This window comes from Paralichthys olivaceus, chromosome 4, assembly GCF_024713975.1.
Source record: "Paralichthys olivaceus isolate ysfri-2021 chromosome 4, ASM2471397v2, whole genome shotgun sequence".
NCBI classification, from domain to species: Eukaryota; Metazoa; Chordata; class Actinopteri; order Pleuronectiformes; family Paralichthyidae; genus Paralichthys; species Paralichthys olivaceus.
This window is the reverse complement of record NC_091096.1, coordinates 2,871,592-3,448,307: the sequence shown is the minus strand read 5'-3', so window position 1 is coordinate 3,448,307 and position 576,716 is coordinate 2,871,592. Positions and strand designations below refer to the sequence as shown.

General features: G+C 43.5%; 22 protein-coding genes, 1 long non-coding RNA gene and 1 other non-coding gene across 104 annotated transcripts in view; 12 read left to right on the top strand and 12 right to left on the bottom strand.

Moving 5' to 3' along the window:
• The first annotated feature begins 182,822 nt into the window (after positions 1–182,822).
• On the top strand, positions 182,823–185,447 carry LOC109641256 (retinol dehydrogenase 14). Its single transcript, XM_020105653.2, has 4 exons — positions 182,823–183,252; positions 183,692–183,934; positions 184,106–184,408; positions 184,986–185,447. The coding sequence occupies exons 1-4, from the start codon at positions 183,132–183,134 to the stop codon at positions 185,243–185,245; spliced, it is 927 nt and encodes a 308-aa protein (XP_019961212.2). The 5' UTR covers positions 182,823–183,131; the 3' UTR covers positions 185,246–185,447.
• Positions 185,448–185,781: 334 nt separating this feature from the next.
• camk2b1 (calcium/calmodulin-dependent protein kinase (CaM kinase) II beta 1) lies at positions 185,782–241,799 on the bottom strand. Of its 43 annotated transcripts, none has more exons than XM_069522979.1 (25): positions 241,542–241,799; positions 239,062–239,156; positions 233,271–233,330; positions 232,629–232,683; positions 231,981–232,046; positions 226,898–226,970; positions 219,982–220,084; positions 219,505–219,588; positions 219,315–219,409; positions 218,933–219,055; positions 218,690–218,773; positions 216,658–216,700; positions 214,239–214,334; positions 208,322–208,356; positions 205,869–205,901; positions 202,497–202,565; positions 198,859–198,903; positions 197,446–197,494; positions 193,555–193,644; positions 192,918–193,061; positions 192,458–192,628; positions 191,809–191,884; positions 191,632–191,726; positions 190,888–191,121; positions 185,782–190,082 (listed from the first exon to the last, which is right to left on the bottom strand). In XM_069522979.1, exons 1-24 carry the CDS (start codon positions 241,601–241,603, stop codon positions 190,889–190,891), a joined length of 2,079 nt encoding a protein of 692 aa, XP_069379080.1. In that variant the 5' UTR covers positions 241,604–241,799; the 3' UTR covers positions 185,782–190,082; position 190,888. The 43 variants fall into 43 exon arrangements, with proteins under 43 accessions (XP_069379080.1, XP_069379081.1, XP_069379083.1 ...); XM_069522980.1 differs by lacking the exon at positions 226,898–226,970 and adding an exon at positions 223,804–223,876; XM_069522982.1 differs by lacking the exon at positions 214,239–214,334 and having other exon boundaries at positions 208,322–208,359; positions 241,542–241,798.
• Positions 241,800–243,296: 1,497 nt separating this feature from the next.
• Positions 243,297–251,205, bottom strand: LOC109644807 (protein transport protein Sec24C). Of its 5 annotated transcripts, none has more exons than XM_020110259.2 (21): positions 250,921–251,205; positions 249,661–250,368; positions 249,474–249,529; positions 249,160–249,213; positions 248,779–248,890; positions 248,477–248,604; positions 248,169–248,304; positions 247,923–248,032; positions 247,583–247,695; positions 247,189–247,380; positions 246,957–247,053; positions 246,638–246,742; positions 246,375–246,542; positions 246,167–246,263; positions 245,867–246,015; positions 245,472–245,610; positions 245,252–245,373; positions 244,949–245,128; positions 244,403–244,600; positions 244,061–244,150; positions 243,297–243,878 (listed from the first exon to the last, which is right to left on the bottom strand). In XM_020110259.2, exons 2-21 carry the CDS (start codon positions 250,319–250,321, stop codon positions 243,738–243,740), a joined length of 3,048 nt encoding a protein of 1,015 aa, XP_019965818.2. In that variant the 5' UTR covers positions 250,322–250,368; positions 250,921–251,205; the 3' UTR covers positions 243,297–243,737. The 5 variants fall into 5 exon arrangements, with proteins under 5 accessions (XP_019965818.2, XP_019965817.2, XP_019965820.2 ...); XM_020110258.2 differs by having other exon boundaries at positions 250,955–251,095; XM_020110261.2 differs by having other exon boundaries at positions 244,403–244,597; positions 250,955–251,095.
• Positions 251,206–251,344: 139 nt separating this feature from the next.
• On the bottom strand, positions 251,345–257,833 carry LOC109645413 (uncharacterized). The gene is made up of 9 exons (XM_020111017.2): positions 257,719–257,833; positions 256,762–257,456; positions 256,123–256,199; positions 255,881–255,961; positions 255,650–255,709; positions 255,399–255,497; positions 253,284–255,144; positions 252,767–252,928; positions 251,345–252,548 (listed from the first exon to the last, which is right to left on the bottom strand). Exons 2-9 carry the CDS (start codon positions 257,429–257,431, stop codon positions 252,319–252,321), a joined length of 3,240 nt encoding a protein of 1,079 aa, XP_019966576.2. The 5' UTR covers positions 257,432–257,456; positions 257,719–257,833; the 3' UTR covers positions 251,345–252,318.
• Positions 257,834–268,319: 10,486 nt separating this feature from the next.
• Positions 268,320–284,346, top strand: hs3st1l2 (heparan sulfate (glucosamine) 3-O-sulfotransferase 1-like 2). Of its 2 annotated transcripts, XM_020104190.2 has the most exons (4): positions 268,332–268,606; positions 274,126–274,196; positions 281,857–282,247; positions 282,993–284,346. In XM_020104190.2, the coding sequence occupies exons 3-4, from the start codon at positions 281,990–281,992 to the stop codon at positions 283,656–283,658; spliced, it is 924 nt and encodes a 307-aa protein (XP_019959749.2). In that variant the 5' UTR covers positions 268,332–268,606; positions 274,126–274,196; positions 281,857–281,989; the 3' UTR covers positions 283,659–284,346. The 2 variants fall into 2 exon arrangements, with proteins under 2 accessions (XP_019959748.2, XP_019959749.2); XM_020104189.2 differs by lacking the exon at positions 274,126–274,196 and having other exon boundaries at positions 268,320–268,606.
• A 4,474-nt stretch (positions 284,347–288,820) lies between these two features.
• h2az2a (H2A.Z variant histone 2a) lies at positions 288,821–291,582 on the bottom strand. Its single transcript, XM_020110341.2, has 5 exons — positions 291,447–291,582; positions 289,993–290,070; positions 289,783–289,896; positions 289,527–289,656; positions 288,821–289,397 (listed from the first exon to the last, which is right to left on the bottom strand). Exons 1-5 carry the CDS (start codon positions 291,447–291,449, stop codon positions 289,336–289,338), a joined length of 387 nt encoding a protein of 128 aa, XP_019965900.1. The 5' UTR covers positions 291,450–291,582; the 3' UTR covers positions 288,821–289,335.
• Positions 291,583–291,729: 147 nt separating this feature from the next.
• On the top strand, positions 291,730–295,309 carry purba (purine-rich element binding protein Ba). Its single transcript, XM_020110340.2, has one exon. It carries the CDS (start codon positions 292,109–292,111, stop codon positions 293,060–293,062), a length of 954 nt encoding a protein of 317 aa, XP_019965899.1. The 5' UTR covers positions 291,730–292,108; the 3' UTR covers positions 293,063–295,309.
• Positions 295,310–304,978: 9,669 nt separating this feature from the next.
• On the top strand, positions 304,979–308,621 carry LOC138407381 (myosin heavy chain, non-muscle-like). 2 transcript variants are annotated; one of them, XM_069522977.1, is made up of 4 exons: positions 304,979–305,239; positions 305,565–305,885; positions 306,178–306,270; positions 306,440–308,621. In XM_069522977.1, exons 1-4 carry the CDS (start codon positions 305,132–305,134, stop codon positions 308,477–308,479), a joined length of 2,562 nt encoding a protein of 853 aa, XP_069379078.1. In that variant the 5' UTR covers positions 304,979–305,131; the 3' UTR covers positions 308,480–308,621. The 2 variants fall into 2 exon arrangements, with proteins under 2 accessions (XP_069379078.1, XP_069379079.1); XM_069522978.1 differs by lacking the exon at positions 306,178–306,270.
• A 6,073-nt stretch (positions 308,622–314,694) lies between these two features.
• ckap2l (cytoskeleton associated protein 2-like) lies at positions 314,695–322,127 on the bottom strand. The gene is made up of 9 exons (XM_020105655.2): positions 321,921–322,127; positions 320,287–320,353; positions 320,140–320,194; positions 317,808–319,036; positions 317,484–317,679; positions 317,172–317,330; positions 316,263–316,323; positions 315,838–315,991; positions 314,695–315,186 (listed from the first exon to the last, which is right to left on the bottom strand). The coding sequence occupies exons 1-9, from the start codon at positions 321,958–321,960 to the stop codon at positions 314,886–314,888; spliced, it is 2,262 nt and encodes a 753-aa protein (XP_019961214.2). The 5' UTR covers positions 321,961–322,127; the 3' UTR covers positions 314,695–314,885.
• A 947-nt stretch (positions 322,128–323,074) lies between these two features.
• LOC109641260 (interleukin-1 beta) lies at positions 323,075–326,371 on the bottom strand. The gene is made up of 5 exons (XM_020105656.2): positions 325,584–326,371; positions 325,164–325,405; positions 324,194–324,358; positions 323,889–324,022; positions 323,075–323,786 (listed from the first exon to the last, which is right to left on the bottom strand). The coding sequence occupies exons 2-5, from the start codon at positions 325,381–325,383 to the stop codon at positions 323,565–323,567; spliced, it is 741 nt and encodes a 246-aa protein (XP_019961215.1). The 5' UTR covers positions 325,384–325,405; positions 325,584–326,371; the 3' UTR covers positions 323,075–323,564.
• Positions 326,372–333,174: 6,803 nt separating this feature from the next.
• On the bottom strand, positions 333,175–363,520 carry LOC109641255 (metal transporter CNNM4). 3 transcript variants are annotated; one of them, XM_069522970.1, is made up of 9 exons: positions 361,641–363,520; positions 348,736–348,879; positions 348,352–348,486; positions 346,661–346,830; positions 340,333–340,429; positions 338,913–338,975; positions 336,958–337,014; positions 335,521–335,699; positions 333,175–335,431 (listed from the first exon to the last, which is right to left on the bottom strand). In XM_069522970.1, exons 1-9 carry the CDS (start codon positions 363,034–363,036, stop codon positions 335,171–335,173), a joined length of 2,502 nt encoding a protein of 833 aa, XP_069379071.1. In that variant the 5' UTR covers positions 363,037–363,520; the 3' UTR covers positions 333,175–335,170. The 3 variants fall into 3 exon arrangements, with proteins under 3 accessions (XP_069379071.1, XP_069379072.1, XP_069379073.1); XM_069522971.1 differs by lacking the exon at positions 336,958–337,014; XM_069522972.1 differs by lacking the exons at positions 336,958–337,014; positions 338,913–338,975.
• Positions 363,521–364,269: 749 nt separating this feature from the next.
• On the top strand, positions 364,270–387,675 carry LOC109640301 (phospholipid-transporting ATPase ID-like). Of its 12 annotated transcripts, none has more exons than XM_020104209.2 (28): positions 364,270–364,470; positions 371,855–371,969; positions 372,098–372,156; positions 374,314–374,427; positions 375,155–375,253; positions 376,094–376,155; positions 376,910–376,982; positions 377,312–377,382; positions 377,811–377,893; positions 377,993–378,151; positions 378,409–378,497; positions 378,776–378,969; positions 379,198–379,406; positions 379,639–379,682; positions 379,774–379,939; positions 380,183–380,371; positions 380,517–380,632; positions 380,774–380,938; positions 381,037–381,148; positions 381,321–381,426; positions 381,538–381,676; positions 382,040–382,223; positions 382,442–382,665; positions 382,886–382,969; positions 383,338–383,583; positions 383,668–383,806; positions 384,070–384,200; positions 384,651–387,675. In XM_020104209.2, the coding sequence occupies exons 2-28, from the start codon at positions 371,927–371,929 to the stop codon at positions 384,978–384,980; spliced, it is 3,630 nt and encodes a 1,209-aa protein (XP_019959768.2). In that variant the 5' UTR covers positions 364,270–364,470; positions 371,855–371,926; the 3' UTR covers positions 384,981–387,675. The 12 variants fall into 12 exon arrangements, with proteins under 12 accessions (XP_019959768.2, XP_069379069.1, XP_069379064.1 ...); XM_069522968.1 differs by having other exon boundaries at positions 379,774–379,947; positions 380,188–380,371; XM_020104207.2 differs by having other exon boundaries at positions 364,365–364,536.
• A 1,297-nt stretch (positions 387,676–388,972) lies between these two features.
• dapk1 (death-associated protein kinase 1) lies at positions 388,973–444,596 on the top strand. 4 transcript variants are annotated; one of them, XM_069522961.1, is made up of 27 exons: positions 388,973–389,179; positions 389,583–389,694; positions 389,779–390,016; positions 412,224–412,445; positions 415,170–415,308; positions 417,275–417,404; positions 418,552–418,600; positions 418,777–418,803; positions 421,560–421,712; positions 423,580–423,625; positions 423,785–423,874; positions 424,099–424,191; positions 426,043–426,162; positions 426,542–426,640; positions 426,976–427,074; positions 428,139–428,237; positions 428,326–428,523; positions 428,895–429,092; positions 430,682–430,780; positions 434,795–434,872; positions 436,443–436,662; positions 438,255–438,410; positions 438,496–438,693; positions 439,395–439,533; positions 439,772–439,892; positions 440,142–440,330; positions 440,649–444,596. In XM_069522961.1, exons 3-27 carry the CDS (start codon positions 389,955–389,957, stop codon positions 441,936–441,938), a joined length of 4,314 nt encoding a protein of 1,437 aa, XP_069379062.1. In that variant the 5' UTR covers positions 388,973–389,179; positions 389,583–389,694; positions 389,779–389,954; the 3' UTR covers positions 441,939–444,596. The 4 variants fall into 4 exon arrangements, with proteins under 4 accessions (XP_069379062.1, XP_069379059.1, XP_069379060.1 ...); XM_069522958.1 differs by having other exon boundaries at positions 438,225–438,410; XM_069522959.1 differs by having other exon boundaries at positions 389,011–389,145; positions 438,225–438,410.
• A 4,055-nt stretch (positions 444,597–448,651) lies between these two features.
• ctsla (cathepsin La) lies at positions 448,652–452,906 on the top strand. Of its 3 annotated transcripts, none has more exons than XM_020109356.2 (8): positions 448,652–448,847; positions 449,572–449,706; positions 449,787–449,909; positions 450,458–450,610; positions 451,456–451,680; positions 451,833–452,001; positions 452,087–452,204; positions 452,495–452,906. In XM_020109356.2, the coding sequence occupies exons 2-8, from the start codon at positions 449,584–449,586 to the stop codon at positions 452,592–452,594; spliced, it is 1,011 nt and encodes a 336-aa protein (XP_019964915.1). In that variant the 5' UTR covers positions 448,652–448,847; positions 449,572–449,583; the 3' UTR covers positions 452,595–452,906. The 3 variants fall into 3 exon arrangements, with proteins under 3 accessions (XP_019964915.1, XP_069379076.1, XP_069379077.1); XM_069522975.1 differs by having other exon boundaries at positions 448,748–448,847; positions 449,575–449,706; XM_069522976.1 differs by lacking the exon at positions 448,652–448,847 and adding an exon at positions 449,054–449,498 and having other exon boundaries at positions 449,575–449,706.
• A 678-nt stretch (positions 452,907–453,584) lies between these two features.
• fbp2 (fructose-1,6-bisphosphatase 2) lies at positions 453,585–462,528 on the bottom strand. The gene is made up of 7 exons (XM_020105603.2): positions 462,264–462,528; positions 461,068–461,230; positions 460,837–460,929; positions 459,685–459,825; positions 458,706–458,843; positions 455,816–455,935; positions 453,585–453,954 (listed from the first exon to the last, which is right to left on the bottom strand). The coding sequence occupies exons 1-7, from the start codon at positions 462,434–462,436 to the stop codon at positions 453,769–453,771; spliced, it is 1,014 nt and encodes a 337-aa protein (XP_019961162.1). The 5' UTR covers positions 462,437–462,528; the 3' UTR covers positions 453,585–453,768.
• A 1,342-nt stretch (positions 462,529–463,870) lies between these two features.
• Positions 463,871–467,850, bottom strand: LOC109641226 (fructose-1,6-bisphosphatase 1-like). Its single transcript, XM_020105609.2, has 8 exons — positions 467,486–467,850; positions 466,601–466,763; positions 466,128–466,220; positions 465,785–465,925; positions 465,555–465,692; positions 465,319–465,438; positions 464,379–464,566; positions 463,871–464,166 (listed from the first exon to the last, which is right to left on the bottom strand). The coding sequence occupies exons 1-8, from the start codon at positions 467,653–467,655 to the stop codon at positions 464,148–464,150; spliced, it is 1,032 nt and encodes a 343-aa protein (XP_019961168.1). The 5' UTR covers positions 467,656–467,850; the 3' UTR covers positions 463,871–464,147.
• A 1,634-nt stretch (positions 467,851–469,484) lies between these two features.
• kank1a (KN motif and ankyrin repeat domains 1a) lies at positions 469,485–512,939 on the top strand. Of its 8 annotated transcripts, none has more exons than XM_020105606.2 (12): positions 469,507–469,752; positions 494,948–495,077; positions 502,546–505,191; positions 507,065–507,235; positions 508,441–508,549; positions 508,654–508,881; positions 509,281–509,368; positions 509,595–509,814; positions 510,587–510,729; positions 511,295–511,495; positions 511,694–511,792; positions 512,026–512,939. In XM_020105606.2, the coding sequence occupies exons 2-12, from the start codon at positions 495,041–495,043 to the stop codon at positions 512,086–512,088; spliced, it is 4,005 nt and encodes a 1,334-aa protein (XP_019961165.2). In that variant the 5' UTR covers positions 469,507–469,752; positions 494,948–495,040; the 3' UTR covers positions 512,089–512,939. The 8 variants fall into 8 exon arrangements, with proteins under 8 accessions (XP_019961164.2, XP_019961165.2, XP_069379045.1 ...); XM_069522944.1 differs by lacking the exon at positions 469,507–469,752 and adding an exon at positions 486,472–486,600; XM_069522941.1 differs by lacking the exon at positions 469,507–469,752 and adding an exon at positions 490,556–490,691.
• Positions 512,457–518,270, bottom strand: LOC109641221 (cilia- and flagella-associated protein 157). 3 transcript variants are annotated; one of them, XM_069522955.1, is made up of 11 exons: positions 517,715–518,270; positions 517,400–517,615; positions 516,839–516,978; positions 516,456–516,727; positions 515,935–516,088; positions 515,518–515,785; positions 515,087–515,208; positions 514,421–514,571; positions 514,083–514,294; positions 513,756–513,896; positions 512,457–513,399 (listed from the first exon to the last, which is right to left on the bottom strand). In XM_069522955.1, exons 3-11 carry the CDS (start codon positions 516,976–516,978, stop codon positions 513,306–513,308), a joined length of 1,554 nt encoding a protein of 517 aa, XP_069379056.1. In that variant the 5' UTR covers positions 517,400–517,615; positions 517,715–518,270; the 3' UTR covers positions 512,457–513,305. The 3 variants fall into 3 exon arrangements, with proteins under 3 accessions (XP_069379056.1, XP_069379054.1, XP_069379055.1); XM_069522953.1 differs by lacking the exon at positions 517,715–518,270 and having other exon boundaries at positions 517,269–517,401; XM_069522954.1 differs by lacking the exons at positions 517,400–517,615; positions 517,715–518,270 and adding an exon at positions 517,341–517,393.
• Positions 518,271–518,933: 663 nt separating this feature from the next.
• trnac-gca (transfer RNA cysteine (anticodon GCA)) lies at positions 518,934–519,005 on the bottom strand. The gene has a single exon. It is a non-coding gene; the product is annotated as a tRNA-Cys (tRNA).
• A 3,020-nt stretch (positions 519,006–522,025) lies between these two features.
• gstt1a (glutathione S-transferase theta 1a) lies at positions 522,026–524,739 on the top strand. The gene is made up of 5 exons (XM_020104179.2): positions 522,026–522,238; positions 522,939–523,026; positions 523,155–523,311; positions 523,752–523,928; positions 524,402–524,739. Exons 1-5 carry the CDS (start codon positions 522,130–522,132, stop codon positions 524,600–524,602), a joined length of 732 nt encoding a protein of 243 aa, XP_019959738.2. The 5' UTR covers positions 522,026–522,129; the 3' UTR covers positions 524,603–524,739.
• A 1,378-nt stretch (positions 524,740–526,117) lies between these two features.
• p2rx7 (purinergic receptor P2X, ligand-gated ion channel, 7) lies at positions 526,118–531,273 on the top strand. Of its 5 annotated transcripts, none has more exons than XM_020104181.2 (13): positions 526,118–526,411; positions 526,933–527,080; positions 527,157–527,228; positions 527,360–527,432; positions 527,922–528,018; positions 528,180–528,260; positions 528,545–528,680; positions 529,075–529,211; positions 529,536–529,626; positions 529,882–529,947; positions 530,179–530,283; positions 530,376–530,483; positions 530,572–531,273. In XM_020104181.2, the coding sequence occupies exons 1-13, from the start codon at positions 526,290–526,292 to the stop codon at positions 531,079–531,081; spliced, it is 1,746 nt and encodes a 581-aa protein (XP_019959740.2). In that variant the 5' UTR covers positions 526,118–526,289; the 3' UTR covers positions 531,082–531,273. The 5 variants fall into 5 exon arrangements, with proteins under 5 accessions (XP_019959740.2, XP_019959741.2, XP_069379053.1 ...); XM_020104182.2 differs by having other exon boundaries at positions 526,127–526,411; positions 530,575–531,273; XM_069522952.1 differs by having other exon boundaries at positions 526,127–526,411; positions 527,346–527,432; positions 530,575–531,273.
• Positions 531,274–538,417: 7,144 nt separating this feature from the next.
• LOC109640294 (probable G-protein coupled receptor 21) lies at positions 538,418–549,151 on the top strand. The gene has a single exon (XM_069522956.1). It carries the CDS (start codon positions 543,933–543,935, stop codon positions 544,998–545,000), a length of 1,068 nt encoding a protein of 355 aa, XP_069379057.1. The 5' UTR covers positions 538,418–543,932; the 3' UTR covers positions 545,001–549,151.
• Positions 549,152–560,072: 10,921 nt separating this feature from the next.
• LOC109640287 (uncharacterized) overlaps positions 560,073–576,716 on the top strand; it is a 20,073-nt gene continuing 3,429 nt past the window's right edge. Inside the window, exons 1-3 of the long non-coding RNA XR_011240801.1 lie at positions 560,073–560,392; positions 566,628–570,780; positions 575,953–576,716. The exon at positions 575,953–576,716 is cut by the window's right edge and continues 326 nt beyond it. This is a non-coding gene — a long non-coding RNA (uncharacterized lncRNA). The remainder of the gene's footprint in view (positions 560,393–566,627; positions 570,781–575,952) is intronic.
• Positions 561,706–576,716, bottom strand: part of LOC109640286 (spermatid perinuclear RNA-binding protein-like) — a 40,677-nt gene continuing 25,666 nt past the window's right edge. Inside the window, exons 6-18 of one of the 2 annotated variants that reach the window (XM_069522947.1) lie at positions 575,271–575,395; positions 574,467–574,562; positions 574,233–574,344; positions 572,321–572,418; positions 570,849–570,942; positions 570,680–570,748; positions 567,262–567,470; positions 566,609–566,758; positions 565,923–566,057; positions 564,905–565,045; positions 564,697–564,820; positions 564,343–564,393; positions 561,706–562,428 (exon numbers count right to left, since the gene is read on the bottom strand). In XM_069522947.1, the coding sequence (XP_069379048.1) occupies positions 562,340–562,428; positions 564,343–564,393; positions 564,697–564,820; positions 564,905–565,045; positions 565,923–566,057; positions 566,609–566,758; positions 567,262–567,470; positions 570,680–570,748; positions 570,849–570,942; positions 572,321–572,418; positions 574,233–574,344; positions 574,467–574,562; positions 575,271–575,395 (1,493 nt within the window). In that variant the 3' untranslated portion in view covers positions 561,706–562,339. Of the gene's footprint in view, positions 562,429–563,051; positions 564,249–564,342; positions 564,394–564,696; positions 564,821–564,904; positions 565,046–565,922; positions 566,058–566,608; positions 566,759–567,261; positions 567,471–570,679; positions 570,749–570,848; positions 570,943–572,320; positions 572,419–574,232; positions 574,345–574,466; positions 574,563–575,270; positions 575,396–576,716 lie in introns of those variants that run through there. The other variant, XM_069522948.1, reaches the window with a different exon arrangement.

Here is a 576,716-nt window from a genome sequence, read left to right as displayed (position 1 = left end):
CTTTCAGAAAAAAAGTTATTTACAAATATCTCGTACTTTTTTGGGGAGATTTGGTGGTTTCACCATTTCCGAAGGTCGTAGAAGCTCGGGGATGGTCCCAATGGATCGGGCATAGGCACATTAGTGGAGATGGAACCAACTTCCAAGTCTCTATGACCTTCAGAAAAAAAGTTATTGAAGAATATCTTGATCTCCAATGGGTTTTCATTCCTAACCCTAACCCTAAACAGAACCCAAAAATGAAACACTGATCACAACCCTAACCCTAACCCTTCCAAAGGTCGTAGGAGCTCGGGGGTGGTACCAATGGATCGGGCATAGGCACATTAGTGGAGTTGGAACCAACTTCCAAGTCTCTATGACCTTCAGAAAGAAAGTTATTGAAGAATATCTTGATCTCCAGTGGGCATTCATCCCTAACCCTAATCACAACCCTAACCCTAACCCTAACCCTAACCCTAACCACAACCCTAACCCTAACCCTCATTGCAAGCCTAACCCTTATTCACCATAGGGTGAATAACTTCGCGCTGCTTGCTCGAAACGTGCTGAAATTCGGTGTGGTCGCGTGGCAGGCTACCCTTCATTAATCCCGAAATGCCCAAGTCTCTATGACTTTCAGAAAAAAAGTTATTTACAAATATCTCGTACTTTTTTGGGGAGATTTGGTGGTTTCACCATTTCCGAAGGTCGTAGAAGCTCGGGGATGGTCCCAATGGATCGGGCATAGGCACATTAGTGGAGATGGAACCAACTTCCAAGTCTCTATGACCTTCAGAAAAAAAGTTATTGAAGAATATCTTGATCTCCAATGGGTTTTCATTCCTAACCCTAACCCTAAACAGAACCCAAAAATGAAACACTGATCACAACCCTAACCCTAACCCTTCCAAAGGTCGTAGGAGCTCGGGGGTGGTACCAATGGATCGGGCATAGGCACATTAGTGGAGTTGGAACCAACTTCCAAGTCTCTATGACCTTCAGAAAGAAAGTTATTGAAGAATATCTTGATCTCCAGTGGGCATTCATCCCTAACCCTAATCACAACCCTAACCCTAACCCTAACCCTAACCCTAACCACAACCCTAACCCTAACCCTCATTGCAAGCCTAACCCTTATTCACCATAGGGTGAATAACTTCGCGCTGCTTGCTCGAAACGTGCTGAAATTCGGTGTGGTCGCGTGGCAGGCTACCCTTCATTAATCCCGAAATGCCCAAGTCTCTATGACTTTCAGAAAAAAAGTTATTTACAAATATCTCGTACTTTTTTGGGGAGATTTGGTGGTTTCACCATTTCCGAAGGTCGTAGAAGCTCGGGGATGGTCCCAATGGATCGGGCATAGGCACATTAGTGGAGATGGAACCAACTTCCAAGTCTCTATGACCTTCAGAAAAAAAGTTATTGAAGAATATCTTGATCTCCAATGGGTTTTCATTCCTAACCCTAACCCTAAACAGAACCCAAAAATGAAACACTGATCACAACCCTAACCCTAACCCTTCCAAAGGTCGTAGGAGCTCGGGGGTGGTACCAATGGATCGGGCATAGGCACATTAGTGGAGATGGAACCAACTTCCAAGTCTCTATGACCTTCAGAAAGAAAGTTATTGAAGAATATCTTGATCTCCAGTGGGCATTCATCCCTAACCCTAATCACAACCCTAACCCTAACCCTAACCCTAACCACAACCCTAACCCTAACCCTCATTGCAAGCCTAACCCTTATTCACCATAGGGTGAATAACTTCGCGCTGCTTGCGCGAAACGTGCTGAAATTCGGTGTGGTCGCGTGGCAGGCTACCCTTCATTAATCCCGAAATGCCCAAGTCTCTATGACTTTCAGAAAAAAAGTTATTTACAAATATCTCGTACTTTTTTGGGGAGATTTGGTGGTTTCACCATTTCCGAAGGTCGTAGAAGCTCGGGGATGGTCCCAATGGATTGGGCATAGGCACATTAGTGGAGATGGAACCAACTTCCAAGTCTCTATGACCTTCAGAAAAAAAGTTATTGAAGAATATCTTGATCTCCAATGGGTTTTCATTCCTAACCCTAACCCTAAACAGAACCCAAAAATGAAACACTGATCACAACCCTAACCCTAACCCTTCCAAAGGTCGTAGGAGCTCGGGGGTGGTACCAATGGATCGGGCATAGGCACATTAGTGGAGATGGAACCAACTTCCAAGTCTCTATGACCTTCAGAAAGAAAGTTATTGAAGAATATCTTGATCTCCAGTGGGCATTCATCCCTAACCCTAATCACAACCCTAACCCTAACCCTAACCCTAACCCTAACCACAACCCTAACCCTAACCCTCATTGCAAGCCTAACCCTTATTCACCATAGGGTGAATAACTTCGCGCTGCTTGCTCGAAACGTGCTGAAATTCGGTGTGGTCGCGTGGCAGGCTACCCTTCATTAATCCCGAAATGCCCAAGTCTCTATGACTTTCAGAAAAAAAGTTATTTACAAATATCTCGTACTTTTTTGGGGAGATTTGGTGGTTTCACCATTTCCGAAGGTCGTAGAAGCTCGGGGATGGTCCCAATGGATCGGGCATAGGCACATTAGTGGAGATGGAACCAACTTCCAAGTCTCTATGACCTTCAGAAAAAAAGTTATTGAAGAATATCTTGATCTCCAATGGGTTTTCATTCCTAACCCTAACCCTAAACAGAACCCAAAAATGAAACACTGATCACAACCCTAACCCTAACCCTTCCAAAGGTCGTAGGAGCTCGGGGGTGGTACCAATGGATCGGGCATAGTCACATTAGTGGAGATGGAAATAACTTCCAAGTCTCTATGACCTTCAGAAAGAAAGTTATTGAAGAATATCTTGATCTCCAGTGGGCATTCATCCCTAACCCTAATCACAACCCTAACCCTAACCCTAACACTAACCACAACCCTAACCCTAACCCTCATTGCAAGCCTAACCCTTATTCACCATAGGGTGAATAACTTCGCGCTGCTTGCGCGAAACGTGCTGAAATTCGGTGTGGTCGCGTGGCAGGCTACCCTTCATTAATCCCGAAATGCCCAAGTCTCTATGACTTTCAGAAAAAAAGTTATTTACAAATATCTCGTACTTTTTTGGGGAGATTTGGTGGTTTCACCATTTCCGAAGGTCGTAGAAGCTCGGGGATGGTCCCAATGGATCGGGCATAGGCACATTAGTGGAGATGGAACCAACTTCCAAATCTCTATGACCTTCAGAAAAAAAGTTATTGAAGAATATCTTGATCTCCAATGGGTTTTCATTCCTAACCCTAACCCTAAACAGAACCCAAAAATGAAACACTGATCACAACCCTAACCCTAACCCTTCCAAAGGTCGTAGGAGCTCGGGGGTGGTACCAATGGATCGGGCATAGGCACATTAGTGGAGATGGAACCAACTTCCAAGTCTCTATGACCTTCAGAAAGAAAGTTATTGAAGAATATCTTGATCTCCAGTGGGCATTCATCCCTAACCCTAATCACAACCCTAACCCTAACCCTAACCACAACCCTAACCCTAACCCTAACCCTCATTGCAAGCCTAACCCTTATTCACCATAGGGTGAATAACTTCGCGCTGCTTGCTCGAAACGTGCTGAAATTCGGTGTGGTCGCGTACAGGCTACCCTTCATTAATCCCGAAATGCCCAAGTCTCTATGACTTTCAGAAAAAAAGTTATTTACAAATATCTCGTACTTTTTTGGGGAGATTTGGTGGTTTCACCATTTCCGAAGGTCGTAGAAGCTCGGGGATGGTCCCAATGGATCGGGCATAGGCACATTAGTGGAGATGGAACCAACTTCCAAGTCTCTATGACCTTCAGAAAAAAAGTTATTGAAGAATATCTTGATCTCCAATGGGTTTTCATTCCTAACCCTAACCCTAAACAGAACCCAAAAATGAAACACTGATCACAACCCTAACCCTAACCCTTCCAAAGGTCGTAGGAGCTCGGGGGTGGTACCAATGGATCGGGCATAGGCACATTAGTGGAGTTGGAACCAACTTCCAAGTCTCTATGACCTTCAGAAAGAAAGTTATTGAAGAATATCTTGATCTCCAGTGGGCATTCATCCCTAACCCTAATCACAACCCTAACCCTAACCCTAACCCTAACCCTAACCACAACCCTAACCCTAACCCTCATTGCAAGCCTAACCCTTATTCACCATAGGGTGAATAACTTCGCGCTGCTTGCTCGAAACGTGCTGAAATTCGGTGTGGTCGCGTGGCAGGCTACCCTTCATTAATCCCGAAATGCCCAAGTCTCTATGACTTTCAGAAAAAAAGTTATTTACAAATATCTCGTACTTTTTTGGGGAGATTTGGTGGTTTCACCATTTCCGAAGGTCGTAGAAGCTCGGGGATGGTCCCAATGGATCGGGCATAGGCACATTAGTGGAGATGGAACCAACTTCCAAGTCTCTATGACCTTCAGAAAAAAAGTTATTGAAGAATATCTTGATCTCCAATGGGTTTTCATTCCTAACCCTAACCCTAAACAGAACCCAAAAATGAAACACTGATCACAACCCTAACCCTAACCCTTCCAAAGGTCGTAGGAGCTCGGGGGTGGTACCAATGGATCGGGCATAGGCACATTAGTGGAGATGGAACCAACTTCCAAGTCTCTATGACCTTCAGAAAGAAAGTTATTGAAGAATATCTTGATCTCCAGTGGGCATTCATCCCTAACCCTAATCACAACCCTAACCCTAACCCTAACCCTAACCACAACCCTAACCCTAACCCTCATTGCAAGCCTAACCCTTATTCACCATAGGGTGAATAACTTCGCGCTGCTTGCGCGAAACGTGCTGAAATTCGGTGTGGTCGCGTGGCAGGCTACCCTTCATTAATCCCGAAATGCCCAAGTCTCTATGACTTTCAGAAAAAAAGTTATTTACAAATATCTCGTACTTTTTTGGGGAGATTTGGTGGTTTCACCATTTCCGAAGGTCGTAGAAGCTCGGGGATGGTCCCAATGGATTGGGCATAGGCACATTAGTGGAGATGGAACCAACTTCCAAGTCTCTATGACCTTCAGAAAAAAAGTTATTGAAGAATATCTTGATCTCCAATGGGTTTTCATTCCTAACCCTAACCCTAAACAGAACCCAAAAATGAAACACTGATCACAACCCTAACCCTAACCCTTCCAAAGGTCGTAGGAGCTCGGGGGTGGTACCAATGGATCGGGCATAGGCACATTAGTGGAGATGGAACCAACTTCCAAGTCTCTATGACCTTCAGAAAGAAAGTTATTGAAGAATATCTTGATCTCCAGTGGGCATTCATCCCTAACCCTAATCACAACCCTAACCCTAACCCTAACCCTAACCCTAACCACAACCCTAACCCTAACCCTCATTGCAAGCCTAACCCTTAGTCACCATAGGGTGAATAACTTCGCGCTGCTTGCTCGAAACGTGCTGAAATTCGGTGTGGTCGCGTGGCAGGCTACCCTTCATTAATCCCGAAATGCCCAAGTCTCTATGACTTTCAGAAAAAAAGTTATTTACAAATATCTCGTACTTTTTTGGGGAGATTTGGTGGTTTCACCATTTCCGAAGGTCGTAGAAGCTCGGGGATGGTCCCAATGGATCGGGCATAGGCACATTAGTGGAGATGGAACCAACTTCCAAGTCTCTATGACCTTCAGAAAAAAAGTTATTGAAGAATATCTTGATCTCCAATGGGTTTTCATTCCTAACCCTAACCCTAAACAGAACCCAAAAATGAAACACTGATCACAACCCTAACCCTAACCCTTCCAAAGGTCGTAGGAGCTCGGGGGTGGTACCAATGGATCGGGCATAGTCACATTAGTGGAGATGGAAATAACTTCCAAGTCTCTATGACCTTCAGAAAGAAAGTTATTGAAGAATATCTTGATCTCCAGTGGGCATTCATCCCTAACCCTAATCACAACCCTAACCCTAACCCTCATTGCAAGCCTAACCCTTATTCACCATAGGGTGAATAACTTCGCGCTGCTTGCGCGAAACGTGCTGAAATTCGGTGTGGTCGCGTGGCAGGCTACCCTTCATTAATCCCGAAATGCCCAAGTCTCTATGACTTTCAGAAAAAAAGTTATTTACAAATATCTCGTACTTTTTTGGGGAGATTTGGTGGTTTCACCATTTCCGAAGGTCGTAGAAGCTCGGGGATGATCCCAATGGATCGGGCATAGGCACATTAGTGGAGATGGAACCAACTTCCAAATCTCTATGACCTTCAGAAAAAAAGTTATTGAAGAATATCTTGATCTCCAATGGGTTTTCATTCCTAACCCTAACCCTAAACAGAACCCAAAAATGAAACACTGATCACAACCCTAACCCTAACCCTTCCAAAGGTCGTAGGAGCTCGGGGGTGGTACCAATGGATCGGGCATAGTCACATTAGTGGAGATGGAAATAACTTCCAAGTCTCTATGACCTTCAGAAAGAAAGTTATTGAAGAATATCTTGATCTCCAGTGGGCATTCATCCCTAACCCTAATCACAACCCTAACCCTAACCCTAACCCTAACCACAACCCTAACCCTAACCCTAACCCTCATTGCAAGCCTAACCCTTATTCACCATAGGGTGAATAACTTCGCGCTGCTCGCTCGAAACGTGCTGAAATTCGGTGTGGTCGCGTGGCAGGCTACCCTTCATTAATCCCGAAATGCCCAAGTCTCTATGACTTTCAGAAAAAAAGTTATTTACAAATATCTCGTACTTTTTTGGGGAGATTTGGTGGTTTCACCATTTCCGAAGGTCGTAGAAGCTCGGGGATGGTCCCAATGGATCGGGCATAGGCACATTAGTGGAGATGGAACCAACTTCCAAGTCTCTATGACCTTCAGAAAAAAAGTTATTGAAGAATATTTTGATCTCCAATGGGTTTTCATTCCTAACCCTAACCCTAAACAGAACCCAAAAATGAAACACTGATCACAACCCTAACCCTAACCCTTCCAAAGGTCGTAGGAGCTCGGGGGTGGTACCAATGGATCGGGCATAGTCACATTAGTGGAGATGGAAATAACTTCCAAGTCTCTATGACCTTCAGAAAGAAAGTTATTGAAGAATATCTTGATCTCCAGTGGGCATTCATCCCTAACCCTAATCACAACCCTAACCCTAACCCTAACCCTAACCACAACCCTAACCCTAACCCTAACCCTCATTGCAAGCCTAACCCTTATTCACCATAGGGTGAATAACTTCGCGCTGCTCGCTCGAAACGTGCTGAAATTCGGTGTGGTCGCGTGGCAGGCTACCCTTCATTAATCCCGAAATGCCCAAGTCTCTATGACTTTCAGAAAAAAAGTTATTTACAAATATCTCGTACTTTTTTGGGGAGATTTGGTGGTTTCACCATTTCCGAAGGTCGTAGAAGCTCGGGGATGGTCCCAATGGATCGGGCATAGGCACATTAGTGGAGATGGAACCAACTTCCAAGTCTCTATGACCTTCAGAAAAAAAGTTATTGAAGAATATCTTGATCTCCAATGGGTTTTCATTCCTAACCCTAACCCTAAACAGAACCCAAAAATGAAACACTGATCACAACCCTAACCCTAACCCTTCCAAAGGTCGTAGGAGCTCGGGGGTGGTACCAATGGATCGGGCATAGTCACATTAGTGGAGATGGAAATAACTTCCAAGTCTCTATGACCTTCAGAAAGAAAGTTATTGAAGAATATCTTGATCTCCAGTGGGCATTCATCCCTAACCCTAATCACAACCCTAACCCTAACCCTAACCCTAACCCTAACCCTCATTGCAAGCCTAACCCTTATTCACCATAGGGTGAATAACTTCGCGCTGCTCGCTCGAAACGTGCTGAAATTCGGTGTGGTCGCGTGGCAGGCTACCCTTCATTAATCCCGAAATGCCCAAGTCTCTATGACTTTCAGAAAAAAAGTTATTTACAAATATCTCGTACTTTTTTGGGGAGATTTGGTGGTTTCACCATTTCCGAAGGTCGTAGAAGCTCGGGGATGGTCCCAATGGATCGGGCATAGGCACATTAGTGGAGATGGAACCAACTTCCAAGTCTCTATGACCTTCAGAAAAAAAGTTATTGAAGAATATCTTGATCTCCAATGGGTTTTCATTCCTAACCCTAACCCTAAACAGAACCCAAAAATGAAACACTGATCACAACCCTAACCCTAACCCTTCCAAAGGTCGTAGGAGCTCGGGGGTGGTACCAATGGATCGGGCATAGTCACATTAGTGGAGATGGAAATAACTTCCAAGTCTCTATGACCTTCAGAAAGAAAGTTATTGAAGAATATCTTGATCTCCAGTGGGCATTCATCCCTAACCCTAATCACAACCCTAACCCTAACCCTAACCCTAACCCTCATTGCAAGCCTAACCCTTATTCACCATAGGGTGAATAACTTCGCGCTGCTTGCGCGAAACGTGCTGAAATTCGGTGTGGTCGCGTGGCAGGCTACCCTTCATTAATCCCGAAATGCCCAAGTCTCTATGACTTTCAGAAAAAAAGTTATTCACAAATATCTCGTACTTTTTTGGGGAGATTTGGTGGTTTCACCATTTCCGAAGGTCGTAGAAGCTCGGGGATGGTCCCAATGGATCGGGCATAGGCACATTAGTGGAGATGGAACCAACTTCCAAATCTCTATGACCTTCAGAAAAAAAGTTATTGAAGAATATCTTGATCTCCAATGGGTTTTCATTCCTAACCCTAACCCTAAACAGAACCCAAAAATGAAACACTGATCACAACCCTAACCCTAACCCTTCCAAAGGTCGTAGGAGCTCGGGGGTGGTACCAATGGATCGGGCATAGTCACATTAGTGGAGATGGAAATAACTTCCAAGTCTCTATGACCTTCAGAAAGAAAGTTATTGAAGAATATCTTGATCTCCAGTGGGCATTCATCCCTAACCCTAATCACAACCCTAACCCTAACCCTAACCCTAACCACAACCCTAACCCTAACCCTAACCCTCATTGCAAGCCTAACCCTTATTCACCATAGGGTGAATAACTTCGCGCTGCTCGCTCGAAACGTGCTGAAATTCGGTGTGGTCGCGTGGCAGGCTACCCTTCATTAATCCCGAAATGCCCAAGTCTCTATGACTTTCAGAAAAAAAGTTATTTACAAATATCTCGTACTTTTTTGGGGAGATTTGGTGGTTTCACCATTTCCGAAGGTCGTAGAAGCTCGGGGATGGTCCCAATGGATCGGGCATAGGCACATTAGTGGAGATGGAACCAACTTCCAAGTCTCTATGACCTTCAGAAAAAAAGTTATTGAAGAATATTTTGATCTCCAATGGGTTTTCATTCCTAACCCTAACCCTAAACAGAACCCAAAAATGAAACACTGATCACAACCCTAACCCTAACCCTTCCAAAGGTCGTAGGAGCTCGGGGGTGGTACCAATGGATCGGGCATAGTCACATTAGTGGAGATGGAAATAACTTCCAAGTCTCTATGACCTTCAGAAAGAAAGTTATTGAAGAATATCTTGATCTCCAGTGGGCATTCATCCCTAACCCTAATCACAACCCTAACCCTAACCCTAACCACAACCCTAACCCTAACCCTCATTGCAAGCCTAACCCTTATTCACCATAGGGTGAATAACTTCGCGCTGCTTGCGCGAAACGTGCTGAAATTCGGTGTGGTCGCGTGGCAGGCTACCCTTCATTAATCCCGAAATGCCCAAGTCTCTATGACTTTCAGAAAAAAAGTTATTTACAAATATCTTGTACTTTTTTGGGGAGATTTGGTGGTTTCACCATTTCCGAAGGTCGTAGAAGCTCGGGGATGGTCCCAATGGATCGGGCATAGGCACATTAGTGGAGATGGAACCAACTTCCAAATCTCTATGACCTTCAGAAAAAAAGTTATTGAAGAATATCTTGATCTCCAATGGGTTTTCATTCCTAACCCTAACCCTAAACAGAACCCAAAAATGAAACACTGATCACAACCCTAACCCTAACCCTTCCAAAGGTCGTAGGAGCTCAGGGGTGGTACCAATGGATCGGGCATAGTCACATTAGTGGAGATGGAAATAACTTCCAAGTCTCTATGACCTTCAGAAAGAAAGTTATTGAAGAATATCTTGATCTCCAGTGGGCATTCATCCCTAACCCTAATCACAACCCTAACCCTAACCCTAACCCTAACCACAACCCTAACCCTAACCCTCATTGCAAGCCTAACCCTTATTCACCATAGGGTGAATAACTTCGCGCTGCTTGCTCGAAACGTGCTGAAATTCGGTGTGGTCGCGTGGCAGGCTACCCTTCATTAATCCCGAAATGCCCAAGTCTCTATGACTTTCAGAAAAAAAGTTATTTACAAATATCTCGTACTTTTTTGGGGAGATTTGGTGGTTTCACCATTTCCGAAGGTCGTAGAAGCTCGGGGATGGTCCCAATGGATCGGGCATAGGCACATTAGTGGAGATGGAACCAACTTCCAAGTCTCTATGACCTTCAGAAAAAAAGTTATTGAAGAATATCTTGATCTCCAATGGGTTTTCATTCCTAACCCTAACCCTAAACAGAACCCAAAAATGAAACACTGATCACAACCCTAACCCTAACCCTTCCAAAGGTCGTAGGAGCTCGGGGGTGGTACCAATGGATCGGGCATAGGCACATTAGTGGAGATGGAACCAACTTCCAAGTCTCTATGACCTTCAGAAAGAAAGTTATTGAAGAATATCTTGATCTCCAGTGGGCATTCATCCCTAACCCTAATCACAACCCTAACCCTAACCCTAACCCTAACCCTAACCACAACCCTAACCCTAACCCTAACCCTCATTGCAAGCCTAACCCTTATTCACCATAGGGTGAATAACTTCGCGCTGCTTGCTCGAAACGTGCTGAAATTCGGTGTGGTCGCGTGGCAGGCTACCCTTCATTAATCCCGAAATGCCCAAGTCTCTATGACTTTCAGAAAAAAAGTTATTTACAAATATCTCGTACTTTTTTGGGGAGATTTGGTGGTTTCACCATTTCCAAAGGTCGTAGAAGCTCGGGGATGGTCCCAATGGATCGGGCATAGGCACATTAGTGGAGATGGAACCAACTTCCAAGTCTCTATGACCTTCAGAAAAAAAGTTATTGAAGAATATCTTGATCTCCAATGGGTTTTCATTCCTAACCCTAACCCTAAACAGAACCCAAAAATGAAACACTGATCACAACCCTAACCCTAACCCTTCCAAAGGTCGTAGGAGCTCGGGGGTGGTACCAATGGATCGGGCATAGTCACATTAGTGGAGATGGAAATAACTTCCAAGTCTCTATGACCTTCAGAAAGAAAGTTATTGAAGAATATCTTGATCTCCAGTGGGCATTCATCCCTAACCCTAATCACAACCCTAACCCTAACCCTAACACTAACCACAACCCTAACCCTAACCCTCATTGCAAGCCTAACCCTTATTCACCATAGGGTGAATAACTTCGCACTGCTTGCGCGAAACGTGCTGAAATTCGGTGTGGTCGCGTGGCAGGCTACCCTTCATTAATCCCGAAATGCCCAAGTCTCTATGACTTTCAGAAAAAAAGTTATTTACAAATATCTCGTACTTTTTTGGGGAGATTTGGTGGTTTCACCATTTCCGAAGGTCGTAGAAGCTCGGGGATGGTCCCAATGGATCGGGCATAGGCACATTAGTGGAGATGGAACCAACTTCCAAGTCTCTATGACCTTCAGAAAAAAAGTTATTGAAGAATATCTTGATCTCCAATGGGTTTTCATTCCTAACCCTAACCCTAAACAGAACCCAAAAATGAAACACTGATCACAACCCTAACCCTAACCCTTCCAAAGGTCGTAGGAGCTCGGGGGTGGTACCAATGGATCGGGCATAGGCACATTAGTGGAGATGGAACCAACTTCCAAGTCTCTATGACCTTCAGAAAAAAAGTTATTGAAGAATATCTTGATCTCCAGTGGGCATTCATCCCTAACCCTAATCACAACCCTAACCCTAACCCTAACACTAACCACAACCCTAACCCTAACCCTCATTGCAAGCCTAACCCTTATTCACCATAGGGTGAATAACTTCGCACTGCTTGCGCGAAACGTGCTGAAATTCGGTGTGGTCGCGTGGCAGGCTACCCTTCATTAATCCCGAAATGCCCAAGTCTCTATGACTTTCAGAAAAAAAGTTATTTACAAATATCTCGTACTTTTTTGGGGAGATTTGGTGGTTTCACCATTTCCAAAGGTCGTAGAAGCTCGGGGATGGTCCCAATGGATCGGGCATAGGCACATTAGTGGAGATGGAACCAACTTCCAAGTCTCTATGACCTTCAGAAAAAAAGTTATTGAAGAATATCTTGATCTCCAATGGGTTTTCATTCCTAACCCTAACCCTAAACAGAACCCAAAAATGAAACACTGATCACAACCCTAACCCTAACCCTTCCAAAGGTCGTAGGAGCTCGGGGGTGGTACCAATGGATCGGGTATAGGCACATTAGTGGAGATGGAACCAACTTCCAAGTCTCTATGACCTTCAGAAAAAAAGTTATTGAAGAATATCTTGATCTCCAGTGGGCATTCATCCCTAACCCTAATCACAACCCTAACCCTAACCCTAACACTAACCACAACCCTAACCCTAACCCTCATTGCAAGCCTAACCCTTATTCACCATAGGGTGAATAACTTCGCACTGCTTGCGCGAAACGTGCTGAAATTCGGTGTGGTCGCGTGGCAGGCTACCCTTCATTAATCCCGAAATGCCCAAGTCTCTATGACTTTCAGAAAAAAAGTTATTTACAAATATCTCGTACTTTTTTGGGGAGATTTGGTGGTTTCACCATTTCCAAAGGTCGTAGAAGCTCGGGGATGGTCCCAATGGATCGGGCATAGGCACATTAGTGGAGATGGAACCAACTTCCAAGTCTCTATGACCTTCAGAAAAAAAGTTATTGAAGAATATCTTGATCTCCAATGGGTTTTCATTCCTAACCCTAACCCTAAACAGAACCCAAAAATGAAACACTGATCACAACCCTAACCCTAACCCTTCCAAAGGTCGTAGGAGCTCGGGGGTGGTACCAATGGATCGGGCATAGTCACATTAGTGGAGATGGAAATAACTTCCAAGTCTCTATGACCTTCAGAAAGAAAGTTATTGAAGAATATCTTGATCTCCAGTGGGCATTCATCCCTAACCCTAATCACAACCCTAACCCTAACCCTAACACTAACCACAACCCTAACCCTAACCCTCATTGCAAGCCTAACCCTTATTCACCATAGGGTGAATAACTTCGCACTGCTTGCGCGAAACGTGCTGAAATTCGGTGTGGTCGCGTGGCAGGCTACCCTTCATTAATCCCGAAATGCCCAAGTCTCTATGACTTTCAGAAAAAAAGTTATTTACAAATATCTCGTACTTTTTTGGGGAGATTTGGTGGTTTCACCATTTCCGAAGGTCGTAGAAGCTCGGGGATGGTCCCAATGGATCGGGCATAGGCACATTAGTGGAGATGGAACCAACTTCCAAATCTCTATGACCTTCAGAAAAAAAGTTATTGAAGAATATCTTGATCTCCAATGGGTTTTCATTCCTAACCCTAACCCTAAACAGAACCCAAAAATGAAACACTGATCACAACCCTAACCCTAACCCTTCCAAAGGTCGTAGGAGCTCGGGGGTGGTACCAATGGATCGGGCATAGTCACATTAGTGGAGATGGAAATAACTTCCAAGTCTCTATGACCTTCAGAAAGAAAGTTATTGAAGAATATCTTGATCTCCAGTGGGCATTCATCCCTAACCCTAATCACAACCCTAACCCTAACCCTAACACTAACCACAACCCTAACCCTAACCCTCATTGCAAGCCTAACCCTTATTCACCATAGGGTGAATAACTTCGCACTGCTTGCGCGAAACGTGCTGAAATTCGGTGTGGTCGCGTGGCAGGCTACCCTTCATTAATCCCGAAATGCCCAAGTCTCTATGACTTTCAGAAAAAAAGTTATTTACAAATATCTCGTACTTTTTTGGGGAGATTTGGTGGTTTCACCATTTCCGAAGGTCGTAGAAGCTCGGGGATGGTCCCAATGGATCGGGCATAGGCACATTAGTGGAGATGGAACCAACTTCCAAATCTCTATGACCTTCAGAAAAAAAGTTATTGAAGAATATCTTGATCTCCAATGGGTTTTCATTCCTAACCCTAACCCTAAACAGAACCCAAAAATGAAACACTGATCACAACCCTAACCCTAACCCTTCCAAAGGTCGTAGGAGCTCGGGGGTGGTACCAATGGATCGGGCATAGTCACATTAGTGGAGATGGAAATAACTTCCAAGTCTCTATGACCTTCAGAAAGAAAGTTATTGAAGAATATCTTGATCTCCAGTGGGCATTCATCCCTAACCCTAATCACAACCCTAACCCTAACCCTAACCCTAACCACAACCCTAACCCTAACCCTAACCCTCATTGCAAGCCTAACCCTTATTCACCATAGGGTGAATAACTTCGCGCTGCTCGCTCGAAACGTGCTGAAATTCGGTGTGGTCGCGTGGCAGGCTACCCTTCATTAATCCCGAAATGCCCAAGTCTCTATGACTTTCAGAAAAAAAGTTATTTACAAATATCTCGTACTTTTTTGGGGAGATTTGGTGGTTTCACCATTTCCGAAGGTCGTAGAAGCTCGGGGATGGTCCCAATGGATCGGGCATAGGCACATTAGTGGAGATGGAACCAACTTCCAAATCTCTATGACCTTCAGAAAAAAAGTTATTGAAGAATATCTTGATCTCCAATGGGTTTTCATTCCTAACCCTAACCCTAAACAGAACCCAAAAATGAAACACTGATCACAACCCTAACCCTAACCCTTCCAAAGGTCGTAGGAGCTCGGGGGTGGTACCAATGGATCGGGCATAGTCACATTAGTGGAGATGGAAATAACTTCCAAGTCTCTATGACCTTCAGAAAGAAAGTTATTGAAGAATATCTTGATCTCCAGTGGGCATTCATCCCTAACCCTAATCACAACCCTAACCCTAACCCTAACCCTAACCACAACCCTAACCCTAACCCTAACCCTCATTGCAAGCCTAACCCTTATTCACCATAGGGTGAATAACTTCGCGCTGCTCGCTCGAAACGTGCTGAAATTCGGTGTGGTCGCGTGGCAGGCTACCCTTCATTAATCCCGAAATGCCCAAGTCTCTATGACTTTCAGAAAAAAAGTTATTTACAAATATCTCGTACTTTTTTGGGGAGATTTGGTGGTTTCACCATTTCCGAAGGTCGTAGAAGCTCGGGGATGGTCCCAATGGATCGGGCATAGGCACATTAGTGGAGATGGAACCAACTTCCAAGTCTCTATGACCTTCAGAAAAAAAGTTATTGAAGAATATCTTGATCTCCAATGGGTTTTCATTCCTAACCCTAACCCTAAACAGAACCCAAAAATGAAACACTGATCACAACCCTAACCCTAACCCTTCCAAAGGTCGTAGGAGCTCGGGGGTGGTACCAATGGATCGGGCATAGGCACATTAGTGGAGATGGAAATAACTTCCAAGTCTCTATGACCTTCAGAAAGAAAGTTATTGAAGAATATCTTGATCTCCAGTGGGCATTCATCCCTAACCCTAATCACAACCCTAACCCTAACCCTCATTGCAAGCCTAACCCTTATTCACCATAGGGTGAATAACTTCGCGCTGCTTGCGCGAAACGTGCTGAAATTCGGTGTGGTCGCGTGGCAGGCTACCCTTCATTAATCCCGAAATGCCCAAGTCTCTATGACTTTCAGAAAAAAAGTTATTTACAAATATCTCGTACTTTTTTGGGGAGATTTGGTGGTTTCACCATTTCCGAAGGTCGTAGAAGCTCGGGGATGGTCCCAATGGATCGGGCATAGGCACATTAGTGGAGATGGAACCAACTTCCAAGTCTCTATGACCTTCAGAAAAAAAGTTATTGAAGAATATCTTGATCTCCAATGGGTTTTCATTCCTAACCCTAACCCTAAACAGAACCCAAAAATGAAACACTGATCACAACCCTAACCCTAACCCTTCCAAAGGTCGTAGGAGCTCGGGGGTGGTACCAATGGATCGGGCATAGTCACATTAGTGGAGATGGAAATAACTTCCAAGTCTCTATGACCTTCAGAAAGAAAGTTATTGAAGAATATCTTGATCTCCAGTGGGCATTCATCCCTAACCCTAATCACAACCCTAACCCTAACCCTAACCCTAACCACAACCCTAACCCTAACCCTAACCCTCATTGCAAGCCTAACCCTTATTCACCATAGGGTGAATAACTTCGCGCTGCTCGCTCGAAACGTGCTGAAATTCGGTGTGGTCGCGTGGCAGGCTACCCTTCATTAATCCCGAAATGCCCAAGTCTCTATGACTTTCAGAAAAAAAGTTATTTACAAATATCTCGTACTTTTTTGGGGAGATTTGGTGGTTTCACCATTTCCGAAGGTCGTAGAAGCTCGGGGATGGTCCCAATGGATCGGGCATAGGCACATTAGTGGAGATGGAACCAACTTCCAAGTCTCTATGACCTTCAGAAAAAAAGTTATTGAAGAATATCTTGATCTCCAATGGGTTTTCATTCCTAACCCTAACCCTAAACAGAACCCAAAAATGAAACACTGATCACAACCCTAACCCTAACCCTTCCAAAGGTCGTAGGAGCTCGGGGGTGGTACCAATGGATCGGGCATAGTCACATTAGTGGAGATGGAAATAACTTCCAAGTCTCTATGACCTTCAGAAAGAAAGTTATTGAAGAATATCTTGATCTCCAGTGGGCATTCATCCCTAACCCTAATCACAACCCTAACCCTAACCCTAACCCTAACCACAACCCTAACCCTAACCCTCATTGCAAGCCTAACCCTTATTCACCATAGGGTGAATAACTTCGCGCTGCTTGCTCGAAACGTGCTGAAATTCGGTGTGGTCGCGTGGCAGGCTACCCTTCATTAATCCCGAAATGCCCAAGTCTCTATGACTTTCAGAAAAAAAGTTATTTACAAATATCTCGTACTTTTTTGGGGAGATTTGGTGGTTTCACCATTTCCGAAGGTCGTAGAAGCTCGGGGATGGTCCCAATGGATCGGGCATAGGCACATTAGTGGAGATGGAACCAACTTCCAAGTCTCTATGACCTTCAGAAAAAAAGTTATTGAAGAATATCTTGATCTCCAATGGGTTTTCATTCCTAACCCTAACCCTAAACAGAACCCAAAAATGAAACACTGATCACAACCCTAACCCTAACCCTTCCAAAGGTCGTAGGAGCTCGGGGGTGGTACCAATGGATCGGGCATAGTCACATTAGTGGAGATGGAAATAACTTCCAAGTCTCTATGACCTTCAGAAAGAAAGTTATTGAAGAATATCTTGATCTCCAGTGGGCATTCATCCCTAACCCTAATCACAACCCTAACCCTAACCCTAACCCTAACCACAACCCTAACCCTAACCCTCATTGCAAGCCTAACCCTTATTCACCATAGGGTGAATAACTTCGCGCTGCTTGCTCGAAACGTGCTGAAATTCGGTGTGGTCGCGTGGCAGGCTACCCTTCATTAATCCCGAAATGCCCAAGTCTCTATGACTTTCAGAAAAAAAGTTATTTACAAATATCTCGTACTTTTTTGGGGAGATTTGGTGGTTTCACCATTTCCGAAGGTCGTAGAAGCTCGGGGATGGTCCCAATGGATCGGGCATAGGCACATTAGTGGAGATGGAACCAACTTCCAAGTCTCTATGACCTTCAGAAAAAAAGTTATTGAAGAATATCTTGATCTCCAATGGGTTTTCATTCCTAACCCTAACCCTAAACAGAACCCAAAAATGAAACACTGATCACAACCCTAACCCTAACCCTTCCAAAGGTCGTAGGAGCTCGGGGGTGGTACCAATGGATCGGGCATAGTCACATTAGTGGAGATGGAAATAACTTCCAAGTCTCTATGACCTTCAGAAAGAAAGTTATTGAAGAATATCTTGATCTCCAGTGGGCATTCATCCCTAACCCTAATCACAACCCTAACCCTAACCCTAACCCTAACCACAACCCTAACCCTAACCCTCATTGCAAGCCTAACCCTTATTCACCATAGGGTGAATAACTTCGCGCTGCTTGCTCGAAACGTGCTGAAATTCGGTGTGGTCGCGTGGCAGGCTACCCTTCATTAATCCCGAAATGCCCAAGTCTCTATGACTTTCAGAAAAAAAGTTATTTACAAATATCTCGTACTTTTTTGGGGAGATTTGGTGGTTTCACCATTTCCGAAGGTCGTAGAAGCTCGGGGATGGTCCCAATGGATCGGGCATAGGCACATTAGTGGAGATGGAACCAACTTCCAAGTCTCTATGACCTTCAGAAAAAAAGTTATTGAAGAATATCTTGATCTCCAATGGGTTTTCATTCCTAACCCTAACCCTAAACAGAACCCAAAAATGAAACACTGATCACAACCCTAACCCTAACCCTTCCAAAGGTCGTAGGAGCTCGGGGGTGGTACCAATGGATCGGGCATAGGCACATTAGTGGAGATGGAACCAACTTCCAAGTCTCTATGACCTTCAGAAAGAAAGTTATTGAAGAATATCTTGATCTCCAGTGGGCATTCATCCCTAACCCTAATCACAACCCTAACCCTAACCCTAACCCTAACCCTAACCACAACCCTAACCCTAACCCTAACCCTCATTGCAAGCCTAACCCTTATTCACCATAGGGTGAATAACTTCGCGCTGCTCGCTCGAAACGTGCTGAAATTCGGTGTGGTCGCGTGGCAGGCTACCCTTCATTAATCCCGAAATGCCCAAGTCTCTATGACTTTCAGAAAAAAAGTTATTTACAAATATCTCGTACTTTTTTGGGGAGATTTGGTGGTTTCACCATTTCCGAAGGTCGTAGAAGCTCGGGGATGGTCCCAATGGATCGGGCATAGGCACATTAGTGGAGATGGAACCAACTTCCAAGTCTCTATGACCTTCAGAAAAAAAGTTATTGAAGAATATCTTGATCTCCAATGGGTTTTCATTCCTAACCCTAACCCTAAACAGAACCCAAAAATGAAACACTGATCACAACCCTAACCCTAACCCTTCCAAAGGTCGTAGGAGCTCGGGGGTGGTACCAATGGATCGGGCATAGTCACATTAGTGGAGATGGAAATAACTTCCAAGTCTCTATGACCTTCAGAAAGAAAGTTATTGAAGAATATCTTGATCTCCAGTGGGCATTCATCCCTAACCCTAATCACAACCCTAACCCTAACCCTAACCACAACCCTAACCCTAACCCTCATTGCAAGCCTAACCCTTATTCACCATAGGGTGAATAACTTCGCGCTGCTTGCGCGAAACGTGCTGAAATTCGGTGTGGTCGCGTGGCAGGCTACCCTTCATTAATCCCGAAATGCCCAAGTCTCTATGACTTTCAGAAAAAAAGTTATTTACAAATATCTCGTACTTTTTTGGGGAGATTTGGTGGTTTCACCATTTCCGAAGGTCGTAGAAGCTCGGGGATGGTCCCAATGGATCGGGCATAGGCACATTAGTGGAGATGGAACCAACTTCCAAATCTCTATGACCTTCAGAAAAAAAGTTATTGAAGAATATCTTGATCTCCAATGGGTTTTCATTCCTAACCCTAACCCTAAACAGAACCCAAAAATGAAACACTGATCACAACCCTAACCCTAACCCTTCCAAAGGTCGTAGGAGCTCGGGGGTGGTACCAATGGATCGGGCATAGTCACATTAGTGGAGATGGAAATAACTTCCAAGTCTCTATGACCTTCAGAAAGAAAGTTATTGAAGAATATCTTGATCTCCAGTGGGCATTCATCCCTAACCCTAATCACAACCCTAACCCTAACCCTAACCCTAACCACAACCCTAACCCTAACCCTAACCCTCATTGCAAGCCTAACCCTTATTCACCATAGGGTGAATAACTTCGCGCTGCTCGCTCGAAACGTGCTGAAATTCGGTGTGGTCGCGTGGCAGGCTACCCTTCATTAATCCCGAAATGCCCAAGTCTCTATGACTTTCAGAAAAAAAGTTATTTACAAATATCTCGTACTTTTTTGGGGAGATTTGGTGGTTTCACCATTTCTGAAGGTCGTAGAAGCTCGGGGATGGTCCCAATGGATCGGGCATAGGCACATTAGTGGAGATGGAACCAACTTCCAAGTCTCTATGACCTTCAGAAAAAAAGTTATTGAAGAATATCTTGATCTCCAATGGGTTTTCATTCCTAACCCTAACCCTAAACAGAACCCAAAAATGAAACACTGATCACAACCCTAACCCTAACCCTTCCAAAGGTCGTAGGAGCTCGGGGGTGGTACCAATGGATCGGGCATAGTCACATTAGTGGAGATGGAAATAACTTCCAAGTCTCTATGACCTTCAGAAAGAAAGTTATTGAAGAATATCTTGATCTCCAGTGGGCATTCATCCCTAACCCTAATCACAACCCTAACCCTAACCCTAACCACAACCCTAACCCTAACCCTCATTGCAAGCCTAACCCTTATTCACCATAGGGTGAATAACTTTGCGCTGCTTGCTCGAAACGTGCTGAAATTCGGTGTGGTCGCGTGGCAGGCTACCCTTCATTAATCCCGAAATGCCCAAGTCTCTATGACTTTCAGAAAAAAAGTTATTTACAAATATCTCGTACTTTTTTGGGGAGATTTGGTGGTTTCACCATTTCCGAAGGTCGTAGAAGCTCGGGGATGGTCCCAATGGATCGGGCATAGGCACATTAGTGGAGATGGAACCAACTTCCAAGTCTCTATGACCTTCAGAAAAAAAGTTATTGAAGAATATCTTGATCTCCAATGGGTTTTCATTCCTAACCCTAACCCTAAACAGAACCCAAAAATGAAACACTGATCACAACCCTAACCCTAACCCTTCCAAAGGTCGTAGGAGCTCGGGGGTGGTACCAATGGATCGGGCATAGGCACATTAGTGGAGATGGAACCAACTTCCAAGTCTCTATGACCTTCAGAAAGAAAGTTATTGAAGAATATCTTGATCTCCAGTGGGCATTCATCCCTAACCCTAATCACAACCCTAACCCTAACCCTAACCCTAACCACAACCCTAACCCTCATTGCAAGCCTAACCCTTATTCACCATAGGGTGAATAACTTTGCGCTGCTTGCTCGAAACGTGCTGAAATTCGGTGTGGTCGCGTGGCAGGCTACCCTTCATTAATCCCGAAATGCCCAAGTCTCTATGACTTTCAGAAAAAAAGTTATTTACAAATATCTCGTACTTTTTTGGGGAGATTTGGTGGTTTCACCATTTCCGAAGGTCGTAGAAGCTCGGGGATGGTCCCAATGGATCGGGCATAGGCACATTAGTGGAGATGGAACCAACTTCCAAGTCTCTATGACCTTCAGAAAAAAAGTTATTGAAGAATATCTTGATCTCCAATGGGTTTTCATTCCTAACCCTAACCCTAAACAGAACCCAAAAATGAAACACTGATCACAACCCTAACCCTAACCCTTCCAAAGGTCGTAGGAGCTCGGGGGTGGTACCAATGGATCGGGCATAGTCACATTAGTGGAGATGGAAATAACTTCCAAGTCTCTATGACCTTCAGAAAGAAAGTTATTGAAGAATATCTTGATCTCCAGTGGGCATTCATCCCTAACCCTAATCACAACCCTAACCCTAACCCTAACCCTAACCACAACCCTAACCCTAACCCTAACCCTCATTGCAAGCCTAACCCTTATTCACCATAGGGTGAATAACTTCGCGCTGCTCGCTCGAAACGTGCTGAAATTCGGTGTGGTCGCGTGGCAGGCTACCCTTCATTAATCCCGAAATGCCCAAGTCTCTATGACTTTCAGAAAAAAAGTTATTTACAAATATCTCGTACTTTTTTGGGGAGATTTGGTGGTTTCACCATTTCTGAAGGTCGTAGAAGCTCGGGGATGGTCCCAATGGATCGGGCATAGGCACATTAGTGGAGATGGAACCAACTTCCAAGTCTCTATGACCTTCAGAAAAAAAGTTATTGAAGAATATCTTGATCTCCAATGGGTTTTCATTCCTAACCCTAACCCTAAACAGAACCCAAAAATGAAACACTGATCACAACCCTAACCCTAACCCTTCCAAAGGTCGTAGGAGCTCGGGGGTGGTACCAATGGATCGGGCATACCCACATTAGTGGAGATGGAAATAACTTCCAAGTCTCTATGACCTTCAGAAAGAAAGTTATTGAAGAATATCTTGATCTCCAGTGGGCATTCATCCCTAACCCTAATCACAACCCTAACCCTAACCCTAACCCTAACCACAACCCTAACCCTAACCCTCATTGCAAGCCTAACCCTTATTCACCATAGGGTGAATAACTTTGCGCTGCTTGCTCGAAACGTGCTGAAATTCGGTGTGGTCGCGTGGCAGGCTACCCTTCATTAATCCCGAAATGCCCAAGTCTCTATGACTTTCAGAAAAAAAGTTATTTACAAATATCTCGTACTTTTTTGGGGAGATTTGGTGGTTTCACCATTTCCGAAGGTCGTAGAAGCTCGGGGATGGTCCCAATGGATCGGGCATAGGCACATTAGTGGAGATGGAACCAACTTCCAAGTCTCTATGACCTTCAGAAAAAAAGTTATTGAAGAATATCTTGATCTCCAATGGGTTTTCATTCCTAACCCTAACCCTAAACAGAACCCAAAAATGAAACACTGATCACAACCCTAACCCTAACCCTTCCAAAGGTCGTAGGAGCTCGGGGGTGGTACCAATGGATCGGGCATAGGCACATTAGTGGAGATGGAACCAACTTCCAAGTCTCTATGACCTTCAGAAAGAAAGTTATTGAAGAATATCTTGATCTCCAGTGGGCATTCATCCCTAACCCTAATCACAACCCTAACCCTAACCCTAACCCTAACCACAACCCTAACCCTCATTGCAAGCCTAACCCTTATTCACCATAGGGTGAATAACTTCGCGCTGCTTGCTCGAAACGTGCTGAAATTCGGTGTGGTCGCGTGGCAGGCTACCCTTCATTAATCCCGAAATGCCCAAGTCTCTATGACTTTCAGAAAAAAAGTTATTTACAAATATCTCGTACTTTTTTGGGGAGATTTGGTGGTTTCACCATTTCCGAAGGTCGTAGAAGCTCGGGGATGGTCCCAATGGATCGGGCATAGCTACATTAGTGGAGATGGAACCAACTTCCAAGTCTCTATGACCTTCAGAAAAAAAGTTATTGAAGAATATCTTGATCTCCAATGGGTTTTCATTCCTAACCCTAACCCTAAACAGAACCCAAAAATGAAACACTGATCACAACCCTAACCCTAACCCTTCCAAAGGTCGTAGGAGCTCGGGGGTGGTACCAATGGATCGGGCATAGGCACATTAGTGGAGATGGAACCAACTTCCAAGTCTCTATGACCTTCAGAAAGAAAGTTATTGAAGAATATCTTGATCTCCAGTGGGCATTCATCCCTAACCCTAATCACAACCCTAACCCTAACCCTAACCCTAACCACAACCCTAACCCTAACCCTAACCCTAACCCTCATTGCAAGCCTAACCCTTATTCACCATAGGGTGAATAACTTCGCGCTGCTTGCTCGAAACGTGCTGAAATTCGGTGTGGTCGCGTGGCAGGCTACCCTTCATTAATCCCGAAATGCCCAAGTCTCTATGACTTTCAGAAAAAAAGTTATTTACAAATATCTCGTACTTTTTTGGGGAGATTTGGTGGTTTCACCATTTCCAAAGGTCGTAGAAGCTCGGGGATGGTCCCAATGGATCGGGCATAGGCACATTAGTGGAGATGGAACCAACTTCCAAGTCTCTATGACCTTCAGAAAAAAAGTTATTGAAGAATATCTTGATCTCCAATGGGTTTTCATTCCTAACCCTAACCCTAAACAGAACCCAAAAATGAAACACTGATCACAACCCTAACCCTAACCCTTCCAAAGGTCGTAGGAGCTCGGGGGTGGTACCAATGGATCGGGCATAGGCACATTAGTGGAGATGGAACCAACTTCCAAGTCTCTATGACCTTCAGAAAGAAAGTTATTGAAGAATATCTTGATCTCCAGTGGGCATTCATCCCTAACCCTAATCACAACCCTAACCCTAACCCTAACCCTAACCACAACCCTAACCCTCATTGCAAGCCTAACCCTTATTCACCATAGGGTGAATAACTTCGCGCTGCTTGCTCGAAACGTGCTGAAATTCGGTGTGGTCGCGTGGCAGGCTACCCTTCATTAATTCCGAAATGCCCAAGTCTCTATGACTTTCAGAAAAAAAGTTATTTACAAATATCTCGTACTTTTTTGGGGAGATTTGGTGGTTTCACCATTTCCGAAGGTCGTAGAAGCTCGGGGATGGTCCCAATGGATCGGGCATAGGCACATTAGTGGAGATGGAACCAACTTCCAAGTCTCTATGACCTTCAGAAAAAAAGTTATTGAAGAATATCTTGATCTCCAATGGGTTTTCATTCCTAACCCTAACCCTAAACAGAACCCAAAAATGAAACACTGATCACAACCCTAACCCTAACCCTTCCAAAGGTCGTAGGAGCTCGGGGGTGGTACCAATGGATCGGGCATAGGCACATTAGTGGAGATGGAACCAACTTCCAAGTCTCTATGACCTTCAGAAAGAAAGTTATTGAAGAATATCTTGATCTCCAGTGGGCATTCATCCCTAACCCTAATCACAACCCTAACCCTAACCCTAACCCTAACCACAACCCTAACCCTAACCCTAACCCTCATTGCAAGCCTAACCCTTATTCACCATAGGGTGAATAACTTCGCGCTGCTTGCTCGAAACGTGCTGAAATTCGGTGTGGTCGCGTGGCAGGCTACCCTTCATTAATCCCGAAATGCCCAAGTCTCTATGACTTTCAGAAAAAAAGTTATTTACAAATATCTCGTACTTTTTTGGGGAGATTTGGTGGTTTCACCATTTCCAAAGGTCGTAGAAGCTCGGGGATGGTCCCAATGGATCGGGCATAGGCACATTAGTGGAGATGGAACCAACTTCCAAGTCTCTATGACCTTCAGAAAAAAAGTTATTGAAGAATATCTTGATCTCCAATGGGTTTTCATTCCTAACCCTAACCCTAAACAGAACCCAAAAATGAAACACTGATCACAACCCTAACCCTAACCCTTCCAAAGGTCGTAGGAGCTCGGGGGTGGTACCAATGGATCGGGCATAGGCACATTAGTGGAGATGGAACCAACTTCCAAGTCTCTATGACCTTCAGAAAGAAAGTTATTGAAGAATATCTTGATCTCCAGTGGGCATTCATCCCTAACCCTAATCACAACCCTAACCCTAACCCTAACCCTAACCACAACCCTAACCCTAACCCTCATTGCAAGCCTAACCCTTATTCACCATAGGGTGAATAACTTCGCGCTGCTTGCGCGAAACGTGCTGAAATTCGGTGTGGTCGCGTGGCAGGCTACCCTTCATTAATCCCGAAATGCCCAAGTCTCTATGACTTTCAGAAAAAAAGTTATTTACAAATATCTCGTACTTTTTTGGGGAGATTTGGTGGTTTCACCATTTCCGAAGGTCGTAGAAGCTCGGGGATGGTCCCAATGGATCGGGCATAGGCACATTAGTGGAGATGGAACCAACTTCCAAGTCTCTATGACCTTCAGAAAAAAAGTTATTGAAGAATATCTTGATCTCCAATGGGTTTTCATTCCTAACCCTAACCCTAAACAGAACCCAAAAATGAAACACTGATCACAACCCTAACCCTAACCCTTCCAAAGGTCGTAGGAGCTCGGGGGTGGTACCAATGGATCGGGCATAGGCACATTAGTGGAGATGGAACCAACTTCCAAGTCTCTATGACCTTCAGAAAGAAAGTTATTGAAGAATATCTTGATCTCCAGTGGGCATTCATCCCTAACCCTAATCACAACCCTAACCCTAACCCTAACCCTAACCCTAACCACAACCCTAACCCTAACCCTAACCCTCATTGCAAGCCTAACCCTTATTCACCATAGGGTGAATAACTTCGCGCTGCTTGCGCGAAACGTGCTGAAATTCGGTGTGGTCGCGTGGCAGGCTACCCGTCATTAATCCCGAAATGCCCAAGTCTCTATGACTTTCAGAAAAAAAGTTATTTACAAATATCTCGTACTTTTTTGGGGAGATTTGGTGGTTTCACCATTTCCGAAGGTCGGAGAAGCTTGGGGATGGTCCCAATGGATCGGGCATAGGCACATTAGTGGAGATGGAACCAACTTCCAAGTCTCTATGACCTTCAGAAAAAAAGTTATTGAAGAATATCTTGATCTCCAATGGGTTTTCATTCCTAACCCTAACCCTAAACAGAACCCAAAAATGAAACACTGATCACAACCCTAACCCTAACCCTTCCAAAGGTCGTAGGAGCTCGGGGGTGGTACCAATGGATCGGGCATAGTCACATTAGTGGAGATGGAAATAACTTCCAAGTCTCTATGACCTTCAGAAAGAAAGTTATTGAAGAATATCTTGATCTCCAGTGGGCATTCATCCCTAACCCTAATCACAACCCTAACCCTAACCCTAACACTAACCACAACCCTAACCCTAACCCTCATTGCAAGCCTAACCCTTATTCACCATAGGGTGAATAACTTCGCGCTGCTTGCGCGAAACGTGCTGAAATTCGGTGTGGTCGCGTGGCAGGCTACCCTTCATTAATCCCGAAATGCCCAAGTCTCTATGACTTTCAGAAAAAAAGTTATTTACAAATATCTCGTACTTTTTTGGGGAGATTTGGTGGTTTCACCATTTCCGAAGGTCGTAGAAGCTCGGGGATGGTCCCAATGGATCGGGCATAGGCACATTAGTGGAGATGGAACCAACTTCCAAGTCTCTATGACCTTCAGAAAAAAAGCTATTGAAGAATATCTTGATCTCCAATGGGTTTTCATTCCTAACCCTAACCCTAAACAGAACCCAAAAATGAAACACTGATCACAACCCTAACCCTAACCCTTCCAAAGGTCGTAGGAGCTCGGGGGTGGTACCAATGGATCGGGCATAGTCACATTAGTGAGATGGAAATAACTTCCAAGTCTCTATGACCTTCAGAAAGAAAGTTATTGAAGAATATCTTGATCTCCAGTGGGCATTCATCCCTAACCCTAATCACAACCCTAACCCTAACCCTAACCCTAACCCTAACCACAACCCTAACCCTAACCCTAACCCTCATTGCAAGCCTAACCCTTATTCACCATAGGGTGAAAAACTTCGCGCTACTTGCGCGAAACGTGCTGAAATTCGGTGTGGTCGCGTGGCAGGCTACCCTTCATTAATCCCGAAATGCCCAAGTCTCTATGACTTTCAGAAAAAAAGTTATTTACAAATATCTCGTACTTTTTTGGGGAGATTTGGTGGTTTCACCATTTCCGAAGGTCGGAGAAGCTCGGGGATGGTCCCAATGGATCGGGCATAGGCACATTAGTGGAGATGGAACCAACTTCCAAGTCTCTATGACCTTCAGAAAAAAAGTTATTGAAGAATATCTTGATCTCCAATGGGTTTTCATTCCTAACCCTAACCCTAAACAGAACCCAAAAATGAAACACTGATCACAACCCTAACCCTAACCCTTCCAAAGGTCGTAGGAGCTCGGGGGTGGTACCAATGGATCGGGCATAGTCACATTAGTGGAGATGGAAATAACTTCCAAGTCTCTATGACCTTCAGAAAGAAAGTAATTGAAGAATATCTTGATCTCCAGTGGGCATTCATCCCTAACCCTAATCACAACCCTAACCCTAACCCTAACACTAACCACAACCCTAACCCTAACCCTCATTGCAAGCCTAACCCTTATTCACCATAGGGTGAATAACTTCGCGCTGCTTGCGCGAAACGTGCTGAAATTCGGTGTGGTCGCGTGGCAGGCTACCCTTCATTAATCCCGAAATGCCCAAGTCTCTATGACTTTCAGAAAAAAATTTATTTACAAATATCTCGTACTTTTTTGGGGAGATTTGGTGGTTTCACCATTTCCGAAGGTCGTAGAAGCTCGGGGATGGTCCCAATGGATCGGGCATAGGCACATTAGTGGAGATGGAACCAACTTCCAAGTCTCTATGACCTTCAGAAAAAAAGTTATTGAAGAATATCTTGATCTCCAATGGGTTTTCATTCCTAACCCTAACCCTAAACAGAACCCAAAAATGAAACACTGATCACAACCCTAACCCTAACCCTTCCAAAGGTCGTAGGAGCTCGGGGGTGGTACCAATGGATCGGGCATAGTCACATTAGTGAGATGGAAATAACTTCCAAGTCTCTATGACCTTCAGAAAGAAAGTTATTGAAGAATATCTTGATCTCCAGTGGGCATTCATCCCTAACCCTAATCACAACCCTAACCCTAACCCTCATTGCAAGCCTAACCCTTATTCACCATAGGGTGAATAACTTCGCGCTGCTTGCGCGAAACGTGCTGAAATTCGGTGTGGTCGCGTGGCAGGCTACCCTTCATTAATCCCGAAATGCCCAAGTCTCTATGACTTTCAGAAAAAAAGTTATTTACAAATATCTCATACTTTTTTGGGGAGATTTGGTGGTTTCACCATTTCCGAAGGTCGTAGAAGCTCGGGGATGGTCCCAATGGATCGGGCATAGGCACATTAGTGGAGATGGAACCAACTTCCAAGTCTCTATGACCTTCAGAAAAAAAGTTATTGAAGAATATCTTGATCTCCAATGGGTTTTCATTCCTAACCCTAACCCTAAACAGAACCCAAAAATGAAACACTGATCACAACCCTAACCCTAACCCTTCCAAAGGTCGTAGGAGCTCGGGGGTGGTACCAATGGATCGGGCATAGGCACATTAGTGGAGATGGAACCAACTTCCAAGTCTCTATGACCTTCAGAAAGAAAGTTATTGAAGAATATCTTGATCTCCAGTGGGCATTCATCCCTAACCCTAATCACAACCCTAACCCTAACCCTAACCCTAACCCTAACCACAACCCTAACCCTAACCCTAACCCTCATTGCAAGCCTAACCCTTATTCACCATAGGGTGAAAAACTTCGCGCTACTTGCGCGAAACGTGCTGAAATTCGGTGTGGTCGCGTGGCAGGCTACCCTTCATTAATCCCGAAATGCCCAAGTCTCTATGACTTTCAGAAAAAAAGTTATTTACAAATATCTCGTACTTTTTTGGGGAGATTTGGTGGTTTCACCATTTCCGAAGGTCGGAGAAGCTCGGGGATGGTCCCAATGGATCGGGCATAGGCACATTAGTGGAGATGGAACCAACTTCCAAGTCTCTATGACCTTCAGAAAAAAAGTTATTGAAGAATATCTTGATCTCCAATGGGTTTTCATTCCTAACCCTAACCCTAAACAGAACCCAAAAATGAAACACTGATCACAACCCTAACCCTAACCCTTCCAAAGGTCGTAGGAGCTCGGGGGTGGTACCAATGGATCGGGCATAGTCACATTAGTGGAGATGGAAATAACTTCCAAGTCTCTATGACCTTCAGAAAGAAAGTTATTGAAGAATATCTTGATCTCCAGTGGGCATTCATCCCTAACCCTAATCACAACCCTAACCCTAACCCTAACCCTAACCACAACCCTAACCCTAACCCTCATTGCAAGCCTAACCCTTATTCACCATAGGGTGAATAACTTCGCGCTGCTTGCGCGAAACGTGCTGAAATTCGGTGTGGTCGCGTGGCAGGCTACCCTTCATTAATCCCGAAATGCCCAAGTCTCTATGACTTTCAGAAAAAAAGTTATTTACAAATATCTCGTACTTTTTTGGGGAGATTTGGTGGTTTCACCATTTCCGAAGGTCGTAGAAGCTCGGGGATGGTCCCAATGGATCGGGCATAGGCACATTAGTGGAGATGGAACCAACTTCCAAGTCTCTATGACCTTCAGAAAAAAAGTTATTGAAGAATATCTTGATCTCCAATGGGTTTTCATTCCTAACCCTAACCCTAAACAGAACCCAAAAATGAAACACTGATCACAACCCTAACCCTAACCCTTCCAAAGGTCGTAGGAGCTCGGGGGTGGTACCAATGGATCGGGCATAGGCACATTAGTGGAGATGGAACCAACTTCCAAGTCTCTATGACCTTCAGAAAGAAAGTTATTGAAGAATATCTTGATCTCCAGTGGGCATTCATCCCTAACCCTAATCACAACCCTAACCCTAACCCTAACCCTAACCACAACCCTAACCCTAACCCTAACCCTCATTGCAAGCCTAACCCTTATTCACCATAGGGTGAATAACTTCGCGCTGCTTGCTCGAAACGTGCTGAAATTCGGTGTGGTCGCGTGGCAGGCTACCCTTCATTAATCCCGAAATGCCCAAGTCTCTATGACTTTCAGAAAAAAAGTTATTTACAAATATCTCGTACTTTTTTGGGGAGATTTGGTGGTTTCACCATTTCCGAAGGTCGTAGAAGCTCGGGGATGGTCCCAATGGATCGGGCATAGGCACATTAGTGGAGATGGAACCAACTTCCAAGTCTCTATGACCTTCAGAAAAAAAGTTATTGAAGAATATCTTGATCTCCAATGGGTTTTCATTCCTAACCCTAACCCTAAACAGAACCCAAAAATGAAACACTGATCACAACCCTAACCCTAACCCTTCCAAAGGTCGTAGGAGCTCGGGGGTGGTACCAATGGATCGGGCATAGTCACATTAGTGGAGATGGAAATAACTTCCAAGTCTCTATGACCTTCAGAAAGAAAGTTATTGAAGAATATCTTGATCTCCAGTGGGCATTCATCCCTAACCCTAATCACAACCCTAACCCTAACCCTAACACTAACCACAACCCTAACCCTAACCCTCATTGCAAGCCTAACCCTTATTCACCATAGGGTGAATAACTTCGCGCTGCTTGCGCGAAACGTGCTGAAATTCGGTGTGGTCGCGTGGCAGGCTACCCTTCATTAATCCCGAAATGCCCAAGTCTCTATGACTTTCAGAAAAAAATTTATTTACAAATATCTCGTACTTTTTTGGGGAGATTTGGTGGTTTCACCATTTCCGAAGGTCGTAGAAGCTCGGGGATGGTCCCAATGGATCGGGCATAGGCACATTAGTGGAGATGGAACCAACTTCCAAGTCTCTATGACCTTCAGAAAAAAAGTTATTGAAGAATATCTTGATCTCCAATGGGTTTTCATTCCTAACCCTAACCCTAAACAGAACCCAAAAATGAAACACTGATCACAACCCTAACCCTAACCCTTCCAAAGGTCGTAGGAGCTCGGGGGTGGTACCAATGGATCGGGCATAGTCACATTAGTGAGATGGAAATAACTTCCAAGTCTCTATGACCTTCAGAAAGAAAGTTATTGAAGAATATCTTGATCTCCAGTGGGCATTCATCCCTAACCCTAATCACAACCCTAACCCTAACCCTCATTGCAAGCCTAACCCTTATTCACCATAGGGTGAATAACTTCGCGCTGCTTGCGCGAAACGTGCTGAAATTCGGTGTGGTCGCGTGGCAGGCTACCCTTCATTAATCCCGAAATGCCCAAGTCTCTATGACTTTCAGAAAAAAAGTTATTTACAAATATCTCATACTTTTTTGGGGAGATTTGGTGGTTTCACCATTTCCGAAGGTCGTAGAAGCTCGGGGATGGTCCCAATGGATCGGGCATAGGCACATTAGTGGAGATGGAACCAACTTCCAAGTCTCTATGACCTTCAGAAAAAAAGTTATTGAAGAATATCTTGATCTCCAATGGGTTTTCATTCCTAACCCTAACCCTAAACAGAACCCAAAAATGAAACACTGATCACAACCCTAACCCTAACCCTTCCAAAGGTCGTAGGAGCTCGGGGGTGGTACCAATGGATCGGGCATAGGCACATTAGTGGAGATGGAACCAACTTCCAAGTCTCTATGACCTTCAGAAAGAAAGTTATTGAAGAATATCTTGATCTCCAGTGGGCATTCATCCCTAACCCTAATCACAACCCTAACCCTAACCCTAACCCTAACCCTAACCACAACCCTAACCCTAACCCTAACCCTCATTGCAAGCCTAACCCTTATTCACCATAGGGTGAAAAACTTCGCGCTACTTGCGCGAAACGTGCTGAAATTCGGTGTGGTCGCGTGGCAGGCTACCCTTCATTAATCCCGAAATGCCCAAGTCTCTATGACTTTCAGAAAAAAAGTTATTTACAAATATCTCGTACTTTTTTGGGGAGATTTGGTGGTTTCACCATTTCCGAAGGTCGGAGAAGCTCGGGGATGGTCCCAATGGATCGGGCATAGGCACATTAGTGGAGATGGAACCAACTTCCAAGTCTCTATGACCTTCAGAAAAAAAGTTATTGAAGAATATCTTGATCTCCAATGGGTTTTCATTCCTAACCCTAACCCTAAACAGAACCCAAAAATGAAACACTGATCACAACCCTAACCCTAACCCTTCCAAAGGTCGTAGGAGCTCGGGGGTGGTACCAATGGATCGGGCATAGTCACATTAGTGGAGATGGAAATAACTTCCAAGTCTCTATGACCTTCAGAAAGAAAGTTATTGAAGAATATCTTGATCTCCAGTGGGCATTCATCCCTAACCCTAATCACAACCCTAACCCTAACCCTAACCCTAACCACAACCCTAACCCTAACCCTCATTGCAAGCCTAACCCTTATTCACCATAGGGTGAATAACTTCGCGCTGCTTGCGCGAAACGTGCTGAAATTCGGTGTGGTCGCGTGGCAGGCTACCCTTCATTAATCCCGAAATGCCCAAGTCTCTATGACTTTCAGAAAAAAAGTTATTTACAAATATCTCGTACTTTTTTGGGGAGATTTGGTGGTTTCACCATTTCCGAAGGTCGTAGAAGCTCGGGGATGGTCCCAATGGATCGGGCATAGGCACATTAGTGGAGATGGAACCAACTTCCAAGTCTCTATGACCTTCAGAAAAAAAGTTATTGAAGAATATCTTGATCTCCAATGGGTTTTCATTCCTAACCCTAACCCTAAACAGAACCCAAAAATGAAACACTGATCACAACCCTAACCCTAACCCTTCCAAAGGTCGTAGGAGCTCGGGGGTGGTACCAATGGATCGGGCATAGGCACATTAGTGGAGATGGAACCAACTTCCAAGTCTCTATGACCTTCAGAAAGAAAGTTATTGAAGAATATCTTGATCTCCAGTGGGCATTCATCCCTAACCCTAATCACAACCCTAACCCTAACCCTAACCCTAACCACAACCCTAACCCTAACCCTAACCCTCATTGCAAGCCTAACCCTTATTCACCATAGGGTGAATAACTTCGCGCTGCTTGCTCGAAACGTGCTGAAATTCGGTGTGGTCGCGTGGCAGGCTACCCTTCATTAATCCCGAAATGCCCAAGTCTCTATGACTTTCAGAAAAAAAGTTATTTACAAATATCTCGTACTTTTTTGGGGAGATTTGGTGGTTTCACCATTTCCGAAGGTCGTAGAAGCTCGGGGATGGTCCCAATGGATCGGGCATAGGCACATTAGTGGAGATGGAACCAACTTCCAAGTCTCTATGACCTTCAGAAAAAAAGTTATTGAAGAATATCTTGATCTCCAATGGGTTTTCATTCCTAACCCTAACCCTAAACAGAACCCAAAAATGAAACACTGATCACAACCCTAACCCTAACCCTTCCAAAGGTCGTAGGAGCTCGGGGGTGGTACCAATGGATCGGGCATAGTCACATTAGTGGAGATGGAAATAACTTCCAAGTCTCTATGACCTTCAGAAAGAAAGTTATTGAAGAATATCTTGATCTCCAGTGGGCATTCATCCCTAACCCTAATCACAACCCTAACCCTAACCCTAACACTAACCACAACCCTAACCCTAACCCTCATTGCAAGCCTAACCCTTATTCACCATAGGGTGAATAACTTCGCGCTGCTTGCGCGAAACGTGCTGAAATTCGGTGTGGTCGCGTGGCAGGCTACCCTTCATTAATCCCGAAATGCCCAAGTCTCTATGACTTTCAGAAAAAAATTTATTTACAAATATCTCGTACTTTTTTGGGGAGATTTGGTGGTTTCACCATTTCCGAAGGTCGTAGAAGCTCGGGGATGGTCCCAATGGATCGGGCATAGGCACATTAGTGGAGATGGAACCAACTTCCAAGTCTCTATGACCTTCAGAAAAAAAGTTATTGAAGAATATCTTGATCTCCAATGGGTTTTCATTCCTAACCCTAACCCTAAACAGAACCCAAAAATGAAACACTGATCACAACCCTAACCCTAACCCTTCCAAAGGTCGTAGGAGCTCGGGGGTGGTACCAATGGATCGGGCATAGTCACATTAGTGAGATGGAAATAACTTCCAAGTCTCTATGACCTTCAGAAAGAAAGTTATTGAAGAATATCTTGATCTCCAGTGGGCATTCATCCCTAACCCTAATCACAACCCTAACCCTAACCCTCATTGCAAGCCTAACCCTTATTCACCATAGGGTGAATAACTTCGCGCTGCTTGCGCGAAACGTGCTGAAATTCGGTGTGGTCGCGTGGCAGGCTACCCTTCATTAATCCCGAAATGCCCAAGTCTCTATGACTTTCAGAAAAAAAGTTATTTACAAATATCTCATACTTTTTTGGGGAGATTTGGTGGTTTCACCATTTCCGAAGGTCGTAGAAGCTCGGGGATGGTCCCAATGGATCGGGCATAGGCACATTAGTGGAGATGGAACCAACTTCCAAGTCTCTATGACCTTCAGAAAAAAAGTTATTGAAGAATATCTTGATCTCCAATGGGTTTTCATTCCTAACCCTAACCCTAAACAGAACCCAAAAATGAAACACTGATCACAACCCTAACCCTAACCCTTCCAAAGGTCGTAGGAGCTCGGGGGTGGTACCAATGGATCGGGCATAGGCACATTAGTGGAGATGGAACCAACTTCCAAGTCTCTATGACCTTCAGAAAGAAAGTTATTGAAGAATATCTTGATCTCCAGTGGGCATTCATCCCTAACCCTAATCACAACCCTAACCCTAACCCTAACCCTAACCACAACCCTAACCCTAACCCTAACCCTCATTGCAAGCCTAACCCTTATTCACCATAGGGTGAATAACTTCGCGCTGCTTGCTCGAAACGTGCTGAAATTCGGTGTGGTCGCGTGGCAGGCTACCCTTCATTAATCCCGAAATGCCCGAGTCTCTATGACTTTCAGAAAAAAAGTTATTTACAAATATCTCGTACTTTTTTGGGGAGATTTGGTGGTTTCACCATTTACGAAGGTCGTAGAAGCTCGGGGATGGTCCCAATGGATCGGGCATAGGCACATTAGTGGAGATGGAACCAACTTCCAAGTCTCTATGACCTTCAGAAAAAAAGTTATTGAAGAATATCTTGATCTCCAATGGGTTTTCATTCCTAACCCTAACCCTAAACAGAACCCAAAAATGAAACACTGATCACAACCCTAACCCTAACCCTTCCAAAGGTCGTAGGAGCTCGGGGGTGGTACCAATGGATCGGGCATAGTCACATTAGTGGAGATGGAAATAACTTCCAAGTCTCTATGACCTTCAGAAAGAAAGTTATTGAAGAATATCTTGATCTCCAGTGGGCATTCATCCCTAACCCTAATCACAACCCTAACCCTAACCCTAACACTAACCCTAACCCTAACCCTAACCCTCATTGCAAGCCTAACCCTTATTCACCATAGGGTGAATAACTTCGCGCTGCTTGCGCGAAACGTGCTGAAATTCGGTGTGGTCGCGTGGCAGGCTACCCTTCATTAATCCCGAAATGCCCAAGTCTCTATGACTTTCAGAAAAAAAGTTATTTACAAATATCTCGTACTTTTTTGGGGAGATTTGGTGGTTTCACCATTTCCGAAGGTCGGAGAAGCTCGGGGATGGTCCCAATGGATCGGGCATAGGCACATTAGTGGAGATGGAACCAACTTCCAAGTCTCTGTGACCTTCAGAAAAAAAGTTATTGAAGAATATCTTGATCTCCAATGGGTTTTCATTCCTAACCCTAACCCTAAACAGAACCCAAAAATGAAACACTGATCACAACCCTAACCCTAACCCTTCCAAAGGTCGTAGGAGCTCGGGGGTGGTACCAATGGATCGGGCATAGTCACATTAGTGGAGATGGAAATAACTTCCAAGTCTCTATGACCTTCAGAAAGAAAGTTATTGAAGAATATCTTGATCTCCAGTGGGCATTCATCCCTAACCCTAATCACAACCCTAACCCTAACCCTAACACTAACCACAACCCTAACCCTAACCCTAACCCTCATTGCAAGCCTAACCCTTATTCACCATAGGGTGAATAACTTCGCGCTGCTTGCTCGAAACGTGCTGAAATTCGGTGTGGTCGCGTGGCAGGCTACCCTTCATTAATCCCGAAATGCCCAAGTCTCTATGACTTTCAGAAAAAAAGTTATTTACAAATATCTCGTACTTTTTTGGGGAGATTTGGTGGTTTCACCATTTACGAAGGTCGTAGAAGCTCGGGGATGGTCCCAATGGATCGGGCATAGGCACATTAGTGGAGATGGAACCAACTTCCAAGTCTCTATGACCTTCAGAAAAAAAGTTATTGAAGAATATCTTGATCTCCAATGGGTTTTCATTCCTAACCCTAACCCTAAACAGAACCCAAAAATGAAACACTGATCACAACCCTAACCCTAACCCTTCCAAAGGTCGTAGGAGCTCGGGGGTGGTACCAATGGATCGGGCATAGGCACATTAGTGGAGATGGAACCAACTTCCAAGTCTCTATGACCTTCAGAAAGAAAGTTATTGAAGAATATCTTGATCTCCAGTGGGCATTCATCCCTAACCCTAATCACAACCCTAACCCTAACCCTAACCCTAACCACAACCCTAACCCTAACCCTCATTGCAAGCCTAACCCTTATTCACCATAGGGTGAATAACTTCGCGCTGCTTGCGCGAAACGTGCTGAAATTCGGTGTGGTCGCGTGGCAGGCTACCCTTCATTAATCCCGAAATGCCCAAGTCTCTATGACTTTCAGAAAAAAAGTTATTTACAAATATCTCGTACTTTTTTGGGGAGATTTGGTGGTTTCACCATTTCCGAAGGTCGTAGAAGCTCGGGGATGGTCCCAATGGATCGGGCATAGGCACATTAGTGGAGATGGAACCAACTTCCAAGTCTCTATGACCTTCAGAAAAAAAGTTATTGAAGAATATCTTGATCTCCAATGGGTTTTCATTCCTAACCCTAACCCTAAACAGAACCCAAAAATGAAACACTGATCACAACCCTAACCCTAACCCTTCCAAAGGTCGTAGGAGCTCGGGGGTGGTACCAATGGATCGGGCATAGGCACATTAGTGGAGATGGAACCAACTTCCAAGTCTCTATGACCTTCAGAAAGAAAGTTATTGAAGAATATCTTGATCTCCAGTGGGCATTCATCCCTAACCCTAATCACAACCCTAACCCTAACCCTAACCCTAACCACAACCCTAACCCTAACCCTCATTGCAAGCCTAACCCTTATTCACCATAGGGTGAATAACTTCGCGCTGCTTGCTCGAAACGTGCTGAAATTTGGTGTGGTCGCGTGGCAGGCTACCCTTCATTAATCCCGAAATGCCCAAGTCTCTATGACTTTCAGAAAAAAAGTTATTTACAAATATCTCGTACTTTTTTGGGGAGATTTGGTGGTTTCACCATTTCCGAAGGTCGTAGAAGCTCGGGGATGGTCCCAATGGATCGGGCATAGGCACATTAGTGGAGATGGAACCAACTTCCAAGTCTCTATGACCTTCAGAAAAAAAGTTATTGAAGAATATCTTGATCTCCAATGGGTTTTCATTCCTAACCCTAACCCTAAACAGAACCCAAAAATGAAACACTGATCACAACCCTAACCCTAACCCTTCCAAAGGTCGTAGGAGCTCGGGGGTGGTACCAATGGATCGGGCATAGTCACATTAGTGGAGATGGAAATAACTTCCAAGTCTCTATGACCTTCAGAAAGAAAGTTATTGAAGAATATCTTGATCTCCAGTGGGCATTCATCCCTAACCCTAATCACAACCCTAACCCTAACCCTAACCCTAACCACAACCCTAACCCTAACCCTCATTGCAAGCCTGACCCTTATTCACCATAGGGTGAATAACTTCGCGCTGCTTGCGCGAAACGTGCTGAAATTCGGTGTGGTCGCGTGGCAGGCTACCCTTCATTAATCCCGAAATGCCCAAGTCTCTATGACTTTCAGAAAAAAAGTTATTTACAAATATCTCGTACTTTTTTGGGGAGATTTGGTGGTTTCACCATTTCCGAAGGTCGGAGAAGCTTGGGGATGGTCCCAATGGATCGGGCATAGGCACATTAGTGGAGATGGAACCAACTTCCAAGTCTCTATGACCTTCAGAAAAAAAGTTATTGAAGAATATCTTGATCTCCAATGGGTTTTCATTCCTAACCCTAACCCTAAACAGAACCCAAAAATGAAACACTGATCACAACCCTAACCCTAACCCTTCCAAAGGTCGTAGGAGCTCGGGGGTGGTACCAATGGATCGGGCATAGTCACATTAGTGGAGATGGAAATAACTTCCAAGTCTCTATGACCTTCAGAAAGAAAGTTATTGAAGAATATCTTGATCTCCAGTGGGCATTCATCCCTAACCCTAATCACAACCCTAACCCTAACCCTAACCCTAACCCTAACCACAACCCTAACCCTAACCCTCATTGCAAGCCTAACCCTTATTCACCATAGGGTGAATAACTTCGCGCTGCTTGCTCGAAACGTGCTGAAATTCGGTGTGGTCGCGTGGCAGGCTACCCTTCATTAATCCCGAAATGCCCAAGTCTCTATGACTTTCAGAAAAAAAGTTATTTACAAATATCTCGTACTTTTTTGGGGAGATTTGGTGGTTTCACCATTTCCGAAGGTCGTAGAAGCTCGGGGATGGTCCCAATGGATCGGGCATAGGCACATTAGTGGAGATGGAACCAACTTCCAAGTCTCTATGACCTTCAGAAAAAAAGTTATTGAAGAATATCTTGATCTCCAATGGGTTTTCATTCCTAACCCTAACCCTAAACAGAACCCAAAAATGAAACACTGATCACAACCCTAACCCTAACCCTTCCAAAGGTCGTAGGAGCTCGGGGGTGGTACCAATGGATCGGGCATAGTCACATTAGTGGAGATGGAAATAACTTCCAAGTCTCTATGACCTTCAGAAAGAAAGTTATTGAAGAATATCTTGATCTCCAGTGGGCATTCATCCCTAACCCTAATCACAACCCTAACCCTAACCCTAACACTAACCACAACCCTAACCCTAACCCTCATTGCAAGCCTAACCCTTATTCACCATAGGGTGAATAACTTCGCGCTGCTTGCGCGAAACGTGCTGAAATTCGGTGTGGTCGCGTGGCAGGCTACCCTTCATTAATCCCGAAATGCCCAAGTCTCTATGACTTTCAGAAAAAAAGTTATTTACAAATATCTCGTACTTTTTTGGGGAGATTTGGTGGTTTCACCATTTCCGAAGGTCGTAGAAGCTCGGGGATGGTCCCAATGGATCGGGCATAGGCACATTAGTGGAGATGGAACCAACTTCCAAGTCTCTATGACCTTCAGAAAAAAAGTTATTGAAGAATATCTTGATCTCCAATGGGTTTTCATTCCTAACCCTAACCCTAAACAGAACCCAAAAATGAAACACTGATCACAACCCTAACCCTAACCCTTCCAAAGGTCGTAGGAGCTCGGGGGTGGTACCAATGGATCGGGCATAGTCACATTAGTGGAGATGGAAATAACTTCCAAGTCTCTATGACCTTCAGAAAGAAAGTTATTGAAGAATATCTTGATCTCCAGTGGGCATTCATCCCTAACCCTAATCACAACCCTAACCCTAACCCTAACCACAACCCTAACCCTAACCCTCATTGCAAGCCTAACCCTTATTCACCATAGGGTGAATAACTTCGCGCTGCTTGCGCGAAACGTGCTGAAATTCGGTGTGGTCGCGTGGCAGGCTACCCTTCATTAATCCCGAAATGCCCAAGTCTCTATGACTTTCAGAAAAAAAGTTATTTACAAATATCTCGTACTTTTTTGGGGAGATTTGGTGGTTTCACCATTTCCGAAGGTCGTAGAAGCTCGGGGATGGTCCCAATGGATCGGGCATAGGCACATTAGTGGAGATGGAACCAACTTCCAAGTCTCTATGACCTTCAGAAAAAAAGTTATTGAAGAATATCTTGATCTCCAATGGGTTTTCATTCCTAACCCTAACCCTAAACAGAACCCAAAAATGAAACACTGATCACAACCCTAACCCTAACCCTTCCAAAGGTCGTAGGAGCTCGGGGGTGGTACCAATGGATCGGGCATAGGCACATTAGTGGAGATGGAACCAACTTCCAAGTCTCTATGACCTTCAGAAAGAAAGTTATTGAAGAATATCTTGATCTCCAGTGGGCATTCATCCCTAACCCTAATCACAACCCTAACCCTAACCCTAACCCTAACCACAACCCTAACCCTAACCCTAACCCTCATTGCAAGCCTAACCCTTATTCACCATAGGGTGAATAACTTCGCGCTGCTTGCTCGAAACGTGCTGAAATTCGGTGTGGTCGCGTGGCAGGCTACCCTTCATTAATCCCGAAATGCCCAAGTCTCTATGACTTTCAGAAAAAAAGTTATTTACAAATATCTCGTACTTTTTTGGGGAGATTTGGTGGTTTCACCATTTCCGAAGGTCGTAGAAGCTCGGGGATGGTCCCAATGGATCGGGCATAGGCACATTAGTGGAGATGGAACCAACTTCCAAGTCTCTATGACCTTCAGAAAAAAAGTTATTGAAGAATATCTTGATCTCCAATGGGTTTTCATTCCTAACCCTAACCCTAAACAGAACCCAAAAATGAAACACTGATCACAACCCTAACCCTAACCCTTCCAAAGGTCGTAGGAGCTCGGGGGTGGTACCAATGGATCGGGCATAGGCACATTAGTGGAGATGGAACCAACTTCCAAGTCTCTATGACCTTCAGAAAGAAAGTTATTGAAGAATATCTTGATCTCCAGTGGGCATTCATCCCTAACCCTAATCACAACCCTAACCCTAACCCTAACCCTAACCACAACCCTAACCCTAACCCTAACCCTCATTGCAAGCCTAACCCTTATTCACCATAGGGTGAATAACTTCGCGCTGCTTGCTCGAAACGTGCTGAAATTCGGTGTGGTCGCGTGGCAGGCTACCCTTCATTAATCCCGAAATGCCCAAGTCTCTATGACTTTCAGAAAAAAAGTTATTTACAAATATCTCGTACTTTTTTGGGGAGATTTGGTGGTTTCACCATTTCCGAAGGTCGTAGAAGCTCGGGGATGGTCCCAATGGATCGGGCATAGGCACATTAGTGGAGATGGAACCAACTTCCAAGTCTCTATGACCTTCAGAAAAAAAGTTATTGAAGAATATCTTGATCTCCAATGGGTTTTCATTCCTAACCCTAACCCTAAACAGAACCCAAAAATGAAACACTGATCACAACCCTAACCCTAACCCTTCCAAAGGTCGTAGGAGCTCGGGGGTGGTACCAATGGATCGGGCATAGTCACATTAGTGGAGATGGAAATAACTTCCAAGTCTCTATGACCTTCAGAAAGAACGTTATTGAAGAATATCTTGATCTCCAGTGGGCATTCATCCCTAACCCTAATCACAACCCTAACCCTAACCCTAACACTAACCACAACCCTAACCCTAACCCTCATTGCAAGCCTAACCCTTATTCACCATAGGGTGAATAACTTCGCGCTGCTTGCGCGAAACGTGCTGAAATTCGGTGTGGTCGCGTGGCAGGCTACCCTTCATTAATGCCGAAATGCCTAAGTCTCTATGACTTTCAGAAAAAAATTTATTTACAAATATCTCGTACTTTTTTGGGGAGATTTGGTGGTTTCACCATTTCCGAAGGTCGTAGAAGCTCGGGGATGGTCCCAATGGATCGGGCATAGGCACATTAGTGGAGATGGAACCAACTTCCAAGTCTCTATGACCTTCAGAAAAAAAGTTATTGAAGAATATCTTGATCTCCAATGGGTTTTCATTCCTAACCCTAACCCTAAACAGAACCCAAAAATGAAACACTGATCACAACCCTAACCCTAACCCTTCCAAAGGTCGTAGGAGCTCGGGGGTGGTACCAATGGATCGGGCATAGTCACATTAGTGAGATGGAAATAACTTCCAAGTCTCTATGACCTTCAGAAAGAAAGTTATTGAAGAATATCTTGATCTCCAGTGGGCATTCATCCCTAACCCTAATCACAACCCTAACCCTAACCCTAACCCTAACCCTAACCACAACCCTAACCCTAACCCTAACCCTCATTGCAAGCCTAACCCTTATTCACCATAGGGTGAAAAACTTCGCGCTACTTGCGCGAAACGTGCTGAAATTCGGTGTGGTCGCGTGGCAGGCTACCCTTCATTAATCCCGAAATGCCCAAGTCTCTATGACTTTCAGAAAAAAAGTTATTTACAAATATCTCGTACTTTTTTGGGGAGATTTGGTGGTTTCACCATTTCCGAAGGTCGGAGAAGCTCGGGGATGGTCCCAATGGATCGGGCATAGGCACATTAGTGGAGATGGAACCAACTTCCAAGTCTCTATGACCTTCAGAAAAAAAGTTATTGAAGAATATCTTGATCTCCAATGGGTTTTCATTCCTAACCCTAACCCTAAACAGAACCCAAAAATGAAACACTGATCACAACCCTAACCCTAACCCTTCCAAAGGTCGTAGGAGCTCGGGGGTGGTACCAATGGATCGGGCATAGTCACATTAGTGGAGATGGAAATAACTTCCAAGTCTCTATGACCTTCAGAAAGAAAGTTATTGAAGAATATCTTGATCTCCAGTGGGCATTCATCCCTAACCCTAATCACAACCCTAACCCTAACCCTAACACTAACCACAACCCTAACCCTAACCCTCATTGCAAGCCTAACCCTTATTCACCATAGGGTGAATAACTTCGCGCTGCTTGCGCGAAACGTGCTGAAATTCGGTGTGGTCGCGTGGCAGGCTACCCTTCATTAATCCCGAAATGCCCAAGTCTCTATGACTTTCAGAAAAAAATTTATTTACAAATATCTCGTACTTTTTTGGGGAGATTTGGTGGTTTCACCATTTCCGAAGGTCGTAGAAGCTCGGGGATGGTCCCAATGGATCGGGCATAGGCACATTAGTGGAGATGGAACCAACTTCCAAGTCTCTATGACCTTCAGAAAAAAAGTTATTGAAGAATATCTTGATCTCCAATGGGTTTTCATTCCTAACCCTAACCCTAAACAGAACCCAAAAATGAAACACTGATCACAACCCTAACCCTAACCCTTCCAAAGGTCGTAGGAGCTCGGGGGTGGTACCAATGGATCGGGCATAGTCACATTAGTGAGATGGAAATAACTTCCAAGTCTCTATGACCTTCAGAAAGAAAGTTATTGAAGAATATCTTGATCTCCAGTGGGCATTCATCCCTAACCCTAATCACAACCCTAACCCTAACCCTCATTGCAAGCCTAACCCTTATTCACCATAGGGTGAATAACTTCGCGCTGCTTGCGCGAAACGTGCTGAAATTCGGTGTGGTCGCGTGGCAGGCTACCCTTCATTAATCCCGAAATGCCCAAGTCTCTATGACTTTCAGAAAAAAAGTTATTTACAAATATCTCATACTTTTTTGGGGAGATTTGGTGGTTTCACCATTTCCGAAGGTCGTAGAAGCTCGGGGATGGTCCCAATGGATCGGGCATAGGCACATTAGTGGAGATGGAACCAACTTCCAAGTCTCTATGACCTTCAGAAAAAAAGTTATTGAAGAATATCTTGATCTCCAATGGGTTTTCATTCCTAACCCTAACCCTAAACAGAACCCAAAAATGAAACACTGATCACAACCCTAACCCTAACCCTTCCAAAGGTCGTAGGAGCTCGGGGGTGGTACCAATGGATCGGGCATAGGCACATTAGTGGAGATGGAACCAACTTCCAAGTCTCTATGACCTTCAGAAAGAAAGTTATTGAAGAATATCTTGATCTCCAGTGGGCATTCATCCCTAACCCTAATCACAACCCTAACCCTAACCCTAACCCTAACCACAACCCTAACCCTAACCCTAACCCTCATTGCAAGCCTAACCCTTATTCACCATAGGGTGAATAACTTCGCGCTGCTTGCTCGAAACGTGCTGAAATTCGGTGTGGTCGCGTGGCAGGCTACCCTTCATTAATCCCGAAATGCCCAAGTCTCTATGACTTTCAGAAAAAAAGTTATTTACAAATATCTCGTACTTTTTTGGGGAGATTTGGTGGTTTCACCATTTCCGAAGGTCGTAGAAGCTCGGGGATGGTCCCAATGGATCGGGCATAGGCACATTAGTGGAGATGGAACCAACTTCCAAATCTCTATGACCTTCAGAAAAAAAGTTATTGAAGAATATCTTGATCTCCAATGGGTTTTCATTCCTAACCCTAACCCTAAACAGAACCCAAAAATGAAACACTGATCACAACCCTAACCCTAACCCTTCCAAAGGTCGTAGGAGCTCGGGGGTGGTACCAATGGATCGGGCATAGTCACATTAGTGGAGATGGAAATAACTTCCAAGTCTCTATGACCTTCAGAAAGAAAGTTATTGAAGAATATCTTGATCTCCAGTGGGCATTCATCCCTAACCCTAATCACAACCCTAACCCTAACCCTAACCCTAACCACAACCCTAACCCTAACCCTAACCCTCATTGCAAGCCTAACCCTTATTCACCATAGGGTGAATAACTTCGCGCTGCTCGCTCGAAACGTGCTGAAATTCGATGTGGTCGCGTGGCAGGCTACCCTTCATTAATCCCGAAATGCCCAAGTCTCTATGACTTTCAGAAAAAAAGTTATTTACAAATATCTCGTACTTTTTTGGGGAGATTTGGTGGTTTCACCATTTCCGAAGGTCGTAGAAGCTCGGGGATGGTCCCAATGGATCGGGCATAGGCACATTAGTGGAGATGGAACCAACTTCCAAATCTCTATGACCTTCAGAAAAAAAGTTATTGAAGAATATCTTGATCTCCAATGGGTTTTCATTCCTAACCCTAACCCTAAACAGAACCCAAAAATGAAACACTGATCACAACCCTAACCCTAACCCTTCCAAAGGTCGTAGGAGCTCGGGGGTGGTACCAATGGATCGGGCATAGTCACATTAGTGGAGATGGAAATAACTTCCAAGTCTCTATGACCTTCAGAAAGAAAGTTATTGAAGAATATCTTGATCTCCAGTGGGCATTCATCCCTAACCCTAATCACAACCCTAACCCTAACCCTAACCCTAACCACAACCCTAACCCTAACCCTAACCCTCATTGCAAGCCTAACCCTTATTCACCATAGGGTGAATAACTTCGCGCTGCTCGCTCGAAACGTGCTGAAATTCGATGTGGTCGCGTGGCAGGCTACCCTTCATTAATCCCGAAATGCCCAAGTCTCTATGACTTTCAGAAAAAAAGTTATTTACAAATATCTCGTACTTTTTTGGGGAGATTTGGTGGTTTCACCATTTCCGAAGGTCGTAGAAGCTCGGGGATGGTCCCAATGGATCGGGCATAGGCACATTAGTGGAGATGGAACCAACTTCCAAGTCTCTATGACCTTCAGAAAAAAAGTTATTGAAGAATATCTTGATCTCCAATGGGTTTTCATTCCTAACCCTAACCCTAAACAGAACCCAAAAATGAAACACTGATCACAACCCTAACCCTAACCCTTCCAAAGGTCGTAGGAGCTCGGGGGTGGTACCAATGGATCGGGCATAGTCACATTAGTGGAGATGGAAATAACTTCCAAGTCTCTATGACCTTCAGAAAGAAAGTTATTGAAGAATATCTTGATCTCCAGTGGGCATTCATCCCTAACCCTAATCACAACCCTAACCCTAACCCTAACCACAACCCTAACCCTAACCCTCATTGCAAGCCTAACCCTTATTCACCATAGGGTGAATAACTTCGCGCTGCTTGCTCGAAACGTGCTGAAATTCGGTGTGGTCGCGTGGCAGGCTACCCTTCATTAATCCCGAAATGCCCAAGTCTCTATGACTTTCAGAAAAAAAGGTATTTACAAATATCTCGTACTTTTTTGGGGAGATTTGGTGGTTTCACCATTTACGAAGGTCGTAGAAGCTCGGGGATGGTCCCAATTGATCGGGCATAGGCACATTAGTAGAGATGGAACCAACTTCCAAGTCTCTATGACCTTCAGAAAAAAAGTTATTGAAGAATATCTTGATCTCCAATGGGTTTTCATTCCTAACCCTAACCCTAAACAGAACCCAAAAATGAAACACTGATCACAACCCTAACCCTAACCCTTCCAAAGGTCGTAGGAGCTCGGGGGTGGTACCAATGGATCGGGCATAGGCACATTAGTGGAGATGGAACCAACTTCCAAGTCTCTATGACCTTCAGAAAGAAAGTTATTGAAGAATATCTTGATCTCCAGTGGGCATTCATCCCTAACCCTAATCACAACCCTAACCCTAACCCTAACCCTAACCCTAACCACAACCCTAACCCTCATTGCAAGCCTAACCCTTATTCACCATAGGGTGAATAACTTCGCGCTGCTTGCTCGAAACGTGCTGAAATTCGGTGTGGTCGCGTGGCAGGCTACCCTTCATTAATCCCGAAATGCCCAAGTCTCTATGACTTTCAGAAAAAGAGTTATTTACAAATATCTTGTACTTTTTTGGGGAGATTTGGTGGTTTCACCATTTCCGAAGGTCGTAGAAGCTCGGGGATGGTCCCAATGGATCGGGCATAGGCACATTAGTGGAGATGGAACCAACTTCCAAATCTCTATGACCTTCAGAAAAAAAGTTATTGAAGAATATCTTGATCTCCAATGGGTTTTCATTCCTAACCCTAACCCTAAACAGAACCCAAAAATGAAACACTGATCACAACCCTAACCCTAACCCTTCCAAAGGTCGTAGGAGCTCGGGGGTGGTACCAATGGATCGGGCATAGTCACATTAGTGGAGATGGAAATAACTTCCAAGTCTCTATGACCTTCAGAAAGAAAGTTATTGAAGAATATCTTGATCTCCAGTGGGCATTCATCCCTAACCCTAATCACAACCCTAACCCTAACCCTAACCCTAACCACAACCCTAACCCTAACCCTAACCCTCATTGCAAGCCTAACCCTTATTCACCATAGGGTGAATAACTTCGCGCTGCTTGCTCGAAACGTGCTGAAATTCGGTGTGGTCGCGTGGCAGGCTACCCTTCATTAATCCCGAAATGCCCAAGTCTCTATGACTTTCAGAAAAAAGTTATTTACAAATATCTCGTACTTTTTTGGGGAGATTTGGTGGTTTCACCATTTCCGAAGGTCGTAGAAGCTCGGGGATGGTCCCAATGGATCGGGCATAGGCACATTAGTGGAGATGGAACCAACTTCCAAGTCTCTATGACCTTCAGAAAAAAAGTTATTGAAGAATATCTTGATCTCCAATGGGTTTTCATTCCTAACCCTAACCCTAAACAGAACCCAAAAATGAAACACTGATCACAACCCTAACCCTAACCCTTCCAAAGGTCGTAGGAGCTCGGGGTGGTACCAATGGATCGGGCATAGTCACATTAGTGGAGATGGAAATAACTTCCAAGTCTCTATGACCTTCAGAAAGAAAGTTATTGAAGAATATCTTGATCTCCAGTGGGCATTCATCCCTAACCCTAATCACAACCCTAACCCTAACCCTAACCCTAACCACAACCCTAACCCTAACCCTCATTGCAAGCCTAACCCTTATTCACCATAGGGTGAATAACTTCGCGCTGCTTGCGCGAAACGTGCTGAAATTCGGTGTGGTCGCGTGGCAGGCTACCCTTCATTAATCCCCAAATGCCCAAGTCTCTATGACTTTCAGAAAAAAAGTTATTTACAAATATCTCGTACTTTTTTGGGGAGATTTGGTGGTTTCACCATTTCCGAAGGTCGTAGAAGCTCGGGGATGGTCCCAATGGATCGGGCATAGGCACATTAGTGGAGATGGAACCAACTTCCAAGTCTCTATGACCTTCAGAAAAAAAGTTATTGAAGAATATCTTGATCTCCAATGGGTTTTCATTCCTAACCCTAACCCTAAACAGAACCCAAAAATGAAACACTGATCACAACCCTAACCCTAACCCTTCCAAAGGTCGTAGGAGCTCGGGGGTGGTACCAATGGATCGGGCATAGTCACATTAGTGGAGATGGAAATAACTTCCAAGTCTCTATGACCTTCAGAAAGAAAGTTATTGAAGAATATCTTGATCTCCAGTGGGCATTCATCCCTAACCCTAATCACAACCCTAACCCTAACCCTAACCCTAACCACAACCCTAACCCTAACCCTCATTGCAAGCCTAACCCTTATTCACCATAGGGTGAATAACTTCGTGCTGCTTGCGCGAAACGTGCTGAAATTCGGTGTGGTCGCGTGGCAGGCTACCCTTCATTAATCCCGAAATGCCCAAGTCTCTATGACTTTCAGAAAAAAAGTTATTTACAAATATCTCGTACTTTTTTGGGGAGATTTGGTGGTTTCACCATTTCCGAAGGTCGTAGAAGCTTGGGGATGGTCCCAATGGATCGGGCATAGGCACATTAGTGGAGATGGAACCAACTTCCAAGTCTCTATGACCTTCAGAAAAAAAGTTATTGAAGAATATCTTGATCTCCAATGGGTTTTCATTCCTAACCCTAACCCTAAACAGAACCCAAAAATGAAACACTGATCACAACCCTAACCCTAACCCTTCCAAAGGTCGTAGGAGCTCGGGGGTGGTACCAATGGATCGGGCATAGGCACATTAGTGGAGATGGAACCAACTTCCAAGTCTCTATGACCTTCAGAAAGAAAGTTATTGAAGAATATCTTGATCTCCAGTGGGCATTCATCCCTAACCCTAATCACAACCCTAACCCTAACCCTAACCCTAACCCTAACCACAACCCTAACCCTCATTGCAAGCCTAACCCTTATTCACCATAGGGTGAATAACTTCGCGCTGCTTGCTCGAAACGTGCTGAAATTCGGTGTGGTCGCGTGGCAGGCTACCCTTCATTAATCCCGAAATGCCCAAGTCTCTATGACTTTCAGAAAAAGAGTTATTTACAAATATCTTGTACTTTTTTGGGGAGATTTGGTGGTTTCACCATTTCCGAAGGTCGTAGAAGCTCGGGGATGGTCCCAATGGATCGGGCATAGGCACATTAGTGGAGATGGAACCAACTTCCAAATCTCTATGACCTTCAGAAAAAAAGTTATTGAAGAATATCTTGATCTCCAATGGGTTTTCATTCCTAACCCTAACCCTAAACAGAACCCAAAAATGAAACACTGATCACAACCCTAACCCTAACCCTTCCAAAGGTCGTAGGAGCTCGGGGGTGGTACCAATGGATCGGGCATAGTCACATTAGTGGAGATGGAAATAACTTCCAAGTCTCTATGACCTTCAGAAAGAAAGTTATTGAAGAATATCTTGATCTCCAGTGGGCATTCATCCCTAACCCTAATCACAACCCTAACCCTAACCCTAACCCTAACCCTAACCACAACCCTAACCCTAACCCTAACCCTCATTGCAAGCCTAACCCTTATTCACCATAGGGTGAATAACTTCGCGCTGCTTGCTCGAAACGTGCTGAAATTCGGTGTGGTCGCGTGGCAGGCTACCCTTCATTAATCCCGAAATGCCCAAGTCTCTATGACTTTCAGAAAAAAAGTTATTTACAAATATCTCGTACTTTTTTGGGGAGATTTGGTGGTTTCACCATTTCCGAAGGTCGTAGAAGCTCGGGGATGGTCCCAATGGATCGGGCATAGGCACATTAGTGGAGATGGAACCAACTTCCAAGTCTCTATGACCTTCAGAAAAAAAGTTATTGAAGAATATCTTGATCTCCAATGGGTTTTCATTCCTAACCCTAACCCTAAACAGAACCCAAAAATGAAACACTGATCACAACCCTAACCCTAACCCTTCCAAAGGTCGTAGGAGCTCGGGGTGGTACCAATGGATCGGGCATAGTCACATTAGTGGAGATGGAAATAACTTCCAAGTCTCTATGACCTTCAGAAAGAAAGTTATTGAAGAATATCTTGATCTCCAGTGGGCATTCATCCCTAACCCTAATCACAACCCTAACCCTAACCCTAACCCTAACCACAACCCTAACCCTAACCCTCATTGCAAGCCTAACCCTTATTCACCATAGGGTGAATAACTTCGCGCTGCTTGCGCGAAACGTGCTGAAATTCGGTGTGGTCGCGTGGCAGGCTACCCTTCATTAATCCCCAAATGCCCAAGTCTCTATGACTTTCAGAAAAAAAGTTATTTACAAATATCTCGTACTTTTTTGGGGAGATTTGGTGGTTTCACCATTTCCGAAGGTCGTAGAAGCTCAGGGATGGTCCCAATGGATCGGGCATAGGCACATTAGTGGAGATGGAACCAACTTCCAAGTCTCTATGACCTTCAGAAAAAAAGTTATTGAAGAATATCTTGATCTCCAATGGGTTTTCATTCCTAACCCTAACCCTAAACAGAACCCAAAAATGAAACACTGATCACAACCCTAACCCTAACCCTTCCAAAGGTCGTAGGAGCTCGGGGGTGGTACCAATGGATCGGGCATAGTCACATTAGTGGAGATGGAAATAACTTCCAAGTCTCTATGACCTTCAGAAAGAAAGTTATTGAAGAATATCTTGATCTCCAGTGGGCATTCATCCCTAACCCTAATCACAACCCTAACCCTAACCCTAACCCTAACCACAACCCTAACCCTAACCCTCATTGCAAGCCTAACCCTTATTCACCATAGGGTGAATAACTTCGTGCTGCTTGCGCGAAACGTGCTGAAATTCGGTGTGGTCGCGTGGCAGGCTACCCTTCATTAATCCCGAAATGCCCAAGTCTCTATGACTTTCAGAAAAAAAGTTATTTACAAATATCTCGTACTTTTTTGGGGAGATTTGGTGGTTTCACCATTTCCGAAGGTCGTAGAAGCTTGGGGATGGTCCCAATGGATCGGGCATAGGCACATTAGTGGAGATGGAACCAACTTCCAAGTCTCTATGACCTTCAGAAAAAAAGTTATTGAAGAATATCTTGATCTCCAATGGGTTTTCATTCCTAACCCTAACCCTAAACAGAACCCAAAAATGAAACACTGATCACAACCCTAACCCTAACCCTTCCAAAGGTCGTAGGAGCTCGGGGGTGGTACCAATGGATCGGGCATAGGCACATTAGTGGAGATGGAACCAACTTCCAAGTCTCTATGACCTTCAGAAAGAAAGTTATTGAAGAATATCTTGATCTCCAGTGGGCATTCATCCCTAACCCTAATCACAACCCTAACCCTAACCCTAACCCTAACCCTAACCACAACCCTAACCCTAACCCTCATTGCAAGCCTAACCCTTATTCACCATAGGGTGAATAACTTCGCGCTGCTTGCGCGAAACGTGCTGAAATTCGGTGTGGTCGCGTGGCAGGCTACCCTTCATTAATCCCGAAATGCCCAAGTCTCTATGACTTTCAGAAAAAAAGTTATTTACAAATATCTCGTACTTTTTTGGGGAGATTTGGTGGTTTCACCATTTCCGAAGGTCGTAGAAGCTCGGGGATGGTCCCAATGGATCGGGCATAGGCACATTAGTGGAGATGGAACCAACTTCCAAGTCTCTATGACCTTCAGAAAAAAAGTTATTGAAGAATATCTTGATCTCCAATGGGTTTTCATTCCTAACCCTAACCCTAAACAGAACCCAAAAATGAAACACTGATCACAACCCTAACCCTAACCCTTCCAAAGGTCGTAGGAGCTCGGGGTGGTACCAATGGATCGGGCATAGTCACATTAGTGGAGATGGAAATAACTTCCAAGTCTCTATGACCTTCAGAAAGAAAGTTATTGAAGAATATCTTGATCTCCAGTGGGCATTCATCCCTAACCCTAATCACAACCCTAACCCTAACCCTAACCCTAACCACAACCCTAACCCTAACCCTCATTGCAAGCCTAACCCTTATTCACCATAGGGTGAATAACTTCGTGCTGCTTGCGCGAAACGTGCTGAAATTCGGTGTGGTCGCGTGGCAGGCTACCCTTCATTAATCCCGAAATGCCCAAGTCTCTATGACTTTCAGAAAAAAAGTTATTTACAAATATCTCGTACTTTTTTGGGGAGATTTGGTGGTTTCACCATTTCCGAAGGTCGTAGAAGCTTGGGGATGGTCCCAATGGATCGGGCATAGGCACATTAGTGGAGATGGAACCAACTTCCAAGTCTCTATGACCTTCAGAAAAAAAGTTATTGAAGAATATCTTGATCTCCAATGGGTTTTCATTCCTAACCCTAACCCTAAACAGAACCCAAAAATGAAACACTGATCACAACCCTAACCCTAACCCTTCCAAAGGTCGTAGGAGCTCGGGGGTGGTACCAATGGATCGGGCATAGGCACATTAGTGGAGATGGAACCAACTTCCAAGTCTCTATGACCTTCAGAAAGAAAGTTATTGAAGAATATCTTGATCTCCAGTGGGCATTCATCCCTAACCCTAATCACAACCCTAACCCTAACCCTAACCCTAACCCTAACCACAACCCTAACCCTAACCCTCATTGCAAGCCTAACCCTTATTCACCATAGGGTGAATAACTTCGCGCTGCTTGCGCGAAACGTGCTGAAATTCGGTGTGGTCGCGTGGCAGGCTACCCTTCATTAATCCCGAAATGCCCAAGTCTCTATGACTTTCAGAAAAAAAGTTATTTACAAATATCTCGTACTTTTTTGGGGAGATTTGGTGGTTTCACCATTTCCGAAGGTCGTAGAAGCTCGGGGATTGTCCCAATGGATCGGGCATAGGCACATTAGTGGAGATGGAACCAACTTCCAAGTCTCTATGACCTTCAGAAAAAAAGTTATTGAAGAATATCTTGATCTCCAATGGGTTTTCATTCCTAACCCTAACCCTAAACAGAACCCAAAAATGAAACACTGATCACAACCCTAACCCTAACCCTTCCAAAGGTCGTAGGAGCTCGGGGGTGGTACCAATGGATCGGGCATAGTCACATTAGTGGAGATGGAAATAACTTCCAAGTCTCTATGACCTTCAGAAAGAAAGTTATTGAAGAATATCTTGATCTCCAGTGGGCATTCATCCCTAACCCTAATCACAACCCTAACCCTAACCCTAACCCTAACCACAACCCTAACCCTAACCCTCATTGCAAGCCTAACCCTTATTCACCATAGGGTGAATAACTTCGTGCTGCTTGCGCGAAACGTGCTGAAATTCGGTGTGGTCGCGTGGCAGGCTACCCTTCATTAATCCCGAAATGCCCAAGTCTCTATGACTTTCAGAAAAAAAGTTATTTACAAATATCTCGTACTTTTTTGGGGAGATTTGGTGGTTTCACCATTTCCGAAGGTCGTAGAAGCTCGGGGATGGTCCCAATGGATCGGGCATAGGCACATTAGTGGAGATGGAACCAACTTCCAAGTCTCTATGACCTTCAGAAAAAAAGTTATTGAAGAATATCTTGATCTCCAATGGGTTTTCATTCCTAACCCTAACCCTAAACAGAACCCAAAAATGAAACACTGATCACAACCCTAACCCTAACCCTTCCAAAGGTCGTAGGAGCTCGGGGGTGGTACCAATGGATCGGGCATAGGCACATTAGTGGAGATGGAACCAACTTCCAAGTCTCTATGACCTTCAGAAAGAAAGTTATTGAAGAATATCTTGATCTCCAGTGGGCATTCATCCCTAACCCTAATCACAACCCTAACCCTAACCCTAACCCTAACCCTAACCACAACCCTAACCCTAACCCTCATTGCAAGCCTAACCCTTATTCACCATAGGGTGAATAACTTCGCGCTGCTTGCGCGAAACGTGCTGAAATTCGGTGTGGTCGCGTGGCAGGCTACCCTTCATTAATCCCGAAATGCCCAAGTCTCTATGACTTTCAGAAAAAAAGTTATTTACAAATATCTCGTACTTTTTTGGGGAGATTTGGTGGTTTCACCATTTCCGAAGGTCGTAGAAGCTCGGGGATGGTCCCAATGGATCGGGCATAGGCACATTAGTGGAGATGGAACCAACTTCCAAGTCTCTATGACCTTCAGAAAAAAAGTTATTGAAGAATATCTTGATCTCCAATGGGTTTTCATTCCTAACCCTAACCCTAAACAGAACCCAAAAATGAAACACTGATCACAACCCTAACCCTAACCCTTCCAAAGGTCGTAGGAGCTCGGGGGTGGTACCAATGGATCGGGCATACCCACATTAGTGGAGATGGAAATAACTTCCAAGTCTCTATGACCTTCAGAAAGAAAGTTATTGAAGAATATCTTGATCTCCAGTGGGCATTCATCCCTAACCCTAATCACAACCCTAACCCTAACCCTAACCCTAACCACAACCCTAACCCTAACCCTCATTGCAAGCCTAACCCTTATTCACCATAGGGTGAATAACTTCGCGCTGCTTGCGCGAAACGTGCTGAAATTCGGTGTGGTCGCGTGGCAGGCTACCCTTCATTAATCCCGAAATGCCCAAGTCTCTATGACTTTCAGAAAAAAAGTTATTCACAAATATCTCGTACTTTTTTGGGGAGATTTGGTGGTTTCACCATTTCCGAAGGTCGTAGAAGCTCGGGGATGGTCCCAATGGATCGGGCATAGGCACATTAGTGGAGATGGAACCAACTTCCAAGTCTCTATGACCTTCAGAAAAAAAGTTATTGAAGAATATCTTGATCTCCAATGGGTTTTCATTCCTAACCCTAACCCTAAACAGAACCCAAAAATGAAACACTGATCACAACCCTAACCCTAACCCTTCCAAAGGTCGTAGGAGCTCGGGGGTGGTACCAATGGATCGGGCATAGTCACATTAGTGGAGATGGAAATAACTTCCAAGTCTCTATGACCTTCAGAAAGAAAGTTATTGAAGAATATCTTGATCTCCAGTGGGCATTCATCCCTAACCCTAATCACAACCCTAACCCTAACCCTAACCCTAACCACAACCCTAACCCTAACCCTCATTGCAAGCCTAACCCTTATTCACCATAGGGTGAATAACTTCGCGCTGCTTGCGCGAAACGTGCTGAAATTCGGTGTGGTCGCGTGGCAGGCTACCCTTCATTAATCCCGAAATGCCCAAGTCTCTATGACTTTCAGAAAAAAAGTTATTTACAAATATCTCGTACTTTTTTGGGGAGATTTGGTGGTTTCACCATTTCCGAAGGTCGTAGAAGCTCGGGGATGGTCCCAATGGATCGGGCATAGGCACATTAGTGGAGATGGAACCAACTTCCAAGTCTCTATGACCTTCAGAAAAAAAGTTATTGAAGAATATCTTGATCTCCAATGGGTTTTCATTCCTAACCCTAACCCTAAACAGAACCCAAAAATGAAACACTGATCACAACCCTAACCCTAACCCTTCCAAAGGTCGTAGGAGCTCGGGGGTGGTACCAATGGATCGGGCATACCCACATTAGTGGAGATGGAAATAACTTCCAAGTCTCTATGACCTTCAGAAAGAAAGTTATTGAAGAATATCTTGATCTCCAGTGGGCATTCATCCCTAACCCTAATCACAACCCTAACCCTAACCCTAACCCTAACCACAACCCTAACCCTAACCCTCATTGCAAGCCTAACCCTTATTCACCATAGGGTGAATAACTTCGCGCTGCTTGCGCGAAACGTGCTGAAATTCGGTGTGGTCGCGTGGCAGGCTACCCTTCATTAATCCCGAAATGCCCAAGTCTCTATGACTTTCAGAAAAAAAGTTATTCACAAATATCTCGTACTTTTTTGGGGAGATTTGGTGGTTTCACCATTTCCGAAGGTCGTAGAAGCTCGGGGATGGTCCCAATGGATCGGGCATAGGCACATTAGTGGAGATGGAACCAACTTCCAAGTCTCTATGACCTTCAGAAAAAAAGTTATTGAAGAATATCTTGATCTCCAATGGGTTTTCATTCCTAACCCTAACCCTAAACAGAACCCAAAAATGAAACACTGATCACAACCCTAACCCTAACCCTTCCAAAGGTCGTAGGAGCTCGGGGGTGGTACCAATGGATCGGGCATAGTCACATTAGTGGAGATGGAAATAACTTCCAAGTCTCTATGACCTTCAGAAAGAAAGTTATTGAAGAATATCTTGATCTCCAGTGGGCATTCATCCCTAACCCTAATCACAACCCTAACCCTAACCCTAACCCTAACCACAACCCTAACCCTAACCCTCATTGCAAGCCTAACCCTTATTCACCATAGGGTGAATAACTTCGCGCTGCTTGCGCGAAACGTGCTGAAATTCGGTGTGGTCGCGTGGCAGGCTACCCTTCATTAATCCCGAAATGCCCAAGTCTCTATGACTTTCAGAAAAAAAGTTATTTACAAATATCTCGTACTTTTTTGGGGAGATTTGGTGGTTTCACCATTTCCGAAGGTCGTAGAAGCTTGGGGATGGTCCCAATGGATCGGGCATAGGCACATTAGTGGAGATGGAACCAACTTCCAAGTCTCTATGACCTTCAGAAAAAAAGTTATTGAAGAATATCTTGATCTCCAATGGGTTTTCATTCCTAACCCTAACCCTAAACAGAACCCAAAAATGAAACACTGATCACAACCCTAACCCTAACCCTTCCAAAGGTCGTAGGAGCTCGGGGGTGGTACCAATGGATCGGGCATAGGCACATTAGTGGAGATGGAACCAACTTCCAAGTCTCTATGACCTTCAGAAAGAAAGTTATTGAAGAATATCTTGATCTCCAGTGGGCATTCATCCCTAACCCTAATCACAACCCTAACCCTAACCCTAACCCTAACCCTAACCCTAACCACAACCCTAACCCTAACCCTAACCCTCATTGCAAGCCTAACCCTTATTCACCATAGGGTGAATAACTTTGCGCTGCTCGCTCGAAACGTGCTGAAATTCGATGTGGTCGCGTGGCAGGCTACCCTTCATTAATCCCGAAATGCCCAAGTCTCTATGACTTTCAGAAAAAAAGTTATTTACAAATATCTCGTACTTTTTTGGGGAGATTTGGTGGTTTCACCATTTCCGAAGGTCGTAGAAGCTCGGGGATGGTCCCAATGGATCGGGCATAGGCACATTAGTGGAGATGGAACCAACTTCCAAGTCTCTATGACCTTCAGAAAAAAAGTTATTGAAGAATATCTTGATCTCCAATGGGTTTTCATTCCTAACCCTAACCCTAAACAGAACCCAAAAATGAAACACTGATCACAACCCTAACCCTAACCCTTCCAAAGGTCGTAGGAGCTCGGGGGTGGTACCAATGGATCGGGCATACCCACATTAGTGGAGATGGAAATAACTTCCAAGTCTCTATGACCTTCAGAAAGAAAGTTATTGAAGAATATCTTGATCTCCAGTGGGCATTCATCCCTAACCCTAATCACAACCCTAACCCTAACCCTAACCCTAACCCTAACCACAACCCTAACCCTCATTGCAAGCCTAACCCTTATTCACCATAGGGTGAATAACTTCGCGCTGCTTGCTCGAAACGTGCTGTAATTCGGTGTGGTCGCGTGGCAGGCTACCCTTCATTAATCCCGAAATGCCCAAGTCTCTATGACTTTCAGAAAAAGAGTTATTTACAAATATCTTGTACTTTTTTGGGGAGATTTGGTGGTTTCACCATTTCCGAAGGTCGTAGAAGCTCGGGGATGGTCCCAATGGATCGGGCATAGGCACATTAGTGGAGATGGAACCAACTTCCAAATCTCTATGACCTTCAGAAAAAAAGTTATTGAAGAATATCTTGATCTCCAATGGGTTTTCATTCCTAACCCTAACCCTAAACAGAACCCAAAAATGAAACACTGATCACAACCCTAACCCTAACCCTTCCAAAGGTCGTAGGAGCTCGGGGGTGGTACCAATGGATCGGGCATAGTCACATTAGTGGAGATGGAAATAACTTCCAAGTCTCTATGACCTTCAGAAAGAAAGTTATTGAAGAATATCTTGATCTCCAGTGGGCATTCATCCCTAACCCTAATCACAACCCTAACCCTAACCCTAACCCTAACCCTAACCACAACCCTAACCCTAACCCTAACCCTCATTGCAAGCCTAACCCTTATTCACCATAGGGTGAATAACTTCGCGCTGCTTGCTCGAAACGTGCTGAAATTCGGTGTGGTCGCGTGGCAGGCTACCCTTCATTAATCCCGAAATGCCCAAGTCTCTATGACTTTCAGAAAAAAAGTTATTTACAAATATCTCGTACTTTTTTGGGGAGATTTGGTGGTTTCACCATTTCCGAAGGTCGTAGAAGCTCGGGGATGGTCCCAATGGATCGGGCATAGGCACATTAGTGGAGATGGAACCAACTTCCAAGTCTCTATGACCTTCAGAAAGAAAGTTATTGAAGAATATCTTGATCTCCAGTGGGCATTCATCCCTAACCCTAATCACAACCCTAACCCTAACCCTAACCCTAACCACAACCCTAACCCTAACCCTCATTGCAAGCCTAACCCTTATTCACCATAGGGTGAATAACTTCGCGCTGCTTGCGCGAAACGTGCTGAAATTCGGTGTGGTCGCGTGGCAGGCTACCCTTCATTAATCCCCAAATGCCCAAGTCTCTATGACTTTCAGAAAAAAAGTTATTTACAAATATCTCGTACTTTTTTGGGGAGATTTGGTGGTTTCACCATTTCCGAAGGTCGTAGAAGCTCGGGGATGGTCCCAATGGATCGGGCATAGGCACATTAGTGGAGATGGAACCAACTTCCAAGTCTCTATGACCTTCAGAAAAAAAGTTATTGAAGAATATCTTGATCTCCAATGGGTTTTCATTCCTAACCCTAACCCTAAACAGAACCCAAAAATGAAACACTGATCACAACCCTAACCCTAACCCTTCCAAAGGTCGTAGGAGCTCGGGGGTGGTACCAATGGATCGGGCATAGTCACATTAGTGGAGATGGAAATAACTTCCAAGTCTCTATGACCTTCAGAAAGAAAGTTATTGAAGAATATCTTGATCTCCAGTGGGCATTCATCCCTAACCCTAATCACAACCCTAACCCTAACCCTAACCCTAACCACAACCCTAACCCTAACCCTCATTGCAAGCCTAACCCTTATTCACCATAGGGTGAATAACTTCGTGCTGCTTGCGCGAAACGTGCTGAAATTCGGTGTGGTCGCGTGGCAGGCTACCCTTCATTAATCCCGAAATGCCCAAGTCTCTATGACTTTCAGAAAAAAAGTTATTCACAAATATCTCGTACTTTTTTGGGGAGATTTGGTGGTTTCACCATTTCCGAAGGTCGTAGAAGCTTGGGAATGGTCCCAATGGATCGGGCATAGGCACATTAGTGGAGATGGAACCAACTTCCAAGTCTCTATGACCTTCAGAAAAAAAGTTATTGAAGAATATCTTGATCTCCAATGGGTTTTCATTCCTAACCCTAACCCTAAACAGAACCCAAAAATGAAACACTGATCACAACCCTAACCCTAACCCTTCCAAAGGTCGTAGGAGCTCGGGGGTGGTACCAATGGATCGGGCATAGGCACATTAGTGGAGATGGAACCAACTTCCAAGTCTCTATGACCTTCAGAAAGAAAGTTATTGAAGAATATCTTGATCTCCAGTGGGCATTCATCCCTAACCCTAATCACAACCCTAACCCTAACCCTAACCCTAACCCTAACCCTAACCACAACCCTAACCCTCATTGCAAGCCTAACCCTTATTCACCATAGGGTGAATAACTTCGCGCTGCTTGCTCGAAACGTGCTGTAATTCGGTGTGGTCGCGTGGCAGGCTACCCTTCATTAATCCCGAAATGCCCAAGTCTCTATGACTTTCAGAAAAAGAGTTATTTACAAATATCTTGTACTTTTTTGGGGAGATTTGGTGGTTTCACCATTTCCGAAGGTCGTAGAAGCTCGGGGATGGTCCCAATGGATCGGGCATAGGCACATTAGTGGAGATGGAACCAACTTCCAAATCTCTATGACCTTCAGAAAAAAAGTTATTGAAGAATATCTTGATCTCCAATGGGTTTTCATTCCTAACCCTAACCCTAAACAGAACCCAAAAATGAAACACTGATCACAACCCTAACCCTAACCCTTCCAAAGGTCGTAGGAGCTCGGGGGTGGTACCAATGGATCGGGCATAGTCACATTAGTGGAGATGGAAATAACTTCCAAGTCTCTATGACCTTCAGAAAGAAAGTTATTGAAGAATATCTTGATCTCCAGTGGGCATTCATCCCTAACCCTAATCACAACCCTAACCCTAACCCTAACCCTAACCACAACCCTAACCCTAACCCTAACCCTCATTGCAAGCCTAACCCTTATTCACCATAGGGTGAATAACTTCGCGCTGCTTGCTCGAAACGTGCTGAAATTCGGTGTGGTCGCGTGGCAGGCTACCCTTCATTAATCCCGAAATGCCCAAGTCTCTATGACTTTCAGAAAAAAAGTTATTTACAAATATCTCGTACTTTTTTGGGGAGATTTGGTGGTTTCACCATTTCCGAAGGTCGTAGAAGCTCGGGGATGGTCCCAATGGATCGGGCATAGGCACATTAGTGGAGATGGAACCAACTTCCAAGTCTCTATGACCTTCAGAAAAAAAGTTATTGAAGAATATCTTGATCTCCAATGGGTTTTCATTCCTAACCCTAACCCTAAACAGAACCCAAAAATGAAACACTGATCACAACCCTAACCCTAACCCTTCCAAAGGTCGTAGGAGCTCGGGGTGGTACCAATGGATCGGGCATAGTCACATTAGTGGAGATGGAAATAACTTCCAAGTCTCTATGATCTTCAGAAAGAAAGTTATTGAAGAATATCTTGATCTCCAGTGGGCATTCATCCCTAACCCTAATCACAACCCTAACCCTAACCCTAACCACAACCCTAACCCTAACCCTCATTGCAAGCCTAACCCTTATTCACCATAGGGTGAATAACTTCGCGCTGCTTGCGCGAAACGTGCTGAAATTCGGTGTGGTCGCGTGGCAGGCTACCCTTCATTAATCCCCAAATGCCCAAGTCTCTATGACTTTCAGAAAAAAAGTAATTTACAAATATCTCGTACTTTTTTGGGGAGATTTGGTGGTTTCACCATTTCCGAAGGTCGTAGAAGCTCGGGGATGGTCCCAATGGATCGGGCATAGGCACATTAGTGGAGATGGAACCAACTTCCAAGTCTCTATGACCTTCAGAAAAAAAGTTATTGAAGAATATCTTGATCTCCAATGGGTTTTCATTCCTAACCCTAACCCTAAACAGAACCCAAAAATGAAACACTGATCACAACCCTAACCCTAACCCTTCCAAAGGTCGTAGGAGCTCGGGGGTGGTACCAATGGATCGGGCATAGTCACATTAGTGGAGATGGAAATAACTTCCAAGTCTCTATGACCTTCAGAAAGAAAGTTATTGAAGAATATCTTGATCTCCAGTGGGCATTCATCCCTAACCCTAATCACAACCCTAACCCTAACCCTAACCCTAACCACAACCCTAACCCTAACCCTCATTGCAAGCCTAACCCTTATTCACCATAGGGTGAATAACTTCGTGCTGCTTGCGCGAAACGTGCTGAAATTCGGTGTGGTCGCGTGGCAGGCTACCCTTCATTAATCCCGAAATGCCCAAGTCTCTATGACTTTCAGAAAAAAAGTTATTCACAAATATCTCGTACTTTTTTGGGGAGATTTGGTGGTTTCACCATTTCCGAAGGTCGTAGAAGCTTGGGGATGGTCCCAATGGATCGGGCATAGGCACATTAGTGGAGATGGAACCAACTTCCAAGTCTCTATGACCTTCAGAAAAAAAGTTATTGAAGAATATCTTGATCTCCAATGGGTTTTCATTCCTAACCCTAACCCTAAACAGAACCCAAAAATGAAACACTGATCACAACCCTAACCCTAACCCTTCCAAAGGTCGTAGGAGCTCGGGGGTGGTACCAATGGATCGGGCATAGGCACATTAGTGGAGATGGAACCAACTTCCAAGTCTCTATGACCTTCAGAAAGAAAGTTATTGAAGAATATCTTGATCTCCAGTGGGCATTCATCCCTAACCCTAATCACAACCCTAACCCTAACCCTAACCCTAACCCTAACCACAACCCTAACCCTAACCCTCATTGCAAGCCTAACCCTTATTCACCATAGGGTGAATAACTTCGCGCTGCTTGCGCGAAACGTGCTGAAATTCGGTGTGGTCGCGTGGCAGGCTACCCTTCATTAATCCCGAAATGCCCAAGTCTCTATGACTTTCAGAAAAAAAGTTATTTACAAATATCTCGTACTTTTTTGGGGAGATTTGGTGGTTTCACCATTTCCGAAGGTCGTAGAAGCTCGGGGATGGTCCCAATGGATCGGGCATAGGCACATTAGTGGAGATGGAACCAACTTCCAAGTCTCTATGACCTTCAGAAAAAAAGTTATTGAAGAATATCTTGATCTCCAATGGGTTTTCATTCCTAACCCTAACCCTAAACAGAACCCAAAAATGAAACACTGATCACAACCCTAACCCTAACCCTTCCAAAGGTCGTAGGAGCTCGGGGGTGGTACCAATGGATCGGGCATAGTCACATTAGTGGAGATGGAAATAACTTCCAAGTCTCTATGACCTTCAGAAAGAAAGTTATTGAAGAATATCTTGATCTCCAGTGGGCATTCATCCCTAACCCTAATCACAACCCTAACCCTAACCCTAACCCTAACCCTAACCACAACCCTAACCCTAACCCTCATTGCAAGCCTAACCCTTATTCACCATAGGGTGAATAACTTCGCGCTGCTTGCGCGAAACGTGCTGAAATTCGGTGTGGTCGCGTGGCAGGCTACCCTTCATTAATCCCGAAATGCCCAAGTCTCTATGACTTTCAGAAAAAAAGTTATTTACAAATATCTCATACTTTTTTGGGGAGATTTGGTGGTTTCACCATTTCCGAAGGTCGTAGAAGCTCGGGGATGGTCCCAATGGATCGGGCATAGGCACATTAGTGGAGATGGAACCAACTTCCAAGTCTCTATGACCTTCAGAAAAAAAGTTATTGAAGAATATCTTGATTTCCAATGGGTTTTCATTCCTAACCCTAACCCTAAACAGAACCCAAAAATGAAACACTGATCACAACCCTAACCCTAACCCTTCCAAAGGTCGTAGGAGCTCGGGGGTGGTACCAATGGATCGGGCATACCCACATTAGTGGAGATGGAAATAACTTCCAAGTCTCTATGACCTTCAGAAAGAAAGTTATTGAAGAATATCTTGATCTCCAGTGGGCATTCATCCCTAACCCTAATCACAACCCTAACCCTAACCCTAACCCTAACCACAACCCTAACCCTAACCCTCATTGCAAGCCTAACCCTTATTCACCATAGGGTGAATAACTTCGCGCTGCTTGCGCGAAACGTGCTGAAATTCGGTGTGGTCGCGTGGCAGGCTACCCTTCATTAATCCCGAAATGCCCAAGTCTCTATGACTTTCAGAAAAAAAGTTATTTACAAATATCTCATACTTTTTTGGGGAGATTTGGTGGTTTCACCATTTCCGAAGGTCGTAGAAGCTCGGGGATGGTCCCAATGGATCGGGCATAGGCACATTAGTGGAGATGGAACCAACTTCCAAGTCTCTATGACCTTCAGAAAAAAAGTTATTGAAGAATATCTTGATTTCCAATGGGTTTTCATTCCTAACCCTAACCCTAAACAGAACCCAAAAATGAAACACTGATCACAACCCTAACCCTAACCCTTCCAAAGGTCGTAGGAGCTCGGGGGTGGTACCAATGGATCGGGCATACCCACATTAGTGGAGATGGAAATAACTTCCAAGTCTCTATGACCTTCAGAAAGAAAGTTATTGAAGAATATCTTGATCTCCAGTGGGCATTCATCCCTAACCCTAACCCTAACCCTAACCCTAACCACAACCCTAACCCTAACCCTCATTGCAAGCCTAACCCTTATTCACCATAGGGTGAATAACTTCGCGCTGCTTGCGCGAAACGTGCTGAAATTCGGTGTGGTCGCGTGGCAGGCTACCCTTCATTAATCCCGAAATGCCCAAGTCTCTATGACTTTCAGAAAAAAAGTTATTCACAAATATCTCGTACTTTTTTGGGGAGATTTGGTGGTTTCACCATTTCCGAAGGTCGTAGAAGCTCGGGGATGGTCCCAATGGATCGGGCATAGGCACATTAGTGGAGATGGAACCAACTTCCAAGTCTCTATGACCTTCAGAAAAAAAGTTATTGAAGAATATCTTGATCTCCAATGGGTTTTCATTCCTAACCCTAACCCTAAACAGAACCCAAAAATGAAACACTGATCACAACCCTAACCCTAACCCTTCCAAAGGTCGTAGGAGCTCGGGGGTGGTACCAATGGATCGGGCATAGTCACATTAGTGGAGATGGAAATAACTTCCAAGTCTCTATGACCTTCAGAAAGAAAGTTATTGAAGAATATCTTGATCTCCAGTGGGCATTCATCCCTAACCCTAATCACAACCCTAACCCTAACCCTAACCCTAACCACAACCCTAACCCTAACCCTCATTGCAAGCCTAACCCTTATTCACCATAGGGTGAATAACTTCGCGCTGCTTGCGCGAAACGTGCTGAAATTCGGTGTGGTCGCGTGGCAGGCTACCCTTCATTAATCCCGAAATGCCCAAGTCTCTATGACTTTCAGAAAAAAAGTTATTTACAAATATCTCGTACTTTTTTGGGGAGATTTGGTGGTTTCACCATTTCCGAAGGTCGTAGAAGCTTGGGGATGGTCCCAATGGATCGGGCATAGGCACATTAGTGGAGATGGAACCAACTTCCAAGTCTCTATGACCTTCAGAAAAAAAGTTATTGAAGAATATCTTGATCTCCAATGGGTTTTCATTCCTAACCCTAACCCTAAACAGAACCCAAAAATGAAACACTGATCACAACCCTAACCCTAACCCTTCCAAAGGTCGTAGGAGCTCGGGGGTGGTACCAATGGATCGGGCATAGGCACATTAGTGGAGATGGAACCAACTTCCAAGTCTCTATGACCTTCAGAAAGAAAGTTATTGAAGAATATCTTGATCTCCAGTGGGCATTCATCCCTAACCCTAATCACAACCCTAACCCTAACCCTAACCCTAACCCTAACCACAACCCTAACCCTAACCCTCATTGCAAGCCTAACCCTTATTCACCATAGGGTGAATAACTTCGTGCTGCTTGCGCGAAACGTGCTGAAATTCGGTGTGGTCGCGTGGCAGGCTACCCTTCATTAATCCCGAAATGCCCAAGTCTCTATGACTTTCAGAAAAAAAGTTATTTACAAATATCTCATACTTTTTTGGGGAGATTTGGTGGTTTCACCATTTCCGAAGGTCGTAGAAGCTCGGGGATGGTCCCAATGGATCGGGCATAGGCACATTAGTGGAGATGGAACCAACTTCCAAGTCTCTATGACCTTCAGAAAAAAAGTTATTGAAGAATATCTTGATCTCCAATGGGTTTTCATTCCTAACCCTAACCCTAAACAGAACCCAAAAATGAAACACTGATCACAACCCTAACCCTAACCCTTCCAAAGGTCGTAGGAGCTCGGGGGTGGTACCAATGGATCGGGCATAGGCACATTAGTGGAGATGGAAATAACTTCCAAGTCTCTATGACCTTCAGAAAGAAAGTTATTGAAGAATATCTTGATCTCCAGTGGGCATTCATCCCTAACCCTAATCACAACCCTAACCCTAACCCTAACCCTAACCACAACCCTAACCCTAACCCTCATTGCAAGCCTAACCCTTATTCACCATAGGGTGAATAACTTCGCGCTGCTTGCGCGAAACGTGCTGAAATTCGGTGTGGTCGCGTGGCAGGCTACCCTTCATTAATCCCGAAATGCCCAAGTCTCTATGACTTTCAGAAAGAAAGTTATTGAAGAATATCTTGATCTCCAGTGGGCATTCATCCCTAACCCTAATCACAACCCTAACCCTAACCACAACCCTAACCCTAACCCTCATTGCAAGCCTAACCCTTATTCACCATAGGGTGAATAACTTCGCGCTGCTTGCTCGAAACGTGCTGAAATTCGGTGTGGTCGCGTGGCAGGCTACCCTTCATTAATCCCGAAATGCCCAAGTCTCTATGACTTTCAGAAAAAAAGTTATTTACAAATATCTCATACTTTTTTGGGGAGATTTGGTGGTTTCACCATTTCCGAAGGTCGTAGAAGCTCGGGGATGGTCCCAATGGATCGGGCATAGGCACATTAGTGGAGATGGAACCAACTTCCAAGTCTCTATGACCTTCAGAAAAAAAGTTATTGAAGAATATCTTGATCTCCAATGGGTTTTCATTCCTAACCCTAACCCTAAACAGAACCCAAAAATGAAACACTGATCACAACCCTAACCCTAACCCTTCCAAAGGTCGTAGGAGCTCGGGGGTGGTACCAATGGATCGGGCATAGGCACATTAGTGGAGATGGAACCAACTTCCAAGTCTCTATGACCTTCAGAAAGAAAGTTATTGAAGAATATCTTGATCTCCAGTGGGCATTCATCCCTAACCCTAATCACAACCCTAACCCTAACCCTAACCCTAACCCTAACCCTAACCACAACCCTAACCCTAACCCTAACCCTCATTGCAAGCCTAACCCTTATTCACCATAGGGTGAATAACTTCGCGCTGCTCGCTCGAAACGTGCTGAAATTCGGTGTGGTCGCGTGGCAGGCTACCCTTCATTAATCCCGAAATGCCCAAGTCTCTATGACTTTCAGAAAAAAAGTTATTTACAAATATCTCGTACTTTTTTGGGGAGATTTGGTGGTTTCACCATTTCCGAAGGTCGTAGAAGCTCGGGGATGGTCCCAATGGATCGGGCATAGGCACATTAGTGGAGATGGAACCAACTTCCAAGTCTCTATGACCTTCAGAAAAAAAGTTATTGAAGAATATCTTGATCTCCAATGGGTTTTCATTCCTAACCCTAACCCTAAACAGAACTCAAAAATGAAACACTGATCACAACCCTAACCCTAACCCTTCCAAAGGTCGTAGGAGCTCGGGGGTGGTACCAATGGATCGGGCATAGTCACATTAGTGGAGATGGAAATAACTTCCAAGTCTCTATGACCTTCAGAAAGAAAGTTATTGAAGAATATCTTGATCTCCAGTGGGCATTCATCCCTAACCCTAATCACAACCCTAACCCTAACCACAACCCTAACCCTAACCCTCATTGCAAGCCTAACCCTTATTCACCATAGGGTGAATAACTTCGCGCTGCTTGCTCGAAACGTGCTGAAATTCGGTGTGGTCGCGTGGCAGGCTACCCTTCATTAATCCCGAAATGCCCAAGTCTCTATGACTTTCAGAAAAAAAGTTATTTACAAATATCTCATACTTTTTTGGGGAGATTTGGTGGTTTCACCATTTCCGAAGGTCGTAGAAGCTCGGGGATGGTCCCAATGGATCGGGCATAGGCACATTAGTGGAGATGGAACCAACTTCCAAGTCTCTATGACCTTCAGAAAAAAAGTTATTGAAGAATATCTTGATCTCCAATGGGTTTTCATTCCTAACCCTAACCCTAAACAGAACCCAAAAATGAAACACTGATCACAACCCTAACCCTAACCCTTCCAAAGGTCGTAGGAGCTCGGGGGTGGTACCAATGGATCGGGCATAGGCACATTAGTGGAGATGGAAATAACTTCCAAGTCTCTATGACCTTCAGAAAGAAAGTTATTGAAGAATATCTTGATCTCCAGTGGGCATTCATCCCTAACCCTAATCACAACCCTAACCCTAACCCTAACCCTAACCCTAACCACAACCCTAACCCTAACCCTAACCCTCATTGCAAGCCTAACCCTTATTCACCATAGGGTGAATAACTTCGCGCTGCTTGCTCGAAACGTGCTGAAATTCGGTGTGGTCGCGTGGCAGGCTACCCTTCATTAATCCCGAAATGCCCAAGTCTCTATGACTTTCAGAAAAAAAGTTATTTACAAATATCTAATACTTTTTTGGGGAGATTTGGTGGTTTCACCATTTCCAAAGGTCGTAGAAGCTCGGGGATGGTCCCAATGGATCGGGCATAGGCACATTAGTGGAGATGGAACCAACTTCCAAGTCTCTATGACCTTCAGAAAAAAAGTTATTGAAGAATATCTTGATCTCCAATGGGTTTTCATTCCTAACCCTAACCCTAAACAGAACCCAAAAATGAAACACTGATCACAACCCTAACCCTAACCCTTCCAAAGGTCGTAGGAGCTCGGGGGTGGTACCAATGGATCGGGCATAGTCACATTAGTGGAGATGGAAATAACTTCCAAGTCTCTATGACCTTCAGAAAGAAAGTTATTGAAGAATATCTTGATCTCCAGTGGGCATTCATCCCTAACCCTAATCACAACCCTAACCCTAACCCTAACCCTAACCACAACCCTAACCCTAACCCTCATTGCAAGCCTAACCCTTATTCACCATAGGGTGAATAACTTCGCGCTGCTTGCGCGAAACGTGCTGAAATTCGGTGTGGTCGCGTGGCAGGCTACCCTTCATTAATCCCGAAATGCCCAAGTCTCTATGACTTTCAGAAAAAAAGTTATTTACAAATATCTCGTACTTTTTTGGGGAGATTTGGTGGTTTCACCATTTCCGAAGGTCGTAGAAGCTCGGGGATGGTCCCAATGGATCGGGCATAGGCACATTAGTGGAGATGGAACCAACTTCCAAGTCTCTATGACCTTCAGAAAAAAAGTTATTGAAGAATATCTTGATCTCCAATGGGTTTTCATTCCTAACCCTAACCCTAAACAGAACCCAAAAATGAAACACTGATCACAACCCTAACCCTAACCCTTCCAAAGGTCGTAGGAGCTCGGGGGTGGTACCAATGGATCGGGCATAGGCACATTAGTGGAGATGGAAATAACTTCCAAGTCTCTATGACCTTCAGAAAGAAAGTTATTGAAGAATATCTTGATCTCCAATGGGTTTTCATTCCTAACCCTAACCCTAAACAGAACCCAAAAATGAAACACTGATCACAACCCTAACCCTAACCCTTCCAAAGGTCGTAGGAGCTCGGGGGTGGTACCAATGGATCGGGCATAGGCACATTAGTGGAGATGGAACCAACTTCCAAGTCTCTATGACCTTCAGAAAGAAAGTTATTGAAGAATATCTTGATCTCCAGTGGGCATTCATCCCTAACCCTAATCACAACCCTAACCCTAACCACAACCCTAACCACAACCCTAACCCTAACCCTCATTGCAAGCCTAACCCTTATTCACCATAGGGTGAATAACTTCGCGCTGCTTGCGCGAAACGTGCTGAAATTCGGTGTGGTCGCGTGGCAGGCTACCCTTCATTAATCCCGAAATGCCCAAGTCTCTATGACTTTCAGAAAAAAAGTTATTTACAAATATCTCGTACTTTTTTGGGGAGATTTGGTGGTTTCACCATTTCCGAAGGTCGTAGAAGCTCGGGGATGGTCCCAATGGATCGGGCATAGGCACATTAGTGGAGATGGAACCAACTTCCAAGTCTTTATGACCTTCAGAAAAAAAGTTATTGAAGAATATCTTGATCTCCAATGGGTTTTCATTCCTAACCCTAACCCTAAACAGAACCCAAAAATGAAACACTGATCACAACCCTAACCCTAACCCTTCCAAAGGTCGTAGGAGCTCGGGGGTGGTACCAATGGATCGGGCATAGGCACATTAGTGGAGATGGAACCAACTTCCAAGTCTCTATGACCTTCAGAAAGAAAGTTATTGAAGAATATCTTGATCTCCAGTGGGCATTCATCCCTAACCCTAATCACAACCCTAACCCTAACCCTAACCCTAACACTAACCACAACCCTAACCCTAACCCTAACCCTCATTGCAAGCCTAACCCTTATTCACCATAGGGTGAATAACTTCGCGCTGCTTGCTCGAAACGTGCTGAAATTCGGTGTGGTCGCGTGGCAGGCTACCCTTCATTAATCCCGAAATGCCCAAGTCTCTATGACTTTCAGAAAAAAAGTTATTTACAAATATCTCGTACTTTTTTGGGGAGATTTGGTGGTTTCACCATTTCCGAAGGTCGTAGAAGCTCGGGGATGGTCCCAATGGATCGGGCATAGGCACATTAGTGGAGATGGAACCAACTTCCAAGTCTCTATGACCTTCAGAAAAAAAGTTATTGAAGAATATCTTGATCTCCAATGGGTTTTCATTCCTAACCCTAACCCTAAACAGAACCCAAAAATGAAACACTGATCACAACCCTAACCCTAACCCTTCCAAAGGTCGTAGGAGCTCGGGGGTGGTACCAATGGATCGGGCATAGGCACATTAGTGGAGATGGAAATAACTTCCAAGTCTCTATGACCTTCAGAAAGAAAGTTATTGAAGAATATCTTGATCTCCAGTGGGCATTCATCCCTAACCCTAATCACAACCCTAACCCTAACCACAACCCTAACCACAACCCTAACCCTAACCCTCATTGCAAGCCTAACCCTTATTCACCATAGGGTGAATAACTTCGCGCTGCTTGCGCGAAACGTGCTGAAATTCGGTGTGGTCGCGTGGCAGGCTACCCTTCATTAATCCCGAAATGCCCAAGTCTCTATGACTTTCAGAAAAAAAGTTATTTACAAATATCTCGTACTTTTTTGGGGAGATTTGGTGGTTTCACCATTTCCGAAGGTCGTAGAAGCTCGGGGATGGTCCCAATGGATCGGGCATAGGCACATTAGTGGAGATGGAACCAACTTCCAAGTCTTTATGACCTTCAGAAAAAAAGTTATTGAAGAATATCTTGATCTCCAATGGGTTTTCATTCCTAACCCTAACCCTAAACAGAACCCAAAAATGAAACACTGATCACAACCCTAACCCTAACCCTTCCAAAGGTCGTAGGAGCTCGGGGGTGGTACCAATGGATCGGGCATAGGCACATTAGTGGAGATGGAACCAACTTCCAAGTCTCTATGACCTTCAGAAAGAAAGTTATTGAAGAATATCTTGATCTCCAGTGGGCATTCATCCCTAACCCTAATCACAACCCTAACCCTAACCCTAACCACAACCCTAACCCTAACCCTCATTGCAAGCCTAACCCTTATTCACCATAGGGTGAATAACTTCGCGCTGCTTGCTCGAAACGTGCTGAAATTCGGTGTGGTCGCGTGGCAGGCTACCCTTCATTAATCCCGAAATGCCCAAGTCTCTATGACTTTCAGAAAAAAAGTTATTTACAAATATCTCGTACTTTTTTGGGGAGATTTGGTGGTTTCACCATTTCTGAAGGTCGTAGAAGCTCGGGGATGGTCCCAATGGATCGGGCATAGGCACATTAGTGGAGATGGAACCAACTTCCAAGTCTCTATGACCTTCAGAAAAAAAGTTATTGAAGAATATCTTGATCTCCAATGGGTTTTCATTCCTAACCCTAACCCTAAACAGAACCCAAAAATGAAACACTGATCACAACCCTAACCCTAACCCTTCCAAAGGTCGTAGGAGCTCGGGGGTGGTACCAATGGATCGGGCATAGGCACATTAGTGGAGATGGAAATAACTTCCAAGTCTCTATGACCTTCAGAAAGAAAGTTATTGAAGAATATCTTGATCTCCAGTGGGCATTCATCCCTAACCCTAATCACAACCCTAACCCTAACCACAACCCTAACCACAACCCTAACCCTAACCCTCATTGCAAGCCTAACCCTTATTCACCATAGGGTGAATAACTTCGCGCTGCTTGCGCGAAACGTGCTGAAATTCGGTGTGGTCGCGTGGCAGGCTACCCTTCATTAATCCCGAAATGCCCAAGTCTCTATGACTTTCAGAAAAAAAGTTATTTACAAATATCTCGTACTTTTTTGGGGAGATTTGGTGGTTTCACCATTTCCGAAGGTCGTAGAAGCTCGGGGATGGTCCCAATGGATCGGGCATAGGCACATTAGTGGAGATGGAACCAACTTCCAAGTCTTTATGACCTTCAGAAAAAAAGTTATTGAAGAATATCTTGATCTCCAATGGGTTTTCATTCCTAACCCTAACCCTAAACAGAACCCAAAAATGAAACACTGATCACAACCCTAACCCTTCCAAAGGTCGTAGGAGCTCGGGGGTGGTACCAATGGATCGGGCATAGGCACATTAGTGGAGATGGAACCAACTTCCAAGTCTCTATGACCTTCAGAAAGAAAGTTATTGAAGAATATCTTGATCTCCAGTGGGCATTCATCCCTAACCCTAATCACAACCCTAACCCTAACCCTAACCCTAACCACAACCCTAACCCTAACCCTCATTGCAAGCCTAACCCTTATTCACCATAGGGTGAATAACTTCGCGCTGCTTGCGCGAAACGTGCTGAAATTCGGTGTGGTCGCGTGGCAGGCTACCCTTCATTAATCCCGAAATGCCCAAGTCTCTATGACTTTCAGAAAAAAAGTTATTTACAAATATCTCGTACTTTTTGGGGAGATTTGGTGGTTTCACCATTTCCGAAGGTCGTAGAAGCTCGGGGATGGTCCCAATGGATCGGGCATAGGCACATTAGTGGAGATGGAACCAACTTCCAAGTCTCTATGACCTTCAGAAAAAAAGTTATTGAAGAATATCTTGATCTCCAATGGGTTTTCATTCCTAACCCTAACCCTAAACAGAACCCAAAAATGAAACACTGATCACAACCCTAACCCTAACCCTTCCAAAGGTCGTAGGAGCTCGGGGGTGGTACCAATGGATCGGGCATAGGCACATTAGTGGAGATGGAACCAACTTCCAAGTCTCTATGACCTTCAGAAAGAAAGTTATTGAAGAATATCTTGATCTCCAGTGGGCATTCATCCCTAACCCTAATCACAACCCTAACCCTAACCCTAACCCTAACCACAACCCTAACCCTAACCCTCATTGCAAGCCTAACCCTTATTCACCATAGGGTGAATAACTTCGCGCTGCTCGCTCGAAACGTGCTGAAATTCGGTGTGGTCGCGTGGCAGGCTACCCTTCATTAATCCCCAAATGCCCAAGTCTCTATGACTTTCAGAAAAAAAGTTATTTACAAATATCTCGTACTTTTTTGGGGAGATTTGGTGGTTTCACCATTTCCGAAGGTCGTAGAAGCTCGGGGATGGTCCCAATGGATCGGGCATAGGCACATTAGTGGAGATGGAACCAACTTCCAAGTCTCTATGACCTTCAGAAAAAAAGTTATTGAAGAATATCTTGATCTCCAATGGGTTTTCATTCCTAACCCTAACCCTAAACAGAACCCAAAAATGAAACACTGATCACAACCCTAACCCTAACCCTTCCAAAGGTCGTAGGAGCTCGGGGGTGGTACCAATGGATCGGGCATAGTCACATTAGTGGAGATGGAAATAACTTCCAAGTCTCTATGACCTTCAGAAAGAAAGTTATTGAAGAATATCTTGATCTCCAGTGGGCATTCATCCCTAACCCTAATCACAACCCTAACCCTAACCCTAACCCTAACCACAACCCTAACCCTAACCCTCATTGCAAGCCTAACCCTTATTCACCATAGGGTGAATAACTTCGCGCTGCTTGCTCAAAACGTGCTGAAATTCGGTGTGGTCGCGTGGCAGGCTACCCTTCATTAATCCCGAAATGCCCAAGTCTCTATGACTTTCAGAAAAAAAGTTATTTACAAATATCTCGTACTTTTTTGGGGAGATTTGGTGGTTTCACCATTTCCGAAGGTCGTAGAAGCTCGGGGATGGTCCCAATGGATCGGGCATAGGCACATTAGTGGAGATGGAACCAACTTCCAAGTCTCTATGACCTTCAGAAAAAAAGTTATTGAAGAATATCTTGATCTCCAATGGGTTTTCATTCCTAACCCTAACCCTAAACAGAACCCAAAAATGAAACACTGATCACAACCCTAACCCTAACCCTTCCAAAGGTCGTAGGAGCTCGGGGGTGGTACCAATGGATCGGGCATAGTCACATTAGTGGAGATGGAAATAACTTCCAAGTCTCTATGACCTTCAGAAAGAAAGTTATTGAAGAATATCTTGATCTCCAGTGGGCATTCATCCCTAACCCTAATCACAACCCTAACCCTAACCCTAACCCTAACCACAACCCTAACCCTAACCCTCATTGCAAGCCTAACCCTTATTCACCATAGGGTGAATAACTTCGCGCTGCTTGCGCGAAACGTGCTGAAATTCGGTGTGGTCGCGTGGCAGGCTACCCTTCATTAATCCCGAAATGCCCAAGTCTCTATGACTTTCAGAAAAAAAGTTATTTACAAATATCTCGTACTTTTTTGGGGAGATTTGGTGGTTTCACCATTTCCGAAGGTCGTAGAAGCTCGGGGATGGTCCCAATGGATCGGGCATAGGCACATTAGTGGAGATGGAACCAACTTCCAAGTCTCTATGACCTTCAGAAAAAAAGTTATTGAAGAATATCTTGATCTCCAATGGGTTTTCATTCCTAACCCTAACCCTAAACAGAACCCAAAAATGAAACACTGATCACAACCCTAACCCTAACCCTTCCAAAGGTCGTAGGAGCTCGGGGGTGGTACCAATGGATCGGGCATAGGCACATTAGTGGAGATGGAACCAACTTCCAAGTCTCTATGACCTTCAGAAAGAAAGTTATTGAAGAATATCTTGATCTCCAGTGAGCATTCATCCCTAACCCTAATCACAACCCTAACCCTAACCCTAACCCTAACCCTAACCACAACCCTAACCCTAACCCTCATTGCAAGCCTAACCCTTATTCACCATAGGGTGAATAACTTCGCGCTGCTTGCTCGAAACGTGCTGAAATTCGGTGTGGTCGCGTGGCAGGCTACCCTTCATTAATCCCCAAATGCCCAAGTCTCTATGACTTTCAGAAAAAAAGTTATTTACAAATATCTCGTACTTTTTTGGGGAGATTTGGTGGTTTCACCATTTCCGAAGGTCGTAGAAGCTCGGGGATGGTCCCAATGGATCGGGCATAGGCACATTAGTGGAGATGGAACCAACTTCCAAGTCTCTATGACCTTCAGAAAAAAAGTTATTGAAGAATATCTTGATCTCCAATGGGTTTTCATTCCTAACCCTAACCCTAAACAGAACCCAAAAATGAAACACTGATCACAACCCTAACCCTAACCCTTCCAAAGGTCGTAGGAGCTCGGGGGTGGTACCAATGGATCGGGCATAGTCACATTAGTGGAGATGGAAATAACTTCCAAGTCTCTATGACCTTCAGAAAGAAAGTTATTGAAGAATATCTTGATCTCCAGTGGGCATTCATCCCTAACCCTAATCACAACCCTAACCCTAACCCTAACCCTAACCCTAACCACAACCCTAACCCTAACCCTCATTGCAAGCCTAACCCTTATTCACCATAGGGTGAATAACTTCGCGCTGCTTGCTCAAAACGTGCTGAAATTCGGTGTGGTCGCGTGGCAGGCTACCCTTCATTAATCCCGAAATGCCCAAGTCTCTATGACTTTCAGAAAAAAAGTTATTTACAAATATCTCGTACTTTTTTGGGGAGATTTGGTGGTTTCACCATTTCCGAAGGTCGTAGAAGCTCGGGGATGGTCCCAATGGATCGGGCATAGGCACATTAGTGGAGATGGAACCAACTTCCAAGTCTCTATGACCTTCAGAAAAAAAGTTATTGAAGAATATCTTGATCTCCAATGGGTTTTCATTCCTAACCCTAACCCTAAACAGAACCCAAAAATGAAACACTGATCACAACCCTAACCCTAACCCTTCCAAAGGTCGTAGGAGCTCGGGGGTGGTACCAATGGATCGGGCATAGTCACATTAGTGGAGATGGAAATAACTTCCAAGTCTCTATGACCTTCAGAAAGAAAGTTATTGAAGAATATCTTGATCTCCAGTGGGCATTCATCCCTAACCCTAATCACAACCCTAACCCTAACCCTAACCCTAACCACAACCCTAACCCTAACCCTCATTGCAAGCCTAACCCTTATTCACCATAGGGTGAATAACTTCGCGCTGCTTGCGCGAAACGTGCTGAAATTCGGTGTGGTCGCGTGGCAGGCTACCCTTCATTAATCCCGAAATGCCCAAGTCTCTATGACTTTCAGAAAAAAAGTTATTTACAAATATCTCGTACTTTTTTGGGGAGATTTGGTGGTTTCACCATTTCCGAAGGTCGTAGAAGCTCGGGGATGGTCCCAATGGATCGGGCATAGGCACATTAGTGGAGATGGAACCAACTTCCAAGTCTCTATGACCTTCAGAAAAAAAGTTATTGAAGAATATCTTGATCTCCAATGGGTTTTCATTCCTAACCCTAACCCTAAACAGAACCCAAAAATGAAACACTGATCACAACCCTAACCCTAACCCTTCCAAAGGTCGTAGGAGCTCGGGGGTGGTACCAATGGATCGGGCATAGGCACATTAGTGGAGATGGAACCAACTTCCAAGTCTCTATGACCTTCAGAAAGAAAGTTATTGAAGAATATCTTGATCTCCAGTGAGCATTCATCCCTAACCCTAATCACAACCCTAACCCTAACCCTAACCCTAACCACAACCCTAACCCTAACCCTCATTGCAAGCCTAACCCTTATTCACCATAGGGTGAATAACTTCGCGCTGCTTGCTCGAAACGTGCTGAAATTCGGTGTGGTCGCGTGGCAGGCTACCCTTCATTAATCCCGAAATGCCCAAGTCTCTATGACTTTCAGAAAAAAAGTTATTTACAAATATCTCGTACTTTTTTGGGGAGATTTGGTGGTTTCACCATTTCCAAAGGTCGTAGAAGCTCGGGGATGGTCCCAATGGATCGGGCATAGGCACATTAGTGGAGATGGAACCAACTTCCAAGTCTCTATGACCTTCAGAAAAAAAGTTATTGAAGAATATCTTGATCTCCAATGGGTTTTCATTCCTAACCCTAACCCTAAACAGAACTCAAAAATGAAACACTGATCACAACCCTAACCCTAACCCTTCCAAAGGTCGTAGGAGCTCGGGGGTGGTACCAATGGATCGGGCATAGTCACATTAGTGGAGATGGAAATAACTTCCAAGTCTCTATGACCTTCAGAAAGAAAGTTATTGAAGAATATCTTGATCTCCAGTGGGCATTCATCCCTAACCCTAATCACAACCCTAACCCTAACCCTAACCCTAACCACAACCCTAACCCTAACCCTCATTGCAAGCCTAACCCTTATTCACCATAGGGTGAATAACTTCGCGCTGCTTGCTCAAAACGTGCTGAAATTCGGTGTGGTCGCGTGGCAGGCTACCCTTCATTAATCCCGAAATGCCCAAGTCTCTATGACTTTCAGAAAAAAAGTTATTTACAAATATCTCGTACTTTTTTGGGGAGATTTGGTGGTTTCACCATTTCCGAAGGTCGTAGAAGCTCGAGGATGGTCCCAATGGATCGGGCATAGGCACATTAGTGGAGATGGAACCAACTTGCAAGTCTCTATGACCTTCAGAAAAAAAGTTATTGAAGAATATCTTGATCTCCAATGGGTTTTCATTCCTAACCCTAACCCTAAACAGAACCCAAAAATGAAACACTGATCACAACCCTAACCCTAACCCTTCCAAAGGTCGTAGGAGCTCGGGGGTGGTACCAATGGATCGGGCATAGTCACATTAGTGGAGATGGAAATAACTTCCAAGTCTCTATGACCTTCAGAAAGAAAGTTATTGAAGAATATCTTGATCTCCAGTGGGCATTCATCCCTAACCCTAATCACAACCCTAACCCTAACCCTAACCCTAACCACAACCCTAACCCTCATTGCAAGCCTAACCCTTATTCACCATAGGGTGAATAACTTCGCGCTGCTTGCGCGAAACGTGCTGAAATTCGGTGTGGTCGCGTGGCAGGCTACCCTTCATTAATCCCGAAATGCCCAAGTCTCTATGACTTTCAGAAAAAAAGTTATTTACAAATATCTCGTACTTTTTTGGGGAGATTTGGTGGTTTCACCATTTCCGAAGGTCGTAGAAGCTTGGGGATGGTCCCAATGGATCGGGCATAGGCACATTAGTGGAGATGGAACCAACTTCCAAGTCTCTATGACCTTCAGAAAAAAAGTTATTGAAGAATATCTTGATCTCCAATGGGTTTTCATTCCTAACCCTAACCCTAAACAGAACCCAAAAATGAAACACTGATCACAACCCTAACCCTAACCCTTCCAAAGGTCGTAGGAGCTCGGGGGTGGTACCAATGGATCGGGCATAGGCACATTAGTGGAGATGGAACTAACTTCCAAGTCTCTATGACCTTCAGAAAGAAAGTTATTGAAGAATATCTTGATCTCCAGTGGGCATTCATCCCTAACCCTAATCACAACCCTAACCCTAACCCTAACCCTAACCCTAACCACAACCCTAACCCTAACCCTCATTGCAAGCCTAACCCTTATTCACCATAGGGTGAATAACTTCGCGCTGCTTGCTCAAAACGTGCTGAAATTCGGTGTGGTCGCGTGGCAGGCTACCCTTCATTAATCCCGAAATGCCCAAGTCTCTATGACTTTCAGAAAAAAAGTTATTTACAAATATCTCGTACTTTTTTGGGGAGATTTGGTGGTTTCACCATTTCCGAAGGTCGTAGAAGCTCGAGGATGGTCCCAATGGATCGGGCATAGGCACATTAGTGGAGATGGAACCAACTTCCAAGTCTCTATGACCTTCAGAAAAAAAGTTATTGAAGAATATCTTGATCTCCAATGGGTTTTCATTCCTAACCCTAACCCTAAACAGAACCCAAAAATGAAACACTGATCACAACCCTAACCCTAACCCTTCCAAAGGTCGTAGGAGCTCGGGGGTGGTACCAATGGATCGGGCATAGGCACATTAGTGGAGATGGAACCAACTTCCAAGTCTCTATGACCTTCAGAAAGAAAGTTATTGAAGAATATCTTGATCTCCAGTGGGCATTCATCCCTAACCCTAATCACAACCCTAACCCTAACCCTAACCCTAACCACAACCCTAACCCTAACCCTAACCCTCATTGCAAGCCTAACCCTTATTCACCATAGGGTGAATAACTTCGCGCTGCTTGCTCGAAACGTGCTGAAATTCGGTGTGGTCGCGTGGCAGGCTACCCTTCATTAATCCCGAAATGCCCAAGTCTCTATGACTTTCAGAAAAAAAGTTATTTACAAATATCTCGTACTTTTTTGGGGAGATTTGGTGGTTTCACCATTTCCAAAGGTCGTAGAAGCTCGGGGATGGTCCCAATGGATCGGGCATAGGCACATTAGTGGAGATGGAACCAACTTCCAAGTCTCTATGACCTTCAGAAAAAAAGTTATTGAAGAATATCTTGATCTCCAATGGGTTTTCATTCCTAACCCTAACCCTAAACAGAACTCAAAAATGAAACACTGATCACAACCCTAACCCTAACCCTTCCAAAGGTCGTAGGAGCTCGGGGGTGGTACCAATGGATCGGGCATAGTCACATTAGTGGAGATGGAAATAACTTCCAAGTCTCTATGACCTTCAGAAAGAAAGTTATTGAAGAATATCTTGATCTCCAGTGGGCATTCATCCCTAACCCTAATCACAACCCTAACCCTAACCCTAACCCTAACCACAACCCTAACCCTCATTGCAAGCCTAACCCTTATTCACCATAGGGTGAATAACTTCGCGCTGCTTGCTCAAAACGTGCTGAAATTCGGTGTGGTCGCGTGGCAGGCTACCCTTCATTAATCCCGAAATGCCCAAGTCTCTATGACTTTCAGAAAAAAAGTTATTTACAAATATCTCGTACTTTTTTGGGGAGATTTGGTGGTTTCACCATTTCCGAAGGTCGTAGAAGCTCGAGGATGGTCCCAATGGATCGGGCATAGGCACATTAGTGGAGATGGAACCAACTTCCAAGTCTCTATGACCTTCAGAAAAAAAGTTATTGAAGAATATCTTGATCTCCAATGGGTTTTCATTCCTAACCCTAACCCTAAACAGAACCCAAAAATGAAACACTGATCACAACCCTAACCCTAACCCTTCCAAAGGTCGTAGGAGCTCGGGGGTGGTACCAATGGATCGGGCATAGGCACATTAGTGGAGATGGAACCAACTTCCAAGTCTCTATGACCTTCAGAAAGAAAGTTATTGAAGAATATCTTGATCTCCAGTGGGCATTCATCCCTAACCCTAATCACAACCCTAACCCTAACCCTAACCCTAACCACAACCCTAACCCTAACCCTAACCCTCATTGCAAGCCTAACCCTTATTCACCATAGGGTGAATAACTTCGCGCTGCTTGCTCGAAACGTGCTGAAATTCGGTGTGGTCGCGTGGCAGGCTACCCTTCATTAATCCCGAAATGCCCAAGTCTCTATGACTTTCAGAAAAAAAGTTATTTACAAATATCTCGTACTTTTTTGGGGAGATTTGGTGGTTTCACCATTTCCAAAGGTCGTAGAAGCTCGGGGATGGTCCCAATGGATCGGGCATAGGCACATTAGTGGAGATGGAACCAACTTCCAAGTCTCTATGACCTTCAGAAAAAAAGTTATTGAAGAATATCTTGATCTCCAATGGGTTTTCATTCCTAACCCTAACCCTAAACAGAACTCAAAAATGAAACACTGATCACAACCCTAACCCTAACCCTTCCAAAGGTCGTAGGAGCTCGGGGGTGGTACCAATGGATCGGGCATAGTCACATTAGTGGAGATGGAAATAACTTCCAAGTCTCTATGACCTTCAGAAAGAAAGTTATTGAAGAATATCTTGATCTCCAGTGGGCATTCATCCCTAACCCTAATCACAACCCTAACCCTAACCCTAACCCTAACCACAACCCTAACCCTAACCCTCATTGCAAGCCTAACCCTTATTCACCATAGGGTGAATAACTTCGCGCTGCTTGCGCGAAACGTGCTGAAATTCGGTGTGGTCGCGTGGCAGGCTACCCTTCATTAATCCCGAAATGCCCAAGTCTCTATGACTTTCAGAAAAAAAGTTATTTACAAATATCTCGTACTTTTTTGGGGAGATTTGGTGGTTTCACCATTTCCGAAGGTCGTAGAAGCTTGGGGATGGTCCCAATGGATCGGGCATAGGCACATTAGTGGAGATGGAACCAACTTCCAAGTCTCTATGACCTTCAGAAAAAAAGTTATTGAAGAATATCTTGATCTCCAATGGGTTTTCATTCCTAACCCTAACCCTAAACAGAACCCAAAAATGAAACACTGATCACAACCCTAACCCTAACCCTTCCAAAGGTCGTAGGAGCTCGGGGGTGGTACCAATGGATCGGGCATAGGCACATTAGTGGAGATGGAACTAACTTCCAAGTCTCTATGACCTTCAGAAAGAAAGTTATTGAAGAATATCTTGATCTCCAGTGGGCATTCATCCCTAACCCTAATCACAACCCTAACCCTAACCCTAACCCTAACCCTAACCACAACCCTAACCCTAACCCTAACCCTCATTGCAAGCCTAACCCTTATTCACCATAGGGTGAATAACTTCGCGCTGCTTGCTCGAAACGTGCTGAAATTCGGTGTGGTCGCGTGGCAGGCTACCCTTCATTAATCCCGAAATGCCCAAGTCTCTATGACTTTCAGAAAAAAAGTTATTTACAAATATCTCGTACTTTTTTGGGGAGATTTGGTGGTTTCACCATTTCCGAAGGTCGTAGAAGCTCGGGGATGGTCCCAATGGATCGGGCATAGGCACATTAGTGGAGATGGAACCAACTTCCAAGTCTCTATGACCTTAAGAAAAAAAGTTATTGAAGAATATCTTGATCTCCAATGGGTTTTCATTCCTAACCCTAACCCTAAACAGAACCCAAAAATGAAACACTGATCACAACCCTAACCCTAACCCTTCCAAAGGTCGTAGGAGCTCGGGGGTGGTACCAATGGATCGGGCATAGGCACATTAGTGGAGATGGAACCAACTTCCAAGTCTCTATGACCTTCAGAAAGAAAGTTATTGAAGAATATCTTGATCTCCAGTGGGCATTCATCCCTAACCCTAATCACAACCCTAACCCTAACCCTAACCCTAACCACAACCCTAACCCTAACCCTAACCCTCATTGCAAGCCTAACCCTTATTCACCATAGGGTGAATAACTTCGCGCTGCTTGCTCGAAACGTGCTGAAATTCGGTGTGGTCGCGTGGCAGGCTACCCTTCATTAATCCCGAAATGCCCAAGTCTCTATGACTTTCAGAAAAAAAGTTATTTACAAATATCTCGTACTTTTTTGGGGAGATTTGGTGGTTTCACCATTTCCGAAGGTCGTAGAAGCTCGGGGATGGTCCCAATGGATCAGGCATAGGCACATTAGTGGAGATGGAACCAACTTCCAAGTCTCTATGACCTTCAGAAAAAAAGTTATTGAAGAATATCTTGATCTCCAATGGGTTTTCATTCCTAACCCTAACCCTAAACAGAACCCAAAAATGAAACACTGATCACAACCCTAACCCTAACCCTTCCAAAGGTCGTAGGAGCTCGGGGGTGGTACCAATGGATCGGGCATAGGCACATTAGTGGAGATGGAACCAACTTCCAAGTCTCTATGACCTTCAGAAAGAAAGTTATTGAAGAATATCTTGATCTCCAGTGAGCATTCATCCCTAACCCTAATCACAACCCTAACCCTAACCCTAACCCTAACCCTAACCACAACCCTAACCCTAACCCTAACCCTCATTGCAAGCCTAACCCTTATTCACCATAGGGTGAATAACTTCGCGCTGCTTGCTCGAAACGTGCTGAAATTCGGTGTGGTCGCGTGGCAGGCTACCCTTCATTAATCCCGAAATGCCCAAGTCTCTATGACTTTCAGAAAAAAAGTTATTTACAAATATCTCGTACTTTTTTGGGGAGATTTGGTGGTTTCACCATTTCCGAAGGTCGTAGAAGCTCGGGGATGGTCCCAATGGATCGGGCATAGGCACATTAGTGGAGATGGAACCAACTTCCAAGTCTCTATGACCTTAAGAAAAAAAGTTATTGAAGAATATCTTGATCTCCAATGGGTTTTCATTCCTAACCCTAACCCTAAACAGAACCCAAAAATGAAACACTGATCACAACCCTAACCCTAACCCTTCCAAAGGTCGTAGGAGCTCGGGGGTGGTACCAATGGATCGGGCATAGGCACATTAGTGGAGATGGAACCAACTTCCAAGTCTCTATGACCTTCAGAAAGAAAGTTATTGAAGAATATCTTGATCTCCAGTGGGCATTCATCCCTAACCCTAATCACAACCCTAACCCTAACCCTAACCCTAACCACAACCCTAACCCTAACCCTAACCCTCATTGCAAGCCTAACCCTTATTCACCATAGGGTGAATAACTTCGCGCTGCTTGCTCGAAACGTGCTGAAATTCGGTGTGGTCGCGTGGCAGGCTACCCTTCATTAATCCCGAAATGCCCAAGTCTCTATGACTTTCAGAAAAAAAGTTATTTACAAATATCTCGTACTTTTTTGGGGAGATTTGGTGGTTTCACCATTTCCGAAGGTCGTAGAAGCTCGGGGATGGTCCCAATGGATCAGGCATAGGCACATTAGTGGAGATGGAACCAACTTCCAAGTCTCTATGACCTTCAGAAAAAAAGTTATTGAAGAATATCTTGATCTCCAATGGGTTTTCATTCCTAACCCTAACCCTAAACAGAACCCAAAAATGAAACACTGATCACAACCCTAACCCTAACCCTTCCAAAGGTCGTAGGAGCTCGGGGGTGGTACCAATGGATCGGGCATAGGCACATTAGTGGAGATGGAACCAACTTCCAAGTCTCTATGACCTTCAGAAAGAAAGTTATTGAAGAATATCTTGATCTCCAGTGAGCATTCATCCCTAACCCTAATCACAACCCTAACCCTAACCCTAACCCTAACCCTAACCACAACCCTAACCCTAACCCTCATTGCAAGCCTAACCCTTATTCACCATAGGGTGAATAACTTCGCGCTGCTTGCTCGAAACGTGCTGAAATTCGGTGTGGTCGCGTGGCAGGCTACCCTTCATTAATCCCGAAATGCCCAAGTCTCTATGACTTTCAGAAAAAAAGTTATTTACAAATATCTCGTACTTTTTTGGGGAGATTTGGTGGTTTCACCATTTCCAAAGGTCGTAGAAGCTCGGGGATGGTCCCAATGGATCGGGCATAGGCACATTAGTGGAGATGGAACCAACTTCCAAGTCTCTATGACCTTCAGAAAAAAAGTTATTGAAGAATATCTTGATCTCCAATGGGTTTTCATTCCTAACCCTAACCCTAAACAGAACTCAAAAATGAAACACTGATCACAACCCTAACCCTAACCCTTCCAAAGGTCGTAGGAGCTCGGGGGTGGTACCAATGGATCGGGCATAGTCACATTAGTGGAGATGGAAATAACTTCCAAGTCTCTATGACCTTCAGAAAGAAAGTTATTGAAGAATATCTTGATCTCCAGTGGGCATTCATCCCTAACCCTAATCACAACCCTAACCCTAACCCTAACCCTAACCACAACCCTAACCCTAACCCTCATTGCAAGCCTAACCCTTATTCACCATAGGGTGAATAACTTCGCGCTGCTTGCGCGAAACGTGCTGAAATTCGGTGTGGTCGCGTGGCAGGCTACCCTTCATTAATCCCGAAATGCCCAAGTCTCTATGACTTTCAGAAAAAAAGTTATTTACAAATATCTCGTACTTTTTTGGGGAGATTTGGTGGTTTCACCATTTCCAAAGGTCGTAGAAGCTCGGGGATGGTCCCAATGGATCGGGCATAGGCACATTAGTGGAGATGGAACCAACTTCCAAGTCTCTATGACCTTCAGAAAAAAAGTTATTGAAGAATATCTTGATCTCCAATGAGTTTTCATTCCTAACCCTAACCCTAAACAGAACTCAAAAATGAAACACTGATCACAACCCTAACCCTAACCCTTCCAAAGGTCGTAGGAGCTCGGGGGTGGTACCAATGGATCGGGCATAGTCACATTAGTGGAGATGGAAATAACTTCCAAGTCTCTATGACCTTCAGAAAGAAAGTTATTGAAGAATATCTTGATCTCCAGTGGGCATTCATCCCTAACCCTAATCACAACCCTAACCCTAACCCTAACCACAACCCTAACCCTAACCCTCATTGCAAGCCTAACCCTTATTCACCATAGGGTGAATAACTTCGCGCTGCTTGCTCAAAACGTGCTGAAATTCGGTGTGGTCGCGTGGCAGGCTACCCTTCATTAATCCCGAAATGCCCAAGTCTCTATGACTTTCAGAAAAAAAGTTATTTACAAATATCTCGTACTTTTTTGGGGAGATTTGGTGGTTTCACCATTTCCAAAGGTCGTAGAAGCTCGGGGATGGTCCCAATGGATCGGGCATAGGCACATTAGTGGAGATGGAACCAACTTCCAAGTCTCTATGACCTTCAGAAAAAAAGTTATTGAAGAATATCTTGATCTCCAATGGGTTTTCATTCCTAACCCTAACCCTAAACAGAACTCAAAAATGAAACACTGATCACAACCCTAACCCTAACCCTTCCAAAGGTCGTAGGAGCTCGGGGGTGGTACCAATGGATCGGGCATAGTCACATTAGTGGAGATGGAAATAACTTCCAAGTCTCTATGACCTTCAGAAAGAAAGTTATTGAAGAATATCTTGATCTCCAGTGGGCATTCATCCCTAACCCTAATCACAACCCTAACCCTAACCCTAACCCTAACCACAACCCTAACCCTAACCCTCATTGCAAGCCTAACCCTTATTCACCATAGGGTGAATAACTTCGCGCTGCTTGCTCAAAACGTGCTGAAATTCGGTGTGGTCGCGTGGCAGGCTACCCTTCATTAATCCCGAAATGCCCAAGTCTCTATGACTTTCAGAAAAAAAGTTATTTACAAATATCTCGTACTTTTTTGGGGAGATTTGGTGGTTTCACCATTTCCGAAGGTCGTAGAAGCTCGAGGATGGTCCCAATGGATCGGGCATAGGCACATTAGTGGAGATGGAACCAACTTCCAAGTCTCTATGACCTTCAGAAAAAAAGTTATTGAAGAATATCTTGATCTCCAATGGGTTTTCATTCCTAACCCTAACCCTAAACAGAACCCAAAAATGAAACACTGATCACAACCCTAACCCTAACCCTTCCAAAGGTCGTAGGAGCTCGGGGGTGGTACCAATGGATCGGGCATAGTCACATTAGTGGAGATGGAAATAACTTCCAAGTCTCTATGACCTTCAGAAAGAAAGTTATTGAAGAATATCTTGATCTCCAGTGGGCATTCATCCCTAACCCTAATCACAACCCTAACCCTAACCCTAACCCTAACCACAACCCTAACCCTAACCCTCATTGCAAGCCTAACCCTTATTCACCATAGGGTGAATAACTTCGCGCTGCTTGCGCGAAACGTGCTGAAATTCGGTGTGGTCGCGTGGCAGGCTACCCTTCATTAATCCCGAAATGCCCAAGTCTCTATGACTTTCAGAAAAAAAGTTATTTACAAATATCTCGTACTTTTTTGGGGAGATTTGGTGGTTTCACCATTTCCGAAGGTCGTAGAAGCTTGGGGATGGTCCCAATGGATCGGGCATAGGCACATTAGTGGAGATGGAACCAACTTCCAAGTCTCTATGACCTTCAGAAAAAAAGTTATTGAAGAATATCTTGATCTCCAATGGGTTTTCATTCCTAACCCTAACCCTAAACAGAACTCAAAAATGAAACACTGATCACAACCCTAACCCTAACCCTTCCAAAGGTCGTAGGAGCTCGGGGGTGGTACCAATGGATCGGGCATAGTCACATTAGTGGAGATGGAAATAACTTCCAAGTCTCTATGACCTTCAGAAAGAAAGTTATTGAAGAATATCTTGATCTCCAGTGGGCATTCATCCCTAACCCTAATCACAACCCTAACCCTAACCCTAACCCTAACCACAACCCTAACCCTAACCCTCATTGCAAGCCTAACCCTTATTCACCATAGGGTGAATAACTTCGCGCTGCTTGCGCGAAACGTGCTGAAATTCGGTGTGGTCGCGTGGCAGGCTACCCTTCATTAATCCCGAAATGCCCAAGTCTCTATGACTTTCAGAAAAAAAGTTATTTACAAATATCTCGTACTTTTTTGGGGAGATTTGGTGGTTTCACCATTTCCAAAGGTCGTAGAAGCTCGGGGATGGTCCCAATGGATCGGGCATAGGCACATTAGTGGAGATGGAACCAACTTCCAAGTCTCTATGACCTTCAGAAAAAAAGTTATTGAAGAATATCTTGATCTCCAATGAGTTTTCATTCCTAACCCTAACCCTAAACAGAACTCAAAAATGAAACACTGATCACAACCCTAACCCTAACCCTTCCAAAGGTCGTAGGAGCTCGGGGGTGGTACCAATGGATCGGGCATAGTCACATTAGTGGAGATGGAAATAACTTCCAAGTCTCTATGACCTTCAGAAAGAAAGTTATTGAAGAATATCTTGATCTCCAGTGGGCATTCATCCCTAACCCTAATCACAACCCTAACCCTAACCCTAACCACAACCCTAACCCTAACCCTCATTGCAAGCCTAACCCTTATTCACCATAGGGTGAATAACTTCGCGCTGCTTGCTCAAAACGTGCTGAAATTCGGTGTGGTCGCGTGGCAGGCTACCCTTCATTAATCCCGAAATGCCCAAGTCTCTATGACTTTCAGAAAAAAAGTTATTTACAAATATCTCGTACTTTTTTGGGGAGATTTGGTGGTTTCACCATTTCCAAAGGTCGTAGAAGCTCGGGGATGGTCCCAATGGATCGGGCATAGGCACATTAGTGGAGATGGAACCAACTTCCAAGTCTCTATGACCTTCAGAAAAAAAGTTATTGAAGAATATCTTGATCTCCAATGGGTTTTCATTCCTAACCCTAACCCTAAACAGAACTCAAAAATGAAACACTGATCACAACCCTAACCCTAACCCTTCCAAAGGTCGTAGGAGCTCGGGGGTGGTACCAATGGATCGGGCATAGTCACATTAGTGGAGATGGAAATAACTTCCAAGTCTCTATGACCTTCAGAAAGAAAGTTATTGAAGAATATCTTGATCTCCAGTGGGCATTCATCCCTAACCCTAATCACAACCCTAACCCTAACCCTAACCCTAACCACAACCCTAACCCTAACCCTCATTGCAAGCCTAACCCTTATTCACCATAGGGTGAATAACTTCGCGCTGCTTGCTCAAAACGTGCTGAAATTCGGTGTGGTCGCGTGGCAGGCTACCCTTCATTAATCCCGAAATGCCCAAGTCTCTATGACTTTCAGAAAAAAAGTTATTTACAAATATCTCGTACTTTTTTGGGGAGATTTGGTGGTTTCACCATTTCCGAAGGTCGTAGAAGCTCGAGGATGGTCCCAATGGATCGGGCATAGGCACATTAGTGGAGATGGAACCAACTTCCAAGTCTCTATGACCTTCAGAAAAAAAGTTATTGAAGAATATCTTGATCTCCAATGGGTTTTCATTCCTAACCCTAACCCTAAACAGAACCCAAAAATGAAACACTGATCACAACCCTAACCCTAACCCTTCCAAAGGTCGTAGGAGCTCGGGGGTGGTACCAATGGATCGGGCATAGTCACATTAGTGGAGATGGAAATAACTTCCAAGTCTCTATGACCTTCAGAAAGAAAGTTATTGAAGAATATCTTGATCTCCAGTGGGCATTCATCCCTAACCCTAATCACAACCCTAACCCTAACCCTAACCCTAACCACAACCCTAACCCTAACCCTCATTGCAAGCCTAACCCTTATTCACCATAGGGTGAATAACTTCGCGCTGCTTGCGCGAAACGTGCTGAAATTCGGTGTGGTCGCGTGGCAGGCTACCCTTCATTAATCCCGAAATGCCCAAGTCTCTATGACTTTCAGAAAAAAAGTTATTTACAAATATCTCGTACTTTTTTGGGGAGATTTGGTGGTTTCACCATTTCCGAAGGTCGTAGAAGCTTGGGGATGGTCCCAATGGATCGGGCATAGGCACATTAGTGGAGATGGAACCAACTTCCAAGTCTCTATGACCTTCAGAAAAAAAGTTATTGAAGAATATCTTGATCTCCAATGGGTTTTCATTCCTAACCCTAACCCTAAACAGAACCCAAAAATGAAACACTGATCACAACCCTAACCCTAACCCTTCCAAAGGTCGTAGGAGCTCGGGGGTGGTACCAATGGATCGGGCATAGGCACATTAGTGGAGATGGAACCAACTTCCAAGTCTCTATGACCTTCAGAAAGAAAGTTATTGAAGAATATCTTGATCTCCAGTGGGCATTCATCCCTAACCCTAATCACAACCCTAACCCTAACCCTAACCACAACCCTAACCCTAACCCTCATTGCAAGCCTAACCCTTATTCACCATAGGGTGAATAACTTCGCGCTGCTCGCTCGAAACGTGCTGAAATTCGGTGTGGTCGCGTGGCAGGCTACCCTTCATTAATCCCGAAATGCCCAAGTCTCTATGACTTTCAGAAAAAAAGTTATTTACAAATATCTCGTACTTTTTTGGGGAGATTTGGTGGTTTCACCATTTCCGAAGGTCGTAGAAGCTCGGGGATGGTCCTAATGGATCGGGCATAGGCACATTAGTGGAGATGGAACCAACTTCCAAGTCTCTATGACCTTCAGAAAAAAAGTTATTGAAGAATATCTTGATCTCCAATGGGTTTTCATTCCTAACCCTAACCCTAAACAGAACCCAAAAATGAAACACTGATCACAACCCTAACCCTAACCCTTCCAAAGGTCGTAGGAGCTCGGGGGTGGTACCAATGGATCGGGCATAGTCACATTAGTGGAGATGGAAATAACTTCCAAGTCTCTATGACCTTCAGAAAGAAAGTTATTGAAGAATATCTTGATCTCCAGTGGGCATTCATCCCTAACCCTAATCACAACCCTAACCCTAACCCTAACCCTAACCACAACCCTAACCCTAACCCTCATTGCAAGCCTAACCCTTATTCACCATAGGGTGAATAACTTCGCGCTGCTTGCTCGAAACGTGCTGAAATTCGGTGTGGTCGCGTGGCAGGCTACCCTTCATTAATCCCGAAATGCCCAAGTCTCTATGACTTTCAGAAAAAAAGTTATTTACAAATATCTCGTACTTTTTTGGGGAGATTTGGTGGTTTCACCATTTCCAAAGGTCGTAGAAGCTCGGGGATGGTCCCAATGGATCGGGCATAGGCTCATTAGTGGAGATGGAACCAACTTCCAAGTCTCTATGACCTTCAGAAAAAAAGTTATTGAAGAATATCTTGATCTCCAATGGGTTTTCATTCCTAACCCTAACCCTAAACAGAACTCAAAAATGAAACACTGATCACAACCCTAACCCTAACCCTTCCAAAGGTCGTAGGAGCTCGGGGGTGGTACCAATGGATCGGGCATAGTCACATTAGTGGAGATGGAAATAACTTCCAAGTCTCTATGACCTTCAGAAAGAAAGTTATTGAAGAATATCTTGATCTCCAGTGGGCATTCATCCCTAACCCTAATCACAACCCTAACCCTAACCCTAACCCTAACCACAACCCTAACCCTAACCCTCATTGCAAGCCTAACCCTTATTCACCATAGGGTGAATAACTTCGCGCTGCTTGCTCGAAACGTGCTGAAATTCGGTGTGGTCGCGTGGCAGGCTACCCTTCATTAATCCCGAAATGCCCAAGTCTCTATGACTTTCAGAAAAAAAGTTATTTACAAATATCTCGTACTTTTTTGGGGAGATTTGGTGGTTTCACCATTTCCAAAGGTCGTAGAAGCTCGGGGATGGTCCCAATGGATCGGGCATAGGCACATTAGTGGAGATGGAACCAACTTCCAAGTCTCTATGACCTTCAGAAAAAAAGTTATTGAAGAATATCTTGATCTCCAATGGGTTTTCATTCCTAACCCTAACCCTAAACAGAACTCAAAAATGAAACACTGATCACAACCCTAACCCTAACCCTTCCAAAGGTCGTAGGAGCTCGGGGGTGGTACCAATGGATCGGGCATAGTCACATTAGTGGAGATGGAAATAACTTCCAAGTCTCTATGACCTTCAGAAAGAAAGTTATTGAAGAATATCTTGATCTCCAGTGGGCATTCATCCCTAACCCTAATCACAACCCTAACCCTAACCCTAACCCTAACCACAACCCTAACCCTCATTGCAAGCCTAACCCTTATTCACCATAGGGTGAATAACTTCGCGCTGCTTGCTCAAAACGTGCTGAAATTCGGTGTGGTCGCGTGGCAGGCTACCCTTCATTAATCCCGAAATGCCCAAGTCTCTATGACTTTCAGAAAAAAAGTTATTTACAAATATCTCATACTTTTTTGGGGAGATTTGGTGGTTTCACCATTTCCAAAGGTCGTAGAAGCTCGGGGATGGTCCCAATGGATCGGGCATAGGCACATTAGTGGAGATGGAACCAACTTCCAAGTCTCTATGACCTTCAGAAAAAAAGTTATTGAAGAATAACTTGATCTCCAATGGGTTTTCATTCCTAACCCTAACCCTAAACAGAACTCAAAAATGAAACACTGATCACAACCCTAACCCTAACCCTTCCAAAGGTCGTAGGAGCTCGGGGGTGGTACCAATGGATCGGGCATAGGCTCATTAGTGGAGATGGAACCAACTTCCAAGTCTCTATGACCTTCAGAAAGAAAGTTATTGAAGAATATCTTGATCTCCAGTGGGTTTTCATTCCTAACCCTAACCCTAAACAGAACTCAAAAATGAAACACTGATCACAACCCTAACCCTAACCCTTCCAAAGGTCGTAGGAGCTCGGGGGTGGTACCAATGGATCGGGCATAGTCACATTAGTGGAGATGGAAATAACTTCCAAGTCTCTATGACCTTCAGAAAGAAAGTTATTGAAGAATATCTTGATCTCCAGTGGGCATTCATCCCTAACCCTAATCACAACCCTAACCCTAACCCTAACCCTAACCACAACCCTAACCCTAACCCTCATTGCAAGCCTAACCCTTATTCACCATAGGGTGAATAACTTCGCGCTGCTTGCTCGAAACGTGCTGAAATTCGGTGTGGTCGCGTGGCAGGCTACCCTTCATTAATCCCGAAATGCCCAAGTCTCTATGACTTTCAGAAAAAAAGTTATTTACAAATATCTCGTACTTTTTTGGGGAGATTTGGTGGTTTCACCATTTCCAAAGGTCGTAGAAGCTCGGGGATGGTCCCAATGGATCGGGCATAGGCACATTAGTGGAGATGGAACCAACTTCCAAGTCTCTATGACCTTCAGAAAAAAAGTTATTGAAGAATATCTTGATCTCCAATGGGTTTTCATTCCTAACCCTAACCCTAAACAGAACTCAAAAATGAAACACTGATCACAACCCTAACCCTAACCCTTCCAAAGGTCGTAGGAGCTCGGGGGTGGTACCAATGGATCGGGCATAGTCACATTAGTGGAGATGGAAATAACTTCCAAGTCTCTATGACCTTCAGAAAGAAAGTTATTGAAGAATATCTTGATCTCCAGTGGGCATTCATCCCTAACCCTAATCACAACCCTAACCCTAACCCTAACCCTAACCACAACCCTAACCCTCATTGCAAGCCTAACCCTTATTCACCATAGGGTGAATAACTTCGCGCTGCTTGCTCAAAACGTGCTGAAATTCGGTGTGGTCGCGTGGCAGGCTACCCTTCATTAATCCCGAAATGCCCAAGTCTCTATGACTTTCAGAAAAAAAGTTATTTACAAATATCTCATACTTTTTTGGGGAGATTTGGTGGTTTCACCATTTCCGAAGGTCGTAGAAGCTCGAGGATGGTCCCAATGGATCGGGCATAGGCACATTAGTGGAGATGGAACCAACTTCCAAGTCTCTATGACCTTCAGAAAAAAAGTTATTGAAGAATATCTTGATCTCCAATGGGTTTTCATTCCTAACCCTAACCCTAAACAGAACCCAAAAATGAAACACTGATCACAACCCTAACCCTAACCCTTCCAAAGGTCGTAGGAGCTCGGGGGTGGTACCAATGGATCGGGCATAGTCACATTAGTGGAGATGGAAATAACTTCCAAGTCTCTATGACCTTCAGAAAGAAAGTTATTGAAGAATATCTTGATCTCCAGTGGGCATTCATCCCTAACCCTAATCACAACCCTAACCCTAACCCTAACCCTAACCCTAACCACAACCCTAACCCTAACCCTCATTGCAAGCCTAACCCTTATTCACCATAGGGTGAATAACTTCGCGCTGCTTGCTCGAAACGTGCTGAAATTCGGTGTGGTCGCGTGGCAGGCTACCCTTCATTAATCCCGAAATGCCCAAGTCTCTATGACTTTCAGAAAAAAAGTTATTTACAAATATCTCGTACTTTTTTGGGGAGATTTGGTGGTTTCACCATTTCCAAAGGTCGTAGAAGCTCGGGGATGGTCCCAATGGATCGGGCATAGGCACATTAGTGGAGATGGAACCAACTTCCAAGTCTCTATGACCTTCAGAAAAAAAGTTATTGAAGAATATCTTGATCTCCAATGGGTTTTCATTCCTAACCCTAACCCTAAACAGAACTCAAAAATGAAACACTGATCACAACCCTAACCCTAACCCTTCCAAAGGTCGTAGGAGCTCGGGGGTGGTACCAATGGATCGGGCATAGTCACATTAGTGGAGATGGAAATAACTTCCAAGTCTCTATGACCTTCAGAAAGAAAGTTATTGAAGAATATCTTGATCTCCAGTGGGCATTCATCCCTAACCCTAATCACAACCCTAACCCTAACCCTAACCCTAACCACAACCCTAACCCTAACCCTCATTGCAAGCCTAACCCTTATTCACCATAGGGTGAATAACTTCGCGCTGCTTGCTCAAAACGTGCTGAAATTCGGTGTGGTCGCGTGGCAGGCTACCCTTCATTAATCCCGAAATGCCCAAGTCTCTATGACTTTCAGAAAAAAAGTTATTTACAAATATCTCGTACTTTTTTGGGGAGATTTGGTGGTTTCACCATTTCCGAAGGTCGTAGAAGCTCGAGGATGGTCCCAATGGATCGGGCATAGGCACATTAGTGGAGATGGAACCAACTTCCAAGTCTCTATGACCTTCAGAAAAAAAGTTATTGAAGAATATCTTGATCTCCAATGGGTTTTCATTCCTAACCCTAACCCTAAACAGAACCCAAAAATGAAACACTGATCACAACCCTAACCCTAACCCTTCCAAAGGTCGTAGGAGCTCGGGGGTGGTACCAATGGATCGGGCATAGTCACATTAGTGGAGATGGAAATAACTTCCAAGTCTCTATGACCTTCAGAAAGAAAGTTATTGAAGAATATCTTGATCTCCAGTGGGCATTCATCCCTAACCCTAATCACAACCCTAACCCTAACCCTAACCCTAACCACAACCCTAACCCTAACCCTCATTGCAAGCCTAACCCTTATTCACCATAGGGTGAATAACTTCGCGCTGCTTGCGCGAAACGTGCTGAAATTCGGTGTGGTCGCGTGGCAGGCTACCCTTCATTAATCCCGAAATGCCCAAGTCTCTATGACTTTCAGAAAAAAAGTTATTTACAAATATCTCGTACTTTTTTGGGGAGATTTGGTGGTTTCACCATTTCCGAAGGTCGTAGAAGCTTGGGGATGGTCCCAATGGATCGGGCATAGGCACATTAGTGGAGATGGAACCAACTTCCAAGTCTCTATGACCTTCAGAAAAAAAGTTATTGAAGAATATCTTGATCTCCAATGGGTTTTCATTCCTAACCCTAACCCTAAACAGAACCCAAAAATGAAACACTGATCACAACCCTAACCCTAACCCTTCCAAAGGTCGTAGGAGCTCGGGGGTGGTACCAATGGATCGGGCATAGGCACATTAGTGGAGATGGAACCAACTTCCAAGTCTCTATGACCTTCAGAAAGAAAGTTATTGAAGAATATCTTGATCTCCAGTGGGCATTCATCCCTAACCCTAATCACAACCCTAACCCTAACCCTAACCACAACCCTAACCCTAACCCTAACCCTCATTGCAAGCCTAACCCTTATTCACCATAGGGTGAATAACTTCGCGCTGCTCGCTCGAAACGTGCTGAAATTCGGTGTGGTCGCGTGGCAGGCTACCCTTCATTAATCCCGAAATGCCCAAGTCTCTATGACTTTCAGAAAAAAAGTTATTTACAAATATCTCGTACTTTTTTGGGGAGATTTGGTGGTTTCACCATTTCCGAAGGTCGTAGAAGCTCGGGGATGGTCCTAATGGATCGGGCATAGGCACATTAGTGGAGATGGAACCAACTTCCAAGTCTCTATGACCTTCAGAAAAAAAGTTATTGAAGAATATCTTGATCTCCAATGGGTTTTCATTCCTAACCCTAACCCTAAACAGAACCCAAAAATGAAACACTGATCACAACCCTAACCCTAACCCTTCCAAAGGTCGTAGGAGCTCGGGGGTGGTACCAATGGATCGGGCATAGTCACATTAGTGGAGATGGAAATAACTTCCAAGTCTCTATGACCTTCAGAAAGAAAGTTATTGAAGAATATCTTGATCTCCAGTGGGCATTCATCCCTAACCCTAATCACAACCCTAACCCTAACCCTAACCCTAACCACAACCCTAACCCTAACCCTCATTGCAAGCCTAACCCTTATTCACCATAGGGTGAATAACTTCGCGCTGCTTGCTCGAAACGTGCTGAAATTCGGTGTGGTCGCGTGGCAGGCTACCCTTCATTAATCCCGAAATGCCCAAGTCTCTATGACTTTCAGAAAAAAAGTTATTTACAAATATCTCGTACTTTTTTGGGGAGATTTGGTGGTTTCACCATTTCCAAAGGTCGTAGAAGCTCGGGGATGGTCCCAATGGATCGGTCATAGGCTCATTAGTGGAGATGGAACCAACTTCCAAGTCTCTATGACCTTCAGAAAAAAAGTTATTGAAGAATATCTTGATCTCCAATGGGTTTTCATTCCTAACCCTAACCCTAAACAGAACTCAAAAATGAAACACTGATCACAACCCTAACCCTAACCCTTCCAAAGGTCGTAGGAGCTCGGGGGTGGTACCAATGGATCGGGCATAGTCACATTAGTGGAGATGGAAATAACTTCCAAGTCTCTATGACCTTCAGAAAGAAAGTTATTGAAGAATATCTTGATCTCCAGTGGGCATTCATCCCTAACCCTAATCACAACCCTAACCCTAACCCTAACCCTAACCACAACCCTAACCCTAACCCTCATTGCAAGCCTAACCCTTATTCACCATAGGGTGAATAACTTCGCGCTGCTTGCTCGAAACGTGCTGAAATTCGGTGTGGTCGCGTGGCAGGCTACCCTTCATTAATTCCGAAATGCCCAAGTCTCTATGACTTTCAGAAAAAAAGTTATTTACAAATATCTCGTACTTTTTTGGGGAGATTTGGTGGTTTCACCATTTCCAAAGGTCGTAGAAGCTCGGGGATGGTCCCAATGGATCGGGCATAGGCACATTAGTGGAGATGGAACCAACTTCCAAGTCTCTATGACCTTCAGAAAAAAAGTTATTGAAGAATATCTTGATCTCCAATGGGTTTTCATTCCTAACCCTAACCCTAAACAGAACTCAAAAATGAAACACTGATCACAACCCTAACCCTAACCCTTCCAAAGGTCGTAGGAGCTCGGGGGTGGTACCAATGGATCGGGCATAGTCACATTAGTGGAGATGGAAATAACTTCCAAGTCTCTATGACCTTCAGAAAGAAAGTTATTGAAGAATATCTTGATCTCCAGTGGGCATTCATCCCTAACCCTAATCACAACCCTAACCCTAACCCTAACCCTAACCACAACCCTAACCCTCATTGCAAGCCTAACCCTTATTCACCATAGGGTGAATAACTTCGCGCTGCTTGCTCAAAACGTGCTGAAATTCGGTGTGGTCGCGTGGCAGGCTACCCTTCATTAATCCCGAAATGCCCAAGTCTCTATGACTTTCAGAAAAAAAGTTATTTACAAATATCTCATACTTTTTTGGGGAGATTTGGTGGTTTCACCATTTCCGAAGGTCGTAGAAGCTCGAGGATGGTCCCAATGGATCGGGCATAGGCACATTAGTGGAGATGGAACCAACTTCCAAGTCTCTATGACCTTCAGAAAAAAAGTTATTGAAGAATATCTTGATCTCCAATGGGTTTTCATTCCTAACCCTAACCCTAAACAGAACCCAAAAATGAAACACTGATCACAACCCTAACCCTAACCCTTCCAAAGGTCGTAGGAGCTCGGGGGTGGTACCAATGGATCGGGCATAGTCACATTAGTGGAGATGGAAATAACTTCCAAGTCTCTATGACCTTCAGAAAGAAAGTTATTGAAGAATATCTTGATCTCCAGTGGGCATTCATCCCTAACCCTAATCACAACCCTAACCCTAACCCTAACCCTAACCCTAACCCTAACCACAACCCTAACCCTAACCCTCATTGCAAGCCTAACCCTTATTCACCATAGGGTGAATAACTTCGCGCTGCTTGCTCGAAACGTGCTGAAATTCGGTGTGGTCGCGTGGCAGGCTACCCTTCATTAATCCCGAAATGCCCAAGTCTCTATGACTTTCAGAAAAAAAGTTATTTACAAATATCTCGTACTTTTTTGGGGAGATTTGGTGGTTTCACCATTTCCAAAGGTCGTAGAAGCTCGGGGATGGTCCCAATGGATCGGGCATAGGCACATTAGTGGAGATGGAACCAACTTCCAAGTCTCTATGACCTTCAGAAAAAAAGTTATTGAAGAATATCTTGATCTCCAATGGGTTTTCATTCCTAACCCTAACCCTAAACAGAACTCAAAAATGAAACACTGATCACAACCCTAACCCTAACCCTTCCAAAGGTCGTAGGAGCTCGGGGGTGGTACCAATGGATCGGGCATAGTCACATTAGTGGAGATGGAAATAACTTCCAAGTCTCTATGACCTTCAGAAAGAAAGTTATTGAAGAATATCTTGATCTCCAGTGGGCATTCATCCCTAACCCTAATCACAACCCTAACCCTAACCCTAACCCTAACCACAACCCTAACCCTAACCCTCATTGCAAGCCTAACCCTTATTCACCATAGGGTGAATAACTTCGCGCTGCTTGCTCAAAACGTGCTGAAATTCGGTGTGGTCGCGTGGCAGGCTACCCTTCATTAATCCCGAAATGCCCAAGTCTCTATGACTTTCAGAAAAAAAGTTATTTACAAATATCTCGTACTTTTTTGGGGAGATTTGGTGGTTTCACCATTTCCGAAGGTCGTAGAAGCTCGAGGATGGTCCCAATGGATCGGGCATAGGCACATTAGTGGAGATGGAACCAACTTCCAAGTCTCTATGACCTTCAGAAAAAAAGTTATTGAAGAATATCTTGATCTCCAATGGGTTTTCATTCCTAACCCTAACCCTAAACAGAACCCAAAAATGAAACACTGATCACAACCCTAACCCTAACCCTTCCAAAGGTCGTAGGAGCTCGGGGGTGGTACCAATGGATCGGGCATAGTCACATTAGTGGAGATGGAAATAACTTCCAAGTCTCTATGACCTTCAGAAAGAAAGTTATTGAAGAATATCTTGATCTCCAGTGGGCATTCATCCCTAACCCTAATCACAACCCTAACCCTAACCCTAACCCTAACCACAACCCTAACCCTAACCCTCATTGCAAGCCTAACCCTTATTCACCATAGGGTGAATAACTTCGCGCTGCTTGCGCGAAACGTGCTGAAATTCGGTGTGGTCGCGTGGCAGGCTACCCTTCATTAATCCCGAAATGCCCAAGTCTCTATGACTTTCAGAAAAAAAGTTATTTACAAATATCTCGTACTTTTTTGGGGAGATTTGGTGGTTTCACCATTTCCGAAGGTCGTAGAAGCTTGGGGATGGTCCCAATGGATCGGGCATAGGCACATTAGTGGAGATGGAACCAACTTCCAAGTCTCTATGACCTTCAGAAAAAAAGTTATTGAAGAATATCTTGATCTCCAATGGGTTTTCATTCCTAACCCTAACCCTAAACAGAACCCAAAAATGAAACACTGATCACAACCCTAACCCTAACCCTTCCAAAGGTCGTAGGAGCTCGGGGGTGGTACCAATGGATCGGGCATAGGCACATTAGTGGAGATGGAACCAACTTCCAAGTCTCTATGACCTTCAGAAAGAAAGTTATTGAAGAATATCTTGATCTCCAGTGGGCATTCATCCCTAACCCTAATCACAACCCTAACCCTAACCCTAACCACAACCCTAACCCTAACCCTCATTGCAAGCCTAACCCTTATTCACCATAGGGTGAATAACTTCGCGCTGCTCGCTCGAAACGTGCTGAAATTCGGTGTGGTCGCGTGGCAGGCTACCCTTCATTAATCCCGAAATGCCCAAGTCTCTATGACTTTCAGAAAAAAAGTTATTTACAAATATCTCGTACTTTTTTGGGGAGATTTGGTGGTTTCACCATTTCCGAAGGTCGTAGAAGCTCGGGGATGGTCCTAATGGATCGGGCATAGGCACATTAGTGGAGATGGAACCAACTTCCAAGTCTCTATGACCTTCAGAAAAAAAGTTATTGAAGAATATCTTGATCTCCAATGGGTTTTCATTCCTAACCCTAACCCTAAACAGAACCCAAAAATGAAACACTGATCACAACCCTAACCCTAACCCTTCCAAAGGTCGTAGGAGCTCGGGGGTGGTACCAATGGATCGGGCATAGTCACATTAGTGGAGATGGAAATAACTTCCAAGTCTCTATGACCTTCAGAAAGAAAGTTATTGAAGAATATCTTGATCTCCAGTGGGCATTCATCCCTAACCCTAATCACAACCCTAACCCTAACCCTAACCCTAACCACAACCCTAACCCTAACCCTCATTGCAAGCCTAACCCTTATTCACCATAGGGTGAATAACTTCGCGCTGCTTGCTCGAAACGTGCTGAAATTCGGTGTGGTCGCGTGGCAGGCTACCCTTCATTAATCCCGAAATGCCCAAGTCTCTATGACTTTCAGAAAAAAAGTTATTTACAAATATCTCGTACTTTTTTGGGGAGATTTGGTGGTTTCACCATTTCCAAAGGTCGTAGAAGCTCGGGGATGGTCCCAATGGATCGGGCATAGGCTCATTAGTGGAGATGGAACCAACTTCCAAGTCTCTATGACCTTCAGAAAAAAAGTTATTGAAGAATATCTTGATCTCCAATGGGTTTTCATTCCTAACCCTAACCCTAAACAGAACTCAAAAATGAAACACTGATCACAACCCTAACCCTAACCCTTCCAAAGGTCGTAGGAGCTCGGGGGTGGTACCAATGGATCGGGCATAGTCACATTAGTGGAGATGGAAATAACTTCCAAGTCTCTATGACCTTCAGAAAGAAAGTTATTGAAGAATATCTTGATCTCCAGTGGGCATTCATCCCTAACCCTAATCACAACCCTAACCCTAACCCTAACCCTAACCACAACCCTAACCCTAACCCTCATTGCAAGCCTAACCCTTATTCACCATAGGGTGAATAACTTCGCGCTGCTTGCTCGAAACGTGCTGAAATTCGGTGTGGTCGCGTGGCAGGCTACCCTTCATTAATCCCGAAATGCCCAAGTCTCTATGACTTTCAGAAAAAAAGTTATTTACAAATATCTCGTACTTTTTTGGGGAGATTTGGTGGTTTCACCATTTCCAAAGGTCGTAGAAGCTCGGGGATGGTCCCAATGGATCGGGCATAGGCTCATTAGTGGAGATGGAACCAACTTCCAAGTCTCTATGACCTTCAGAAAAAAAGTTATTGAAGAATATCTTGATCTCCAATGGGTTTTCATTCCTAACCCTAACCCTAAACAGAACTCAAAAATGAAACACTGATCACAACCCTAACCCTAACCCTTCCAAAGGTCGTAGGAGCTCGGGGGTGGTACCAATGGATCGGGCATAGGCACATTAGTGGAGATGGAACCAACTTCCAAGTCTCTATGACCTTCAGAAAAAAAGTTATTGAAGAATATCTTGATCTCCAATGGGTTTTCATTCCTAACCCTAACCCTAAACAGAACCCAAAAATGAAACACTGATCACAACCCTAACCCTAACCCTTCCAAAGGTCGTAGGAGCTCGGGGGTGGTACCAATGGATCGGGCATAGGCACATTAGTGGAGATGGAACCAACTTCCAAGTCTCTATGACCTTCAGAAAGAAAGTTATTGAAGAATATCTTGATCTCCAGTGGGCATTCATCCCTAACCCTAATCACAACCCTAACCCTAACCCTAACCACAACCCTAACCCTAACCCTCATTGCAAGCCTAACCCTTATTCACCATAGGGTGAATAACTTCGCGCTGCTCGCTCGAAACGTGCTGAAATTCGGTGTGGTCGCGTGGCAGGCTACCCTTCATTAATCCCGAAATGCCCAAGTCTCTATGACTTTCAGAAAAAAAGTTATTTACAAATATCTCGTACTTTTTTGGGGAGATTTGGTGGTTTCACCATTTCCGAAGGTCGTAGAAGCTCGGGGATGGTCCTAATGGATCGGGCATAGGCACATTAGTGGAGATGGAACCAACTTCCAAGTCTCTATGACCTTCAGAAAAAAAGTTATTGAAGAATATCTTGATCTCCAATGGGTTTTCATTCCTAACCCTAACCCTAAACAGAACCCAAAAATGAAACACTGATCACAACCCTAACCCTAACCCTTCCAAAGGTCGTAGGAGCTCGGGGGTGGTACCAATGGATCGGGCATAGTCACATTAGTGGAGATGGAAATAACTTCCAAGTCTCTATGACCTTCAGAAAGAAAGTTATTGAAGAATATCTTGATCTCCAGTGGGCATTCATCCCTAACCCTAATCACAACCCTAACCCTAACCCTAACCCTAACCACAACCCTAACCCTAACCCTCATTGCAAGCCTAACCCTTATTCACCATAGGGTGAATAACTTCGCGCTGCTTGCTCGAAACGTGCTGAAATTCGGTGTGGTCGCGTGGCAGGCTACCCTTCATTAATCCCGAAATGCCCAAGTCTCTATGACTTTCAGAAAAAAAGTTATTTACAAATATCTCGTACTTTTTTGGGGAGATTTGGTGGTTTCACCATTTCCAAAGGTCGTAGAAGCTCGGGGATGGTCCCAATGGATCGGGCATAGGCTCATTAGTGGAGATGGAACCAACTTCCAAGTCTCTATGACCTTCAGAAAAAAAGTTATTGAAGAATATCTTGATCTCCAATGGGTTTTCATTCCTAACCCTAACCCTAAACAGAACTCAAAAATGAAACACTGATCACAACCCTAACCCTAACCCTTCCAAAGGTCGTAGGAGCTCGGGGGTGGTACCAATGGATCGGGCATAGTCACATTAGTGGAGATGGAAATAACTTCCAAGTCTCTATGACCTTCAGAAAGAAAGTTATTGAAGAATATCTTGATCTCCAGTGGGCATTCATCCCTAACCCTAATCACAACCCTAACCCTAACCCTAACCCTAACCACAACCCTAACCCTAACCCTCATTGCAAGCCTAACCCTTATTCACCATAGGGTGAATAACTTCGCGCTGCTTGCTCGAAACGTGCTGAAATTCGGTGTGGTCGCGTGGCAGGCTACCCTTCATTAATCCCGAAATGCCCAAGTCTCTATGACTTTCAGAAAAAAAGTTATTTACAAATATCTCGTACTTTTTTGGGGAGATTTGGTGGTTTCACCATTTCCAAAGGTCGTAGAAGCTCGGGGATGGTCCCAATGGATCGGGCATAGGCACATTAGTGGAGATGGAACCAACTTCCAAGTCTCTATGACCTTCAGAAAAAAAGTTATTGAAGAATATCTTGATCTCCAATGGGTTTTCATTCCTAACCCTAACCCTAAACAGAACTCAAAAATGAAACACTGATCACAACCCTAACCCTAACCCTTCCAAAGGTCGTAGGAGCTCGGGGGTGGTACCAATGGATCGGGCATAGTCACATTAGTGGAGATGGAAATAACTTCCAAGTCTCTATGACCTTCAGAAAGAAAGTTATTGAAGAATATCTTGATCTCCAGTGGGCATTCATCCCTAACCCTAATCACAACCCTAACCCTAACCCTAACCCTAACCACAACCCTAACCCTCATTGCAAGCCTAACCCTTATTCACCATAGGGTGAATAACTTCGCGCTGCTTGCTCAAAACGTGCTGAAATTCGGTGTGGTCGCGTGGCAGGCTACCCTTCATTAATCCCGAAATGCCCAAGTCTCTATGACTTTCAGAAAAAAAGTTATTTACAAATATCTCATACTTTTTTGGGGAGATTTGGTGGTTTCACCATTTCCGAAGGTCGTAGAAGCTCGAGGATGGTCCCAATGGATCGGGCATAGGCACATTAGTGGAGATGGAACCAACTTCCAAGTCTCTATGACCTTCAGAAAAAAAGTTATTGAAGAATATCTTGATCTCCAATGGGTTTTAATTCCTAACCCTAACCCTAAACAGAACCCAAAAATGAAACACTGATCACAACCCTAACCCTAACCCTTCCAAAGGTCGTAGGAGCTCGGGGGTGGTACCAATGGATCGGGCATAGTCACATTAGTGGAGATGGAAATAACTTCCAAGTCTCTATGACCTTCAGAAAGAAAGTTATTGAAGAATATCTTGATCTCCAGTGGGCATTCATCCCTAACCCTAATCACAACCCTAACCCTAACCCTAACCCTAACCCTAACCCTAACCACAACCCTAACCCTAACCCTCATTGCAAGCCTAACCCTTATTCACCATAGGGTGAATAACTTCGCGCTGCTTGCTCGAAACGTGCTGAAATTCGGTGTGGTCGCGTGGCAGGCTACCCTTCATTAATCCCGAAATGCCCAAGTCTCTATGACTTTCAGAAAAAAAGTTATTTACAAATATCTCGTACTTTTTTGGGGAGATTTGGTGGTTTCACCATTTCCAAAGGTCGTAGAAGCTCGGGGATGGTCCCAATGGATCGGGCATAGGCACATTAGTGGAGATGGAACCAACTTCCAAGTCTCTATGACCTTCAGAAAAAAAGTTATTGAAGAATATCTTGATCTCCAATGGGTTTTCATTCCTAACCCTAACCCTAAACAGAACTCAAAAATGAAACACTGATCACAACCCTAACCCTAACCCTTCCAAAGGTCGTAGGAGCTCGGGGGTGGTACCAATGGATCGGGCATAGTCACATTAGTGGAGATGGAAATAACTTCCAAGTCTCTATGACCTTCAGAAAGAAAGTTATTGAAGAATATCTTGATCTCCAGTGGGCATTCATCCCTAACCCTAATCACAACCCTAACCCTAACCCTAACCCTAACCACAACCCTAACCCTAACCCTCATTGCAAGCCTAACCCTTATTCACCATAGGGTGAATAACTTCGCGCTGCTTGCTCAAAACGTGCTGAAATTCGGTGTGGTCGCGTGGCAGGCTACCCTTCATTAATCCCGAAATGCCCAAGTCTCTATGACTTTCAGAAAAAAAGTTATTTACAAATATCTCGTACTTTTTTGGGGAGATTTGGTGGTTTCACCATTTCCGAAGGTCGTAGAAGCTCGAGGATGGTCCCAATGGATCGGGCATAGGCACATTAGTGGAGATGGAACCAACTTCCAAGTCTCTATGACCTTCAGAAAAAAAGTTATTGAAGAATATCTTGATCTCCAATGGGTTTTCATTCCTAACCCTAACCCTAAACAGAACCCAAAAATGAAACACTGATCACAACCCTAACCCTAACCCTTCCAAAGGTCGTAGGAGCTCGGGGGTGGTACCAATGGATCGGGCATAGTCACATTAGTGGAGATGGAAATAACTTCCAAGTCTCTATGACCTTCAGAAAGAAAGTTATTGAAGAATATCTTGATCTCCAGTGGGCATTCATCCCTAACCCTAATCACAACCCTAACCCTAACCCTAACCCTAACCACAACCCTAACCCTAACCCTCATTGCAAGCCTAACCCTTATTCACCATAGGGTGAATAACTTCGCGCTGCTTGCGCGAAACGTGCTGAAATTCGGTGTGGTCGCGTGGCAGGCTACCCTTCATTAATCCCGAAATGCCCAAGTCTCTATGACTTTCAGAAAAAAAGTTATTTACAAATATCTCGTACTTTTTTGGGGAGATTTGGTGGTTTCACCATTTCCGAAGGTCGTAGAAGCTTGGGGATGGTCCCAATGGATCGGGCATAGGCACATTAGTGGAGATGGAACCAACTTCCAAGTCTCTATGACCTTCAGAAAAAAAGTTATTGAAGAATATCTTGATCTCCAATGGGTTTTCATTCCTAACCCTAACCCTAAACAGAACCCAAAAATGAAACACTGATCACAACCCTAACCCTAACCCTTCCAAAGGTCGTAGGAGCTCGGGGGTGGTACCAATGGATCGGGCATAGGCACATTAGTGGAGATGGAACCAACTTCCAAGTCTCTATGACCTTCAGAAAGAAAGTTATTGAAGAATATCTTGATCTCCAGTGGGCATTCATCCCTAACCCTAATCACAACCCTAACCCTAACCCTAACCACAACCCTAACCCTAACCCTAACCCTCATTGCAAGCCTAACCCTTATTCACCATAGGGTGAATAACTTCGCGCTGCTCGCTCGAAACGTGCTGAAATTCGGTGTGGTCGCGTGGCAGGCTACCCTTCATTAATCCCGAAATGCCCAAGTCTCTATGACTTTCAGAAAAAAAGTTATTTACAAATATCTCGTACTTTTTTGGGGAGATTTGGTGGTTTCACCATTTCCGAAGGTCGTAGAAGCTCGGGGATGGTCCTAATGGATCGGGCATAGGCACATTAGTGGAGATGGAACCAACTTCCAAGTCTCTATGACCTTCAGAAAAAAAGTTATTGAAGAATATCTTGATCTCCAATGGGTTTTCATTCCTAACCCTAACCCTAAACAGAACCCAAAAATGAAACACTGATCACAACCCTAACCCTAACCCTTCCAAAGGTCGTAGGAGCTCGGGGGTGGTACCAATGGATCGGGCATAGTCACATTAGTGGAGATGGAAATAACTTCCAAGTCTCTATGACCTTCAGAAAGAAAGTTATTGAAGAATATCTTGATCTCCAGTGGGCATTCATCCCTAACCCTAATCACAACCCTAACCCTAACCCTAACCCTAACCACAACCCTAACCCTAACCCTCATTGCAAGCCTAACCCTTATTCACCATAGGGTGAATAACTTCGCGCTGCTTGCTCGAAACGTGCTGAAATTCGGTGTGGTCGCGTGGCAGGCTACCCTTCATTAATCCCGAAATGCCCAAGTCTCTATGACTTTCAGAAAAAAAGTTATTTACAAATATCTCGTACTTTTTTGGGGAGATTTGGTGGTTTCACCATTTCCAAAGGTCGTAGAAGCTCGGGGATGGTCCCAATGGATCGGGCATAGGCTCATTAGTGGAGATGGAACCAACTTCCAAGTCTCTATGACCTTCAGAAAAAAAGTTATTGAAGAATATCTTGATCTCCAATGGGTTTTCATTCCTAACCCTAACCCTAAACAGAACTCAAAAATGAAACACTGATCACAACCCTAACCCTAACCCTTCCAAAGGTCGTAGGAGCTCGGGGGTGGTACCAATGGATCGGGCATAGTCACATTAGTGGAGATGGAAATAACTTCCAAGTCTCTATGACCTTCAGAAAGAAAGTTATTGAAGAATATCTTGATCTCCAGTGGGCATTCATCCCTAACCCTAATCACAACCCTAACCCTAACCCTAACCCTAACCACAACCCTAACCCTAACCCTCATTGCAAGCCTAACCCTTATTCACCATAGGGTGAATAACTTCGCGCTGCTTGCTCGAAACGTGCTGAAATTCGGTGTGGTCGCGTGGCAGGCTACCCTTCATTAATCCCGAAATGCCCAAGTCTCTATGACTTTCAGAAAAAAAGTTATTTACAAATATCTCGTACTTTTTTGGGGAGATTTGGTGGTTTCACCATTTCCAAAGGTCGTAGAAGCTCGGGGATGGTCCCAATGGATCGGGCATAGGCACATTAGTGGAGATGGAACCAACTTCCAAGTCTCTATGACCTTCAGAAAAAAAGTTATTGAAGAATATCTTGATCTCCAATGGGTTTTCATTCCTAACCCTAACCCTAAACAGAACTCAAAAATGAAACACTGATCACAACCCTAACCCTAACCCTTCCAAAGGTCGTAGGAGCTCGGGGGTGGTACCAATGGATCGGGCATAGTCACATTAGTGGAGATGGAAATAACTTCCAAGTCTCTATGACCTTCAGAAAGAAAGTTATTGAAGAATATCTTGATCTCCAGTGGGCATTCATCCCTAACCCTAATCACAACCCTAACCCTAACCCTAACCCTAACCACAACCCTAACCCTCATTGCAAGCCTAACCCTTATTCACCATAGGGTGAATAACTTCGCGCTGCTTGCTCAAAACGTGCTGAAATTCGGTGTGGTCGCGTGGCAGGCTACCCTTCATTAATCCCGAAATGCCCAAGTCTCTATGACTTTCAGAAAAAAAGTTATTTACAAATATCTCATACTTTTTTGGGGAGATTTGGTGGTTTCACCATTTCCGAAGGTCGTAGAAGCTCGAGGATGGTCCCAATGGATCGGGCATAGGCACATTAGTGGAGATGGAACCAACTTCCAAGTCTCTATGACCTTCAGAAAAAAAGTTATTGAAGAATATCTTGATCTCCAATGGGTTTTCATTCCTAACCCTAACCCTAAACAGAACCCAAAAATGAAACACTGATCACAACCCTAACCCTAACCCTTCCAAAGGTCGTAGGAGCTCGGGGGTGGTACCAATGGATCGGGCATAGTCACATTAGTGGAGATGGAAATAACTTCCAAGTCTCTATGACCTTCAGAAAGAAAGTTATTGAAGAATATCTTGATCTCCAGTGGGCATTCATCCCTAACCCTAATCACAACCCTAACCCTAACCCTAACCCTAACCCTAACCCTAACCCTAACCCTCATTGCAAGCCTAACCCTTATTCACCATAGGGTGAATAACTTCGCGCTGCTTGCTCGAAACGTGCTGAAATTCGGTGTGGTCGCGTGGCAGGCTACCCTTCATTAATCCCGAAATGCCCAAGTCTCTATGACTTTCAGAAAAAAAGTTATTTACAAATATCTCGTACTTTTTTGGGGAGATTTGGTGGTTTCACCATTTCCAAAGGTCGTAGAAGCTCGGGGATGGTCCCAATGGATCGGGCATAGGCACATTAGTGGAGATGGAACCAACTTCCAAGTCTCTATGACCTTCAGAAAAAAAGTTATTGAAGAATATCTTGATCTCCAATGGGTTTTCATTCCTAACCCTAACCCTAAACAGAACTCAAAAATGAAACACTGATCACAACCCTAACCCTAACCCTTCCAAAGGTCGTAGGAGCTCGGGGGTGGTACCAATGGATCGGGCATAGTCACATTAGTGGAGATGGAAATAACTTCCAAGTCTCTATGACCTTCAGAAAGAAAGTTATTGAAGAATATCTTGATCTCCAGTGGGCATTCATCCCTAACCCTAATCACAACCCTAACCCTAACCCTAACCCTAACCACAACCCTAACCCTAACCCTCATTGCAAGCCTAACCCTTATTCACCATAGGGTGAATAACTTCGCGCTGCTTGCTCAAAACGTGCTGAAATTCGGTGTGGTCGCGTGGCAGGCTACCCTTCATTAATCCCGAAATGCCCAAGTCTCTATGACTTTCAGAAAAAAAGTTATTTACAAATATCTCGTACTTTTTTGGGGAGATTTGGTGGTTTCACCATTTCCGAAGGTCGTAGAAGCTCGAGGATGGTCCCAATGGATCAGGCATAGGCACATTAGTGGAGATGGAACCAACTTCCAAGTCTCTATGACCTTCAGAAAAAAAGTTATTGAAGAATATCTTGATCTCCAATGGGTTTTCATTCCTAACCCTAACCCTAAACAGAACCCAAAAATGAAACACTGATCACAACCCTAACCCTAACCCTTCCAAAGGTCGTAGGAGCTCGGGGGTGGTACCAATGGATCGGGCATAGTCACATTAGTGGAGATGGAAATAACTTCCAAGTCTCTATGACCTTCAGAAAGAAAGTTATTGAAGAATATCTTGATCTCCAGTGGGCATTCATCCCTAACCCTAATCACAACCCTAACCCTAACCCTAACCCTAACCACAACCCTAACCCTAACCCTCATTGCAAGCCTAACCCTTATTCACCATAGGGTGAATAACTTCGCGCTGCTTGCGCGAAACGTGCTGAAATTCGGTGTGGTCGCGTGGCAGGCTACCCTTCATTAATCCCGAAATGCCCAAGTCTCTATGACTTTCAGAAAAAAAGTTATTTACAAATATCTCGTACTTTTTTGGGGAGATTTGGTGGTTTCACCATTTCCGAAGGTCGTAGAAGCTTGGGGATGGTCCCAATGGATCGGGCATAGGCACATTAGTGGAGATGGAACCAACTTCCAAGTCTCTATGACCTTCAGAAAAAAAGTTATTGAAGAATATCTTGATCTCCAATGGGTTTTCATTCCTAACCCTAACCCTAAACAGAACCCAAAAATGAAACACTGATCACAACCCTAACCCTAACCCTTCCAAAGGTCGTAGGAGCTCGGGGGTGGTACCAATGGATCGGGCATAGGCACATTAGTGGAGATGGAACCAACTTCCAAGTCTCTATGACCTTCAGAAAGAAAGTTATTGAAGAATATCTTGATCTCCAGTGGGCATTCATCCCTAACCCTAATCACAACCCTAACCCTAACCCTAACCACAACCCTAACCCTAACCCTCATTGCAAGCCTAACCCTTATTCACCATAGGGTGAATAACTTCGCGCTGCTCGCTCGAAACGTGCTGAAATTCGGTGTGGTCGCGTGGCAGGCTACCCTTCATTAATCCCGAAATGCCCAAGTCTCTATGACTTTCAGAAAAAAAGTTATTTACAAATATCTCGTACTTTTTTGGGGAGATTTGGTGGTTTCACCATTTCCGAAGGTCGTAGAAGCTCGGGGATGGTCCTAATGGATCGGGCATAGGCACATTAGTGGAGATGGAACCAACTTCCAAGTCTCTATGACCTTCAGAAAAAAAGTTATTGAAGAATATCTTGATCTCCAATGGGTTTTCATTCCTAACCCTAACCCTAAACAGAACCCAAAAATGAAACACTGATCACAACCCTAACCCTAACCCTTCCAAAGGTCGTAGGAGCTCGGGGGTGGTACCAATGGATCGGGCATAGTCACATTAGTGGAGATGGAAATAACTTCCAAGTCTCTATGACCTTCAGAAAGAAAGTTATTGAAGAATATCTTGATCTCCAGTGGGCATTCATCCCTAACCCTAATCACAACCCTAACCCTAACCCTAACCCTAACCACAACCCTAACCCTAACCCTCATTGCAAGCCTAACCCTTATTCACCATAGGGTGAATAACTTCGCGCTGCTTGCTCGAAACGTGCTGAAATTCGGTGTGGTCGCGTGGCAGGCTACCCTTCATTAATCCCGAAATGCCCAAGTCTCTATGACTTTCAGAAAAAAAGTTATTTACAAATATCTCGTACTTTTTTGGGGAGATTTGGTGGTTTCACCATTTCCAAAGGTCGTAGAAGCTCGGGGATGGTCCCAATGGATCGGGCATAGGCACATTAGTGGAGATGGAACCAACTTCCAAGTCTCTATGACCTTCAGAAAAAAAGTTATTGAAGAATATCTTGATCTCCAATGGGTTTTCATTCCTAACCCTAACCCTAAACAGAACTCAAAAATGAAACACTGATCACAACCCTAACCCTAACCCTTCCAAAGGTCGTAGGAGCTCGGGGGTGGTACCAATGGATCGGGCATAGTCACATTAGTGGAGATGGAAATAACTTCCAAGTCTCTATGACCTTCAGAAAGAAAGTTATTGAAGAATATCTTGATCTCCAGTGGGCATTCATCCCTAACCCTAATCACAACCCTAACCCTAACCCTAACCCTAACCACAACCCTAACCCTCATTGCAAGCCTAACCCTTATTCACCATAGGGTGAATAACTTCGCGCTGCTTGCTCAAAACGTGCTGAAATTCGGTGTGGTCGCGTGGCAGGCTACCCTTCATTAATCCCGAAATGCCCAAGTCTCTATGACTTTCAGAAAAAAAGTTATTTACAAATATCTCATACTTTTTTGGGGAGATTTGGTGGTTTCACCATTTCCGAAGGTCGTAGAAGCTCGAGGATGGTCCCAATGGATCGGGCATAGGCACATTAGTGGAGATGGAACCAACTTCCAAGTCTCTATGACCTTCAGAAAAAAAGTTATTGAAGAATATCTTGATCTCCAATGGGTTTTCATTCCTAACCCTAACCCTAAACAGAACCCAAAAATGAAACACTGATCACAACCCTAACCCTAACCCTTCCAAAGGTCGTAGGAGCTCGGGGGTGGTACCAATGGATCGGGCATAGTCACATTAGTGGAGATGGAAATAACTTCCAAGTCTCTATGACCTTCAGAAAGAAAGTTATTGAAGAATATCTTGATCTCCAGTGGGCATTCATCCCTAACCCTAATCACAACCCTAACCCTAACCCTAACCCTAACCCTAACCCTAACCACAACCCTAACCCTAACCCTCATTGCAAGCCTAACCCTTATTCACCATAGGGTGAATAACTTCGCGCTGCTTGCTCGAAACGTGCTGAAATTCGGTGTGGTCGCGTGGCAGGCTACCCTTCATTAATCCCGAAATGCCCAAGTCTCTATGACTTTCAGAAAAAAAGTTATTTACAAATATCTCGTACTTTTTTGGGGAGATTTGGTGGTTTCACCATTTCCAAAGGTCGTAGAAGCTCGGGGATGGTCCCAATGGATCGGGCATAGGCACATTAGTGGAGATGGAACCAACTTCCAAGTCTCTATGACCTTCAGAAAAAAAGTTATTGAAGAATATCTTGATCTCCAATGGGTTTTCATTCCTAACCCTAACCCTAAACAGAACTCAAAAATGAAACACTGATCACAACCCTAACCCTAACCCTTCCAAAGGTCGTAGGAGCTCGGGGGTGGTACCAATGGATCGGGCATAGTCACATTAGTGGAGATGGAAATAACTTCCAAGTCTCTATGACCTTCAGAAAGAAAGTTATTGAAGAATATCTTGATCTCCAGTGGGCATTCATCCCTAACCCTAATCACAACCCTAACCCTAACCCTAACCCTAACCACAACCCTAACCCTAACCCTCATTGCAAGCCTAACCCTTATTCACCATAGGGTGAATAACTTCGCGCTGCTTGCTCAAAACGTGCTGAAATTCGGTGTGGTCGCGTGGCAGGCTACCCTTCATTAATCCCGAAATGCCCAAGTCTCTATGACTTTCAGAAAAAAAGTTATTTACAAATATCTCGTACTTTTTTGGGGAGATTTGGTGGTTTCACCATTTCCGAAGGTCGTAGAAGCTCGAGGATGGTCCCAATGGATCGGGCATAGGCACATTAGTGGAGATGGAACCAACTTCCAAGTCTCTATGACCTTCAGAAAAAAAGTTATTGAAGAATATCTTGATCTCCAATGGGTTTTCATTCCTAACCCTAACCCTAAACAGAACCCAAAAATGAAACACTGATCACAACCCTAACCCTAACCCTTCCAAAGGTCGTAGGAGCTCGGGGGTGGTACCAATGGATCGGGCATAGTCACATTAGTGGAGATGGAAATAACTTCCAAGTCTCTATGACCTTCAGAAAGAAAGTTATTGAAGAATATCTTGATCTCCAGTGGGCATTCATCCCTAACCCTAATCACAACCCTAACCCTAACCCTAACCCTAACCACAACCCTAACCCTAACCCTCATTGCAAGCCTAACCCTTATTCACCATAGGGTGAATAACTTCGCGCTGCTTGCGCGAAACGTGCTGAAATTCGGTGTGGTCGCGTGGCAGGCTACCCTTCATTAATCCCGAAATGCCCAAGTCTCTATGACTTTCAGAAAAAAAGTTATTTACAAATATCTCGTACTTTTTTGGGGAGATTTGGTGGTTTCACCATTTCCGAAGGTCGTAGAAGCTTGGGGATGGTCCCAATGGATCGGGCATAGGCACATTAGTGGAGATGGAACCAACTTCCAAGTCTCTATGACCTTCAGAAAAAAAGTTATTGAAGAATATCTTGATCTCCAATGGGTTTTCATTCCTAACCCTAACCCTAAACAGAACCCAAAAATGAAACACTGATCACAACCCTAACCCTAACCCTTCCAAAGGTCGTAGGAGCTCGGGGGTGGTACCAATGGATCGGGCATAGGCACATTAGTGGAGATGGAACCAACTTCCAAGTCTCTATGACCTTCAGAAAGAAAGTTATTGAAGAATATCTTGATCTCCAGTGGGCATTCATCCCTAACCCTAATCACAACCCTAACCCTAACCCTAACCACAACCCTAACCCTAACCCTCATTGCAAGCCTAACCCTTATTCACCATAGGGTGAATAACTTCGCGCTGCTCGCTCGAAACGTGCTGAAATTCGGTGTGGTCGCGTGGCAGGCTACCCTTCATTAATCCCGAAATGCCCAAGTCTCTATGACTTTCAGAAAAAAAGTTATTTACAAATATCTCGTACTTTTTTGGGGAGATTTGGTGGTTTCACCATTTCCGAAGGTCGTAGAAGCTCGGGGATGGTCCTAATGGATCGGGCATAGGCACATTAGTGGAGATGGAACCAACTTCCAAGTCTCTATGACCTTCAGAAAAAAAGTTATTGAAGAATATCTTGATCTCCAATGGGTTTTCATTCCTAACCCTAACCCTAAACAGAACCCAAAAATGAAACACTGATCACAACCCTAACCCTAACCCTTCCAAAGGTCGTAGGAGCTCGGGGGTGGTACCAATGGATCGGGCATAGTCACATTAGTGGAGATGGAAATAACTTCCAAGTCTCTATGACCTTCAGAAAGAAAGTTATTGAAGAATATCTTGATCTCCAGTGGGCATTCATCCCTAACCCTAATCACAACCCTAACCCTAACCCTAACCCTAACCACAACCCTAACCCTAACCCTCATTGCAAGCCTAACCCTTATTCACCATAGGGTGAATAACTTCGCGCTGCTTGCTCGAAACGTGCTGAAATTCGGTGTGGTCGCGTGGCAGGCTACCCTTCATTAATCCCGAAATGCCCAAGTCTCTATGACTTTCAGAAAAAAAGTTATTTACAAATATCTCGTACTTTTTTGGGGAGATTTGGTGGTTTCACCATTTCCAAAGGTCGTAGAAGCTCGGGGATGGTCCCAATGGATCGGGCATAGGCACATTAGTGGAGATGGAACCAACTTCCAAGTCTCTATGACCTTCAGAAAAAAAGTTATTGAAGAATATCTTGATCTCCAATGGGTTTTCATTCCTAACCCTAACCCTAAACAGAACTCAAAAATGAAACACTGATCACAACCCTAACCCTAACCCTTCCAAAGGTCGTAGGAGCTCGGGGGTGGTACCAATGGATCGGGCATAGTCACATTAGTGGAGATGGAAATAACTTCCAAGTCTCTATGACCTTCAGAAAGAAAGTTATTGAAGAATATCTTGATCTCCAGTGGGCATTCATCCCTAACCCTAATCACAACCCTAACCCTAACCCTAACCCTAACCACAACCCTAACCCTCATTGCAAGCCTAACCCTTATTCACCATAGGGTGAATAACTTCGCGCTGCTTGCTCAAAACGTGCTGAAATTCGGTGTGGTCGCGTGGCAGGCTACCCTTCATTAATCCCGAAATGCCCAAGTCTCTATGACTTTCAGAAAAAAAGTTATTTACAAATATCTCATACTTTTTTGGGGAGATTTGGTGGTTTCACCATTTCCGAAGGTCGTAGAAGCTCGAGGATGGTCCCAATGGATCGGGCATAGGCACATTAGTGGAGATGGAACCAACTTCCAAGTCTCTATGACCTTCAGAAAAAAAGTTATTGAAGAATATCTTGATCTCCAATGGGTTTTAATTCCTAACCCTAACCCTAAACAGAACCCAAAAATGAAACACTGATCACAACCCTAACCCTAACCCTTCCAAAGGTCGTAGGAGCTCGGGGGTGGTACCAATGGATCGGGCATAGTCACATTAGTGGAGATGGAAATAACTTCCAAGTCTCTATGACCTTCAGAAAGAAAGTTATTGAAGAATATCTTGATCTCCAGTGGGCATTCATCCCTAACCCTAATCACAACCCTAACCCTAACCCTAACCCTAACCCTAACCCTAACCACAACCCTAACCCTAACCCTCATTGCAAGCCTAACCCTTATTCACCATAGGGTGAATAACTTCGCGCTGCTTGCTCGAAACGTGCTGAAATTCGGTGTGGTCGCGTGGCAGGCTACCCTTCATTAATCCCGAAATGCCCAAGTCTCTATGACTTTCAGAAAAAAAGTTATTTACAAATATCTCGTACTTTTTTGGGGAGATTTGGTGGTTTCACCATTTCCAAAGGTCGTAGAAGCTCGGGGATGGTCCCAATGGATCGGGCATAGGCACATTAGTGGAGATGGAACCAACTTCCAAGTCTCTATGACCTTCAGAAAAAAAGTTATTGAAGAATATCTTGATCTCCAATGGGTTTTCATTCCTAACCCTAACCCTAAACAGAACTCAAAAATGAAACACTGATCACAACCCTAACCCTAACCCTTCCAAAGGTCGTAGGAGCTCGGGGGTGGTACCAATGGATCGGGCATAGTCACATTAGTGGAGATGGAAATAACTTCCAAGTCTCTATGACCTTCAGAAAGAAAGTTATTGAAGAATATCTTGATCTCCAGTGGGCATTCATCCCTAACCCTAATCACAACCCTAACCCTAACCCTAACCCTAACCACAACCCTAACCCTAACCCTCATTGCAAGCCTAACCCTTATTCACCATAGGGTGAATAACTTCGCGCTGCTTGCTCAAAACGTGCTGAAATTCGGTGTGGTCGCGTGGCAGGCTACCCTTCATTAATCCCGAAATGCCCAAGTCTCTATGACTTTCAGAAAAAAAGTTATTTACAAATATCTCGTACTTTTTTGGGGAGATTTGGTGGTTTCACCATTTCCGAAGGTCGTAGAAGCTCGAGGATGGTCCCAATGGATCGGGCATAGGCACATTAGTGGAGATGGAACCAACTTCCAAGTCTCTATGACCTTCAGAAAAAAAGTTATTGAAGAATATCTTGATCTCCAATGGGTTTTCATTCCTAACCCTAACCCTAAACAGAACCCAAAAATGAAACACTGATCACAACCCTAACCCTAACCCTTCCAAAGGTCGTAGGAGCTCGGGGGTGGTACCAATGGATCGGGCATAGTCACATTAGTGGAGATGGAAATAACTTCCAAGTCTCTATGACCTTCAGAAAGAAAGTTATTGAAGAATATCTTGATCTCCAGTGGGCATTCATCCCTAACCCTAATCACAACCCTAACCCTAACCCTAACCACAACCCTAACCCTAACCCTAACCCTCATTGCAAGCCTAACCCTTATTCACCATAGGGTGAATAACTTCGCGCTGCTCGCTCGAAACGTGCTGAAATTCGGTGTGGTCGCGTGGCAGGCTACCCTTCATTAATCCCGAAATGCCCAAGTCTCTATGACTTTCAGAAAAAAAGTTATTTACAAATATCTCGTACTTTTTTGGGGAGATTTGGTGGTTTCACCATTTCCGAAGGTCGTAGAAGCTCGGGGATGGTCCTAATGGATCGGGCATAGGCACATTAGTGGAGATGGAACCAACTTCCAAGTCTCTATGACCTTCAGAAAAAAAGTTATTGAAGAATATCTTGATCTCCAATGGGTTTTCATTCCTAACCCTAACCCTAAACAGAACCCAAAAATGAAACACTGATCACAACCCTAACCCTAACCCTTCCAAAGGTCGTAGGAGCTCGGGGGTGGTACCAATGGATCGGGCATAGTCACATTAGTGGAGATGGAAATAACTTCCAAGTCTCTATGACCTTCAGAAAGAAAGTTATTGAAGAATATCTTGATCTCCAGTGGGCATTCATCCCTAACCCTAATCACAACCCTAACCCTAACCCTAACCCTAACCACAACCCTAACCCTAACCCTCATTGCAAGCCTAACCCTTATTCACCATAGGGTGAATAACTTCGCGCTGCTTGCTCGAAACGTGCTGAAATTCGGTGTGGTCGCGTGGCAGGCTACCCTTCATTAATCCCGAAATGCCCAAGTCTCTATGACTTTCAGAAAAAAAGTTATTTACAAATATCTCGTACTTTTTTGGGGAGATTTGGTGGTTTCACCATTTCCAAAGGTCGTAGAAGCTCGGGGATGGTCCCAATGGATCGGGCATAGGCTCATTAGTGGAGATGGAACCAACTTCTAAGTCTCTATGACCTTCAGAAAAAAAGTTATTGAAGAATATCTTGATCTCCAATGGGTTTTCATTCCTAACCCTAACCCTAAACAGAACTCAAAAATGAAACACTGATCACAACCCTAACCCTAACCCTTCCAAAGGTCGTAGGAGCTCGGGGGTGGTACCAATGGATCGGGCATAGTCACATTAGTGGAGATGGAAATAACTTCCAAGTCTCTATGACCTTCAGAAAGAAAGTTATTGAAGAATATCTTGATCTCCAGTGGGCATTCATCCCTAACCCTAATCACAACCCTAACCCTAACCCTAACCCTAACCACAACCCTAACCCTAACCCTCATTGCAAGCCTAACCCTTATTCACCATAGGGTGAATAACTTCGCGCTGCTTGCTCGAAACGTGCTGAAATTCGGTGTGGTCGCGTGGCAGGCTACCCTTCATTAATCCCGAAATGCCCAAGTCTCTATGACTTTCAGAAAAAAAGTTATTTACAAATATCTCGTACTTTTTTGGGGAGATTTGGTGGTTTCACCATTTCCAAAGGTCGTAGAAGCTCGGGGATGGTCCCAATGGATCGGGCATAGGCACATTAGTGGAGATGGAACCAACTTCCAAGTCTCTATGACCTTCAGAAAAAAAGTTATTGAAGAATATCTTGATCTCCAATGGGTTTTCATTCCTAACCCTAACCCTAAACAGAACTCAAAAATGAAACACTGATCACAACCCTAACCCTAACCCTTCCAAAGGTCGTAGGAGCTCGGGGGTGGTACCAATGGATCGGGCATAGTCACATTAGTGGAGATGGAAATAACTTCCAAGTCTCTATGACCTTCAGAAAGAAAGTTATTGAAGAATATCTTGATCTCCAGTGGGCATTCATCCCTAACCCTAATCACAACCCTAACCCTAACCCTAACCCTAACCACAACCCTAACCCTCATTGCAAGCCTAACCCTTATTCACCATAGGGTGAATAACTTCGCGCTGCTTGCTCAAAACGTGCTGAAATTCGGTGTGGTCGCGTGGCAGGCTACCCTTCATTAATCCCGAAATGCCCAAGTCTCTATGACTTTCAGAAAAAAAGTTATTTACAAATATCTCATACTTTTTTGGGGAGATTTGGTGGTTTCACCATTTCCGAAGGTCGTAGAAGCTCGAGGATGGTCCCAATGGATCGGGCATAGGCACATTAGTGGAGATGGAACCAACTTCCAAGTCTCTATGACCTTCAGAAAAAAAGTTATTGAAGAATATCTTGATCTCCAATGGGTTTTCATTCCTAACCCTAACCCTAAACAGAACCCAAAAATGAAACACTGATCACAACCCTAACCCTAACCCTTCCAAAGGTCGTAGGAGCTCGGGGGTGGTACCAATGGATCGGGCATAGTCACATTAGTGGAGATGGAAATAACTTCCAAGTCTCTATGACCTTCAGAAAGAAAGTTATTGAAGAATATCTTGATCTCCAGTGGGCATTCATCCCTAACCCTAATCACAACCCTAACCCTAACCCTAACCCTAACCCTAACCCTAACCACAACCCTAACCCTAACCCTCATTGCAAGCCTAACCCTTATTCACCATAGGGTGAATAACTTCGCGCTGCTTGCTCGAAACGTGCTGAAATTCGGTGTGGTCGCGTGGCAGGCTACCCTTCATTAATCCCGAAATGCCCAAGTCTCTATGACTTTCAGAAAAAAAGTTATTTACAAATATCTCGTACTTTTTTGGGGAGATTTGGTGGTTTCACCATTTCCAAAGGTCGTAGAAGCTCGGGGATGGTCCCAATGGATCGGGCATAGGCACATTAGTGGAGATGGAACCAACTTCCAAGTCTCTATGACCTTCAGAAAAAAAGTTATTGAAGAATATCTTGATCTCCAATGGGTTTTCATTCCTAACCCTAACCCTAAACAGAACTCAAAAATGAAACACTGATCACAACCCTAACCCTAACCCTTCCAAAGGTCGTAGGAGCTCGGGGGTGGTACCAATGGATCGGGCATAGTCACATTAGTGGAGATGGAAATAACTTCCAAGTCTCTATGACCTTCAGAAAGAAAGTTATTGAAGAATATCTTGATCTCCAGTGGGCATTCATCCCTAACCCTAATCACAACCCTAACCCTAACCCTAACACTAACCCTAACCCTAACCCTAACCCTCATTGCAAGCCTAACCCTTATTCACCATAGGGTGAATAACTTCGCGCTGCTTGTGCGAAACGTGCTGAAATTCGGTGTGGTCGCGTGGCAGGCTACCCTTCATTAATCCCGAAATGCCCAAGTCTCTATGACTTTCAGAAAAAAAGTTATTTACAAATATCTCGTACTTTTTTGGGGAGATTTGGTGGTTTCACCATTTCCGAAGGTCGGAGAAGCTCGGGGATGGTCCCAATGGATCGGGCATAGGCACATTAGTGGAGATGGAACCAACTTCCAAGTCTCTATGACCTTCAGAAAAAAAGTTATTGAAGAATATCTTGATCTCCAATGGGTTTTCATTCCTAACCCTAACCCTAAACAGAACCCAAAAATGAAACACTGATCACAACCCTAACCCTAACCCTTCCAAAGGTCGTAGGAGCTCGGGGGTGGTACCAATGGATCGGGCATAGTCACATTAGTGGAGATGGAAATAACTTCCAAGTCTCTATGACCTTCAGAAAGAAAGTTATTGAAGAATATCTTGATCTCCAGTGGGCATTCATCCCTAACCCTAATCACAACCCTAACCCTAACCCTAACCCTAACCACAACCCTAACCCTAACCCTCATTGCAAGCCTAACCCTTATTCACCATAGGGTGAATAACTTCGCGCTGCTTGCGCGAAACGTGCTGAAATTCGGTGTGGTCGCGTGGCAGGCTACCCTTCATTAATCCCGAAATGCCCAAGTCTCTATGACTTTCAGAAAAAAAGTTATTTACAAATATCTCGTACTTTTTTGGGGAGATTTGGTGGTTTCACCATTTCCGAAGGTCGTAGAAGCTTGGGGATGGTCCCAATGGATCGGGCATAGGCACATTAGTGGAGATGGAACCAACTTCCAAGTCTCTATGACCTTCAGAAAAAAAGTTATTGAAGAATATCTTGATCTCCAATGGGTTTTCATTCCTAACCCTAACCCTAAACAGAACCCAAAAATGAAACACTGATCACAACCCTAACCCTAACCCTTCCAAAGGTCGTAGGAGCTCGGGGGTGGTACCAATGGATCGGGCATAGGCACATTAGTGGAGATGGAACCAACTTCCAAGTCTCTATGACCTTCAGAAAGAAAGTTATTGAAGAATATCTTGATCTCCAGTGGGCATTCATCCCTAACCCTAATCACAACCCTAACCCTAACCCTAACCACAACCCTAACCCTAACCCTAACCCTCATTGCAAGCCTAACCCTTATTCACCATAGGGTGAATAACTTCGCGCTGCTCGCTCGAAACGTGCTGAAATTCGGTGTGGTCGCGTGGCAGGCTACCCTTCATTAATCCCGAAATGCCCAAGTCTCTATGACTTTCAGAAAAAAAGTTATTTACAAATATCTCGTACTTTTTTGGGGAGATTTGGTGGTTTCACCATTTCCGAAGGTCGTAGAAGCTCGGGGATGGTCCTAATGGATCGGGCATAGGCACATTAGTGGAGATGGAACCAACTTCCAAGTCTCTATGACCTTCAGAAAAAAAGTTATTGAAGAATATCTTGATCTCCAATGGGTTTTCATTCCTAACCCTAACCCTAAACAGAACCCAAAAATGAAACACTGATCACAACCCTAACCCTAACCCTTCCAAAGGTCGTAGGAGCTCGGGGGTGGTACCAATGGATCGGGCATAGTCACATTAGTGGAGATGGAAATAACTTCCAAGTCTCTATGACCTTCAGAAAGAAAGTTATTGAAGAATATCTTGATCTCCAGTGGGCATTCATCCCTAACCCTAATCACAACCCTAACCCTAACCCTAACCCTAACCACAACCCTAACCCTAACCCTCATTGCAAGCCTAACCCTTATTCACCATAGGGTGAATAACTTCGCGCTGCTTGCTCGAAACGTGCTGAAATTCGGTGTGGTCGCGTGGCAGGCTACCCTTCATTAATCCCGAAATGCCCAAGTCTCTATGACTTTCAGAAAAAAAGTTATTTACAAATATCTCGTACTTTTTTGGGGAGATTTGGTGGTTTCACCATTTCCAAAGGTCGTAGAAGCTCGGGGATGGTCCCAATGGATCGGGCATAGGCTCATTAGTGGAGATGGAACCAACTTCCAAGTCTCTATGACCTTCAGAAAAAAAGTTATTGAAGAATATCTTGATCTCCAATGGGTTTTCATTCCTAACCCTAACCCTAAACAGAACTCAAAAATGAAACACTGATCACAACCCTAACCCTAACCCTTCCAAAGGTCGTAGGAGCTCGGGGGTGGTACCAATGGATCGGGCATAGTCACATTAGTGGAGATGGAAATAACTTCCAAGTCTCTATGACCTTCAGAAAGAAAGTTATTGAAGAATATCTTGATCTCCAGTGGGCATTCATCCCTAACCCTAATCACAACCCTAACCCTAACCCTAACCCTAACCACAACCCTAACCCTAACCCTCATTGCAAGCCTAACCCTTATTCACCATAGGGTGAATAACTTCGCGCTGCTTGCTCGAAACGTGCTGAAATTCGGTGTGGTCGCGTGGCAGGCTACCCTTCATTAATCCCGAAATGCCCAAGTCTCTATGACTTTCAGAAAAAAAGTTATTTACAAATATCTCGTACTTTTTTGGGGAGATTTGGTGGTTTCACCATTTCCAAAGGTCGTAGAAGCTCGGGGATGGTCCCAATGGATCGGGCATAGGCACATTAGTGGAGATGGAACCAACTTCCAAGTCTCTATGACCTTCAGAAAAAAAGTTATTGAAGAATATCTTGATCTCCAATGGGTTTTCATTCCTAACCCTAACCCTAAACAGAACTCAAAAATGAAACACTGATCACAACCCTAACCCTAACCCTTCCAAAGGTCGTAGGAGCTCGGGGGTGGTACCAATGGATCGGGCATAGTCACATTAGTGGAGATGGAAATAACTTCCAAGTCTCTATGACCTTCAGAAAGAAAGTTATTGAAGAATATCTTGATCTCCAGTGGGCATTCATCCCTAACCCTAATCACAACCCTAACCCTAACCCTAACCCTAACCACAACCCTAACCCTCATTGCAAGCCTAACCCTTATTCACCATAGGGTGAATAACTTCGCGCTGCTTGCTCAAAACGTGCTGAAATTCGGTGTGGTCGCGTGGCAGGCTACCCTTCATTAATCCCGAAATGCCCAAGTCTCTATGACTTTCAGAAAAAAAGTTATTTACAAATATCTCATACTTTTTTGGGGAGATTTGGTGGTTTCACCATTTCCGAAGGTCGTAGAAGCTCGAGGATGGTCCCAATGGATCGGGCATAGGCACATTAGTGGAGATGGAACCAACTTCCAAGTCTCTATGACCTTCAGAAAAAAAGTTATTGAAGAATATCTTGATCTCCAATGGGTTTTCATTCCTAACCCTAACCCTAAACAGAACCCAAAAATGAAACACTGATCACAACCCTAACCCTAACCCTTCCAAAGGTCGTAGGAGCTCGGGGGTGGTACCAATGGATCGGGCATAGTCACATTAGTGGAGATGGAAATAACTTCCAAGTCTCTATGACCTTCAGAAAGAAAGTTATTGAAGAATATCTTGATCTCCAGTGGGCATTCATCCCTAACCCTAATCACAACCCTAACCCTAACCCTAACCCTAACCCTAACCCTAACCACAACCCTAACCCTAACCCTCATTGCAAGCCTAACCCTTATTCACCATAGGGTGAATAACTTCGCGCTGCTTGCTCGAAACGTGCTGAAATTCGGTGTGGTCGCGTGGCAGGCTACCCTTCATTAATCCCGAAATGCCCAAGTCTCTATGACTTTCAGAAAAAAAGTTATTTACAAATATCTCGTACTTTTTTGGGGAGATTTGGTGGTTTCACCATTTCCAAAGGTCGTAGAAGCTCGGGGATGGTCCCAATGGATCGGGCATAGGCACATTAGTGGAGATGGAACCAACTTCCAAGTCTCTATGACCTTCAGAAAAAAAGTTATTGAAGAATATCTTGATCTCCAATGGGTTTTCATTCCTAACCCTAACCCTAAACAGAACTCAAAAATGAAACACTGATCACAACCCTAACCCTAACCCTTCCAAAGGTCGTAGGAGCTCGGGGGTGGTACCAATGGATCGGGCATAGTCACATTAGTGGAGATGGAAATAACTTCCAAGTCTCTATGACCTTCAGAAAGAAAGTTATTGAAGAATATCTTGATCTCCAGTGGGCATTCATCCCTAACCCTAATCACAACCCTAACCCTAACCCTAACCACAACCCTAACCCTAACCCTCATTGCAAGCCTAACCCTTATTCACCATAGGGTGAATAACTTCGCGCTGCTTGCTCGAAATGTGCTGAAATTCGGTGTGGTCGCGTGGCAGGCTACCCTTCATTAATCCCGAAATGCCCAAGTCTCTATGACTTTCAGAAAAAAAGTTATTTACAAATATCTCGTACTTTTTTGGGGAGATTTGGTGGTTTCACCATTTCCAAAGGTCGTAGAAGCTCGGGGATGGTCCCAATGGATCGGGCATAGGCACATTAGTGGAGATGGAACCAACTTCCAAGTCTCTATGACCTTCAGAAAAAAAGTTATTGAAGAATATCTTGATCTCCAATGGGTTTTCATTCCTAACCCTAACCCTAAACAGAACTCAAAAATGAAACACTGATCACAACCCTAACCCTAACCCTTCCAAAGGTCGTAGGAGCTCGGGGGTGGTACCAATGGATCGGGCATAGTCACATTAGTGGAGATGGAAATAACTTCCAAGTCTCTATGACCTTCAGAAAGAAAGTTATTGAAGAATATCTTGATCTCCAGTGGGCATTCATCCCTAACCCTAATCACAACCCTAACCCTAACCCTAACCACAACCCTAACCCTAACCCTCATTGCAAGCCTAACCCTTATTCACCATAGGGTGAATAACTTCGCGCTGCTTGCTCGAAATGTGCTGAAATTCGGTGTGGTCGCGTGGCAGGCTACCCTTCATTAATCCCGAAATGCCCAAGTCTCTATGACTTTCAGAAAAAAAGTTATTTACAAATATCTCGTACTTTTTTGGGGAGATTTGGTGGTTTCACCATTTCCAAAGGTCGTAGAAGCTCGGGGATGGTCCCAATGGATCGGGCATAGGCACATTAGTGGAGATGGAACCAACTTCCAAGTCTCTATGACCTTCAGAAAAAAAGTTATTGAAGAATATCTTGATCTCCAATGGGTTTTCATTCCTAACCCTAACCCTAAACAGAACTCAAAAATGAAACACTGATCACAACCCTAACCCTAACCCTTCCAAAGGTCGTAGGAGCTCGGGGGTGGTACCAATGGATCGGGCATAGTCACATTAGTGGAGATGGAAATAACTTCCAAGTCTCTATGACCTTCAGAAAGAAAGTTATTGAAGAATATCTTGATCTCCAGTGGGCATTCATCCCTAACCCTAATCACAACCCTAACCCTAACCCTAACCACAACCCTAACCCTCATTGCAAGCCTAACCCTTATTCACCATAGGGTGAATAACTTCGCGCTGCTTGCTCAAAACGTGCTGAAATTCGGTGTGGTCGCGTGGCAGGCTACCCTTCATTAATCCCGAAATGCCCAAGTCTCTATGACTTTCAGAAAAAAAGTTATTTACAAATATCTCGTACTTTTTTGGGGAGATTTGGTGGTTTCACCATTTCCGAAGGTCGTAGAAGCTCGAGGATGGTCCCAATGGATCGGGCATAGGCACATTAGTGGAGATGGAACCAACTTCCAAGTCTCTATGACCTTCAGAAAAAAAGTTATTGAAGAATATCTTGATCTCCAATGGGTTTTCATTCCTAACCCTAACCCTAAACAGAACCCAAAAATGAAACACTGATCACAACCCTAACCCTAACCCTTCCAAAGGTCGTAGGAGCTCGGGGGTGGTACCAATGGATCGGGCATAGTCACATTAGTGGAGATGGAAATAACTTCCAAGTCTCTATGACCTTCAGAAAGAAAGTTATTGAAGAATATCTTGATCTCCAGTGGGCATTCATCCCTAACCCTAATCACAACCCTAACCCTAACCCTAACCCTAACCACAACCCTAACCCTAACCCTCATTGCAAGCCTAACCCTTATTCACCATAGGGTGAATAACTTCGCGCTGCTTGCTCGAAACGTGCTGAAATTCGGTGTGGTCGCGTGGCAGGCTACCCTTCATTAATCCCGAAATGCCCAAGTCTCTATGACTTTCAGAAAAAAAGTTATTTACAAATATCTCGTACTTTTTTGGGGAGATTTGGTGGTTTCACCATTTCCAAAGGTCGTAGAAGCTCGGGGATGGTCCCAATGGATCGGGCATAGGCTCATTAGTGGAGATGGAACCAACTTCCAAGTCTCTATGACCTTCAGAAAAAAAGTTATTGAAGAATATCTTGATCTCCAATGGGTTTTCATTCCTAACCCTAACCCTAAACAGAACTCAAAAATGAAACACTGATCACAACCCTAACCCTAACCCTTCCAAAGGTCGTAGGAGCTCGGGGGTGGTACCAATGGATCGGGCATAGTCACATTAGTGGAGATGGAAATAACTTCCAAGTCTCTATGACCTTCAGAAAGAAAGTTATTGAAGAATATCTTGATCTCCAGTGGGCATTCATCCCTAACCCTAATCACAACCCTAACCCTAACCCTAACCCTAACCACAACCCTAACCCTAACCCTCATTGCAAGCCTAACCCTTATTCACCATAGGGTGAATAACTTCGCGCTGCTTGCTCGAAACGTGCTGAAATTCGGTGTGGTCGCGTGGCAGGCTACCCTTCATTAATCCCGAAATGCCCAAGTCTCTATGACTTTCAGAAAAAAAGTTATTTACAAATATCTCGTACTTTTTTGGGGAGATTTGGTGGTTTCACCATTTCCAAAGGTCGTAGAAGCTCGGGGATGGTCCCAATGGATCGGGCATAGGCACATTAGTGGAGATGGAACCAACTTCCAAGTCTCTATGACCTTCAGAAAAAAAGTTATTGAAGAATATCTTGATCTCCAATGGGTTTTCATTCCTAACCCTAACCCTAAACAGAACTCAAAAATGAAACACTGATCACAACCCTAACCCTAACCCTTCCAAAGGTCGTAGGAGCTCGGGGGTGGTACCAATGGATCGGGCATAGTCACATTAGTGGAGATGGAAATAACTTCCAAGTCTCTATGACCTTCAGAAAGAAAGTTATTGAAGAATATCTTGATCTCCAGTGGGCATTCATCCCTAACCCTAATCACAACCCTAACCCTAACCCTAACCCTAACCACAACCCTAACCCTCATTGCAAGCCTAACCCTTATTCACCATAGGGTGAATAACTTCGCGCTGCTTGCTCAAAACGTGCTGAAATTCGGTGTGGTCGCGTGGCAGGCTACCCTTCATTAATCCCGAAATGCCCAAGTCTCTATGACTTTCAGAAAAAAAGTTATTTACAAATATCTCGTACTTTTTTGGGGAGATTTGGTGGTTTCACCATTTCCAAAGGTCGTAGAAGCTCGGGGATGGTCCCAATGGATCGGGCATAGGCACATTAGTGGAGATGGAACCAACTTCCAAGTCTCTATGACCTTCAGAAAAAAAGTTATTGAAGAATATCTTGATCTCCAATGGGTTTTCATTCCTAACCCTAACCCTAAACAGAACTCAAAAATGAAACACTGATCACAACCCTAACCCTAACCCTTCCAAAGGTCGTAGGAGCTCGGGGGTGGTACCAATGGATCGGGCATAGTCACATTAGTGGAGATGGAAATAACTTCCAAGTCTCTATGACCTTCAGAAAGAAAGTTATTGAAGAATATCTTGATCTCCAGTGGGCATTCATCCCTAACCCTAATCACAACCCTAACCCTAACCCTAACCACAACCCTAACCCTCATTGCAAGCCTAACCCTTATTCACCATAGGGTGAATAACTTCGCGCTGCTTGCTCAAAACGTGCTGAAATTCGGTGTGGTCGCGTGGCAGGCTACCCTTCATTAATCCCGAAATGCCCAAGTCTCTATGACTTTCAGAAAAAAAGTTATTTACAAATATCTCGTACTTTTTGGGGGAGATTTGGTGGTTTCACCATTTCCGAAGGTCGTAGAAGCTCGAGGATGGTCCCAATGGATCGGGCATAGGCACATTAGTGGAGATGGAACCAACTTCCAAGTCTCTATGACCTTCAGAAAAAAAGTTATTGAAGAATATCTTGATCTCCAATGGGTTTTCATTCCTAACCCTAACCCTAAACAGAACCCAAAAATGAAACACTGATCACAACCCTAACCCTAACCCTTCCAAAGGTCGTAGGAGCTCGGGGGTGGTACCAATGGATCGGGCATAGTCACATTAGTGGAGATGGAAATAACTTCCAAGTCTCTATGACCTTCAGAAAGAAAGTTATTGAAGAATATCTTGATCTCCAGTGGGCATTCATCCCTAACCCTAATCACAACCCTAACCCTAACCCTAACCCTAACCACAACCCTAACCCTAACCCTCATTGCAAGCCTAACCCTTATTCACCATAGGGTGAATAACTTCGCGCTGCTTGCTCGAAACGTGCTGAAATTCGGTGTGGTCGCGTGGCAGGCTACCCTTCATTAATCCCGAAATGCCCAAGTCTCTATGACTTTCAGAAAAAAAGTTATTTACAAATATCTCGTACTTTTTTGGGGAGATTTGGTGGTTTCACCATTTCCAAAGGTCGTAGAAGCTCGGGGATGGTCCCAATGGATCGGGCATAGGCTCATTAGTGGAGATGGAACCAACTTCCAAGTCTCTATGACCTTCAGAAAAAAAGTTATTGAAGAATATCTTGATCTCCAATGGGTTTTCATTCCTAACCCTAACCCTAAACAGAACTCAAAAATGAAACACTGATCACAACCCTAACCCTAACCCTTCCAAAGGTCGTAGGAGCTCGGGGGTGGTACCAATGGATCGGGCATAGTCACATTAGTGGAGATGGAAATAACTTCCAAGTCTCTATGACCTTCAGAAAGAAAGTTATTGAAGAATATCTTGATCTCCAGTGGGCATTCATCCCTAACCCTAATCACAACCCTAACCCTAACCCTAACCCTAACCACAACCCTAACCCTAACCCTCATTGCAAGCCTAACCCTTATTCACCATAGGGTGAATAACTTCGCGCTGCTTGCTCGAAACGTGCTGTAATTCGGTGTGGTCGCGTGGCAGGCTACCCTTCATTAATCCCGAAATGCCCAAGTCTCTATGACTTTCAGAAAAAAAGTTATTTACAAATATCTCGTACTTTTTTGGGGAGATTTGGTGGTTTCACCATTTCCAAAGGTCGTAGAAGCTCGGGGATGGTCCCAATGGATCGGGCATAGGCACATTAGTGGAGATGGAACCAACTTCCAAGTCTCTATGACCTTCAGAAAAAAAGTTATTGAAGAATATCTTGATCTCCAATGGGTTTTCATTCCTAACCCTAACCCTAAACAGAACTCAAAAATGAAACACTGATCACAACCCTAACCCTAACCCTTCCAAAGGTCGTAGGAGCTCGGGGGTGGTACCAATGGATCGGGCATAGTCACATTAGTGGAGATGGAAATAACTTCCAAGTCTCTATGACCTTCAGAAAGAAAGTTATTGAAGAATATCTTGATCTCCAGTGGGCATTCATCCCTAACCCTAATCACAACCCTAACCCTAACCCTAACCCTAACCACAACCCTAACCCTCATTGCAAGCCTAACCCTTATTCACCATAGGGTGAATAACTTCGCGCTGCTTGCTCAAAACGTGCTGAAATTCGGTGTGGTCGCGTGGCAGGCTACCCTTCATTAATCCCGAAATGCCCAAGTCTCTATGACTTTCAGAAAAAAAGTTATTTACAAATATCTCATACTTTTTTGGGGAGATTTGGTGGTTTCACCATTTCCGAAGGTCGTAGAAGCTCGAGGATGGTCCCAATGGATCGGGCATAGGCACATTAGTGGAGATGGAACCAACTTCCAAGTCTCTATGACCTTCAGAAAAAAAGTTATTGAAGAATATCTTGATCTCCAATGGGTTTTCATTCCTAACCCTAACCCTAAACAGAACCCAAAAATGAAACACTGATCACAACCCTAACCCTAACCCTTCCAAAGGTCGTAGGAGCTCGGGGGTGGTACCAATGGATCGGGCATAGTCACATTAGTGGAGATGGAAATAACTTCCAAGTCTCTATGACCTTCAGAAAGAAAGTTATTGAAGAATATCTTGATCTCCAGTGGGCATTCATCCCTAACCCTAATCACAACCCTAACCCTAACCCTAACCCTAACCCTAACCACAACCCTAACCCTAACCCTCATTGCAAGCCTAACCCTTATTCACCATAGGGTGAATAACTTCGCGCTGCTTGCTCGAAACGTGCTGAAATTCGGTGTGGTCGCGTGGCAGGCTACCCTTCATTAATCCCGAAATGCCCAAGTCTCTATGACTTTCAGAAAAAAAGTTATTTACAAATATCTCGTACTTTTTTGGGGAGATTTGGTGGTTTCACCATTTCCAAAGGTCGTAGAAGCTCGGGGATGGTCCCAATGGATCGGGCATAGGCACATTAGTGGAGATGGAACCAACTTCCAAGTCTCTATGACCTTCAGAAAAAAAGTTATTGAAGAATATCTTGATCTCCAATGGGTTTTCATTCCTAACCCTAACCCTAAACAGAACTCAAAAATGAAACACTGATCACAACCCTAACCCTAACCCTTCCAAAGGTCGTAGGAGCTCGGGGGTGGTACCAATGGATCGGGCATAGTCACATTAGTGGAGATGGAAATAACTTCCAAGTCTCTATGACCTTCAGAAAGAAAGTTATTGAAGAATATCTTGATCTCCAGTGGGCATTCATCCCTAACCCTAATCACAACCCTAACCCTAACCCTAACCCTAACCACAACCCTAACCCTAACTCTCATTGCAAGCCTAACCCTTATTCACCATAGGGTGAATAACTTCGCGCTGCTTGCTCGAAACGTGCTGAAATTCGGTGTGGTCGCGTGGCAGGCTACCCTTCATTAATCCCGAAATGCCCAAGTCTCTATGACTTTCAGAAAAAAAGTTATTTACAAATATCTCGTACTTTTTTGGGGAGATTTGGTGGTTTCACCATTTCCAAAGGTCGTAGAAGCTCGGGGATGGTCCCAATGGATCGGGCATAGGCACATTAGTGGAGATGGAACCAACTTCCAAGTCTCTATGACCTTCAGAAAAAAAGTTATTGAAGAATATCTTGATCTCCAATGGGTTTTCATTCCTAACCCTAACCCTAAACAGAACTCAAAAATGAAACACTGATCACAACCCTAACCCTAACCCTTCCAAAGGTCGTAGGAGCTCGGGGGTGGTACCAATGGATCGGGCATAGTCACATTAGTGGAGATGGAAATAACTTCCAAGTCTCTATGACCTTCAGAAAGAAAGTTATTGAAGAATATCTTGATCTCCAGTGGGCATTCATCCCTAACCCTAATCACAACCCTAACCCTAACCCTAACCCTAACCACAACCCTAACCCTCATTGCAAGCCTAACCCTTATTCACCATAGGGTGAATAACTTCGCGCTGCTTGCTCAAAACGTGCTGAAATTCGGTGTGGTCGCGTGGCAGGCTACCCTTCATTAATCCCGAAATGCCCAAGTCTCTATGACTTTCAGAAAAAAAGTTATTTACAAATATCTCGTACTTTTTTGGGGAGATTTGGTGGTTTCACCATTTCCGAAGGTCGTAGAAGCTCGAGGATGGTCCCAATGGATCGGGCATAGGCACATTAGTGGAGATGGAACCAACTTCCAAGTCTCTATGACCTTCAGAAAAAAAGTTATTGAAGAATATCTTGATCTCCAATGGGTTTTCATTCCTAACCCTAACCCTAAACAGAACCCAAAAATGAAACACTGATCACAACCCTAACCCTAACCCTTCCAAAGGTCGTAGGAGCTCGGGGGTGGTACCAATGGATCGGGCATAGTCACATTAGTGGAGATGGAAATAACTTCCAAGTCTCTATGACCTTCAGAAAGAAAGTTATTGAAGAATATCTTGATCTCCAGTGGGCATTCATCCCTAACCCTAATCACAACCCTAACCCTAACCCTAACCCTAACCACAACCCTAACCCTCATTGCAAGCCTAACCCTTATTCACCATAGGGTGAATAACTTCGCGCTGCTTGCTCAAAACGTGCTGAAATTCGGTGTGGTCGCGTGGCAGGCTACCCTTCATTAATCCCGAAATGCCCAAGTCTCTATGACTTTCAGAAAAAAAGTTATTTACAAATATCTCGTACTTTTTTGGGGAGATTTGGTGGTTTCACCATTTCCGAAGGTCGTAGAAGCTCGAGGATGGTCCCAATGGATCGGGCATAGGCACATTAGTGGAGATGGAACCAACTTCCAAGTCTCTATGACCTTCAGAAAAAAAGTTATTGAAGAATATCTTGATCTCCAATGGGTTTTCATTCCTAACCCTAACCCTAAACAGAACCCAAAAATGAAACACTGATCACAACCCTAACCCTAACCCTTCCAAAGGTCGTAGGAGCTCGGGGGTGGTACCAATGGATCGGGCATAGTCACATTAGTGGAGATGGAAATAACTTCCAAGTCTCTATGACCTTCAGAAAGAAAGTTATTGAAGAATATCTTGATCTCCAGTGGGCATTCATCCCTAACCCTAATCACAACCCTAACCCTAACCCTAACCCTAACCACAACCCTAACCCTCATTGCAAGCCTAACCCTTATTCACCATAGGGTGAATAACTTCGCGCTGCTTGCTCAAAACGTGCTGAAATTCGGTGTGGTCGCGTGGCAGGCTACCCTTCATTAATCCCGAAATGCCCAAGTCTCTATGACTTTCAGAAAAAAAGTTATTTACAAATATCTCGTACTTTTTTGGGGAGATTTGGTGGTTTCACCATTTCCGAAGGTCGTAGAAGCTCGAGGATGGTCCCAATGGATCGGGCATAGGCACATTAGTGGAGATGGAACCAACTTCCAAGTCTCTATGACCTTCAGAAAAAAAGTTATTGAAGAATATCTTGATCTCCAATGGGTTTTCATTCCTAACCCTAACCCTAAACAGAACCCAAAAATGAAACACTGATCACAACCCTAACCCTAACCCTTCCAAAGGTCGTAGGAGCTCGGGGGTGGTACCAATGGATCGGGCATAGTCACATTAGTGGAGATGGAAATAACTTCCAAGTCTCTATGACCTTCAGAAAGAAAGTTATTGAAGAATATCTTGATCTCCAGTGGGCATTCATCCCTAACCCTAATCACAACCCTAACCCTAACCCTAACCCTAACCACAACCCTAACCCTCATTGCAAGCCTAACCCTTATTCACCATAGGGTGAATAACTTCGCGCTGCTTGCTCAAAACGTGCTGAAATTCGGTGTGGTCGCGTGGCAGGCTACCCTTCATTAATCCCGAAATGCCCAAGTCTCTATGACTTTCAGAAAAAAAGTTATTTACAAATATCTCGTACTTTTTTGGGGAGATTTGGTGGTTTCACCATTTCCGAAGGTCGTAGAAGCTCGAGGATGGTCCCAATGGATCGGGCATAGGCACATTAGTGGAGATGGAACCAACTTCCAAGTCTCTATGACCTTCAGAAAAAAAGTTATTGAAGAATATCTTGATCTCCAATGGGTTTTCATTCCTAACCCTAACCCTAAACAGAACCCAAAAATGAAACACTGATCACAACCCTAACCCTAACCCTTCCAAAGGTCGTAGGAGCTCGGGGGTGGTACCAATGGATCGGGCATAGTCACATTAGTGGAGATGGAAATAACTTCCAAGTCTCTATGACCTTCAGAAAGAAAGTTATTGAAGAATATCTTGATCTCCAGTGGGCATTCATCCCTAACCCTAATCACAACCCTAACCCTAACCCTAACCCTAACCCTAACCCTAACCCTCATTGCAAGCCTAACCCTTATTCACCATAGGGTGAATAACTTCGCGCTGCTTGCGCGAAACGTGCTGAAATTCGGTGTGGTCGCGTGGCAGGCTGCCCTTCATTAATCCCGAAATGCCCAAGTCTCTATGACTTTCAGAAAAAAAGTTATTTACAAATATCTCATACTTTTTTGGGGAGATTTGGTGGTTTCACCATTTCCGAAGGTCGTAGAAGCTTGGGGATGGTCCCAATGGATCGGGCATAGGCACATTAGTGGAGATGGAACCAACTTCCAAGTCTCTATGACCTTCAGAAAAAAAGTTATTGAAGAATATCTTGATCTCCAATGGGTTTTCATTCCTAACCCTAACCCTAAACAGAACCCAAAAATGAAACACTGATCACAACCCTAACCCTAACCCTTCCAAAGGTCGTAGGAGCTCGGGGGTGGTACCAATGGATCGGGCATAGGCACATTAGTGGAGATGGAACCAACTTCCAAGTCTCTATGACCTTCAGAAAGAAAGTTATTGAAGAATATCTTGATCTCCAGTGGGCATTCATCCCTAACCCTAATCACAACCCTAACCCTAACCCTAACCCTAACCACAACCCTAACCCTAACCCTAACCCTCATTGCAAGCCTAACCCTTATTCACCATAGGGTGAATAACTTCGCGCTGCTCGCTCGAAACGTGCTGAAATTCGGTGTGGTCGCGTGGCAGGCTACCCTTCATTAATCCCGAAATGCCCAAGTCTCTATGACTTTCAGAAAAAAAGTTATTTACAAATATCTCGTACTTTTTTGGGGAGATTTGGTGGTTTCACCATTTCCGAAGGTCGTAGAAGCTCGGGGATGGTCCCAATGGATCGGGCATAGGCACATTAGTGGAGATGGAACCAACTTCCAAGTCTCTATGACCTTCAGAAAAAAAGTTATTGAAGAATATCTTGATCTCCAATGGGTTTTCATTCCTAACCCTAACCCTAAACAGAACCCAAAAATGAAACACTGATCACAACCCTAACCCTAACCCTTCCAAAGGTCGTAGGAGCTCGGGGGTGGTACCAATGGATCGGGCATAGTCACATTAGTGGAGATGGAAATAACTTCCAAGTCTCTATGACCTTCAGAAAGAAAGTTATTGAAGAATATCTTGATCTCCAGTGGGCATTCATCCCTAACCCTAATCACAACCCTAACCCTAACCCTAACCCTAACCCTAACCCTAACCCTCATTGCAAGCCTAACCCTTATTCACCATAGGGTGAATAACTTCGCGCTGCTTGCGCGAAACGTGCTGAAATTCGGTGTGGTCGCGTGGCAGGCTGCCCTTCATTAATCCCGAAATGCCCAAGTCTCTATGACTTTCAGAAAAAAAGTTATTTACAAATATCTCATACTTTTTTGGGGAGATTTGGTGGTTTCACCATTTCCGAAGGTCGTAGAAGCTTGGGGATGGTCCCAATGGATCGGGCATAGGCACATTAGTGGAGATGGAACCAACTTCCAAGTCTCTATGACCTTCAGAAAAAAAGTTATTGAAGAATATCTTGATCTCCAATGGGTTTTCATTCCTAACCCTAACCCTAAACAGAACCCAAAAATGAAACACTGATCACAACCCTAACCCTAACCCTTCCAAAGGTCGTAGGAGCTCGGGGGTGGTACCAATGGATCGGGCATAGGCACATTAGTGGAGATGGAACCAACTTCCAAGTCTCTATGACCTTCAGAAAGAAAGTTATTGAAGAATATCTTGATCTCCAGTGGGCATTCATCCCTAACCCTAATCACAACCCTAACCCTAACCCTAACCCTAACCACAACCCTAACCCTAACCCTAACCCTCATTGCAAGCCTAACCCTTATTCACCATAGGGTGAATAACTTCGCGCTGCTCGCTCGAAACGTGCTGAAATTCGGTGTGGTCGCGTGGCAGGCTACCCTTCATTAATCCCGAAATGCCCAAGTCTCTATGACTTTCAGAAAAAAAGTTATTTACAAATATCTCGTACTTTTTTGGGGAGATTTGGTGGTTTCACCATTTCCGAAGGTCGTAGAAGCTCGGGGATGGTCCCAATGGATCGGGCATAGGCACATTAGTGGAGATGGAACCAACTTCCAAGTCTCTATGACCTTCAGAAAAAAAGTTATTGAAGAATATCTTGATCTCCAATGGGTTTTCATTCCTAACCCTAACCCTAAACAGAACCCAAAAATGAAACACTGATCACAACCCTAACCCTAACCCTTCCAAAGGTCGTAGGAGCTCGGGGGTGGTACCAATAGATCGGGCATAGTCACATTAGTGGAGATGGAAATAACTTCCAAGTCTCTATGACCTTCAGAAAGAAAGTTATTGAAGAATATCTTGATCTCCAGTGGGCATTCATCCCTAACCCTAATCACAACCCTAACCCTAACCCTAACCCTAACCCTCATTGCAAGCCTAACCCTTATTCACCATAGGGTGAATAACTTCGCGCTGCTTGCTCGAAACGTGCTGAAATTCGGTGTGGTCGCGTGGCAGGCTACCCTTCATTAATCCCGAAATGCCCAAGTCTCTATGACTTTCAGAAAAAAAGTTATTTACAAATATCTCGTACTTTTTTGGGGAGATTTGGTGGTTTCACCATTTCCGAAGGTCGTAGAAGCTCGGGGATGGTCCCAATGGATCGGGCATAGGCACATTAGTGGAGATGGAACCAACTTCCAAGTCTCTATGACCTTCAGAAAAAAAGTTATTGAAGAATATCTTGATCTCCAATGGGTTTTCATTCCTAACCCTAACCCTAAACAGAACCCAAAAATGAAACACTGATCACAACCCTAACCCTAACCCTTCCAAAGGTCGTAGGAGCTCGGGGGTGGTACCAATGGATCGGGCATAGGCACATTAGTGGAGATGGAAATAACTTCCAAGTCTCTATGACCTTCAGAAAGAAAGTTATTGAAGAATATCTTGATCTCCAGTGGGCATTCATCCCTAACCCTAATCACAACCCTAACCCTAACCCTAACCCTAACCACAACCCTAACCCTAACCCTCATTGCAAGCCTAACCCTTATTCACCATAGGGTGAATAACTTCGCGCTGCTTGCGCGAAACGTGCTGAAATTTGGTGTGGTCGCGTGGCAGGCTACCCTTCATTATTCCCGAAATGCCCAAGTCTCTATGACTTTCAGAAAAAAAGTTATTTACAAATATCTCGTACTTTTTTGGGGAGATTTGGTGGTTTCACCATTTCCGAAGGTCGTAGAAGCTTGGATATGGTCCCAATGGATCGGGCATAGGCACATTAGTGGAGATGGAACCAACTTCCAAGTCTCTATGACCTTCAGAAAAAAAGTTATTGAAGAATATCTTGATCTCCAATGGGTTTTCATTCCTAACCCTAACCCTAAACAGAACCCAAAAATGAAACACTGATCACAACCCTAACCCTAACCCTTCCAAAGGTCGTAGGAGCTCGGGGGTGGTACCAATGGATCGGGCATAGGCACATTAGTGGAGATGGAACCAACTTCCAAGTCTCTATGACCTTCAGAAAGAAAGTTATTGAAGAATATCTTGATCTCCAGTGGGCATTCATCCCTAACCCTAATCACAACCCTAACCCTAACCCTAACCCTAACCCTCATTGCAAGCCTAACCCTTATTCACCATAGGGTGAATAACTTCGCGCTGCTCGCTCGAAACGTGCTGAAATTCGGTGTGGTCGCGTGGCAGGCTACCCTTCATTAATCCCGAAATGCCCAAGTCTCTATGACTTTCAGAAAAAAAGTTATTTACAAATATCTCGTACTTTTTTGGGGAGATTTGGTGGTTTCACCATTTCCGAAGGTCGTAGAAGCTCGGGGATGGTCCCAATGGATCGGGCATAGGCACATTAGTGGAGATGGAACCAACTTCCAAGTCTCTATGACCTTCAGAAAAAAAGTTATTGAAGAATATCTTGATCTCCAATGGGTTTTCATTCCTAACCCTAACCCTAAACAGAACCCAAAAATGAAACACTGATCACAACCCTAACCCTAACCCTTCCAAAGGTCGTAGGAGCTCGGGGGTGGTACCAATAGATCGGGCATAGTCACATTAGTGGAGATGGAAATAACTTCCAAGTCTCTATGACCTTCAGAAAGAAAGTTATTGAAGAATATCTTGATCTCCAGTGGGCATTCATCCCTAACCCTAATCACAACCCTAACCCTAACCCTAACCCTAACCACAACCCTAACCCTAACCCTCATTGCAAGCCTAACCCTTATTCACCATAGGGTGAATAACTTCGCGCTGCTTGCGCGAAACGTGCTGAAATTCGGTGTGGTCGCGTGGCAGGCTACCCTTCATTAATCCCGAAATGCCCAAGTCTCTATGACTTTCAGAAAAAAAGTTATTTACAAATATCTCGTACTTTTTTGGGGAGATTTGGTGGTTTCACCATTTCCGAAGGTCGTAGAAGCTCGGGGATGGTCCCAATGGATCGGGCATAGGCACATTAGTGGAGATGGAACCAACTTCCAAGTCTCTATGACCTTCAGAAAAAAAGTTATTGAAGAATATCTTGATCTCCAATGGGTTTTCATTCCTAACCCTAACCCTAAACAGAACTCAAAAATGAAACACTGATCACAACCCTAACCCTAACCCTTCCAAAGGTCGTAGGAGCTCAGGGGTGGTACCAATGGATCGGGCATAGGCACATTAGTGGAGATGGAACCAACTTCCAAGTCTCTATGACCTTCAGAAAGAAAGTTATTGAAGAATATCTTGATCTCCAGTGGGCATTCATCCCTAACCCTAATCACAACCCTAACCCTAACCCTAACCCTAACCACAACCCTAACCCTAACCCTCATTGCAAGCCTAACCCTTATTCACCATAGGGTGAATAACTTCGCGCTGCTTGCTCGAAACGTGCTGAAATTCGGTGTGGTCGCGTGGCAGGCTACCCTTCATTAATCCCGAAATGCCCAAGTCTCTATGACTTTCAGAAAAAAAGTTATTTACAAATATCTCGTACTTTTTTGGGGAGATTTGGTGGTTTCACCATTTCCGAAGGTCGTAGAAGCTCGGGGATGGTCCCAATGGATCGGGCATAGGCACATTAGTGGAGATGGAACCAACTTCCAAGTCTCTATGACCTTCAGAAAAAAAGTTATTGAAGAATATCTTGATCTCCAATGGGTTTTCATTCCTAACCCTAACCCTAAACAGAACCCAAAAATGAAACACTGATCACAACCCTAACCCTAACCCTTCCAAAGGTCGTAGGAGCTCGGGGGTGGTACCAATGGATCGGGCATAGTCACATTAGTGGAGATGGAAATAACTTCCAAGTCTCTATGACCTTCAGAAAGAAAGTTATTGAAGAATATCTTGATCTCCAGTGGGCATTCATCCCTAACCCTAATCACAACCCTAACCCTAACCCTAACCCTAACCACAACCCTAACCCTAACCCTCATTGCAAGCCTAACCCTTATTCACCATAGGGTGAATAACTTCGCGCTGCTTGCGCGAAACGTGCTGAAATTCGGTGTGGTCGCGTGGCAGGCTACCCTTCATTAATCCCGAAATGCCCAAGTCTCTATGACTTTCAGAAAAAAAGTTATTTACAAATATCTCGTACTTTTTTGGGGAGATTTGGTGGTTTCACCATTTCTGAAGGTCGTAGAAGCTTGGGGATGGTCCCAATGGATCGGGCATAGGCACATTAGTGGAGATGGAACCAACTTCCAAGTCTCTATGACCTTCAGAAAAAAAGTTATTGAAGAATATCTTGATCTCCAATGGGTTTTCATTCCTAACCCTAACCCTAAACAGAACTCAAAAATGAAACACTGATCACAACCCTAACCCTAACCCTTCCAAAGGTCGTAGGAGCTCAGGGGTGGTACCAATGGATCGGGCATAGGCACATTAGTGGAGATGGAACCAACTTCCAAGTCTCTATGACCTTCAGAAAGAAAGTTATTGAAGAATATCTTGATCTCCAGTGGGCATTCATCCCTAACCCTAATCACAACCCTAACCCTAACCCTAACCCTAACCACAACCCTAACCCTAACCCTCATTGCAAGCCTAACCCTTATTCACCATAGGGTGAATAACTTCGCGCTGCTTGCTCGAAACGTGCTGAAATTCGGTGTGGTCGCGTGGCAGGCTACCCTTCATTAATCCCGAAATGCCCAAGTCTCTATGACTTTCAGAAAAAAAGTTATTTACAAATATCTCGTACTTTTTTGGGGAGATTTGGTGGTTTCACCATTTCCGAAGGTCGTAGAAGCTCGGGGATGGTCCCAATGGATCGGGCATAGGCACATTAGTGGAGATGGAACCAACTTCCAAGTCTCTATGACCTTCAGAAAAAAAGTTATTGAAGAATATCTTGATCTCCAATGGGTTTTCATTCCTAACCCTAACCCTAAACAGAACCCAAAAATGAAACACTGATCACAACCCTAACCCTAACCCTTCCAAAGGTCGTAGGAGCTCGGGGGTGGTACCAATGGATCGGGCATAGTCACATTAGTGGAGATGGAAATAACTTCCAAGTCTCTATGACCTTCAGAAAGAAAGTTATTGAAGAATATCTTGATCTCCAGTGGGCATTCATCCCTAACCCTAATCACAACCCTAACCCTAACCCTAACCCTAACCACAACCCTAACCCTAACCCTCATTGCAAGCCTAACCCTTATTCACCATAGGGTGAATAACTTCGCGCTGCTTGCGCGAAACGTGCTGAAATTCGGTGTGGTCGCGTGGCAGGCTACCCTTCATTAATCCCGAAATGCCCAAGTCTCTATGACTTTCAGAAAAAAAGTTATTTACAAATATCTCGTACTTTTTTGGGGAGATTTGGTGGTTTCACCATTTCTGAAGGTCGTAGAAGCTTGGGGATGGTCCCAATGGATCGGGCATAGGCACATTAGTGGAGATGGAACCAACTTCCAAGTCTCTATGACCTTCAGAAAAAAAGTTATTGAAGAATATCTTGATCTCCAATGGGTTTTCATTCCTAACCCTAACCCTAAACAGAACCCAAAAATGAAACACTGATCACAACCCTAACCCTAACCCTTCCAAAGGTCGTAGGAGCTCGGGGGTGGTACCAATGGATCGGGCATAGGCACATTAGTGGAGATGGAACCAACTTCCAAGTCTCTATGACCTTCAGAAAGAAAGTTATTGAAGAATATCTTGATCTCCAGTGGGCATTCATCCCTAACCCTAATCACAACCCTAACCCTAACCCTAACCACAACCCTAACCCTAACCCTAACCCTCATTGCAAGCCTAACCCTTATTCACCATAGGGTGAATAACTTCGCGCTGCTTGCGCGAAACGTGCTGAAATTCGGTGTGGTCGCGTGGCAGGCTACCCTTCATTAATCCCGAAATGCCCAAGTCTCTATGACTTTCAGAAAAAAAGTTATTTACAAATATCTCGTACTTTTTTGGGGAGATTTGGTGGTTTCACCATTTCCGAAGGTCGTAGAAGCTCGGGGATGGTCCCAATGGATCGGGCATAGGCACATTAGTGGAGATGGAACCAACTTCCAAGTCTCTATGACCTTCAGAAAAAAAGTTATTGAAGAATATCTTGATCTCCAATGGGTTTTCATTCCTAACCCTAACCCTAAACAGAACCCAAAAATGAAACACTGATCACAACCCTAACCCTAACCCTTCCAAAGGTCGTAGGAGCTCGGGGGTGGTACCAATGGATCGGGCATAGTCACATTAGTGGAGATGGAAATAACTTCCAAGTCTCTATGACCTTCAGAAAGAAAGTTATTGAAGAATATCTTGATCTCCAGTGGGCATTCATCCCTAACCCTAATCACAACCCTAACCCTAACCCTAACCCTAACCACAACCCTAACCCTAACCCTCATTGCAAGCCTAACCCTTATTCACCATAGGGTGAATAACTTCGCGCTGCTTGCGCGAAACGTGCTGAAATTCGGTGTGGTCGCGTGGCAGGCTACCCTTCATTAATCCCGAAATGCCCAAGTCTCTATGACTTTCAGAAAAAAAGTTATTTACAAATATCTCGTACTTTTTTGGGGAGATTTGGTGGTTTCACCATTTCCGAAGGTCGTAGAAGCTTGGGGATGGTCCCAATGGATCGGGCATAGGCACATTAGTGGAGATGGAACCAACTTCCAAGTCTCTATGACCTTCAGAAAAAAAGTTATTGAAGAATATCTTGATCTCCAATGGGTTTTCATTCCTAACCCTAACCCTAAACAGAACCCAAAAATGAAACACTGATCACAACCCTAACCCTAACCCTTCCAAAGGTCGTAGGAGCTCGGGGGTGGTACCAATGGATCGGGCATAGGCACATTAGTGGAGATGGAACCAACTTCCAAGTCTCTATGACCTTCAGAAAGAAAGTTATTGAAGAATATCTTGATCTCCAGTGGGCATTCATCCCTAACCCTAATCACAACCCTAACCCTAACCCTAACCACAACCCTAACCCTAACCCTAACCCTCATTGCAAGCCTAACCCTTATTCACCATAGGGTGAATAACTTCGCGCTGCTCGCTCGAAACGTGCTGAAATTCGGTGTGGTCGCGTGGCAGGCTACCCTTCATTAATCCCGAAATGCCCAAGTCTCTATGACTTTCAGAAAAAAAGTTATTTACAAATATCTCGTACTTTTTTGGGGAGATTTGGTGGTTTCACCATTTCCGAAGGTCGTAGAAGCTCGGGGATGGTCCCAATGGATCGGGCATAGGCACATTAGTGGAGATGGAACCAACTTCCAAGTCTCTATGACCTTCAGAAAAAAAGTTATTGAAGAATATCTTGATCTCCAATGGGTTTTCATTCCTAACCCTAACCCTAAACAGAACCCAAAAATGAAACACTGATCACAACCCTAACCCTAACCCTTCCAAAGGTCGTAGGAGCTCGGGGGTGGTACCAATGGATCGGGCATAGTCACATTAGTGGAGATGGAAATAACTTCCAAGTCTCTATGACCTTCAGAAAGAAAGTTATTGAAGAATATCTTGATCTCCAGTGGGCATTCATCCCTAACCCTAATCACAACCCTAACCCTAACCCTAACCCTAACCCTCATTGCAAGCCTAACCCTTATTCACCATAGGGTGAATAACTTCGCGCTGCTTGCTCGAAACGTGCTGAAATTCGGTGTGGTCGCGTGGCAGGCTACCCTTCATTAATCCCGAAATGCCCAAGTCTCTATGACCTTCAGAAAAAAAGTTATTGAAGAATATCTTGATCTCCAATGGGTTTTCATTCCTAACCCTAACCCTAAACAGAACCCAAAAATGAAACACTGATCACAACCCTAACCCTAACCCTTCCAAAGGTCGTAGGAGCTCGGGGGTGGTACCAATGGACCGGGCATAGGCACATTAGTGGAGATGGAACCAACTTCCAAGTCTCTATGACCTTCAGAAAGAAAGTTATTGAAGAATATCTTGATCTCCAGTGGGCATTCATCCCTAACCCTAATCACAACCCTAACCCTAACCCTAACCCTAACCACAACCCTAACCCTAACCCTAACCCTCATTGCAAGCCTAACCCTTATTCACCATAGGGTGAATAACTTCGCGCTGCTTGCTCGAAACGTGCTGAAATTCGGTGTGGTCGCGTGGCAGGCTACCCTTCATTAATCCCGAAATGCCCAAGTCTCTATGACTTTCAGAAAAAAAGTTATTTACAAATATCTCATACTTTTTTGGGGAGATTTGGTGGTTTCACCATTTCCGAAGGTCGTAGAAGCTCGGGGATGGTCCCAATGGATCGGGCATAGGCACATTAGTGGAGATGGAACCAACTTCCAAGTCTCTATGACCTTCAGAAAAAAAGTTATTGAAGAATATCTTGATCTCCAATGGGTTTTCATTCCTAACCCTAACCCTAAACAGAACCCAAAAATGAAACACTGATCACAACCCTAACCCTAACCCTTCCAAAGGTCGTAGGAGCTCGGGGGTGGTACCAATGGATCGGGCATAGTCACATTAGTGGAGATGGAAATAACTTCCAAGTCTCTATGACCTTCAGAAAGAAAGTTATTGAAGAATATCTTGATCTCCAGTGGGCATTCATCCCTAACCCTAATCACAACCCTAACCCTAACCCTAACCCTAACCACAACCCTAACCCTAACCCTCATTGCAAGCCTAACCCTTATTCACCATAGGGTGAATAACTTCGCGCTGCTTGCGCGAAACGTGCTGAAATTCGGTGTGGTCGCGTGGCAGGCTACCCTTCATTAATCCCGAAATGCCCAAGTCTCTATGACTTTCAGAAAAAAAGTTATTTACAAATATCTCGTACTTTTTTGGGGAGATTTGGTGGTTTCACCATTTCCGAAGGTCGTAGAAGCTCGGGGATGGTCCCAATGGATCGGGCATAGGCACATTAGTGGAGATGGAACCAACTTCCAAGTCTCTATGACCTTCAGAAAAAAAGTTATTGAAGAATATCTTGATCTCCAATGGGTTTTCATTCCTAACCCTAACCCTAAACAGAACCCAAAAATGAAACACTGATCACAACCCTAACCCTAACCCTTCCAAAGGTCGTAGGAGCTCGGGGGTGGTACCAATGGATCGGGCATAGTCACATTAGTGGAGATGGAAATAACTTCCAAGTCTCTATGACCTTCAGAAAGAAAGTTATTGAAGAATATCTTGATCTCCAGTGGGCATTCATCCCTAACCCTAATCACAACCCTAACCCTAACCCTAACCACAACCCTAACCCTAACCCTCATTGCAAGCCTAACCCTTATTCACCATAGGGTGAATAACTTTGCGCTGCTCGCTCGAAACGTGCTGAAATTCGGTGTGGTCGCGTGGCAGGCTACCCTTCATTAATCCCCAAATGCCCAAGTCTCTATGACTTTCAGAAAAAAAGTTATTTACAAATATCTCGTACTTTTTTGGGGAGATTTGGTGGTTTCACCATTTCCGAAGGTCGTAGAAGCTCGGGGATGGTCCCAATGGATCGGGCATAGGCACATTAGTGGAGATGGAACCAACTTCCAAGTCTCTATGACCTTCAGAAAAAAAGTTATTGAAGAATATCTTGATCTCCAATGGGTTTTCATTCCTAACCCTAACCCTAAACAGAACCCAAAAATGAAACACTGATCACAACCCTAACCCTAACCCTTCCAAAGGTCGTAGGAGCTCGGGGGTGGTACCAATGGATCGGGCATAGTCACATTAGTGGAGATGGAAATAACTTCCAAGTCTCTATGACCTTCAGAAAGAAAGTTATTGAAGAATATCTTGATCTCCAGTGGGCATTCATCCCTAACCCTAATCACAACCCTAACCCTAACCACAACCCTAACCCTAACCCTCATTGCAAGCCTAACCCTTATTCACCATAGGGTGAATAACTTTGCGCTGCTCGCTCGAAACGTGCTGAAATTCGGTGTGGTCGCGTGGCAGGCTACCCTTCATTAATCCCGAAATGCCCAAGTCTCTATGACTTTCAGAAAAAAAGTTATTTACAAATATCTCGTACTTTTTTGGGGAGATTTGGTGGTTTCACCATTTCCGAAGGTCGTAGAAGCTCGGGGATGGTCCCAATGGATCGGGCATAGGCACATTAGTGGAGATGGAACCAACTTCCAAGTCTCTATGACCTTCAGAAAAAAAGTTATTGAAGAATATCTTGATCTCCAATGGGTTTTCATTCCTAACCCTAACCCTAAACAGAACCCAAAAATGAAACACTGATCACAACCCTAACCCTAACCCTTCCAAAGGTCGTAGGAGCTCGGGGGTGGTACCAATGGATCGGGCATAGGCACATTAGTGGAGATGGAAATAACTTCCAAGTCTCTATGACCTTCAGAAAGAAAGTTATTGAAGAATATCTTGATCTCCAGTGGGCATTCATCCCTAACCCTAATCACAACCCTAACCCTAACCCTAACCCTAACCACAACCCTAACCCTCATTGCAAGCCTAACCCTTATTCACCATAGGGTGAATAACTTTGCGCTGCTTGCGCGAAACGTGCTGAAATTCGGTGTGGTCGCGTGGCAGGCTACCCTTCATTAATCCCGAAATGCCCAAGTCTCTATGACTTTCAGAAAAAAAGTTATTTACAAATATCTCGTACTTTTTTGGGGAGATTTGGTGGTTTCACCATTTCCGAAGGTCGTAGAAGCTCGGGGGTGGTCCCAATGGATCGGGCATAGGCACATTAGTGGAGATGGAACCAACTTCCAAGTCTCTATGACCTTCAGAAAAAAAGTTATTGAAGAATATCTTGATCTCCAATGGGTTTTCATTCCTAACCCTAACCAGAACCCAAAAATGAAACACTGATCACAACCCTAACCCTAACCCTTCCAAAGGTCGTAGGAGCTCGGGGGTGGTACCAATGGATCGGGCATAGGCACATTAGTGGAGATGGAACCAACTTCCAAGTCTCTATGACCTTCAGAAAGAAAGTTATTGAAGAATATCTTGATCTCCAGTGGGCATTCATCCCTAACCCTAATCACAACCCTAACCCTAACCCTAACCCTAACCACAACCCTAACCCTAACCCTAACCCTCATTGCAAGCCTAACCCTTATTCACCATAGGGTGAATAACTTCGCGCTGCTTGCTCGAAACGTGCTGAAATTCGGTGTGGTCGCGTGGCAGGCTACCCTTCATTAATCCCGAAATGCCCAAGTCTCTATGACTTTCAGAAAAAAAGTTATTTACAAATATCTCGTACTTTTTTGGGGAGATTTGGTGGTTTCACCATTTCCGAAGGTCGTAGAAGCTCGGGGATGGTCCCAATGGATCGGGCATAGGCACATTAGTGGAGATGGAACCAACTTCCAAGTCTCTATGACCTTCAGAAAAAAAGTTATTGAAGAATATCTTGATCTCCAATGGGTTTTCATTCCTAACCCTAACCCTAAACAGAACCCAAAAATGAAACACTGATCACAACCCTAACCCTAACCCTTCCAAAGGTCGTAGGAGCTCGGGGGTGGTACCAATGGATCGGGCATAGGCACATTAGTGGAGATGGAAATAACTTCCAAGTCTCTATGACCTTCAGAAAGAAAGTTATTGAAGAATATCTTGATCTCCAGTGGGCATTCATCCCTAACCCTAATCACAACCCTAACCCTAACCCTAACCCTAACCACAACCCTAACCCTAACCCTCATTGCAAGCCTAACCCTTATTCACCATAGGGTGAATAACTTCGCGCTGCTTGCGCGAAACGTGCTGAAATTCGGTGTGGTCGCGTGGCAGGCTACCCTTCATTAATCCCGAAATGCCCAAGTCTCTATGACTTTCAGAAAAAAAGTTATTTACAAATATCTCGTACTTTTTTGGGGAGATTTGGTGGTTTCACCATTTCCGAAGGTCGTAGAAGCTCGGGGATGGTCCCAATGGATCGGGCATAGGCACATTAGTGGAGATGGAACCAACTTCCAAGTCTCTATGACCTTCAGAAAAAAAGTTATTGAAGAATATCTTGATCTCCAATGGGTTTTCATTCCTAACCCTAACCCTAAACAGAACCCAAAAATGAAACACTGATCACAACCCTAACCCTAACCCTTCCAAAGGTCGTAGGAGCTCGGGGGTGGTACCAATGGACCGGGCATAGGCACATTAGTGGAGATGGAACCAACTTCCAAGTCTCTATGACCTTCAGAAAGAAAGTTATTGAAGAATATCTTGATCTCCAGTGGGCATTCATCCCTAACCCTAATCACAACCCTAACCCTAACCCTAACCCTAACCACAACCCTAACCCTAACCCTAACCCTCATTGCAAGCCTAACCCTTATTCACCATAGGGTGAATAACTTTGCGCTGCTTGCTCGAAACGTGCTGAAATTCGGTGTGGTCGCGTGGCAGGCTACCCTTCATTAATCCCGAAATGCCCAAGTCTCTATGACTTTCAGAAAAAAAGTTATTTACAAATATCTCGTACTTTTTTGGGGAGATTTGGTGGTTTCACCATTTCCGAAGGTCGTAGAAGCTCGGGGATGGTCCCAATGGATCGGGCATAGGCACATTAGTTGAGATGGAACCAACTTCCAAGTCTCTATGACCTTCAGAAAAAAAGTTATTGAAGAATATCTTGATCTCCAATGGGTTTTCATTCCTAACCCTAACCCTAAACAGAACCCAAAAATGAAACACTGATCACAACCCTAACCCTAACCCTTCCAAAGGTCGTAGGAGCTCGGGGTGGTACCAATGGATCGGGCATAGTCACATTAGTGGAGATGGAAATAACTTCCAAGTCTCTATGACCTTCAGAAAGAAAGTTATTGAAGAATATCTTGATCTCCAGTGGGCATTCATCCCTAACCCTAATCACAACCCTAACCCTAACCACAACCCTAACCCTAACCCTCATTGCAAGCCTAACCCTTATTCACCATAGGGTGAATAACTTTGCGCTGCTCGCTCGAAACGTGCTGAAATTCGGTGTGGTCGCGTGGCAGGCTACCCTTCATTAATCCCCAAATGCCCAAGTCTCTATGACTTTCAGAAAAAAAGTTATTTACAAATATCTCGTACTTTTTTGGGGAGATTTGGTGGTTTCACCATTTCCGAAGGTCGTAGAAGCTCGGGGATGGTCCCAATGGATCGGGCATAGGCACATTAGTGGAGATGGAACCAACTTCCAAGTCTCTATGACCTTCAGAAAAAAAGTTATTGAAGAATATCTTGATCTCCAATGGGTTTTCATTCCTAACCCTAACCCTAAACAGAACCCAAAAATGAAACACTGATCACAACCCTAACCCTAACCCTTCCAAAGGTCGTAGGAGCTCGGGGGTGGTACCAATGGATCGGGCATAGGCACATTAGTGGAGATGGAAATAACTTCCAAGTCTCTATGACCTTCAGAAAGAAAGTTATTGAAGAATATCTTGATCTCCAGTGGGCATTCATCCCTAACCCTAATCACAACCCTAACCCTAACCCTAACCCTAACCACAACCCTAACCCTCATTGCAAGCCTAACCCTTATTCACCATAGGGTGAATAACTTTGCGCTGCTTGCGCGAAACGTGCTGAAATTCGGTGTGGTCGCGTGGCAGGCTACCCTTCATTAATCCCGAAATGCCCAAGTCTCTATGACTTTCAGAAAAAAAGTTATTTACAAATATCTCGTACTTTTTTGGGGAGATTTGGTGGTTTCACCATTTCCGAAGGTCGTAGAAGCTCGGGGGTGGTCCCAATGGATCGGGCATAGGCACATTAGTGGAGATGGAACCAACTTCCAAGTCTCTATGACCTTCAGAAAAAAAGTTATTGAAGAATATCTTGATCTCCAATGGGTTTTCATTCCTAACCCTAACCAGAACCCAAAAATGAAACACTGATCACAACCCTAACCCTAACCCTTCCAAAGGTCGTAGGAGCTCGGGGGTGGTACCAATGGATCGGGCATAGGCACATTAGTGGAGATGGAACCAACTTCCAAGTCTCTATGACCTTCAGAAAGAAAGTTATTGAAGAATATCTTGATCTCCAGTGGGCATTCATCCCTAACCCTAATCACAACCCTAACCCTAACCCTAACCCTAACCACAACCCTAACCCTAACCCTAACCCTCATTGCAAGCCTAACCCTTATTCACCATAGGGTGAATAACTTCGCGCTGCTTGCTCGAAACGTGCTGAAATTCGGTGTGGTCGCGTGGCAGGCTACCCTTCATTAATCCCGAAATGCCCAAGTCTCTATGACTTTCAGAAAAAAAGTTATTTACAAATATCTCGTACTTTTTTGGGGAGATTTGGTGGTTTCACCATTTCCGAAGGTCGTAGAAGCTCGGGGATGGTCCCAATGGATCGGGCATAGGCACATTAGTGGAGATGGAACCAACTTCCAAGTCTCTATGACCTTCAGAAAAAAAGTTATTGAAGAATATCTTGATCTCCAATGGGTTTTCATTCCTAACCCTAACCCTAAACAGAACCCAAAAATGAAACACTGATCACAACCCTAACCCTAACCCTTCCAAAGGTCGTAGGAGCTCGGGGGTGGTACCAATGGATCGGGCATAGGCACATTAGTGGAGATGGAAATAACTTCCAAGTCTCTATGACCTTCAGAAAGAAAGTTATTGAAGAATATCTTGATCTCCAGTGGGCATTCATCCCTAACCCTAATCACAACCCTAACCCTAACCCTAACCCTAACCACAACCCTAACCCTAACCCTCATTGCAAGCCTAACCCTTATTCACCATAGGGTGAATAACTTCGCGCTGCTTGCGCGAAACGTGCTGAAATTCGGTGTGGTCGCGTGGCAGGCTACCCTTCATTAATCCCGAAATGCCCAAGTCTCTATGACTTTCAGAAAAAAAGTTATTTACAAATATCTCGTACTTTTTTGGGGAGATTTGGTGGTTTCACCATTTCCGAAGGTCGTAGAAGCTCGGGGATGGTCCCAATGGATCGGGCATAGGCACATTAGTGGAGATGGAACCAACTTCCAAGTCTCTATGACCTTCAGAAAAAAAGTTATTGAAGAATATCTTGATCTCCAATGGGTTTTCATTCCTAACCCTAACCCTAAACAGAACCCAAAAATGAAACACTGATCACAACCCTAACCCTAACCCTTCCAAAGGTCGTAGGAGCTCGGGGGTGGTACCAATGGACCGGGCATAGGCACATTAGTGGAGATGGAACCAACTTCCAAGTCTCTATGACCTTCAGAAAGAAAGTTATTGAAGAATATCTTGATCTCCAGTGGGCATTCATCCCTAACCCTAATCACAACCCTAACCCTAACCCTAACCCTAACCACAACCCTAACCCTAACCCTAACCCTCATTGCAAGCCTAACCCTTATTCACCATAGGGTGAATAACTTTGCGCTGCTTGCTCGAAACGTGCTGAAATTCGGTGTGGTCGCGTGGCAGGCTACCCTTCATTAATCCCGAAATGCCCAAGTCTCTATGACTTTCAGAAAAAAAGTTATTTACAAATATCTCGTACTTTTTTGGGGAGATTTGGTGGTTTCACCATTTCCGAAGGTCGTAGAAGCTCGGGGATGGTCCCAATGGATCGGGCATAGGCACATTAGTTGAGATGGAACCAACTTCCAAGTCTCTATGACCTTCAGAAAAAAAGTTATTGAAGAATATCTTGATCTCCAATGGGTTTTCATTCCTAACCCTAACCCTAAACAGAACCCAAAAATGAAACACTGATCACAACCCTAACCCTAACCCTTCCAAAGGTCGTAGGAGCTCGGGGTGGTACCAATGGATCGGGCATAGTCACATTAGTGGAGATGGAAATAACTTCCAAGTCTCTATGACCTTCAGAAAGAAAGTTATTGAAGAATATCTTGATCTCCAGTGGGCATTCATCCCTAACCCTAATCACAACCCTAACCCTAACCCTAACCCTAACCACAACCCTAACCCTAACCCTCATTGCAAGCCTAACCCTTATTCACCATAGGGTGAATAACTTCGCGCTGCTTGCGCGAAACGTGCTGAAATTCGGTGTGGTCGCGTGGCAGGCTACCCTTCATTAATCCCGAAATGCCCAAGTCTCTATGACTTTCAGAAAAAAAGTTATTTACAAATATCTCGTACTTTTTTGGGGAGATTTGGTGGTTTCACCATTTCCGAAGGTCGTAGAAGCTCGGGGATGGTCCCAATGGATCGGGCATAGGCACATTAGTGGAGATGGAACCAACTTCCAAGTCTCTATGACCTTCAGAAAAAAAGTTATTGAAGAATATCTTGATCTCCAATGGGTTTTCATTCCTAACCCTAACCCTAAACAGAACCCAAAAATGAAACACTGATCACAACCCTAACCCTAACCCTTCCAAAGGTCGTAGGAGCTCGGGGGTGGTACCAATGGATCGGGCATAGTCACATTAGTGGAGATGGAAATAACTTCCAAGTCTCTATGACCTTCAGAAAGAAAGTTATTGAAGAATATCATGATCTCCAGTGGGCATTCATCCCTAACCCTAATCACAACCCTAACCCTAACCCTAACCACAACCCTAACCCTAACCCTCATTGCAAGCCTAACCCTTATTCACCATAGGGTGAATAACTTCGCGCTGCTTGCGCGAAACGTGCTGAAATTCGGTGTGGTCGCGTGGCAGGCTACCCTTCATTAATCCCGAAATGCCCAAGTCTCTATGACTTTCAGAAAAAAAGTTATTTACAAATATCTCGTACTTTTTTGGGGAGATTTGGTGGTTTCACCATTTCCGAAGGTCGTAGAAGCTCGGGGATGGTCCCAATGGATCGGGCATAGGCACATTAGTGGAGATGGAACCAACTTCCAAGTCTCTATGACCTTCAGAAAAAAAGTTATTGAAGAATATCTTGATCTCCAATGGGTTTTCATTCCTAACCCTAACCCTAAACAGAACCCAAAAATGAAACACTGATCACAACCCTAACCCTAACCCTTCCAAAGGTCGTAGGAGCTCGGGGGTGGTACCAATGGACCGGGCATAGGCACATTAGTGGAGATGGAACCAACTTCCAAGTCTCTATGACCTTCAGAAAGAAAGTTATTGAAGAATATCTTGATCTCCAGTGGGCATTCATCCCTAACCCTAATCACAACCCTAACCCTAACCCTAACCCTAACCACAACCCTAACCCTAACCCTAACCCTCATTGCAAGCCTAACCCTTATTCACCATAGGGTGAATAACTTCGCGCTGCTTGCTCGAAACGTGCTGAAATTCGGTGTGGTCGCGTGGCAGGCTACCCTTCATTAATCCCGAAATGCCCAAGTCTCTATGACTTTCAGAAAAAAAGTTATTTACAAATATCTCGTACTTTTTTGGGGAGATTTGGTGGTTTCACCATTTCCGAAGGTCGTAGAAGCTCGGGGATGGTCCCAATGGATCGGGCATAGGCACATTAGTGGAGATGGAACCAACTTCCAAGTCTCTATGACCTTCAGAAAAAAAGTTATTGAAGAATATCTTGATCTCCAATGGGTTTTCATTCCTAACCCTAACCCTAAACAGAACCCAAAAATGAAACACTGATCACAACCCTAACCCTAACCCTTCCAAAGGTCGTAGGAGCTCGGGGTGGTACCAATGGATCGGGCATAGTCACATTAGTGGAGATGGAAATAACTTCCAAGTCTCTATGACCTTCAGAAAGAAAGTTATTGAAGAATATCTTGATCTCCAGTGGGCATTCATCCCTAACCCTAATCACAACCCTAACCCTAACCCTAACCCTAACCACAACCCTAACCCTAACCCTCATTGCAAGCCTAACCCTTATTCACCATAGGGTGAATAACTTCGCGCTGCTTGCGCGAAACGTGCTGAAATTCGGTGTGGTCGCGTGGCAGGCTACCCTTCATTAATCCCGAAATGCCCAAGTCTCTATGACTTTCAGAAAAAAAGTTATTTACAAATATCTCGTACTTTTTTGGGGAGATTTGGTGGTTTCACCATTTCCGAAGGTCGTAGAAGCTCGGGGATGGTCCCAATGGATCGGGCATAGGCACATTAGTGGAGATGGAACCAACTTCCAAGTCTCTATGACCTTCAGAAAAAAAGTTATTGAAGAATATCTTGATCTCCAATGGGTTTTCATTCCTAACCCTAACCCTAAACAGAACCCAAAAATGAAACACTGATCACAACCCTAACCCTAACCCTTCCAAAGGTCGTAGGAGCTCGGGGGTGGTACCAATGGATCGGGCATAGTCACATTAGTGGAGATGGAAATAACTTCCAAGTCTCTATGACCTTCAGAAAGAAAGTTATTGAAGAATATCATGATCTCCAGTGGGCATTCATCCCTAACCCTAATCACAACCCTAACCCTAACCCTAACCACAACCCTAACCCTAACCCTCATTGCAAGCCTAACCCTTATTCACCATAGGGTGAATAACTTTGCGCTGCTCGCTCGAAACGTGCTGAAATTCGGTGTGGTCGCGTGGCAGGCTACCCTTCATTAATCCCCAAATGCCCAAGTCTCTATGACTTTCAGAAAAAAAGTTATTTACAAATATCTCGTACTTTTTTGGGGAGATTTGGTGGTTTCACCATTTCCGAAGGTCGTAGAAGCTCGGGGATGGTCCCAATGGATCGGGCATAGGCACATTAGTGGAGATGGAACCAACTTCCAAGTCTCTATGACCTTCAGAAAAAAAGTTATTGAAGAATATCTTGATCTCCAATGGGTTTTCATTCCTAACCCTAACCCTAAACAGAACCCAAAAATGAAACACTGATCACAACCCTAACCCTAACCCTTCCAAAGGTCGTAGGAGCTCGGGGGTGGTACCAATGGATCGGGCATAGTCACATTAGTGGAGATGGAAATAACTTCCAAGTCTCTATGACCTTCAGAAAGAAAGTTATTGAAGAATATCATGATCTCCAGTGGGCATTCATCCCTAACCCTAATCACAACCCTAACCCTAACCCTAACCACAACCCTAACCCTAACCCTCATTGCAAGCCTAACCCTTATTCACCATAGGGTGAATAACTTTGCGCTGCTCGCTCGAAACGTGCTGAAATTCGGTGTGGTCGCGTGGCAGGCTACCCTTCATTAATCCCCAAATGCCCAAGTCTCTATGACTTTCAGAAAAAAAGTTATTTACAAATATCTCGTACTTTTTTGGGGAGATTTGGTGGTTTCACCATTTCCGAAGGTCGTAGAAGCTCGGGGATGGTCCCAATGGATCGGGCATAGGCACATTAGTGGAGATGGAACCAACTTCCAAGTCTCTATGACCTTCAGAAAAAAAGTTATTGAAGAATATCTTGATCTCCAATGGGTTTTCATTCCTAACCCTAACCCTAAACAGAACCCAAAAATGAAACACTGATCACAACCCTAACCCTAACCCTTCCAAAGGTCGTAGGAGCTCGGGGGTGGTACCAATGGATCGGGCATAGTCACATTAGTGGAGATGGAAATAACTTCCAAGTCTCTATGACCTTCAGAAAGAAAGTTATTGAAGAATATCTTGATCTCCAGTGGGCATTCATCCCTAACCCTAATCACAACCCTAACCCTAACCCTAACCCTAACCCTAACCACAACCCTAACCCTAACCCTCATTGCAAGCCTAACCCTTATTCACCATAGGGTGAATAACTTTGCGCTGCTCGCTCGAAACGTGCTGAAATTCGGTGTGGTCGCGTGGCAGGCTACCCTTCATTAATCCCCAAATGCCCAAGTCTCTATGACTTTCAGAAAAAAAGTTATTTACAAATATCTCGTACTTTTTTGGGGAGATTTGGTGGTTTCACCATTTCCGAAGGTCGTAGAAGCTCGGGGATGGTCCCAATGGATCGGGCATAGTCACATTAGTGGAGATGGAAATAACTTCCAAGTCTCTATGACCTTCAGAAAGAAAGTTATTGAAGAATATCTTGATCTCCAGTGGGCATTCATCCCTAACCCTAATCACAACCCTAACCCTAACCCTAACCCTAACCACAACCCTAACCCTAACCCTCATTGCAAGCCTAACCCTTATTCACCATAGGGTGAATAACTTTGCGCTGCTCGCTCGAAACGTGCTGAAATTCGGTGTGGTCGCGTGGCAGGCTACCCTTCATTAATCCCCAAATGCCCAAGTCTCTATGACTTTCAGAAAAAAAGTTATTTACAAATATCTCGTACTTTTTTGGGGAGATTTGGTGGTTTCACCATTTCCGAAGGTCGTAGAAGCTCGGGGATGGTCCCAATGGATCGGGCATAGGCACATTAGTGGAGATGGAACCAACTTCCAAGTCTCTATGACCTTCAGAAAAAAAGTTATTGAAGAATATCTTGATCTCCAATGGGTTTTCATTCCTAACCCTAACCCTAAACAGAACCCAAAAATGAAACACTGATCACAACCCTAACCCTAACCCTTCCAAAGGTCGTAGGAGCTCGGGGGTGGTACCAATGGATCGGGCATAGTCACATTAGTGGAGATGGAAATAACTTCCAAGTCTCTATGACCTTCAGAAAGAAAGTTATTGAAGAATATCATGATCTCCAGTGGGCATTCATCCCTAACCCTAATCACAACCCTAACCCTAACCCTAACCCTAACCACAACCCTAACCCTAACCCTCATTGCAAGCCTAACCCTTATTCACCATAGGGTGAATAACTTTGCGCTGCTCGCTCGAAACGTGCTGAAATTCGGTGTGGTCGCGTGGCAGGCTACCCTTCATTAATCCCCAAATGCCCAAGTCTCTATGACTTTCAGAAAAAAAGTTATTTACAAATATCTCGTACTTTTTTGGGGAGATTTGGTGGTTTCACCATTTCCGAAGGTCGTAGAAGCTCGGGGATGGTCCCAATGGATCGGGCATAGGCACATTAGTGGAGATGGAACCAACTTCCAAGTCTCTATGACCTTCAGAAAAAAAGTTATTGAAGAATATCTTGATCTCCAATGGGTTTTCATTCCTAACCCTAACCCTAAACAGAACCCAAAAATGAAACACTGATCACAACCCTAACCCTAACCCTTCCAAAGGTCGTAGGAGCTCGGGGGTGGTACCAATGGATCGGGCATAGTCACATTAGTGGAGATGGAAATAACTTCCAAGTCTCTATGACCTTCAGAAAGAAAGTTATTGAAGAATATCATGATCTCCAGTGGGCATTCATCCCTAACCCTAATCACAACCCTAACCCTAACCCTAACCACAACCCTAACCCTAACCCTCATTGCAAGCCTAACCCTTATTCACCATAGGGTGAATAACTTTGCGCTGCTCGCTCGAAACGTGCTGAAATTCGGTGTGGTCGCGTGGCAGGCTACCCTTCATTAATCCCCAAATGCCCAAGTCTCTATGACTTTCAGAAAAAAAGTTATTTACAAATATCTCGTACTTTTTTGGGGAGATTTGGTGGTTTCACCATTTCCGAAGGTCGTAGAAGCTCGGGGATGGTCCCAATGGATCGGGCATAGGCACATTAGTGGAGATGGAACCAACTTCCAAGTCTCTATGACCTTCAGAAAAAAAGTTATTGAAGAATATCTTGATCTCCAATGGGTTTTCATTCCTAACCCTAACCCTAAACAGAACCCAAAAATGAAACACTGATCACAACCCTAACCCTAACCCTTCCAAAGGTCGTAGGAGCTCGGGGGTGGTACCAATGGATCGGGCATAGTCACATTAGTGGAGATGGAAATAACTTCCAAGTCTCTATGACCTTCAGAAAGAAAGTTATTGAAGAATATCATGATCTCCAGTGGGCATTCATCCCTAACCCTAATCACAACCCTAACCCTAACCCTAACCCTAACCACAACCCTAACCCTAACCCTCATTGCAAGCCTAACCCTTATTCACCATAGGGTGAATAACTTTGCGCTGCTCGCTCGAAACGTGCTGAAATTCGGTGTGGTCGCGTGGCAGGCTACCCTTCATTAATCCCCAAATGCCCAAGTCTCTATGACTTTCAGAAAAAAAGTTATTTACAAATATCTCGTACTTTTTTGGGGAGATTTGGTGGTTTCACCATTTCCGAAGGTCGTAGAAGCTCGGGGATGGTCCCAATGGATCGGGCATAGGCACATTAGTGGAGATGGAACCAACTTCCAAGTCTCTATGACCTTCAGAAAAAAAGTTATTGAAGAATATCTTGATCTCCAATGGGTTTTCATTCCTAACCCTAACCCTAAACAGAACCCAAAAATGAAACACTGATCACAACCCTAACCCTAACCCTTCCAAAGGTCGTAGGAGCTCGGGGGTGGTACCAATGGATCGGGCATAGTCACATTAGTGGAGATGGAAATAACTTCCAAGTCTCTATGACCTTCAGAAAGAAAGTTATTGAAGAATATCATGATCTCCAGTGGGCATTCATCCCTAACCCTAATCACAACCCTAACCCTAACCCTAACCACAACCCTAACCCTAACCCTCATTGCAAGCCTAACCCTTATTCACCATAGGGTGAATAACTTTGCGCTGCTCGCTCGAAACGTGCTGAAATTCGGTGTGGTCGCGTGGCAGGCTACCCTTCATTAATCCCCAAATGCCCAAGTCTCTATGACTTTCAGAAAAAAAGTTATTTACAAATATCTCGTACTTTTTTGGGGAGATTTGGTGGTTTCACCATTTCCGAAGGTCGTAGAAGCTCGGGGATGGTCCCAATGGATCGGGCATAGTCACATTAGTGGAGATGGAAATAACTTCCAAGTCTCTATGACCTTCAGAAAGAAAGTTATTGAAGAATATCTTGATCTCCAGTGGGCATTCATCCCTAACCCTAATCACAACCCTAACCCTAACCCTAACCCTAACCACAACCCTAACCCTAACCCTCATTGCAAGCCTAACCCTTATTCACCATAGGGTGAATAACTTTGCGCTGCTCGCTCGAAACGTGCTGAAATTCGGTGTGGTCGCGTGGCAGGCTACCCTTCATTAATCCCCAAATGCCCAAGTCTCTATGACTTTCAGAAAAAAAGTTATTTACAAATATCTCGTACTTTTTTGGGGAGATTTGGTGGTTTCACCATTTCCGAAGGTCGTAGAAGCTCGGGGATGGTCCCAATGGATCGGGCATAGGCACATTAGTGGAGATGGAACCAACTTCCAAGTCTCTATGACCTTCAGAAAAAAAGTTATTGAAGAATATCTTGATCTCCAATGGGTTTTCATTCCTAACCCTAACCCTAAACAGAACCCAAAAATGAAACACTGATCACAACCCTAACCCTAACCCTTCCAAAGGTCGTAGGAGCTCGGGGGTGGTACCAATGGATCGGGCATAGTCACATTAGTGGAGATGGAAATAACTTCCAAGTCTCTATGACCTTCAGAAAGAAAGTTATTGAAGAATATCATGATCTCCAGTGGGCATTCATCCCTAACCCTAATCACAACCCTAACCCTAACCCTAACCCTAACCACAACCCTAACCCTAACCCTCATTGCAAGCCTAACCCTTATTCACCATAGGGTGAATAACTTTGCGCTGCTCGCTCGAAACGTGCTGAAATTCGGTGTGGTCGCGTGGCAGGCTACCCTTCATTAATCCCCAAATGCCCAAGTCTCTATGACTTTCAGAAAAAAAGTTATTTACAAATATCTCGTACTTTTTTGGGGAGATTTGGTGGTTTCACCATTTCCGAAGGTCGTAGAAGCTCGGGGATGGTCCCAATGGATCGGGCATAGTCACATTAGTGGAGATGGAAATAACTTCCAAGTCTCTATGACCTTCAGAAAGAAAGTTATTGAAGAATATCTTGATCTCCAGTGGGCATTCATCCCTAACCCTAATCACAACCCTAACCCTAACCCTAACCCTAACCACAACCCTAACCCTAACCCTCATTGCAAGCCTAACCCTTATTCACCATAGGGTGAATAACTTTGCGCTGCTCGCTCGAAACGTGCTGAAATTCGGTGTGGTCGCGTGGCAGGCTACCCTTCATTAATCCCCAAATGCCCAAGTCTCTATGACTTTCAGAAAAAAAGTTATTTACAAATATCTCGTACTTTTTTGGGGAGATTTGGTGGTTTCACCATTTCCGAAGGTCGTAGAAGCTCGGGGATGGTCCCAATGGATCGGGCATAGGCACATTAGTGGAGATGGAACCAACTTCCAAGTCTCTATGACCTTCAGAAAAAAAGTTATTGAAGAATATCTTGATCTCCAATGGGTTTTCATTCCTAACCCTAACCCTAAACAGAACCCAAAAATGAAACACTGATCACAACCCTAACCCTTCCAAAGGTCGTAGGAGCTCGGGGGTGGTACCAATGGATCGGGCATAGTCACATTAGTGGAGATGGAAATAACTTCCAAGTCTCTATGACCTTCAGAAAGAAAGTTATTGAAGAATATCATGATCTCCAGTGGGCATTCATCCCTAACCCTAATCACAACCCTAACCCTAACCCTAACCCTAACCACAACCCTAACCCTAACCCTCATTGCAAGCCTAACCCTTATTCACCATAGGGTGAATAACTTTGCGCTGCTCGCTCGAAACGTGCTGAAATTCGGTGTGGTCGCGTGGCAGGCTACCCTTCATTAATCCCCAAATGCCCAAGTCTCTATGACTTTCAGAAAAAAAGTTATTTACAAATATCTCGTACTTTTTTGGGGAGATTTGGTGGTTTCACCATTTCCGAAGGTCGTAGAAGCTCGGGGATGGTCCCAATGGATCGGGCATAGGCACATTAGTGGAGATGGAACCAACTTCCAAGTCTCTATGACCTTCAGAAAAAAAGTTATTGAAGAATATCTTGATCTCCAATGGGTTTTCATTCCTAACCCTAACCCTAAACAGAACCCAAAAATGAAACACTGATCACAACCCTAACCCTAACCCTTCCAAAGGTCGTAGGAGCTCGGGGGTGGTACCAATGGATCGGGCATAGTCACATTAGTGGAGATGGAAATAACTTCCAAGTCTCTATGACCTTCAGAAAGAAAGTTATTGAAGAATATCATGATCTCCAGTGGGCATTCATCCCTAACCCTAATCACAACCCTAACCCTAACCCTAACCACAACCCTAACCCTAACCCTCATTGCAAGCCTAACCCTTATTCACCATAGGGTGAATAACTTTGCGCTGCTCGCTCGAAACGTGCTGAAATTCGGTGTGGTCGCGTGGCAGGCTACCCTTCATTAATCCCCAAATGCCCAAGTCTCTATGACTTTCAGAAAAAAAGTTATTTACAAATATCTCGTACTTTTTTGGGGAGATTTGGTGGTTTCACCATTTCCGAAGGTCGTAGAAGCTCGGGGATGGTCCCAATGGATCGGGCATAGGCACATTAGTGGAGATGGAACCAACTTCCAAGTCTCTATGACCTTCAGAAAAAAAGTTATTGAAGAATATCTTGATCTCCAATGGGTTTTCATTCCTAACCCTAACCCTAAACAGAACCCAAAAATGAAACACTGATCACAACCCTAACCCTAACCCTTCCAAAGGTCGTAGGAGCTCGGGGGTGGTACCAATGGATCGGGCATAGTCACATTAGTGGAGATGGAAATAACTTCCAAGTCTCTATGACCTTCAGAAAGAAAGTTATTGAAGAATATCATGATCTCCAGTGGGCATTCATCCCTAACCCTAATCACAACCCTAACCCTAACCCTAACCACAACCCTAACCCTAACCCTCATTGCAAGCCTAACCCTTATTCACCATAGGGTGAATAACTTTGCGCTGCTCGCTCGAAACGTGCTGAAATTCGGTGTGGTCGCGTGGCAGGCTACCCTTCATTAATCCCCAAATGCCCAAGTCTCTATGACTTTCAGAAAAAAAGTTATTTACAAATATCTCGTACTTTTTTGGGGAGATTTGGTGGTTTCACCATTTCCGAAGGTCGTAGAAGCTCGGGGATGGTCCCAATGGATCGGGCATAGGCACATTAGTGGAGATGGAACCAACTTCCAAGTCTCTATGACCTTCAGAAAAAAAGTTATTGAAGAATATCTTGATCTCCAATGGGTTTTCATTCCTAACCCTAACCCTAAACAGAACCCAAAAATGAAACACTGATCACAACCCTAACCCTAACCCTTCCAAAGGTCGTAGGAGCTCGGGGGTGGTACCAATGGATCGGGCATAGTCACATTAGTGGAGATGGAAATAACTTCCAAGTCTCTATGACCTTCAGAAAGAAAGTTATTGAAGAATATCTTGATCTCCAGTGGGCATTCATCCCTAACCCTAATCACAACCCTAACCCTAACCCTAACCCTAACCACAACCCTAACCCTAACCCTCATTGCAAGCCTAACCCTTATTCACCATAGGGTGAATAACTTTGCGCTGCTCGCTCGAAACGTGCTGAAATTCGGTGTGGTCGCGTGGCAGGCTACCCTTCATTAATCCCCAAATGCCCAAGTCTCTATGACTTTCAGAAAAAAAGTTATTTACAAATATCTCGTACTTTTTTGGGGAGATTTGGTGGTTTCACCATTTCCGAAGGTCGTAGAAGCTCGGGGATGGTCCCAATGGATCGGGCATAGTCACATTAGTGGAGATGGAAATAACTTCCAAGTCTCTATGACCTTCAGAAAGAAAGTTATTGAAGAATATCTTGATCTCCAGTGGGCATTCATCCCTAACCCTAATCACAACCCTAACCCTAACCCTAACCCTAACCACAACCCTAACCCTAACCCTCATTGCAAGCCTAACCCTTATTCACCATAGGGTGAATAACTTTGCGCTGCTCGCTCGAAACGTGCTGAAATTCGGTGTGGTCGCGTGGCAGGCTACCCTTCATTAATCCCCAAATGCCCAAGTCTCTATGACTTTCAGAAAAAAAGTTATTTACAAATATCTCGTACTTTTTTGGGGAGATTTGGTGGTTTCACCATTTCCGAAGGTCGTAGAAGCTCGGGGATGGTCCCAATGGATCGGGCATAGGCACATTAGTGGAGATGGAACCAACTTCCAAGTCTCTATGACCTTCAGAAAAAAAGTTATTGAAGAATATCTTGATCTCCAATGGGTTTTCATTCCTAACCCTAACCCTAAACAGAACCCAAAAATGAAACACTGATCACAACCCTAACCCTAACCCTTCCAAAGGTCGTAGGAGCTCGGGGGTGGTACCAATGGATCGGGCATAGTCACATTAGTGGAGATGGAAATAACTTCCAAGTCTCTATGACCTTCAGAAAGAAAGTTATTGAAGAATATCATGATCTCCAGTGGGCATTCATCCCTAACCCTAATCACAACCCTAACCCTAACCCTAACCCTAACCACAACCCTAACCCTAACCCTAACCCTCATTGCAAGCCTAACCCTTATTCACCATAGGGTGAATAACTTTGCGCTGCTCGCTCGAAACGTGCTGAAATTCGGTGTGGTCGCGTGGCAGGCTACCCTTCATTAATCCCCAAATGCCCAAGTCTCTATGACTTTCAGAAAAAAAGTTATTTACAAATATCTCGTACTTTTTTGGGGAGATTTGGTGGTTTCACCATTTCCGAAGGTCGTAGAAGCTCGGGGATGGTCCCAATGGATCGGGCATAGGCACATTAGTGGAGATGGAACCAACTTCCAAGTCTCTATGACCTTCAGAAAAAAAGTTATTGAAGAATATCTTGATCTCCAATGGGTTTTCATTCCTAACCCTAACCCTAAACAGAACCCAAAAATGAAACACTGATCACAACCCTAACCCTAACCCTTCCAAAGGTCGTAGGAGCTCGGGGGTGGTACCAATGGATCAGGCATAGTCACATTAGTGGAGATGGAAATAACTTCCAAGTCTCTATGACCTTCAGAAAGAAAGTTATTGAAGAATATCTTGATCTCCAATGGGTTTTCATTCCTAACTCTAACCCTAAACAGAACCCAAAAATGAAACACTGATCACAACCCTAACCCTAACCCTTCCAAAGGTCGTAGGAGCTCGGGGGTGGTACCAATGGATCGGGCATAGTCACATTAGTGGAGATGGAAATAACTTCCAAGTCTCTATGACCTTCAGAAAGAAAGTTATTGAAGAATATCTTGATCTCCAGTGGGCATTCATCCCTAACCCTAATCACAACCCTAACCCTAACCCTAACCCTAACCACAACCCTAACCCTAACCCTCATTGCAAGCCTAACCCTTATTCACCATAGGGTGAATAACTTTGCGCTGCTCGCTCGAAACGTGCTGAAATTCGGTGTGGTCGCGTGGCAGGCTACCCTTCATTAATCCCCAAATGCCCAAGTCTCTATGACTTTCAGAAAAAAAGTTATTTACAAATATCTCGTACTTTTTTGGGGAGATTTGGTGGTTTCACCATTTCCGAAGGTCGTAGAAGCTCGGGGATGGTCCCAATGGATCGGGCATAGGCACATTAGTGGAGATGGAACCAACTTCCAAGTCTCTATGACCTTCAGAAAAAAAGTTATTGAAGAATATCTTGATCTCCAATGGGTTTTCATTCCTAACCCTAACCCTAAACAGAACCCAAAAATGAAACACTGATCACAACCCTAACCCTAACCCTTCCAAAGGTCGTAGGAGCTCGGGGGTGGTACCAATGGATCGGGCATAGTCACATTAGTGGAGATGGAAATAACTTCCAAGTCTCTATGACCTTCAGAAAGAAAGTTATTGAAGAATATCTTGATCTCCAGTGGGCATTCATCCCTAACCCTAATCACAACCCTAACCCTAACCCTAACCCTAACCACAACCCTAACCCTAACCCTCATTGCAAGCCTAACCCTTATTCACCATAGGGTGAATAACTTTGCGCTGCTCGCTCGAAACGTGCTGAAATTCGGTGTGGTCGCGTGGCAGGCTACCCTTCATTAATCCCCAAATGCCCAAGTCTCTATGACTTTCAGAAAAAAAGTTATTTACAAATATCTCGTACTTTTTTGGGGAGATTTGGTGGTTTCACCATTTCCGAAGGTCGTAGAAGCTCGGGGATGGTCCCAATGGATCGGGCATAGTCACATTAGTGGAGATGGAAATAACTTCCAAGTCTCTATGACCTTCAGAAAGAAAGTTATTGAAGAATATCTTGATCTCCAGTGGGCATTCATCCCTAACCCTAATCACAACCCTAACCCTAACCCTAACCCTAACCACAACCCTAACCCTAACCCTCATTGCAAGCCTAACCCTTATTCACCATAGGGTGAATAACTTTGCGCTGCTCGCTCGAAACGTGCTGAAATTCGGTGTGGTCGCGTGGCAGGCTACCCTTCATTAATCCCCAAATGCCCAAGTCTCTATGACTTTCAGAAAAAAAGTTATTTACAAATATCTCGTACTTTTTTGGGGAGATTTGGTGGTTTCACCATTTCCGAAGGTCGTAGAAGCTCGGGGATGGTCCCAATGGATCGGGCATAGGCACATTAGTGGAGATGGAACCAACTTCCAAGTCTCTATGACCTTCAGAAAAAAAGTTATTGAAGAATATCTTGATCTCCAATGGGTTTTCATTCCTAACCCTAACCCTAAACAGAACCCAAAAATGAAACACTGATCACAACCCTAACCCTAACCCTTCCAAAGGTTGTAGGAGCTCGGGGGTGGTACCAATGGATCGGGCATAGTCACATTAGTGGAGATGGAAATAACTTCCAAGTCTCTATGACCTTCAGAAAGAAAGTTATTGAAGAATATCATGATCTCCAGTGGGCATTCATCCCTAACCCTAATCACAACCCTAACCCTAACCCTAACCCTAACCACAACCCTAACCCTAACCCTCATTGCAAGCCTAACCCTTATTCACCATAGGGTGAATAACTTTGCGCTGCTCGCTCGAAACGTGCTGAAATTCGGTGTGGTCGCGTGGCAGGCTACCCTTCATTAATCCCCAAATGCCCAAGTCTCTATGACTTTCAGAAAAAAAGTTATTTACAAATATCTCGTACTTTTTTGGGGAGATTTGGTGGTTTCACCATTTCCGAAGGTCGTAGAAGCTCGGGGATGGTCCCAATGGATCGGGCATAGGCACATTAGTGGAGATGGAACCAACTTCCAAGTCTCTATGACCTTCAGAAAAAAAGTTATTGAAGAATATCTTGATCTCCAATGGGTTTTCATTCCTAACCCTAACCCTAAACAGAACCCAAAAATGAAACACTGATCACAACCCTAACCCTAACCCTTCCAAAGGTCGTAGGAGCTCGGGGGTGGTACCAATGGATCGGGCATAGTCACATTAGTGGAGATGGAAATAACTTCCAAGTCTCTATGACCTTCAGAAAGAAAATTATTGAAGAATATCTTGATCTCCAGTGGGCATTCATCCCTAACCCTAATCACAACCCTAACCCTAATCCTAACCCTAACCCTAACCACAACCCTAACCCTAACCTTCATTGCAAGCCTAACCCTTATTCACCATAGGGTGAATAACTTCGCGCTGCTCGCTCGAAACGTGCTGAAATTTGGTGTGGTCGCGTGGCAGGCTACCCTTCATTAATCCCCAAATGCCCAAGTCTCTATGACTTTCAGAAAAAAAGTTATTTACAAATATCTCGTACTTTTTTGGGGAGATTTGGTGGTTTCACCATTTCCGAAGGGCGTAGAAGCTCGGGGATGGTCCCAATGGATCGGGCATAGGCACATTAGTGGAGATGGAACCAACTTCCAAGTCTCTATGACCTTCAGAAAAAAAGTTATTGAAGAATATCTTGATCTCCAATGGGTTTTCATTCCTAACCCTAACCCTAAACAGAACCCAAAAATGAAACACTGATCACAACCCTAACCCTAACCCTTCCAAAGGTCGTAGGAGCTCGGGGGTGGTACCAATGGATCGGGCATAGTCACATTAGTGGAGATGGAAATAACTTCCAAGTCTCTATGACCTTCAGAAAGAAAGTTATTGAAGAATATCATGATCTCCAGTGGGCATTCATCCCTAACCCTAATCACAACCCTAACCCTAACCCTAACCCTAACCACAACCCTAACCCTAACCCTAACCCTCATTGCAAGCCTAACCCTTATTCACCATAGGGTGAATAACTTTGCGCTGCTCGCTCGAAACGTGCTGAAATTCGGTGTGGTCGCGTGGCAGGCTACCCTTCATTAATCCCCAAATGCCCAAGTCTCTATGACTTTCAGAAAAAAAGTTATTTACAAATATCTCGTACTTTTTTGGGGAGATTTGGTGGTTTCACCATTTCCGAAGGTCGTAGAAGCTCGGGGATGGTCCCAATGGATCGGGCATAGGCACATTAGTGGAGATGGAACCAACTTCCAAGTCTCTATGACCTTCAGAAAAAAAGTTATTGAAGAATATCTTGATCTCCAATGGGTTTTCATTCCTAACCCTAACCCTAAACAGAACCCAAAAATGAAACACTGATCACAACCCTAACCCTAACCCTTCCAAAGGTCGTAGGAGCTCGGGGGTGGTACCAATGGATCAGGCATAGTCACATTAGTGGAGATGGAAATAACTTCCAAGTCTCTATGACCTTCAGAAAGAAAGTTATTGAAGAATATCTTGATCTCCAATGGGTTTTCATTCCTAACTCTAACCCTAAACAGAACCCAAAAATGAAACACTGATCACAACCCTAACCCTAACCCTTCCAAAGGTCGTAGGAGCTCGGGGGTGGTACCAATGGATCGGGCATAGTCACATTAGTGGAGATGGAAATAACTTCCAAGTCTCTATGACCTTCAGAAAGAAAGTTATTGAAGAATATCTTGATCTCCAGTGGGCATTCATCCCTAACCCTAATCACAACCCTAACCCTAACCCTAACCCTAACCACAACCCTAACCCTAACCCTCATTGCAAGCCTAACCCTTATTCACCATAGGGTGAATAACTTTGCGCTGCTCGCTCGAAACGTGCTGAAATTCGGTGTGGTCGCGTGGCAGGCTACCCTTCATTAATCCCCAAATGCCCAAGTCTCTATGACTTTCAGAAAAAAAGTTATTTACAAATATCTCGTACTTTTTTGGGGAGATTTGGTGGTTTCACCATTTCCGAAGGTCGTAGAAGCTCGGGGATGGTCCCAATGGATCGGGCATAGGCACATTAGTGGAGATGGAACCAACTTCCAAGTCTCTATGACCTTCAGAAAAAAAGTTATTGAAGAATATCTTGATCTCCAATGGGTTTTCATTCCTAACCCTAACCCTAAACAGAACCCAAAAATGAAACACTGATCACAACCCTAACCCTAACCCTTCCAAAGGTCGTAGGAGCTCGGGGGTGGTACCAATGGATCGGGCATAGTCACATTAGTGGAGATGGAAATAACTTCCAAGTCTCTATGACCTTCAGAAAGAAAGTTATTGAAGAATATCTTGATCTCCAGTGGGCATTCATCCCTAACCCTAATCACAACCCTAACCCTAACCCTAACCCTAACCACAACCCTAACCCTAACCCTCATTGCAAGCCTAACCCTTATTCACCATAGGGTGAATAACTTTGCGCTGCTCGCTCGAAACGTGCTGAAATTCGGTGTGGTCGCGTGGCAGGCTACCCTTCATTAATCCCCAAATGCCCAAGTCTCTATGACTTTCAGAAAAAAAGTTATTTACAAATATCTCGTACTTTTTTGGGGAGATTTGGTGGTTTCACCATTTCCGAAGGTCGTAGAAGCTCGGGGATGGTCCCAATGGATCGGGCATAGGCACATTAGTGGAGATGGAACCAACTTCCAAGTCTCTATGACCTTCAGAAAAAAAGTTATTGAAGAATATCTTGATCTCCAGTGGGCATTCATCCCTAACCCTAATCACAACCCTAACCCTAACCCTAACCACAACCCTAACCCTAACCCTCATTGCAAGCCTAACCCTTATTCACCATAGGGTGAATAACTTTGCGCTGCTCGCTCGAAACGTGCTGAAATTCGGTGTGGTCGCGTGGCAGGCTACCCTTCATTAATCCCCAAATGCCCAAGTCTCTATGACTTTCAGAAAAAAAGTTATTTACAAATATCTCGTACTTTTTTGGGGAGATTTGGTGGTTTCACCATTTCCGAAGGTTGTAGAAGCTCGGGGATGGTCCCAATGGATCGGGCATAGGCACATTAGTGGAGATGGAACCAACTTCCAAGTCTCTATGACCTTCAGAAAAAAAGTTATTGAAGAATATCTTGATCTCCAATGGGTTTTCATTCCTAACCCTAACCCTAAACAGAACCCAAAAATGAAACACTGATCACAACCCTAACCCTAACCCTTCCAAAGGTCGTAGGAGCTCGGGGGTGGTACCAATGGATCGGGCATAGTCACATTAGTGGAGATGGAAATAACTTCCAAGTCTCTATGACCTTCAGAAAGAAAGTTATTGAAGAATATCATGATCTCCAGTGGGCATTCATCCCTAACCCTAATCACAACCCTAACCCTAACCCTAACCCTAACCACAACCCTAACCCTAACCCTCATTGCAAGCCTAACCCTTATTCACCATAGGGTGAATAACTTTGCGCTGCTCGCTCGAAACGTGCTGAAATTCGGTGTGGTCGCGTGGCAGGCTACCCTTCATTAATCCCCAAATGCCCAAGTCTCTATGACTTTCAGAAAAAAAGTTATTTACAAATATCTCGTACTTTTTTGGGGAGATTTGGTGGTTTCACCATTTCCGAAGGTCGTAGAAGCTCGGGGATGGTCCCAATGGATCGGGCATAGGCACATTAGTGGAGATGGAACCAACTTCCAAGTCTCTATGACCTTCAGAAAAAAAGTTATTGAAGAATATCTTGATCTCCAATGGGTTTTCATTCCTAACCCTAACCCTAAACAGAACCCAAAAATGAAACACTGATCACAACCCTAACCCTAACCCTTCCAAAGGTCGTAGGAGCTCGGGGGTGGTACCAATGGATCGGGCATAGTCACATTAGTGGAGATGGAAATAACTTCCAAGTCTCTATGACCTTCAGAAAGAAAGTTATTGAAGAATATCTTGATCTCCAGTGGGCATTCATCCCTAACCCTAATCACAACCCTAACCCTAACCCTAACCCTAACCACAACCCTAACCCTAACCCTCATTGCAAGCCTAACCCTTATTCACCATAGGGTGAATAACTTTGCGCTGCTCGCTCGAAACGTGCTGAAATTCGGTGTGGTCGCGTGGCAGGCTACCCTTCATTAATCCCCAAATGCCCAAGTCTCTATGACTTTCAGAAAAAAAGTTATTTACAAATATCTCGTACTTTTTTGGGGAGATTTGGTGGTTTCACCATTTCCGAAGGTCGTAGAAGCTCGGGGATGGTCCCAATGGATCGGGCATAGGCACATTAGTGGAGATGGAACCAACTTCCAAGTCTCTATGACCTTCAGAAAAAAAGTTATTGAAGAATATCTTGATCTCCAATGGGTTTTCATTCCTAACCCTAACCCTAAACAGAACCCAAAAATGAAACACTGATCACAACCCTAACCCTAACCCTTCCAAAGGTCGTAGGAGCTCGGGGGTGGTACCAATGGATCGGGCATAGTCACATTAGTGGAGATGGAAATAACTTCCAAGTCTCTATGACCTTCAGAAAGAAAGTTATTGAAGAATATCTTGATCTCCAGTGGGCATTCATCCCTAACCCTAATCACAACCCTAACCCTAACCCTAACCACAACCCTAACCCTAACCCTCATTGCAAGCCTAACCCTTATTCACCATAGGGTGAATAACTTTGCGCTGCTCGCTCGAAACGTGCTGAAATTCGGTGTGGTCGCGTGGCAGGCTACCCTTCATTAATCCCCAAATGCCCAAGTCTCTATGACTTTCAGAAAAAAAGTTATTTACAAATATCTCGTACTTTTTTGGGGAGATTTGGTGGTTTCACCATTTCCGAAGGTCGTAGAAGCTCGGGGATGGTCCCAATGGATCGGGCATAGGCACATTAGTGGAGATGGAACCAACTTCCAAGTCTCTATGACCTTCAGAAAAAAAGTTATTGAAGAATATCTTGATCTCCAGTGGGCATTCATCCCTAACCCTAATCACAACCCTAACCCTAACCCTAACCCTAACCACAACCCTAACCCTAACCCTCATTGCAAGCCTAACCCTTATTCACCATAGGGTGAATAACTTTGCGCTGCTCGCTCGAAACGTGCTGAAATTCGGTGTGGTCGCGTGGCAGGCTACCCTTCATTAATCCCCAAATGCCCAAGTCTCTATGACTTTCAGAAAAAAAGTTATTTACAAATATCTCGTACTTTTTTGGGGAGATTTGGTGGTTTCACCATTTCCAAAGGTTGTAGAAGCTCGGGGATGGTCCCAATGGATCGGGCATAGGCACATTAGTGGAGATGGAACCAACTTCCAAGTCTCTATGACCTTCAGAAAAAAAGTTATTGAAGAATATCTTGATCTCCAATGGGTTTTCATTCCTAACCCTAACCCTAAACAGAACCCAAAAATGAAACACTGATCACAACCCTAACCCTAACCCTTCCAAAGGTCGTAGGAGCTCGGGGGTGGTACCAATGGATCGGGCATAGTCACATTAGTGGAGATGGAAATAACTTCCAAGTCTCTATGACCTTCAGAAAGAAAGTTATTGAAGAATATCATGATCTCCAGTGGGCATTCATCCCTAACCCTAATCACAACCCTAACCCTAACCCTAACCCTAACCACAACCCTAACCCTAACCCTCATTGCAAGCCTAACCCTTATTCACCATAGGGTGAATAACTTTGCGCTGCTCGCTCGAAACGTGCTGAAATTCGGTGTGGTCGCGTGGCAGGCTACCCTTCATTAATCCCCAAATGCCCAAGTCTCTATGACTTTCAGAAAAAAAGTTATTTACAAATATCTCGTACTTTTTTGGGGAGATTTGGTGGTTTCACCATTTCCGAAGGTCGTAGAAGCTCGGGGATGGTCCCAATGGATCGGGCATAGGCACATTAGTGGAGATGGAACCAACTTTCAAGTCTCTATGACCTTCAGAAAAAAAGTTATTGAAGAATATCTTGATCTCCAATGGGTTTTCATTCCTAACCCTAACCCTAAACAGAACCCAAAAATGAAACACTGATCACAACCCTAACCCTAACCCTTCCAAAGGTCGTAGGAGCTCGGGGGTGGTACCAATGGATCGGGCATAATCACATTAGTGGAGATGGAAATAACTTCCAAGTCTCTATGACCTTCAGAAAGAAAGTTATTGAAGAATATCTTGATCTCCAGTGGGCATTCATCCCTAACCCTAATCACAACCCTAACCCTAACCCTAACCACAACCCTAACCCTAATCCTCATTGCAAGCCTAACCCTTATTCACCATAGGGTGAATAACTTCGCGCTGCTCGCTCAAAACGTGCTGAAATTCGGTGTGGTCGCGTGGCAGGCTACCCTTCATTAATCCCGAAATGCCCAAGTCTCTATGACTTTCAGAAAAAAAGTTATTTATAAATATCTCGTACTTTTTTGGGGAGATTTGGTGGTTTCACCATTTCCGAAGGTCGTAGAAGCTCGGGGATGGTCCCAATGGATCGGGCATAGGCACATTAGTGGAGATGGAACCAACTTCCAAGTCTCTATGACCTTCAGAAAAAAAGTTATTGAAGAATATCTTGATCTCCAATGGGTTTTCATTCCTAACCCTAACCCTAAACAGAACCCAAAAATGAAACACTGATCACAACCCTAACCCTAACCCTTCCAAAGGTCGTAGGAGCTCGGGGGTGGTACCAATGGATCGGGCATAGTCACATTAGTGGAGATGGAAATAACTTCCAAGTCTCTATGACCTTCAGAAAGAAAGTTATTGAAGAATATCTTGATCTCCAGTGGGCATTCATCCCTAACCCTAATCACAACCCTAACCCTAACCACAACCCTAACCCTAATCCTCATTGCAAGCCTAACCCTTATTCACCATAGGCTGAATAACTTCGCACTGCTCGCTCGAAACGTGCTGAAATTCGGTGTGGTCGCGTGGCAGGCTACCCTTCATTAATCCCGAAATGCCCAAGTCTCTATGACTTTCAGAAAAAAAGTTATTTACAAATATCTCATACTTTTTTGGGGAGATTTGGTGGTTTCACCATTGCCGAAGGTCGTAGAAGCTCGGGGATGGTCCCAATGGATCGGGCATAGGCACATTAGTGGAGATGGAACCAACTTTCAAGTCTCTATGACCTTCAGAAAAAAAGTTATTGAAGAATATCTTGATCTCCAATGGGTTTTCATTCCTAACCCTAACCCTAAACAGAACCCAAAAATGAAACACTGATCACAACCCTAACCCTAACCCTTCCAAAGGTCGTAGGAGCTCGGGGGTGGTACCAATGGATCGGGCATAGTCACATTAGTGGAGATGGAAATAACTTCCAAGTCTCTATGACCTTCAGAAAGAAAGTTATTGAAGAATATCTTGATCTCCAGTGGGCATTCATCCCTAACCCTAATCACAACCCTAACCCTAACCCTAACCACAACCCTAACCCTAACCCTCATTGCAAGCCTAACCCTTATTCACCATAGGGTGAATAACTTTGCGCTGCTCGCTCGAAACGTGCTGAAATTCGGTGTGGTCGCGTGGCAGGCTACCCTTCATTAATCCCCAAATGCCCAAGTCTCTATGACTTTCAGAAAAAAAGTTATTTACAAATATCTCGTACTTTTTTGGGGAGATTTGGTGGTTTCACCATTTCCGAAGGTCGTAGAAGCTCGGGGATGGTCCCAATGGATCGGGCATAGGCACATTAGTGGAGATGGAACCAACTTCCAAGTCTCTATGACCTTCAGAAAAAAAGTTATTGAAGAATATCTTGATCTCCAGTGGGCATTCATCCCTAACCCTAATCACAACCCTAACCCTAACCCTAACCCTAACCACAACCCTAACCCTAACCCTCATTGCAAGCCTAACCCTTATTCACCATAGGGTGAATAACTTTGCGCTGCTCGCTCGAAACGTGCTGAAATTCGGTGTGGTCGCGTGGCAGGCTACCCTTCATTAATCCCCAAATGCCCAAGTCTCTATGACTTTCAGAAAAAAAGTTATTTACAAATATCTCGTACTTTTTTGGGGAGATTTGGTGGTTTCACCATTTCCAAAGGTTGTAGAAGCTCGGGGATGGTCCCAATGGATCGGGCATAGGCACATTAGTGGAGATGGAACCAACTTCCAAGTCTCTATGACCTTCAGAAAAAAAGTTATTGAAGAATATCTTGATCTCCAATGGGTTTTCATTCCTAACCCTAACCCTAAACAGAACCCAAAAATGAAACACTGATCACAACCCTAACCCTAACCCTTCCAAAGGTCGTAGGAGCTCGGGGGTGGTACCAATGGATCGGGCATAGTCACATTAGTGGAGATGGAAATAACTTCCAAGTCTCTATGACCTTCAGAAAGAAAGTTATTGAAGAATATCATGATCTCCAGTGGGCATTCATCCCTAACCCTAATCACAACCCTAACCCTAACCCTAACCCTAACCACAACCCTAACCCTAACCCTCATTGCAAGCCTAACCCTTATTCACCATAGGGTGAATAACTTTGCGCTGCTCGCTCGAAACGTGCTGAAATTCGGTGTGGTCGCGTGGCAGGCTACCCTTCATTAATCCCCAAATGCCCAAGTCTCTATGACTTTCAGAAAAAAAGTTATTTACAAATATCTCGTACTTTTTTGGGGAGATTTGGTGGTTTCACCATTTCCGAAGGTCGTAGAAGCTCGGGGATGGTCCCAATGGATCGGGCATAGGCACATTAGTGGAGATGGAACCAACTTCCAAGTCTCTATGACCTTCAGAAAAAAAGTTATTGAAGAATATCTTGATCTCCAGTGGGCATTCATCCCTAACCCTAATCACAACCCTAACCCTAACCCTAACCCTAACCACAACCCTAACCCTAACCCTCATTGCAAGCCTAACCCTTATTCACCATAGGGTGAATAACTTTGCGCTGCTCGCTCGAAACGTGCTGAAATTCGGTGTGGTCGCGTGGCAGGCTACCCTTCATTAATCCCCAAATGCCCAAGTCTCTATGACTTTCAGAAAAAAAGTTATTTACAAATATCTCGTACTTTTTTGGGGAGATTTGGTGGTTTCACCATTTCCAAAGGTTGTAGAAGCTCGGGGATGGTCCCAATGGATCGGGCATAGGCACATTAGTGGAGATGGAACCAACTTCCAAGTCTCTATGACCTTCAGAAAAAAAGTTATTGAAGAATATCTTGATCTCCAATGGGTTTTCATTCCTAACCCTAACCCTAAACAGAACCCAAAAATGAAACACTGATCACAACCCTAACCCTAACCCTTCCAAAGGTCGTAGGAGCTCGGGGGTGGTACCAATGGATCGGGCATAGTCACATTAGTGGAGATGGAAATAACTTCCAAGTCTCTATGACCTTCAGAAAGAAAGTTATTGAAGAATATCATGATCTCCAGTGGGCATTCATCCCTAACCCTAATCACAACCCTAACCCTAACCCTAACCCTAACCACAACCCTAACCCTAACCCTCATTGCAAGCCTAACCCTTATTCACCATAGGGTGAATAACTTTGCGCTGCTCGCTCGAAACGTGCTGAAATTCGGTGTGGTCGCGTGGCAGGCTACCCTTCATTAATCCCCAAATGCCCAAGTCTCTATGACTTTCAGAAAAAAAGTTATTTACAAATATCTCGTACTTTTTTGGGGAGATTTGGTGGTTTCACCATTTCCGAAGGTCGTAGAAGCTCGGGGATGGTCCCAATGGATCGGGCATAGGCACATTAGTGGAGATGGAACCAACTTTCAAGTCTCTATGACCTTCAGAAAAAAAGTTATTGAAGAATATCTTGATCTCCAATGGGTTTTCATTCCTAACCCTAACCCTAAACAGAACCCAAAAATGAAACACTGATCACAACCCTAACCCTAACCCTTCCAAAGGTCGTAGGAGCTCGGGGGTGGTACCAATGGATCGGGCATAATCACATTAGTGGAGATGGAAATAACTTCCAAGTCTCTATGACCTTCAGAAAGAAAGTTATTGAAGAATATCTTGATCTCCAGTGGGCATTCATCCCTAACCCTAATCACAACCCTAACCCTAACCCTAACCACAACCCTAACCCTAATCCTCATTGCAAGCCTAACCCTTATTCACCATAGGGTGAATAACTTCGCGCTGCTCGCTCAAAACGTGCTGAAATTCGGTGTGGTCGCGTGGCAGGCTACCCTTCATTAATCCCGAAATGCCCAAGTCTCTATGACTTTCAGAAAAAAAGTTATTTATAAATATCTCGTACTTTTTTGGGGAGATTTGGTGGTTTCACCATTTCCGAAGGTCGTAGAAGCTCGGGGATGGTCCCAATGGATCGGGCATAGGCACATTAGTGGAGATGGAACCAACTTCCAAGTCTCTATGACCTTCAGAAAAAAAGTTATTGAAGAATATCTTGATCTCCAATGGGTTTTCATTCCTAACCCTAACCCTAAACAGAACCCAAAAATGAAACACTGATCACAACCCTAACCCTAACCCTTCCAAAGGTCGTAGGAGCTCGGGGGTGGTACCAATGGATCGGGCATAGTCACATTAGTGGAGATGGAAATAACTTCCAAGTCTCTATGACCTTCAGAAAGAAAGTTATTGAAGAATATCTTGATCTCCAGTGGGCATTCATCCCTAACCCTAATCACAACCCTAACCCTAACCACAACCCTAACCCTAATCCTCATTGCAAGCCTAACCCTTATTCACCATAGGCTGAATAACTTCGCACTGCTCGCTCGAAACGTGCTGAAATTCGGTGTGGTCGCGTGGCAGGCTACCCTTCATTAATCCCGAAATGCCCAAGTCTCTATGACTTTCAGAAAAAAAGTTATTTACAAATATCTCATACTTTTTTGGGGAGATTTGGTGGTTTCACCATTGCCGAAGGTCGTAGAAGCTCGGGGATGGTCCCAATGGATCGGGCATAGGCACATTAGTGGAGATGGAACCAACTTTCAAGTCTCTATGACCTTCAGAAAAAAAGTTATTGAAGAATATCTTGATCTCCAATGGGTTTTCATTCCTAACCCTAACCCTAAACAGAACCCAAAAATGAAACACTGATCACAACCCTAACCCTAACCCTTCCAAAGGTCGTAGGAGCTCGGGGGTGGTACCAATGGATCGGGCATAGTCACATTAGTGGAGATGGAAATAACTTCCAAGTCTCTATGACCTTCAGAAAGAAAGTTATTGAAGAATATCTTGATCTCCAGTGGGCATTCATCCCTAACCCTAATCACAACCCTAACCCTAACCCTAACCACAACCCTAACCCTAACCCTCATTGCAAGCCTAACCCTTATTCACCATAGGGTGAATAACTTTGCGCTGCTCGCTCGAAACGTGCTGAAATTCGGTGTGGTCGCGTGGCAGGCTACCCTTCATTAATCCCCAAATGCCCAAGTCTCTATGACTTTCAGAAAAAAAGTTATTTACAAATATCTCGTACTTTTTTGGGGAGATTTGGTGGTTTCACCATTTCCGAAGGTCGTAGAAGCTCGGGGATGGTCCCAATGGATCGGGCATAGGCACATTAGTGGAGATGGAACCAACTTCCAAGTCTCTATGACCTTCAGAAAAAAAGTTATTGAAGAATATCTTGATCTCCAGTGGGCATTCATCCCTAACCCTAATCACAACCCTAACCCTAACCCTAACCCTAACCACAACCCTAACCCTAACCCTCATTGCAAGCCTAACCCTTATTCACCATAGGGTGAATAACTTTGCGCTGCTCGCTCGAAACGTGCTGAAATTCGGTGTGGTCGCGTGGCAGGCTACCCTTCATTAATCCCCAAATGCCCAAGTCTCTATGACTTTCAGAAAAAAAGTTATTTACAAATATCTCGTACTTTTTTGGGGAGATTTGGTGGTTTCACCATTTCCAAAGGTTGTAGAAGCTCGGGGATGGTCCCAATGGATCGGGCATAGGCACATTAGTGGAGATGGAACCAACTTCCAAGTCTCTATGACCTTCAGAAAAAAAGTTATTGAAGAATATCTTGATCTCCAATGGGTTTTCATTCCTAACCCTAACCCTAAACAGAACCCAAAAATGAAACACTGATCACAACCCTAACCCTAACCCTTCCAAAGGTCGTAGGAGCTCGGGGGTGGTACCAATGGATCGGGCATAGTCACATTAGTGGAGATGGAAATAACTTCCAAGTCTCTATGACCTTCAGAAAGAAAGTTATTGAAGAATATCATGATCTCCAGTGGGCATTCATCCCTAACCCTAATCACAACCCTAACCCTAACCCTAACCCTAACCACAACCCTAACCCTAACCCTCATTGCAAGCCTAACCCTTATTCACCATAGGGTGAATAACTTTGCGCTGCTCGCTCGAAACGTGCTGAAATTCGGTGTGGTCGCGTGGCAGGCTACCCTTCATTAATCCCCAAATGCCCAAGTCTCTATGACTTTCAGAAAAAAAGTTATTTACAAATATCTCGTACTTTTTTGGGGAGATTTGGTGGTTTCACCATTTCCGAAGGTCGTAGAAGCTCGGGGATGGTCCCAATGGATCGGGCATAGGCACATTAGTGGAGATGGAACCAACTTCCAAGTCTCTATGACCTTCAGAAAAAAAGTTATTGAAGAATATCTTGATCTCCAGTGGGCATTCATCCCTAACCCTAATCACAACCCTAACCCTAACCCTAACCCTAACCACAACCCTAACCCTAACCCTCATTGCAAGCCTAACCCTTATTCACCATAGGGTGAATAACTTTGCGCTGCTCGCTCGAAACGTGCTGAAATTCGGTGTGGTCGCGTGGCAGGCTACCCTTCATTAATCCCCAAATGCCCAAGTCTCTATGACTTTCAGAAAAAAAGTTATTTACAAATATCTCGTACTTTTTTGGGGAGATTTGGTGGTTTCACCATTTCCAAAGGTTGTAGAAGCTCGGGGATGGTCCCAATGGATCGGGCATAGGCACATTAGTGGAGATGGAACCAACTTCCAAGTCTCTATGACCTTCAGAAAAAAAGTTATTGAAGAATATCTTGATCTCCAATGGGTTTTCATTCCTAACCCTAACCCTAAACAGAACCCAAAAATGAAACACTGATCACAACCCTAACCCTAACCCTTCCAAAGGTCGTAGGAGCTCGGGGGTGGTACCAATGGATCGGGCATAGTCACATTAGTGGAGATGGAAATAACTTCCAAGTCTCTATGACCTTCAGAAAGAAAGTTATTGAAGAATATCATGATCTCCAGTGGGCATTCATCCCTAACCCTAATCACAACCCTAACCCTAACCCTAACCCTAACCACAACCCTAACCCTAACCCTCATTGCAAGCCTAACCCTTATTCACCATAGGGTGAATAACTTTGCGCTGCTCGCTCGAAACGTGCTGAAATTCGGTGTGGTCGCGTGGCAGGCTACCCTTCATTAATCCCCAAATGCCCAAGTCTCTATGACTTTCAGAAAAAAAGTTATTTACAAATATCTCGTACTTTTTTGGGGAGATTTGGTGGTTTCACCATTTCCGAAGGTCGTAGAAGCTCGGGGATGGTCCCAATGGATCGGGCATAGGCACATTAGTGGAGATGGAACCAACTTTCAAGTCTCTATGACCTTCAGAAAAAAAGTTATTGAAGAATATCTTGATCTCCAATGGGTTTTCATTCCTAACCCTAACCCTAAACAGAACCCAAAAATGAAACACTGATCACAACCCTAACCCTAACCCTTCCAAAGGTCGTAGGAGCTCGGGGGTGGTACCAATGGATCGGGCATAATCACATTAGTGGAGATGGAAATAACTTCCAAGTCTCTATGACCTTCAGAAAGAAAGTTATTGAAGAATATCTTGATCTCCAGTGGGCATTCATCCCTAACCCTAATCACAACCCTAACCCTAACCCTAACCACAACCCTAACCCTAATCCTCATTGCAAGCCTAACCCTTATTCACCATAGGGTGAATAACTTCGCGCTGCTCGCTCAAAACGTGCTGAAATTCGGTGTGGTCGCGTGGCAGGCTACCCTTCATTAATCCCGAAATGCCCAAGTCTCTATGACTTTCAGAAAAAAAGTTATTTATAAATATCTCGTACTTTTTTGGGGAGATTTGGTGGTTTCACCATTTCCGAAGGTCGTAGAAGCTCGGGGATGGTCCCAATGGATCGGGCATAGGCACATTAGTGGAGATGGAACCAACTTCCAAGTCTCTATGACCTTCAGAAAAAAAGTTATTGAAGAATATCTTGATCTCCAATGGGTTTTCATTCCTAACCCTAACCCTAAACAGAACCCAAAAATGAAACACTGATCACAACCCTAACCCTAACCCTTCCAAAGGTCGTAGGAGCTCGGGGGTGGTACCAATGGATCGGGCATAGTCACATTAGTGGAGATGGAAATAACTTCCAAGTCTCTATGACCTTCAGAAAGAAAGTTATTGAAGAATATCTTGATCTCCAGTGGGCATTCATCCCTAACCCTAATCACAACCCTAACCCTAACCACAACCCTAACCCTAATCCTCATTGCAAGCCTAACCCTTATTCACCATAGGCTGAATAACTTCGCACTGCTCGCTCGAAACGTGCTGAAATTCGGTGTGGTCGCGTGGCAGGCTACCCTTCATTAATCCCGAAATGCCCAAGTCTCTATGACTTTCAGAAAAAAAGTTATTTACAAATATCTCATACTTTTTTGGGGAGATTTGGTGGTTTCACCATTGCCGAAGGTCGTAGAAGCTCGGGGATGGTCCCAATGGATCGGGCATAGGCACATTAGTGGAGATGGAACCAACTTTCAAGTCTCTATGACCTTCAGAAAAAAAGTTATTGAAGAATATCTTGATCTCCAATGGGTTTTCATTCCTAACCCTAACCCTAAACAGAACCCAAAAATGAAACACTGATCACAACCCTAACCCTAACCCTTCCAAAGGTCGTAGGAGCTCGGGGGTGGTACCAATGGATCGGGCATAGTCACATTAGTGGAGATGGAAATAACTTCCAAGTCTCTATGACCTTCAGAAAGAAAGTTATTGAAGAATATCTTGATCTCCAGTGGGCATTCATCCCTAACCCTAATCACAACCCTAACCCTAACCCTAACCCTAACCACAACCCTAACCCTAACCCTCATTGCAAGCCTAACCCTTATTCACCATAGGGTGAATAACTTCGCGCTGCTCGCTCGAAACGTGCTGAAATTCGGTGTGGTCGCGTGGCAGGCTACCCTTCATTAATCCCGAAATGCCCAAGTCTCTATGACTTTCAGAAAAAAAGTTATTTATAAATATCTCGTACTTTTTTGGGGAGATTTGGTGGTTTCACCATTTCCGAAGGTCGTAGAAGCTCGGGGATTGTCCCAATGGATCGGGCATAGGCACATTAGTGGAGATGGAACCAACTTTCAAGTCTCTATGACCTTCAGAAAAAAAGTTATTGAAGAATATCTTGATCTCCAATGGGTTTTCATTCCTAACCCTAACCCTAAACAGAACCCAAAAATGAAACACTGATCACAACCCTAACCCTAACCCTTCCAAAGGTCGTAGGAGCTTGGGGGTGGTACCAATGGATCGGGCATAGTCACATTAGTGGAGATGGAAATAACTTCCAAGTCTCTATGACCTTCAGAAAGAAAGTTATTGAAGAATATCTTGATCTCCAGTGGGCATTCATCCCTAACCCTAATCACAACCCTAACCCTAACCCTAACCCTAACCACAACCCTAACCCTAACCCTCATTGCAAGCCTAACCCTTATTCACCATAGGGTGAATAACTTCGCGCTGCTCGCTCGAAACGTGCTGAAATTTGGTGTGGTCGCGTGGCAGGCTACCCTTCATTAATTCCGAAATGCCCAAGTCTCTATGACTTTCAGAAAAAAAGTTATTTACAAATATCTCGTACTTTTTTGGGGAGATTTGGTGGTTTCACCATTTCCGAAGGGCGTAGAAGCTTGGGGATGGTCCCAATGGATCGGGCATAGGCACATTAGTGGAGATGGAACCAACTTCCAAGTCTCTATGACCTTCAGAAAAAAAGTTGTTGAAGAATATCTGGATCTCCAATGGGTTTTCATCCCTAACCCTAATTCTCTCCTGTAAAAAAGAGAGACGCCATTAAAAAGTTTTGTGCTCCTTCTTTTCTGAAGTTAATACTAAATATTTGGAATTTGGTCACAAATATCAATGTCAATAGATTAAAGGATATAACATACATAGTATAAAGTGCATAACAACGCCATCTACTGCAGAGCATAGTCACTTAAAAAAATACAACACATGTACTATATAGTACAGATGTTCATGTTACTAGTTACACCAGTAAAATCTAATGTAAAATCAAATCCAAGTTCCAATACCATAATATTTCTTTATAAACATGTACCTAATGAAGTGAAAATGGAGGGTATTATTATAATTTTTAATCTGTAATGTAATAAACCCCATGATGAGTGTCTGTAGATCATTATGTGTTAATGTGTGATAGACACCAACCTGCAGTGAAGGAGTCCACCAGGATGTAGGACAAGGTCAAGGATCCTGAGAGCTTGTCCACCCAGCATGCAGCTGGAGTGAGGCGTCACCTGGAAACACGACTGGTTGTAGTCTGCACAGCAGCTCAGCAGAGACACACATCGATTGACAGGAGCACTCGTCCTGCAGGTTTCCTCAGTTACCCCTGCATGTTTCACCTCATGAAGAAAGTCATAACAAATTTAAAGAGATAGAAAGAGTGACCCTGACTGTGAAGATCACTTCTCATGTATAAACTTTTTTTAAAACAGGATGGATGAATAACAAATGCACGACAGAGTTATAATCAAATTATGTTTTTAAAAAGTATCGTTTATTGGTTTATATATATGTATAGATAAATAGAAGGACAGATAGATAGATAGATAGATAGATAGATAGATAGATAGATAGATAGATAGATAGAATGAAATAATCCCATTGAATTCTATGACAGACCTTTACTCATGCCACATTGCATCACACACAAACAAACATGTTGTCACGAAGTGTTTTCCTCTGAGTGAAAAGTGAAAAGTCATGTACATTCACTTTCTGGAGTCTGAACTGTTTTTTAAATGTGACTCCCCAGCTGCTGCACCAGAGGAGAGAATAAGAACAACTGCACAGAGAAAGATGGACGACATCAGGTTTGTTTTGAGGGAACAAAGTAACGACGTGTGGACGAACATGCTGCACCATCACCTCCCTAATCCCTAATCCCATAATCCTGAATTTTAACTTTGAGTCGTTTTAATATCAAATCGACCAAACCTCGAACTCCCAAAGTCACGTGTTAACTTATTAATGAACAGACGTCAGTGTATCGATATTATTCTTCTTATTTACCAACAGGTCATAAATATTAAATAAACATTTTAACAGTGCTCAAGTTTTGTTTTTAAATCATTCTGATAAATAATACGTTCACTTCACGTGCGGGCTTCTGATGCAAGTTTTAAACTCTCGCGATACTTTGATAACTTGACTGTGTGGCGCATGCGCACTTCCTGTAACTTTACATCCGGTAGCAGAGAATGAATTACAGCGTTTTAAATTAGATGAAAATCTTCATTTTGTTTTTCTTCTTTTTCTCCCAGTCCGGGATCGGGTCTGCCAACTTCACCGCAACGTAGATCCCGAAATGGACGAACAACAGGCGGGGGGAAATATGCGTTTTCCTGGCGAGCTAACAAGCTAGCTAGCGTTAGCACACACACACACAACGGTTTCAGTAGCTGCTAATAGACAAAGCTAGTAGGTATTAGCTAGCACTCACAGGGAACATGTATTTTCTTTACACAATCATCGCGTCTCTGGTTTCGTTCTTCATTTTGAAGTGGATGAAGAAGAGGAGGTGCTGCACCGACCTGAAGAGACTCGACGGGAAAACAGTTCTCATCACAGGTAAACAGATTTGTTAGCAGGTTAGCATCCACAGCTGCTAGGTTAGCATCCACAGCTAACTCTACCTGTCTCAGATCCTAATGAAAGGTGGTTTGCTGATTCTGTCACGTGAGAAACGCATGTAAACGAAGTTTAATGTGCATCAGATCTAATTAAAGGAGATATGGGTTAAGGAAGTTATTATGAAAAACAATAACAGTCATATTCTCCCCAGATTGAGTTTCTGATATCACCTGGATTTGAAGTTTCCAGTCGTGACACACAAATAAATGCAAATAAATATTTCCTCTGAGCAAAAGTGAACGTAGGTGCTCAGCATCTACTTTCAGTCACCACAAAGTTTGGTCAATACCTTTCAGATTATTTCCCCTTCGTGTTATTAGCTTCGCACTAGCAATGACAAACAAATGTCCTGTTTTTGTGTGTGTTTTTCCTGCAGGTGGGAATTCTGGTATTGGAAAGGAGACAGCGGTCGCCTTGGCTTTGAGAGGCGCTCGTGTCGTCATCGCTTGCAGAGACGTGTACAAGGCGGAGAAGGCTGTGAGAGAGATCAAGTTTAAGAGTCACAGTCTCAACGTCCTCCACATGGAGCTGGATCTGGCAAACCTGCGCTCTGTGCGGGAGTTCAGTAAGAGCTTCCTTCAGAGAGAGAAGAGGCTTGACATCCTCATCAATAATGCAGGTGAGGGGGGGTCAAGCACATCTCTGTCCCACCTGCTGTTTTTGACTTTTAAAATACATCACAATGAACACAGTACACTTCTTAAACACACAAAGTCTGAGTATGTAGGATCTTGTGGGGAAAAGCAACATCAGCTAAAGTCCATGTGTTTCTTCGGTTTTGTTTCTGCAGGGATGCCTAGTGTCCTCGACTGGACGGATGACGGCTTCAGCATGTGTTTTGGCGTAAACCACTTAGGTCACTTCCTGCTGACCAACCTGCTCCTGCCTCGTCTGAAAGAATGTGCTCCCAGCCGAGTGATCACCCTCACATGCTCCACCTACAAATACCAGAAGCTGGACTTTCAGGATCTCAACTACAACCTCCTGCCCTTCTTCACCTACTGCCGCAGCAAACTGGCCAACATCTACTTCAGTCAGGAACTGGCCCGCATCACAGAAGGGAAAGAAGTGACCTGTTGTGCTGTGCACCCTGGTAAGAGGCTGTGTTTTTGTGAGAGAACTCAGATATGTCAAATCCTTATTTTTATTTCCTGGAAAAATCATTGAAAATATAAAAAACAGCATGTTTAATCCAATGTGTAAGGAAGAGGAAACAAACCTGGAAGTTCTTCCCCGGACATTGTCCCATTCTTCCACCAGGCTTCGTGAAAATCCATTCAGTAGTTTTTATTTAATCCTGCTGACAATCAAACGATCAAACATACAGGTGATCAAACAGAAATGGGTGAACACATGAATCTCTTTTAGAGATAATTAAGTGTCAAGAAAGTAATCAAATACTTAATTGATAATGGAAATATTCAAAGCCCTACGTCTGAGTAATTGTAAGCTATAGTCACATATATTAAGTCTTGGCAATAATATGTTTATCGTTGTCTTTGTATCGATGATATTTTTATTGTTTAATGGTTTCTTAATCGAATTTCCAGAAACGTAATAATATTTCAGTAGATACATGACGTACTTTTCCACAATATGAAATGACCCATGAGGAGTTCTGACCTCTGACCTACAGTATGATTATTCCTGACCTGATCTCTCTGCTCCAGGTTTTGTTCAGAGCGGTTGGACGTGCCACTACTCCTTCCTGTTCCGGATGCTGATGCAGGTGATCATGTGGATGTTTTTTGTGCCGTGTGAGATCGGAGCTCAGACTGTCGTCCACTGCGCTGTGTCAGACCAAGCTACCAAATATAATGGAGGCTACTTCGTCGACTGCCGACCCTGCACTCTGCGCCCGTTCGCTCGAGACGCTGGTGTGGCCAAAAAACTGTGGGAGGCCAGTGAGAGACTGGTGAAACTGGTCTGATGCCGGGGGAGCTGGTTGTTTATTTAATTGTGTTTTATTTATGGTCATCTGGTTTTCAAAATTACATATTTATGTATTTTTTAAAATATTTATCTTCTACATGATGTAAAGATTTCTTATTCCATAAGGTGCTTGTGTATTTTAAGTTTTTTCCATCAATACAACTTTTCTACGCATGAATAAAAAAAGTGTTTTAACTCTGTGAGGATATGTTTTCATTTAATTTAGTTCTATTTTATTTTATCTTTTGTGTAATCTTAGAACTGAGCTGGTGATTGTTTTCCTAAAACAAAAAATGTATGAAATGTAGGTTTTCTTTTGCCATTACTTTTTCATGATGTTGAATTATTTTGTTAATTGTCTTAGTTTTCTTTCTTTTTAGATTTTGTATTAGGCCATTTTCACAAATCCTCTTAATTTGAAAACATCCATATTTACATCCTTAGTCACATTCAAAAACAAATATTCTGTTTTGAAATTTCAAATGAATTCATGCCCAGATCTATGAGATGTCCACTTACACACAGAACGACAGATTTTATTTTCTATTTAAATTGTAATTTTATTGATAACACCTTAACACATTTTTCTTGAAGTTAGAGAAACACGTGTAGCACGTAAGAGAACAGAGCAATAAGTCAAAGAACCAGAGAACTAGAGGATTAATATTATTATACAGAAGAGAAACCCAAACTGACAAAAAAAAAAAGAGACAGATAGAACATAGAAAGAGCCAACTGAGGAGAAATGACTGAAAAAAGGGGGCTGGGGGAGAAAAGAGTGAAATACACCCAACGAAGAGAAGGGCCAACTCAGTGTTGTCAGCGCAACTTAGTCACTGGAGAACGAGGATGACTTTAAAAAGCCCAGAGGAGGCAGATGTGGTTTATATCTGCACAGTAAATCATTTCCAATCATGATTGTAGTTTCTGATAAGTGACACATGATCATGATCTATAAGTTGCAGCCCTGATCAACAATCATCATGGAAGCTGGTTTCTTACTCTACACCTGGATGGTCTGTTAGATTTGTCACTAAAATGAACTTATAGTGCAGCTAAGTCTGTTTGTGCTTTACTTTGTGAGACTGCGCCCCCTGCTGGAGCTCAGGTGCTCTTTGACCTGACAGCTGAGACTCAACATGTGCTCCTTTGTTTTTCTCTCTATGTACAAAAGGCAGAGTCCTGCACTGACAACACAGAGCCCCATAGAATCGCATGCAAAATATCTTCTTCATCATCACCATCACCTTCAACATCGTCATCCTCACTCATCAATATAATCATCCTTTTCATCATAGTCATCTTCATTATATCATCTGGAGACAAAAATAGTTATATGCACTTAAAAAGCTGAGAAAATAGTTACAGAAAGATCGAGTATACCAGCATTCAGTAGAAAAGGTGAAACCAAATAAAAAAGAAAACACCAAAATAAAAAACAAGTGTCCTGTTGACTGTCATGCAAAGAAAACGTTTTAGTTGCAGTTGTGAAACACTGTGAACTCCCTCATTTAAATATTTGAATCTTATGAAACGGAGGCTAGAAAACACGATAGGGAGAACGACACATTTGAACTGTGCATGCTGCTTTTTCTTCTTTTTTGTAGGAGGAGGACGAGGTGTTTGTTTTGCACGATCACGCATGAACGCCTTCAGGAAACCTTTGACCTTTCACGATCACGTCGAGGTCAACGAGACATGAACATTGTTACTCTGACAAGACGACTCAGTGGTTCACCTTGAAAATAAAAGCCTTCATCTGAAAAAATCTTCAAAAAAAGGCAACGAAGCCTTTAGAGGCAGAGTTCACACAAAATCCAGTCGTGTGTCATGAGTTTTAAAGTAACAGATTACCTCTGTGGCAATGCAGTAATGGGAATTCAGTAGAAGGAAACAAAGGACACCGTAAAACTGAATAAATATTTCAAAACCAGCGTAGATCTGAAGTCGCAGAGGAAAAAACTGCAGAAACAGAAACAATAAATACACACCATGTTGGTCGTTACAGAGAAAACACATGCAGGATGCAACTTGGGTGTACTGTCCCTTTAAAAACAGTCTTACATGGAGCAGAGTCCCCAGAACAACAGACAGTACTTTCACAAGTGCACGAGGAAAAAAAACAAAACTCTAAGCACGATAAAATATTCACTAAAATAAATAAATAAATATTCAAAATAAATAGAAACCTGAGGACTATTCACCAAACACCGACTGCTCGGTCTCTTCATGTCTTGGTCTGACCAATACAGGGACGAGACAAAACGTGAAGGCAGCCGATGGTGGACGAGCAAAAGTTACGCTCCGACAAAAATCTCAATTTTCAATGGAGCAGAGTCCATCTGTATCATCCTGCCATGCCCCCCCCCCTCCCCCCCTGGCACAAGCACTTTATATAATGAGAAGCTGATAACACTTCACTGTGACACGATAAAAACATAAACAATAAAAAAGTTCAAATCATGAGAACTTTAAAGTCCTGGGCTGAAGGCATTGGACTGATATGTCCTCTGAAATAAAGCCTTCTCCTTTCATCGTCTCTTCAAAATCACACACCTCCGACATGTAATCCCCCCCCAAGGCTTGTAAAAAAAAAAAAAAAAAAAAAAACACACAATCAGAGCAATGGATGTACTGTACACACACACACACAAATATTACACCCTGTGGCAAAGGACTGTGCTGAAATGAGGAACCACAGAACAGAGAAGCCGTGTGCATCCCTGACATCTGCAGACAATTGTGAAAAACATCCTCCCACTTGTTGAGGCATCAACCACACACACACACACACACGTGTCAGTTGTCATCACTGATATGGACCTTGAAGTGTGTGTGTGTGTTTGTTTGTGTGTGTGTGCGTTGTACAGACTAACACGCAGCAGCTTCCTGCGCTCTGGCTCTGGAAGCGAGAAAGGTCAAGGCCTCTGCTGGGATCCTTTCTTTGCACTTTCAAAAAAGACCTGCTGCTGTTGTGTTCCGGGCGGCGCCGAGAGTTTTAGCGAAATCAAAATATCTCGACTTTTAAGGGAAAAGGAGCCGCTGGGCTTCAAGCGGGGATATTCATCCGTTGCCTAGCGACAGCAGGAGCCACCAGCAGGGCATCCCCTCCCTCCCCCGAGCATCTTTTTCAGCAGAATTTGAAAAAAAAACCATCAACACGAGCTCCAGGTGGAAACGAGGAGGCGACGCTGAGCTGCTCTTCACTGTGAAAACCCCCCAAAAATGAAAGTGCTCGTCAAAAAAAAAAAAGAAAAGATAAAACTGCTGTAATATCAACAAGAGACTCTACGACATATTTTATTCATTATCATGACATAGCAAATTATTGAATTGTAGTTTTCATTTAGTCGTGTTGGTATAATAAGAAATATCATTATGTATTTATGTTTTTTTTATCTGTTATTGAGTTGTTAACGATGTTTTTAGACTTTTAGGCAGAAAAGAGAATAAAGCACATCTCAAAAAACTAACTACTGCGAGGATTTTGATAATATTAAAAGCAAAAGCTGTAAAACATGTGCTTGTTAAAGTTTCTTATGCTGTTCATCAATCAAAGGCTCCAAATATCAGTTTAAAATTGAATTGAAGTCACTGACTGAATACTGTTAAACATGTTTTTCGATATGGAAGATAAAAATAATTTCTGTCTATATAATGAGATGAGATATGCTGTGGTAGTTTTTTTTTTTCTTGAAACAAAATCAGTTTTGTCTCAACAAAAAAAATGTCACTGAAACATTTAGATCTTGTTATATTCAGACACTTTTCTTCGTTTTGATTAAAAAGCTGCTTCATTCTTTAAACCCCATCGTCACAACATTCAGTCAGAAACGTAAATACACGATAAAACTCAAACGCCCGACACGAAATGTTGGTTCTGAAGCAGGAAGACACTGAGCTTAACGAGACGAGACCCCACGTCCTGCCGTTCTCATGACAACGACAGAGTCATCATCATCTGGACTAACGCACACACATTCACACGAGGACTCACTCCCTGCCTTCACATGACACTCATCAGACACACGCCTTCCAGAAGAACACACACACAAAAAGAAAAGATAAAAAGAAAAGAAAACCCCAAAACAAATACAAAGGGAAAAACATGTCGACCATGAGTTTGGGTGCAGTATCATAGTTAACACACAAGAGGCAAATGACAAAAACTGCCAATATCATTTTCCACTTAATAGCCACAATAAAAAACAGCCACTGTTAATATGGGGAAAAACATGCTTCCTTAAAAAGATAGAGAAAAACAAACTAAAAAAAAAAAAAGATTCCTTCAACTCTAAAAACCACTGGCATCAAGAATTCTGAATTATACAAATGACATATACATGTGTAATAATAATAATAATATGAATCGTAATAATATAGTAATGATAGTAATAGACTTTACTTAAAACTTTACATACTGTATTTCCAGTGCAGTGTTTAAGTCACACAAGTGTGGATTCACAGGAGGACGAGGGAGGGAGGGAGGGAGGGAGGGGGGGAGGGTCACAGAAGATATTTGTGGGGACGGAGAAGAGACCACAGGACGGAGGAATCACACAAGTGCTGAAAACATCCCGACCCCCGCCATCGCCCAGCGGGTCGGAGGACGCTGAGTCGCTGTTTGATGGTTGTCAGACGGTGACAGGGGGCAGAAGTAGCTGTAAAAGAAGAGATGCATGCTGGGGGGTGGAGGCCGGGCGTCCATTTGAGGGAGGGTTGGTTGTTGGAGGGCGAGGGGCCCCCAAACTGACACTGTTCTTTTTCCTCTTCCTCCTCATCCTCCTCTTCCTCTTCCAGCAGACTCCTCACAGACAAAACTATGGGATTCAAACCTGAGACGGAAAAGAAAAAGAAAAAGAAATGAAAGTGTGACTGACGGAAATCTAAACTCTTTTCTACACTGCATATTAAAACAATGATTAACTTGTGCCTGGTGTTATTGGTGATATTACTGTGGTAACTCGCAGCAAGAAGATTTCTGTGATTTCCATCTCAAGCTTGTCGCCAAGCAACAGAGCTGCGGTTGGACACCACTACAAAGTTTTACTGAATTTTTTTTGTTTTTTAACATGTGAACCTTCAGCTGTTCGGTCAAGTTGAAGCCTGATCATATTTAAAGTGTGAGCATCAGACGTTTTTGTCTCGTCAGTTGGTTTCCGAAGCACCGTGAAATCTAGGACAAACGAAGAAGTAAAGTCTTCTTCACTCGGGAAAGAAAAGATGCGTTATTTCGGTCGCATGTGAAGGAGCCTTCAAATTAAGACGGACTTGTCGAGCTGCTGTGACACAATCTGTCTTCAAATGCAGCCTCTGAAGGACGCAGCCCCTCAACTACCCAACAGACTTTCAAGTGTACAAAGAAGGTATTTGATAGATCTGCCCGATCATCTGGAAATGTGGCGGATTCTTCCTTGGGTTGGTCGGTTCAGTAGAAGACTATCAACAAAAGATAATGTTGTTTTTACTGACTTTAAACTGTGTTCCGATACTTTCCTCTATTTCCAGGATGATCCCACGTCATCTCTTCTGCATGAATCTGTTTTTCTCCACCTTCTTTCAAATATCAGTTTAAAACACACAACGTGGTTTGCGACGAGCGCCTCCTGTCGTGAGCTGGGGCAGTTCTGTGGTCCGTACCTCACTGGAGCGGCGCGGCCGGTGCGCCTGAGCAGTGGAAGTGGATGTTCTGCCACTTGCTGTCTCTGCGATGCCAGACGCGAGTTTCCTCTGACTGGCTGGAGCGCGGCCGCCCCTGGCTGTCGACGTACTGAGTCAGGCGGATGTAAGCGATGCAGGCGGCGTCCTCGCCGATCAGGTGGACGTGGGGGTTGAGGATGGTTGTGTGGATGGGTTTGCTGTTCTTGGCCAAAACTGAAAAAGAAGGTGAAGGATAATGTCACAAGAAACAAGCTCTGTTCCCACTAATGTTAATGTTAAGTCTAATTTAAAGTTGTACCACTTTAATCCTGCTTTTAATTCAGTCTCATTCCATTTTATGATTGTCTGTTCTTATTTTTGTCTTCTTTAGTTTGATCTTTTCTTCTGCTTCTTTTTATATCCTTGCACTACTTTCTCTCTATCCATGCTTGTGTTGTTTTTTCTCTATCATACAGCACTTTGGCTCAACCCCTGTTGTGTTATATATAAATACATCTGAAAGCTTGTACTGTGAGAACCGGAAATCTGATACGGGCAGGTGTTTGAAATTGAAGCATAAGAACTGATTTCATGATGTCATCTAGCTTTCTTTGATTTCTCTCTGCACTGCTGTTAAATGATGGAAGACAAATGTATTTACACTGAAAGCACCAAAAAGTTACAACATCATTATCCAAGCAAAACAACTGCAACAGCAACAATCAATAAATCTATTGATCTTACGGTTCTCAAAGTAAAATCTGTGGAAATCCATCCCCTCCACCAGGTTGCCCAGCGCCTCCGGCTCAAACGAAGTCAGCCCGTGGTCGCAGATCTTACTGAAGGCAGCAGATCACAACATGTTTTAATCAAGCCACATGTTCAACACGTTAACGAGCCAAAGACAAACTTCAAACTCACGCATATGCCTCAAAGTCTCCGTTGTTGATGGCCTCTATCAGCTGCTCTGTGATCTTGATGATTTCTTGTTTGCGCGCTGCAGAGAACAGTGGGAACAGATGTTAATCACAGGTCATCGCAGCAGCCGGTCAGATGGAGAGGAGTTCAATCAATTTTTATTGTATTAGATAATGTGAACAGAGAAAACTGCAGAAATATTCCAGTTTGTATAATGAGCTGGAAAAGTATGTTTCAAGGTGAAATGACTTCAATTAAAGGCAGGAAGTGTCCAAAAAAACCAACAGAGAGCCTTCGCTCGTCATCAAGTCAAACACGCTTTAATCTGAGCACACACAGGGTTTCTCCTCATATCACTGCAAACAACGTGTTCAACCACCAAGCAGCCAAACGATGCATGAATCCCTCTGCAGTCAGTCAGTCCAGTTTTAACGCTCAGAGCCAACAAGCACACACGTCCTGGTTCTGATCCATCATCGCTGACAAAAGAGAAATTTAACTCAATGTTCTTTATCAAAACAGTGACTGTTGAATCTGCTCTCACACACACACACAAGCCTGCACTGAAATCCTGAAATGTTATTTCATGAAGCCCCTGATCGGCTCCCATGCATCACGGTCGAGGTCGAGGTGGCTCATGCTCGGTACTCACTCTGGGAGGAGGACAAGGGGGGGCTCGAGGGGGAGTGAGGGGGAGGTGGGGAGGTGGAGTGTGCAGGTGGAGGTACAGCCCTGGCGCTAGGGGCCGGCGCAGCATCACTCTCAGGCGCAGGGGGCGCTGGCACCCTGCGGACGCTGCTTACCAGGTCTGTGAGCCGGGACACTGATCAGTGTCCAGACAGGACGAGTGGATGGATGGAGGATGGATGGAGGTGATAGAAGGCAAGAACAGGATAGAGTGAGAAACATAGGAGACGATACAAGTATGAAGGAAAGAAATCTAATCAGTTAAGATGGCTGTATTTAGAAATAATCTATTTTACTCCTTTTCCCAAAATGACCCATGAACGACAGAATCATCTTTTTCATGCATCATCTTGGTGCGGAAGATGCAAATTCAGGTTTTTAAGTCTCGTGGCCACTCGTCCCCATTCCTGCTCTTTTCTACTTACTCTGCATGGGGACGGCAGGTGTGTGTGGCGGGGAGGGGGCTGAGAAGACAGCGGGAGGCGGTGTGACGGATCTCCCTTCACCGTCGGACGCGGGCCCTGAGCCCCTACGCACCGAGCCCAGCAGGTCAGCAAACTTTGCAGCGGCTGAGTTTGGGAGGGAGGAAGAGGGGGAACATGGGAGACACTTGAGGGAACTGAGACGAGATGGCTCTGTGTGTGTTTGAGAGCTCTCCAGTCATGACATGAGCACAGAGCAAAATTCATGCTTGGAAATCTATTGATGATGATGTGACTGTCACCAGCATTGACTTGCTGTTCCACATTGATGCATAAGAGGGAGACAACCTATAAATCTCGACACACGTGGCGTGGGCGGAATTAAGTAAGGGATGTATGGCGGAGGAGTAGAAATACTACAAAACATCAGTGCCTTGTTTCTCTCGACTAATTATGTTGTTCGTAGATATTTTAGATGGAGAGAAAGACGTCCTGCAGGTTCTGATTAGATCTAACGTCGGGGGTTTAGTTTTGCTAAATGGCGGCAGACGTATTTGCTTTGGATACATGCAGGGTTTAGTCAGGGTGTGAATGTGTGAGTGCGTTACAGGCTGCATCTGGCGGGGCCATGCTGACTTACAGTGCACGGCAGCCGAGGAACCCTGAGAGCTCTCAGGCTGGGAGCTTGTGCTGGACTGCGTCTTAAGCGAGCTGTTGTCTAAGCTCTTCCCTGATAACGTGCACAGAACGAGACCAAACACACACGTATGTATATATATATATGTGAACAGAGATGACAAGCATTTGCACATATTGCACACAACAATAAACACAACGGGGGTGTCACAGTGAGGAATGATCGGAGCAGTGGGGGGGTAAATACAAGATGATGAACCCACTCAACCTTCACTTCTCTCGCTCTCAGATATTACAGCTACTTTTCACCCACAATCCTCTGTCACTGCATCTCACTGGAGAGAAAAAAAAAATCATTTTCCTCATTATCCCAGTTAATGGCTCCATCTCAACTGTGGCTGCTGCATGTGCCGTTACACTGAGGCGTTAAGCTCCAGCGAGCAGAGGATGGATAACGAGAGAGAGTTGGATGTTACTCATTACGGCTCGTCTGTTTTATCAGCTGGCACAGAGGGGCACATGAACACTCACTGACAAGTAGAGGGAGAGAAAATGTCCCTGCAGGAATTTAAAAAAAAGAAAAGAAAAACAGATGGCACAAGACCGGCGGAAAAGAGATGGCACATTAATAGAGGTATTATTGCAGCCTCACAATCCTGTTTCATCATCCATCAGTCCATACTGCGTATCGTTAGAGGGGGGGTGGGGGGGAGCTGGAGACAATCCCAGCTGACATTGGGCAAGTGGTCGGTTACACCCTGGAAGGGCTCGCCTGCAAAATCACAGGGCAAACATATAGAGACCCCTCACGCTCACATTCACACCTAAGGTCAACTCAGGAAGCTGCAGAACCCGGAGGGAACGCAGACACTGGGAGAACACGTTCCACACAAATGGCCGGGATTCGAACCAAGGCCCTTCTGGCTGTGAGTCAACAGAAAATCAGAGGAAAGAGGAAGTCACGGTACGGCGGTTTGACTGACATGTGATCCCTGGGAAGTACAGTGCAGCAACATCCCCCGGTTTGAATTCTACAGATGTCACAAGTACAAACTTCATAGTTTGCATTTTATCAGCAAGTCCCCCAAATAATCAGAACTCAAAAATGATCATTAACACAGATTGGATCAACAAGCCCTGTTGAATATTCTCTTGTTTAAAAGTATTGAGAGCAACACAACAGAAATGTGTTCACATGCTCTGGAAGCCAGCTCAGGTGTTGGGTTACAATCAGCTGTCGAGCCCTCGCTGACCTGTCGAGACCCAACAAAGGAAAATAAGACAAAACCCGGTTCCAGCCAACGTGAGTCCTCCCACACTCACCTGGCTCTTGTAGTTTTCTGACCGTGTGCTATCCGCCGCTTCGTATCTTAAGATTCTGGAGCTGCAGTGCGAGACTGACACTATCCGAGGGTGGCGCTAGCAGAGCAGTGAGTCTCCAGCGGCTCTCTGGGCTCTGTTTCCTGCCACCGCCGCTAAAATTAGACACCAACCCCTGTAGCCCCAGAGCCCCCAACAGAAGGTGCCCTTGCCCTCTCCATTCCTGCCAGAGGGGTGGGCGGGGGGGTGGGACTCCAATTTGAGACCTTGGAAGGGATGGGAATAGGGCGGGGGCGGGGGGGCCTTTCACTGTGGGTAGAGGGGAAGTACAGAAGAGTCGAGGGGGATTTCCTTCTTTTCATTTAGTGACATTTTCATAATGAACTTTAAAAAAGCAACCTGAGAAACGAGCGCTGGATAATAAAACAATATCAATAACTATCGCAGGACAGTTTTGATCAATAGCAGTATAAGAAAAGTCCAATATACTGTGTATCTATATATTGATACTGCAATTGTGCAAGAGGGAGGAAGTACAACCACAGATTTGTAAAATGTTTGGGCCCGTACCGAGTGAGTCTGTGTCTCTTCCATTAACACTTTTATTCTGCTCTGTATCTCGAACTCATTTATAAAAACTCCTGATAACAAGAGAGACGGGAATGAAAACTTTTATCCTGGATACTGAGTAGATTCTTTGTGTTCTTTCACATTCTCATTTTAACATCACCATGTTTACTCAAGTTATTTCAAGTTGAAATGAAAGCTTGGCTGATTTATTGGTCTTTCGCAGACACACAGTATCAATGCTAATGTTTGCCCATATGCTAATGTTCAATATTTATTATTCATATTATTATTTATGTCAGCTGGTATATTGGTATCTGAAATGTTTCACTCCCTACATCGGTATCGACATCGGTGAGGCTCCAGTTCAAATCATTTCTAGTGTCTGAAAGTATTGATGAAACTTGAATAAATAAAACTAATACGCACACTCTATGTTGTAGTTTCTACTTTGTCCACTTGAAGTTAAAAACAATTCACAGTTCGATCCTCTCAGGGTTTAAAGTCAGAGTGTCTCAGCTACTGTTCCTCTTCTTTTGCCTCATTTAGAAGTTTCACTTTAACTTTCCAGGAGATTTTCAAACTAGAATTCATCAGTAAAATAAGAGCAGCTCCCCTCGAGAACTGTTTGATGAGTTGTGACACTGGTTCATTTTCTTATAGACCGACATGAAGCTAGGCTCTGACGAGGCTGCCAGGGAATTGGTGACATAGCAGCAAAGCCTCTACAGGGAAGAGGAGGAGATGGAGGAGGAGGAGATGGAGGAGGAGGAGGAGGTGGAAGTGCACATTCTGTTCTGTACGCTCGGCACTGAAATGATGCGTTCATGACCCGATTTAGACGCATTGTACTCAGCTCAGTTACGGAGAACACAGGTTTTTGAGTGTGTTGGTAAAGACACACACACACACACAACAAAAGAAGGCCAGACACAAAAGCAGTTTGTGAAGTTATTTGCTCATAAATGTGTTGTATCCCACACAAGAACTTATTTCACAGCAACACATACACACACACACACACACACACACACACACACACACACACACACACACACACGAAGCAACTACTCAACTCTGCAAGCTGATACCTCACACGGGCACGTCGGTATTTCAGAGGTGTGTGTTTCTCAGTATTAAGGTTTCAGCCAAACGCCAACACTTTTGAGAAAGCCAAACCACAACAGCGTTACAAGGCCGTTTACTTTTCACAGACCCCCTCACACACACACACACACACACACACACACAAACCAGCAGAAGTAATACAGCCAGAGTCCATGAGGGGTCAGTAAGTAGTCAGCTGTCTGGGCCTGGTAGCCATGCTGGTGACACTTGCACCTTCAACACATTAAGCGTTCCAATAACTCTAAATTTAACAACATGAAATATTCATTTAGTTCATATTGTTGTGATCATAAATGTTTTGGGGTGTTTATACTCAAACTAATTTTAATTTTTTGCTGCACTTTGAACCTGTAAACTTTTAAAATAGTCAAGAAACAAGATGACACACGTGGCTCAGTCAAAAAGAGAGAGAGAAACATCCCATAATAGGCCATTAAAAAGTCAAAGTAGGTCACAATAAGAGAGCTTCATCCCAACATTTCATTTTCACCCTGAGGCTCGTGATGGTGCAGCAAAAGAAGAAGCTCCAGCAGCCGTGAGGTTTTGGGACATTCTGCACGCTCTCTTGTTTAACTGTAATTTCAGTTTCATTCAAGTCAGACTCATTCAGGCACAACAATTATGTCGGTAACAAAAGAACCTCTTTCACTGTAAAGAGAAGTTAAGAATCCATTTCTTTTCTCAATGGTAACAGCAGAACTTGTCAAAATCCACCTTCACAAAGACGTTAAAGCTTCTGTTGTGCTGAATTAGAAGAATATTTCTGACAAGGACAGGCGGCTCATTGGGAGTTAGTTGTTCACTGCCTGGCTGCAGCAAAACAGTGCCTTTTGTTGGCAGCGATCTCTTATCAATAATCAATACGTGTTACTTCTCTTACCTTTCACGTCTTCGTCCTCCACGGTGGTGTTGCTGCTGTCTGATGACTCCTGGAGGTCAGACACAATCAGTCAGTTTGGGGTTGGAACATAGCAGCAACATAGAACATGTTTTTAAAGATGGACGACGTGACACCTCCCCAAAGTGAAGCCGTGTTCATATCCGAAATATTTTAGTGGGAGGGCTCGGAGATGCGTCGTCCATCTTTGTTTACGGTCTATGAGTAGCACAGAAATTGTGCTGAATACACATGAAGACGCACGTCAGAGGAGCGGTAAACACACAATCAGAACAAAAGCCAGCAGGGGGCATACTCACGTCTTCACAGAACTAAATCCGAGAGGACCAAAGACGCATCAACACTGATTAATGTGGAATTCAACCATAAGCAGATGCCAAACAATTGACAGAGTTCATTAGTCACAATCATCCCACCTCTGGAAACGTAAAGTCAAACCGTCTAACCCATCCGCCCGATACCCCACCTCATCAACACTTAATCCATATTAGACTTTTTTATCCTGGACCTGAAAGCTCTTTTCTTCTATTACTGTGTGTATATGTGTGGTGCATCACAACGTGTGGACAAAGGACGTCTTCCCTCCACAGGGGGATCTTGTCTTGTCTCTTGCTGAAATAGAAAACTCAGTGGGATGGGCTCCATCCATCTGTTCCAACAACACAAGCAGAACTGATCCTCTGCTGGTCATCATAGGAAGGAGACGCGAGCTACTGGTCCGTCCACCTGGTCGTCTCACTCTTCACAGGCTTTCACCAGAGGAGAGGTTGGCTTCTAATTTCCAATTAGCAGATTAAACGAGCCTAAATTCCCCTACGTGTAGAGTTGAGAAACCCATTGACCCCATTAGCAGTGCACATGTGCACGAAAAGCCTCGCGAGCAAAAAGCACAAGAGCGGTTTCAAAGCAGGATCTGCCTGTTGACTGCTGAAGAGAGAAAAGTGTTGAACGTGTGTGAGGGAGAGAGAAATAAAACATACAAACTCAAACTGTACTCAGTTCAGTATTCTTATAAATTACTTTTTGATTTCCTATATAGCTGCAGTTATAACCAGTTGACTTTACTCTGAGGATGGACTCGACGTTAAATGTAAAGATCACCCAAAACCTGTGTTCGGCTCAAAAGCCCAAAAAGTTGTTTCTCCTTCGTCTTTAGCCGTGATCATCAACACTCTCTCCCTCCCTCCCTCCCTCCTCCTGTTCTCTTCAAAGTATAAAGTTTTTTAACTGAGGTATTTATTATATAGCAGCACACACACACAGACACGTGCACATACACATTAGTCAACCAACGCTGTGGTGCGCTCACACAGAGGGATCAAAAGGCACGAGAAGATGAGGAAGAGGAGGAGAATGACAAAGAAGAGCAGGTCAGGAGTGAGGAATGATGTGTACCTTTGTTCCGTCTACTGGATTATGGATGACGGTTGTCTGAGGTTCCTGCAGGAGGAGGAGGAGGAGAGATGGAATGAACGAAAAAGAAGAGAAAACGGATAGAGAGAGAGAGAGAGAGAGAGAGGGAGGGAGGGAGGGAGAGAAAGAGAAAAAACAAATTGCATAAAAAGAAAATGGCCGAAGAGGAAGAAAGAGGTGACATGAATGTTGGATGAAGAGAAAGTGCTTGTTAAGGTGGGTGGAGAAGAAAGACGAGAGGGAAAAATCAGAGTGGGTGGATGAGCTGAAACTGTAATTTGGAGTCAGTTTTGTTCTCTGTGGATACACACACACAAACACACACACAGACACACACACAGACACACACACAGACACACACACAAACACACACACAAACACACACACTGAGGAAAACTGTGACAGTCTTTCTCAGGGTTTTGCTGAACATGCATCTATTTCTGCGCTGCCCGGCTGTGCATGCATGATTAATTCTAAATATGACTTGTGTCGTGTCTGTTGTCACACAATGCAAATATGTCACGAATCAAGAGGGTTGTTAAATTAAACAAACAAACATGTTCTAGAGAGACAAACACCAGCCTCGACGTCTGACAAGACGAAGACACAACCAGCGAAAACACTTCAGATGCTCCACAAGATGAAAACCAGGTCGTTCTGCTGTTTGATCCCTTTCAGTTCAGTCCAACATGGCTGTTTATTTATCAGAACTGTGTGTATGGAATCAGCTGAGTTTCTCCTATGGAGTGGCCACCTAACCTCTTTACTTCTTGTTGTCTTCTTCTGCCATCAACTATGTAAAAACTAAGCATTACTACTTTTATAAATGGCTTTTTCCAGCTTCTTCACCCGTTCACGCACACACACATCTCTACTATATCAGCACTTGGGTTCAGTATCTTGCCCGAGGTCATTTGGGAATGCGGACTGGTTGCCAGGGATCGAACCGAGGACGTTTCAAAGTAGTGGATAACTAGCTCCACCTCAACAATCTCATCGTCTAAACCTGCAACTTGTATCTCAGATCCTATTCCTACAAAGTTGCTTAAAGAAACCTCTGACAAATAGGACTTAACTGAATACAATCATTCTATCACTGTCATCAGGAGGTTTTAGTCACCACCCTCCCAACCACCCTAGAGCTCATCGCAGCACGGAGACACTAATGACTTTCTGAGTCATCTGTGTGCACCCAAGTTAACCACGGTGTTCCTCAGGGTTCTGTGCTCGGCCCAATTTTATCCTCATTATATATGCTTCCACTAGGAAACAGTATCAGGACACACTGGTGGCTTTTATGGGATCTCGGTGGCCGTCCGTAAAATAAATGCAGTTCACGAGGGGGAAGAGTCCGTAAATAACGGAATTGAATGGAAACAGGAAGTTAGAGAACGGAGGAGTTTTCCACCTTATTACAGTTCATGTGTTCAAATATCTGTTCACAGTTTCTGCTATGACTAATTCCAATTTTAGAACAATTAATGGCTACTTGAAAATACTGGTACTTGTACATGTGTACTGGTACAGTGTGTACTGATGGTTTTTCAGAATGGAGACATATTTCTACAGCTCTGCTACAAACTCCCCCAGGAGGTGACACCTCTGTGATGACCGATCATCAGCTGTCTCCCTGGTGATGATGGCGGTGTTGTCAGGGCAACCATCACCCAGGGCAACTTGGGAGATGAAGACGAGCGAGAACAAAGTCACTAGGGTTTGTGGGAAGGGGGGCGCGTGCTGATGGCGTCACATCATCAGACCTCACATTCACACTGTGGCAGTTCCAGGGATGTTTGAGTAGCCGAGCAACTTATATATATATTCTGATATCTACTTCGACTATAAGCACTGGATTATTTTAGTTACTGACTCACTGTAAAAATCTGTGGCAGTCGAATGCAAAAGTCTGAGCAGTTTGAAAATCTGTGGGCAGATCTGCATCCTAAAAATATCTCTGATCAGAGTGAGATGTTTTTTTATTTATTATTCAGACTCTTGGCCGGCCAGAGAAACACAGGCACGCTGTGGCATCCGCCAAAGGAGGGTTAATGAAAACTATCTTACTACTACATTTGAGTCCAAGAAACAAAAGCTAAGTTGTATTCAGTCCAAAGATCAACTAAATACGTCACATGTACAGGGGTGTTGAAACATTTGTGTGACGCAGATATATTTAGTGTGCAGGAGTCTCAAAGAGAAAACCCAAACTCCTCAGCTGTGTTTCATGTCTGGGTGGGTGAGATCATTACTGTGGCATCTAGGACTCAGTTGTGATTTATTCAGAGTAGCTGCTGGTCTGGTTATGTCACTGGAATAAAATAAAGTGCTGTTCTGACTTGATAATGTCACAAAATGTGTCAGGTACATTACGCTCACAGTGCTAAAAGAATCAGGAAACAAGAATGAGCTTTTTTTCTGTCCCTAAATTCAAATAAACCATTTAATTACTCTTTGCTACATTTTTTAATGGAAGTACAATGATATCCAGAAAACTAACGCTGATCTAAATGAGTCTTTAAATGACAGCGAGCAGTCCGGAGCAGCTCCGAGAGGCAGTTTGGCAGAAAGAAAAGAGCACATGCTGTGAAGCTGTCACTTCCTGTAGCACTTCACCCTGAGTGATTAGCGGCGCACTCGTGCAACACAGTAGATCATTCGAGTCACGGAAAAAACAGAAAGAGGATGAAGATCTTTTCTGTTTTTATCAGAGGTGCAGATCTCTGACGGATTAATGATGGCGACAGTGGGCAACAGAGTCGATAGGACAAACTGTGGATCACTACAATAACATGGGGTGCAGAGCGTAGCCCCGTTTCCTTTGAGGGCTGGGGCAAGTCCCGGCTCACATTGGGTGAGAGTCTCCAGTAAAACCCAATCTGCATGTTGGTCTGTGGGAGCACAGACACAGGGACAACTTGCAAAACTGGGGTTAGAGAATCTTCTTGCTGTGACAGAGCTAACCTCACACATAACCTGGATAATAATTCCCCTGCAGGAACGATGCTCAGTAAAAATCCTGCTCTGGCTCCTGAACTTTCCTCCCAGCTGTAAACACTCACAGATTCTCTCTCTGTGACCGTGTGCCAGGAGCAAGCAGGTCACGATTCCAGCCAATCAGCCGATTTCACAGATTTTCTCAGCTTCGACAGAAGAGCTGGGGTTCTCAGAAGTCAGCTGGTGTGCTATTTGCCTGGAAGGACAATCTGCAGCCCTTTGGATGCTCATGTGGTGGGGGGTGGGGATGGGGGGGGCACTTCTTTTACACAGGCATAAATAGGAAGGAGGGGGGTAAATCACACTGACAGTCCTGGCAGGCATTGGCTGCCGGTTCCCGTTTGGCAAACTTTCACTGACACAGAAAATGACACGGCAGCAGCGTACCAACCCCCGTGCGAGTCACACAGCATCCCCACCTGCCGCTGGGGAAATGACATCACCTGCTGGTTCCAGATGTAGCCATGACAGCGGCGATGGAAAAGATCAACCACAACCCGAAAAGACAGACAAGAGAGGAGGTGAAGAAAGAGGGGAGTGAGGCAGGGGGAGAGTAAGGGTTCTGAGGCGGTGGGACACACACACACACACATATACATGTGAAGGGAGGGTCGGGAGGTAAATACCAGAGCAGGTGAAGGGACGTTTCCTTTGGGGCTGGTGACTATGCTGTTTTTGGTGCTGTTTGTCTGGGGCTGTGCAGGAGAGGAGAGGAGGAGAGAGGGAGGAGACACAACAAGAGTGTTAACAATGGCAAGGGGTGGGTGTGTGTCCATGCATGTGTGTGTGTGAAGTGATCAGTCACTTCTCTGATGGTGTAAAATTCTAAATTTAAATAATCTCGCTGAAAAATTATTGAAACCATGAATTGTTGAAGTTTTTTTTCCTGTCTGTCAACTGTGGATGGAGGGATGGACGGAGGAATGGATGGATGGGTGGATGCAGGGATTGATGGATGGATGGATGGATGGATGGATGGATGGAGTGATGGATGATGGATGGATGGATGGAGTGATGGATGATGGATGGAGGGATTGATGGATGAAAACTGATGGTGCTGTGTGATGGATAAGAATCTAAATAAACCAGTGGAGTAAACTGAACATGTTTGAGTCCAGTAGATGTCAGACAGCAGCAGTGATGAATTATGTAAAACATGAATTCACAGGAGCGATCTATAATTGAGATGGATGAAACGAGCGTGTTGACATCATCTGTGACTTCCGCTGCTTTGCAACTGCGTCACTTGTGCGTAATGAACCTCCTTCATCAGCCTCTATCAAATGTTGCTTTGAAGACCACACATCAAAGTGCGGCGGCCTTACACCTTTATCACATCTGCATTGATTCAATCTACATGGCATTAATCGTAAAAACCCTGCTTCAGAAAAGATTCTCTCGGAACTGAGTCGTGGGCGTGGAGGTGGAGGTGGATCAGATTTTAATCAGTTTTACATCACGGCCGTTTTATTTCTACCAGACGGTGATGGAGGTCGAGAGACGTCTCGGGTTATTTAATGCCCCATTCAGCCTTTAAACGGTCTGAATGTTAAAAGCAAGAAGACATTTGGCAAAGAGGGGGAGAGGATTCACAGTGAGGAAATTCAAGGACGTCTGACGAGGTTCACAAAGTTAGAGGATTAGATTTTAGATGTTTTCATGTTTTATCTTTTTTAATACATACAATTATAAGTATAGAGGTGATGAGGTATAGAATTATTTACCAAGTGTAATGTAAAATATGTGTGAACGTAATGTTTGTACATTTATTTCACATTTATCATAATAATTTAGCATTAATTTATTTATTGTGACATATTAAAACATTGCTAAGACAATACTTAGTATTTGTGCATGTTATCTATCGATTTAATAGTAATTACAAACACTGATACTACAGAACGACTAACAATCATAGTTATATTATAAAATGTTGACAATGACTCACACACATATAGTGGTTTGACAAACTGACTTGCAAGATGGAAAGGAAGTGTGTGTGTGTGTGTGTGTGTCTGTGTGTGTGTGTGTGTGTTTAGGAGAAGAGAGGAGACAAAAAGGAGCTTAAACATCAGCACACACAAGTGCAAAAACACAACACAACATACACACAGAGCAGCCAGGAAAATAAAAGCTGGTGTAAGCTGACAGTAAGATGACATATAGACTTTTTCCACACTAACACCCCCCTTCACACACACACACACACACTCATCCAACCAAAGCTGTCGTGAGCCATCACTCCGCTGCCTCTGCCCCCGACAGTAACAGGAAATGTGTTCCTCAGCTAAGCGACGATTAGCTGGTGAAATCGTCTGCGGGATCAACCCGTGTTTAAAAATGTGGCACGATGACAACAGTCCTGAACCAAGTGTTGACGTCCGGAGCCAAACGTCTGCAACATTTTCCACTTTGGAAGCAGTGGCATCACGGTGAGATATAATTAAGTTCACAGCCGAGAGGTCGTGTGTGGAGAAGTGTTCGTCTTCACAATTTCAACACAGTTTAAAGATGTTTCCAGGGACGAGGAAGGGGAATGTGGGGAAAAGTGTCCACAGGGTGTGAAAAGACATCAGTGCACAGGGAGGAGAGACGGTGGGGCCGCAGAAAAAAAGTCAGGTGAGAGGGACATGAGGGTTAATCAGGGAAGAGGAGAGGAAAATGAGTTGGGAGTCAAATTCCCTTCCAATGCACTTGGCTGAATTTGAAAAAAATAAAGAAGTTCAGTGCTCAGAGGACTCAGGAGCAATGATGCTCCCACCAGGGTTGCCAGGTCTGCGGTTTTCCAGGGGAATTGGGCTACGCGGGTTGATTCTACCTGTTTTTTTCAAAGTAAAAACTAACAATGTTCACAGAGCTGTATTTAATTTGTGATAATAAACTGTCTGTGGTGATGAGGTCGTTTTTGGGCCTTGGATAAAGAACTGTTTTGAGTTAACTGCTTTTAATCCTGATACACTAAACTTCTCCACTTTCTGAGCTGTGTTTTCAGTTGTTCATGCTTTATGTGTGGTATATTTGGAGTTCTGGTATTATTTATTCAGCTGGTTTTGTCACGCAGACCTGGTAACCCTGTCTCTAACCTCTCTATTCTCTACCTCCCACTTTTTTCAGTGTGCACCGTCTCGTCAGACCAAAGAGTTCTGTGTTAAAACTACGAGCACCTGTTCTATAAAAACGCCCCTGACAGATCTGGAGCAGCGTCCCTGGAGTAACTGATGGAAACATCCTGCTTCCATTACAATCTCAGAATAATGTCAGGGTTAGTCTCATGGCAACAACTCCTGCCCAGCATCTTCTGTCGCTGAAGTACAGCATGTGGTAACTGTCTTTATTAATTAGATGTGTTCCGAAACCAATACCAGCAAGTACAGTTTGCAAGAAGAAGTGAAGTGAAGTGATGAATGTGTCAGTAATTTAGAAACGTTTCACAGCAAAGTAAAATGGTGACGGGTAACGTGTGCAAGACTTCAGTGTTACATTTATTTCTATTTAAAGTAATTGTTGTGCTTTCCTAGATGTATTTATTTGTGTTCTTTTTCAGTATTCTCTGTTTGAGACAACAATGATAGCAATCATCACTTCCAAATACAGTTAGTATACATGTTTTTAAAAATGTGCTGGTATTGGATCAGTACTCAGTATCTGCAGATACGCAAAGTCCAGGTATCGGAATCAGTACCAGGAAGGTATGGTATCAGAACATCTCTTTTCTTTGTTCAGTGTAACAGTTAAATATTAAATTTCTGTTTCCGAACTTGTAAACTTCATAACTTCTTGTGCACCGGAGAAGTATTCTGACTCCAGGCGGCTGTTTTAATATAAAAGCTTTATGAATGAGGCATCAGTGTGTCACAGTGAAGGGAAGGAGACTCGACTCCACCTATGTAATAAAGTAAAGGCAGCGAAAAGGTGAATAAAAAGAAACAATGGTTCACCAGAGGAGAGAGGGAGCAGAGAAAGGAATAACGGGGCAGATGCATAAATTGCATGCTCACCATATACTGAACAGTCGAGCTGGACTTGCGTTTCTGTCCTCAGGCGATGGATGAATGGATGGATTTATAGATGGATGGACGGCAGAAGAAAGTGGGGGTAGGGGGTAAAGTAATCATTTACAACAAGAATGAACTGATACAAAGAAAAAAATAGAACTTGTCAGACTAAACCAAAACTTTTACATTTTGCAGTGCAGTCTTTGACCCTTAAAGGAAAAGAGAAGAAGAAGGACGAGTATCTGACTGACAGCAGAAGTGGAGAGGTGCACAAAGACGGAGCGGAGCAGGGGTTTGAGAGGAAGTCATCAGGAAAAGTGTCCCAGAGGAGTCGCACAGACGTCAAAACTGCTCTTCTATTTTCAACAGAAAATAAAGAAGAGCAAGAGAAGGAAGTGTATGACAAGGAATTCCCCCAGAACTCATCTTAAATTTAAAATCGCGGCTCTGTTAAATGTAGCATGTGCACATTAATAAATGATCAGCACAATTTGTGGACGTGGGTGCATGTCAGGAAACAGACCAAATCTGTTTTGCAGAGGTTCTGGTCGATGCGAATGAATGCTACAGATCAAGATGTCAGTGTAACGACACGGATGCTGATCGGAGCAGCAGTAGCTGGCAGCACAAGTCGCTGAAGGTGGCGAGAACTTAGTGCCCGTTTGCATGGAGCAGGTGCTGGATTTGAAAAATGTCAGGTGCCGTTACGCATAAGTGACCCAGCGGGGGGGGGGAGAAGGAGGACGGGCCGAGGAGAGGAGGTCAGGGTCGCCAAGAGAACAAGAGCACATGTGCAGGGAGGAAAAAAAGAAGAGAAACGAAGGAAGGTGGGGGGGGGGGGCAAAGGAGGAACAGCAGCAAATGAAGACGACGCCTTTAGAAATGGTTTAGGGCGAGTGTGTGTGGAGCCTGTTGCTAGGCGATGAGTGCGGCGCAGTGGAAGTAAGCGTCTATTTCTGTCGTCTGAGTTTCCAGGGTCCAGACTGGCAGCTATTCCTGGAACCAGAGTCACATTCCCTGCTGAACCGACTGAGCAGGAATGGGAGGGGGGCATTCGCACGCGCACACACACACACACACACACACACACACACACTGCTGCACATGCACATGAGCAAATCACACATGCAGACACCCACACTTATGCACACTCTCTATGTGCAGGCTTGCTAACACCCCCACTTTCATTCTTCTTTTGAACTGACAAATATGATATATTAACAAACACACACACACACACACACACAACAATACAGAAACACACATCTGTATGTCCACATGCATGTGCACAAACCTCTACTTAACATGATGTACAATGCTGAGGGGCAAACATGTTCATCTGCATGTACATCATGTTCCGCACTTTGTCACACACTACCATGCACACGTGCTACACACACACACACACACACACACACACGTTTGTGAAAGCTGTGTGTGGGATGTGTTACTGTAATGTGTGCGTGCACGAGCGTGGGATGGTGAGAGATCTTCATTAAGGGATGAACAGGAATGTGAGGTTAAAGACCAGATGGGGTGAGCAGGAAAAGGAAGCAGTGAATGAGGAGGAAGACGCAGAGATGGAGGGATGAGAGCGAGAGGAAGTGATGAAAAGAACGAGTGGGGCGGGCTGACAGATGGTTACATTTAATAATGGAGATGGAGAGGTGGCAATAATGCTAAATCAAAATAAAGGGCTTTCAAAAGGGATGTGCTACGTGAGGCTGGCTGATACATGCACATACAGAAAAAAACGAAACAGACACTTTTTTTTTTAATTCCCCCCGAACGTCTTTAAAACACCAGAAACAAACTGTTTTCAGATCGCAGATAAAGTCCAGATAATTGGGTTCGGAGTTTACCTGCAGTTTTTATTTCACACATGCACAACGCAGCGGGAGGTGACGAGAGGTGGAGCAGACAGAGACAGGAAGTGATGTATTAACTCCGGCATGGAGATCACATGATTTTGTTTTTGTTCTTATCACCACAAACTCTCTTGAAATCTTCGTCTGTGTGGCTCCATGTGTTTTTGTTTTTTTTGTTTTTTTTCCACCTTTGTGTCGGTCGGAAGCATCATCAACCTCCCCGCTCGCTCGCAGTACAAGGGGGCCAGGAGGAGAGAGAGGACAAAGTCCACAGAAACTAAGTTCGGAGAATCTCTGGAGCTCAGTGCATGTGTGAAAGCAGCTATCGCGGAGTAGAAAAAAAAAAAAACAGCCCCAAAACTGATGCACAATCTGAAAACAACACATTTGTTCTTCACTTATATCGCAAACACACACATCCAGTTAGATCGAGACAGTCGCAACATTAATGGCAGACATATTGAACTGAGTGAGATCAGCCAGAAAGAAGCAGATAGAGGAGCTGAGGAAGGATGAGGAGGCAGGAGTGTGAAGCTCCGGAGAGTGAGTGAGATTCAAGAGGAGACTGAAGAGTGTGACGACTCTTACCTTCACATCTGCCTTTTTGTTGAGCAAGGTCTTCGCTGCTGCAATGACAAGCATAAACAAAACAAGTGAGTCAGAGCCGAGAAAAGAGCAGGAACTGAAAAGTAAAGCAAATCAGTGTCAAAATCTTTGATGCTCAATATCTGCTTTAAGCTACAACAGAGATTTTATTGATTTCACTTTATCTGAGTTTTCATTAACTTGTCGCTGTGCTGGCCTCTTCCTGTTAATAAAGTGTTTAAAGGAGACATATGATGTTTTTTTTTTCAGTTTCTCTTTCCTCTACTGTGTGTACAGTTTATTTGTGAATGTAAAAGTTCTGCAAAGTTAGAAATCTGCTCCTGAAACTTCTCGTCAGAAGTACCGTTGATACTCTCAAGTGTCCAACATTTACATAATGCAACGGCTAGCGGCTATTCTGACACAACAAGTTAAAATCATCAGCCTGAATATTAAAAATATGTCTCCTTTAAACTTTCTTTTAAAACTGCAGCACTGGGACTTCTCCAGCTGAACAACCCCGCCGCATTCAAGAAGTGAGGAATTCATTGATCCATCACTTTACAATCTGCTGATCTACTTTTCTCACACAAGAAAAACATCTTCTTCCAATTAAGTTGTACTTTGATTAACTTTTTTTGTTAAGTTATGAAACTATGTCTTTAACAACAACCACCCGGTGCGTCACAAATAACCATCAATCAATCAGGTCAGATTTAGTTTGTTAGCCATATTCACAAACTACAATTAGTCTCAAGGTGCAACATCCAAAAAAACTACGGAAACAAAACTATTAACAGGGAAAAACGTAGAAACCGGATGTGAGGATCCCTCTCCCAGGACGGAGGGTTAGGGTTAGACACTGATGTGTGGCTTTTATAGGAGTAACAATCCAAAACTTTGTCAAGTTCATTGTTTCACATTGATTCTTGTGCCGAGTGGCCGTGAGGAAGCCCGAACAAAGATGGCTGCCTCTCACGGCAGTCGTGCAAACCCAACTGTAAGCCCTGACTTAAAGAGCCCTGTGGGGACCTTAATGAGGATTAGTCGTCAGTCTGCTCTCTAATGAAGGGTAATGAGGAAGAGGGTGAGGCAGGAGGGTTGGAGAGGAAGGAGGATGCTGCAGAGACAGTCCTCTGATGAGCGCATTACCCATAATCCCTTACTAACAGTGAAAGCTGCGTGCAGACGACACGACGCGGTCTGCGGGGCATTCAGCCTGACTGCGCTGCTGAAGCACGCATAGCAAGGTGGTCCCATCGCATTAGACGGAGGCGTGTTCACCCAGAGGGGCCCCGAAACAAGAGCCGCGCTCTCAGTGTGTCCGTGAGGATGCAGACGGAGGAGCAGCACTTACGAGACGCCAGATGTTTTGACGAGGTCTAACGAGTTTTTACATCTTAAAAGTTGATGACTGAAAATGCACTCAAGAAAAGAGCTCAGGCTGACGTTACGTTTCCTGTTTTGGGTGAAAATGTTTTTGAGCTATTATACATCCACAACAGAAATATTCTATTAGGCTGATGTGACAATTTATTCGACTCTACTTTTCTCTTAACTATAAAATCAAATTCCACCGCACCTGGTGGAGGGATGGGGCCTGAGTTTTTCTGTACTGCCTCATATTTTACCTCTGATATATTAAATTAGAACGCAGCCACTGATTTAAGTTTCCAAATGTAATGGTGTTTGAGTAAGAGATTAAAAAAGCTTTTTCTCTTTTTTAAATATTTATAGGTCTGTATTTTATATTTATAGGTCTGTATTTTATATTTATAGGTCTGTATTTTTAGGGTGAGACAACATCAGTATTTATAGAGTTACTAAAAGAATTGTTTTACATCAAGAGCCAAAATGTATAATGAATCATTCGACGTTATTTGAGGACGTCGGTCTGTTACAGTCCTGAGTCTGTCGCCTCTATATTAGTATGAGTGACAGTAGTTTGGGAAATAAAAGAACCAATCAGCTGCTGGTTCATGCCCCGACTCCTCCCCTTCCTCTCGTCCCCCACATCGGGAGCTTCTAAGGGGCTGAGTGCAGTTTCAGGTCTCATCAGATTCTATCACATCAGCTTCCAGCCACATTATATAAAACACTATTTCTGGTGGTCTGGGATTTATTTATTAATTAATTTGTCTCTGTCTCGTTCTCTCGTTCTTCCTCTCCCCTCCTTTGTCTCTCGGCCTGAACAAAAGACATGCTGTACTATTTCCAAACACTTTCCAAATATAATTGTAAAGATGATAATAGAGTTAGTAGACGATGTTCTTTACTGTTGTTAGAAATTTAATCGGTGGCAACAAGACAAGTGTAAATATATTTTATCATCAACATTATCAAGTTATGACAATATAGTTGTAATAATATTATTATCATAGTGGTGGGCTTATTATTATATGTATTACTATTAGTAGTAGTAGAACTAGTAGTAGTATTCTCATATATATCTTCTTTTCTTGATCCTATTATGATTATATAGAACACACACACACACACACTCTCTCTCTCTCTCTCTCTCTCTCTCTCTCTCTCTCTGTCTGTCTGTATTCATTGTTCTTGTCCTTGAATTGTTTTTTCAATGTCTTCTCTCTTGTCCTGAAAATCAATCAATCAATAAACAAACAAAATAAAACTAAACCTGAATTCCGTGAGAATTTCTTTGTTTTGATTCTGTTTGCTGTTCACTGATTTCTCGTGGGGAAGAATCGACAGGACATTTTCAAAGTCATTCAAGTCATTCCCACTCATTTTCATAAGATAATATATCTCCTGAGAGATGAGACAACTTTTTGAGATATAACTCAAGCGTGAGACAATAAAAACAAACTGCGAAAAGTCAGATACAGGATGTACGCTGTCCTAGTCCTGACTGTCCTGACTTTCTTTCTACTTTCTTTTTACTTTTCTGCCTCGGGGACATCGTATCTCACGCTTGAAGTGAGGTCTGCATATTCAGCAGTCAAGGAGGGAGCAAGAGGACGTGATAAAGAGGAAGTGGAGGGATGTGACAGTGGCGTGAACGTGCACGGTTCCCTCCTCAGCCTCCTTCCACAGGCCGGTTGTTACTGAGGAGAAGAAATGCGGTCAGAGCAGTGTCAGGTTCACTCGCTCATATTCTCTGATGGCTTGGTAGAGGAGGGAGGGATGTGAAAGGAGAGCAGATGAGAAGAGAACGAAGAGGAGGGATGTTGAAAGTGATGAGTGTTTTACTGTGCTCTTTCCGAACACCATTATTCTGTCAAAGTGTCGAAGTGAATTTTCTACCCAAGGTTGTTAACAACGGTTTAAATTCCAGTGATGATGATGAAATCTCTGTGGAAACCTGGAAAAAAAATCAAAATCAAATGTCGCTTAATTCAAACAGAAGGTGAAGAAGCAATGGGTGCTCCTTACCTTGCCAAAAATTACACATGAAGCAAGAAGAGAGAGGAGGAAGAGGTTAAAACAAAAAATCATCACTGATAAAGTCCCACTAAAAAAACACGCAGGATGCACGACTGCAAGAGCGAAGCAAGGATGGGCGTGGACTCGCATGAAGATTCAGAGATAATCACATGAGACGTAGACGTTGGCATCTGAAACTGCAACAAGCTCCTGTTGGGACCTTTTCAGGTGCAAGAACATTTTCATGGTCTTTCAGTTTGAGAGCAGGGCTGATTGATTTTCAGATTTTGAAATGCTTTCACTCTGAACCCTGCGCTGACACTCAAACAACCACTTTTGATTAGATTTCATCGGCCTGTGCTCAAACTGTGTGCTCGCACTCGGATATTTCTTTGTGCTCCCAAAGAATTATTGGGTCCGTCAAAATTCTTCTAACGTTAGAATGCCACGAGTAGTGTTGACATATTAAATTGTAGAGGCTATGTGAGTGCGAGCGCAGGGTTCTGAGTGAGAGCATCACAGAAATCTGAACATGCAATCGAGTCAAGTCTAGAATAAAGAGAAGAAGCATCTATCATACTCCTGCATGAGGGAAGGGAGAGATGCCGCAGGTTTCTGTATATGTTTGTATGAATATGGACGACAGAGCGAGGCTCCAGTAAGCCAGCGGGGGGAGAGGCGGTATAAATATTTGATTAAATCCTAGTGGAGTCTGAGGGACAAGGAGAGGACAGTGGAGTCCCAGTGGGCCAAAGGAAACAAGGACGCTACTACTACTTCTGTCTCCTCAGCTCAGTGCGAGACTGTCACGTGAAGCTCTATTTCATCTAACGCCCATGGTTCGTTTCATCCAGACCCAGAGCGAACGCATTAAGTTCACGTTCATGACCTCAGCATCTACTGCAGCATCGGCCTCTGACTGAATGTTGGTAAATTTAACAGGTTCTTCTTTTAAGAAAAAGAGTAAAACAGCCTTTTTCCAGAAATAAAGATCAGAGAAGCTGAGCTCACTGGTGAAGGCAGCCGAGGATGTGGCAGCTACATGTTCCTCTGACAGCTAAAGGCGAGTAAATAAGACTCGAGGCAAGTAAACAAGACTCAGGGGATGTTGCTCTGTGTGAGCTGTAAAGGTTATAACCTTAACAAGCTCATATCGCCACCGGGAGAAAAGTCTTTCCGCAGGTTTATTTTCAGTTCTGTGAATTGTTTAAATTCATTTTTTTTAATTTAAACACACCAGCTGTGGCGGTGACACTTGTTAGTGTGCAGCGCTTTGACAGATTTTTCACCTCTCGTCCTTCATGTGACCTCTGGACAGTTTGTGGAGGTCGTACAGTTGGGCACGTGTGTCTTCTGTTCAAATTCACCAGAAGGTTATTGGTATATGTTTTCACCCCTGTCTGTTTGTTGGTTTTAGATTTCTTCTGCCTCTCTTTGAACACATAGCATAACTGCAGTTAGTCTATTGATTGTTTCCGTTGGGTAGCGCAGATAATATCATCTGTATATACAGAATGTGGAGTGTGTGGGAGCTGCTGAGGGACACATCCTCAATGCATGAATAGTACAAAATACAAAATAGCCACAGCCACAGCCTTCATGAGAACCAGCCCAATCTTGCATCTTCCACAGTGTTCACCATGCACCACAATCTCAGTGCTGCAGCGCATGCACCGGTCCAGTGCCCCATGCAGCATTCACCGTCAGCTCCCGGGCAGTTCCATCCTTTAAGTGACAGGGGTGAACTTTCCAGTGTCATTGTCAGACAGAGAAAAGAGAGAGAGAGAGAGAGAGAAGACGAGAGAGGGAAAGAGGAGTGAGGGCGAAAGTGAGATGTATGAAATGATGGTGGAAAGAGAGGGAGAGTGGGAGCGATGCTGGTGGAGTTGACAAGAGAGGCAGAAATGACAGATTAAAGGGAAAGAACCAAGTGGAGAGATGATGTGAGAGAGGTGAGGTGGGAGGAAAAGAGGAGAAGAAACAGGGGGACAGGACAGAAGTGTGGCTGAGTCGAGGCCATGCTCTGCGCTCGCTTCTGGAGATGAAGATGAGGATGAACATGGGTCAGTGGCGCTGCAGCCCGACGATCACATCTGAGACAGGAGGTGACGGATGAGCTGACGTGGAAATGACGGCAGTAGCTCGGCTTCCATCGTTAACATCGTTTCAGATTTTAAAAATGTACGCAGCAAAACAAAAAATAGGACTAGAAGCAAACTGCTGTGAAGGTTTGAAACATGGATCTATGTTAATATCTTAACATCCCTGTTTAGTCATGTGATTAGCTCAGAACACCTTCGTTGGATAAAACAAAATATGACGTCTCTCCTAACACACGGGATGGAATCCTCGCTATTGCTGCTTCTGATGATGACACGATGGGCGGTGTCGTTAGTGATGTGGTCAGCCATCATGCTCTGAGCTGCCATGCTGAGGAAGGAGGGAGGGAGAGGAGAGACGAATGAGAGAAGAGGAAGAATAAAGAGAGGGGGACAGAGAGGGGTGGCATGCCCTGGGTGAGCCACCGTGCTACCTTGTTCCACCAGCCCCGCGGTGGTGCCGGCGGCTGCAGCCACTGCTGCCGCGGCCGCAGTGACAGAGGCCGGAGCGGTGGTCTGCCTGCTGCCCACTGATAAAGAGTCCAGCACCGGGTACACAGGACGAAAGAGGGTTACGAGTCGAGGAGGAGAGGAAGAGGAGAACGACGGGTAAAGAAGGAGAAGTGGTATTCAGAGAGAAGGGTAAAGGAAAAGGAGGTGAGAGGCAGAGGGAGGAGAGAGCAGAGGTGAGACACACAGGGCTCATTAGTTCAAAGTGGAGTTAATACAAACACACAAACACTTTTCGGCTGTGCAGATTCTGTCACAGAAGAGAACAACGTCAGGGACACACACAAATCTTAACTCTCATCAACGTCGGAGAGAGTTTCGATAATTGGTTCCGGACATTTGTCTTTTATATATATGAGGCAGGAGGTTGTTCACGTCACAGCAAAATGAAAATGTCCGGAACATTCAGGTGGAGAAGGGCGGAGGCTGGACGGAGCGGCAGGAGGCAGGAGAGGACGCTTGTTGTGTCTTCTTCCTCGGCTCCTCTTTTTAATCCTCAAACATCTGGAAGCTTCTAAGTTTGTGTCCGTCACATGTTAGAAACATAGAATTACACTATTTTACATATTTCTTTATATTTTAGGATTTGCGGAGATTAAATCTGGAAACACCACATCTTCTCTCAAACTACAGAGACAGCTGGTATCTTTCACCAGATGTTAGATTCAATGTGCTCACTAACAGCTAAACGTGCGGCTTCACTGGAGACGTTTACTGTCAGGATATTTAAATAAAACTTCATCTAAACTTCATCTATACAAGATCGTCCGTGCTGTGACTACCACAAGACGTTACATCAGCGTGAGGAGGAAAATAGATCCACCTCGACCGATGATTCACAACATATGATGAGAATATAGTGACCCGTTGTGTAAGGCGCTGATGTTGGTGAGTCATTGGCAATTTATTACCGAAGCTCCGTCTCTTATTCATTGACTTTCTAGCTGATGACCTCGCACTCGGAATGGATGCAGGAGAGAGAGCGAGAGAAAAGGTGTCAGGGTCAGTGCGTGTGTGTGTGTGTGTGTGTGTGTGGGTGTGTATTTGCCGTTGAGAAGCTTGTGGTGTTTTTCAGAAGCTGCATGCTTGCACACACACAAACAGAGATCACTCGAGACACACGCACACGTTTCTCTTGTATCTGTGAAATACAGATGTACTGGATATGAACAGTGGCCAAGACTCATTAAAACAAACTGAAGGAACTACTTTGGATCATTCGTCACACACCTCCAGAAAATATAATCAATATTTTACAAATCGTCTCTGCTTCTTGGTCATTGACGACCACAACAGCATTAAAATGTCTCATTCAGTGAAACTGATTAATCCCTTTTTATTTTTTTATTTATTTAGTTTGGATGAAGTGAATCTGGGAAAAAGAGGTTTGTTTGATTTCTGACTAAAGAAAGTTTGTCAAAGAGTCTCTGAGGCACAGATTTGATGTTGTCGGTCTGATATTACAGCAGAGATTAAAAACCTCAACGACAGAAATATACACAAATATAAAGACAAGAACGGAGACAAGAACACGTCCACAGCTTGCTGCTCAAGTTCAGTGTTTCTCCACGTTTTACCGCAGGAGTTATTCCCATTTCTCAGAGATTTTATTCATTTATCTTGATGAAAAAAAAAACCCAGACATGGTTAAGGTACTGAAATTTTTCATTTTGGTGCAGATTCAAATAAAAATCCAGATGTGGTGAATTTAAATGTGGTTTCATAAGGAGACTGTTGGGACTTGGCTGAGATATGAGCTCGACTGAGTGACACTAGTTTTTTTTACTTGCTTCATGAGAACACTTGACGTTATATAAGATTTTGCTTTATCACCTCATTAAGGAAAAAGAAGCGCTTGTATGAAAATGAGGGAAACACTGAATTTGCACTGAGATGAAATGAAGATTGGATTTTGCTTCTGAAAGCTCGCTCGGTAGAATTAAGAATTAAAAACGTCTCTGTGGCGAAGGGACACATCTGGGTCTGTCACACAATGTTTACTGTTCCCAGGGTTTACAAAGCACATCCCACCATTTTGGCAGAACAGATCAGAAACCGAAATTGTCTTTTTTAGTGTCTCCTGTTTTAAAGAGATGATCTTCTGAAATTCTCAGCTCTTGTTATTGTGGCTGAAAAGACTTTGGGTGAAAATCACTTTTAAGAGTCTGAATCCTCCAACATGGCGGCATGTTACTGAAATTATTCTTATTATTTTGCATTTATCAATATAATTTGCACGCAGACAAAATGTAAATTGCATATTGGCCGACGTCGGTTCACGGATATAAATGTTAGATTTGTGATAATGGTGAAATATAAGAATTCTGTCCAGTAAACACTCACCAGAGAAGTTTCGAGAAACCAGCATGGTGGTAAGAATGGCCCCCTGCGGAGAAAAAAAACCAAGAAGAGAAGTTCAATTTCAAACATTTAAACTGGTGACATAATAGTTCTATACACATTGATTGTGAGAATCTTGAACACTATCAGCAGAAAATCAAAAAGGAACAGGAACAGAACGCAGTAGAGCGAATACATCGGAGGCTCCAAAATACACACAGGTACACACAGATACACACAGATACACACAGATACACACAGATACACACACATATCAGTAGTATAAATATGCCTGATCAAGATCCAGGATTTATTTCCTGGGAAATCAGAGAACCAACGACGCTGTTTGACCGACAGACGATCTCTGAAATGGATCACCAGTCAAGAACCCACAAATTGAAAACACTTGAGACGGCACAAAGTTTCCTCTCCCAAGCTGCACATGTAAACTACTGAGACCTGTTTACTTCTCCATATATTTAATATTGATGCATCAATAACTGGGGCCAGACAGGCAGAGAGGAAAATGTTTTCATTAAAAATGTATTATGACTGCAAACGTGCGACGCTTGGAGCACAAAACTCAGCTCGGAGAGAAAAGAGACAGACAGAGGAAGAAACGAGTGAAGCAGCTCATCTTGAGATAATTTAAAACCGGAGCTGATAGGTTTTTTTTATTGGGCTATAAAGTTGCACTGGCTTGAAAATAGACCAGAACTGTGGAGGCTGATAATTTCCTTATTATCTAATTAGCTGATCTCACCGCACCATAACCACAGACGAGTAGAGCTGAGATGAAAAACAGCAACAAACATGAGGGAAATTTGTCGGTTTGGAACGTTTTCACTTTTATTTCTCAGCTGCGGAAATGAGGAAAAAAGAAAATCAGTACAAATCTTCACAGGAGTAGAGACGTCAGTCTGGACGTTCAATTTCGTTTCAGTTGCGTCATTCAAAGTGATTTTTATCTTTCTCTCATTGTGTTCTGTCTGTTTGTGATATTATACGATTTGTCTGTCCTTTACTCTGTTTATGTTTAGGACAGATTACCCTGAAACCTGATGGAAGGACGGGACATGGACCGAGAGAGAAGCCATTCGAATTTTAGGGATCTGGAGAAAAAGGTGCATCCGTGAATCTTTAACATCGTGAGAGTGGTTTTTTTTTTACATTTTCTTCATTTTCTTAGAGAAACAATCATGGATCTTCATTCTTCTCTTAAATCTTTTTACCCTTTTATATTCATTTTCAAGTAGGTAGCAAAAGCTAATTAGATAAATATATACGTGAATAAATAAATAAGAAAAAAAGACGAATATCAACAAATATCTGTCCATTGAAAAAACGTATTTTCTGATAGTTGCTGTTGTAACTAGAATTGTAGGAGAGTTAAATGTAGCAGCACACTAATACGTCATTATGGGTTATTTCTGGTTATGTATCTATTCTACTGTATGATTTCTGGTGTATATCCTCATAATATTGTATTTGTTGTAAATATAAACTGACGCACACTCGTACGTGTTTGTTTACTGATTTTATTAGCATTTCTTGTTGTTTACTGTGTAATTAAATGTCTCACGTCACCAGCGCTCGTGTCCTTTAGCGACAGAGACAACTGGTTGGTGCTTGTTGGTTGAACGCTCCAACGCTCGCCTGCAGCCACCTGTGTTTCTGCTTCCAGTTTGCCATGTGCTGGTATTCGAGCCATGCCAGGACCGGCCAAAAGCAGCAGGGTAACAGCCACATGCTCAAATAGCTAAGCTGTTGTATCAGTGTCAGCAATAAATCAGTGTCGGGAGGAAACAACGCATGTAGGAAATGTGGGAGCCAGTAAAGAAAAGCACTAATTCATGTGTCATCTCCGTTTCACACGTTTTAAAGCTGAACTTTGATCCGATTACAGATTTACACGTCAAGTATTATTAGACAAAATGAGGGATTGATGCTTCGAGCAGAATACAGTTGAGGGTTGATTTATCTCTTGGTCGAGCAGAGGAGGAAAATACAGAAGAGGGCAAGTTTACAAACTGACCTTGAGTTTCCTCCTGGCATTGAATTTCTTCAGGCACTCCACAGTCTCCTGTCTGTGCATCATGGACGCCACTGTGGATCGTTGCTGGGAGGAGGAAGAAGGAAAGGTGGAGCAGGAGAAGGATGGAGAGGGCACAGAGAGAGGTTTAGGAACAGGTGGTTTTTTGCAAAATCAGATGCTTTTAGGTGGGCAGCACTGTGAGATGTGTGATCATATCTGTCTTGGGCGGGGGGGGACACTTACGCAGACCCATGGGTGCTTGAGGGCCTCCTGAGCTGTGATCCTCTTGGCCGGGTTGATAGTGAGCATCTGGTTGATCAGGTTTTTGGCCTCTGGGGTGACCGTGTCCCACTCCGGAGAAGGAAACTGAAGAGACACATAGAACCACAGCATCATCTTCAAATTCTAATCCCATCATGTCTTTTTGTGTTCAGGCGAAAATGACCGATATCTGTGCGCTGTGAGCTCAGAATCACAGCTGGAGACACATTTGAAACGTGAAAGAAGGTGAGACGTCCTCTCTAGCCCCCCCTGAAATATGTGGTGACTTGAGTTATGTCACCGTTACCAAACAGGAACAAGACCAGTGGGAGGAGAGGAGAAGAAACGAGAGGAGGAGACTCACATCGTAAGCTCCAGCCTTGATCTGCTGGTACAGCTTGTGCTGGTCCTCATCCCAGAAAGGAGGGTAACCCACCAGCAGGATATAGAGGATCACCCCTGAGACACACACACACACACACACACACACATATGGTTGACAAATGTAGGAAAAGCCATCCAGCACTGTGCGTGAATCTGTGTGTGTCGCTCACCGCAGGCCCAGATGTCCACAGGTTTACCATATGCCTCCTTCCTCAGTACCTCAGGGGAGAGGTAACCCGGTGTGCCAGCGAATCCTGCAGCAAAATCACACACACACACATGATTGACAAGCTGGAGGCAGCAGATTGTGTTGATTGTTCATCGACGAACAAGTATAAACTGTCCATCACTGGCTGTCATCCACAAGGAGTCATAAAAACAACATTTAACATGAACACATGAACTCCAGAGATTCTCCGCACTCCCTCTGGAGAAGGTGCATGTTTGAACGTAAGTGTCCAGTGTGGGAACATCCTGGATTATTCTCCACCTGGCCTCCGGGTATAAAGTCTGGAGGAACGCTGGAGAATCTGACGCGAGGACACAGCAACCTCATTGTTTCACTGCATTCCTGTCATCATTACTGACGCCCCTCATAGCTTCAGGTAAAGGTGGCAGTCATCCTCTCCTGTATCCAGTGTACCTACCGAACCAGGCCTGCTGATCCCCCTGCACCTCGATGGCCAGGCCGAAGTCGGCCAGCTTCACGGCAGCGTTCTTACATTTGCTCGCCAGGAGCAGGTTCTCTGGCTGAAGAGGGGAAGAGGAGAGAAATAAGGTTTTGCAGACATTTTGAAATGAAGGATGGACACATTCACTGTGCTAGTGAGGGAGGAGGTGGGAGAAGAGAGCTTACGCATGCACATCTGCAAGAAAATGGAATTCATACTTAAAGACAATGTATTCAGCACATACACAAGTAAACACACGCACACGCAGGAGCTACGCAACAAACGTTAGTCCACATTTCAGCAGAGTGTTATAGAGTCAGTCAGTCTGTGGAGCTCTTTCCCTCTCGCCCCCTGCGCTGTGGTCTACAGGCTCCATCTCTGTGGCCCAGATAGAGCTACAGCCTCATTATTCTCTGTCAGAGGACGACTCTAATAATGGCTTGTTATCCCCACTGGTCCCTGCTCTCTCTATCTCTCTCTCTGCCTCACTGTTTCATGGCCTCTGTTAAAGCAGCAAACTAAGCTGCTATGCAAAAATCTAATATATTCTAAGAAAAACATTTTCATATTGATAATAGTTGATATTGATGTCTGTTATTAATGTCTAAACTTAAAGTGACTATGTGAACCTGACAGAAATCGGTCTTTAGTAACTGATGATCACTGAAAGCTTCTGCTGACTGGACAGAAACTCTCTGTGGAGTTACTCACGAGATCTGTTCTCCTGTCTCACTCACATGATCTCTTCACTGTCACTCACACACTTTTCCTTTTCTTCCAAACAGAAACCGTACTGAAGCTGTTTCCTGAAATGCAGCAGAGCAAAACAAGTGCGAATGCACAGCACGGAGAGAATGAGCGCGTTATATTTAGGCTGCATTTCTGTCACTGCCTCGTCTGCACTGCAGCAGCGTGTTTTTCATCCCCTGCCTTCCTCCCTCTGCTCTCTCCCCTCAGCTAATTTGTTCGGAGGCAACAGAACACTGTGTATTTAAAGTTTGGATACTTAAAAGTCAGCTTTCGCAGCCTTTGAGTCTAAAGGAGAAGGAAAAGAGAAAGAGGGAGGATGTGCAGCTGTAATCCTGAGACGCCGTGCCTCCCTCGTGTCATCACATTCTCAGCTCCACCACTTGGTTAGGCTTCACTCTTTTGTGAACGGCAGAGTTGGAACTTGCCAACGCTGCAGCAGTGAGATAATCTGTGAAAACGTGGGTGGAAATTCAGATGACAATGAGCGCTTCCATCAAAGAGGAGCACAACCGCTACGCAAAACATCCAGGGCGCAGGTTCAGACCTTACAACAGTGATCGTCCTTCTTTTTTTTGTTTTGTTTACATATGGTCAACGCTCCGTCCTTCATCTCCTCAGCACACTGAGGACGTGAAGACTCAGCTGAGGACGCTGGTGACGGCTGTGGCCGAGAGGCAGAGAGAGGGATATGTTTAAAGGGAGAGAGCAGGTCATGAGTGGGTGTTTCTAATGGAAGGATTCCCAGTTTTCTCTCTCTCTTTCTAGTCCTCTGACTTGATCTGGAGCGACAGCAGTGTTCCGCACTTATTCCTAATGAGAGCGGCAGAGATGTAAACAGAAACTGTCTTATTCAACGCTGACATAAATGGAACTTATCGGTTTGCATGTAATAGATTTAAGTCATATTATTATCTAAAGCTGCATTTTTGAATTATATAGGATTTCATTCTTTATACATTTTAAGGAGTTTGTTCCCTGCATTGTGGGTCAGGGACGAACCCAGGACATTTTGGTGCTGATTCATTTATGGATCTGATTTTTTAAAATTAGACATATTCAGGAGACTGGTTTCTATAAATGTGTGAACGTTGGTGCAGCTCGGTTGAATTTAATTGGGGGATGTCTGCGCTCTACTGAGTGAGATTCTAGTGTACACCTGAATTTTTCTTTTGCAAAATCCTTATTTAACATGTTGTCATGTTGGAAACGTAGTTTTTAAATAGTCAACAAAGATTCAACACTTTTTCTGAAAATCTATGACCTGTATTCGAGTCAGAAAGTCTTTCAGATTTACAAACAACACACTTTTCATTTCTGATATTCCAATAAACTAACTGGCACCTGCTGTATATTCTGTACAGTACAGGGCTATATGGTGTTACCATTTTTTTGGCACACATATAAATCTGTTCGCTGTGTTGTCATCTCATCTGCCATAACCCAGTTCCTAATTTTAAGGGATCTTGTCACCCAGGCTGTCCTCAGTCATCACACTATGACCTATTGCATGAAATGCTCCACGATGCCTGGGTGTGAAACCAGATAGGCGTGTCGGCTAAATAAAGAAATAGCCACAACAGTTCTGATAAACACAACACGTCTTTGCTGGAATGCCGGGACTGACATTTGCATAGAAGACGTGCACCGCTGAAGATGCAACAAACAGGCATGCACATAAAAAAATAAAAAACTAAAGAGATAAGACAGAAGAAAGGACTGGAAACACGCAGCTCAAACAGTTTCTGTGGTTTGAAAGAGACGTTTCCACAAACATCATGAACCATGTGACACACGTGCTGTGCAGAAGTCCAGTAACGTCATGTATTAAGCAATGCCACAGTTCAAAGAAACCAGTTCAAATTTAGCGACTGGTTCTCAGTTTCCAACCTTGAAAAATACCTAATGTTACCAACCGGCCAATATAAACAGTTGTCACAACATCATGTGCTAATTGACGGCTGTTTACAGAAAATGAGGCGTCACGTTTGAAGCACTGAGGCTCATTAAATGATCTGTAGAGGCCGTGAAAACACTCTGTTAATCAATAGCCTCATTTCACAGTCTCTCTCTCTCTGACTAGTAAATGAACCAGAGGTCAGATTAAGTGTCCTCCAGGGGCCACCTTAAATAGATTCATTGACAAGGAACTAAAAGGGTCGTCAGTACGATGACGACAACCTGCTGCAAAAAAAGTTGCAATGCTGAGGTTCTAGTCCAGAACCAGACAGGAGGTGCATGTGTGAAATCCCCTCAGACTGAAGGAGGTGGTGTTTACACCTTAAGGAAAAGAAGGTGGGGACTGAGCAGAGCCAGAGAAAGGTCAGAGGAGGTATTTGACTAGTTATGAGAGGAGCTTTGGCCCCATTCTTATTGTACAACCAACTATTGTGTTGACCTCAACTGTGTTATACAGAATCTGTATTTTGAAGGAGACGTATTCTGCTCATATTCAGGTTTTAATTTGGTTTACATGCTCAAATATCGAGAAACTACATCATTGTCCTGAAACTGTCCATCGCTGCAGCTCCTCTCTTCAGCCTCTGTCTGAAACACCTGGTTTCAGCTCCTGTCTCTTTAAGGCCCCCTCCTATCAGGGCCTCTCTGCTGTGATTGGTCAGCTGCTTCCAGGGTGTTTAGAAAATGTCGGCCTCTGCTCTCGCTTTACCTGGATATCAGCCGTCAGCTGCTAGGTGTGCATTATGCTAACGATATAGTTTCAGCCTCGACATTAGTGTTTTCTCTGGGGGAGGAGCTCCCTTTACCGCTGACTTTGTTTGTTTTTTAACTTTTTAGCTTTAACCTCGATAACAGTAGAGGAAAGAAACACTGAAAAAGCATAATATGTCTCCTTGAATCAGAATTCGAAGCCGTCCCTCATTCCTCCGGCTTTGAAAGGGACAATAAGTCCAACAACGTTACAGACAAGTTCTCGTTAACTTAACAGACACGCACACAGACCACACAAATAACACACCCACAAAACCCCCTGACACAAATCCATAAACACCCCCCCCCCCCCGCCCCCCCCCCCACCCTCCCATCACTCACCTTCAGGTCCCGGTGCACCACGCCCATTTGATGGCAGTGAAGCACCGCCTCCAGGATCTGCTGGATGCAATGACTGCATGCAAACACCAAGGGGAGGGGGGGGAGGCGAGGGGGGCGCATGTTAGTCAGAGCAGTGTTACGATCCCGTGCACAGGCCAGGGGGGGTGGGGGAGGGGGAGGGAGGTGGGAGGAGGTATGACGTGTAAAACAGGGTTCAAAAGGCTCCACTGTCACTTCGCCTTTTATGGCCTTCAGCTACGCAGCGACCCCCCCCCGCCCCCGGGATCATGAGGAAGAATCAGGTTTCACTTAAATAGCTTCAAATTAATTAGTGACTTATTATCTAGTTTCTATAGACCTCACAATCATAGACGGTAGATAAAGATGGTGGACATGACGGCTCCCTAAAGCTGCGTTCAGACTTGAACTCCGCATAATCTCCTGAAATCATCCGGAGGGGCTGTGACTACGTAAATGTCTGAGGCAGTTGTCGCTCTGGATAATTTCCCAGTGAAAGCGAAGATTCTCTGCGAGTGGACGCGTTTGTTGGATGTTTGTAACAAACGACAGAGACGCACAGACGCAAAACTGAAAAAAAAAAAAAGACCACAAATATGTAAAGAAGAGGTACAACAACCCAAACACGTAGAAGATGCCGATGACGACAATGAGATTTGAGAGGTTTTGGTGATACAAGCCCACGCTGGTGTTGCTGTAAACAAAAACATGGGATCTCTGCAGCGGAATCGATATTAGTTCCTGCCTCCTGCATAAAAGTGAAGCCAAAGCCTCTCTTTCTCCCCCTGGTGGATGTCTATAATACTGTGTTGATATATCTGTGCTCTTCCTGATTTTCAGCGTTGGCTGTAGCTGGAGTCAGACAGAAGATTCCTTTGAGTCACCAAGAGATATACTTTATGTTTTTCACACTATATCTTCTCTGTTCTCATCCGAGGACGTACATCCTGTTCATTTAGCTGCAGGTGGTTCTGGATACACCACACCCCTCCGTGTTTCAGCCAGCAGAAGAAATGTGAGAAGGTGGTAGAGACGAGGGAGAGGACATTGATGAAGGAGGTGAGGGACGGACTGAGTCATTGTTCAATCAAAGCTGTTTGTGGGATCAATGTCGTGTCTGCTCCCTCTGCAGGAACGAGCTGTCATTCATCCATCCTCATGTCAGTGAGCCTCCTAACGTGTGTGTGTGTGTGTGTGACAGAGGTGTGAGTATAAGTATATCTGTGCATGAGAAGTATATCTGTGCATGAGAAGATATACTTATATCTTATATACTTATACATATATATATATATATATATATATATATATATATATATATATATATACATATATATATATATACATATATACATACAGGTTGAGTGTGTTAAAAAATAAATCCACCCCCTTACTGACTGTTCAGTCAGATGAAATCTAATTAAGACCTGACGGTGATTGTTTTTATTTCTTGCTTTAACCTGATGATCGCTGCACTAATAGGGAAAATTACAACTTTCCAGAGCAGTAAAAATATTAATTGCATTGCAAACTGCGGTCTGGTGCTGTAATAAAAAAAAAATTAAAAATTGATGCAAAATTTGTAAACTGGATTTTATTACATCACCAGAAAGCAGCACGGTGCATATTTTAAATACAAGATTTTGCATAATGGAGAAAGACTCTTTCTCTCTAACCAAATAAAGCTTACGCATATTTTCAGCGACATTGTTTAAAAAAAGAAAAATGTATTAATTACATGGTCGTCTTGATTACACTTGCAGCCAATAGAAACCATACAGTCTTTTTTATATAAATGAATCAGTCAATTCAGTTCCAACCTAATTAATTTATCATAAAACACAAGGTGGACCTGGACAGGCAGCAGAAAATGGAATTTAATTTAAGGTAAGTGGACTGAAACAAACATACTGGGCCAGGTTTTGTTCAAACTTAGAAGATTCAGATCAGGTACTGAGCTGCCAATAGGGGGCAGATTGAATCTAACAAGTGTGTGGCCCGTCTGCGAAATATCATAACATGAGAGAAAGGAAGAGGGAGGGAGAGACGAGCGCAGGAGTAAGACGGACTCATGGTATGAGCTGTAAAGTTCAGGGCTGTAAATCAGAATCCTGTCTTCTTTCTAAAGGTCTCCTGATGAATAAATACTACAGGTCACATCTACAGCCCAGAAACCGAGAGCCGTGAATTGAGAGATTGAAACACAGCGTGAGCATGTGTCTGAAAATGTGCGGTCGAGGCTAAAACAACTTGTGTCTATAAAATGTTGTGGGTGTGCATGCAGCTCAGTGTGTGTGTGTGTGTGTGTGTGTGTGTGTGTGTGTGTGTGTGTGTGTGTGTGTGTGTGTGTGTGTGTAGCTGCTTTTAGAAGCAAACTAGAAGATCATCACATCTCTTCAGGTTCTGCTTTATAAAGACGTACTCTTGAAAATACAGGATCAATACAATAAAATGAAATGATTCAAAGCCTGAGACGAAGGAGGAGCAGGGAGGGAGGAAAAAAAATCAATAACACACATTCACACAGTAAATATATCAGTTTCTTTTTAAATTAGCCTGGTGGGAGAAATTGATGGTTGTACATGCAAGTGTAAACACTGGATATTTATCACACCAGCAGAACGTTGTGTTCTTAGTGGGGGGTGACTGTGTGTGTGTGTGTGTACAAGGCTCATTCGTCAGTTGATCTGATTGTCAGCCAGTGCAACAGGAGCGTTTGTCATGTAGTTGTTTGCAAAACGAGCGAAAAGAGGACGAGTGGGAGGTCGGATGGAGTAAGGAGGGTGGGGGGAAGGGGGAGGCCGGCCAGGGCTCCTCCAATTAACATTAAAATACCGTACAATAGAAAAACAAAGCAGAAAGGAAACATAAGAGCATTCAAGAGACAAGTCGGACAAGGCGGACCAACAACTGACAGGAAGGACACGAACAGACGAGACGGAGGAGGAAGGAAAGAAAGGAAGGAAGGAAGAAAGGAAGGCAGAGAGGAAAGGGACGGAGGAAGGAAAGGAAGCAGGCAAAGGTCTTGGGGGAAGGGAGAAGTGAGGGATGCAGGAGCTCCTCTACACATACTAACCTTCAAGTCCCTGTGCACTATGTCATGTTGGTGAATGTGATGGACACTGTCTAGAATCTGATGGATACAGTGACTGTGAAGACAAAACAGAGAGAGGAGGGGTGGAGGGTGGAGATGGAAGGGAGGGGGGTGGAGGGGAGGAGACAGGATGCCAGGTGAATAGGAGTGACAAGCCAGGCCAACGTCAGGTGAACAAGACAAAAATTCAAGATGGCGGGTTGGATTAGAGGAGGTCATCAGACAGAGAGTAGAGGAGAAAGGAGGAGGAGGAGGAGGAGAAGGAGGAAGAGGAGAGGATGGATTATAGGTGGAAGAAGAGAAAGAGGAGGAAGAGGGAGATTGATGCAGATCGAGATGTCAAGGCGAGTGATGGGACGGTGAATGTAGGTGGAGGAGACAAAAACGTTTTGTTTTGGTTTTTGCTTTTTTTACAAGACAGAGGAGAGCAGCCAGAGCAGAACAATCTGCCAGACCCCCGAAAAACATCACAACAACACAGAGAGCAGGAGAGGAAGAGGAGGAGGACGAGAAGAGGAGTAGAGAGGAGACAAAGACAAGAGCAAGAGGAGAGGATGAGAGAGAGGAGAGGAGAGGAGGATGAGAGAGAGGAGATGAAAGAGCAAAGAGCGATAAGACGACATCAAAGAGAAGAAACACTTGTGTACGGGATGAGACTGAATCATAAAAGATGGTGGGCTGATGCTATTTTTCCATCACCGACACATCAGTGTGTTCACTATAAAGAGACACACTGTGTTTGCTCTGTGTGTGTGTGTGTGTGTGTGTGTGTGTGTGTGTACATTGGTGCAATGAGCAGGTATAATGTGCGGAATATGTGACTAATGGCTCAAGGAGACCTGCAGCTTCCTCACCCACACAGCGTCTAGTGAGTGGGAGGACTGAGAGAGAGAATGAGAGAGATATAAATATATGAACACACTCGCTCATGAACATGTAGAAAATGATTACACTACACACTATTACTGACGGCTGTGTGTGTGTGTGTGTGTGTGTGTGTGAGAGTGATGCATGATGGAGAACGTGCTGAATGTGTGTGTATGTAGAACTGTGTTTGTGATCTGGTGCTTTGAGATCTTCAAATTGCTTTTTTAACAGTTTCCTATCGACTGCCTTTAATTTCTTTTAACTTGTAAAGCACCTTGTAACTTTTTAAAAAGGTTCTGTATCAATAAAGTTTATTATTATTATTCCAGTAACGTCATTTATTGTGTTGATGAGATTCACGCCCACTTCTTTTTTGTGTGTTCACCTCTTTCTCTCTCTCTCTCTCTCTCTATCTAAAAGCATCATGTCACTCCACGGGACTCGTCTGTTTTTTGGACTCCTGGAGGGGGAGGGGCAATGGATGAAGAAGAAGAAGTGACTTGCTCAGCACTTTGAACTACAACGTCCCACTGTTCTCTGCAGGCCAGTGAAGTGATAGTGGGCGGAAAATGAAATCCAGAGCCAGTGTCAGTGTCAGTGTCAAGAGAGGGCAGCGTCTCTTCCTCTGCTGTGTCTGTGCATGCTCTCAATACTAAAGCTCAGGTTTTTTTAACCAAAGAGGATCAGAGTCTAGTTTCCTGCAATGGTGTCGGTGATGAGTAACAACTGAAGCGAATGTGAGGATCAAAAAAGACTGAAAACACATGAAGGTGCACTGGCTGACGACTGCTAGAAGACTTTTCCACGACTCGTTCACTTGGTGACAGAGACATTTTATTGATGCTAGAGGATTTAAACAAATAAGATAAAACATGTTTCTTGGTTTCGGTTAAACTTACATCAAACTGTAAACCATAATCTGAGCAGACTCAGACGATAAGGAGACAGAGCCTCTTCTGCATATAAAAGATTCTATTACCAACCCTTCCTTTAAATCTACAGCAATATTAACAGTATCTTTGACGTCCACACACATTAACGATGGGCTGACGGACGTATAAAACACAGGACTGGTCAATCTGTGATATCTTCTGCAGGATTTAAAAGCCATAGGTGTCAATTTTCCATAAAATAAAGACTCTGATGGTTTTATGAGGGGTTAGTGAAAGGTTTGTGAATATTAAGATCGTACTTGCCAACGTGTTAAATGATAAAATAACTTAATAACTCAACTGTGTCATGTTTCTGCGACTTTATTGAACCTGTCTGCTCCTAAAGTCAGGATTCATTCCTGGAATCTGCTCCTCATAATAGCCTCCATCCACTCGCACACCAGGAAAAACTCTGGTGGATTGTGACAGAGGGCGACGAGGTGAGATGCAGCGCAGTGATCTGTGCCTTAATGTGTGTGTGTGTGTGTGTGTGTGTGTGAGGGAGAGAGACTAATTACTGTGGCTAATTAAAGTCCCAATTCCTGCTGGTCTCCAAGGGAGTGAGGGGGGTGGGGGGTGGGGTGGCCTGAATGACTGACATTCAGAAGTGAGGGATAAGGCATGTGTGTGTGTGTATGTGTGTGTGTGGGCGGGATAGGCAGCAATCACCAGGAGGCTTCGATAGGCAGTTATTAGTACTGCAGCATACGGTCGGTGTCAGCCACACACACACACACGTTATCATCGTTCATGTCTAAGCTCAGCTTTTACTATTACTGTAATGTAAATGTATTGGCACTCAGTAGAGCACATACCTGCTCACTCAAGTCGTCATAGAGATCAGTCTCTAAATGTCCCTAATATCTTGTTCATCCATGTAAACAAACAAAAAACACCTCGAAATGTTAAATAAAGTGATTCCTGATTCAGACCAGCACCAAATAATCTAATGGGTTCTTTCCTGACCTGAATATATCCTCACCACTGAAACTCAAACTGCTCCACACAAAGATACCAGAGGTGAACAAGTCCTGAAGCTTTAAACCAGCAGTGAGCTGGATACAGTTAGTGATCCCTGAGAAATCCAAATCAGAAGCTCCTCAGCATCAAGTGAAAACTTTATCATCCTGCATGTGAAAAAGATGTGTTGCAGTGTTGCAGGTCCCCCCCGAGCTGCAGCAGCAGGAAGATCCAGGACTCGTGAAGATTAACGGCAGAGCTTTAATATTAAAACCGTCACGTTTAAACTGCTCACGGAGAAAATAAGACGGATGAGCTCTCACCTCATTTTATCCCACGTGTCAGCCTCAAGTTTACCAGAAAACACAGTGTGGCAATCACAAAATCTATATGGAGAAATTATCGTCGTGAAAACGATGAATCTTGTATCTGAGTAATGGAACTTGTCATATTTTTATTTCTATTATAAAATCCATTGTTTAAATTGATTGTGTTGGTTGGTTTCGTATGAACTCAGATGGCTACAGATTCAGACGACAACATTATATGGAACATTATATGTGGATATATAAAAGTAAATGTGTGGATATATAAAAGTAAAGACTCTTTGGAAAATGTTTTGCAACATGTGCATTTAATAAGAGCGGCACTAATAACTTCTCAAAGAGGGAAAGCCACATGTGGAAGGCTACATTTGTTCTTTTGATTTTAAAACAGCCACACTGAAGTGAATTTCTCAGGATTCTTCTAGTTCCACTATTCTTTGCAGCTGAATGGACGAACACCCACATCCAACTGACTAGTATCGCTCTCACTCTTCTCTCGAGTCTCTTGTCTGTCCAACCCTCACTACTCCGTTTCCTCTTCCGCCAAAATGAGCTGTGTGTGCGCATGAGTCAGCACGAGAGGTGGGAGTGAGGTCTGAAACAACACGGGAGGTGGTGGCGGTGGTGGAACAGACAGGACAGAAGAGAGGAAAAGAAAATGAAAGAGAGAAGTTCTGCTTGTTTTTTTTTAACCCTCCTGCTGTTTGAGTAAAGGGGAGCCTGGCTGGATCACCTGCACCAGCCAAGATAATTGGATCATTTAGAAGACACATACTTAAGGTTTGACCCACAACAGTTTGTTGGTGCCATAAAAAACATAAATAATGCAAAGATGCTGCCGTCATCACTGTCGCATGCTGGGGTTCAGAGTTTCCAGCGTCCTGATCTAATCATTGTTTCTGAAACTATGTTCTTCTCTGGAAATGAAGGGGGATTCCTGTATTTTTCTGCCTGGGCTCTACAGTTAGAATTGTGGGTGTGTAAAAGAACGGTGCTTTTGTAACCGGGACAGTAGATCATCTATGTCAGCAGTCACAACAGGGCAATGTAATCTGATGGGGCAACTCAATATCTGGTACTTTCCACCAATGAAAGGCTCAAATTGTTGGAGTGAGGCAACATTACACATGTTCTGCTCAACAGGAAGTCTCGCTCTCAAGTCTCATGAGACTTGGGTTGTTGCAGGAAGACAGAGAAACAAGAGTGAGAGAAAGAGTTGAAGAGTTTGGATTTTGCAGAGAGAATCTATGTTTTTCTGATGTGGACCATGTACGGACTTCAATGGCCGTCCCTACTTGTTTGAGCCAGAGTCTTCTGACGGAGAGATCTTACAGATTGGAGGAGGGTTTGGACAACAAGCTGCTGTATGGGTGTGAAGCTCTGGAACCTGAACGTGTTCCTGTGGGAGATGTGACGCCCACAGAGGAAGAAAGTCACATCTAGAGTCTTCACAACGCTTCATCATCAGCTTTTACTGATTTGGGTTTTTATATTTGAAAACAACATTCACCGACTTCACACATGTGAAAAGCTGATTTATAACAATCTGACGAGGCCATTCATCAAACCTTGGATTGGAAATGAAAGTATCTCCTGTGTCAGTGTTGAGAGGTGAAATATTCTGTATCGATGTGAAAGGAAGAAGCGGAGGACAGAGGCGAACGAGTGAAAAAGAAGAGTTGTGAATGTATGTTGATGAAAGGAGGAGGTAGAGGGGGTGAAGTCGAAAGAAAAGAGGAAGGAGAGCAGCTTTCAGGAGAGGATGTGGAGAGCAGAGACGGAGGAGAAGAAAACAAGTGCAGATGACAGAGAGGAGAGGAGAGGAGAGGAGAGGAGAGGAGAGGAGAAGCCAGGAGTGTAGAATAGAGGAAAGGAGAAATAAGCACCACAAGAACAGACAAAGCGAAGACGACAGAGGACACAGACCAGGTTCAGGGACGAGGAGAAGCCCTCTGAAACACACAGGAGTGAAGCTCCTACCTGGCGTCGGCTTCACTGTAATATTCTCTGGCTACGATGTCCTCGAACAGTTCACCTCCGGTCACCCTGCGAGCACACACACACACACACACACACACACACACACACACACACACACACACACACACACACACACACACACACACACACAGAGGCACGTTTAATAAAGTGTGACGCTCGGGTAGGAGGAAGGTGGGGGCGGGTGGGGGTATGAAATCTACAAAGTAAGGATTCCTTCTCCATCTCATGTTTCCTGCTGTACCCCCCCCCCCTCCTCCACAATCTTCCAGGCCTCCCCCTCCCCATCACATCGTTACCATGGAAACAAGAGGGAATTGCAGCGAGATGGATGTGGAGAGTGTGGGTGGTGTTTGGGGGTGTTTGGGGGGTGGGGGGGGGGCAAATATAGGAGAGAGTTATGTAATTGCATATGTAGAGAAGGGTGAGGAATCGAGGTGGAGGAGGAGAAAGGAGAGGGGTAGAGGAGGAGAGGGAGAGGAGAGAGAAATGAGAAGAAAGGAAGAGGAGAGGAGAGATATGAGAGGAGAGAAGAGGAGAGAAATGGGAGATGAGGGAGAGGAGAGGGGAGAGAAATGAGAGGAGAGGAGAGGAGAGAAATGAGAGGAGAGGAAGAGGAGGATGACTTACAGGTCAAACAGGAGGTAGTGGAAGCCCTCCTCTGATATACTGTCATGAAGACGAACTGGAAGAGAAGGATTGAACAGATTGAGAGATGAACGTCTGAAGTGTTTATCGTGTTTTCTCCGTCTCAGTGCAGCTGGAACCTTTAAACTATTTGAAAATGCAAAGAACATTTCTGAATACAACTGCTGCATTTTAAGTAGGAGGATAAAAAAGCAAAAAGAGAGAGGGATAAAGAGAGAGAGTGTGTGAGGGGGTAGAAACCACAGGGAGTCATAATAATTGAGTCTTACACCATATAGCATATATATTTATATATACACACTATAATTGGGGGTTTACAGATGGAAGTTAAATATATGTATTACACAGTATATTTGTCTAATGATCTTGTGTCACTTTATAATTAAAGGGTTCTATAATTGTTTTCTACTTTTCTACAAGCAATTAATTCATAAATCGGTGAAACCATGAAATAGTTCAGATACTTTCAATTATTATCTGTTTTCACTTTTTCAGTGAATTCATGATTCTGATCTCTCTTTTTATAACAATCAAAAAATGTGACTTGTTTTTTGACGATACGACAAATGAAACGTGAGTGAAACAGCTGGTGAGCGGTGCAGAAATAGAAAGACGTCTCCTCACCGATGTTGGGGTGTTTCAACAGGCGACAAATCCGAGCCTCTCGCTCCAGCTTCTGGTGATCTGAGGGGTGAAGGAGACAGGAAAGACAGAAAAGACGAGAGAGAGAGAGAGAGAGAGAGATACTGAGGAGCTATTTCTGAAAGCTGACTGCAAATACACAGTTTCTTTATGACCAGATACTCGTGGAATGTGAAAAAACATGTGACTGTACAGGTTCGATTAAAATCCAGAGTAAAGGTCTGCAAACAATTACGAGGACATGTAGTTAAAGTAAAACAAGAGCGGACAGCGTCGCTCATCAAATGAGATAAATAAACATTTACACAGATGATTTTCTTCACAGTTGGAAACCTGCATTTGTTTATATCCATGTGACTAAATGACGTCATATTCGCTCCGGACTCTTCTCCTGGATTCTGGTGGCGTCTTCAATAACGGTCGGTAGTGAACACACCCCAAAATCTGACTGTTGCATTACAATGCTCCAATCAGATTAAACAAACAACTTAACACACACACACACACACACACACACACACACTGGGGGGGTTGACCACCCAGTATGTGTCCGCCTGCAGAACACGTGAAAATGCATGTGTTCACCCACACCCGTGTACCCAAGTTGCACGGACTTAAAAAACACGCACACGTACAGAATGCGTGCAGGAACGCAGGCGCACGCACTCACGCTGGCACTGAGGAGTTGACAGTGAAGTGTAAGCCCAGTGATTATAGTCTTAGAAGATGAGAGGAGCGAGGCGGAGGGAGGAGTGGAGGAGCGCTGAAGCGGGGGACAGAGGAGGAAGGGAGGAGGAAGAGAATGCAAGGACGATCAATAAGAAGGCTGGCTGTCGTCTTCTTGTTGCTGTTGTTTCAACGACCACTTACCTACTTCAGTTTTTCACGTTGGGTTTAGAAGACGTTCTCAACACACTGAAGGTATTTTTGGTACGGACTTTAGAGAGTGCGAGATTGGTGAAAGGCTCATGGGCTCGTGTTTAGCAGCCAACCGTTAAATCCGTAGGGCTCTACCCTCGACGGAATTAAATTTCAAACACATCTCTTTGCAGTTTATCAGCGGGTTCAGAAATACACTGAGGAGTGCGAGGAATCAGGAGCCTCCCCCAATAAGGCTAGAGCTCATGAAGGCTCATTTATTTGAGTTATCAAATATCCCACTACAATGTCAAACGGTGTAAAACGTGTCATTAGCATCAAGCGTCACATTTCATTCTGTCGGGGGCATCTGCTGACATTACTCTGCAAGTACAGAATTGGCTCGGGGTAAGCGCCATGGTTCATCTTGGCTTAGTCTACCAGATGGCCACACTGAGCCTTTGTTTGTGTGAATAAAGGCTCGAGCAAGACGCAACGGTAAAAAACTATTAACTAACTTTTATCAATAACATCGAAGAAGGAATCTCCTGTCTTCATTCTTTATCTTCCTGAAGCTGTTCTCAGATTTACACTGAACTTTCTCCACCCGGCCCCCAAGTAAACAGTCAGCATAGAGAATCCAATGTGAGCGTATAGCAGGAGTTCCCCCGCTGGAGTCATCGAGCGAGCGGGGGCGGGGTTGATGACACTTCTAACACGTGACGGACCCAAAAATGAAACAAAGAAAATCCCAATTATGTCCGAGCCACACACGCAGAAGACACCGACCAAGATGTCAGGAGAGTTTTTTGGTGATAGGAGCCGACACCGGTGTCAATGTGCTGTAAACAAAATCGCATGATCGCCGCAGCGGAATATAATATGTCACTTCCTGCATCCGAGGATTCCTCCGATCCTCAGATCATGTCTGAAAATGTGCAGCCAGAGTGTGAGGTCATGGATACGGTTGATCCATATACATACAGTATATATGCATGGAAATCAAACGATATGATGAACTGAATGTTAGGATTCAATTTCAGGCCTTGCCTCGTCTTAAAATCCTTTGGGCTTGGGAAACCGTACGGCTCTTAGAGCACTTGTCTTGGGATTTACAGCTGGAGATATAGAGCGTCATCTGTAACGAGAAACGCCGCTGCTTACGTCCTTTATCCAGCTTCATCGGGCCGGCTGGATCAATGGCAGCTAAGCCCACAGCCAACACTGTGAGAGAGAGATGACCTGACGACGGCAGAACATCACACAAGCTCCTGCAATGACCGGGGCGGGGAGGGGCGGAGTGGTGGGTTGGGCCGCGATGGCAGTGGATGAATTGTAAAGATGGATGGATTGATGGATGTGAAAGTCAAGGACGATTATGACAGGGCGCTTCTGCAGGTGGTGGAATTCACGTAAAAGGAAACGCTGCTCTTTTAAAACACAAGGCACCTTCATAGATGTAGAGATAAAAATATGGATTAGAAAGAAAGTAAGTATTGAAATGCTTTGTTTTCATTATTTCACAAGTTTTTAAATGATGTACGGAGGAGAGAGCACATCTGTCCTGGTTATTTGACTTTGACACAAAGCTGACCGGCCCAAAACAGGTCAGATGACTGCTTCTGCATTGCAGGTGAATATCACACACACACACACACACACACACACACACACACACACACACACACACACACTTACACACTTACACACACACACACACACTTACACACACACACACACACACACACACACACACCACTCTCTGTCATGATGAATTACGAGGACATACAGCAACCTCTGGCAACCCGGTGATCAATGCCAATAAACAAGCTCTGTGATTGGCCGGAAGCCTTGCCCAACAGACCTGCCCTACATTTCCTGTTGACATGCGTTGGATTGGCATTAACCGTTTGGCGGCTGCTGAAGGGAATGAGTATACGTGGGGTTGGGAGATGTTGCACACAGAGGAGACGCCTGGTTGTATGTGCCGCTCCTGTGTGTTGTAGTTTGTACAATCTATCACCTCACTGAAACTCATCCTCTCTTTCATGAAGACATTAACATTATGTCTATTAAACTCCTCTCACATCAGGATCGTTTGGCCAGATGTTCAACGTAGATCAGCGAGCGCCCAGGTGATCGTCATGACGATTAAATGGACCCGAATTAATCGAAACACCATCTTCTGATCATTTAAACCAGAATAAGTTCAACCACATCAAAGAAACACTCACAATAGGCACGTGTTCGTCTTAATCACATTATCACCTCCTACATCCACACGCCACAGTTAACAACTGCGGGAGGACACACCTCCTGTAGGTTCAAGTGTGAATCAGATGGAAAAATAACGAGGAGTTCAAACTTTTGCATAAATATGAAAGAAAACAGTCAAACAGGGAAATGGCAGCAGTGTGCATTTCAGGTGGAGGTTTCTGGCAGTGACAACACAATGTTGTCACAATCAGACTGAGCTCTGGTCAGGATACTGGTGTAAACATAGTCAATGACTGATCATGGTTTCGAGTAGACCGCAGCGAAGAGGAAATCGCTGGTCACGTTATTTATAACTAATAGATTCACTGTGTTGTTGACGAACCGCATCACAGTCTCAGCTCCTCCGCTGTGACTGTCTACATATCTGTGTGTGTGTGTGTGTGTGTGTGTGTGTGTGTGTGTGTGTGTCAAAGAGAGAGTCAGATGAGAGTCCCATGCTAAAGGCATGTAGGCGTACTGGCGCATGGCCCTCAGCTGCCAAGTGCCTTGGGTGCCTTCTCTCACATGACCCCTCCCTCCTCTCAGCTACCATCTCCATCTGCCAGCTCTGAACAAGCGCTCCTCTTAAGTTGCGGCAACCGGGGCTTGAACACTCATGCGACCTTTACCTGCAGCCTGAGAGAAACGACACCATCAAACCCACCTCGACTGAATCCCACCTCCAAAACAAAAGTCGAGCAGCAAGTCATGATGACTGCCATTAAAACCTGGCTGCAGCAGCCCATGTTAGATAGGTCATGGAGCTATAAATAGGACCTGGAGTAGAAGTAGTATGCAGCGGCTCTGCCCGCTCTGCTGTTTCACAGAACACGGCTCATCCATTAGTAAGGAGCGCAGCACCAGCCTCACGCACCACCCAGTCAGGTCAGATCAGTCCTCCTATCAAGTGTTGAAGCCGGGAGATTCTGCTGCCGCTCTGAAATATGGTGGGACGCTGCAAGCAGCTGGAGTGAAATGTATAGGTCCAACGACAGCACAACCTACAGCTGCCTTATTTATTCACTGTGTGTGTGTGTGTGTGTGTGTGTGTGTGTGTGTGTGTGTGTGTGTGTGTGTGTGTGTGTGTGGGGTCTCATCAAGCCAATCACTGGGTTTAACTGTTGACCTCCTGCGGGATAATCTAGGATGGAATTAATCTCATTGAAAGGCTCAGTGCTCTGTTATATCATCACAGTATGACACGAGTGACATAACTAACAACAGTTTAGATTTAACTAATGGTTGTTTACCATCTCCTTTAATATTTCATTTATTTGTTTTGATATCAAATAAAAATCAGATATCATTTCTGATCATGTCATTCATTCCTCCACGCTGTTTCCAAGTGTCTGCGCTCTGGAGAAGAGACGATCACACAGCCCATTGTCCTGAATGGAGGCAGTGAACGCTCTCTACCTAATCAGCTTTATTAGACTGAATGAATTGTAAATAAACAACAGGATGGATCTCAGTAGAGCTCAAACCTCTGGAGGATTCAATTTCAGTGTGGATCAGGATCAAGGGGGAAACTAGGAACAGAAAATTCTTTAACAATAATTTGACCTTTTCACCAATTTCCCTAGAATGATTCATTCACATCAAGTATATTTAGAGAGTTGATATTTATACATGTGTGAAATTTGCAGCTTTATTGAATTCCAGAGGACTGTGGGGTCTTGGTGGAGGAGTGTGCTCCACTGTTAAGAAACTATTGAATGGAGAAACGAACTAGTCCTGTCCTGTGCTACTCATTGAGACAAACTCTTTGAGAGACAATCAGATACAACAAGACGTCCTAGGTTGATGTCCTCAGATAACGCCTGTTAAAATGCCTGTTTCACCACACTCAACATTTTCACACACAAGCAGTGGCCATGTGCGTGTGTGTGTGCGTGTGTGTGTGTGTGTGTGTGTGTGTGAGCGTGTGTGGTGCCACCTGGCAGGGCCCCGGCAGAGGGTCTCCAGTTACGAGGCAGCAGGAGATTTACACTGAGCAAGTGGTGGAGTTAAGAGCCGCAGTGACCACGGTGGTGCTGGACTGACCCGTGTCTGTGGCCGCGACATTCAGCCTGTTTAGGACCAACTTCTCAACTTCAGTAGCAAGTGAGCCAAAAAGGGAAATCACTGGGCGTCCAGAGGCCTCAGAATATCTGTCAAATATCGTTAAAAAGTAAAACGCGAATGCAGATTGTATTCGTTCACATTGCTGACAAAAGACAGATGTTCGTGCAGTTTTTTTTGACCGGTGGGATTGAACAGAGGAGCGTAGAAGGTGATTTATAATATAATATATAGAATATTTTTTTCCGTCTGCTCCGTTTTTCTCTTAAAAGATAAAAGTCTGTCCTACGCAGCACCATCTGAGAGGGTAGCTGCTGTTAGATACCACTTATATAAGTGTCTACACTGTAGGTGGGGACGTGACCACTGGGACAGAGACACTATGAAGAAATTAGTCATTCTCGTACAGTTACACGTTGTACTTTTGGAGAAATGCAACAAGGAAGAGAATCTGGAAAAGGATTTTGGCCTTCGAACGCCAAAATCGAATCAGTTCATCGTTGAGTTCAAGGTTCAAGACATTCAGGAGATATCGTGTTCGACGGACATCCGCAAACATAACCTGTGGTGAAAAATCCAGGAACGTGGATGTGCTTACCTCTTGCAGATAACTTTTTGGTGTTGATTATTTTGGCGGCATACTCCTGTCCTGTACACAGCTTCACACATCTGCGCACCACTGAGAAGGCTCCCCTGCAAAACACAGAAAAGGACTTTAGTTTGAAATATTAGTGGAAAACCTCTGAACTCATGAAGCTGTTCGTCATCGTTTAAAAGAAATGTATCGTCAGCATCATGACGGGAAAGGATACGATTCTGCTGAGAACGTTTTCTGCACAGGAAGCGTTTTTCTAATCCCAACGCAGAATGAGACCAGGTGTCACTTTCTCACATATGAACTGTAACAGGCTTTATTAAAAGACTACGCTGCCACGGTTTGTCTGCTTAATAGGCTCCCAGGAGGTTCTCCATGCACTGTCAGCACATTTTAACATGCACACGTGTGTAGCGTGTGAGAGAGGTCGCTAAAATGAGCTCTTACACAAACGCAGCGTTAGTGAAATGGCCCAATGTCTTAGATTACATGGTTTCTCCTGTCGACTAATTGCGAGCTCTGACATTGTGTGCTGATATTTTGTCGACTTAATGATCAAAATCAGCAGCAGACAAACCCCAGCTGCTGCAGATCGATCTGCTCCAGCGTTACTGACGGTGAAAGGTGGACCGGTGCCACCGGTCTGCCTCCACACTGAGACTTTAACAGTCAACCAACAAGGTCAGGGTCAAAGGTGGGAGTTGAAAAACCCACTGACCTCAGATTGAAGCCGCTTTAACACAGAGATCCCTCTGCAGTGGCGTTTCCGAGAGGATCCCTCGTCACGCCGACTGTTTCTCTGACTGCGATTTTAGATACGAGGATGGTGGAGAATCCGTCGGCGTGCAAGAGTTGTGTGCAGTTGTGTGTAGCAGCCACACATGCACACAAACAAACACAAATGTGACCGACACCAAACTCCACAGCTGTGCCTGGAAAGTTCCCACTCTGTGAGGTAAGTGTCTGTCACACATACACAGTTCAATCAGGTCCATGAAGGGTCACGAATCAATGACATCAGTGTGAATGACACAAATACAGTTAATGAATTAACACACAAGGAGAAACAATGGTTTTAATAACTCTTTATAACGGCTGAGCTGTTGACTTGTGAGTAACTGTGACAGTCATACTACTGTTCTTAGAAGGAAACTCCTGCGTGAGTCACTGCATATTTGTAATATGATTAATTACGTGGAATTTAAATGATCATCTCATGTTCGAGGAAACTGATGGTTCATCTATAACGTGGAAAAATTCACGGGAGGTTGGATATTGGCCAATATATTGGAACCAGACCTTTTGTGTTGCCTAATATCCGTTCTGGAGTCGGCCCCCAAACATTTATATGGATCGGGCTCTAGTTTTTAAGGTGGACCTGTTGGTTTAAAGTCACCAAAGCAAATTCACGATCGTTAAATGTCCCGTTGAGACAGTGAAGCCAGCAGAGAACACAACCGTTCGCTCTCCTCAGACGATGGATCAGTACAAAGTTACAGAGAGAAAGTTATCAGGCGGAGGCCGAGCTCTTCCCTCCTGCAGCTTCATGTCACTGCATGAACAAGAATATCGCTCTATAAGAAAGATGTTTTATAATTCAGGGCGTACAGATACACACCTCTCTCTCTCTCACACACACACACACAGCTTTTGACTGTATTGTGAAGAAACCCGGTTTTATCCGAACACAACGAGGCCTCCACGTTCGATCTGCTGCGTTCTTCATAAATGTAGTTTTGATTCAAAGAGGCTGGAGCGAGATTTATTACTTATGGGAGGGAAGGAGGATGCTGGGGATTCAAAGTTGGAGATGATTCTAATATAACAGAAGTTTTATTATCTATAAATTCTCATGATGAATGGAGCAGTGGATGAAGATGTTCTATTTAAAGTCCACATCGACAGCTCCGAGCCTCTCTTCTTCATGAGTCTGACAAAAAAACAAACGTGACAAATATATTCTGAGGAGCAAAGGATGTGTGTGTGTGTGAGAGAGAGAGAGTGTGTGTGTGATAGTGAGAGAGAGAGGGTGTGTGTGTGTGTGATAGTGAGAGAGAGAGGGTGTGTGTGTGACTTAGAGAGAGAGAGAGAGAGAGAGTGTGTGTGTGATGGTGAGGGAGAGAGGGAGTATTTTGAGAGCTGTCATCCCAAAAAAGCAGCACACACACACAGACACACACTCTCACACTCACACTCTCTCTCTCTCACACACACACACACACACACACACTCTCTCACACTCTCTCTCTCTCTCTCTCTCTGTCACACACACACACACACACTCTCTCTCACACACTCACTCTCTCTCTCTCTCTCTCTGTCACACACACACACTCTCTCTCTCTCTCTCTCTCTGTCACACACACACTCACAGTGCTGTGGCTCTGCCTCTTGTAAACCAGGCTTCAAACCGACAACTGAACAATCTCCACAATCAACAAACACGTAAACAACAGCAGCAGCAGCAGCAGCTGGTTACTCACTTGCCCAGCTCCTCGTACAGCTGATACTCGTCTGTAAAACGCGTGCAGGTTGTTGTGGCCATGTCTCTCTCTCAATCTGTCTCTCTCTCTCAATTTGTCTGTGTCTCTCTCTGTCTGTGTCTCTCTCTCTGTGTGTCTGTCTGTGTGTGTCTCTCTCTCTCTCTCTCTGTCTGTCTCTCACTCTCTCACTCTCTCTCTCTCTATCTCTCTATCTCTGGTTGAGCTCAGAGGAAAATGAAAAGATAGAATACAGGAGGTTGTGTTTCAGAGTGAAGCTCCGCCCATCAGCAGGTCTGAACGGTGGAGAGAGAGAGAGAGAGAGAGAGAGAGAGAGAGAGAGAGAGAGAGAGAGAGAGTAGGAGGAGGGTGAGTGTCTCTCTCTCTATCTCTCTCTCACACACACTCTCTCTCGACCCATCATCAAGCTGCGTGACGTCAGCACTGCCACTTCTGCCTAAGACTTTCACAATAAAACAAAGTTTTCATCTTAAAGCTATGATTCAACCAAACAATTAAAAATCACTGGTTATCTTCTCACCACTCTGCAGGGGGGGGGGGGGGGGGGGGGGGGGGTTAAGCACTACTCAATAGAAAGTTATAAAGCAAAACTACATACAAATAACTTAACAACAAATAGCTGGTTATTGAGTAAGTTCCTTAGTTAGTTAGGGTATGTGTGTGTGTGTGTGTGTGTGTGTGTGTGTATGAGATGAGATGTGATGAGGTTTAAAAACTACAATAAACTAAAACTAAGTTAAATTCAAACTAAAACTATAAAGACTCATACAACTAATAAACTAATCTACTTTTAATTCCAGGCTAATTGTTCACTAATCCTTTAAGAGCAGGTCTACATTTCCACGTGCACAGAGACATGTGACAAATAACCTGGATGCTTCAGTCTTGAGTTTAATAAACTGGAATCACAACGTTTACGCTTCATCATCCTTCAGACTGAACTCTGTGTCAAGTCTTCACGTGGTTTGACGAGGGAAAAATGTTCAGTGACAGACTTGCACTTTGTTTTGAAGGCGGATAAATCGTCCCTTGTCTCGTCCTGAGTTCATCCCACTTGACAAACCGTGTGATCTGGCTGGAGCCTCGCTGTCTGGCGCCCCCTGGTGGACAAACAGGGACTCGGCAGAGCGCGGTAACGTGGTGGAACACACCCCCCAGCTGCCTTTTCTCCTATTAGGGGCAAATATGAGAGAGAGAGCTGGTAAGTGCATGTTAACAAATCATTTTAGAAATACATTAATAATTCAGCATTAGACTGAGTGTGCAAGGCTGTGAAGAGTCGTGTATTATTATTATTATCATTATAAAACCTTTATGTGTGTAGCACTTATCTAAACAAGGCGAGAAAGTACATTTCAAATGACACGTGAATAAAAGAACACAGAGAGAACAAAGTACAGGAACAGTATTTGTAAAATATTCAGTAGCAAACGTCCATTGATTGATTGACATAGTTGCATGGGTGAGTGTCAAAAACTTGACTACAGACTATTTAAAACCCACGTCACTCCCCTGAGCCCCCCCCCCCCCTCCTGCTTCAGCCACATACCTGAGATACTGGAATTTGTAAATGTTATTATTTGCTGCGTGAACTCATTAGACGCTTGTTCTTCTGGCTCCTTGAGTCTTATCTTCATCTGCTGTTGTAGGATGACGTCTGTGTTACATTAACACCATTAATTAGAAAACAGGGAATATTCCGTTCTGAAGTGCATTTTTAAAAAAAAACTTCAAAACTTATTTCTAGGTTCAATTAAAACCTTTATTTATTTACAGGAGCGTATGCAACTGTATGCATCACACACACACACACACACAAATTCGAAGAGCACAGGTTGGGTTCATCACAGAAGCCGTCACACTCACATCATGTCTGAGCGGTAGAGTCTGACCGATAAAAACACCAAGGATTTTTTAGATGTTGTTATCAAACCCTTGTGACAAAGAAATTATATTATAAATGATATTATATTATAAATAAAAGGAAAATGAAAATACAAACGTAAATACCGACCTTTTCTGCATTGTTTATTCTGTAAAATAAAAACTTTTCAAACATAAACGCAGATACCGATATGTCTGTGACCGCTGACCGTCCACTTCTTCACAGCAGTCTTAATAAATATATATAAATAATGTGTCCTTTAAATTGTCCTCATGTGCGTGAGTGTGTGTGTGTCACTGCAGCAGCCGCACAGAGTTGATGTGAAGATGGTAGAGGAAGTCCGCGTAGGACGCTCCTCCGTTGGGACTCTTGTCCTCCACCAGGTGGCGCTGCAGAGCCTCCTCGCAGGTGTCCCCCTGCTTCACCACCCACAGCTGAGGGAGAGCGACACAAACTGGTCAGTGGCATCATCAGCACTTTTAATACACATACACAACGGTAAAGAAATTTGTCCACCGTCCATCACTTTACTTCTTTCTTTAAGACATTTAGCTGATTATTAGACTTCGATCTTTAAACTCAAATCACAGCAGGAGGAGTCGTCGGTTCAGCTCACCTTGCGGGCGCAGGGCACCTGAGAGTTCAGTGTGTCGACGAGGGATCGGATACTGATGGACAGAGGGTTTTCCAGGACAGGCAGCTTGGTCTCAGGGAGAAAAGACAAACAGACAATCCATCCATCATCCATCCATCAATTTTCTATGAAGCTTAGGCCCATTCAGACAGAAGGCGATTTAAATAAAATAGTTTTCAGTTTTTTCTTTACACAATCTACAAGACAACAACAACCTGCCGCACTAACTTGACTCAAAGTGTGTTTACAGCTTTTCTCCTAACGTGTAATCCAGGTAACGTAAACGTGCACAATGTCAGGTCAGGGTCCGGCTCAATAACTCACCTCTCCTGAGGACAGGGCGGAGAAGCAGCTGGTGTTAAAGAGCTCGACCAGGGTGCTTGCTGGGACTTGGGCGCCCACCCAGAGCAGCAGAGTGAGGGGTGCGTGGACCAGATACAGTCCCCTGGGCTCCAGGCTGAGGGCACGGCAGCGCAGCGCCTGCTCTGGGCTCGGAGGGTTGGAGTCCTCAGCTGACAGCTGCTGCAGTAGAGGGAGAGTGTCACTAAAAATAATCTGACAGACAATTATTGATTTGATTTTCTTGTCAGAAGTAAAAGAACGTCACACATTTTCCTTTTAACATGTGAGGAATGTAAAAGAATGAACAGATCCAGATCTCATTGATTTCCCATTAATTGATCTACAGAATAAACAGATTCAGATGACTTATATTTAGGTCTGATTTCATGCAGCTTGATTTAATGTGAAGGGACTGGACCTTGGACTTGGGCCTTAGCGGAGGTATGCGCTCTACTGAGCATCGTTCTAGTTGAACTCAATACATCCATAACACTGATCGAGACAAACTCCTGTGTTGGTCGTACTGACCAGTGGCAGCAGCTGAGGGTAGAAGTGTGTGGCGGTGCCGCTCGTGTCCATGCCGAGCACCTGGCAGCGCTGCTGGAGTCGCTGGTGGACAGAGTTTCTCAGGCCCGGCAGCAGCACCTCACTCTTCCTCAAACTATTGATGTAAACGGGTAGAGCTCGCAGATACTGAGGTAGGACCAGCTACAGTACACACGCACACACACACACACACACACAGTTAAACCCTTCTGACATTTCCTTCTATACAAGTGAAAAGCTTCTGCAGAACTTTAGAACTACGTTGTGTATCTTGTGTTTGCTCACCTGTCCGGCAGACACTGAGGAAGAGGAGCAGTGTTTGCGATACGATGCCAACGCTTCCGTTACCTCTGTCTGAAGCTCCTCCCTCAGCTCCTGTAGAGGGCGCTCCAACACTGCACAGTACACTACACACATATTTTAGATATTCTCTTACATTTACACTTGATTTTGTTACACAATATAATAACTACATAATCATTAATCTACAGTGTAGGTGTCTTACTCTTCTTGCTGTAGAAGGTGAGTAGTGTTTGGGCCTGGTAGTGGCAGAAAGCATCCTGAAGGTGACGTGAGCATCGCAGAGTCAAAGTGTGAACCCTGGTCCGTCTGTCTCCTGTCTGGGTGCTGTAGGACAAAACCGTCTGGGACACGAGAGGACGTTTAAAATAGAGATTAAGTCCAAATGAATGGAAGCTCAAACTGTAGAACTGAGTGTTTTAGTCTGTGGAGCTGTGGACAAATAAAAATTAAAAGTCTGGAAATAGTTTTGGAAATACTAAAACAATTAAAGCAACACTTGCTGGAGCTGAATCTGACCCTCAGTCAGTTCTTCTCTCAAGTCATTTGGAAACATAACACAGATCAGATTTAACTTGATGAACATGAACAGTCGCTCACCTGTATGGCCACACCTCTCTTCTCATCCAGACCTCTGGTGTGGGAAAGCTCCACAGCCAGCGTTGTCCACTGATCGAGAGTTGCCATGGCGACCTGGCTAGGGCGAGGTCCAGGGAGAAACAGTCCGTAACAGCCGGACACACGTAAATCTGGTGAGACGGGAACAAATGTTGGGATCTTGTTTTTTTAATGGAGCACTTAAAAAATGTAATGGGGTTTTCCCCTGACTTATACTGCATCAAGCTCCGAGGAAACCCCTCCAGGAGATTTCGTGTCATCTCAGATACAAACATCTCTCACCTTTGCTGACAAAAATCCTGAGCTCAGCCCTGTAGCCGGTGTGCGTCTCTATAATCCTCTTCAGATCAGTGCTGAAACACTCTCGGTCCAAATCTCCCTGTAGTGCAAAGTTAAACAAATAACAAATACTGCGAGTCATCTTGATGTCACCGACACAAAGCCACAAACACTACATTCAAAGTGACGACAGGAGGAGATGCAGAACTACCTGGAGGTGACTGTAACTGTGCAGAGCTCCACCGCTTAGATATGGAATGTGCCCTGGCCAGGCCCCGCCCACGTCTTGTTGGGAGAGGACGAACAGGTGAACGCCGCAGCCCTGACGGACGCACTCCTTGGCCAATGAGATGGCCGGCTCTGATGGCTGAAAGATGGACTGAGAAAATCAAAAGAGAAGGAAAATAAGACAAAGAGATGCATGTTTTACTTACTGTGTGTGTGTTTGTGTGTGTGTGTGTGTGTTGTATGCACCTTTGGTTTGTTGGAGCCAAAGAACCCTGAGGACGAGCTTGTGTGCACCATCTCTGTCAGAGAGGCAGTATGGAAGATCAGCAGCTTACCAGGAGAACTCAGGGCCTAACGAAGAATCAAACAAACAAGTCGTTAATCCACATGGACCAAATTACAATTTTTAATTAGGATTAAAAAAATGTGTTTATAAAATAATGGAGATTAAGTGATCATGTGAGCAGAATCTGTCTCCGTTAGGGTTTAATCTATAGTCACACAGCCACAAAACAAACAAACAATTAACAGAGAATTCATTAGAGTTCGTGCAACGATGACCGACCTGCAGGATGGCAAGTCCCGCCTTGACGGGCAGCTCCATCGGAACTCCACTTGAGTCATCGCACTCTGCACTGAACTGAGGAATAAGCTGCAACACACTGCGCACACACACACACACACACAGATAATGAGACTGCAGGAAGTTTTCATCACTGAATGTCAAGAAACATTTTTGTTTGCAGGAAAAGTATTTTATTTCTTTCTATATTTGAATTCCACTGCCTGACCGTCACCTATCAACGCTGTGTATACAGTCTTTGAGGGACACCAGGAGCCCCTCGGTCACAGGAAGCTGCAGGTCCTCTGTCTCCATGATGACCAGCATGTGCGGGCGGGACAGGGCGGGGCTGAGGTCGTAAAGGTGGATCCTGCTGTCGTACGTCATGAGGCCGACACGGACGTCCGACAAGGCATCACCGTCCTCACTGCACAAACAAGAGGAAACTGTGAAGGTTACTGGATCATTATTCCTGTTTACCTTGCTCACTGCCTGGACAGTAAACTGTGATTGACTCTTTTATTCTAGCGGCGAGTAGTGAGAGCTAACCAATCAGCCTGCATCAGAGCATTCACATATATCTGTGTGTGTGTGTGTGTGTGTGTGTGTGTAGTGGGAGCATGTTTTACCTGTTCAGAGAGTGGAGCAGCGAGCGTATTTGTTGTGTCACAAACTCTAAATGTCCTCCTCTCAGCGCAGAGGCAGACACATCTATGGCGAGCAGCAGAGCAGCAGGTTCACCCTGAAACAAAAGTACAACTTAGAGACAACATGGGAACTTTCCCTCATACAATTCAAGGCACCTATAATGTGAACTGTAACATTTGTCATGAGGAATGACCAAGTATGAAGTACGTTGATGGAATTGGAGCCGAGATTCATTATTCTTCCTTTGTCACTAATCGTATCTCAAGATCCCTTCATCTCATCGGCTTCACACTGGGGATATTTAGAGCAGGCGGAACAAACCTTCTGAGAATGAAGTATCTCGTATGAGCCCATGCTAAGTTCAGGCCTCTTGTCTTTATCAACCCGAGCCCCCTCCACTCCACTGGTGGGCTGGTAGTGTTGCCACGACACTGACACACAGGACAGGAGAGAAAATCAGGATTCAAATGAAGCAACAAGAACAGAAATCACGATGAGATGAATTAATAACGGCATCAATAGGTGTCGTCTTCATGAGCTCATGATTCAAGATGATCATCGTCTCACCTTCACTGAGTTTACCACAGAAGGGGCAATAAAACCTCTGACCACAGTCCTGCCAACCCATTGCCCGGCACATGGAGGCTCCGCAACAACTACAACCCAAGACACACTCTGGCTCCTCACAGAGCGGGACGGGCTGCTGGAGACAACAAAAACAAGTTACACACGTTTATATAATGGCACAAAACTTGTAGAGTTACATAATGCTGGTGTATCGCATTAAAAAATACCTTCCTGGATGTTTCGCTATTTGTTAGTTGTATTATTGTCAAGGTTGTTAAATAAAATGACGACAGATGCAAAACACTGACCTCGCCAGCATTTTGTTTTGAAAGAGGAGCGACCAGAGCTCCCAGAGGCAAACGACTGAGCAGAGCGGTCTGACCTTCGCAGGGCAAACAGTATGAGGTGGAGCGGATGGCAAAAGGACTTGTGTTACCTAGAGACAAGGTTCATGATGTGACATGAGGCACAACATTATTTATCTGATACATAAACTTAAAAGTCGCTTTGAAAACAGTCAAGTATTGTTGATGCTAAGAATGATATGTGGACCCACGGAGCTGGATAATAAACACAGCTCTGTGACACAGACTGTGTTGGTCACAGTTACCTCTGTCTTCTACGATACAGGAAGTAGTTGCCAGAGGAGGAAGTTGGGAAAAAGGCTCTGAGACGAAGACCTTTCCCTCCCACTCTGCTCTGTCCTCTGCCATCACCTTCACCTGGAACACACGGAGAGACGGAGCGGGACGCTCGTAAATATTAATAGTTAGGGAGTAAGACATTTCCAATTCTGAAATATCAGCTGATATGTCCATGATTTCTAAGATGCTTTTATCAAACAAATTAAACTGAGGTTTGATATTTTACAGTTTAACAATTAACGTCATTACAAATAACTATAAACAAATCTGTCGGGCCCTTAAAAAAGATGTAAAAGGAGTCGGACAAGTCAAGAAAAGATATCAAGCGAGAGAGAGAAAGAACTTACAGCGTTGGGCAGGAGCTCTGGGTCGAGGCCGTAACGAGACTCTGAGTGAGGAGACTGCAGAGGGAAAATATCAAGAGTCAATCTCTAAACTTTACTTCACGCTTCCAAAGCCGCCCTTTAACTAGTTTATTTACATATATGCAGCCTTAGCACTGATGTGAGAAGGAATGTGCAGATCTGTGATGAGCATTTTTTACCATTTGGAGACATGACACGGCCAAAAGATTCATCAGTTCACTGCTGATAATTAATGACCATCAGTGTTTGCAATAATAAATGATCCTGTTATAACACTGTTGCTGTATTCTGTTCACCTGCGGAGAGATGCTCCCGTCCTGTACAGCACTGGGAACAAACTCCTTAATGTTTCCTGAGGAGAAAACAGAGGACCACAGGTCAGCGTTTTCATTTTATGTGTCACTTTATTTAACTTCAAGTTCACTTTACCTCATGCTGGACACCCTGATACATGTATGTTACACGTATGACTCGTTAACGTACCTCTGGATTGTGGCGGCAGTGCCCACTGCGGCTGCTGTTGGACGGGAGAGTTGGGCGAGGCAGCATTGTGGAAGTATCCAGCACCGACAGCAGACTCCATATTTGCCTTCTCAAACGCAGGCTGGTGTGCACGCCGCGGATTCTGGTTTGCACATTGTCGGAACGATGGCGGGCTGATGGGGGTTTGATGCAGGGATTGAGGTCCGTTGAGAGAGACGTGGTGAGAGTAAGGAGGATGGAAGGGGGCAGATATTGCTTGGTAAGGGCTGTGGGGGGAGTACTCTGATATCTGCTGGGGGTCGGAGGGCTGCGACCCTTTGTTCGTAAGAGGCAGAGAACACGGAGGGACGTTTCTCTCTTGGCTTGAGGTTGGAACCACGTGCGAGACACGAGCATTAGGAATGAAATGCTGCACACTCAGGTCAGAGTTGTTGGTGAAGGCCATGCTCTGACTGTTGTTCCTGAGGTCGCTCAGGCAGCCGGGGTTCGACACCTGCAGATGGTCACGGCCGGGCCTCTGGTCAGAGGGCGGGCCCAGGCTGAGCTGCTGAAAGCTGGGCAGGGGTTTGCCGAGGGGAGGTGAAGCTGCGGACCAGCCGTTCTGCCCCGCCCACTGGTGACCGGGTGTCCGGCTCTGATTGGTTGAGCAGGCATCCGTCATCGTCCATAACCATCACGGACAGGTGTGTTTCTCCTCTGAGGCGGGGCCTAGCGAGGAAACATTTCGCATATCAAAATAAAAGCGGTTCCACAGATATTTTGTCTACCTACAAACAATAAAAACACAGAAAGCATCTTCGAGAGGGTCTTATCATGTGACCAGTTATTAGCTAACCAACCTGATGACACAGACGCATCATTTTAAAAACACGCCTGCTCATTGGTTCGATTGCTAATCTGAGCTATGGACTGTTTTTAAAGATGGACGACAAATCTCCACGAAAGACGTCGTCTGTGTTCCTTCGTTCAACTCAATCCAAAAAAAAAATGGCGGCGAGCCTGCCGGATATCCAGCGGACCAATCAGAGCTCTTGCCGTCTGTGTAACATTTTAGTGGAGGTGCAGGTCAGTGCACATGGTACTGGCTTTATTTATGAGCGGTGCAGTGCAGTAGCTGACCACCAGGTGGCGACCGAGACACTTTGGCTTCACTTTGGGTTCGCTGTCATGTCGTCCATCTTTAAAGCCCCGTGCCGCGCGGACGTGATCGGTTTGTATTTACGCTGAATGTGGATGAAGCCTGGGCGCGTGAATAATTACCGGATCTGAAGAAACCAAAGATGACGCTCGTTACCTTCGCGCGTCAACGGAAACTGCGGGTTTTGCGGCGTTTTGAAGGTTTCCATCTCCTTCCGGTCACCGCGTCTTTCCCTTCACGTTAAATCTGGACACAGATGAGAAGAGACGCCAGGTCTGAAGCCGCAGCTTCACTCTCTGTCATCCATGACACAACGTTAGTTAGCATCATGCTAGCGAGAGTCACGACAACCGGTTTCCGCTCTGAGTTTCAAACTAAAAGCACGCGACGCTCCCCTTTTTCTACCAGACACGGAAGTTGACGCTACAAAATAAAAGCGTAGAACCCGTTGACGGATCTGGCTGCAGACAAGATGGCCGACCCGCCTCTTCCACTGGCGCATGCGCACTAGATAAGAGTAACACCCATTTATCAAAATATACAAACTTTATTTACTAGAAATTTATTTTAAGTCAACTAACACTTGGTACTTTACAATCTTTACAATCGGCCAAAATAAAGTTGATTCAAGTCTTTAAAAAGTTTATGTACATTGAAATCAAATTTAATCACATACAATATCTTAATACAATGTGATAGATGTTATAGATACATATAATATAAAATATATATATTACACTACAAAAATGTATAATTATATATATATATATATATATAATGATGATGATGATGCAATTCTTTACCTTAAAAACTTGAAGTTTATTTTGCTGCAGATTTTTTATCATCTGTGCTTCTACATTAGTAAAGATGTGAATGGGATTTTGCTGCTATAACTTCTTTTAAGTCAAATATTCATGATATTCAAGTCATTCAATATTTGCAAGGACATAAGACAAATGATCGAAAACCTCAACTCACCAGTTTCATTTGTGGTAAATAAAATGGTATCTTTTTTTTATTATTGGAACGTTGTGTTACAATGCCAAACTTTAAAATACTAGTCAACCAAACAGAACAATAAAATACAGTGTACTAGATAACTTGGTCACAGAAGGTAAACAGAGCTGCAAAAATAATGTATCAGCTATTACTGTGGAACACTTCGTTTATGAGCCGTCTCTGAATGAACTTGATAAGAATGCAAAATAAAATCACACAGAAAATCATTCTGTACTCATGTGAGGGAAGACTTTGGTCAATCAAGTTGTTTTAAATGTGCTCTATGAATAAAATTGGTATTGACATTGACAAAATTTACATTTCTGACCAACGTGATGGACTGAAATGCTCATGATGCTGCAGAGGTTAAAACTATTGAAACGTGTGATGAAGGATAAGAAAATGGAAAAGTTGGACATTACAGGTTTTCCTTGAAACAAAATTATCCTCTTTACAGCTGATGAACTCGTCAACTACTCTGCTATGGTTCCACTCGCCCACGTCTTGTTGCTGTTTGTGGATTAGGCTCGTGAAGTGCCACTTTGTCTTTTTAGCGCAGTGATCCTGTTTCTGACGTAGTCCTTCACACCTTTCCACGAACGGGTCTTCAGGGCTTTTGCCTCGGCCTCAAGACATTGGACACAGTCGTTTTTCTGAGGCACCTTGTGTCCCTCAATGAAACACATCATGTGTCTTTCCACAGCGCGGACCTCGGCTTCTTCCCATTTCTGTTTACCCTTGTACTGAGACCCTGTGGGAGGAGGGGAAACAAGAAATCAAGTTGTTGTGTCTATTTGTGGACAAAGGCTGGAAACTTTAACATCACAGTGTGAACACAGGTGAACAGCTCGAAGGGGACGTGAAGTGTGCATATCTTTGTCAAGGCTTATGTTGTATCTTGCCATGTTAAAGAAAGCAGAACAAAAACAGATCTGCTGGTTCATCCAGATCCACTCAAGCAAGAATTACCTTTGTCGCCTGGGGCGACAGATTTTGGAGGAACAGTCTTGCAGTTGCCTGTTGTTGATCCACGTTCTTGTTGATAGTTATTTGGTTGTTGGTAGCTTGTACTGGAGATCTCAGTGTGATACCATGATGCAGCTTGTTGTCCTGTGTCAGGCTGTAACCTTGCTGTAGTAAAAACAAAAGGAGAAAGTATCTCATATCTTCTGATCAATTCCCAGTGATTTTACATCCTGTTTCTCTCCCAATAAAACTAATCACCTACTTTAGCTCTTGTGGAGGATCATATCTGATCTGGGTCCAAATGTCAACCATTAGGTTTTATTGCTGTCACATTCATTTCTCGATGTGGAAGACGTGTTCAAGCACATAACTAGCTCCAGTCTGGAACTGGTTGACATGTGCAGGACAGTCGTTCAGAGACGGATTTAGATTATTTTGTCTCCTCTTGTTTAAGCAATGAAAAGATAAAACATTTAGTCGTAGTTTTTGTTAAAGAAATGAATGAAACGTAATGTTTTACCTTCAGAGTCCGTTTCATTCTGCTGCATGTCGCTGTTGTGTTGCCAGGACTTGATTTGATGTCGAGAGCCGAAAATGAGTTTGGCCTCATCGTCGTCCAAGTTGATCAGCTGGAGCATCTTCGGGTAATGCTTCAGGATTTTTCTCGATGTCAGAGCTTCAGGGTTTTTAGCTCCACATTCTTTGACAAAGTGATGGATGGACTCTGACCCTTTGTAGGCAGACAGTGCACACGGTCGGCCAAAGAGAAAGGGATTCTTTTGCGGGACTCCACACGTCTCACGAACATTTACGAGAAGCTCCAGGGCCGACAGGAATGAGGGTTTTAATAAAACAGGTACCATTCTCCCACAGTTCCCTTTTATGTCAACTCTAGTGAAAAACCCACACATGGTTCTTTCCAATTCTGTAACAGACACGTCCATGTCATCAAGCACATTTGACTTTTTCCGTGACATAAAAGTCTTCAGCTGGATCGTCGATACCTCTCCGGGTTTTCTCATGTTGAAAACGATTGTCCGGGCAAGTATCACCTTGGCCAAACAAGCATAGTTTTCTGAAGAAGGGCTTTCTCTGAGTTTGGTCTCAGCAAGACGATGAACCTTCTCCAGGTGGGAATTCAGCAGCTTTACATCTTGGACAATTGGCACGTTATTATCCGAGGTCTTTTTTATTTCTCTGAGATTTGTTAATGCACCTGAAGAAATTAGCCTATTCCATTTCTTCTGGTACACCACCAGGAAGTTTTTTGCAGACTCTGCCAGACACATATCACCTCTCTTCACTGCATTAGCCTCAACAATACTACAGGCCTTCTGCAGGTGGTAACCGAGCTTGATGGCAAGTGAAGGAATGCTGAATGTGTTGTTCTCTAGGTCATAGCCCGCCAGGACTTTCACCGCAGACACCACATGTCGGAAGCTGGAAGGGTAAAAGAATTCCTCCAGGTTCTTCAGCGGCGTTGTTTTTTGAGCTTCGAGCACAAGTCTTGCTAGCTGACGAAGGTTTTGTCGGATATAATCATGCTTCCTCACATCGGAGGCGTACTGATTAAACATTTGTTCACCAAACTGCAAGATAATCTTGTCATCGATGACAGTTTTTGTAACATCATCATATATCATCTCGCACACAATGTTCTTGAAACCATCACTGATGCCAAGATCTCCAAAGATTTCAAGCGCACACCGCGATGCAATACGCTTTCTTCCAAATTCCGTTTCGTTTTCATTCTTCACTTTCTCTGGACATTTTCTCATGTGTCTGTAAACAGCTTTCTTCACGTAAAGACCGTGACAATAAAGACAATGAAGAAAGTCTTGGGCTTGTCCAGGCTTCTGTGGTCTTTTTTGGACAGCAAGTACTCCCTTCCCTGCTTTTATCACGTTCTTATTGTGCACAAAGTTTCCTTGATTTATGAGTTTTTTCCATATCTTTCGTCTTTCTTTGGACAAAACGGGGTATTGAAATGCAACTGCAACCTCGGCTTTGTCACTGTGAACTCTCTCAAAATGCCGTGCCATTTTGGACTGTGGCTTTAAGCAAAACAAACAGTAATTCCTCTTGTCGTACACACGTTGTGCCTTCGTATTCAAAGTCGGCAGCACCACCGTTTCAGAGAACTTCTTCTGACAGGCTGCAGGTGACTTTTTTGCACCTTTGTCCTTAGACAAGGAACTCTTAGTCTTTGTTTTCCCCTGAGGAGGTCCTTCATCCATGGGGGTCGAGGAAGCACTGCGACTCCATTCATCTGACGAGCTCCAGTCAGTGTCGGAGTGGAAATCGGAGAAGTCGCCATCATTCTTGGGTAAGTAATCAGGATCAGTGTCATCCCCTGACTCAACTGAAGAATTTATCTTTTTCTGAAATAGGTAAAAAGAATTGTACGTAGAAATGAGGCAACTTTAAATCTTACTGAGCGTTTATTAAATATTTTATATATCTTAACACAGGTATACTGTATGTATCTCACGCATTGTTAAAAAACTTCACGTCATGGCCTGACTCAGTCAAAAATACTGTAGATGAAATGATGAACTACTTCATACTAAAATCTAAACTGTAAAATTTGTTAAGAATCAAATGAAATGAACTCATCAGAAATGCAGGTAACTACCTCTGATTCTCCTGCTGACATCGGATCATCTGGCATATCACAGATCTCATGATGTTCATCATAGGAAGCAGGTGATGAACAATCAGTGGAAAGAGGTGACTGCGAGTGAAAAACCAAAATAAAGAAGGAGAAGAAGTCGTCGTGGTGTTGAAGTTACAATATTGTTACGGCATTAAATTTACAGAGAAAACGAGAAGTAATTTATGCAGATTTAATCATTTAATGAGGAGCAGAAAAAGTAATTTACTGACCTGCATATCTGTGTGTAGAGACCGACCATCACCGGTGTCATCTGCAGGTATTGAATCCAGCTTCAAGGGCAGACAAAATCAATTCAATTACCTATATTACAACTATCTATACTCATCTTTACAGCATGAATTTGTTAACTCTATTTCAGAATCGTAACTTCACATAAATACTGGGCGGTAAATATCTAAATAATATTGACCTTTAATTTAAAATTGCCATGACACACTTACGAGTTCATCCATCTCTGCCAGTTGTTTGAGTAGTTGTGCGCGCTGATTTAGGATGGCTGAACGCTGCCTCTCATTGTCGGGCTGACAGCAGATAAAAATAAAATTAAAAAAGACATAAAAGTCATGATGCGACGGTAATGATCGTTAACAAAACCACAGCTCTTGGTGATTGACACGTCCTGACATCACATGATGGTAGTTCGAGGGCAGTTAGTATTGGTGCTTAACGTTTATTTCCTCACCAGTGGAATTCTGTTCTTCTGCGATGGCTCATTGTTACACTGAACAGCTTCATCACGGCCAGACTTGTTTACAGCCCCTGCGGAGAAGACGAGCGAGACGGATGCTTTAAGAGAAACTGGACAGATTTTAAATGTGAAAGGGGGAAAGAGTGATGAAGAGATGCAGCAGAGGGCCGAGTGTGAACTGGACCTGTGGCCACTGCATGAGAACAGCATCACAATAGGAACCAGTATGGAGGCCATTACACTTGACTCTTATAAGGAAATCATTCACTAACCTGAAACAACTGAATTTTTATAAAAACATATAATTAGCAAAGAATGTATGTGACTTAAATATTCACATCATCTATCAAACCCCTTCTGCAATATAAAAAACATTGTTCCAGTATGTTCATATATTTTATGTGTATATAACATATTGGCTTACATTGCACAAACTTCTTTTTCCGTTCCTTGTGTTTGTTAGTATTTGTTTTATTTATTTATTACCTTAACTGAGTGAATTCCACTATTCCCCCTTTGCTCGGTAGTGGGACTGATAAAGTCTATAAAAAAATACTTTATCTTTGTCTCAAACCCGACGTGTTTGACCACACTGAAGAGGATTTTTTTAAACGTATTACGAATACGTCTCACCTCTGCTGTGTAACGAAGGCATCCACTGAGGCTGCTCCTGAGAAGTGGATGGGCCAAAGCCCTGAGCGTATTCAGCAACACCAGCCGACTCCACGTTCATCCCTCCAGACGGAGCCTGAGATGTATTCACACGTTGTCCACATGATGGAAGGCTCATGGGCAGAACCTGAAGTCCACTCGGTAAACCCTGATTGGTTAATGGAGGTCGAAATGGGTTGTGGGATAAGAGAGGTGGTAAATTTTGGGACCTGCAGTGCTGTACTCCATGGTTTGGAGGAGGTAAAGTTTTCAGTTGGTTCGATGCTCGCAGAAGAGATGAAACATGAGGGCCTTGCTGAGCAAATGAAACGAGGGGAGAGGCACTCGGGATCGTACCGTCAGCGAATAACGTGGAGGCTGTTGGGTCGCTGCTGATGTGAGAGGCTTTGTACATGGCAGAGTGATACAGGTTGTTTGAGGACGTGATGGAGCCGCTCAGACAGCTCTGACTGGACGCCTGCAGGTGGTCGTAGGAGGATCTCTGCTCAGGAGACGAGACCAGGCCGAGATGCTGAGAGCCGGCCAGTGGGTTGAGGAGGGGTCCTTGAGTTGAGGCTGTGGACCAGCCATTAGGACTCACCCACTGATGACAGGGTACTTGGCACTTATTTGCTGCTGGGTTGTCCATCATTCTCCATATTCATCTGTTTCAGATCCTAGCAGAGCAAGACAACATGCACAGTTAATCGTTTGTTCACTGTCTCGACCTCAGGCTCGATTTTTAAAAACACTGATGTGCAACATGCTAGCTAGCTGTGTTTAATATCCGTTAGCATTTGCTGTTCGACCGTGAAATTCCGGAATCGTTCGTGGAGGAAACGACTTTTAAAAAAAACCGTGCAGGCTCCAAGAAACAAGCGCGTGTGCAGAAAATACATATAATGTGAATTAAAATATGTCTGAACATGAGTGCAGTACCTTCTTACGTCACAGAGAAGCCTTTGTTTACCTCACACCTAGCTAACTTAGCACTTCCGCCTGTTTTCTTCTTCTTCTTCTTCTTCTGATGTTTAACTTCGGGTGGCAAACAACGTATCGGCGCATTACCGCCCCCGCCTGGAAAGGAGTATAAGTCAGAATGGACATTTTTTTAATATTCATTTTTTAGAAACCTGAATATTTTCTATTTCCTGCATCACCTGAGTCCCTCCGCGGCGTCTTTCTCAGAATTCATGTTAATTCATGTTTTTATGTTTTAATTTCCTTATATATAATGTTTTTTAAATGATTATTCTCATTTTTAATTCAATTTAATTGCTTATTTTGTGTTATGTATATAATGCACCCTTTTCTACTACTTCAAGCTGTTTGTATTTATACTGTGCACCTTGATGATTGCTGCTAAATCTCGTTGTACACTGTGCAATGACAATAAAAGGATTCTATTCTATTATTGAGGACAGACTTAGAATAAATACTCATTACTAGTTATCTTCAGACTGTGTGACCAAACCTCATTCTTGATACTATCACCTCTTCCTTTGCATCTGGTGATCGTCGTCTGTCCTGTGGGGATTGATCCAGTTGTCAGAGCGTGCAGGCACCGCCCTCAAACGACCTCCCCGACCTGCACAAGGTCAGGTCGATTTCATCTGATCCCTGAATCAGCATAAACTGTAAATCACTAGATCAGCATATCTATGACGAGGATCTTCCACCGACATCATCCCTCTTCACCACCGGGGGTCAGCAGGAACTGGATTTTCAGTGGCAGAAAACTGAAACCTTGAACTGCGGAGTTACACCCTCAAAACAAACCAGAGAATATCTGAACCTGCTCTGTCGATGCATCGCTTTTGTGCATTTTAGAAACAGAGATTAGAGCTAAAACATCAATTTCAAAATGTAGATGTGCATGTTAGCTCTCTAACTCGACACATACAAAATGAAAGCTGCCTCCTGCACCTCTTATCTTAACCATAGTGCAATAACATCTATGGACTTATATTCATGTGCTCTTTATAAATTATTCACTTTTGATATTCTCATGCAATTTTACTGTCTTCTTCTCTTTATGAATGTGTTCCATGAGTCTGTGTATGTGTATGTGTGTGTGTGTGTGTGTGTGTGTGTGTGTGTGTGTGTGTGTGTGTGTGTGTGTGTGTGTGTGTGTGTGTGTTGAACATTTGAACCTTTCCTCAGCATCACATCGTCCTTGTTCTGTGTTTGACCCCTGAAAAGCAGCTCTCGCTCTCTCTCTCGCTCTCTCTTTCACCACTTCACCCAAAACACTCCTCCCCCAGGAGCTCTGAATAACTGAACACACATGCAGACCTTCTCTCACAACAGACGTGAACACTGACTCTGTGTGTTTTCAGAGTGTTACAGGCCTTCAGGAGCGAGGCAGAGCAGTGAGAAAGAGGAGGAGATGAATATTTGATCAGCTCCTCTCCGGCCCTGCATGTGTGCTATAATATTGATGCGGTCCAGAGGCATTGAGGCCCAGCTCTCCGACTCACAGGTACATGAACACACTGCTGGCTCACCTGAGCTCTCCCTGACCTCCCAATGGAGAAAACCTCTGTGGTATGAATAAGACAAAGTGTCCGTTTGTGTATCTGTGTGTTTATCAGGGTACTTTTAGTCGAGTACTCTTTTTCTGAGAAAGCACTTGTGTAGTATACTGTGCTGCGTCATGTTATACGCCCGGGCAACAGAAAGCACACGTCTCTTACAGGCTGACGGCTGCTTGTTAATATTCTATGTCAGGTCTTGTCCACTAGGTCAACAGTGTAACCGGCTTTTTAAAGAAGCGCACGCTGAGTTAATACATCCAGGTAACCATAGCAACAGGACTTGCGATCAGCGGACAAGTCTCACTGCCGAAACCATGAGTGGAACTGACTTTACGAACTTGAGAAAAATGGATGATGGATTATTCAAACACAGCTTTTACATAAGTAGCTGTGGTTAATGCATGAAGTGAATTTTTGATTTTATCCAATACAGCATGAGCAGCCCATCACCCCACACACAGAGACACATGTCACTGTCACATTCACACCAGCAGCCGTGTAAGAGTCTCCGGTCTAATTAAACTTAATCTGCATGTCTCTGGTCAGCAGGAGGAGGAGAACCCGGATTCTAACCAGGAGCGTTCTTGCTGTGAAGCCTTACGTCTAACCACTGTGCCACCATGCTGCTCACCAGAGTCCAGCTCTTTAGCCCTTAATCATGACCGTGTCACATATTCTCACTTAAAGATCAGCTGTCAACCATTAAGGGTAAAAACGTGAGCTTTGACCACGTGTGATTGAACGACTCCATCTGTAGGGGGCGCCCTGCTATTTGTCTGATGTCCTGCTTTATGTTTCACGTCGTCTCATTGTGTCACGCCTGTGCTGCACAAGGATGTAATGTTGTATCATTGAACCATCAGCATTAAAGTTTGATGTTAAGCCCTCTGCTCATCGTCCGCCTGGAGGTCGCTGAAGGGTGCACGCTGGGGTCACATGACTCCTGCTGACCTGCAGGATGGGCCTCCTCTATCATTAACAGTGAGCAGAGAGGAGGAGAAAGAGGAGTGCAGGCTCAGCAGGAGGTGCATTCAGACTCAGTATGACTTCTGGCTGCAGTATTCTCTGCTCTCTTCTTGTCCTCTCAGTGGATTCCACTGTTTTATCTGTATCCTCACATGAACTCAAACACTTTCATGCTCTCAGTTTTTTCGTTGTTCTCTTTTCATTCTTATCTCCATCTTGGATTTGTCCGTTACACTGATGTTTGTTCAAGATTCAAGATTAACTTTATTGTAACATAGTGGGAAATTTCTCTTGGGCTCTTCACCAAAGTTTTCAAGTTCACTTGTTTCCTTTTTATACTTGAGCTCTCCAACATATTATTTATAAATCAAAACCAGACTTTGAATCTTCTTCTTTAAACTCTTAGACACAAGAATCGGTTCGAGATCGACCTCCTGATCTCAAAGATGAAGAACAAAGATGAGAAGATTTTCTGTTTATAAAAACCTTAAGTGACCGACATGAATCCACTTAACTTTGGACTTTGACAAAAACTGAAAGTGAAAATGTTATTTTCAAGCTCCTGCATGTTTATTTTCACAATTGAATAAATGTTACGTAATAAATGTTACCCAAAACTCTAAAACTAGCTTTATATTAAAATTAGATAATTCACATTAAATGCATTGTGTCTCCACCAGAGTAGCAAGTTCCCTCAATGTGAATAAAAACAGTTTTAAGTCTTCACAACATGAGGAACGTCTACAGACAGTCTCAGCTGTTTGTTCATGCTGCTTCATCACATATAGCATCAAATAACTAATCAAAACCAAACTTATCAGACAAAATGAATTCTTATATACAAATCAGTGTGATATGGTCCATGCCCCCCCCCATTAACATGGAGGAGGCAAGTTTTTTTTAACCTGTTATGCAGTCACAAGGGGACACTTGGGACATTTTGGCTTCACTTTTGAGGAGCTCACATGTCGTCCTTCTTTATTACCTGCATGGGAAAACCTGGACGAGAGACACACACACACACACACTCACACACACACACACACAGTCCAAGAAGAAGAGACACTTCAGCCCTCGTGGTTGAGCGTCTGGAGGGATGTGCAAACTGACAGATCCTGTGGATCTGCAGGGTTTGTGTCACCAGCTGTCTTGGAAGCATCAGCAGACCAGACTGGACGATCCTCCAGCTGAAATCGCAGCCTCGCATAAGTCCCCTGGCGAGTTGCGCATCATTAGCCGCCATCTTGGCTCCGACGCTCGCTGTGTCCCTCAGAACCAGACGGACGGGGCGGACAGGCTTCGTGGAAATGTGCTTTTGGGATCAATGTGAGTGGATGAAGATTTGGAGCAGGGGAACTGGTCATTACTTCTGCTCCAGCTGTTGAGCTCAGAGTGAAATAACACACGGAAACAAAGTTCGTGAAATCTTCCACCAGGTCAGGGCCCGTCGAGCCGGAGCGTGACCTTTCATGAACCGATGTGTCTCAACTGCTACTGGACGGATTTGGAGGAAATGTCGTGCTGTCGTTGTCACCAGAGGATAAACCAAAGTAAGTCCACCACCACTATGGAAGTCAGTGCAATCACTGTGACTCCTTAACAAGCTGTAGAGAGCAAATGTCAAAATATACATTTTCAACACTTGGGTTTACATTGTAAGATAGTGGGTTTTTTTCTTTTTACATTGTCAGTGATTTTCCAGGAAATATATGTTTTTTTAGAGACCAATTCTTGTGTGTGTGCAATTTGATGCAGCTTGATATAATCTAAGAGGACTGTTGGGCCTTGGCGGAGCTACGTGCTCTTCGATGTGCCTTTCCAGCGTCTTTGTTTTTGCTCCAAAACCTCTGAACCGGTCTCCTTTAATTCACGTGGAAGAACGGGACATGACCCAAGAAACAATCCAATACACAAGGCATCCCGATGAACGTTAAATCCAACAATCTCCTCGTCCATCGGACCCTCTTGCTGGGTCAGAATGTTGTCTCCTCCAAAGCCCCAGGGAGTTTCATTCAGCCCCTGGTAATGCTGTTATGATGGCTGAGCTAATGCAGCATCCTGTCATATTGTTGTGTGGCCTCTTCCCTCAGGAACTGCTGTGTGTGAGTATCTGAGTGAAGGAGAGCAGAGGAGGGGGGGGTTTATTACAGTACATTAAGGGAGGGATTATACTGACCATGCTGACATCAACATGTTAGCTAATTGACAAGAGGGGATATAAAGTACATGCTGTTTATCAAATCCTCTTTGGGCTCAGACTGAATAAAACACTTATGGGGTGAGTGAATGTCTCCATAACGATAGACACTTACACACAGGCGAGGATTAGAGGCCTTCGAGGAGGAGAAGTTGGAGATGGTCTGAACAGATTGTCTGAAAATGGAACGGATGGAGCCGCGTTCCGGAAAATGTGGTCAACGCTCACTTTCTGCTGAAGTCCTCGGTTTGTTTGACGCCAGTGGAGTGATGTTATTTACATTTACTCGTGTTTAGAACTGCAGGAGAAGAGTAAAGAGTTTTAAATCTTTTCATTATACCGCAGAAAGTGCTCGTTAGGCATGTTAGGGTGTTAGAGGTGTTTAGAGAGGCGGAGCTCTGGGAAGAGATTAGTCCTGAACATAGAGAGTGACGCCTCAGCTCTTCCAACACAAACAAGAACAATTTGAATGAGGTGAAATATCTACGTCACCTCTCAAGGATTTAATAAAAATAATGAGCAACTTATGAGTGTCACTGGCTGCAGCCCCTGGGGTGAACCCCCCCCCCCCCCGACAACAGGGACGGGGCATGGAGCCGTCATGCTGGCGACGTGAAGGAGGCATCGTTTGACTCTGTGTGACGGCAGCCTGCAGCTGGGTGAAGCTCAATAGATAACTGTGATGGGTGGTTTGTGCTGCACGGAGCAACACGTGGATCTGTGGGTCACTGAGTCAGGGCCAAGGCTCACAATGTGTCGCCGCTACAGTAGGACTCATGTAAAATTCACAGATGACGTGAGGCCTTGTCTCCTCTGTCCTTCATCCTCTCCCCTCTTCTCTTTTTGTAATTGTTATGATTGTGCACCTCACTTCTCCTCACTTTGTTCCCTGTCCTTTCTTCACCTCCTCTCCTCTGCTCTTCTTTCATTCCCTTTCTTATTTCATCCCTTGTCCCCCATATTTCCTTCCCTCTCTTCTTGTTTTCTCTCCTCTGCACATATTTGCTCCCTTGCTTGCTTTCCTTGTTACCTTGTTTTTCTCCTACATCTACTCCCCCTCGCTGATTTTTTCCTTTTCCCTCCTCTCTCCTTATTTCTCTCTTATTTCAACTTGCCCCCTCATCTTCTCGTTCCCTCACCTCTTGGCTCCTCCGGCCACACGGGCCCAGAGGAGCGTCATTGTGGAGCGTCTCCAAGCTCAGGGCTCCAGACACAACACACTCGGTACACAGCGCTGGGGCTGAGGGAGCGCTTCAGTCGGAGAGATTTAACAATGAACAGCATTAAAAACAATAACAAGAGCGTTCCTGCTGACTTTCACTGATACGAGCTGCTTTTTAATTTTCCAGTAGCATCCCAGTGTAAATAAAAGTCGAGTCAAGTAAACTACTAGAATTTCTGAATCAATGTTATCACTGCATTTTGATTTAACGTGAGCTCTTTGTGCAGCAGCGTCAGGTTACTGCAGGTTTCCAGCATCACTACAGACGACACTGCAGCACGTTCACAGAAGCAGGAGAGAAACGTTATTTCTGCTGTGAGGTTTTATTCACTAAGATGTGTGAGTCTTGTCTGTCTCCTCCCTCTCCTCCCTCTCCTCCCTCTCCTTCCTCTCCTCAGTTTGGTCTTCAGTAAAGTTCTGCTCCACCAACACCTGAGTGTGTTTCTGTACACGTGTGTGTATCTGTGAGGCACCGCAGCCCTTTCGCGCTCAGCTCTCGATCGCTGCATGCAGATCTTGTTGGATGACAGTTCATATCTATTCCAGGATGTAGCACATACCCCCTACCAACCCTGTCAGAGATGTCAGGACGCTGCGTGTGTGCAAGAAAACACGTTGACTTTTCTATGTAAACTTTTTCACAAATATTTTAAGCAAAGGAACCAAACACAAGAACAGAGCTGAGATGTCTCCACCAATTCAAATTCATAACAGTCATGGACGTGGACACAGACCAAATCTTCAGGGACAATTTTCTTCACTTAAACGTTTATGTGAAACTTGTGTTTTCCCAGAAATGTCTCTTTTTGCAGACTTGCCTTTTTGTCTCTCAATCTTTGTGTAAATGACTTTTCTGTGATGCCCCTGAGCATCCTGTGTCTGCGTCATCTGGTTTTAAAAGACATGAATAAAGAAGAAGAAATAAAGAATCCTCTTAAGTGGGAAATCTGCTCAGGCATCTTTAATAACGCTGGTAAGATTTTCCTCATTATTCATGAAGTCTGGTAAATCTTCAGTTTTTGCTGCCACAAATGATGCGCTCAGCTGCCTCAGATAATGTTGCAGCTCTAAAATATTTATTTAAAACCAATTCACCAACTGTACACACACTCACAGCCAAGTTCTGGCTGCTCGTAGCGCTCCAGCCCAGCATGTGGTACCCGCTGTTCGAAACCTCAGCTATTTCAAACCAGAACTTCCCTCTCGAGTCTCACGTTAAAAGCCAACTTTCTCGTGTTTTTTTCCACTTGAGGAATGTTTCTAGAAAAAGATTTTCTATTTAGTTCAACGACTTTCAACAAGTGGATTATTGCAATGCCGGGGTCGGACTATAAGATATGACCTGGAAGACGTAGGGCCTTGGGTGGGTTTATACGATGGAGCGAGACAATCAATCATTTTATTTCACATACAAACTCATTCTCGAAGTATTTTTAAGTCGCCAAAATGTTTCATCAAAAGAACAAAGTAGGAAACATTTCATAATTTTCTTTGACAAGCTGCATCTCGTCTCCTGGATTGGATGATTTAACAAAATGATGAACCATTGATTGATGAGAAAGTATTACTTCCTTTGACATCACCTTGCAGAGCTCTGGTCTAATTTGTATTTAAAAATTTTTGGATGGTGTTTTGGCAGCTTTTCCTCCTCTGGGGGGTTACAGGTTGCTCACAGAGGTGGGATGGGGAGCGGAGATGCACAGCTCTGCAGTCGGAGGGACTGCTTCTTGTCCTGCATTATTAATACCTGATGTTCACAGTTGACCTGGCGCTCGCACACTTCCCTCGTCAAGCCATGAATGGACAAGCGTGTGTTTGTGTGTAGCAGACAGGAAACAAATCAAACCAGAGCGACAACCGCCAGGATGGAAACACAACATCCACCTCACTGCATTAAATGTCTCTTAAGTAGCCTCGTCTTCATCAGGTGCTACACTGTTTTGGTTCTGTATGATAAGCTTTGCAATTTGTTCTCGATAATCTGCATCGGCTCAAGACAGAACTGTCGGTTCATTACATCCTTAAATGAGAGCGTTTCATCCAAATCCACAGCTTCTGGAGAGAAAGGAATGTAATAGAGATAATTTACTCTGAAAAGGAACAAACGATCTGTCAAAATGTCCTGTGAGAAAACTTCACTGACAACCATATAATGAGCCTCTGAGAGGGTCTCCCACCATTTCATTGTGTCTTTATCTGCGCTCTCTAAACTGGGAGGAAGAAAAGACGTTAAAAAAAACAAGAGGCTGCAGGTTCAGAACAAATTACCCATGCTTATTTATTCAGAGATGTCGCCTCATAGAGCAACCAAGCCCCTGGGTTTTCTCACAGGCCCGAGCGAGCGCCAAATTACTCTGCTGCTTGGAAGCAGAGGAAAATGACAAAGAATGAAAAGGGGAGAGGAGAAAAAGACAGAAAGAAAGAAGAGTGTTTTCCAAAATAGCTGAAAAAAGAAGTGGGTTGAAGTGAAAGATAAGAGGAGGGCGAGCACGGACCAGGGTCATCAAATAGGTCAAGAGAGGAGAAGTGCTGGAGAGACAGGAAGCAGAGGAACACAAAGGGGAGATGAGAAAAAGAAGAGCGATCATCAGAGTAACACATCAGACCGAAATTTAACTGGAGCCTCGGAGGGAGGGAAACGAGAGGAGGGAGACAGGGGTAGTAGGGTGGGGGTGATGGCAACCAGCAACGTAGGAGGCAAGGAGGGGTGGAGTGCTGGTTGAGCGTTTCCCAGGGGTCTCGGAGGGAGAGGAAGATGGCTCGGCGAGTGCGCACCCCCCCCGCCGAGAAACTCAGCAGGGGGCCGGCTTTTTGTTTTGGAGAGAGAAATAAAGAGAAGCTCCTCGCCGCCCCCGACAGTAAGACAGAGATAACAGAGGCTCATACGCTCCATATTTCAGCTGGTGGAGGAGCTTTGTTCACAGAGATGGAGGGGGGGGGGGGGTCCTCCTAATCCAGTCACTCATCTCCCACCCCCACAGTCACACACCCACACACATTCACTTACACATGAACAGGACAGTGACATGCTAACTACAGGAAACTGCATGTGTGTGTCCGTCCACGTGTCCGACCTGAACATAAGCACGAGGCCCGACGCTGTTCAGTTGAATGTCATTAATTAAAGTAAAGTATTAATATTCAGCCTTGAGGGTGTTTGAGATTGTTTACGCGTTTATTTAGTGAACATGGACTCGAATCCATTTCGTAACTTTCACTCTGATTTATTTGTTTGTGCAGAATAAATACAACCCCCACATGCAGCAGAAATCTTCGGTGCATGATGCTCTGATACACCGACACAAAACAAAAAGCGTCTGAATACTTGTGTCGTCTGCTGTTTTGTGCTGTAATGTTTATAATACACCCACCAAAGCAGCCCCTCCGCTCAGAGGAGCAGTTCAACGTGGATCTGGAGCAGATTAGCAGACTCGAGTTAAATTCTGTAATCGCTGTGATGGGCTTAAACAAAAAGTGAGTAGGGGTCTGCTCAAGGTTAAACTGATTGCTGTCTCTTTCAATTACCTGCCATTGTTCAATCAGGCGCTCATCTTTTTTCTCTCCGCTCTTATTTCTGTATGTTTCAGTATTGATTCGGACGGCAGCTTTGGCGAAGTGCATGAATAAAAACAATTTATTGATTTTTCGTCAAAGGAACAAGGGAGACAGCATGAAGAACTTCAGCTGGGTAACATGAAAAATGTATTTACTTTTTTTGCATTATTTTATTATTAATAAAGACATTTCTCACTAATTCAAGTCTGTTTGACCGAACCAGAATTGTTTCTAATTATTTTTCAGAAAATAAAGCACAGGGTGAGGAAACGTTCTCCAACTGGACGTCTGAATTTCAAATGATTAATCTCAAATACAGTTTCCAGAGCTCCAAACTGACAGAAATGATTCGAGGGTGGAGATTTGTTTTATAACGTTTGCAGATGATTGGTTGAAAAGAATCAAACTCGACAGACATGAGCAAGATCGGACTTTTAAGTAGAAAAAGAAAAACAAGAAACTTCAGCCCAGTGCTGTTCAGTCTGACTCATCAACCATCAGTATAGAAGCAGTTTGTCCCTGACATGATGTGACCAGGGGATAAGATCCTGTTCCCATCTACCGCCTCATCATTGAGTTGAGTCTTTGCAAAATCCAAAACAGGATAAACAATGTAAAACAATGAAATAATCTGGATTTGATATGAAGTCAAAGAAAAAGCAACGTCGGAGATGTTTGGCTCGTGTCGTTGCCTTTGTGCTGTTTTGTATCAGCTCCCTGTAACTTATTTATGATTCAGCGGACTCACAACAGCAAACTGAAGGAGGGAGTGTGAGAGGAAACACGACAAAAGAGGAGGTTAAAAATGAAACGGAGCAGAGAGGGAGGAGGAGTGGAAAGGTTTTTACTCCTTGAAGGTGAAGAGATGAAAGGAGAGAAAAGATCTGATGGGGGAGAAATAAAAAAGACAAGAAGCGGAAAAAAGGAGGGCGTGAGGGAGAGGGGTGTTTCCCTGAGGCAGAGATGTGTTTGTGTGTGTGTGACAGAGAGAGAGAGAGAGAGAGAGATTAGTTTACACACACACACACACACACTCTCTCTCTCCCAGTCACTCAGTCAGTTGCAACAACACTCTCACTGAGGTCGGCAGCACAAAGCAGAGCCTCTCTCTTACAAGCTTGCACACACACACACACACACACACACACACTTACACACATTTACACACAGGCACACACACCTCCCCACACACTGTGACACACACACTCTCAGACACTCAGCACACACCTCCTCAGGACGCCTGGGAAGCTGAAGCAAAGCTGACGAGAGGAAGGAAGGAAGGAAGAAGAAGTAGTAAAGAAAGAAGAAGAGGAAGTAAAGACACGTTTTTTGGGGGGAAACATCAATCAGGTGAGTGTGTTTTCATCTTTCTGCTCATCTTCTTCTGTGTAACATCCCGGTGACGGAGAGAAGACACCGCAGCATGAACACCACAGTTAATATTTACACAGTGCAACATGCTCATCCTGTGTGAGGAGGCGGAGAGTCTCCCTGCTCTCGTGCACCGTGACTGTACCTGCACAGTGTGAGTGAGCAGAGCTGAGGACCTACTCTCCTCACTAAGACTTGTGTGATTCCTCTCAACTGTGAAGGAAACTTCAGTTGTTGTTGTTTAGTAGAATTTAACACTCGTTCAAGAAGGTATTTGTGTGTGTGTGTGTGTGTGTGTGTGTGTGTGCACTCAGACGTCTCCTGGGTGGGTTGTATATCAGATCACAGACTGAGGGAAAGTGTTTGAAGATTTTCTGAGAATCTCAAAGAAAACTTTTGTGAGTTTTGGGGAGAATCATGAGAATCATCTTCTTCTTTTTTTTTTTTTAACTGTACAGTTTGAATGCCAAAACCCACCAAGACTGTTCCGCCAAGAAATACAAGCATCAATCCTCCAGTTATTTGTTGACATGTGCAGCAGCTGTCGTCACATAAAATGAATCAGGTGACGTTATCACGGAGACACAAAGTCCACAGAGGGGGTCGGTTGGGCTGACTGGATTGGATCGTCTAAATTTTGGACTTTAGCACAAGAGACCACTGTTTGTTTCCAGTTTCTTTTGACCATCGTTCTCTGACCTTAACTGAGTCATATTTATCGTAACCATGACCCCGAAACTGTCCTCACTTTAACAAAGAGGTCATTTCAACCCGGAGCAGGATGTTTGTTAGACAAGTTGTGTTCATGCGAAACCAATCAAACTTTGCTCTGAATTTAACGTTGTGTCCTGTTAATCGGGTTCAGTCACTTTGAAAGACGCAGTTTTACTTTACTTTTTTCTTCGGACCAAGGTTTTTCCACGGTTTTACTTTGGACAAGGACACTTCTAACCAATCAGAGTGCATGTTGTTGTCACATATTGAAGCAGCAGTAGATAAACATTCCTCCTCTTTCCAGTTTGAAGATTATTTGCCGATTTAGCTCAAATCAAGCAGCAGGAGAAACAAGTCGAGCTGAAGAAAACAAGTGAAGACAGCTGGAACTGAATCCAAACAAATGGGACCTTAGTCAAATCAAACACTTCGTCAAATACGATAAATACTTCTGCAGAAAAAAAGAACAAGGATCTTGGTGGCGGACGTTGCAGCTAAACCGAGGCAGCACCATGTATCATCGCACACATGGCTAACTGGTGAAGTCGGACTGTACCGTGAAAAACAATAACCCGATATCTAACCCCCGAGAACCTGACCTCCTGTGGAGCGTCTGCAGAATTCAAACAGACGAAACAACCGCAGCAGATCCAGGTCAGAGGGGCTGCGGAGGGGCAGACGCTGTGTGTGCTGTGTTTCTGACCTTCACTGTGTTTACGAAGAGTTGAGAGAGAGAAAGTGAGAGAGAACTGATGGAGAGAGAGAGAAGGAATGAATGGAGTTATTGTCTGTGTGTGTGTGTGTGTGTGTGTGCTGAATAAAAGGGGCGTGTTTTGTGTTTTTAAAAACAAACTGTGAGCGATCGTCATCGTGATGAAAACAACGTGCGAAGCTGACGTGGAGAAATTAAAATAAAAAGCTTGTGTATTCACACGTCCAACACACACGCAGCAACTTTCCACTTTGTGTTTTGAGCCACGTTCAGAATCACAAGTCCAATATTCAAACTCCTTTTAGTTACGTTGTGGGTTCAACCAACTAAACAATGAGCTCTCAGGCTTCATGTAGAGCTGAGGGGGAAACACACAGGAAGTGAACCACCCTCGTTTAAAATGACTGTTTAGAGCAGCTTTTAAACACTAAGGCCAAAACAAGTCCTGCATACTATAATAATATAACAGCACATCGTGGATTTATAGGGGAAGAGAAGACGTCACTCATTGGTTCATTGAATGTTACACCCACAACACATCCATGATTAATTCAGACACCGAGCACATCACAACAGTGACCTGTTTTTCAACAGTTAAACTAGTAAAAGTGGATGAGAAGAAGTTTCTCCTTGTGTTTAGATCAATAAAATGGAGTTTTTAAAGTAGAGGAACGATGGAAGAAGAGTAGAATACTGAGTCAGTTCTGGGTGTGGCTGACCAGGTGAAATAAACGTAAGAAGGGCTTTGTGTTTATCTCTGAATGTTTCCATTGATTAAATGGAGGCGCGGCAAAGTCCAGGAAGCAGCCTGAGCGTTTTTTGTGAGCGAATGATCGAAAAAATGCTTCACGCATTCATAATTTATTACAACAAAGAAAAACTTGTAAACTTGAGTAATTTTACCCTTCGGAAGAGTTAGAGTGTTCCACTCAGAACAAAACAAAGAAGGATCACAATCAGCCGGAGCAATTAAAAGCACAGACAGTAAACAGGCAAACCAATTACAAAGTGATTAGAGCATAAAGCACTGTCGATAAAACGCAGACAAGCAGAGCAGCATCAATAAACATCACACCTTCAACGGATTTTATGGTTTTTCAAGGGTTCTTTTCTCTAAACTGTTTTCTCTGCACCCACCAAACTGATTGAGATTACATACTTATATTTCTGCTGCTGGAGCTTCACAGCTACAAATCCTTGTTTAGACAAAATCCTAATTGTGCAGAGAGCTGACACCCGCCTCCTCCCCCGCGGCCATGAGGAGGGGGAGAACAGTGGGATCTTGACAAACTGTTCTCAGATGCATATTTTCCATTTCAAAACAAAGAAAAAGAGACAGTACGGGATTCATGGGGGAGGAGTGGCACAGATGGAAACAGTGACAGCTGAGGATTGGGGACAAAAATCGAGCAAAGTTCGACGGAAATGTGTCGAGACAGCGACAGCAATTTGGATCAAGAATGAAATGGGGGTTTTTTAAAAAAGAAAATTAGGAACATGGAACCATTTGAGAGCACGATAAGAGCCTGAGAGCGACATGGACAAAGACGTAGTGTCAAATCTCAGGGCAGCGGTTTGACGTGCATGTGTGTGTGTGTGTGTGTGTGTGTGTGTGTGTGTGTGTGTGTGTGTGTGTGTGTGTGTGATGGGGTCTCTGCCACCTTGACAGCAGAGTACATTATGGCTGTTTGGGCACATTAAGGGGCATTAGCTGGAGGAGCAACCATGAATAATGCATGGCCTGTATTTATGAGCAGAGTGCATACGTACGTACTCTGTAGCGCTCTGAACCAGGGTGTGTATGTATGCCACACACACACACACACAAACACACACACACACACACACATAAACAAATACACAGCTGTGTCACAAACTTGTCACTTTCACAATTGAGGTCATTCCAGCAACAAATTTTGTACAATTAAAAATCCTGATAGTCCGGACAAGAGCTTTGTCTCGATCAAAGTTATTCATATCAAGAATAAAAATCCTGCCAGTGACGTAATGTGTTCGTCACAGTGGATTCTATGTTTCAGATACAGATCCATCTATCCATCGTTTATCTACACCACCGACTGACCTTCTGTTCAGAAACTTTTCCAAACTACCAAAAACTTAATAAGGGACGAGGCAAAGCATCTCTAAGTCTCACCCCTCAAATGTAAACAGTGGACAGTGGCAGTCTTCACACTCACATCTGTTGAACCCTTGTCCTGTCCCACACTGATAGACTGCACCTCCTCCGCCCTCCTGATGTCCTGCCAAATAAAATCAATCAACCCAATCTCTCACGCATCGACCCGCTCTGTTCGGTAACAAATTCATTCAGCTCCAGTCCTGGCCCGCCTCCAAAAATGTTTGAAAAACATATCAAAGTGAGGTCGTAGGGGACAAACAGAAAAACTCCAGAGGGAGGAGCAGCTCTTCAGGGTTTTTGTTGTGACCTTGATGGATTCCAGACAGTGGGAAGAGGCTTGAGTCACAAGCTGGGTGGTAATGTGTGTGTGTGTGAGTGTGTGTGTGTGTGTGTGTGTGTGTGTGTGTGTGTGTGTGTGTGTGTGTGTGTGTGTGTGAGGGTTAGTTTGGCCATTTCGGAGTCATAAAGTGCTTGATTAATCAAAACCGCCCCCTGCTCGGCACCGCATGTCCTCTGTGTGTGTGCATGTGTGTGCAAAGTGAATGCACGTTTCTGAATCTGTGGAGGGATGGGTTTGTGTGTGTGTGTGTGTGTGTGTGTGTGTGTGTGTGTGTGTGTGTTTGTGTGTGTCGGTGGGACCCTATGATCAAAGTGAGAAAGCAAGGGACAGAAAGGATCCACCACCAGTGGATAACAACATGTCACAGATGCAGCGATTAGAACGTAATTTGTCCAACGACATCACAATGTGTTTGTGCCTCAGAGTCAGAGTCTAATTCACAGCCGCTGCAGGACCTTGTCCTTTATTCTCGTCCCCGTCTTCTTGCAGAAACACTTTGTGTTTGCAACTATTTCAGCTGGCAAATTAAAGAATAAAAAGCCGTCTGTGAGTGAAACTGTGCTAATGTCACATTATCCCACAGTTACACACAGTGTCATTCATAAATACACAGACTTTAAGCCAAAGATGCAGAAATAACATCGAGGAGAAAGAACGACAACAAACAGTGAGACGAGATCAAACGTTGAAACAAAACAATCAGACAATCCTGCGTCCATTAAAACATCTGTTAAGTTTAACACACACAACCGATAAAGTTAACCATCTGGCGATAATCTTTGTTTGGTGAAAGTCCATCTATGTGTTGTTGAGTTCACACACACACACACACACACACACACACACACACACACACACACACACACACACACACACACACACACACACACTCACACACACAGGGGTGACAAAATATTTAAAGTTGTGTTAATTCACTTTCAGCTACAGAAGGTGAGAAAAAACTATTTCACAGACTCAACAATACAGTTAACATCCCTTAAGTTTAGTTATGAATCCAGTGGATGCAGAGCAGCATGAGTTGTGTTTGTTTCCTAACACAGACTTTATCGCTCTATATACATCACCTGACATCCACTTATTATTACGGCTGTTGGATTCCGAGCAATTAAACATTATTGTGTGATAAAAAACGGTTGCTCAGATGGAGCAGTGTCGGACTAATGTAGTTTTTAAAAAGCAGCTAGCCCAGCAATCTGTCTGTGTGTGTATGTCTGTGTGTGTGTGTGTGTGTGTGTGTGTGTGTGTGTGTGTGTGTGTGTGTGTGTGTGTGTGTGTGTGTGTGTGTGTGTGTGTGTGTCTGTGTTGAATCTAATGCTGAACAGTTGAGATACAACTCAGACAAATCATCCATTTTGGACGACAGAGCCACCAGCAGCCAGTTTGGCCCATCATTGTCGCTCTAGGGCAGCATTTGGCTCAAGCGCCACACCAACTGTGGCATCGTCTGTAGCCATCACCACCCTCCCTCCATCCCCTGATTGTCTCGCCACAGCTTCTCACCTTCTCTCTTTTTCCATCCTTCCCAACCTCCTCCCTTTAATCATCCTCCGTCCCTGGGGTCCACTGCCCAGGTGAGAGGGATCTAAACAGTCGTTGCCATGGTAAGCTGCCAGCAGGAGCCCAAACACACCTGATGATGCAGGTACATCATTTCTTTCGCTCTGTCCATCACCTTCTCCTCCATCTGTCGCTCACTTTCTACTCTTCTTTCTCCACCCTCCTCTTTTTTACATCAGCACGATCTGCTTTATTCTCCCCGGCTTGTTCTTTGTTTTCCTCCTGCCTGTACAGTGTAACCCAGAAAAACGCCAGTTCAGGACCCAGATAATATCTGGGCTCACTGGCCCGTGATGACATTGACCAGACAAAACTTCCCTGCCCCCATCTGTCAGTTTGCCCTCGTTCCAGGAACCCATATGTGCACAAGCGGGACACAAACAAGTTCTGCAAAATACACTGAATTCACCTGAAAAAACAGGGTTATGTTGCCTTAAAGCTGCTGACCTTGTCGGTGTGCTAAGAAGGACGCAACCAAATCCTTCTCAAGATAACACACACACATACACATACACACACACACACAAACACAAATACACACACAACTGTTCTGCTCCCCTCAACTGTCCCGCTTTGCTTCAGCGACAGTCGGGTTAAATCCACTCTGACGGGTCAGGCTCCTCTCACCGTCAGGCCAAGCTGTCGGGGCCACTGTCCCTGTGAGAGAGACCACATATGTTGTGTCTGCAAGCGTGTGTGTGTGTGTACGGTGTATAAACTGAGGGGGGGGGAGATTAAGCTGCATGTGTGAGGTCCGTGAAGCTGTGGAGAGTAAAATAACGTGTTATTCCTCAGAGGAGTTGAGGACAGGTGCGATTCGAGCATCAGACCTTCAGAGGTGCTCAGCCCCTAATGATGATCCTGGTGATGGGTTGCATGTCGCAGCATGAGATGAAAGAATAATGTCTCGAAATAAACATCTCACGTCAACATAAATATTATTAGGAAACGAGAAGATGGTGAGTATCCCTCGTATGTTTGAAAGATTTCCACTCCAACTAAGAATCGAGGTTTATCGCCAAGTAGGTTTACACATATAAGGAATCTGCTGTGGTGTGTTTGTGCACGTGTGAATATGAAAATAGGTAAAAATGTTATAAACGCTAAGAAGGATTGTGCAATATGAACGATAGATGTTTACAATCTGACGTACAGAATGTTAACCAGACTGTTATTCAAGTGTCGGAAACAGAAAGTTTCACAGTCACATGTGGGGATGTTTATCTGTGAGTTAAGTTACGTTAACCACCAGCAGACATTAATGGCCGCCAGCGGATGTTAGGGACGTATCATCAGTTGTGTTAAGTGTCATCGGGTGTTTGGTCCTTCTGATCACAGGACACCGTCCTCTAAGGCAGCTCCACCACAGGCTGGTCAGACCTGGGCGTGTCTCCCTGACATCTTGGGGCTCAGTCGGGGTCTTTCCTCCTGATTAATTTGAATTGACACAGTTCAGTGGTCACAGATTTTACTCAAATAAATCAGTTTTAAGTCAGAATAAATATTTTCAAAACGTATCTCGATCATCATCAACACACTGTGACATCACACATTGGTTTCGCATTAAGATCTTTCTCAACTGGAACTAAACGGCCTGGATCAAAGTACGATGACAGGAGTGGATAACGACGCTGATATGACTGCATGACCTCATGTTTTCCTGGATTAAACTGTAGATGGTTGGTAAAGTATTTTATCAGGAAGGATAAAGGTCCAATAAAGCGGAGGTGTGATGTTTGTTCAGTGTGTGAAAGAGGAGGAGGAACAGTTGGAGATCAAGACAGAAAATGTGGCTCATCATGACTCAGGAGATGACCAAGCATCTGCAGCAGGCGGCCAACCTCTCTCTCACCTTTCTAAATCTAAATGCCATTATGAGGTGGTGGGCACTGTGCCATCTAAACACACACACACACACACACACACACACACACACACACACACACACACACCCAGACATGCAGACATAACTGTGGAGTGTACGTCAGTGGAGACAATCAGACGTTCATGCCAAAGCCCTTTTAATTAGAGCAAAATACACACATACACACTATTACAGAAACAATTAGCTTTTCTATGCAAACACATAGGTTCCTTTTACAAAACTACATTTCCTAATTAGACCCTCCCACCACCCCCCCCCCCCCGGTTCACTTTCTAATAAAACAACAACAGCACAACCCCCACTCACTCTGCACACACACATTACACTCACACAGTAAACACACACCACAGAGGAGGAGAGGGAGCGAGCACATTCTGGTGTTTAAGGCGGTTGACCCAGATCTTGGAACATGCACGGCTGAAGATGCAGGAAGGAGAACGAGGGGGGGGGGGGGGGGGGGGCAGGCAAGGGTTTTTAGAAAGAGGGGTGGGGGGGGGGCTATCTGTGTATTATGCATGTGTGAGTGAGTAACATAATGGCGGGGGGGGGGTGAAAGGGTGGTGGATGTGGGCCTCTGGGTGGCTCGGAGTGTGTGTGTTTCTTCTTCTGAGTCTAATCGAAAACCAGCAGGGGGCTGATGGGTAAAAGACGGACAGACCTCGGAGAAGGTCAGAGTAAGCGAGAGAAACAGATAAAAGCCTGCACATACAGATAAACCTACATGAGGTGAGGGGAGGAGTGAGTCCTCCTCTTTCTGTCCGTCACTGCTGCTTTTGCAAACACAATCACGTGGACGTGTCAGAGGGATTGAAGGGACACGGTTAATTTGTTGCTTCTAGCTGGACACTCCACTAATCACTCATAACATGGTTCGTACACTAGCCAGCAATCTGTAGCTTCATTCTAGATAAACAGTTTACACTGAACTACTACAATGATGACTGCTGGGAGCTGGGATCAGCTGAAGTGTGACCATGGATAAGAATTAAGATTTTAAAAGCATGCAATAAAAGGAAATTAGGACAGAATAGGATGTGATAGGTCCGGATAGGATGGTGCAGGATAGGACAGGGTAGGAAAGGATAGGATGGGATGGGATAGAATAAGATATTCACCTTTATCGTCTTCCTTGGGAGAACTCATTTGGGCATTTGAGAGAAAGATAGAGACACAGGCATTGCAGCAGCACACAGCCTCCCTAAGATCACATTTGACATTCAACACTGAAATTCAATAGCACATTAAAAACCACCATATTGCACGGAGCGCCTCATCAGATTGTTTTATAACCATGTCAATAAAGTTTCCTTATCTCTGACCAAGTCGTTCTTGAGCACAAACCAAACCAAGACTTAAGAACTTATGCAGATGATGTTGTTAACAATGCCCTATGAGCTTTGGCAGCACAGACAAACTTCTGAGAGAGAGATAAAGAGAGAGGAAGAGGCTCTTGTCAAGTTCCACTTGGACAGTTCTGCCTTCGTCTTTACTTTGAACCTCTGAGGAAAAGATCAATCCCTCCACGCGTGCAGGCAACGTGCGCATATCTCTCCTCGGGCTCAGTACCTGGTGCAGGGTGCCTCGAACTCCTCACACAGATAAAGCGCTGTGAAGACGCGAAGCTCCTTCTCTTCAATAGAGACGAGTTCTTTTTGACTCTCTCATTCACATCTCATGTTTCTTTCATCTTATCTGGGAACTTTGTAAGACCTGGCAGGAGATCGGGCACTTTGCTGGACTTGAAAAAGATTTTTGTATCATTCTGAGACGGGTAAAGCTTAGCTTATTTTATCCATACCCTCAATCCATATCGTCAAACACTGCAAACCACCATCCAAATTCCCACTCTTCATCGTCTGCCATCTTTTCTGTGCCACAGCTGAGGAACGAACGCCCATGGTGGACCCGATTTAGAAGCATGACTGATTCCCGTCTTCTCTTCTATTTTGATTACATACCCCCCTCGGAGTGTTGGCCATATCCGCTCCTCGTGGGTAATGGGAACGAGATGGGAAAATAAGAGCAGCCTCGTTACGTTTGTTATTCTGAAAGGCAATCATCTCTGTGGCTGTGATGAGCGAGCGTGATTGCTTGAGCGGGAGCGGGGTTCAAGAAGGTACACGGAGACAAACAGAAAAGCGAGAGAGTGCGGCCCGAGGTGGAAGTTTGGAGGGAAAGAAAGACAAATGGCTGAGGAAATGAAGGTGGGACCTGTGGCAAATAAAGAAAAAGGAAGGAGGGCATCGTGTGAGAGGGTGATGGATGAGAGGTGTGGGACTGAGAGGAAGACGAAAGACAGGAAGGAAGGACTCAGAAAGTTTTATCTGTTTCTCGCAGCCTCTGTGATGTGACAGCCTTGGCAATTCAAAGCGTTCCACCATGCCGCCCCCTACCAGGGACAATCTTCCCTGCTTCCTTACACACACACACTCCCGCAGAGCACGCACGCACACACACACACACGCCAACTGTACCTCAGCCCCATCCTGCCCATCTCCTCCCCCACTGCCACCCTGTGCTTCTCCGTACAGGATAATCCTTACCCCCGCCCCCACCCCCCCAAATACCATCGCTCAGTAAAAAAGATATTTCCAAGGGCCTGGATCACAGGCAGCCGCACGCTGCGCTCTCGCACAAAAGGCAAAGGCGCTGCTCACATGCAGATGAGACAAGATACACACACACACACAAACTTATAAGACACAGGGACTCTCCCAAAACGCAGATGAAAGCATCTGCCTTTCACAGATAATTACACTCCACCCTTCCCCCTCTGTCTCTCTTTTCTCGCCATCTCTATCTTCCCCGGCCTGGCGAGAAACTCGTGTTTGTCAATATGGAGAATTCACGCATCATTGACAGTCCTGGCACTGTTGTGATTGTTGTTGTTTTGTTCTGCCCGTCCATGCTGGCTAATGCGAATCACGTGAAGCAATGAGTGGGAAAGACAAGGACTAGCCATGACTCATGTGAGCCTCATTAAGCAGAAGCTAAGTGGCTAACTTAGAGCTTATGTGCTCAGCCATCGAGTGGCACAAACGAATTCGGCCACTTTGTTTTGATTTTGTGTCATTTGCACCAACAACACACTCAATGAAGGATCTGAAAATCCTTTACAGTTTTCATCTGCAGGGAGACAATCAAGTTGTTTTTAGAGCAACAGCTCTTCCAAAATAAATTCAGAGCTGTACATATAGAGTTAAACTGTGGGAAATAAATATAGAATATAGTTTGAGCAGAAAACACACACACACACACACACACGCCAATGAAAGTCTAAAATATGTTCTTTGGAAAAACATTCAATTCAATTGTCTCTTTTCATTAGAAATGACTTAATTTGAGTATATTTCAAGAAATGTGTTGCATTTCAGTCGTAAATACCACATTTTTATCTAAGAATTTTAATTAGATGAATTTATATCACGTAAATAAATGATATGTTTTTCTAAATATTTCAGAAAAACATGAAGGAAGTGGAGGTTTTCATTACATTACACAGAGCCGCTTCTCATTTCTAAATCTCATTTTCAATTCACAAAGATCAAAAAGTTTATTGATTCAAAAGCTATTTCAGGGCAGAAAGGTGTGTTTGTGTTTTATTTATGAGCAGCTAAGAGGCTGCTGCAGGGCATCCCCATCAACACGGTACAGGGGTTTGTTGGCTGTCCCGTAAACAGGGACGGATTCGAACTGGTTTACAGAAATGGCGGAGAACAAAGGTGAGGGTAAAAGAGGACAAGGGAAGGTGAGCGGGAGGGTAGGAGGAGGTGGAGGAGGAAGAGGAGGGTCACGAGGTGGAAGTGAAGCGACTCGACAGCGGGGAAATATTCCTGCTTACAGAGGAGTCACAAGGGACTCACACAACCACTTTACACAGGGCATGTGTCTCACTGTGCAGCACAGACACACACACACACACACAGAGAGACACACACACACACACACACACTGCACATAGTCTACACTTCCTTCTTCTCTTCAGAAATGAAGCAACAGTATCCTGGATGTATAGGCTCCTCTTTATTTTGCTGATGTATAATTTGTCATGTTGTTGTACTATGCAAATTTCCCTATTAACTAATAAAGGATTATATTATTTTATCCAATCTTATCCTAAATATAGCGTTATATAGTGTTTATGGATTTCTACTGTAATGGAAGTGACTTTATGTCTGTACATTTTTAACATTAGTTAAACACTGTAAGTGTGAATGAATTAATATGAATATTTATTCATAACTGCCTCTGAAAAGACATTAACTCTAACATCAACAAACAAAGAAGCGCACACACAGGATGAGAGAGATGGCAAAGGTTGCAACACCGATGACGACAATGTCACCAAGCCAGGGGATAGCACAGAAGGTCGGGGGTGCAGCGACGCTCCCTGAAGGTACAATTAGCGCTCGGCTACAGGAACAAAGCTAGACAGGGTTCCTCCTCCGAAGCAGAACATGGTTACACTAATTAATAAGTCAGTCGCGTCAGAGGCGGCTTCAGCACAATAACAACACCTACGACGATGACAACAGGAAAAGCAGTGGGACCAACAGAAAAACAAGAGGAAGGGTTTAGTGTTTCACTAACAACTGTGTGTTGTGTTAATTAAAGAAAATTACAGCTGCAAGCGCTTTAAGGAACAGTTTAATGTCGGTGGTGTGAACCTGGCCCGAAACAAATCATCTTTTTATATGTTGAACAGGGAGAAATCAAACATCTGTATTTATATAGTGATTTTCTGCTCTAAAAGCACTTTAGAGTACAAATTGCACTCAATAGTCACACACAGCACCACTCATACACCGAACAGCTGTCAGGGGCAGTTTGGTGTTCGGGCGATCGAACCAGAACAGATAGACCAGAATTCACAGCAATTCCCTTTTAAAGCCTCTTTGCCGACCAATGCGTCCTTCCATTCCAGAGCAATGGAGGATCCAGCGTCTACGTTAATTTAACAGTTTCATCCTGTTTCTTTGCACTAAGCTGATCTCTGGCCTCAGATTCATATTTACCATACAGACATGAGAGTCGTAACAATCCTCTCATCTAACTCTCGGCAAAACAGCTAATGAGCATATTCCCCCAAAATACAGAACCATCTATCTAATAATTGATTCTCAATTAACAGATGAGATGAAATTCGATGCTCAGTTGAAGCAAAACCGTCTTACATGATAAGATGAGCTGCTTTAATGCATCTGTGAAGATGTGTTTGTCTGACACTGAAATCATTCTGACTGAAACATCACAGAATACAGATTAAACCCAACCGCAGGAGACACACTGCAGCGTTCAGGATTCACTGCACCTCGTCTCCTCGACTTTAAAAGTGGTTCAGCTGAACTCAGAGGGGTGTTGCTGCTCCTCAGGGGGACCACAACCCTCACGGTGGCATTAATTTTCAATGCATCTGCTCTCTGCTGCTTCAGATGTCGATTAATATTTCAAAATCTTCAGGCCATAATCACATCACAGCCCGACATGCTCAGCTGAAACCACAAGTGCTTGGACAGAGACTTTGTAAAATGGCATATTAGAGTACAGAACATCTCGGACATGTGAGACCATGAAATCATCAAGCAGCTATGTGAGATGAGAAGTGACGCTCTGTGGCGGCACTGGTGCAGAATATCAACTCCCCTGCAAACAGGAAACATGGCAGTTATTTCTGCTGATTTTTCATAAGTTAGTTTGAATTACATAAAAAATTACCTCATATAACTTGTATTGAATCTGCAGTGTTCTTGCCAGATGTGTTGTTAGTGTTGTTGTTGATCTGCTTGTGTTGTGTGAAAGTAGAAAGTGGCGGAGACGGCAAAATCAGCCAATAACCTTTATTTTTTTTCTCGGCTCATAGGTTGTGAAATTGAAGAGCTCCCTCCTGAGGCCCCCCCGCTGACTAATAACGAGCACAAATCCGTACAAGTCTGGGAGCTTCATGAGTGTGTGCACATAACCACCACTCCACCTCTGTGTGTGTGTGCGGCACCATGCTGTGGACAGTGCTACTAGCGCTGCTGGTGCTTCTGTTGCTGCAGACTCAGCTGTCTGTGTGCTTAAGGGAATTACGCACCGGGGGTTCCAGCTCCCCTGCCTACTCCTCTTCATCGTCCTCTTCCTCCTCCTCTTACAATGCCACCCAGCAGCGACTGCCCGGGGCCATTATCATCGGCGTACGGAAAGGCGGCACCAGGGCCCTGCTGGAGATGCTCAACCTGCACCCGGATGTGGAGGTTGCAAAGGCCGAGGTAAAACACAATCAGATCCACCTAATAACAGCAGCTGCACGGTAATGAGAACTGTGACGCTGTGAAGGCCAAAGTTTTCACCTAGAGATAACTGACTGTTACAAGTCAATGTGTCAATGACACGCTGATCCTGAACGCAGGCCGATCAGCTGAAGCAAGTGTGCGTCGCACGATGATGAATCTGTTTCACCGCTGCAGTTAATGAGAGCACTGACGTGCTGTCGTTTCGCTCCCATTTCCCCAATTAAACCAGTCGTTCCAGTTACAAGTGACAGCAGCCCCAGCAGAGCAGACGAGGTTCCTTACATCATCATCAGTGCAGAGAGGCGTAGATACGACGTGCGGGTTGTGTATTTAGACTTCATGGTTATGAAAGATGACGGGAGCAAAGAAGAGACATTCTAACAGCTCCAGGGGAGGATTGCAATTGGACAAGATGGGGTCGAATGAAAAAGGCTGAATTTCTTTTATACTTGGGCTGTTTTCTTGGCCTGGTGACGCTAGTTGCAACTTTCTCTCTGAAATGGTAAAATTGGCAAGTTTGAAGCCAAGAAGATAAAAAGTTCTGGAGAAATCCACGCCACATGCAGGCTAACAGGGATGTCTGGAATATTTATATAGATGGTGAAAGACCTACACATTATAAAGACAACATTTCATAACCACTGCATCAAGAGGTGACAGGAAGTTTTCCACTCTTTCTTTGTCTTCATTAAAACTGATCTACCTTCTGTCCCTCTGTCAGGTGCACTTCTTCAACATAGAGGAGCACTACCGCCGAGGCCTCGCCTGGTACCGAGCCCAGATGCCCCTCACCCTCCCTGGTCAGCTGACAGTGGAGAAGACCCCCGGCTACTTTGCAGCTCCTCATGTCCCTGCACGTGTCTGGGACATGAATCCCGCCGTCCGCTTGATACTCATCGTGCGGGACCCGGCCGAAAGACTGGTTTCTGACTACACCCAGGTCCTTCACAACCGCCTCACCCGCCACAAGCCCTACCTGCCACTAGAGGAGCTCCTGCTGCACAAGGGCCACATTGACACTGGGTACAAGGCGCTGCAGAGGAGCTTGTACCACCAGCATTTGGCTCGCTGGCTGGAGGTCTTCCCCAGGGAGCAGATCCACGTGGTGGACGGTGATGCACTCATTCGGGATCCTTTTCCTGAGCTGAGAAAGGCCGAGAGGTTTCTGGATCTGCCGCCCAGGATCAGCCCAAACAACTTCTACTACAACACCACCAAGGGCTTCTACTGCCTCCTGTCTGCAGGACATGACAAGTGCCTGGACGAGTCTAAAGGCCGACCGCACGCGCCCCTGAGCACCCAGGCCTTCAAGAAGCTCTGTCGATACTTCAGCAAGCCCAACAAGTTGTTCTTTGAAATGGTGGGGAGGTCGTTTTCCTGGTGCTGATCAGTGGTGTAGAGAAGCTGTGGAGACACCAACACATTCAGGGACGGAGAGGGAGAGAGAAAACTGTTGTTTGTGTGTGTTTTGTCGGTAGATGAGTGGAAAGATTTGAGTTCTGTCGAAGTCCCTTGTTGTTGATACCTGCTCAGGTACTAATGTGGCCAACAATCGTGGCACAAACGTGTGTGAAGATATTTGGAGAATTCAGACTGCTGTTGGCGAACACGTGGCCAACAAAACTTTGACCATCACCATGCAGGTGCCTCCCTGGACAAAGCTCTGACGGTTGTGCCATACACAAGTGTGAAACTGAGAAATACTTGCTGGTGCTTTTTTGTGGGTTGTTAGAAGAGGAAGTGCAGAATCGACAAGTAATAGAAATAGAAATAGACAAAAAAGATGAAACGATTTGTTGCACTAAGAACTGAAAAAAATGCATTTAAAAAAACGTCAACAATTTCACACCGGAACCAGAAACTTTGATTTGATTTTCCTCAACAGCTGTTTGTGTTTACTTTATTCTTTTGTCATTTTACTGAGTTGAGTTTTAGATATTGGATGAAAATCTTTTACGGATTATTAAAAGTAGGCACATTGGAGAAAAAACGACTTGTTTTTCAAAGCCGGTGTAGGACCTTGAGTAGTCTGTGTTTCTTTTCTGTATGTTCTTCTAATAAACGTGTTCATCGTCTCCTGTCTGAACCCAGTGTGAAGGGTTTGAAAACATCAAACACAGGAACTCAGGGCAGAGCGTCAGTGACAGGCCTCCCTGGAAGCTCCTCTCCCTCTCAAAGTGTATGAAGATGTTCTCTATCAGGGTCTATCCAACATGTTGCCGCTGAGCATCAAAGTGAGCCCACGTTCTCTTTTCATCATGGAGCTGCTCTTGTCAAGGAATTACCACCTGTCTCACGCACGGTAACAAATCAAACCTGCGGGTCACCTGAAGGGCTCGGTGTGTGTTTCAATCCCCTCTTTCATTTACAGGATTTCTTACTTTAATTCACTTCATCTGGAAACACTAAATCAGTGACATCAGCGTAAAGAGATGAGACCGAAGGATTAAAGGGTAAGTGGGCTGGATTTTTAACTCTGGCGTTGTTTGCTCTCACCCACAATAATAAAAGGGTGTAAGGTTAAACACAGGTGAACATGTGCGCACTTTAAAAACAGCTATAAATCTAACCAGGGCTGCAACTAATGAATATTGCCATTATGGATTATTTGGTCAGGCATGTTCTGATTTAGACGGTTACTTATGGGACCTAAAGCTCAAAGTGACGTCATAGGATGTTTTGTTTTGTACAAGTAATGATGCAAAAGTCAAAAATATTGCATTTACAAAGGTTTAAAACGGATCCATCCATCCATCCATCCATCCATCCATCCATCTATCTATCTATCTATCTATCTATCTAAATATCAGTCCCTAACTAACTGAACGCAGATGAAAACATAATCTCTTTGCTGTAGGTAATTTTGGTCCATATGTTTAACAAGAATCCAGCAACATCCTGCTGCCGTGCACGAGACTATAGGACTTTCATTTTGATTGCAAAGATGAATTCAGCATTTAAAATGAAAATACCTAAAACCAAAATATCCTGTGGACAACCGCTGCCATCTTGTGCTAATTGATGCTGTTTGGAGCCACAGTCTGTGCTGGGTATCGACTGGAGGATGCAGCCGAGGAGTCGAACTCTCCCGATACACGAGGTTCATGAAACCAGGAAAACAAGTGTTTCTGGATCAATACCTCAAACACTGCCCCTGTTTTTTTTGTGCTGCGTTTCAGCTGTCTCCTCTCGGCTGCAGCACAGAACACGAGCTGACGGCCGACTCCCAGCTGTCGCCCTCCCACCGTCCTCCAGAGGAAGGTGTAAAGAATAAACAAATGATTCCTGCTCTTTGAAGATGTGAGGCTGCTGCAGCTTTCATGTGCTCCTGCAGAGGCTCGCACCCATGTGGACAATACATGTGATGTCCCGTTTGATCAGTGAAATCTCTATCTCCTGTGTCAGAGGTTCCTGAGTTCGCAGCAGTTTCCTTCACCAACTTTGTCTTGACCCGAGAGAGATTTCAGAGGACGTTGTTATCTGGTAAAAGAGATCAAATGTTGTTTTTGTTGTGTCATTTGATGTCAGTCAAGCAGTTGTCCCGGATCACGATAACGTTCATGTCAGTGTGAGAAGAAGAAGAGATCCTCCGCAGGATTCCTGTGAGCAAGTGGGCGTGTCGATGACGTTTCTAACGTGTGACAAACAAAACAAAATGATTAAAAATTGGAGCCATATACGTAGAAGAGGCAGACAAAGATGTCGGGAGCTTTTAGTGATGAGGGCCGACGCTGGTGTCGATGTCAAAGTGCTGTAAACCAAACCACGTGATCCTGGAGGTGGAAAGTCCAAACCCTCGAGACATCTTCCGCAGGTCATGTAAGAAAACAGCTTGACAGTCAATGATGTAAGCTTGTTATAGACAAACACACTGAGCCACTAGCATGGTTTATCCTCATGTATATAACAAATATAACCCAATTCTCTGAGAAAACATTTACTCTACAACAAATGCATACAAATAAATCTAGTAAAGAAGCCAGGGGCCTGATTTGAATGTTATGTTCCTTCAGATTATTTGACAAAATGTCCATAATAAAAAAGTGCGACTCGGATCTGATGTCCAGCTGTGGGCACAGGGGTGTTCATGGGATTATTGCTGCTTTTGCAAAGGTCAGTCATGTTTTTGTCGTAATAAGATCCTTCTGCCAGTGTTTTTATCATCTCAGACTCATTACACCTCTGAGTCAGACGTGAGGAAACAGAACTGTGAATATTTCTCGCACAGTGTTTACAGATGATTTAATAAAGACATTTTCTGATGCGCCGCTCAGCAGAGACAGGAAAGGAAAAGTAATGAGATGAGCATGTTGTTGGACCACAAAGGAGAAAATCAAAGTTAGCTCAGACTCTTTTAAGTTTCCACCAGGGAGCAGAAGTTAATGATGGTTCTGTAACCTTCAGTCAGAGCCAGACTCAGACATGAGAGTGGTATTATCTTGACTAACTCAAAGCAAAAAGGTGTATTTCACCCATTTGCCTCATTAAATTATGTTTTCTTTCATGTTTGGGTCCAGAACCAATTATTTTTGAGTGAGGACCCGGTCAAAGAGGAGGATCCAGGAACCTTTTGTGACATCGGATGTTCAACATTTTCGTTGCGTTCTCAGAGAATAATTGACGGATCTTGATGAAAAATCTTGATGCTTCTTTGCAGCTTTACAAACTTTAATTAAATATAATTTTATAATGAAAAGATGCTCCATCCATCTGGACTGAGTTGAGATTGAGTTGATTTGAGATTTACATGTTGGAGTCATTTTCGTTTGCAGCTGGAGGATTTCTCTACCTCCTCCATTACTGTTTCATCCCAAAGTTACAGACTGAAGAATGAAAGTTGTTCTTTGAAAAGTGAAAGTTGACCACAAACATCAGCACAGCTTCCCTCCAGCGCTGGTGACACACATGTAACACCACGAGCAATAAAAAGCAAACAGAGCACAGCTGACATGTTTCAGCCTTGAAATCGCAGACGCTGGAGATAAGTTAAGTTTATCACATGACTCTCACAACAAGCAGCTGACATGTCCTTGCTGGTGCAGTAAAGCAGCTGCAGGGCATCATGGGAGTGTGCAGGTTTTTCTGATGCTCTTCTCAGTTTCAGATGATTATGAATATTACAGCGGATGCCTGCCAGATCCTGCTAAACACATTTAAATAGACTTAAATGTTATTTATATATTGAATTGTATAGAGAGATGCAGGGAGTCTTACATGAATTTGGCCTGAGGTAGAAGATCAATTTAAGAGTCCGACCTCTGTTGTTCCAGAAGTTTCCCTTTTATTTTCACTTTTTACTTTTACTTTTATATATTCATTCATTTTCTCAAGAACTGTGCATCAAAATCAGTTCCTCGCAGATTAAATGGCTCCATCATATTGCTGTTCCTCACATTTGGATGAGTAAGAAGAATGTTTGAAGACGTGTAAAAAGAAAATATTTTGTTCTGTTCATTTGGAACTTCTTAAGTGTTAAATTATAATTTGCATCCATCTTATTTATATAACCCAGTGTTTTTCCAAGCTAAAGAGAAAAAATGACACCACATGAATTTCAAACATACCCTGTTGCTACATGTGTTCATGTATGAATATCATGTTTTAGTTAAATTAGGTTTTTCTTCAAACCTTTATCCCTCTAAGTCCATTTTGCTATTTGAGGTATTTTCTTGTTGCAGATCACTTTGATTGAAGGAAGGTTATTGTATATAAATGTTATATCACATTCTTATTTGTCTTCCAAGGAAAGAGATGTGTGATCGGGAGAGTCAGTGGCTCCCCCTCCTGTTAAATTATAAATCTGCATGACAGGTTCCAGGGATGCTGTTAGAAAAGTCATGTTGCAATAAGTCATTATTTATTTTGTTAGAAACTTCATACAAATTAAACAATGAGACATGAGATGTTTTCTTACTTCAGCGTTAGAGTGAATTCAGTTTCCTAGATAACTTGAGGGAACTCACAGCATTAGTTATTAAAGCAGCCACATCTGTTTTTTTTTCTCTAATAAAAAAACCTTCAGATTTCTTAAACATCTAAAACATATGCACTGAAAAACCAAACTGAAAACCATGTTGTCGTTTTGTTTGTGTATTGTTAGACAGTCATAGCACCTCACGTATAAAACGTACAAAATTCAAAACTGCAAAAATACTTTCAAGTAGGGTTTTCAAGCCAAGGTCAACATGCAAATGCTGTTTAATCAAAGATGAAACACACAAATGAGTTTACTTGAAGCTCGAAAAGACTCTAAACTCTTTACTTAGAAAATATCCTGGACTTTAGGTAGGGGCATTTCAGCCTGCGCTTACATTTCGGTGGTGTAGATAAATGAAGCACAGATGTGTTTTAAATTCCTGTGCAAATATCTGGGCACTAACTTTCTCTCTGTGGTAGTTGACAAATGGCGCTGCTTTGCTCGCACAGTGATGCAAATCTGCAGGAGCAGTGTCACCTGACCACAGCGGCTGAAACTCGCAGTGAGAAGCAAGCTGAACACTGTAACCCATCATAAACATCAGCACAAAACACTGCAGCAGAGGGTCGCAATGAGTTTTTTTTCATTTTAATGTAAAAAATTCTTTTAATACAACGCTATGGTTGTGCAGTTCAAAAGATTACAGTAAGTCAAAAAGAAAATAAGCACCATCTCAGTTAGCTTTTCACTAATTTGCTGTTCAAAAATCTCTTCTCCTTAAAAACTTGTATTATAGTAAATATCGTAACTTCAAGAAAATAACCACAAAGCAAGTTTTTTTATATAAAAAATGGTTTAACAATTTCTTTTTTCAGTATAAAACATTACAGAGTCCCAGGCCAATCAAACAAATTCACTGTCACCACTTAAAATAAACACGAACTCCCCAGTCAAACGTTCTACAATAACATACAAAGGGTTTTTTGTCGTTAAGGGGTTTACTGTACTTTTTCTAGTTATGGGAAAATATAACAACACAAAGCCTAACAATCACTCTTCGTTTGCTATAATATTAATAAAAAAGAACAAATGTGAACTCCTGGTCCGATCAAAGCCCAAGCCCCAAAACATCTGGTCAACATGGCGTCTATGCAGTCTTCTGCTGGCCCTTCTTCCCAATGAGGGATTTGTGGATGTGGGGAATGACACCTGAAAACAAACAAAGTTGGTGAGATGAAATGTTTCGTGCAAAGGCCAATGTGTTGTACAGAAGAAGCAAGTATAATACACCGGCAATAAACCAACACGATTCATATGTTGGCAAAACCCTCTGCTTACCTCCTCCAGCAATTGTTGCCTTGATGAGGGAGTCCAACTCCTCGTCACCACGAATGGCCAGCTGCAAGTGACGGGGAGTGATACGCTTCACCTTCAAGTCTTTGGAGGCGTTGCCCGCCAACTCTAGTACCTGGACACAAAACATTACTGTGAACAAACATTGATGGAAACGTCGCACAGAGAAACAAGGCAACGCTGCATGATGTCACATCCTCGGCCGTTGACCATTAATGTGCACAGTGCGGCGAAGGCTTACTTCAGCGGTGAGGTACTCGAGGATAGCAGCGCTGTACACAGCTGCAGTGGCTCCTACACGACCGTGGCTGGTTGTGCGAGTTTTCAAGTGCCTGTGGATACGACCCACTGGGAACTGGCAAGACACGAGACAGTACAAGTAAAAACCAGGGAGAAACAAATAGCAAGACATAAAGCAACATAACTAGAAATGAGGACTGAAGGGGTTTACCTGCAGTCCAGCCCTTTGGGAGCGGGATACTGCTTTCGCCTTAGCTTTGCCGCTGTCTTTTCCTGCCTTGCCGCCAGCCTGGTGTCAAAAGGAAACAATTCGGGAAAATTAAATACAATAAAACAATGAGATGGTGTGTCTGGAGCTTCATAACTTGAAGGTCAGCGTAATCAAAGTTCCTGCACCGTTTTTAAAGTCAAATTTAAGGTTTTTAAGATCTTTTTAAAACCTCAGTAAATGTAATACAAGACCCAAACAAATCCTGTCTTTGATAGTGAAGAGAATTTATTTAAACCTATTAATAGGTTTGATAAGATATCAGAACAATAACACTGAGTGAGATTCACTTTGTAACGTGACAGAGCTCAAAATATGAGAAATATCTTTAAATTGAATTTACCTACAGTGTTCGATTAGGATTATCATTGCTTCTATTGTTAATAGTGTGTCTGCTTCATAAAGCTTCATTGACTTGAACATAAAACTAGTTTTCAATCACATGACTGAGTCAATCTAAGACTTTTTGAGAAGCCGCGGGAACAAGAAGTAAACACTGCTGCTGCATCTCACATTTTCAAATGAGCGGGGAAGCATCACTTCTAACAGAGTTCGTTTTACATATGAAACTCGACTGATGAGAAAATCAGCTTTAAACAAATCACCGAGGTGCGTCAGCGTTACAGATTCCCGGTTTAACTGTCATCGCTTTCCCGCCAAGGCAAAAATAAAACACAACAAATAAAAGGTTGTCGATGGTGGCGGGAACGTGAACTCTCTCTCACACAGACACACACACACACGGACACAGAGCAGATGAAAACCTCGATGGAGTTGACAGACTAACAGCGGGGGATGCTCACTGAAACACGGGGAGCTGTCAGCTGTCGACCCCGCGGCAAACAGCGGGACAGAGGCGCCGCTTCGGGGACGGTCAAGTTTTCATTCGTGGTTTTTTTTTAACCGAGAGAAAGTTCAACTCGCTGAATCCTCCACAATGCATAAATACACACGTGCAATAAAAAAAAACCCACAGTGGATAATTCAAATCCCAGAAGTTTACACACGTTATCCCAGAAGACACGAGATCAACAATCCAACCGTCAAGTGGCTACACTTAGCCTGCTAACGGTTGCTAATCCTCCGTCCAGAGGCTACACCGACTCACAGAACACGTTCTACCGTCAAAGTTAACACTTCACCTCCGTAACCACCCAAAGAAAACACGCACACATTGATATCATCCAAACACTCGACGGGGGGAAAAACCACACACACACACACTCTTCTTCTGCTAATGCTAACGCGCTAGCTGACAGTTAGCTCTTTAACGAGCTTTTCTTATTTTTATTTTTAATAAACCGCGCGGCCTCCGGTTCAAACCGAACCCGGCGCTCCCACCCCCCCACGGTGACACCGCGGGCGCACCGACCACCCAGCAGCCGAGGCGCACCTACCATTTTCCCGTGTTTGATTGTAGAAGCGAGCGGACGGAAAACGCGAAATCTCGGATCCGAAAGCGGAGAAACAATAAAGCCCCTCGCAAAGCTTTGGCATGCGACCCCTCGTGGGAGTCCCGGGAGCCAATGGGAGCCGGCGTTGCTGCTTCGAATCTCCGCGTCGGCCAATCGGAAGCGGGCTTGCGGGGCGGTCACCCATCCCCCACACCGTGCCCGTAGGTCGTGTCTGCCTTTGCGCACGGAACCAACAAGTAGGCGGGACTACGAGTGTGTCCTTCCGCCCTGAAAGCACACATAATAAACAGAGCGGTTGGATTAACTCGTAAATATCAGTTGTACCACACTTGTTACTGCTTCACATTCAAAATGTCCGCACCGACAGAGGGAGGGGAATCTCGGCTCAACTCGATTAATCGAGTCCAGATGAGTGGATTAAACTCCAGCGGAGGATTGGGGATACTTTATATACGCCATCCAGGGGGGCGGCGACGTTTGCTTTGACCGACAGGCGAACCGGCGAATGACGAGGGCGGGACGGCGGCTGGGTGGTGTGATTGACAGCAGCGGGGGCCAGTGAGAGCTCGCGGATCTGCGTCCGGTTTCCTGAAGGCGGAGGTGGGGGTCCGAGCGGCGCAGAGAACGGGCTGCTGGTGGCGAAGATGGCGGATGGGGATAGTGGCAGCGAGCGCGGTGGCGGCGGAGGCAGCGGTGGTGGAGGTGGAGGCGGAGGCGGAGGGGGAGGAGGAGGCGGCGGCGGCGGCGGGTTCCAGCACTACCAGCGGGACGCGGAGACCCAGGAGCTGGCGTCGAAGCGGCTGGACATCCAGAACAAGCGCTTCTACCTCGACGTGAAGCAGAACGCCAAAGGCCGGTTCATCAAAATCGCCGAGGTCGGCGCCGGGGGCTCGAAAAGTCGCCTGACTCTCTCAATGTCAGTGGCGGCGGAGTTCCGCGACTACCTGGGGGATTTCATAGAGCACTACGCCCAGCTCGGGCCCAGCACCCCGGAGCAGATCGCCCAGTCATCCGGCGGGGATGACACCGGGCCTAGACGGGCCTTGAAGAGCGAGTTCCTGGTGCGTGAGAACCGAAAATACTACCTCGACCTTAAGGAGAACCAGCGGGGTCGGTTTCTCCGGATCCGGCAGACCGTCAACCGAGGGCCCGGTTTCGGAGTGGGAGCCGGTGGCATCCCCGGGTCCGGCCTGCAGACCGGACAGACCATCGCTCTCCCGGCCCAGGGCTTAATAGAGTTCCGCGACGCTTTGGCCAAGTTGATAGACGACTACGGCGGAGATGAGGAGGAGCTGGCCGGCGGCGGAGGCGCCGGGGGCTACAGCGAGCTCCCGGAGGGCACCTCCATCATGGTGGACTCCAAGCGGTTCTTCTTCGACGTGGGATCCAACAAATACGGAGTGTTCTTGCGGGTGAGCGAAGTGAAGCCCAGTTACAGAAACTCTATCACGATCCCCTTCAAGGCGTGGGGCAAGTTCGGGGGAGCGTTCAGCCGCTACGCCGAGGAAATGAAGGAGATCCAGGAGAGGCACCGGGATAAGATGTACGAGAGGAGGACCGGAGAGGAGTCGGAGGGCGACGACGTGGACGACGATTGACGGAGAGGAGGCTACTTGTGATGAAGCTGACAACATGATGCAAAGTCTGGAGATAAACAGAGAGAGAGAGAGAGGAACGACTATTCTGTGCATGACGAATCGAACATTTAAAATGCTAAAAACAACGGAGTAACATAAAAAGTATATTTGACTGAGAAATTACTGTCTATATAAGAGAATCCTGTCCTAAAGTGTAGGTGGATGTTATAGCTAAATGAGTGCGGACTGCAGTAGTCAGCTCCTGTATGAGATTCCCCATTGATAAAGAATATTATATATGAATATATATCTATATATAGATTGTCCATTTGAATAAACCTCACACCAGTAGCCCAGCAAATTAAGTTAGACAACGCTCAAGACCAAGCAGCCTCACTTCCTGTTTGGTATCCAATGGTAAGAGCTCACCTGGCACTGACCTGTGATGATGAGGAAGTGTGTCATACTCCAACCCTCAGTTGCAGAGTGGGAGTGAGGCGCCTGCATCGCTCTCCATGGCTGTGTGTGTGTTTCTCTATCTGAAGTGACCTGTAACAAACGGCTTGCACAGACAGACCCACAACACTCAGAGCCACAGTCTTCAACTGTATTGGGGGGGGGGGGGAGCAATCCCTGGCATCGCAGGACGGCCTCTCAGTCCGGAGAGGTCCCACGAGGTGATCTGTTACAAGCACATGACTCATTTGGATTCCCTGGACAATCCAGAAGAGTTCAAATGATCTCCCTCCCTCCTTTAATTCCTCCCCTCGCTCCCTCCCTCAGGTGCTGACCTCCTGCTCCAATAGCTGAATTGTGGTGAGGCCTGCTCACACGTGGCAAGTTCCCGTCTGTATTTTTGGGGGGGTGTATCAGCATTATGAGAGGTCCTGGGTGCAGATCACCTGCCAGTTGCTTCGTTTGAGACGTCTGTGGCAACTGATGATGTTTCAGATGATGCAGGGCCTCGTTTGACCCACCCCCCCCTTGACCATTTGGGCGACAGGGATGCAGTGAGCTCTGGCCTTTAGCACTGGTCACAATTTTTCAAGCTAAAGCTTAATATTGCCGGGCTTGAACTACAGTCTCAAGGGGAATTGACCTTGTTGACTTATTTAGGATGTGCTATTTGGATCCTTTTAATCCTGAACTCAGACCATTAATGACTGAAGCAACATTCAGTCTGATTGTAAGAAAAATTAGGTGCTTTTGGAAAACAAAAAAAACCCACCGTGGGGTGCTGTACTTATAGAGAAAAAAAGACAAATATATACTGGAAGAGATTTACTTACTAAAAAGATCAAGCATAGATAGAATTATTTTTCAAAAGAGATATATTGAAATATGTCTTAGAAACATGAGACATTTATAAGATAATGCTGCCTAAAGTGGCTTATTTAAAACACTAAACTTGGATGCAACTGTCCAGGGTGATATTTCATACCTGCTTTTTTCCTAACATTTCTTTTATTCCTTAGAGGAAATTAAAAAAAGAGTACAACAAATTGATAACACAGTATGTTATAGCAATTTCTAGGAACAACTTCATTGAAGTAGTTTGTCAGCAAACACTCAGCACTCCAGTTCACTTTACAGAGCATCGAGTTGTCCCCTCGTTTCAGTCCACTCGTTTTTAATCATATTTTGTCATAAACTGGCTTTCCATCAGTTGCCATACGACGCAAACATAAACCCCTGCAATCATCAACTTTTTGTCTTTAGTGCTCCTCTTAAAAAATATGATCATTTTTGCATGCCTGCTCTTGCGGAGCTGCCTTGTGTTCTTTACTTTTGCATACTCTGATTGCTGTATGATGGTATTTATCCTTTTTTTTTTTTTTTTTTTTTAGAGCGGTTTCAAGTTTTATTTCTATATTGCAACAGAGAAAAAAAAGTTTAAAGTTTACTTCTCAGCCTAATAAAAAAAAAAAAAGCCACGAAGTTCCCATGCTTTGGGAAATGTCACCGTCATTGTCCCACTTCCTTTGATGTGTAAACCTCTCATTGAATTTTACTTTACCCACTTCAACACAGCAGAGAAATGCCATATGAAAAAAAAAAAAAAATACTCAACATCTGGGAGCAATAGTTATTTTTTTCTTTTCTATTGATATAAATATACTATATATAATATTACACATGAGATTGAACTACATCCTTCTTCCTGTACTGTGTTACGTGAAATGGCAGCTGTTTCAGTCATGTGTGTTCTGCTGTAATATTCTACCAAGTTCCTTTCAACGAGAAATAAAAAAAAACGTTTTTTGCTCAGGAGAAGTGTGGTGTCTTTATACTCCGTCCAGGTGGAGGTCGCAGTTTTCGTCACAGCAACAGTGCAGCACTGTTACCTACAGGTCGGAGACAAATCCAAACTTCACAGATTTTCAATTTACAATGACAAAGAGATTTCAACCAACTTTTTTTCCATCTGCGACTTATAGACAATAACACCATCAGCTGTGAGGTGTGAGGAGGACAGTGGAAAAATATTGTATCTGTGACTTTTATCAGTGTCAGATTTGGTGCAGTAGAAAGTACAATACTTTAAATTAGAACCTTAATAAATAGATTAAGTGTACTTCCAGTCCAGCAGTGGGAGAGGACGATAAACCTGCAAATAAAAACTTTTAATGATGAATGATAAAATTTCCAGTGTCCTGCTAAAACAATTCATGATTCGATATAACCACTGCAAAAATGAATTTCATACATTTGTGTCCAGTGCATGAATTTAATAAGCGGCACTCTGGTTGATTTTACCAACAGTTTTCTTTCTCTTGTCCAAGTACGCAACACTCGACCCACCAGACAATCTAACTTAAAATGAACAGAAGGGTAAAAAGTACCTTGCAGCGTCCACTGCTTTATCCCTGCATGAACATAAACATCCAGGAATCAGGATTGAGAAGAGTCTGGTGTGTCCGTGGAGGTTTGCCTGGACACTAAAAATACTCTGCGGCACTCAGGCCGACGTGCTGCAGGTCAGCAGGGCAATATGTGAAGGGCCTGACAGGGGGGCGTGTCTTATTTTAGAGGAACTGAAAGTTTCCCAGCTGTTTGCAGTCCGTCAAAGCACATTCAGAGGAAGGATCAGGGAAAATGTCCAGGGCGTCTCGTCTGCTGTCACACAAAGAGGAAAAAGTGAATTTAAATAGAATTAAGCTTTTATAAACACTCAGCAGGAATTTTGCAGTGAACGTCTACACAAACTAAATGTTTGTGTGCAATGGGAACACAACCTGATGTCGGAGCTTCAGACCAATGCATGATGAGTTTGAAGTAACACCTCAGTCGTCACCTAAGGTCTCAGGTTCTAAATAAAAATATACGATGCATCTCCTCTTCCTCAAATATCAAGTTCCTAAAATATCAGGGATTCAAGTGCAGCCATCTGGTGTTTTTGACGTTATTTGAAGCCTGTTGCTATTGCATCAATTGAAGCCAAAGGTATCAGACACATGAACATTTGGATAAACATCCGTGTGATGAGAACATTTTAAACTGAGAAAAAAAGGAATTGGGGCTTTTTAGTGGCCATGTCTGACACTCAGACATGAAGGTCCTGCAGCCAGCCACCATGGGCCTCACTTTTCACGTCATGAAAGTATACATAAACTTTGAAAATAAAGAAAACATGGTGTCATGGCCAGAGAAATGCTGAGCATGCCTCAACGTGCAAACCGACAGATTTGATGACATCATGCAGTGTTTTGCAATGCATCATTCTGTACTGTTTCAATACATCAGCATTTGTCACCACCAACATGAAGAAACATGAATTGTTTACTTCCATGTAAACCAGGGGTCAACAGATCTTTCTGACGATATAAATGAAAGCGATGCGTCGTCTCTCGTTGCCTGTGGGTTGTTTCAGTATCGTCAGCAGCTGTGAGCAATGCTAAACCATTTCTCTACTACATACGCCACTTCCTCTGTTTGACCTCAGGCTTTGGAAATTTCCCATGCACTGGTACGCATTTCATTCACACACCAGCACTGCTCCCTGCGCTCTGTGTTGCACGTGGCCTCTGTGACTTCTCCAAGTGTCGAGTGATGTGAGAGTGTGTGAGGAACAATCTCTAATGTGTGTGTGTGTGTGTGTGTGTGTGTGTGTGTGTGAGAGAGAGAGAGGACAGCTCAAGGGCATGTAATACCACGCTGAGCCGGGTGCCAGTGAAAAAGAGGATTATTCCACATGGCCCTGGAGTCCTGATGGCCTGCTCCAGAGATATGAGCCACGCTAAGCTGCCCATCCATCATCTAGAGCTGGCGACAGCCAGTGGAGGCCGTGGATTAGATCTCTATGAGGTGCTGAAAACACCTACCTCCCACGGCCACACACACACACACACACACACACATCCACAATGAATTTCTAATATAGGGAGAACTTCCACTCTCACGCCCTCTACACTCCCTGGTCGTGTAGGGGGCGCTGTTGAGGCATTGAAGAACCAATGCTGGCCTGAGGAGCTGTAGCCACAAAATTATCAAATCTAGGGGAAATAAAGATTCTGAAATTCTATATTCTGTTCTCGATATATAAACACTAAAACAGTAGATGTAGTTCCATTAAAATATTTTTATCCTGTGAGTTGCACCAAATTTCACACACTCACAGAATCAGTTCCCTAAATATGTCAGATATTTCCCCAGGAAATTGGTGGACGTGACAAAAAGGGCTTTATCATGAAATGTCAAAGGAAATGTGGCTCATGTTCGTCCCAAATTGTCACTAGTTTATAATGACTTCTTCATTCAAAGGTGTTGCAATGATTCATTTCAAACTCACGGACAGTGTTGTTATCATCATAAGAGTCATAATTGCAGATGTATTTTTCCATCTGTCCCATATCACATAAACTCATCTCTTAAGCCAACCCAGATCAAAATTACACATAATTCACATCCTCGTCTGAAACAGAGATAAGACTGAGAATATTGAGAGATTTATCGTTGAGTGATTTGGAATGCCCCTTTACTTTTTAATTTTTATCTGTATTCTCTGAAATTCTATCAGAACTAGTTCTTAGGGCAGATAAAATCATGACAGCCAGAGTTCAGCTTTCAAATCAATAATAGACGCAATTGGTTTCATTCAACATGTGAATAAACACCCACTGTCTGAATCACACTCTTGATCTTGTTCTGACATATGGCATAGACATGGAAAACGTAAGAATATTTCAACAGAACCCGCTTCTGTCTGACCATTTTTTAATTACATTTGAATTTACAATTATTAATTACACCGATTCTGGACAGAAATTCTATTATAGTCTGTGTTTATCTGATAAAACTGTGAATAAATTTAAAGAACTGCTTCCTTCTAGACTTACCTCTCAGCCATGTGTCAGTACAATACAGGAAAGTTATCTAAACTTTACCCCCACACTAGTTGATAACTTTGTTAATAGTACAGCAGCTTCAGTAAAAACAATCCTTGATGCTGTCGCCACTCTAAAAAAGAAGAAGGCAAATCAGAGGAGATCAGCTCCGTGGTATAATTCTCAGACATGTGTTCTAAAACAGACATCAAGGAAACTAGAGAGGAAGTGGCGTTCCACCAATAAACATGACTTTCACCTAGCCTGGAAGGATAGCCTGATATGTTACAAGAAAGCACTTAGAAATGCCAGAACCTCTTATTATTCATTATTAATAGAAGAAAATAAGAACAAGCCCAGGTTCCTCTTCAGCTCTGTAGCCAGGCTGACAGACAGTCACACCTCTACTGACCCATCTATTCCTCTAACCCTGAGAAGCAATGATTTCATGAGCTTCTTCACAAATCAAATTATAACCATCAGGGATCAAATCCACCACCACCTCCCAATGAATAGCACATTCACAGATGAACTGACCTCATTAGTTTCATCATGTAAAACAACAACTTGTCAATTAGACTCGGTCCCAACTGGACTTTTTAAGGAAGTTTTCCCCCCGATTGACAGTTCCATATTAAATCAAATGAACATGTTTTTGTTAACCAGCTATGTACCACAGGCTTTTAAGGTGGCGGTTATTAAACCTCTGCTTAACAAGCCTACACTTGATCCAGAGGTTTTAGCTCATTGCAGACCCATATCAAACCTGCCCTTCATTTCAAATATCTTAGAAAAAGCAGTTGCTAACCAGCTGTGTGACGACTTAGATAGTAACGGTTTGTTGGACAAATTCCAGTCAGGATGTAGAATCCATCACAGCACAGAAACAGCACTACTGAAAGTCACTAATGACCTTTTCATGGCCTCAGATGATGGACTTGTCTCTGAACTCGTCCTGTTGGATCTTAGTGCAGCGTTTGACACCATAGATCATAAGATCCTGTTACAGAGACTAGAACGTAGAGATCAGAGGAACTGCACTAAACTGGTTTAAATCATATTTATCAGATAGACTTCAATTTGTCAACGTCAACAATGACCCCTTGAATTGAATTGAATTGAATCACACGGCAACACATGGTTAGATTCATATCAGGGCTTCAAATGCAGTTCACTGTACAGTGAGTTGCAGCACATGAAACACAACCTTCTGCTGAAGTCTTCAGACGCAGCTTTCACCTGAGGACACGGTTTTTTTATTCTATAAAACAGAACTGACGTAGTGTCATTGCACAGTAATTTAAAACCACAGCCAACTTCTCTTTTCATCTCATGTGACCCAAACCTGACGTTAATCTATTGTGATGGTTCACATCACAGGGTGTAGTTCTAAGGTTTGGTCAAACTTACCCAGGATGCATCTGTGATCTGTAGAGCCTCACTAATAAGGAAATGTTTAATGTCAAGCAGGACCTGTGTTCTGTCTTGTGTTTTTTTCTTCCTCTGCATTCTTTGTGTTTCCCTCCTGTCTTTTCCATAACAGGCTGATTCCAGTCATGCCTGCTCATTGGTTCCCCCCGACTGAGTTGGCCAATCACCATCCAGGACCCCGGAATAAACAAGGCCAACTTGAAGGGAGGATTTCTTTGTGGAAAAGTCATCTTGTTTCCTGCCTGAGACGTTGCAGAACATCTATCTGTTCATCTGTCCGTCCTGCTCATGCTTTGAGGGGTTGTGGGGGGCTGGAGCCAATGCCTGCTGACCTGCGGCGAGAGGTGGCGTAAACCCTCGGTACAGTTTCTTCTCAGAGGTGTTTTAATTTGCGGACATAGTTTGGCCGTGCAGCCTTTATTGAGTTCATGTATCTGGCATTTCTGAGAACCTTTGTTAAATTTGTGTCAAGTAAAAAATGAATCATCTCAATTTGACTTCTGCTCTGACTTTGCTCTTTTGGTTTTTATTATCTTCGGTCTCTATGAAATACACAAGAAAAAGGAATAATCATCGGAACATCAAAAACCTTTAGTAGAGTGAGTAAGCATTACGAAGATGGAGACAGGGAGTCTGGGCTGGTGAAAAGAGTTTTCGCTCCTGTCTGGTTTCCTGCTCAGCCGGTCTGATAAAAATCCATCAGCAGCTGGTTTGCAAGGCCTAAAAAAAAAAGAAGACAGACAAAAGGAGGAGGAGAGGAAACAGGCGAAAGAGGACAGAGCTGTTGAGGAGAGGTTGTAGATGCATGTAGATGTAAGATAACGAAGGAGAGAGGACGCATCAAATCGCAGTAAAATATCCTATAGTGTGAATGAGTCGCCCCTGAGCTATTTTTAGCCAGTGTTGCCATGTGCCAACTGTACCATTTCTACGCACATGACACAGCGTCATCCTAATCCCATGCATGAATGGAGCAAATGATCAGCTCGATTTCACAGAACTGCACTACTGACAGATACACACATGTGCACACACGCACACACACGTTCTTGTACTTCCTATTATTGACTCATTGGTCTCAGCAGTCTCTAGACCCTCACACCCTAACCTTAACCATCAAAACTAAATGCCTCACCCTAACCTCAACCTAATTCTAACCCGAACGCCGAAACCAAATATTAACCCTCAAGCAAGTCTTTGAAAAGCATGTCCTCATCCCCTAGCACACCAACCATTCCAAAGTGTCCTTGGGCAAGATGCTGAACCCCAAATTTCCCCTGATGGCTGGTGTGATAGAAAAACAACACAGCATACAGAGCAGTGCATCGATGTGTGTCTGATTTGTAAAGTGCTTTGAGTGATTGGAAACAGTTACAGTTGCAGATGCTGGGTTGCAAAGGTAGTTGGAGTTAGCTATATAAGCAATTCTCCTCTAATACAACTCTGCTCTATTTAAATCAATCTTCACTCTTATTTGATTTATTTTTATGGCTCACATTTCACCCTCCAACATCAAAACATAACACAGAAATGGAAACAAGCCTTAAAACAAACATTTTAATGCCACTTTAGTGCAAAATCTAAATAGCACAAGAACCTCCTCAGTAGGAAACTTCTCTTTGATTGTACTTGCAGTCATCGGCTCACACACCGCTCACTTGTGGCAGAAAAATGATGATTAGTATTATGTTTAATTGAACATTAGCCAGAGAGGCAGCACTACAAGACGGCCACATAGGCAGCAGCAGAGAATGTGTGATCGTGAGCTGTTCATCTCGCGTGCAAGGAGCGAAGCCTCTGAGGCTCCAGGGGGAAGTTTTAGCTTCAGGCTAATTCTTTGTTGCACAAGATGCACCAGATAATATGATGCTATATTGAATCGCTTCCCTTCCAAAGAAGTGCTCTGGGGAAGAGCACTGGCATCGATTCTGCAATGCTGTTGTTAGATAGATGTTGATGAAGTCTGAGGCCAGTTCCAGTCTTCCAGGATTGCACAGGCCTTTTTCAGAGTGTACAGCAGCGTTAGGTCTTTCAGGGTCGTGCCTGAAACTTTGCCATTTTCAGACATGACCTCTGGGTTCAGACTTTCTGCCGAGGTTTCCTTTCACACATGAACAACGCAGCAGGAGATTCTCAAGGCACTTTACATTTAAAGGTCAAGACCTTAAAACAATATTAACGTAGAGAAACCCAACAGTTCCCACAATGAGCAAGCACAGGCGACTGTGGAGAGGAAAAACTCCCTCATTAATAGGGAGAAACCTCTGGCAGAACCAGGCTCAATGTGGGCAGTCATCTGCCTCAACCGGTTGGGGTGAGGAAAGAAAAGTAAGGGGGGAGGAAAGGAGAGATGGGTGGAAAGCGGGGGAGAGAAGAGAGAGATGAGGTGGAGAGAGAGAAACCGGGAACAATTGGGCACCATCAGTATCAGGGCTGACTATAACAATAACAATGTAGTGATCTACAACAGGATTATATATATTAATGAAATTACTGAGTTATTGTAATTAATGATAACAATGGTGATGGTGGTCGTTGTGGTCCTGTAGTCCCGGTGCCGGAGTTATCTGAAACGAGAGAGAGAGAAGAGCCAGAGGGACTATGGGAGGACAAAGTGACACTTTGACATGATGACATGTTAAAACTAATAAAAATAAACAGGTGTGGGGGGGCAGAGAGACAGAGGGAAGTGAAGAAGTGCTCAGTGCATGATGGGAGTTCCCCCAGCAGTCTAAACCTATAGCAGCACAACTAAGGGATGGTTCAGGACTCACCTGATCCAGAACTAACTACAGGCTTTGTCAAAGAGGAAGGTTTTTAGTTTTACTTTAAATGCTGGGACAGTGTCTGCCTCCCGAACCCAGAGTGGGAGCTGGTTCCACAGGAGATGAGCCTGATAGCTAAATGTTCTACCTCCTGCTCTACTCTTACAGACTCTTGGAACCACTAGAGAGCCTGTGTTTTGGGAACGAAGTGATTTACTTGGATAATAAGGTGTTATCAGCTCTTTGATATATGAGGGGGCGTGATTGTTGAGGGCTTTAAAAGTGAGGAGCAGGATCTTGAATTCTATTCTAAATTTTACAGGGAGCCAATGTAGAGAAGCTAAGACAGGAGTGATATGATCTCTCCTTGTAGTTCCTGTCAGCACTCGTGCTGCAGCATTTTGGACCAACTGGAGACTTTTAACAGTCTTCATGGAGCATCCTGCTAATAGGGAGTTACAGTAATCTAATCTAGAGGTTACAAACGCGTGGACTAGTTTTTCAGCATCTCCGGAGACATCAGGCTCTTCTTTTTCATCCGGGGATGTTTGTTTACTTTGGTTTTTTTTGTTGTCATTTTTGCATCTGCCGCATGTTTGAAAGGTCATCACCTCACTCATTGTGAATCCTGCATGCATTGTGTTGGGACCAGCATGCATCCTGTTTAGTCAGCGCTGCGCACAGCCACATGAAGTTAAACGCACCTTAAATTTTACACTGGTAAAACTGGTCCAGGTCCCTTCATATGATAGATGGGTCCAGGTCGGGTTCAGTCCGACATTGTGAAATCTGCGAAATGGATGGCACTACGATAACAATTTTACTTAATCCCGAGCCAGCAGTTTTAAAAAATGATTCACATTATGAAGGCCTTTACTTCCCATCAGCCCACATAGGAAAATTTCCAAGATGTTACATCTTTCTATAAATGGGTGATTTTGCAAGTGTGAACTTTGTAGGCTTGTGGGAGTGTGTGAGATCAGACCTTCACTTTATAACCAACAGGGAGGAACAGCTCAGAAAAATAACTTTTACTGACTCGTGCAATTTTTGCAATCTTGCTGTGATTCAGAATGAAATGTATGTGCAGGCATCGAACCAGTTTGTGGTTCCCGGGACATTCTTTTAACATTCAAAGAATCACACTTCCACCAGAATGAACTGATCTTTAACGTTCTTCCTGCACATTGTAAAAAAAAAAAACGATCTAACTGGTAATTTTAGACTTGTTGTTTTAAAGTATCCTTAAATTTCAGTTCACGTGCAGCAGCAGAATTAATGCAGTGTCCCCACGAGTCTAAATGTTTGAAATCATTTAGCAGCCAAAGTAAAAATAAATAGATGCAGCAGTTCCTCAATTCACACTACAATTTATTTGTATACTCGTACCACCAAACACACTCAGGACAGATGTCACTCAATAGAGCTCACACTTCCACCAAGGTCTAGCGGCACTGAATTGCACACACACTCGTAAACATCATTTCTCTAAATAAACCTCCCTAACCCAATCAGAATCCATGAGTTTTCTGCCGAGGAGGTTACATTTTCACCCCTGTCTGTTTGGTTTGGTAGTTTGCTTGTCAGCAGGTTAAGAAAAAATTAAACCAATTCCCACAAAACTTGGTGGAAGGACATGGGCCAAGAAGGAACTTCAATTTGGAGTGATCTGGACAAAGGGGCAGATCTAGGATTTGTTATTTCACCTCACTTCATTGTGAGATGGGGATTTTTTTTTGACATTTTCATAAAGGGGGCTGATATCTATGTGTGTGTGGATCTATATGAAAATCTGCATCTGGATTTAAATGTGGTGTCATTAGGGGAGTATTGGGCCTTGACAGAGGTATGTGTTCTAGTTACCTGTTGAATTGGTGAAAATGTTGACAGCTGTAACATAAAAATTGAAAAGGAAAGAATATAACAAGAAAGATATTCTTTTATCACAGCATGAACTTTGCCAAATTTGCAGTGGTCATACACTTTAAGGCAGCTCACTGAAAAATGCTTCAAGTCACATTTGCAATTCATGCAGAGTTAAAAAATGAACTAAACTTAAGAGAGCAGAAAAACTAATGTCATGTAAATATATTCTAAAATGTTAATTTCTCAGAACAATGATTGATAACATGTTTTCCCAAAAGACAACAAATATAATGAAAAGATGTCAACATGTGTGAAAGGCCGCAACTGCAGTCAGGTCATGTCTGAAAACACACACGCACGTGCACACACAAATACACGCGCGCACGCACACGTGCACTCAAAGACACGCGTACCCGAACACAAAGGCACACACGCGCACGCACACACACACACAGTAGTAGAATGCATCGTATGAAATGAAATAAAGTACATCAAAGGATCAGTAGCATCAAAGGATCAAAAGATCATAACACACAGTAAACGTTTAAAGAACACTTACCTGGTGCCACCCGCCATTAGACCGAACAAACAGCAGGAGCAGACATTGAGACATTAATCAGGTGCTCTGGTTGGTGAATAAAAACAAAGTTTTGTCCACGCTCAAACAAGACGAATCATCAGAAGATAAAGACGAATCGACAGTGATGGATACGTCGCCGAGCTATTGTCCTCAGGACACTAAGAAGAATATAGAAGAGAAAAGTATGCAGGAAACTGACTATCCCTCTGACTTTGAGGATACAGATTCAGAGGTAAGTGTGTGTTTCAGACGTTAGAATTGAAAGGACAACAATCAGAAAACGTATACATTTTTAATTGGTAAATGATTCACTTTTGTAATTAATATTGAGTTTTAAATGTGTAACTCATCTAATTACCTTCAATGTTATATGAACTCAAATTCAATAGTTCTGTGTTGTCTGTATTTTACCTGTAATTTTGTCGAGTTCACTAAGCTACACAAGCAGACGAGTCAAATAAACACGTTATTGGTTTGATAAATATGCTGATTTGCAAATATTGTTTAAGAATGAACATGAATGAAAAACAAGCTAATAATTGTTTAATGTTTCACAGCTCAGTGATTCAGAGCTGTCAACTGAGGAGGAGATTGAAGAGGAATTTGAAGGGGAGATTGAAGAGGAACTTGAGGAGGAGATTGAAGAGGAACTTGAAGGGGAGATTGAAGAGGAACTTGAGGGGGGGGTTCAAGAGAAACTTGAGGAGGAGATTGAAGAGGAACTTGAGGAGGAGATTGAAGAGGAACTTGAGGAGGAGATTGAAGAGGAACTTGAAGGGGAGATTGAAGAGGAACTTGAAGGGGAGATTGAAGAGGAACTTGAGGAGATTGAAAAGGAAACATTGCAGGATATTGACAGTCTCTCTGACGCTGACGAGGTAAAGTATAGAAACAACCTGTACACAAGGAAAATTACTTCTTTTAACTAAGACACACCTCCAGACTTTAGACTTAAAATGACGTCAATCACAAAATGTAAATGTCAATTATTTATTTATTTATTAAACAATAATTAATTTGTAAATTATAATCTTTTGTTATAAACATTCAGTTTTAGATGTGTGACTCATCTCAATCACATGTTAATGGTTTGATAAATATGCTAATTTACAATATTGTTTAAGAATGAACATAATAGAACAACAAACAGATAATTGTTTGATAATTCAGGCTTTGGGGAATGATATGTTGCGAAGCCTGTCAAACTCTGCTCTTGATGGCATTGAGGAACTTGATTTTGACCCTCCCTCTCCAGCTGAAAAGGTAAGTGTGTGTCTAGTAAATTATAATCTTTTGTTATAAACATTCAGTTTTAGATGTGTGACTCATCTCAATCACATGTTAATGGTTTGATAAAAATGCAAATTTACAAATATTGTTTAAGAATGAACATAAATGAACAACAAACTAATAATTGTTTTATGTTTCACAGCTCAGAAAATCTGAGCTGTCGTGGGAAGCTGATCTACAAAAAGCCATTCTGAGAGAAAGTGGAGCCAGAACTGCTCATAAAGTGAATGTGAACAGTGTAAAAAGAGATCGAGCTCAAATGGAAGAAGACCTGAAGAAGGAGCGAATAGAAAAAGACGCTCTCAATTTTATGCAAGAGAAAGCTGAATCAAACATAATTCGAGCAAAACTTGACTATATGAAGGCACAAATGGCTGATTTAAGGAGGTCAGGGGAAAACGACCAGGATCACCAGCTGGCTTCTGAGAACAAGAGGCAAGGAAGTAATCTTGAAGATTCCCTACACAAGGGACAGTTTGCCCAAAAGGACCAAGCCACGGGTACATTAGAGGCCACAGAGGCAAAAAGTAAAGAAACCCTGCCACAGAAAGATGATAACATATTTAAGAGTCAAGCCACCTTTGCCTTAAACCAGCCGCAGAAGAATGCAGATAAACTGGACAATCTGATCCATGAGAATCAACAGCTGGCTTCTGAGAACAAGAGGCTACAAAGTAAACTGGAGGATGCTGTACGTGAGATGCAGGGTGCTCGTGAGGCTGCCATCTCCCAGCAATGTAAATTGGACCATCTGACCAACAGAAATCATCAACTTGCTTACGAGAAAAACAGGGTACAAGATGAACTGAAGGATGTCCGAACTAACATGTGCCTTGCTCGTGAGGCTGCCACGAACCAGCATAAGGAAGACAGAGCTGAACTGGACAACCTGATGAGTCAAAATGACCAAGTTGCCTCTGAGAACAAGAGGCTACAAGGTGAACTGAAGGATGCTGTACGTGAGATGCAGGGTGCTCGTGAGGCTGCCATCTCCCAGGAGTGTAAACTGGACCATCTGACCAAGGTAAATCAACAACTTGCTTGCGAGAACAAGAGGGTACTGGAGGATGCCGCACGGCAGCACCAGGAAGACAGAGAAGCTTGCAGCAGACTTGAGGTACAAGTGAAGAAGGAGAATGCTCGATTCTTGCGAGTAAAAGAGCAATTAGAGAGGCTAAAGAAAGCCCCAGCAGACACAGAGGGGCTGCTGTATGACAAGAATACACAAAGGCTCCTGAACAAGGATATCATGGGTACGTTAGAAGAAACCGTGTCACAGAAAATTAAAGATGCAGATAAACTGAACCATCTGACCTATGACAATCACCAGCTGGCTTCTGACAACAAGAGACCACAAAGTGAACAGGAGGATGCTGTACAGCAGCAGAAGGAAGGCAGAGAAGCTTGCAGCAGACTTGAGGAACAAGCAAAGAAGGAGAAACCCCAGTTCTTGCGAGCATGTAAGAAATTAAAGATGCTCAAGAAAGCCCCAGTATCCGTAGAGACACTGTTGTATGACATGGAAACACTTAAGATGGATAACAAGTATATCACGGGTAAGTTAGAAGCCTTGGAGGTTCAGCTAGTGGTTCAGAGGGAAAAAGGTCTCGCTCAGCAGCATGAAGTCCTGGCAGAGAAAGATGATATCATCTTGAAGACTCAAGCCATCAATGCTAAGCTCAAAAATAAAGTCAATGAGCTCAGAGAACAACTGTCGGAGAGCAAGGTGAGACAGGTCCAACTTGAAAATGCCCTTAACCAGGAGAAAATACAAAAGGCTGTCTTGGAGGAGAGAGGGAACAACACTGCCTCCACTCTTGAAAAAGAAAAGAGGAGAATCAATCGTTTTGCCAATGCTCTTAAAAAAGAAAGGGCCGCAAATGAGAGATACAGTGTTGAGCTCATGGAAGCCAAGATCAATCAAGTAAAATTGCAGGAGCGGCAGCATTTGAGTCCATTCCTCCACACAGCTCAAAGCCACCTCTGTCGGCCGCAGCAGCGGTCAAACTTCAGCTCCAGGAATAACAGTGACATTGTGTTGAAGATGGATGAGACATCAAATGCTTTAGACAACTTGCAAAAGATACAAAGAGACTTGTTTTCTTCTTTCCATAAGATACTTGAACTCCCGACATCCACCCAAACAGCAGGTGCAGCTGTGGACGGGCCAGAAGTCCATTGATCTCATTGTCCCCATTGACCTCAGGACCCCAGAAAGACACCTCGGTTAAGAAGACGGTCTAAGTCAAGTTGCACTTACATGTAGCACTTTGTATTTTTGGCTTTTTCTTTTATGTTATTTTAATAAAAAAAGAAAATTCTAATGCCTTTTTTTAAATTTACTTGACTTCCACACTCTGACTAACAACAACTGAATTTCCCACGTGTGTGGATCAATTAAGTTTTATCTTCTCTTGAATTAATTCCAGAATCATCTGAAATACTTTGCTTTAAAAAACTTGTAACGTTCAAGAGGCTCAGTCATATTCCACCCATTACAGCCACGTCTCACTGACTCAGTGTTTGATTTGAAACCTTTAAGATTCTTCATGACCCAGCTCCTGATTATATTTTAGATCTTTTGAAACTATACGAGCTTTGCTTCGGATCCTTGTTATGTATGAAGTTGCTTTAACTCCCCGAACTCCGTTATGACATGATGGAAGTGCATTCTCACTACAGATGAAGAAAACGTGACAATGAATTTAAACAATAAATCACGGTCTGAATCCAGGTTATAAACTACCAAGAATATCATTGAATTTAGAGAACAGATGGTTTGAAGCATCAATCAACCAATGATGGTCAAAATAAACTATTTGTTTGAAAGAAAAGTCAGAAATCTGCTTAAGAGCAATATGGATTTTATTAGTCAATATATATGAGTACAAAATGTCCAATACGATATATCTGTTTCTCAAAATGGAAACGATTCCGAAGAAGATCAGAAAATGTTCAGTTAAACGTGAACTTTATTTTAAATAACTATAAATAAAATATATAACATTATAATAAATATATTACATATATAGCATACAAGCAAACACGTAACTTAAATCAACAATATAAATAAATACAAATATATAATTGAAAAAATAATTGTAAAAATAAATACACATGTTCACATTACATACAGGACTCTTAAATAAAATAAATTAAATCCTAACCCATCAAAAGTATCTATTGCTCTGTTTCATATTAAAAGGAAACCACTGCACACACAAATATCAGTGTACTAGTATGTGGAGTACTACTCAGCCTCAGTTGTATATTGACAAAGTCAATCCGAGGAAGAGAAAGTTGGTCTAATGATAATGTGCTCAAACCTAACCTAGGTCATAAAGCTGCTTTCAGGCTTTTTCCTCTTGTATGAAAATGAAGCTTTTATGAATCTCTTTTAATCTCCTTGACAAGACAACACTTCTGAACATCCCTGCTGATGGAAATCTGCAATCCTGAAATGTAGAGGTAAAACCCAGGTTTGCTCACACTTCTCAGGCTGTAATATTCTCCGCTTCCCTGGTTCACCTTCTCAAACCAGTGGCTGTCATCCAAGTTCTCATTTGGTTTATCAAAAACTTTCTCCAGCTGTGAACACAAAAACACAATGTTTAGGAATGAGCTCATACAATAACATTCCTTTTTCAACCACTACTCTTCTGTGATTTGCCTTCGTCGAGCTGATTTCAATCGACGTTGTACCCAAAACACGTCGTGTATATTTTGAACAAGAAATGGCTTTAGTTTTTTTCCGTCATGCAGAAATCAGCTGCCAATAGAGCTATATACACCTGCCGAGAGCTCAACACACTGCAAATTAAGACAACACGTGCAAATAGAAACAAACGTGCATATTAAGAAAACGACTTCATCAATTTGACGACACATTCACTGCAAAAAAGACATAACGCACGCAAACACAGAAACACGCTGCAAATAGCGAAAACGACAACGTTAATGTTTCCAGGGGACCGAAAAAAGCGATGAACCTGGCTGTAGTTCAATGCTTCGAGAAGCTCCATCACCACCGACGAGTAGCAGACTTCAATAACTTCACAAAGCATTGAGCTGCGGCCAGGTTCATCACTTTTGTGGGTCCACTGGAAACATTTCAACCCACGTGTCGTCAAATTGATTACGGATGTTTTCTTAATTTGCAGTGTGTTGCACTCTCTCGGCCACCGTGGATAAAGCCACAGGGGCCATCTTGGAAAGCATCTCTTAGTCTTTTGTTTAATCATAATAGGCGGACAGGACGCAGCACAGTGGTCTGCACTGTTGCCTCACAGCAGGAAGGATTTGGGTTTGCATCTTTGGGTCATCTCCACTGATTTGTACATTCTTAATACAAAAAAGAAAATACAGTATTGTACAGTACGGGCTGCAAGTACAATTTACCTTCAGGGTTTCCTCCTGAACCTTTAGTCTGTAGTTGGAGTTTTCATACTTGATGTGGAGACGTATCCTTGCTATGTTGGTATTCTGTCTCTTTATGCACACCTTAGGAGCTAGGAACAGATTAAAAAGGAAAGAAAAACAACTTATTTTGCTTGTTTGAGTCAAAAATAATGCACAATTATTCAAATGGTCAACTCACTGCATGGGCCTAGAAAAGACACAATCGGGAGTGTAATTGTGATGACAAAGGTACAGTGTGTAGAATTTAGTGATATGTAGTGTTGAAGTTTTTTCCCACAATATTTTAGTTGTCCAGTCTGGACTACTGTAAAAAAGATGGCGGTCTCCATAGAGAGCGTCCCCTCGATGTACATATAAAGTATTTGAATATAAAGGACCTTTTCTGGGGTTAAGAAAACTACAATTCAGAAAATGTAGATGAAACAAACTAGTGAAAACATCATGAGGATTATTCTACATTAAATTTCTGCCCTTTCACCTAAATCTTCCACACTGGACCTTTAATAAATCACTCCCGTCGTTTTGTTTGAAGATACATGTATGAAGCTGTCATCACAAACAACATTATTTCTGCTTATCTGGATCAATGAAAACATTTGACTCGATCAACTCTGGTTCTTTTAGTTACAAGAACCTTTTTATAAACTCATGATCAATGGGGCATCAGACTTTGCAAAACAAGTCCCTGTGTGGAACCTTGAAACAATACATGAGTGAAGAGCCGTACCATATTTCTGAGCATCCTGAAGATCTTCGGCGCAGAGCTTGACTGAATCAGGGAACTTCTTGACGGTCACAAATCTCCCATCTTTGATTTTCAAGTTGTATTTGGTGCAGTTGTCGACCATGTTGTCTCCTCAGTATTGTTCTGACAGGAGGAAATAGAAAGCAAACACTTCATGATTCAGAAACACACAATTTTCCTCTTTGCAATAAATATTGTTTTCCTTGTGTGTGTATTTTCTATATGTATATTATCTCTGCAAGGGAGGTTATGTTTTCACCCCTTAAGCTTCAACATTTGAAATGAATATCTCAGGGGTTAATATCAATGCACCTCTTTTATTCACTTGTTTTCTTTCGTCTCTTGATTTGAAAGTCCCTGCACAGAACCTGGCATCTACCTCTGTGTATGAAACGTGCTTTAAAAATAAAACTGCCTTCATATCATCGACCGACCAATAAATCGGATCTGTGAGCAGAGGAACGGTTTTCTTTCCTCCTCATTCTACTTCAGCATCCTCCGAGCGAAAAGACACGTGTGGACAAACACGTGGCACATGCACAGTTAATGTTGCATGTTTAGAAATCGTGTCGTTGCCACTTACCTTTACAGAAAGTGTTGAATCTGATGAACTCGACGGCTGAAGTCCGTGTGTGCTGCAGAGTGGCAGAGTGACTCCTTAAATATCCTGGAGCTGCGCAAACAGACGCATGCGCAGCAGAGGGGCACCACACGAGACAACAGACAGGATTCACAATAACATGTGGGGGAAAAAAATAATAATGAATGCAAAGTGACGAGTTGGCGTATTTCTCAAGAAATTGGGCAAGTCCGGAAATGAACTGTTAAAGCGCATGGAGGATGTTGGACAGTGTCCAGGGAGCATGTGAGGGTATTATCACAACTTCTATATTAACGTTGTAAACATCACATCTGTATCTGTGTCCACTCAACATTTAATTTTATAACAATGCTAATAACTTTTTTTATATTTATATTGCACCTCTGAAGAGACCTGAGGATGCTTCACATGTGTCAGTGGGGACAAAAAAAGTGACTCACATATATAAAACTAGAAATACGGTTGTCTCACCAGAGCATTCCTTTCTACATAAATCTGTGAGCAAGTGAATACTTGCAATACCTGTCAAAAATTGCAGTAATTCCCTGGAGCAGTTATGGAAAAAATCACAAGTCAAATCATGTTTCAAAGGGATAGAAAGGGAATATTACTTCATTATCTTCTCATGACTAATTAATTTGAGTGTGGATGAAGTGAGGGAATTCAATTTAGTCAGTTCTGCCAGCAGTTTCATCATGCCCTGCCCCCACCTCGAGGCACCTTCATCCCTCCCATATTGTTATAATCGTAGTCATATCCAGTGACGCGCTGAATCGGACCATAGACGCACTCATGTTGTAATGTTGCAATAAACTAGAAGAAATCTAGTGTTGACAACCAGAAACTAACCACTTAACATGAGTGAATATTTATACAATTTTAGGTAAATCCCCTCAGGTAAAATAGGACAAGGGAAAAACCTGAAAACAAAAATATATCACTAAACGCTGCCTTCAGGAAAATCTGTTTTTTGTGAATGTTTCTTGTACTCAGGTCTCTCTTGGAAAAAGACATCTCAATATGAGTCAATGATTTCATGAGACATAATTACAAATAATGTATTTTTATACAGACATCAATACTACATCAATACTACAGCATTGCTCACAGGAAACAGATGATTATCTTGTTTTCCCTGTACATTGCACCATGACAGAAAAACACTGCATCACCACTTGATTTGTTTTCTTAATTATTTTTAGAAGATATGATCAAGGCAGCACGAAAATATTTTGCTGTTCCACATTATACCTGTTACGACCCTTTTGATTGTATCGTGTCTAGGGATGTTTGAAAGGGCCCAACACTGCGCAGAGCAGGGTGTGTGGTGTGGCAACACAAGTAAACCAAACCAAGGTGCTTGTAAAAGGAACAATAATTTATTATACAAAAATATACATCTATATATATATATATATATATATAGATGTATAACATTAACATTATTTATATAGGTGGCGGTGGCGGCCTTTTTTTTTTTTCAGGTTTTTCCCTTGTCCTATTTTCCGTGAACGCAATATCTAAAGGTGTCCTGAGGGGATTTACCTAAAATGGTATAAATATTCGCTCATGTTAAGTGGTTAGTTTCTGGTTTGCGGTGGCGCCCTCTGATTGGCAGACAGGAGTGACTCATCACCTGGGGAGAAAACAGAGAAACGAAACAGAACACACATACACCACACTGACACAAGAGGGGGACATAACAATACCTCTCAGGTTGGATCTCTATAAGTCATTCATTTCTGCTGCTGAGCTGAAACACGTGTAATTTCTGTTAAAGGTCCAGTGTGTAATGTAAGATTTAGGTGAAAGGGAACTATTGGCAGAAATTTAATGTAGAATAATTCTCATGATGTTTGTTTCATCTAAATTCTACAAATTGTAGTTTTCTTTACCCCAGAAAAGGCCCTTTATTTTTAAATACTTTATATTTACATGGAGGGGACCATCTCTACGGAGGCTGCCATGTTTTTTACATTGGTCCAGGACAAACTAAACACCTTGTGAGTTTTTATGCATCTGAAGCTGCCACAGGTTCTCCATCATGTTTGGAAGGAGAGGGTGAGGTGAGGCAACTTCAACACTAGATATCACTAAATTCTACACATTGCACCTTTAATTTATGTAGAACAATCCATTAGCCTGTATTCTGTTTACGCTCTATTTCTATATTGCCTCACATCCATGTTGCTTGTTGATAACATTACTTTTACTGATTTTTTTGGACTTACTCATCACATTATACCGGTCTGTATAGAGTGCAGGTATTTCGCGCCAGCATACAACAGTCATGCTGTGTACTCACTGTGAGCTAACCGCTCAACAAAAACAAACAAACTGTCTGCTCTCCTGGATCTAAAATGGTGAACCCCATGACATCAGGACAGATGCATCTTGGTTAAGATGATGATCGTCTGAACATTTAAAAAAAAAGTTGAGTTGCACTTAGGCTGCAGTTACATGTAGTTTGGCTTTTTTGAAGCTATTGTACTTACATGATTCTTGCTGTTGTGGGTTTGTGCCTTCGTGGTTGATGCACTTATTGTACGTCGCTTTGGATAAAAGCATCAGCGTAATGAAATGTAATGTGACAGTGACACTGTGTGTAATGATGAGGATTTTTAAAGCATAGTATTATAAAAAGACATTTATTTGACATCACTATGTACACAATAGTTGAAGTGATAAAATAATACAGATGCCGTGTGTGAATTTCTTAAAATGCCTGGATGATAAAACTTTTTTTTCACTGCTATGTGAACACTGACAAATGCTGGTCACTTGAATTCTGTTTCAAATACAAACTGATGACGGCTAAACACCTTAATCACAGACAAGCTGGACGAGCACCTTATCTTTAAGTGCTTCGTTCTGTCTGTAGATAAACATCGGCGCGTCGTCAACAGACGGGCTGGTTCCCCCGTCCACCCGCTCTCCACTAATGTCGTGGTCCTCCTCGGAGATCAGGTCGTTGTAGGAGGCCACGCAGAGGTCGTGGTCCTGAAGGGACACGGGATATCGGGGCGAGGCTCTCTCGATTCGCACCGAGCGCCTCACCGGAGTGAAAAAGCGAACCTCCTGGCCGTTGACCCGCGTTGGTTCTCTCTTCTGTCTTGAAGGGCCACTGAAGGAAAAGAAAAACAAAATCAAAATGTCAACCTTATCCAACTTCTAGAAAACAATTCTTCCATTAGTATGAGAATTCCTACCGCGGTTTCTGAAACGTGTAACAACAGCACATGACCACGTACTTCAGAGTAAATGTACACGTGCAAAGTTGTCAAAAACGTATAACCCACATACGGATTCCTCCATTTTACTTTCTTGCACCACATTTGGAGTCAGAGTCTGCACAGGAGTGATTGTTATGGGAAATTATGGGAAATGTAGTTTGTTGGTTGTTGTTATTAAAGCAACGTTTCGGACAATGAGGTTCTAGGCGAGGGGAGCGATATTGATGCAGAATATAACTGAGTTTTATTGATGTCAAAAGCCTTGGAAAGATTCAGACTCAGACAATGTTCCTGCTGATCAAGGGTCAGTCTGTAAGAGACGTGTTTGAGATGTCTGCGAGTTTGCCGGCTTTGTTGGGTTTGGGAGTTTAGGTTAAAGACAACGAATAACATGGAGGAGGCAAAGTTTATGACCTATACTGCAGCGAGCCACCAGGAGGTTATCCAGATGATGTGACTTCACTTTTGGTGCGTCGTCATTTCGTCAATATTCATATACAGTCACTGATTATAATATTAATGTAATGATGAGTGAAACCTACCCAGGAGTCGCTGTTATCTTATACTTGACTACAGACGAGTTTCCTTTCTCCCCTGAGATGAGGACTCTCACAGGTTTGGGGGTCATCATTGGGTTGTGGCTGCTCTCAGGAGAACTCTCAGCTGATGGCAGTTGGTCCTGCTTTGTTTCAGGCGCTGAAAAAATATGAAATTCTGCATTGTAGCTTGCTTTCTGAAACTGTGAAGTGAGCTGCAGATGTTCAGCCACATCAAGTAAAGACCTGCCGCCGAACGATAAGCCGCTGCCGCTGTACAAAGCAAACAATCAGAGAAGCTCGTCTAACTACACAGAACCCCAAACTGCAGAATGAGCTGACACTGCTGCCATCAACAGTCATTAATAAGAGCTCTGATAACAATGTCAGTGTATTATATCACAGTGGTTACACACAAGAGCTCCAGCTACCTTGGATCTCGTCTTTTTTCTTCAGAATCTCGAACACCACGTTCCGCAGCTCGTCTATGGGCTAGAATAAAAAAAGACAGTGAAAGTTAACAGGAGCACAGAAAGACAATCTTTCATTTGGGACAAATAAACAATGACTATGCTGTAGAATTATCTACTGCACTGTGGTCAAATACCCAAATAGACTTGTGAAATACTTCAAGGCTGATGATATCACAAAAAACAGCAGACTCATTATTTTCTGAATTTTTTGATTCTGTATTTTTGTGTCCAGCTTTAGCCTGACTGTTCACATGAGACAGAACAGACAGCAAAGGGACGCCACGATAAGCTTGGTTTCTTCTCCGTCTATCAGAGTTGAACAGCAGCCTCCATTGCTTCCTCGGCCTGCAACCCCTGATTAACTGTCAGGCAAGCTGCTCGTCAAGTGCAAGAGCTTCACTGCACTGAGAGATCTGGTTTCTTTGACATTTGTGGTGACAAAGCAACAAATGAATTTATATAGAACTAGCAGTTATCACATTGTATAATCATCATAACCCGCCCTGAAGGACAAAGAAATGTAAAAACCAATTGACAAAACTTAGATTAAATGTCAGTACAGGGAAAATATGCTCCATGAATCCAGGGGGGAATTTAAATAAAGGAATGAGCAAGGCACAATTTTTGACGATTGTAAAAAAAAAGTAAGTATGTACTGTATTACAAGAAAACAAGTACTATTTAGATTTTAAAAAGGATTAAGTGGAATGAAAAAATAGTTAAACACCATGACATGTTCTGTTTTGTCTTTTGGACGCATACGTGTGCAAGTGATGGTCCAGCAAAGACGGGGAAGAAGGATGAATCATGCCTGATTTTTAATTTGTAAATGTTTTATGGATTCGTTGAATATCATGGATGTTTTACCTCCAACACAACACCAACAGCCTCTTCAAATACGGGCAGGACGTCCATGTTGCCTTCCTGCTCCATCAGACGGACCTGACAGATCCAGTATTTCGCAAACTTCTGTGTCACTGTCGGCAGCCGCGACAGAACCTCCTTCACCTGGTCTGGGGGGCAGCCCTGTTCACATCAGATTCACAATTTCCAATGATTGCCTTGTCTCTTCAGTGCACCAACATGTATAAACAATTATTAACATTTTTTTCTGTGGACTGCACCTTAAAGTTAGTGTAGACTTTCCTGTCTTGTCATTGGAACCAGTAAATCACAAACCTTTCCAAGCAATTGAATGCAGTCATCCAGGGACCTGTCAATGGCACTGATGAGGGAGTGGGCGTCATCCTCCTCCTTCATGGCGGTCCAGAAAGGCTGGGGCACAGCCACCGTGTGCCTCACCTGAGGTTTCACCGGCATCGGCGGGCGCTTGTAGGATATGCCCTTAGCTTGCCGCCATTCCTGCAGTTTTCTCCTTCAGAACAAATAACACAATCATTTTTACTTAACTGGGCAGCACGGCAGAGAGGCACTTTAAACGAGGGGAGAGAGGAGGTGGGATAACAATGAGTCACAGAACTCAACTTGTATGGTTCTACTTACATTCTTTCTTCCTGGGCAGCAGTCAGTTTCTTTACCTCAGTCTGGGGAAGGACCCTGACTGAGACCTTCGGCGTCTTCGTGTCTGTGGTTAGGTGTGTGCGGCCGAGGGACGGGACAGGCTGTGACGCTCTCCGTGACATCACTGGAGCACCAGTTTTTTTTATACCAGTTTGTGGTGGAGGTGCATTTGAGGAACTGTGTCCCTTCTTGCTTTGTGTCTCTTTACTTGTCTTGGTTTTCCCTCCCAGCTCGACCACATCGCCTTGCCTTACCCGCCTGTCCGCTCGGAAACTGCTCCTGCTCGCTGGCCCCGAGGATGTTTGAGTGGAAACTTTGTGCGTTTGACCATTTCTCCCCCCCCAAGCATCAGATTTCTGCTTCATTAACCCGTCTGTGGACTTTCCTGCTAAACTATGAGTTTTCGTCGTCCCTTCTCTTCTCACTGGCTGCACAGGTGCTGCTTTGCATTTAAAGGTGGGCAATGGCTTTGGTTCACTGGATAACTGACCCTTACGAGACGACAGACAGTGTTTATCCAAAAGTGGTTTTGCATTAGACTTGTTCTGAGGTGGAATCTTACACCCAGTTATTGCTGCAGAAGAAACTGTTGTTTTCTTATTCACATGGTTGTTTAGCGCAGTAGTGTGAAGCGTTTTCTGCAAAGACGTAACAGACTTCAGGGAACCTGCTGCCGATGTACTGGAGTGCACCTTTTTGGCGACAGAAACAGCAGAGGCGTGGGATGAACATGTCTTTGTTTTTCTTGGCTGTATCACGGCAGAGATGAGCCCTGTTTTTGTTTTAACGATGGGGCAGAGGCTCATTCTGTTACTGCCTGTTTTTATTAAATCTGAAGAGGCACTGGAACTCCTGTCGACTTTGCTGTGGGATGCTGAATTTGAAGAGGCTCTGCTTGAAGACCGCATTCTTGGCTGTCTTTTGGTGTGGCTGGCTGAAATCGGGTGGGACTTTCCCAACAGACCAGCAGAGACAGTTTGTATGAGCAATGAGTTTCTATTAAGACCTGACAGACCTGAGTCACTGGCTGAAGATTGATATCTGGCAGTTTGCCGTGCAGTCAGGATGCTGCCTTTCCCATTCGCTTTGTTAGTGACACCAAATGGTTTTCTTTGGGGCTGTGTTGTGGCATCAGCAGCCAGAGTTGGAACTTTTGTCCCCTCATATTTACAAGTGTCAACTGAAGCTTTGTTCTCTTTTCCCTTAACAACCTGTGAAGACAAAAAAAACAATACTCACTCTGGGTTCCAGAGCTCTGAATTAAAACCTGCACATCAGCTATTAATATACAAGTGAAACTAAGGCCCCGCTCAGACCTGGTTCAAACACTGTTCATCAGTTGACACGTGGAATGAAAATGTGTCCTGATTGCGTCTCCTGCGACCTTCTGTGATCGGATGTCACTTCCCTGTTCCACATGCAAATACACAGAAACCTCATGTGTTTGCGAGGACGAAATTGTTGGTTCAACCTAGTGTGAGTTTACAGATGTGTTGTATTGAAGGGCTGTCAAATTAATGCGGGATGAGAAATTGGTGGAATTAACGCATTCATTTTTTAACGCACGCGCAGAATGACCCCCACCAACTCGCTCAGAGTGATACACGGCGAGATCAGAGCTCGTTCGCGTGAAGCCGGTGAGTGACTTTGTTGAAAAACTGTGGAAACAGTGAAAACACAGAGTTTTTCTGGTCATAGCTGATCAGTGATCAGATGCTTCATGATGCAGAAAATGATCATTGTTATTAATAAACACTCATTAATATTCATCAGGACCTGATTTGTACATGAAGTTACTCAGTGTCTCTTTGATTCGCTCCAGAGTTTGTGGGACTCATGAAACATCATGAAAAATGATTCGTCAACATTTGGTGGTCAGTACTACACAAGAGGTGATTTGTCATTTTAACACTGAGTCCTGACTCAGTGTTAAAATGACCGGAACAACACGTATACATGATCTGACGCCATCGATTAACAACTCAACACATGATCGTACGTTTGTTTCTCATCATCCCAATAAAAAATTAACTATGAACACGAACTAGTTCATTTTCATCTGTATGATCTTAACTTAGAACTTGTTCTTTTCAAGTATGAACTGGAAATAACAGGTCAGAACATGATGGTGAAAGTTATGCTGATATATAAACTAACTCAGTCCCAAATATGATATCAATACAATTCTCAATTTAAAAAAACTATGTGTGTCACTCTCTTGCATGGGTCAAAAATGTTCTCAGCATCATGATTCATTATTGTGATAGATAAAAATAAAGAGAAAAACTATGCACGTCACCACACCCACACGTACCTTCGCTGCAGGTATCACTGATGTCTGGATCTGATAGTCACCCCGCAGGTATGGCCTGAGGGGTAAAAGGTAATGATTGAGTTCATCTGGCATGAAATAAACAGACATAGTGTATTTTGAATTAGCGGGAAAGTTGTTTTTTTTTACCTCGGGTTCGGCTGCTTCATTCTTCCTTTTGCTGACAAATATTCCATCAACTTCTGCTTACGCAAGTCTGAGGGGGATGATTACACAAATATTCAGAAGAGGTCACATTATAAATTTTCCACTATACTTAGCTGTAAATTTAGATCTCAAAGATTCATATGCTGTGTCTCAAACACAAAGATTTATTCAGTGTGTAGAATTCAGTGACATCTAGTGGTGTAGTTGCGTGTTGCAGCTGAACACCCCTCACCTTCCAAACATTGAAGGAGAACCTGTGGAAACCTTCATGAAAACTCAAAAGATGTTTAGTTTGTCCAGTCTGTACTACTGTGAAAAACCAAAACACTGTGGACTCGGTAGAAAAGACCTGCTCCCAATGTAAATATAAAGTATTTAAATATAAGGGGCTTATTCTGGGGTAAAGGAAACACAGTAGTGAAAACATCACTGAAATTATTTTATATTCAATTTCCTCCAATAGATCATTTTCACCTGTATCTTACACACTGAACCTTTGTTATCCAACCACGCGTTGGACCGCTGGATGAATGTGTACATAACATACAGTTTACTCACAGACTAGTGTTAATGCAGAACTTTGTGATATTAAAGGTGTAGGTTAAAATAATTAAACATAAAGAACCTTTTCTGGGGTAAAGAAAACTAAAATTCATACAATTTAGATGAAACGAACTATTGAAAACATCACGAGGATTATTCTACATTAAATTTCTGATTAGATCCCTTTCACCTGAATCTTACACACCTGGTGGGACACTCTACCTTCACCAACCGACTCGGGATAAAACCTCTCAATGATGCAAGTCACATGAGGTGGCTGAATAACTGAAGAGATGATTTCACGGGGTGTTACTGCCATCTGGCTGAAGGTTGCTGTTTATTTAGGTGACCGTGGAAAATAGACATCTGGAATCAAGACTGTGTTCTACAGCCCAGATAGTTTATTGATTACTCGATCAACAGACAATCAATCTGCAACAATTGGCTTATTGATTAAAAGCATTTTACAACCAAAAACCTTTTCTGTTTTAATATTTACTAAATTATGTGCATAATGGTGTAAATAAATGAGTTATATATATATATATATTGCACTTGTTCTTGACTTTGTATTATTCTTATGCTCTTCTGTTTTTGTGCTGCTGGATGCCTACATTTCCTTTATGATCAATAAATCTATCCATCCATCACCAGTACTGCTAATCTTTATCTGATTTTATAATTATTATACCTTTAGTTTTCTCTCGTGTGTGACTGTGAACTGCTGGATGCCTACACTTCCCTCAGGATCAATGAATCTATCTATAAGTTGTTTGCACTTTGTGAAATCGTCCTTTATAATTTGTCTGATCTGACATTTACATGTTTATCAGTGTTTAACGAGTTAAAGAGCTAATTCTCTGCTGACGCGCAGTTCGATGTTTGCTGCAACGTTTAGTTCACAATCACGTCAGAACGTGACGAGATGGAATCGATGTAAATCAAGTAATAAAAACCCTCCAGTGAGTTCTGATGCGAGGAGGAAACCATGTTTGTTTGCATTTCCCTGCGAGGAGTTAGCGATAGCATGCTAACACATGCTAGCTGTCGTGCTACATAATAAGCTAGCTAACCTTTTCTGGAAAGCAGCGATGCGGTTTCTCCTTCTTCCATTTCTGCAACTTCTTCTTCTCCTTCTTCTTCTTCTTCGAACCGAGACGAAAACTTCCGGAAGGATCCTCCGCTGACTTTTATTTTTCAGTTAAAGTTGTGTTTGTTGTTCTCGAAGCTAAACTCCGCTGAGCTCGTGCGTCCGGGTTTGAAATTACCGGGTCGGGAACGCCCCCTCGTCTCTGATTGGACGATTCGAAATTTCAAAGTTAAAAGAAACAGTGCGCATGCGCTGACCGTCTGTGCGGATTGGTGCATAGAATGTAAACAAATCGTTTTTTTTCTTCTTCTTCATTACAGAGAAACAAAGAAAACAACTTTAGTTTGTTTATTGCTGCTAAACTTACCTTTAAAACAGGATTTAAAGGTTTAAGATTTAAAAGTATTCATCTTCTGTTTTGGATTTTTTTTAATCCATCCATCCATCTATCTATCTATCTATCTATCTATCTATCTATCTATCTATCTATCTATCTATCTATCTATCTATCTATCTATCTATCTTTCTGTCTATCTATCTGTCTATCTATCCATCTATCTATCTATCTATCTATCTATCTATCTATCTATCTATCCATCTATCCATCTGTCTATCTATCTATCTATCTATCCATCTATCTATCTTTCTATCTGTCTATCTATCCATCTATCCATCTATCTATCTATCTATCTATCTATCTATCTATCTATCTATCTATCTATCTATCTATCCATCTGTCTATCTATCTATCTATCTATCCATCTATCTATCTTTCTATCTGTCTATCTATCCATCTATCCATCTATCTATCTATCTGTCTATCCATCTATCTATCTATCTATCTATCTATCTATCTATCTATCTATCTATACCACTCTAAATAATATTTCACATTTTCCTTTCTATTTTAATTTAATTTAAAAAGTAAATGTGCCTAAACGTCTCAAAGCCTATTTCATTGTCTGTTTGATGTGTAATTTACCAATTTGGTTGTAAAGTCACTTGTTGTTACTTGCTGGTCTGTGTCTGGATATCTGGGTAATCATGTGAAGGAGAAGAGTTTACTTGTCTTCTTACTGTCTTTATAAAATGCAGCGACTGCTTGAGATGTGGGACAAATCCTGAGAATATCCAATATTCAAGATTCAAGATGTTTATTGTCATAAACACAGCAGATAAACACAGTTTACAGCATGTGATGAAACTCTTATTTTGTTTTTCAGTCTCCAAGCATACATTCAACACAGAATATGAAAAGGTTTTTTAAATATTTGCTGCACATCATTAAATAATTTTTAGTAAGCAGATTCCCAAATAAACACAAATGTTAAATACACACATAAATATATAATTAAATATATAAATAGATTAAAGCAGTAACTGTTTGAAATACACTGGCTACTCAACAACGCCACCTTGTGGTAAAACTTGACTATGTCAATGCACTAAGCATTTTTCTCTCTGTACTCGGTACATACAGTAACTAGACACTCAAAGTCTTTCCAGCAGACAGTGGTGATGCTTCTTTTGAAATTACATCCTCCTGACTGATTATTTGAATTAAAATAGCTGCAGATTGAGGCTCAAAAATGAAAAGATGCTGATCCACGTTCCCCTCTGGCCGGCTTTAACTCTGACGCTGGATGTTGAAGGTCTGGTAGCACTGGGCATTCTCCTGACACATCATCACTGGCCTGTTGTCTTGCTCTGATGTGCTGATGTACCAGTTGGGGAAGCGGGCCGACATGAGGGTGCTGATGCTCACCCCGCTGTCCTGCTTGTAGAACAGAAATCGCACCATCTCACTGTCCCTGCTGAATGCCTCCAGGTCGCATTTGTTCTCGACACGCTGAGGGGACGAGAGGACACATGTCAGAAGGTTCAACATTACTTGCTCACGTCAGAAGTAAATTGATCTCTAGAAGCGTGGTGTCCCTTTCAGATGTCTTACCTCCAGATGCAGGGTTGGCTCTGCACCATTCTTCTGGCATGACAGGAAGAAGTCTGTGTCTTTGATGCCCAGAACGACAGGCCTGGCTTCGATGGTGGGTGAAGGGTGCACATAGGTGGACATGTTGAGAAGAACTGAGGGGCGAGCAGAGGATGTGGGGTCATTACGACGAACTCAGTGATCAGACAGATAAAACTGCATTCGAATTAAATAAATATACATATATCACTAATCAACAGCAGCCAAAGGAATGACTACAAACGTGTCATCGAGCCAAAGGTTCTCTGAGCGTCACGTGTGATCACCTTTGCGGTTGCTGCTGCCTCCCTGCAGCATCACTGCGTGGAGCTCCATGCTGTTCTGGACCAGAATGAAGTTCCTCTTCTGGCTGTCAGTGATGTTGCACGTGTACACGCCCCTCCTGCTGAACTGATCTGGTGGAGACGAGCTTCTCTCACACACAATGTGCTCTATGGGGGGGGGGGGGGGGAAGAGAGGGATGCTTTGATTACCCGTCATGCTGTTGTTGTGATATTTCTGTGGGACAGGGACACTTCACTCCTGTTTGACAGCTCTGGGCCACAAGTAAGATTTGTTTTGTGCTAGTTGGGCCATAGCTACATTCACCACATGGGCCAGTTTAGCTTCACATCCAGATTACAGCTTCACTACAGCTGCAGCAGTGAGACACAGACACACAGGTCTGATCACAGCTCTGCAATAAACATCTGTGTGTGGCCTTAAATCACATTTTCAAGTTTTACTCCTCATTTTCAAATCTCTTTGCGGAGCCTGATGATCATTCAGTTTTTACTACTAGGTTGAAAACGTCTTTATTTGCAAGTATCTTAATCTACCGGTTATTTTAAAAGGTCTCACCATCATTTTATTTTTTTACACAGTTCTATCTGTTTTATTTGTGTTGTTTTTCTCTATCAAATGTGTTTTAACATTTATTATTACAGATTCATCCTTGTTATTTCCTCGACCTCTTTTACTCGACTCTTTTTAATCTCTTTTATTTTGCTTGTGAAAATTGTGCTTTCAGATTTTAAATTGTTTTCTGTGTCATCTTGTGTCTGTGTCTGTCTCTAATGTCCCTGAACAGAACCTTGAATCTTCACCTCAGTGAGGGAAACGTGTTTTATAAATAAACCTGGCATCAGAAAACTATGCTCGTGAAAACGTGTTTAACATCAGTGAACATTTACTCACTTCCCTCTGGTCCCCATTGTTTCTGTTCAGAGATTTTAAATGTTGATAATATTTCTTTACCTTCCACGATGTTCTCCATCATGATGTTGAGCAGGTTTTCATCTGTGAAGCTTGTGCTCAGCACAGATTCCGAATGGCTGCCCTTCAGCCGCTCCATGGCGATGATGAGGTTGACCACACTTCTCATTGTCATCGGGTGATGGGAGATCTCCAAGTTCAGTCCCTGTGGCATCTTGGCGCTCCACATCTGGCTCACGTTGCATTCCATCTTGGATTCCATCTTTTTCTGAGTGGAGAAAGATCTACGGGCAGAAAGAAATGTTCCAGTGACACTGAATCAGAAAACCTGCTACTAAAACACATATACACACAGAATGCATATTTTAGATGTTGAGAACCACTCAGCAAAGAAAGAACCAAGTATTAACTGCTACAGATGAAGACTGTCAGACAGGAATATGAGAAGAGGCTTGAGTTTACCTGTGGTAGTCAGTGGAGAGGAGGTTCTGTGAGTGTTCTCGATTCAGCTTGTGAGTGCTGTTGTGTCTGCCTGTGCCTACCTGCCTTTATATAGCCCAATCACAGGAAGTGGGGCGTGTGTCGACGCTACTACACTGTGATGATGAAATTGTGGAAGCGCTGCGGCTCCACTTGAAGTGATTGCGACACACGCACATGAAGTATTTTATTACCATTAATTTTATTGTGAGAAAATAAAGAGTGTTGTGGTCTGAAGAGCTGCAGATTATTGTTGCTAAACTCACTATGATTATATAATTTAACACAATGAAATATTTGCTCATTGAACAGTTAGTAATCTTAATTAGAAGAGATACTTTATCAATCCCTCAAGGGGAAATTACATTCAATGTGGAGAGAGTTGGTGGAGTGATGGGCAGCCCCAGAGGAGCTCCCTGCGAGCAATTGTGGGGTTCGGTGCCTTGCTCAAGGGCACCTCGGCTACTGCACAAACTGCTGTGGGGAAAATAATCTAAGCTCCGAAAAGAGGAAAAACTTTTAAATAAAGATGTTAATTTCTCACACATCTGTATAATTCGTACCAGTTAAAACGTCAGCTGTCCAAGCCAATAAAGTATTTGAATCCAAAGTGAAGTTTATTTGGGAAAATGACTTGACTCATTGAAACTATAACAAACCAATTATATTATTATCACTATTAGTAGTAGTAATATTTAACACTTTGATTTGTTGCAGTTGGTTCCTGAAAACAGAAATCATCATGATGGTTTTAAAAATCTGCTATTACCTAATGTCTGCAGGCGATCTGGAGTTTTGTGGTTCTTTTGATGTTAAAAAAATTCCACCATCGTCTCAGACCTGCTCCTCTATTGTTGTTGCACGACAGCGGCTGAATCTGAGATTTCTTCACTTCCCTTCTGAGCTGTGATGCAACAGAAGCTGTGTTATCTGAACGGATTCAACAAGCTGAGACTGGCAGTGAGGAAAGATGGCAACTCTAAATACTGATTATTCACGTTACACATCCTGTCTGCTTTATATGGAACCAAACTAAACACAGTAAACATTTTCAACGTATACATCATTAGAACATTTACTTATCTCAGTTAAATTTAGTTTATTTAAGTTCATGTGAGTCCAAGAAGGACTGGGATATGGACGTTTACATTTTATTTCAAACCTTTGGTTCATTTTCTCCACACGTTTCAGTGACAAAAAGGATTTGACAGAGATATGCATAAGCATATTGAAGGAGGAGAAACTGACAGTCCACTTATAAGTATAGATATGAAACAATTCACAATTCGCTAATCATCCACCTCGACAGACAGAGAACCTTTTGATGAAACATCTTGGATGTGAAACGAAAACGTTAATTTATTGGATTCTTCATTGTCGATGTTCTAAAAGAAATATTGTTCAAACATTTGATCAGTTATGAAAATCAATCAATTTAGATTCTGTTTTCCATCTGTATCCACAGCATGTACTTTAATAGTTTTTTCCTGTTATATACTCATATATGTCCATCTTTCTCTTTTACATTAACATGTAACCTGGGCTGAAGTGTTTTGTGTGTTTTATAATCGGGTTTTTTTTTATACGTGGGAGTAGTTTTTTTTTATTAATGTATTTATGTTGTGTGAAACAACAGGGTCGGAAATGTTTGCATCCAAATTCTACAGAGAAAAGATGAAATCCAAAACGTATATTATCCATTTTTAATGAATGTGCCACGTGGACGATCTTGTGCAGTTACTCATACGAACGTGGTCACGTTTAAATGAGCAGCTGTGAACCTGAAATCATTATTCTATTTTTCTAATTAGGAGAAATAGTCCTCTCTTTGTTGGTGTCAAACATTTAATAATATATAATTAAAGGGTGTGTGGCATGTTCTTCTCCCTTTGTGTTGATCAAGCTTCTTTTATTGCTGCTGACTCATGTTTTCTCTCCATCATACATTCGGAGTTTCTGTCAAACTCAGAGAGGCACTTTCACATCCTTCTTAACAGTTTGTTTCTTTTTTAATAGGAGGAAGTGAAAAACAGTTGAAATGTCAGAAATGATTACGTTATGTTTTGCTGATATTCTGCAGTATAAAGAAGTTGTGCTCAATTTTGTACTTTTACTACCGTGACAAAACTTGAAATTACCCTCAAGGAATATTTGTTATGTGAGAAACTTTAATCATCCTCACTTGCACTAATCAGTCACGATGAAAACAATGAGACATCTTTTGTTTTATCTCCAAATCGGAACAGTTCCGCGCTGAATAATCAATCTACACTTTAAATTATAACCATTCATATTGTTTATTAATGAAACTTCAGACAAAATCTATTCATGCTTATTTATACTTTATTCAAATGCTGCTATTTAATCTCATTTCTCCTCTTGTCTTTCAGTTTAAAGTCGTAAATGTTGATGTGATCAGATGACGTCAGCTGATAAATCCTGATTAACACCTGACTGATCCAATCAACCAACAACATATCATGAGTCCTCAACTGATCCACAACTGAAGATGGATGGATGAATGGATAGATAGATAGATAGATAGATAGATAGATAGATAGATAGATAGATAGATAGATGGATAGACAGACAGATAGATAGATAGATAGATAGATAGATAGATAGATAGATAGATAGATAGATAGATAGATAGATGGATAGACAGACAGATAGATAGATAGATAGATAGATAGATAGATAGATAGATAGATAGATAGATAGATAGATAGATAGATAGATGGATACATAGATAGACAGATAGATAGATAGATGGATACATAGATAGATAGATAGATAGACAGACAGACAGACAGACAGACAGATAGATAGATAGATAGATAGATAGATAGATAGATAGATAGATAGATAGATAGATAGATAGATAGATAGATAGATAGATAAATAGATAGACAGATAGATAGATAGATAGATGGATACATAGATAGATAGATAGATAGATAGATAGATAGATAGATAGATAGATAGATAGATAGATAGATAGATAGATAGATAGATAGATAGATAGATAGATAGATAGATAGATGGATACATAGATAGACAGATAGATAGACAGATAGATAGATAGATAGATAGATAGATAGATAGATAGATAGATACATAGATAGATAGATAGATAGATAGATAGATAGATAGATAGATAGATAGACAGATAGATAGATAGATAGATGGATACATAGATAAATAGATAGACAGATAGATAGATAGATAGATGGATACATAGATAGATAGATAGATAGATAGATAGATAGATAGATAGATAGATAGACAGATAGATAGATAGATAGATAGATGGATACATAGATAGACAGATAGATAGACAGATAGATAGATAGATAGATAGATAGATAGATAGATAGATAGATAGATAGATAGATAGATAGATAGATAGATAGATGGATACATAGATAGACAGATAGATAGACAGATAGATAGATAGATAGATAGATAGATAGATAGATAGATAGATAGATAGATACATAGATAGATAGATAGATAGATAGATAGATAGATAGATAGATAGATAGATAGACAGATAGATAGATAGATAGATGGATACATAGATAAATAGATAGACAGATAGATAGATAGATAGATGGATACATAGATAGATAGATAGATAGATAGATAGATAGATAGATAGATAGATAGACAGATAGATAGATAGATAGATAGATGGATACATAGATAGACAGATAGATAGACAGATAGATAGATAGATAGATAGATAGATAGATAGATAGATAGATAGATAGATGGATACATAGATAGACAGATAGATAGATAGATAGATAGATAGATAGATAGATAGATAGATAGGTAGATAGGTAGATGGATCAGACATCAGTGTGGAGGTGTGTTGGTTCCTCCTCTGTGTTTAAGTTAATTCAATAGGAACAATGTGAGGAAAGAGTTTTCTAGGTCACAGATTAACCGTCACATCCTGTGTAATCACTGTGTTGTCGTGAGGAGTGCCTCTCCCCCTTCATGTTCTCCTCATTGTCCTCGTATCTGGTGACTCCTGCTCCTCCTGCGGAACCAGTCTGACACACACAGAATTCCCAGTGATGTCATAAAGGACTTTGGGATTTTTCTCAAACACCTTCCCCATAACTGCTGAAATGTCTCTTCCTCCTCTGCACCCAGCCCTCACGTGTCCCACAGACCTGCCACGCTGCCATAAACAGAGGGCGGGTGTTTCACCTGCACGCGTCATGCAGGTCACAGCATCATCATATTATCTAATCTCAGGTGTGTGTTGCTTCAGAGAGTATTTCACACCAGCAGGAGAGTAAAATACAAATCAGTTCCTCGTGATATTCAGCAGGGAAAGCATCTGAAAAATAAAGGAACCTTCACTAAATGTGTTTGTTTGTTCATGTGTCGTTGTGTGTTTTACGTCCAAGAAACCAGAACAACCACGGAGGTCCGTAGAGAAAAATATCTCAGGTTTATTAATAACTTTCTTCATCTTCAAAACTCATTTAGACAGAAACTATAAAACAGTATTTACAACCACTCCCCCCACCTCCATTCATTCTGTTCCCAAATTAAATTCACGACAAATAAAAAAAAAAAGAAGATTGTTGTTTATCACAATTACTGACAGTGTTTCTGAGGTACAAAATAATAATAATAATATTACAAGACTCTGACACACATAATGAAACCAAACCCAGTAAAGTTGAAAGTAGATGGAGGTGGAGTGGACTCACACGACAGTAAAGAAACGCAGCGTCATCAATGAGTCTTATGACATCCTGGTCAGTAACAGGGTTGCGACAGAGCGACTCTCTCAGCAACTTTGGCAAATTTGTGGCCTTTTTGGGGAGAAAATAAAAAAATCCTGTTTTTGTCACCAAAGTGCTCACGTATTTAAACCATGGGAGAGAGCGGCCTCTTATCTGAACTCTGAAAAAAACTGAAACAACAGAAAAGTTTCCTCAAGACTCAGAAATAAAAGTGGTAAATGTCAGTGGGGCAGAGGGGGGGGGGGGGGGGTTGGGGGGAGGTATACCTTTCAAAATAAAGGTTTATTCTCTCAAAAGATGGAAAAAAAACAGCAGTGATTGACTTTATTTGTAAAATTTGAACCAAACTTGTGGTAGATGACAGCTTTTATTTAAAACTCATTCGTTCCCGTCAATACTCCGGACTGAACATCTGTCGGTGATTGTGCCGCTCGAGGATTATTATCATTGTTCCGCTCTCAGCTTCAGATGGTATCTTACTGTCGATCTCAGGTATTTTCATGAGCCTGCAGATGAATCACAGGTTTCCCAAAATTGTGCAACGCTTCCCCTGAGGTGAAACAGACACTCGTTCCCTATATTAAGTCACATCCTGCCGTTGATCCCTGTGCTGGAGATTCTGGATTGAAACGTAGGTTTGCTGCTGGGAAAACGTTTCATTATTCGTAAGAGACAGGAAACAAGGTGTGAGATGATAAAAGTACAAGTTGGGATGAGATAACAGGAGAAATAAAATGGTTTTGTATTCTTTACAGAGTTGAATTGCCTGTAAATAAAGAAGGACGGCATAAAGTACAGGTCATAAACCCCGCCTCCTCCATGTTAGTAGATGAACCAAACTAAAAAAGACAAAGGGTTTCTGTCGTTTTATTCAGTTCTTGTCACACTGATGCTTGTTCAGGTGTTTTTTGGTTTTAATCAGTTATCTGATGCTACACGTACGGGGGAAACGTCATGATTGACAGCTGAGACTGACGCAAGATGGCGGCGTGTTCCATTTTGGCTTCACTTTCTGAAGGATAGTGGAAGGAAGTGGAGACGCGTCGTCCATCTTTATTTACAATCTTTTACAGGATGTTGTTGATGATGTGTTATTATCCATTTACCTGATGAATACATGAGTAATACAATATAAATATAATATAATGCCAGAACGATGTTGGAAAATAAAAGAGTTGCAGGGAGTTCGGCCACTAAAAGCTGAAATGAATCTATTATTCACTTGTGTGCGTTGGTTAAGTTTCCCTCCAGGGCTTCACGTGACAGTTTTAGTGACTCACAAAAGTAACGAGCACGTGAAAAACACTTGTCAGTCCTGTGAGCAAAACTTTTGTCATAAAAAAAACCATGAAAACAAACAGTGTTAAATCCAGGCTGCTGCCGTTTGATGGTGTCTTGATTCTCCACATTGAAATGTAAATAGTGTTGTTGTGAACATTTTACAGTTTAAAATAAAATAGAAGACAAAGACGTGCACCACAGTTTCAACGCTCGACTCAAACTGAAGTGTCTTTAAGGCAGCGCGAGGCAAACACACACTCACTGCCTCCAGAACGTTTCTTCTTCCTTTGGGACGAACAAAGAATAAACTGGATGCAGGAGACAAACAGACGAAGCATCAAAGTTCCGTTCAAATAACTGATAAATTATTGGCATAAATACGAAAAGAGTAAAACACGAGCACAGCTCAGACCCATGACGCTTCAGCCCACAAGACAACAAGTCGAGTTAAAGTCAGAAATGAGTTTCAAACTAAAACACAGGACAGGAAGGCACAGTGAAGGATTTCAAAGTAAATCGACATCAGCTACTTTCTTCAATCTTTGGCTAAAATTGACAGAAATCAGTTTTAAAAACACTTATTATATTTCCACGTGAGGGCGCCACCAGATTAGCTGTAAATTTGAACGCCTCAGCGGGACAGCCAGTATTTCTTCTTGAACTTGTTCACAGCACTTGTGACATTAAAGCTTTTCCCTTGATTGAAAATCACAACAGGCCATGACGCAAACAGACGAAATAGCAAGTTATTCCAAGTAACAGAAAAAAAGAGAAATGAAATCAGCATCTTGTCAGGCTCTGCTTTCAGATTCATGCTGTCAATAAAAAAAGAAGTGGGGGAGGAGCTTCTGTTGTGATCAAAAGACAAATCATATGTCCCTCGGGCGAGAGGCGGGGCCAAAACGACCAGATGTTTTAGTCCAGATTCAGTAATTTTACTTTTTTTTTTTACTTTGACAAAACTTCAGAAGTTTGATGAAGTGACTGGAAACATGTCGGCGTTTGTTTAAAATCTCATGTTGTTGATTTCACGAAGCGGCGACGGTAAAAGAAAAAGAAAAGTCCGAAATCTTCTGTTTGATGCAAGTTTTCATGAAAACTTTTTTCTTGCTGTCAGCATGAGGCTCCTGACTTCCTACGTTTCCCAGAATCCCCTGTTGTTGGATTCACCCGTGATTTGTGTGTTTCAAACACAGACGGTTTTTAAAGATGGACGACATGACAGCTCAATATTAGAGATGGTTTCTGTTCTCATCACACTGATGTCAGAGAGTTTCATTTGTTATGTGATGATTTAAAAAACATCTCTACTTCAAATTACGTCAAAAGCACAAGATGGCCGACCGTAGTTTTGGATATTTTGGCTTCATTTATGTAAAGTGGGAAAAAGTGGAGACGAGTCGTCCATCTTTATTTACACTCTATGGTTTTAAGTGGGAAGAACACTGACCAGAGAGCAGTGTGTTTACAAATCAACCTCTACCATGATCCCTGTGTGAATGTGCAAAATTAATAAACTCTGGTTTTAAAAACAAAAACTTGATGTATGGTTTATTTTTTTTCATGTTGTATATCACTGGAAACATTTCATTATAAATATCTGTGGCTTTGAAATCAGAAAAAAATCTATTACATGACACAAGACGAGTGACTTCTGGGATAAAGTTCACTTTAAAACCTCAGCAGATCGAACAGTTTACTGGAGTGTGAGCAAGAAACAAAAAAAACCAAAAAATAAAAACCCCAAAAAAAGAACCATTCTTTGTGAAAAAATTATTTTCCAATTAAAGTGACAAGAGCGTTGCTCGACGTCAGGGTAGAGCCGTGTGCTCAGCGACAGAAACATGAAACAACGATAAACGTTCAAGTCGCTGCTCATTAAGCGAGAGCGACCCCCTTCCCCCAGAGCTGATTAAAAAACCCCAAACATAACCACCGAATGCAAAAAGAACATGAAACACGTAAAATCTCACAATCAGGCAAAATAACAATCTGATTTCTCGCCGCGCTCATTGACAAAAATATATTTACACACACGTTAAACCAAATAAATAAAATCTCTGATTTCTTATAGTATTTTCTAGTCACAAGGTGATCAAGCTTCCCTCTTTTGGTTTCTGTTCCCATCAAGTCTGCTGATGGCCATTTTGGTCAGACACACACACAACCCCACCCACACACCCACACCCACACACACATACACACATACACACACACACAAACACACACACACACACACACACACAGGGACAAACCAACGTTTCTCATAAAGTAAATCAAAGATCTTCACTTCTGTGAAAACTGATTCATCTGAAATCTGCCCATCACGTCTTTCTAGATCAGTCATCGACAGGTCAGAGGTCAGAGGTCAGAGGACAGGGGGGGGGGGGGGGCTGTCTGAGAGTTAACGTACCCTACACGTTGAACACATTCATCTTACTGATTGTCTTAAATCACAGACGGGCTGTCTATCAACGAATCTCTTAACAACTCTGGGATAAAGGCTCTGGGCTACTTTCTGCTTCATCACAGGAAACAAGAAGGGATTTATATACATGCACGTATAAATACCTGCATGTATATTTTGTTCTTGTAGAAATCCACCTAAACTCTACCCCCCCCCGCCTCCGAACCGAAAGACAGCAGAGTCAGTAGCAGTCTCGTGTGTCAGTCTCACACACGCTTTAAGAATAAATATCTGACTATAAATGTCTCTGGAATATATATTACTCTGTTCGAGCTCCGCTGACATGCCGGGGTCGTCATTGTCTTCTAGCTGTATGGGGGGGGGGGGACGCAGGGTCCTACACATTAGGGGGGGGGGGATTGGTTTACAGGCACTCCACTGCTGCACTTGCATCTCTGTACTTGGGGGTGGGTGGGCGGGTTGGGGGGAGTCTCCCTGAGTCTGATTAGGATCCAAACACTCACACACACACAGACACACGCACGCACAAACACACACACTCACACACACACACACACACACACACACACACACACACGTAAAAACACACAAACAAATCGAGGATGACTCTCGCAGGTCGGGCGAGGCCTCCGAAGAGCGATTACTTTGACGGGCAAGAGAGGAAGGAGCTTTCTGGTCCAAAGAGGCAGGTCCTTCAGAACTTTGTCGTCAGTTAAAACACGAGGAGCGCGCAAACACACACACACACACACACACACACACACACACACACAGATGCAGATATTCTTTGATTTCAGTGAACTAGATGAGTTCTGTGTTTAGTGAGTCTTTTTACGTGAAAAAGTGTACAAGGAAAGTTCCCATGATGCATTTTGGTATGTCTGCGTGTATGTACGTTGTGTTCAATTCTTGCATATTCAACGATATGCGTGCACATGGCTTGTTTCTTTGGGCCTGGCCCTGGCATTTGTCTGCATTCCCATTCACACACACCAACACACACACTCCTCCCCTTCCTCAGCGTATATATCCGAGCGTAGCCGTGCGTGCGTGCAAACGTAGGAGTATGGAGGATCGGCTGGGGGGTGGGGTCAGATGCTGTGTTCCAGCTGGCTGTGGTGGTTGGCTGTGTGCGGTGAGTTCTGCTCGTTGAGGAGGAGGAGCGTCGTCTCGTCCGGCCCGTTTTCCGTCGCGGTGGAGTCCGCGGCCAGGTACGTGATGGCGGTGGTGTTGGCGGTGGCGGGGGGAGTGGTCTGATCCAGGGAAACCGCGTTGTGGCCGCTCTCCGGGGACTGAGGCGTGCTGTCTAGACGAGACGCCATCAGGCCGTTCTGGTACTGAGTCCGTGTGATCTGACGGAGAGAGAGGGGGGGGGAGTTAGAGAGAGAGGGATCACACGTAATGCTTGTTTGTCTTTGTGGGACACCAGGTTATCACCAACCTTAACAAACTGCAGGTCAGTGAGGGCTCGGACGTAGAAGTCGGGTGTGTACTGCTGCGAGGTGAAGCTGTTGTTGAGTTGGCTGTTGCTGCCGCTGATGGAGAGAGACTCTGTCCGGTCCGCTCCGCTCAGAGACGCTGTTCGGTTCAACCCGCTGAGGTGCGACGGTGAACGAAACTCTGCCCACACACACACACACACACACACACGAACACACACAAAAGGTTATTAGCTTCTGAAAGAGAAACTCTGCAAAGCCTCGGTTTCTGTCGGAGCGGAGTCATGGGACTACAGCTACTGCTTCAAAGCCATTCAAGGGTTAATGGCTCAGTGGTCAGTGGGAGACGAGATGCAGTGAAGCTTCAGCCGAATGAACGGATGAATGTGACGCTCAACACACAAATAATGCAGAAAATTCAAACAGAAACAAAAGTTAAATTAAATCTGAGAGAGGAGCAGAGACTGAGGGGGCGACGAAAACAAATCAACGTTCGGTTATATCATCACAAGCGCGTGTTCACATCTTTTCTTCAACCAACAGACTTCAACCACAGACAATGACTCACTAAAATTTCCAAATAAGCCGTGACTCAATCCTTGAGGATGCAGATTGAGATCAGGTGTTTTAACAGAGGTGGAAACAACATTCACTGCGGGGATATTCTGCTGTGTAAGCTTTTATTTTGAAAAAGAAAACACGCAGGCAGAAAAGAATAAACTGTCAGAACCTTTAAAGTAAAATGTCATTATTTCTGATCAAGCATTTTTAAATTTAAAATATAATATCTGCAATGAAATGAAATTATCGTCATAAATAATTGGAATAATTTTTCTCTGTGTGGGGCGGACACTTTATTTTCTAGGGAACAACAGTTCGATAATGTTGGGACCGACACAGCGTGGCATCATGGGAGTTTTTGTCACACTGCCAATGAAGTTCTTCCTGATGTGACTCTGAGGTGATGCATTCAGGTCTAATTAATGTTACACATCAAAAAGGAATGAAGAGACTCGATTCATTAAAAGTGAATCAACCACCGACTGGTTGTGTTTTTCCATCGTCGTTCACCGTCTGCCCAGAGATCAGTTCAGATCCAACGTCTTGAACAGAACAGGGAGTTTTCTCTGGGTTCGAACATTGTTGGAAACATTCGGGATGATGTCAGAACACAAGTCAACTAAATATATAACGTCGGTACGTTTGTCTTGAGTCTTAGCTTAGTCTTAGCTTCCACCCGATAATTCACTGGAAGCCTGAAACGTTTCCTTTAGCTTGGTATTTTCCACCTCTGCTCGGACACAACGAAACCACGATGAGTAACTTCCAAGTGTTTCATCAGGCTCACAGTTTAGTTCATGCTTATTTCAATGAAACAAACCAATGACACACACACACACACACGCACACGCGCCGCACATTACCAGCTGTGTTATTACCGGTAGGTGTGAGTCTTCCAGCAGGGGGCCTCAGTGAGTCATAGGAAACTGTTTTACCTGGACACGTTAGATTTCAGTGAATTAATCAAGTTAAACTAGTGAAACTAGTTAATCGTGGGTCGTCAACGGCTACTTTCCTAGTTAGTGGTTAGATTTCAATTAGTCATGGAAAACTACTCCAGCAGAAAACTTTTCCTTGTCAAAACCTTTTCAACTTCAAATTTATCTAAAGCTCAAAATCCCGGTTCCTGTTTTTTTATTTAGCTTTTTATTGTGTAAACTTTAACCAGATAAATTAAATAATACGTCAATTCAACTGTAATATTATGGGATTATTTCATTGTAAATACATTTTTAAGTGGTTTTTAAAGATATGGATGAAATGTATTTTTAAGTTTAAACAAAGACTAAATAAATGTTTTTGTTGAACTCATGGTAAAGTAAGATTAAAACTACTTTACCTTGAGTTCAAAGAAATTCTTTCATTGTTTAAAAAGTTTCTCACTTGGGCATTTTAAGTGTTTATGACTGTAAAGATTTCACAATTCTTGTTTTCATTCTTTAATTGTTTAAACATCAGCCTCCGCTCATGTGCGTTACCGTTGTTCATAAATACATGAATGAAAAAACACTTTCGAAAACTAACGAGGCAAAGTTCAGTGTCACCAAAATATGAATACGTTATACTTTCTCCTCATATTTCTGCCTTGGCTGCGATGGAGAAAGTGCTGAACCTTGTAGAAAAGTTTCCCACTGGACCTTCATGACTTCTCAATCTCTACTTGTGATCTGAGAGTTAGTGTTTTTAAAACTAAGGTGGATGATTGCGACACTATACGAGATCTGGGATCACATCTGGAACTGGCTGCAGGTTAATGATTTTACTTGTTATCTCTACACAAACATGTTGAGCTCTGAGAGACGTCCATCAGAAGTTAAAGCTCTTCAGTCTATTCAAAACATCTGAAATATAAAAACTACCACAGGCTGCGTCTCAACAGCTTCACATTCTTTCCTTCGAGACGTAAAACAGAGAAAGAAATAATGTGACTTTATCCTGTGAAGAGGGGACAGTCCCATCTGAGTGTCTCATGATTCTGTCCACTCCCTCTCTCTTGCATCATGTGACGTTTGGGGAAACGGGCAGATGTGCTCTTTGGTCAACATGTTTAACTTCAGCGTCTTTTTCTACAGGTGAAGCGTCTGTTTACAGGTGACATCTACGTGCACGGCTCTTCTTTTCCTTCAGTTCCCTCCTGAAAACCCAGAGAGACTCAGTCTACTGGCAAATATTTACATAATACACGTAAATAAATTCATAGTTTAAGTGTATCACCGTAAAGACGTGTGTTTACAACTGAAAACTAAACCTGACTGCTCTAAAGTGGATGAACTGCGAAGGCGAAATGTCTCGAATGTGTCTTTTCTTCTTCTTTATTGGCAAACACGTGCACGAACACTGACAGTCACTGACGCCTTTGTATCAGTGAAACTCATTAACTGCAGATCATCGTCACTTCTGCTAGCGTCTGATTCAACTCTGCGTTAAACAGTAACTCTGACCTCCACCTGAGTGTGTGACGGACTCAGCTCCGCCTCATGTAAACCAAACAGTGACTCAGCAGGTTCAGATGGGGTTGTCTACGTTGAACAAAGAGCTTATTTACCCCCCCCCCAAAAAAAGCCGTCATGTGACTCTTTGCTTAAAGGGTGAAGCTACGTTGAATCACATGGAGAAGAAGACAGCTGCTGATAACGGTAATGGACAGAATGTGCAACTGATAATTCATCGCTCCAACTTATAAAAGAAGCAGTTTCCTGTCCTGTGGGATTAGGAGGCGGCTGATGAACAGATTTCTAAGTCACGCCTGGTGATTCGAGAGCCAGGACCACCCACCCACTCCTGAGCCCTGCCCATCCTCGGTGTTAAAGTACCCAGACATGCCGGAGTTTACCTGGCAACCGAGAGAACAGAGAAAACCTCTTAAAGGAGAGGTGGCGAGGACGATGTGCAGCCGCTGAGAGGAGAGAGGGAGGGAGGGAAGGAAGGAAGGGAGGGAGGGAGGAAGGGAGGATGGAGGGAAGGAGGGAGGGAGTCAGTGAGACAGTGGGAGACAGAGAGACAGGTCTGCTTCCAGACTGGGCAACGATATGCAAAACCATGGAGGGATGCTGCTTCACTCAAAGACAGGGTTTGACAGGTGAGTGAGTTTTTGTGTGAAAGGAGTCGGACGCTGGTGGAAAAGAAGGAAAGTTGAAAAACTGGTGAAACTAAACGAGCGCCACACATTTCTCTCTGAACACCTGTTGAACTTCAGGATGAAAAAGAGACGAAAGGAAAGAGGATGATGGTGCGTCAGCAGATATTTCACGGACATGAGTCTCCCAACATGACGTGAGTGAGCTCAAGCAGAAGTTTGTACTATTCTTAAAGAGGGAAGCAAACTCATTTTAAACGGTTTTATATCATATGTTCTCAGTTCCCTGTAATAATGACCAGATCTCCAAAATTCCTTCTCAATATAACTCAGAAGCCGGTCATGAGAAAAAGTGGAAAATATCAACAATCAAGTCAAAATGAATAATTAAGTCAAATAATCCAGAGGAAGGTTTTTGTTTTCCTGATTCTAAAAAACAATTTGACCATTTTACTATACACAGTACATTAACTGTGGAACAGTAACATGTGCTACGATCAGTATTTTAAATATTAAAATAAAACACATTTCCTCTTCTATCTATGCTTGATCTTTTTTTTTTTCTTCTATAGGTTGTAAAGTTGATTGTATAAAACAAAAATCCAGGAATAGTTTTAAACTTCGTCAACCAGTTTAGTTTCTCTCATTAAAGTTCGTCACAAGGTGTTTTTATAATTTCTCAAATCTGAAGAACAAAGCAAACTTAACTTCCCTGTTTCTCCAGATGTTGAAGAACAAATGTCGTAGAATACAAGAAAACATCTTAAACACTTTTACACATTTTTACTGCTCACCTGTGAAATACCTGAATGCTTCCAATTCATTATCTATATTCAGTTATTGATCAAAATGATCACGGTTGTTTCTGGTTGAACTATTGTTGATTTAAATTCTCCTCTTTTTGGTATGTTATAATTTAAAATGATTATATTTGCATCATTTAGAATAAACTGTCACTGATTCATTATTGTCCCTGAATCAACCCTTGAAGAATTACATGTCTTAATATATCTTACCATCCTCCTGACATCAATGGCTGCAAAGTTATCTACCATTTCGCCACTAGGTGGCAGGAGAAGCATGTGATTGAGAGGAGAGGAGGAGATGAGATGATGGGGAGGGGAACTAGAGGAGAAGATGAGGAGAGAAAGAGGAGTGATGGAGATTTTGAACTCACCCAGTGTGGGAGCACTGATCGCCATGACGCCGTAGAAAGAGAAAGGTCCGGTCTCAAACTTCATGTTCTCGTTACCAGCCTCCACTTCCACTCGGCCCTGAGAGCAACAACACAGACAAACGTGGACGACGTTAAAGAAGTTACGCAAAGACAATTTTCATGCATCTGTACCTGAATCTTAAATTCTTTTCCCTTTCTACTCAACAACGATTTTTAAAAAGCGAGAGGAAAGAAAAGTAGTCAAAATATAAACTCTTTCTTTAAAGCACAGCACAGAAGAACAACGAGATCAGCTGATGACGATCATTTTAAAAATGCCTCGGATTAATCTCCAAAATAATAAACTGGTGTAACACTGAGAACCTTCATAGAGAAACTAGTTCTGCCGTGTGACCCTGACTTTAACTCTTTCACGACATGACACTGCTTGGCCTCTAGAGGGCGGCACAATGTCAGGTGACAGTAGATCTGTGACAGTCCTGCATCAACAGTGGGAGGTGACACGTTTACTTTGGCCTCAATCACAATCTAATACGAAACCAACGTGAATCAAGGTTCACACGTTTTAAATGAAACAGACGAGGCTGTGAGGAGATGAGGTTACATCTGAGGTCACATGTCAGCCGGACGAATAGAGCAGGGAGACAGACGGATGGACGAGAGGACGGGGAGGACAGGGAGGACGAGGGGGTGAAGGAGGCCTCTGTGTTGGTACAGACAGTTGGCCCGAATCTGCCCGCTGGAATGTGTGAACTGCAGCAACAACACAGCACAGTTAATCCACACTGTCATCCCTCCTTCTCTCCTTCCCTCCTTCTCTCCTTCCCTCCTTCCCTCTGGGCTGATGAAAGCAGAACAGGTGGCAAAATCAAAGAGAGACAGAAAAGAAAGTGGACAGAACTCTGCGTCCGACAGCGACGAGTGAATGAAGGACAGTCACAGTCCATTTAAGTTTCATGAGTTAACTGAGCTCTGATCTGTGGAGAATAACCTTATAATTTGGATTTAATAAAAAATCCCCATGTGACATGAACACATTGTTCTGTGCACGTTCCTCTTTAAGACCTCCTGCAGTGATCTGAGCGAGGAGAGCCGCTCCCATCACGAACGCTGCGCGGAATTATCTTCACAACATCTCCCTGCAGCTCAGCAGCCAACGCTCAGCGACCACTGTCAACAGTGATCACACCTAAACTCAGCCGCTAATCTGCAGCTGCAGTCAAGGCACAGAGGTGGGTTGTTTTTTCTTGGTGTCATCTATTTAAATCAGATCTGAAAAACATTCCCTCTTGTTCACCTTGTTCTTCACGTTGGATTAAACTGACCGGAGTGTTTTTAAACCACTGCATCGACGTCCTGTAGAAACATTAGCATACCTCCACCCAACAGTCGCCTTAAACCACATTTAAAACCACTAGATCCAGATTTTGGATTTGGATTTGCATCAAATTGGACACACGCATAGATATCAGCGCCTAAAATATGGAGTTTCATGGAAATCCATTTAATAGTTGTGACGTAATCCTGCTAACAAACACACAAACATCTCCGACCTCCCACGTGGCCTAACAGTTCCCTAAAACTCAGACAAGCTGCTCTAATGTTCTCCTGAGTTCTTCCATGAATTCTTCCCTGGGGGGAAAAAAAGCCTCCCTCCCTCGACTCATCCTTCCAATAAGTATCAGGGAAATGTGTTAATTTTTTTGGGTAACAACAAACAAACCAATGGAAAGTGGTTGAAACCTTGACGAAGGTTAAAGCTCCTCGGCTCCTAAATGTATCAGCAGACTTGGAAAATTGCTAATCACCTCTCAACACATGTTCAACCCTGCGTGTGTGAGCAGTGCGGCCGGGGTCAAATACTTGAATAGAAACAGAGCGAGGCGGTGGACAGGCGTGCCGGAGCTCCCGTCAAACCTGTTCTCCCAAACCGGCACGGGGCAGCCCTGTCGACACTCATGTGAATATGCTGGACACACAGTGAGCTCTTGTTAGAAAACTGACAGTGAGCATGCAGGTGGTTTATGGTCAAACACTGACAGAGATTATTCTCGTCTCTTAAAAGGTGAGAATTTTACTTTACAGCCGCTGTGATGTCGTTATTAATAATGAAAAGAACAATAAACCAGAAGCATTTATTAGCACCGGTGCTAACGATGTGAAATTATCATAAAGAAACTTTTTATGTGCTTTGAAAAAGAAAGCATCATCATTCAGGACTTCTGCAAATAGGAAGTTAATATATTATCACAGGTGAACACGACCTTGGTGGCTTTGTCTCAGATTAACGTTCAACAGGTGTGTGTGTGTGTGTGTGTGTGTTGTGTGCTGTAGGTGGGTTTGGCCAGAGTTCAAGTTTGTGCGTTATGACTCATCAACAGCCTGAGAGAGAACGTTGTGTCCCCGCTGACGTCTCAATCCATCAAACTGACGTTCATCGAGGAGGAGACGTATATATTCGTCCTGTTTCTAAAACACACGTCGCTCTTTCTCGCCTCGGTTGATCAATGACTCTCCACTGCCAGAGAGGAGGCGTCGTCCTAAACAGGCTTCTTCTTTCAGGGCAGAAAGTAAAGGGGAAGGCGGAGTCAGTGAGAGTAATGCAGAGGAAGAGTCGAGCTTAAGGCCCGGAGGTAAGAAAAGTAGTTTTATAAAAACAAGAGGAACACAGTCAGGCCTGAAATAGGGTCCAGATATCATTTAAGTACATTATTACAAATGAGGACTTGTTTTTAAACTTTTCCTTTCTTAAACAAGTCTAATTAAAATATTTTAGGCAAATTGTTAAAAAAACACTATTTTGTGGTGAAAAGAATAATAAGAAAAAGGGCAATGAGATTGTGTGTGTGTGTGTGTGTGTGTGTGTGTGTGTGTGTGTGTGTGTGTGTGTGTGTGTTGGTGTGTGTTGACTTCAGTTAATAGTTGATGTCAGTTCTGTGCAAAATCACTGAGTCACTTACGCAGCATGAACGGGAGTGAATGTAAAGTCATTCCTCAATCGTTCTCTGACTCTCAAGTGTCAAGGGTAAGAGGTCACACACGGACACGGACACACACACACACACACACACACACACACACACACACACACGCACACACACACACACACACACACACCCGCACACAGACACACACACACACACACACCCGCACACAGACGCACAAAGACACACACACACACACACACACAGAGGATATGTTTGTATCTCTTGTCCACATCAGGAAAAGTTGCTCACAATTCTGTGATTATCCAAAAACGCAGCTACAACGATAGTGTTTATACAACAAACCACCAGGTACAGAAACTTAGTTCAGGGGGCGTCGGTCGGACCAGATAAACAAACTGAGGACATCATCCACTTCTCACTGTTGTCCTCCATTTAAAGAGCAACACGGCTGACGAGTGATTCAATACTGAGAAAGACCAGAAACGACGTGGGGATGAATCCTAACCCATTTCTGACTCCACACACTTTTATATTAATAGTTTTATTTCAGACAAGGGTTGAGAGAATAAAGTCGTTTCTTGTTTTGAGGATGATGGGTGGACCATGGTGCACTCTGCTGCGCAGATGGAGACAGCCAGGTCTCCTCCAGCGCAGCAGAGAGCAGGGGGGAGAGCGGAAAGGGAAGGACAGTGCACCTCCTGTATCATTACAAAGGAAACAGGCTCAGTTCCCTTAACCTTGATATTATCTTAGAGGAGGAGAAGACACTGCAGAATCTTGCAATAAAAACCTACGGTATCTACATTTCACCGTCAAGAGTAAAGATTCTTCACAGCCGGATGTGTTTTCCTTTAATTAAAACATTTTCTGAGATCATGACCACGTTCACATTTCCAGACGCTGAAGCTGAACCATGATCTGACTCTGACACTGTGAGAATCACAGAGCATGAATCACACTGCTCATAAACAAACAGCCTGTCCGCACATCACTACCATGGAAAAACACGCACACGCACACGCACACACGCTATAAAAGGAGTGGAATAAGGACACTGAATTATCTGTGTCTCATGGTTTTATTTCTCATGATCTCTCATCTCCACAGGACTCAATGTTGGAGGTATTTCCCAGCATTCAATCTGTTACTCCGACTGTTTTCTCACAATGGGAGCGGCCAGCCTTTAAAGACCACACTGTGTTTCACCTTTGCCCTCATATATCATTGGTATAGTCATGACATCATTTATACCACAGAAATATGCTGTAATGTTATCATTCCCACCACATAAGCATACATTCGTTTTTCCATCTATAGAAACATCGGGTCTATAATCCCGAAGGAAGCAGAGACGCAGGGAGAAATGTATTTCTGATCTCTGTCACGTTGCTGATTAGATCATGTAACTGAGAATCATTTTCTCATGAATATAAGGTTCATCTTTCTTTATACGGTGTCTGTTATATTTTTTACTGCCCTTGTCCTTTGACAGATCAGCTCCAAGAGTTAATCATATGGGAGATGCATCAGAGGCCGTCTTTATTTATTCAGTGCATTCTTCCTCCTCATCAAATCTGGTCGTCGACAGACTTTTTCAAACTCACACCAACAATCCTACAGAAAATCAATAAACGCTCCACATCACGTCCACATCCTTGGAGTAAGTCGTTCCTCTTCACATGTAAACCCCCCCCCCCCCTCCACACTGACAATAAAAACTAACTTCTGCCGAATCGCGACACCTTCGCATCATCTTTCTTCTTCTGCCTCCTCTCTCTGTTCGGTTTCCTCCATTTCCAAACTAGCCCTTCTGGAATGTGAATTTTGTTTACAGGGGCAGCGCACAAGCTCAGACTTTTCCACAAGCTGTCTCCTCAAGGGCTCGTCCAAAACTCAAAGGACATTCAGAGGATATGAATATATGGAGTATATGAGAATATTTATCAGCACAGGATCCACAGAAGATAGAAATTAAACTACAGTTAAATCTGACACAAGGGCATCGACAGAAAGCAAAGCAAGAGCAGCATCTTGAGTAAAGACAGAACATGTGAGAAGAGAGAAAACCTGACTGAAACTCAGAGGATTTTCCATAATCAAACTCTCTACACTGAACTATTTACGTCTTCTGGCTCCAGCAGGATCTTTCTCTTCACAAAACAGCGGTGGAAAATTTCCGTCTCTGGCATGCTGACACAAAATGCCTCCCCATGCAAAAAAAAAAAGTCTGAGCGGATTATTCCACATGTGGGGTCTCCACGACGCCCCTCGACATCCGACCTCCCACAGGGCGAAAACCCAAGAAGAGAGAAATCTGAAACAGATCCTGGATTATCTGACTTGGTTAATGACTGTTTGGAGACAATGACAAAACTGACGTGTGGGAAACGAATGTGTGTGATTGAGACAATGGAGCGTGCTTTTCCCAGCCTGTGGGATTTAAGCGCACATGTACATATACACAGAGCAGATACAGCAAACGTGCAGAAGCAGCGTCAGTGACTTTTGCGTGTTTACAGAGTGTGAACATACAGAGGGAGGTAGAGACTCTCTGAAGAAGGTGCATACTGTGTGTGTGTGTGTGTGTGTGTGTGTGTGTGTGTGTGTGTGCGCGGCATTAGTGTATTGACAGCTGACCGAAAGTAGGCGGGTAAAGTGTCCTCCCCCCTCTGCCAACATCTTACATAATAGGGATCAATTAGTGGAAGTCCTTCAGGAGTCATGTCCCTCCTTCATCAGCCTCTTTATCTCAAGGTCACAGGTGTGGAAACCTCTCCTCTCTCCCTCCCTCCCTCTCCTCTCCCTCTCTCCTCCCTCCCTCTCCTCTCTCCTTTCATCTGGCACTGCACCAACTCTTGCTCTTTAAAACCTTAAAGTTGGCAGCTAATCTCCTTGCAGAGTTAATTGACTTTAAAACAGTTGACACTTCCAAACTGTTGCTGCTGTGATAACAACACAGACTCAAGCACCCGGTTTAATATCTGTCTGTTTAAACCAAACGTTAAAGGAGACGTGGGAGTTTTTGTTTATGTAAAAGTTCTGCAAAGTTAAAAAGTCTGTGGTGAAGGGAGCTCCTCTCCCCCACAGAAAACACTGCTCCTCAAATGCCTCATCAGTCATCTGAAAGTGCAGGTTGGTGTAAAACTAGATTTTGTCCTTGTTTGTACATGTGTTGGTGTGTATGTGGGAGTGTTGGGGGATGTTTTAAACTACCAGTGTGTGTGTGTGAAATCCAAAACAACTTCAATCTGAATCCAGTATGAGTCCAAAACTACTCTGTCTCCTTCTTGAGACAGCAGCCAGAGAAACTCCTGAGGTTTGTGTATTTAACGCACCCAGAACCGAGCAGATAATGAACAAGAAGCAGTATAATTACATACCTGCAGGATGAGAACGAAGTAGTCGACGGGCTTGCCCCTCTGGTAGACGTAGTGATGGGGCGAGCGCTTGTCGCTGTCGTTAAACTTGATCTCCTGGATCACGTCGTGATGCCGCAGGATTCGCAGCAGCACCTTGTCTGAGATCTGCGACGGGCTGAACAGGCTCACCTCTGCAGGAAGACCAGAGACACTTTTTTTATTTGCTTGAAGCTAAAGATCACAAACTGCATATAAACATGAACAACACGTCTCCACTTCCTCCAAACCTGGAGTCTGCGCCGTGAGAGTGAGGTTCCACTGATAGACGACATCGTGAGTCGTGTTAAATCGTAAAAGGGACGTTTCTCAATTTTCCAACCAACGATAAGCTGCAGTGTCAGTGTCAATTAAAACTGAGCCTTCTGGGTAGAAGAGAACATTTACAGTGACGATCATAAATGTGCATTGCCCCTTTAAAAAAAAAGGTGAAGAGGTGAAAGGTGTTTGTTTTTCATGTATTTCTCAACTGTTGAGAGTCGGCCTGTTGCAACCAGAGCTCAGACATAAGTGCCTTGGTCCGCACCCAACGGAGAACAAAGACACACTCCAGCCTGCAAACACAAACCCTTCGCAGCACACAGTGAGAGGTGAGGCATATAAGACCAACACTGGAATTCATGCAGGATGAACTGATTTGACACCTGAGCTTTAGGCATCAGTGGAGAACAGATCTGATCTCAGTGTGTGGAACAGACTGAGGATGATTCGAGCTGAATTTACAGGCAATACGGTGCAGGGCTGCCACGCCCACATAGATGTACAGAGAGAATGACATAGAAATGAATGGAATAGATCAGCCAGGTCACTGAACTTTGCATTTACTCGCGGGGCAGCGTGAAATACTTACGCTACACGACCACCGCTCTTAGAAAAAAGTGATTCCCGGGGAAAGAAAGGTCAAACTAAATATTTCTTAAGCTGGTATCTGACCTCAACAACAATAATAACTATTTAAAGTATTCTAAGAAGAGTGTCACAGCCTTTGAATCTTTTTGTTTACAATCTACCGACAGACTGAGTCGCTGTTGTCCTCAAACGTCATTACATTCATCTGGACCACTTCAGTCTGAGGACAGTGATACTCCCCATATCACATGTCAGCGGCAACAGAGATCCGACCAAAGATCTAAAAACAGCTGGGAAGCGATCATTCATCTGAACAAGATAAACAAGGAAACAGTAACTTCCTGCTCTGGAATGTGTGACCAACCAAACAGTGGATTCCTGTGTAATGAATCGAGTAAGAAAAATGAGACCAACATCCTGAGAAAGAAAACAGAAACAACGTAAGCAGACACTGATGTCATGCCGGCAGAGGAAGACGCTGGCGCGCTGCTGCACCGCAGCGCCTGTGAGATCGCGGAAGTACTAGAAGCCAACGCTCGCTCTAGCAGACACACTGCAACACGTGACGGCGATGGCATCACATCCATGCAGCTGGCTGGATTCCAGCGTCTTCTTGTGGGGGGAGGCGCAGGCATGTCGCATGGATCTTAAATAGAATCGTCCAAATAAACAAACATAACCTCATCGCCGTAAGTATGGACTTGCTGCGGTTGGCAACATGAGAGAATCTGCAGCAACACAACTTAGACATACTCTCCCCCACCCCCCCCCAGGCCAGTGTTTATGCTGACAAAAGAAACACAAACCTGTAGCCAGGAAGCGATGAGCAGCGAGCAGCAGCTGCGGAGAGATCTTCACTTTCGACTCACTCTCGTGCTTGAAGGCAGAGAAGTCTCGCTTATTCTTATTGGGCGCCACCTTTTTCCTGGTACGGTTATCAGCTGAGAAATGAGACACACACAGACACACACAGACAAAGTTCTTCATTTAAAGGTAAACTTACAGATGAATGCGTTAATGCAAAGAGCAGAACACTGTGAATCCTCTTGGTTGTTCCGTGTTGACATACACTTTACACAATAAGAGCATAATAAATAATATCATCAAATAATAATGAGGGCGAAAACATCTTTATCTGCAGACTGGTCCAGTGATAAGAACCCGACAAACAAAAGCAAAGTCAAACTCACTGTAAAGGTCCGATTCATCCAGAATCTCTGATTTGATAATCTCCTCGATCACGTCCTCCAGGGTGACCAACCCCAGCACTTCATAGAAAGGATCTCCCTCCCCCTCGTTGTTCACCTTCTGCACAATGGCCAGGTGGGATTTTCCTGAGGGAGACAAACACAAGAATCTTTACTTCATGTATTCATCGGTTCCTTCCACACAAGCATCTAACTGACTATAAAATGAGAAATATCTGTCGGTCTGTGTCCTGTACAGAAGAAGCATCGAAAAAAAAAAACAGTATCAGAATTTGTAATCACACATCCTGGGGCAGAAGAACATCTCCCACTCTGATTTTAAAGAGAACCAGTCGATGAAAACACAGAACGACTCTTATATACACATAAAGTCTCGGGTCTCTCGCTGTTTGTTTCTCGTAGTTTACAGGATTACTCAAAAACTACAGGACGGAGCAGAGGAACTGGAACTTGTGGTTTTTTTAAAATCACGTTCTTTAACGTTGCATGATATTCCCCGGAGATAAGATAAAATAAGAAATCCTTTATTAGATCCACGATGGGGGAATTTGCAGTATTGCAGCAGCAAGAGTCAAACAGACATCAGATTTTTTATATTTTTTTGTTTTTTTTTTAAATCAGAGCCATAAGACAGCTGCTTCCTGTCGGTAACTACATGTCATCAGTTACAGAAACCTGAAGAAGAGCTACTGTGACACCACCACGTTGATTCTGACATCAACTCCTGTTTCCTTTCTGTGTCTTCCCTCAGATTAGAAACCACCAGCGTTTGCACTCTCTCCTGTTGAGGTTTCAACACATGGCATCTCTCACACACACACTCTCTCACACACACACACACACACACACACACACACACACACACACACACACACACACACACACACACAACACACACACAACACACACAAACCGCAGAACTCATAGAGCTGGTGTGACTCAGGCCTGAACTGTGCGTTGCCAAGCCTGTTGAATCATGACAAACAATTGCATGGTGTTGGATTCCTGTCTGACAACAGTTCTGTTCTAACATTAACCCATCTGCCCACACGCTCCGCTTGCACCACAAATAGCCTGTTAATGTGTACAGGTCATTAGAGCCGGGGCTGGGTCCGGACTTTGGTCGTTGAAGCGTTACTGTACAACACAACCACACACAGACACACACACACACACACAGGATTCTCCACATGACAAAACCTTCACGGTGCAGAGAGACGCTGGTCGGCTGCAGCGCCGCGTCCAAACGAGTGCTGAGTTCAACCCGCTTATACTCTAAATTATTAATGATGTTGCCAGAGGGAAGCATTCATGGGATATAACAGGTTCGATCCCCGACTGCATTTCCTGCCTTTTACACACACGCACGCACACACACACACACAGGAGGCCCATGTGGGGATGCACATGCAAGCAACTGGTTTAAATGACCTTCTGTCTCTCTCTCTCTCTCTCTCACACACACACACACACACACACACACACACACACACACACACACACACACACACACACACACACACAGCACTAAGTGATTGGATTTGAGCAGGTGACGGTGAGTGAGTCGATTTGATTCCTAAATAGAGGGGGAGTCGTCTTCCGTCGGTCGGTAACAGCGTCTGTTTCACTTCGCAGACTTGTTTTTCTCGCCGTGCCCAAAACCGCCAAGCTATCGTGGCGTGATAGAGGATGAGACAAAAGAGAGGAAGAGGTAGAGACAGCGAGAAATCACAAAGGTCCGTCGACTGTCTTTGTTTCCAAAAAGAGACGCAGATCAATGGGATTTACAAAGAGCTCACATGACCGCCAATTAAAAGAAGACCAAAGGCTTTAAGTGTTTTTTTCCGTGTGTGTCCTTGATGTCGGCCTGCGTGTGCAGGCAGAGTGGGCGCCACTGGCACAATGACACCCCCCCACACCCACACACACAAACACTCAGCTCTGACCTCGCTTGGTTTTACTCCACAAACACAGCAGAAGAACTTTGAGGAATCCATTTCCCGTCATGCAGGCTTCACTGTGGGAGTCTGTGATGTCAGACATGAGACGCCGTGGCAGGCGGACGATGAACTGTTTATTTAGTCTGGATGCTAACGTCTTCGAGAGGAGGTAGCAAGGCAGAGCATTGTTCGCCATGACTAAATAATAAGTCACAAACATTAAGGATACGGGAGGTCAGGTTATTTTTAGGTCATTTCATTAAAGTTCTTCCAGAAGATCTGAGGAGCTGAATAAACAAAACCTGGTTTTTATGATGTCACTCATGATTTTATATGATATAATATATAAGAAATGAGTTCCAGACACAACCAGGTGTTGTCGAGCAAGATGATTTAAAAGAAGAGAAGAAAACAAACTTTTGCGTTTCAGGAGATGTGTAAAAGCAAAAGCTTGGTATTTTTTTACCAAATAAACACTAATGGTAAATGAATATGGTCGATAACACTTAAATAGGACTGCAGCTAATATATATTTTAATCATTAGCTTATAAAACAACAGGAATTTGTTTGGAAGAAAAGCCTGTGACGTGGACTAATGAGATGGCTTCAGGTTTCTTGTTTTATTTGACTCATAATCCAGAACTCAGTTATTCAGTTACAGTTCTGACCATTAAATAAATATTTGAAAAGAGAGAAAGAGCAAATGCTTCTTTGAAAATAGCTTCGACATTTTTCATGACAAAACACTTGAGAGTCGAATGGAGACAGAGTTGATATTATTGTTCTCATAGTGGGAACTCAATATATCTAAGTATTCTCTGTGATATTGTAAGATCTCAGCAGAGTAAATACAGAGTTTTGACAGAGATAGTATTCGTGCTGCCCTGCGCTCGTCAGAGAAACTGAAAAGTCCCGAGATTAGTCTGTTAACGTCCAGTTTCACCAAAGATTAAAGACACGAAGGAGGAACGTTCGTCCACAGTGTCCCACAGACACTTTGTCTTAGGGAACATTTATTAGTCGATTGTTGTTCATTCCACACATGGAATCACTGTAGCAACGAAAAAAGAGCCATCGTGTAATGGAAAAGGCACCGAGTGAGTGTGTGTGTGTGTGTGTGTGTGTGTGTGTGTGAGTGAGTGTGTGTGTGTGTGTGTGCGTGTGTCCCTGTGGTGCTGAGTCAATATTTCAGAGGAAGTACGACCCCAGGGGACATACTTACCCCCAGTTACTGGAGAGTCAATTTAGAGTCTATTGACTTCTTTAGAGCATGCGCACACACACGTGCACACACACACGTGCACATACACACACACAAGCAGGGAACAAGGAAGTTCAGCCAAGTGCATGCTGTTGCTTGCATTCAGTGTCTGACCTATGTCAGCTGAGTCTACAATTGAATGTCACCCAGCTCCTGTGTGTGTGTCTGTGTGTGTGTGTCTGTGTGTGTGTGTGTGTACGCTCGGATGAGATCTGCTCATCGCACAACACGAGATCATGTGACTGAGTCGGAGCAGCACGATCACCTCAGGCTCACACACGATATAGACACAGCTGTCACTTACCAGACTGAGAATCTGACACAACAGATTTGAATTTCTGTTGATCTCTCGTCGCTCATCCTCACACTCTGAGCCGAGCTGACAGTCTGTCGGCGCCGCTTGACTTTCTCAGATGTTTATCTCATCCTCACCTCTGAAGTCACATATTCAGTTTATAGACGTACATCTGTGCAACATTTACATTTTATCAACTGCTCTCCACTTGCTCCCTCTATCCAGAAATACAACATCTCAAATAAGAGCGTTGCCATCTTGTGTGGATGTTCTTTGGAGTTTGGCTGAGCTCCCCTGAAAGCTTGATCATTAAAATACCAGTTTCACACCTTTATTCCTGCTGTAGCGTCCACGTTCTTGAACTTCTCTTCGCTGAGTTTGGCACAACAGTGATATTTGTATGTTACGTGTGGGTCGCACAGACGGACAGAAGGGAAAGAACGTGAAAGGGTGACGGCACAGCAGCGTAGAGAGGGAAACACGGAGAAAAGAATGTGGTCACATGCGTCCCGCGATCGGACAAAAGCGTCCTCAATGCATCTTGGGTACGTGCACACCTGAGAGCTGTCTACTGGTGATCGGATCCCTCAGGACGGAGGTTGATTGATATCAGGTCTGAACAGGGAACAAACTGACATCCCAGTGATTCACAGACATCACAGACATCACAGACATCACAGACAAGAGCAGAAATCAGCTCATTTCAGCCCGAAAAACAGGGAGTGAGAAATAAATCTGAGTACTGCTGCGTTAACCCAGTGTCTCTGAACCTGGATTAGAGGAAACAGCTGAAACGAAACCTCCCCAGATATATATGAGGACGATGAAGACAGAGGACGTGTTATTCAGTGTGTGTGTGTCCACTAAATGAAACCTGGTACCGTTGCAGGAGGGTAAACTGAAAAATTCAGATTCTTTCACAAGCTCACAAAAAAATGTGAGAACAGAGAAGAGCGATGTTCAAAAACAGGAACCGAGAAACACACTGACCTTTGTTACAAACACTCGACACTGCTGAGCCACCGACTGCAGCGTCTCCGATCACACACACATCACATTCACTCCCAATCATTTCTCACAAAAACATTTCCAGCATTTCTGCTTCCAGTTCTCCGTGTGACGTTTTGGGTCGACTCCCCTCCGCTTGTTTATAACTTGCTCGTGTTTTTAATACGTGAACTTAATCCATGAAATTTAATTAGCGAGCTTTTCTCACTTTCAAGTCATTAATTGAGCTGAATCGATCCATCGCTTGTTTTTTTTGCACACACAGATAATCCCGGTAGGTGGAGTGACCTTCCCCGGTTGATTCTCTGGCCTGTGGAACTTCCGCCACCGTTTGTTGACATCTAACATCAACAAAACAAAAAAAAAGACGAGTGGAGCGGGAGAGCGAATGAGTCTGTATGGGAAAGGAATGCCACACGCATACCGCCCACGCAAAAAAACACAGCCCACATATCAGCAGCGGTGACCACAGCCACCGACGGCCAAACATGCACGCTGTGAGGGGATTACACAAAGACGCACGGCTGCAAATATGCATGTGCAAGCTCACACTCACACTTACACACAAAGGGTTGTTGTGCAGGACTGGTCAAGCTCTTCAAACCTGTTATCCCAGCCAAGAGTGCCGAGCCACGCAGGTCGAGTTACTCTGCTCTCAAGCGACAGCGAGGCTGTGAAGTCACATGGCTCGAACTTTGCTTTGTAGATTCTTTTCAGTTTGTTTTAGAAACAAAACTAATTCGTAGCATCTCATAACAACATCCTCTCCCAATGACATGTCAAGGTTTGGGCGTGTTTTGGTGAGTACGTGCTGCCGGGGAGCACGAGAGTGGAGCTGAACTATAAACCATAGAGGTTATCACACACCATCGCACAACAGTGTATCACAGCGTCACATGGTACGAGCTACTAGATGTGTGTGTGTGTGTGTGTGTGTGTGTGTGTGTGTAGTTTATTTAAACACACATTACACTGCCAGATATACACTATAATTTCGTGAATGGATAATAATCAAACAACCCTGCAGTTCCAGCACCGCGATTAAAAAGAACAAGAAGACGACTGCAGCTGAAAAGATGATTCAATGAATGTCCGTTGGTCGATGTGCAGCCTGTGGTCCTGCAGTGAAGGACCGTGTTGACGTGGTGAAATACAAGTTTGACTCCCACCCGTCTCTCCCCCGCCCCTCCACTGACTCGACTTCCCACGTATTTCTCAAGTTCCTCTCATTTGCCTCTTGGCATCAGTTACCATGGTGACAGCCTCCAACAGCGTCTCTGTGTGTTGTGTGTGTTGTGTGTGTGTGTGTGTGTGTGTGTGTGTGTGTACACAGGTTCCTTTAAACTGTGCTCTTTATAATCAAACCCTCTCACACAGTTTAGGAACTCCTTCATTCATTGTGTGTGTGTGTGTGTGTGTGTGTGTGTGTGTGTGTGTGTGTGTGTGTGTGTGTGTGTGCTCAACATCCTTTTCAGCTCCAACATGATGTGACATTTTAGATGGACTATGAGGTGACCTTATTAGATGACATGAAAATTTAATGATGCACTGACTGTCATCGCAGGAAATACTGACAGCAGACATCAATCATATTTTACACACACACACACGCACACGCACACACACACACACGCACACACACGCACAACTTCACATTTAGCATGTTCATAGTTAATGGCCTGTGGATATGAACATGTGATACATTCAACGTTAATAAAAATCTTAATAAACAGACAGCGCCTTGAATTCAGCTCAACAGGCAGTGAACTGAATTCAACACGTCTTCCCCTACGTCCTCGAATGAACTAACACCAGCGACAACTGGAGGCCCGCAGGTTCAAACTGGCTGAGCAATAATATTTGTCCCGCAACATCATTTTTGATCATTTGATTCATTTTAATTCCCCGGACCGGACTGACTCAGACACCAGCAGCGGTTGCTTCTACTATATTTCTTCTATACTGAGCGGAATTACACAGCTTTGATTTTGAAAAGTTGTGAACTGAAGTCTTATTATTGCTTAACAGATGGAAAAATAAAATCCGGTTCATCATAGCCCACTTTTCCAGTTATAGAAAGACGTCTGCAACAAGCATCACCACAGACCAAGAAAACAGGTTTTATTTGCTGCACCGGTCTTTATAAAAGAGGGTGTGGACGAAGGAAACTTTTAAAGATCACTGACATTTACTAAAATTGCTTCTCCAGTTCCCTCTTATAATAAAAAGTAACAGTGGCGCAGTGAGGTTTAAATTCATGCACGCTGGACATCAGGCGTAATTTAGAAAACACACAAACACAAGTGAACCATGAAGTCACGAGAGGGACGTTGCTCTGTGTCAACACACGGTCACATGTCGCACCCTCAGGTACTGTGTGATACTGGTCCACTTTTTGTCTCGAGGGACTCATGTCTGTCTTTGGTAAGTGAAGGAACCAATGGAAAAAAAAAAAAAAACCACGTGATCTTTTCCTCTGTCTCTGTTTTTCTTATTATTCATAATGAAAACTAAGAAGAAACGGCACAATGTGACAAAGATGAATAAATAATATGTTAATGAAGTGACGGTATCCTCAAACTGGATATTTATGAGCTGACAAAATACTGATCCAGAAATCAGTGATGTCGCCATGTTTCGATCGATGCTTTCATTTCTGGTTTTGGATTTTGGTTTTAATTATTTTTAGGAACTGAACTGGAACATCTTGATTATGTTTGGTAAAGTAAAGTGTTGTGAAACCGCATTTCAATTGCTGTCGAACCTTCAACACAGGAAATGAACCATCCACATTGTCTGCTCTGTCCGTGCACTTATCTGGACACCGCACCCAGTCCTTAGGACCCTGGTGTATGTGCTTTGGTTTAATGACTGTTTGTCTGTTAGGTGGCTGCATATCTCAACAGCCTGTCAACACATTCGCTGAGAGTAAAACATTTCCAATACAGATGCATCAGCCGATGTGTTTGTGTGTGTGTGTGTGTGTGTGTTTCTCAGCAACCGCTGCAGATACTTGAAAGGACATTGCGTGTTAGTTTGATTTTCTTTTTCTATTTTCATAATTTAATCATAAATCGCTGGGGACTTTGTCGAATGATCTGAGAGACTCTGCCGTCCATGGCTTTTGTACTCACACACACTGCTCCCTCTGCTAATGAGCCTGAGCTTGTGACACTCCCTGTACATAAACACACACATGTAAGGCCACGCACGTTAGACGACCTTTAACTCACCACACTCCTTCCTCAGCCCCTCATCTGAACTCTTAGTCTAACTTGAACCTCATCTCAACCTCTAACCCAAATCCTGGCTGTGATGCTGACTCTAAAAGAAGTTGAGGTCCAGCAGTCGTTTCTATATCTGCCTCTTTTTTATAATAATAATATATAATAATAACTATAATAAACACACACACACTTTGGTTTAAAGATTACCCAACCTCAGCCTGATAACGTTGTCACACAGCAGACCTGTATCTCCACTCCTCCTTTATTATAGTGGGTGTGTCTCTCACTCACTCGGCTCCATCTACCTCCACTTCTCCTTTGTTTCTGTCTCTGCCCTCTTTTTTGTCTCTCCGTCCAGGGAAGAATGGTTACAGTCACTCTTGGCAGCGAGCAGTGTTAAATTACTAATATTACTCTCCTGGTGCAATATGAGCTCACAGAGCAGAAAGCGTTTACAAGGTTATGAAACAATTCACATTAGAGCTGGACGTGAGCCATGAAGTCAAAACATGGGAGGACTGGCAAAACCAGAATACTTCAGTCACATCGCTCCTGAATGTTTCACTGAAAGCTGTTCATGGATAAATCTGAAACAGGAAATGTGACGTACAGTCGCACATACACGTTGTTTGGGGCTCAGGAGTTTGGACACAAATCGTTTTATCAATTGTGATAAAACTTTGGCAGCTCCAGTAATACAGAAGTGTAGAAGTGGAAGATGTTTTTTTATTGTGCCTCTGCTCGGTCGCCTTCAACCGTCATTGGCGCAGCGTTTCATCCTCGCAATGAAACGAGCGGTCACTCAAATGAGGCATTAGTTCGGAGTCATCGCCACAGAGATGGCTGGTTTCGGTTTGAAAGGGTCACACTGGGGATTTTGCACATGAGAATCACGTGGACGACTGCTGCTCAGCCGAGTGTGTAATGTCCACGGGGAGGATTGAGAAATTAACCCATGACTTCAAACTTATAACTGAGAGCCTCTGTCTCAAACTGTGCGGTTTGAGAGGGGACCTGTGGTAAAAACGTGGTTGAGTTGCATCATGGGAAATGTAGAATTCAAGAGCTTGGCTCAATCTTAAAAATAAATAAATAAAATGAGGATACTGCAGTTTCCTCGATGTCCTCATCTCACCGGACTCTTCAAATGCGTTTTTGTGGAATGTTAAAATACGATTGAACGTCTTCTTCGGGTTCTTGGCGATTTCTGCGGCTCTGGTCAAACTAGTCAACAGCTGTCATGCTGGAAGGGTTAGCATTAGCACAGCTAGCTGCAGCCTATGACTCTTACGGCACACGACACCAGCTTTTTACTGCATTCTGTAGAAACACTGTGGATGAGCTCACCGGCCAGTGTCCCCCTTCTGCAGATACCTCTGATATCATGTGTCTGCTGTCCAAGAATGTCAGTCGCTCATGCTGAGTCACAGAGAGGAAACACGCGTTGTTGACACACGCCAATATTCACTCACTCTCGTTGGCCGACTTCCCTGTCTGCTGGGTTCATTTCATTATGTCTGTGTGTTTGATTTACGGCTGGAGCCAAAGTTTTATTACATTTGTAGTTTCTAAAAACACATAAAAACAAAAACAAACGTCGGTTACAGACACATCATTCTTTTATCTCTTAAATTAGTCCAGTGACCGGAGAGAAAATATATTCTCACACAGACTGTTGCTATTTTTAGACTTTTTTTTTCTTCCAGCTCAAAGCACTTTGTCTTTTCTTTTTTTTTTAAATCTTTTCTCAAAACTAGGCCTCTGAATAAAAATGAATTGTTGACAATTAAAGCGGCTCTAATTAATGTGTCCTAATGATAATGTGAAAACAATGTGACGATGTGAACGCTGGGAATCGAGAATTATCTGCTTTTCAACTGACAACTTCACGGTTTTGATTCACTGTCACTGATCTCGTGTTGTTTTCAAAAGACAAATTAAAGAAATACCCTTTTTCCACTGGTCAATAAACCAATCAACACCCACTAACATCTGGCTTTTGTCTAAAATGTGAATAGAGACAATCTGCATTCACCCCTGGGTCAAAGTTTCTAGCAGTGAGGAAAACGTAACGCCCTGGTGGACGCACTAACTAAACATGACACATGACACACTGGTGAAAAAAAGAAAAGTAAACTCCTCTACTGTCAATGGGGAAGGAGGGGTTCACCCCCATTTAAAGATCCCGACTACACTCGTTAACTTCGGTGACAAAGATGTAGATGAAACAAATTAAATGCAACTCGTCCATTTCCTGAGCTCTCAAAGCACTTACTGTTCACGATGATAGGAATCACTATTATATTTCACCACAGTAACCATTAGCTGCAGCTCTATGTGCTTCTGTGCCGTAAGAAATGTGGACTTATCTAGATTCAGAGTCCAATCAGCTGAACATCAGGTGCCGTCTTATCGGCCGCCTGCTTCTTCTTCTCTCTCTTCCTATCGTGTCATTCGAGCTCAAAGGGCTGACGGTGCAGCTGCAGTCCTCTCAACTTGCCGCTCACATTAAGACACAGGCATTTCTATTGTTCTCGGGAGGAGGAACCTCTTTTCAAAGTCTGGGTCTTTCCCCCGTGTCACTCTGGAAACTTTACAGAAGTAAATTTTTGCATATAAGTGAAAGAAAACCCACCCACTGGGCCTGGATATGAAAAGCACTTTGTTTTAACGTGTTCTTAAAGGTTTGCTTTCTCAGACATTTACAGGAAAGAGTCAAATATCTTCTGAGTGGAAGCTTCCCCACCAAAGCCCAACAATAGACACAATAAGGTAAACCAAGCATGACATGTGGGAAACATGTGGCTCCTCAAGCCCGTGACTACTTCATAACCTTGTTATTCATGGCTGTTGTTCAGTAAGCTACAAAGTGCTCAGTGGTCAGGCTACATCCAGACAGACTGTAATGATATATAATTACAAGCTGTTTACATCAGTTGCCTTTTGAGTTGCTCTTGTTTCTGTTCATCGGCTTCAGAGCAGATCAAGGTCACGTCATCAGACTTCATCTGTCTCTTTCTCCAGTTTCCTGTCACACCTCATGGTTTACCAGTGACACCGAATATCACAGAGCTGCTGCGTAGCCCAAAGCTTTATTTTGCCACCGAGGTGTCAACATGCCTCAGTGTTGCTGACAAGGCTTCGTCCTATAAAGTCACATCTTAATCGGGTTCAATCAGATCAAAACTGATTTATAATCAGTCTTTACTGTTGAGATATATAAACATATATAAATATATAGATATTTGGCAAAATGTTATTTCTAGTATTTACAGTATCTGAGCACCAGCAATGAGAAGAACTAAAAACTCTCTTCACTGCAACAACCCTCATGTTCTCATATCTACTTAAGAGTAAATCTCTCTGCTGCCAAGCTTTAAGCCAAGATTGTTTCCAACTCTGTGTGTAGATTTGTGTGTGTGTGTGTGTGTGCGTGTGTGTGTGGGCATTGCAGCTTGTTGCCAAACCTTCCCACCTCACCAGCCACTCCTACTAAGATGAGCCGCAGAGCTATTCTGTGGCCAAATGTCACACGGCGCTGTGCACCACCACCACCACAGCAACTCCACAGTCCATTTACAGCCACAGGCGCAAACTAACAGTGAACGATGCGAATCAATAAACTGTTATTGTATTGAGTTAAGAGAGTGGAACTGAGAGTGGAAGCAAAGTTTAGTGACAGTTAACTTCCTTTACTACGTCTGACAGTCGCACACTGATGCTACGACAGAGACAGAAAGGCAATCACTCACTCCTCACCGCACTGAGCTACAGACACAGCAAGTGTGTGTCTACTGTCTGTGACCTTGAGACGAGATGCCTGAGAAAGGAAAAATACATCCCTGCGGGAGATGGCGTCAGTGTGTGTGTGTGTGTGTGTGTCCTCCCCTGAGAGAGGGAGTGTGTGTTTGTGTGGAAAGAGGAAAAGCAGCGCAGAGAGAGAGAGAAGTGAAACAGGGGAAGTGTTTTGATATCACCAGTCACAAACCTGACTGTTGTTACATCTGATTTCTGGCACAGCCTCAACAAAGCCTCTCAGCAGAGTTGTTATTTGTCAGAAGAACACAGCCTTGGTTTATTTTCTGTGATAAGCGATGTTTATATGTTTTGGACTGTGAGATTTAAAAGCAGCTCTATTCTCAATACTCCTACCACCGGTCTACACGCTGTAGTAAACACCAAACATGGCGATTTGGTTCCGTATCCGTCCTTCACACATAGAAAGTATTTACCAGAGTAACACCGACATGAGATTTCCAACTATTGTGTCTTTGATATCGAACAGTCGAGACCAGAGGGAGTCTGGCAGAAGAGTAAAATGCAAACAGTAACCACAGTCGCGTCACGTCCGTCTCACTGCAGGACACTGAAGACGATGTCCTCAGATATCTTGTATTGACCAAACAGAACAAAACTACACAGATATTCAGTTTATCATCATGTTTGACCACCAAGTCGATTCACTGTTGGTCTTTTTGCTTATAAAACTGAACTGAACTTATCAAAAGAATTACCTTGTAAGTAAAAGCAGCAGATTGATTTCTATTGATGGATTAATTGATCAATGATCTGATGGTCGCAGCTTTAAATGACCCTGCACCCTTCAATATCAGTGCAGAAGTCATACAACGAGGGATGAAACGGTTACTACATTATTTAACCTGTGTTTTGAACGTTCTTAACGACAACTCGGATATCTGTAACCACGTTGGTCACTGTAAACGTGAAACAACCTCTTCGTCTCTACAGACTTAATGTTTCAGTGTCGAACCCTCACAGCCCCATAAAACATTCACTTTCTGTGGCGGAGCAAGTCGCAGTGCGGCTTCGTGTGGAGTTAAACTTTGACCTGAGACGTTCACTTTATGTTGCACAGAAAGAGCATCACATTCAATCAAAAACTCTCACACAGCCTCTCATTACACACACACACACACACACATTGATCTCATGGAGACATATTTACTACTTATCTAAACCTCATCTTGACCTTAACCCTTAACTTAACCTCACCTTACAACATGTCTTCACCTAAAATGTAATGATTTACATTATGGAGACTTACTTTTGTGAACACACACACACACTGTCAGATCTCTGCACCTTCACCTCTGGGCCTGTCTCTCTAAAACAATCCCACATGACTTCCACAGACCTTTCTTGAACTCCTCCAGCATGGAGTCCAGCTTGGTGTCGTGGAAGACAAAGTGGACCGGGTGGTTGTAGAACTTGGTGATGGTCTTCAGGGTGGTGCAGTCGTCCGGGTCCACGAAGGCCAGGTCCTTGACGAACAGGACGTCCACGATGTTGGAGCGCTCGTCCTCGTACACGGGGATCCTCGTGTAGCCGCTCTCCATGATCTCGGACATGGTGTTGAAGTCCAACACGGTGTCGCTGTGGATCATGAAACAGTTGCCTATTGGCGTCATGACATCCTCCACGGTTTTGGTCCTGAGCTCCAGCGCGCCCTGGATCATGTTGAGCTCCTCCTTCACCAGGTCGTTGTAGGGCTCGGTGACTTTCAGCATCTCCACCAGCTTCTCCCGGTTGTACACGGTGCCGATCTCCTGGCCGAGGACGCAGTCGAGGATCTTGCTGATGGGCCACGACAGAGGGAAAGTCAAGAGCATGAACAACTTGGTGACCATGATGGTGTTCGCCCCGACCGCCAGGCCGTGCCGGGAGCACAGCGCCTGGGGCACGATCTCGCCAAAGATGACGATGCCGACGGTGGAGGCGACCACGGCGCCCACCCCGGAGTTGGTGAGGTCGTCCAGGAGGATGGTGAGGGTGGTGTTGACCAGGACGTTACCGAGCAGCAGCGAGCACAGCAGGTAGTTGCCCTTCCTGCGGATGGGCTCGATCTTCCGCGCGTACTTCTTCTCTTTATCGGTGCCGCAGCTCTGCACGATGCGGAGCTCCATCGGGTCCAGCGCCATCAGCCCCAGGTTGAGCCCGCTGAACATGCCGGACAGCACCAGCAGGAACGAGATGAGGATGACCTGCAGCCAGATGGGCATCAGGGACTTCTTCTCCTCCACCACCACCAGTCTGCCGTCTCCGTCGTCCAGCTGGTGCCACTCCTCCGCCTGCGGGTCGCGAACGCACAGGGCGAACACCTTCAACACCTCGCTCTTGCGGAGCTGCTTGATCTGGAGGAAGACCAGCCCGGAGGTGTTCTGGCTGCGGACCTGCATGCTCCCCTTCACTACTATGTCCTTCGTGTGCTCGAGACAAGTCCTGTCGAGGGCGGTCGTGTTGGCTTCGAACTTGTCGCTGGTGTTGAGCTCCGTGAACTTGATGAGCGCCGAGCTGTTGGGGAACAAGTGGAGCCCGTAGAACCTGAAGAGGATGTCGCTGCCCTCGGTCACCTGGATAACCCCAGCCTCGGTGGTCCCGGCCGACGTGTTGCTCTGCTCCAGCCTCCAGCCGAGTATCCGGGTGACACCTCTCGGCTCCGGGGTCACCGCCGCGGCCTCGCCACTTAAGAAAACACAAGAAAAGACGAGTGAAGTTATCGTGAGCCCTCGTCCGCTCCAGTCCGTCGCCATGTTTGTTTCGCTCTCTGTCAACGAGGGAACTGACGTCACCTACTCGTCCCGGAGAGCCCGCCCCTCACGAGCTCATTTGCATACCAGCCACGGTACGACCAATCAGCGACGGCAACGTCACTCGACATCCTCGACCGCGCCCCCTCATGTTATTTATTGTTAAGGTGGACTGAGATGGTTCGCGTTTAAGGTCGTCCACATTGTTTTGACTCTTCATATCAGAATTGGAAATTAAAAACACAAACAGAGAATTAAACAAGCCCCTCTTTATAAAACTATCTGATTATAACTATCAGGATATTTCAAAGACTTGTTCGACTTCAAAACGGTGTCCGAGGGAGCTCAACGCGCTGCAAATTTAGAAAAACACATGCAAGTTAATAAAAACGCTCAAATTAAGAAAACACATGCAGATAGAAAACAAAAGTGCAAATTAAGAAAACAACTTCGTCAATGGTCAACAAGTCACAACACATGCAAATACAGAAAAGCGCTGCAAATAGCGGAAACGAAAAGTGCTGAACCTGACTGTGGTTCGATGCTTTGTGAAGTTCCATCACCACTGACGATTCATGGGTGTACATGTCAGTCTATCATATTTGCAAGTTGTTCAGAGTTTGTAAATCCTGACGGCTCAGGAAAGTTGGGAAGTTATTACAGCATTAAGCTTTGACAAGGACTGATCTCTACATCCTCCCAAACACTGAACACCCACTGGCTCCATTCTGAAGCTCAGTCTGACCTCAGGTGTTCGTTAGTGACGAAGAAGGAAACCGCAGAGAGAGATTCCTGACATGCTGAACTTCATTATGAGTATTTATTTCTATATTTTCTATTTAGACAATAAGTAGAAACTAACAGAGTCTGAAGAATTAAAGTCTAACAGCTGTGATTTAGTTTTCCCCAGTGTATGTCTTTGCTGACAACAGAGCTCCCTCTTGTGGTCGTGTTATTTCAATGCATACAGCAGGTCAATTAAAAACTTTAAAAACTGTGGAAGTTGGAGACAATTATAGCGTCATAAGTGTCATTTATTGCTGTAAAAATAGTTGTACCTTGTTATAGTATGTTTTTTTTATAACTTAACATACTGTAGTAGTGTTTCCCCAATGATATTTATATGACTTATGATATTGTGACAATTCTGAGATAAGTCATAAGTAAAATTGTTAAGGTCTCAAAAGGAAAACGTGATTTTTATATGTCACGAGAAATCCTTTTACCAAATGAGTTGTAGGTGAGAGGAGTCAGAGAGAGAGAGAGAGAGAGAGAGAGAAGGATGGGAGGAGAAAGTAGAGGAGGGGAGAGCGTGAGAGAGGGAGGGGAGTAGTAGGAGGTGGTGGGAGGCCAGGAGGAAAACACCAGACCTCGTTTTCTCCTCGGAGTTTGGAGACTTTCTGCGCCAGGACGCGCCGCTCCACGCCGGGACGCACGGTAAGAAGAACCGCTTCTCACTGACCCTGGAGGTGAGGGGTGCGAGAGAGGAGGTGGAGGCGGAGGGTGAGTTTGACAGGGTGAGGATGATTTTTTTGGGGGGGGAGACTAAAGGGGGATGGAGGAGAAAGGGCGAACAGGAAGCCAGTGCGCGCTTGTCTCCTCGCTTCCTCGTCGCCGCCGCTTCCCTGCAGGGAGTCAGAGAAAGTAAAGAAAAGAAAAGAAAAGAAAAGGTAGAAGAGTCTGTTTCAGAGGAAGGAGGAAACTCTCATCTGCACTTTCTGTCTTTCTTTCTCTCTTTCTCTTTCTTTTCTCCCTCTCTTCACTTCTCATCAGAGTCACTTCCACAAAAACCGCAGCGACTGACTTCTGTTAGTTTGACAAAGTTTTGAATCAACACATTGTTTTGTTGCTTTAGGTAAAAGTAGAGTGAATGTGTCGATAGTAATAATGATGATACGCCTGAGCACTGTTATGTACATGTGCTGTAGTTGTGCTGTGTGTTTGGTGATGTCAGTTATGAGTAAAGTCTCCATCGTAATGCGGTAAAAGTATTTATTCATGTCCTGTACTAGTGGTAACTGCAGCAGTGCCTGTATACTAAACCTGAGCTTGATGCTCAGCAAAGGTATCTACAATATACAGTAAACAGTCTTTAATGCAGAGTGAAGTGAGATACATGTGTGTTCATCCTACCTGGTTTATCTGCAGTGAAGTTTTTCATTATTTCATTTACTGAACTTGTCTCACACATTGCCGCTCAGACGTCTGTTAAAATACAGACACAGTCTTCATACCCATGATCACAACTCTTTAAAATAAAAACTCATTTATTTACGTTTTATCTGGTTAGTTTTGGTTTCATGTTGTAATGTAGGGAGCAGACTAAATCTTTTTCTCTGACGTACGTCCTGTCCTCATCACGTACGTGGGCTTCTACCTTTGCTTGACATTGATTGTTTTGTAGACGTGTGTGCATCTCACGTCGGCGTGTTGTCAGTTGGGCCGGTTGTAGTCTTTCTGTTTGAATTGAGAAAATGAATGAACCAGTTCATTTGGTAAATTTGGTTTCCACTGGAATATCATTCTGGTTTTACGGCCAGCATCTTCAGGCGCAGTACTCCACACAAGTGTAAACAAGTGGTTTCATGCGGGAAACTTACCAACAAGTGATAGTTCAGTTAGATCCAGACTCAGACCACCTCCGAGTCTGGTCTGTCGCTCCAGACCGTGGTCTGAGGAACCTCTCACATCTGATACATGGGTTAAGACTAAACTGAAAAGTCGAAACATCTGGACCATGTGCTCCACATCTCGACGCATAAACCGAGACGTTCGAGAACAATGACACAAACGTTTTGTTATGATTATCTTATCAGTTAAGATCTCTCAGAGTGGTTGACCAATGACAACAGAGTTGAGCAGCTGCTCAAACAGAGCATCTTAGCTTTATCAGGAGGGGGGGTCTTAAAGAGACCGGAGCTAAAACCAAGTGTTCGAGACAGAGGCTCAAAAGATGAGCAGGGATATATATAAGTATAAGTTCAGTATGTGTTTTCTTAACATTGCAGCACGTGAACCTTTTCAGGAAATGAAACTCATAAAATCTTGAATGAGTGAAGGTAGTTCCTTGTATTTGAGGTTGATCAATAACTTGCTTACAAATCAATTTCAAGCCAACTCGGTGTCACGGCTTGTCGTTGGTTCGTTGTTGGACTGCTGTGACCCTGCGTCTGGCACAGTAGGAGTCAGAGAGTCTTTATGGTACATTGGGCAGATTATTAAGCTTTGAAGGTCAATAAAATGTGAGGTTGATATCAGGTAAGATGAGAGGAGGAGTGGCTTTGTGGCCTGAGAGGTCAGGTGAATAATTCAGAGGTTCGATTGTTCGGGCCTTTTCGGTGCAACGCTCTGGGCTCTTGCTCAAAGCGCAGCTACTGTTTTGTTCCCTTGTGTCATAACTGCTTCTCACTTTGTTATTGTGTCTGTCGTCAGCTGGAATGAGGTCGTAATGGGGTTGGATGCTTACGTCTGTGTATACATCTCACACATCGGGCATCGCACATGCATCCGAGTCACAAATCACTTCACTGCGTAAAGTTCTCAGAGGAATAATTCCTGTCATCCCAGGTGTGACGCTGCTTTTGGTTTTATGATTAATTTGCTTTTTCTCTTGTTGTGAATGGGAGAGTAATGAAAGAGTGAACTTCCTCAGAACTACTGGGAAAAACATGAATCAGTGACTCACTTGGTTATCGGTTAGATTGACTCTGTTTCTGTGGAGGTCTGAACATTATGTGAGTGACAGGAACAAGGAAATCTGATAAGTGGGAAATGAGCAAACCGTCGTCAGGACCCCAGTCAGGCTGCTGTACGGCTGCCCGGCAGATCTTTCCTCTCAGGAAACAGAAAAAGCTGCTTGAGTTTGAGTTTTTACTGATATTTCTTGGATTGAAGGTTTTTTGTTATAATAATAAGAAATAAGAATCACATCAGCTGTATCCAGAAGTCATTATGACATTATCACATTTAGTATTGAGTATTTATTGATCATCTCTACATTAGCACTGAGCATGAATGAATATGTTGATCTTCATACCTGACTTTCATGATTCTTGATCTCAACTACACCTTTTAAATTTCAGTGACTGTATCATGTAAAGTTGTGATGCTGTTGACCTTTGACCATGTATATTATTGATTAACAACATGGCAGCTCCCCAAAAGTGAGGCCAAAAACATCTTGATGTCCCCCTGGTGGCTGGCTGCAATATAGGTCTTAACCCCCACCTCCTCCAGGTTAGTGGATGGGACCAAAATAAAAAATCGGAGTAGACCTTATATAAAATGTTCTCAAAAATGGTTTGTGTCATTTTAGGTAGTTCATAAAAATGGGGTGAAGGTTATGACTGACAGCTGAGACTGACATTCAGTTGATTGAGTGTTTGCTCCTCCCCTCATGTGCAGACTCTGGCTCCAAATGCGTAACATGGCGGAGTTCACATCCCGGATATTTTGGCTTCATGTCAGGATAATGGGACTGTGTAGAGACAGACTCACACACACTCACACACTTTAATAAAATAAAGGAGAACTTTTTCAGTGGCTGCTCTGTACAAAGCTGATGTTTATCAGTATCACGTCATTGAGGTCGTTAAGGCTGAGGCTGTGAATTAACGGAAAAACCAACAAACTAAAACAAATATGTTCTCTTTGGTTCAGTGTCACAGAAAAACTTTGAAGATAGTCGTCATATGAGTCACGATGCTTTTCCACTTTGTATTTAATGATCTAAATCTTTTCTTAAAGGTCGTATAGATTAAAAAGCTTCTATGTTTGGTTTTGTTTTACTGCAAATCTAAATTCACTGTTTAATGTCACATGAGCTGTTGTGACAATAAATTGGCGAGAAGTTCCTCTTATCACTGAGTTCCTGTTACAGATTTCTGGGATGAAACCTGAAGGTAGTTATGATGAAACTACAGCGACACACAATATTAAGTGTTTGCACAATCAACCGCAGCTGTTTTCACACATTAGGGAGGATTGAGGTTTTAGTCTTTTGTCTGAACTGAAAATGAAAATGATCTATACTTGAAAGTTTTTAGAATTAAAAGCTGGGTTTTGATTCTGTGCTACTGTGCAATATTTTCTCCCCTTCCTCTCTTCCTCCCTTCCTTCCTCCCTTCCTTCCTTATGGGAATATCAATTGTTTTGGTCATTGATCTGAGGTTTTTGGTATCAACACAGGATGTGCTGTGTAACACACAGAAAGAAGCTGACAGTTGTTACTGGTCTGACACAATGAAGGTGAAGAAAGTCCCTCTGCTCCACCAGACTGCAACTAACCAACTATTTCATTTCCTGATTAATCTCCTAGTTTTTATTCTCGATTTATTGGGTTGATGGTCGGTTTTGTCCAAACGACAGTTAAACTATTGTTTCTTCTTTTCATTTTCCATTGATTATTATTTTGATCAATTAATTATCAAAATAATTACAGATTATCGTTTTGTCGAGCGGCTAATTGATTAATGAACTGACCTTTGTGGCTGCATGTCTTTCTGTAGGTAACTTCACTGCTGTCAGTTTGTTCTGAAACACACAGAGTGTATGAGAGCTATTATTAGCTATGAGCCTGATAAGACGAGTACCTGCTGATAGAGGTGCAACAGAGAACACGAGCAGCTGGAATGTTAAAGGCAGAGTTCTCCTGAAAACACAAACCAGGAGTTTGTGTTTTAGCAATTTTTTCTTCAAAGATTCAAATAAAAACCTCAACAAAGGCTTTTCTGTAAGTTCATGATGGATTTTCAGGCACAGGCCTGGTATGGCAACGCTTTGGGCTTGTGTGCACTGACAGTTTCCTAGACAACACCTCATCTTTACTCACTGTCTCCGTCTCATCCATGTGCTTTCCTACTGAAGTGTCATCTGTAGACAGACCTGGTCACAGACTCTGCTTCCAACGTAATCCATGTTGCTCAAGGCACAATCAGCGGCAAGTTAAAATAAGCTCAGCATGAGGAGCCGAAATGACGCCTCACAGATGTGCTAGTATTAGTTTATTTCTGGAGTGTGTCACGGCCCACAAGGACGGGAATGAGGAGCTTAAACTAGGCGTAAGGGGTCAGGCCTGTTTGGACGGACTGTTGATATTTGTTTTTGGAAAGTTAGAAGGACTGTGGTGATGTTCAGTCTGGGGGTCTTCCTCTAATGTTTTTGTGCCCTGGAGCTGTTGTATCTTAAACTCTTCCTCTCAGTGGTTGTAGCCTGAGGAGCTCTCAATGTTTCCCTGAAGCTCTTTGTTTGTTCTCAGAGCTCAAGATGTTTCAGAGCCACGAAGAGCTTCTCTGTTTACACCCTTGAACCCTCTCTTCTCAGGCTGGAAACAAAAATGCAAACTCCTCCTCTATGCAGTTCTTGACATTTCTGGTCTCGTCATTGAATCAAATACACACACACAGGAAACCGCAGGCTCTTGTCTGATCGGCTGATCGGAGGAAAGTAATAACAATAACTTCTGTCGTCCTCTTGTAGTTTCAAGAAGTTGGTGCTCTTGTTCAAGTCAAACACTGCTCTCAGTTTCACTCCTGTGAGCACAGAGCTCTTCTTTTCTTCTCCCTCTGTTTGTTTCCCGTCATTCTAGTGAGGTGACTTTTAATAATGTATAGAAGTAATAATCAGGATGTTGTCGTGATATAAAATCACATTTACTGAGATAAAAGCTTCTGTAAATGATATTCTGAGGAAGTCAACTGCTCTGTCGTGTCCACTGGTGCTGCAGTGAATGATTATTTTCCTCGTCACCTAATCTGCCGATTGTTCTATCGATTTCCTTCCCTTGAAATTATTATTTGATGATTAAAATAGTTGATAGTTATAATTTCCATGAATACATTTAATCAGTTAATCTGCAGCTCAGTTGAAAAGAAAGTTGGAAACCTATTCTCAAAACACAAAAGTGGTCTTCAGCCATTAAACACACACAGCTCTGTCTACACACACACACACACACACACACACACACACACACACACACACACTCAGAGGCTCTTTGTTTCAGCTGCAGAGAAGTCGGTTCTGATAGTAGAGCTCTGTTCAGTTGAGAAACTAGAGATCACTGATCCAACAACACATCCATTCATTTGAGTGACCTCTGACCTGTGAAACCAGTCACAGGTGACTGTGACACTGGGATTCTGTTACACAGCTTTGTTTGCCGCGAATAACATTAATTCCTGTGTGTGTGTGTGTGTGTGTGTGTGTGTGAGAGAGAGAGAGAGTGAGTACCTCTCGCGCTTCTGCTGCTTTGTCAAATTCAATTTTCTCGGGGATCAATAAAGGCTCATCTCATCTTGAGGCTGCGTGTGTCAGGGTCCAGATGTTTGTCTCAAGCGTTTATAACGATCTCAGGACAGATGGACATTGAGCCGTTTCAGACATGAACAGAAAATGTTTCAGAAAATTGGGGACTGGACTTTTGAAATTTCGTCTGCATCTTCTGTGGCTCCTCTTTGTCATCCTGAGATTTTTGTGCTCCTCCAGTTTTGCGCCTGTCAACGCTACACAACTGTGAATTCTCTGTAAATTATATTTTTTCCGGGGGTCTTGCAGGAGAAGTTCTGGGAAAATGTCCGCAGCTACTCACTTGAACATTTTAGTTCTCGCATACAGCCCCTCTGGAAAATTTCAGGAGAATGTCTGGACTGCAGTGCACATCTGAAAACGGTTTAATTCACTGGAACCAGCCTGGTCTCAGTGGAGTTTCAGCAGTCAGTCAAAGTTAAAGTCTCGTTAAAGCTTCATGATGATTGCAGTGAGTTTAAATGTCACTTTTTCCAGACCAGAGACGTCCCTCTGCGAAGGGTCACATGACTCAGGGTTTGGCTGCAGAATTAACTGGGTCGTTAATTTAGTTTTACAGTCAATGAATAGGTGGACTGTGTGTGTGTCTGTGTGTGTGTGTGTGTGTGTGTGTGTGTGTTCAGCCTTGGTATTCCCGGTAAAACACACATTCTTCAACAAACACATGTGGTTGTTATTTATAGCTCCAACTGTGATGTCATCTCTGCATCGAACGCTGAGGGGCAGGACTTTAAAAACCAACCTCTTCCTGTCTCACACACGCGCACGTTAATTTCCTGTTCCTGAATTGTGGTTTTTATAATAAGAAAAACAACTCATATGGTAGATTTACTTCTTACTTCTTCTTCTGACTTACTAACAACTTCTCTTTCGGGTCATGTCTTCACTTTGGGATGAAGAGATTAAAGCTAGGGTTGTTAATCCTGGAAACGTTGGCAGGAGCAGGCCAACACGTTGAAAAGATCCCAGCTCCTCTCCTGGGGCCTCAGAGCCGAAGTGTCTCGGGGCCGATGAGTGAAGGGACGATGGAGCGGGAGATGGGCGGGCAGGTTGTTGTGGTGTCAGCAGTAATGTGGGTGTCGTAGCAGCCTGGTTGTTGTGAAGATTATCCAGTCGATCTGCGTTTGGTGACGTCTGCATCTCGTGTGTTTATTAGTGTTACTCGCTCGTTACCGACCAGTGTTCTGCCCTCTCTCTGTTGAATGAGTGGAGAAGGGGATCCTCCCTCTGAGTCACGCCGCCCTACATGGGAAAAACTTTAAGAGGCTGGAGGGCTGATGCAAACCTGGAGTAAAGCTGGACTCACTCACACACTCACACACACACACACACACACACACACGTGCGTCAAACATAAACACACACATGAGGCTCACAGCTGGACAGTCAAACATTGTCCCCTCCTCCCTGTTTCTCTGTGTGTGTGTGTGTCAATATGTTGTAGTGAAGATATGAGGCGACTCCGATTCATCCTTTGTTCGGCTGAAGTGTAACGACTTTCTCTGGCTCCTCACAGACATGTATGATGGATAGATAGCAGCAGCAGCAGCAGCAGGAGAAGAAGAAGAAGAAGAAGAAGAAGAAGAAGATGTCGTTCTTTGGCCTGGACTGTGTCAGGAAGAAAGAGACGGGTAAGTTAACCTGGGTGGATCCTCAGTTCTTTAAATATCATCAGATGCTATCAAACTTTCCATGGTAGAAAACTTAATATATCGTATAAATTAATAATAATAATGTTTTTTTTTTCTGTCCTCATCAGAGATGGAGAGGAAGCTCCGTGCCAACGACAGAGAATACAACCTGTCCTTTAGATATGCAGTAAGTACTAAAACACGTGTCTGTTCACATGCTGACGTCATCCTCTCACTCAGACATCCAGTCGTCAGTTTAACATCCGGTTGTTCTCCAAAAGTCTGCTTCCTGAAACAGAGGGGGGGGGGGGGTTTACAGAGGGTTCAGACCACTGCACGCACCTTCTAGACAAAACAGTTGAACCACCACGTTCTCTCAGTCCAGATATTCCAGATAAACTCTGTTGGGTGTGTCCCGCTGCCCGAGCGGTTATCAGGAGACTGGACGTCAGCCAAGGTCAGAGCTTCAGTCGCTGCTGGTTCGACTCCTTCTCAGTTTGTTCAGCTCTGCTGCTGCTGCGAGGTCGAAACTCGGCATCACTGAGTGATGAACTTTACAGAAAGAAAAACAGATGCACGGACGAATGTTTGAAATCCTGAAGAACGGCATGAGCGAATTCAACAGAGCAGCAAGAGTTCAGCTGATGACCAACAGGAAGTGAAACGTCTGAAATATAAATTAGCAAATAAGTTATTATTTTGAAATGAGAAGAAATTGGATATTGACAAATATTAAAGATTATTCATATATAATTTTTCATAAACAATAAATCAAGGACAACAATCACATTTGAATGCATAAACTAAAAAATAAAGATATAGACACATACAGTATATTTCAGTATACCTCGTACACAAATAAACATTAATGTTCACATTATGCACAAGGTGATACACACATCAACAAATTGTTTCCTGGTATTTTAATATTTCTTTTCCCTTTTAATCGATAAAATAAACATGAAAATGCAACACATCATACAATAAATTTATTTCAGTATACTCTACTCATTATTGCATACAAGTACACTAACTGTAGGTACACACGGAAAGACACAAACGTCGACTTGATAAGAACTAATATTGTAAGAAGTATTGTTTGTGTCTCCAGTTCTTGAATATTTAACTTTTTCTCTTTCGTTTGGTTAAAGTTCTTTAAATCTTCAGCTCCAGTTGATCAAACTAGTGGAAAAAAGCACAAAAGCCTTTCAGCTCATTCTCTCTCTGCTGCTCGTGTCATGAAACCTCTGCAGCTGTCTTCAGTCTGTGGGCGTCAGTTTGTTTATGGTGAAGAGATCCAGTGATAGAGTGACGCGTGACTCAGGGTCTGTCGGCCCGCAGCCTGCCGATGATAACGTCCACCTGGCGCAGAGCGGAGGACTCTCACCAGATTACACTCCAGAGGTTCAACATCTGGAGTGTAATCTGGATTCTTCAAATAACACGATGAAATCCCCCCCGAGGGTCTCGAACAGGAGGAGACGTCTGGATGATTCTTCTTCTGTCTTATCTTTTCGGTCGTTCGTCTTGAGACGAAAGAAACATTGAATATAGCATAATTATTAATTTCCATGAAATTGGTAGATTGGAGAAGTAAGTGTGAATCTTGAGGGGGTCGGTCTCCAGGAGTTTGTGCAGTTTTGTGCGGATGCAAATGAAAATGTAGACACGGTGGATGTAAATGTGGTTTCAACCATCAGCCTTGTTTGGATCTCGTTGCTCAAGGACACTCCGGCAGAGTCAGTGCTTTCAAGTCTCTGAGTTACAGTTTTCACATCCAGCTTCTGTCCGTTAGTCCGTCCCCTGAATCTCCAGAGAACCATAAACCATCGGCAAATATTTGTCTGAACCCATGATCGTCTGTTATCATCCCGGATGCATCGGCACATTTCCGTGAAACAGCCTGTAAATGTCGAAGGGATTCATGTCGCAGCAAAGTGCTCTACATGCAAACTAACCCGACTGAACATGCAGAGTATCAGTGTTTTCTTTCCCACCAGTCTCGTGACACACAGCAGTTTTTTGTTCTAATGTTTTTTTCTTTTGCTGCATCAGCAGAAACTGTGTAGAGTAATGAGACAGATGCAGCTTTGTGATGGAGGATATTGATCTGTGTCCATCATCAGGCCTCAGAGGTGCGAGGATCTCTGTAGAAATTCTTCCCGTCAGGATTAACATGATGTTTTTAGCCAGGATTCCTCTCTGTTGCCCAAAGTTGACTTGAAAAAACATCCAGAAACATATCGGATCCTCCAAATCTCTTTTATATTGCGACATTATTCTGATGATGTTTTCTCATGGAGGTCGTTTGTCTCTTCTCCCTCTCCCTGTGCACCTCTGCCAGACGAACGCCATCAAGACGTCCAAGTACAACTTCTTCACCTTCCTACCTCTCAACCTGTTTGAGCAATTCCAGAGGATCGCAAACGCCTACTTCCTCTTTCTGCTGGTGCTCCAGGTGAGCGAGACAAACGCACGCACGCAGAAGCTGTCGAGCAAATTTCACGCAAACGTGAAAAAGGCCTTTTTTTTTTTGTGACACCCGCAGATTCTAAATGTAGCATGTGTTTCATCGTCTCATAAACCATTGGAACTGTATCTGTGATCACATGGAACCATCAGTGAGAGTCACATGCTCATGCAGCTCAACCCCACTCGTCCACAGCTCTCACAGTGAAGCGTTGCATCAGCTGAACAGGATATGGGCGAACGTAGAGGAAGTGCAACGTGCAATTCAGGAAGTTGCCTCATCGTGTGAATAAATGTTCACGTTGCACCACAGATAGAGGACGAGGAGCTGGAGCTGTGCAGCAGCGTGGAACCACTGAAGCTTTCTCACTGTTAACTCGTGTATTTACCAGCGACTGATACAATCTGATTGGGTCTTTTTTTAACTTTTGCACGAATCTAAACAAAGTCACAAAGAGCGTCACAAACGTCGGTGGCAAAAAATGAATGAACTGAAATAAAAGGTATTCAGTTCCGTTGAACTTTAAACACCAAATTATAACATGTTGGGTCAAGACTTTAAAATGTAAAGAGAAACTCAACAGTTCCACGATGAGCAGCACTTTGGCGACTGGAACTGAAAGATGGAAGTAATCGTCAGTGTATGTGTGTGTGTGTGTGTGTGTGTGTGTGTGTGTGTGTGTGTGTTTGTGTGTTTGTGTGTTTGTGTTCCTCAGGTGATTCCTCAAATCTCCTCTCTGTCCTGGTTCACCACTGTCGTGCCTCTGGTCCTCGTGCTGTCAGTGACGGCAGCCAAAGATGCCACCGATGACATCGTAAGAACATTTGATGAAAGTGGATCACAGACAGAGTTGACAGTGAACCGATGATAGTTTGATTTATTGAAAACAATGACCCCGGACATGTGACCGTGTGTTAGGTTGCGTATTATCTCCACTTCCCTCTTTCACTCTCCTCTTCAGGGAAAACGTGTGATCTCGTTGTCAGTGGCCTTTGTCACATCGCTGTGCGTTATCGACACACATTTCATTTTATTCACACAAATCATTTATCACTGGGTTAACGTCAAGTACAGGTCGATGTGGATCAACCTCAGGCGACTTCTAGCTGCTGAAAACAAATGACTGAATTCATGTTTTTGCGGAGGAGTCGGCCCCTTTTCCGTAAAACTCTTGCTCAACGGCCGTGTGGAAATGTTGTGAAATAGGGCTAACGACAAAAAGTAAGTCATTAGGAGTAAAGACTAATGAAGAAATCTTAAAAATCCTCGCTCCCCCTCACAGCCGAACTTTAGTGGGAGGTTTTCTTTGAGTTAATGGACAAACTGTTTTTCTTTTCATCACTTTGTGAAGAACAGAGACGGAACAAACAGCCTCGAAAACAATGAGAGGAAAATGAGTTTTCATCTTGGCTTAATTAAATGTTTGCGTGTGGCACCCGGTGACCTAACACCAAACCACCAGCAGGAAATAACTGATGCAGTTAAACATTAGCTCACCGCGGAGAACAAGAGTGTTTTTGTTTGGGCAGCGGTTTCGGTGAACGTGCGGCTGTAGTGAGGTGTGTGTGTGTGTGTGTGTGTGTGTGTGTGTGTGTGTGTGTGTGTGTGTGTGTGTGTGTGTGTGTGCGTGCGTGTGTGTGTGTGTTGTTTCCAGAATCGGCACCGAAGCGACAATCAAGTCAACAACCGAAAGGCTCAAGTTCTTATCGATAGAAAGTAAGTATATATGTGTATTTATGTGCAATGAATCATGGGAAATACACCCGTCCTTGTTATTTCTTCCGTGTAAAACACATTCCAAACATTATTCTTGTTATTTATCATATATAAAGTTTCATCATCATTTCCCTCAGAGGACCTTCTCTACCTCAGGGTCCATTATTCGTAGTCATAGCATTTTTAATAATGGAATTAAGTCTATATACAGCGTCCCTCACCTCCCACAGACGAATCAAGCATACCTTAAATATTTCTGATGGCAGACTTCAGGTCAACAGGATACAAAACAAGCGCTCCCCACCACCCTGCAGCTGCTTCCTGTGGTTTTCCTGGACAGAGTTTCGATTATTTCACGCACAGGAAACAAACAGATGGGTCACAACTACCCAGAGAGAATCAGCAGGTCCCCGTGTCTCAGTGTTCACAAGTTTATTTTTCTTTACTCATAAACATTTATTTTAAGTTTGTCTCCGCGAGTGAAGCTCTAAAAGTTCTTCCAAAGCTCGTCTCCACGTTTCCAGGCACAGAATCGAGGTTGAGAAATAACCGGTGATAATGTAAAACACTCATCGAGCACTTTATTAGGAACACCTGCACTCCTGTTAACATGCAGACAGTTACTCAGCCGATCACGTGGCGGCAGTGCAGTGTGTAAAAAATCCTGCAGGAGCTTCAGTTACTGTTTCCATCAAACATAAGGATAAAGACAATGATGTGATTTACTTGAGGAGCGTCTGTTTCCTGTTCTCAGACTGCGGAGCGAGAAATGGATGGACGTGCAGGTGGGAGACATCATCAAGCTGGAAAACAACCAGTTTGTTACTGTGAGTCATCACAAAACAAAAGCCCCTACATCTCCTTTTTCTTTCCTTGACAGATCTTATCTATAGTTTCATTTATTTAATATCCAATGTCGTTACGTCGTCCATCTTTATTATTATTTATTTACAGTGGAGCAAAAAGAGTAAAAGTTCATGTTTGCAGATTAAAAGTGTTTTTACAACCTCTCTTCTTTTACTTTGTAGAGAAATAAAACCCAATAAGATGTATAACAGAGTTGTAGCTTCACACGCTGCCGTCGTATCTGTTTTGTTCATTTGTTGATCACAACATCAAACTGACATCATGTGACGATGAGTCCGTTTGATTCCAGGCCGACCTCCTGTTGCTCTCCAGCAGCGAACCGCTCAACCTGGTGTACATCGAGACGGCAGAGCTCGACGGGTCAGTCTGGGTTCTTTGTGTTTGAATTACAATCTGTATTAATGTGCCTGATTTTCTTTTCTCATTAAGATCCATTATTATTCCCCGGGGAATCAGTGGAAATGTCAAAAAACATTGAATAACGCAGTTTTAAAGAAAGTGATCAAATCAATTCCTGGATCTTCCCGTCAAATTGTATTGAGTTATTTAACCTATTATTTTAATTTCAGTAAAGATCTGTTCTGCTCAGTCTTGCTGACAAACAAACAAACAAACCAATAAAACAGGGTTCATAGTGATATTCTTCTTTTAACACTGGTCACTTACGTTTTTTCCATTTTGTCATCATCCGTTTCTGCTTTTCTTCATCTCCTCCTCCTCCTCCTCCTCCCTTTCTCTCAACCTCCCCTTCCTTCCTCCTCTTCTTCATTTCCTCCCATCGTCCTCAGAGAAACTAACCTGAAGGTGAGGCAGGCTCTGCCCATCACAGGAGACCTGGGAGACAACATAGAAAAACTGGCTGACTTCAATGGTATCATTAAAAAAAAAAAAAAATGCAAAAATCACATTCGAGCTGGAGTCGTGTGTTTTTCGTGCTCAAACCTGCTGCGTCTCCTCTCTGCCCCTGAAGGCGAGGTGCGATGTGAAGCCCCTAACAACCGCCTCGATCGCTTCACGGGAACGCTGACGTACGCCGGTCAGAAGTACTCGCTGGACAACGAGAAGATCCTGCTGCGAGGCTGCACCCTGAGGAACACCGAGTGGTGCTTTGGACTGGTGCTGTTCGGAGGTGAGCGGGAAGTTTCCTGGACAAGGATTCGCTTTGATATTGAAACTAGTGGAAACTGTAAATGATATGTAGAGAGACATTACTCTTACTGCACTTCTCAGGGACATTACGTAGGTCTGAGATGAACGTATTAGATTGATTTGTTAGAAACACATGAAGGGACTGAAACTGTGGGGAGGTAATTCAAGTTTTTTTAATTGTCTGGAGGAAATAATTTGAGTTTCCGTTTCTCTGATTCGTTTCCGTTTCTCTGGCAGGTCCAGAGTCGAAGCTGATGCAGAACTGTGGGAAGAGCACGTTCAAGAGGACCAGTATCGATCGTCTGATGAACGTCCTCGTCCTCTGTGTGAGTCCTCCGTGGTGTTTGTCCGCTTTAGATGCTGAGATCGATTAAGCTGCTCAATTTTTAAATCAGAGATTGTGGTTTATCTGTAATAAACAGATCGATCGGTCCATAACCCAGAGCAGCAAGAAGAAGACACTCATAGAAACTTTGAATTTATCGAGTTAATAATAGAAAATATCAGAAAATAAATATGGAAAACTAGCAAATAATTTAGAAAATAAATCAGATCAAATTTCCAGTTCTCACTCTGACCTCTGACCTCCGTCCTCTCCCTGCAGATCTTCGGCTTCCTCGCCTTCATGTGCACCATCCTGGCCATAGGCAACTGGTTCTGGGAGATAAACGAGGGCTCCCAGTTCACGGTCTTCCTGCCGAGGCAAGACGACACCGATGCCGGTTTCTCAGCCTTCCTCACCTTCTGGTCCTACGTCATCATCCTCAACACCGTGGTTCCCATCTCTCTCTACGTCAGGTAACAGAATGTGTGAAGATTCTTTTTATGCAGTTAGGTACAGAGCGTGGGTGTTCATCAAAATCTCTGGAACCTGCCTCAAAATGTAACGTCTTCTCTCTTGTCCCATCCTTTTAAAGTTTCTCGAAAAGCCAGTTGGTAGTTTTTGCGTAACGAACCAACGGACGGGGGCAAAAACAAGACTGTTTCTCCTTCTAATCAGTTCCTGTATCAACATCTGTTTGGCAGTGTGGAGATCATTCGGCTCGGGAACAGCTTCTACATTGACTGGGACAGGAAGATGTACCACGCTCACAACGACACCCCCGCCGAGGCTCGGACCACCACCTTGAACGAGGAGCTGGGACAGATCAAGTACATCTTCAGTGACAAAACGGGGACGCTCACTCAGAATATCATGACTTTCAACAAGTGCTCCATCAACGGCAAATCCTACGGTAAGTTTCAAGACATTTATTTTCTGTGGTGGTTTCCAGTTCTGTGTTTCTGACCGTATCAGAAAACTGGAGATAAAAAGGTTCCACTGGGAATATTCTCGTGGACAAATTGCTAAAAGGGACTTAAACATTTTATGTTTTAAATTTGCTTCATAAATAAACTTGATTTAATGATGAAAGCAAAGAAAAGAAAAACCAAAGTGTCGATTCATCCCTTTCTTCTTCTTTGCAGGAGACGTGTACGACCACCAGGGACAAAGACTAGAAATTACTGAGGTGGATCATTAGTCTTAATCTTACAGTTCACTTTTACTAGGCACAAGTAGGAAGGTGGAGACAGTTAAGGTGTCTTCTGTTGTCTCTCCAGCAAACGGAGACGGTGGACTTCTCCTTCAACCTTCTGGCCGACCCCCGCTTCAGGTTCCACGACCACGCGCTGGTGGAGTCGGTGAAGCTGGAGAACCAGGAGGTGCATGACTTCTTCAGACTGCTGAGTCTCTGCCACACCGTCATGGCTGAGGAGAAGAAAGAAGGTGAGTCGGTATCCAGGACTTCACTCTGCCTCTTTTCCTGAATGCTTTACATTTCTGTTTATTATGATTATATAGATCTGTGTGTATTTATATTTGTGATTGGATCAACTCTAATAAAATCACATTTCCTTCAGATTCTGTTAAAATCTCAAGTTTAAATAACCTTGGAAGTAAACTTTCAGCAATTTTGAACAAGGGAAGGAGAGTCATAAATGAAACAAAGGTTTTTTTTTTCTCCTGCAGGTGAGCTGCTCTACCAGGCTCAGTCTCCAGATGAGGGAGCGTTGGTCACGGCAGCCAGAAACTTCGGTTTTGTCTTCCGCTCACGAACGCCGGATAGCGTTTCCATCGTGGAAATGGGACGGCAGCGTAGCTACGAGCTCCTGACCATTCTGGATTTCAACAACGTCCGCAAGAGGATGTCCGTCATAGGTATAAAATCTTATATATATCAATATATATCAATGAAGGCTCTTGTTTAGTTAGATTTCTCTTATAAACCTTTTACCTCAAAGTCAAACTGGTGGTGATTCCTAACTTTGTTCTCACGGGTGAGTTTGTGTGTTTGTGTTTGCAGTTCGGAGTCCGGAGGGGAAACTCTCTCTCTACTGTAAAGGTGCAGACACTATCATCTACGAGAGGCTGCATAAGTCCTGCAGCAAACTGATGGAGGTCACCACAGAGCACCTGAATGTGAGGAACACTTCTGTTGTTGAACAGGCCCGAGAGTGAAAACACATTTAAATCCTTCAGTTTGAAAAGTTTGGAATCTGTGAAGTTTTGCTTTCTGAGGTTGAGTTTGGTTTTTCCTCTAATGTGCGTCCCGATCTGCAGGAGTTTGCAGGGGAGGGTCTGCGGACATTGGTGCTGGCCTACAAGGACCTGGATGAGGAGTATTTCAGCGAGTGGAAGCAGCGCCACCATGAGGCCAGCACGACGCTGGACGACCGGGAGAGCCAACTGGACCAGCTGTACGAGGAGATCGAGAAGGATCTGCTGGTAAAGAGCGAAACAAACAGAACTGGATTTCTATTAAATAAAACTTTTGGTGATGATGATGATGATGATGATGATGATGTGTGTGAATGTGTGTCCAGCTGCTCGGAGCAACAGCCATAGAAGACAAGTTACAAGACGGAGTACCTCAGACTATCGAGCAGCTCTCCAAAGCCGACATCAAAATGTGGGTTTTGACCGGTGACAAGCAAGGTAGTGTAACTTCAAAGTTTTAGATATAAAACAACTTTATATAAACTTTTTTACATGGAAACAAGACAAGGAGATTATTTTTCCTATTTTATGAGCTATAGTTTTTAGTATTTCAGTTACAAGAAGGTTGTGGTTATTGTCCGTTCACTGACGTTTTTAATTTGTGTTGCAGAAACTGCGGAAAACATCGGCTACTCGTGCAACCTGCTGCGAGAGGAGATGAACGAGATCTTCATCGTCTCTGGCAACTCACCGGATGACGTCCAGGAGGAACTGAGGTCAGAGTTCTAAAGTAAAAAAAAAAAAAAAATTTATCCAGACTGAGCATGAGAAGCGGATTGTGAAGCGTTTCTATGGATCCAACCATTTTTTATTTTCTTGTGGTGCAGAAATGCCCGAACATCCATGAAACCAGATTCAGTGGATTCTGTGTTCCTGCCGGGAAGGAGTCTGGTGAAAGGAGTGAAAGTGATGACGGACGAGGTGGTGAACGGAGAATACGGCCTGGTCATCAACGGCCACAGTCTGGTAAAGAACTTTGATTATCACCGTGCATCCTGTAACTTTCCTTTGTGACTTGATTTGCTTGTAAAAACATGAAGGTGTCCATCACACAAATCAAAGAGCAAAGACTGTTTTTATTTGTTTCTCAGTCAAGATTATAATCGTCAGGTTTTCAAAAGTAATCCAACTTTGATCCAATCAGCATTAGCGCATCTTTTAGTTTGTTTTCTTAAGAATCACATCTGATCTGCTAGAAATTAATGGCATTAACCGGCATTTAAGCTGCGTGGACATTTCCAGCTGCAGACATTAAACTCTCACGTTGTAACATCTGCTGCAGTTTTCTAATCCCTGCCTGTGCATCACTCTTCTCTTCTTCTCCCGCAGGCGTACGCCCTGGAGCGCAGCATGGAGCTGGAGTTCCTGCGGACGGCGTGCATGTGTAAAGCAGTGATCTGCTGCAGGGTGACTCCTCTGCAGAAGGCTCAGGTGGTGGAGTTGGTGAAGAAGTACAAGCAGGTGGTGACACTGGCCATCGGAGACGGAGCCAACGACGTGAGCATGATCAAAGGTACCAGCAAGGGGCAGCGGAGATCTTCGTGTGGTGTTCCCTCCCCCTCGGAAAATGTTTTTATATTCAGAATGGACTAAATCAACACAGAATATCCCTCCACTAACTTTTAAGTGGAGGGATATAACTCATTTTTCTCAGGAGCTGGTGGAGACCAAACTTAAGTTTCCTCAGACCGGTGTAAAGACACGTGACTTCCCTTCCTGTTCTCTTCCCAGCGGCTCACATCGGCGTGGGCATCTCTGGTCAGGAGGGGATGCAGGCCGTGCTGTCCAGCGACTTCTCCTTCGCCCAGTTCCGCTTCCTGCAGCGCCTCCTGCTGGTGCACGGCCGCTGGTCCTACCTACGCATGTGCAAGTTCCTGCGTTACTTCTTCTATAAGAACTTCACCTTCACCTTCATCCACTTCTGGTACGCCTTCTTCTGCGGCTTCTCCGCACAGGTGAGAGAACGGGGACACAATGCTGCTGGGTATTTATTTATTTATTGTCTTATTTCTTTTACGTTTCACATTGTGTAGACACCTGTACATCACGATGGCTCAGCAAATACTGTCTTACAGGTTTTACAAAATGTAGATATGGTCAGTCGACCTTTGTTTTGTTACTATGATTGAACCAGATATAAAATATTCTCCTCTTTTTTTTTTGTTAACTCCTCAGACGGTGTACGATGAGTGGTTCATAACACTTTACAACCTGGTGTACACAGCACTACCTGTGCTGGGGATGAGTCTGTTTGATCAGGTAACAATGTGATGTGTGTGTTAATGTGTTTGTGCCTGAAAACAACAAGGATGTAAATGTAATCTCTTTGTATTATCACCTCTCAGACGCACGTTTGAGCTCAAGGTGTGTTATGATTATTATTCAGAACATGAAGCTAAGGGCTAAAATAACAAGAAGCAGTCCTGTGGTTTTTATGACTCCACCAACCGGTACAGTTTCATACTGCATGTTTTTACCACCAAAATCAAATCAGGTCATCTCTAAATCCAAGTGAACATTTGTACCAAATTTGAAGAAGTTCCCTGAAGAGGTTCTCGAGATATCGTGGAAGTTGGACAGACGGCCTACACAGAAGCCTAATCTCTTTGTCTCCCCCTGCTGGTCAGGATGTGGACGACGTGTGGAGTTTCCAGCATCCTCAGCTCTACGTCCCCGGTCAGCTCAACCTCTACTTCAGCAAGAAGGCGTTCTTCAAGTGCGCCCTCCACAGCGGCTACAGCTCCCTGGTGCTCTTCTTCATCCCCTACGCCGCCATGCACAACACGGTGAGGGACGATGGGAAGGACGTCGCTGACTACCAGTCCTTCGCCCTCCTCACCCAGACGTGTCTGCTGTTCGCCGTCAGCATCCAGGTCTGAAGATTTTGGGATGATTTGATCTTCTGCACTTGTCAGGCGTGGAATACAAACCGCTGTTTCATCTATGTGTGTCTGCAGCTGGGGCTGGAGATGTCGTACTGGACGGCGGTGAACACCATCTTCGTCCTCGGCAGCCTGTTGATGTACTTTGCCGTCACATTCACCATGTACAGCAACGGCATGTTTCTCATGCTGCCGTCGGCTTTTCCCTTCATAGGTGAGTGGGAAACTGTCGGCCAGAGTAAAACACCACAGTTCCATGTTTGGCATTTTATTGGACAATTTCAAAATAGATTGATTATGAATAGTTGAAGATTGAGCTTTTGTCAATCACCTAATTAATTGGGTTTGTTGTCTCAATTCTAATTATAAATATAGAAACTTCTCTCAGTCTCCTCATCACTTGTTTTTTCAGCAGAAAGGTATAAAATTGTTTGTTGCTGTGCATAAACACAGAATCGTGTGTGTGTGTTTTTCCAGGAACAGCCCGTAACTCTCTGAATCAGCCGAACGTTTGGCTGACGATCCTCATCACCTCCACTCTGTGCATCCTCCCTGTGGTCACCTACCGCTTCCTGTTGATCCAGCTCTGCCCCACCATCAATGACAAGGTGCAGGTCCACGTTTATCGCTCTCCACTTTACTTCTCCAAGATGTCGTTGTTTCTGATGAAGCTTTCCTCAGTGACCTCCTGTGACCCACATCTGACTCACTGAATATTTTCTGCCAATGCACCTGTTTATGGAAACTGCAGTTTAAAGGAGACATGAGCTCAAAATTTGGATTGGTAATTTTAATTTCTGTTATTAAATGAAATTGTTTTAATGCTCTAACGTTCAGAAAACACATCACTGTCCTCTGACTCTCCGTTGCTGCAGCTCCTCTTTTCAGCCTCTGTCTGAAACACTTGGTTTAAGCTCCTTGTGATTGGTGGGGTGCACTATGCAAGTCAAATCAGCTGGGCATTGAACCACCGACCTCCTGGTTAGTGGACGACCCGCTGTACACCCCGTGTGCCTCTCTAATATTCAGACTTTGTCGCCATCTGCCCAAACTTTCAGGTGATGTTCAAAGTGAGACAGACCAAAGCGACCCCTGCCCCTCCTCCTCGTCGCACCCACATCCGCCGCACCAGCACCCGCCGTTCAGGCTACGCCTTCTCGCACGCGCAGGGCTACGGGGACCTGGTGACGTCCGGCCGCTTCCTGCGGCGTCCGGCTGTGTCGCGGTCCTCTGGTTTGGCGCACACGGGTCGCACCACCATGGGCTTCAGTCCGATGGGACGATCGGCCGGATACAGCCCGACGGGACGCCCCCAGAATGCCAGGGTCCAGGATGTGGAGGTGACGTCGCTTCAGATGTACAGGACAATCAGAGACCCCAGCCTCTGACGGACAGAGAGCTGAGTACTGGAGGAATCTGGGACGACGTGATAACTGGACGTGTGAATGTGAATCCTAATTTTGATACTAAAGAGCTCAGACTTTTCCTGAGTGTCGAAGATTTTCCAAAATCCGCCTCATCTACACAGACGTGGTGTGAAAAGCTCCTGCTCGGAACATTTTATTTTGTAAAATAACGTGCTGGCCTTTATTTTGCGTAAAGGAACTGCAGCAACATGTGTCGCCTCCTCTGACGGATCACGGGTGTTCATGTCTCCTGCAGGTGAGAGACTGATGAGAAAGGTTTCTGACACCAGACACATGTCTACAGATGTTTACAGACTCCTCAGCCTTTGTTAACCAGGAGAGTCCAGATCCACAGCAGGACTTTGGAAACAGGAAACAAAGCAAAGCCATGTCGCAGAGGAAACTTTCATTTCTATATCTCAAGTGTCCTTTTTTAAAACTCTTTAGTTTCATATCTGGAAGCTGTACGAGCAGTCAGCACTTTGGCAGCAGGATTCAGCTTCAGTGTTGTGGGACCATCCAGCTTGTGGAGGACATTTATTAAAACAGTTTGTTTTGTTTCACTTCTTTTCTGAGCTGAGATAAAAAGGACGAGGATTCACAGCCCGGGTTGGAATTACATTAAAAAAACAGGGATTTATTTAAGTGATGAAAAAAAGAGTCTGAGAACTCGTTGGTTGACCTACTTCCAACTCATCCACATAGAAAAAAATCTATAAACACAAATTCTACAGTGAAATTTAATGTTGTGAGAATTAAGCCTGAAGATCTTCTGCTTGAAGAGCTGGAGCAAAAGAATAACTTTTTGCATTTGTACCTGAAAATACAATTATGACCACTTAAAAGGGAAAACACAGTTTTATTAAATGAAAGTCATAACTTTAGGCCGTGTGTCATTTTAGATGGAGAAGATCAGAAAACCAGCCTCTTTAGTGGAGGAGGAAGCAAAATGATTTTTTATCATTAAATTGCAACTTATTTTCATTATCTTCATCAGTTTGACCCCAACACTCCATCGTATGCCAAGTTAATAAACTCTAGATAGAAATCTTTTTTTAAAGATAAACTATCCATAAAGTCATCATCTGCCTCGAGTTTGTAAAATGTGCCTCAGTGAGTTTAGATTCTGAGTGACTTCTACAATTACAGCTTCTCGGAGGCTGAAAGGTCTGATTCAAGTCTGCAGCGTTGCACATGGAGACTCCAGATCATGTTTAGATCCAATTACTGTCGTTCAGAACCTGAACCAGAATGTGGTTCAGCTCCAGCTTTTAGCATCTATGGATTATTTTGCCTGCAAATGTTGGTGAACTGTGTTGACTGTGTAGTAACTAATCTGCAGTGCAGACTTCAGAATGTGTATCTGGAGGTTTATCCCACTGCTCACACACTACAGCCTGGACCAGGTGATCCTTAAGTCCGTCAACATGTCCAGAGACACGTCTTCATTCATGTGTCTCCTGCAATGTGTCATTTGTTGTTTTTGGTGCATTCACACCTGCAGTGATCAGATCAGATCACACAGGATGTACCTGGGAAAAAAAACTGCTTACTTCATTTAAACCTATTTTTAAAGCCTGTTTTCACCATCACATCAGAATTATTTGAAAATCATAAGTTTGCTTTCGCTCCTTTACATCTGACAATCAACCTAAAATACACAATCTGTGATTCAACATGTTTCCAACACATTTCTATTTGAAAAATAAAGGGAATTCTTACCTGGAAACAATAAAGACGAGAATGTATACCAGAAAATAAGTTAGTAAAAAATAGTTTTATGTGACAGTCAAGGTTTAGTGATGACTGTATGTTAAGAAAGGAAACATTATTTTACAAGGTCAGGGTTTTTATATTAGCAGCTGGACATGTGAATCTTTAATTTATTATTTGATGTGTGGAGGTTTTTGTAAGAGACCAAATGGAATTGGTTCAATAATTGTACATTATTTTATATTTGCCCACATATTGTTGTTTTCTCTGTGCCTCATTATATCCATATATATATGGTTCAGTGTTTTTATCTGAATATCTGTCATGTGTCAGTTCTGATCCAAACCCTGGATATTCCCTGTGATGCTTTGTCACCATTTAAACTCTTAAAGAATCTGCTGCTGGAGCTCAGTGTACGTGAAGCTGGCTCACACCAACGTCAGCTCACGAATGACACCCTGGCAAGCTCTTTCCTCCGCTAAGCCCCAACAGTCGCCTTAAATTCAAGTTGCACCAAATTACACAGACTCATAGGTATCAGTCCTCTGAATTTGTCTGATTGTTTTCATCAAGATTCATGAATTATTTCCAGGGAAATCAGTGACGATGTCAAAAAAGCATCTCAGTTTCAGTAATTCTTTCTTGGCTCGTGTGGAACCCGTTCAGTAATAACGTAATGAGCAAGATGACGATGATCTCATGTGACAGATTTGCTGAAATCCCAGCATCACTGTGGTACTTTCCAAAATAATATAATCATCAATCATAAAATAACTTATAATATCAGTGATATTTATCAATGTATTACAATCATTTTTTGTTGTATTATTTTTGCCCTGAAAACTGAAACTGTAACTTTTTACTGTATGAGAAATCTGATTTTTGATCTGCTCTTCCTAATAATCATTTTGTAGGATTTTGTACTTTTAAAGTTTCCATTGCAATAAAGAGAACAAGATCACAACATGTTGCTGTTTGTAACAGTCATTAAAATGAATGATTTTAATTTAAAACATTAACATTAATCTCATTGTTTTACATGTTTGCAGTTTTTCTTTCCACCAGCAGATGATGCAGTATGCTCACCGCGGCACACACCACGGCAGCCTGATGGTTTGAATTAGTGTGTAACACTGAAAGAATCTTACTGAGCTCAAACACAACAACAGAAGACAAAAGAATTCAATCCACAACTATGATGATATCGAGGTTGAGTCCCTGTCCAACATGTCATGTCTTTACAGTTTGACGTCTGAAGGACCACATGGTAACTTTGCCTTGACTGAGCAGGTACAATACAAACCGTGGCCGTAATGAGTTCCAGGGGGTGAAAGGTCATCAGGGGCCTCCTGCTCTAATTTGTGAAGTTTGTTTTTCAGTAAATCATCCAGGGTGTGACCTGTCTCTGTCCCAGGGTGAGTCCCAGCCTCTGAGGCCCTGCAGGGGATAATCGGGTTTTAGAAAATGGCCTGATGGAAAAAAATGGATTGATGGTGGCTTATTGGAGTCGATCATTTGATTCTGAAAAAGAAGCCTGGGTCATATTTGCTGTATTTTCAAGTGAGTTTAGAGTATATATGTCATTAAAAACATCTGTATCTTGAAAAATATGACAAGACGATAAAGGAATTCACGAAATTGATTAAGTTAATGTGTATTAAAAGAAAAGAAAATGCTGAATATGCTCTGATTTTGTATGTTTTCACTAAATGACTCAAGACAATGAATGATTCTTAGAACATTGATTCTGAGATTTTTGTCTTTATAAATATGATAATAAATAGGTTTGTATCTTGACACAAAATGACTCCTGACAATAAAGACATTAGTTTTAAGTGTCCATGAGTGTTATGACATTTAATTCAACTGTCAAACTAAAACAAAGATAATGTCATGTAACATTCTTTATGTTGACATTAAATAAATGAATGGTTGTCCATGGGTATCTTTATATATATATAAATATATAAATATCTATATAAATATTATAATAAAATATTTTCTGCCATCCAGCTGACAGGTACTGGTGCTGCGTTTACGTGCCTGCAAAAAAAACACGGTAATGTTTTGCTTTCGCGTGGATAAATGTGGTTTTTCTTAACATTTAAAAAACAAAAACAAACAAATAAACCTCGCAGCTGAGTTTAAATTAAATCCAACGGGACACGATTGTCCACTGAGTTTTACATCAGCGGTGTAACGTGAAGTGATGTCAGCGGTGTCTCGATGTAACGTGAAGTATCCGAGTGGTATCCGCCGAGTTTTTTTTTTTTTCCCCACGGCCCCTGAAGGCGGCGGCAGCAGCAGACCGCCGCGCATTGTTAACGTTGATTTCTCTTCGTTCAGTCCGAAGGTTCGAGTCCGTGAGCCCGGAGCCCGGAGCACTGCCTCCCGCTACAACACCCGCCTGAGCCGCTGGGCTTGCACCGGAGAGGTGGGACCCCCCCCCCCCCCAACACCGGACCACCGTAAGAGACTCCACCCGGTGTTCACCGAAAGGCGTCTGAGTAGTTTTACCACGGGAGGAAACGCACGGAGGCAGCTAACGTTAGTGTTCGTGAATCCCCCCCTGACTGCGTTTGATTCAGGGAGCTGCTGGTTTAACGAACCCGTGTCTCCCGGTTCCTCCCGGGTTGTTGTTGAACGGGGATGTTAACGTGACTTTTTTTTTTTTTTTTTACCGGGGCAGGCTGCTCTGGAAGCACCGGGAAAGAGGCGGAGGAGGAGGGAGGGAGGGAGGGAGGCGGAGGTCGGCGTGTTTCCCATGGCTACACCACGCTTCTCCCGGGGGCTTGTTAGCATTCCCCACCGACACCCACCCACCGACACACTGGTAGTCACGCGGCTGTTTTCTGTTTCTAACCCCGGCAGGTGTCTGAGGTAAAGTGGCTCCTGGAGGGGAGAGCAGGCACCGGGAGGAAGGAGCGATCAGGTGCGGGAGGAAGGAGAGACCAGGTCCGGGAGTCGTGACGTCGCCCCGGAGGTGCAGGTTCATTTCGTGTTCCTTTTGTTGACCCACCGTGTTTTTCTTCTTCCTCCTCCTAAACACGTTCATTTCCTCCCCCAGTCACAGTCGAGGTCCTTTTCCCCTCGGTCTCCACAAAGCCCCCGCACACCCCCGGCTACGATGAGGGGGACTGTCGGCTGTAACCCTGCCCGGACCGGGGGCTCCTGGTAGGGATGGTGCCGCTGTGAAGAGCCGGTGCGCCGTGTGGTTCTCCGCGGAGGAAGCGCCTGGACACCATGACTGTTTTCAACCAGGAAAATGTTGAGGAATTTTATGAAATCGGAGACGAGCTGGGCAGGTGAGTTCCCGATATTGTTCCTGTTGCTAATGCGTGTGAACTGGCCTCTTTTCACGGGGAGAAGGTGGATGAGACGCCGGGGAAAACATCTTCTATTCAGCCTTGCATCGTGAATACAGCCCTGAACACTGATCCTGCACCAGTGCATTTAAAACAACAACGCAATTTAACAATCTGTATCCGTCATTAGCTGCTTTCTGCCGAACTCCGAATATTCTCCTGCAATTAACCTCCTGTATGTGACAGAAGGTAAATGTCTGAGTCAGTTGCTGCGGACATTCTCCTGAGTTTCACCTGCCAAGCCAAAGTAAAAACAATATCCCCCATGAGCCCATGTGAGAAAAACAGCAGGAGATTATCCGGATTCAACATGAGGAAGTGGGGCGTGTTGGTGACGTTTTTAACACCTGATGGATGCAAAACTGAATGCTAACATCTCAGGGTCAAACAAGGAGCCATACACACAGTAGACGCAGACCACATGGAAAGACACCGATATAAAAGAGACATCGGTGATAAGTGTCGATGTGCGGTACTTAGATTTTAGCCCCGAATCCAAATATATTCACCTTACAATCATGTGAGTGAAAGTACAGCAGCAAATTTGAGCAGCTAGAATTGGAACAGTTTGGTGTTTTTGCCTCTAAAATGACCATTAATGATAATTTCAACTAATATAATGGAAGGAGGGGAAATTCGTGCAGTTGTAAAAAGGTACATGGCAAGAAAAATGAAATTACTGATACATTTATTTAGGAGGAAAATGTAGGATCGCAAATTTGCATATTCAACCTCAGTTGTAAGTTTATTAAAACAGTAAAAACAACAAAAATCTTGAAGTAAAGATCCCGCAAATGGTTGAATGTCCAGTTTCTGTCACCGTCTTAAAGGGGGAAAAAATAGAGTCTGACCATAAATAATTCCTGAAGGTCTTGTATGGATTCACTTAGAGCAGTATTTTCTCTCCAGTGAGATACCATGAAGTCATCCCACTAATCGGAGGGGTGTGATAAAGAACTGTGGGGGATAGAAAAGGTTGGCAATCACTGAACTAATCAATTAATCAAGTGATCTCGCAGCTCTAATTTTAACCCATTTACTATATTCAGTGTCTTAAATGCACCCACAGCACTGCATACAGATGGCGTTAGTCCAACAAACACTAATGCATACTCTCTAATGCATAAGTCAGCCAAGCTTGCACACACACACATTACGCTTGTGAGTGCTTCCCCCCAGTCTGACTGCATCTGATAAGCTCTGATTAATGCAGTCTATAATGCATCATTGTCAGTGATGAAGAGGATGGCGTTTACTGTAGCTTCCCCTTCCAGGTTTTATTGCACGGGGGGGGCGGGGGGGTAGACGGTATCGCTGTGCGTCTTTACTAGGAGAGGATTTACACTGAAGCTCAGCTCGACAGTCGGGATGAATGTCGATGAAACAGTTTGACAGGACGGCTGTTTTCATTCTTACAAAGCAGTGCGGTCACACAAAGGCTGAAGAGTAAGTGATATCCTTGATTTGCTGTCCTGACAATAAATATGGCCGCCTGGCTTCCAGCTCACCTTTACTGCCAGGGTGCATTTGTTACTACAAGGAGTTTATGTTTTCGCTCCATCTCCATTTGTTTGTTTTTTCGTGAACAGATTTCCCTGGAACTTGTTTGAAGGATTCAACATGAGCAAAGAAAGTACCCATTACATTTTGGCACAGATTTGGTTATTGCCCTTGTTAACATTGCAAAATAGGGCGTTTTTTTGTGTTTTTTTGACATTTTCCCAGTGAATAATTCATGGATCTCAATGACTGTGTGCAATTTGGTGCTGCTCATTAACTGGATATGAAGATGGACGTCATGACAGCGAACCAAAATTGGAGCCACAGTGTCTCAATCACCCCCTGGGTTCTGGCAGCAGAATAGGTCATAACCCCCCGCCCATGCACTGAATGGGACAGGAGCCAAACTAAGAAGTGAAAGTACATGATGGTTTCTGTTTTTTTAGGTAGTTTATATCATACTGATATATGCCCAGTCCAGTAAATTTGGTTTTAATTACATATTTGATGTGGTAAAACATCACGACTGACAGCTGAGACTCACATTGTTGCCAGATGACAGCGTTTGAAACAGGGATATTTCATTTCTGGATAGTGGGAGGACGTGGACAGATGTTGTCCATCTTGACAGTCTATTGAATTTAAGGGGACTGTTTGCTCTTGGTGGAGTTGTGCACTCTCTCTTTCTAGTGGCCGCAGTGGATTGCAGATGCCTTCTCATATGACTTTCAGAAACCTGGAAATGGATCTCTTCGTGCCTGGTTATCAAAGTGACACGTTTTCCAAAAGCAACCAATTGTTTTCTTCTCTCATGGGACCTGTCTGGAAACACAGCTTGTCCTTTTAGCGCTCACCTTCCTGCACTGTAGTGGAGAGTTTAAGTTGCTGTAGCTGCTTCACTATGCTACCTTGGTAATGGAGACGATTGCGGAGCTTTGTGTAATGGGATTGAATTTCTGGCTGGAGGTAAAGAGACGTTACGTGTTTGTGATAGTCTCATATGGTCGCCATTCCAACACTAGAATCTGTTATTCTCTAATGTGGTTTGATAAGGAAATCAAGTTTTATCATGTTATCTGCCTTCATAATAAAGTAATCTTGAATTTTCTGATATTGAATTATTATATCAACCACACATTTGCTTTTCTTGTAAATATATCTCAGCTCTGTCTTAAAGACATCAGCTTGCAGGATGTTATTAAGAGACTGTAGACTTAGACATGCATGACTTGGGTGGAGCTCAAGACTACAGCTTGATATGAAGATTAATATACAGCCTACTTTCATAGCTTGGTTAATCCATGAAGCCCCCTAGATACAAGTGCAGTTGTACTTCAGCATTAGCCTACTTTTGAAAATGCATCCACTCATGAAGAGAAATAAAAACATGTTTTTTTGAATCGGCTAAAAGAAAAAAAGATATCTCCTTGTCCACAGGTAGAACAAGTCACTGGGCTTTATGCAAGTTATACAAACAAGTGGGATGAATGAGTGAATAAAGGGAACTCGAAAGCCTTCAGTTAAAGAATAGGGGCTCATTGATGGTTAGGCATTGGCTCCCAACCTTGTTATGTCTGCCAGGTCCCTATATTCACTACACAGTGCATTTATTTTAGAACTGCAACGATTCATTGACTAGTCGATCATCAGAAGATTTATCTGCAAATACAACTATTTCTAAGAGAGATTAACCTTTTTAGTTCCATATGAGTCTAAACTGAATAGTTTTTGTTTCTGGTGGGATGTTGATGTCACTGTTAGTTCTTCTGGAGCCGAGATAAGCATTTTTTTCATTTCATAGAGCGATTGATCAAAAAAATGCCCAGCAGAATAATCAATAATAGAATAACAGTGATCAATTTCATCCCAAAGAAGACGAATATTCAAATTTTACCCCAGAATGTTGTTGTTGTGAGTAATGCTAATGTGTCCAAGCAACTCTCAGTGGACTCTCTGCTGTTGTTTGGGGATTGGGGTGAAATCTGGGACACTGAGCAGCTTTTATAATGAAGAGTGAGTTTTCAGGTGCAAAAAAAAAAGTCTAATTGTAGGTTTTACCAAGAATTCTTCCATGGCAGAGGGAAACCCCCATCACGTCAGTGGTAGATATTTGATCTTTCATACGAGGCCTGTATCAGTGTAGAATATCAGCAAACCTTTATATCTGTCAAACCATAGAATGCAGTCATTCAGCGTGACCTCAGCCGGGTTAGAAACACAAGCAGCATCCAAGCCTGCATGAAGAAACGGACGTAGGAGAATTACTGTTGGATTTTCCGTGTTGTCATTTGTTTGGAGACCCACTGACTCAGCCACTTTCTGACGGTCTTGCAGAGAGAAAGATGTTATTAGCCCACTCTGGTATGCATGCAGTGTTTCTTTCATCTGGTCCACAGGGCAGATGGACACTTATATTTTCTGCAGTGCTCAGCCTCTGTCGTTAGTCTGCATTAATCTGTGTCCGTGTCTCTCTACCAATCGGCCCTCGTTTAAGGTGTGTGTCTGTGTGTGTGCGTCTGGGCGTGCCTTTGCCATCCATGGGGGAGGAGGGATTGAAGTATTTCAGACAGGATTCTGCAATGCAAATGAACAAAGTCAGCATGAAAGCGTGGTGCTGCATTCGGGTTATTCCTCAGCAAAATCACCCCAAAGACACATTTCTATGAATACGAAACAGGATTATATGCTCTACATCCACATTGGTCCTGTGTTAAACTGCAGTGTCTTTCAGAATCTAATTTTTCCCCTCAGGAAACTGGTTGTCTTTATGCTGACCAGTAAAAATAAATAAATGAATAAATACAGAATATTCACTACCGTAACTGTGACATCCTTCTTTTGGGCACCAGCCAATACCGTACATTCACTCTGTGCAGACAGTGCCCCAGCTACTGACCTAGATATACCCCCCTACTATATTACTGTATTATTGGGTGGAGGGGCAGTCTCTGGCAGGAGTGGCCTTGATGAGACTTGTCACTCACCCGTCCCACCCTAATCCTCCCCCTCGACCCCGGGGAGCTGCAGCGCTGTCATGTAAATGCAGCGTTACCACTTTTCACTTCTGAGTCCAAGGGTTCGGCTTTTCATTGAACCAGTTTCAGGTTATTACATCAGTTGTTAATAAAAAAACATGTTCGGTTTGAGAGGCAAGTTTTTAATGTGACACACTGAGACAATGCACGGTGTGACTCAAGTATGTGATAACACTTCCTGTTTTGACATTCAGCTGGGTCTTTAATGGCTGTTAGATTGATGTTAAACAATACTGATTTAACCTGGAACCACCTCATGAAATCTTTGTAAAAACAATATATTATTACGTTACATGCTTAGATTAAATCCTGTAGCTCAAAGGAGGTGATTATCTTTACCTTTTCACTGTAATGCATTTTAAATTAAAGGTCACGGGTGGCGATTACCATTGTCCCACACCCCAGTGGACGTCACTGAGCAACCAGACAGTTGATTGACACATGATCTTTCTGCCTCCTGCAATTAAGGACTCAACTTAATGATTAAAATACAGATTAACAACCAATCATCACAATAAATCGTTAGATCAACATCTGGAAATGATTAAGCGGGTCAGAAAGCTGATGTTGTGATGTCAGTACACTTTTCTTTACTTTTTCCATAATTGGCAGAAATATTTGATCACTGTCTGAGCCGAGTTAAAACTTTTTTTTTTTAATAACCAAAAATGTGAGCCCTGCAAATAACTGGGGCCAGAGGTCGATCAGAGAATTGCCTAATGGAAAGATGGTAATGACAACACTCGTGGTATGACATCAATGAAATACATGCCAAATGATTTGGATGAAATTTGGATAAACTACATTTAGCTTATGATAAAACCTGGTGAGTCAGTGTATTCATTGACTCGATTACAGCAGCAGAGATCTGCACTATGATACCTTGCTCGCTCGAAGACTGAAAGCCTTTTGATCTGCCTGTCCTCCAGCTCTGACTCCAGCTGGAATAGGGAATGAAGCCTGTTTGTTTTGGAAAAATGGGGAAATAGGAAAATTCACCCAAGCAGTGACTTTATCCTCTCACTGACATGCCTGGCTTGGTGTTTATGCATGGTGGAACCGAAGCCTTGTGAATCCGAGCATCGAACCCTCATTAGTATGTGGCCACACTGAGCCGTGTGATCAGCATAATGAGCCAGAGGGTGTGGGAGAGGCTGATTCAGTGAATACAGTCTTGAGAGATGAATGTGTGGAGACAGACTTTATTCAATATAATCCTGTCTCTTAAGCGGTTTTCAGATATGAACTCCAGAAAATATCCAGACCCAATTTTGGACGGTTTGCCTTTCCCGCAGAGTGCAGCAGGATATTGTTCGGATCAGAATAACAAGGACATTTCCACAACATTTAGGTGAAGGGGGGGGGGTGCCTGGGTAGCCTGAAGGAGGCAATACATGACGTGTACATTCTGCACATGTCACCAAAAGCTCTCAAATCTTGTCTTTCTTTGTTTCGCCTGCTTCTTCTACGTGTTGTTTTCATCCTGAGATATTTGTATTCTTCCAGTTTCATGTTTGTTGCACGCTTGAAACATTATCAACACACCCACTCGCTCACTGTATAGTCTAAACACTTTCCTGCTTTATTCTCAATTGGGCTCCAGACACTTTACTACGGGTCTGGCAGGAACATTTCATAATGTTAGATTCAGGCTTTGCTAGTGTGGACTACTGCAGCTTTATACTGCATGTTGGATATCCAGCCACTTTCTTTTTTTAACCAGCCGTACACAGGTGCAGAAAGAAAGTTGGAGAACTGGAATTATTGGAAGTATAAAACCAACTGTCGTTCGGTGAATTGCTTATGTTATAGTGAGTTCGCTGTTGAGCCTCCTGGCGAAACTGTGATAATACCAAACAAATAAATCAGTGATTAAATTCTCCAAATCATTGGTTACTTATTCAGGATCTCAGCTCCTAATGGAATTCACCACTGCTGGTCCCCTTCAAAGGCTTTGCATCAATAAGCCAAGCAGTGACCACATCTGTGCCTGAGCTCAGCAGGGAATTACCGACCACATTACAGCTTCAGACATCTCGGACAATCTACCTTTGTGTGGCTGCAACTATCCTGCATGTATTTACACTTTAGTCATTTAGCTGTAACGCTTATTTACTCACTGACTGTGAAAGGACACCGATCTTCAGGCTGAGTGTTGCCAAGTGTAGTAAGGAGAGAGTGAGTCAGAGAGGCATGATAATATTCCCATGACCTCAAGATCCTCATGTAAGAGAGAATTGGTAGAAAAATAAGAATAAGTGAAGTAAGAACTGCATAAGGTTTGTTTTTCTTTTTTAAATTATAGAATGATGCACATTTACACTCTACGTCTTAAAGGCCAGTCTGTCCGCCTCTCCCTTGATGACTTAAGCCTCGTCTGTCAGACTCCTCAAATTGCGGTCAGCTTGCACGTCAAATTGAAATCTGACTCTTGGAATGTCCTCGAGGAGCTTAATGAGTTATTTTCAATTAACGTCTGCAGTCAATGGAGGATAATTGGATCCCTGCCAACTGTGTTAGCGGGTGAATGGCTTGAGTGTCACGCTCTTTACATGTGTGTATGTATATATATGTGTGTGTGCACTTGGGGATGGTGGGGGGAGCTAAAGCCCTTTGTGTTCAATTAGGAGAGATCTCTGGGCAGTGGAGCGTTGAAACTGAGGAACTGTAGCTGTTGGGGGAAAGACAACTTTCTTCTTTTCTGTCTTTCATCCTCCTTGAGTTACTGTTGCACTCTCCCTAATACGCCGTCACAAGATCTTTCCCCCTGCAACGGACACTAATGAATGTGCTGACTGTACGTGAGTTAACTGTACGTTTACATTCCATTGACCATAGAAAACGTATCGTCGATCAAAAAGAATTGTGTAGAAGTGTTATTCTGTGTGGAGGGAATGGTGCAAACCTTTTCTACTGCATTCAAAGGATGTTATGTAACACTCCGATGTGTTATCATTATTTATTTATTTTATTACTCTGTAAAATCTCTGTTCTCACACACGCTCGCCCACTCAACTTGAAGACAGTTCCCTGGGAGGATGTCAAACTATATACACTTTCATGTATGAAGAATTTTTTAGGAATATAACCCAATAATTCAGAGTTCAAAGCAAAATTTAACCTGGAGGTGGTCCAAGGGCACGAAGTTGAGACAGCATTAAACGATAGAAGAAGAAAAAGAAGTGGAAGTGGCTCGCAGGATCTTTCCCAGTCTTCACCCCCGAAGATTAGAGTACAGATCCTGCAGTTGGTGATGCTGGTATTAATAACATAATATTGCAGTGGCAATAGAAATTGATCAATGTCAAGTATAGATAGACGCAGGGGATGACGACAGGATGTACGTATCTCATACAAAATTCTTAAGCGTGGAACAAATGGAACAAAGAAATAATCTTGGTTCAGACTTTCAGGTGTGAAAATGAATTTAAAACACTGCACTCGGCTGTTTTCTGTTGTTGTTTAGTAGCTTTTCATTCGCCCACTGTATTTGTCTGAAAAATCCTCTCAAACATAGAGTGTGACACAGAAGCAGAAACAACCTATTTGTCTTGAATAAACAGTAAAAGTTGTGGGTATTTCATATGAGCAGTCACCGTATGTTAAGATATAAACAACCCTGCCACCTTGTCGAGGACCAGAGCTGCAGTTGAATGTTGGACATAAAGCGTGGGCTGTTGTGTATATACATCAGAAAGTCTGTGAAGGTTTGTTGTGGGGTGTTAAAGACGAAATGTCAAAGCGGTGGTCAGCAGTGTTCTCTCTCGTCAGTCAGTACATGCAGGCAGTGAATACGCAGGTTCAATAGTAAACTCTTCCTCATGTTGTGTTTGCTGTGTCTGCGTTTGATTTTTTAACAGCGGTTTGAACAAGGAGCCCATTAATTTTGATGCACTGACCTTTTCTTCGTTAGACGTTTTCCAAAGAGTGTTTTATTCTTTTTAACACTAAGAAAAAACTAACTTATGCCTCTACACTTCTCTGATGAATGGAGTTATTTGTTTGCGTGGGTTCATTTTTACAAATAAGAATGTGAATAAAGGTTGTTAGTTTCAAAGCTCAACCATTATCAGCATCAGTCTATTAGCTGAAGCGGAGCAGCACGGGCAGGATACCCACTGGTTATTGAGAAACCTTTTGACCGGCACCTGGACAGAGATGGGTGATTTATTAATAAAGTTAATCAAATGCTGTTCCACAGTCTGAGTTTTTAATCCTGAGCTAAACAACAGGATCTGCAACGAGCACCAGGTTTTAGCCTCAGAAAAGCCATTTTCAAACTGGGATTAGAATTAAGATTTAAAGAGCTACGTGCAACCCTGGCACTAATGTTAGAGCTTGTGTTGGTGTTTCTGTCAGAGCCAAGCAGAGCTTAAAGGAGCCATTAGTCTCTGTTTGACTTGTAATAAGACATTATCAATGTGAAAGCAAAAGCAGCAGGCTCGTTACTTACTAACTTACTTATCTGCACAATGTAAAGGTCAGTGGAGGAAGTTTTCTATCCCTTTCAACGTGAAATGTCTTATAGCGACCAGCATTACATTAGAGTAGACTCTGTTGAAGTGCCTCTTCGATCAGCTCTGTTTGTAAGTGAGGTGTAAGGAGAGAGTGGACCAGAACCAAAGCTTTGAAGAGGCTGTAGCGCTTAAAATCATGCAAATAATCACTAAATAATGACTCACGGTGACTGGCTCAGGTTGACTGAGCTTATTGTTTAGCTGTCAGTCCATTTATCTACTGTGGTTTTTCTCTCTGAGCTGTAGTTATTGTTTTTGGCCTCAGTTGTGATTTATTCTAAAGCTTCAAAAGCTGCCGTTGTGCTGTTAAGTGTGTGTCATGCCAAACATTTTCTGTTGCCTGTTTCTAGATGGGTCGTTCTGAGTTGCCTTGACTGTGTTCATGCTCAGAGTGTCTGTCATTGTTTGGTTTCCTTGAAAATCCTTTCCTTGAAGATCAGCGGTCTCTTTGTGCCGTCTCTGATGCGTTTCTGCTTTAAAATGATCAAAAGAAAGGGCAAGGGCTTTTCAAAACTCGGTTCACTTTTAATTAATGTCTGCAAGGTCAGACTGCAGGTGAGGAAATCCAGCTCCCTTAATCTCCCAGTCATTTATTCATAAAGTAAAGTCTTCATCAAACACTTGTACGTCATCTCTTGCCTACTTGTCAGTTTGTCTCATAATAACACACCAGCACATAGCGTCTTTTGCAAAACCTACGAAACCAGTCTGCATGCCTGCCGTCTTTCCCTGAGTCACGACAGCTAAGTGCCTCGAAACCTGCTGAATGTCAGTATCAGCGGACGTATAGGGGCCCTGTTCTAAAGAGCAAGCACAAAGAATAAAACAGGAGACGACGGATGGACCAGCTGAAGCACTAACAGCCCCCACACACACACACACACACACACACATCCTTGGTTGTCAGAACAACCGTCTTGCACTTCTTTCATTTCATATGCGCTGCCTGATATCATGTGTTTAACAAGCTGAGCACATCGGTATTTGCAGAAGAACAGGTGAAGCAAAGCCTTTCCTTGTTCTAAGGACCAGCTGAGAGGTGCTCAACCACTATGATGAAAAATATCCGATTAAATGCAAACCCGAAAGACTGATGCTGATCGCTATTACCTCCGCCGAGGAGGCTGTGTTGTCGTCTGCGTTTGTTTTTGGTGTGGATCTGGATGAGGGGGTGGATTGTGTGTGTTGAGTGTATTTAATTCCGTACAGATCCAAATTAAAATCGGGAGTTAAACATGGATTCACAAGGGGACTGTTGGGCCTTTGCGTAGGCCTGCGAAAATTCAGAGGATCCAAGATATGTGTTTGATATGATCAGTTAAATTTAGCTTAGTGTAAGAATAATAGGATGTGAGTTGAATATCGAATGTTTGTGGTTATGACTGTAGAGTTGACCAGACATTTTCTGTCATATCTATCATCTCTGTACCGCATCTATTGATCACATAGTTCCTTGCTGCCTCAGATAAGCTAGATTGTTTTAACCATCATAACTACATTGATAATTAGAAAAGAGGAACTACCTCTGCTAACTAGTTTCCTGGGGAAAACACCGGTTCGTCATGTTCCTGTTTTCTGGCATGTTGAGTGTTATCATGAGGAGATTTTAAAACAATACTGAGGCCATCTCTGGAAAGATACTGGCCACTCGAAGTCATCGAGATGTGAGAGAAGGTGAAAGCGTGACAATACTCAGTGTGACGTTGTGTGAAATGTGCAGTGATGTACGAGCCTCGCTCTGTCTAAAGCGATTCTAATCAGTCCCTCAAGTTTATTAATATGGATTTCAGTTAACGCTTCGTGTCCACTGAGTGTTTTGTCACCAGCCAAGAGAACAATTAAAGCCTTGTAATTTATGAGGCAACGGTGCTTTCAGATTCAGAATATGTGTATTAAAGACGTAGAATAAGAAGGATGAACTTCAATTCCAGTACTTTCACTTATTACGTTATCTAATAGGTTGTCGCAATTATCTCCAGATGATTATGTCGTTCTATAAGTGCACTGTTGGGTCTTGTCAGGTCAGGAGGTCTTTTTTTTTTTGACAGTAAAATGTTTGGGGAATCTCAGAGGCTGTAGATCATAACAGCTCTGTGGACGGTAAGAGAAACCTTTCACCTCTCTTTACCTTTAAGCACAATGTTTCCATTGTTGCCACTGCCTTAAAACCTGAGGGCTGGGGGAGGTGAATGACATTCCTCTGACACATTGAATGGCTTTTCACTGTGGCTACGAGACAAGGGCAAACACTGCCTGCCTCTCATTTAGCTCTCTGTCAGTAATCTGTCTGTCAGTGCTGTCGCTTGTGTAGTTTCTTAAGCTGCGACCGTCTCAGTCTGTGCTGACTTCACGTTGAACTGTAAAACAGCCGCGAGTGGAGAAAGTCTATACGCCTATACTCTGCAGCCGTGTGCGAGCTAATGATGTCCCAGCGGCCTCTGGGTTTAAGGTGCTGAGCTTCCTGGATCAAGTCTGGCCAGTTACGTCGGTCAGATATTGTACCCTCTCTCTTTCCCCTCATTTACTGACCTCAAAACGCTTTTATACGCTGAAAATGTGAATCTCATGTGCTGAGTCAGTAACTCTTTTCATCTTGTGCCACATCTTCGTGATGTCTTTTTCACGTCTTCTGTTTGAATTCAAACTTGACTGACATTTTAAGTGTCAAACAAAAGGGTCGGTCTTTAAATGTAGCCTCTGCAGGAGGCGGCCCTTGAATATGGACCTTGGATATTAATATTGTGGCATTAATATACCTAATAGATATAACAGTGATGAAAGAATAGGTGTTGGGGTGAGGAAAAACTTCATTAGGACATCCTGACAAAATCTTTATCTCTACACAAACACACTCACACCCACACAGTATTATCTATCACACTCTTCCTTCCTCCAACCAGCGCTGGTTCCTCTGCTCAGTGTCTGAGTACTGTTGCCGTGGTTACCCTTCCGCTGTACACAATGGGCATGGCGGTTGCATAATGTTTTTCTGCCGGTGCTGTTTGCGGGCCGCACTACAGCCGAGTGGGCAGGGAACAGTCCGAGGCGCCCTCCCACACTTGGCTCCATGCTAATGAAAAGCTTGGCCTCACCGGGGAGTTTTCACACTGAATCATATCAGATAACCGAACGCCACAGACCCTCGGAGGTCATGGTTTGTGTCCGGCGGCAAGCGCACATGCTCTTTTGGCTTCTCTGTCACTGGTTGAACTGCACGTGATATTTGTGGGACTCTGCTGGTGATGGAAACCAACACAAATCTTTCTTTCCCATCAGCATACAGTCACAGCAGGGACATATTGGAGGGATGTATCTCTGCACCCCTTTAAATTTCTCAATAATAGTTTTAAATGTGCAGAAATGAGACAATCCACACACATCGAAGCTGTGAAAGAGTCTGGTGCTCTACACGGCACTACAGCAAATTAAATCCTGTAAGTGTGATTATTTTTTGGGAATAATTGATTAATTGTTTGCTGAATAATATCTAAACAATGTGCTGATTTGCCTTTTTTTGTCCAACGAGCTGTCCATACCCCAAATATATTCAGTTTTTGTGTCACAAGCAAAGAAGCAAATCCTTTGGTGAGAGGAAATTTTATCTACTAAGAACTGACTAGAACTGAATAATTGTTTTGTCTTGACTCAGCCTGAATCAGCACTGAATGGAGGTACGCCCGTTCACGGTCGGTCAGCAGGCAGTTTCTCTTCTGCTTTTTCTGTTCTGTCATCTATACTTGACATTTCCTGAAATACAAAAACACAGAAACGTGTCAAAGGCAAAGTGTCATAGTGCTCAGAGCCGTTATCACCTCCAGCTCTGAAGGAGTACAGAGCGACGTGGTGGATTTGGCCAAAGGAAGCCGAGATGTGCACGGGGGCTTCATTCAACCCTCATGAGCCAAAGACAATTTAATTAACTAGAGAAGCAGGACTGTAATTGCAGTGACCAGGCACATTTTAAGTGATGCCTCACACAAGAACAAAGGCTGTTCCTTCTCTTCTTTTTATGTGGAGATGTAGATGGAAAATAAACCTGACCTAAATACCTTTTTGGGGGGGGGGCCTGTAGTGTTTTGGCTGCTAAAATCGGTTTCAAACACCTTTTATCGGGGATCAACACTGAACAACCAGCAGAATATGACGCAGGTTTATGTTGATTCAATGCCCAGTTTTAAAATTGCTCTGCTTTCTTTATCTTAAACACTTGTTTCTCAACCAAGATGATTTTTTTTATCCACAAAAATATGAATTTCTAATTCCACAAGCAAAACTCACCATCGCGCAGCACATCCAAGATTTATCTTTTCTTTTATAAAGCTTCCATAAAACGTTGTTGGAGGATTTTTAAAAACTTAGTAAGAACGTTATTCCCTGCAATGTGAAAAAGCAGCACACTCATTTAACAATTGATGAACTGGCTGATCTCAGTGCTGATTGAAGAGGAGTCTATAGTCTGCAGTTTATGTGAATAAACATGTCCCCCTATCTCGTTAAACTTATAGTGTTTATGATAAATATTGATATCGGGTGTCCTCACACAGGAAATTCACATAGTCTGTGAAAACATTATAACACCATTTAGGCTAAATACAAACTAATATGTTTTAGTTTTAAAATGACCTTCGCCCAGATTTGACCTCTGAATAATCGAGAAGTTACACTTTCCTCATTTTACATCTCCCTGTTTATTTTCATCACCAGGGACTCAAAGCTGTAAATATAATGTGATATAACGACATCACAGTTTTAACCGCTACAGTATACATGTTATAAAATGGCATCGATGGGTCTGCTGCGCCATAATTTGGTTTTATAGAGACGTATGACAACCCTGCCACTCTTTACCTCTCTCTCTCTCTCTCTCTCTCTCTCTCTCTCTCTCTCTCTCTCTCTCTCTCTCTCTCTCTCTCTCTCTCTCTCTCTCTCTCTCTCTCTCTCTGACTGACAAGCTGCATAAAAGCTGCTTTGTCACAAAGCTGACGGGCGTCGGGACTCACGGCAGATTACACAACCTCACTTTTATCAGATAGCGACTTCATCCAACCTGAAATGTAGACCTGTGTTTAATGACAGCAAATCCTCTTTTTTCGGTGCATCATCTCCAGAAAGCATGTCGGACGGTGCAGTGCAGATTAAACCGTCAGATGTGTGGCAGCAGCGTAGATTAGGTATTTGCTGGGATTATCACAGGGATAAAACCACACTGCAAAAATAACATTGGTGTATAGAGACAATTGAGCAGCAACTTAGTGATCCTTCTTTATTTAGTCAATTTATTATATTTATATATATAATACTGTTTTGCTACTGTTGGTCGTATATAGTCATGTTGAATATGCAGAATATAGTGTTTTAAAGAGTTGTTACCCTGTGCATTTTCCACTATGTGTGTGTGTGTGCGTGCTGAGCTGGAGCTCTGTGAGCCTGCCTGCTATTGTACTTAACACTTCTCAGCTTCTCAGCACCCTCTCCTATTTCACACCCGTAGTACAGTGAGCCAATCAATAGCTGGCTCACAGCAGTGGAGCAGAGATGATACACGGTGTAGTACTGACCGCTACAGTGGCAGCACTCTGCTTCCTTTCCTTAAAAGCTACATCAAAGATGAAGATACTGAAAAAGCTTCCACTGAATGTAGGAGTTTTATCGATATCTTGTGTTTGTTTTTTTACATCTTATATCTGAGCGTAGTGAGCACAGACAGACAGAGTCCTGCAACCTGTGGTGAAAACACTCCCTAAGAGCTCTTTTATGTCGAAATCTAAAAATATTCAGTTCATTATGATGCTGTGAGATGACAAAATAAAACGTGGTGGGCAAACACAGTCTATAGGAAATAGTGATCTGTGCTCGCAGTGTTTATTTGGTTTGGTGTCAGTTATTAAGCAAAAACACAAAACGTTTTTGTTTCCAGCTCAAAAACTGTGAATTTATTGCTCTTCTCTTGTATCGTATCATTATAGGAGAGGAAGTGGCTGGATTGACCCGTAATAAACGTTTAGAGTAATTAAATATAATGAATCTATCTTCACATACACAGATGTCTGAGGGAAATGTCCTTGAGGTCAGGTCTTGTTTAGTCGCACTTCTCAAAATGTGAACTGATATTTATATTCATTTAAATAATGTTGAACTTAGCACCATTTTTCTGTAGTCAGATATGTTTCGATTACTTTTCATGGAAATGACTTGTTGTCTTTCTGATGTGAGACAGAGGAATTTATGGGCAGGTTTGCTTTTCAGCTGCAAATGACTCTTATATATTATACTATGTTGTTGTCAGTGTGTTATCCTTGAAAGCCAGCAATGACTCAGCTCCGATCGATTAAACGACAGCTGCTGCTGCGATGTAGCCGCTCGCAGATTTGTTTTATTGGCTTGAAAAAAAGAATCACCGATGTGAGGGCTGAGGCTCGGCAGCTACTGTAACAGTCGGAGAATCAACATTATCTCAGAGAAGCTGTGTGTATGACACATCTGACGCTCTGTTGCATGTACGGCTTTTATCATTATACACTGGGGGGGGGGGGGCGATAAGGTGTCTGGGGTCGGTGGTTTTAAAAGATGCATTATTCTCCCACAAGTGCAGGCTCCACTGTATTTTAAGAGGCTGTATTGTATGGATGGATTATGGTGGGATTGAGGCCAAAGATTAGTAGGCTGAGTTTCCTTTTCCAGCCCCTAAGAATTACTCACATATTAGATTATTGTGCAGTAAATAATTTACGTCTAATACTGTCCAGACAAACATGAGCTTAGCTTGGTCTCGCAGGAGGATTTGTTCGGCACCGTCTGACTGGAAGGAAAATACTGTGATCAGTATCAGCGATATATATATATGCACAAAGAAATCACCTCTGAGATTGTGAAGTCAGTCAGAGCGTGTGTTAAAATCAGCTCTCGAGAGAAAATACAGGTTTTCTAGACAGGTTGTGTGTCTGTGTGTGTGTGTGTGTGTCATCTTCAGCTGCTGTCAGGACAAGCTGTGTCAGACACCCTCACGACTTTAGCTTCAGACCAGCTTGTTATCACCTCACTCTCACAGAGAAAACTTTCCGTTTCCCTGTCTACTTGAAACCGTAAAAAAAAAAAAAAAGAAATCTGATGTCACATTTTCACGCGGTCGACGCCTCTCGTGATCAAATGGTTTCATATAGAAAACTGTTTAGAGTGTTCATCGCAACTTGATCTCGGCGATTTACCAACTCTGTTGCACTTTTTTTACCGGGTGGAGAAAGTCCGAAGAAATTGCGGCTCCTCACTCGGGCACATGCACCTCTTCTGCTTTTTGTTTCCAACTCCTGATAACAATATATATATATATATGTCGTTACTTCCCGCTAACTCTATGCTAATTTTGCTTTTAGGCTTTTAGTTAATATGCAGCATGAAAATATGCCTCTTCTCATCATTTTGGACCATTTTTAATACAGTCTTTATAAAATACCGTCCTCCTGTAGCCATCTGACTGTTTGGCTGCTCACCAAAATGTTTGTTCGGTTGGACGTCTGTAGCCAGCTCTCTCTCCCAGCAGCCCTTTAGTCCTGTGACTGAGTTACCGCAGCGAGACGATTCCTCTTTCCCTCTCATTCCTCTCACGTTATCATTTTCTCCGACAGTTAGCAGCTGTAACTCTCAGCTATTTGAGTTTCTTCCTGATTTAAGTCCAGACCGGCTGTCTGGGCACCTCCACATCATACATCTGCAGTCATTTCATAGTGTGAAGAAGCTGCAGCTGCTTCTGGGTGCGACCGTACAACATCCTGACTGATTCATCCACTTCACTTTTATTTTGGCAACTCGGTGTTGTGATGTATTGTGAATGTGTTGAGTGCTTGTTACCATCCAATGTATTCTCCACCGCGCCCACGCACACTTGACTTATCTTTGTTTACGAGTCCGCCGCCGTGTTGCTCATTGCCACTGAACATTGTTCATTCCAGCGCAGCCTGATCTTGACAAGGCCGGACTCCCAGTGTGAGCTGCAGCCTCTAACTAACATCCGACGCTCGTCCAGGCGAGGCTGGGCTGAGTTGACAGCTCGCCAGTGTCCGGTGGTCAGTCTTCTTACTGAGTGGACACAAGACTCTGTTACATCACATCCCTGTTATTTAAAGCTGGACTGTTCATTGTTTGTTGTTCTATTCCTGCTCGTAAACTTTCTGCGTCAGCTTTGATTTCAGGGCAGCAACAGGACATTCAACTAGATAACTCATATGTTTTATTGAATGTATTCACTTTTACCTCTTGATTACAATCAGTTATCTAAATAGCTGCCAATGTCATGTTGCTTCACTAATAGAAATATTCGACTCAACATCGCATTAAATTCATTTAACAGCTGCCATTTGTCCAAAGCGACCTGTAGTCAGGTAATTAATTTAGTTTCTGCAGTGTGAAGAGCTGGTTCAAGCATAAGTTCTGTAGAGTTCCGACTTCATCTAGACCTGCTGGATCCTGATTGGTTCTTATCCGTCACGACTCGACTTCCAGCGGTGAAGGCAAAAACGTTAACATACGATAACGTTAATGTTGATAACATTTACTCTCTGTAACAATTCCACTTGTAGTCGGTCCAAATAAAGAAATCCCTGCTCTTACTTTTGTTGTATTTTCTGTAGCTAAGCAACCGACTGCAGAGTGAACACTTTGCTTCCTGTTTACACCGGAACGCACACGACCTCGTACGTGCGTAGATGGTCACATGATATGTGTTTTCCTGTGTTTTCGTTTGGACAGAGATCTGACATCTGGTGTGGATGCCTCAATGGCTGTTTGTATGTACATTGATGGAGAGCAGCAGTATTAGTTACTTAGCTCTTTTATGTTTTATATATATATATATATATATATATATATATATATATATATATATTCCATCTGTTAACCTCTGCAGTATCTCTCCACCAACACTCTCCTGCCAGCGGTGTTAAGTAATGCGAGGCCCTGCAAGACATTGTCACACACCCATGCAGCTCTGAAACAAACAAACCTCTCCTCTCCTTTTGCAACCTGCCTCTTTTCCCACCATCCCCTCCCCTCCAGTTGCTTTAGAGAAACAAGTAGGCCAAAAGTGGGAAGCTTGTCTGTGTTTCAAGCACAACAAAGGGAGCTGAGCAATTTGATCCCGCAGACTATCTGGGGTTTTGCGCTGCACAGGGTTGAGACGGAGCTCTGCTCTTGAAAAACAGCCTCACTGCTGTTTTTCTGTCAGTGATTCCCAGGAATGTTTTTTTTCTTGTCTGCCTGCACATTATTTCTGCCCCCATCTTTGCACTTATTCAGCAGCAATCGTGCAAGTTGGTGCTCTCCCTGTAGATCCCTTCGAGGATGAGAGGGGATTTCCATCCAGCTTACATAAGGGCTTTGACAAACAGGTCCCACCACATAAACTCTTGTTTAGTTCCCTCTTAGATTTTAGAAAGAAAAACTCTACCTCGCTAAGGGAAGAGAGCTCAGTTGAACCGCTTCACTTTTTTTCCTTATTTGTGTGTGTGTGAGTGCAGCTGGTGTTGTTAACGGAGGGAAGGTTTACTTTCCCCTCTTTTTATGTGCATGCAGCTTTAGAAATAACAGAAATGTAGAGTTTGAGTTACAGGCTAGCCGCAGATTTTCCCTCATGCACCTTTTAACTGTTATTGTTTCCATCCTGAAATATGATGATAGTGATTAGAAACATTTCCATGTTTTAAGTTTTGTTTTTAAAGATATTTTTCACCACGTCTTTCTGTTTTCTCTCTCTCGACTACAATTGTGGACTAATGCTCCTTTACCACATCGCAGCATTTATGAACTAATTTTCTGCAGCTGTAATTACATGAACTTGCTGAGCTGCTCATTTTGACGCCCTAATTTGCAGTTTGGCCTATATTTCAATATTCAACATCTTTGGTTTAATCACCGCATATAGCTGTGTTTGAGCCGCTCTTGTCTGAACACTTGCTCTGCACATTAGTGCCGTTATGAACTGTCAAATCCTCATTACTCATCGGTCTCTCTGTGTAACGTCACACCATCACAGAGTCATCTTTCAGCCCTGTCTCAGAAGATACAAGTGTGTACAGCAGCCTCGCTCCTGGACTGATTCTTGGTGGTTGCGGAGGGAAAAGAACGAAAATGTCTTGGATTTCTTCACCTCCATTTATTAGTTTGAAGCCTCCCCACCACGCCCCTGGTTTTTTAACTGTAAGATAATTACTGTTGTTATACTTGTAAACACAGCGCTTTGCAAAGACTGGATCTGCCCTCAGCTTGTGTGTTTTTACAGCTTCTCTCGTGGAGCAATCCTCCAGAGTCAGTGTTACTGTTACTGCCGGTCTTTGACTCGGATTGCTCAACTTGACACGTTGGGACGGAGATAAACTAACGGTGAGGTTGATGACCAGATGATCGTGAGTGCAATCGCTCACATAGTTGCTGTGTGTTACGCACTACAGGGCACACCACAGAATACCAGCCCACACCCCACCAGCCCACACCCCTACATACGTGCTGCATCAACTTGACAAGTAAGAGTGGCACAGGATGTCTCCAAAACTGCACAGATGGTGAACAGTCAAGAACAGGAAATCGGTTGTGTTTTCCTTTTTTTTTTTGTCTTTCTCAAAGAAGAAAAGTGTTTTCACACCAAATCCCACGGCTTCACAGAATACTCTTTTCCTCTGCGCGAAGTTTCAGCAGCGGAAAGTTTGACGGCACGAGGACAAGTAAAAGGATGTTCTCGTGGCTGTGTGCCTTTGCTGCTTTTCCAGCCTACTTTGTCTAGTCATCCAAAAGGGGCAAATAAGGAGAAAGCCTTTTCTGAACGTATAGAAGAAATCGTTATTCGTGCACATTCCTCTCGCCCTAAATGTCGAAACGTGACCTTTACAGCTGCACAGTTGTACAGGGATCATTCTTTTGAGGTTTGACAGCTACCAAAGATCAGGTGTCTGCTTTTTGTGGTTTCACACCTCGAGGCGTATGTGTGAAACGTGTTGAGTTATTTGAATGCTGATTGCGTTGGCCTTTATCTATGTATATTCTTTTGACGTATATTATCTTACTCCTTCGTACTGTCAATGTCTCTGGAAGAAACTGATCATGTTCTGATGTTTGTCCCTTCTGCCTACATGGCGGAGCCCTGACTGATGTGTGTGGACTGGGGGGGGGGTGTGGAAGTGTGATTAGCATGAGAAAGCCCTGCTCTCTTGTCCTCGTCACATTGTCTGCTTTGTGTCTCGGGCTCCGTTGCAGGACAAGTCACATCCTTAAAGAGACATCATTCCCCTGAGTCAGGCTGTAGTTCAGCTTGTCAGGAAACACTTATCAACAGCCAAAAAACCTTATTTACTTTAGGATGAACAAAAAACAGTTTGTCATTGGTGACATCATTAGGGAATGTCCCTCACAGAAAGCTGTAAAATCCAAGTGACATGAACTCCAGAAGTTTGTCTTTCACATAGAAAGAACATGTTGTAGAGCAGCAGGAGGCCGGTCACTTACAGCTCTCTAATCTCTTGTCAAGTTGACTTCTTCGGCAGTTCCTGTTTTTAAAACTGAGATATGAGGATTCTTCCAGTTTCACTTATGTCGTGTGTCAGGAATATTATCAACACAGCGACTAATTTGCTATGAATTTTCTGGAGATGTTCCTGATGTGTTCTTACGGCTCAAGGGGCAGAAATCAAATCAAAAATAACTTTATATATTTAAGTTAGTTGATAATATTTTATGGCATATTGACGACAGGAGTTGTATTCTCAGCTGAAAGAGGAAGGAGACAACAGAATCAAGTGTTACCTTGCTCAGGTAAAACCACAAGCTCCGTTTCACAAATAATTTAATTCAGTGGGATTCACTGTGACCAATGCATTCAGTCATGGAGGTGAAGAAGATCTGCACCGTGCCTTTTCGTAATTTCACTTTGGTAAACTGATAAGAGGCACCATTGACCCACTGCAGAGTCTAAAATCCCATTGCCTGTGTTGTTTCCGTCCATTTTAAATTCTGCACGATCCACCAAACCTCCAGCACCAACTCATTTGCAGGGTTGTTAAACATTGAGTTTCTCTTTATTGAAATGTGCTATGTTAATACAAATTGCCATCTGCCTTGTTAATGAAACAGGCCCAAGTGTGCCACCATGTTCTGGCTTTTTCTTTGTGTGTTTTGTAAACTTTTTTTTAAAACTAAGTTGAAATGTGGTTTTCCCCTAGAGAATGTTGAGTTGACCTCAGACACCACTGATCGGTCCGTGTGAGACGCTGCAGTCACGGGTCAGAACAGGGTCACTGATACTTCCTGCGGGGAGTTTGCTGTTGCCTCCTTTATTTCCCCCTGTAAAGCTCCTCTACAGCTGGCAGCCTCATAGTCTGGATCCTATATTTACTCATCAAATATTGGGAGACACGTATATAGCTGAATTACTAAACTGCTTCCGGACAACCGTGTGTCTGAGGACTGTGGGAGTCGCATGACAACACAGACTCTTTATCATGGCCTCGTTTTTTGGCCAGATAGCTTCCTCGTCTCTGCTGAAAATCTGTCCCGGAAAATAAAAAATGAGACAGAATGTGGCTCTTGCTCTTCTTTCGCTCACCCGCTACCCCCTTGTTCTCTCCGGTTGTTCGGTACACTAAGTGCTTAGTGAGTGCCACGGCCATGAGGAGGTACAACTGGCGGAGGCGTCAACAGCCCTCAGCCAAGTGTCCTTGCTTCCCCCAAGTGGTTTTTCACTGGCAGCGAGTGACAGTCGAGTCCGGGCGGATGGCAGCAACAACGCTGCACGGCAACATGATGGTGGAATTTCCACAACAGCTCCTGTGATATTGACACAATTTCTGTCAAGCAATAATGCAACACAAGCTCATGACACTAGGTTTACTTGGAAATTGCTTAAATTGGCTGAAAACTAGTTGGTTAATTTTCTTAAAACTGATGCTGAAGGTGAAGTGTGTTGTTGTGGATGCAGAGTGGCTCCACCGGAGATCGAGTAACAGCCTTACTCTGTCCGAAGCTTGCATTGATTCAATAAATGATCCTTGATTATTATTCAGTGTTAGAAGGAAGTAAACCGTTCCCTACCATCTCTTTGTCTTCTCCTCTCCCTAGTGGTCAGTTTGCTGTGGTCAGAAGATGTCGGCACAGGAATACAGGCGTGGAGTACGCCGCCAAATTCATCAAGAAGCGGCGCAGCAAATCAAGTCGACGGGGGGTGACGAGGGAGGATATTGAGCGCGAGGTGAACATCCTGAAGGAGATCCAGCACCCGAACATCATCACGCTGCACGAGGTCTTTGAAAACAAGGCAGAGGTCATCCTCATCCTGGAGCTGTGAGTGGTTTTCTCTTCTCCTCCCCCCTCTGTTCTCGGCACAGCCGGCAAATTAAGATTTTTATTTCTGCTCCACAATTAGAAGTGCAATTATTATGATATATTCAATAAAGGCATCAGCTTAAAACATTAAAAATAAGAAAAAGTAAATCATTCTAAATATTGTGGTCTTGAAAGTAGCATCTCTGTAGCATGTTAAAGAAACACTTTAATTAAAGGGAAACTCTTGAGATAAGCTCTGAAACAGGATTAAAACATTTAAGTACAGAAAACAGTCCAAATTGTTATTCACACGCTGAACCACTGGACTGGTTTGGTGTTTGTCATTTCTTCCTTTCAGTTCTATCGTTTGTGATCATTTGTCAGGAATGTTGTCAGACAGCTGCAGCGCTCCGCAGTCATTACCGCTGGCTGTAAGCTGACCCTGTAATTGATGTGTACTGTATTCTGCTTTTATGCTTGTTTGTTCTGAATAAGTGTGCCAGCTGAATACTTGTAATGTAAACACGGATGATCTCACTGTGTTTGTAGTTCTTTTAAAACTGGTGGAAAAAAAAAAAAAAAAGAGTGTCCTGTTGCACAACATCTTTTAACGGGATAAGATCATAAGATCAGTCTGTCCTGAACACACGTTGCTATGACGACCATCTGAACAATTTCAAGAGTTATTTCAATTTCAAACATCAAACACAAATAACTGATGGATATAGACGAAGGAGAGTTTGACGCCCTCTCAACACTGATGTGGATTTATTTTACAAAGCAAACTTTTTGAGTTTGGGCCTCTCGTCGATATGCAAACCATGTTTTAAGTCACCAACAGTGCAGATGATCTTATTTCTATGTGCACATGTAAAAACCAGTTCCTCTACATTTGGTTTGCACGTCTAGTTCTTAGATCCCCATTGTTCTTCTCTGGTATTTGGCGTTCGAAGTCTTTTATGTGTTCTTTTATTTGTTTGATGGAGATTTTTTGTAAAACAAAGTTTGCAGAGTGGAAAATGTGCCGTTGAAGAGATATCTGCAGTCGTGTAGATGAGGCCTTTAGTCCCACGAGCTGAAGCAGAAGCAGGGATTGGTCAGTGCAGCTCTGAGCAGGTTAAAACCACAACCTACATGTGGCTGGTCAAAATGTTTGGCTTCATGTTGTGTTCCTTTTGTCCTCCACGTCCTCTCCTCCCCCTGCTGCACTCTGGGTAAATACAAGCGTGACAGCGACTGCCCTTTGACCTCAAGCACAGACGGACGTGTGAGGAAAGACGCAGAGGCGACACGTTTGTGCAGAAACCTTCTTTCCAGTCTTGTGTATTTGTGTTTACGCCCTGTTAACCCACTGAAGCAGATGACGAAATAGACGTCTCCGATATAGAGAGCGAGTGTGGGGGAGGAGGGGGTGGAGGACTCAGCTGTGCAGCTGGTCGGGTGTTTTCCTCCCTGAAGGGCGGAGTTGTGTGTGTGTGCGTGTGTGTGTGTGGTGTCTGTGGTATATTTATAATTCACATGACCTCAGCCTACACTTTGTTTGTAGGTTGAGGTTTGAAGACCCATTTATTATCATCAGCAGCTGAAAAAAAAAAGCCTACACCCTTTACCTGATTCTTCTTCACCATCAATATTAAAAACACCCTCTTTCAATGTTCCTGGACTCTTGGATCTGCCCCTTTGTCCAGATCTGCACCAAAAATGTGATGGATTGGTTCTTGGTCCATGGATCTTCCCTCCAGACAGTTTCATCTAAATCTGTTCCCCCGAGTGTTTGAGTGATTCTTCTCCACAAACAAACAGGGGCCAAAATAATCTCCTTGTTGGAGGTAAAAAAATATAAGAAAGATAAATTATGACAATGTTTGAATAAGCATAAATTGTAATATACAGAATACAATTGAAAGTAGTGATTAACCTAATTCATTCATTCATTCAAGTGGCTCTTACTGTGAACATTATATATATCGTACGACAAACATGTTTGTATGTTTGAGTGAGCGCTCAGTCTGGATAATCACGTCTGTAATTACAGTTATCTGTGCTCGTCCTCTGTCTCTCTGCTTTGTTAAACAATACAAGATCATAAACCGAGCATGTTTGGGTTTTGCTCGATATAAAATAATGATTACTTGCAGCCCAAACATGTCTTGGACAATATTTTAAATGTTTTGTGTTGAATTTAATTTGATGAATGTGTTAAAGTTCCCTGTGATTCAACAAATGATCACAGTTCTCAATATTTTTGCCTCTGTCCTGTTTGATTCTGTAAAAATGACATAGGATGAAACATGATTTTCACCAGTTTCCCAAAGAAAAGTTAATGGATCTTGATGAAAACCACAGATCCAGAGGACTGATATTTCTGAGTGTGTGAAATTTAGTGCAGCTTGGTTTAATCTATGGGGACAGTTCGGCCTTGGTGGAGGAATGAGCTCTACTGTGTCGAACAAACTTCTCCTTTTCCCCATCGCTCACCCATTGCTCTTATTATTGAAACACAGTTTGAATCATTCTATTGTGAACGGTGCTGGTTTAAATGTGCTCAGGATGTGTAAATTGGTCGGGCTCTAATGCACCAGGATGATTAGATTACATCAGATCAGCTCTGTTAAGCTGGGATTTGTAGCTGGCTCTGATCTGAGAGATCTCACACTTTAATTCTCTCTCTCTCTCTCTCTCTCTCTCTCTCTCTCTCTCTCTCTCTCTCTCTCTCTCTCTCTCTCTCTCTCTCTCGTCCAGCGTGGCGGGCGGTGAGCTGTTTGACTTTCTTGCAGAGAAGGAGTCGCTGAGCGAGGAAGAAGCCACTCAGTTCCTCAAGCAGATCCTGGAAGGAGTCCTCTATCTGCACTCCAAGCAAATCGCTCACTTTGACCTTAAGGTACAGCAGCAAGCGCCGTCGCCTCCGTCTGATGTCTGATCCTCTCGGCTGGTCATGTGCTCAGCAGGAGAAACAGGATAATGTCGATTTCTGCATTTCAAAAGACCATTCTGTGCCATAAACATATAAGCTGTGTGCTGGGCCTGTTCCGCACACTCATGCTCAGCAAATAAAACCAAATACAGAACTTGAACACAGAGAGCAAAAATATTTTTTAACATAAAATAAAAACAGAAATGCACATTTTTTTTCTGCAATCTTTATTGTGTTTTCATATCTACTGATTTTAATATGTTGGAACGACTCATTTTTGGAATATTTCCCTGTAAGAGAGTTTGTTTCCTAAACTCGTGACGGAAAAAGAGTTTAGGGTCGTAATGTTCTCACTGCAGAGCACGTGGATCACATGGGTCCAGTCCATTACACTGAATCGAGTTATTTTTTAAACCTTGTTGTGAGTTTTTTTTTTCTTAAATCTCAATCGATATCATTGATCAGTTGTCCACTTACAGCTGTATATATGTGGCGTCTACAGTCCAGACAGACTCCACTCACGGAACAAACCGTCCATCACAGTTGAGGACATTTTCCAGTGAGCTACTTCTGAGCAGTGTCAGTTATTCTCTGTCTGACAGCGGTTCAGGTTAAGACTTTATTTTCTGCAGTACGACTTTATTTATTTTTTTTATTATTAACCCATTTTCACCTGTTGTATTGTGTTTGACACCATCTAGAAGTTTTAGCTGCAGGCTTTTCTGTGGATATTGAGCAACTTTGACCTCCTGTCTTTGGACGTTGAGGGTCAGAAATAACAGCAGCCCAGATGGGGTTTTTTCTGACCATTTTAAAAAGCAGTCACACACTTGAACGTCACCTCGCTGCCAGGAGAGGTCAGTTCTGTTAAAATGGATTTCTAGCAGAGTCTGATCAATTCTGCAGAGACAGTAATATTGCCAGTCAGTGTATTTAATATGCTCAACAGCTCGATATGTTGGGCTGGGCAGACTAATGATGTCTGACTCCTCGACAGTCATCACATATGGTATTTGTATCTAAAGGACCAAAGTTATTTTAAGTCTGCTGTTATTTTATATGTTATATTTTATTTTATTATCTAGGAAAGACTCATTATCAGCCAACCGATAAATCTGTTAGGCTTTTTAAATAATGTCTTAGTCTTTGTGATTTCCCCCCCAAATTTCCTAGATGGATCTGTGGACATTTTTATTTAAAGTAAAATGATCATACTGCTCCACTGAAATTCCCCAACATTCAGATGATGCAGAGATCAGATGAGATAATTCAGAAACATGTCGGTGAATTAAACCAACAAGCTGAGCTGGAGTCCACCTCCTGTTCCTTCCCAGACTAAATCCTCAGGCTCGGCTCAAGGTCCAGCTGAATGGACGAGGTCTGGAAGGAAAGAGGTTTCGTCTGAAAGAGGCTTTGTGTCCGTAGGAATGTCCGGCTCCTCTTGTCTCTGCTTGAAGCTCATCTCTGCCGTTCTTTCCTTTCTCCCACTTCCTCGAGATGTTTTGCATGAGATTTCCATGACTGTAGAGCCTCCTTCCTGACAGACGGTTCCTGGTTTTGTGTCTGACTCTCGCACTCTTGTTTCCACTGCAGCCGTGGAATGTAAACTTAAACTTGCATTCATTTAAAAGTACTCGTAGTTTAATTGAATTTGATCTTTTCATGCAACTATATCTAGTTATGTGTATTTTTGTACTCCGCTTCAGATAGTTGACAGTTTTTTTTATATCTATCTTTATTTAATGATATTGTTTCTTGTATATTATACTGATAAGGTTGCCTTTAAATCCAGCCCATATTAAACATTTGATTTCTTAAAGCATCGTAACTTTTTCGCATTGAATTCAAAACACACATAACCACTTTAAAACAAAGAGAGATCGTCACTTCTCCTCCGTCCTCCCTGTCTCACTCTCTTTTCCTGTGTTTGCAGCCGGAGAACATCATGCTGCTGAACCGCTCAGTGCCTCACCCGCGCATCAAAATCATTGACTTCGGTCTGGCCCACAAGATCGACTTTGGCAATGATTTTAAAAACATCTTTGGAACTCCTGAATTTGTAGGTCAGTGCATGGTGTTAAAAGCTCATTTGTCTGGGATCTAGTTTGATATTTGTAAATACTGTACGTAAGTATGTGTAAATATATTTTCTCTCTCACACTCACACACACACACAAAAATCACTCGCAGCACCTCCCTGTTTCTCTGGCTTTATCCCAAAGGTTGCATATTGTGAGAGCAGGTGCCAACTGTACCATAGGGACTAAGTGAGAGAGACTCGATAATAGACTTTGATTATCAGAACTGTTCCTTCCTGCCAACACACACACACACACACACACACACACACACACACACACACTCTGCCCCATCTCACCCCCTTAGCCTGGGGTGCCTGCCAACACTCCCAGTCTCCCCATGCCGGATTTCACCACCAGCACCATCCAGGCCAAAAACCCGTTCCCAGTTCAGCAGAGTGGCAACAGTCAAATGATCTAAATAAAGTCACAAGTGTTGGATTGCTCATGCTGGAAATCAGGCCTTTCAGCCCGTGAATTCATTAAGTACAAAAACAGATTGCATCGTTATTCCATTGCAAATATAGATTTCCAGTCTCTTGCGTCTGTCGAAGATTGTTTTTTAGGTTTAGTCAAAGTTAAATGAAATTTATGAAATGTGTAAATCATTCCCCTTCTCAATTTTGTAAATGATTATCGCCTAGATAAACATAAGATAATGACTAATATTACCATTTATAATCATATTAATAATAATAATAATAATGATGATGATGATGATGATAATAACAACAACAAACGGAATATCAAATTCCATCAGTTTCAACACAAAACTTTCTTTCTCGCTGAATTTCCGTTTCATCTCAACCCTGGCGTTTAAAGTGGATTAGAAAGAACTGCATCATACTGTTCACCTTATAATTTAATTATTCACACATCAGAAGAGCTGTGAAAAGAGGAAGAGAAATGATCACAGTTCTTGTAGGTGTTATTTACATTTTATTATAAGACAGTGAACCCAGCTGAATGTTATGACTCTCTCAGATCCAACTCATCAGGATGGACGAGGGGGCTCAAGGAAGAAAAAGTTAATTATTAAGGGGAAAATTACTCACAGAACATAATGAAGGTAAAGTTAGTGTGATGTGTTGTTGACCTGAATATTAATATCCTGCTTTGTTTTGTCTTGCAGCACCAGAGGTAGTCAACTATGAACCTTTGGGCCTGGAGGCAGACATGTGGTGAGTGAATAATAACTCAGTCTGCTCCACAGCGATCATCATGCACATGTGCTGTTTGAAATTATTCCCGTTTGTGAGGAACATCAGCTGTTTTGCATGATGCTCCACACATGACTGTTTACCGATGAACTATTAAATGCTAAAATTCTCTCCTCTTTTTCTCCTGCTCTCCTCAGGAGCGTTGGCGTGATAACCTACATCCTGTAAGTATCCCACCCGGGACGATGTATGACTTTGTAAAAAGTTAAATATGCATAAATCAGAAACCTGCACCACCCTCACGTTCACAGTTTCTCACAAACCCCAGGTCGTCCCTCACTAAACACGAGGGCATGAGAATGTTTAGTCAGATGTGAAGAGGTTAATGAGGTCTCTTTGACCTCAAGCACAAACATTAGTGAAGCACACATGGTTGTGAATAATGTATAAGCCTGTAGCAGGAAGCATTGTGCAAATGAAACTGTTTTTATGTGATATTCAGTAAAAACAATTCTATATTTCTATATTTTCACTGAGATTTAAATCCTCACACATCCAACCCATGCTGCAGAAATGTAACTCCCCCCCCCTGTATCTAAAAAACAGAAAGAAATGTAAATTAACGGCTGTGCCTCATGCTAACATATAAGCACACATAATCATGAAGCTGTAAATGGCATATTTGTAATCCTGATTAAAGCAGGATTATTGTCGTCTTTATGTTTTTTAAATCTGACTTTAGCCAGTTTTTTTCAAATTTTCAAAATAAACACAAAGAAGTTTCCAGATGTTTTTAAAATCAAACGCTGAAATTAAAAAAAAAAAAAAAGCAGCGTTAAGGCTGCGAGAGGCCGATTTACGAGATCTGGATCTTGCGACATGATGACTTTCAGTAGAGCACGAACCTCCACCAAGGCCCAAACCAGTTCCCTCAAATCAAATCAAACTGTCCCAGTTACACACACTCGTAGATTTTAGCTGCCAGACGTGCCTGATTGTTTTTATCAAGATCCATTAATTGAAAACAGTGAAGACTGCACGAACGTCAGAACAGGTTAGTTCAACAGCAGAAGTTGGCGCCCTCGCCGACCCACCGATCAACCGTTGTTCTCTCCTCCTCATTTCCAACCAGGTTACACGGCTTTCAGTGCTCCCACACACCTTCATCCTTCAGAGAGACACCGACGCAGAGCCCCGCACCAAACATGTGCACTGAACTGTACATTAGCTGCATTTGCCCACACACACACACATGTGGAGATGTTCGTGACTTCGTTAAAAGCAAAGTAAATAAAGTGTGGGTGCTGTTAAAACGATGCATCATTTAACTTCTACACGTCCATGCTCACATACGTCCCGTACAAATACACTGGATCATTGTTCATGCTGTCCGCCCGCGCAGATGTCACTGCTCTGCCTGGCGAGGCAGGAAATAGATTGTTCGCTGCCTGTTATCACAGCAAGAGCAACAGCGAAGATGATGCGACTCCTCATCTCCTGTTGTTAAAAAAAACAAAGCAAAAATATTTCAATTAACATTTTTTTTGGGAGGATCTCCAAACTCGTACTGAGAGTGTTCTGCTCGACTCGGTTGCCCCAAGGTGATAAAAACTCCATTAGGCGAGACATACAATTATTCGCTCTTATTAAAGACCTGAAATTATTTGGTTAAATGCTGTGAATTAGCTTGAGGCGATGCAACTTTCTGCTCTGCTGGAGCACTAATTTTGCTTTGAGGTTGTTAAGATGAGTGTAATAACATTAAAAATGTGCACTCTGCATCTCCAACTCCCATATCGAATGCATTTTTGGGAAAACAGTTGATAAAATGTTCCCTCAGATCAGATTCTTGCTGCTTTTACTGCCCGGTCCTGTAAAAAATGGCTTTAATTACTTTGTTGTGAGCAGCTGCAGCTTATACAGTGAATTCACTTGCATTTCCTCTCAGCTTGAGCTCGACTTGCACCACCTCCGTGTTTGTCCGAGCCGCCGTGGTAATTAGTGGCTGTTGCTGCTGGAGAGGGGAAGTCCAGGGTTTGGCACGGACCCGTGTTTTGGTTTAACTGCCGGAGCTCCAGGAAGCTGGGACCTCATCACTATGCATGACCGATCCGCCCCTGTGTGTGCAAAGAGACATATCCTGCTCATGTTCATGATTTTAATTTATCATCGGTGGAAAGATTGGTTTTAGGTTCTGTCTCTTTAAAATGTTGACCTCCGCTCTGGCTTTACCTGTTTTGTTTTGTATTTTTGGAACGTGCCACACAAACCACTAGACGTGCCCTTATGCAAATGTGGGAAGTGTTGTGTACTGAGCTCCCTCTTCTGTGGACCTTGGACTTTATTGTGCAGATATTTACATACACAAAACACCTCACAACACACCAGAGGACAGGAGAACTGCAGAAGCATCATGTCTCTTTACTTTCCCCTCCCTGCATCTTCTGAATTTGATGTGCACACGCTAACTCTCACACGCACTCCTACCAAACTCCTCACATATTCACCGGAGCTGAGAGTCGTCCAGCTGGCTTTCCTGTGAGTGTTTGACTAACAAACACCAAATACTTCAGCCTGATAGCGACGCTTGACTAATGAGTCACCATTAGTTGCTACGCAGCTCTGTAATCACATTACCCACATCCACAAGCAGCAAGGTTTTAGTTTTGGTTTTTGGAGGAACAAAGCTAATCAGCGGTGGGAGAGTAAGTGTCTGAATTGAAATCTAATATATTCCTTTTTCCGTTTGATTACGAGAGCCAAGTTAGATGATGAGAGGAAGTCACTGATGTATAAGTAGAAAACATCAGAGTCTCTGAAGCATAAATAAAGAGCTGAACACGTCTGCTCATACATGAGGGGCGTTATAATCTCAAAGCAAATTATAATCCTGATTTTTAGATGTGATTGAGTAACCAATTATAAATGACTACTGACCATTTTTAACCTCATTGTTCTCATTATTGTTCATCACGTGCAGTTTGAGCGGCGCGTCTCCTTTCCTGGGTGACAACAAGCAGGAGACGCTGGCCAACGTGTCGGCCGTCGACTACACTTTCGAGGAGGAGTTCTTCAGCAACACCAGCGCCCTGGCCAAAGAGTTCATAGCAAAGCTCCTCGTCAAAGATCCCAAGTGAGTATAATATGATGATGTGTCCTTTAAATGGTTTACGAGGCAAATGTCCACCAAGGATGCAGATATTAATGGTTTCTGTATTTTTTGACAGCCCAGGTCTATTTAAATTCATATTTCGTCCGGGACTGTGTCATTGAGGCTCTTTGAAAACACAGCAGCCAGTTTTTTTCAATAACTAAGATTCAAAAGCAATGATTCATCTGAAATAAAAAGTCCAGTCTCATCCCTAGTTCTCCATTTGCTCTATAATAATGTAATTTAAACAGCTCGATAATGAATGCGTGCTCTTCAGTCGCTGCCTTTTTGAAAAAATTAATTTACCAGAAAATTGAAAACCGTCTCTGCAGGTTTTCCAAATAAAACCGTCTCTCGTCCACATTAAAGAATTAACATAACAAATAAAATAAATGTGAAAAATAAAATACAAAGTATTTAATTTAAAACTGAATGCCCTTTCATTACCGAGTTGCTGCGGCTCCACGTAAAGTCAGTTACTCACAGGTTATTGCTCCTGTTTCTTCAGGACGATGGAACGAGGTGAATAACGTGGGTGTGGAGATGATTTCAGGCTTAAAGAAGAAAAATAAAAGCAGCACAGGTTACTTTAAAAAGACTCTGCAAAAGAATAGGCCGACTTTACATACGTGTGGGGCTTTAAGAAATCCTCGACCGAGTGCTATGAAAGGGAACGAGAACTTTTACAATACAAACACACAAGGGGGGGAGGGGACACACACCGAAAAAACATTATTGTGATATTCTGCACCTGAAATGCAGAAACGCAGATTATCCTCAGTCAGACACGTGTATGTGGTAATAAAGAGACGCAGACGGGAGGAAGCGGCGTCTCCCACTGAACCACACCAGTTTCTGTGACGGTCACTTTGTGCTGCACCTACTGGAACGTTTTCAGAACGTCTTGTTGTTTTCATTGTTAGTTTACCGCAGGTGGGTTAAGGGATGTGGCGCCTGGACTTTCAACCACATCGGTTTCTATCTCGGCTTTTATTGAATGTCAGATGCTAATTATAGATTATAGACCTTCTACACACTGCTCAGTAGGTAATGTTAGATTAATATAATCTCTGTGTGAGTGCTGAGTTTATGTTTTTAAGACTGTTAAATGAATGCAACTTAGATAGTAGAGTACAAATTGTAACAGACGTGGTTCCCTGTTCACTTGAAAGTTTGTCTCACTACCTTATTTACTGTGATAAAGAGAAGAACAAAAACCTAGAAAAGGAAGTAACATGTTCTCGTTGAACTAATGTCAATGCAGCAGAAAATTACTAAAATAATCACTTTTTTTTTTTTACGTGGGAATTAGTTCAGAGCAAAAGTAATGAATCTGCTCAACATTTCATGCAAACAAGTTTACTAATAGAACTGTAATTTGGAGGAATCTTAAAAAAAAATGAGGAAAGTAATTCCAGCCTTCAATCGTAGAGGCTGGAACAAGTGAATGTTTTGATATAAAGAAGTGAACGGTCTGATTAATCTGTACATTACACAGAGTCCGTTGAATCTGATATTTCCTGCTGCTGCACTGGTCGGGGACTTGTTGTTGTTTCAGATACCAGTGATACAGTGAAACACAGGATCTCTGCCAGGATCCTGTTTTAGTAATAAAAACTTTTTACACCCGTCACACATGCATTTAATCTTTCTAGAGCCTCAGAACCTTTTAATACAAAGGTTGATTTACAACTACAACAATATAACAATGACCCTAATTTGATCCCATAGAGTCGTTGATCATTAAAATGCTGTGTCATATCAGAGAGCAATAAATGAGATGGTTAACTATCAACGGCTGGAAGTTTCTTAAGGCACAGTTTTTTATTTTTTAATTCTCTGTTTGCAGACGGAGAATGACGATTCAGGACAGTTTCCAGCACCCCTGGATCAAGGTAGCTCTCTATGAAGCTGACTGATGGTTTTTATTCAAAATATTTCATCGAATTTAAAAACTCTTTCCTTTTCCTCAATAAATTGATTCTCCACCATATTTATCTTAACAATGATATCTTATTATTGATTTATAAATTGTTGTGTTTGTGTGACATCAGCCAAAAGATACTCTGCAAGCCCTGAGCAGAAAGGAGTCGGCCGTCAACATGGAAAAGTTCAAGAAGTTTGCAGCTCGAAGAAAATGGAAAGTAAGTTCTCTGCGATACTGTTTCTGAATGTTTACAAACTTGTGGACCACGTTGCATCACCACATCCCCAAGACGCTGCGCTGTGACCGCTCACGATGAGTCCGAAAATGTCTTTACGTTTGCACCTGCCTGCCGTTTCAGAATCACTTCAACGTGACGTTACATCAACTTGTTCTGGGTCTTGATATATTCGTTCATGGATCGTCATTTGTTCTCTTTTCCAGCAATCCGTCCGACTTATCTCCTTATGCAACCGTCTGTCCCGCTCCTTCCTGTCCAGAAGCAACATGAGTGTGGCGCGCAGTGACGACACGCTGGTAAGACCTCACTGTCTTTTTTTTAATTTCATTTGACTGGACTCACATCACGCTTCGAACGCTTTGTGCTGTTCCCCGTGAATCTCTGTCATAAAAAAACCACCATATCTTGCATCGTTAAAAAAAGTAAAAGAAAGAATTCCTGGATCTGCCCCTTTGTCCAGATCTGCGCTAAAATGTCCTGGGTTCTTTCTTGGCCCTGGTCCCATCCCTCCACCAAGTTTCAAAGAAAATCCATTGAGTCAGATAATCAGACAGGGTTAGGGTTAGTTGCTGTTATCTCTTCGGTCCTATCTTTAATATAAATCCCAGTAAAAGTCATCGACAAGAGGCCGGCAGCTTAATGAGTTTCATTTTGCTTTTATTGAGGTGCATTAACTTATAGGACCTGAAGCTCTCGGTTACTGCTCTGGTATTTTCAGCTCGACAATCTCTCCGAGAATCTTGAGCTTCTATGTGTAATTGATCTGTTCCTCATTTCCTCCCAAGTGCCACAGGTCAGATGTTTGCAGAATTGTTGGAATTTCTGTGTGTGTGTGTGTGTGTGTGTAGCGTAAAAACCAGGCTGAGCTGGCAGGAATGTCCCTCCTAGGAAAGGAAAAGACTTCGTCTGAGTTTGTGCACAAACAGCGATACATGCGACAGCTTTCGTGTCATTCGTGTCTAAAAGTTGATAGCGGCGATGTCAACACTGCAGCGTCTGTCAGAGTCTTAATCATTTACGAAGCGTTGCCAGCAGGCCAAGGCCGGAGGCCTGTTCCCTCAAGGGATTACACATCAACTTCCTTGTGTCACAGGTGAACTGGCAGGTGCACGTAGACGTGTCAGAGGTGCTGCGCCTCCTGCAGTATGCAAACAGAGCTGCAGCTGTAACAGATGTTGACAAGTTCAGGCTTCTGAGTAGATCATGGTTTTATTGGCTGAGCAGGTTCAGGGTTAAGTGCTTTACGTAAAGACCTTACTCAGAGGTGGGTTTAGCTGCAGCTCCCCCTGTGTGAATGATCAACTAAGACATTGTTTGTGTTCAGACTCAGAGGGTGAGAGTCATTTGTGTTTGACGGTTTTTCAACAACATAAACTACCAAATTGATTGTCATGAAATTCCGTGGAGGGGTGGGGCATCAAATTAAATTGGCTCTGGATAATCTAGCAGATCCAGAATTTTTTTGTTTCGCATTCTTTATCATGAAGAAATAGGGCGTCAGCCTCGGTGGAGGTCTGTACTCACCGAGCGCTCTTCCAGTCTATAATATGGACAATTTGTCCAGGAGCAGTGATATGAGGTAACTCCTTTTCCATCCCGTGTCATAAAAAACGTTTTCGGAAGGTAACGATCCCAAACAGCTGTGATAACAGTGAGTCCCCGGCAATCGCACTCCTGCTCATACATATTTGTGTTGTGCTTGCTGCTCTCGGCGGTGGTTTTATTCATGGCTCCCCCCCAGCAGGGAGGTTATGTCGAGGAATGTAGCTGGAGTATCACGCTTGGCCGAACAAATGCCACATCAGCCTCGCCTCCTCTCCCCCCCCTCACCTCCCTGCGTTTCTCCCCCTTCGACTCTTTGTGCAGCGGACCATCACAGCCAATTTCTGCGGCTTCCAGCTGACTCTGGCTGAAGGTTATTGGGTCACATGTCAAAGAACGACCTTGATCTGTTTTTAAAACTAAAATGCTGATGTGAATGAAAGTTCTGCTGTTTTTCTGTTTAGTTTCTGTGAATCAAAGCCTGGGGAAAAGATGAAAGAGCGACTTAGGGGCCATGTGATAGAAAGAATTCACAGGATTAACGCTCACAGGATTAGATCATCCCATGAACATCAGAAGAGTAATTGTCGTTCCCACCTGTTTAGGACGAGGAGGACTCCTTCGTGATGAAGGCCATCATCCACGCTATAAACGACGACAACGTGCCTGGTCTGCAGCATCTGCTCGGCTCTTTGAACAGTTATGACGTCAACCAGCCCAACAAGGTGAATTAACACAGACACAACAGACCTTATTACAGCAGCCATTTTAACACACACCGTAGGTAAACACCTTGTTAGACTTTGCACACAAACAGAACTTTGATTATTATTCTTTCAACCCTTTTTTTTCATTGCAGTCTTTTGTTTTGAAAGTGTGAAATGCTTCCTGTCCAGTTGTTTGAATGTGTGTAGAGGAGCAGGAGAATAACAGCCGACGATCTCTAACTGTGTTTCATGTTTAAACTCAGGAACCGGTTCATAAAAACTTCATCTGGCCTTTTCCTGTTTTATACATCGGCCAGTGCTTCCACCGCCGTGTAGTTACACAATAAGAGAGATATTTACGTGTGTGTGTGTGTGTGTGTGTGTGTGTGTGTTGCAGCACGGGACCCCTCCCCTCCTGATTGCCGCTGGCTGTGGCAACATTCACATCATCGAGGTGCTGATGAGAAAAGGTGCAGAGATCCAGGCCCACGACAAGGTACGTGTGTCATCAGCGTGACTCTGACAAGCAGCTGTTGACTCTGTAACACACACAGGCATCAGAGACGTCACATTTCTTCTGGATGAATAGACTGCACCGTGAATACATTTAGTAAAATGTTTATTTAAGTTACGCACTCATCTACCACTTGGATTCATTCAGTCAGTGGCTGTTGCCTCATCTTATCTTTCATTGAAATGTGATCGAATGAGTCCCAAACTCTTAAATATGCAGATTTTAAATTTGACAGACTCTCAGTTATAGCGGATACCTTGAGTCTAGTTGCTGGAATTAGCATTTCAAGGGATTTCTCTTCTCTCCGCTTCCTTCAGAGTGGAGCCAACGCCATCTACTACGCAGCGAGACACGGCCACGTCGAGACCTTGAGATTCCTTCATGAAAAGAAATGCCCTCTGGATGTCCAAGATAAGGTGAATCAAGTGCCTCTTTTCTCTCGCTCTGCCTGTCTCACACACACTTGTACAGAAACACAGAATCTTACTACGACTCCACACACACACTGTTATCTGTCGGCGATTGCTCACACACTCCCACACCATTAAACCTCTTGAGAAGCATTACTTTGAAACACACACACACACACACAAACACTCTCAAAAGCACATTCACACGCTGACACTCGCCACAGTCTGCCCCTGTGGAGAAAACCAGCTACTCGGGCATTTTTATCAGCTTATTTGCTGTTGCTATAGAAACAGGCCTCGCTGAGAAAGATGGGCCGTGTGAGTCTGTGTGGGTGTTTGCTTTAGATGCTGGTTTGATGCTGGCCTCGATCACAGAGCCTGCTCGGGCAGACAAAATCCCAAAAGCATTTTTTCCAATCTCTTTTAATCATCGTGCTTCGCTGGTGGTGTCCTCTTCTGTCTGAGGTAGGGCAGAGTCCTCCGCCAGCACAGCTAATCTGCACACCAGGCACTTTCCTGATTATTATCTACCTCCCGTCCAAGGATAATTTAAGTTCCATCTGACTTTATTACGCCGTAACCCCGACTCACAAGCGGAGGTGTCTGTATGTAACTAAGTAATCGCCTTATGAGAAAGGCAGAGCTGTAAAACCTTTCAGCACCTTTTTAAAGCAAGATGAACCTTTTCCCTCTAATTAAATAAATCCATGGAGCTTTTTTTTTATCCCTAACATGAATCCATGTTCTGTTAAGCACTTTCCCCTTCTACAAGCCAACACCTTGGGCGTCGTTTCCCGTACGCAGCTGCTCAGCAAATTAATGGATGATGGATCGATTTCTGGAGAGTGGGATGTCTGCATATGCAGGACTGTAAAATATTAATGTCTTGTTTAAGTGGAAGTGTTGGGAAAGTTGCTGAGTCTGAGGAGAGAGTAACAGGAATCATTTGACTTCATTCCTCAAAGTGCAAAATAACTTTTTTTCTCGATATTTATTATTTCATGTGCACGAAGACATTTTAATAAAAGTACTTTTCAGTTCACGTCATGATTCTCTTTCTGTTCCCTCAGTCCGGTGAGACAGCTCTTCATGTGGCGGCTCGCTATGGCAACGTGGATGTGGTGAACTACCTGTGCAGCATCCGGGCCAACCCAGACCTGTCTGACAGGGTGAGCACATTTACACACACGTTTTATCAGAGACTCTTTTTCCAACCAAAAGGTTTTATTCTTTTGCCTCCTTTCTTTCCATCTCCAGGAGCAGGAGACCCCGCTGCATTGCGCTGCCTGGCACGGATACTCGACAGTAGCCCGGGCACTCTGCCAGACGGGCTGCAGTGTGGATGCGAAGAACCGCGAGGGCGAGAGTCCGCTGCTGACGGCGTCTGCTCGAGGCTTTGCGGACATCGTGGAGTGCCTGGTGGAGCACGGGGCCAATCTAGAAGCAACTGACAAGGTGATAATCTCTTTGGCGGACGGAAGATTTAGTTTAACATCTTATACACGCGCTAACTTTTCTAACTTTTTTCTGAATCCTAACTTTTAATTACAACATACAGTTGCTTCCTGCTTTACCGTTGATGCCGTGTGAGAGAAATTGAACTTCTTATTGGGGTCAGGAGTGTTTCTGCAGGGTTTTCCAGATCCTTCTGGGGATTCTCAGCACTTCTGGTTCTGCCTCAGGGTTTTCTGCCACTTGTTTATTCCCAGTATCTGTGAAGATAAACAGATAGCATCTTTGAAGCCACTGCACAAAAGTGTTGAATGTTTCGATTAACAACAATTGAGAGATTGAGGATTTACGCCGCGCTCTGTGTTTGTGTCCAGGACGGCCACACCGCCCTCCACCTGGCCGTACGGAGGTGTCAGGTTGAGGTGGTCCGCTGCCTCCTCAGGCACCACTGCCACCTGGACCAGCAGGATCGCCATGGTAACACGCCGCTGCACATCGCCTGCAAGGACGGAAACCTGCCCATCGTCATGGCAATCTGCAGCGCCAAGGCGGGCCTCGACCTCGCCAACAAGGTGAGGACGTTGTTTTTGTCCGTCTGTCCGTCCCATTCTTGCGAACACGATATCTTAAGAGCGCCTCGAGGGGATTTCTTTGATTCTGGTACAAACATTCAGTTGGACTCAAGGATGAACTGATTCGATTTTTGGAGGTGAAAGGTCGAGGACATGGTTTCATTTGAGTCTGGAAAAAAATAAACAAATGTATTTAGACTGAACTGGTTTGCAGAGGCAGACAGCTGCTGGATGGTGATTCTACTTGAGAACTGTTATAACACCACTAACATTTGAATAATTCATCCACGAATTAAAATGCTCCTGGTTGCACAATGAGCAATTTTGACTCATCTTACATAAACCAAACACAGCTATTGTTTTTCAGCCGGCGGCTGCACACTGGCAACGTGACGTGGTGCATTACCTTGATGAGTCAATTTGAGATTGTTCACCTTTCTGAAGGTATTTCAAAAGAGCGGAGGCAGCTGGAGCCGCTCGTGATAAAAGGAAAAACATTTTTCATAACTGTTGCAGATGGACTCACAGCTCAACATGTCCACATACATGTCGTAAAGAATATTTGTTATAGGTGTGTTGTGATAGTCGCTGATCACAGCTTGTTTTGAGAAAATATTTGTATTCTGATAACTGCTGGAGGCTTTTGTCTTAGTGTGATAAACTTTTTCTTTTCAGCAGCTCTCTCTTACCTGGTTTATATTTCTGGCAGATCTTGGTCGTCCTCGCTGCGAGGCACGACTTCCCACACGTTTCTGCCTTTGGTGTTTTCACATGCTATTTTGACACCAGCCCATTTAATGTATTCTGCGGTGGGACGCTTCTCTCAGACACTCTCCTTTTTATTTTATTCTTTTTTGCATACAGAAACTTTTTTTTTTTCCCAGAGAAGCTCATGGAAGTGAAGTGCATCAGAGGCAGACGACACTACCAGGGATTTTATTTATTCCATATTTTCAGTGTTTTTTTTAAGGCTTATCTCAAGCAGCCTATGACACATGGCTGAGTCTGAGCCTGGATCTGTCGGCTGGAGACACTGGGGAGGAGAATACGAGACGTGGAAATGAAAATGTCTCCTGTTTTGTTTACAGCAGATTCAAACAGGATGAATGCTGCCTTGTTTTTTTGTTTTTTTCAAGTTGTGACAGACTGGAATTGATTCTGCTCTCAGGGGGGGTATTCATATTTTCCAAATCTTTTCTTTTATCCTCTAAAAGTTCTGTTTTGATGTTTCAATATGTTTAAGAAGACAAGAAATAATAGCTGTGATCTGAGGGAGTCAGTGTTTCAGGTCTACGAGAAATTATGAGAAAAAAACTGCCTTCAAATCATCGCAGTGGTGTTTTTATACAGTCAGCTGTTCAGTGTAGGTTTAATGGAACGCAAAACACCATGAGAAGTATTTTTACAATAAATCAAACTCACAATTAGGATCTATTTGAAATTTCTTAACCGCTGTGATTGACCTTTCAGACTTTTTGTTAAATTATATTTTTATCTAGCAGATTAATTACATTCAAACTCTTTGTGGTTGATTTCCCTTTTGACATTTCTCACTTCAAATTCATTCTTCTTCTTCTCTTCTCGTCCAGTACGGTAGAACCCCGCTCCACCTGGCTGCTAACAACGGCAGCCTCGAGGTCGTCCGTCATCTCTGCCTGGCCGGAGCCAACATCGACGCCGTCACAAACGTAAGTGACTGCGCACTTGACCGTTTCCACTCACTTAACAGAGGCACAAGCTTAACGCAGAATTATATGATTTATTATGACTGTAACTTATCTCAGGTTGTGTTTTTTCCACCGTCTCGGTAAAAGCCTCTCTGCTTTGGATTCATTAAACTGTCACGTTGTAAGAGCTGGTGCTGCTCCCGGTAGAGCTGGTGCATTAGCATGTATAGAGGGTTTGTCACCATGACAGATTGCGGCGTTTGTATCTTGTATCTTCTGAGGCATGTTGCCGTGGTTCGGTGAAATGGATGAATAACATACATGACGTCCATCATGTAACAAACATCCTGGAAACGTCTCTCTTGGCTTATTTCTGTGGAGGAAGTTGATGCTCTGCTCACTTCGCTCTCACACACGCTTCATATGATGACAGCTTTGTAATTCAAACAGGTTTTAATCTGCAGCTTAAAAACCTTCACGTGTTTACTCATTACTGAAATTGATTTAACTTCTTAAACCCAGAAACTCTTCTTAAATTTCCCTTTAGATTTAAAAAAAAAAAAAAAAACAACCTCCCGCTCTACTTCATCCTCTTCAATCTCCTCCTCGTTCACTTGTGTGCTCACTGAAATGTTCAAACTGTGATCAGATGTTCCAGTTTTCCAGTTTCTTCTCAATTGTTTTTTTATTAAATTCATTTAAGAAAAGAAAATCTAAAACATTTGGGAATCACCACAAATTAAATGTTTGTTTGCAATGAGACAATTTTTCTATATTTCCGTAATTTCCTAAAGTTTTCCAAAGAAATCACGTGGTAACATGAGAGTTACATAAGTCTACCTTTTGATCTCTGGCTCTATTTTCCTTTATAATTGGTGTCACATTGACCGTTATTCAGGACATGTATATTTATTTTTCTAATTTATATAAAATGATAGAAAGTAGATTCACCACAAACGATCATACGATGTTAGTTTATCTCCATTTAAAGGTATAATGGAGTGGTAGGTTAGTTGTAAGTCGTAAAAAACATCAGGTGTCTTGAAGAAAACATTTTGTGACCGTCGAGTTGTTTTCCGTCGAGTCTAAGCAGCAGGTAAGAAGTCAAGGGCTCCAGCAGCCTCAGGCTAACAGCTTTTATCAAACCGCTCAGAATCGGTACGAGGAGTCAGAGACCAGAATCAGTCATTTCATGTGGATGTGAGTGAGTTTGACCTCAGATCTGTGGGAGTGCACGTACAATGATCTTTAAATGCTGCACACAAAGCTGTTTTGTAGCTGCACCGTGCTCTCACCTTGTTGTCATAGAGAATGAAGGAACTCTGCCAGCTGATATTTCTCCAGGAATTAGTTGTAGTGATGTCCCGTACAGAAGTTTGGGCACTAAGTAAACATCCCGTTGTCTTCTGCAAAACAAGGAGGTGGATATTCTCTAGAGAAAAGTTTCATTAGGTCACATAACGAATATATGTGAGAAAGCAAATGTCTGAGTCTGTTCCTCTGGCCAACCCCCCAGTAAAATCTCAGGAAAAGGTCCTAGCGGCTCCACATGCTTGCAAGTGGGCATGTTGATGACAGATCTAAAGGTGAAACACAGGACGGCCCTCACAGCCCCCTGACTCGAACAACGTCACTGAAGTCTGTGGGCGGATCCGAGACCTGCTGTGTGCGCGGCTCAAAAACATGTCAGCATTTCAAGAAATCGGCCGGAGGAGTGGGTGAAAATTCCAAAATCCAGAAGAGAAAGGGTCTTAAGCTGGCGACAAAATATGTTTGCAAGCTGTGATGTCTGCCGGATGTGTCATTTAACATCCTCTACATAACAGCAGGAACTGATCCTTCATTTCTTTCTTCATTTTCTTCGTCCAACATGAGACGTAATGCTTCCTGGATTGTTCCTCATCTGTTTTGAGTCTCCCCTGAAATTAAATTCATCTCAGCAGCAGCAGCAGCAGCATTTTCTCTGTCTCAGTTCTGCATCATGTTTTAAAATCCTTTGGCTCACAGTCGCGTCTGCTTCACTTCAGTGAGGACGTTCTTCATGTAGATTTGTTTGTGCAGCACCAAGGTCGTTGTCTTGTCAGGACACATGTGCCTCACATCCATTGTGGGACGTCTCGATGCTTCAGACCTGAAGTACAACCAAATACATCGACCCTGAAGATTAAATCATTTTGTGCATAAAACAAACAAATGCATCTTTTTTGTGTTGTTTACATTAAATAAAAGTTTTTATATTAGTAGACATTAATACGTCTTTAAAAAGCTAATTGCAGTACTTTTTGCTGATAGATCTGTCTGGCTCTACTTAAAAATGTATTAAATATATAGTCAGGACATTTTATTTCACTCTCATCTGGTTAGTTAATACGTTTTTATTGTCTTTATATATCTCTAGATATTTTGAGGTGTGTGACTAACATTAAGAAATAAAACTGCCAGAGGTTTCTCTCTCTCTCTTTCTCTCTCTCTCTTTCTCTCTCTCTCTCTCTCTCTCTCTCTCTCTCTCTCTCTCTCTCTCTCTCTCTCTCTCTCTCTCCTGCTGCATTCTGGAGCCGTTAATATTGTATGACAGCTGATGTGCTACTTGATGCATGATTAATCTGGAAATCACACACTGAAATGTATAATTCATCGTGCAGTGACCTGCAGTTAGTGGTTTTCAGAGCAGACTAGAGGAAACGGAAAGCTCGCAGTTTCGATTTCGATGATTTGGTCAGTTTAGATGTTTCCTTGGACACTGAAAGGAGAAATTGCCACACGCCACAAATTTAAAACATTTGGATCATTCTTCTCCTTTTTTTAATCCGTAAACTGTAAATAAAGACGGACAACGTGTCTCTGCTTCCGAATGAAGATTAAAATATCCTGTATTTGGTTCCACGATGTTGCACTTTTGACGTCATTCAAAGCCAGAGTTTCCGCAGAAAGGATTGTGGGAAGGTATTGTGGTATCGAGGTTCTGCCGATACCAAACTCAACCATTCCAAAGTCAGTCTCAGCTGCCAATCATGACGTTTCACTGAGTTGTGTCTTGTTTTTTTTTTAAGAATCAAATCACTGATTAAAACCTAGAATGACAGAAACCAGCTTTGGGAAATCTTATTGCATATGTTCTTTGACTTGTTACTTTTGTCCATCTGCTAACATGGAGGAGGTGGGGTTTATGACCTACACTGCAATGAAGATGATTTTCTATATCTTAACAAACTGCTCCGACGGATCTATTTTCAGTTATATTCCCTAAAGACGCCAGAGACGATCAAATGTTCATCTGGTGTTTTGCGTGGAACCTAACACCAGCCGCTCCTCTGTCGCTGCCAAGCATCAGTAGTAATAATCGTGACACTCCGCCATCTGTACGAGCGCAGTCCCAGGAATTTGTTCGCATTTTAAAATCACACTAAGTGGTCAGTTCTCAGTTGGAGCTGCTCTTCACTTACTCGCACATTTCAGACATTCAGTCGATCCAAACAACTCAAAGGTCGCTGTTCTTGTTGTGTTCCTAGAAAACGATGTGACCTTATGAGAGGAGCACTTTAGAGAAGGACGAACTGAAACCAAGAGGGAAGTAAAGCTTGTACGACGAAGGTCTCGCATGAAAAGAGCGATTTCAAAGTGTTTTAATGATTTTATTTTTCTGGATGAAACACTCTCTCTCCAACACAGTCGAGTGTCCTCTGCCTCAGTGCTCTGTAGAAATGGGAAGTGGTTTGTGGGCGTTTCAGGCTGTCGTTGCATCAGCCAGAGCCGGACAGTGACAGATGGCCGAGTCAGGGAAAGCGACGTGAAAGTTGTCGGGACTGTGGCGTTTCTGTGTCAGTGTGTTGAGGAGAAAATGGAGAGAGTAACAAGAGTCGGAACCAGAGAAAGAATGATGGTACTGAACTGAAACACTCTGCAGCAGAGAGAATTAAAAAAACACTGGAGTGCACATTTAAACAGCCGCAGGAAATGTTGAGGATTATCTGTTTGCTGACGAGTTCTCATGCATATATTTATCCTTCTCTTCTGTTTTTCTGTCTCGTCCCTCAGGATGGAAAGACAGCGGAGGATTTGGCTTCGACCGATCAACATGAACACATCATTGCTTTGTTGGGAAAGCTGAAAAAGGTGAACATGAATAAATAAAGAGGACACACACACACAACCTTATGTTTATTAATGATGTTTGGTGATTTCTTCATAACTTTACTATTCAAATGGAATCAAGGGAAAAAGACTGTGTTATGCAAACCCAGGTTTCACAAACACTCATCTCCCGTCGGTCTATTTCAGTGCGCTGAGGTGTGCGGAGACGTTTTCCAGCAGGAATGTGTTAGGTTTCATCTTGCTGCCGTTTTTAGACTGTGGCAGCACTTTACTCACTCACACAGGTAGACACGGACGATGAAATGCTTCAACTCAGTTTAATGTACCGACGCGCAGAGCGTGAGGAGCTAGAAAAGTGTAACTGTCCGCACACTTAATCAGACCGGACTCGAACCACTGTGATCAAAGCTGAGACCCTCCTGTGACACGACATTCAGCTTCTTCTACCCTCTTCCCTCCAGAGGTGCACGAGGAGCTGCGTCCAGTGTTCCCAGTCTGAACCAGGTCACCTCCGCCAAACCACGCCAGAGACTTACATTTTCTTTTTCACCTAAAGTTAAATGTTAGCGACTTCTCTTCTAATCCGTTTTTCTCCAGAAAACCCGCTGAGATTGAGTGCAGAGCGTGAAAACATGAAAGCAGCAACTGCGAAAACAGTCACCCTCTGCATATGCTGGGCTAATTTAAGACACTTCACACACTGATGCCAGATTTGAAAGAACGACGCAGACTTCCCAGCAACACAGAGAGAACAAGACGGATAAAAAGAGGTCGACTAAATGTATTTCAGAAAGGAAAAGTGTTGTTTTCTGCTCAGATGTGAATCACATGGATTGAATTTCTTTTATTTTCTTTTATTTATTTATTAACGTAACCCGGGTGGGAGTGTGGAGTGTTTTCACATCCCACACAACCACACCAGCATTTGAGGTCACTTCTGATTTATGACTCATCTATTGGATCAGTTTTAAGTGTTTTACACGTTAACAGATGTTTCATGATGAACTGGCAGAATTACAGGAGGAGGCAGAGGAGTGTTTGGAAATGAGTTTCATGCTCGAGTATATGAACCATAGAAAAACTTTTAGATTAGTTAAGATCCGTTAAAGTAATGAAGAGAGTCGACCCCACAATAGACCCACAGTCTGTGACTTTTGAAAAAATATTGATCAACATGTGTTAAATCATTTTATGTGATCTAATCTCATATGTTTGGATTTTTATTTTTCTGCCTTTCATCATTATCATTGACATTGAAGAAACCTGCATTCTCTCAAATGACCAGCAGAGGGCGACTCCACTGGTTGTTTCTATAGAAGTCTATGAGAAAGCGACAGCTCGTACCGTCCAATGGGTGCAGGTTGCCTTGTCCTCAAGCTCTTGGTCAGGCTCCACCCCTCACTCCTCCGTATTTGGTTTCTTCTTATTGCTAATTATCACGTGTGTCGAGCTGGAAGCAACTAACTCCAGGATCTCAGTGCAGCTAGCATCCCTGTGGACTCTTATGGGAGTTTAAAGGTGTTTTTCCATGTGACCTGAACTATCAGTGGTTTTTAATAAACGTGTGTTTTGTTTTTCTTTGGGGCTTCAGGACAACCTCAAGCTGAGCTACATCCAGCAGCTGCGGCCCACGCAGACCGTCCAGCCCAGGATCAAGCTGAAGCTGTTCGGACACTCCGGATCCGGGAAGAGCTCCCTGCTGGAGTCTCTGAAATGTGGCATCCTCCGCAGCTTCTTCAGGAGGAGGAGGACGACACGCATGACCAACACGGCCCGTCACCCCAACTCCCCCGTCAACTCCAAACCTGCCGGTAGGTAACGGGCGGATCTGAGGGAGCTGTGATAATCCTACACAGGTTTAATCCTCCAGATCACCTGCCAAGAAGCAGAATTACCTACTCACATCGATTCATCTGCAAGTCACGTTAATGCACATTAACAGTGTTGATTTAATGTTTGTTCACCTTCATTCACAATTCATCAAGTCCATGAAACAGTTTAATTTGGTTTAACGTTCAACTCGTGTCTTTTTAAAACCTAAGATTGTGACGATCACAGACGGTGAAAGAACGTGTTTATCGTGTGAAAGAAGAAACCAGTCGAACTGTAAACTGTGTACGACGGATGTAAGATGCCAGAACCCCCAAAATATTTGACTTGGCCTTTTGCCCTGTTTCCGCGTCAGATGATAGCTGGTGGCAGATCAGAGGTTCAGTTATTCTTTAAAGTAGAAACAGCTTTTACTCCTCCTGGTCTAAGAAAAGAGAAAAATCTGTGTCAGATGTGTAAAGACTCAATGACATGTTCAGTGTAGTGTAAGAAAAACAAACTCTCATCAATCCTTCTCTGTATTTACTATCATCTACCCACACACACACACACACACACACACACACACACACACACACACACAGAGCGCTCAGCCTTTACCTCCCAGACCTGATGCTTGCTCAGATAATGCTCATTCATGTGAGCGGTATAACGTTTCCAATCCCGTCTTCTTCACTGTTTGCAAACCTGTGGTCTGAGTCCGAGCTGCACGGAAAAGATTTAGTTTTCTTTGGTTAATTTCTGGCTGAATTCAGTAACTGTCTCTGTCGACTCTGTTGTAACTGAGGTGATGTCGCAACACAAAGAAACTGAGAGGGAATAAAAACCATGGTGATGTCCGTCTGTTTAGTTTTTAGATTTCTATTCAAGCAGATTCAGTTCATGCATCAATCTTCAACTTTTCTGAGCCTGTTGAACGCGGCACGTTGGAAACATTCATACTCATTGAAACTCTATTTACTGTCGTCTGGTGTCAATATTTGTACTTCATGATGCTTTTAGCCACATAACTGAGTGTTCAGCTCTGTGTGTTGTTGTCTGGCAGAGACTGATCTCCCTGAATCCTTTTACTTTAACTAATCAGTGAAATAACAGACGACGTCACCATCATGTCGTGATGGATTAGAAAAGAAATAAACTCAAACTTTATCCAACCAATAAAGTCAAAATACGTCACGATGAACGTAAACTAATGTAAGCTGCTGCAGACAGTTTTTTTTTCCACCATAGAAAAGCAGCTGTAGGTGTGGCCCCTCAGTGTTTGAAAGATTTATCTTCTGTAGAACAGCGCCACCTTGTGTCAGCAAGTGTGAAAAATAAGATCCGTTTAAGTCAGTGGAGAAATATGTGAAAGATTTGAGCTGGAAGATTTCAACAAATATTTCAAGATAGGATAAAACTTTACTCCACAGATGTTTCCAATAATAATGATATAATCATAATAACGTAATTAATTAAAATCAACCACTGTTTTAATACTTCAATACTTTGCTGCTTTACACTTTAACAGTTTCCGTCTACTCTATTTTCCTCTGTGCTTCAGTGTCGGTCAGTATTTCCAACTTGTACCCAGGCTGTGAGAATGTCAGCGTGCGGAGCCGCAGCATGATGTTTGAGCCCAGTCTCACCAAAGGCGTCCTGGAGGTCTTCTCCCCCGTCCACAGCGCTCTGTCCACCGCTGACGAACAGGCCACGAAGGCCATCGACATCCAGCACGCCAACATCCACGGTGAGAGCCGGAGGCACCTACGTTTCACCAAAACTGGAGCGTGTCACAGGAAATACTTTGACCACACTTCTGTCCCTCTCTGCAGGTGTGGGGGATTTCAGCGTGTGGGAGTTTTCGGGGAACCCGGTCTATTACTGCTCCTATGACTACTTTGCCACCAACGACGTCACGGCGATCCACTTGGTCCTGTTCAGCCTGGAGGAGCCGTACGAGACTCAGCTGAGCCACATCACCTACTGGCTGAACCTGCTGAAGGCTCTCGCTCTGCCCCAGGACAACATCGGTGAGCACGACTCTTCAACCACAGCTGCATCAACACGATATCAGCAGGGGCCTGGAAAAAAACCTGAAGCTCCGGATTCAGTTTCCTCAAAAAGACCTTTAAAAGAAAAAACTCTGTCTGCTTTTAAAAACCTTTATTTCAACATTTATAAACTAAGTCCTGTGACAACAGATAAAAGTTATCTGCACCTGGGATGCAATTTATTTACTAAGTAAAGAATTGCAGCTTTAATGTCCCACTCTTTGACCAGTATGACCATTAAATGATCTTAAACCAATAAAAATAAATGTTAAGTCCTGAATTTAATTAGTTTAACTGCTGCAGAAACTCAGATTAATGAACCATCAGATTTGTAATAAAATGCACTAAGATATTTAAAGTTATTAAATATCTTTAAAGACCAGATTTCACATGAGAAGTGACGGGATGTGAGCGACTGAGCCGAGAAGAGTGTTAGTGCAATTAAATCCTTAATGAGGAAGCTGCTTCTACTGTGGTGACTTTGTGATCACTTGCTTGATTTAATCTTATTTTATTGACTTTAACAGAGATTTATAGTTTCTGGATTTCACCAGACAACATGTAGAAGGTGTTTGAACACACTCTTTTGTTTTGTTGGCTAACAAATCTGATGTTAAAAAACGTCTAAAGCTTTTGTGTCCGATTTAAACTCACTCATGTGGTTGTGGGTGTTTCTCCAGCCTTCGGGGGTCGGATCCAGCAGCCTCTCGTGGTCGTCCTGGTGGCAACACACGCCGACCTCGCTGACGTCCCCAGAGCGTTTTCTGGAGACTTCAGCTACGACAAGGAGAGAGCTCTGCTCAAGGAAGTCAGAAACAGGTTGGGAGATGAAACCCCCTTCAATGCTGTAATAACTTATAGCAGGTTTCTATTATAGCCCCAAATAGCTTGTAAATACTACAGTACCCATGAGCCTCAGCAACTTTTTCAGTTGTGAGCAAAACACCACAAACCTGCTGTTTACGTCTCAATATCCAAGTGATGCTACTTCATATAATCTCATTAATCCTGTAAGGAGGTGTCCCTTTTTAAAAGTGTCTGTCTTGTTTTATTTCAGGTTTGGAATCGACATGCAGATTAGTGACAAACTGTTTGTGATGGATGCCGGAGCCACAAACTCCAAAGACATAAAGCTGCTGCGGAGTCACTTACAGGAGCTTCGTACCGACATCATATCTGTGAGCACTGCTTCCTCTCACTCCTCTGTGTCTTCTCACTGTGTCTTCTCACTGCAATCTCCCTGAAAGAACACGAGCGATAACAGAAGTAATTTGAAAGTACAAATATTCGTTGAACTTGGTATAAAATGACCCAGATGACCTCGTCAATCTGAAGGAATCCGAAAACGTTCCCTCCCTGTTGTCTGCTTCCTTCTATCTGATCACAGAGAAAATTCTAACGTGTTGTGACTCCGCTTGTCGTTGCAGAGGTGCAGTCCCATGACGCTGCTGTCGGAGCGTTTGCTGACCACGCTGCCGTCCTGGAGGAAGCTGAGCGGACCCAACCAGCTGACGTCGTGGCAGCAGTTTGTCAGCGACGTCCAGGAGCACATCAACCCTCTGGTCAGCCAGGATCACCTCCGCACGCTGGCCATGCAGCTCCACAGCATGGGAGAGGTGTGTGTTCTTATCAGCAGCTGTCTGTCACTGCACCAGACTAACACCAGGGTGCGCTGTGTTTCCATAAATTAATTTAACCCAGAAGGTTTTTCATCCATAAAAAATTTTAAAAAAAAGAGATGTTTATTCACCAGAATGAGTCAGCACAGGAAGTTTATCTTAAGTCTGATGTTACTATGATGTCACGTTTGTTTCACGTCCTCCTGAATATTTGTCCTCCTCTCTGTCTCTTTCTGATTTTCTCTCACTTTGTTTCTTCTCATATTTTACTGTCCTCACCATCTCTCCTCTTTTGTTTCCTCCCTCCCTCCACAGATCAACATCATGCAGAGTGAGACGGTGCAGGACGTCGTTCTGCTGGAGCCTCGCTGGCTCTGCAGCAACGTCCTCGGCAAGCTGCTCTCCGTGGAGACACCCAAGGCCATCCACCACTACAGGGGGCGCTACAGGCTGGAGGAGGTGCAGGCTCTGGCCCCCGAAAGTGACGTGGACGAGCTGCTGCAGATTCTGGACGCCATGGATGTCTGCGCCCGTGACGCCACCAACCCCTCCATGGTGGATGTTCCTGCCCTCATCAAGACAAACGGCCTCCACCGCTCCTGGACCGAAGAAGAGGAAGAAGAGTCTCTGCTCTACGGCGGCGTGCGACTCGTCCCTGCCGAGCACCTCACCCCCTTCCCCTGCGGCCTGTTCCACAAACTGCAGGTGAACCTGTGTCGCTGGAGCCACCAGCAGAAGCCGGAGGAGGAGGGCGGGGAGGACATCGACGGAGATATTCACCTCTGGACGAACGGAGCCAAGGTGAGCCAGGGGGCGGTGGAGGCCATGATTCTGCTGGTCAACCACGGGCAGGGGCTGGAGATTCAGGTGCGTGGACACGACTCCGAGCGGGCCAAGTGCTACACCCTGTTGGACACCATCTGCAGCATTACGGAGAACCTACTGGCCTCCACGCTCCCGGGACTGCTCACCGCCAAATACTACCTGAGTCCCCAGCAGCTGCGGGAACACCACGCCCCCATCATGATCTACCAACCCAAAGATTTCTTCCGGGCTCAAGTCCAGCGGGAAACTTCCCTCACCAACACGATGGGAGGCTACCGGGAGAGCTTCAGCAGCATTCTGGTGTTCGGTTGTGCTGAAGTTTACCAGCAGGGGATTCTGGGAACAGACATCCACATATCAGACGTCCCCCTTCTGGCTCGCAGGAAGCTGTGCCGCATGCTGGACCCCCCTGACGCGCTGGGGAAAGACTGGTGCCTGCTCGCCATGAACTTGGGCCTCACAGACTTGGTGGCCAAACACAGCAACGGGACTCCGAATGGCACCCCCGAGCTGGACCCCGACTCCCAGCAGGCCGCGCTGCAGCCCAGCCCGACGGCGGCGCTGCTGCAGGAGTGGAGCGCGCGAGCGGACAGCACGGTCGGCGTGCTGATGGCCAAACTGAGGGAGCTTGGCCGCCGTGACGCCGCCGACTTCCTGCTCAAAGCTTCTCCTGTTTTCAAGGTCAACATGGAGGCAGTGGGCGGAGCCGTCAACGGCTACCCCCCCACCTGCAACGGAGGCATGTCGTATAACTCCATCAGCTCCGTCGTGTCCCGCTGAACGGGGTCGACTCTCTGTCCTCGCCGAACGAGACGGTTTGTCCGATGAGACTTTTCTCCCTGAACAGGACGTTGACGGACTCCTGTGTGTGTGTGAGTGTGTGTGTGTGTGTGAAAATAAACAAGTGCAATCGTTACCTGAGTCGAGCAGCTCGCTCTTCAATCACTCCCATTGCGTCGGAGCCAGATGTTGTGTGTGTGTGCTCTCCACATCTGTACAGCTGAACTCTCCTCCCACTATGAATGTTGTGTAAACGTCCCGAGCTCCAAAGAGGAAACTGCTTTTATTCTGTTCTTAATCTTGTCGTGCTGCTTTTTAAAATCCCTCCTCCTCCTCCTCCTCCTTCTCTCTCTCTCTCTCCTCGCAGCGAACACTCGTTCAATCTCATCCACATAAACAGACGGGAAAAGATGGCGGTCTCGTGTTTTCGGACCTTTCTCATACCCATGAGGCCGCTCGGCTCCGTGTTTCAAACCTTAACAGCATTTCTGCCTTTGTGGCCTTCTACCTCCCTAAAGAGCACAAACTCCCTGTAACAGTGGTTCTTTCCAAACATTTGAACAACTGTGCCTTGTTGACACCGATCGTAACTCGACGTCCAATCAAGCAGATGAGACAAAACGTCGATTCAAGAAAAAAAAAAAAATCTGAAAATTAGAATTTCACAAACGCGACTGAAATCAGATCCTGATTTCTGCTGAGCTCTGCTCAATGAGTCGTCAGGAGACGTTTGATCTCGTGTTGAATTCAGTGCGGAGCTGATGCGACGCTGTGAGTCAAAGGGAAACAGTTTGGTCTTGAACTGGTGCATTGTTGGGTTTTTTTCAGAGCCCTCCGTATTTCTATAAGTATTATTCATCCAACGAAAATAGTTTGTTCTGGATTCGTTTGATAACGTTTCATCTTCGGGGTTTGTTGAAAGATTCCTGGAGAGAATCGTGTAGTTTGGTGCAGAGAACAGGAACAACCGTTTTATTTACTTTGAGTCGTGAAGTCGTTTTCTCCTGTGAAACCAAAGCTCTGCACTGAGGAGCAGCAGAAAGTTACAGTTCAGTTTCATCGCATCAGAGTTTATTTTGTCTTGGTCATAACTTCCTTCACTCTCAGACTCGACTGAAGTTTTCCTGACGACAGGTTTGAAAGAAAGAACTCTTCTCTGCGCTCAGTCGGTTTCAAGAGGAGATTCAGTTTTAGCTTGTACGCACATGGACTTTAAAACTCTGTGTCCACGACATCCAGGAATCTTTATCACGATTTCACAGCTGCGTATCTTCTCGAACCTGTGGGACCTGTAACTTAAAGAGTGTTAAAATCCATCATGGCCGACAGCGGGAAGCGCTGATGCTGTTCAGCTTCAGGGTCAAACTCAAAACTGGAAAGTGCCGCCAACGTGAAAATCAAAAACCTGAAGAGGTGAATTTTGTAATTTGGTCGATTTCTAAACTTTTCTACCGAAATAAAAGCAACAAGTTTTTCTACACGCGTGACCGGAGCGCGGACGCAGAGTCAGTTTCACCGACGCCGCTTGTGTCTGAGCTTCTCAGTGTCTCTGTCAGTGTTTTTGCTTGGCTTCATGTTTTTATTTCACTTTGTCTTCTTTCTTTTTTTTTCAACAAAGCTGCGGCTCGTTGAGAACGTTGAAGAGAAACAAAGCTGAATTAAAGAGGCTTCAGATGACAGAAAATCATTTTCACCTTGTGTAAGCTGGTGTTTTATAACGTGTGTGCGTGAACGAGCCTGGACCAGAAAAAATGCTCTTTTGTGTTTTTAATGTTGGGAAAAGACCGAATCATTCTCATGAAGTTGTTGTGAAGAACCTTTATCTGGACGCTGCGTCTCACTCTGGTAGACAACCAGCAGCTCTGTGCAGTATTTCCTTGTCTTTGCTTCCTCTGCTCGCAGAGATGAGACTTTACAGACGATTTTAAAAACTCTCTCACTGTTTGTCTCAGCTTGAACTCGCCAACCGACACGGCGAACCTCGAGCTGTGGTGTAAATACTCGACTTTCCCTCATCTCCTCTCGTTTCTGTTGTTTCAGCTCTTTTCAGTTTTGCCCCAAAACGTCAATAACAACGAGGCTAAATGAATGTACGACAAACTTTTTCCTGAAAACGACGAAACTCCCACTTGTGTATAAAAACATGACGAAATGAAAAGTCCCTCATGAACATTGTTTTGTTTTGCTTGTTTTCCTGAAGTTGTGTAAAACCGTTGCCAACGTTGTGTGCCTGAAAAACACACTTCTTCATTCCTCTGTTGTTGCCTTGTAAACACTGAGCGGTGATGTTTGACAAAGGGAAGTGACTATAACGTTTCTCGCTTCAGCAAAAAAAAAAATAAAAAAAAAGAGACACTCTACGGTAAAAGCTGAGAATCGTCACGATATGATCACGTTTGTATTTTCCACGTGGTTCTGGCTGCGGGTGAAACTGAAACAAAAGGTTTCCCGAAGAACACGGTTCTGTGAGTTTCTGTGGGACGAGGAACTGCGTCATCACGACTGAGCGGAGTGACCTTTGCTCTCATCGCCACATTGCACAAGTCTTATTGTCGCTATTTATGTTACGTTCTTTAAGCATGTCCTGGAATGCCATGTTCTTAGTACTTCTGACACTTTATAGTGTAATACATTTTATAATAAATTCTTTACCTAATATCAACGTCTCTGTCCTTCCTGAAGAGAAACACTCCTCCGCAGATCATCTCTAATTTCAGATTTTTAAAAAGTTAACAAGATTTATAATATTCAATTAATCCCACAACAGGGAAATCAGCCGTGACACAAAAGAATAAATGTATGAACATGTTTAAGTGGTGATATTATGAACAGTGTAAACAGGAGTGTGAGTAATAAGAATCTGGATCAGGAGAAAGTTCCTGTCGAGAGGGAAACAGGATAATAACAGAAATATACTTCTGCTCCTAAAATGACTCTGGTTGATCTGGTTAAAGGTACAACTGATAATCAGTAAGTTGATGTTAATTGTTTTTAAAGAGTCAGAAACAAACTCATCACACTCATTAATAGAAAGCGTCACTTTTTAAGAACGTCTAAAAATCTGTGTTTCAAAGTTCCTGATGTAAAATCAGTAAAAAGCTACTTCACTGCTTTAGATTGTCGTTTGATTGGAAGTTGAAATGAGGAAGTTTCTTATTAGTGTGAATATAAAGTGACTTGGAAACTTTAATGTACTCTAATTAGCTAAGATAAGAAAAGATTAAAGAATATTGAAGCTGTCAGATTAAAGGACGACCTCACGTCTTATTGAAATCTCTGCTGTGACTCACTGAGAGTTTCTCACTCTGGTTCACTGGGTTCCAGAATTCCAGGTTGTTATTTACACTTCTCTGCGTTCATTGTGGAGCCTGAGCTGCAGCGACGCACACACACACACTCACACACACACACACACTCACTCACACACTCACATGACTGCTGCTGAAGGACTCAGGGTTTGTCTCAACTTGTCTCAGCTGCTGACGGTGTCGATTTTTATTCAAAATATTTGTTCAGTCAGAAAATAGATAAACGTCGTGAATCTGAATTCCTCTCGTTTGTTGTGTTCGGCTCTTTCAGCGGTTCTGCAGCTTTCAGTCCCATCGCGTGATCTGCATGAAGTTCCTTCAGCTGTCGTTTGTACAAATGACTTTTTTTTTTCTACTTTGCATGTTTCAGTTTTCTAAAGCTTAATCTTGGTCGGTGGAAACAGCAGCTGGGAAAAACAACGAGCCTCATTCACCGACATCAGAAGTTTTTATTCTTGTTTTTCTTCTTGAGGCGACTCGCACACGATTGTCCGCACACGTGTTCGTTGTCTCTGTTGGTTTAAAGGTCAACGCCCTGACACAGAAACTGAGAAGTGGATTCAAAAATAAAAATGACTCCACAGGAATCTAAGAAAGAGGCTGACTGGACTTTAACAGTAAAAAAAAATAAATAAAAATGTGTTCTGTGTCGTAATGTGTCACCAGTGGTTATGACATAACCAGAGAACATGAGACAAATGTAATACTTAAACAGAAAGTATAAAACCTAACGATGAGTAAATACGTTTGTGTGAGTGACGAGTTTCAGTCCTGAGATAACCAGCAAAATATTCCAGATAATAAAAATGTTATGTTGAATCTCATCCGGCTTCACTCGAGCTTCTCAGTCGTCACGCGCTCGTCAGGGTTCGTTGATTCTCTTCTTACATAAACAACAAATCAGATAAGAAAAGAAAAGAAAAGAGTTTTCTGTAAAAAACTAAACTCTTCTGGAGATTCTGTGAACTCAAATATAAATATCCACTTGTAGTTACTACAATATGTTTAGATTAGATTCTAATAATGTGAGTAAATTATGTATTTTTACTTTGAGGCTGTGACGACATCATGTGACTTCAGACAAGTTTCATCACATGGACCAGATGTGAATGAGTCATTACATCTCTGTCGAGTATTTAAAATACCGACGCTGATATAATTCAGACCGTTCACACTGGAGTCATTTTAAAAACTTGGTATATTTAATATAAAATATGTTTTATTTCTACATTTTAGGAAACACACTTATTAAGCCGCACAGTTCATTGTCTGTATGCTAAGCTATGCTATGCTAGCCTTATGCAATAAACTAACTTTAGGCCTCAGAGGTGAAACATGATCACAAGTTAGGAAACATTCAAGTAAAGTTAAATATTCAAGTTACGTAAAACAAAGTATCTCACACAGCGAAGGAGTAAATATACCTCCTGTCATCACGCTGCACCTCGGGCGTCACAGTTACAGAGCAAAAGGTTTGATCCTGAAGTCGTGAACAATGCGTTTGATCAGTTTCACCTTCTTATCAATCACATGATTATTGACCCTGATGAACGCAGACAAACATTGACCGTCGCTGATACCGTGATGGATCTTATCTGACGTGTGAGGGTTCGACTGTGTGGTCGTCAGGCTGCCACAGTCTCCGTCTCCTGGCTTCCGTGATATAACGAGGGGGAAGTGATAATGTGGTAGTCATGGACATAATGTAGACAGATGGACGAGAGTCTCCGAGAATTCATTTGTTCTCAAACCCTAGATGTTTTAAATTGAAGCACTTCCTCTTCACAGCTCTTTGTCCTGAACGTTGACAAAATGTAAAGAGCGTCCTATGAATCCCATGACTTCCTCTGAACTTCTGCTTTTTCTAAACATCTGCACCTGTTGGACAATCTGTGAGTTTTTGTTCAAACCTGTTGTTCATGAGATCAAATTACAGCCGAGAGTCAAAGGTCACATGTGCAGCTCAGTTTGTCTGGTTTGAATATTTACAGACGTGTAGAGATCCAGATTTAACACATGTGGAGTCGTGTCTTATTTTCCTGCAGCTGTATCTGTCTGGATCAACCTGGTGAGGATTCATTACAACAAACTGCAGAAACCAAACTGGAAACAACTCCTCAGATGTTTCTATCTGCTCCTTTCCACAGTTTTTCTGTGAATCTATCAGAATATGTGAACTTGTGCTTCAGGGAACAACAAAAACATATTCTTTGAACTAGTAAAAGTACCTTGATCAGTGTTTTCTGTGAGTAAATTATTTGACAAGATAAAAAAAAACTAAAGAAATTAAATATTTATTAAAGAACAATCGTGTTAAGATCTGAAAAGTCGACAGGATCCATGTTTGAGTCGAGCTCCACAAGATGCAGGAATCAAATGACACGGACAGAAATAGAGCGGAGTCGACTGTGTTTGGTAATCCGGCCTCGGAGAAGCCTTACTTCACCGCAGGTGTTTACGTGTATTTGAATCTCACTTATCTAAGCGTTTGTTTGTGTAATTGCTTCGGGGGTTGAGGTTCAAATTCTGCTCAGGCCCTGCAGCGTCCCTGTGACACATCTCAGGACGTGTTGTAATGGGTTTAGCTCCACCCCCATATCTCGCTGTCTGCAACAAACGCTCAAAGACGACACGTGCAAATACAGAAACGCACGGCAAACTGTGTAAACAACATCGGAGACGTTTCCAGGGGACACGAAGAAGTGACGAACGTGCTGCAGGTCAATGATTTGTTTGTCTGCTCCTCATCGGCGGTGACGGAACTGCAGCAGGTTCATCACTGGAAACATTTTGGGTTCCTGTGTTTGCACGTGTGTTGTTGAGCTCTCGGCACCAGGAAGACAAATTCACAACGTCTGTCCCCAGAGGATTATTCAGAGGCACAAAGAGCATGTTGTTCAAAACATGTAATAACACCGCAGATTGGAAACGCGTAGATAAATACTGGACGACTCAAGTGATTGCGGTGCAGTGACGTAGTAATTCAGATGTAAACGATGTACAGTTACTGCGAATTAGAAGATATAAATATACAGGACCAGGTAGCAGCAGATGAATAAATACTGTCGTGGATGAAAATATAAAAGTATATAAACAGATATTGGACAGTTAGGTTGAGAAGAAGATATTTATATCTATATATTATATATATTATATATATTTAGGTTGAGAAGAAGATATTTATATCTATATATTATATATATTATATATATTTAGGTTGAGAAGAAGATATTTATATCTATATATTATATTTATTTGTATATTTAGGTTGAGAAGAAGATATTTATATCTATATATTATATTTATTTGTATATTTAGGTTGAGCTGAGTCACAGTGGAACCCAGTGAATCGTGTTTCAGGAGAATCGAGTTGAGATAATTAAATAAATCTTGTTTTTGTCTCAGGCTCATTCTGCACAGGAGCAGTCACGTGCTCCTGGGAAGGCGTCACACGCCAGGGGCGGGGCCTGGTGTTGATAAACAAAGAGCGGGCCAATCAGAGAGCTCCGGGGGGGCGGGGCCTCGGCGGCTTTATAAACGTTGTGTTCGAGGCTCCTGGTTATTTTTCTTCTTCTTCTTCTTCGACAACTAAAGATTCACAGTAAGATCCTCGTTGTTTCCTCTTGTTTCGCTGAAAGTTTGTCGTAAAACTTCGACGTTAGATGTTTTGCAGCAGCTCGTCGATGTTTTTATTTCCTCTGGGTCTTTTTTTTTTATTCATCAGGCGAAGCTTAGCGTTTAGACACCCCCGGGGTCCATTTTGAAAACGTCCATTTAAGCCTGTTTGTCGACTTTTCTCGTTGTTAGGATGAAGAATGTGGATATTTTTTATGATCCTCCTCCAGCCCGGGCCATCTTGTTTCATTCGGCTGCCATTGTCCTCCCCTCCCCGTCTTCTCCCCGAAGCAGCAGCCATTGCTAGCTTCTTTGTCACGGTTGTAATTTAAAAGGGAGAAACACGCCTCAGCCTGTGGATCCACACTGGAGGAAAAAAAGAAAAAACAGTTTGTGGGTTTAATTAAGTCCCACACCCCGGTTCTCAGCCTCCATGTCCGGGCCTCTTTCCTTCACTCGATCCCGTGACTGAGCACAAATTCTGGGATGTGGCCAAGACTCAGCTCCAGAGAACAAAATGTTTCCTCCATCCACATCTGAACACTGAAATCCTCATTCCAGCCGAATCTGCTCATGTCAACACGTGATGAGGGATTTGAACCATGACTCATCTGTTGTTGTGCACAGACAATAAAGAGTGTGTGTGTGTGTTGTTATGCAGCTCCAGGCCTCCATCAGGGATTCACACTTGTTTACTGGTTGTTTTCCAGCAGGAAGCCACGATGCTGCCCCTCCTGGTGGTGACCGTCTGTCTGAGCTCGGTCCTCTCTGCTCCGACTCTGGACGCTCAGCTGGACGAGCACTGGGATCTGTGGAAGAGCTGGCACAGTAAGAAATACCACGAGGTGAGACATACTTGCTCTCAGGTGTTAGGTCGCTCCAGTTCCAGCAGGAGGAAAGGTCTAAACGTTTGTTCTCTCTGCAGAAGGAGGAAGGCTGGAGGAGGATGATCTGGGAGAAGAACCTGAAGAAGATTGAGCTGCACAACCTGGAGCACTCCATGGGCACGCACTCCTACCGCCTGGGCATGAACCACTTCGGGGACATGGTAAAGTCACACCTGGAGCACACAGACCCACATATCAGACATTCCTGTGTAATATGTTTCAAGCAATGATCTGAAAACAGGTTACGTGCTGGTGAGCGTAATCTCTTCAGACGAGGAGTTCCAGAGCCTCGGGGCCCCGATAGCAAACACTCAGTTACCAAACTTTAAGTTCAGGAACCACCAGCGAGTGTTGAGTGGAAGATCGTACGTTACAGGATTATTTAATCCCTTTTAAAATGTTCCACGATCAGGAACATGTCAGCAACAAAACAAAAAGTGGATTTAATCTCATGTGAGGCACGAGTTGAAGTCAGAAAATAAAGATTACATGAGATCAAGTCATATAGAAGAGAAGGGTGAACAGCGTTTGTGTATAAAATTGTGTGACAGGTTGAACACAGTAAAAGTAATTGCTCAGGGTTTAATATCGTTGAGTTGTCAAACAAGTTTAGCTGCAGCTCAAGACACACAAGCACGTCTTCAACTCAACCCCAGCTGCTCCCGTGTCTCTGCTGTGAGTGAAACTTTTGTCCACGTCTCTTCCTCAGACTCACGAGGAGTTCAGGCAGATCATGAACGGCTACAAGCTCAAAACACAGAGGAAGTTCAAGGGGACCCTGTTCATGGAGCCCAACTTCATGTCGGCCCCATCTTCTGTGGACTGGAGGGAGAAAGGCTACGTCACCCCCGTCAAGGACCAGGTAAAGATGTTGTTTCCTCTGTGGCCTCTGACAGTCACGCCTGTGGTGACCGGTCGGGGTGCGGTTCAAGATGTGTCAGTTCACTTCAGGAGCTACGGGTTAAACCGTAAACAGGGTTTGGAAATCTGACAGAGACACCAGATTAACAGGAAGTTCACAGAAATTCACACCTTGTCTGCGTTGCCGAGTTGGTAAAATCAGTTTTTCATTAATGAAAGTAAGAAATTCAGATGTTCTGCTCATCTGTTGATACAATAGTAGAAACTCAGGTGATGTAAGCACTCTGACCTCAACCTCTTATTTTAAACGTGTCGGAGTTGCAGCAGCCGAGGAGACGTAATGTTTAAGTTCAGACACAAACTAACGTACTGTCCCCTGAGGTCAATGTTTTGCATGAACAGGCAGATAAGGTGACCAGCCGAGGGTTCTTGTTATCGGCCTGCTACACACACACACACACACACACACACACACACAGTCCTTGTCCCTGACTGTACACTGTGTCCACCACACCCCCCTCATGTGTACATTAACAGTCTGCAAGATGAAACCGGTTCCGCAGGCTCGCTGCGGTGGAGCAGACGCCGTCATATCCATTAGGTCAAAGTGCTAAAGAGCAACTCACAGAAAACAACAGACACAGATGAACATCAAATATAAATGACTAAGAAACAAGAGGCAACTAAATATGATCAAATGGAGGAGACACAACATGTTTACATGACAAGGCAACTTTATGCCGTTGACGGAATCAGTGTGTCAGGAGCTGTTTGTTCATATATTGATCTAATGGTTCCGATTCTCCTCATCCAGGCTTCACGCTTTTCCCCGTCCTCTCTCTGCAGGGTCAGTGTGGCTCCTGCTGGGCGTTCAGCACCACCGGAGCTATGGAGGGGCAACAGTTCAGGAAGACCGGCAAGCTGGTGTCGCTGAGCGAGCAGAACCTGGTGGACTGCTCCAGGCCCGAGGGCAACGAGGGCTGCAACGGCGGACTGATGGACCAGGCGTTCCAGTACATCAAGGACAACCAGGGCCTGGACTCTGAAGACTCCTACCCTTACACGGGGACGGTACGTAACTCGTGGGACGAAGTCTAGTAGAAGTAGACTCAAGACCTTTGATTGATCTTACTGCTCATTTCCACGTGAAGGGACGATGACGGCACTTTGGATCTATTGTTCTGTGTCGTTTCTAAAACATCCTGTCCACGTTGTTCCTCCAGGACGACCAGCAGTGTCACTACGACCCCAAGTACAACTCTGCCAACGACACCGGCTTCGTCGACATCCCCAGTGGCAAGGAGCACGCTCTGATGAAGGCGGTGGCCTCCGTTGGTCCGGTGTCTGTGGCCATCGACGCCGGACACGAATCGTTCCAGTTCTACCAATCAGGTCGGTTCTTGGTTTCAGAAACTTCTGGCTCTGATGATGAATCAGTTATTGCAGCTTTAACTTGTGACCGTCTGGTATTTTGTAGGAATCTACTACGAGAAGGAGTGCAGCAGCGAGGAGCTGGACCACGGCGTGCTGGCGGTGGGTTATGGTTTCGAGGGTGAAGACGTCAATGGCAAGAAATACTGGATCGTCAAGAACAGGTCAGTAACAAACATCTTTAACTCTGTTGTTTGTAGTAGTTTTATATTAAATATATTTATAAATGATTTAAAGATTCAGTTGTTTTGTTGAGACGTAAAAGACAGACTTTTATTTTACTTTTAAAGACGCCACAACTTCTAGTCTCAAACTCGTGTACACAAATTTACATATATTGACATTTTTACTCAATAAGTAATTAGATAAATACAACAGATTTCTCTTGTCCTCTGTTTATTTAAACAAATGGTTCACATCCATCAAACCTCATTTCCCTGACATGTTGTTGCAGCTGGAGTGAAAAGTGGGGAGACAAAGGCTACATCTACATGGCCAAAGACAGGAAGAACCACTGTGGAATTGCGACAGCGGCCAGTTACCCTCTGGTCTAACGCTGGCACGGCTCCGCCTCCTTAGAGTTTTTTTATTGCAGCAGTTTGGCCGGAGACGAGGGACGACGCTCCGGTCCGAGCGACACGTTGACGTTCTATGAGGAGAAACACCGGTTGTTGTTTTTTTTAGGGATATCGGCGCCATTTTGTTTTGGCTGATCTAATGCAACTTTATTTTGATTTTAGTTAAGTGTTTTATTCTTTGTAAATATGTGTATGCTACATGCTGAGTGATGCATCCAACACTTGCTTCTATCATTGTAAATGATTTTTTCTACTTTTACTGTGATCAATTAAAGTTGTGAAACACTATTTGGCTGTTCTGGACTTTGTGTTCGAGTGTTTTGAGGTTGTTTCTAAAATTCTCTGGTTTCAACATCAGGACATTTTGACTGTTTACAGGTCAAACGTCTTTATTGAGGAATAGAAATATGTCTTGATGATGAAAACAAGTGCAAGTTTTCTTGAGCGAGGATTTAAAAAACACACATACCGTCAACTTTGTGTTTTTCAGATTTGTCCAACAGATATTTTTCACATACAATACTGTAAATATGCACAGTCATCATATTAACTCTGTGATTTACTCCCACATGTCGGAGTCACACGCTCTCAGCTGCATCTTAAAGGATTAACAACCGTGCAACAATGGTGTCGATTCATGAGTCACCTCGTCGCACCTCAGATCTGTAGAAGCACATACATGACGATGATAAGCTCGTTCTCAAACTGAAGGTATTAGGTTCAATGATTACTTCTTCAATTGTTAGATTAAACAAACATTCAGTCCACAAAATATTAGAAAATGGAGAGAATTGTTTGTCGATTGTTCAGATGTTTTTTAAATTTCTTGTTTTGTCTGACAGTTTATCCAAAACTCAAAATATATTCAATTTACAATGATATAAAACTGAAAACATATGTTTTTGCCATTTCTACTTAATAGTTTTGAATCTCTGGTGGACAGTGAATTAAAAGTCAAGAAGTCTGTTCTTGTGGAAAACGTTTATTTGTTTATATACAATATGATGAGTCATGTGATCAACAATTTGCAGTTTGAAACTATTTTCAGTCTCCGGGTTTATTATTCACATTTGGATAATTCCAAAGTAATCATTTGTTTTCTTATAATAAATTTGAACCATTAACATGTTGGAGAAGTGTCTGAAGCACTTCATGGGAACTTCTTGACGAAGGACAGGTACTCGTTGACGTCGTCACGGGAGCCGACCACGAGGGGCACCCGCTGGTGGAGCGCCTCGGGCTGGACGTCCAGTATCCTCTGGGTGCCGGTGGTGGCGAGGCCTCCGGCCTGCTCGATGAGGAAGGCGATGGGGTTGCACTCGTACAGCAGCCGCAGCTTTGAGGGAAAATATTATAATGAAAAAACGTTTTCAGTTAAAGTTTAGATTCCTGCACAAATATGAAGCAGAAATTCAACAGGGTCAGAATTTACTGAGTGAACTGTTCGATTCAACTTTAGAATAAAATTGAAAATGAAAAAATATGTAAATTACGAAGACAACAAGAAGTAGAAGGTGAAAATCAAATGATGATTGTTTGCTGGTTGCTATAAATATTTTTTCACAGTGGCTGAGTTTACACACGTTCAGTTTCCAGTCAGAGCTGAATGACATCTATTTAAAAACAGGTTCAACTTGGCTCAAGAGAGAAAGTTATTTGGGGGTCGGGGGTTTCCAAGGTTTCACATTATTCTCTGTCAGTGTGCAGCCGGTGGAACCACAGATGCTGATCAAACAATAGGTTTTATATTAATCAATTTATCATCAATCAAACGTATTGTGCTCTTGGTCGGTTGTTTGGTCGGATCATACAAAAAACTACCAACTGGATTTCCACAAATCCATTTCACAAGAAATAAATCACGGATCTTGAGTTTAAAGATTCATATTTTATAAGAACTTGGTAGTTTGGTGCAACTTCATTGAATTTAGGAGAACTGAGGGCCGTTCCAGTTTAGTGGAAATCCTCTGAGGAGGAACAAACGAATCAGACAGTGAATTAATTCCCTGGATTTTCCTGAATATGAGCAACACACAGAGTCAAAGGTCAGTCACTGGGATCTGGGTCATGGAGATACGAGCTGTGGATCCACTCCTGTAAACAACACGCTCTACACGCTTTGTTTCATGAAACAGGTCCCAGACCAGAGAGGGAAACTGTGTGAGGGGTTTTACTGAGAGCAGCTTCAACTGTGTCTGAGCTTCATTTATCACCGGGGGAGAAAAACAACTCTCGGCTCAGGTTGCACGACAGCGAGAATCCCTGAGAGTCCTCACATGTCCCAGAGTCAGTTACAAGTCTGAATACGTCAGGAGCTGCAGAGCTTCACAACCAGTTCCGTCCAGTTTCGTGGGGAACAGCTGATCACAGCACAGAACCACAGTGTTGTAGCTGTGACCGAGGAGGACTGGACGTCCTGACCCGACATGTGACTCTGCCACATTCACTCACTCTCCAGTCCGGGTCACTGGTCACCTCGGGTTGGGTTTTAGTTCCTGTTTGTCAGCAGGATTACACGAAAACTGCAGAACGGATTTTCCTAAAACTTGGTCGAAGGTTGAGATGTGAGCCGAGGATGAACCTTTGGAGTTGATTCGATTTGTTGGACGGATCCAAGAGATTTGGGTTTTTCTTTTTCTTTTCATTAACATTGCGAGACACGTTCATTTTTTATTTCTTTATCATTTCATTCTTACTTACTGACACTTTAGTTTATTATTAGTTTCTCTGTCTCAGGTAACTTTGCTTATCTAACTCTCAGTTCTATCTTCAACTGCATTACTCTGTAAACACTTAATAGTTTTTATTTGATTTACAATACACTTGTACTTTTTCTCTGTATTCTATGATACTACTCATTGTTCTGTGGTGTAATCTTGAAGCAAACTGGCACAAGAAATTTTATCTTATCTTTAATCATCAATCAGGTTTGAGGAGGAGAGGATATCGCACTCAGCTCTACGAGGCAAATACTTTTTTAATATGGGCAATAACAATAAAACTAGATTTGATTGATCGATTTTCAACTTTGCGATTTTACCATTGGGCTAGTTAACGTGTAAAGACATTGCAGTACAGAATGTACACGGAGGAACATATGAGTCCTGAGGTCAGATGGGGTCGCTCTGTGTTTTATTACGAGGTTGAATATAAGTTCAGTTGTAAACTGACATGAAAGTTTTCATGGAGGTCTTTACCTTTCCCTTTGGGCTCTTCTCGTTGGCTGGGTACATGAAGATTCCTCCGTAGGCGATGGTGCGGTGAACATCTGAGACCATGGAGCCCACATATCGAGCCCCGTAGGGAGGACTGCCGTCCTGCAGGACAGACGGACGCGTTAAATGCTCATATTTTGGCTCAAATATATTAATAATTAAAAAGGAAATTCATGTTTCATTAGTGAGAACAATCCTGAGTCAGTCTGATTCTCCGCGTTATCGTAAATCTGTGTGATAACTGAACATTTAAGGGTTTTTTTCTGGAGGGGCTTTTATAATCCAGACCAGGGACATTCCTTCTCTCTGGCCTTCAGCAGAAACACACACACACACACACACACACACACACACACACACAGACACACACACACACACACACACACACACACACACACACACACACACACTTGCTGAAGAAAGGGAAGCAGTACTTTTCAAACAAACCTAATAAGAACTGTTTGGTTTATCAAGCAGACTTTCAGGTTTATTTGTGGAAGTTACCTCATGTTTAATTTGAAATATGCACCAACATTCCGAGTCTGAGCAGAATCTGATGAGTTTCCCTGAACTGAGCTTCATGTTCAGACTGGAACAGCGTGATAAAGAGTCATGTGTTTGCTGAGTCACACCTCAGTCATCATGAGGGAGGGGTGTGAGTGTGTGTGTGTGTGTGTGTGTGTGTTGCAAATGAATTCAGGAAACACACACACAAAATCACATCCAGATGTTCACAGTGGAGGCAGCGCAGAACTTCCTAAAGTAAATAAAGTGAGTAGAACCAGAAGAAAAAGTCTGAATCTGTTGATTGATAATCACCAATCAGGAGTCAGTGGATAAAAAGAATCCATGAACCATTAAAGGACAGATTGCAGGAGGAGATTAAAGAGATTTTCAATTAACTGTTTTACAAGCAGGTAAAATATAACGTCCCGATGGCAGCGAGGAAAACTCACTAATAAGAAAATCTTCTAAAGACAAAATACTCTGAGCTCCAGAGGATTTGTTTTTTAACAAATCAAGTGTTAAAATCATTTTTGAGGTTCACGACTTTGCTTTTGGTTCCTGTGATGACAAGTTGACAGAAAAACATTTTGATTTAACTCTTTGATTTCATTTCTTCACCTGATCAGGTTTGTAAGTTGTGAACACTCAACTTTCTACATCGAGAGGATTTCTCCAGACAAATGCTCGTTGGTCATGACTGTGCGTTTGGTTCCTGTGATGGTGACCTTTTGTTTTATCATGTGATGAACCAGAAACTGAGCGTCAGGTGTTGAAATGAACAGAAGCGAATGATGCTGAGGAAACTAAAATAAAAAATGTCCACTTTACCGGAATCTAAACTTCCCTTTGGGGGTTATTTTACTTTTACATTCACACGTGAGACGAGCTGCTGCCGTCATTTCATAACCTAATGCAATCTGTGTCTGTGGTTTCTGTGGGATGCATCGTGCTCCGTCATGATGGTGAGAAGAGGAGCGTGACGATGAGTCTTCAACAGATGGACGTTTTTCAGAGATGGAGAAGGAGTGTGGCGACATTTCTAATAATATTTTTCCATTTTCATACACAAATTTACTTTTGCAGATTCAAGCTTTAAAGCTCCAGTGACACAAGTGTGATGGACGCTGATGTCCAAACACACTTGTGCTGCAGAACTGCTGAGTGTGCTTGTGTGTCCAGATGAGAGGCTGCAGCAGTTTCCTGAGGAACAGGATGTTTTCTGTAGCGTGTCACCATCCTGCAGCTCAGCTGACCGAGCTGCCACGCTCCGTCCTGTCTGACCCGACACCCATCACATGGTTAACGTCGGGCTGATTAGTCTCTGCTCACCTCTTCCTGTCCAACCTGCACGACACTCACATTCACAATGATGATGTGTTTGTTCCTGTGCAGCTTTTAAACTGTGATGCACTGTTGCACCTTCATTTCATTAAAACATCTGAACATATTTTCACTTGATTGTGAAATTTTTCTCATAAAAATAGAAAAATAAATATTTAACAAAGTGGAAAAAGTGTTTTTTTTTTATTTTAACTACAAAGAATTAGGCTGGAAAGATCAATTACTTTGTCAAAAACAGAAAAGAGTGCAAACATAGTTTAAATTGAATTTCTTTTGAACCTCCAGCTCAGAACAAATGTCCCGGTGTAAACTCCGTCAAACGCTTCGTCGGGACGCACATGAGTGTGAGAGCTCAGTTTGATATCCAGTGTCAGGTCTGAGCTCAGCTGTGAGGCGACGCGGCTCCTTTCCACCGAACAGTTTCACTCAACAGAGTCAGATTCAGAAACCAGAGAAATGAAAGAAGAACTGATTCAAGTCACAACTTTGGCTCAAATTAACCTGGATTTTTTAATACATGTCCACTTGCAGGTGTGCGTCACGTGATCAAAAAGATGTTGATTCATCAGCCAGACAAGGTGATTTTTTTTTTATCTGCGTCTGTTTGTCTGTCAGCAAGATGACACAAAACCTGCACAACAGATTTCTATAAACCTGTTGGAGTCCGTGTCTTCACCACTGTGGATATTTTGTTTAGTTGATATTTTAGTGGGTAAAAGTAAAATGGGACGTTTCTGCATTTGACCGACACTGAGGGCAAGAGGAACATTTAATTTAGCAAAATGTAAATTTAAATATACTAGTTTGGACGAGATTACATTTTTCAAGGCTATTTTTTATTCGACATTGTGAGACGGGACGTTTTCTGACATTTTCTTTTGATTCACCAGAAAATAATTCATGAATCCTGATGAAGGAAATCAGGCTCGTTTGGAGGACTGATATTTATGAGTTTGTGTAATGAGTTTGATTCATTTTAAGGGGGCTGTTGGGTGTGTGTGTATTACTTGGTTTAACATCTCACCGCTGGATACTTCTTGTGCTTCAGGTACTCGTTGATGGACGGGTGGAAGTATTTGGCGTAGCCCTCGTTCAGACTGTAAATCTTTCCTTTCTGCTTGATCTTCACGTTCCTCTCAGTGAGGATGAACTCACCAATCGCCTGAAACAAAAGAGGCGACATTTGTTCTGAGGGAAGAAGAAGAAGTCTGCAAAATACTTATTTTGTATAATAACATAACAATTTAATACATCATGACATTAATTTAGAGGTTTCCTATGGACTGGTGAACAGCACGTGTAAAAACAGCACAACACTCTGGATTCTCTGTGCAGAACAACAACAAGATTACTCCCAAACTCAAACTGAACCTTTCCATTCATTCCCTTAATAACTAAATCTGATTCACTGAAGTCAAACCCCAATAATCTGTTGTTTTCCTTGTCCTGGTTTGTGTTTGTGGGTAAATCTGGAACAAGATGCAGAACATGATACAGCAGTTGTGTGAGTGTGAAGGATGATAGATGGACTGTATTAACACAGTGATTTCAGTCTTGTCGACCACTGTATGCTCGGTTTGTGGTCCTGTATCTTGCCCAAAGAATGAATAAGGACTGGAGGAGCTGGGAATCAAACCACCGACCCTCTGGAGGCAGGTTGCCCTAAGGTCGACGCAGGGTTTTTGGTCAAGGATATTGATTCTGGGCCAACAGGCTGAAATACATGAATCACACTAAATCAAATAAAAAAACATATTTTGAATTTAGGACAGCAGACGAAGCACAAACTCTCTGTGTTTACGGTCGTCTACATCCGATTGTACACGCGAGCCACAGCTCCTGGATAAATTATTGACAGGTTAATGTCTGTTTTCTCAAATTAAAGCAGTTATAGGACAATAAAACCATAAACTATCAACACTGACAGCGTGAGACACGGCGGCAGAGACAAGGGAGCAGAACATTAAAGAGAGGATCAGTGACCCTCTGAGAGAAGAACTCACAGGGTCCAGCATGAAGAAGTTGAGGCCGGCGCCGGTGCTGATGGCCACCAGGGTGGCGCTGCCGTACAGGGCGTAGCCGGCACATACGATAGTGTTGCCCGGCTGCAGGGCATCTTTCTCTGTGGGCTCCCCATCTGAGATCTGAACGAGGACAAACATCAACACAGAAACGTGAATACCGGCTTCAAAATGTCTGCAGGTAACGAGGAACAACCTCTTAAGATATGAATGAGCAACATCAATTTAGGAGAAGACTTCAAATCAACGTGGAGATACATGAGGACGTGTAACATATAAGCAGAAGCTCAATATTCAGATCGTACAAACCCTGAAAATATCACAGTGATATAAAGACCTTGCTTGTTATGGGAACTGTTGGGTTCCTCTATAACTGCGTACGGTCTCAATCTTAATATGTAAAGTGCCTTGAGAGGATGTATATTATGATTTGGGACTAAACAAATGCATTTTGATTTTATATAAATAACAAGGAAAAAGAACCATGTGAGAAAACCTGTGAATTTAAAGATATTATCTATTTAAAGTTGATTTGCATCACAGGCCTTTATGCTATAAACAGCTTCATACAGACTGTTCAGGTCAGTGTGAGGTGATTCTGTTTAAATAGAGAAGAGACAGAGACTCAAACTAAACAGGATGAAAATACCAATGAAACTCCAAATAAAACTCTTTCTCTGCAGCTGCAGTTTAATAAACTGAAACCTGGGTTAGCTGGACAACATCGCTCCCCTGTGTCCGCTCAGTGTAACTGCACTTTACAGCTGAGTTTTCATACTATTATAACAAACAGTCAATACAGTGACTTCTTCAATGCGTATTCACGAATCACATCTTTGGGATCAACAATCTGTGACATCGTCTGTTCTCAACAACCAACGATGAGCGAGAGGAAAAACTCCCGAAGAAATATAATCATACAACCAGCTGACAACAACATTACAGGCAGTTACACAAACTACACAGCGTCTGAATAGTTATTTAGTTTGATCATCATGAGTTTATTGAACACGATTTTCGATATTTGCTACGTCTTCTCTACGTTTACATTTCTTTCAAACAAAAGGGAAAACTTTGATCTTATAATATTCAGTGACCGCCCTGTTTGTGAATCTTTGCTGAGGTCAGACTCACCCGTTTGTAAATGGCAAATATGGTGCCGATCGAAGCCAAGCAGTCGATGTTACTGGAGCCGTCCAGGGGGTCAAAACACACCACATACTTTCCCTGTGACACAATCAAGTCAGGACAAGACGTTAGAGAGTCACTGTGTGTGATATGATAGAGATAGAGAGAGAGAGAGAGTATGAAAGAGTGTGAGCGGTGGTTAAAGATCTCATTGGACGACTGGCGTTCATCACTCACCCTCTTGTCTTTGGGCGTGATGATGAGCTCCGAGTTCTCCTCAGACACCATGCAGCAGGTGCCGTAGGAGGCCTGCAGCATGTTGATGACCAGGTCGTTGGACAGCACGTCCAGCTTCTTCACGTCGTCCCCCGTCACGTTCACGGAGCCCGCCATGCCCTGCCTGCGTGGACCCATCAGCAGCCAAGCTTTAGTCTTGCACATTACAAGCTGGGCGAAACCCAAACCCTGAATTTTCATTTCAATCAAAATGGACAGAGCTCGACGAAGTCTTTGGGCGCTAATTGTCTTCAGTGTCAAACAATGTGGATCTGTGCTTGTTACATCATTTCAATGAGAGTTTAAGTTCCTGAGCTCAGTGGCACTTTGATCCTTCAAGCAACACTTTACATGAAAGCCACTTCATCACTACCACCACGTGGCTGCAGAGGGCGCTGTTGCTCAGTAAGCGTTACACAGTGCTGCTTTAAGATCTGATGCAGTTCAGGCCCAAAGAAAACTACAGTTAATGAGGAATCTGCTTTAATATATTCAGGTTTGATTCGGTCTCAACTTAAAGATATAATATGAAACTATTCTTCATTCAAATCTCTAAAAACAACTCGACCTGGGTTATATATTGACTTAAGTGATGTTCAAACCAGAGAAATTCACAAAGAAAAAATACTCTGATAGGCAGTTAGCTGTTTTTCCTCTGCTTGTAATGGTCGCTCGTAATCAATAATCTTTTCTCATTTTATCTCCTGCTATAAAAAGTCAAAGCTCCAAAATCTTTTTACTAAGTTGGAAGTGTTGCACCTAAATCACACACAGTTCTCCATCCTGTTCCCAGCGGAGCAGCACGACTGAACATGCATCTCCAAACACTGATTCATATCAACCCTGCTGCCGCATTGTTCCACCTGAGAGTCGAGATCAGAACTGGAACAACAAGTTCTAAACCCCTGAACACAAAGCCAACCTCGCTCTCTGCTCCTAAATCTAGAGTGGGAGCGAACACGTCAAGCATCTGACCTGGACCAGCTGTTCTGCAGCGGACCTTGACCTCTGACCTCTTTGAGTTGGGATACAAGCAACTAGTCAATAAAGTATCGTCCAATGACTTCTTATAAAAGAACAACTGTGGGTTAAAGTGTTTGATTGTAGATTTATCCTCTTCTGTGAGTCAGTTCTACAATATACACATCAGTACTTACAGGTGGGCCAGGCCCGCCTTTCGCACAGCGGAGGAAATGGCTTTGATGGCCGTCAGCATGGCGTTGATGAGTTGGGTCAGCTCACCGGTCGCTCCTTTAGCCTGGCGACCGGTCTCCACGACAAACCGGGTCAGGGTCCATACGTCTGTGTCGAAGGCCGACTGGTCCGACATGCTGGTTCTTCTGTCCCTTCTGGTCGGGCAGCAGGTTGCGTGTTCGCCAAACGGAGGACGGACAGTAAATGAGAAACCTCATTACCAGCCAAGTGCTTTTCATACCCAAGCCAGAGGATCTATTTGTGTGTGTGTGTGTGTGTGTGTATGTGTGTGTGCAACCACGTGGACGAGTGAGTGAGTGTGTGTGTGTGCATTTGGGGATGGGTGGGCGGGTGTCGGGTATCAGCTGCAGAGACCGACTCACTAAGACAAGAACTCATCGGCTCTTTTATCCATTCAGTCAGAAGGTTTGCAACACGTCAGACAACAGTGACACAGCAGCATTGTGGGTAACATTACCGCTTTTTACATTAAGTTAAGTTTTAACCACATTGTGACAACACAAGTACAACCTTCTGTCCACTGGATCCAGATTCATGATTAGCAAATCCCCTCGTTTGCCTCTGGACCTCCTGCAGGTTTTTAATTATTATTTGGTTCTTCAGGAGTTTGGATGTAGTGTCACACGTCGTCAGGTTTTTCTGAGCTAAATGACACGTTGGTTACGAACAGAGGGATGTGAGTTTGATATCGAGAGACTCAGTCGCTATGTTTTAGTGCAACAGCAGCTCAAGTTTGCTTTAAATGTCATTAGGGTTCTGTGAGCTTCCACTGACCTTTAGCTTAAAGGTCAACTCCACTGGGTGAACTGTCCTCCAACTGTTATCGACAGTCTGTCTTCAAACCTTTTCATTCTTAAAATTAAACTTCTTCTGAAAACAAGCGAATCTTTTCTGTCCATCATTTAACTCTGTCGCTTCAAAAAACACATTATATACAACACAGAATTATACTTTCAAATATTCCTACAAAATACTGGAGGCTGCATTTCTACGCTTCACATGAAAACAGAAGTAAAAAACAACAAAACAAACTAAATATCAGCAACTAGAATTACCGCTCTGTGGTTGTATGTCTCCTCCAACCAGTGCAGTTTCTATCCACATACTTTTAGTTTTCTCCAAACTCATATAGTTCGTCACCGTGAACTTTGACCACTGAAATCTAATCAGTTCATCTTTGATTCCAAGTGTCAACTGGTCAAAATTGGAAGAAATTACCTTAAGTCTGATTTGAGATATCATGTGCAAGAGGCTGTGACCTTTGACCTTCCAAATCTAATCCGGTAATCTGCGTCCAAGTGAACAGTTCTTTAATTTATTCTCTCAGGGTGTTCACAAGGGGAAAAAAACTTCTAGAACTTAGAAGACCTTCCCTCAAGATGTTCCTGAGATGTTCATCTTTGAGTTTAACTGAACATTTGAACCAGATTTAAAGAAACTCCTTCCAGGGGTTCTTGAGGTCGTGTTCATTAGAATGGGACGGAAAGACAACCTGAGAAAAATGATGCCTCAGAGGAGAAATAAAAATAACAGCACATATAATTCAAAATGATTTCTCCTTCTTAGTCTCGTTTTAATTTATTGATCATCTCAAACAGTTTGCTCACACAGTAAAAAGGCTTCAGGGTTTGTTTGCATAGAGGTTATTGTATTTGGTCCTTCACATGTCGAGAATGTTCCTCGTATTAAAGGCACAGCTGGAGGTAAACAGACGAGGACTTCTCTTTGGTTTTTTCTTCAAGTGCTGTTATTTGGCACATTTTTGCTCTTTAGTGGTTTGTGTGGAAAATGTGCGTTTAATGAGTGCGCCACAGTTTTCATGTTCTTCACTGAACCATCAGCTTTCTGCAAACAGAGCAGCAACATGAAAACCTTGTAACTCTAAGTGTCACAAAGAAAATGCCCTGACATTGAGAAACATTCTCAAATCCCATAACACACCATTCAAAATACATTTACATTAAGATTATTAAAAGGACAACTTTCTCAGACAGATGGGAGACACAAGGTTCTTCTTTAAGCGGGACAGCGATGGTCACGAGTCGGTGCGGCCTCACTTCTTGGCGTGTTTCTGGCAGATGGCGATGAACTCCAGCACGTCCTCTGAGGAGCCGAGAGCCACGGGAGCCCGCTGGTGGATGCTCTCCGGCTGGATGTCCAGGATGTTCTCTAAGCCGGTGGAGGCCATGCCACCCGCCTGCTCTATGATGAAGGCCATGGGGTTGCATTCGTACAGCAGCCGCAGCTTTCAGGAAGAGAGGGGGAGTTTAGTTTTTAGTCCTGAAGACAAACTTTGAAAGGAAATTGAATTTGTATTAATAGTTTTACGCTGCCCTGATATTTAACTGCTAGTAAAGGAGGGACAGAAACATTGAGACGCGTCAGATTTGACTGACGAATCAAGATATCTGCTTCTGAAAATGTAAATATTCAGTGATTGTTTGTTATTTTTCTTCTTTCCTTTGCATTTCGACTCTTTGAAATCTTCTTTGACATTTCTCAAACCTATTACAAGACAAATCCTCAGTGAGTTAACATTACATGTTTGGCTCAGTCTTGCAAACACTGGAAGGATGTGGAAAGTGAAGAAACAACATTGTGACACCGTCTTCTCTATGTTCTCATGTTACAAACAAAGAGTCTGAACAAAGAATTTTTCTGTTCATGGAACTTCCCCCAACAACACTGGCTGAAAGTATCGATGTCACAGAGGGCGAAACTCTGAGTTCTGGTTCCTGAAAGATTCAAATACATGAATGTTTAAAACAAATACGCTTGTGGTCCCATTAAGTTCCATTCTGGATTTTTTTGGTGTGTGTGTAGTTTAGTGTGGCTTTATTGAATTCTAAGGAAACTGCTGGGCCTTGACAGGGATACGACCTCTACCTAGAGCCATTCTGATTTTAAGATTCAGACTTTATTCGGTTTTAAAATATTAAATTCTGATGTTTGATGTGATACTGGCAGGAGCAGGAGGAAGCAGTTACAGGACCTCACCTTTCCCTTCGGACTCTTCACATTTCCCGGGTATAAAAAGATGCCTCCATACATCAGTGTTCGGTGAACGTCTGCCACCATGGAACCGATGTAGCGGGCACCATAGGGCTCAGTGCCATCCTGTGACGGTTTTAAAACACCGGATTAGTTATTTATGTAGATGTGCCGTTTTATTTCTTAAAACACCGACACCTCCGGAATGACACTGAAAAAAGACGTTGTGACGTCAGCGTTACCTCGGGGAACTTCTTCTTCTGCAGGTACTCTGTGACGGCGGGATCAAAGTACTTTGCATAGCCTTCGTTCAAGCTGTAAATCTTCCCTCGCTTCTTGATCTTCACGTCACGATCAACCAGGATAAATTCACCGATTGCCTGGTGAGCAGAGGGCAGAGATTGTTCCCCTCCACCTCATGTGCACTTAAAGATGTTGTGCCCTTGGTGACAGTCATGGAGAGAGCACTTACTGGGTCGAGCATGAAGCAGTTGACTCCCTGGCCGGTGGAGAGCACGACCATGGTGGCGCTGCCGTAGAGGGCGTAGCCAGCTGCCACAAGGTTTCTGCCGGGCTGCAGAGCGTCCTTCTCACACGGCTCATCGTCTGTGCTCTGGGAGGAATAATAATTTGCTTTCACTGCAGAGTCCTAGTATTAATAATTCTTGTTTCTGGAGTGTGAAGTGAGCTTGGAAAAGTGACAAAAGTAAAACTGTGATGGAGGTTTAAAGTTAGAAGCTATTTCCTCTCCCTCTCTTTAGGTTCTTAAAAAACCGTGAAGTTGATCTTGATAAGAAAAACACTTTGGTTATTACCTTTTTGTAGATGGCAAAGATGGTGCCGATGGAGACGAGACAGTCGATGTTGGAGGAGCCGTCCAGAGGATCGAAGCACACGATGTATTTTCCCTGGAAGACGATAGTGCAAGAGAGTTGAATGGGCTTTTGTCTTTGGTGCAACAACTTGGCTGCAGTCGACACGATATCAAACCAGTATAGTGACACAGGAGAGAGAGAGAGAGAGAGAGAGAGAGAGAGAGAGAGAGAGAGAGGTGAAAGGTTGTGTCTGTTCAGATTCAAATCATGTGTCTGAGCCTGATCCTGAGAGGATCCTCTCATTTGAATAACAAACATTAAAATTCAGCAGGAGAAATGTGGATTAGCCAGTTTCAGACAGGATAAATAAAAACAGGTTTTCTGAGCTCAGCGGCATCTTCAGAGAACACGACCGAGCGAGGAGCAGAGATTCTGTTTTAACATGTGAAGTCGATGCCCTCAGAGACACTCACCCTGGTTTCTGGCTCTATAATGATGACTTTGTCGTTCTCTTCAGACACCAGAATGCAGGAGGTGAACGACGACTTGATCATGTTGATGATCAGATCATTGGACAGGATGTCCAGCTTCTTCACCTGGTCTCCCGTCACGTTCGTGCTACCAGCAATGCCGTAACTGATAAAGTACAGAAAATAGAAAAAGTGAAAATATAATTTCAATCCTCTGAGTTTTAACAAACAAAAAGTTCAACGGCTCTGGAGTTTGAGATAAAAAAAAAAAAATGCAACTGATGCATGACGCAGCATTTCCTCACAGCAGAGGTTGGGTAGTGATTGAAGGACGAATTAGATCAACAGCAGTTTCAGTATCAGTCTCTTCAGCTTCTAAAGTTTTGCACAAAAATAAAGTTCTCTGCTCATGTAGGTCACACGAGCACAGTGGTGGAGGAAGTCCTCAGACATTTTACTTTAGGGAAAGTACCACATTACAACACTACTCTAGTAAAGTCAGTACTTGCTTGAACTCCATCCCTAACTGTGTCCACTGTATAATTTGTTTACAAGCAGAAATGATAGAAATGCAATGATTTCTCTTACATGTGCTGATCGGATGGACTCTCACCATGAGTTTGCACATGACTGACACCTCACACACAAGAAAAGTTATTGTTGTGGATGAAGAGTTTATACTATACAAGTGGGCGTGGGGGTTGTCAGGTATGCGTTTCCTGATTGGCTCAGAACCATCCTGACTCTCCTGCTTCGGTCTGTGCCAACGTGGATGCAGCGGCTGAAACTCCACCGAGCAACACGCGTTTATCTCCGTTTCTGCCCGAGAACTAGAGCATCGAACTACCGACATCCCCCCTACTGTCCGGTGAGCGTGTGCGCACTCACAGGTGAGCGATCCCAGCTTTACGCACGGCGCTGGAGATGGCCTTCACCGCCGTGCACACGGAGTTCAGCAGCGTCGTCAGCTCCCCGGTGCCCTTCGCCTTCCGGCCCTCCTCCATGACGAACCGGGTCACGGTGACCACGTTGGTGTCGAAGGTTCCTCGGTCGGACATGTCGGCGGCTGGTCTCCTCCTGCAGTCTGTGCAGTAGGGGGGAAGCTGCGGGACTTTAATGCGCTGAAACGCGGAACTCGTTGGAGGGTGTGGGGACGCGGGGGCCAATCCAGAGCCGCAGCAGAGGCGTGGTCCCCGGCGGAGGAAACCGAACAAGAGCCGCTCTGTACAAACTGTACCAGTGATGAAATGATAGAGTCACTGAAACAAGGATGTGAGCAGAGTAATACACGCTGCGCACACCTGCATCCACAGAGTGGTTACGCAAGACAGGTCGTGTACGTTTCTAGTGTGAATGAAGAGTTTCATAAAGTTTTATAGTCAAAATAGTGTCGGTTCATATTCCCCAAGGTCTTACACACTTTTCATCTTCCATGTCCATCCATTCGTCCCTCTATAGATCTGTCCATCTATCTATCTATCTATCTATCCATCCATCTATCTATCTATCCATCCATTTGTCCCTCTATATATCTGTCTGTCAAACTAACTATCTATCTATTTATCCATGCGTCCCTCTATCTGTCCATTCGTCCCTCCCTCTCTCTCTCTATCTATCTGTCCATCTGTCCAGCCATCATAATCAATGATAAAAAATAAAATCTTTTATATGAATGTCATTTTAACAAGTTTGTATTTGTATGTACATGTTTGATTTGTACCTATACTGTATTTAAATCACTCTGAGCTGCATCTCTTGTATGAAAGGTGCTGAACAAATAAAGTTTATTATTAAAGTTTATTGATGCTGTTTGAACAAACCACCACAAGATGGAGGCCTCCACCTGGTTTGGGCCCTAATCTTCCCTCTGTGTGTTTTAATCTCAGAACGACCATTAATTGTATTAATTATAACTTTATTATTTTACATTTCTATAACACTGTGGTTTTCACATTTCCATACATTTAAAAGACATTTAAAGAAAACTTAAAATGAACAAAAACACAGCTCTTACTGTGACAGGGAACCACAGAGACATGTTAACATCTCGTTCAGTAAATTTCTTGAGAAGAAAACTTTCAACATTTCTTTTTACTTCAGCCTTTAACTAGATCTTACACTTGCCTGTGCTTTTACAATAGTTATCACTTTTTCTCTTTTCTGTTTTGATAAATTCTTATTACATTTAATTTCTTGTTCTTTTTTTTAAATGTCTTTATCTTTTAACTGTAATTCTAAAATGTTCTTATATTTATATTACTTCAAATCAGTTCTTTTATATGACTTTTTCTTTCTATTAACATTATTTTCTTTTTATTTAAATGTATGAAAGGTGCTAAAGAAATAATTATATCAATGTGTATTATTAATTACATATTTTTATTATATTTATCATCATTATTATTATTGTTGTTGTTGTTGTTATTATTATTATTATTATTATATCAATGCGCCGAGAGATAAGGTTAGACGGACCTAGAACTATATTGTTTTGCGGAGGACAAACATTTGCGTTTGTTGCGTTTAAACGTCAGATAAGTCTCTTTTTTTTATAAAAAATACAATAGAAAGATATAATGAAATCACTCAAGGATAACTACGAGTGTTCTCGTTTTATTTAACTTTAGCTTATTAGTGTTAAATGTGTCTGGTCACGTCTTCATCACAAGTTCAATCACTAAAGTTAAAGCTAGCTTACTTGTTTACTTTTACAGGCTAACGCTAAGCTAGCCCTGCGCCATGTTTCCCTCTGGAGGACTTTAACTCTTCAACAGGAAGTCTCTAACGATCCTGCCCCCGGAGAAGTGGGTCAAACCTGGCGGCAGGTAAATCTACACCTGCGCGTCTCCCGGTCCTTCCTCCGCACCGAGCTGCTCCGAGCGACCCCGGCCGCACTGCGCATGTCCGCCGGGGAGCAGCTCGCTGCAGAGGCGGACAAGTACAAAGAGGCTCCGGCTGCTGGTGGTGGAGGAGCTGCCGGGACGAGCGGAGCCGTGTGAGGAGTCTGTGGAGCCGTGAGAGGAGCCGTGAGGTGTCTGCCACCGGGCTAATGTTGAGTAGTTTCACACGCAAAGTTTTGAAAAGTTCCCTTCAAGAACAACCAGCCGAGGGGGAGAAGCTGCATTTCAAGTCCGAAAACAGACGCTCGGAGGCGGGTGAGTGAAACGCTGTCTCACCGCTGCTGATAAAACAACTTCAGATGCTCGATGCAGGATTTAAACTTTTTAAAAAGAAAAAAAAAAAGCATGCATGAGTTTATTTAAAATATGTCGGAGCTGCCTGTGTCTCGTGTGTGCGTGTTGTGGGTCAGGTGGTCCTGCAGAGACCAGACCAGACAATCCCATGAAGCGCTGCTGGTTCAGCAGGATTATGGTTAAAGTCATCTGGTGTTTGTCGAATCTGCTCCTTCTGCTAATCTGCTGTGTGTGTGTGTGTGTGTGGGGGGGGGGTTCTTTATATCTTTTCCCGCGAGCAAACAAAGCAAGTTCGCGCCAAGCAGGTGTCATGGAAATGTTTGAAGTAGCCCACATGCTGCAGTTATGGGATGAACTTTGACCTCCCAGGGAAGGAGGTCAAATAAACGAGGAAGGAGCATTATCCAATGTCTGCATGCGATAATATTCAAGATTCAGTACTTCACTGAGCAACTTCTCCTCAGTCTGACGTTATCTCACGTATCACGTGCAACATGTATTCATCATATTCATCATGTCACCTTGAAACACTGGAGTGTTCCCAGTATTTATATTATTCATCATACTTATCTACATCACTTCACTCAACGCTCTCGGCATCCAACGTGTGTTTACTCAGATTTTATTGAAAACTTTATTTTCTATTTTTACTATAAAGCTGCTCCTATTTAATTTTTTGTTAATCTTTATAATGGGCTGAATTTGATTTGAATCTTATTGGCATATAAACAGTTGTTTGGAACCCAGACATAAGCTGCATCCTTCAGAGGACTCGGTGTACGCAGCCCACTAAGACTGCCTCCAAATGTACTTTTGCCTGTTCGTTTGAGTTAAACTTTGTTACTCAAGCATTGAACATCTTGTGGCTTGCTGGTGCTGTTACCACTTTGAAAAAAGGTTTCGTCTCTGAAGCGCAATGAATGCTGGGAGAGATCAGGACGGGTAGGATCCACTTGTTGGAGTCTTTGTTTCTCGGGGGATGGAGGGACGCATTTGTCAGAGCCTTCAAAACGAGACAGTGTAGTTCGGTAGTTCAGCTGCAGCCTCTGAAGGATGCAGTCCCCGAAATAAGAGACAGCAAGTGACACTAGCGCCTGTAGAGTGATAATCACTAGATAAGTGCAAAATTCTTAATAAGTTATACATCTGCTTTCCTGCCCTCGTTTAAAAATCTACTGAGCGGCCTGTGCTGGCTCTAGATTGTTCCAGGGGTCGACACCTATTCTGGAATCTGGTTGTTCTGTTCTTCGTGCTTTACTGGCTCTTTACGAGAAGAGGGGAATTTAGAAAGGCAGTTGTCTCGGTCGGAGGGGGTCCTTTAAAATCTGCAGGCCATTATTTTGTAAATTTCCCCGAGTGGCAGCAGAACACAACCAGTGATTTTTGTGATGCAGTTTGAAACCACCTTGTTTAACCGTCTCCTAACTTTTGAGGCTTGTGTTGGTGGCAGCTCAATGAAAGAATCTGCTCCTGTAACGGTGACCCATCCCTCTCATGTGACCTGGTAATCCCTCGTCATGATATGATCCATACTGACTCATCTTTGCCTGGGATTTAACAGCTTAAACCAGTGTCACAAACATCCACGCCTCAAAATGAAGGTTATTCTCTCTTTCTGTCTTTCACCACGTTCACTTTCCTCACCTCCTCCCCGTAGCTTGAAGTACAGTACATTGCATGACTCCAAACAAAAGCCTCTTTATAGGCTCTGGAAAGAAACTGTCATCAACTTTGAAATATACGGTGTAATATGGTCCGTATCTGGTATCCAGTCTCCAAACTCTCTTTTCTTACTGTCAGAATTGGTGGCGGGGGAGCAGAGGCATTTAGTTGGGCTGTAGACCTTGATGGTGGTCCCTATTGTGCTGGTGAAGAGCTGGGGGGTCAAACAGAGGGCTCTTCATCTTCTCAGGCTTTCCCACTTTTTTTGTAAAAAAAGATAAAGCACTGAATTGATACTTCAGGGTGGAAGAATATGAGCATTGTGACAGTGGTTTAATGAAATTCTTTGGCTTCCAGTGTGGCACTTTTGGCACATTCCCTGAATCCATTTTTCTTCACTTGCATATAATAAAACAGTGATTTTATCCTTCAGTCCCAACCTGTGGTTTCTTTGGTGAACTTTTGAATATTCTCTGTTGGAAAACGATTTTTTTTTGCTGTGCTGGTGTTATTTTCTACTGAACAAAATATTAGAAACGCCCATCAGGGTAACACAATGCAGACGACCATAAAGTTTCTCTTGAACAAAACATTAAGTCTTCCTGACAATGGGTTTTGTTGTGGCTGTTGTTTTAGACTAAATTAACTTTGGTTAATAAAGCGAATAAAGTTGTCATAGGACTTGTTTTTGCCTTGAGTGCCTTTATGTAAACTTAAATCTCTCTAAGATGCTTATTTTTTCCTTGGCAGAGACGAAAAGGTTGTTATGATCACTTTAACCAGCAGACTTGTCTTGTTTTGGGCTAATACAAACTATGCAGACACTGTCTTCAGTGTGTTGTCAGTCTATTCATCTGTCTGCACATTCTACTGAAAAGTGAAAAACTGTATTTACCATTTAAACGTCCTTCTGTGTGAGAGATGATTTGACCTTGTTGCCTAAAACTTCAATATGAGGAAAAACAACTCATTATATTTGTGTCGGGAACAAGTTAGGTAAAGTATTCTGGTAATACGATATGTAAATGTTAGACTGCAGATGATTTGTATTGATGATGCATTTGGTGATTATTCTCTTGATTTGATAAAATCTCAGAAAAACAGTTCAACTTCCCAAAACCCATGATGAGGCCTCTTCAAAGCCATTTTCGGACTCCAGGAGATTTATCTGGGGTGTTTCTATCTTCAACTTATACGCCTCAGTATATATACATAGATGTCCAGTGTGTGGGAAGCTCACGTGCCTCTTGTTTATTCCACTGACATTTCTCTGAGCTCAGATTTGCTCTAACTGTAAAAAGCTTAAGACTTAAATCTGTACATTGTTCATATCCCCGGGACACACAGAGCATTCCTCAGCCTCTCACTGTGTTTCCCATTAACACTTAAGCAGATCTGGAGGAAGCACGGGCTGGCGTTGGTTGGTACATCAGGCTCAGCGGTCCTCGGGGTCCACATCATCAGGCCAGGTCACTCAGCCTTCTGTGGACATATGGCAGAGGTCTCTCAATTAACACCTTGGTGAGACGAGCCTTCTGTCCACATGATCAAAGCCTGGCCTCCGCCGCTCAGATGTGTCACCCAGCAGCCACCACCTCCCTGTGATTACGACTCCCATCCCTCAGTTTGTTTGGAGAAAATGACTTCCACTCCACTGCGCTGTCTGAGAGCGTTGCACATCAACCCTGGCCTTGCTTTTCTTCCGGCTGTACAGTTTTTGTGCCGCGGTGTTTTTCTCTGTAATTTTGAGGTAGAGGAGGTGCTGAGTTGTAATTTTAGTTTGGGTCGAGCATCTGTGTATGCTCGAGTCCCGTTTGTGCCTCTCTTGCATGTTTCAGTGCTAAAAATACTGCATTTTTGGGGTGTTTTAACTTTGAAAGATGGACTTTCTGTACTCGAGTACTTTATTTTCTGAGAGAGTTTCCCTGCTGTGTAACCGCTCTGACTGTGGAGGTGAAGGGAGTTGTTACAGCTGCTCAGGTTTTTAAGTGTGGGATGAAAACCTACATGAGCCTCAGCGACTGCCCTGTTATTACAAGATCAAATCTACTTTACATAGTAATTCCACCAAAACTAAACAAGTAGAGCTCACTTTCAAAAACCAAACCTTACGGAGAACTGCACCAAAGAATATTTAATGAAAACTTAAATGTGTGAAGTGACATATCAGATTAGGTTAAAGATATCACATAAGTATCCTGCAAGCATTTACCTATAAGATCTAAAATAACAAGGGGCAGCGGAGCAGACTGTAAATTGACCATTTTAAAATAATAAAAACAAGTCAAGCTTCAGGGAATCCTCCTAAAAGATTTGTAGCGGCCCGGGGCAGCTGCCAGGCCGGCACCACATTGTTTTCTGTCATTATTCGGGTGATCAAAGCACTGGCAGAACTTCGCAATAATCTTTTCAAATCAGCGCTTCCTGGGTTTAGAAGCTTAGCAGAGCTGGAGAGACCTGCGATGGATTGGTTTGTTGAGTTTTACTTTTTAAATGTGCAGATACAGAGAATACAAACATTCAAGTTGCACTGTTTACTCGGTAGTGCTCACATATATACGATTTTCAAGGGATTGTGTACCAGACTGTTTCATTCTAAATTACAGGTCGTGGCCATAGACTGTATTTAAAGATAGATGATATGACTGCTCCAGCCTCCTCCATGTCAGTAGTTGGGACATGGACCAAACTAAAAAGTCAAAGGACAATGTTCAAGTGTTAATTTTTTCAGTGGGTTCCAGGGAAACTGGGTGAAATGTCATGACTGAGGCAATAACATGGTTGAAAAATATTAATCTACCCAACTTTCAAGCTGCCCAGCTTTCTCTCCATCTGGTCAATTAGCTCCAATGCTCTTTTGAACCCAAAAACTAGCTGAATGAGCGGAAGCTATTGTCTCGCTGATGGTAGACTTGATAACCTCTATTTGCCTTTAAGGCCTGTGGAGCTTAAGAGCCCATCAGTGGTATATTCTGAGGCTTGTATTTCAGATGGTGCATCACTTATCATCACAAAGAGAAATTCCAAGCTCACAAACTGTCACGTTACCTGTCAGAATATATCCACCGAAAAAAAAGTTTTTGACTGAAACGTTCCCTCCTCTTGACCCGGATGGGATTTCATCTTTCTGACGATCTAGTTGTTTGATAGACGGTTCGGTCGTGCGTGCTTCAACTTGCATTAGATTTCAGTTTGTGGGGAACATTGTCGCGGCGAACATGAATGAGTGAAGGTATTTCTCTGTGTGGCTGGGATTAACCCCGGCCAAAACCTTGAAGTGTGTTTCACAAAGATGTTTTGTTTCCTGGTATGTTAATCCCTTTCCCTTGCATTCGTGCCTCCTCTCGGTCATGTTGTGCTCTTTATATCAGATATGATCAGTAGGAAGCATTGACATTTGCTATTTGAAAATTCATTTGGTGTAAATGAGACCATGTATGTTTTTCTTTTCCCTAAATAAGTCAGTTTTGGAGTAGCAGGTAGATTTCTTACTGAATCACTTTGACCACATTCTCTGACATGTGGTTTATTTAGCTTGTAAACATAAATTGCTGTGTCATATGTGACCAAGGCCTCATATCTTGATAGAGGTAATTTCACATCAAAATGACTGAATTCATATTATTACTCAAACCTTTTCTCGATCGGGGCTGTATATTTACAGATGTAAGTTGTAACATCAGCCGTTATCCTCCTCCATCTTCACGTTTCTTTTTCGTTGTTCCGTAGGCAAAGGCCTCTTGCAGCGTCTGAGTCTGGGGTTTGTTTTGATCACTCAACTGTACTTCAGTAGCTTTCATTGTACTGTCTGACTGTTTGCTTCATGTCAAGGTGGTAAAAGATATTAAAGGTGGCATAATTTGCAAAGTACGGTTTCCTGGTCCATGTCAGACTTTTGTACCAAAACATTGTCCGTGTACGTGTGACAGAAGTAGCCCATTTGTTATTTATTGACGGAACAGTACTTGTGCCAATGGTTTGGTTCTGACCCAGCAAAGGGCCATGTCGGAACCCAACTTGCAACCTTTTCTAGTTTTGCGATGTCACATCCTTCTCTTGTTCAGAGTGACCACATTGGGTGTCACATACACACTCCCCCATGTTTGTTTGTTTTGCCTTCATGAAAATTTGAAGGAACGCAATGCAGTGTTGAAATGAATTATGGGTTGATCCTGTAAATTAAATTAATTACACATCAGAAAGAAACCCTGGAGTAAAAGCACAGTGCCTGACTTGGCTTGCTGAAAATGATTGTTTTGATATTTGACCACAATGGGAAGAATGCCAGAAAAAACTGAATGTGGTGAGGCAACGAACCCCAATTATCCTTCTCTGCCTTACCCACGCTTTAAGGGAAAAGCTAATTATATTTACGATCACACTCAGAAAAGAAGAAGCAGTTTCTGCTGATGATGATTTTGAAATCCCCATGCTGCTGCAGCTCCTAACTGCACTTACCTGCATGTGATTGTCTGCAGTGTCCCACAGAATTCATTCAATCTGTAGCCATTTTCAGACATGACCTACGGGGAAAAACACACATGCACAACGCAGCGGGAGGAACTGCATTGCATGCCACTTGCACATCTGTAGCTGACACGATGAGCTCTGTCTGCATGGATACAACTTTATAGATGATAGCGTGCACAATAGCGTGCTATACAATGCAATATAATTGCGATTACATTATGAAACTGTGGCAGGACTAATCTGAAAACAGCAGACTGCCCCAGTCTAGATAAGTAATGGGAAACACTGACTGTACGTATTGAGTTTTATGTCTGTTGAAATTAGTTAAAACTGCCGTGACCGTCAACTCAACTTTTCTATTCAGGATTCTGAAGTGTTTTTTTCTCTCTCTCTCTTAACACACCTCTGTTTAAACTCGCCAGAAACCATACATGCTTCACAATGCACACAATGCAAATTGTGGACCAGCAGCATCAGGTGATGGCGGCACTTCCTGCCTTGCTCATGGTGTCGAGTATCATCCAAGGCATTTGCCAGGGATTAAACCAGTAGTGCCTTTGTTGTGACTGGTTCATGTTGGACTCCTGCAACTCTTGGAGCTTGTTTCTATCCGACTTCAAGCGCGGAAGTGGCAGCAGAACTGATAGAGATCAACAAAACATTCAGAACTTTCACATACCAAACATCCACGGCTGCGTCAGTCAGAGGGAAGTGTTCCTTGGAAGAAGCAGCTCACCCTCAGCTTGTCATTATCCCATTATCTCTACTGATGAAAGGCGTGTCCTGCCTGCTTCTTGTACATCAAGCAAGACAATGCAGGTGCAAAGTGAATTCAGGGCTGAAGTGGCTCTGTGATAATCTCTCAGCTATGTAGGCATGCACAGACTTTGCCTGTCAAATTAAAGCGTTCCACAAGAAGGCAGTCTGAGTCAATTCAACCAGAACTCAACCCGTATCAGGAGAGCTAACTACCAATGAACGGGTGGCATACGAGCCTTGTTACCAAAAATACCACATTCTAGTAATGCGCAGTGTCGTATCTTCTCCACATGGCAAACATTTAGTAAAAACATTTGCATTTCTGTATGTTTACAACACAGAATGTGTCTAAAATATATAAATCTGTTAAACAAGATTTATGACCCCTCCCAAAAGTGAAGCCAAATCATTTGGATTTCCCCCCTGGTCATATTGAAGGTCATAAACACTGTCTCCTCCATGTTAGTGGATAGCACATGGACCAGACCAAAACATTTGAAGTGCAGGTTACATAAGTTGTTGGCAAAGGTAGTTTTTTCATTTTAGGTCGGTTATTATCACGCTGATCTGTTCAGGTGTCAATTCTTCCACCATATTTGGTTTTAATTAGTAATTTGCTGCTGTATAAACAAAGTCACGCTCGAGATGTGGGTCCACTGCTCCACACCACCACGACTACTGCGCAGACTCCGGATAGCCCGGGATGGTTTGGCTCTGTTTCTGGATAGTGGGAGGAATTGAAGATGGGTGGTCCATTTTTATCTATCGTCTATGGTCAGGCGTTTCTCGGTTGTTGAAAGAACTGTGTGCATGATTGACAGCTCAGTTTGGCTTGCAGTTGGTCAAGCATGGGTATCGGCGGGACCTTGTTACTGTGGCTCCTCATCACGACCACTACTGCACAGACTCTGCCTCGAAATGACGTTAAAAGTGCTGATGATGACACCACCAGTATTTCATAGAGGAAATGATTGATTAAGAAGACGAGCACATTCATTGATAATGAGGTCTTATGCTCTTTTGTAAGTCCACTATAAATCAACTAACGTTTGATTGGAAATTACAGTCAACGGGACCCTGAGGGTGGTGTTGTGTTTCAATTTGAAATAATAGATGTTGGGCGTAGTCTTGCTTTAATGAAAGGAAAGGTGTACTACATTAAATTCTTGCCTTGAGCAGCTTCTGCTTCCTGTCAAAAAAACAAAACACCCCCAATTTCTCTGGACTCACATTGTCGTGCACGCCACATTAAGAGCTGCTGAGTTTAGCTCTTGGATGCCGCTGTTAACTGCTGAGAGAAGCCCAAACCCTCGGCCCACTGGTCACCGGCCTGCTCATGTTGCAGTCTCCCTCGCTGGCTGGTATTGTCAGGTTACTGTGGGTGTGTGGTGTCTGAGTGGCTCTGTTGTGATTGGCTCACACTCAGCCGTGTGAGACACCGCCGGGTGACGTCTCCATGTTAATCCCACATTTCTCTCTGGGATGTTTTCTCTCTGGTGGTACTGGGAGCTCTGAGGGAAATGCAGTCACAAAATAAGTCTTACAATACGAGGAAGGTGAGTGAAAATTATGTTTTTGAGTTGGTTTCGATCAATAACCATTTAACCTGCTGATGCCAACACTTGTTTTGCTTTATATTCGTGGTTTTCCTGCTCAGAGCAAACTAAACGCTGTGTTTAACTAGTATCTCTATGTTAAAGATAACAGCAAACATCCGGAGGACAAAATCTTTGAGACAATAGAAAGATGAAATCGTAGTTTTCACACATGCTACAATTCAAAATTTTAATCCTCTGCACCAAAAAAGCACTTGTTGGTCATGTTGAATAAACAAGCATGTAATATAAACATATTTTAACAATCAACTAAGTTAGAGAGTTTCTTGTACAAATTGCAGTTTGTCTCAGAATCTTATTAGATTGTTGCACAAGTGGTATTTTAACTGGAATCTCCGAAAAAAAACGATATTGAATTGAATTTGGACCTCGTTAATCAGTATTGACTTTATTTGGGAAACCGATGTTGATGCCCACCTCTGTCAGGATAACGTGGAATGTAAACTGATCCCAAGAAATCTAAAATACTGAACGAATTATGTCAACTGGGATTTTTGAAAATGCCATTAATTATAATTTCTTATGTTCCACGTATACTCCTTATGCTGATTATGACCAAAAACACAGACTCATAACCAATATATTAAGGTGCATGTTGCAATAATATATTATATATATATATATATATATATATATATATATGTGTGTTAGAATATCTGGAAATGATGCCACACAATATTGTTCCTGCCACTGTGTCATCTTACACATAATTCAGCTTCATCAAGCTGCTGTTGTTAGCGTTGATGTGATTGAAGTGTTGTTCGTGAGTGAGAGCAGTGGAGTTGAGATCTTGTGAGATGGTGTGAACAGGGGCGAGGGTCTGGTTTAAGGTTTTGTCTGTGCGTGGGTGGGGTGGGGGGGTGTCTGTTGTGTCTACAGCTGCTGCCCGACACATTCCTAGTGAAGATCCAGTCACTCTGACCTCACGGCTGACTGAGCCGCCACCTTTTGACTCTGAGTTTGAGTGTAGACATGGCAGCTGGAAGTTTGGTTTGTATTCCAGCAAGAGCGGTTAATCAGACAGGGCCGTCCACTAATCAGAGAGTCGGTGATTCATCGATAGTTTAAATTATCAAGCCTCAATTACACTCCTTTGTCACAAGGGTTTGATAAGGACACACATAATGAATCATTTAAAAATATGTTATTTATCAGGATCTAAATCTTTTTACCCCTTAATATTGGTATCTTCATTGACCCATGGCATCATAAGTGTAAGCTGCTGCTTGAACGTTCTTGTGGAAGTAATTAATAGGACATTTTTTGTTGAATCAGAAATTGCGTTGACTTTGACAGACAACTTCCTCAGCGCCTGAGCCTCCGCTCCACATTTTGACCCGTTCAACGCTGCGGTCACAAATGATCACGACTCTCTTCATGTTTGAAGTGAAGGCATGGTGCGACAGTTTACCTGTTTGGAGGACTTTCCCCCTAATTTAACTACATTTCCACCGGTGGTTGACAAACCAGTAGGAACTCAAACAGGTAAAGACAATAAAACTCAGGAATGGTCCTCAAGTCGGAAGCAAAGTTGCAGTTAAAACCATCTGCAGCCTCCTGCCTTTGATTGAGGGTATAAACATCTTTCTGAAGAAGGGCAGGCGTTTCTCGGTAAACTGTTAAACTGCAGCAGTAAATTATTTCCTCTTGCGGTCAGCAGGGCTTTGTTTACAGTGGAGATTGACTCCCTGGTGGCACCATTGATCTTATCTGCCGGGGTTGAAGCCTCAGTGCACACGAGGCCCTGCTGTCAGCACACCACATGGGCGGTGTTTTAATATGAGGCTGCGTTTACAGGAATTCGTAATTCAACATCCCACATTAATTATAGAGAAAAAAAAAATAATACCCTTGTGTTATTTCCAATCGGCACACAGATGAGTGAGTGGATGTGTGATGTTTGCAGCTTCGTTGTGACGAAGGCTTCGGTTTGCGGTTGCACGATCGCGTTTGACCGTGTGACTTTACTCCTCGCCTGTGCTGCGGTGAAATTGGCTTGACAATGGCCCTGCACCCTCTCGAGTTACAGTTTCCACAAAGTGAGGGGCAGATCACCATGGCAACGCTGTCCACAGGTTCCCCTGATCTGTCCTGAAGGACTGGTGGCTGTGACTGGGACACGGAGCAGCTCAGACATTTCATTAGGCATCTTGATGAATTATAATATATATAACAATATGTATTATTTGTTGTGTAGTAATTTTATTTGTATAGAGTTGGCCACATCGGTTAATAATGGGTTCCTGTTGTCATCACACAGACAGAACTCATCATTAAACCAGTAGTTTTACTCTAGTCTGACAGACATTCTGTTTTTTTGTGTTGAAACCCGACCTGACCTAAATATCTTACTAGTTTTTGTTGGATCCCAGCTCAACTCGTTGGGTCCCAACAGGCTCGCTTCAGGTGTCCACACTTAAACTGTAGATGGGTTGCATTGCCTTCACTTATGGTCATGTGAAGATGGTTGTGTTCCACTGAGATACGTTTTCACCAAACCAGCTTCACAGAAAGTTGAAAGTCGACCTCTTTTGTTTATTCAAATTAGAGATTGTGCTTTTTCAGCTGGCTTTAACCTTTTCAGTTGTACGGACACAACATCACGTGTCTAATGATAATTCCACAAATGTCGAAATGAGACACTATCATCTTAAGAATGTGGCCTCTGCAAACTGGAGTTTTCTTTATTATATGCTGTGCTCATGTTTTATTCACAATGTGATCTTGTTGGTGTCTCCAGTCAAAAGAATTTATTTAAATAACATTTTGGAGTTGCAGACTGAAGACGGACACGTTTTTTAATTGGTTCATTTAGAGGACATTTTGAACTAAGCAGACATTGTGATAACATGTTTCCATGGCAGGTTATCAGCTGTACGTTATCGGTACAATCATACGACCCCCCCCCCCCCCCCCACTCTGCTAGTTTGAATATTCAGGGACATCTGCCACCCGCACCTCCCCAACAGCAAATGCTGATTGTTCCTTTCCCTTGAGCTGAGCTAAAATAATAATAGGAGAACACAGATAACCAGTCGAGTCAATATTTGTTCATGGACAGAACCTTCTGGACGGCGGCTGTCTTCTGTTTCAGAGAGGCTTAGTGACGTGTGGATGTTATTCAGAAACTCGTGGCTGTTGCAGTTTGAATTGCAGGACGGTGGACGAGATTTGTAAAATTCAAATACTGCCACTGAACAACTGAAGCGTTTTTAAAAAAAAAATTCGAGTAATCTTGCTAACTGACCGACAGACAAGCAAACAAACGCAGATAAAAACATATCCTCTACAGCGAAGTATATTAAAATACCAATATCGGACAAAGTAAGATTGAAAAACTGTAAGTTATCTCGGCATATTCTCACATTGGGACTGCCACGACACATTCAGTCGTTGGCTGTGTGGGAACCTGGCACTGAGGATATGTTTTTTTCTCGTTCAGAGCTCTGGATACACGCTTGAGAAAACATTTCTGTCCAACAAAGCGCGGCATTTTATGAATAATTTCAACAACACTGCAGGAATTGTTGTTTTTCTTGTTTCCCCTCCCTCTGAATCATTCCCAAAAAGTGACGTTGAAAATTCCCAGAATACCGTGGGAGTTAATCCCTTTGTTTTGGTTGGAAGTGGGGATCCTCCTGGCGAACAGAGTGCAGCCATAATGCCACAGTGTTTCCAATGGAATGTAACTGCCATTGTTGAAAAGGATGACTCCCACTGGGAAGACACCCCTCCCCCACCCCTTCCTCACCCGCTCACCCCTTCACTGCCAACATAGTACAATGTGTTGCATTATATCTATGAAGGCATGCTACTGTTTTCATAGCCTATGACCCTGTGACCGCGAGCCGAGGCCAGGATAATGAAAAGGATGACACGGAAGTCATTGGTTTAGTCCCACAGTTATTACAGCTTCCTGTGCACAACGATGGCTGGGAATCCAAACCTGTATTTTCTCAAACACAGAACTCTGCAGACTGAAATACTGCAGAAGGATTTCTTACTTGGTGAAGTTTTTTTCATATGCATCGTTTAATGTCGACATAGGCAAAGTAAAAAAACATGACCATTTCATATTTTGACGTCAGCTTGTTGGTATAAAAGAAGAAACCAAACTGTGATTGTTTTATCATTGTTCAATCTGTCAATGTTTTTTCATTAATTTATCCTAAATATTCAATTCGTAATGTTATAAAACATTTGAGATGCGGAACCAGATAATTTGCCGTTTGTTTGATATGGTTTTAAGATTTATTCTAAAAGGGGGTGATGTTAATTATACATAAACACCCTTTTGCTGTTTTAATTACTTCCTGAAGCTGTTGAGGTTTTCACTGCATGAAGACACTCTGTGTTGTTGTTCTTGGAGAACGGACACAGCTGAAGTGTGTGTCAGTCTGTCGGTGATGAAGGACACACCTCTCAGAGATCGTTCGAGTCTGTGGTTTGTGTTTTTCCATGTGTGACTTGGGTATTGTGCTTTTCTGTGTGGACACGACGTGTGCCTGGAGCATCGAGTACAAAAAAATAGCAAGTACCAGAAGCTGGAAGATGTTTTATTTTGATTAATCGCTTCAAATAATGTTTGAAGAAAAGAATATACTTTCTTGTTTTATAGACTTCTTATATTAAAGTGAATGAGAGTGAAAAACATCACGCTGGTTAATGTCTCACTCTTTATAGACAACTAACAGATTAATTAAAACTATAATTGATATAGAAATCATTAGTTGCAGACTCCCTGCGCTTGTTTAGAAAGTTTATTTAAAAACTTGGTTATCTGTTGCGGTCACGGGTTTGTGGCTGAATTTGGCGTGTCACCAGCTCAGATCCACTTGCGCAATCTTTTGTTCCTATTTCCTCGTCGCTTCCCCCTTGGGAACAAATCAGATTTTCAAATTGGGAGTAAAGTGGCGTGTGGACAGCTTTGAGTGCCATCAATGAGGATGCCCGGGGGCTTCTTCTAACACAGGGAGAGGAGGAGAAAGGTTTGTGCCTCATCCCTACTGTCCTCCCACAAAAAAAGCCCCCCTCCCTCTTCCTTCCTTCCTTCCCAATATGCACCTTTTTATCTCCCCTTCTCCCAGTGGAACAGATCATTTAGCTGCCACCCTAATGGGATTACTCCTCTCTCTCTCTCTCCCCCTCCTCCCTCCCTCTCTCTTTCTCTCTCTTGTCTTCGTTCCTTTCTTTCAAAAGCTGGGGTCCATCCTTAAGTTCTCTTTTGGGGCTCGGCCTTTGGAAAAACTGCCACGGTCCATGTAAATGAAAAGCTTTAGAGAGGTAAAAATGTGAATTAATGAGGAACACATCTCAGAGCGTCCTTAACCTCAGTCGGCCTCTCGGAGTTTACTCAGTCTGTTGGTGGAATCTCTGTGGCTGTGATCTGATGGATAAGATGACTTTTATTCAATGTCTGTTTGCACTTAAGTAAACTTGATAGCTGCTGTTTTGGTGCGTTATCATCACGAGGCGTCCCGGCGGCGGAGCGAGGGTAATGGCGAGGTCCCTCAGATTAGCATGCTTGATATCCCTGATGGAAAAATGACGCTGAAGCCAGTTAATCACAGTTAACCACTGATGTCACCACACGATAAGCAATGAGGCCAGCTGAAAGCACACAGGGATCACAAAAGACGGCCAGCGTCAGGGCCAGCTGGGGACGGGCTGCTCAACAGATGGACGTGTACATCATTTTTTTTTAATGGTTTGTTCATGACGAAAGCAACAATAGCATGAAGTAACTGCATAATAATTAAAGTAAAAAAAAGCAGCACAGCAAAGTTCACCTGCTGGTCTTTGTACGAGAGGCTCAGTGAAGACGCAGGCAGAAATTAGATTTTTAATATAAGGTGAAGCTCGACAGGAATCTGAAACTGAAAAACACAACCTGCTCTGTTGGTCCCACTGTCAGTCGCTGGCCTCGGTTTGGACACTGATCAATTTGAGGACAAACTGATTTGATTGCAACTGTCTGGTTTGAAATCATATCTTTCTCATCTTGTGGTTGAACGGCCCCTGAAGCCAGCAGCCGTCTTTCCCGCTTACCGGTGATGCTCAACTGCCTTTTGTTCCCAGGACCTGAACCATGGCACAGCTGGGACTGCAGACCCCAGAGATGAAAACCTGGCTCTTTAGGGAGTGCTGATTGATTTTGAAACCGAACGCTCGAAAAAAAAAAAAAACATATCCTGGTTTTCATAAATTTCAAAATTAAATGTGGAGAGAAAAAGGACTTTGCTCACTGAATTCATGCTGCCATTATAAACAGTGCTGCTGCTGTGGAAAGGAACCAAGGCGAGCACTAGACGAGAGGATTTCACTCTGCAAGTTTCTCCGCTTCACTCACAAATTTAGGTCAGTTTGAGAAGAGTGTGACAACAGGCTTAAAAAGAGGAAAAAGTTACAGCATAGAAAGAATCATTGTTTGTGTGTGAAGGTTTAATGAGACCTTGAAAACAGTTTCAACTTTATCTCTAAAACCTCTGACGTTTCTTTCATCTGCTTTGCAAACATCAGTTGCCTTAACCTGAGTGATCTTTCAAAAGTTTCTTCAGTGGAACGAAAACAGAATCGAAACACATGCGTGCTCACACACACACACACACACACACACACACACACACACACACACACACACCAACGCACACTAGTTTTTTGGCCTCAATCCTAATCTGTGTCCTTGAACTCTGGTTGGGTGCTGCAGTTGTCCACTGATTAGAGGATCTGTTGTTCGCTCCCGTGCTCCTCCAGTCTACACGAGTCCTCGGGCAAGACACTGAACCCTAAATTTAATGTTAGATTTTGCTGAGTCTGTACAGATGTAATACGGGCTCATGATTAATGACAGTATTTGTTGCTTCGTCCCCTCAGCTGACCCAGTTTCCTCTCCCCTCATGTTCGTAGGGCTTGTGATCACTATGGGACCCGTGCATCGGCGTAACCCCTCCATCACCTCCGCCTCCCCCCCTGGCTGTAATCCAGTATAACGTGACCCGTGACTCATTAACACCATCACTGGTTCCAACAGCTCAAGTGTTTGTGTGGCGCGAAACATAAAAAAGTCTGATCAAGACACACCAGTGTGGTTTTGATCAAAGTTATCTGTTCGACCAGCAGGATGTTGATGTAACTGTCAATCCCAGCTCTCATCAAACACCACAGAATCAGTTTAAAAGTGAATTTTAATTCCGCAGATATCCGTCGTTGCCGTTCCTTTTCTTCACAAGTCTGCAGTTTCTTTTTATCTGACTTTATAAACACGTTTTGTCCGTTTGTTCAAAGATGGTTATGCAAAGAGGTTTAGTGAATGAGCCGGTCTTCCCTCCTTCAGGCTGTGATGAGTTTAATTAGCTTGTTCTTCATTGTCTGGCCGCTGTCAGAGGAGAAGGGCAGCAGAGGATCTCATTGGTCCGTCTCCCAAAGGTCAGCAGCGTGGGCTCACTTGCCACAAAAGCAAACATGGGAGCACTTAAGATGGGGAATTTCTCTCACAATGCCTCTTTGAGTGAGCTGACAGCAGGAGTGAAAGCTCTGGGAGGGTCTCTGGAGCTACAGTCTTCATACAGAGTCCGTTTAAAACAAACTTTGCATTTTGAGATTGGGATGAAAATAAAATGACAAGTGACAAAAATGTTCCTTTTTCTTCTCGGCTCGTAGCCCCGTATTTAAGACATGGCAGAATATTAGACATATCTGACTATGTTAGCAATATATTAAGAGTAAACAGCAACAGGTAATTTTTCTAACGAGTAAAAAATGTATTGAAACCTTTTCACTTTGCTTTTTTCTGTTGTATGTCTTCGGAAGACGGAATCTCTTTGGCTGTGGAAATGTTTAAAACATTACAGTTTTGTGTGACATGACAAACCGTAGACACGCTCTCTGTCTAGTTTGCGTGATGCCTCATCCAGGGTCCCCTTCGCGGGACGTTGTGTGTCGCTTTCACCAGCCCACGGCTCCTCTCTCCGCTCTCATGACTCCACTCAAGAGCTAAACAAATACGTGGCTCCAGCCTGTCCTCGGTCAAGTGCAGGCTGAATAGAGAAGGGTATTTGTGGGGGGGGTGGTAGGGAGAGAGAGAGAGAGGGAGGTGTGAAGGGAGGATGACAGAGGAGAGGGAGGACAAAGAGAGAGGGTAACAGCCTTACCCGGTGTAAAGCAGGAACGGTGCAGACAGAACGAGTATGATGGAGAGAGGCCGAGCTGCAGGAGCCGAAGTGACAAAATCCTTGAGGATGTTTTTGTGCCTCCGTGACTCTGCTGCTGTTTGGGAACCAGCTCATACTTCAACTCTGCGTTGGTAAGAGAAGCTGCAGAAATCCCAGTGTGCCTTTGTTCGATCCCAGCGAGAGATTTTAAATTATTTTTACATGTTAAACATTTCTGCTTTTCTCTCTTTGTATATAATTTATGAATTTATTGTCTCTAGGTTTTGAACCTGTTGATTGGGCAGAAAAAAACTATTTCATGTACTCCGGGATAATACTTTTTGGACATTCCATTAAATGAAGGACGTTTCGAGCAGGTTTCTAGATAAATATAATAATCTCAATCTGCAGTGCCCTCTGGATTTAGTCTTCTCCACTGATGTTATTAAGAATTCAGTTTGAGGTTTTTGTCCTCTGTCTCTGTATCATCTCTGTCCTCTAGGGGACAGTGTTGTCAGCAGAGTTGAGTTGCTGCGTGGGAACAGTTGAGTGTCCTGAACTAAATCACTGCTCAGGACAACGGCTTGCAGGAGCGAGCAGATTAATGATACACCACAACATGTCTGTAAACGCTCCTTTGTGCATGCAGGTATTTTAAGGAAAGGTGAAAACAGAAAAACAGTGCTCGTACCTCAAACAAGCTGAAGGCTGAATCTGATTGAACAGTAAAAACTGGTGGCAACTTGACAGAAACTTAAATTGTAGCACTGATTGTCTCTTTGGCTGCAGGCAGGGAAAATAAAAATTAATCTCAGAGTAATCATTTTCAAAGGTGGAGCACAGAGCTGGAGTGTATCTGACAGAGATTTATCCCACAGGCTGCCTGCAGGCTGTCATCCAGCAGAATAAATCTGAATATACTCGACTGGAATTTAGCAGCGTGAGATACTGATGTTTTTTGTTTTCAGTATTATTTTCTTCTTTTATCATTGTTATAGCTTAGTGAAGTTTTATTTTCATTCCTCCAAACGAAGCTAAGGATAGACTGTCAGGTTTAGCTGTCAAGATAAATGGTCCAACCTGATAAAGCACATTCTTAAAATAGAGACAATCAAAGACACCTTTCTGAAATGTGGTCCCCTCACTCTCCAGGAGCAGATGCGTAAGTCAAGCACCTTTTAATCTAATCTTTTTTTTGAAAAACAAACCACTTGACTGAAGGACCCTCTGTTGCTTCTTCTCAGACTTGGATTTCACATTTTATTCAATCCTGCCTTAACCTCCGCCACATTTGCAAATGATTTCAACTGCCGCGGAATTCGTAAAGAGCCCCATGTGCTTTAGGTTTGAGTTTCGGCTGCGTTCGGACGGCTCTGCATGTGTCTCACAGATGGTTCAGTCTGATTCTCTGTAATTTTAAAATCCGCGCTCCACAAACCAGAAGTTTTATGATCGCAGACTTGAGATTCTGTCATTTCCAATCTTGAAGTGACAAGCTTCTGAGTTTTCTGAGGGAGATACATCGAGGTGGAAACCAGTGATGGATGGGAAAGTAATGACAGGGGTGGGGTGTGTGAGGAATTTTCTTTTGATTCTCCTAATTACAGTCTTGACTGAGAACCACGCTTGTTCTCAAATACTATTGTTTGTCGTCACGCACGAATCCTGTCACTCCTGCAGAGGAAGAACGTTGAAAGAGTTGAAAGTGATATCACCAGAAATAACTTGATGCGTCATTGTGCAGCAACAGAAGCGAGTGACTGAACGTTGACTCATCCTCGCTCTCTTCGGCTGCTGTGCCGTTTTCTCTTTCTTGTATCCTGTGATTTTTTTTTTGGAAAGTTGATGTTTCTGGGCCCATTTGTAAAGGTACCGTTCTTGCTTTGAGCATTTTGCATGGAGGGTTTTCACGTTTTGTGTGCATCGTTTGTCGGTCTTCTGCTTTTTGGAAGAAGTGCAGCCATGACACCTGCAGAACAATTAGCAATTGTTGTCATGCAAACACACGATGGTAAACATTATACTTGCCTAAACAGCAACATATCAACATTGTCATTGTGTGAGCTGAGTGTTTAACCATCTCAAAGAGCTCTTAGCATGGCTGTTTCCTCTTTGTCATGAATTCCCTTCAACTTATTAGTCATTGTCTACGTAGGAACTGTTGTCTTGCTTCAGAAAAAGCTTTGTCATCCTCTTCCTGAAGAAGGGAAGTTTTTATTCGTACACTTGGATGTAGCTGGAAGCGTTTTCCTTTTCTTTTCCTCCTCTGAGCCTGTGACTGTAGTAGAGAGAAGGCCACCCTCCTGACTGTAAACTCATAAAGTAGAAGACAAAATCCTTTCATTCCTCTAAGTTTCTCCCTCCTCGCTGGGATAATTGAAAGGCTTCGAGGCAAGCTCTCCTGAGTTGAACTCAGCAGGCCCATGCAGAACTTCAAAGGGAATCAAACCAACGGACAGCGTGAGCCTGGGTCGGTACCGCGGCCAGTATACTGCCAAGCGGCTGCGAATGTCAGCGCTGAGGCGTCTGACTCGCTCAGCCGCTCCGCGTCTTCTCCGCAGCCGACACAGCAGCTTCTCCTCCAAAGCTTCAAAGCATTTCTTAACAAGGTCCAGATGCTGAGCTGAGACGACAAGTAGCTACTGTGCTTGTTCTGCTGTTCCCCACACACACACACACACACACACACACACACACACACTGCCTATAATAATCTACTGGGCCTGTTCTGAAGAAGACGTTACTCCTATCATGATGTTTAGATGAGCGGCTAATTGTGCATTCCATTTTTCTTTTGTGTGTTTTCCCATGTTGTTTATACTCTGACCCAGGGCACGCGTCATCAAGCAGGTGGTAACTGTCTGTCTTATTCTGGATACGACCTTATTCAGGTTACGATGATTAATAAATGCTGCTTATCGGGATTATTGTTGTTCATGTAAACTTGTCTACTCTACACATTACATTAGCTCCAGCGCAGACGCATCCAGTTATCTATCTGGGTGGTTTTCTTCAGGCTGCTGCAGAAAGACTTATTATCCACAAAGAGATAAAATGCTTTTGTATAAACGTCACTGGGCCCTTTCTGGTGCTCTGAATCAAAAATATCCCAGATTGTCTCAAGGTTTTTTTTTTTTTCCCTCCATTAAAGCAGAAACCTCAGTTTTTAATAGGGGAAAAACAAGCCTGTTGAATATTCAGCGCAGCGGGTTTGCAACCTTTACGGGCTTCTCTCAACTTTTCATGACGTTTCCTGTTGACAAAAGTTGCAGTGGAAAGTCACACCACATACTACCAAGACTTCGGTGATTTTCTTTTCTAAAGTTTATATCGCAAACAAATGGGTCTAGACACTTCAGCATTATGGGTCTGCGTCAATACACAATATTACAAACTATATAATACTTTTACAATGTCCAGTTTAACTTCTCTGACCTTTAACTCTTCTTCATTCACAGTGATTTCAGGTGAAGCTTTTAACGTGGCCCTGAATTTATGAAAATTATTTTATTCAACTTGAATTATTATTATTGAATTATTAGTCGAAGAATTACTGGCAGATTTACCTAATTATCAGTCAAATTATCTGTAAAACGTACCGAATAATTGTTTCACAGATTAGTTCACCTGCCAGTTTCTTCACCTGATGATTTGAGTAATCATTATGTAGAAGGAAAAAATTTCGTGAAATGTTGTACAGAGATATTTGCTTCTCTAAACTATTTGTATGGTTTGAAAAACCTTTTTGTGTATTGATTTTCTATCTGTTGTATAATTGATCAATTAGCTAAATATTCTAGCTCTTCATTTACTTCTATTTAGTGTGAATCGATGAAGTGCGTCAGAACCCAGACGGTTGATTTTATTTATTATTCATTCACAAGAACCTATTATTTGGTTTGAAAGTATAAACTCTAGCCGCTGTGAGCTGTGTTCTTAAAAAGCATCTGATAGTTTGCATCTGCTTTTGTTCGTTTTGCATCTGATAGTGTCTCATATCACAATTAATCCCGTGGGCAGGTTTCTATTCAAACACAGACACACGCCTCTGTGTGTCACTGGAGTCTATACATGCGTGTCTCATATTTATGTAACAGCTGAGGAGGAACAAAACAAGTTGTTCTGGTTCGTGTCTGCTGATGTCGTCGCTCTGTGTGCTTTACTTTTATTCTGCTTCTTCGGAGAGCTTGTGAGCCCCTCTTCGGTTTATAAATCTGTTGGCTCTGTTCCGTGTCACGTCGAGGTGAGTCATACGTCTTTATCTTGTATTTGTTCAGATTCAGTGGAAAGATCAGACTGTGAAGCTTTGGATTACTCTAAAAGGTCGTAAGGATAAACTGATAGTTAGTCCCGCTGACCACATTGAGACCAGCAACTTACTGAGCTGAGCGATTCCTTCAAAGCAGAAATAAATACGTCAGTGGCGCTTCAGTCCATAAGCAATAATCTGCATCAGGCACATGTGAACATCTCTGACCTGCTCCTCACTAAGTTCACTCAGGTCTTCTGATCAGGGATTATAGTGCTTTTTCCTCACACTCCATTAAAAACAGAAGGTTATCGTGTATTTGTTGTTTTGGCTCCAACACTGGAACACACTTCCTATGGACATGAGACATCTCTGAAAACGTATTTATTCAAACTGGCCTTTGTCTAATCTTCTACTGTCTAGTTTTCCAAATGTTTGCTCATGTTTTATTATGTGGTTCTTTCATGATTGCTGCCAAGGAGGTTATGTTTTCACCTCTGTTCGTTCCTGGTTTGTTCGTCTGTAAGCAACGTGACACAAAAACTATTGGACAGATTACCGAGAAACTTTGTTGAAGGATGCGACACCTTGATGCAGATCCAGGATTATTATTTTTTTCATATTTAGAGGACTGATATCGATGAGTGTGTGAAATTTGTTGGCTATTAACCCTTTGTGAGGCACTTTATGACGTGAAGAATAAACTTAACATGCTCACATTTGAATGATTAAACAAAAGAACAGATGAATCCATAGTAGTTTGAAAGTTTCAGCTGTTTGACGTTAACTGTTGCAAAAACTTTTTTTACTCTTACAGAACTCTCTTTTATGAATTTCAATATCATTTTAAAATTCTTATCATCCCCGGGCTCATCAGTGTTTGGGGACCTCACCGGATAAGACTTGGTGGCTTTTTGTTGACTCTCTGTCTTCACCTCCAGTTGCTGAGGACCGAAGAGAAACGCTGCTGTGTTGGTTAATCAGTAACCGTGTGTTAAAGGATTTTCCATTATTGTCGAGCTCATTAGCTCTTTTTCAGCAACGAGTTGAAGGTCAGCGAAGAGTGACCGGAGGTTGTTAACCACATTAGCACACCATGCGTTTCACCTGGAGGCCCAGTGCAGGGGTCGGTTCTGCCCAAACAGCCTGAAAGTCCTGTTTCCTCTTATAGGACACAGATCGGTTGGCTGTCATCTGAGGAAGTCGTCTAATCTTAGCCGTGAAACTTATCCGTCCTGCTCGGAGGGCTCGCTGGGTATAGGCTCGTTGTCGGGCGGCTTGTGGACTCAGTTGTGTGTTTGCTACCTGCGTGCAGTAGGAGGAAGTTAGAATGAAAATTACAGGTAAGCTGCATGAGATGAATGTTAAAATAGAAGACCTCTTTACTGGTTTACGGTTTTGATGAAGGTTAATGTGCAACAACCAAACGTATCTGTAGCCTCGTGTTGGTGTATATTCTGCTGTAGGTGCGTGCATCAGATCCCGCAGGCCTCGACCTGCAGCGTTACAGTTCAATACGCCACAACAACATTTAGTTTTCAGTGTCAACATCACATGTTCCCGAGGACAAAAATTCTGAGCAACACAATGTGTTTAAATCAATTTGAATTGGAAAGAAATAGAGAGGGGGCGTTGAAAACGGGAGCTCATGCATGTGACATTTAAATCTTAAAAAAAGTTTTCTTTCAAGTGAGTCCAGCCAGTTTTACAGTTGTTATGCAACAGGCTGAGAGCCCCTGAGGCTGTTCATAGAAATGTTGAAATATCAGCATGTCTCGGTCCGTGTTTCAATGTGTTGTGTTGCTGTGAAGCGGGAAAAAAAGGAAAACGTTCAGAAAAGTCTTTTAAAACCTTTTGCAGGAGTTTATAGTTGTAGTTTTTTTTTCTGCCCTAAAAATCTCTGACGTTCAAACCACTGTGAGCTTTAGTGCAAGTTGATCGAACTTAAAAACCTTTAACGCGAGGTTCCCACGGTTTAATTTAATGCTTTAATCCCTCATGTGGTTCTATAGATCGCCATAGTTACTATGCAAACATAACCATCATCATCTTAATCCTCTAGAGTCTGCCGTCACCCCACTGTAATCATATCATGGGTTTTTGGGTCCAATACGTTGACATACAATGTCAAAATCAATAATTTGCTGGTATAGGCAAAGTTTTGCTGAAAATAATGATACCAAACATTGGCATAGTCTGACATCTTTAATAAAATAAAGCAGACCAGCTTTAATCTAATGTTTCCCCGTCTGTTAGCTTGTTATAAATGAAAGGCGGACACACTCTTAAAAAGCAAAAATGAAAAGATAATTAAAATACAGTCATAATTTTTGGTTTTGCACACTTCATCTGTTTGTGTCTAACCAACGTAATGATTAAAGGGATGATGGTTTTGATGAGTAAGCACAGAATCCATATTGTTTTTGTGTTTTCTTTGCTCCTGCTGAGTGAATCTGAAATATCGTATTATCCTAAGTCTGAGGATTTCCGGCTCCTTCCTTCAGGTTTGTGCTCTGGCAGCCGATGGAACAGGACACTTGGGAGATGTTGGGTCAGTCTGATGTGTTTGTTTTGTCTTTTTTTTTTTTTTGCATGGAGTTGTTCATCAAAACGAATGTTGCAATGATTTACTGATTCTGTTTTTAATTAGTACGACTCGATTTGAAATATGAGGGAGAGCATCTCAAGACGTCACACTCCTCTTAAACATGGCTGCAGTTTATTTGGGTGTTGGAGGAGTTCAGTGTCTGCGACGGGTGTTTCGTGTCTCTCCTCTCTGTGTCACGTCTATAATAGTTCCTCTGGATGACGGACAGTTAGGATTTAGACACGTCAGCTTAATGACTTTGCTGTGCGTCTTTATTTGGGTGTGTACTGTAAACAAGGCTTCGCATGTGCAGCAGAAGAGAGCTCGACCTTTCAGACGTTCCCTCCGTGACTCGCGACGCGCCATCAGGTCTCGTATGGATCTGACGACTGTTGTTGACCTGCAGTCGGCTCTGCTTCTCTGAAAAGGTCACGACCACGACCCATTAAAAGATCAAGGTCAGGACCTGGTTGAGGCAACTTGGAACCAGCACCCGGCTGGTTCCAAGTTGCCTCAACTTGCAAACCTCTCAAGAACCCGTTTGCTTCGACGTCTGCTAGAGCCGCCATAGATCCATTTGATTACGTCACTGCATACTCTCTACGTCTCTGACCAAAGCACAAACATCCACAGTCTGTCTCTCCAAATCCAAACCCAACAGTCTCCGATGCATTTGTGTTGCTTTAAATAAGGGCAGTCACAATAATCCCACCACAGCCCCTGACGTAACTTGTTCTTTTTTTAAAAGTCTTCTGTCCGAGAGACAGTTTTTGGGCTGCTCAAAGAAGTGCCCTGAAACCTGAAAAGATTTACAAGGGCCCTTAATTTCCCTCCCTTCAGATCAATAGAACAGAGGATCAGTAATCGTGTTTTAAAAGACGACAGGTAAACATGGCCTGACATCCTCGGACTGTAAGTATTCTTTGTGAAACTATCAGAGCCTTGTCTGCGTCTTTTTCCCTCCAGATGCTTCCAACAAATCTGTGGCCTCTCTGTCCACGTTCTCCCCTCGCGTTGAAGAGAACAGCTCTTTTGTTCCTGCTCATAATGTTTCCATTGATCATGAGCAGCACAGAGCACACAGGACCCCTCTATGTTCATAAATGTCAGATGCAAACACACCTGCGAAAAAAGCAGAGGTCAGCGCGTCGATCACATTAAGTGGGCTTCAGCTTTCACAAAAGGGCGGCTGTTGTCTAACGGAACATAGAATACATGTCGGATGGAGACGTTCAGGGAAAATGTGCCCGTCTTAAACCAACACAATGTAGATTTTTATACCTTAAAATAACATCTTAACATGTGATACGGTAAAGATGTAAATGCCTTTCACCTGTAGGGGGAGCAATTCTTTGAACGCTTTATGTCTGTGGTCCTTTAGCAGGTCGAGTTCTCGTTGTCTGTTGTTTGACGGCTCACCCAGATATGATCCTTAACTGACACCTTTTGGTTTTAACTTTGGTTTTAACTAAAAAGTGATGACCTTTTTCTTTGACATTTCACAGATTAAATAATTTATAATTTGAGAAAGTATGAAAATAATAATGGCGTGCAGCTCTGTCGTGTGTTTGCACAGCTCTCTGATATGAAGACATGTCTGTATCTGACTCTTATCACTAACATGTATCGTGTGAGTAAATGTTTCCTATGTGTTTTGTCTCAGTTTGCAGGTTGCATGGTAATCTGGACTTGATGCATGGCAGTTGCATGACCGCAGTAGGTCTTGTTGTGGGACTGAGAGCACGCAGCAGCAGCCATGGCTCAAACCATGCACGTGAATGGCAATGGCCCAGGTAACAAACCCCTTTATGTTGCTTTATTTAATTAAGCCTGTTTTTTATTGTGATTTTGTGCTGTGTATTTGCTGCAGCGTGTATTGTCGGTGAAATAAGTCCTGTTCTCTTTCTATGTGAGTTTGTATTTTATGCGATCTATGTATTGTTTCCAGTGTCAACCACCACAACTAGTGTGATTGATGTGGGGAGAGTTGGACCAACGTGACAAATGTTTGGTTTTCCTGTGGTTCACTGTTGGTTAATGCATCCCTACATGTCAAGTGATCCCTGGCTGCCTTTTGAGCAAGATGTGCTCATCCAGGCTAAATAAAACTGAGCAGGACAGGGATACAATGGGGCTAAATGAGTCGGAGGTGTCCAGTTTCAGGTTTATGTCAGACGCGTATATTTAGCTGCTCAGCTCCTGCATAACATCGGTTTCTGTCTTGACAACATAGAGAAGTCCTTCTTGCATAAAACTTGAGAAAAGGAAGATTTATTTTGACTGCAGCTGAAGTCCTTCAGTAACGTTTGTATGAGTCAGTGGTCACGTATTCTGCTATTATTAAACATGAACTCAAGAAAATGGCGTCCGGATGTTTTTCCAGTGTTTCACATATGAGGAGCGCAGCAGGATATTGTCCGGGTCAGACACCTTCACGACAGTCAGGTGAGGGGTGGAGCCTGGGTAGAGCATGCAGGAAACAGCATATTGCGACCGGTGTCGGCCCTTATCGTTAAAAACTTACGGATGTTGTTGTCTTGCTCGTTGTCGACATATTTGTTAGCGTCTACTAAATGATCGGTACCTGCTTTTCATCCCAGAGATATTGGATTCATTCCCATATTATCCTCATGAATATCTCACATACGTGCAGGAATGTTAAACATTCGCTTTTAGACAAAAACAACTGAGCTTCTGCATCTCTCGTGCTTCTCAAACTCACTTGTGTGTTCACATGTCGCGCACGCAGAGAAGACTTCCACGCCTCAGTGTGAAATGAACGCTGTCAGCCGAGGCGTAGCGCTGAGCACACACCTGCAGGCGGCTCACATTCCTGGGCAGACTAACAGGAGAGAGTGATGCCTCTTACTTCCAAATCCCTCCAGGAATGCACAGCATGCAGGACTCGCAGGACACTCGCACACCGACCTCAGCGTCTGTCTGCACGCCAGCATGTATCCCGCTCTGACACATCTGTGCAGATTCACTTCAAAGAAACTAAGCACAGAGTTTTTATTGATTTCACTGCAACATAATCAGAGGAATGCTGTGCTAACCGTGCTAACCTCTCCTCCTTCAAACTGTAAAAATAGCTTCCCTGCAGTGTTGGCAGTTTACACGCCAAAATGTGCTGCACAGAAACAGTTTCACCAATATGGGGAAACTTAAGTGTGGGTGATGCTGCGGAGCAGAGCTGAAAAATGTGGTAATATTATCTCTTCTGTTCAGGTCATTGAGACGGTCCAGTCATCCATTTGTCTGAATCTGTGATGTTGAAGCCAGAACACTGTCAGCTGTAAGGAGCAGTACATTATGGATTTAATGTTCTGCTCAGCCTGTGAAATACCAGCGTAATGAAGAGGATACGACTCAGGAGCAGCTTTGTCAAGTTAAACGTTTTTATTCCTCTATGCCGGCTACAGCCAGTGACCGGTGGCATTATGTTTTCAGGTTCTGTCCCTGATACCTCAAGAACACCTTGAGGTTGATTTATTCAAATTTGGTGCAAACGTTCACTCGTACTCACAGATGAACTGGTTCGATTTCGGTGGTCGAAGGTCCAGGTCACGCTGAGGGACATGGAGGTCACTGAAACTTCACTGGTTGGCAGCATCATACAACCACAGTGCAGTGATTCTAGATTTAATCAACATCTGTAATATGTTGAATAATGTGGTTGAGTTGCATCGTGGGAAGTGTAGGCTCCAGTGTTATTATAACTTGAGCCACTATATGGACTTGACATCAGCTTATTTCAGCCTGTGCCGCATCAGTCGTGATGAGTCATCACTCAGAGCAGAAAACCCAGAGGGTCGGACAGGTCGACTCGCAGCAGCTCATTCAAACCCACTGGAGCGGTTTTTGTTTCTGCAGCGAAGACAAACCCAGCTGCCGTTTAAAATACCCTGTGGTACTGTTCAGGCACTTTCCTGTGGTGTTCGTTAAAACCGTGCAGTACTTACATAAACACACTCGGTGTGTTCCAGTGGAGGCGTGGTGCTGTGTCTTTGTGAACAGTGTAATTGTTTGTTTTATTCACTGCTCCGAACTGTCTTCATGCAACAAAGGTTGATGAATTAATGTAGTTCTGGTTTGTTTGAGCTTGACTGCGTCTCATTGTTCACTGATCGGTTCTTTGTCTGGGACTGAACTGTGCTTCTGCAGCCAGCGGGACGGAACACGACACGATGCTGTGCACATCTGCCTCAGTGACACTGCAAAGGATGAGTTCAAGACCAATTTAGATCCACCATCACTTATGAACTATAAGTGATGGTGGATCTAAATTGGTTGTGTTGGTACAGACCATCTAGTTCTGAGTGTGAAGCCCCTTTTTTTTTTCTTTTTTTTTTTTTTTTAGAGCCTGAACGGATTTTAGGCCGATTTTGATATGAGGCCATAAGAAGTATTCAGATTTATATACTAATATGTATATGTGTGTGTGTGTGAGAACTATAATAGAACTATATGATATAATATATGATATAATCTACCGCTGGCAGCTACAGTCTGTTTTAAGTGTTAGAATCATAAGACTTTGTTGACGTGCACTTGTTTTCTCTAAAGAATTATTTACACTGTGTGTGTGCAGATTTCTCATTGGTGTTGAAATAAATGGTTTTTCATTAAACCTCATGGTTCAGGAAAACCTTCCAATCAGTCACTTATACGTTTTTTACAGATCACGGTATTTGAAACAACCACATTTTTGTAAAACCCAAATAGTGCGTTAGCTTCCGTTTCCTTTTAATCAAAAGTTTTGTAGTTTCATTAAACGAAACACATTTTTTCGTTTACTCGTCTTTGACGCTGAGTATTTTTCTCCACCGTCCATGAGAAAAGGACCAAACTTGGCAAAGCTGGTCAGACGTCGTCTCTGTTTGCAGAAGAAGCCCAAACATTTCCTCCAGTCTGCATCGTCATGTGCAGAGTCAAGTTGTTGAATTTGGCAGCAGCGACTGGCAGAGTCATGTGACTTTCTAGAAGAAGCCCATAGATCACAGTGAGCAGCTCTGCTCCGTCTCACCAGCCTCTTGTTTGCCTGGAAGAGGGGCAGGAATGTGCCGCTTTAATGTGCTTATTGTTTTGTGTTTAGTTTCCTGTTATTTTGTACGTTAGCGGATGTGTCTCGCTGTTGCTCGTGTTGAGCCGCTGCAGTTTGAAGCATTGACCAAACGTTGGCTCAACTTTTCTTGTCAGTAATTACGTGCCTACAGCTCACAGGCCGGGCCAGGAAATACCAAGCTGGCTGAACCAGAGAAGGGCTTTTGTGCGAATGTGTGTTTCAGGCATTTACGGTCCCCTCCACCCAGGCACTTGCATCATGCTTCCCTGTCACTCAGTGTAAAGCACGGATCGTGAGTGTTTCGCTCTGCAGCTGGATGTGTGAGACCAGTACGACTGTAAAACGTCTCCGTCCTGTGAGTTTGTGGGTTTGTCGACGTGCTTCGCCGAGACATTTGGTTTCAGACTGTTTGAGTTTCTATCAAAATAAAGACACATCTTTAAACCTGGTTCAGTTGCTCTGGTGCTTTTACGAGCTATTTACAGAAGTTTCAATTTCATACTTTGAGAAGCAAGTGAGGAAACTTCCCTGCAATTTCCTCAGAATCCAAAACATAACTCTTCTAGCCAAACCAGCACATTCTGCCTGCTGCGATTAAAAACCTGAAGAAACTGGATCCAAAAGAGGTTTTTCTCCCAAAAAAACATTAAATTATTCTTTTCTCGTCCAGGTAAAAGAAGTTTGTGAGAATTCTGCAAACAAATGGACATGTTACAGTTAAAGCAAGAGACTCCTCTGGTCTGAAGACAAACAACTGGCGGACAGATTTAGAGCAGTAGCCTCATTTATTCTGTGTCTGTGTGTGCTGTGGAAGTTAAAAGACTTTTGTCAGCTCTAAATTTAAACTTTAACAGAGCGAGAGCAAAATTAGCCAAGTACCACTTTCCTCACAGGTTTAACACCAAACTGGCATGCAGAACAATATTTTAAAAGCAAACACAACGAAAAAGTTTCAGATTTTCAGTTTAAATAAACTACTTAAAAAGTATTCTAAAACAAAACTAGGAAAGCCCAGAGTTTGGACATATTTGATTCAGAACACGTCTGTTCGAGTGGAAATGGCTCACGCTTGTTGTCAATTCATTTGTCTTCAAAGTGAATAATGAGACACACTTCAGATATCAAGTGTATTTGGCTTAATTCATAGAACTGTTCAGTCAGCACATGGTTTCTGTTGGAGTCAGTGGAAGATGAGTGAGTCGCTCCTGGAAACGAGAGTAAAGCATTTTTAACAGCCTCACTCTCTTTGCAGTTTAGAGTTCGTGCAGAATTTGCTGTTGGATTTAATTCACAGTTATTGTTGGTTAATTAAACTGAAATATTTTATTTTCTCAGTTGGGAGAATGAGAGCAGGGCTCAGGAAGCTGTGTGTTGAGCTCTCTGTGCTATTTTTGAGTTGTTGACTTGGCACTTACATCATGTTTACAACCGTAATTAAAACTTGCCTGGTTAAGTTAATTTCCTCTGCTCTTGTTGACCAAAAAGTTTAGTTTTTTTTAAATAACTGTGCTGCGTCGGTTTTTAAAGGGGTTCGATGATAAAGTATTAACACTGTTCAATGTCTTTAATTCAGCTTATTGAGTTTGTAATCGCATTTTGCTTCAGGATGTGCCGAATGTAAAAAGTATTGTTCTGTAAAAAATAGAAATATAACTTCACATCAGACTCTGACTCTGCTACAGAAATTTAAAGCTGGAGCTAATGTCAACTCTGCCTGTTTTTCTTCCTCCTGGGGCGAGTGAAGACGGAAGTTTAATCAGAGTTCAGGTCCTTTTTTTTAAATTTCTTAAATACCAGCAGGGTTCAAACTGGTGGAATTTAATTTAACTTGCTTGGGAAAGTTTCACGGCATCGCTTCATCTAAAAAAAAATCTGTTGTTTGTGCAAACAGTCTTTAGGCTGGAAATGTCGTGGAGGAGGAAGACATTTTCAAAAATATCACAGCGGAAACACATCCAGCCGTTCAAGGCGTTGTCCTGTAAAAAAAGAAGAAGCCTGTAGATTCTGGCCGTGTCAGGGTTGTGTAACAGCTGTAGGTATCAGCAGCAGCAGTGTCACTGTCGCCTCCTTGTCACTGGAGCGTGACCCCTTCAGTGGTCCCGTGTTCATGAGGTCATCCCTCAGCTGTCGAGGGTCCCCATGGTACCAGAGGTCCGCCTGTCACTCCTCTGTGAGAGTGACACGGCCAGTCAGCGACGGGAACTCGTGCCAGGGGGGAGTCCTCCAAACCAGACGGTGACTGTGCCGTCTCACAGAGATTTATTTATACCGGGGAAAAATAGGATGTACAGAGAATGCACAGTCGCAGCTTTGTCTTGTGTAAACAATGAAATTTAACTTTTAGTGGGTAGAATGCACAATTAACCAGAATGTTCTGCTGATTATTTTAATTGGTAGATTTTTTTTTTTCACCCTATGAATCGTCTCAAAATAATGAAAATGCCATTTGTGACTGAAATGTCAGGAATTTTGCCAATATTTGACACTAAAAAAGTCCCACAGGTAAAATGGCAGCATTTGCTAACCCTACATTTCTATTCAGTTTTATTTAACGTGGTAATGTTTTTGCATTCCTGGATTTGTTTGTATCAGGAGGAAAGATGGAATCCGAGATTTTCTATTTTGAACCATTGGTCTGAGAAACGTGACAAAAATGTTGAAGTAGTTTAAAGACTTCTCTTTGAGCCACAAAAAAAAACATGACGGCCGGTTCCACCCTGATATTTTATCATCAAAACCTGATGATTAATATTGTGAAAATTTAAGATTACTTTTGAAAACTCACTTGATGTATTCAGGCCTTAAAATATCTACAGTAGCTGTGAAAGTCAGAATTGAATTAAACATTATTGACTTGGTGTATACTGCTAGTATAAACCAGAGTATAAAAGTTTGACGTGCACAGAAGCGAAAGTATTTGTCTTAAGAACAGGCTGTTATTGTAATGAGTTCACGTCCCCTCCCCTGAATAACAGGACTTTTATTTGGGTTGGGAAGCGCCCAGGCTCAGAGCCTCACAGGATTGGAGGACACAGCTGTCCAATAGTGCGCCAGGGCAGTGCTCTGCTTAGTTTACACCAATAGTGGGATTTTTTTTTTTCCCCCCCCTAACGGAGACAGGATTGAGAAAGAGAGCACAGACTGAGGAGAAACGGCTCAAACAACCTGATCTCAGTGCAGCATATCCTGTCCCGTGAAGCAGCCTGCAGAGAGGAGGGAGAGGGGGAAAGTAAAAATGGAGAGAGCTCTGTTGGTCTGAGGTGAGTGCAGCTCTCACAACGAGGTGCCGAGGTTTTAGCAGCAGGTTTTAGTCTCAGAATCTCCTCCTCCGTTTTTATCTGAATGGAGAGGAGAAGTTGTCGGAGCTGCGTGGACTGGAGTGGAGGAGCAGGGCTGTTTATTTCCAGCCCGTGTTTGCTTTAGTCGGTGAGAGTTCCAGGCATACCAAGAACAAGACGCTGTATTTAGCCAACACAGTGCAACTGTAGTGGCGTGTCCTGATCCCGGCTCTCTGACAGGTCATTTTCAACTGGATGTGTGGAGTTTGGACTGTTGTTCAAGTGTTTTTTATTGATCTGTAGAAGTATAGAAAGTTTTAAACTCACTATAGTTTGCTTTGTCTCCAAACTGTCACTACAAAATCAGGTAGTTTACGGTTCATGTTTGTCTGTGAATTGTCAAATGCCTACAGGAGGAATGGATTTTGGACTTGAAAATATTGACATTATCTGATTTCCTTGCTCACTGAACCCTTTGGCTCATCTCTTATCCAGCATTTGTCAACAATAGATTGTTTATCTGTAACAGGCTTTGCACTAAGACACATTCTGCTTTCCACAATCCTCAGCAGGCTGAAATACATTTGCTTTTAATTTTGAAGTCCATGATGATGCTTTTCTAGTTTTCTAGGTTTGCGTCATATATTTAGACCTTACATAGTTTCGACCTGACCTAAACTATCCCTTCCCCAAATGATTACCACTCACTCTTTTCCAGCAGAGATGTCAGAAATATCCAACATGTTCGAACCTGTGTTGTCAAATTGCAGTGATTGTCAGCGGCTGAGGAAACAGTTTCTGATGGTTCAGGGACAAATACAATTCAAGTGTTTCTTTTACCAGTGACATTTTTTGTTCTTGACAAAAACACTAGAATTAGAACTCTCCACTAAAATGTTCTTGTGGTTTTGCTTTCAGAAAGGGGACAAAGATGCCAAAGCACAGAAGACGAGAAGGACTCTGTGGCGCCTTACTATGTTGAAACTCCTTACGGTTTTCAGTTAGACCTGGACTTCCTCAAATATGTCGATGACATTGAGAGGGGCAACACCATCAAGAAGCTGAGTATCCAGCGGAAGCCCAAACTGGCCAAACCCTTGGCAGTGCCTCGGGGCAGCACTGGCAGGGGCAGCACTCAGGCTGAATGGACCTCCACAGACTCCTTGTCCTCCTCCAACAGCGACGACAAGCAGTCCCCAGTCTTTTTCACCTCCAGGCCCCAAGTCGCTGCACCGTTGACCCCCACCCAATCCAGGGCAACATTTGAAGTCCCCGTGCAACAATCCCTCTCGGTCTTTTCTGAGCAGAAACAGCTCTTGCCCCCTCCCTCGCCCAGGTTTGCCCCTCGTCACAACCCCCAAGTGGAGAAGACCCTGATGGAGACACGCCGTCGGCTTGAACAGGAGCGTCTGCTCATGCAGCCGCACAGCGAGCCCCCGATGCCCCGCCGCCGTCTTGCCAGCTTCGGTGGCATGGGTTCCAGCAGCTCACTGTCCTCTTACTCAGGCTCTGTGACAGCAAGCCAGATTTCTCCCAGCACTCTCCAGCCTCTCCCCATCAACGGCCACCTCCCCAATGGAGAGTTTAACCCCTACTACCCACCATCCATTGGCAGCTCCATCCGCCACAGCCCAATGAGCTCTGGCATGGCCACGCCGGTAACTAACGTCAGCCCATTGCACCTTCACCAAATCCGAGAGCAGATGGTGGTGGCCCTCAAGAGGTTAAAGGAGTTAGAGGAGCAGGTGAAAACCATTCCTATCCTACAGGTAAAGATTGCTGTTCTTCAGGAGGAAAAAAGACAATTGGCTGCCCAATCAAAAAATCCAGTTCCTGGAGGTTTTCGTAAGCGTTCCTACAGTGTAGGCTGTGTTGACCAAATGGAGAACCCAGGCCCCATTCAGAAAGAACCTGAGCTGCACATTATGGAGCCTGAAGCCCAGGAACAGAACACTCAGCGGCTGGAGGAGTTCAGACGTCTGACCGCGGAGGTCCAAGCTCTGGAGAAGACCACCCAGGACAATAACATAAATGAAATGCGGCCTCAAAGACTCACGTTAAACCAAGCCCACCAAAAGTCTGTTGGTGTAGTTACTGATGAAAACATGAACAACCTTCCTGCCAGTCAGAAGACAAGTGAACACTGTGTCCGGGATGCAGGAGTAGTGACGGAGCGGCCGGAAGTTCGTAGCACTGCGGTAGGCGTGACTGAATCCATGCTGGGCATGACTAGTGAAGCTGAGAAAGAGATTGAGCTCCAGCAGCAGACGATTGAAGCTTTGAAGGAGAAGATCTATCGCCTGGAGGTACAGCTGAAAGAAACTACGCACCAGATGGAGATGGGGAAACTAAAACTGGAGCTCCAAGCAGCTGGTGGCTCAAACAAGAAAAAAGCAGACAAAGGTATTATGGCCAAGCCGGAGATGTACAATGCCTGCGTCGAGGCCAAAGTCCAGACGCGCAGCCATGGGGTGGGTGACCATGTGGAGTTCAGCCATGTTAGCACAACTCAAACTATACAAAGTCACACCGTAGGAGTCTCCTGTCAGCCCAGTGTCACCAGTATTGCCACGGGCCCAGAGATCCCTATGGACCGATGGGTGGTACATGAGCGGGTGGAGGTGACTGACCAGTGCGTAGGGAGGCGGGTGGAGACATGCCACCAGCAGGTCGGCACAGAGCTGAATGTGTGTGAGGTGGCAGTTAACACGGAGGAATCAGTGGACAGCCTGGCCCTCTGCAAACCCATGACAGAGCTGAGCAAGGAGTGCAGGTCAGTTGGCTGTGGAGATTGTTCAGTGGATGTTATCGTTGGTCCCATCAAGACGCTGGTGACGCAAGGGACTGACCCAGATCTTGTGAGTAAAGTGGACTGCGGAGTCATGGCTGCTCCTGAGTCATCAACCCAGCAGACCAACACTGAGACACAGGTGGCAGACAAATCGACCAACACAAAAACAGCCGTCCTCACAGACTCATTCACCGACATGGGGTTCGTCACTTGTGATAAACACACCAACACAGCTGTGACAGAAACGAGGACGGTCGCCGCCGGAGAAGGACTCGTCAAAGACGTTCACTCTACAGCAAAGACACGTTCGATTGCTGTTGGAACCACCACAGATGTGGAGTCATTTGTTGGCAAGTCATCACCTAAAACCAAAGAATGTGGGGTGGGACCAGTGAGCATCCACGAGAACTTCTTGGTTGGCTTAAAAACCAGAAACATCGCATGCGGCCCCTCCCAGGCAGCTGAATCTGTCACCAGCAGCAAGGAGCCAATGGAGGTGAAAACGGAGCCTGCACCGCTGCAAGCTGAGGCCCCGGGGGGCGTCGGACTGGACCATTACATAGAGAGGGTGCAGAAGCTGCTGCAGGAGCAACAAATGCTGCTGGCAGAGAATTACACTGAGCTGGCTGACGCCTTCGGGCAGCCCCAGTCTCAGTTTGGATCCATCAACAGTCAGCTGGTCAGCACGCTGTCGTCCATCAACTCTGTCATGAAGTACGGAAGCGCTGAGGACATCCTGAAGCTGCAGTCAGACTCCGCGGGGTCAGATCAAGGTGAGATGTTCATCACATCCAGCGGTGAGAACGCTGCTGGTTCCACATGCTCACTGCAGAGGTGCTTTCAAAAACAAAAGGTTCATGTGATGAAAGCCGTGTCAACAATCACACGTACATAAAAACAATGTTAGTTATTGCCCTCGTGTTCTTTACTAAATCAAACTGCTTTCATTAGATTTTTTTTCAGGTAAACGCTGAACTTTAGATTCTGAGTCACAAGAAGAATTATTCTGTTTTAGTAATCACAACATTGTGTTGTTATATTTTAGTGTCTTTTTAGGCCAGTGATTTTTCTCCTGGGAAATAAACCTCAGTTACGGTCACCGGTCTGTTTGTCGTCTCTTTATAGAGAAACAGCTGTTAAACAGAAAATCCCAGAAGTGAGACAAATGGAAAAGTTCTACAGAGATAAACCAAAAAAAGTCACTCAATAAATCATGACATTTTCAGAGATGGTCATGATAACCCAAAGGATTAGGAAATCAGTCGGTTTGTTTTTATTAACGTGGGGAAAAAGTAAGAATAGAAGCTGAAATGAAACACTAAGGTGACATCAGTCGAGAAGAAAAGAACATTCTACTTGTTTTATTTTGTGCAATATTTTAAAGATAAATTCTTCATCTTTCTTTCTTATCATCTTCATTAAAGTTATGTTTGCAGGATTGCAAACTTTTGTTTTGAGGGATACAGGGACACAGGAATCTAGAGGTAATTTCTCTAGATTCCTCTGTGAAGTCATTTTTACAATGAAATAATAGTAGTTACATTTATAAACATAGTTTGTCCCCTAAAAAAACTTCAAAATATTTTATATTTTCATGCAATGTAAAAATAAATGCATTGCATGTTTGCAGAGCTGAGGACTGAATACCAGCAAGGTTTCTGGGTAGAGTTTCCGGGGCTGTTGTGGTTCGGGTGTTCACACTCAGTCTAAATAGAACCCTGATTGGATCGGACAGGCCACAGTTATCTCTGACTCAAAAATGCGACGGGGGCTTTGGACGTGAACCAACAATGAGCTCATTTCTTTTCAGGGGCCAATAACGTCTCACAAATCAGCCACTTGTTGTTTTTGCGGACCGCCCTGCCTTCACTAACACCTCTGTGTCGATGCTGATTCATGGCTCCTGAGTTACATAACATGCATTCATGCTGGCTGGCACACGAATGCAGGCCGATTGTCCATGTTGTGTGTGCAAGCCTGTTTGCGGTCAGCTGCTGGCCTCTTTTGGCCTTTGGAACGATTAACCAGACCCAGTCCCCTCTCAAGTTACTAGAAATTCAGCAATCACAGATCTGGACTTATTAGACAAAGTGGGAACAACTTTACAAAAGTGTGTTACGATGCTGATGGTAGTGGATGGACTTGGAGTTCAAACTGTGGAATCAGATTTAAATATATTTATTTATCTGAGTGAGGAAAAACTACAAAAAAGCCTTTAACAGAAAAAATGTAGAAACTTCAGAAAGAGTCACAAGTGAGGGATCGCCCTCCGAAGACAGGACAGAAGTGCATCGAGATAAAAAATGTTCATGAGTCGATCATTCTCAAGATAAGTGTCACGTTATTATTTCCTTTAAGTTTAACGACTGATTTTGTCCCCTGAGTGAAAGTTGTGGGTTTAATTCTCCCTCATGGACAGAGGATGACAAACACTTGATAAAAAGTAAAATATTGTACAAATCTGAGGTCAGTGAATGATGTGTTATACATCCTCGCTGTGATGCATCTTGTTTTTGTCCCATAAACAATGTTTCACATGTGTAGAAGAGAAGTTTTAAAACAATTCAGTTTCCTGCTCATCATAATATTTAAGCACCATCAGACATCAGAATCTCACTGACCCTCACCTACGTCTCCTCCTTTCAGAGATCAGTCAGCAGCCGCGCTCCCAGTCTCTCTCGGTTCGGACGGAGCGGCCGCAGCTGGAGAAGATGTCCACGGGTTTGAGTCCAGCAGACAAACCTGCACAGCAACAGCAGCTCAGTGCAGCCGAGCAGAAGAGCAGGATGGACCTGCAGATGTCCACAGCGCTGCACGGTACGAATGTTGATGTTTTAGCCGAAATTAAAATGTGGGAGTCCAAAATGATGACTCTGGACTTGTGCCACGTTTAAAAGGGAAAAATTAAAACGACTCAATGAGACCGAACACATCAAAGTTGAAAATATGCTGAATCCAGGGTTTGAAACACACAAGAGGTTAAAGAGGAGCAGGTGTTTGAAGAGTAATGATGTGATGGAGCCTTTTTGTTTGTGATGAATCTCAGCGCTCCATGATACAGTAAAGTTACCAGGTGAGAGTTTTTTCCGTACAACGTTCGTAGTTGAGCAAAGCAGCTGAAACAAATCTCAGATTTTTAAATCCAGTGAGCTGGTGCATGAATCAGTGACTGACCTGGAGGCTGCGTCGCTGAGTAGATCTGCACCAACCTGCACCGAGCTCTCAGGCCAGATGTTCAGGCTGTGGTTTGGAGACTAAAAATACTTTCACTAAACTGAGCACTGATAACTTTTTTTTTTTTTTTTTAATGGTGAAGTGATAATTTTAGTTGGTTTTGAAAACGCAGCAGACGGTTGAAGTTATTCTTGTTTCGGGAGGAGATGCACCACAACCTTCCTGCCAAAAGGAGCCTGAGTGAATCTGTGTGGGTTTCACACATACTTCATATATAAACCAGGTGACCGCCGAAACATGGCCACAGTCAAACCATCATCATCATCATCATCATCATGGGCCTGGATTCCTCCCGACGAGCTGCTCGCGCTCCCACCTGTCAAAACACGGGAAACGTGCTGAATGACTCTGTTGCTGCCGAGCTGACACTCGCCAGTGTAAACACATGCAACTGCATACATGTCGCTACATGAACACGCACACTCTCCCTCTCGGTTGTTTCCCCGGAGCAGTAAAAGAGGCCCCTCCGTCGGGGCAAGTCTTGGCAGATGTGCTGAGTGTTCTGGCGCTCTTTGCTGGTATTTTGGTTTTGGAGGCCCTGTACTTAAAATGACTGAGATACTTGAGGGTTATGGGAAAACGTCAAATGCCTCGCTGACAGATCGCTCTGGAAACGACACGACATGGACACTCAATGGTCACTTGACTCCCAGAGCTCTTGATCATGTCAGAGAGCTTTAGCAAAAAAAAACTATGAAGTATCATTCGTATATGTTTGTGAAAATCTGCCGTTAAACTTTTCTTTGTGATCTTTTCGTCTAAAGGATTCTTCTGTTTGCCTCCTTCAGGGCAGCCCGGCAGTCAGAACACGCTGAAGTCCATCATGAAGAAGAAAGACGGCCGACCCGACTCCAACGGCACCAAGAAGAACCTGCAGTTTGTCGGAGTGAACGGAGGGTGAGTCCGAGAATGTTGCTATGAAAGAGTTTTAAAAATGTGTTGAACCTCCCAACACCTGACTCTTCATGTTTCTCTGCCTTTGTCGCCCCCGTGTGGCCCAGGTACGAGACTACGTCGAGCGACGACTCCAGCTCGGAGGACAGCAGCTCCTCCGGGTCTGAGGAGGACGAAGAGGAGGAGGAGGATGAGGAGAAGGAGTTGGGAGGACAGGAGGAATACAAGAACGTGGAGCGAAAGAACAGCAGGGAGGAGTTCGAACCTGAGGGAAGCGAGGACGTGGACAAGAAAGACGAAGAGGAAAGTTCAGAGAAGCAGGAGACGAGAGACAGGTGGGTTCATGACAAATTCAATTCAATGAAAGATATTTTGAAATCGTCTGATTTCATCTGAATAATTTCTTTGGCTGGTTTTGCTTTGATTTTTGAATCTGTCCATCAGATTTCTTTATTTCTTTGTGTAAAGGAGAAAAACAATTATTCTTGAAAATCCAAACAAACTACAGACCATTGATAGTTGAACAAAACTTTATTGTCAAGCCAGAGGGGAACATTTGACACACTAGATAACCAGCTGACTAATACTGATCTATCAGAACCACCAGTTGTTAAATCTTTTCACATGAACCTGAGATGTAGTTATTTAAAATGTTGTCACACTTTTCAGATGGACTAGAATGAAGTCTTGTGAGGTTTTGAATTAAACTCTGTTATAAATGTTTTTTTTTAAAGGTATGAGCTAAGTGAGAAGATGTTGGCTGCGTGCAGCGTTCTCAAAACTCACCTGAGTGACTCGAAGACTGTGAGCAGCAAAGACCTGGTGAGGAGTTAGTTTCAAGTCTCACACACAAATACAACCATGTGACACAAACATTTAATGATGATACATCTGTGAATATTTTATTAAAAACACGTCTGAGCTCAAAAGTAAAATCGTTTTTTTTAATATTTCAGCCTGAATGAACTGTTTCACGTTGTGTATATAAAATAACGTGGCGTTGTATTTGACCGCGTGTTAACCTGTGGTGACGGATTCTGTTTTTCAGCGAGCATGTCTGAACACGGTGCAACACGAGTGGTTCCGTGTGTCCAGTCAGAAGGCGGCGATGGGGGCCATGGTGGAGGACTTCCTGGGAGCCTTTGGGGCCATCTCGCCGGCCGTGCTGCGCCACATCGTCAACATGGCCGACGGCAACGGCAACACGGCGCTGCACTACAGCGTGTCGCACTCGAACTTCCTGGTGGTGAAGAAGCTGCTGGATGCAGGTGAGACGCCTGAAACAGCTCCGACAACGAGCTGAAGATGAGAGAGAAAGATATCCTCTCTGCACAAGTTTATTTTTTTGGTTTCCTGATGTCGTCTTTCTAAATTTCTATTTCTCTGAGCTCTTCAATGAACTGATCAAAGTAATTCTGGGACTAGATATAGATCTTCATTTATTATAAAAGCCTTGAATTCAACATGTTAAATTCTTGAGAGGTAAATAAAAGTTAAGAAAATAACGTGGGCTGAACAACCAGAAAGGAGGATAAGGAACTTTCTCTCTCCTGCTCTCGAACCAGTTTCCTCCTCCAAACATCCATGTGGCGTTTTCTCTGAAGGCTCAATAGACGGTGATGAGGTCCCGGCCACTCGCTGCTTTAAAAGCCTTTTGTCTCCTCGGCCTTTTGTGTCCTTGTGCCATGTGACAGCACATCCACTCCCCTGTTCCCATTGTAGCCTTTGTCCTCGCACCGGCCCCAGTTCCTTAGGCCCCTGCAGCCCCCCCGCCCCCCCAGTGCCACCCTCACACCCGCCTCTGTCCCACCCCGGCTCTGATGTCTCGCCGCGGAGCTTCTCGTCTTGCAGGGAGTGTAAAGGATGAGTTCAGACAAGGCATCGTGGTCTCCCAGGTCTCTGTGAAGCAGAGACGTGATTGACTGACGCGTCACGGGCCTGACACATCGTGCATTGTTGTGTTGTCTGACAAATCAATCACGGGCAGAGTCGGAGCGCTTTAAACATCACGTCTATCTGTGTGTGTGTGTGTGTTTGCAGATGTGTGTAACGTGAACCAGCAGAACAAGGCAGGATACACACCCATCATGCTCGCAGCGCTGGCAGCCGTGGAGACGCCCAAGGACATGCGTATTGTGGAGGAGCTCTTCAGCAAGGGTGACGTCAACGCCCGGGCCAGCCAGGTCAGTGACGGCAGGGTCGGGGGTCAGAGGTCAAAAGGCAGCGGCAGGGCACCAACCAACCGCGTGTTTCAGGTCTTAATGAGCCGCGATCTGAAGGTCGATAATCAGGCAGAGGCAGATTGTGTGTGTGACGGAATCACCTGCTTTATAACAAGTTAAATTTTCTCTGAGTCATTTGTAAACACACCAAACCAGAGAGGTGAACTTTTTACTCTCTGGTGGGAGAAATGGTACACCGGTGACACCAAGTGGTGAAAAGGTATAAATCTATTTGCAGGAGTTGAGACTGGAGTTTTTACTTTTTATCATACGAGTGAGGAAGTTTCTGATATTTGTAAGAAAGCTTTTCTCGCCAGTTTTACAGATGAATCGTTGTGAATGTGTTGGAGGAAAAGATGCAGGAATGAAGGCTCCAGCTGGTTAATGATGATTAATTATCTATTGATTATTTCTCAGTAAATTATATAAAAGAGAGAAATACCTTTCTAGAGTTGCAAAACACAACAATCACAAAACACTGGAAACCCAGAAGTCTCATGTGACCGAGCTGCTGTGCGTGTTTCAGGCGGGTCAGACGGGGCTGATGCTGGCGGTCAGTCACGGCAGGATGGACATGGTTCGGGCTCTGCTGGCTCACGGGGCCGACGTCAACGTCCAGGACGACGAGGGCTCCACGGCGCTGATGTGCGCCAGCGAACACGGCCACGTCGAGATCGTCAAGCTGCTGCTGGCTCAACCCGGCTGTGACGCCACGCTCAGCGACGGCGTGAGTAACTCGCGAGGTGGTCACATGGTGCGGGGAAACGACAGAGCATTACTCATCAGAGAGTAGTTATTCATTCAGATGAATATCTTAGATTTGAATACAGAAACTCTGCTTGTTCTAATCTGACAGGTTTTCTATTCATTCACTTCTCTTCTTTGTCTCGTTGTCTTTGTTGACTTCCTGTTTCCGTCTCTCCAGGATGAGAGTAACGCTCTGTCCATCGCTCTGGAAGCAGGACATAAGGACATCGCAGTGCTGCTCTATGCACATGTCAACTTCTCCAAAGCCCAGTCACCGGTAAACATCCACTTTATTTTTACGTCCCCTAAAGCACCAATTGCTGTGACAGAGTATTTTAGGGCCATGATGAAAAATAATAATTCATAAAGTTATTTTACACGTTTGGAGAGATTGTGTAAGAACCTCAGGATGTTTGAAGTTTATATAGGTTCCACTCAGAACGTGTCAGAATCTCGTCTCTCTCTCTCGTCTGTGTGTTTTAAACGTGTCTGCGTTCCGCTGACTCGTAGGGAACCCCTCGACTCGGCAGAAAGACGTCACCCAGTCCCACCCGCAGAGGCATGTTCGATTAGAAGCCCCGCCTCTTGCCCAGGAGCCCCACGCTGCTATTGGTTCACGCCGAACGACGCCTTACCTACAGCTGGACGAGGGAGTTCATCCCAAACAACCAACCAACCAATGAGATTTCTGGAAGTATTTTTTATTTATGTGCGCACCTCTGTCGTCCACGACGAACCCAAAGTGCCCTTTGAATATGAATGTAACCAGCTGGTGCCTCGAGTCCTTCAACCGTCAGCAAACCACTGGAGTTCACACCAACACGGACTAATGCAATTTTTTCCTTTTTTTTTTTTTTTTTAATTTCCTTTTTTCCAATTTGACCATGTTTTGATTTCCAAAGCTCAATGTTGATCATTCAAGAGCATCGAAACATCTCTGATTTTTATTTTTTTTTATTTTTCAGAGCTTCAGAGTAGACGGAGAATAATCCACCCACGCGTTAGAGGAAACATTTCCTGTATATATTGCTCGCCTCAACAACCCGGTGTCACATCTGTGTCCCGATGAATCCATCGATGAAAAGACGCGACGTAGAAACTGTACTTTTATATAAATCCTTTGTATCTATTTAAAAAAGAAGAATCACAGTATTTTGAATATTTCCTATTCCTACTTAACGATCCATGAAGTTATATATTTATCAAAGTATAGTTTTTAATGCAGATATATGTATTTCATTGTACATACGGTGGTCATTAGTTTAGTTATTCTCCTTTTTGTCTCTGTCTCTCACGTGTAATATATAAACTGTCCTTCCTCCTCTCGTCTTCATCGCGGTACTGACTTTCATCGTCAAATGAGAATTGAAGTGCCTGAGACTTTGCCATATAACAATAAACATCGAATAAAGAATTTAAATCTGTGCCGCGTCTTCATCTATGAGTCAGGTAAGTTTGTTTTTTGTTTCAGGGTCAATCCCTTAAACATCACAAAATTTTAAATCTGCTGATATTTAAGATGGCGACTCTCGATCGAGCCCTGAGGAAGATGGGTCACGTGTTTGGACTTCCTGATACAGGAAGTGTTTTGTTGCTGTTTTTTTATTGCTCATATCATCACAGTTAAATGTAGAATTGTCCCAATATCACATTTATGGCACAATAAGTTTGAATTTGTCAACTTTTGGTGTTTTATCACATGGTTCTTTTTTAAATCAAATCAGTTTTAGAGAGGTAGAAAAGATTCCCACGAGCGTAAAAGAAGAATAGGTTGTAAAGTTAGTTTCTAATCATTTTTTTTTGTTGACGTGTTTGGACGCCATTAGTCTCCCGGCTGAGCCGCTCAGGTTAAGGGAGCTTGTCGTCTTCGGACCGGACGGTTTCCTGAGAGAAAGAAGAGCAGAATGAAAAATTAAAATGTGTTTCCAGAAAAACAGAATCAATGAACTACAGTTAATTTGTCACCGACTGCTGCAAAATCAGTGAAAATCACCAGGATTCTTTATTGAATTTTGATCTAATGCTGCTGAACATTCAAATCACAGCCTCAATTGATTTAAAACAAGGATGAGTTCGTTCTGATAATATTGTTAATTAGAAAACTATTCAAGTTTTTTTTTTTTATATTTGTTTTTAAACCAAATCTCAACCTTTAATTTTTTTTTTTTTTTAAATTTCCATCTGCACATGCACAAACGACACTTAACAGGATTTTCCAGTTTCAAACTCCTGAGACGAACCTGAGCAGGGACGGGATGGAGCCTGGTCTCGTCCTGAAGCGAAGCGGCTTCTGTGCCATAGGTGGAATGAGGCCGAGGTCTCCGGGTGTGTAGCGAGCGAGCTGGAAGTGGTAACTGGAAACTGGATCCAGAATCACTGAGCTGGAGAGACACAGGAAGAGGGAGACAAAGATCGGTCAGTGTTGAACTCAGATTTTCTGGTTGGATAATTTACTTTATAAGTTTGAGCTCAAACTTGAACCACTGCAGTAACTCTCTGATCTTTGGTAAAATCACCAGAGGATCATAAAGCTGCTGAGGTTTTATACGATAAAGGGATTTAAAGACCTGGTGGCTGCAGGGTCAGAGGTCAGATCCTCAGCAGAGGAGCCGGCGAGTTTGCGCGTGTCCAACACGACCAGCAGCTTCTGCATCAGCTGCGTCCACCTGTCGACGCCGGCCTCAGAGTGCTGCTTCTCCGGGGCCTCCTGCTTCTCCGGGGTCTCTTGCTCCTCCACGGCCTCCTGCTTCTCTGGGGTCTCCTGCTCCTCCAGGGCCTCCTGCAGGAAACACAGCAGGTGTTTTCAGATGAAAAGTTAAAACTTCAGAAAACATCAAGTTATTTTGTCCCTGAATAAGTGACGTTTGGTCCGGATGCTCCGGATGTGAGGAGGTCAGTGTTTTACCATCAGAGTCTGTCTGAGCGTGTCGACTGCTTCCTGAATGACCCTCTTCATCCGGCCGCTCTTCCTCTTCTCCTCCTGCAGCTCGGCCTCCAGCCGCCTCACCTCAGCGCTCTGGCCACTGCTGGGTTCTGGCAGCGAGGCCTGTTTCTGTCTGAAATGAAACACAAGGGGTCATTGTGGGGGATGGTGGCTCAGTGGTGACTGCAGGTCAACAGGTCGCTGGTTCAAGTTCAGACGGCCCCTGAGAAACCACTTTCAATCGTTATACAACAAATACGCCACATTGAGTTTATGTGAAGTTCAGTGCATGCAGCCTCAATGCATATCAACCCATCACACACTGTCTCAGATTCATCCCTCCATCCTTCATCCCTCCATCATTCATCCCTATAGCCACATCCCAGAACAGAACCTCCACACTGAGTCTCCCTCCGCCCGGTCACCAGTGCGTCCTCCAGCCTACGAGACACGTCTTCACCTCCACCCCTTCCCTCAACGTCCAATATACATCCATTTCCATTCAAACTTTTAAATCACACATTGTAGGTAACTGCTGCTTCCTGGTGAACGTCTCTTTAAGACATGTTTCCTCCCGTTGTCCTGAAGACTAAATGGAATGTGAAAGACGAGTCTGGGATGTGGACGATGGACATTCTGAACTTTTACCTGAGCGCCTCCATGTCCACCAGGACGCGTTTGTGCTCGCCCTGCAGCTGCTGCTGCTCCTGCCTGCAGACGTTCAGCTCCGCCTGCAGCTGCTCACACTTCTCTGTCTCCTGCTTCACCACCTGACGGAGGGAGGAGGTCGGATTTTAATATGGAAAAATAAAAAACATGTGATGTTTTGTTGATCAGCACAAATCAAACGTTTTTCTTTTGACAGTTCACAAAATACACAATATTTTCTTAATTGGTCATGAGGGTTTGATAAACGACATCTTAGGAATCATACATTTTACATCTGTATGGGACTTTTTTTTATCCCTAATCCCCAAAAAAACAATATCTGTCTGGTTCAAATTCAGAAATAATAAAGTATTTATCTATTCTATAACTGTAAAACACTTTGTCTTACATCCACTGGGACCTCCTCTCACCTTCTTGTGGACGGAGATCTTGAGGGACAGCTCTTTGAGCATCTCCTCCAGGTTGCTCAAGTCCGATTTGAGTTTCTTCTTGTGGAGCTGCAGAGCCGAGTTCTCCTTTATCAGGATCTCAGCTTGGTCTGACAGCTTATTGCACCGAGTCCTCAACTCCGTGTTCTCCTCGAAGGCCCGTTTGGTCACCTCAGGAACCTCCTGGTCCACCAGGCGCTGCACGTCTGCAGCCATCTTCGCCATGTGTCTCTCCATCTCTTTCTCTAATCTGTCAGAGAGAGGACACAGGTGAGTCATGACAGTTTTCTTTAGAGACACACTTTGTGATGATTGTTGGACATTAAACCCTGTGGACGGTGGATTTTTACACTTCTTGCTGTGTTTTATTTCTGTTGCTTTGTTTGGTCCAAAACCAACCTCTGCTTCTCCAGCAGCACTGACATCTCCATGCTGTGGAGCCCGGCTGTGTGCTCCTCCTCCTGATGGCTCAGCTGCTTCTCCAGAGACTCCATGTTGGACGTCAGCTGCTCCCTTTGCCTCCGGAACTCCTCCAGACTCGCCAGGCTGGTCTCTGGAGGGAGGACACAAGAGTTCAAGGTTAGAGTCCCTTTGTTTGTTTGTTTGAGAGACAATCTCCAAGAAACAATAAGATGAGAGAGAACTGAAATTTAGTTTAAACACATCAAGATGTGGATTTAGAGTAACGGGCAGATCCAGGAATATTTTTTCACTTAGTTTGGCAAAACAATTCAAGCTCCAAAGATTTCTATCACTCCATGTGGGTTCCTCCACCATCCCAGCATGCACCTGCAGGCTCTAACAGGGGCGTTAAAGATATCTGCTCATATCTCTGATATCTGCTGCAATAAAAATTTCAAATGTGTACTCGAGGGTGAGGGTGGAAGATGTGATGATTTCATTCTGTCTCAAGATCTCACCAAGCATCCTGTTCTCCCCGCTGAGTTCTTCTATCCGCTCCTGAAGCTCTTGGCTCATCTGAGCGTGTTGCAGCTGCAGAGCGTCTCTGTCTTTCTCTGCAGCCTGTCGCTGACTCTCCAGCCGCGCAGACAGTTCATCCACCTCGTCCTCCTTCTCCAACAAGGAGTGTTTCAGATACTCCACAATGTCCTTCTTATCTGTCTCCAGTGAACTGTACTGAGACATAAAGTCCTTCTTCTGCTGCTCGAGGTCGTCACACTTCAGCTGATACCTAGAGGAGGAGGAGGAGGAGGAGGGTGAGAGACAAAGTCTTTAATGATATAACATCAGGTTCACAGGCCCAACTGCATGATTCGGATTATTCTGATTATTAGAAGGTTACCCCTCCAGCTCCTCGGTCAGATATAGGATCTGATTCAGGAATAAATCTCTCTCTCTCTTTCTCTGTTCATCTGGACTCTCTTCTGTTTTCTTCTCGTCTCCTTGTTCCAAACTCATTTTCGTTTCTTTAGTATTCGGCATCTGTCAGAGAAAGTTCATTCAAGATTTTAATCCTATGATGCACAACATGGGTCTGAAGTGACCCGGCTCAGTTTTTATTTTCTATATCATTGCTGTGAATGAAAGCAAAGTGTTTCTTTTGCTATATGTTTGAAATAAATGTATTTTATCATTTCATATTATTGTCTAAATTGTGTATCTCTACATCACTTTTACACACAGTATGTAATACAAAGTAATACTGTATGTATTCACAAGTCTTATTTTACAATCCGTTACTAGTGAGAAAGAGAAATATGAACAATACTAACTAGCTGTAATAGCGAGATCAACAAAATAAAACTTGAACTGTAACAGTATATATTATATAAACTGATTGATACGCTTTTGATTTTCTTTATCCAGAGTGTTAGTCTGATGGTCGCGATCATTTCAGACTTACGGTTTGAAATGGTCGTAAAGATGGTGTATGAAGAACAGGATGAGGAAGATGAGGAGGAAATTCTTGGTCTTGAATCTGATTCAGAAGAGCCTTCTCCTTTGATTATCATCAAAGGAGCGTTGTCCTTTGATGATAATCAGGCTCCTCACCGTAGCCCTGTGATGTTCTTCTATAACATCACAGGAGCCTTCTCCTCAGTGAAGACAGTAGAATAAGCTGTAAATCAATAGAGCAGAGAAACACACATACATGCATGAACGCAGGGTTAAAGGGAAAGTTTACCCAGAAATCAAAATTCCCTCATTATCAACTCACCCCTATGCCGATACTTTTGGAGTTTCAGGGGGGAAACAGTTTTGCAGCCAAGTCCAATACAACTGAAGAAATTGAAGTAAAAAAAAAAAACAACAACAAGAGACTTGTTGCGTTGTTGCTAAGCGATGCTGCGTTCAGGGACGCTTCGAAAAGTCACAACTTCGCTTGGGTATTTAGGAATCATTGGGAAATGTATGTAGTTTCAACACACATCAGCCAATAAATCAGTATGAATTATTTTACTAACATCTGTGTTAAACCCTTAACATCTGTACAAACCTTTTAATATGCTTACAATCACAATATTAACTTTATTTATTTTTATTTTTATCTAAACACACAGCGCTTCACAAAATACAAAGAAATCAAAACAAATTCAGAGAAAATAAAAGATAAGCAGATATTAAAGACATATTCAATTTAATTATATACAATCATCCTGTATTAATCAATAGTTAAAAAGTTTATGTACCTGAATCCTTAAAGGGATAGTTCACCCAGAAAATAAAATGTCCATGATGATGGAGGGGTGGGTGAAGTATTTGAGTCCATCAGACACTTGGAGTTTTGGTGAAAATATATGGAAAATATATTTCTGCTGCCTCGTGTGATTAATAGAAATCTATCAAACACTGAAAATAAAATTTGCCTCATTTTAAAACATTTTCTTCCTTGTTCAAGTGAAACCCTGCATATATAAATAAATATACATATATATAAAGCTTTCCTTTTTTATTATTGTACCTTTTTACAGCTATGCACACTGAGTTGGTCTTAATGGTTGCATTTTAGCAGTTCCAGCCGTTCGCCACTAGAGGTCAGTGGAAGTCACAGATGTCCTTAAATGAACAATGGTTCCTCCTCAGAGCAGCTTGGTCACTTTAGGCTCAAATTAAACATGTGATGACACAGATTTCTCAGGTGTGAGGTCTTTATCTTCTCCTTGTCACAAATCATCAGGTTTAAATCTGCGTGTGTCGAGCAGGAAATGGAACTTCACACCGTTGAAGCAGGACTTGTTGCTTCCTGGAGGAGAAAGGTGAGCAGTTAAAGAGGCTGGAGGCCTCAGCGGTCGAGTGTCTCTCTCCATGCGTCTGTACCAGTGTTTGACTTTGGTGTCCTCCATCATCTTGTGTTTAACGTTCAGTCTGTAGGAGACGGAAATATTGTTTGTAGCATTAACAATGAGTCCAAGTGTGAGGTGGCATAAATGTGGCACAGGGGGCATCCGGACCTGAACCAGAGACCTCTTGATCTGCAGTCAAATGCTCTACCACTGAGCTATACCCCCACATGTCCACTCTGTAATCTGTGTCATTGTTGTGTACTGAGACAGGAACTGGTCTCTGTGAGTGAGACTGGCTCTCCTGTCTCTAGTGGAAACAGTGGCTGCTGTTCAGTGGCCGTCTAACATTAAAATAAGACTGTGGTGATATTCAGTCTTTGGATCTGACCACAGATCAGTCGATGTGCGGCTCTTTGGTCACATGATGCCTGACAGAGTCTGTTAGTTTTCCCACAATTCCCACCATGCTGCTCCTTTCCACCTGGGGGCAGCATGGTATCGTTATTTTACCTTATGTTGTGTCAAACGCTGGATCCCAGAGAGGGAAGAGGATTCATCAGTTGTTGGTTTAGTTTGTTTGGTTTTCAAACGGTCAGATTTACATTCTGCTGCTCAAACTAACACTCAGTAGTTTTCAGATCCGTCTCCAAAGATCGTCAGCAAATCAAAAAATCCAATTTGAAATATTCCATTGTATGAAAAGCTTTGAGTTCAAACTTGTACCTGTGTGTGAATGTACGTGTGAATGAGTGAATGGCAATAAACTGAACTGTAAAGAGCTTTGAAAAGAAAACCGACATATAAATTCAGACCATTCTCCATTTATGCATCAAAAGTATAAAACACTCTCTTTTCCTGAACACTTCTTCTACACCCAAAGTATTCACAGGTTTTTTAAATCCAGATGAACCTGCTAGAAAAGCAATTGACTCTTTGCCCATTGCCACTAGAGGAGTTTGTCTTTTCCATCGCAGACAAAAACCAGATGTTTATGAGAGTTAGAGTCCAGTGAACATACATTTTATTGCCGTGTACATCAAGAGGCAAAAAGAGATGTGATATGAGTCTTATGGTGCTCACACTTCCTCATGGCGAGGCTGTATCTGTATTCACTTAACCATTACACAATCCCTCTGCTACATTTCTGAATTACTGCTCCCCTGTGAGCTGCAGCGGAGCCTCAGGTCCTCCGGAGTGGCTCCGCGGGCTCGTCCTGAGGTGATCGAGTCAAAGCTCCTCAGCCCTGGAGCTTCCTGCCAGGAAATCTGAGGCTGCAGAATCACTGACATCTTTAAAATCACCTCTTAAACACCATTTTTAATACAAACATGCTTTTTCTTTTCATTAGCCTCAGTCCTGGAATGTTTTAATCCAGTTGCCAAGTGCTGTTTAAATGAAATGTGTATTTTGCTGCATTTTATCGTCATTATCATCGTAAAGTATTCTGCTTTTTAACAGATGAAGATAATTATTTGTTATGACGTTGCAGCATTTGAAATATTACAAAATACAGAGTTTGAATTATTATTATTACACATGGTGGAAAATAACTCAGTGAAATGAACATTATTATTTAATTTTATATCTTAACCAGCTCTGATGTCAGTGTCTCTCTCTGCAGAGAAGGTTCCTGGAATTTCTCCGCCCCCCCCCGAGGGAGAAGAAGAAACCTCCGGCCCCCGACCCAGCCAGGTTCTGTGTTCACTCACTGAAAGATCACGAACCGTAGTTTCATGACTTGTTATCTCCGTGGTGTGAAAACTGCTCTCAGCTGATTTCCTGCTTCAAAAAAACCCTGAACTCTGCTGCAGCTGTTTCCATCACAGCAGCAAAGTTCCCCACCAGATAAACCATTAAATAAATAACTCTGTACTTTTTAGAAATGGTTTTAATCACACAGTGAAATAACTTCTTATCCTGTGCTCTCACTTTACGTTCAGTGATGTTCAGTTATATGCAAAACTGTAAGCTATACATTAGACGTTCAGATTCTTATCCATTACGTAACAACTCCAGGGAGGAGTCTGATAAGTTCCAGACCTTTTCTGCAACGAGCCAAAACACACAAGAGTCATAAAGAACCGTGAGTCATGATCTCATCTGCGTTCAAGACAAAAACTACATTCCTCCTTTCCCTGATTGGTTTCTCGAAAGGATTCATTTCACACACGGAGAGCACAACACTTTCTCTTGGTCCAAATACAGAGCTACATGTAGAGTGAACCTTGTATTTACATGAATCTGATGGTTAAAATCTGGTGAAGTGATTATTTCTCTGTAATTCAGTGAAACTAAGCAACTGGTCACCAACATGTTCATCAGCTTTATAAGGTAAAGCTCTGTCAGTGTTGGGTCCACGGTGTGTTTCCAAAGTGCCAATGTTTGTGCAATATTAAAAAATGAATTGATGTTATCTATTAAAAAAGGTTTGTTGTTGCTGTGTTCGTCCTTCAGGAAACCCTGAGGTCGTCCAGCTCAGTATCTGCCTCTGCAGACAACTGAACGGTAAAGTCAACGTTAAGATTCGCTGATCTGTTTGTGACGATTCAAAGCCATTTACATGGAGGGGACCCTCTCTACGGAGGCCGCCATGTTTTTTACATTAGTCCAGACTGAACAAACTAAAACCTTTTGAGTTTTTATGACAAATGAAGCTACCACAGTTTCTTTTTCATGTTTGGAAGGAGAGGGTGAGGTGAGGGGTGTTCAGCTGCAACATGAAACCTCAACACTAGATATCACTAAACTCTACACACTGTACCTTTAAAATGTGTTTTTCAGAATAATTTCTGAATCTAGACTGAGATAAGATACAGCATTTTTCAAGATAAATAACAGAAACAATTAACTGGACGTCAAAATCATTGTCAACATGGTATTTTATATATTTTTAAATGAATAGTTTCAGCCCTACTCATCAAGGATTCTGTTTTTACTAATGTGATGAACGATGTCAAGTTCTTGAGACACAAGCTGGTTGACGTTTAATCAGAGTTGAGAGAATTTGTTCTTCACAGGAAGATAAAAGACTCAAAGAATGCAGCTTCATAATGATCAGCCTCATTAAAACACCGAATCACAGAGCGGAGGCGCTCTACGCTGCCACAAGTGTGATAATCTCAGCAGTGTTTACAAAATGTTTGGCCAACCTGAGGCCAAAGGTCGGACTGCTCAACCATGACGGCCTGCTTACTTTGAACTGTCGCCACTGTTTAGAAATCAATGAGCCTTACAGCGAGGAGAGGCGGAGTTCTGGACAGACAGAGGATAACAGGCGCGGCAGGAGAGGACTGAAAGCACAAAGGGAGACGCAGAGGACTAGAAACATCTGCAGCCGTCCGACTCTGGCATGATGGAGCTCTACCTCGACCTCATCTCACAGCCCTGCCGCTCTGTCTTCCTGTTTGCCAAAGCTGTCGGGATTCCCTTCGAGTTTAAGGTCGTGGATCTCGCTTCAGGTAATTCCGCAACGTCAGACAGACACAGGGGGAGAGATGAGAGATTATGAATTCATGCGTTGTGGATTGTTGCATGTTTGTTTAAGGGATTCGGGCCTTCAGGTCCCATTCGGCTTTACAAATGGTATTTTGAGCTCCGGACAATGTGCAGGAGGATCCCAGATGTTTGAGGAGTTTGCAGAGTTGAGTGACCTCGACTCAAAGTCTTGTTGAATAAACTCCAGCTCCAGTTATATTTCCTGCCACTTCGTTCAAATGTGTGAGCGCAGTTCGCAGAAGCTGGGAGTTGAACGTCCTGCAGACTTTGAACTTGTTCCGAGCAGTTTATCAGTTTTTCATTTTTTACATTTGAACCCAGAAAGCAGGACAGTCTCAGTCAGTCAGTGAGGTGACAAGCAGAGTTACACAAACTCCTAGATAACAGACTTCACAAGCGACCGGTGGGTGGCATGTTGCGGGTCAGAAGGTCCGAGCTTCCAGACAAAACATCACAGCATCCCTGAGGTGAGTGAGTACAATAGAGACGTGCTGGGAAAAGAAAATAAAGGACAGAGAAGCGATTCAATGCAAATAACAAGGACAGGAAATGTTTCCACAGTGAGATATTTGAATAATTATGGAACAATCACTTCACTCAGTTATGTTCTGTGTGTTTAAAAATGTCTTCTTATTTCCTTCTTGACTTGTGTGTCGGTCTCAGGTCAGCAGTACAGCGAGGAGTTCGGCAAAGTCAGCGTGATAAGGAGGATTCCTGTCATGAAGGATGGAAGCTTCATTCTGACTGAAAGGTACGACGAAAGAATTTACAGCAGAAAACAGCTTCAGCTAATTTAACACCATCGTTCAAGTTCATCAGTTACTCTGACGTCAGAACATGAACTTGTCCTTGAGTGTCTCCACACTGTCTGTGTTGCAGTGTCGCGATTCTAAAGTACTTGGCGCAGAAATATTCGTCGTCAGTGCCGGATCACTGGTACCCGGCTGACCTGCAGCAGCGAGCGCGTGTTAATGAATACCTGTCCTGGCAGCACATGAACCTCAGAGCTCACGGGTCGAAGGTCTTCCTGCTCAGGGTACGAGTCCCGGATTGCCCCAGTGCAGTAACTTCCCATGACCTACTTGAGAACACTCATTTCAACTTCTTGTAGTTCTTCACATCGTAGTTATTTTATAATCCATACTCTCTCACAACTTCTAGATCTGTTACATACTTCTACAGTTTATACATCAATTTATACCTGAGATGTGTTTTAATATTTTGACATATTTCTATAAAGTTTTGACCTTACATCATCATTAATAATACGAGACTACAACTAAACACAACAACAAATTATTTTCTACCAGTCCATCCAGCAGATGTTGAGTTTCAGGATTCTATAGATTCAATCCTGCACAAAGAATCAATGTGAAATTAATTTTACATGGTTGTGGGACCGTGTAACGTTCATCAGTTCAATTTTCAAACATGATAAATCAGGTGATTACACGTCTGCGTCTCCTCTGTGAACAGGCCCTGTTTCCTATCATCATGGGCTCTGAGGTGCCAAAAGACAAGATGGACGCTGCCATCGAGGATCTGACGCAGTCGCTCAACCTTCTGGAGGAGAAGTTCCTGCAGAACAAACCGTTCATCGTCGGAGACAAAATCTCTGTGGCCGATCTGGTGGCCGTGGTCGAGATCATGCAGGTAAGTTTCTACAGATGTGACTGATCCCAGTTTCTCAGCATGGGACCTGTTGCACAATTTCTTCTGTGGCTCTGAAGGGAGTTTGAGTTGCACTGTGGGAAATGAGGGGTCCAGCACATTTGACCCAGTGATGTAGGAGGATAAGTGATGAGACATAATTCGCAGAAGGAATTCAGGTCTAACTGTGTCTCAGACGTCTCTGCACATTTTTGTGGTTGTGACTGAAGATACATGTGTCGCTGCAACGTCTCTCGGAAACCTCAGCTTTCACAATCACATCAAATCTGTGGTTCGCTCCTGTTTTCTGCTGAAAAACCCAAATAATCGAAATAACTTTATTTTCCCAGCGTTGAAAACTGAGGCTAAGAAAAGCTGCAGCAGCTCTGGTCGATGGTTTTCATGTGCTTGTGTTTGTGAAGTGAATTCATGTCAGTGTTTTTAAGAAGAAACATTGTGCGTCGTGCATTTCGCAGCCTGTGGGAACCGGCCTGGACGTGTTCGAGGGTCGACCGAAGCTGATCGCCTGGAGAGAGCGGGTGAAGAAGGAGCTCGGCGAGAAGCTGTTCGACGAGGCTCACGAGTCGATCATGGCCGTGAGCAGTCTGCCGGAGAAGATGCAGAACAACACAGAGCTGGCGATGCTCATTCCAAAGTTCCAGAAGATTTTCAAATGAAGACGATTATCAACAGCATCTCCTTCGTTAATTTTCATGGTTGTGTTGATTCTGTTTTTTATCAGTACTGAGAAAACTTCTTTTCAGGTGGTTAAAGATTTTCATGCAATAAAATCATCAGTTGTATAAAATGGAAACTGTGGAACTCTGAAGTTTTCTTCTAGAACTCTTCAACTGGAACAGATCACTGTGTCATGTTCCCTGTTGAACTGATCCCGTCCCACAAATATTAAAGTGAAGCGTCAACATCTTATCTTGCAACTGATGATGTCACCGATCACTTGTCCCTCGCCATAATCACCTCAGAGGTCACATGGGGTCAAAACAGACATGTGATGACATCTCATTGGTTTTATTTTGTGTATAACTTATACTTTTTGTATTAATTGTGGTGATAACTGTTTATTTTGTTTGAAAAATGTTCTTTAATTTAGAAATCATGTCATGATCCGTCCAGGGGTCGTGACCCTTAGTTCGGGAACCTCTGCTGTGTTTAAAACACTTCCTGCTTCTGATACTTTCCTATGAACCAAGCTTTTAATCACAGAAACGGTAAATGTAAAGTGCAGATGGGAATATTTTGAGTGAGCGTTCTCAGTGACTCACAGACTCTCCTTGTTTTCTCCGGTTACCCCCCCTCACATCACATCAGCCCACGCTCAAACAAAAAGCTCTTTATCAGGAGGACGAGCAGGAAGTCACTGAAAACATGTTTGATTCTTGTGTCATTTACAGATAAGATCAAACAGTTTTTATCAAACAGGGAGGATTTCCTGCTTTGAGTTTGTTTGTGCAGAGTGAAGAAGTTTATTAAATCATTTTCAGTCTGTGAACTGATTTCACTCCAACACAATACAGAGAAGACAACACTGCCCCCTGGAGCACAGGATGTCTACAGATCATTTAATGTTTTAAAATGTCTTCAGTTAAATATACAAACATCCTAAATATCTACGCTGTTTGCATTAATGTGAGTTATAATATTATATGATATAGTTTATCCTCTCATCCGTTTCTGCTTCTTATCCAGGTCCAGGTTGTGTTTGATAGATGATTTAATCAGGAACTGTCGTCACCAGGGCTGCAAACAACAGTTATTACATTATGGTTTAATGATAAATAAACCACAAAGTAAAAATACTGTTCCAGCACAAACAGATTCCAGACCTGTTAGACTGAAAAACACATTCAAAGACTTGGAAGAAGAACAAGTGACCCCTCAGATGCAGATTGGAGTTAGTAAGGCCTCTGTCATAGTTTTAATTTTGTTCTACAGGTTCACACTTGTTTATTACTTAATTAATAGTTTTGTATAATAAATTTAACTCAAGTTAAAACCAGCTCCAACAGTAAAATGCTCGATATTATTTATAATGAAATAAACCACAGGGGACATGTTTCTGCAGAACAAAGACTTTGACTTTTAATACTTTCAGTGCATGTAGTAGATTGTAGTAGATTGTAGTAGATTGCAGTAGAAGGATGCATATTTCAGTATAAGTCTGTGTACTTGTACTGCAGTTGTGTTTGTGACGTCTGAGGCTGCAGCAGCTGCAGGAGTCAGAGTCTGGACATGTGACCGTCCACAGGAAGAGGAGCCAAGGAATGAGTCAGAGTCCTCCTCCAGGAAATACCCTGATCCACACAGCTGCACCTCCTCCTCCTGCTCCTCCTGCTCCTCGGTACCATGCCGTGCTGCCGTGTCCTCAGTCTGTGTCAGTATGAAACCAACAAGCTGGTCCGGATCCAGAGCGTCCGGCTCGGGTCTCTGAAGTGGAGCCTGAACGGAGCCATCCTGCTGGTGATCTGGTGAGTGGATGAATAATCACCGACTGTCTGTGCTGCTGCGCTTCGTCTTCATCTTCCTCTGCCTCATTCGCTAAAGTTTTATCTTATCTTCTTCATCATCTTCATCCCCTCCTCCTCCTCCTCCTGATCTCATGTCCTGTTCCCGCTCAGACTGTTTCTCCACATGTGAACTGAATCCACTGGAATCTGTGTTCTGGAGTTTAATGATGTGTTTGTGGACGCATCTTAGAAGAGACTTTATTTTACTTAACGTTCAACGTGTGTTTGTGTGTGTTTCTTTTAAACACATAGTTTAAAAGTTGGATTTAAAAAAATTAAAATAGAATAAAAGACGGAAAAGATAAAACAAAAACTTTGCAGAGATGAGACAGAAACTGTGCAGACGAGACAGAAACTGTGCAAAGACGAGACAGAAACTGTGCAAAGATGAGACAGAAACTGTGCAGAGACGAGACAGAAACTGTGCATGTCTGTTTTGGTCGTGTCTTCATTCAGCATTTGATTGTGTTTGTCATCCTCAGCGTCATGATGCTGTGGAACAGGAAGTACCAGGAGTTTGACCCGGTCGTGAGCTCGGTCACCACCAAGGTGAAGGGTGTGGCTCAGCTGCTCCTGCCCGGGGTCGGGGACGTGGTCTGGGACGTGGTGGACTACAGCGGCGCCTCTCAGGTCGGAGCTGGGTCCTCAGAGCCGTGAAGGTGGTTTCTCAAGAAAACAACTTAAATATCTCTTCTCCTCCTTTTAGGGCAAAAACTCTTTCTTCGTGGTGACGAATGTTATCGTGACAAAGAATCAGAAGCAGGGGAAATGTCCAGAGGTGCTTTGTTTTTATTATTTATAATCATTATCATTTACTTTTCTTTTCATTTTAAATCATCTGCCTTTAATAACGGCTCAGGTGAGAAGTTGTCAAACGTTTGTTATTTTGCAGCAGTGTTTCTGTTCCAGGTTCCCAGTAACGGCCGGACGTGTAAGACTGACAGAGACTGTGAGAGAGGAGCCTGGGACAAACAGAGCCACGGTACCGTCTCTTCTCCTCCGACCTCCACGTCTTCACCTCCGTCGGTTTGTCGACGATAACGCGTCTTTCTCAGGGAATGACTCGTGGAAGAGGAAGTTTTGGGGCTCTCAGCAAACACACGATGATTCAGTGACGTGGATTTAAAAGCACGTTGTTGATCTTTGAAGAATACGTTTGATATATTTACTACTTACATCTGCTGTGTTGTCGTTGTTAAACTTATTGTATTGAAACCTGTTTTTGTCATGAACATTTAATGATCCAGAGAACCCAAAGTAGTTTGTAGGGTCTTGGTGGCGTTTCAGCAAGTTAAGTATTAAAAAGAGTAAAATATTTGTCAGCAGTGACAAAGTGAAGAAACTGGTTATTTCACATGAAGCAGAGGAATTCGTCCCTGATGTGCTGCAGCTTTAGCGTCAGCTCTCTCTCTCTCTCCTGATGATGAACCTGAGACGTCACCGGGAGCTTCATGTGTTTCATCGTCTGCAGGGATTCTGACGGGATCGTGTGTGAAGTTTGACGTGTTGAAAAAAACCTGCGAGGTGTCGGCCTGGTGCCCGATAGAAACGAAGAACACTCCTCCGAGGCAGGTTACAGTAAAGGTGTTTTATTGTCCTGCGGACGTCTCAAACTGTGATCTAGTGAATTAGACTGTATTGAATTTAATTGGCGTGGTTTCATAAGTGGGCTGACCGTTCTAATTCTAATTATTCTAATTGCTGTGTTATTTTTTTATCTGTGCTGCAGACCTGCTCTTCTGGCAGCAGCTGAGAACTTTACCGTCCTCGTCAAGAACAACATCAGATTCCCTGCGTTCAACTTCATCCGGTGAGACCATTGATGATTGTGTTCCAGGCACTTTTCTATCTCTTCCTCTTTCACATCTTCTTATCTTTTACTGCCGTCTTCTTTTAGAGATTTAAGAACAGTCTGTCTGTTTTTGAAGTTTTTTTTAACATTGATTTAGTAGAATAATTAAAAGATAAATGAGAGCAGGGAAAGTCAGTTCTGTGTATTTTCGTTCTGTGGTATTTAACTGTTGTGTCAGTTAAAAACAGTTAAATTCTATAACAATAGCTGATGGTGAGAGAACCTCTGGACTGTGTCTTCAGGAGGAACATCCTCCCGCAGATGAACGACGCCTACCTGAGGAGCTGCCAGAGAGACAACGACTCGCTGTGTCCCATCTTCAGGTTGGGCGACATGGTTCGAGAGGCGGGGGAAAGGTTCTCTGACATGGCCATAGAGGTGAGGGCCACTCATTCATGTTTTATAGCTCTATCAAATTCAGCCAAGCTGAAATTATGGTTTTCTCTATCGCTGAGGGAAATGAAACGACTTCAGGAAACTCTGGGGGTTTGTTTCCTCCCGATGACTCTTGTTTTGAGTCGTCTTCCTCAGCAACAGATCGAGAAAAGTGGAAATGAATCACACTCGAAAAACCAAAAGAAGGAAGTTTCTCCACAACAAACTTTCTTCAGTTTGTGTGGAGGAAAGTGGAGACGCAGCATCGTCAGTTCAACACCAAGAGAAAAGATTGAATCTAACAAAACCACCGACAAACACTCAAGTGCAAACATTTAATGTGGAACTGAGTGTTTTTACCACCTTCACGTTGATCCATGTCCTCTGTTGACCACAGGGTGGCGTCATCGGCATGCTGATCAAGTGGGACTGTAACCTGGACTGGCTGACGAGGCGCTGCCTGCCGAAATACTCCTTCAGACGCCTGGATGAGAAAGAGAGCAACAAGACGCTGTACCCCGGCCTCAACTTCAGGTCAGCAGGGGCCACGGAGGTCAAAGGTCAAATGTTCAGAACGTTTTTTATTTCTCACACTTTTTTTTTTATCAATTCGAAGAATTGTTGAACCAAAGACGCCAAAAATAATCACTTATCTGGTCACATTCACCTTTAGTTGTTTATTTTAATCATTTAAGCTCATTAAATTCCCTCTTTGTTGAAAAGTGTTATTCAAATAACTTCTTTTCCAAATAAAAACAGTCTGTGATCCATCATATATAAACTTTACTCATCAAACATATCAGCTCATTATTCATGCGTCATGTTGTTATTGTTTCTCGTATCTGTCGTTCGGATCAGATTCGCAAAGTACAACACGGTGAACGGAGCGGAGGAGAGGACGCTCTACAAAGCTTTCGGCATCAGGTTTGATGTCATGGTGTTCGGACAGGTGGGATCAGATAAAATGACAGAAAAATGTTGATGGATATTGAATTTTGACCAATAGATACTATTTTTTTTAAATATAAAAATTTACAAAAAAACGATTTTAGCAAAATATCAGAATAAGTGTAATGACATCGTGTCGTGTCTTTGGTCTACTTTGTGTATTTTGTGTTGCTGTGGTTTTAAATGACCTTTGATTTCTCGAACTGTCGCTTGTTTTCTAAACAAACGAGCGACAGTTCGATGTGAACTTTTCCAGGCGGGAAGATTCAGCTTCATTCAGCTCATCATCTACATCGGATCAACGCTGTCGTACTACGCTCTGGTGAGTGACCTCCCCGCGTTGGCTGCTCACACAAGTGTCCATTCATGCTGTCGTCCTCCGTTTGTACTCAGCAGCAGCAGCAGTCAGTGTTTTATCCGGAGAATTTCACTACAGACCAGATAAACTCAGTCGGAGAGAGTAAAGCTGTGATACATGAATATATACTTAGATGAACAATCATAATTCAAGAGGAAACCACTTTGATGGCGTTTCCTGCGTCTTCTTCTCCAGACCACCTTGTTTCTGGACTGGCTGATTGGAACCAGCTGTTACTCTGCAGAAGTTGGACAAATCTACTCCAAGAGGAAAGTGGAGTCGGTCCGAGACCAACGGAAGGTGATGAAGGGTTGAGCGATGATGTGAGTGTCGTTCCTGTCCTGTAGTTGTGTGCGGGGTGACGAGACAGTTTGTGCTCAACTCTGTTGCAGTGCGTCCTCTGTGTCTCGTACGTGGACGAGAACAACATTCGACTGGTGAAGAGATCACTGAAGAAAAGTTTACGAGACGTCAAACCGGTGTCTGTTCTCCCACGTCAGGTAAAACTGCTGCAGGAGCTTCAGATTAATCTAAACTTTTCATTTTTAAGTGCATCTTCAAGGCTTGAATGATGTCCTCTTGTCCCAGCAGGAGGACACAGGACACCTGAGAGCTGTCCTCTGTCTGTTACAGCCGGGTGTCCACATGGATCAGGACGCTCGTCCTCCCCCCGACCAGGAAGCCGACCCAAAGCCCAAAGCCCCTCGTCCAGCCTGGTGTCGGTGTAACTGCTGCACTCCCTCCTCTCTCCCGCAGGAGGAGCTGTGCTGCAGGCGGAGCGACGGCGCCTGCATCACCTCCTCCCCTCTGTTCAAGCAGCTGGTGCTCCATCGCCCCCTGTTGGAGGCTGTCCTCATGTACAGGGACCCTCTGTCTCCACCTGCTGATGGAGGCCTCACCTCGGCCCTGCGTCACTGTGCGTACAGACAGTACATCAGCTGGAGGTTTGGGGTCCCGCCTCCCGACGCCCACCCTGCCATCCCCAGCTGCTGCGTGCGGAGAGTCCGGGAGTCGTACCCGAGCCCGGACGGACGGTACAGCGGCTTCACTCCTGCCAGGACGGTGTCGATGCAGGGCTGCGCTGACGGACATGCGTGAGGGGAGTGTGTCCACGTGACACTCCTCCACTGACTGACCTGCTAACAGGCATGTTGGATCTGCTTGGTCAGTGCCGAAGAAATGCATTAACTTCACTAACCTGAGTTGAAGACAAAGTTTTTGTCAGCTTGCGTCCGGAGGCAGAGAGACGAGGAAAAACCTCAGAGTCAATAAAGCTCTGCATAAAAACAAGAATGAAGGATTTTCTTTTTCCCCATTTCACTTATAACGCAGCAGCGTTTTACCTTAAAAGGACAGAAACATCATCTTTATTATCTCAGACCTGCTCAGACGACGTCTCCTGACAGGAATGTTCACTCACATCCGTCACGTCACACGGAAGCATGAAGAGTTTCGCTTCAGTGTGAGACAGAAGAAGGCAAATTACTGTTTTACAATTTTGCTTTTGCACGAATTAAACAACTGACATATTAACTTTAAAGGCACTGATAGGTTGGTTATTACCTGCTAACAGACCCAGGCTAGCTGTTTCCAGTCTTTATTTACATGAACACAAATAATCTGACTGTCGACCTTAGTTTCAAAGTTTCATTTATTAGAATTGTACTTTGCAGGAAAAAGACAACATGCTTGAAAGTGTTTAATAAAGAAAAATACATTTAATCAAAAAATAAACTGATAATATCAATAATAAGCACGGCAACATTATGTCCACCGACAATCAAACCGTCAAAATGCTGTGAAAACTTCAATATATAATGAAATTCGATAAAGACGTATGAATGTCCACACGATGTGAATATTGTTTTTGCCAAGTATGACCTCAGATTTTGGAAACTGCGGCAGGTTGTTGTTGGACGACCTTTGCTGCAGCTCCACATTTTTATTTTGTCCCGAGAGATGAACGTATCACACATTCAAATATATATATATATATATATATATATATCCAGCACAATAACAGCTGGAGTAATATTAGCCTCCAGCGCTCCAGGCCATTCTTCAGGTGGACGATTTGACATTTACGAACGCTTTCAACCTTTCACTTTCCCAAACTCTGGCTCCAGACCTCCACCATTGTTTTCTTTTATAAATGGATCACATGACAAAAATAAGGGCTCTTTGTTTAAACAACTGAGGGTCTGAAATAGCTGCTGACGGCCTGTTTCAGCAGCAAACATCCCCGTTTCCCTCCATTACTCATCTGCTGAGCCCTCACTGCTGCTAATCTGCTCTGTCTTTAACTTTCACTAATTTAAAAACGGCCCGGGACGATAGGTGGTTTGCAGGTTGGGTTTTAAATGAGATGAGTCTGTGTTCTCCAAGTTCTCCGCTGTGTTTTCTAAACTCACGCTGACGGTGTTAAGGACCGTGCATGGACGCATGTGAGGTGTGAGTGGATGGAGGCTGTCGTGGATGGATTATCTGATGGAGGTGGAGATGGATGGATGATGTGATGCACCCTGGCAGATGGGTTAATGGATGCATGGGTGGATTTGCAGATGGATGCAGGACGGACATGGAGATTAAACGGATGGATGGATAGATAAGTCAGTGCACCTACAGCACCACCCCAGTGTACGTCGTCCTCGTTGGACTGAACTTGTCCTTTAGAAGAACACTGCAGCCTCCGGAGTCAAACACTGCTCCCGTGGTGCAGTTGTGTGGTTGTTCTGCACTGACGGAGGTTTGTAGTCACACGAACGTTTTCCTGAGGCTGCAGAAAATCTCATATGTTGAGTTTGAGCGTCGGAGGAGCCACAGATCTCAGCTCGTTCCTCCTCAATGTGCCCACAGAGCTGGTTTTACATCACAACATGGAGGATCAGGTGTCACAGCTTTTCTCAGGTGATTCACCAACAGTACGCTGATGCAGACATTTCAACCGTATAGAGAATAGAATAAAACTTCTATTGTACAAATACAACAAAATGAATCAGGAACATTCTCCTGGTTGTTCCATAAAAGAAGCTCATACATCGTCCACTGACCCTGAGTCAGTTTTATCTGCACTGCTTTAGGTTAGACTTTTTAAAGGTCAAAGGTCATCCAGAGGCAGAGGTGACGTCATGATGTCCGTCTCAATCAACATGGCCGCCGAGTGGAAACAGGAAAAGCTGAAGGTAAAAAACGTTTAGTTAAACTCGTTTCACTGGAAGCTTGATATGTTTTCATGAGCTTAATTAAGTTAGAGAGCTGATAACATAACATTGAGCTAACTGGGGGCTAAATAATGTTAGCTGGAGGCTAAATTAACTTCATTAGAGGCTAATTGATGTTAGCTGGAGGCTAATTGATGTTAGCTGGAGGCTAAATGATGTTAGCTGGAGGCTAAATTGACTTCACCAGAGGCTAAATAATGTTAGCTGGAGGCTAAATGATGTTAGCTGGAGGCTAAATTAACTTCATTAGAGGCTAATTGATGTTAGCTGGAGGCTAAATAATGTTAGCTGGAGGCTAAATTGACTTCACCAGAGGCTAAATAATGTTAGCTGGAGGCTAAATGATGTTAGCTGGAGGCTAAATGATGTTAGCTGGAGGCTAAATTAACTTCACTAGAGGCTAATTGATGTTAGCTGGAGGCTAAATGATGTTAGCTGGAGGTTAAATCAAGTTCATTGGAAGCTAAATGATGTTCACTTGTAGCTTAATAATGTTCATTAGAAGATTAATAATGTTCTTTAGAAGCTTAATAATGTTCATTAGAAGATTGATAATGTTCTTTAAAGCTTAATAATGTTCTTTAGAAGCTTAATAATGTTCATTGGAAGATTAATAGTGTTACGTGGGAACTAATTGTTCACCTTAGTTAAGTTGAGACCTAAATGTATGAACTCTTGAACTTCAGCAGGAGCTTGTATAACTGTCCTGTGAGTTGATGAAGCTACTGGAGGATCAGCCGGAGCCTCAGACCTGCTTCAGTGAAGAGATGACCGGGATTCACCATCTACCTCAGAGCGCTGCAGAGGGTGAGTGTGTGTTTCATCATGTGAATTTAATTTAGACTGTTGCTGTCTCGTATTTCTGACTGGAAACAGGTGAAGTGTGTGTTGATGTGTGTGTCAGGGGATCAGCAGTTAGAGTCTTATGAAAATCAATCAATAACATCATCCACACTTACAGTATCCTGCTTCTCTTGTGGCGGTATGAGACTTTTAATGGCTGCCGACACCGATCTGTTCGGGTCAATTAGGCCAAATTATAGTTCATGTCAGTACAGTGAGCCATTCACAGCCTGAATCAAATCTTGGGTTTGTGTGGGTTTAACAGCTGCCACATTTTAAATATGTGTTTCAGTTAACTAAGAACTAAATGTATCATGAGATAAAAGTTACATTCTTAGTTGTATGTTTCACGCTGCGTTTCTCTCTGCCCACTGTAGCCGTGATGAATAGATGCTGCTTGCTCATCAACACCATTGACAGACGTTGAATTCTTCTTTCTCCCTTCACAAACTGTCTGTTTCCTTCCCTCCTTCTCTTCCAAAGCCACAGGTCAATGACAGGTCAATACTCACATCTCAGTATTTTCCGTCATGTTTGCATCAGGCTGAGCATATTTATAAACCTGAGCCTCAGTGAATAGACTCTATATTAATTGGAGGCTGTGAAAACTGTGACGCTGTTAATCCTGTAGAAAACTGACATGAAAAGGAAATTGGCAGCTTCAAGACTTGTAAATTTGGCCCCTTGCAGAGATTTGGATGCACATATACAGTGAGGGCTCGAACACTCGTTCATGCAGACATAGTGTACGTTCATGCATACAGTATGAACACATGCTGACACACATGATTGCTACACGCTCGCTGAAAAAAGTCACAAAGGAGGGCTAGAGGGGGTGGTAGTCGAGGTGTTTCTGATCTGCAGCACGCCAAGCTGTGAAGCGTCGTCGAATAATATCCCAAAGTAATTTTTTCCTGGGCCCGCTCCCATTAGGACAAGCAGCATCGTCCTTAATCACAACCCTGAGACGGTTTCAAGAGGTGGTAAATGTAATTAAAAACTAAAATTAGCACATGCCTAGCAGCTGCATGTGTTTCAGTGAGTTGTGTGCTGTACGTTCATCTGATTATAACGTGAGACTCTTTCCAGGGAGCCATTAACAGAAACGCCTGTTTATAAAAACTGTGTTTAACCTACAGGGAGCCATCTAATCTACAGCCCTCCGTGTAAACAATGGAATGTAATTATGATTATTAAGTTATTATGACGCTTGGTTGAGCGGCTTACAGCAGCACACTGGGCCTCCTGTGTTGGAGCAGAAACTCCAATTCAAATGCGGATTCCTTCGTGACTCATAGGAAATCGATGTGTGACCGGGCCGCTGTAAGCAATGATTATTATCAGGGGATTTTTTTAAAAATCCAATAAAATGTAAACTAAAATAGTTGTTGTTCATAGCTGCTTGCTATTTTTTGTGGGGAAATCAGCCCAAATATTTTTCTGGGAATCATAAAGTCGAATTTGACCATTTATTCATATGTTGACACAATAGGTCGAGCATTCACGATTACTGCTGCACAGACTCTGGCTCTAAATGATGACATCGGCACAAGATGGCAGGATTTGTATTCGGGATGTTCTGGCTTCATTTCTGGATAGTGGGATTAAGTTGAGATTCTTTATTTACAGTCTACAGCACCGAACTGTAACTGAATGTTTCTCTCTACTTTTCTGAACTTTTGTTTTTACAAAATTGCAACAACCTACTTTTAATTAATTTCTGAAAAGCAAAAGTATGAAGGGATCAATCAATAACTACTCGTTGTTTAAAGCAAGTTGGGATGCCGGTTTCTGTAAAATAAGAAAGTCAGATTTGTCACTTTATCAATTTGACCACCATTAAATCACTGTCATGAGCTCTGATGATTAAACTCCTCTGCTCAGCTCAAAGAAGAAACGATAATAGAAACACTCATAAGCATAAAGCTGTTCCACTTCAGAGCAGGGACTGGACACAGGGAAATAAAAGCATAGCTGCTGATAATTGGCTCCAGCGTGTGCAGCAGTATCTCAGTACCTCTCTGTGGGTAACAAAGCAAAGACTCTATTTTCCTGCCTCAGTGAATTCACGGCAGCTTATGATAATGATGAGGTGCTCGATGGTGCTGAAGGTCACTGACGGTCACGTTCTGAACACGATCAACCACCTCACTTGTGATTGTTTTGTTTTTATTCAGTTGCTTTAACTGTTGAAACCGTTTTTCTTCTCACTGTAGTTCTCTGGCCAGCAGTCAGCTCCTCATCATTTTCACATGGTGCAGGTTTTTTTTTAGCTTTCTGGTAACATCTTGCGTAACTGATTTCTAATGAATGGCCTTTGTGACTCATTTTTTATTAAGCAGCTTGTGACGGTCTGTTTGCCTCTGGTCCACATCAGTCAGGGAGCAAATGACCTTTGACCTTTCAGGTGCTGTCATGTCCGCCGCCTCAGAGATAATAACAATAAAAAATTGTTTCTCAGCTTGAGTGGCGTTCTGCCTCACGTTCAGGGGGTTTCTTTGATTCTATCTGACTGGTGGCAGTTACATTGGTACCCAAAGATGTTAAATGCTGGGGACCCCCTGCTGGGGGCTTGGGGCTGGGGAGGCCTCTTGGATGGGAGAGATATTTTCCTCCAAGTCTGTGTGGTTCTTTTTTCAGAATAGACTCAGTTTCTTACACAATCAAGTCCTAAAACTTGTGATAGCTTGGTGCTAATCTGAGTATTTTGTTATTTGTGAAACTTATACTAATGTTTAAGTTGACATGATTCACCGAATTCCTCATTGTAACACAGGCAACAGGCCGATCCCCCTCTGAAAAGACACAGAGACTAAAATTATGATTTTATGCTCTTAATATCGATTTTACTCCCAAAGTATTACGACTTTATTCATTAATATATATATATATCATAATTTATTGACCTTCTTGACAGAGAAATACATGTAACACCCCATGTTATTAACACACAAGCTCCTGAAAACATTCTTCACTTTGCAGTTTGACCACATCTATATCAGGTCGTCTGTTGAACTCTGACATTTTGTGTCTGAATATTTTATTCTGAGGGAACAGCAGAGCTTCAGGGTAGAGCCGGAACAAGCAGATGCATATACACTGTACATGTATTGTCAGTGATAGTATCAACAGTGCTGGAGGAAACTCCAGTCTACCTGAAGTAACTTAAAGGAACATGAAAGAAAACTGTGGAGTTATGAACTTTTACTCTGCGGCCAAACATAGTGTGAGAGGTATAAAAGCTTGATCAACACCTAGAACGGAAAGACACTGTGTTCATGTTCGTGTTTTCATAAGTTTTTGTGGTAATTTCTCTCTCCTGTCTGTGTGATTTTCAATATTCAGACACTGTGATCTGTGAGTTGAGGTTAGTAAATAGACTTAAAACGTTCCTAATCCCAGAAGAAAGCTCTAATCAGCTTGGCTGCTTTTCCAAATGTGCATCAATGAGCACAACAACAGACCTTGTGTTTATTTCTTTTAAAATGTCTTGAGCCATTGTTGTTTCAGCAGCGATTCATGTGGTTAATTTCCAGTTTAAATGAACAATGTTAGACATACACACCACGATGCCACTGACCTTAAACACGAGGTAACTTAAGACCAATCATCTCACATGTTTCTCTAGTTTCATAATACCTTTTTCTTGCTGTTAAAATGGAAAATCCCCATTTTCACCCATTTGAAAAGCTTGAAACCCAAAAAACGAATTAATTTACCCACTGACCTGCTGACAGGGTTGTGTGTCAGAGGTGAGATGATGAAATTATGACTGTGTGGAACAAACATCAAATTATGATGAGAAAATGTTCTGCTTTGAAATGAATTCATGCTGAACAAGAAGTTGATCTTTTATTCTGTTGTGCCAAAATTCAAACTCATTGCAGCAAATTTTGTCATTTAGACTTTGCTTTCTTCCACACAACACCGATTCAAACAGGACTTTTTTTTATTCCCTAATTTTGGAATTGGCCTCCAAAGATCCATATCGGTCAGGCTCTTTTTTATTTTCTACTACAGTTGCTCTTATGTTCTTCTAGACTAAAAGGAAATTACATTTACAATATTTTAATAATATCTTCCCAAATCCAAAATGTTGCTCTTAAATGTTTGTTGTTGAGTAAACAGTGTGTTATAACATCTATAATGTAAAATTCTATGTTATATAAGTTCTTTAATATAATGATGTGATAAATGTGAAGGTGAATTATAGTACAATTGAAATTCATACCTGACTGGCTGAACGTCAGGATTTAAAGAAACCGAGCGATACAGTACAAGATTTTTTTTAAAAAGGGAATGTATTGAAGTCGATTTTGTGACACCTCCCCCCTCTCTGCCCCCTGATGCAGCGTCATCAGTCAACATGACAGTGTTCTGACATTTATCGGCTGCATCCTCCTTTTAATAGCATGTGTTGTGCGTCCGTGGCCTGTGTTTGTGCGTCTGTTGACAGCGAGGACACAGGATTGGCCGTGCAGACTCGCACTGTACACGCTAATTGCCCGTGGCACCAGGCAGGCCTTCCCCTAATGAACCATGTGCCTGAGGTTAATTCAATTTGTGCGAGGGCCCTCATGGGTCACATCATTTCTGTGGAGGAAAAGAGGAGCTGCCGGAAAATGGGGCATTGATACCTGAGAGTACATTTATGAAACATGTATGAGGACATGTAATATATATGAAGCTGTTGGTTCGTGAACAGTGCAGTGCAGCATTTACCAAAATTGAATGTTTTGCCGCAACTGATCTGCGCGGCCCCTCCTGATTTCACACCATAAAACACGACGTTTTACTGTGAAGGGACAAAATGTGATCTAATTGTAAAGAACGGAGAAACAACTGGTTTTGATTAGAGTCCGACCGACCAATGTTTGGAGGCTGATTCCAAAATTAGGGAGTAAAACATTTCTGATAAATCAGGTGATAATATATATTTTAGTATCAAGCTTCAATTATATTTCTTTTTCATAAGAGTGCATATGATGATCATATATTTATATACGGCTCATCCTCTAACCCACATTTATTACGAACAATATGAAACTTTGATCTCTAGGGGTCTCTCAATCCAAAGAATGATAAAAGACGTAGTTTGATGAAATCATGAAGCAACGTGGGATCATGGGAGTTGTTGTCTTCACCACTATTGCTGATGAAAATCTACCTGACGTGACTCAGGCGCTAATCGAGCCAATAGCAGTGAATGACCATGATCCGATATGAGCGACCGATACAAACAGTGAAAAGACAAAAACAGCTGACTGGCTAAATGGCTAGTGTTTTCAAGTTCTAGCAGAGACGGACGAAGACACCAGGAAACTGGACATAACGCAGTTAGAAGGCGACTAAAATGAAAAGTATATTGGGTTTGAACACTGTTGGGAAAATCGTCTATGATGTCAGTACAAAAGTCAACTTCATTAATTGATAACTGTAATAGGATCAAAACAACTTTCATCATGGCGGACCACGGATCAGATTAGTAAGTTGGCATGCATTCCTTATGTCGTTTTTATTTTATTTATATATTTATTTTTCGTTTACAGACCAGAAACCAGATCCAATCCCTTGTTGCTTATTTGCAAATGAGCTGTGAACTTTGGATTCCTCTTTAGGACACGGTGTCACAATCAGAGTGACCTGCTGTCATGTGAGAAGTTGTGTGTAACCTGACAGTAACTGTGACCATCCTAGATTATATAATGATTACTGGTGTTGGTAAAAACCCCTTGAAGGCTGAGCGTGGAGTAAAAAAAGTCATGAGAACAGGAACTTCCTTTATTACATAAAACACTTGAATTTCAAACATTAACAGAAGATAGAGATGGATGACGCGTCTCCACTTCCTCCCACTTTTTTAGAAATGAATCCAAAATATCATTGATACGAAGAAGAACTACTCAAAATGACAGAAACCATCCATCCATTGACTCACTGTCTTCTGTTTCTCTGAGCTCGGGATATTCCAGACATCCTTCTTTCATGACACTCTGGTCATGCTCTCCTGCTCTTCCTGGAGAAACCAGAGGAGTTCCCAGAACAGACCACATATGAAGACCCTCCAGTGAATTCTGGATCCACCCCGGGGTCTCTTCCCCGGCGCATCCACCTCAATGGCCCACTTTCAACATAAAGGAGCAACAGTTCTACTCTGCGCTCCCTTCTTGATGTCTGAACTCATCTCAGGCTGAACCCAGCCACTCAACAAAGAAAACTCATTTCGGCCATTTGTTTTCGTGACCTTGTTTTTTCGGACATTACCCAGAACTCGTCCCCAAAGGTGATCGGGTCGGAACCTAGATTGACCGGTGAATCAAGATCTTACGTTGCTGCTCAGCTCCCTCAACACAAGTTTGATCTTTATTGTGCAACGACAACATCATTAATGTGAATTTCCACAATGAAAGCCACTAGAGTTTTGTTGCTAAGGACACTCGGTCCCTCTAGTCTTCAGACAGCTCTTTTACAAGCTCTTCTTTCCAGACATTTAGTCACAAGGTGGTTTTCCCCCGCCGGTCTGCCTGCAGCCTGCAGCCTGCCTGCTGTTATTTATGGAAAGCAACGGTGTGTTGACTTGGTAACATGGTGTTAAAAAGTCTTAAGATGTCAGACAACTGGCTGCTTGTTCGGCCGCCTCAACCTTTGACATCATAACTCGGCCAGATGTGACACCTCTGACCCTCCATCTGGAAAATGAAAGCAAAAACAGATGCTAATGGCTTTTCTAACCGTGTCAGTGATCACCATATGGTTACAAAAGCAGTATTTGAATACTATCTTTGTTCGCCACTGACAACCGGCCTGGAAGGGTAAGACGTTCTCGCCACCAACAAAAAAAAAAAGTTCAGATGCTCTGGGCTTTGGTTTAATGTGGTGAATCAGCAGACAACACAATTTGGTAGTGACGCATTCTATTACAGGACTTTAGGTGCTTTACTTGTTTTTGCATTTATCTTAATTGTATTAGGAAAATTGGGACCAAGGTTTGGCATTTACAGGGAGGATATGAAAGTACAGCAGCAGTCACTAATCACAGATTGAATAATGTTCAAACTTTTTAAAATGTTGTTAAGGTTTTTCAAAGGGTATGTAGGTCATCTTCCATGTTGTAACCTGTTAGTGTGTTAGGGCACTTTCACACCTTCCTTAGTTTTCCTCGGAGCACGGTCCAGTTCAACGGACCAACATTTTGTCTGTTTGTTTGAGATGATCCGTGGTTTAGTTCATTTGCACAGTGAAAACACTTTAATGGATATTCCGGACTTGACGATATAATTTGTTGCACCTGATACTAGTGTGTACTGCTCTTGAAGTTTGTGATGCTGGTAGCAATATATCACAGTGGCATTTTCAAAAACGTAGAAGTTGTTGTCGATATTGGAACATTGATTTTGAAGATTTTTGATTCCCTATATGAGCATTATATTATTTTCTTTTTACAGTAAAATGAAAACTGCTTCATTCTGAAAACTAGCAAAAACAAGAGCGTCTTGCTTTGGAAGATGGAGCCCAAAGAACCAAAGCTGTCTGCACGACGAGACTCCATCAGGACTGAGTGGAAAAATATGTATTTCTGCAATCTGACTCTTTAAATCTTTTATCTACCACTGCCTCGCTCAGGAGGGTTTTTTGCAACCTGGGAGTCTCTCTGCAGGTGGCATGTGTGTGTGTGTGTGTCTGCGTGCATGTGCTGCAGACTTCCCTTTTCCTTTCTCGCCTTAACTGGCTCCTTTCTCTGCCCTTTATCTTCCTTTTATCTTTTCATCCATTCCGTCCATTACACGCTGGTAACTGTGGGAATTCTCCTTGAAATCAAAAGAATCCCCTCACATGTGCCTATGAACGTGTGTGTGTGTGTGTGTGTGTTGCAATGTCGCTGCACTTGCACGGGTAGAGTCCATACATGAGGGAAGCCTGTAGGAGAGGGTGTATGTTTGCACGTGAGTGGGCGTGAATGGCCTTCGTAGAGAGGGAAACCTGCTCGCTGCTCACTGGCTAAGAGATGTGGAGGGGGGAGGTGCTTCATGTGATGAGCGGAGCGAGGGTTAATGGAGATGAAGAATAGAGGGATGCAGAGACATGGGGGAGGTACAGTTACAGTAACAGTGAAGATGGAGAGGAAATCACAGCAAAAATAATTAAACTGTGATAAATGAGTCAGTGTTTCTGGTACACAAACGTAATAACACTGATTAATATAGGACGAGATTTTCAATTATATCCACCATTTATTGATTATTTGTTAACTCTTAATGTCCTTCAGATATCAGTTTCCTTTGACTAAGAAAAACTCACCTCTGAAGCCAGAAACTGATTCTTTGACAGAACTTCTAAAACCATTTGATTCTGAAAACAAGACTAAATATTTAAATCTACATTTTTTATGTATGTTATATTCTTCCTCCATCACGTGCCTTTAATTGAAACCTCAGAGCGCAAATAAAGCTTGATGACGCATCTCCACGACTTCCCAGTATTTAGAAGGCAAAATATCTCAGAAAGCAGAAAAGCCAGTGGGTATGGATGGGAAGCTGGTGATCACGTTGTTGTTGAAAGAATAATTAAGAAACAGGGAGAAAACTCTTTAAAAACATCCAAAACGAATAGAAAACATTTTTAAAAGGAACATTTAGCAGAGCTGTAGTAGTAGTATGTTGCCTTTTTTAATTAAAAACTAATTGAGTTTGAAAAAGTTTGCTTGATTAAATTGATTACGTTTAATTTAGTCTGTGAAATGTCTGATGAAAAACATGTCCGACACAATTTCACTGAATCGAAGGTGAAATCTTCTCATCTTGTTTTTCGAACATCAGACACCAGCCCATGCTGTTCAGTGGTAGTACAGTAAGAGTCAGATAGAGGGAGGAAGAGGAGGGCAGTCAGACTTAGTGGGTGTGTGTGTGGGGAAAGAGAGAAAAGGAAAAGACAGAAAAGTGTGTGTGTGTGTGTGTGTCAACGAGCGAGCGAGCGAGTGAGCGAGCAGGGGGAGGAGAGGGAAGAAGCAGTGCTGCATCATCACTATGCCACTACAGCAGAGAGGACAGGCAGTTTACTGCCCGACTACCTGACTCTCTCTCCCTCTCTCTCACACTGAAAGCCTGCCGGCTGCCTCTCTGCCTTTCAAGAGGCTTCGCAGAGCAGAGACCTCGGTGACGTTATCCATCACCTCTGGATGTTTGCCTCGTCTGTTTCTGGGACTTTTGCTGCTGCAGACAGTGTTTATTTGTGTGAAAGTGTAAGTGTGCGTGTGTTCGTTCTTTTCAATGGACTGCTACCTCCAGGTGTGACGCTGTTTGTTTGGACTGCCTTATTTTGTTTGCTGAGACAACCATCACTGTCGGCATGAAGGAGTTTTAACATCAGGGCTGTCAGGAAATTCCAGCTTTGTGTTTCCCTCCCTTTCTCCTTGCTACAACCAGAGCTCAACGAGTGGAGGTGGATGCTTGTTTTTTCTTTTTTGGTGTCTGCGTACCGGAGCAGAGTGCTTACCTCAGGGTTCGTAGTGCAGAGGGTTATGATAAACAGCTGCAAAGTGAGAACGACCGGCACTGCAGCATTACACTTGCATCTCTTGTTCTACATTGGGGATTTTTTTTGCCTCTCACGGTTGCACACATGCACATGTTTCACCCCCAGGAGCAGCAGCAGCAGAGCCTGACTGCGTTTTGCACACATGGATGGACTCCTGCTACTTCAGGGACGGGCTCTCTCCTCGCTGAGGAAGAAAAGGTGCTGATCTAAGAACAGGAGGCACGCTTTGTTTTTGGAGCAGAGGACGGGACAAGCAACTTCAGAATTAAACAAGCCTTGAGAAAACAGAATGACGGTTGAGTTGAGCTGAAACTGTCCCCCCTCCTCCTCCTTCCCTCCTCTAGTTCAAACATGAACTCTTCTTCTTATGCGAACCAAAGCAGCTCTCCCCCGTTCTGCCTGCTGGGCGCTGTGGGTTACTCCCATAGCCTGGATACATGCGTACTGGAGGTGGTTGTCATCCTCTTCCTCACCGTGCTGATCATCGCCGGCAACCTGGTGGTGATCTTCGTCTTCCACTGCGCCCCTCTGCTGCACCACCACACCACCAGCCACTTCATCCAGACCATGGCGTACGCTGACCTGCTGGTGGGCGTAAGCTGCCTGGTGCCCTCGCTGTCCCTCCTCCACTACCTCAGAGGCCTAAACGAGGAGCTCACCTGCAAGGCGTTCGGCTACATGGTTTCGGTGCTGAAGAGTGTTTCCATGGCATCTCTGGCGTGCATTAGCGTTGACCGCTACATCGCAATCACCCGCCCATTGTCCTACGCCACGCTGGTGACACCCTGCAGGCTAAGGGTGTGCATTGTCCTCGTCTGGGTTTACTCTGCTCTGATCTTCCTCCCATCCTTCTTCGGCTGGGGGAAGCCTGGCTATCATGGTGACATATTTCAATGGTGCGCAGACTCCTGGAAGACAAACCCAGGGTTCAGCACCTTCATCTTGGCGCTGCTCTATGCACCAGCAGCGCTCACCGTTTGCTTCACCTACGGGAGCATATTCAGGATCTGCCGGCAGCACACAAAGGAGATCACCCAGCGCCACGCACGCTTCTGCTCGCAGACGGAGGGTGACAAAGGCGAGCGAGGGGAGCGGGTCGAGGGCTGCCCAGACAAACGCTACGCCATGGTGTTGTTCCGCATCACCAGCGTCTTCTACGTGCTGTGGATGCCGTACATCCTCTACTTCCTTTTGGAGAGTGCTGGACTGTATCACCATAATGTGGCATCCTTTCTAACGACGTGGTTGGCGATTAGCAACAGCTTCTGTAACTGTCTCATCTACAGCCTCTCTAACAGTGTCTTCCGGAAAGGTCTTGGTCGCCTCTTTAGCCCTTTGTTCCCCTCCTGCCTTGGCTGCGCTGCCAAAAAGGCTCCAACTCCTGTCTGCCCGCGACCAGACCCCCGATGCAAAGTATGATTCCTGACAACAACGAATTTAGGTTTGGTCACTTTGGAGGCACGGCCCTCTGTGTGTGCTCAGCTGCGGAGCATGACAAAGGTGTTTGTGGTCCCGGCATTAAAATGTGTTGAGGACCTCCTGCATGGAGCATGGAGATGTGCCCGTGTGGACGCCTGTTGGTCGTGTCAGAAGCTGATTGTGCAGAAAACAGAGGCTGTAAAGTTTCATCTGAGTCTCTCTTGAATGCTCGACAGCGTGATGCTGCAGCAGTGACAAACTGATGACAGAGTAAAGAAGATTGCTCATGATGAGGAAAGTGAACTGTACAAATAAGATTTGTGTATTTTAATTAAATTGATTTAATGAACACTCCTGCACTGACTTAAGATGCTCCCAGATGCAAAAAAAAAAAGGAATTCACGGTGCGACTTGTGTTGTGCAATATACTGAAATGCAACAAAAAAAAAAGTTTGAATCTTGATCTTTTCAAGCCTGACTGAAAAAAATCTGTTAATTGTTTTGGTTCTTCCAGGGTAGAAAATGTTTAACACTTGAAACTGACTACTGATCTGTTTCCCCAAGATACTGACGAGTGAATGAGTGACTGAAATCATGTGTTAATCAGCCTTTTTTTGTGTGTGAGATAAAAATGTGTATCTGATGGACTGTAAGCTCATTTCCCAGAGAGAAGATTGAGGTTTATTCTGGAGCTCGTGTGTTTTATTCAAAGGATTCCTCTCTTTTGAAGTTGGGTGTTGGTGGGAAACTCCAAGTATGTTTACACAGTCTCTGGTTCTGCATGGAAATATTGATTTAAGAATTAGCTCTACTTTCTACGATGGCTGCCGACCCGGGAAGTCTTCCTGTCGGCACGCGGTGGTTTAGCCTCGTCAACGAGACAATAAAGTGTAATTATTCGGGAGAGTTTTAATCTCTTTGCATCTCCTCCTCAGGTTTATCAGCTGTTCTCCGTTTGGCCTCGGGGCTGTTGCTCTTTTATCTCAGCAGAAACGCTGTGTGACTTTAATCACAAGTCACATAGCATCGCAAGATAATCACCTCCTGACCTGTTACGCAGTCATCGTCAAGCTGCTGTCTGCCTGGGACCCACATGGGCTCCGATTTAAAGACTCACTCCATTGTAATCTCTGACGTTGCTTCTGTTCCGACCGTTGAGGAGTGGCAGCGAGGAGTCTGCACTGCGCTCTACGTCCCCGACCACAAGGGTGTAAGAGGGTCAGAGCACTTTTCTGAGAGCTTGTGGCTTTTTGGCTTCATGTAAATACACTTCAGAGTTTAAATATTTAAACAGCGGCAAAGTGGGCCCGTTGGGGGATTTCTTGACCTCCAGGATTAGAAATGATTTTGTGGATAGTGCAATGTTTTTTAAAGATGATTTATTTGTCACAGCTAAGAGGTTTGAGACTGAAGCTGTTTATTTTAGTTTTATTTTTAAGGAGCAGCGTGTCTTTTTGCACTGCGGGAAGATTTAAGACCTTGAAATTAAAAATTTAAATGTAGAGTTTGGTTTTGAAGTGAAATATTTCTGACAGCGTCTTGCTCCTTCACTTTTACATGTTTGTGGAAATGGGTAGAGATAGAAACTGAATGGGAGGATTGTTCAGAGAGTCATGATGTTGCAGTTTATGGACAAAAGCACACAGCCAAACATATGACTGATTGATATGGATTTTAAGGGGTCGATACTGATAGTAGAGACTAAAGAAATTTCGATATCAACATCATGGTAGATCGGGACATTTTTATATCCAACGATTTGGCAGTGATTCCTGCTAATTCCAGTGATTCAGACCTAACATAAAATAAAGAAATATAACCAAGGCCTAATATTTAACAATTTAACCATAAACTTGATTATAAAAAACTCATATACTATTAAATACATAGAACTTGAATAGCAATTATTGGAAAAAAGCGACTCTATTTTGATAATCAATCATAAATTTATAAAATGTTTGAACAAAATAAAGCTACTTGGAGACTTAAGCTTGGGATTTAAATGTGATAAAAATGTAAATATAACTTTATATTTGGTCAAATTCTTACTGTTTAAATCAGTTTAAACATCTAAAAGTATTTTGCTGCAAAACAGTAGAAATTCATCGAAAACAGCAGGTTTTGCAGGACTCTTGACAAAGTGCACTTGTGTTTGGTAAGCAAGTTAGCGTGTTTATTTGTTTATTTAACAGGGAAAGTTCATATGATGAGAGTAATTATTACTGTAAATGTACCAGAAGAACCTGCCGTCGCAATTCTTATTCTCATTTCACAGAGAAACTGAGAATTAGACAGCTACAGTATATCAGGTTCAAGCTAACTGATGAGAGAGAAAATACAAAATCTTCAACTGTCATATGGAAACTCATAATATATAAATAAATAAGTCATATTTATACTTTGTAACTTATAAATAAGTAGTTAAATCCAACCCTGATGGAGATAAACTGAAAGCTGCTAAACCTGCGAGCTAAATCTTGTTAAAAGTTGTCGACCTGAGATAAAGTGATTTATTGTGGTTTAGCAACTGTGCTTTGAATTCACATATTTAAAAGTATTAAAGAGTAGGTGAAGTTATTTTAATTTAAATATAGCAACCAATGTTTAATGACAGAAAGCTGTAGAAAAGTAAGACTTTTGGTTCGTTAGCTGTACCTCAGAATCCAAGAGGACTGTTAAAAGACAGGTTGTAGATCTAGTGTTTGAAGTTTGGTGTATTACAAAGATTATCGCCCAGATATTAAAATGGTTCCAAACCCATCAGAGTATGTCAAATTGATTTATCACTCAACTTCTATTCTCTAGAGCATCCATTTGATCATACTGTGCATTAAATAATTGAATAATGTTTACATTGTGTGTTAAATATGTATTAATATAATTTAAAATATATTCCCGGTAGAACTTTGATGTAAAAATATGAAAGAAAAAAGGACAAATCCACATTTATTGTCACAGGTGTGTGTGTGAGCACAACAGGAAGTTGTCTGAAAATCTTCTAAAAGCCGTGATTGAAAGTTCATTCTCGAAAAAATGGAAAAACCACAAGGTCCATCTAGTGACTTGAAGATGTATCACATGATCTTCCTCAGCAGTCGTCTCATTGCGCTGTTCTGAAATTGTAAATGTTCACATGAAATTAATTTGAATTAAATATTAATTTAAAATAGTCTTGTTTTATTTCATTGTGACAGTAAGATTAGCTGTTGCAATGCATGTTTAGATGATGATGATGATGATGAAGATGATGATGGTGTTGCCCCTGCAGAGACAGAAATGTGCAGTTTCACTACAGGGGGTCAGAGGTCAGACTAAGGTCAGGGTTCAGCTGTTGGTCATTTCTAGAGACACACCAGCTGCTGGCAGGAGGATGGAACCCCCTCCATCCCTGCTGCCTCCATTATACTTAGTTCTAACACTTTTCTATGTGACCTTATGTTTCTGTATGTTCGCTGTGAAAGTTTCAACTTGTTCGATTCCTGCTTGTGTGGTTTTGAACAGTTTACCTTCTTCAGTCTGGACTGACGTCTGTCTCATGATGCTGCTGAGAGCAGTTCACTGACTGTACCTCTTGTCTTCGCATCATAACTGCTGTTGTGTAACACACCTGAGTCAGAGCGTTTCTGTTTGTCACGGTTTGTGGGAGAAAACAAGAGTGACCCCTGTCGCTGCTTTGGGGTGAAAAAAAATTACACATATCTGCAGAGAATGAAGTCATACAATCAGAGTGGGGGCACATTTCAAGAGCTCAAGCACCAAAGGTCTCAGTTAATATAGTTGTCTGCATTTTTGTGCTGATTTTCCCTGACAGCAGCGTGAGGTCGCTCTGCTTCAACCCTCAAACCACAACAAATCAGTAAAAGAAGTAAAATCGCAATGAAAGGGCTGAATTAACTGTGGATAAGTCGTTCATCAAGCTACTTAGATCTGTTGCAGATTCATGTGTAATAGTGGCTGTATTTATCTGATTAAAATGAGATGTGAAAAATGTCTTTTGTATTGATTTGGTACCAAATAATCTCAAATATGCACAATCAGACTACAGATCAGTCTGGAAATCTCTGTTTACGATTCTGCTTTCAGACCTGCACTGAACTTCAGACAACTTCCTGAAGTTATCTGGAGGAGCTGTATGTGAGGACACAAATGCATCATAAAGAGTTAAACACAAAACTTGCACATGTTTGCAACATTACATTTCACAATAAAACATCATCACAAACATTGGACAAACGTTAGTCTTCAGGGCTAAATGGGAATTAATGTAATAAACAAAATCTGTGTTTGCTTTGATGAGTTCAATTAATCACAATAACGAACATTTAGATTATTAAATCACGCCGGAGCAGTTCGTTCTACAGCGGACACAGATAACGAAAAGTTGATGGCAGCTAATCTTGTGTCACCAAACTTGAAGTCAACAATTGTGAGCAAATCTGCAGTACTGGGGATTTTTGCTGATAAATATTAAGTGTTGTGAAAGCGAGTGTCCCTGAGCAATGACACAGACTCAAGTAGACTGAGCTTGTTGAACAGTTTGGTAAGAAGATATCTAAGTAACACAGCATTCTGTTTACTTTCCACAGATTCAAAAACAAAAAAGAGGTGAAAGAGTGAGGGAATAAAACCAGGCAGTTAATCTGTGCCGTGTTAATCTGTGGTGTGATTACAGCATCTCTTTATTTTCTCCTGCCGCAGCTGATGATTAAACTGTATCGTTCCTCTGTCTCTAGAGTGTTCCGCAGCAGAGTCCTGCTTTATTTGGCTCACATGACGTTGCCCTTCTGTGCCAAGTGGCCATTCCCACCACGCTCACATGACATGACTGTTTGTGTTTGATGCCATTGATTGGGCTCACATGAAAGTTAATGATCAGGAGAGAGCACATTAAAAGTCCCATGTACAATGCGTGATTGTCTCAGTGAGGTCCAAACCGTGAGGTCCGGACTGCAGAGCGTCCACAGCAGCACATGTGTCTTCAACAGAAGTGAGAGACACTGTGGATGGACACACATGTTGTGTTGCTGTGGACCTCATTGGAATATCTTTATATATATATATATATTTTTTTTTTAATTCTTGGTGGGATCAACCTGATCAGTGACCCTGAGTTATAACCACAGAAACAATATATTAATCACAAATGAGGATAGAATCCCCTCAATTCCTCCATTAAATCAGAGAGTACCCTGAAATACCACCTTAAATCAGAGAGTACTCTGATTTAAGGTGGTATTTATATATAGACACATTTTCCCAAATATTATATGTACAAATATATAGATTATATAATTGTCCGTGAATGTTATTTTTATTCTGTAAAAGTTGTCATATCAGCAGATGCTGATGCTACAATATTTCATCACCCAACCAATAAATTGATTGTGTTCATCTTATTTTGAGCGTGAGCCCGAAGCATGAAGACTCCATTTTGTCTCATAAATGCTGAAAGGCCATTCACTGCCTCTTGTTTTTCTGACTTCACATCCTGAGTGTGTGAATGTGTCTCTGATTTCTGTCAGGATTTCTTACAGAGGCAGTTTCAGGATCCCACGAATCCTCTTCTCTCACAACTTTGATCCTGTTTCAAAAACATGTCATGTCAAAGATTATGTTGTTATTTTCCTGTGGGAAAATCAACGATGTTGTCAGACTCGGACTGAGTCAAGAGTTACACAGAGTCTCCATCCCCCTCGAGGGAAATGCCTTTTTCACAGAGACTGACAGTGCCAAATTTGGACCAGGACTGAGAGCAGAGCGGGATTTGGGGGGGGGGGTTAGAAATGGGTCTGACTTTATGTATTTAGCTTGGAACAGTCGGGCTCTCCTCCACCCGCACATGATCATTTTCGGGATATGGCATGAAGCAAAACAACTTAAATGTAATCACTTATGTTTTTTGTGCTGTGGGAGGATTTAGCAATCTGATCCTTGAAACGTCACAGCAGCAGCTTTTGTAGTTTTCATTTATATAATGACCCCGTTGAATACAGCAGATGGTCTGTTGTGTTTTTCCTTTTTATTGGCTGTACAGTAGATTCAACAGCTTTCAACTGGTAATCAGATTACTGTAACCTTGTTATCGGTAACCATTTTCTTTTGAGTCCTGTGTCCAGTGTTACACATCTGTGTCCACTTTACGTTGTCTCAGAAAGACACTAAAAGATATCCACGGTCAAAACAAATGTACACATACATCAGTGTGATACGAACTTAAAAGGCCAGAAACCGTCTTTGAGAAAATTTCATTTAAAAAGTACTTGGTCCGTGTCCCATCCACCAACATGGAAGGGGAGGGGGTTTATGACCTATGCTGCAGCCAGCCACCAGGGGGCCAATCAAGATGCTTTGGCTTCACTTTTGGGGAACGAGATTTGGAAACTTGATTTCAGAGTTGAATGCAGACTGGTCAGGGTCCAGGCTGAGGAGGATGTTGTCTTAAAGTTTAAGTGTTTAAGATTGAAACACTTCAGAGTCGGAGCGAGAGCCGCACGGTGGTGGTCTGTAGCTGTGTCCCAATTCAGGGGCCGCATCCTACAGGGAACTCCGTCTACGCAGGTCCACGAAGGCCACAGCCACTGCACGGCTCAGCCAACTGCATAGCTCATCAAACATTTGATCGTGTGCTGGGTTATTGTTTATTCATGTATGAACAGTGTTTACATCACCACGGAAACTTAATGTCCGCACCTCCACCCTTTTTTGCAGCGTGGTTCTCTGAGTGGCTGTATTGTTGATGCTGTGTGTGTGTGTGTGTGTGTGTGTGTGTGTGTGTGTGTGTGTGTGTGTGTGTGTGTGTGTGTGTGTGCGGGGTGGTTGGGTGTTGTGTGTTTAGGATCCTGAGCGATAAGAGGGTGGGGGTCCTATCTGTAATCAGAGAGAAGGAGGCGAGTGAAAACAGCCTGTTGGTGCTGCTGGTTATTCTAATGGGTGAGGAAATGAGGCTGGAGCCAGGACGACTCACCTGACTGCTAACACACACACACACACACACACACACAGATATAACAGCCAGATACATAGACACAGATAAGCATTCTCCACAGACATACATACTGCAGTTATGTGAACAGTTCTGAGAAACAGAAATAATGAGTTGAGTTTAAGTTCAGTGGGCGCTTCCAGTGAAAGACTTTTTCAGGCTGATGTGTCGGGTGTAGGGCGTGAAACACTGGTCTGCTGTAACTGAAGCTATTCGCTCTTTGTTTCTGTTCCGAGTCTGTAAATCCCTCGTGCTCTGTTCTCTTCTGAGAAAAGGAAGAATATGAATGATATACAATAATATGATATATTCTGGGCAGCTCCATCCCTCGATCACCACTGCACAGTCACCGAACGATGTCATGAACCCAAGAGTGTGTAGCCGAGATATTTTGGCTTCATTTCTGGAGAGTGGGATTAGGTCTCGGTCCTCACAAAGACAGAAGTATAGAGAACACACACACTTTTTTTTTTTTCATACCTTTCACTGTTTTGTGTGGCGCAGCTGCAGAATTCATTATAGCAGCGTGATGTAATCTCGGCCCGTGTGCGTGTGTTAGACCCTGATAACCAGACAATGTAAACACTGATGATTATCGTTGCCAAAGAACACTGCACTGCTAAAGAAATATCTGCTGCTGATGTTAATGTTGCTCCTTCACATCAATAAATCATAAATTATTACCCCACAAGTCTGAGGCAGTGTTTTTATCACTGTCGAACAACAAGCACACTTTGTTCTGTCCCTGCGACATCACTGATCTTTGACTGATGTTTTATGTATAAATAAACATTTTTATGTAAAATGTAAAAATAACTTTACATTGCATTATTATTCTATAAAATAAAATATGCCGAAAGCCATTCATTATCTTTATGAGCAGTAAGACAGACAGTAACTGGGACGAATGAGGCTAAAGGTCAACTGAAAATGAACTCAGCTTCCCTCTCTGTTCAATATCCGGACTTCCTGTCATTCTTCAACATTCATTTACTCACGTTCTTTCTTTCCGTTAGTTGTTTCATCAAAGACTGCTGCTTTTTTTTTTAGGCCAACCCGGAAGTTAGCATTATCCTGTTAGTGTTATTCAATTAGCTTCTGGAATACAACAGAAAATAAGGGCACGGTTCTTCTACTGTTGAATTCTTTGCCGCTTCTTCAGTGTAAAAAAAAACCGTGAGACGCCACCTCTGGCCGGTTTGTCCGCTGTGGGCGTCTGTAGCAATATGGCGATCCAACATGGCGGTCATGGAGATATTTATATTTATATTTAAAGGCTCATTCTATTGAAATATAAACACTACAGTTTTATTTCAGGCTCACTGCACAGTTAATATAAGATATGATGATTATATCCGTTTTTTTTGCAAACAGAGCCTTAGACATGTTACACACGGCCCCTTTAAGAAGTGTTGTCATATTTGTTTGCTTGTTTTCTGTTGTCTGACCGATTGATTGATTGATAAATTATTTCAGGTCTATTTTTCAGGTTTCCAGTGTTTGTAGGAGCTGGAATCTGTGTCTGACACGATGTCTGTGCTGTTTGAAAACGTTTTTAAAGTCAGTGCATTTTTCTTCACTAATTTCAAACTCAAACTAAAATTCCTGCGACAGACGTGTCTGACTGAACGTCAGGAGAAGGTGGCTGAGGTGATCTCTTTTCAGTTTAGGGACTTTTTGAGGGATATTACATTACTGAACAATTTTCTCTGAATGAAAGGAATCCATGTTAACACACACACACACACTTGTACTGTACTTGTGTCATCATGAGGATCTGTAGCAGTAACAACAAGTCTTAAAGGTACAACATTGATTATTTATAAAAATAAAAATAAATTTAAATCAGGGAAAGAAATTACTCACAATTTCTAAGAAGTGATATCTCCAGTTTTTTGTGACTGTGATCAATCTCTCATGCATGACAAAAAAAGAAGGAGCTCAAACCAGAAAATATTTGGAATTTAGTCTTAAAAATCTGCAGGGAAACAAATTCCTCATTCATTAGGTTTCCTGTTTATTTTAACAAATCGTCTCTGAAGGATGCCGCCCCTGATTTGAGACACACTTAGAATCTAATCCACCATTAATATCACCAGTGCTCATACAAAGGACTTTGAGACAGTCGCAGCATTTAAACACAATTTAATTTGTGTACTAAAAAAAAAATAAAAGTATGTAACGTTCAGTCTGTGTGGTCAGAACATCTGGTCCAGTTATTGTCAGTTACACTTCAACAGCTGGATCCTGGTGGAGAAAATCTGATGTATTCAACAAACTGGATCTGCACTGACTCCTGTCAGCGAGTGAGCAACGAGAAAGACAAAAGAACGAGTTTGAATCAATAAAGTCAAGTGATATTTTACGTCAGCTTCCATCAGTTTCCCTGAACTGCTCTGTTAGCATCTCAACGTTCTGTTAGCATCTCAACGTTCTGTTAGCATCAGCAGCTCTGGCGCTCGCTTGAAATGAGCTGCGTCAACAACACCAACAAACTATTCTAGGAAAACTAAAAGATTAATGTAGAAATGTTTGTGTTAGAAAAATCAACCATCTAAAATTTCTCGGTTCGTGTCGAGGCTGTTAATCACATCAAAGCCTCTCGAGTTTAACGTTGCGTCAGATTTAAAGGGACGAGAGAGACAAAGTGTTTTCTCCTTCATTTTTTTTTTTGGCAGCTTTTCAGTCTCATGCATGCGAACGATCAAACTCTTATCTCCAACGTGTCAGCTCTCCAGGAACCAACTAACAATTCTTTGTTAGAGCCTGAGGGCAAACAAAAATTCTAATCGTACTGACTTGTTGCGCAAACTTGAGCATTCGCAGAATTTTATCAGTTAATGGACTGAAAGAAAAACATGAAAATACCACAAGTAAAATGATATTTTTCCCAGTAATGTTTCTGTGCTTGTTTCTTTTAATGACAGATTAGATTTCTGTATTTTGTTTGTTTTTTTAATTCGCAAACTGGTCAGAGGCAAGAAACTGTTAGAAGCAAACATCTAAATCCATCATTTAACTACGTTTAACAAAGTATCACACGGACAAGAGCGGAATCAAGCTCATTTTATCCGCAGCATCGCTATGTATGTGATTAACACACTGCACAGTAACAACCATGGTAAACACAAGGCTGGAAATAGACAGGACAGCTGCACATTAATCGTTTCTTCACAGTTAATAATGAGTCTTTTCATCTCTGTTTAACTCACATTTCTTCAGCCAAGCTTGATGGATGATTTTTGTGCGGCTTTGGCAAAATCACACAGCAGCTGTGACATTAACAAAGCTGTTTCCACAGAATGGATTTAATAAATGTTGTAACTCACATCTCAACAACACAACAACTCTGACACCTGCTTCCTTTGTCAGATTTTTAACAGCGCCACAACTGTGCAAGACGAGAAACTTAACTCGTGTAGCTGAGGTCGAACTGAAGGCCCAGTGTGAAGATGGGTTTGATCCGATTCATTAGCGACCCATGAACTCTCCTTCCTTCCACGAGAGTGTTTCCTTCCTTCCTTCCTTGCCTGCTCCCTCTCTCCCCCTCCTTCACCTCCCCAAAAGCAGCAGCAGAGTCGGGGTTCAATCTATTATTCAGCTGCTCTGCTGCACATAAACAGAGCATCAATAATGGAACCAGCAGCTAATTAATCATTGAATACAGCGGGAGTGTAATCTATGGACGGCAACAGAGAATAAGCAGTGTGTGTGTCTGTGTGTGCGTCCGTGTGTGTGTGTATGTGTGTGTTAAAGATGTTGTGAGGACAAGAATCAGTCACTTTGTGGAGATTCATAGAGGATTAACTGTTTGTTTGAGGGATAAGACGTGTGTGTGTTCGTGTGTGCGTCCATGTGTGTGAGTGAGTGAGTGAGGGGCGGCGGTGGCAGTGATTAGTTTGCGTGGGAAGCGTTCACTTCCTGCTGCAGTTCCAGTCACATCAGCATCTTCTCTCCTCTGTCTGATGATGGACGGAGGCCTGGAGACTTTACAATCAATCTGTGATGACGCTCTCTGATCGTTAACTAAGGCGTTGCCATAGAAATTAACCTTGAGAGTCACATGACTTGTTCCACTTGTTGGTCTCAAATCTCTAGTTTCAAGTCAACACAGCATGATCTTGATCTAGTAAACGATGGTCCCATGTAGATAAAGCACTTTATACGTTGGGGCATGGATACTGTGTGATTGACAGCTAGTACTGTCCAATGGGTGCAGGTCACAGGTGTGGGTGGGTGTGCGGTGTCCTCGAGGCTCCACCCCTATTCCTCTAAATACTTCTGGTTTAAAAAAAAAAAACAAGATGGCGCTTTGAAACAGCAGCTCACAAACCAGTGGTTGACTCTGTACTTTGGATCAACTGAAGTGGAATGTGACACGTCATATACAGATGTTGACTTCTTGCCTCAACAGTGAGTTCATGTCACGTTGGTTTATTTTTGGCTGTTCTGCGATCAGTCTCTCTCGGTGGCTCCGGGAGTCAGAGTCTGCACGGAATAAATTCAATCATGTTAAAGCTGCTGTTCAGTCTCAGCTCCGCTTCTGAGGTTGCATCAATATTTCAGGCTTCGAGGAGTGTGAAATGTATTTTATCTACACACACACGCACGCGGTCACACTTCATCTACATAAAACCTGGGGCAAGTTACCAGCTGATCTACATAGTCAAGCTATAAAGACTAAGTTTCATTTAACAACACATCTTTTCTCATATTTGCTCGGCCTCTCATCCATCACAGTCCCACAAACTAATAAAAGTTTTATTTGACAAAATAACTATTGATTTACACAAAATGATGTGTGAAGAGATTGTAATGTAATTTTAAAAGTGAGTCCTATACGATGACTTTCTTGGTTTCCTGATTTTTTTATTTTCAGGGACTACATTTCCAATAAATGTCCAAAGGCTGTGACGCCTTCTCATCCAGTCAAATACGTTACTGAGCAAGTTGAGCTCACAGAGTTAAAAATGTTATTTTCTCCAAAGTCATTTGATCCAAAATTAATATAAAAATATCTCATCTGAGTTTCAGAGAGGATCAGTGTTGAGCTCAGATAATTTTTTCCATCCTGCCCGAGGACGAGTGCCAAGTCGTTGCAGTCCTCATGACATCCAGGCTGCGTTCATGTTCATACCTTTATTATAACAACTCATATTTTCTCCTCACATTCGACGGCTCTCCTTCCTTTTTCCTGGTGACGTCGCTGACAAGTCTTGTTCCACTGTTATCTGTGGATGTTTTTGAGTCAACACAATCGATATAATGATGATTTTTCCATTTTGTCCGTGACCGTCTTGTTTCCTCTCAGGGTGGTCGGGGGTGAGTCAGGATGATTTTGGGCTCCGGCTGGATCGATTTGCCTCCGGCTGCGTCTCGACAATACAGCCCAGTGTTGAGCCGAGAGACAGCGGCTCTGTTATCAGTCTGTCTCATGATCTGCAGGTGCAGCGGCAAAACCTCGACTGGATCAGGCTGCGTTCACAGCATCACATGTGACTGTGATTTCATCGTTCATGTCTTCAGTCACCATTAATTCGTTTAGAACATTTTAGAAAATAGTGGATTTTATCCACCACAAGTTTCCAGAGCTCAGTATGACACATTCATTTTATTACACAAAGACGTTCAATTTATAATTTATCAAAAAGCAGAAGATTTGTCCTGATTATTTTTTTAGTTGTTTGCTTGATAAAGAACTAAATTAATTATTATTTACTAACTATAAATCATTTCAGCTGTAATTTGAGTTTAGAGTCACATTTTTCAGCAGTTTTTGTTTGTGAAAGGATTTAAAGTCTGAAGTTTTTGACTCCGGTCGTTTGGTTAGAAGTTTGGGCTCCGCCTGTAACCACCCCCGACATTGTGGTGTCACCAGGGCTGCCGTCACCTGTTCAACCGTGTTTTCAAATCACTTTGGACGACAAAAGCACGAGATGGTGACACCGGGATCTGAGATATTTTCGCTTAATTAACGTCAGTATTATTCATCCCTGACGAATCTGCAGAGAAAAAGTTCTTGGAGTTCAGTTTTCATTTCTCTTTCTCTTCAAATGTTCTGTATTTCAGCTGAAACTCCTGTAAAGCAGGACGTTTCAGAAAGGGGCAAAAAAATATAAAGAGTGATTGAAGAAGTTTATTATCAGGCTGAGGATTTGTGAGCTTCCTCGTGATGAACCATGCCGGCCTGTTTACTGCTGCTGCTTCCAACACTCTTCTTTAAAGAAACACTGTGGTCTGAGCGCTGAGGGTGTGATCAAAATAAAAATACCCTGTGAGAACAACTGTATGAAGTCAAATATTTGGCAGAGACAACAGCCGGTCTGTGATTCAGTGATGTTCATCCTCAGTGTCAGAGGACACAAAGCAGCCAGTGTTTGTGCTGCTGCAGCTGATCTCAGGTCAGTGACTCACAGAGGTCTGCTGCCATCTCCTGGTTTAATTCAACATCAGCTAAGAGTTTTATTTCCTCAGAGTCTGACTTTTCTTTATCGTTCCTCTCTTGTGTCTTCAGCTGGTCGTCAAAGGTCCCAACTGCTTTTTGAAGGCTGGTTTCAGGTTTGGTTATTGGGTTTAGTTTAGTTGTAGCTGCGCTTCTTTATCAACACACGTGCCACAACGTGAACGGTTCTCGAGATTGATGGAACACAGAGACAGAGAGAGATTCTTCGAATCATTAGAGAGACGTGTAAGGTGAGGAAATGTCCCCACACGGATCGTGGAACAAAAAAGAAGCTACCTCTTAAAAATACTCCAGGACTATAACGGATCTGATCGACTCGAGGTTAACACAGATTTCATTAACAAGCAAAAAGAGCTGAGTCGATGTGCAGAGCAACAAACAATCATCAGCTTCTTCTTTAAACACTCATGTACTTATGTTACAAACGTCCCGCTCTTTAAAACCACTGTGACACTGCAGTTTATCTCTGAGTATCACCAGACTGAGTTCAAGATTCAAATTCAAAGAACGGGAGAGAGACGTTCCCCTGTGCAATACAGTTCTTATGCTGACCTTTCAGGACTTACCAGTACAAACATGAACATTAAAATACAAACATTTACATCAAAATGCAATAAGGAAGTCAAAAAATAAAGCAAATAAGGCGAAGCTTGTGTAACACTAAGCAGATAAATGTAAACAGTTTATGGTAAAGTGCAGAGCAGTGTTATAGTTTGTGAGGTAGGTTATAGACTCCTGTCTGCTGTTGAGGATTCTAACGGCGGTGGGGAAGAAAGAGTTTTTGAGTCTGTTCCTACATTTAACTCTTCTCTGCCTCCGGCCTGAGGGTGGAAGTGTGAACGGTCCATGTTGGGGGTGGGTGGGGTCTTTAAGGATAGAGGCAGCTCTCCTGTGGGTTAACTGTAATGAATCCAGGACCATCAGTAACACAGATGAAGGTTGTGTCTGCCCCTCGGAGGGAACTCCACCAGCAGAGGGCGCTGTAACCTCACTGCAGAAACTCCTGATCGCAGCTCCACTCTCAGGCTGCGAGTACGTTTTTTAATCTTAATCCGTATTTCAAATTAAGAGACTTGTGTGTTTGGACGTGACAGTAAGCAATGATATAGATCTTTTACTTTTGAATTTTCAGCTCAATAAACAAACGAGGAAGAATCATCCACTGATTAAAACATCTGTGACATGTCAACAAGGGATTTCACACATATATTATCTACACGTTAATGTGATCAGACAAGAGGCAGGTTAGGATGTTGTGGTTTTGTCGTTATGTTCCTCAGAATAGTGTGTAAACATATGAACATGGAAAAGTTGATGTAAGACTCATGGTCGACCTCCTCCACTCATGGTGATGACAATATGTACAATTGTTATTTATCATAAACTTAAATGTAAAAACATTTATTTCATGACCTCATCATCGTCTCCGTCTCTGCTTCGTCCTCTGAGCCGATGCTCTTTGGTCGTAAACCTGCAGCTGAAGTGGACTCTACGCTGCAATGCATCATGGTCCCCCCCTGAGCGCTGATATAAGATGACACACTGCCATCAGTGAAGGCAGCATGTGCCCATGTTGCGTAATCCAACACCTTCTGGCTTCTGTCTCACCGCTAAAAATACCAGCAGGATCTGGACGTCCATCTGATACGTCCTCGCTGTCTGCAGCAATCATGACGCACAAAAACAAACACACAACATCCTCGCCACTGATGTTTCACAACAAAACAAGTCAAACTGGGAGAAGTGGTAACTTTTGTGTTGCTTGACTGAATCAATTCTTTGATTTCAGATTTTTTCGGGCGCACACTCGTGGAGGGAGGATGTCGTCGACTCTGCATCTTCAGACCAGCTCAGGCGTCAGGTCACCGAGCCGCAGGGCGTCATCACAGGTCAGCGACAGGAGGGACCCTGCTGGTGTTAGGACGCTCGGACTGTGAGCAGCAGCAGGTAAATATAATGTGAACTAAACTGTGTCCACCCGTTCAGATCAACCAGGGAAACTGATGATTTGACTCAGGGACATTTACAGATTTAATGTTTCACTGAAATGTGAAAACTAACCAGATGTAAACATGTGAAAACATCTGTGGTTTAATTATTTATCGATGAAGATTTCCTCTGAGTTCATTGTGCTGAACAAACTCAGTCGACCTTCACTTCGGATCATTTTGTCATTTTGAATTTTCACGCCAACGTGCGTCTTGTCGCTCAGTCAGACCTCTGTCCTCTGTCCTCTGTCCTCTGGTGTACAGATGGAAGCTGTGGGACAAGTCGTGTGTGATGTTACTGTTACAGGATGAAAACCTTGTGTCTTCACGTGTCGGCTGCAGAGAAATTAAACCCTGAATAAAAGTTTTTTTTTTTTTAAATTAAATGTATTTCTTCCCTAAAACCCGTCGCAGCTCGAGAAGTGATTACAGGTGAAAAACGATTCTCAGGCCGAACAAATCGCTGCCTCGGGGGAAGTGAAGGTTTATTTAATGGACATAAATAAATATTCCAGTCATAAACCAACAGGTAATAACATCAACACTTTGACTGATGGAGGGTTTTTATATTCCTCTGCTGTGAGACGCTGCCGGCGAGAAACATGAAGTGGATCGTGTGTGCGGATAATAAGCGAGCGTTGTGATCGTGTGGCGTCGAGGTGACGACTTAAGCAGCGTCACCAGCCGACGTCCCGCCTCTTCCTCCTCTCAGCTGTTTAGTAACAGCTGCTTTAAAGGTTTGTCTTGTGCCGTTATTTGATTCTCACAGTTTGTAATCAGACGTTTCTTCCTTGCTCTCTTTTTGTTTCACTCAGATTTAATTGGCTCCACAGCAGCCGAGCGTGACCGGATGAAGGAGGTTAGAAACAAAAACACCAAAGAGGTTTTATCTGATTCTTCACCTCCTCTTTCCATCCAACATTTTATCATTTTCTTTTAATTTCCCAAAACATCTGATTTCACACATTCAGATTTGTTGCCTGAACAAAACATCGACAGCTGAGACCGACTCGTCGATGGTGGGAGCTCGATAACGATTGTGACTGAAGACTAAATGTGTTTGAATCTGGAATATCTGGCTTCACTTCTGGACAGTGGCTCTTTATTGAGTTTATGATCTGAACTATGAACAGAACTGATTTTATGGTGGTTCAGAAACAAGAAGAGAAAATAACTGATCTGTAGAAAAATCTTTAAAAAATTTACCAACGAGCCAAAATGAATGAATTATTGTGTTGTTGCTCTGGATAATCAAAGCAGTACTTCAAGTAATATATGCAATAATGTTTAATTTGAGATTAAATACCATAAACATACTAATACAGTGTTATAGAATCTGTAAAATGTAATTAACTAGGAGTATTTATCATATCTGACAGAGCTTTCAATACAAAGCTACTTCAGTCACTACTGTATTTACATTCAGAGATATTATGTTATAAATACGTTTCTTCACCCGTCAGTGGGTTTTACATATTCCAACATATTAACATGTTTATATATATTGAAAACTCACAAACATCCATATGTACAGAGTAGTAAATATTGTATTTACACACAGAGGATCACATTGTTTATCTCAGCTCAGAGTCGAGTTGCTTTGGAACACGTTGAGATTCCCGAAGGCAGGAGAAGTATTGCTTTGTGTTTTATTGATGTTTTCCAAACCGAGTCTGGGCTGCAGCCTCTTCCTCGCTCAAACCGAACCCGGAGCTGGCACAGTGTCGCCCGCGGAGCTCTCTCCTCCATATTGCTTTCAATATTGCTGCTCTGTCTCACGTGGAAGCAGAAACCTGGGGGAGCAGTGCCGCAGTAATTGAGAGGCGCTGACAGAGTTTAATAAGGGCCAGGGATTAAACAGGGGGTTGAGTCTGCTGCCGAGCGAGGTCTCGGAACATCGGCGGGGTCAGAAAAGATCCTGAGGGCCCAGGTGGATGATTATAGGGGTGGCGATGGTCTGCGGCTGGTAATAGGCACTGTCGATGTACAGGCCGCCTGCAGGAGACACAAGCAGAGGAGGTTAACGGCAGCACAAATCATCACCAGCTAGTTTAGAACCTCCTAAAATGTCTAGTGGAGTCTCCGTGGATCCTCAAAGGTCGAGGGAAATAAGTAGATTCAGTGCCGCCTGTCACGTTTATCGATCAAACTGCGGCTCTGCTGCGTTATTTCTCTCTGGGATTGTCAATAAGTTCACATCCACAAACAAAGGATCCTCAGGTGATCACAGATGATCAATAATCAGATCAAACTTCAGTTTTCTTCACCTCCGGCACTGATACAAGATGCTGCTTCACATGATGAGAAGTTTTTTTAACATGTTTCTGCAGAAAATCAATGATAAAAGTTTGCTGCAGGTTTAACTTTAGAGACATTTTGGCTTCAACAGTGACCTCAACGTCACCACAGTGATTATTACCTCTGTGAGGGAGGTTCTGTTTTCACTAGAAGAGAATATAAACAGAACCTCTGAGGCGGCGACGATCAAAATTCACCACACGTCAGTTTACAATGTGAAGAGAGTTGATATTAGCGGCTCATTTTAAAAACAAGTCGATTGATTCACTTTTTTTTTGCAGCAAAGAAAAGAAAAAAAACATAAATCATGACGACTCAGCTGTTGACAAAAATATTCATTTATTTTAAAAGAATATTATCTACAAACAGGTGAAAATAAATTCTCTCTGAGAAGAAACGTTTATAATAACTCAACACAAAATGGCTCAAACAGAAGAGAAAGTGTAAACATCAAATATCCACACAGAAAGAAAACGTGTGTCAAGCAGAGAAAACAATGTTCACAGTGAGTGAGTTTCTGAATCTGTGACTGAGGCTGTTTCTTAACGTTGATATTTATGAGGCTGAAGTGAATGAAATATATCTACATTAGATATTTACTTTCATAGAGACACTTTATTTCTCTATTCAACCGTAAACAGTGGCTGGTTTTACTGGAGAATCTTTTTTGTTAAGTCAGTTCTGGGATGTTTAGTTTAGTTTTATATATAAATAACATTTTCATTGATTTCTCAGAGAATAATTCGTGGATCTTGATGAAAAAAAGATTTAAATGTGTTTTCCACACAATTCATTCAATCTATTGTGGTAGTGGGAGTGCTCAACAGATTCTGAGTGACAGGTACGCAGACTAAAGAGTTCTCGTGCGTCACATGATGAGGTCGGACTGTCTGCGAGGACGGCAACAACTTTATGGAGGATAACACAAAACGCAAACAAGCAGAAAATTGTGCACAAAGTTAAACAGAGCAGAGAATGAAGCTGAAATCTCTTGTGATGTTGTGTAAAAACATTTTGTGGACGAATGAGAAGATGATTAATGAGAAACACAGTTTGTTTGTTTGTTTGTTTGTTTGTTTGCAGAAACAAACAGAAACCGATGAACTGAACATTCAGATATTCAACAATTGGTCGATCAACAGAACGAGTTTGATTTTTCAGTTGGTAAAAATCGATTGTTACATGTCGCTGTAGATTCATGATTTGATTTCCTGTGTTTAAGACTTAAAGTGTTCATTGACTTGTTGTTTGTCCGGATCGCTGACGTCAGGTTCGAACGTCTCAAGAGTTTATTTCTCAAAGCAGAACTTCCTGAACGAGCAGACTGAATGTAATGAAGGTGCAGCAGGAAGTCGGTGCTGAGGGAGAAACTGGTCAGAAGTTTGTGAGGTTTTAAAAAATTAAAACGAGTGTTTCCCTGTGAGATGGGTCTTAATAAGGGTAGAGGTGGGTGACGGGGTAAGTTGGGGGGACTCTGATGACTGGGAGAACTACTGAGGACATTCTGGAGGGAAAACCTGAGGAAGAGCAAAGAAAAAGAAAAGAAATAATAATATTGGGATGTTGTGATGAAGATTTAATGGATTGATTACTGATCAGATATCATCTCACCGTAGGCAGGGAGAGCGCCTGCAGGGCTGTAACCGTAGGGAGCACCGAAACCTGAGAGGACAGACAATACAAACTTTATTGATATATTTATATACACACAGTTAATAATTAGACCATTAATCGATGAATTATTAATCTACTGAGTGTCGGTTTATTAGGTACACGTAGGTAAACCACTGAAGCTGAGCTGAACGGTAAATCCTGCTTCCTGCTTGTTTCTTCTTTGTTTCTTTTTTGACATCTTCACGAATCACAAAGTAAAAATCTGTCGTGTTTACAGAAACCTAAATCGACTGATTGTTCGGTCTTGTTTTCTGATGAGATGTTTCTAAGGTGCTCTGGTGTGTCGCTCACCGGGGGGGATGTATCCATGTGTGGGCGGGGTGCTGATGTAGGGAGCTCTGGGGATGACGGGGACCCGCGGAGGTCTGGCAGCGAGGGCCGGGAGGGTCAGCACCGAGGCCACGGGTCGCTTTGGCTGCAAACGCACACAGTTCACGATGTGTTATTTCAGGCGGCAGGAGAACTGCTGCTGTCAGGTTTATCCTGGATGATCACTCACCGGAGGATTCGGCCGTTTCTTCTTGCTGCTCGTGGATTTGGAGCCGGAGAACAGGCTGTTCAGGGCGGCTAACGCTGCGCTGGCTTTAGCTACTTTCTTATTGGGACCCGTTCCCCGAAAAACCTGCTTGTCCACTTCCACCTGTCGCACAACACAAAGATACGAGCATGAATCTTAATGTGGTTTCACACGGGCACCGTTGGAAGTTGTTTGTGATTTTACACAAAAAGTACTGAACAGATTTCCATTTTGTTGAACGATGGGACACGAGGAAGAATTGCTTGACTGTGTGAGGTCGTTTTTGAAAATGTTCTTGATTTCTCAGAGAATAATTCATGAACTCAGACAGAGAACTAATATCTGAGTGGAAGCTGGTTCAGCTTGATTGAACTGAAGGAGACTGACACAGTTGTTTTTGTTTCTCAGTAGAAATAATGTCGACATTAGATCCTGGTTTTCAGACAATTCAGTTGAATTCTGACATAAAACTTTTAGTCTGTCAACAGAAATGGTTTTATTTGAATTTTATATAAATAATTGATTAAATAAAATTACTAAACGTTTGCTGGTTTAAGCTTTTTACAGCTCAGCTCTTTACAGACAAATTATTTTATCATATGGTGCAGATGAAAAAGAGACTTGAGGTGTTGAACATTGTTGTTTGTGACGATTAAAATGTTGTGGATCAACAGTTCACACATTTTTTCCCCCCAGTGAAAATAATGACTTTGTCGTTAGCGTCAAAAAGTGACAAATCAACGCGTGGAATCAGACGTCAGCTGTCAATCATTTCAGTAAAACTACTCTTTTTCTTTTCAATCACACAAAAACAGATTTATGTTTCTAAAATGATTCTTTCAGTGAAGATCTGCTCACCAGAGAAAACGTGCAGTTTAGTTCACGAGATGTCTTAACGTCTAAAAAGCCCCCGAACATCAAACACATCAGTGTCTGATCCGACTCCATGAGGACGACAGGAAGTCTGAACACAGTTCTGAGTGTGTGCGTGTTTTCGTACCTCTATGATGAAGCGTTTGTCGTAGCTGCTGCCGCTCTCTGATATCAGCTCGTACTTGAGGCCGCGGCGTTTCTCGTTCAGCTCCATCACCGGGTTTTTACCCCCAGCCGTCAGAATCGGACCTGGAGCTCTGGCCTTGAGACGGACAGAGAATCAGACCGACGTCCTGTTATTTATATGTATATATGTATGTATATATATATATATGTATATATATATATATATACATATATACATATATATACATAGAACAACTCTGCAGTAGAATCGTTCTTTATTCTCACTGTGATGTCATTTCCTAGAGAATCTTAAAATGCTACAACCTCTAATTAAAGGTTACGTCTTCATAAATTTAAATGTAAAGTATTGATTGAATCAGAAATTTAATCTAATATTTCTAATTTGAGAAACATGAAGAAAATATTTTTAACACTTCCTGAACATGTTGTGGTTCCCCCCCCACCGCTCTCTAGCGCCACCATGTGTCATCAACACAAGTTTCACGGCGCGTAACTAAACATAGCGACGTCATCACGAGTGTAAAATGGAGAAGACGACAGAGGTTTTGACTTCCTGCTGCAGAAAGAATGAATGTTTGAACTATGATGGTTTTTATTTTACACTGAACTAAACAGGATGATGTGTGTGTGTGTGTGTGTGTGTGTGTGTGTGTGTGTGTTTCCCACCTCCTGTGTGTCTGTGGAGGAGGTGATGGAGGTGGAGCTGGAGCTGCTGGACATCCTGTCGTTCTTGCCTTCGCCATCTGACTTCTCGTCGGCGCTCAGTGAGTCCACGTCTCCGTCGCCGGCGAGAACGAAGCCCAGAGCCTGCAGCGCCTGGAGAGGGACAACACGTCCGAGACAAGACGACGACCTTAGAACTTTTGACAGATGCTGAGTGAGTCACACTTTCGCGTCCGTCATCTCTGACTGTCCACGAGCAAGGCATTAAACCAGCGAGCTGCTGTGAAGTGGACATCACCGCAAAGACGTGTGAGTGTGACTGAATGAACAAATGTGTGAAGAACATGAGCAGTTCAACGGAATCATTTCAACCAAGCGGTTTTCTGTTTTTTACATCTAATGAGTTCAGTTCAGTTTCTGTGTCTGACGTCAAGTTCAGAACGACTGAAACTGCAGCTTCGCTGTTTTAAGGCCGATCAGTGTTTGCGTGCTGTGAGCTCCTCCTGCAGCTCTGAGCGACACCTGCGTTAAAGTCAAATAAGTTCCACTCAAACAAGACTCGAGAGTTTACAGCCTGTATCTGCAGCCGCTCTGTGAGTGTTCGTACATCGTCTTCGTTTGTTTATCAGCAGTAAAACACTTGAACCTGTAAACACCTTGAGGGCTACTTGGAGCTTGGCGGTTCTCTTAGAGTTCCCCGTGGCCTGGTAGGTGGTTCCCTGGATCTCCACAGACATGGTGAAGACCGGAGCGTGGACCGGGCCGGACTGGGACAGCAGGCGGTACTGGAGCCCCGGGTGGATCTGGTTCAGACGCATCAGGGCGTTCATGGGGTGGTTTGGATCAGTCATCCTCCAGTCCAGGACTAAAGAGGAGAGACGTCAGTGTTGATACTGAATCCTCTAATAACAACATAACTCAACAACAGCTCCAGGAACTTTCTTCAGATTTGGTACAAACACAGACTTTAACTCAAAGATCAGTATTTGGTGGTGGAAGGTCAAAGGTCAATGTCACTGTGAGCCCAGGGCGTTCAAACATCAGGCTCTTTAGCAGCTAAATGCAAAAACGTCTTTAACGGTTAAAAGGTTTTAAACCTGACACATGTCCCCTGGGCTCTGTGCACAGACTCCATCCTCCAACGTGATAAGACAGAGCTCTCGCTTCACTCATGAATTCAGGAGCAGGAAGTGTCAGCAGCCGTTTGATTGGCTCTGTCATCGTTAATAAGACGCTGATGGGACGGAGCCGACAGCGACCTCACACTCGGCGTCTGAGACACTTCACACCGACGAGAGCTGAGGAGCTCTCCGCTGCCCCGGAGCCTCTGAGCACTAATATCCCACAGATGAGTTGAAAATGAAACCGTGACACTCGCTGACATCGATTATAACAGAAGCTCGGACCGACTCCATAACGAATGATTTTCATTCTTTACAGCTGCAGCTTTGTCAACTGAGCTTTGAAGCAGCGGAAGATTCGTTCATGTTTCTGAGTCTGGAAACACTTTGGAATAACAAACAGACAAAATGAATTCAGACCAGAGACCTCATTCCTCCGTCAAGGCCAAACAATCCTTGATATGTCTGAGACTTTTCTCTCTGAGAAACTGATGCAAATATTTTGTAATGTGAAACAAGTGATGTGAAAATCTTTCAGTGGGTTTTCCCCTGGTTCAGGTTTCATCTCTCCACAGATTCACTGTGAATCCGTTCAGGACAAAATTCGTGTCAATCCTAAATGTTTTTTAGTTTTTACTTAAAATAGAAACATTTCTTAAATTAAACTTAATGCACTTTTTTTCCAGAGAGTTTTCAGTTTTTGAAAATCTGCACATCAAAAGGTGTAAAAATCTTTAAGCGCTGTTTGTTTCTCAAAATATCCACGAGTGTGAACAGGGAATTCGTTTTTAATCACTTTCACATTTCACAGTTAGGACATTTATATTTTACAATGACATTTAGGAAACTGATTTCTTTGACTGGGTTTGATTTGGTGCAGGTTGAATTTAAGTTTAAATCTGTCTCAGTATTCAACGTGAGAACTAACGAGTATTAAGTTTCGGAAACAGGATGAAAAGATGTTTGAACTCCTTCACATCTTTTTAAAAACCTGAGGAGACTCTGAGGAAACAGTGGAAATGCTGAAATAATTATTCACGTATTCAAACACCCACAGGTTCTCTGCTTGTAGCGTCGGTGTCACTTCACAGAAAGAAACACTGAAGCAGCTCCTGCTCATCAAGTGTTCGCTGCAGCTGCTGTGTCGAGCGACTCACACGTGAGTGAATATGGACGGAGCAGGGGGACATGAATGTGAAGGTGCTGATGGACAGGTGCTGGGAGGAGGAGAGGGGGAGGAGGTGTTAACACAGTGGGGATGCATGTGTGTGCATGTGGTGTGTGTACACGTGTGTGTGTTTGTGTGATGCGAGGCAGTGAGATAATTGCGCGGCAGCAGCCTGAAGTATTAATCCCTCTCTATCTCGGCCTCCCGTCACCTCCTTTGAACTGGAGGCAGATGAGAGTCGTCCCGGTGAGAGTCGATTTAATTACTGTGACACCCACAGACACCGGGGGGGGGGGGGGGGGGGGGGTGGCGCTGCAGTCATCAGCGGAGGGACTGTTGGGTTCAAACCTGTGTTTGACTCCGGTGGTCTCGATCTGATCTATGTTGGAAAATATGACGGGACCTCGACGCAGTGTGCAGCTGCTGGGACGGCTTTGATTCAAAGGATTGTGCGTCGATTGGTCGCTGCGGCGGCCGAGACGTCTCTCACACCAGTGCATTAATGGAACGAACCTTTTCTGACCTGGTCACAGGAGCAGACTGATTCCTGATAAACTCTGAATGTTCCCTCTGCTCCTCCTCTTCCCTTCCAACTGATAACTTCACTCAATTTTCTGCTTCAAGGAAAATATTTCACTTTTTAACTTCTTTTTTTAAAAAACCTGTTTCACGCAGCAGCGTTCACGGCGATCGACTGAACCGGTGACACGCGGCGCTGCACTGGATTCTTGACGGGATCTCATGAAGACCTCCGACACCAGAGTCTCTGCACTGGATCACATCCACCCACATTCGGGGGGTTGTCTCTCCTCCGACACAAACAGCCGGTCGTCTTTTCTTCAACCCGACAGGTCGTTTAGATTCTTCTCGAATCAGCGCGTCAAAGAAAAGCTCTGCCTCACTGCTCTCGTCTTTCAGCTCCAGACTCACTTCTCCACCTCCTACACAAACCCTGACAGAGAGCGCCATGGTCAGAGTCCACACACACAGACACAGACACACACACACACACACACACACACATATATTGTGCGTTTATATGTAAAATGTCAAAGTTTTCATTCATGACGCTGATTATCGTCCAGAAAAGTGTTTTTGCGTAACATTCTGATGTCACAGTGAGGCTGACCTTTGGAGAGACGTTCTCGTGGAGAGCAGCACGATGAAGAGCGCTCACTCTGACAGAAACGTCAACTTGAAGAATCTCATTTGACTGAACGCTCTTGAATCAGTGGAGATGAAACCCCTCACAGGTTTCTAGCCGACTCTGAGACCAGCTAACTTGGATTTGCTCTAAATGACACTCGTAGATATCAGTTCCCTCAATAATAATTCCAGAAGTCTCTGTCTGTGTGTATGTGGCTCACAGATCTCGAACCGTTCGTCTCATCAGCTTCATACTTGTCACGCGTCTTGTTAAAGGAAACGCAGAGTCCGATCTGGACATGTGAGTCCCACAGCCGGTCTCTACTTGCCTTACTCAATTACTGCAGGACACAAAGAAAGCTGCAACCAGTTTGACCACAGGACGAGTAAACACTGCCAGGACTTAATGAGCTTCTTCTTGGCCTGTGTTCCATCGTCCAGGTTTAAACGAACAAACAAACCGACGGAGCGGGACGGAAGCAGAACCTCATTGGCAGAGCAACGATCCTGACCAGAGGTAAAGAGTACAATCATGGCCGATTCCACTCTCTGCACTGCTCTCACCCTAAACACAACAGATGTCATGATCTGTTTTCTGAAGGTGACAGCAGGACGATCGAGATCGACGAGGAAAATCACCTTTCATCCTTTTGATGAAGTCTCTGTCGTCCGACCCGACGTCCTCCCGGAGCCTCTTCTGACAGCCGCCTGCAGAGCCGAAGCACACGGAGCAATCAGAGGTGACAACAGACTTCACACAGACACAGACACAGACACAGACCAGGAGAGAGGACGCACAACTACACACCTTCAAACAGTCTTGATGAGGGTTTGCTCGCAGGGAGAGGATCCATATTCAAGACCTTGTAAAGCTGTCCGAAGGCGAGGAGGCGTAACGCATGCTGTAACACACACACACACACACACACACAGAATAAGTGCACATCACTGGATTGGTGAAGCAGCAGAAGCCTCACAGGAGAGCAGAGAAATAAAACGAGCTGCTTCAACACCATTTGTTCTCCGATCAATGCGACTCAATTATCCTGGAGGCTCGTGTGAGCGGCCCCGTGTTTGTGCAAACCTTCTAATTCTGTTGGGACAAACTTTGTGCATTATGGAGGGGAGGAGTAAACACTGGGCACAGATGAAGGAGGAGGAGGAGGAGAAAAAAGAAAGAAAAATATTCCCAGATTTCCATTTCAGGCACGTTTCATCCGACTCCAGAGACCGAGGCAGAGACAGAGAGAGAGAGAGAGAGGGAGGAAAAGATGAATTTGAGGATGTCTTCATATTTCTCAGCGCTGAGCCCACATCTTCCGCCTGGGGGAAGACTTTGTTGTGCAGCAGCAGCAGCGGTGGCGGCGGCGTTGTGGGTGTGAGCGAGGGAAAGTGTTCCCACACTTATTATGTGGCTAATTAGGCTGCTAGTTCATCAAGCCTCTGCAGCACTGAGGGGCTGCTTATCCAAGGTCAGCGTCCGGCCGCTCAGCTATTTATAGAACAGACGTGAGCTCGGGGCGTCACCGGTTCGACCGAGGACTCGCTTTAAATAACCCTCCCTCCTTCAATCAGCGTAAAGGAAACGTTACTCGTCAGGATTCCAGGAAGAAATGCTGAGTTCGGTGCGGTGGGCGGAGTGGAAGTGCACCCTGGTGAGATGTTTCGAGCTCTCCCATGTCGCACGGCTGAGTTTTTCTTTCTGGGCCTGACTAATGATTACACTCGGATCAGTAAGCGTCTGGTTTTTTACGGCAGGAGAACAGGAAGGAGAGTTTTTATGATGCTCTGAGGTGGAGATGTAAAGACGACGTCCAGAAAGCAGCTGTTGAAATGAAAGACTTCCCGTCGTGTAAGTAAAAAGTAAAAAGTCAGAGCACATCTGTGGTTTTATGGCGTCAATCCACCTCCAGGGAGAGAATCTGCTTCTGAACTAAAAAAAAAATCTCTCAGAGAAATACTGAAAAACTCAAATTAGACAAAAACCTTCCACAAGTTCTTCCTGAGAATAAATGTGAGTCTCTCCGAGCTGACAGGTGACAGACAGGTCCGACCCTCTGAGTCGTCAGGATAATGTGGACATGAAACACCATCTACCTCAACAGCTACTGCCTCTGAGCAAAGCATAAAATTCAAATTAAATAATCCTGAAATGCTGATCTATTCTGATGAAGAATGTCAGAACCCTAAAAGTACTCACAGAATAATAATAAAGTTGTGATGTTGTCTGCAGCAGAGGTGCCTGATGGGTAAAATGAGCTGCTCTGTGGATGGACTGACCTGTGAGCTGTGTGTGACGGCGTCCGCCTGCTGGGCGCTGAGGTCCGACAGGACGTCGGTAGGTTCCCGTTCACAGGGGTCATGAACTCCTGGACCTCCTGTGGAGAAAAACCACATCAGTGTTTCAGCCCCGGGATCTGACCCCAATCACCAACATACACTTCGGACTTCCTCTCTTCTTCACCTGCCACGTCTCCACGGAGGGAAACCCTGAAGTCAATTTAAAAACTCCAGTCACATCATGTGAACGACTCGCTGCGCTGCACTGATGCACGAAGGTGGAAGCAGCTTAATGTTTCCCAGAGAAAACCACAGAGGAAACATGAATCTGAGAACATCTTTCCATTTATTAGATAAATACGAACGACTGTCAGATCCAATCTGTCTGTGGGATCTCAGGAGATAAATGTTTCCATTACACAGAATCAACTTCCGTCACTGCAACGACCGAACGACATCTAGGACGTTTTCTGGAGTTTGTCTTCACGACCAAGCACAGAGATTTTCCAGGTCAGCCGCGTAGACAACAACAGGAAAGTGTGTGGAACATTCAGATTCGGTTCGGCGGCGATAACATTGACATTTCACTCAAAACCACAAATATGAGCCTCATGGTGGCGCTAGAGGGAAAGTCCGTCAGCGTGATGCAACATCTAAACCGAAACCTGATGGAAATCCATTAAACTCTTGAACCCAATAAGACGTCAGCAGTGACCGATAACTGCGGCCGACGTTGTGTTCGGACCGAATCCATTTAGAAAACTGTTTAAACTGTTGATTAGTTATTGTTTAAAAACATCAGATAAACATTCTAAATATGAAATCAAATCAAGAGCTCACCCTCCTGCTGATATTCAGATCCAATAATACTTTATTAAAAGAGAAGCGGCGGCGTTGATGATTTTAATTTCACTTTCAAACACTGTAATTTCATTTTGTCGCTGCCTGATATGAAAGTCATCCACTGAGGCCGACTCTTGCCACTGAGGACACACATATATAATAATTTCTGTCAGAATTACTTTCATCCTCATCAAGATTAAAAGTGAATTGAGCAGAGGGCGAATCATCAGCTGCGTCCATGGAAACCTCGTTTCTACACGACATAAAAAAAATCTTTGAATTTGACTTTTATTGCTCGTTGAGCCTTTTTACCTCATGAGACCTTGTTAATAAATTTATCTGCTGGCTTTTATAAAACCTTTTAAACCCACATTTGTTCCTGAGAATTAAATATTTATCCATTAGTTCCCTCTCAGGCTTCAGGATGTGTTGTGGGTGTAACTTTGTTTACTAAATGTCGACGATGTAGTTGCGTCGATGAACCTTTTCTGGTTTTAGTTTCCATACGTTCACGACCCCAAGACAAGTGGTGACTCAGCCGACCAAGTTTGTAAGATACTGATAATTAGCTCCACCTAGCTTCTCCTCTCAAACCCCTCATCACGGCAGAACAAGGGGTGTCAGAGGTTTTCCATGAGAACATCACGTTTCGTCAGTCCATTCGTTCTCCCCCTGAATCTCACCCGAGCCTGGTGCAGAGCTTTTTGAGCTCGGTGGCGTCCCTCAAATACTCAAACTGCCCGACAGTCAAGGTCAGAGTTCAGCTCCCCCGCTGGAAGTGGCCTGAGTGAAACTGTGCCTTGTTTCCCTGAGTCGTCTGAAGCGTCGTCAGAATTTGAAGGAAAACTACTCCAGTGTTTGAACCGTCTTTGTCTTCTAGACTCAGACAGAGACGGTCGACTCTATCACCTCAGACTTATTAAAAATGACCAGCAACTATGTTTCTCCTCCTTCCGTCTTTCTATAAGTTCAGCTGCTAAACCACCAACGGGTGGCGAAGGTTCGTGATCTCACAGTTTGTATTCTAGAGGTTAGAGCAGCGTGGAGGCTGATGTGAAGGATCACAGACCTGGCAGGAGAATCCCTGAGGCGACGCACTCCATGACGCGACGCAGGGCCTCACCTGGACCCAGCGGCCGGTTACATGTGGCTATGGCCTTTTCACAGATCAGCTCCAGAGGCTGCAGAGGACAGACGGAGACAAGGTTCTCGACATCAGCACAAACTAAATCAGCTGCAGTCACGATCACAGACTGTAAGAAGATGGATGTGAAACAACTGTGGTTCTATGGATGTCACTTACCCATCCTTTGAGGGGCTGCCACACCGGCAGCGTGTTGCACATGTCTCTGAGGATCCTCAAGATGATGACGCAGGACTTGAGATCTGTGACTCGGGCCTGAGGACAGAGACGGACACACACAAGTCACTGAGCAGCACTCAGGAGGTTTCCTGGTGAGATGTGGATGAGACTTAACTGTATCTTCGGTTATTATAACGATCATTGGTGCAGGTTGGATTAGTCCTGTCTGAATATAAAGCCTCAGCTTCACTCTGCAGTGCAGCTCTTCACTATGATTCTACATTTAGCCCTGAGGGAAGCTGCTCACTGCTTCACCTGACCTTCACTCCCTCGTCCTCCCTCAGCCGCTGAATAACCGACTTCATGCAGGACGGCAGTTTGACACCTGATGTGGTGAAGTGTCCTTGAAAGTTAAATAACTGTGTCACTTCTTCATCTACAGTTTCTGTTCTAGAAACATTCGTGTTAAACACTTGACTTTGTCAGAAGATTCCTAAAGATCTCCAGATTATGTTCGTGGGATTGACACCAGATATGATTCCAACGAAGGGCAACTCTCTTTCTAACTTTATACTTGGAGTCAAAAGATGGAGATGGTTGAAATGTGACTTCAGAGCAGTGGCTGGACATTGTGGAGGAGATATCCTCATCTTCACAGCATTGAAGGACTAACTCATGAAAATCATTGAGCTGCTGTGATTTAACTTCCTTTGACTCTGACTGGGGGCAGCGTGTGGCTCAGGGGGTAGAGCGGGTCCACCTCTAACCAGACGGTGCAGTTCAATCGCAGTCTGCTTAGCTCACCTGGAACCACTTGGCATGTCGGAGCAAAGCCAGCGCTGCCCGGCACTTGTGCCTGTCCAGGACATTGTCTTCGTCCTCTTTCTCCTCCTCCTCGTCGTCCTTGTGGACGTCTTGATCGCCCTTCTCTGGAGAGAGGGGACAGGGCGAGACGGGACAGAGTGAGCGTGACCTCGCTGACCTCACACACACACTCACTCACACACAGGCAGCCGGGTTCAACAACTAATTATTAGGCAAATCCACTGATCTGACCGAATGAGCTACGAGGGAGGGGTGGGGGGGTAATTTGAGAGATTTCGTGATTTTCTTGGATTGGGGGGGGGGGGGTCTCATGCACAAGGCACGACTTTTCATAACACAGGAGGAGGAACCGGAGCAGACGTGCTTCTTCCTGCCTCGTCGGAGTCTCACTCTCGATGCAGATCAGTGGCTGGAGATTAGTGTGTTATCAATTACAGCGCAGGACGAAAATGAGAGCATGGCGAGGACTCGGGTCAAAGGTCAGATTTACAACATCTATTGATTCCGAAACGTCTGAGTGCAGAGATCCAAAGATCTAAAGTTGGATCTGCAGGGTTTTTTTTTTTTTTGAGAGAGGGGGGGGGGCGCCATGCTAGTATTTTCCCTCTTGCGGAGTCGATCAGATGTTTATGTTTGACTGAAACAGTCTCTCCACAACCAGGTTCCTGTGGGGAGCACTCCTGCCATGACTGGAGGCGGAGCCATGGGAGGATGACAGCAGAAGAAGAAGTGACAGCAGATGACAACAACAACATAAACATCTGAGAGTGAGAACGCCACCCTGGAAAGAAAGTGAAGGCTGTTTGTTCTCGGGAGAAGCTAAGGGTGGGGGAGGGGGGCACTGTGGGAGAGTCAAGCAGACGAACGTGGGGTGGGGGGGGAGACAGACTGCAGACCACACTGCAGAGCTCAGCACGGACGGCTCGCAGGTTATCAATGATCTCCTCCAGGGAATATAACACACAGACTCCTCTGCAACTTGAAACCTTATCTTTAGTCTTCAGCTTGCCAAGCGGCAAATATTAGATCGTGATAAATGTCCCATCGTTGTGGAATCGCTGCCATTATGGTTCAAAGATCGCCTCCGATGAGCGATAGCCAGCAGAGATTAAATCCTGGCTCTTTCCCACTGCGCTGACAGTTATGCTGACGCAGAGCTTTAAAAAAAAAAAAGACGAGCGGAGCCTGTAATTCCAGAATATCTGCAGGATTCAAAACCCAATTCATTCGTGTGCGTGTGACACGTCAGCAGCCGTGTGAGCGATGCGTGTGGCTCGGCAGTCTGTTGCTGTAGAGACCGGAGTGAAAGCTGAACAGGATGAAGAGGTGGAAGACAACGAAGGAGCTGATGAGAGACGCAGGTTTCGTCCCGTGTCAGTCCTCCAACACCAAGGAATGAGGGCCTTCGTGCTCTGCCCCTGGGAC

What these genes read in the sequence shown, in the direction of transcription:
- h2az2a (XM_020110341.2), bottom strand. An exon ending in CCCAAAGGGCTGGACTGCAG is followed by an intron (nt 289,897 to 289,992) that starts GTAAACCCCTTC and finishes GTGTCTTGCCAG; the next exon opens with TTCCCAGTGGGTCGTATCCA. An exon ending in GGCAACAATTGCTGGAGGAG is followed by an intron (nt 289,398 to 289,526) that starts GTAAGCAGAGGG and finishes GTTTGTTTTCAG; the next exon opens with GTGTCATTCCCCACATCCAC.
- LOC109641221 (XM_069522953.1), bottom strand. Translation starts at nt 517,388, where the DNA reads ATGATCGCGACCATCAGACTAACACTCTGGATAAAGAAAATCAAAAGC. An exon ending in GTGCTGCTGGAGAAGCAGAG is followed by an intron (nt 515,786 to 515,934) that starts GTTGGTTTTGGA and finishes TCTCTCTGACAG; the next exon opens with ATTAGAGAAAGAGATGGAGA. An exon ending in GTGGACATGGAGGCGCTCAG is followed by an intron (nt 514,572 to 515,086) that starts GTAAAAGTTCAG and finishes GTTTCATTTCAG; the next exon opens with ACAGAAACAGGCCTCGCTGC.
- ctsla (XM_020109356.2), top strand. Translation starts at nt 449,584, where the DNA reads ATGCTGCCCCTCCTGGTGGTGACCGTCTGTCTGAGCTCGGTCCTCTCT. An exon ending in GTTCCAGTTCTACCAATCAG is followed by an intron (nt 452,002 to 452,086) that starts GTCGGTTCTTGG and finishes GGTATTTTGTAG; the next exon opens with GAATCTACTACGAGAAGGAG. An exon ending in TACTGGATCGTCAAGAACAG is followed by an intron (nt 452,205 to 452,494) that starts GTCAGTAACAAA and finishes ATGTTGTTGCAG; the next exon opens with CTGGAGTGAAAAGTGGGGAG.
- kank1a (XM_020105605.2), top strand. Translation starts at nt 469,647, where the DNA reads ATGTTGAGTAGTTTCACACGCAAAGTTTTGAAAAGTTCCCTTCAAGAA. An exon ending in CTCCGCGGGGTCAGATCAAG is followed by an intron (nt 505,192 to 507,064) that starts GTGAGATGTTCA and finishes TCCTCCTTTCAG; the next exon opens with AGATCAGTCAGCAGCCGCGC. An exon ending in TCTCCAAAGCCCAGTCACCG is followed by an intron (nt 511,793 to 512,025) that starts GTAAACATCCAC and finishes GCTGACTCGTAG; the next exon opens with GGAACCCCTCGACTCGGCAG.
- LOC138407381 (XM_069522977.1), top strand. Translation starts at nt 305,132, where the DNA reads ATGGATACGTCGCCGAGCTATTGTCCTCAGGACACTAAGAAGAATATA. An exon ending in TTGAGGATACAGATTCAGAG is followed by an intron (nt 305,240 to 305,564) that starts GTAAGTGTGTGT and finishes AATGTTTCACAG; the next exon opens with CTCAGTGATTCAGAGCTGTC. An exon ending in GTCTCTCTGACGCTGACGAG is followed by an intron (nt 305,886 to 306,177) that starts GTAAAGTATAGA and finishes TTGATAATTCAG; the next exon opens with GCTTTGGGGAATGATATGTT.
- fbp2 (XM_020105603.2), bottom strand. Translation starts at nt 462,436, where the DNA reads ATGTCGGACCAGTCGGCCTTCGACACAGACGTATGGACCCTGACCCGG. An exon ending in AAGGCGGGCCTGGCCCACCT is followed by an intron (nt 461,231 to 462,263) that starts GTAAGTACTGAT and finishes GGGTCCACGCAG; the next exon opens with GCAGGGCATGGCGGGCTCCG. An exon ending in ACTTCTTCATGCTGGACCCT is followed by an intron (nt 458,844 to 459,684) that starts GTGAGTTCTTCT and finishes CTTTTGTTTCAG; the next exon opens with GCGATTGGTGAGTTCATCCT.
- LOC109641260 (XM_020105656.2), bottom strand. Translation starts at nt 325,383, where the DNA reads ATGGAATCCAAGATGGAATGCAACGTGAGCCAGATGTGGAGCGCCAAG. An exon ending in AGGCAGCAGCAACCGCAAAG is followed by an intron (nt 324,023 to 324,193) that starts GTGATCACACGT and finishes CTCGCCCCTCAG; the next exon opens with TTCTTCTCAACATGTCCACC. An exon ending in AGCCAACCCTGCATCTGGAG is followed by an intron (nt 323,787 to 323,888) that starts GTAAGACATCTG and finishes TCGTCCCCTCAG; the next exon opens with CGTGTCGAGAACAAATGCGA.
- dapk1 (XM_069522958.1), top strand. Translation starts at nt 389,955, where the DNA reads ATGACTGTTTTCAACCAGGAAAATGTTGAGGAATTTTATGAAATCGGA. An exon ending in ACGTCAACCAGCCCAACAAG is followed by an intron (nt 426,163 to 426,541) that starts GTGAATTAACAC and finishes TGTGTGTTGCAG; the next exon opens with CACGGGACCCCTCCCCTCCT. An exon ending in CTCAAGGAAGTCAGAAACAG is followed by an intron (nt 439,534 to 439,771) that starts GTTGGGAGATGA and finishes GTTTTATTTCAG; the next exon opens with GTTTGGAATCGACATGCAGA.
- camk2b1 (XM_069522979.1), bottom strand. Translation starts at nt 241,603, where the DNA reads ATGGCCACAACAACCTGCACGCGTTTTACAGACGAGTATCAGCTGTAC. An exon ending in GGTTTCTCGAAACTTCTCTG is followed by an intron (nt 214,335 to 216,657) that starts GTGAGTGTTTAC and finishes ACTCTTTATCAG; the next exon opens with TGGGCAGCAGGCAGACCACC. An exon ending in TTCCTCGGCTGCCGTGCACT is followed by an intron (nt 193,062 to 193,554) that starts GTAAGTCAGCAT and finishes TCCCAAACTCAG; the next exon opens with CCGCTGCAAAGTTTGCTGAC.
- LOC109641256 (XM_020105653.2), top strand. Translation starts at nt 183,132, where the DNA reads ATGTATTTTCTTTACACAATCATCGCGTCTCTGGTTTCGTTCTTCATT. An exon ending in GAAAACAGTTCTCATCACAG is followed by an intron (nt 183,253 to 183,691) that starts GTAAACAGATTT and finishes TTTTTCCTGCAG; the next exon opens with GTGGGAATTCTGGTATTGGA. An exon ending in CTGTTGTGCTGTGCACCCTG is followed by an intron (nt 184,409 to 184,985) that starts GTAAGAGGCTGT and finishes TCTCTGCTCCAG; the next exon opens with GTTTTGTTCAGAGCGGTTGG.
- LOC109640294 (XM_069522956.1), top strand. Translation starts at nt 543,933, where the DNA reads ATGAACTCTTCTTCTTATGCGAACCAAAGCAGCTCTCCCCCGTTCTGC.
- purba (XM_020110340.2), top strand. Translation starts at nt 292,109, where the DNA reads ATGGCGGATGGGGATAGTGGCAGCGAGCGCGGTGGCGGCGGAGGCAGC.
- hs3st1l2 (XM_020104189.2), top strand. Translation starts at nt 281,990, where the DNA reads ATGCTGTGGACAGTGCTACTAGCGCTGCTGGTGCTTCTGTTGCTGCAG. An exon ending in TGGAGGTTGCAAAGGCCGAG is followed by an intron (nt 282,248 to 282,992) that starts GTAAAACACAAT and finishes TCCCTCTGTCAG; the next exon opens with GTGCACTTCTTCAACATAGA.
- LOC109644807 (XM_020110259.2), bottom strand. Translation starts at nt 250,321, where the DNA reads ATGACGGATGCCTGCTCAACCAATCAGAGCCGGACACCCGGTCACCAG. An exon ending in CGGGACTTGCCATCCTGCAG is followed by an intron (nt 246,743 to 246,956) that starts GTCGGTCATCGT and finishes ATTCTTCGTTAG; the next exon opens with GCCCTGAGTTCTCCTGGTAA. An exon ending in TTGGCTCCAACAAACCAAAG is followed by an intron (nt 246,543 to 246,637) that starts GTGCATACAACA and finishes TGATTTTCTCAG; the next exon opens with TCCATCTTTCAGCCATCAGA.
- p2rx7 (XM_020104181.2), top strand. Translation starts at nt 526,290, where the DNA reads ATGCCGTGCTGCCGTGTCCTCAGTCTGTGTCAGTATGAAACCAACAAG. An exon ending in TACCCCGGCCTCAACTTCAG is followed by an intron (nt 529,212 to 529,535) that starts GTCAGCAGGGGC and finishes CGTTCGGATCAG; the next exon opens with ATTCGCAAAGTACAACACGG. An exon ending in TGTCTGTTCTCCCACGTCAG is followed by an intron (nt 530,484 to 530,571) that starts GTAAAACTGCTG and finishes CTCTTGTCCCAG; the next exon opens with CAGGAGGACACAGGACACCT.
- gstt1a (XM_020104179.2), top strand. Translation starts at nt 522,130, where the DNA reads ATGATGGAGCTCTACCTCGACCTCATCTCACAGCCCTGCCGCTCTGTC. An exon ending in GGTCGTGGATCTCGCTTCAG is followed by an intron (nt 522,239 to 522,938) that starts GTAATTCCGCAA and finishes TGTCGGTCTCAG; the next exon opens with GTCAGCAGTACAGCGAGGAG. An exon ending in AGCTTCATTCTGACTGAAAG is followed by an intron (nt 523,027 to 523,154) that starts GTACGACGAAAG and finishes TCTGTGTTGCAG; the next exon opens with TGTCGCGATTCTAAAGTACT.
- LOC109645413 (XM_020111017.2), bottom strand. Translation starts at nt 257,431, where the DNA reads ATGATGGACAACCCAGCAGCAAATAAGTGCCAAGTACCCTGTCATCAG. An exon ending in CTCTACACACAGATATGCAG is followed by an intron (nt 255,498 to 255,649) that starts GTCAGTAAATTA and finishes TTTCACTCGCAG; the next exon opens with TCACCTCTTTCCACTGATTG. An exon ending in TGTCAGCAGGAGAATCAGAG is followed by an intron (nt 255,145 to 255,398) that starts GTAGTTACCTGC and finishes TACCTATTTCAG; the next exon opens with AAAAAGATAAATTCTTCAGT.
- ckap2l (XM_020105655.2), bottom strand. Translation starts at nt 321,960, where the DNA reads ATGGAAGAAGGAGAAACCGCATCGCTGCTTTCCAGAAAAG. An exon ending in ATGAAGCAGCCGAACCCGAG is followed by an intron (nt 320,195 to 320,286) that starts GTAAAAAAAAAC and finishes TTTACCCCTCAG; the next exon opens with GCCATACCTGCGGGGTGACT. An exon ending in GAAAAAAGACGAGATCCAAG is followed by an intron (nt 315,992 to 316,262) that starts GTAGCTGGAGCT and finishes ATATTTTTTCAG; the next exon opens with CGCCTGAAACAAAGCAGGAC.
- LOC109640301 (XM_069522963.1), top strand. Translation starts at nt 371,927, where the DNA reads ATGTCGTTCTTTGGCCTGGACTGTGTCAGGAAGAAAGAGACGG. An exon ending in TGTCAGGAAGAAAGAGACGG is followed by an intron (nt 371,970 to 372,097) that starts GTAAGTTAACCT and finishes TGTCCTCATCAG; the next exon opens with AGATGGAGAGGAAGCTCCGT. An exon ending in TCTGCGGCTTCTCCGCACAG is followed by an intron (nt 382,666 to 382,885) that starts GTGAGAGAACGG and finishes TTAACTCCTCAG; the next exon opens with ACGGTGTACGATGAGTGGTT.
- LOC109641255 (XM_069522970.1), bottom strand. Translation starts at nt 363,036, where the DNA reads ATGGCGACGGACTGGAGCGGACGAGGGCTCACGATAACTTCACTCGTC. An exon ending in GCTGGAGGAGTTCAAGAAAG is followed by an intron (nt 348,880 to 361,640) that starts GTCTGTGGAAGT and finishes TGTCTCCCTCAG; the next exon opens with GAAAATCCCACCTGGCCATT. An exon ending in TCATCGCTTCCTGGCTACAG is followed by an intron (nt 346,831 to 348,351) that starts GTTTGTGTTTCT and finishes GTCTTCCTGCAG; the next exon opens with AGGTGAGCCTGTTCAGCCCG.
- LOC109641226 (XM_020105609.2), bottom strand. Translation starts at nt 467,655, where the DNA reads ATGTCCGACCGAGGAACCTTCGACACCAACGTGGTCACCGTGACCCGG. An exon ending in TTATAGAGCCAGAAACCAGG is followed by an intron (nt 466,221 to 466,600) that starts GTGAGTGTCTCT and finishes ATCGTCTTCCAG; the next exon opens with GGAAAATACATCGTGTGCTT. An exon ending in TGAAGAGTCCGAAGGGAAAG is followed by an intron (nt 464,567 to 465,318) that starts GTGAGGTCCTGT and finishes TCTTCCTGAAAG; the next exon opens with CTGCGGCTGCTGTACGAATG.